The following is a 576,716-nucleotide window of genomic DNA, read 5'->3' as shown; positions in this document are numbered from 1 at the left end:
TGTTTTTCGTAGAGGTAGTCGAATAAAGTCAGGTCTGAAATGGTATTATGATAATCAAGAGATTGAGATTGTAAACCGATACACCTATCTTGGAGTTGAACTTGCATACAATTTATCATTCAATACTCACTTACAGACTAAACTTTTGTCTTCCAAGATGGCTATAAATTCTACATGGTCGAAATATTTAGCCCAACCTAGAATATCGAAAAGTAATAAATTGAAGATTTTCACAGCATGCTCTAGATCAATAATGTTTTATGCTTCACAAATATGGGGTTTCCAGAAATATGAATGTGTGGAGAAACTGCTAAGATTTTTCATTAAAAAAATGTTGTACCTTCCAAATAATACGCCAAACTATATCATACACTTAGAAACTGGTCTACCCACTTTATATATGTCTACGTTAAAGAATCATTTTTGTTATGTCAGCAGAGTTCTGCGTTTAGGATCACACAGATTGCCACGAGTACTTGCAGAAAAAGTTTTGGAGTTGAAAATATATTGGGCGAAAGAATGGTCAAATATATGCGAAAAGATACAATACTTTCCTCCCAATCATAACGTCCCCGTTTGTTATTATTGGAAGGAGATTATTGACAATTTGAGTACTCACGAACGTAATGATTTTTGTAGCAGTGCAAATAACTCGCAATTCCATGATCTTTATTCTTGCTTACAATACAGTCAAATCCCTTCTTGTACTGCAGATCTATCTGCATATGCAACAGGTTTGATTATAAAAGCTAGAGGTGGCCTGCTTGACTTGAATGCCAAACATTTCACTGGAAGAAATAACTCAAATGTATTTTGTTCAATTTGTAATTTAAACCAGCCCGAAGACACATTACATTTTATTGGAGCTTGCCCTATTTTAGCAGAATACAGAACAATATTTTTTGGCAAGCGTGTTCTTGAAGAGAGTGAAGTTATTCAGATACTAAATGGCACGAATTTTCTTTCACTGTACAAATATATTATTGCAAGTTGTAAATATAGAAAATTAATTCTAAATGAATACAATATCTAATCACATTTGAATTCTTTTTATTGTATAACTTAATATGAGAAAATGGCAAACAGCAAATCGCTAAGCCAAACATAGGTGTAGAATACGAATCATTTATATATAATTTATCGAGGAAGTAACATAAGCAATTTGTAAACTCATCTATTAATTAAATAAATAAAAATAAAAAATAACACCCATTACCGGGAAATCGGTCTATATGGCTACATCCGAACGGTACCATATACGGTGCGAATAACGAGAGCATTAACACAACTCATTGTTTTAAATATGAGTGAAATCGGGTAATACATGCACGTATAATGGACTTAAGACCCTAAAACGGCAGATCGGTCTATATGGCACATATATCTAAATTACATCTAACCAGGATCATATTTGGTAAAGACATCGAGGTGCTTAGTATAACACACCATATTAAATTTCAGGGAAATCTGATGATAACTGTGCAATTATGGGCTCCAGCACCTAAATAGGCAGATCGGTCTATATGGCAGCTATATCTAAATATAATCTGATCGGAAACATAAGTGACAATGACAACTAGGGTCTTAGTACAACGTTTAAATTTCAAATAAAAGCGGTTTCAACACCCTATAAAGGGAGATCGGTCTATATGACAGCTATATGTTAGCACTAGCTGGACAGGGCTTGCTCCGCTGCGCCTTCTCTCACTCTTTAATTTTATCTGAGCCCTGTACTGACACGGTCAGGTAAGTCCTGTTTGGAGTACTGGTACGGCCTAGCGACATGAAATCTAACTTTTCAGGCCCGAAGGACAACGAATGATAGATGGTTATAAAGAGCGAGCTGTGAGCATTCCAAAACTATGTGGCCTAATCTAGACTTAAAGAGATCTACCGCCTTGCTTTCATTGGCTAGAACAGACGTTTGAGTCATAGTGTCCGCCATGACAGGTAACTGTCTAATCGAATAACATGCTGACAGACTGAAGGTTGCCAGCAACAACTTTTGCAGAATCTGTGAAGACATCGAGGAAGAAGAGACCATAGATCACCTTCTGTGTGTGTCCCGCACGAGCAGTCAGAAGGAGGTCCACTTTAGGTTCCCATTTCTTTGAGAACTTTTCCGATTTAGCGGATCTGAACATTCGCAAGTTGTTGGATGGTTCAACGGTAGGAACTAGAAGGCATCCTTTTTCCTGTGGTATCACAATGGACGAAAACGTCTAAGTGAGTCTAATGCCAGACTGCCAATTAAACCTAACCTAACCTAATATTGTCATACACGATTGAATGAAGTTAACTGATAAAGACCATATTTAGCAAACCTGTTGAAGGTTGTAGGCGAAGTAGTTGTACAAAATTTCAGCCAAATCGAATAAGAATTGCGCCCTCTTTAGGCTCAAGAAGTACAATCGGGAGATCATTTTATATGGGAGCTATATCAGGTTATGGAGCGAATTGCACAATACTTGCCATGGTTTTTGAAAGTCAAAAACAAAGAATTTCATGCAAAACGTTAGCCTAATCGGATAATAATTGCGCTCTCTATAGGATCAAGAAGTCAAGATCCGAGATCGGTTTATATGACAGTTATATCAAGTTATGAACCATTCTTAGCAGTTATTAGAAGTCATCACAAAGAATGACGAAATTAGTATACCCCCATCTTACGGTACACTCATAGAAAGAAGTTTGCTGAAAACAGCAAACACTGCCTGCTGAATATTAGTAGTTAATTTTGCTGCCCTTGTAGCAGTATTTCTGCTGTTGCAGCAGTAGTACTGCAGTTTCAGAGCAGCAGGTTTATTACTGAAAAGTCTGTTGTTTGCCGAAAATTACTGCTCCTTAGTTATGAAGGGAATGCTTGAAGAAAAAATGAAACACATATGCAAATGGGTGCCTTAGTGGATGTTTATAATCACCACTGAATTTATATTTTCCATAACCTTTTTTCTTTAAATTTAGATACAAAATGACATGCAAGCCATGTACACATTAGTAGAGCAAAAGCAAAAATGAGAGCTAGCTCGGCCACATTTCGAATTGTATACCAATTGATGAATCAGGTAGCTTATTTACGGTAAAACTCCACAAATTCAAATCATCTCTTCCAACAAAATTTCTAAAAAATCCCTAAAGTAAACAAAACAATGAACAGGCAACCATAAAAAGTAGCATACATAAGTTTTTTCAGCAGTCTTGTGTATTCAAAACAACAGATTTTGTTAGTTGAAATAGCAGTAAGAAATGTTTGCTAATACAGTAGCGCTATGTTTGCTGAAACAGCAGTAATGTCCGCTTTCCCATTTTCAGCAGACAAAAACTGCTGTTTAAGCAAACATTTTTGCTGTTTTGAATAACAAATTTTGTTGAGTCCATAATTATTAGGATAAGTGTATTTATTGAGTATGTGCTATGCGAATGAGTGGCAGTGTATATTCTTGATTCTCGTAAAATTCTAAGACTTTAAACCGTGTATTTGGACGTCTGTGTGTCCATCAATTGTAATCACTCCACAACCTTTGAAGATTAATATGTGGCGCTAAAATTTGGCACAAATCCGGTTAAATTCTTTACCAACTAAACGCTGGTTAAGTCCTTATCAACTATAATCAGACCATATTTAGAAATATGTCCCATATAGACCGATCTACGGATTTGGGGCCTTGAGCCCGGCGTAGTTATCATCCGATTTTCCTAAAATTTCAAAAGGTGTTTTGGATGAATGGATAAATAAATCTATGAAGCAGCTATATCTTAATATTGTCCGATCGGACCCATATTCGGAATGAATATTAAAGGGCATAGTGGGTAATTAATCCAGATGTCAAGTGGTGGAAATCAACTCCCTCTTTAATCGTTTTGATAAATTAGATAAAAAGTACCGCATTTATGGGATTCAGACCCTAATTGGTAGATATCGCAGCTATAACTTAATAAATGGGACTGTCATGGAATTAACACCCATTACCGGGAAATCGGTCTATATGGCTACATCCGAACGGTACCATATACGGTGCGAATAACGAGAGCATTAACACAACTCATTGTTTTAAATATGAGTGAAATCGGGTAATACATGCACGTATAATGGACTTAAGACCCTAAAACGGCAGATCGGTCTATATGGCACATATATCTAAATTACATCTAACCAGGATCATATTTGGTAAAGACATCGAGGTGCTTAGTATAACACACCATATTAAATTTCAGGGAAATCTGATGATAACTGTGCAATTATGGGCTCCAGCACCTAAATAGGCAGATCGGTCTATATGGCAGCTATATCTAAATATAATCTGATCGGAAACATAAGTGACAATGACAACTAGGGTCTTAGTACAACGTTTAAATTTCAAATAAAAGCGGTTTCAACACCCTATAAAGGGAGATCGGTCTATATGACAGCTATATGTTAGCACTAGCTGGACAGGGCTTGCTCCGCTGCGCCTTCTCTCACTCTTTAATTTTATCTGAGCCCTGTACTGACACGGTCAGGTAAGTCCTGTTTGGAGTACTGGTACGGCCTAGCGACATGAAATCTAACTTTTCAGGCCCGAAGGACAACGAATGATAGATGGTTATAAAGAGCGAGCTGTGAGCATTCCAAAACTATGTGGCCTAATCTAGACTTAAAGAGATCTACCGCCTTGCTTTCATTGGCTAGAACAGACGTTTGAGTCATAGTGTCCGCCATGACAGGTAACTGTCTAATCGAATAACATGCTGACAGACTGAAGGTTGCCAGCAACAACTTTTGCAGAATCTGTGAAGACATCGAGGAAGAAGAGACCATAGATCACCTTCTGTGTGTGTCCCGCACTAGCAGTCAGAAGGAGGTCCACTTTAGGTTCCCATTTCTTTGAGAACTTTTCCGATTTAGCGGATCTGAACATTCGCAAGTTGTTGGATGGTTCAACGGTAGGAACTAGAAGGCATCCTTTTTCCTGTGGTATCACAATGGACGAAAACGTCTAAGTGAGTCTAATGCCAGACTGCCAATTAAACCTAACCTAACCTAATATTGTCATACACGATTGAATGAAGTTAACTGATAAAGACCATATTTAGCAAACCTGTTGAAGGTTGTAGGCGAAGTAGTTGTACAAAATTTCAGCCAAATCGAATAAGAATTGCGCCCTCTTTAGGCTCAAGAAGTACAATCGGGAGATCATTTTATATGGGAGCTATATCAGGTTATGGAGCGAATTGCACAATACTTGCCATGGTTTTTGAAAGTCAAAAACAAAGAATTTCATGCAAAACGTTAGCCAAATCGGATAATAATTGCGCTCTCTATAGGATCAAGAAGTCAAGATCCGAGATCGGTTTATATGACAGTTATATCAAGTTATGAACCATTCTTAGCAGTTATTAGAAGTCATCACAAAGAATGACGAAATTAGTATACCCCCATCTTACGGTACACTCATAGAAAGAAGTTTGCTGAAAACAGCAAACACTGCCTGCTGAATATTAGTAGTTAATTTTGCTGCCCTTGTAGCAGTATTTCTGCTGTTGCAGCAGTAGTACTGCAGTTTCAGAGCAGCAGGTTTATTACTGAAAAGTCTGTTGTTTGCCGAAAATTACTGCTCCTTAGTTATGAAGGGAATGCTTGAAGAAAAAATGAAACACATATGCAAATGGGTGCCTTAGTGGATGTTTATAATCACCACTGAATTTATATTTTCCATAACCTTTTTTCTTTAAATTTAGATACAAAATGACATGCAAGCCATGTACACATTAGTAGAGCAAAAGCAAAAATGAGAGCTAGCTCGGCCACATTTCGAATTGTATACCAATTGATGAATCAGGTAGCTTATTTACGGTAAAACTCCACAAATTCAAATCATCTCTTCCAACAAAATTTCTAAAAAATCCCTAAAGTAAACAAAACAATGAACAGGCAACCATAAAAAGTAGCATACATAAGTTTTTTCAGCAGTCTTGTGTATTCAAAACAACAGATTTTGTTAGTTGAAATAGCAGTAAGAAATGTTTGCTAATACAGTAGCGCTATGTTTGCTGAAACAGCAGTAATGTCCGCTTTCCCATTTTCAGCAGACAAAAACTGCTGTTTAAGCAAACATTTTTGCTGTTTTGAATAACAAATTTTGTTGAGTCCATAATTATTAGGATAAGTGTATTTATTGAGTATGTGCTATGCGAATGAGTGGCAGTGTATATTCTTGATTCTCGTAAAATTCTAAGACTTTAAACCGTGTATTTGGACGTCTGTGTGTCCATCAATTGTAATCACTCCACAACCTTTGAAGATTAATATGTGGCGCTAAAATTTGGCACAAATCCGGTTAAATTCTTTACCAACTAAACGCTGGTTAAGTCCTTATCAACTATAATCAGACCATATTTAGAAATATGTCCCATATAGACCGATCTACGGATTTGGGGCCTTGAGCCCGGCGTAGTTATCATCCGATTTTCCTAAAATTTCAAAAGGTGTTTTGGATGAATGGATAAATAAATCTATGAAGCAGCTATATCTTAATATTGTCCGATCGGACCCATATTCGGAATGAATATTAAAGGGCATAGTGGGTAATTAATCCAGATGTCAAGTGGTGGAAATCAACTCCCTCTTTAATCGTTTTGATAAATTAGATAAAAAGTACCGCATTTATGGGATTCAGACCCTAATTGGTAGATATCGCAGCTATAACTTAATAAATGGGACTGTCATGGAATTAACACCCATTACCGGGAAATCGGTCTATATGGCTACATCCGAACGGTACCATATACGGTGCGAATAACGAGAGCATTAACACAACTCATTGTTTTAAATATGAGTGAAATCGGGTAATACATGCACGTATAATGGACTTAAGACCCTAAAACGGCAGATCGGTCTATATGGCACATATATCTAAATTACATCTAACCAGGATCATATTTGGTAAAGACATCGAGGTGCTTAGTATAACACACCATATTAAATTTCAGGGAAATCTGATGATAACTGTGCAATTATGGGCTCCAGCTCCTAAATAGGCAGATCGGTCTATATGGCAGCTATATCTAAATATAATCTGATCGGAAACATAAGTGACAATGACAACTAGGGTCTTAGTACAACGTTTAAATTTCAAATAAAAGCGGTTTCAACACCCTATAAAGGGAGATCGGTCTATATGACAGCTATATGTTAGCACTAGCTGGACAGGGCTTGCTCCGCTGCGCCTTCTCTCACTCTTTAATTTTATCTGAGCCCTGTACTGACACGGTCAGGTAAGTCCTGTTTGGAGTACTGGTACGGCCTTTCAGATATTTCGCCCCAATGTGGATATCATATTGGTGCTCTACTCCCAAATACCTTTCATTTGAGCCTTATATTGTTATGGTCGGTAAATAAGTCTGATATGGGGGTATATTTGGGGTTGAGGTAGACCGCCATAAATCAGATTCTTTCTCTAGTCGCTATAACCTTTGATTTGAGCCCTATATTGTCATTATTGGTTTGTATTTTCATTTAGCGGGGTTTGGAGGTGGCGCGACCCCCTGAGTATCCCAACCTATATATTGATACCAAATTTCTGTTTTTGAGTTATTATAAACAACCTAAGTTTTTAATTGCCCCACCCATCACCGAGATCTGGAGTTTTTGATAATAAGGTAAGGTGGGAGTCCCCCCATTATAGTTTGGATGTTAGATCTACTTGATTCTCTTGGTTTTGGTGGTGGATTGGAGTAGCCAAACCCTTTGCCCCGAAGGTGGATATCAGATTCATACTCTACTTCCAAAAACCACATTTGAGCTACATATTGCCCCAGCCCCAATTGCCATTGGTTTAGGGGGAGTTTATGGGGTGAGACGACCCCCAAACACTTGGCCTAAAAATTGGATATCAAATTCGTTTTCTACTATTATTTATTGCCATAGTAGGCAAACATGCCCACTTTGAAGCAAGTTTAGGGGGCGAACCCTGAACCAATGTCAGCATCGTGCTAGAGCACGATTTTGTTTGGCCCTATAATGTCAATCATTTTGAATCATTTCTTTCCTACGGGCCTCGTTCAGATCCATACTAATTATATTTTTTGTTTTGGTTATCTACATTCTCTTTGAAGGAAGTTTTGGGGACGGGCCCTGAACCAATGTCACCATCGTGCTTGAGCACGATTTTGTTTGGCCCTATAATGTCAATCATTTTGAAGGTGGCTATCAAGATATTCAGTCCGACGGGCCTCGTTCAGATCCATACTAATTATATTTTTTGTTTTGGTTATCAACATTCAAAATCATATTTCAAAGCTACTACTTGGGATACCACATTTTTAAAGATCTGTAGGTCATCCTGTGTCTATCCCAATTTGAGGGTAAAAAGTGTACAAATACAAGTTGCACTCTGACACATCTTTTCATTTGAGTACAATATATTCTTGGTCATCCTACATGACAGTTTGGTGCGATTTTTATTGGGAGGAAAGGGTCGCTCCCCCGACGCTAAGACCCAAAAAACAATTTATTTCAATCACTATTGTCGCTATATACATGTCCTGCTGAATGACTGGGGAGCTGGACGTGACCCAGATTTTTGAATCCTTATATCAACATTAGATTCGAACTCTATTGATGTAGACCTTTCTTTTAATTCACATATTATCCCGCTAGAACTACACGCCCCAAACATGTATACCAGATTCGAAGTCAATTTCCATAGACCTATCATTCGATACCAATTTTTTTAAGGTTGGACATTCATGCCCGTTAAGGGGTTTTGGGGTTGAGGAGGCCCCGCAGACACCTTGGACCAAATTCTTATAACAGATGTGTACTCAACTTCCAAACACCTTTCATTTGATACCCATTTTTGGGGGGGGGGACGCCTCGGACACCAAGGAATATGTTTTTGTATAAGTTTTTATACCCTCCACCATAAGATGGGGGGTATACTAATTTCGTCATTCTGATTGTAACTACTCGAAATATTCGTCTTAGACCCCATAAAGTATATATATTCTTGATCGTCGTGAAATTTTATGTCGATCTAGCCATGTCCGTCCGTCTGTCCGTCCGTCCGTCTGTCTGTCGAAAGCACGATAACTTCCGAAGGAGTAAAGCTAGCCGCTTGAAATTTTGCACAAATACTTCTTATTAGTGTAGGTCGGTTGGTATTGTAAATGGTTCAAATCGGTCCATAACCTGATATAGCTGCCATATAAACCGATCTTGGGTCTTGACTTCTTGAGCCTCTAGAGTGCGCAATTCTTATCCGATTAGAATGAAATTTTGCACCACGTGTTTTGTTATGATATCCAACAACTGTTCCAAGTATAGTTCAAATCGGTCCATAACCTTATATATCTGTCATAGAAACCGATCTTGGGTCTTGACTTCTTGAGCCTCTAGAGGGCGCAATTCTTATCCAATTTGAAAGAATTTTGGCACGTAGTATTTTGTTATGATATCCAACAACTGTGCCAAATATGGTTCAAATCGGTTTATAACCTGATATAGCTGACATATAAACCGATCTGGGGTCTTGACTTCTTGAGCCTCTAGAGTGCGCAATTCTTATCCGATTGGAATGAAATTTGATATAGCTGCCATATAAACCGATCTTGGGTCTTGATTTCTTGAGCCTCTAGAGTGCGCAATTCTTATCCGATTGAGATGAAATTTTGCACTACGTGTTTTTTGTTATGATATCCAACAACTGTTCCAAGTATGGTTCAAATCGGTTCATAACCTGATATAGCTGCCATATAAACCGATCTTGGGTCTTGACTTCCTGAGCCTCTAGAGTGCGCAATTCTTATCCGATTAGAATGAAATTTTGCACCACGTGTTTTGTTATGATATCCAACAACTGTGCCAAGTATGGTACAAATCGGTTCATTACCTGATATAGCTGCCATATAAACCGATCTTGAGTCTTGAGCCTCTAGAGTGCGCAATTCTTATCCGATTGAGATGAAATTTTGCACGACGTGTTTTGTTATGATATCCAACAACTGTGCCAAGTATGGTTCAAATCGGTCCATAACCTTATATAGCTGCCACATAAACCGATCTTGGGTCTTGATTTCTTGAGCCTCTAGAGTGCGCAATTCTTATCCGATTGGAATGAAATTTTGCACAACGTGTTTCGTTATTATATCCAACAACTGTGCCAAGTATGGTTCAAATCGGTCCATAACCTGATATAGCTGCCATATAAACCGATCTGGGATCTTGACTTCTTGAGCCTCCAGAGGTCGCAATTATTATCCGATTTGCCTGAAATTTTGTACGACGGATTCTGTCATGACCATTAACATACGTGTTTATTATGGTCTGAATCGGTCAATAGCCCGATACAGCTTCCATATAAATCGATCTCTCTATTTTACTTCTTGAGCCCACAAAGAGCGCAATTCTTATTCGAATTGGCTGACATTTTACACAGGTCTCTAACATAAATATAATTTAATTGTGGTCCAAACCGGACCATATCTTAATATCGCTCTAATCGCAGAGCAAATCTTTTCTTATATCCTTTTTTTTGCCTAAGAAGAGATGCCGGGAAAAGAACTCGACAAATGCGATCCATGGTGGAGGGTATATAAGATTCGGCCCGGCCGAACTTAGCACGCTTTTACTTGTTTACTATACTTTTAAGTACTTTTCATTTGATATCCATATTGTCCCAATAGGTAAATATGTCCTGCAAGGGGGTTTTGTGGGATAGGGAAGCCCTTAAGGCACCAAGGAATAAATTTTTTCATTTGATATTCATATTATCCCAATTGGTAAATATGACCTGCGGGGGTTTGAGGCAAGAGAGAGGCCCCTCAGACACCAAGAAATACATTTTTATGTCAGACTTGTACTCTACTTTAAAATATCTTTCATTGTATACCCATGTTGACAAAAGCAGTGAAAGACTCCTATTGGGGTGATTTTTTATGGTGGGGGACCCCCCCAACTTTTTGGGCGAAATTTGTATACCAAGATCGTATATATATACTCTTAAACACTTTTCATTTGATACCCATATTCTCCCTATTGGTAAACATGTCCGTCTGGGTAGATTTTGGAATGGGGCATCCCCCCAGGTTATTTGACCCAAAAATTTTATACCAATTTCATGTTTTTGGGTTACCATTAGGTGGCATACAAAATTTCGCTTAAATCCGTGCACACATCTCCGAGATCTGGTGTTTTTGACAATTGGGGGAGGGTCCACCCCCTTTGGATATCAATAAATGTACCCTATTTTCACCGGGGGCCCAAACTCTACCCTCTGTGAAAACTTCATGAAAATCGGTTCAGCCGTTTTTGAGTCTATACGGAACAGACAAACAAACTAACAAACAAATAAACAAAGCGCAACAATATCATTTTTAATAATAGATGATCCTATTTTCCCATTTAAGAATTTAACCCATGAATAGAAAACAAGTAAGAGCGTGCTAAGTTCGGCCGGGCCGAATCTTATATACCCTCCACCATTGATCGCATTTGTCGAGTTCTATGCGCGGTATCTCTTTTTAGACAAACATAGAATATTGAATAAGAACTGTTATGCTATTGGAGCTATATCAAGTTATAGTCCGATTCACACCATAAATGAATGCTGAACATTGTAGAAGTCATTGTGTAGGGGGCTCAAGAAGCAAAATCGGGAGATAGGTTTATATGGGAGCTGTATCGAGCTATTGATCGATTCAGACTATATTAGACACGTATGTTGGAGGTCATACGAGAAGCCGTTGTAAAAAATTTCAGCCAAATCGGATGAGAATTGCGCCCTCTAGAGGTTCAAGAAGTCAAGATCCCAGATCGGTTTATATGGCAGCTACATCAAAACATGGACCGATTTGGCCCATTTACAATACCAACCGACCTACACTAATAAAAAGTATTTGTGCAAAATTTCAAGTGGCTAGCTTTACTCCTTCGAAAGTTAGCGTGCTTTCGACAGACAGACGGACGGACATGGCTAGATCGACCTAAAATGACATGACGATCAAGAATGTATATACTTTATGAGCTCTTAGACGCATATTTCGAGATGTTACAAACAGAATGACGAAATTAGTATACCCCCATCCTATGGTGGAGGAGGGTATAAAAATACAGGTCTGTGTCAAATTTCAGCGAATATATCATTTCAATAATGGCAGTAGCGTGATTAGTAGAATTTCACAGAATTTCGCTCAGGATTTGTTCTGAGCCTTTATCAGCTCGCCCTTATATTTTCTTATCTCAGCCTTTTAGACAATCAGAAATTCAGAAATTTCGTGCTGCTTACAAAATCCCTAATTGTTTCTATACCACGCCCCTTAGTCGGTTTATGTCTGGTATTGTATCCACACCTAAGTACCGGTGTTAGCGGCGAAAGCCGGGCAATGACAAAGGAAATACTCCAACATCTCAAAATCTTCTCTACATGCCCTACGTGCCCTACACGTATAAGTGCACTGATTTTGTATAAGTGATGTTTATGTCCTTCACTGTTTCCACTTCCTTTTCTGGTCTAAAAGGGATAGACGTGCAGAATTTCTCACGAAATTTATACCAATCCGCCTTTTTTCTGTTTAGCCGAGGGACAACTTCTGCAGTATTTTCTCCAAGGTCGAAACTTATATAACGATTATCAGAGAAGCTGTGGTCATTCAACATATATATACATATACATAATGAGACTGGCTGACTATTACTGAATCTTCAGTGCTTAGCGACGGAAAAAAAACATTTAGACTATTATTTGCAAAAATACACTTTTGCTAAATTCCATATCACATCCAAATTTATATATATAGATACACATGTTGAAATCACAATTCATGCAAGTCAAGCTCTTGCATTTTGGGCAAAAAAGTTGGATATCATCTCACGATAGCGCTCATCATTCACATTTACGTTACAATTCACATCATCTTTAAAGAAATACGGTCCAATGATGCATCCAGCCCATAAACCGCACCAAACTGTGACTGTTGCAATGCTTCTGGCGGATCTTCACTCCAAAATCGACAATTCTGCTTATTTACATACCCATTGAGCTAAAAATGAGATTCGTCGTCAAAAACCACGCAATGAACATTCCTAACAGAGCACGCATTTTAATAAAAAAAAATTCAATAATTTGTAATCGTTGTTCGTTTGTAATACGATTCATGATTAAATAGGCAAAACAAGAAGTAAAATAGAGAGATCGATTTATATGGGAGCTATATCAGGCTATAGACAGATTCATACCATAATAAACACGCATGTTGATGGTCATGCGAGGATCCGTCGTACAAAATTTCAGGCAAATCGGATAACAATTGCGCCCTCTAGAGGCTCAAGAAGTCAAGACCCAAGATCGGTTTATATGACAGCTATTTCAGATTATAGACCGATTTGAACCATACTTGGAACAGTTGGTGGATATCATAACAAAACGCGTCGTTGTTGGATATCATAACAAAATTACATTCCAATTGGATAAAAATTGCGCCCTCTAGAGGCTCACGAAGTGAAGACCAACGATCGGTTTATATGGCAGCTATGTCAAAACATGGACTGATATAGCCCATTTACAATACCAACCGACCTACACTAATAAGAAGTTTTTGTACAAAATTTCAAGCGGCAAGCTTTACTCCATCGAAAGTTAGCGTGCTTTCGACAGACAGACGGACGGGTGGACATGGCTAGATAGACATAAAATATCACGACGATCAAGAATATATATTATATGGGGTCTCAGACGAATATTTCGAGTAGTTACAAAGAGAATGACGAAATTAGTATACCCCCATCCTATATTGGATTTTATTTTTGTTGCGCGGGTGTAAATAAATCAATTACAAATTAGAAATAACCCTTTATTTTTTAACAAAAACTGCTTTGATCAGTAACACAAAGTAGATGTTCTAGATAAATAATCCTTTATAATGAAAGAGGCCAGAGATTAGAAAGTCCGCCTATGATGCTGGCGAGAACATCAGCAAACATTTTCAGCGGTGGTTATGCCCTCTTAATGTTGGCGACTTTTGTGACGCATAGCGGACTCGACTATAAAAAGAAGGTCCCTTATCATTGAGCTTAAACTTGAATCGCACAGCACTCATTGATATGTGAAAAGTTTACCCCTGTTCCTTAATGGAATGTTCATGGACAAATTTGCATTATAAAGACATATAAATCTCTACTATGCACCTTCGGAGAAGTCCATAAAATTGGTTTCGGATTTGGATATAGCGTCTATATAGAGATACTGCCCAATTTACTTGTACTATTAGTATTCTACAATAGATACAAGAAAATGAAAAAAAAACATCTCACTTTGCAAAACGATGCATGGGTCATTCAATCTGGATAAATTTGATTTGTAAACAGCCAGTTTTTCTATTTTTTTTTTTTTTTTTTAATTCGGAAAAGGGCTTCAATTTACATTTTCCCCTTTTAGGTTACAGCTTTAGATTTATAGAAGCACCCACAGACAGTGGAGATGGTGTGGTTTATCTAATCAACAAGTTTGTTATCTGCATAGCACACTTTGCTTATCAGCCACCACGAACCCTCCATGCAGTCTTTCATCCATGCCTCATTTTTTCGCTTTGCCACCCAGCAGATTTCAAGGAAAACCAAAAATATCAGTCAATAAAAAAGGCAACACTTGGAGTTACGCGAACATGAATGCAAACACAGGAACCCAACCCCGTAATGCGAGTGCGAAGTGGGAGTTTTTGTGTGCGGGCGGGCGTACTTTGTACTCAAATGGCGAATAATTTGGGGTTTCATGTTAGTGTTCATGTGTGCTTGAGTTGGGAAAATAATCACTTTCATTCGTTCATTGATGACTTTTAGACCATAAAACCCCAATTGAAGTGAACCAACAAACAATCAAACAAACACTCTCCTCTCCATACAACGCAGTGATTCATTCATTCATTCACCACACACTCAACACAGCGAGGTTGGAATGGTGGGGAGGAGGTACAAATGCAAGGATTCGGAATTCGTTTTAAGCCATTTTCAATTAAATATTTTCAATTGATCAAACGCAAATGTTTTAAATCGAAAGTTTATTTGCTTTTTGTGAAGTGGCTGCCCAGATAGGTGAAAAGGCAAACAGATAACTGCTTTGAGAACGTAAGCTTTCAACAAATTGAAGAAAAACAGATAATTGTGTGAACTTTTCGTAATGAAAGATCTTAGGGCAATTTAGTATTTCATGCCAGTCCAAACCTGTTGTCATTTACCCTTTATTGAATGTGTTCTTTCATTCGTCCGAGGTTCAAAATTATCCTAAGTGCCAAAAGGGATAAAAAAGACTGTATAGTTTTTATTGTATTTTTCGAATATTTGCAGGAAAGATACAAAAGGCAATCTTATTGCAAAAATTATAATCAAAAAATCCTATTTTATTCGTTGCAAAAAACCTTGGATTGTTAAACTTGTTTCGAAAAAGAAATAAATAAAAAAATACTAAGAAAAAAACGAATAGAGATATCTTAATGTCAGATACAAGTGTCTTTAAAAAAGCAACAATAAATTCTGAGCAAATTTTTTACAAAAATCTCCAAAATACCCATTTCAGGCGAAGATGATGATTATAACAACTCCACTACCATATCCATAGTAATATGCAAACAGGCGCCGGTCTGGATCATATTTGATTCAGGTCCCGAGAACTCTTATACAAGTTACAGTTTCAGCGAAGATCGGCCTTTATGACAGTTATATCTAAATATGGTCTGATCTGAAACATATTTGAGTCGGATGTCGGGATGCTTAAAACAACTCACTGTTTCTAATTTCATTGAAATCGGATAATAAATATGGGTCTATATAGCAGCTATATGTAAATATGGTCCGATATGGCCCATCAAGAACTTAACTTGCGTATAGAAGAACTACGAGTGCAAAATTTTAACTCAATATTTTAATTTTTAACCTCTACAGCGTGATTACAACTGACGGACATCATTAAATCGTCTTAGAATTTGATGACGATTCGAAATATATATACTTTGTAGAGTCGGAAATGGATGTTTCGATGTGTTGCAAGCGGAATGGCTAAATGAATGTGCCCTCTATGGTGGTGGGTATAAAAACATAAGCCTGAATAGGGGATCTGGGCTTTGCGATTTGAGAACTCGAGGGTTTTTTTTTTGCATATTTTGAAGTCCATGTGCGAAAAAATAGGGACAGCGGCTAGACAGACAAAAAAGGATTCTAAAGCGCGTAAGATTTTTTATAGTATATAGTAATTTTTTTATTGCATATACACTGCAAAAAAAATGGTCGCTACGAAAATGTTAAAAATGTTCTCATATTTCGCAAGAAAGCAATTTTACAATACTACAAAAATTCCAATTTTAGATTGTGCGAAATAAAAGGAACAGTAATTCAATCCGTAAAAAAAAATTAATATCATAAAAAGCTGAATTAAAAACAGTTATTTGTTTGTGGAAATGTTAAAACAAGAGTTTAGTTCCAACATTTATTATACATGTCTGGTATTGTGTCCTCACCTAAGCACCGCTGTCTTTTAGCCGCTAAAGATGGGCAATGACATATGACATGCTCCAACGTCTCATCATCTTCCCCACATGGCCTAACATGCAATCACTTGCCGCACCGATGTTGCATAAGTGAGCTCGTACTTCGTACACTGACCTCTTTCTTACTTCCTTTCAATAATAGCCTCGTCCTCTCACGATCCGGATCACTCCATGGGATTTTCGCCGTCCTACCGACTGTTTCGCTATTCCACAGTGTCCACGCCCTCACTGCGTAGAGCTGGCAAACTATCGACTATCGCAACATTCGATATTTTCGATAGTTTTAATAATAAACAAGTAAAAACATGCTAAGTTCGGCCGGGCCGAATCTTATATACCCTCCACCATGGATCGCATTTGTCGAGTTCTTTTCCGGGCATCTCTTCTTTGGGAAAAAAGGATATAAGAAAAGATTTCCTCTACTATAAGAGCGATATCAAGATATGCTCCGGTTTGGACCACAATTAAATTATATGTTGGAGGCCTGTGTAAAATGTCAGCCAATACGAATAAGAATTGTGCCCTTTGGGGGCTCAAGAAGTAAAATAGAGAGATCGATTTATATGGGAGCTGTATCGGGCTATAGACCGATTCAGACCATAATAAACACGTATGTTGATGGTTATGAGAGAATCCGTCGTACAAAATTTCAGGCAAATCGGATAATAATTACGATCTCTAGAGGCTCAAGAAGTCAAGACCCAAGATCGGTTTATATGGCAGCTATATCAAAACATGGACCGATATGGCCCATTTACAATACCAACCGACCTACACTAATAAGAAGTATTTGTGCAAAATTTCAAGCGGCTAGCTTTACTCCTTCGGAAGTTAGCGTGCTTTCGACAGACAGACGGATGGACGGACGGACGGACATGGCTAGATCGACATAAAATTTCACGACGATCAAGAATATATATACTTTATGGGGTCTCAGACGAATATTTCGAGTAGTTACAATCAGAATGACGAAATTAGTATACCCCCCATCTTATGGTGGAGGGTATAAAAATCAGAAGATCGATTTATATATAAGCAATATCAATGCACTGACCAAATATTGTAAAACCAAGGTTAATAAAGAAAGTTGGGAGTGAAATTATTGCACAAAATGTATATTAAAGAATACATTCAGTGTCGAATTGCTTATTATACCCACCACCGAAGGAGAGGGGTATATTCATTTTGTCATTCCGTTTGCAATACATCGAAATATTCATTTCCGACCCTATAAAGTATATACATTCTTGATCAGCGAAATCGCGCTACAGTCTTTAAAAATAAAGATATTGAACCGAAACTTTGCACATGTTCTTTTTTTGTCAATAAGCAGGTTAAGTTCGAAAATGGGCTATATCGGACTATATCTTGATATAGCCCCCATATCCGATTTTGCTGAAATTTAGGACAGAGAATTGTGTTAGGCGGTTCAGATTTGGATATAGCTGCCATATAGACGATCTCTCGATTTAAGGTCTTGCGGCCATAAAAGGTGCATTTATTGCCAGATAACTTAACTCACTGTCCCAAATTTCGCCGGCATCGGACAATAAATGCGCCTTTTATGGGCCCAAAACCTTAAATCGAGAGATCGGTCTATATGGCAGCTATATTCATAAGAAGAATGTCGAAGGGCCTAACACAACTTAATGACCCAAATTTCGGCGGCATCGGACTATAAATGAGTCTTTCATGAACCCAAAACCTTAAATCGAGAGATTGGTCTATATGACAGCTATATGCAAATCTTGATCGATCTAGGCTAAATTGCAGGAATTTTTTGAGCGGCTTAACTTAACTCACTGCCCCAAATTTCGGCGGCATCGGACAATAAATGCGCCTTTTATGGGCCCAAAACCTTAAATCGAGAGATCGGTCTATATGGCAGCAATATTCGAATCTGGACCGATGTGGGCCAAATTGCGTATGGACAAAAAACAAATCTGTGCAAAGTTTCAGCTCAATATCTTTATTTTAAAAGACTGTAGCGTTATTTTAAGAGACAGACGAACGGACATGGCTAGATCGTCTTAGATTTTTACGCTGATCAAAAATATATATACTTTATAGGATCGGAAATGGATATTTCGATGTGCTGTAAACGGAATGACAAAATGAATATACCCCCATCCTTCGGTGGTGGGTATAAAAGTTTCAGCGTTGATTATCCCCTTACTGATGCTGGCTATATTTGTAAGGTGTCCTGCCATGTCAAAACTTCTCTATCGAGTGGTGGAGCTATGCAGCACGCCGTTTGGCATAAAAAAGGTGGCCGCTTATCGTTAAAACTGTAATCGGGCAGTACTCATTGATATTAGAGAAGTATCCCCTGTTCCTGGAATGTTCATGCGAAATTTAGTATTAAGTAAAGATGTTCACACTCGACGTCCTCGCGCTAGCACCACACCATTTCTAATTAAGTTTCAATACCCTTGTCAGACATCGAAATCCTTTTGTTGAGGAAACGTAGTGCGTCTAGGTCTAGCCCAATCATATGCCATATGTAAAACTTTTTCGGCCCTTCTGCATAGCTCGTTCGGATCCCTACCCCTAAGAAATATTATACCATCGTCTGCTTAGCAGACGGGTTCAAATCCCTCCTCAATCAGCATCCATAATAGGTTATTTATAGGAATACAGCTAGGTGCTTGAGATTTTGCACAATTACTTCCTATTAGTTTAGGTCTGTTGGAATTGTAATTGGATCATATCGGTCTAGGGGGTTCTAGGGGGCACATTTAATATTCGATTTGACTGTTGAGCCTCTAGAGAGCGCAATTCTTATCCGATTTGGCTGAAATTTACCCCTAAGTGTTTTGTTTCACTTGCAATAACTATGTCGAGCATGGTCTAAATCGGTTCATATATAACTCAAATATAAACAGATCTCATGATTTCACTTCTTGAGCCTCAATAGCGGCTCCTTTGTTTGCCTATAAAGATACGCCAGGCAAAGAACAAATGCGATCAATGGGAAGGTTATATAAGATTCGCCTTTTTTTAATTATCAACGTTATCACGTGGATGCTAAATTTTCCAATCGTCGGACTAAAGTATTCTCTCTTCCTATCATGGCGTTCAAGCCCCCTAGAATGATATAAATGCCATATACGGGGCATCGTTTATATGTTCTCTGTAAGCGCTTATAAAAAACCGTGTTTGACCGTTACAACAAATCAAGACTAAAGTTCAGCAATATCGGTATTCTGATACCCTACACCGCAGGGGATATAAGGTGCCATGACAGTGGGCTCCAAACAAACACGCCCCAAATTTAAAAATGAAAATAGACTACAAATTTCGAATGCTTTTGCTTTATAAAACATCACCCCAAAACTAATGCACCCAAAAACAAATGCAATTAGTGCTGCAATATAAAATTGGGGTCAATTTTCGTTTTAGAATTTGGGTGTATTTGGGTCAAAATACAATTTCATCCCAAACATCGACCTGCAAAACGACCCCAAGGTTACATAATCACAGAAAATATTTTGTTGTTGTAGCAGTGTGTTGTACACTGATGCGGCAGCCCTTGCCGATGGAGAACTCCATCGGGTCTATCCGGTACGTACAACCGGCTACCATGGGATTGTTGTTGTTGTGTGCAGTGTACATTTGGGGTTTAAACGCAAAAATAATTTGGGGTATAATTTCATAGATGATTTTACGAAACTTGAAAGAGTAGTAGAATAGTAGGAAAAGGCAACTTACTTTTCAAAAGTACACATTATACTTAATCTATTTTTGAGACCGCATTGATGATACAAAGCACCGCAGCCAAAAATTGGGTTTGAGTGTGGCAGATAGAGCCGCAGGTAAACAATGTTTTCAATCTTTTTTTTTTTAATTTGGGGAAAACGCCGAAGATGAAAAATATTTTCATATATTTTATTAAGTTTCAAATTTTTTTCTTTCTTGTAGGTTAGGTTAGGTTTAAGTGGCAGTTTGCCATCAACTCACAAAGACGTTTCGCCCATTGTGATACCAAAGGAACCTTAGAAAGAAGATACCTCCTAGTTCCTACCAGATCACATTAGCAAGGCCAACAAGCTGATGTTCACATCCGCTATATCAGACAAGTTCCAAAGTAATGAGACCCTAAAGAGACTCTACTTCTAACTGCCAGCTTCTGCAGAAGTCCTTACTCGCAACCTGACAGACTTCAGCTATTTTCCGATCAAATAATGACCTGTCATGACGGACACAATGACTGTGACGTCTGTTGTAGCCAGCGACTGCTGAGCGGTAGAACTCTTCAAGAGGAATTGACATCCGGCTAATGTCTTTCCCGCTAGCATTGACGTTCAGAAATGTGAGAAAAATATCAAAAAACACTGGTCAAAAAAAACACAGTCTTCTGAATCTGGCTAAGTATTGAACAGCAGGAGGACTTTTGAAGCACAGTCCACCAGATCACGACACCATATAGCAGTATATACCCAGTGCATAACATGCGATTTAACATCCCAATTTTTGCCAATAGCTTTCTTGCAGGTGTATAAGGCAAGAGTTGTTTTTCTGCTCTTTCCAAAATGTTTGATTTAAACTTTAATTTCCTGTCCGGCAAAACTCCCAGAAAATGGAACATTCGCCCCTCACGATAAGACAGGTGCCGCTGTAGATACTTTTATCTCCTGCTGAAAAGGACTACTTCTGTCTTACACGGATTTAACTTTCGACCACTTTCGGTAGCCCACTTCCCTTTCGCATGTAGACCGTCCTAAAGTATATCTTTAAGAGTACTGGAAAACTTTCCCCTGGCCGCAATTATACGCGACCATTTTTTTTTTTTGTTTTCTTCCAGAGACAATAATATATTGTTAGTGGCTATATTCCACATAGAGGAGGCAGTACACCTCCTTGAGGTGTTCTTCTGCTGGCCCATCGTTTGCAGATTTACCGATCACAAGCCTACCCCAATGCATATTTTAGTTAGTAAGTTATTAATAAACTTTCCTAAGGTAATGTTGATGCCTAGAAACTCCAGCTCTCTCATGATTGACGTCGGTTTAGCATTATTGAAAACACGTTCAATGTTAAAAATTGCTACCATTGTATATTCCTTGATAGCGAAAGAACACTCTACGTAGGCGACTAAGTCGTGATGGTCGGTTTCAGTGGACTTGCGCTTACTACATGCATGTTGTTGCGAGACAGGCGATCTCCAGGGATCTTTGTCCTAAGATATGTTTCTATCAACTTCTCATGAGTCTTCCGCATGAAGAATGATGGTCCGGTTTGCCTGCATTTGGAGTAAAATTTACCTTTGTGTCCCTCCATCCCACAGGTATATATGACATGTTGAAGCAAACAGAGTATATCTCCCTAAGCCAAGGAGCCAGTCGGGCACAGCTTGCAATTCGACCGGTTATACATCATCAGGGCCTGACGGCTTAAAGAACCCCAAAACTGTTCATCAAAGGATAGGATCTTGCTTAGCCTAAAGGCCTCCGATGTATCCTCCACGAAGGTGCAGAATTCTCTCCAGGATTTGTTCTGGGCTTTTCTCAGCTCGGCCTTGTATGTTCTTAGCTCAGACTTAGGTTAGGTTTAAGTGGCAGTCTGCCATCAGACTCACTTAGACGTTTTCGTCCATTGTGATACCACAGGAACAGAAGAAGGAAGACGCCTTCTAGTTCATACCGTTGAACCATCCAGATCGCTTTAAAAAGCCCAGTAACTTGAGAATGTTCACATCCGCTAAAATCAGACAGGTTCTCAAAGAAATGAGAACCTAAAGTGGAACTCCTTCTAACTGCTAGTGCGGGGACCACACACAGAAGGTGCTCTATATTCTCTTCTTCCTGGATGTCCCTACAGCTTTTGCCAAAATCATTGCTGGCAACCTTCAGACTGTCAGCATGTTTTCCGATTAGACAGTGACCTGTCATGACGGACACAATGATTGAGACGTCTGTTCTAACCAATGACAGCAAAGCAGTAGACCTCTTCAAGTTTAGATGAGGCCACATAGTTTTGGAATGCTCACAGCCCCCTCTTTGTGACCATAGCTCAGATTTATAGACGTTCCAATCGTGTGGTGCTTGGCTTTAGGACATGCTGACACAAGCGATTCATTCAGGGCCTTCGTAATTCACTTGATCGTTATGTCTCTATTCTCCGCAGTTTCCACTTCCTTTTCTAGTCAAGAAGGCATAGACGTGCAGAATGTGTTCCGAAATTTTTCGCAATCCGCCTTTCTTCTGTTTAACCGAGGGACACTTCTGCCGTATTTTCCACACGGCTGAAACTAATTTAACGATGAAGCTGTGGTCATCCAACACTTCTCAGTCGCATTTACTTCCGCATATATCCTTCGATGTAAAGGTCCCATCTAGTATCTCCTGCCTGTTCCTGGTAATAAAAGTCGGTTTATTCCCTTTATTACAAATCGCCAGATTGCAACATATAATATATTCGATAAGCAACTTACACCTTTCGTTGATATCCGAACTTCTCATATCTAGTGATGTGCATTAGCATCACTTCTACAGTGAGCATCTTTTTTATGCAGAAACGGCTTTAACAAGCATGAAGGCGGCATCTCCAAATCGTGTGCCATATATAGGGAAGCCAGCCAATAATGAGACTTATTAATTTCAAGGCTGACTTGCTTGCTCATTGCTTATCTTCGGAAGAAGAAAAATATTTAGACTAGTGTTCACAATAATACAGGCTCTATGTCTCCCATTCACCGTACCCTTGAGTAATTTAAATCAAATTTCCACCACTATTTTGTTAGCCTCGACTTTTAATTCCGCCAGGTGTTCAAAATTCGTTCGATCCTGTCATGATGAGTTTTCTTGAGCATCCACGGCCAATTGAGAAAGCAGTGGAAACATTCTTCCTCAGGACACTGGACACTTGCGGTGTCGACGATTCCTCCTTAAATGTTGTTGTCGCAGATATTGCTGTCCGTGTAACATGATCTTCCAGGATGGATCAAAGCTAGAGGATAGAGTGGGTGTTTTAGACTGCCTGACCATAATACAGTCCTGCAGGCGGAGATCCGGGCGATCACGGAATGCGTGAAGTGGTGTGGTGCTAATGCGAGGACGTCGAGTGTGAACATCTTTACAGACAGTAAAATTGCCATAACGGCAATAACACCCAGGACGATAAGGTCACGAACAGTATTGCTGTATAAGAAGGAGATTAACGCCTTCTCTGAGGATGGGAAAATCCCCATCGTTTGGGTGCCGGAATGAAAGAGCAGACGATTTGGCGGTAAAGGTCAGAGGACTGCCGTCAATAAACTTGGGTAACCCGAAGCCTTTCGGGTCGACGCAGTCCGAGTTAAGGGAGTGGGCGACGAATGCATATGCAACATTGTGGAACAGCGAAACGGGCAATCTCTTTTCAACCTAACCTAACCCGCTGTCGTAGCATTTTTTGAGTTCCATCCTTCCCCGCTGGCGCACGCCTTGAACCAATTCCAACTGGATGACCCACCCACACAGGGTTTATCGGGTTCCGCCTCGACGCCTTCCCCTCCTGTCTCGATTGTGGCAGGGGGATTTTCCGTCTCCGGCAATCCACCAGACTTTAGAGATATGGTTGATAGTTCCTCAGACAAATGTTCAGCAGCAACTGCTGAGTCATCTCCTGGTTCACCAACCCCACCGCTTCTATACACCTTCAGTTTCAACTTGTGGAATCCGTAATTAGTACGAATACTGCATGTTTCGATCACCATCAGCCTCATCCAATCTACAAATCATCCAGTCAGTGTTTGAAAGATTGGGATTACAGATCCTTAGTCTCCCAAATATGGATTCAGAATCTGAGGGAATCCTTGGTATCCAAGCTTGAGTCATTTGTCAAGAAGTAATATCTTCCTCCTTGTTAAAATCCAGTACTGCGACTGGCCAGATCTCGCCAATCTCTTTTTGGCGCAACGATACATCTCAATTCAGCGTAAATCCCCGATAGCAATTAATTTATATTGGTCCCGATACCAGCCTGCATCGTCACAAACTGGAGGGGCCTAGGCAATTCCGCAAGGACATCGGAGCATACAGATGACAGCCCATTGACTATCCCACTCCAATTGTTCCTAGGTACGCAGCTCTGCTCTTCTCCCTTGTCGACAACTATCATCACCAAGTCCTTAGTGTCCCTAGTCCTTAGTGTCCCTAGTCCTTAGCGTCCCTAGTTGGACCCATATTGCTATTGTTCGCCATAATTATTTTGGGCTTGGAATGCCCTCCTGCAGCCTTTTGACTGCCTGCGGTGCCGTTTCCGAATTTAGACGTGGGGAAGCCACGCTCTACTGAACTGGCTTGCCCAAAGCAAGCTGAAAAACTACATATAATGGCAACTTTCGCTCTACTGAACTTTCGATATTTTCGATATTTCTAATAATAAATATTGATAGTATCGATACTATCATTAATTTCCCATCACCTATATTTCAAACGAAAATGAGAAGTAAAAATCAGAGAGCTCGATTTATATAAAAGCAATATCAATGCACAGACCGAATTAAACCAAATTTAATAAAGTTAGTTGGAAGTCATGAGTTTTGACTTTTACTTTATTAATGATCGCTTTTCAAATCAAATCACTTATTTCACAATGATCACAACAACAAAAAACACATAAAATTCAGAAAAACGCATGAAATCTAGTTTGAATTGATAGTACAGTCCATATAATTTAATGTTTGAAGATTATTTCATGCAAATGTTAACCGTGACTGCTCCTCAAATGGTGCGCTTAGTCCTATTTTGGCATTCTCTTTTCCAACATTTCGGCCGGTATCTCAAGAATATATGCTTCAATGATGTCTTCCAATGCGTCAATTAAAGTGGGCTTGTCTGTATAGACACAAGATATATTCATTTACCTGTAAAATCTGTCAAAATCAGTAATTAGTGCAACTCTGACTTTGAGTATGTTACTAGTTCGCGCCAATTTTTCGTTTTTCGGATATCATCTCACGATAGGGTTCACCATTCACAGTTATGTTACGATTCACATCATCTTTAAAGAAATACGGTCCAATGATGCCACCAGCCCATAAACCGCACCAAACTGTTACTTTTTCTGGATGGTAGCTCTTGCAATGCTTCTGGCTGATCTTCACTCCGAATTCGACAATTCTGCTTATTTACATACCCTTTGAGCCAAGAATGAGCTTCGTCTTAAAATGGAAGAAGCGAGCGATGAACTTTCTTAACAGAGCACCCAAAAGGTGATATTTACATAGTCTTAAATTTAAGAAAGGGTCAAATCTATTAATTAGAAGTAGCTATGTACATGTAGAAATAAATATTTGAGCACTATACACGCGTAAGGTAAGGTAAGGTACAGGTTTTACAAATAATTAAAGTAAAGGAGTATACAAATGTACAATACAAACATGCTAACCTGTACCACCGATCGGATGGTTAATTTTTGTAAAATTTTGCTAAAAATTGATCTTGGCCAATAGTATCGATAGAAAAATATCAATCGATATTCCGCTTTGCCAGCTCTACTGTGCTGCGAATCTCCGAGCAGAAAAAGATTTCAGACATCGCTCGGTTTTATTGAAAATATTTTTAATTTTTTTGGACGTGCAGCAAGCGAAAAATATTTTCAAAAATTGTTAAATTTTTTGAAAATGTTGAGGAGTGTGCTAGAAAGCGCCGCAGCCTAAACATATTTTCAAAAATCGCCCGTTTTTGAAAATATTTGTTATTTTCAAATAACGCGGGCTTTTTAAAAAAATTTTCTCTTTTTTAAATGTTGCAGAATTCGCCGCCGTGGATAAATATTTTCAAAACCGCGCAATTTTTTTAAAATATTTGTTTGCAAATGTTCTTGCTTATCTCAATTTCGGAAAATGTGCCCCAATTTATTGTTTTTGTTGTAAAATACATATGAATACACTGAAGCCCCAAAATAGTGAAAAAGGCCCTTAACCCTCTCATGCCCGAATTAACCGATTTCAACCATACTTAGCACAGTTGTTGGAAGTCATACCAAAATACCACATGCAAAATTTAAGCCAGATGGGATAAGAATTGCGCCCTCTAACAGGTGAAGAAATCAAGCCCCGAGGTCGGATTGTATGGCAGCTATATCAGGTTATAAACCGATATCAACCATACTTAACACAGTTGTTGGAAGTCATACCAAAATACCACATGAAAAATTTAAGCCACATCGGATAAGAATTGCGCCCTCTAACAGGTGAAGAAATCAAGACCCAAGATCGGATTATATGGCAGGTATATCTGGTTATAAACCGATTTCAACCATACTTAACACAGTTGTTGGAAGTCATACCAAAATACCACATGCAAAATTTAAGCCAAATCGGATGAGAGGCTCAAAAAGTCAAGACCAAAGATCGCTTTATATGGCAGCTATATCAAAACGTGGACCGACATAGCCCATTTACAATCCCAACCGACCTGCACTAATGAGAAGTATTTGTGCCAAATTTCAAGCGGCTAGCTTTACCTCTTCGAAAGTTAGCGTGCTTTCGACAGACAGGCGGACGGACAGACGGACGGACATGGCTAGATCAACATAAAATGTCATGACGATCAAGAATATATTTACTTTATAGGGACTTAGGCGCCTATTTCGAGGTGTTACAAACAGAATGACGAAAATAGTATACCCCCATTCTATGGTGGAGGGTAAGAGTACCAACTTACCTGCTGTAAGCTTAAAAAACACATGAGGCTATATTTTCGCCAAAGAACCAAAGAAAAATATGTAAAATAGCGGTACTTAGGCGCTCATAAACACAATGTTGCAATTACGCAACATCGGGCATGAGAGGGTTAAGTAAAATGAAAATAAACCCGAATAGTATTTACTCCCCAATTTAATTTGAAAAATTCGGATTTACCAATGGTTGCTTGAATAGACTTGAATAGAGTATAGGCCCTAAATAGACGAAAATAGGCCCTAAAAGTTTTTTTTTGTTTTCCGTTTTTTTTTTTCGTGGGGCCAAACTTCATAACGCCATTAATACGGGAGGTTATTTTAAAACCGAACTAAATCCAAAAACATTACATTTAGGAACAGGAGAAAAACTTTACACATATCAGTGAGTGCTGTCCGATTCAAGTTTTAAACACAATGATAAGGGACTTCCTGTTTGCCGTAAGACGACACCTCTTTGGGGAGTAGTTTTTGCATGGCGGAAGACCACCAGAGATGGTCCGTATGAATTGTTTTTCGACAGTCAAAAAGTTGTAAACGACGAAAACATCATTTATTTGTAAAAAATGTATAAAAAGTTGTTAATGTCATAAACCTCGTAAAAGCTCTGCTATTTGTTTATTAATGACATCACATCATTGCATAGTTTTAGATTGATAGATATTGTTATAGAGCCATTAAAAATATTTCAAATGTTATGATAAAAAATTTATCATAAAATTGCGGAGCAGGTTGACCATATTCACAAATGGTACCAGCAATAGTAAGAGGAAACAACAGCTGAAAATGTTTTTGATGTACTCGCCACGATTCAAACTAAGACTACCTCGGTTGTAGACGCACTTTCTAACCTATGCACCAAGGTGATGGCCACCTTCACACCATCACAAATTCACAAAAATTTGAATAAGTTGTAAGATTTGCATATTTTTTGTAACTCTGTCCAAAACTATTTTTGCTTTGCTAGGTTTACGGCGTTTTTGAAGTATGCATTATGCGTCGAAAATGTATGACATATACGCCGGAGTTTTCGAGAAGTTATCTATGAATACCACACAAATGTCGACAGCGTTTGTGAGGTGAAAAACCACCACTGGAATTTTTTTCTGATCTTATCGCCAGGATTCCAACCCAGACGATCAGCGTCCTAGACGGATAAGCTAACCTCCCTTGTTAATATTTACAATAACTTAAAATTAACTCTATGTTTGGGATTATGCAGGGGTAATTGTTGGTTGTGTTCGGTGCACGAAATCGACAACGAACGGCCGCAAAACTAACACCGTATGTTGCCTACATTTCCAAAAACATCACGATTGTTAACCCTTTTCCAAACACTTTTAATATTTTTGCCAGATATTGGAAAAAGCCTGGCTCTTCTAAGTTGATGAAGAGACCACAAGACTTTCAATGAGAAAAGGGGTTATGAAGTTGCAAATGTTGAAAATATTTCGCTTTCCTCAATTAGGATCCTTTCTAAATGTGTTTTGAGCCTCCGTTTATAATTACAATTCTAAAAGAAGATTTTATGGTCAATAATTAAGTTATATCATTATCCAATTGTATCCAGAAGATGTATACACATTGTGACCTTTTTGAAGTCGAATACAATAGGAGAATTCTTTTGCTGTGTAATTAAATTCTAGATAATGGCATGTTATGGACAAGGAGCACCAACAACAGTGATATCCATCCACCGACACAGACACCATCACGCACCAATGCCTCCCCCACAGGCAATAATGTGAGCACCAAAAGGAATTGTTTGCTTGGTTGTTTGTGTTCTGATGTAATAATAAAATCATACAAAAAGTGTCCTTCTGTTAAATAGAATCCATCCATTTTATGATGATGCATTATTCTTGAAAAATCAAAACACAAACAACCACAAACCACAAGGATAATATCGCAGAAACAAGGAGGAAACTTCAGAGTCCAGCAAATTAGTATATCCTGTATTCAACACATTATGGATTATAAGTTGTTTAATCCCATTCTGTGGTTGTGTTCTTTACATACACACACTCGTATGTATACATACAACATAAATACTTTTATATGACGTTATGTCGGTTTAAAAGATTATTCGGCAAACTCTCAATTAAAGGGAGGTTTTGTGTAAACTTCATGCCGTTGCTGGGACAAAACCCAGGAAAAAATCGAATCAAAGGCGCGTAAATTCAGTTAAACAGTTGTGCAAATACAGAATGAAAATAAATGAAACACATCTGCGCCCTTGTACATGGAGCCAACGGTTGGCCTACGCCAATGAGAATTGGCTGCTAATAATAGCTTTAGTACAATGGAATCAAATTGAATTTTTTCTAATCTTAAATTTAGACTTCTCTTATGCCCTCTTATTGTCATAATGCCAATACACCGCATTCGCATAGTCAATCCGCTGGATAAGAACAGGGGCGCACTTAAGGGTTTCAATTATTGTTATATTGAATATATTTTTGGACTTGCTCCGTCACGATTGTCTAAAAACGAAGGCGCAAGGTGGTGTCCCACAAAAATACCATACTACATACATACACTGGCGCAATTTGTGTGAAACTTCCAGTATATACGTATACGATGGCATTATACTTTATGCATGTTTTTTTTAGATCTGGTCAAGTTATTATATATCCTGAAAGCCTATATAAAAAAAGGTATAAAGTTGTGAACTTATTTCCAATTTTTGTCGCCGTTTTTTCGCCCACTGTGTGTCCTCGACAAATACAAATGAGCAAATATTGTGCTCTTGCACACACCATACAGAAATTGCAAATATTTCAAATAACCCAACCCAGGTATTTTAGATATACGAAGCCATTAAATCTTTGAAAAACATCGAAGCCTAAGCCCTTCTTCTGCAAAAGTCGTTACTGGCACCCTTCAGTCTGTCGGACATAATGACTGGGACGTCTGTTTAAGTGATCCTAATGACTAATATTACATGTCCCTAGAGGCATACCCACAGATTCCAGCCCCCCTGGAATGTATAAGGTACCTTCAATTTCAAGAAATGCTACCGTTGCATATTCCTTGACAGCGAGAGAACCCGATATGTAGCCGACTAGGTCGTGTAGGGTTGTTTCAGTGGACTTGCCCTTACTATATGTATGCTGTTGTCGGGACAGGTGATCTCCAGGGATCTTTGCCTTAATATATGTTTCTTTCAACCTCTCTATAGTTTTCAGCACAAAGGGTAACAGACTAGTAGGACGAAAATCTTTTGCCCTCGTGTGGTAAGGTTTTTGGTCCTTTTGGAATGAAAATGACCTTTGTGTCCCTCCATCCCAAAGGTATAAACGACAAGCCAAGGAGATAGTCTGTCGGACTCAGCTTGTAATTCAACCGGTGGTACATCATCATTGCCTGGCGACTTAAAGGAGCGAAACTTTTTATCGCCCGTAGGATTTTCGACTCAGACGCAAAAGTGTCGTGCTCTTGTGGCTTTCGCCCTGTTTGAGTATTTTTGGCAGTCCTTCCATAGACCAACCAACTCTGGGGTCCACTATGACCGTCGCTGTTTGCTCCTTGGCTTGGCTTAAAGAGTCATTCAGGGCGTTCGTGATCCGTTTGACCATTATGTCGATGTTTTCCGCAGAATCCCATGATCTTTTCCGCAGAATTAGCCAAGGGGCCACTTCTGCAGTAGTTTCTTCAAGGCTGAAGCTTATTTAACGAAGATCAGTGAAGCTGTGGTCATCCAACACTTCCCAGCCGCATATCCTTCCGCTTATATCTTCCGATACAAAGGTAACATCTAGTATCTTCTGCCTGTTTCACTAGCTGTCGAAGAACCTTTTGAGTTCCGTTTCCCCGCTGGCGCACACCTTGATCCCAATCCAACTGGATGACCCCCTCCAAAGACCTCGTCGAGTTATTAAGCTCCCAAATATTATTACCCACCTGCAGGGTTTCCGTTGAAATATTTTGCAAGGGGTCAAAAAGGATATTTATTTGAAAAAAGTCACAAAGTGCAATTTTTTCAAATTTTTTCTTCTATACCAAAGTTGTGGTCCACCGTAGCTCAGAGGATAGCATATCAGCCTTTGTCGCTGAACGACGGCGAGAACAGCGGTTGTTATCTCCTCCTAGTGCTGGCGACACTTGTGATTTATTCACTTCAGTTAATAATCCATGCAAACTTCTCTACTAAGTGGTGTAGATTTGCGACAAACCGTGTGGACTTGTCAATAAAAGGGAGGGATACGAGCATGTTAGTAGATTTGACGCTGAAACGTAAAAGACAACACTACGTCGCACAAGAAGTGTAAACTAAGAAGCCATAAAGAAAAATTAACAAATAAAAGCGTGCTAAGTTCGGCCTGGCCGAATCTTATATACCCTCCACCATTGATTGGATTTGTCGAGCTCTTGCCACGGTATCTCTTTTAGGCAAACAAAGGAAAAAAAGAAAGGAATTGCTATGTTATTGGAACAATATCAAGTAATGGTTCATTTCGGATAAATAATTAAACATAATTAAACTGAATATTGCAGACCATAGTAGAAGTCATTGTGTAAAATTTCAGCCAAATCTAATAAGAATTGTGCACTTTAGAGGCTGAAGAAGTAAAATAGGAAGATCGGATTATAGGGATCGGTATTAGGCTATAAACCGATTCATGCCATATTCGACTCGTATGTTAAAGGTCATGAGAGAAGCCGTTGTACAAAATTTCAGCCAAATCGTGTAATAATTGCGCCCTCTAGTGGCACAAGAAGTCAAGACCCAACATCGGTTTATATGGCAGCTATATCAGATTATGGACCGATTTGAACCATTCCCTATACAGTTGTTGAAAGTCATAAAGAAATACGTCACGCAATATTTCAGCCAAATCGGATAGGAATTGCTCCCTGTAGAGGCTCACGAAGTCAAGAGCCTAGATCGGTTTATATGGCAGCCTCATCAGGTTATGGACCGATTTGAACTATCGGATAATAATTGCATCCTCTAGTGGCTCAAGAAGTCAAGACTCCAGATCGGTTTATATGGCAGCTATATCAGGTTATGGATCGATTTGAACCATACTCAGCATAGTTGTTGGAAGTCATAATAAAACACCTCATGCAAAATTTCAGCCAAATCGGATAAGAATTGCGCCCTCTAGCGGCTCAAGAAGTCAAGATCCCAGATCAGTTTATATGGCAGCTATATCAAAACATGAACCGACATAGCCCATTTACAATCCCAACCGACCTTCACTAATAACAAATATTTGAGCAAAATTTCAAGCGGCTAGCTTAACTCCTTCGAATCTTAGCGTGCTTTCGACAGACAGACGGACGGACATGGCTAGATCGACATAAAATGTCATGACGATCAAGAATATATATACTTTATGGGGTCTCAAACGAATATTTCGAGTAGTTACAAACATAATGACGAAATTAGTGTACCCCTATTCTATGGTGGAGGGTATAAAAAGGGTCACCCATAGGATCAAGGTTCTGCCGCTATCTCGCGGCAGAATTAATAGTATGTATTATCATCAACGTGCCTAAGAAAGGCGACCTGACCGAAAGAATTAATTGGAGGGGCATTACCTTATTGAACTTGGTTAAAAAAGTAATAGCTCACATTGTGAAAAGTGAGCAAAAAACTTTTTTTCCCAAACTCAACTCACTTCACTAAACTCGTTATATGTGAGCTACAATGGGCCAAATTTTAGAAAATTTTTAGCAAAAATATGGGTTTCAGAGCAAATATACCACAAATTGCGGGTAAGTTTCTTAATGCCTTTTCCAGACATATTCCTTAAAATAACGTGAGGTCCAAAGCAATTTAAAAAGAGTTGCCATACAATAACAAGAGAACACGTGATCAGTTCGCATGGCCGAATTTTATATACTCCCCACCAAGGACGTAACCAGGTGAAATCGAAAATTGCCAAAATTCTTGGTAAAGATACTTCAATTGCTTTTTTTGAAAATTGTGGTAGCTATTGGGTGCACAACTGACACATCGGCGGTGACATTTGGTCATATAGTCAGAGTTGAATTTTACACTGTTTGCCAACACAGTGCAAATATCTTTTGGAAGTTGTATTAATGGCTCCGAACGGTATACAACGGCAACGGCTCTTGCTGCTGCTCTGTGTGCCTAGGTTCGCACTAAAGACGAACAGTCGTGTCTACCTTTGGCTTGGCGTAAGGTAGACGACTGAAACCAGACACAACAAATTTTCCCATTATGTTTTGGGGGAAAATTGGCTTGTCAAAATCAAACGAAAAAATTTCTCAAAATTCTTAGAAGTGAGATTTTTGAAATCCTCTTTAATGTCTTGTTGCATTTGATGGTTTCTATTAAAAAAAATAAGTATATGGCAATAATCCTACTTCTTTTGACAGCAGGTTCTACTTTATGCCAAAATCATTAAATCGAGCTTTCTTCGCTAAATGGTCATAAAATATTAAGAAAATGATTTGTTTTTTGTTGTTGTAGGGGCCTAGGAAAAAAAAGATTTTTTTTTTTTTTTAAATGTTAAAATTCGAAATATTTTAAAAAATTGCAACGTCAATATGAATTCTCAAAATTATTAAAATACTAGCATATGCCCGGTCGCTTCGCTATATTGCAATTTGAATAGCTTTAGCCTTATCCGTAAAGAAAGAAAATTTTAAAAGTTTTAGTGCCTAAATGTACAAATTAAAAAAAGTACCATTTTGAACGTTTTAGTACCTATATGTACAAATTTCAAAACAATCTTCTAGTCATTCGCTTCATACTGCCAAGTTGTACCTGTAACTCTAATGTCACAGATGTAGCTCAGGCTGTAATTGTTTTTTGTTGCAATTTGAATAGCTTTAGCCTTATCCGTAAAGAAAGAAAATTTTAAAAGTTTTAGTGCCTAAATTTACAAATTAAAAAAAGTACCATTTTGAACGTTTTAGTACCTATATGTACAAATTTCAAAACAATCTTCTAGTCATTCGCTTAATACTGCCAAGTTGTACCTGTAACTCTAATGTCACAGATGTAGCTCAGGCTGTAAATAAAGTACCGCTTTGTTCGTTTTAGTACCAAAATGAACGAATATAAAAAAAAAACTTATAGTGCATAGATGTAACCGTATTCCAAACTTCAAAGCTGTAACTCAATCCGTGAAGAAGGTGCCATATTGTACGATTTAGTACCAAAATGTGCGAATATCAACAAAATCTCCAGTCATCCGGTACATACTGCCAAGATGTGTCTGTATCCCAAAATTCAGATCTGTAGCTCAATCTATAAAGAAAGCACTAAATAGTACCAATTACAGCACTTTAGTACTTTTTATTACACTCCTTGTACCATTTCAACATTTCATATTTGCTTCAACTTATCGTATATTTTTCAAGACATCGATCATTTTTAGCAATTTTTTTTTTAATTTTACCCTTCTTCGTTCACTGTTTAAGTAAAGGGTGATTTTTTTGAGGTTAGGATTTTCATGCATTAGTATTTGACAGATCACGTGGGATTTCAGACATGGTGTCAAAGAGAAAGATGCTCAGTATGCTTTGACATTTCATCATGAATAGACTTACTAACGAGCAACGCTTGCAAATCATTGAATTTTATTACCAAAATCAGTGTTCGGTTCGAAATGTGTTCATTCACCGTAACGTTGCGTCCAACAGCATCTTTGAAAAAATACGGTCCAATGATTCCACCAGCGTACAAACCACACCAAATAGTGCATTTTTCGGGATGCATGGGCAGTTCTTGAACCGCTTCTGGTTGCTCTTCACTCCAAATGCGGCAATTTTGCTTATTTACGTAGCCATTCAACCAGAAATGAGCCTCATCGCTGAACAAAATTTGTCAAAATTTGAACACATTTCGAACCGAACACTGATTTTGGTAATAAAATTCAATGATTTGCAAGCGTTGCTCGTTAGTAAGTCTATTCATGATGAAATGTCAAAGCACACTGAGCATCTTTCTCTTTGACACCATGTCTGAAATCCCACGTGATCTGTCAAATACTAATGCATGAAAATCCTAACCTCAAAAAAATCACCCTTTAAATAAGCTACTTCGTACTAATTGGTACCTAAACGTACGAATATCACAAAACCCCGTCTTATCGCGCGCCTACCACCCAAGACCCACATTCGTGCCAAATTTTATGACTCTAGCTTTAGCCGTTTGGGTTGGGCGTTAATCAGTCAGTCAGCCAATCAGTCAATCATGCGTCTCTTTTATATATAGAGATAAAATTTCATCAAAATTTGACAACGGAATCAGCCGTAATGGATTACAATTTTGTCTTTAAAAATATTAATTAAAATTTGTCTATAGAAAAAATTGTAGGAAAATGTTGTTTGGGACAGATAAGCAAATAAAAAGACTTTAAAAATGTTTAAGCAAAATTAAAATCGAGGTTAGGTTGTCTTTAAAGTTAGTCCTTAAAAAAATCATTAATATGTAGTCTTTAAAAAAATTTAATAATTTTTTTTTTAAACAAATTTTGAAGAAATTTCTTCTTAAAAAATTATTTCGAGAGGGGTCCGGCCCGCGCTAAAGTTTTGCCATAAGAGAATATTACGCTAAAATTTTGTCTCCAAAAAAAATATTATTAACATTTTTAAATTTTTTTAGGAAAAGTGTCCTTTCATTACAATTTTGTGCTTAAAAAAATAATTTTAAGGCGGCTCTGGCCTCATCAAAATGCTTTATTGCACGATTTCCTTTTATAGGCAGAATCTAAAGAAAGATAGTGGGGAGTCATAAGAAAAAAATGCCCATGTTTTATAGTCGAATATCAATTATTTTCTGTAGATGTTCAAGATCTCAAATCGAGAGATCAGTTTAATGGGAGATATATTATTTTATATTGAGATCATACTTGACATAGACCTCGGAGGTCATATGGGAAGTCATCAGAAAATCAGTTTACATTTACAATCCCAGCCGACCACAGACGTAGCCATGGGGTGACTATAGAGCAAGTATATCCAATTTGCATCCCAATATCAATCTGGGATCGAGTTGCCATTTAGAATTTGGAATGTATTTGCATAATGCAATTTCAACCCGAACATCAAAATGCAAATATTATTTACCCCTCAAGTAAGTTGGAAAAGTTCAGATTTACATGAGGAAGATTTGTTGTTGTTTTCCACACACCTGTTTAGGGAATATTTACATTTTGGATTCAGGATCGACTTAAAACATCTTGGCGATCAGAAATATATAAGCTTGAGGTCTTGGGGAACTAAATCTTCTTTGAAACAAAACTAGGAGAGAAATAAACAAAAAAATAGAGAATTGACCACTTTTATCAATATTTCAGGGTTGCATTGTAATCAGAAGTTAGTTTGGTGGAGATTATACAAATAGAATGGCTACCCCACCTTCACACACATATGTATATATAAACAACGTAAAACGTGTTAAGTTTGGTCGGGCCGAATCTTATATACCATCCAGGACTTATAAGGTGAGATCACGCGAACAGCTGATTACAATTTTTTCATTTTCATTTTTATTTTGATTTTGTAATAAATGTCAAGTGTTGGTTAACACAGCTGTGATTTTCTTCCAAAATCTTAAAACAATATTTTATTTGATCCGATATTCCATACATAAGCAGATAGGCATATTGAACCATAATGACAATATGGGACTCAAATGAAAGGTATTCGGGAGTAGTTCACGAATATGGTCAGGAAGGAGGAATAGACTTTACAACTTTTTGATATTGGAAGGGGCGGACCCCCCCCCCCCGTTACCCCAAAAACACCAGCCAAAATCAAGGTTGACCGATCGGGACAATATGGTTATCAAATGAGTAGAATACGATTATTAAAAATTGGGTCCAAGCAACCCAGTGGCCACTCCAACCCTAAACAAACATATTGGACGTACATATCAATATGAGTAGAGTACGAATTTCATATTAAAAATTGTGTCCAAGTAACTGGGGGCCGCCCCAACTCCAAAACCCCCTAAAATAGGTTTATTGGACGATCATGACAATATGAGACTCAAAGGAAAAGTTCTCGGGAGTAGGTTGCGGATATTGAACAGGCTTCAAAGTTTGTTGATATCGGAAGGGGTAGACACCACCCACTCCACCCCGTTGCACCAAAAAAACACACCCAAAATCAAAAGTGGACCGATAATTACAATATGGGTATCAAGTGTACGGAATTGAAGAGTACAATGGTAATATGGTATTAAAAATTGGGTCCAAGTACCCAGGAAGTCGCCCTAACCCAAAAATTTGTAAAGCAAACTAAATTTAACGTCCATATCAACGTGGGGTTGAAATTGAAGGTACTCGGGAGTAGATTACGATACAGAAAAAGATTTGACCCATCATGATTATATGTGACTTGGTTTGTTTGTTTGTTTGTACCGTAGAATCAAAAACGATCCCTACCCCAAAAACGCCACTCAAAAGCAAAAGTGGACTCAGAGGCACAATATATGTGTCAAATAAAAGGTATTGGAGACTTGAAAACGAATATAGAATTAAATTTTGGGTCCAAGTACCCAGCCGGTATTAGGAGTAGTAGAAAGGTATTAGGGAGTAGATTACGAATATGACATTAAAATTTGCGTTCAAGTCTAGGTGACGCTTTTCCTCATAAAAAACATCGAATAGATTGATTGACTTGAGAGATTTGAGTCTAAACTTCTCCCCCAAAAATCACTTCTCATTACCCTAATTTTCAAAAATACAAGATCTCGAAGATTGGTTGTGATTCATTCGAAATTTGTTTGCACTTTCACAGTCACCAAAAACAAAACATGGTTTCTATTGTTGGGGTCGGGTGCCGAGGGGGCCGCCCAAAACCCTCCAAATGGATATATAGACCACTCGCGGCAATATAGAGCCATGTGTTTGGGGAGCTGCCCCACCCCAAAATACCTCCCTATTATATAAAAGCTATTAGGGGTAAAATTTGATTGATTTTCGGGAAATTGATATCCATTTTCGGGACAAAGACACCCCACCCTCAAACACAACTTATTACCGATCATGCCATTAAGGGGCTCATATGAAATGTTTTTGAAAGTAGAGCATCTTATATTTACTTTAATAGCCAAGTGACCACACCCGAACAACCCCCTTAACCGGAAATATTTGCCAATATGATTATATAGGACTCAAAAGAAAGGCATTTGGGAGAAGAGTAAAAATTTGCCCAGGAACCTAGCAGGGTAAACTTTTCACACATCAATGAGAGCCTTCCGATTTAAGTTTAAACTCATTTGGGACCTTCTTTTACAGGCGAGACCGAACGGCGTGCCGCAGTGCGACACCTCTTTGGGGAGAATTTTTTATATGACGATTCACGGCATGGTTCCTCGCAAATGTCGCCAGCATTAAGAAGGGATAACCACCGATCTAAATTGTGTCCGATGTTTTCGCCAGGATTCGAACACAGGCGTTCACCGTCATAGGCGGACATAGGTTACAGTGGCACGAATTCGATATTCACATTCAGAGCCAAGTGTCCTTAACTTAAAAAGATATTAGAGATTTGAATAAGGCGCAGTGGCGTGGGCCCGGTTTGGCTAGTAGAAGATAAAATTCCCCCACAAAAAAGTCTTTCGACAACCTCTTTAAATTTCTAGACTGTAATAGAAATATATCAATTACTGTTAGTCTATGTCGGTAGCTGAACATGAACCCGCCTCGCTGCTGTTTTTAAGGAGTGACAAAAAACAAACAAAAACCTCAAATTTGTCTTCCATGAGTTTTACATAGGTAGACCATATTGCTCCGAAATTGAGGGTGCGCCCTACACAGCGCTTTTTTTCGCAAAAGTATTATTATAACATTTGAATATTTTCAATATAGACAATTACATTTTTAATTGATCCAATTATAAAAAATAATTGGATATATCCGAAATTTTAATAATTTATTTAATTTCCGTTTTATTTATTTACCGTCGTTATTCATAAAGGATCTAGCCATGTCCGTCCATCAGTTTGTTCAAATCACTCTGTAGCTCTACGTTCAATGATGGCCTGTATGTTGATATAGTACCGTTTATACCCATATTTTTGCCCCAATTTCAATGAAAACCCGTGCCGAGTTTGGATAAAGCTATCTCCTGACTTAAATGTTTGGGCCCAGAAATGTGTTTTTACTACCAATTTGCGTCGTTACAGTGAGTTGTATGCGGCTGCCATATAGGCCTATTTTCAGACTGAACATTCAAAGACGCATTTCCTATAAAGAATTTACGAAATTTGCAAGAGATCCCTTAACACTCGTACCAGTTATAATCAATATCAGGACTTACGCCCTTTTTATCGAAATTTTAAACAATGAGACCCCTTTACAGTATTTGGTCTCTCTCATCATGGTTTTGTTCTGCACTCTTAACGAATACGCAGAAACGACAAGAAGTGAGTTAATTTTGAGTTATCCCCTGGGATTTTTTCAGTTATAAATTTGGTATTTATATGTTGGAAAAACCTACCAAAAATTGAGGTCAGTCAGCCTACCATCCTACCAAGAGAAAAAATCCTACAAATTTTGGTAGGAACCTACCAAAAACGGCAGCACTGGTCACAATCTTTGCTGTAACACCTATCCACGTAACAATTCACTCCGCGGATGCTGTAGTTCATCCCAGAATCCCAAACGTAATTTTTATGAACTCACTGAACTGCGTGAGTGTGAAAATAACAATTTAGATAAACATTTCGTCGCCATAGGTCGCGCCATACTTAACCCGGAGTGCGGTGTGCGTGGTCTATGGAACATTGAAATGTGTCTGTGGTTGTTTGGCTTGATGTTTGAGCGTGTGCTTCGGCAGCAAATGGTAACAAAAGGCAACAAGTATTTTATACAGCTTAACATAAAATTATTGACAGTGGTTTCTGTTAAAAATTGTGTGAAAGCAAAAAAAAAATTGAAGGCAGGAATAGAATCTCATATTTCTACATTTATGTATTTTTAGTAATTTCTACGATCAACGAAATTTGTTACTCAAGACAGCAAACATTTTTGCTAAAACAATAGTTTTTGTTTGCTGAAAATGGGAAATCAGACATAACTGCTGTTATTTTAGCAAACATTTCATACTGCTGTTTTAGCTAACAAAATCTGCTATTATATATGTATGTTTGCAATTTACGGTCGATCATGTGTTTTATTATTTTGGGCATTTTATACAAAGGGAGTTAAGGTGGCCATTACCTTAACAAATTATGTTGGAAGAGAAGATTTTAATTTGTGGAATATTACTGAACGGAAATTACCTGATCAACAGATCCTTGTACACATAGATATTGCAGCCATTTGCATTCATTCAATAGGTGGCGAAAAATCTCTCGTCAATTTTGTTGCTCTGCTAATGGCCACAGCATTTCAGCTCATTCTATTCATATCGATTACATTATAAAACCATATGTAATGTAAACCGCCTCTGAGACACACATCTCCATTTGCCTACTGGTCAATATCTCATTCAAGAAACTTTCTTAAACCTGCTTGTGACAACTTTTTTTCTTTGTCTATCTACCAATTGTTCTTATTACACATGGCTCAAGGAATGCTATAAAATTACCAGAGCGTCAAACCGTGTCTCCTGGAAGCTTTTCTGCGAACAGGTCGATAGCGTTAATGACCCATAAGCCTTACGACCTTTCTACTCAAAACTATGGAACGTATTCAAGACACCATGGTAAAGAGTAGGACACCCAGCGAACTGCTCAAACACAAACAGCATGTCTATGTCAAGGGAAGGTCGGTGGAGACTGCCCTGCACGAGGTTGTGCATAAAATAGAAGAATCCTTCGATGCCAAATCGTACACACTGGCGTTATGCATTTAACAATGTGCGGACCGACACATTGATTCAATCTTTAGACCAGAATCGGGTGGACCCGGTCCTTAGAGAATGGATAAACCATTAGGCTAAGGAACAGGTGGATAAATTGTATGTCCCATGACATAAATATAAGGGAGAAAGTGGCACAAGGCACGCCACAGGGGGCATTTTATCGCCAATCCTATGGATGACCACCATAAATGACCTATTACGGATGCTGACTGAGGAGGGATTTGAACCCGTCTGCTATGCAGATGATGTTGTAATATTTGTGAGGGGTAAGGATGCGAACTAGCTATGCAGAAATGCCGAAATGGTCTTGCAGATGGCACACGACTGGGCTTGACCTAGGGGTCTCAATGTTTACCCAGAGAAGACTAAAATTTGCCTGTTCGCGGGAAAGATGAAGGTGGGCCACCACATTTCCTCAATATAACGATGTCGATATCTGACAAAGTCAAATACTTAGGTGTGATTTTGGACAGGTAACTGAATTGGAAGTGTCACATTCGGGAGCGTACCGAGAGGGCTGACAGATGTTGGGCACTGTTTAGATGGGCCGTAGGCTCGAAATGTGGCCTGAATCCGAAGATAGTCCACTGGTTCTAAAGAAGCGTGATTAGACTAATACTTACTTACGCCTCAGTAGTTTGGTGGACTGCGATGGAGAAAAAGTGCAACTTAAGGATAATACAACAGGTTCAGAAAACATATTGTTTTAGCATAGGCGGAGCGACGAGGACCACGCCCACTAGGGCACTGGAGACTATTCTAGATATCCGATCCATAGACATACAGACTAAGTGTGAGGCAGCCACTGCGGCTATGAGAATTAAGGCGATGGGATAATGGATTGAGGATAGGACAGCTCATACCATAGCGGTATAATCGAGGCGACGATAGGAAACCTGGATGGAGGGGAAGATGTTTCCGATCGGATACTGGAGGCGCCACTTGATGTCAAGTGCGAGGCACTGCTGCCAGCGGCACAGTCTTGGATTAATGGAACCCTAGTATTGTCATCTGTATGATCATGTGACATGGAAGGATCCTAGAAGACAGATTGGGACTGGGTGTCTAAATTGAGCACCCAGGAACTGAGATTTGTTTAAGACTCTCTGATCATAATACGGTCCTGCAAGCGGAGATCCGGGCGATCACGGAATGCGTGAGGTGGTGTGGTGTTAACGCAAGGACGTCGTGTATGAACATCTTTATGGACAGTAAAATGGCCATAAGGGCAATGTAAGAAGGAGATTAATTCCTTTTCTGAGGATGGCACGATCCGCATCATTTGGGTGCCGGGCCATAGCAGTGTAACTGGGACCGAAGCCTTACGTTAACCAGAAGCCTTTCGGGTCGACGTAGTCCGAGTTAAGGTCGTGGGCGAAGAAACGGTCGGTAGGACGGCGAAAATCTTATGGAGAGAACTAGATCGTGAGAAGACGAGGCCATTACTGAAAGGAAGTAAGAAGGAGGTCAGTAAAACTTTCGGTATCATAACGGGAAACATAGGACTACGAGCTCACTTATGCAAAATCGGTGCTGCAAGGCAAATAGCAAACACTGTCTGCTGAATATTAGTTGTTAATTTTGCTGCTTTTATAGCAGTACTTCAGCTATTATAGCTGTACTTCTGCAATTTCAAAGCAGCAGGCTGACTGCTGAAAAGATTGTCGTTTGCTAAAAATTACTGCTGCTTAATTATGAAGAGGGTGTTAGAAGAAAAAATAAAATACATTTGTAAATGTGAGCCTCAGTGGACGTTTATAATCATCGCTGAATGTATAACTTCCATAATCTTTTTTGTTTAAATTTAGAAACAAAAAGTCATGCCAGTCATGAACACATTAGTAGAGCATTACCAAAAAATGCGAGCAAACTCAGCCACATTTGGAAAGGTATATCAATGGTTGGATCAGGTAACTTCTTTGCAGTAATATTCCCCAAATTAAAACTATATCTTCCAACACAATTTCTAAAAAAAAAAAATATAAAAATGCCCAAAGTAATGAAAACTAGTAACAAGCAAACATAAAGAATGGCATAAACATTTTATCAGCTGATTTTTTTACTTAACACAGCAGATTTTGTTAGCTGATTTAGCTGACCGAAATGTTTGCTAATGTCTGCTTTCCCATTTTCAGCAGTCAAAAACTGTTATTTTAGCAAACATTTTTGCTTTTTTGAATAACAATTTTGGTTGAGAGTGGCGTGTGAGGGCATGGGGGGAAGTTGGTGAGACGATGGAGCATTTCCAATATCATTGCCCGGCTTTCGTGGCTAGTATATATCAGCAATATCAGACATGAACCAACTTGGGGTCGTGGCATGGAAAGCAATTAAGGATTTTGTAAGTAGCACGGCATTCCTTACTTAGATTTTCTTTTTCGAGATTACTTTTCTTTAGTTTTTAGAGGGCACAACAAGTCGATTACTGGCTTAGATCCATAGTGGCATGGGGCGGATTAATATCTGCACACCCTTTTCACCTAACCTAACCTACATATTGTCACTTCATACTCTCCGTTTCTGCGAGGAAACCCATTTGTTTGGTCTTTCTGATATTTTACCTTTTAACACAACAACAAAAATCTATATGACGTGCTCGGTAAAGTAGAACAACAACAGTGCAATGGTATTTAAAACAGGAAAATGTCGCATAAGTGCTTCATACCTACTTGATGCTTATGACGCATGGTGCTGTATATTGTTTACAATAACGATGACCCTTTTTTACTACTACTGTAAAACGCATGTGCGCTGTCTGTGCTCAAAATTCTTTTGCAGCGTGTGTAATAAACAACGAAAGGTTATCCTTTTGTGTGCAGAGTGGGTGTGATCAACAACCCTTTTTCCTCATTTTCTTTCCAAAAATCATCTCTTTCATGTTATTTCTGCTAACAAAACCATCATAGACTAAGGAACAGTAATTTTTAGCAAACAACAGACTTTTCAGCTGTCAGCCAGTTGTTCTGAAATTGTAGAACTACTGCTGTAATAGCAGCAAAATTAACTACTAACAATCAGCAGACAGTGCTTGCTATTTCAGCAAACTTTTTTCTATACGAGTATACCATAGATATTTTCTATGATTTAAATGTGTGGTATTACGTTGTCTCAAGATATAGCAGCTTCCCACATAGCTGTCTTGATATGCAAAGACTTGGCGAAGTCATGCCTGTTCTCTGAAGTCAAACGTTCTCTGTTCTCTGAAACAACTAATGTACGGTATGATTTTGGACGGCATCGCTGCCTTGTGCCACTGTTCAAAAGTAATTCTTGTTCATATACCAATATAAAAACACTACATGTTCTCAAATACGGTAAGAATCAAATGCTGGTATTGCCAATACAGTTCGTGTATGTACGTTGCAAGTATTATATACTTATGTATGTATGCATGTATGTATATATTTTGTTCACTTTTGACATTTCTACTACGCACATTCGATTCTATACGATGGGGGTGGCGTTGTGTGCTGCCACACTGCTTGCAACACACCACCCATTGTCGTTTGTATGACGTCCAACTACGGCAGATGAGGAAACAAATGATGGTGGTTGAAGTGACACAAAAATCATATTAATATAAATTAACGATGTGGAAAATTTAGTTTAGTAGTGAATGTGTCAAAGCTCCAAGCATTCGCTCATCACACTCGGGCGAATGAGTGAGTCTAGGCGTCTGTCCATTTGTTTATTGGATTTAGACCATACCCTTCGTCGGCGTACACACATGACGTCTGAATGGTTGGAGGTAAATTTAGGTTCTGGACCGACCGCCAGGAGACACGTTCGCGCAGCATTATTCAAATGAAATACGCACAGCTTTAAATGAAAAATGATTTCGAGATCTAACACACTATCCGACTTCCCCCACCAGCCTGAGCATTGGTTCAAAATATTCTACTTTTGATTCCATGTGAGATGCGAAAATTGATTTGTTTTACCGGAGGATTTGTTCGCTTGTGATTAATTTAAATATCGTCATTTAGACCAAAATCAGTGTCACTTGGATACCAACACGCCGTAGAGTATTTAATTTTGATAAAAACTAAATAGATCCACAAGTACATACAAAATGTATAGTGGGGTAGGAAACAACAAAAAAGTGGAAATGAGTGTCTTTCTTGAAATATGAGGGATAACTTTGCCAAATTTTAAATGGGACAGAGCTTGTAAGTTATAACTTGTGAAAGCATTGGTGAATTTCTGTCTGATTGTTCAGTAACAATTTTAGCATTCAATGGCAAAGCGCAACAAGACAATGGTTTTCGATGAATGGCTTTAACCCCCCGACGGTTGAGTAATCCGTTGCCCTTATACGAAGTACAAGGTCCACAGGTCCTTGTATTTTTGGTATGGAATTTTATATGAAAACTCATTTTCTTTTGTTTTGATTTATTATTATTTACTAATTATATCTGTATAATGAATGATATAGAAAAACAATTTTTTTTTCATAAAATATTGGGTTGCCCAAAAAGTAATTGCGGATTTTTCATATAGTCGGCGTTGACAAATTTTTTCACAGTTTGTGACTCTGTAATTGCATTCTTTCTTCTGTCAGTTATCAGCTGCTACTTTTAGCTTGCTTTAGAAAAAAAGTGTAAAAAAGTATATTTGATTAAAGTTCATTCTAAGTTTTATTAAATATGCATTTACTTTCTTATAAAAAATCCGCAATTGCTTTTTGTAATAGTATTAATTTTTAATTAATTAATTAATTAATTAATTTTTTATGAGTTTTATTTTATTTATGTACCATTGAGTTATTATAATATACCATTGAGTTATCCGACACATTCGTTATTTTGTAATCGTTTTCCAAACGTATTACCGCTTCGTGGTTTATATAAATTTCAAACAATTTTATACGTTTTTAAATGCGTTTAGAATAAATCAGAATTCGTTAAATACAAAGAACAATTAGCACTTACGAGTAGCATTATGTCGCACCGAAACGACAAAACAACGTATTGAACTTTCAGGAAGTACTGAATTCAATAATTTGCCACAGGAAATGAAATCTTGTAACAGTCATTCCACTTGTAAGAAAGCATTATTTAGAATCCGTTATAAACCATTTTTTATGATAAATTGCGTCGGGTATATGGTGAATCACGTTCTACGCTAAATTAAAGTAGCATATTCTTTTGTATATATATTTATATATATATATATATATATATATATATTTTTTTTTTTCATTATGTCATCGTAGAAGTTAAACCAACTTGCCTCTTCAATGCCTACCAGCGCTGAGGTACTAACTTATTTCTAAAATTAATGTATACAATGAATTAATGAATATATTTATATTGGGTTGCCCAAAAAGTAATTGCGGATTTTTCATATAGTCGGCGTTGACAAATTTTTTCACAGCTTGTGACTCTGTAATTGCTTTCTTTCTTCAGTCCGCAATTACTTTTTGGGCAACCAAAAGAAGGCCGCTCCGCTGCGCCTTCTTTTACTTTATATGGAACAAAATTATCCTTTGAATATTTATTTTCGATAATTAAAGAGCTTTGAATGAAACATTATGGTATGAAAATGGTATATGTATATCGCTTGACTAACAGCATAACAATACCTGAATATCCTTTATTTGAATCCCATATGATCTTTATGGGTCTATGAATTTACGTTTGGTTGTTAAACAAACTACTTAAAAGACTTTATTTGAGCCCAATATTCTCATGGGGGTTCTGAGAGTGGGAAGGCTCCCAGAATAGTGGTTGGTGGGTTTAGGGGGTGGTGTGGACCCCCATGACCGTGATCCCGAAAGTGGGTATGAATTTCGTGCGCCACTCCGGGCAATACGTATGTCCGATTTAGGGGTGTTTTCGGTGGTCCCCCAAATACTTAGCATAGATAAAAATATCAGTTTCGTGCTCTACTCTCAAATACCATTTATTAAAACCCCAAATTGCCATTGGTTTAAGGGGAGTTTATGTGATGAGGCATCTACAAAACGCGTGCCCCAAAATTAGTTATTAAATTCGTTTTCTTATCTCAAATACCTTATGAGCCACATATTGCCATGGTCGGTAAATTTTTTCTCTTTGGGGGTTGTTTTGGGGAAGGGGCAGTGTCAAATACATGGTCCCACATTTGGTTATCAGATGGTCAGTAAATAATAGCTGTTTTGGGGAAGGGGTAGACCCCCAGAAAATTGGTCCCGAAAATGGGTATCAATTTCATTTTTTACTCCCCAATACCTTTCATTTAAGCCTCACAATGTCATGGTCGGTAAATATGTCTGAGTTAGAGGATTTTGGGGAATGGGGTGATTCCCCAAACACTTAGACCTGAAAATATGTCAACAAACCCCTTATTGGAGAAGTCAGCAAATATGTCCGGTTTGGGGTATGGGCCTTAAAAACTATCAATATCGAGCTCCACTCTCTTTAAGACCCAAATTGTCATGGTGAGCAGATACGTCGTATTTGGGGGTTGTTATGGGCGTGGGACGTCCCCCAGATAGTTGGTCAGATTCGTTGTCTACTCCAAAATACCTCTCATTTGAGCCCCATATTTCTATAGTCGGCATACATGTTGTTTTTGGGGGGAGTTGTGGGCGATGGAAAGGCCACTTAGTTACTTAGCCCTAAAAATATGCATCATATTCTAATCTAAAATATCTTTATTTGAGCCCCATATTGCAAATAGTCAGCAAATACGTCATATTTGGGTTGTGTTATGGATGTGAGGTGATCCCATAGACACTTTTCCCGAATATTGATATCAGATTCATGCTTTACTCCCAAAGACCTTTCATTTTAGCCCCATATTTCTATGGTCGTAAATTTGTTCCCTTTGGGGGGTGTTTTTGGGGAGTGGCGGCCCTCAAGCACTTGGACCCACATTTGGATTCTACTGACAAATACATGTCATTTGAGTCCCATAAGGCCATGGTCGGTAAATATGTCCGATTTAGGGGAGTCTGACAGATACGTCAGAGTCTGACACTTCGTCCGACAGATACGTTTTATTCTTAAATACCTTTCATTTGAGTCCCACATTGTGGTGATTGGTCTATATATATATTTGGTAGGTTTTGGGGGTGGGATGTCCCCCAGGTACCCCATCCAAAATTTGGATACCAAATTTTTTTTGTTTGGTTACTGTAAGTGTGCAAACAATATTTTACTTAAATCGCCCTACCCATCTCCGAGATCCGGCGTTTCTGAAAATTAGGGTAAAGGGAAGGATCCGCCCCCCTTCAGATATCAAAAAATGTAGTACTCTATTTTCACCGCGGGATCATTATGCACCATCTGTAAAAATTTCAAGAAAATAGGTTCAGCCGTTTTCGAGTCTATACGGAAAAGACAAACAATCAAACCAACAGTCAAACAAACTCAAATTGATTTTTATATATAAGAATATAAGATTTTCATTATATTATCGTAGTGCCGATGCTGAGGCACTAACTTAATTCTAAGATTAATGTATACAATGAATTAAAAAATGACTAATAAACTATTGTTATGTAGATTGCTCTTTGTCCGACATATTATCTGTACAAGTGCAGAATAAGTGTTGAATGCTCTGCACAAACTGGATTGTTACAGGAAAGGCAATAGACCCTTGTTTTTCGCTGCCGTCCGTACTCAAACGATATAGGCAATATGACGGTCTGTTCGTTCTAGACGCAAACGACGATGCAGCTCCTTCTGCCGGTCTTGATAATATCTAAAAGGAACAAAATTATGTGGTTATTTTGCTTTTGAACATTAGAATTGTTTTTTCTTATTTTAACATCAAATGCCTCCATTGCGTTCCGTATCCTTGGATATGGGGTTATGCGGTTCTTCAGCGCTCGTTCCTCTATGTTTGGTAGTGCCATTTGTTTTGTCAGCATTGGTAGGAATGCCCGTCGTCTGTCACTTTTTTTATTGGCCTCATTTCGTTGTATGAAATGCAGCAATGTCCACCACATTATAAAACATGGCCAATAGTCCATTGTATCAACGCCCGATTTGTTGGCATTGTAAACCAAAATAGCGAACGGCTTCTTATTTTCAGTTCGTATGTCCACAACGCAAGTATAATGTTGTGATGACAGAAAAATTACAGCTTTGTTCTCCTTGGGCACCCATGAACATAGTGCTGTATCGCCTTGGCTGAAGCCAAACAATGTGCTGTTGACGGGACTCGTATGATTTTTTTGGAATTCCCGAGGCACTTATGTCTCATTCGAACGCACTGTTCCAAAATATGCGGATTTCTTCCTGGTCAAAGTACGCGCCAAATCCAAAGTTGTGAAAAAAATTGTCTGCATAGATTGTGCGGCCTGTATTCAAATATCCCTCCGAAAGATAAAGTACAACATTCTGCCCTTGATTGACCTCTCGTGTCTGGTCAGGCAATTTTCCAAAGTAAATCATTCCTTTGACAGGATAAAATGGTTTTGAGTCGCACAACCACCATATCTTTATACCGTACTTGGCAGGCTTCGATGGATCATGCGGAGTGTAAGCTGCTGCCCAGTTAGACTGCAACATATGCCATATATCATCAATAGCCGCAGTTTTGATGTTGATTAGTCGCTGCTATCTGCAAATTGCATATTTTGCCCATGAACATTCCACTAAGGAACAGGGCAAACTTCTCACATATCAATGAGTGCAGTCCGATTCAAGTTTTAAGCTCAATGATAAGAGGCCTCCTTTTTACAGCCGAGTCCGAACGGCGTGCCGCAGTGCGACACCTCTTTCGAGAGAAGTTTTACATGGCATAGTACCTCACAAATGTTGCCAGCATTAGGAGGAGAAATTTGGGACAGTGAGTTGCGTTGGGCCCTTCGACATCCTTCGTCAATTTGGCCCAGTTCGGTCCAAATTTGGATATAGCTGCCATATAGACCGATCCTCCGATTTAGGGTCTTAGGCCCATAAAAGCCACATTTATTATTCGATTTTGCTGAAATTTGGGACAGTAAGTTACGTTGGGCCCTTCGACATCCTTCGTCAATTTGGCCTAGATCGGTCCAAATTTGGATATAGTTGCCATATAGACCAATCTCTTGATTTAAGGTTTTGGGCCCATAAAAAGCGCATTTATTGTCCGATGTCGGCGAAATTCGGGACAGTGAGTTGTGTAGGGCTCTTCGATGTTTTCAATTTGGCTCAGATTGACCAGATTTGGATATAGCTGTCATATAGACCGATCTCTCGGTTGAACAATGACTTGTACTTATAAGCATTTGGTCTAGATCGTTTGATATGTCTATATAGCTGCTATGGGGCATAAGGTATGCATTTTTCACTGGATTTTGACGAAAGGTTGTTCACATATATACCCGAGGTGGTGGGTATTCAAAGTTCGGCCCCGCCGAGCTTAACGCTTTTTTACTTGTTTTTAGAATGCCTTGAATTACAAAAAGAAGCTCAGTTTTTGTTTATTCTGCATTTAAATGTTGTAGTCATTTTATTTCATTAAACACTTTTTTTTTACCATTTTTATACCCTCCACCATAGGATGGGGGGTATACTAATTTCGTCATTCTGTTTGTAACACCTCGAAATATGCGTCTGAGACCCCATAAAGTATATATATTCCTGATCGTTATGTCATTTTAAGTCGATCTAGCCATGAATGTCCGTCTGTCCGTCCGTCCGTCCATCTGTCTGTCGAAAGCACGCTAACTTCCGAAGAAGTAAAGCTAGCCACTTGAAATTTTGCACAAATACTTTTTATTAGTGTAGGTCGGATGCTATTTTAAATGGGCCAAATCGGTCCATGTTTTGATATAGCTGCCATATAAGCCGATCTTGGGTCTTGACTTCTTGAGCCTCTAGATGGCGCAATTCTCGTCCGATTTATCTGAAATTTTGCACGTTTTGGTATCACTTCCAACAACTGTGCCATGTACGATTCAAGTCGGTTCATAATCTGGTATAGCTGTCATATAAACCGATTTTAGATCTTGCCTTCTTGAGCCAATAGAGCGCGCAATTCTCATCCGATTTGGCTGAAATTTTGCATGTTATGACTTTCAATAGCTGTGCGAAGTATGGCGTAAATCGATAAATAACCTGATATAGCAGCCATATAAACCGATCTGGGATCTTGACTTCTTGAGCCACTAGAGAGCGCAGTTCTCATCTGATTTGGCTGAAATTTTGTACAACGGCTTCTCTCATGATCTTCTTCTATGGTCTGAGTCTTCTAATATGGTCTGAGTCGATCAATAGCTTGATACAGCTCCCATATAAATCTATTTCCAGATTTTGCTTCTTGAGCCCCTAAAAGGCGCAATTCTTATCTGAATGAACTAAAATATTACACAACGACTTCTACAATGTTCAGCATTCATTTATGGTCCGAATTGGACTATAATTTGATATGGTTCCAATAGCATAACAGTTCTTATTCTATATTCTTTGTTTGCCTAAAAAGAGATACCGCACATAGAACTCGACAAATGCGATCCATGGTGGAGGGTATATAAGATTCGGCCCGGCCGAACTTAGCACGCTCTTACTTGTTCTTATTAGCGCTACATTCAGTTTTTGCCGCCAGTGGGATTTGAACATAGAATATCTCATTTGCTAATCAGATGTGCTACCACTCAGTCAACCACTTGTTTATAATGTGCGTGGCTAAATGTAAACAAAACAATTATCTAATTTGCTTCCGTCGACAGTCATTATAAAGGTTGATTTTTTACTATTATCTTTTTGGCAACACTGGTTTAAACAGCTCACGCACGTTTCGTGTTTTGTTTCACTGTCAAACATCTTCAGTGTGGTCCATCATGTAACCATGAATCGTATTACAAACGAACAACGCTTGCAAATTATTGATTTTTTTTTTTCAAAATGCTTGCTCTGTTAAGAAAGTTTTCGAAAGGACAAGAAAGGCAACTCTTGCCCCATACACCTTCAAGAGAGCCATTGGCAAAAGTTGGGGGTTTAGAACGCGTGTCATGCATTGGGTATATACTGCAGTTATCAGACCTATAATGCTATATGGCGTTGTGGTCTGGTAGACGGTGCTTCAAAAGTCCACCCACGGCTTAATACTCAACCGGATCCAAAGGATGGCTTGTTTGTTTGTGTGTTCCTTATAGACTCAGAAACGGCTGAACCGATTTTCTTGAAACTTTCACAGATGGTGCATAATAATCCCGTGGTTAAAATAGGGTACTACATTTTTTGATATCTGAAGGGGGGCGGACCCTCCCCCTTACCCTAATTTTCAGAAACGCCAGAGCTCGGAGATGGGTGGTGCGATTTAAGCGAAATTTTGTGTGCTCTCATATAGTACCCTAAAAATAAAAATTTGGTATCCAAATTTCGGATGGGGTACCTAGGGGAGCTGCCCCACCCTAAAACCTACCAAACATATATTTAGACCAATCACAACAATATGGGACTCACATGAAAGGTATTTAAGATAAGGAAACGTATCTGATATCCAATTGTCGGACCAAGTGCTAGGGGGACCATCCCAAGCCCCAAAACACCCCTAAATCGGACATATTTACCGACCATGGCAATATGGGACTCAAATGATAGGTAATTGTGAGTAGAATACGAATCTGATATCAAAATGTGGGACCACGTGTCTGGGGGTCCACCCCTTCCCCAAAACACCCCCCAAACTGAACTTATGTACTGATCGTGGGAATATGGGGCTTAAATAAAAGGTATTTGAATGTAGAATACGAATCTGATATCCAAATATGGGACCAAGAGTTTGGGTGGCCGCCTCTCACAAAAACCATCCCCCAAAGGTGACAAATTTATGACCATAGCAATATGGGGCTCAAATGAAACGTCTTTGGGAGTAAAGCACGAATTTGATATCAATATTCGGGAAAAGTCCCTATGGGGCCACGCCACCACCACAACACCACCCAAATAGGTATTTTCTGACTATTGCTATATGAGGCTCAAATAAGAGGGGTTTTAAAGTGGAACACGAATCCGATATATATTTTCAAGGCCAACTCACCGAGTGGCTGTCCATTCTCCAAAATACACCCCAAGCCGGTCATGTTTGCCGACTATGGAAATATGGGTCTCAAATTAAAAGTAGGAGTAGACCACGTATCTGATATCAACATTAGGGACCAACTGTCTAGGGGACGTCCCACCACCATAACATCCCCCAAATAGGACGTATTTGCTCAACAAGACAATTTGGGTCTTAAAGAGAGTGGAACTAAATATTCATAGTTTTTAGGGTCAATACCCCAAACCGTACATATTTGCTGTCTTTTGCAATAAGGAGTCTAAATGAGATTAAAACACGAATTTAATATCCAATTTTGAGGCCAATGGCAATATAGGGTTCAAATAAATGATAAATAGATATATGAGAATAGAGCACGTTGCTGATATATTTTCCGGGCTTAGTGTTTGGGGGAACACCCCACTCGCAAAACACCTCTAAATCGGGTATATTTACCGACCATGACAATGTCGAGCTTAACTGAAAGGAATTGGGGGGTACAGCAAGAATTGATACCCATTTTCGGGACCAATTTTCTGGGAGTCTACCCCTTTCCCAAAATACCCCACAAACAGCAATTTTTTAGTGACTATCGCAATATGGGGCTCAAATAAAGGTATTTGGGAGTAGAATAGGAATTTGATATCCAAATGTAGGACCATATATTGAGGGCATCACCCCTTTCCCAAAACACCCCCAAAGGGAAAAAATTTTTTGGCATTGCCAATATGTGGCTCAAATGAAAGGTATTTGAGATTAGAAAACGTATTTGATAACCTATTTTGAGGCCAAGTGTTTGGGGGACGCCTCATTCTATAAAATCTTCTTTATGGGGTTTAAATAAATGGTATTTGAGACAAGAGCACGATTCTGATATTCTTTCAGGACCAAGTATCTGGGGGTCCACCCCTTCCCCAAAACACCCTCCAAACTGAACTTATTTACTGATCGTGGGAATATGGGGCTTAAATAAAAAGTATTTGAATGTAGAATACGAATCTGATATCCAAATATGGGACCAAGTGTTTGGGGGGCCGCCTCTCACCAAAAACATGCCCCAAAGGGGGAAAATTTACGACCACAGCAATATGGGGCTTAAATGAAAGGTCTTTGGGAGTAAAGCACAAATTTGATATCAATATTCGGGAAAAGTGTCTATGGGGCTACGCCACCCCCACAACACCACCAAATAATAAGTATTTTCTGACTATTGCAATATGAAGCTCAAATAAGAGGGTTTTTAAAGTGGAACACGAATCCGATATATATTTTCAAGGCCAACTTACTGAGTGGCCGCCCATCCCCCAAAACACCCCCAAGCCGGTCATGTTTGCCGACTATGGAGAAATGGGGCTCAAAGTAAAGGTATGTGGGAGTAGGGCACGTATCTGATATCAACATTAGGGGCCAACTGTCTAGCGGACGTCCCACCACCATAACAACCCCCAAATAGGACGTATTTGCTCACCAAGACAATTTGGGTCTTACAGAGAGTGGAACTAAATATTCATAGTTTTTAGGGCCAATACCCCAAACCGGACATATTTGCTGACCTTGGCAATAAAGAGTTCAAATGAGATTAGAAAACGAATTTGATATCCAATTTTGAGGGCAATGGCAATATGGGGTTCAAATAAATGATATATAATTATATGAGAATAGAGCACGTTGCTGATATATTTTCCGGGCTTAGTGTTTGAGGGGCCACCCCAATTCCCGAAACAACCCTAAATCGGGCATATTTACCGACCATGACAATGTGGGGCTTAAATGAAAGGTATTGGGGGGTAGAGCAAGAATTGATACCCATTTGCGGGACCAATTTTCTGCGAGTCTACCCCTTTCCCAAAATACCCCGCAAACAGCAATTTTTTAGTGACCATCGCAATATGGGGCTCAAATAAAGTTATTTGGGAGTAGAATACGAATTTGATATCCAAATGTAGGACTATGTATTAAGGGGAATTACCCCTTTCCCAAAACATCCACAAAGGGAAAAAAACTTTCGACCATGGCAATATGTGGCTCAAACGAAAGGTATTTGAGATTAGAAAACGAATTTGATAAACTATTTTGGGGCCACGTGTTTTGGGGGACGCCTCATCTTGTAAACTCCTCTTAAGGCAATGGCAATATGGGGTTTATATGAATGGTATTTGAGAGAAGAGCACGATGCTGATATTTTCTCAGGGCCAAGTGTCTGGGGGACCACCTCTCCCCCGAAAACACCACTAAATCAGACATCATGAGAATATAGGGCTGAAATGAAGTATTTTAAGAATGGAGTACATCTTAAATCCAAACTAAATTCGTAGACCAATAAAGATCATGTGGGATTTAGATAAAGGCACTTATATTGTTAAACTGTTAGTCAAGTTTGCATGGTATTTCACTAAAAGACCTTTAATTGTCGAAAGTAAATATTCCAAGGAAACTTTTGTTCCATATAAAGTAAAACAAGGGGCAGCGGAGCGGGTCCGGGTCATCTAGTTTGTCATAAAAATTTGAACTATATATTTTCCCCAGTGTCATCGTCGGATGCAACAATGGTGAGACAGGGAGACGGTGGAGCATACCTGTTATGACTTCATCTGCCTTTCGACTCTCCGACACCGCCACCCACGTCGGAGCTGCAACGGCTGGCGAGGAAAGAAAAACAGACAGGAAACGAGGTACTGATAGGGTGCGATGCGAACTGTCACCACATTTCTGGAATAGTACCAACACTAATAAGCGCGGGGCTAAGTCCTGGCAGAGTTCTTGAATGCTAACAACCTAATAATACTTAATATTGGTTACACTTCTTCCTTTGTTAATAAGATTAGGGAGGAGGTATTAGATGTGACGATATGTTCGAAAAACCTAATCGATGAGGTTAAGGACTGGAGGGTCTCCATGGAACACTCTTTCTCTGACCATCGCTACATAAGGTTTAGATACGGGCAGCGCCGTATCCGATAAGCTTCCGTAATAAGTTGAAAACCAACTGGCCAAAATTCGGAAGGATGACAGAGCACGTCGTAAAAAAGCAGAAACATATTGGGCCAAAACGTACCTCCTGGAAGCTTTTCTGCGAACAAGTCGATAGCGTTAATGCCGCCTCCAAGATAAGAAAGTTTCTCTCAGTGACGGTAAGACATTTTGAGGCTTTTGATGAAAACCCATTTTCCACTGGATACATCGGACACCAGAATCTAGGAATAATGATGTTGATCGAAGGTTTATACTAACGGAACTAATGGTGAAGGAATCCTTGAGGAGCTTGAAATCATTTGAGTCGCCCGGACCTGATGGAATATTCCGGCGTTACTACAGAAAGAGGTAGACTATCTGGCTCCTCATCTGGTCAAAATTTCCACACCGTGCATAGGACTTTCATATACTCTGAAAGCCTGGCAGGACGCAAGGGTGGTGTTTATACCCAAGCCCGGCAAGGCAAGTTATACGACACCAAAGGCCTACAGACCCATAAGCCTTACGTCCTTTCTACTCAAAACCATGGAACGTATTGTGGACACCATCATAAAGAGCATGACATCCAGCGAACTGCTCCAATACAAACAGCATGCCTATAGAGACTGCTCTTCACGAGGTTGTGCATAAAATAAAGGAATCCTTCGATGCCAAAACGTACACCCTGGCGGCATGCACTGACATTGAGGTGGCTTTTAACAATGTGAGGACCGACACACTGATCTAATCCTTAGACCAGTACCGGGTGGACCCGGTGCTTAGAGACTGGATAAACCATATTCTAAGGAGCAGGTGGATAAATCGTGTGTCTCATGGCATAAATAAGGGAGAAAATGGCAAAAGGCACGCCACAGGGGGGCATTTTATCGCCACTCCTATGGATGACCACCATAAATGACCTATTACGGATGCTGACTGAAGAGACGATGTTATAATACTTCTAAGGGGTAAGAAACCGAACCAGCTATGCAGAAGAGCCGAAAGGGTCTTGCATATGGCATATAGCTGGGCTAGACCCGAAGGTCTTAATATTAACGCAGAGAAGACTGAAATATGCCTGTTCACGAGGAAGATGAAGGCGGGCCAATTTGACGCACCACGTTTCCTCAATAACACGATTTCGATATCTGACATAGTCAAATTCTTAGGGATGATCTTGGACAGGAAACTGAATTGGAAGTGTCACATTCAGGAGCGTACTGAAAAGGCTGTATCTAGACGGGCCGTAGGCTTGAAATGGGGCCTGAATCCGAGGAAAGTCTACTGGATCTACAGGAGCGTGATTAGACTAATACTTACTTACGCCTCAGTAGTTTAGTGGACTGCTATGGAGAAAAATTGCAACATAAGGACCATACAACAGGTTCAGAGATCATGTTGTCTTGGCATAGGCGGAGCGATGAGGACCACGCCCACTAGGGCACTGGAGACTATTGACATACAGATTAACCCATTGACATACAGATTAAGTGTGAGGCACCCACTACGGCTATGAGACTTAGTGCGATGGAAGAATGTATTGAGTATGAACATCTTTACGGACAGTAAAATTGCCATAACAACCAGGACGGTAAGGTCACGAACAGTCTTGCATTGCATAAGGGAGATTAACCCCTTCTCTGGGGATGGCAAAATCAGCATAGTTTGGGTGACGGGCCATAACGGAGTAAGGGTGAATGAAAGGGCAGATGATTTGATGGTGAAGGCCATAGGACTATCGTCAATAAACTTGGTCAACCCGAAGCCTTTTTGGTCGACGCAGTCCGAGTTAAGGGCGTGGGCTACGAATGCGCATGCAACATTGTGGAATAGCGAAACGGTCGGAAGGACGGCAAAAATCCTATGGGGGATGCAAATCGTGAGAAGACGAGGCTATTACTGATAGGAAGTAAGTGGGAGGTCAGTATAGCTGTTGGTATCATAACGGGACACATGGGACTACGAGCTAACTTGTGTAAAATCGATGCGGCAAGTGATAGCATGTGTAGGGCATGCGGGGAAGATGATGAGACGTTGGAGCATTTCCTTTGTCATTGCCCGGCTTTCGCGTCTAACAGATACCGGCACTTAGGTGGAGACACAATACCAGACATGAACCAACTTAGGGAAGTGGTATTGAAAGCAATTAAGGATTTTGTAAGTAGCACCGAATTCCTAACTTAGATTTTCCTTTTCGACGTTACTTTTTTTAGTATTTAGAGCGCACAACAAGCCGACTACTGGCTTAGGTATATTTCCATAATGTCATGGGGCAGATTAATATCTGCACCCTCTTTCATCCTAACCTATCATCTACGAAGCGGAATCTGTTTTGATAAAAAGATTAGAAGCCGATCTTAATCCGGGGGTTTGCAAATTCTGCTACCATATACTGTGGCAACAAAGGTGCATTGCTAGTAGCACTAAACAGTCGCTATTCGTCGAGAACGAAACATGTCGATATCAAAGCTAAATTTGGTCGGCAGAAAATTGACGATGCAGAAATTTGACTCGAATATCTTTGTACATTCGAGATGATTGCCAATGTTCTGACGACAGCAGTAACCCCAAATAAGATGAATTATTTTAGAGATTAGCTAGGAATATTCTAGATTAAACATTTATTCGACTTAAAATTGAAGTCGTTTTTTTTGTTACTTTACCTATTTGTGTTTATGTTCGAATTTAACTTTCAAGGAGTGTGGTGTTAGTTAAGGTTGCTACTATATTCGGTTTGCGCGGTGAAACTCCATTTAAAAAACTGAGCGGAAAATATTGATGAAAAGTGTTCATTTCGCCATAACTTGTTTTTCATCTAGGGGAAATTTACATTTCACGACGCCCAAAAAGAGCACCACCACTGTCGCTGCACATGAAGTCTTTTTCTTACGTAAAATAAACGCGATCGCCAAACTTCCGCTTGTAACTAAGTGTTTGCTAATGTTAGTGATGTTGCTCACATGTATTTACTCGGGGTGGAAAAATGTTATTTGTGGATGCATAAATGAACTATTTGTATAAAAATATAAATAAATTTACTTCTAAAATAAATAAAACAAGTAAAAGCGTGCTAAGTTCGGCCGGGCCGAATCTTATATACCCTCCACCATGGATCGCATTTGTCGAGTTCTTTTCCCGGCATCTCTTCTTAGGCAAAAAAAGGATATAAGAAAAGATTTGCTCTGCGATTAGAGCGATATTAAGATATGGTCCGGTTTGGACCACAATTAAATTATATTTATGTTAGAGACCTGTGTAAAATGTCAGCCAATTCGAATAACAATTGCGCTCTTTGTGGGCTCAAGAAGTAAAATAGAGAGATCGATTTATATGGAAGCTGTATCGGGCTATTGACCGATTCAGACCATAATAAACACGTATGTTAATGGTCATGACAGAATCCGTCGTACAAAATTTCAGGCAAATCGGATAATAATTGCGACCTATGGAGGCTCAAGAAGTCAAGATCCCAGATCGGTTTATATGGCAGCTATATCAGGTTATGGACCGATTTGAACCATACTTGGCACACTTGTTGGATATAATAACGAAACACGTCGTGCAAAATTTCGTTCCAATCTGATAAGAATAGCGCGCTCTAGAGGCTCAAAAAGTCAAGACCCCAGATCGGTTTATATGTCAGCTATATCAGGTTATAAACCGATTTGAACCATATTTGGCACAGTTGTTGGATATCATAACAAAATACTACGTGCCAAAATTCATTCAAATTGGATAAGAATTGCGCCCTCTAGAGGCTCAAGAAGTCAAGACCCAAGATCGGTTTCTATGACAGATATATAAGGTTATGGACCGATTTGAACCATACTTGGCACAGTTGTTGGATATAATAACGAAACACGTCGTGCAAAATTTTATTCCAATCTGATAAGAATTGCGCACTCTAGAGGCTCAAAAAGTCAAGACCCCAGATCGGTTTATATGTCAGCTATATCAGGTTATAAACCGATTTGAACCATATTTGGCACAGTTGTTGGATATCATAACAAAATACTACGTGCCAAAATTCATTCAAATTGGATAAGAATTGCGCCCTCTAGAGGCTCAAGAAGTCAAGACCCAAGATCGGTTTATATGGCAGCAATATCAGGTAATGAACCGATTTGTACCATACTTGGCACAGTTGTTGGATATCATAACAAAACACGTAGTGCAAAATTTCATTCTAATCGGATAAGAATTGCGCACTCTAGAGGCTCAAGAAATCAAGACCCAAGATCGGTTTATATGGCAGCTATATCAGGTTATGAACCGATTTGAACCATACTTGGCACAGTTGTTGGATATCATAAAAAAACACGTAGTGCAAAATTTTATTCCAATCTGATAAGAATTGCGCACTCTAGAGGCTCAAAAAGTCAAGACCCAAGATCGGTTTATATGGCAGCTATATCAAAACATGAACCGATATGGCCCATTTACAATACCAACCGACCTACACTAATAAGAAGTACTTGTGCAAAATTTCAAGCGGCTAGCTTTACTCCTTCGGAAGTTATCGTGCTTTCGACAGACAGACGGACGGACGGACAGACGGACGGACATGGCTAGATCGACATAAAATTTCACGACGATCAAGAATATATATACTTTATGGGATCTAAGACGAATATTTCGAGTAGTTACAATCAGAATGACGAAATTAGTATACCCCCCATCTTATGGTGGAGGGTATAAAAATAAATATTTCTTTCATAACAAGCTATTGCAAGAAATCTGTACGAAGTTATAACGATTGTGAAAGAAAGTCTTGTGCTTTTGGTCTTGCTATTAGAACAACATTATACAAGTGGAAGATGCTGGCAAAGGCTTTTGGAAAGTTGTGCTTATATAACTAATACCAACGAAAATACTACAAAATCTAATTATTTTTACAAATAATAGCTGAAGTTGTTTCTTTTTAAACAGTTTTATTTATTAATTTTGAAGGGGTGGGTTTTGGTTGAAATTGCAACAACGTATTTAAATATGAAATTTCAACGCCGGGATAGCTGATTTTTTGTCGTAAAAGTTAGTTCATACGGGAGAAACTGTTCCCCGCCTGAGACAGTTTTTTGGCGTTACTTAAGAGCCACTTCATAAAGTATCTTTGTAGTGACTCAAGGAAGGAATCACAAACGATCCTAATAAGAGTGCCGCAAATGAGACGCCAAGTATTGAAAAAAGACGATTCAAAAGATTTAATTTTTCTTCTCATGTTTTTATTATTATTGATTAGGAATATAAACAAAAATGTAAAAACATTAAAACTTAACTTAAAAATTTTTTTAGACTTTAGTTATGACAAGATTTATGTTCTTTTTTAGTTGAATCACATTCGGTGTTTATTATTTGATAAAAAAAATTTATTGATTTAAAAGAATGTTCTCCTCTTTCTATTACTTAAATTAATTATTAAAAACCTTTAACACTTATCACACCACAAATTTTTGAACCAATAACTTTGACAATTCTTTGGACAATGCCATGTGCGCTGCAAGCAAAACAAACGACCACATAAGAAAGAAAAAACCAGTAAGGAAAGGCAAATGTCGGGCGGTGCCGACTTTATAATATCCTACACGTACTCTATAAACACAAAAGGGGGGGGGCTACATCTAATTCTGAAACATTTTAGATGTATCCAGATAGATTATTAAATTCCTATATCAAATTTCGAGCAAAGAAAATATGTTAAAAATGTAATATAGCTAAAGGGTGATTTTTTTGAGGTTAGGATTTTCATGCATTAGTATTTGACAGATCACGTGGGATTTCAGACATGGTGTCAAAGAGAAAGATGCTCAGTATGCTTTGACATTTCATCATGAATAGACTTACTAACGAGCAACGCTTGCAAATCATTGAATTTTATTACCAAAATCAGTGTTCGGTTCGAAATGTGTTCATTCACCGTAACGTTGCGTCCAACAGCATCTTTGAAAAAATACGGTCCAATGATTCCACCAGCGTACAAACCACACCAAACAGTGCATTTTTCGGGATGCATGGGCAGTTCTTGAACGGCTTCTGGTTGCTCTTCACTCCAAATGCGGCAATTCTGCTTATTTACGTAGCCATTCAACCAGAAATGAGCCTCATCGCTGAACGGTGAATGAACACATTTCGAACCGAACACTGATTTTGGTAATAAAATTCAATGATTTGCAAGCGTTGCTCGTTAGTAAGTCTATTCATGATGAAATGTCAAAGCATACTGAGCATCTTTCTCTTTGACACCATGTCTGAAATCCCACGTGATCTGTCAAATACTAATGCATGAAAATCCTAACCTCAAAAAAATCACCCTTTATATCTAAATCTAACCCGATTTCGACAAAACTTTATGTATATTGTAGAATTCGTCGAGGAAACCGTTGTACAAAATTTTGTGAAAATTGGTCAATAAATGCGCAGTGGGCGGGCGATATATATATATATATATATATATATATATATATATATATATATATATATATATATATATATATATATATATATATATATATATATATATATATATATATATATATATATATATATATATATATATATATATATATATATATATATATATATATATATATATATATATCGAGAGTCATAAGAAAATCCTTTCTGTTGAATTTTGAGAGAATCGGGTAATAAATGACTATTTTATTGCATTATTACTGCAAATCGGACGAACATATATATGGAAGCTATATCCAAATCTGAACCGATTTTTTCCAATTTCAATAGGCTTCGTCTCTAGGCCGAAAAACATGCCCATCAAATTTGAAAACGATCGGATGAAAATTGCGACCTGTAGTTTGTACACAAATTAACATGGACAGACAGACAGACGGACAGACAGACGGACAGACAGACAGACGGACAGGCAGACGGACAGGCAGACGGACGGACAGACAGACAGACGGACATAGCTAAATCGAATCAGAAAGTGATTCTGAATCGTTCGGTATACTTATCAATGGGTCTATCTCTCTTCCTTTTGGGTGTAACAAACTAATTCACTGTACCACAGTAATGGTCTAGGGTATAAATATGTGAAAAACACTTGGAATTAAAAAAAAATTATCTCCTGAATGCCTATTGAGAAGATAAAATGCGATTGTTTGTGTATTTTGTTTTTGAAAAACACAAACAATAGTTTTTATACCCACCACCGAAGGATTGGGGTATATTCATTTTGTCATTCCGTTTGCAACACATCGAAATATCCATTTCCGACCCTATAAAGTATATATATTCTTGATCAGCGTAAAAATCTAAGACGATCTAGACATGTCCGTCCGTCTGTCTGTTGAAATCACGCGACAGTCTTTAAAAATAGAGATATTGAGCTGAAATTTTGCACAGACTCTTTTTTTGTGCATAAGCAGGTTAAGTTCGAAGATGGGCTATATTGGTACTATATCTTGATATAGCCCCCATATAGACCGATCCGCCGATTAAGGGTCTTAGACCCATAATAGCCACATTTATTGTCCGATTTTGCTGAAATTTGGGACAGTGAGTTGCGTTGGGCCCTTCAATATCCTCCGTCAATTTGGCCCAGATCGGTTGAAATTTGGATATAGCTGCCATATAGACCGATCCTCCGATTTAGGGTCTTGGGCCCATAAAAGCCACATTTATTATCCGATTTTGCTGAAATTTGGGACAGTGAGTTACGTTGGGCCCTTCGACATCCTCCGTCAATTTGGCCCTGATCGGTTCAGATTTGGATATAGCTGCCATATAGACCGATCTCTTGATTTATGGTTTTGGGCCCATAAAAAGCGCATTTATTGTCCGATGTCGCCGAAATTCGGGACAGTGAGCTGTGTTGGCTCCTCAATGTTTGTCTTCAATTTGGCTCAGATTGAACAGATTTGGATATAGCTGCCATATAGACCGATCTCTCGGTTGAACAATGACTTGTACTTATAAGCATTTGGTCTAAATCGTTTGATATGTCTATATAGCTGCTATGGGGCATAAGGTATGCATTTTTCACTGGATTTTGACGAAAGGTTGTTTACATATATACCCGAGGTGGTGGGTATCCAAAGTTCGGCCCGGCCGAACTTAACGCCTTTTTACTTGTTTTTTTTTATCAGATCAGACAACTGTAAGGCGTCACTACATGGCGATTCAAACCCATGGCAGCCGGTTGTACGTACCGGATTGACCCGATGAAGTCCTGCATCGTCAAGGGCTGCCGCCTCAGTGTACACCAAACTGGTACAACAACAACAACATGGCCATTGCCGATGAATGGCACTTCAAAATGTTGGCAGGGTGAGTATGGTCAACACACTCACATTTGTGTGTAGCATGTACGTAAGCAGCTGATAAATTGGTTGGTGCCACATTAACTTTTAAACATAAATGGCGACATTTTGGCCAAAGAAACCCAAAAAAATCAAATGTGGTAACCTTGTCAAACCACTGAAAGAACGACTTAAGACCGGTACTATATTCGGTTTTCGCGTTGAAACTCCATATAAAAAAAATTAACGGAAAATTTTGCCGAAATGTGTTCGTCTCGTCATAACTTGTTTTTTCATCTGGGGGAAAATTTTCATTTCGGGCCGTCCATTAAGAGCACAACCACAGTCGCTTTGCAACAAGTCATTTTCTTTCGCAAAATAAACGCGATCGTCAAACTTCTTATTGTGACTGGGTGTTTGTTAGTGTTAGTGATGTTGCTCACATGTATTTACTCTGGTTGAAAAAAAAAATAAATTGTTTGTGGATGCATAAATAAGAAAGAATTTTTTTAATATAAGTAAATATACTCGAAAGAAAGATAAATATTTCTTTCACAACATGCAACTCAATCAATATGTACGAAATAATAAGGTTTGTGAAAGAATGTGTTGTGCTTTTGGTCTTGCAATTACAACAACAATGTTTGGATAAAAGTGGGAGATGCTGACAGTGAAAATACTGCAAAATCTAATTATTTTTAAAAATAAATTCCGCATTTGTCTCTTTTTAAATTGTTTTGTGTTTCAATATATATTAATTACAAAGAATTTCAGTACGACCCATACACTCACATTTGTGTGTACACATGCTCGTAAGCCGCTGATAAATTGTTTGATGCCACATTTTGGCAAAAAAAAAACCCCAAAAAATCAACCTTGTCAAACCACCTAAAGAACGATTTTCGGAAAATTTTCCGTAAAAAAGAACGTAGTGTCAGCCTTTAGGGAAAATTTTCCAAAAAAAAAACGTAGTACCAGCCTTTAATTGTGAAATTCATTAACGTATGATTAACATGTAATGGCATTAACTAATCGATTAAGAGAAGAAACTACTTTATTTTCTATGTACAATTTTTTACAACCATGTCTTTCATTACGATGCTTTGTAACATATCGTCACTGTTTTTAATTCCAATAAACGAATTCAACTCAACAGTAATGACCCAATCCAACGGTTGAGTGACAAGTTATACATATCTATATTCTCCAACATTATCCAACAAAGATCACAATAATTTCAAAATTGATTTTCTATAAAAAGCAGTGGTGGGTATGTTGATCGCTATGTTTTCTTGAACTTTAGTTTGGTGTTACAGCCTATTGTAAGATTTGTTTTTTTTTACATTTTGGTTTCAACATCGTTTTTATTATATAGTTTATATAAAAAAGCCACAAAGAAGACAACTTATGTTGCCAACGAAGGAGAGTGTAAGAGTGTTCTTTGATTTGGATATATAGCAGTAGTCGGAAAGACAAACACAATACACTGTTGTTGTAGCCACACACACATAGGGGTGTGTGGAGTGTTGGGCAGCGATCTTCGTCGAGCTCCTACATGTGAGCAAGATTTGTTCCGGTCCATAGGATCGATCGTTGCGGGAACATGAAGGAAAGGTTGGTTATCAAAAGGTGCCAACAAATTCGCCTTGTCGAGCCGGTGCCACTGAGCTACTCCTCAATTGCAATAGCCCCGAAGAATTACGAAGTATTCCAGTACCCGCAATCTGTGGACGGGCCCACTAGCTCCCAGCTGAGCTTTTCCAGATAACGAGGAACACCACACAAATCAGAGCCCAACGATTCAATCTGTATGGTGCTCGTAGCCATCCCGGACCGGGCCGGACAACAATGTCATTGCTTCGTAACAACTGTTTGTATATGGTGGTCGTTTGTTTCGTTCGTTACCACAGATTTTATTTTGTAAAACTTGGCCTTTGGGTGGGGTATGTACACTTTCCTATCGGTGTGTGTGCCCCAATCATCTAATCACTTTCCATCGTTTTGTAGGGTCGAAAATATATATTATTATATATGCTGCAAACTGAATGAACAAATAAACAAATAAACAAATAAAATGAATATTATAAATATTTTAAGAAACAAAAATTTACTTGTACTTATTGGTCATGCTATGAATTTTGGTTTTGATTTCCTGCATTGTTACAACCAAGGCGTATTTATCAGGTGACCGCATCAACCCAGCTGAGAGAATTTGATATGTCAATTAATTTTTGAATTCGCCGTACAAAAATATAAACTTAAAAATAAATATTTTATAATTTGTGTTTGCTGCTGTTATGGTTTTAAAACATAGGGTATATAATAGCACGCATTTAACAACCTCGTTCACTATCATTTTCATTCCATTGTGTCGCCCCCGAAAGATTCAAAAAGCGCAGAGGAACACTGATAAAATTTACGTCAGTACAATGCCAGACATTGGAAAGAAGATTAGGAGACAACATGCATGACAAAACGGCCAGGCGTTCAAGGAGAAGTTCCCTCCAATATGCTTTTTAAAGCTATAATAGTCAAGATTGGCGAAAGGCCTATTGCACGAAAATAATTTAGACAAGAAAATAGGTGTTTGTGAAGCCATAATCCTGCACCTACTGTCGCAATTTCAGGCCAATCCCCTAACAGGTGCTTAACCCTCTATGACTCCTCCTCATCCACACAAATCAAGCTTAACTTCGCCAATGTGTCCAGCGCAAGGTCAAAGTCCTGACATTGCAAAGGCTTTTCAGGAACCTCAGTAGTGAGAGCGGCAGCTCCATCACATCCAGGAGAGGTCCCCTGAATATACGAAGTGACCTAGGATTGGTAAATAGTACCCATTTGATCTTTCGAGGGTTTACGTCTGAAGGGCCACACATCATGATAACAACGTCATCCTCGTAGCAAACAAACTTTAACCGTCCTTTTCAAATGCCTGAAAATTTCTCAGATATCCAAGAGCCAAAAAGGGGTAGCTCTTACCACAATCTTCCTATTTGAGCCAAACGTTAATTTCCCCGCCTTTCAACATCAGCATTCACTTGGTAGCTATCTACGGCTACAACAACCTAATAAAAACTAATTATACCTGCCATCTTGGTAGTTTTGTGGGAAATTTGTTTTTTCTAGAGAATTTTAAATTTACTCAAATCTCCTCAGATAAGAAGATTAGCTCACACCAAAAATGTATGGGAGATTTTCAAAATTTAGTCGCAACCTAGATTTGTTCCCAGTGTAAACAAGATATTGGATTTTTTGCAATGGAAAAGGAAAGCCAGAGTTTACAGCACACCAACCACTATCAACGTGCTTGTTTTTATCTTGTTTTTGTATAACAATTGATTTGGATACGCGAAAACTATCCTCTTTAGTTTTTTCGTAACATCAATTGCAAACAAAGTATTTTTTCGCTATTTATTTAAAAATGGCCCGAGTGTAAAATATTTTGAATATCTCGTACCTTCTCTTAAAATCAACAGTGCTTTAAAAAGTCCGTTACCATGTGCCTTTGAACGTTATCAACATGTTGGGATGCAATCAAAGCAGCTGTTTTTAGTTTTTGCTTTCATCCATTTGTTTTCGGTTCTCGACGAACACAACAGTCGAGCAAGAATACATCCACAGAAAAGTGATACTTATCGTCGTTGTTTAATTATTACAAAACAAAAGCTCACTGTTTCAAATAAACGACGAAGTAAAATGTTAATATCTCATAATAAAGTCTCACAAAAATTGTGCCAATGAATAAAATAATGGATTCGTCGAAAATTGTCGTGCCAGAGGTAGCAGACCAAGCAAATGACCGGAACTGGTTGGAAAAGGTAAATATACATACAATGAAATTACACCCATATCTCACTTAAGCATATAATAGGCGCCTAAAAGTATGCTTTAAAATGCGGATATCAATTTACGAACACAAAAGTTGAACGATATGCCTTAATTGTAGCACCATACAAAATATTGTCACACAGTGGTCCAATTGAAAACAAGGGGATATAGGATCTTTATGCAATGTTTACAGTATCTCGTTTTGTTCCTGTAGTTTTGGACAACGATTTTTATGAAATTTTTAATTTTGCAATTTCCATTTTTTAAACTGAAATTAAAATTTTATGATTAGTTATTGTTAAGTTTTATTTTCTATAGTAAATTCTGTTAACTTGTGGGTATTTTATAGTTTTTTTTTTAATTTTGATATGTTTTGCGCTAAATTATTCGGTCTTGAAATAAATTATACAATGGGAAATTGTCAGGATGCAAACCGTAAGGTTCTCTGTTTCTATCACAAATAGAAAAATAAAAACATTTTGTTTAAAGTTCAGCAAAAAATGTGTTTTGGCTTTGCAATAGAATTAGGCTGGTTCATCAGATCTCGATTTCGTTTGGTACCACACCAAACTCATCAGTAAAAATCTTGTCAAAAAGATATGTCTTCTAGTTTGAAACGATGCTTTTAAGAGTATTTTCCTTTTGTAGCACAGCAATATAATATTTCAACAAAATTTTGATTTTATTAATTTAGTGTTGTGATTATTTAGCACAATTTTGGCAGTTGCATCAATTCACAAACCCTGAATGGCACGTTTTTGTGGAAAACGAGTCATTTTTCTTTAATACTCTGTACAGCCAAAACGAGTTGTTTTCAGTGTATTGTAAAGGAAAAACATGTCGTTTGCTCAAATCAGCTTTGTTCTGTGCGCCTAATTAGACAGGTCAACTTAAACTCTCTATTTCAAATTTCAGAGAAGTCGTATTAAAAATGCACCTTTTAAAGGCTAAGTGTACGCAGATATGTTTATCAAAATCAGTGCATTTTTGGAACATTATTTCTCATTTTAGCGAACTTTTGTTGTTGTAGCAGTGTGTAGTACACTGAGGCGGCAGCCCTTGCCGATGAAAGAATTCATCAGGTCAATCCGGTACGTACAACCGGCTGCCATGGGAATGATTCTTGTTGTGGTTGTAGCAGTTTGTTACATCTACCCTATATCGGCGTATATGACAGCCATATCCAAATACGTTCTGATCTTGACCTCATCTGACAGGAATGGGTAGAGGAATGATCACTCACTGTGATCAAAACGGATAATAAATGGATCTTTTATGGCCTTAATACCCTATATCGGGAGATCGGGCGGTCGGTCTAAAGGGCAGATATATCCAAATATGGTGCGATTTTACCACACTCCCCAGGAAGAGGTCCAGCAAAACCCACTGTGCCAAATTTCATCGTAATCGGATGAAAAATTACCAATTTACTGCCTCAAGACTTTAAGTCTCTCTCTCGGTCTATATAGCGGCTGTATATAACTAAATTACGATTTTATGAGATCAGAAGGTCAGGTATACATACAAAAAATACGAAATCATAAAAAATTGTTTGGAAAAAATTTGTATACCCAAGATATCTGCAAAATTATAAATACCCAGCTTTAGGGTATAAATGGGTAAATACCCGGTAATTTACCCCATTTAAGGGGTTAATACCTATTGGATATTTACCCATCGTCCATCTCCAGGCAGGAATAACTGATTCGGTTTGATAGTTTGTGTACAAAAAACAGGTAGCAATTTTCTTCCGAACATGTTGTTGGAGGAGGAGTCAAGCTCCGGTAGGTGAGCAAGCTCGTTCCGGTCCAAAGGACCACGGTAACAGGGTGGCCATTGGCTATTTAAAGGCGCGTATAACTCGCCTTGTCATATCGAGCATCGTAGGCACGCAGTATTTGTGCAAGAGCCGGTGCCGCCCGGCGTCTCGCTGAGACTCTCCGCTTGATACCGCTGATTGTCCGCGACTGCCGTAGCAGCTACTCCGTATGGAGCATTCCACAATCCGCAACCTGTGGACGCGCCCGGTAGCTACAGCTAAGCTTCTCGTGACAGCAATGAACACCACACAAATCAGAACTCAAAGTTCCGGCCTCTGTGGTGCTCCCAACTAACCTGCGCCAGGTTCATCCGAACATCTTTAAATTGGCATCAGACATTAGGAAGAAATCGGTTAAGACTTAGATGTAGCTTCCATATACATTCCATTTAGACTGATAATGCAAAAATTGTTATAACAATTACTATATTTATTTTTTTACGATTTTTAAAAATTTGTAGCGAAGGATTCTCTTATGATTTACGACTTTCCAGGTGAACTTACTTCATTGAAATCGGCTCAGATTCAGATATACCTCGTATATATATATATATAAATATATATATATATATATATATATATATATATATATATATATATATATATATATATATATATATATATATATATATATATATATATATATATATATATATATATATATATATATATATATATATATATATATATATATTAGGTATAGCTGTTCGTCCGATTTTGAGTGCTCATTTTTTAACCAATTCTCTCGAAAGTTTGCTGGAAGGATTTTCTTATGACTCTCGATATTACTGGTGAATTTCATAGAAATCGGCCCAGATTTAGATATAGCTCTCATATATGTATATCGCCATATTTTCACCCCAAGAGCCACTGCAAGCGCATTGCTTTATCAATCTTGCCAAAATTTTGCACAACGCTTTCCTCGACGAGAGCTGTTTGCTCAAAATCGCCATAATGTTGTCATTTGTCAACCGTAGTTTTTACAGTTTGAACATGTTTGCTCGCCGAGGTCCATCAAAATTGGTTCAGAATTGGATATAGCTCCCACATTGTACTTATAGGGTAGGTGTAGGGTATTATACAGTCGGCTTGCCCTTCCTTACTGGTTTCGCCTTGCATTTGGAGTGCGTCTGCATGTTCTTTATGTTATTGTCATCTTGGATATGGCAACGGGTTAATGGCATGATGTTTGCTTCGTTTTCATTTTCTAAATATCCATTATTTTCTTTCCCGTGAAGGGAAAGGGGAGGGAAACCCTATATGCTCGTATATAGGGTTTCGTGAGTCTTCGCTTTAAATATGTGGTTTTTTATACCCTCCACCATAGGATGGGGGGAATACTAATTTCGTCATTCTGTTTGTAACTACTCGAAATATTTGTCTGAGACCCCATAAAGTATATATATTCTTGATCGTCGCGACATTTTATATCGATCGTCCGTCTGTCCGTCCGTCCGTCTGTCAGTCGAAAGCACGCTAACTTCCGAAGGAGTAAAGCTAGCCGCTTAAGCAAGTTTTTCCAATAAAGACCAATGAATGAAATTAAATATAGTAAATGCTATCGATATATTTAATATCCAACCAGCTGTCGACACAGCTGAAACAGTTGAGTAAAACAGATGAAACGAAACTGAAAATTAAACAAAAAAAGAGACAAAGAACTATGGAACTATAAGAGTGAAAGAGATAGAACTAGTATCGGTCGTTCCATTTAGGGAGTCGTTCATTGGTACTAGTTCGGTCCGGAAGAAGATTTTGCAGCTCGAACAATTTTTCAAAATGCCAACGTGACCAATTTTTGGGGCTTGCTAAGAGGCGCCCGTACCACCTAGGACCTTTACATTTTCCACGAAATCTCTATAACACATCAGCCTTAACCATTTCAAAGAGTTATCTTTATCCGTTCTCAAATGACATATTTTTTACTAGTCTTTTTTCGATTTTCTCCCACTGTGCGAGGTCGGAATCTGTCGACTGTAGTCTGCGTATTCTGATGCCTGCCCTGACTGAGTGGCTTATTAGGTTTAGAAGGTTGGATATCTTTACCGATGGGGAGTTAGTGCTGTCAATAAGTATTGACTTGCCAGATGTCCGCATATTCAGTGGTAGTCAGGCGGTTCTTAAGGCTGTTGTGGGTACGAGTATTGGATCAGAAACAATGCATCGTTGTCGGGACGATCTGGATCGACTGCACAGGCAGTCGGCCTCAAAGATGTGCCATGTAATGAGAGAGCTGTTTTGATTGAAATCTGTCTTTCTATCATCAAAGTGGTACAAGTGGGTGCATTCATGAAATGTTCCGAAATCATTGGCAAATGCAAATTTTGTCTATGAACATTCCAATAAGGAACAGTGGCAAACTTATCACATATCAATGAGTACTGTCCGATTCAAGTTTATGCTCATTGATAGGGGACCTCCTTTTTATAGGCGAGTCCGAACTACGTACCGCAGTGCGACTCCTCTTTGTAGAGAAGCTTTTACATGAGTGCTATACCAAATGATACAGTACCTCACAAATGTCGCCAGCATTGGGAGGGAATAACCACCGCTGAATTTTTTTTTTTTTTTTTGGCAACGCCCGTTAATCTACCTGGATCTGAGAAAGAAAGGCTATTTAGAAATCACAAGGGGCCACAATATGGCCCCGGATGATACATTGACGCCTTCGTCCGGTATCATTCACATCCAACCTTACCTAACCCAACATTAGAAGCAGTTATGAAGAAGTTATATTTGGATGTTTGAGATTTCTAGGGATTCAAGAGGCCAATTTTATTTGATTTGGTATGTGAGAAAATAGACATGAAATGATTTTGCCCATTTAAAATTTGAAATAGCTAACTTAAATTGTTTCCACAGAAGACTGGACAAATTAATACACCCTTATTCTATAGGCAGAGGGTGTTTATGATAGAAGTGTTTTATATGTCGTATAGTGGTACTAAACATTTTATTGTCTTGGTTGTATAATTTCACCTAATTTGTGTGAAGATTCAAACGAATCTATTATATTGTGTATTCAAAGTTCGGCTTGACTGATCTTTTTACTGGTTTTTTTTCGAATAATTGCATTACTGGGAAATATTGTAGTTCTGAGGCTGTCAATTACAAATTTTGGAGCATTTCTGCTTATTACTGATCTTGATAGACTCATGAGCGTAATACAATATGAACAAGTAAAAGCGTGCTAAGTTCGGCCGGGCCGAATCTTATATACCCTCCACCATGGATCGCATTTATCGAGTTCTTTTCCCGCCATCTCTTCTTAGGCAAAAAAGGATATAAGAAAAGATTTGCTCTGCTATTAGACCAATATCAAGATATGGTCCGGTTTGGACCACAATTAAATTATATTTATGTTAGAGACCTGTGTAAAATGTCAGCCAATTCGAATAAGAATTGCGCCCTTTGGGGGCTCAAGAAGTTAAATAGAGAGATCGATTTATATGGGAGCTGTATCGGGCTATAGACCGATTCAGACCATAATAAACACGTATGTTGATGGTGGATCTGACGTACAAAATTTCCGGCAAATCGGATAATAATTGCGACCTCTAGAGGCTCAAGAAGTGAAGATCCCAGATCGGTTTATATGGCAGCTATATCAGGTTATGAACCGATTTGAACCTTATTTGACACAGTTGTTGAAAGTAAGAATAAAATACGTCATGCAAAATTTCAGCCAAATCGGATAGGAATTGTGCACTCTAGAAGCTCAAGAAGTCAAGTCCCCAGATCGGTTTATATGGCAGCTATATCAGCTTATGTACCGATTCGAACCATACTTGGCACAGTTGTTGGATATCATAACAAAATACGTCGTGCAAAATTTCATTCCAATCGGATAAGAATTGCGCACTCTAGAGGCTCAAGAAGTGAAGACTCAAGATCGGTTTATATGGCAGCTATATCAAAACATGGACCGATATGGCCCATTTACAATACCAACCGACCTACTCTAATAAGAAGTGTTTGTGCAAAATTTCAAGCGGATAGCTTTACTCCTTCGGAAGTTAGCGTGCTTTCGACAGACAGACGGACGGACGGACAGACGGACGGACAGACGGACGGACGGACGGACGGACGGACAGACAGACAGACGGACGGACGGACGGACAGACGGACGGACGGACAGACAGACGGACGGACGGACAGACAGACGGACGGACGGACAGTGCCTTAGGTAACATCGTGTCATAATATTCATTTTACTGTCCCTTCAGTCCAACAATCAATGAAAGCTTCTGAGTCCGAGTTAATATCAGAGCTTAAAAGGAATGTTTTGTTAAAGCCTGCATATAATTATTGTGATGGCAGTAACAACTATGGCTTTAAAGCACAGATTTTGATTGTAAGGCTGATGAGGAAGATGATGGTAGATGCTGCTGCAACATCCTTGGAATAATTTTCAGCGTTTCTTCGTTGGGAAGCCATGTTCTGCTTCGTTACAAAAAATTAAGAAAACGCACATGCATACACACAAACTGTGTAGCATATTGTGCTGAACAGGATCAATAATATTTGCAAGCCTGCTAAGATGGTTCTTTGGAGCTCTGCTGCTAATGCCACCTTTAGACTTCATTCTATCTCTTGTCATGCTTCCCACTGCACCACTTAATATGAAGGTATACGACTTGCAAAATATAAGTGATTTTATTTTTCTTTAAAGCAAGCATCTCTGCCGAAGCCGTAGTTCCCTTCAAGGGAAAGAAGAACAAAATGCAAACGGCGCAAACAGCATGACATTGCGAGCAAAATTCTGCATGTGGCATCTACTTCGATAACTCTCATAAATCTATACTCACAAGAGTAATCTTGCAGTCTATTTGTGAACTTCAAAATCTTTATCAATATGTTCTTTATCTATGATGGTGGAAGTTTTCGATCGAATGCCTCGATCCAAGTTTGTTTTCGTATTGGCAAATAGTTCGATGCAGAATTGAATACGTTATCGAATGCCGTGATTAGGTCCCGGATTTGAATTATTTCCGACTTTTGCCTTTCCTTGCTTGTTTGAACATAAAGAAGACACATCAAATTATGGACCGTACACAAGTACATGCATGACTCCCATTATGTAAAATCTACATCAGGTTATAGAGCGATTTGGACCATACATAACAGGGATGTTGGAAGTCATAGCAAAACGAGTTTCAAATCCCCAAATCGGGTGGTAATTGCAGCCTCTAGAAGCTCAAGATCCGAGATCAATTTATATGGCAGCTTTATCAAAGCATGGACCGATAAAGGCCGTTTAAAATCTCAACCGACCTACACTAATGGGAAGTATTTGTGCAAAATTTCATGCGCCTAGTTTTGCTCCTGCGAAAAATTGCGTGCTTTCGACAGACAGACGGGCACACATGGCTAGGTTAGTTTAGGAATAAGTGCCAGTCTGCCATCAGACTCACTTAGATTTTTTCGTCCATTGTGATACCATAGGAACAGAAGAAGGAAGATGCCTTTTAGTTCCTATCGTTGAACCATCCAGATCGCTTTAAAAAATCCCAACAACTTGCGAATGTTCACATCCCCTAAATCAGACAATTTCTCAAAGAAATGAGAACCTAAATTGGAACTCCTTATGACTGCCTGTGCGGGATACACACTCAGAAGGTGTTCCATAGTCTCATCTTCTTCGATGTCCTCACAGCTTCTGCAAAAGTCGTTCCTGGCAACCTTCAGTCTGTCAGCATGTTTTCCGATTAAACAGTGATCTGTCACGACGGACACAATGACTGAGACAGCAAAGCGGTTTTTGTGTTCAGAAATACATTCTCCAGGGATTTAATGGCTGCCTGCCTGTCTGGGAAGATATTTATGCCAATTTCAAGGATCTCCGCTTAATACACACTGCAGTGGTCGGACAACCTTTTCGATATGACACCTTTTCGACAGTACACCCCAAAGCCCACCTGGTCGTCTGGTTTACTTACTTTACTTTAATTTGCTTTGACAGAATATTTCTTCCACTAGCCCAACGTAGAATAGCGTTCCAAGCGCCTCGATCTTCTGCGCTCATTCTAAACGCAAACTGGTCCTTAAATTTACGAAGAATTTCTCTCTAATACTCCAAGCACTTTTTGGGAGTGGAAACCATCCATTTCGTCCTATCTCCATTTACTGCTAGACCCATTTTCACTGACTCTCTTTCGATTCTTTCAAAGGCTGCAGTTACTACTTCCGGTGACTGGCCTATGATATCGATATCGTCGGCATAGGCGAATAGCATGTGCTCTCTTGTGATAAGTGTGCCATATCTATTCACTTCTGCATCTCGTATAATCTTCTCCAGCAGGATATTAAAGAGATCACACGATAGGCTGTCTCCTTGTGTGAAACCTCGTTTGGTATTAAATGGTTCGGAGAGATTCTTTCCTATTCTTACTGAGGAATCAGCAAGTGTCATTCTGCAGAGTCTTATTAATTTTGCAGGGATACCAAACTCAGACATGGCTTGAAATACCTGTGAAAGAGGTGGTAGGTGTTGATTTGTCCTTCTCTGGGCTTTTCCAGGATTTGGCGCAGTGTGAATATCTGGTCTAGGGTGGATTTACCTGGTCTAAAGCCGCATTGATAGGGCCCAATTATCTCATTGACTTTAGGTTTTAATCTTTCACACAGTACGCCCTAGAGTATCTTGTATGCGATGGGGAGGAGACTTATTCCTCTGTAGTTGACACATTCCGTCTTGTCTCCTTTCCTGTGTACGGGACATAGTATGCTGAGGTTCCAATCATCGGGTATGCGTTCTTCTAGCCAGATTGCGCAGATAAGCTGATGCATACGCCTTATCAGCGTGTCGCCTCCGGTCTTAAATAGTTCAGCGGGTAATCCGTCGGCTCCTGCAGCCTTGTTGTTCTTTAGTCGGGTTACTGCTACTTGGACCTCATTCTGACTAGGAGGTAAACATTCTATACCATCATCAGGGATTGGTTCTGCGGTATCCTCTTCGCTGCCAACATCGGACACTAGCAGTTGGGTAAAATATTCTTTCCATATCCTCAGCAAGTTGTCTGTGTCAGTTACCAGATTTCCTTCTTTGTCTCTGCAGGAGGATGTGCCTGCACCAAAGCCCTCGGTTTAGTGTTTAATTCTTTGAGAGAATTTCCGGACTTCACGCTGACTCCTGTACATCTCAATTCGCTCGCACTCACGTCTTTCCATTTCCTTTTTCTTTCTGCGGAATAGACGTTTCTCCTCTCTCCTTTTCTCCCGATACCTCTCCTTCATCTGGCGCGTTGCTACTGATTGCAGGGTTGCTCTATATGCCGCATTCTTGGCTTCAGTAGCATCTCGACACTCTTGGTCGTACCATGGGTTTTTTGGAGGAGGCTTCGTCTGGTTTGGAACCAGGAATATCGTACTTACAATCGGATCTGTCAGGAATAGTGGTACAGTACTTTTTATCAAAACGCGGCTTAGGTAGGATGTAATCCACTCTGCCTGGAACATCGGATATTGTATCAAGGATAACACAGCGTCGGTAGGCGTCACACAACCATAGAGAAAGTTCACTTAGCCTCACGGTAGTGGTCGCAGCATTTTGGGTAGCCACAATGTCCAGAGGCATAAGATGTAGCATTCGACTTAGAATTTCAATACTATCAAGAATATACTTTGTTGGATCTCAGATCAATATATCGAAGTGTTACAAACAGAATGACGAAATTAGTACACCCCCATCCAATGGTAGAGGGTATAAAAATAGAAAAATCAACATAGAACTTTTTTATCAGTGTGAAACTATGGAATTTTGTTCGGAAATTGGTCATATTGGGCTCAAGGTGATGCGACAGTTAGATATCGGAATGACTCACTTCTTTTGAAGACTTTTCTTAACACCAGTATTTAAAACAAATTGAGGCAATAGACAAGGTTGTAATGGGCAAAGTCTATGTCAATTTTAGGACGAATTAGTAATTAATTATAATTTTGATATTTCGAGGTGTAACAAACGGAACGACAAAGTAAGTATAACATCATCCTATGGTGGAGGGTATAAAAAAGACATATGACTCAAGCGGCAATACCTTTAGTAGAAAACTAAATAGAAACTTTAAGCGGCACCGACCAGTCTCAGCTCAAAAAATATTATTAATTATTTTTTTTTATTTGCAGAACTTTACTCCATCGCCAGCAAAGTGCTCCAGCCTTTTGGATTTAAATGATGATTGTCTACTCGAAGTTTTGCAATACATAACTGTACGGGATGCATTTACACTTCTGGAAACTTTTGCCAATCGACTGCACGACGTTGTACACAAACGCATTTCACAATTGAAAATTTTGACATTCGACCTAAGAAATGCTCCAGATTTTACAATAGAACAATTACAAATTATAGGCAAACATTTAAAAACCCTAAACATCTGTGTTGGTTACTCGCTTAGCTCGGATTTATGCATTTTCCGATATTTAAAGCCGCTTTGCTACTATGGGTCAATTGAGCAAATGACACTCAACTACGTCAACTTTAACGAAGCTTACCAGCAATGTATACTAAATTTGGCCGCAAATTTAAGATTTCTCGATTTAAGTTTTTGCCAATTGACAGATGAGTTGCTGGAACCAATATTGGAAAATTGTATGCTCTTGGAAAAACTTTCGATCATTGGAAATTACGAATGGCGTGGCAAATCATTGTTTTCCATTAAATCCCCTAAAATAGGGCAAATTACAATTGAATTAAACGATTTGTGTGAAGAGCAAGTGGAGACATTTGCAAGGCATATTGGAGAAAGCATCTGTCTTATTATTTTCAATAAAGGACGCAGTAACCACCATAAAGGTCACTTCAGATGAATTGAGGATATAACAGATTGTAAAAAACTTACACTTATTTAGAAGTCTTCCTCTCATTTGGACACCAAATCTTACAAATTTATAAAACTAAGGCATTTACATTTCTTTCGTTATTTTTCACTAAAGAAAGACGAGTTGGTTGCTTATAACCATTGTTAATATCAAAATTACCCTAATTTAAGTTGTATAGTAAGTTCTCAGTGTAATTGTTGTCAAGGCTAAGTAATGATGTGATCATTTTGAGGAAATTTTTGTAAATATCATGCAGTGTCCCTTAATTTGCCATGTTCTAAGGTAATATATTGGAGTTTGCAAGTTATATAAATAAATATTGTGAGTAATTGATAAAATTTACTTTTGCTTTTCACACCAAAAGGTAGATTAATTATTTTTTTGTGGCAGTGTCCATGAACACTTACATTGTATACAATATGCATACTTTCCACATCTACAAAATTTTAGAAAGTTATTGTACGTGGGTGCGTATGATCACTATTCGATATTTTGGCACATATGCCATACGCCACCTTGGCTCACTTCCAGACCAAAATGCTTGGCATTTTGTTCATATTAGCTATGTTCTAGAGAGCTGCAACGAGTATTATTGTGTAGGCTTGATCATCTGTTTGGAAAAACGAATAAAATCCATCATGTGCACATGTGAAACCAGTCTATTCAACTCGCTCAAAACGCAATGAAAATGTTGTGATTTAAAAACGAATCGATTGAAGCACTAGGTTTCAATCGGACAACCCACATGCTTGTTTTGGTTACAGGCCTGTGAATGATTCTGCTGAACGGGACGCTCATTTTTAAGGCTCGTGTTGGACACGATTTTTCTGTTTGTTGTATTTGATTTGATTTGTTCAAAGTGCAAATGAACAGGTCTGATTGGAATCAAGCTACATAAATTGCCCTTCACTTCAATAAATTAACATAGGTTTAGAAAACAAAAGACCTTTCATTTGGTTTTACGGCTTATTTCTAACATTGGAAAGGTTAGTTTCTTTATATTAACTAGTTTTTACCTTTTCTATATTGAGAACACCAAATTCAGCAATAATGCATATAAACTTCTTTAGAATGTTTACGCTGGTGGACGACTCGAAATCCATAGAATTCGTGCCTAACAGCAAATCAATTATCTTATGGCCTCTTTGATAATGGAATGTCACGCCAAAAAAATTTCGCTTAACATAATTGTCCGTCCACATGTCGATGGTGGCTGATGCACTACCTGGACCAACCTTTTGTGTTGGCCTACTTCTACCTTCTTCGACCTTTTGTGTTGGCCAGACGGTGTGTAATTTCAATTTTAAATATTTTCAGTCATTTCAAATAAAGAAAACAGAAAAACTAATAAGTATTTGTTGTTATTTTAAGTGCACGTGCACTGAATTGGATGAATGTGCGTACACCCAGAAAATAGATTTGTTGCCTCAACCGCAACCGCAACTTTGCTGTTGTGACAACCAACGTTGGTGTTGAGGTTATTGTCTAGTTTATGTTATGCTACCAAAAATAAAAACTGCTAAGCGTGCGTCGTTCGGATGCGCTTCGTTTATTCGTTCTTTTCTGCTTGCTGCTACTGTTGCTCTCCCTCGGGGTTTTCTTTCTCGACTCGCTTTAAAATTAATTCTATTGTATTTGTCGGTGGACAAGGGGAGATTTGAACTCATGATGTCATGTTTGGTAGCCTTTCACGCATCTTCTAGCCTACGGACATCATTTCTTTAGAGATGATTAGAGAGCGGATATATATGCACTTTTTGTTTATGGACCGATTTTGACCAAAACTTGAAATTAGGCGTTCTTTGGTGTAAGAAAACGAATTTTGACGTCATATCCGATAACTACAAAATAATATGCAAAATGGACGAGCCAAAATAGACACGTTTAGAACTGATTAAATGATTTAATGCTTTGGGTTCTTAGCACTAGTACTTTTGTGGGTATAAATGTTCCGTTCAAACCCATTTTCCTCTAATTGTATCCTAAGAAACTACTAGGTCCAAATTTGCACCCGCCTCCCGAATTAGGGTCTTAGGCCTATAAAAGCCATGAATATGGTTCAGATTGGTTTATATCTTAGTATAGCTCCTATATAGACCCATCTCTCGATTTATTGTCCTAGGCCTATAAAAGTCACATTTATTATCCGATTTGGCTGAACGATTTGGCACAACGAGTTGTGTTTAGATCCTTGATATCTGTGGCAAATATGGTTCAGATCGGTTTATATCTTAGTATAGCTCCCATATAGACTGATCCTTTTATTTAAGTTGATCAGATTTTTAAAAATTTGCATTCCGCATTTGCAATGTATTGGAGTTGGCCGGTCAGTGATAAAAAAAGCGCTAGTATGATCACGACCGCTCTGCGACACGCAGTGGAATAATATTCAGATCTGTCAGAATGCCGCTCTTCGAACTTCGACGGGCTGTCTCCTCGATTCTTACGTGGACCACCTCCATCAGGAGACGAAGATCCAACACGTCCGAAGTCATAATTACATACTGTCTAAGCAATACCTTCTGGGCTATTTGTAGTATATAACCGAAGGTCTGAATAAAGTTTGTGGTTCTAGAAGCTAGCGCATGTATATGGGACTGGCCTACTAGCCCGTCGGAGGGGTAGGTTCGATGCTTCTCTAGGCATTTGTTCGCCGCAATCAAATTATTTACTTTATACGTGCAAAAAAAAGAGAAAAACAAGTTATAGTCCGATTCGGACCATTAATAAATGCTGAACATTGTAAAAGTCATTGTGTAATATTTCAGTTGATTCGGATAAGAATTGCGCCTTGTAGGGGCTCAAGAGGCAAAATCGGGAGATCGGGTTTTTATGGGAGCTGTATCAAGCTATAAATCAATTCAGAAAGAAGCCGTTGTACAAAATTTCTTCCAAATCGGATGAAAATTGCGCGCTCTATTAGCTCAAGAAGTCAAGATCCCAGATCGATTTATATGACAGCAATATCAGATTAGGAACTGATTCGAATCATACTTAACACAGTTGTGGGAAGTGATACCAAAACACCTCGTGCAAAATTTCAGTCCAATTGGATAACAATTGCGCCTTCTAGAGGCTCAAGAAGTCAAGACCCAAGATCGGTTTATACGGCAGCTATATCAAAACATGGACCGATTTGGCCCATTTACATTCCCATCCGACCTACACTAATAAAAAGTATTTGTACACAATTTCAAGCGGCTAGCTCTACTCCTTGGAAAGTTAGCGTGCTTTCGACAGACAGACAGACGGATGGACAGGCTAGATCGACTTAAAATAACATGACGATCAAGAAAATATATACTTTATAGGGTCTCAGTCACATATTTCGAGGTGTTACAAACAGAATGACCAAATTAGTATAAAAATTAGGACATTTATTGATTTAAAAGGAAAAATTAGAATATATGCTTAAATGGCAGCTACATTTATCTTTGGTCTTTTTCGGGTTGATTTAAATACGTAAATGTAACTCGTTTACCTAATTCTAGTCAAACCGGATCAATATTAAGACCTCTGAGAGCTCCACAAATCAAATGGCAGTTTTGGGTCAGCATGAAATCGAAACAAAATTTAAACCTCTGCCAGCATCCCACTACCGTACATAATATTAAAATTCTTCTTAAAGTTGCTATTGATGAAAAGACAAGAAAATAAACAAGTAAAACGTATTTGGATAACCACCACCAAGGATATAATAATCATCCTATTTTATTATAACTCCTCTATATATCCGTAGTTATGTCTACACAGGGGCTGGTCTCATATTTTATTCAGGTCCCGAGAACTCATAGTTTCACAGTTTCATCTGGCAAGAAATCCGCTTTTTTTGGAATTAAGACCCAAAACTAGAAGATCGGTCTATATGACAGCCATATCAGTATAGTCTGCTCTGATTCATATTTGGGTCGGATATGGGAAGGCTTAAAACAACCCACTATTTAAAATTTCAACGAAATCGGGTAATAAATAAAGCTTTTATGGGCTTCAGACTCTTAATCGGCATATCGGTCTATGTGAAAGCTATTTCTAAATATCGTCCGATCTTAAAACCAGTCACTGATTCACATTTCATTGAAATCGTGTAATTGAGATTCCAATGCCGGATATTGTCCGGCTTTAGACCATTGGTTAATGTTTTCTATTAAAAGAATAGTACAGCAAAAAAACATTTAAAACGTCAGCAAAAAGTGTGTTGTTGCTAGAAGCATTTGACTGGTTTCCTTTATCGCGATTTCATTTTCAACCAAGAAAAATCATCAGAAGGAGATGTCAAATGGATCATGGTTGTAAAGCGCCATGACTCATTTGAGAAAAGAAATATGCGTATCTCGGAATAAGTACTACCTATTACGAAAAAATGTTGAAGCCCTTTAGGAGTAGGCTAGAATTGGACTCCAAAGACCCAACAGCTGCGATGGTGGCGTCAAACCGTAGCGTGTTGTCCTCCCCTCCTAGAGGTGTGGGTGCCTGTAGTCGAGAGTAATGCTTCAGGCGCACAACTAGTCATCAGATTAATTAATGAGGAAGAGACAAATAAACCAGAGGAATGTACAGTCCGTCCCCAGCCTTTAAGTAAAGGTGGTGTGGCCGACTCGCATTCAGACGGCGACGGTGTCAATGAAACAGTCATCGCAGCCGACGAGACAGTCACCGCATTTTTCAATATTGGAAAGACTAGGATAAGCAAAGAACCTAATACTAAAATATCAGGCAGTGCAATGTCGAGAGACCCAACACAGCCTAACAAACAGGGACCCGACGGCGGACCCATCAGCGACTTCAAGATTCGAAAGACTAGGATAAATAAAGATCCTAATATTAAAACATTGGGCGACAGGAATCTCTCTTATTAGCGACAGGAGTCTCAATGCAGCCTAACGAACCGTGAGCCGACGATGGTACCACCACCTACTCCCAAGATGTCCATTTACTTAAGATTTGGAAGACTGAGATGGGCAAAGTTCCAATACAGCCTAACGAGCAGGGACCCGACGATGCAACCATAACCGACTTTCTAAAGATTCGGAAGACTAATATAGGCTAATAACCTAATACGATGACATCAGGCAGTGCAATAACAGGAAAGTCATTACAGTCTAAAGAACAGGGAGCAGACGATGAGATCATCACCTACTCCGAAGATGCCCATTTACTGGAGGACCAATGATTGAGGTAATCCAGATAAACATCCACCGGAGCGAGACTGTTAAACACGTTCTGATGGAGCAAATCAGCAAGGGAAGAACCATATTGCCTTAGTTCAGGAGCCATGGACGACCCGGAACAGTTTCTAGGAGCTTCAAACCATTTAAGTCACCCGGACCTGATGGAATATTTCCTGCGTTACTACAGAAAAAGGCAGACTATCTGGCGCCTCATCTGGCCAAAATTTTCACAGCGTGCCTAGAACTTGCATAAACTCCGAAAGCCTGGCAGGAGGCAAGGGTGGTGTTTATACCCAAGCCCGGCAGGGTAAGTTATGCGACACCAAAGGCCAACAGACTCATAAGCTTTACGTCCCTTCCACTCAAAACCATGGAATGTATTGTGGACACCATGATAAAGAATAGAACATCCAGCGAACTGCTCAAATACAAACAAGATGCATATGTCAAGGGAAGGTCGCTGGATACTGCCCTGCACAAGGTTGTGCATAAAATAGAAGAATCCTTCTATGCCAAAACGTACAACCTGCCGGTATGCATTGACATCGAGGGGGCTTTTAACAATGTGCGGATCGATACACTGATTCAATCCGTAGAACAGTACCGGATGGACCCGGTCCTTAGAGACTGGATAAACTATATGCTAAGGAACAGGTGGATAAATTGTGTGTCCCATGGCATAAATATAAGGGAGAAAGTGGCACAAGGCACGCCACAGGGGGCATTTTATCGCCACTCCTATGGGTGACCACCATAAATGACCTATTACGGATGCTGAATGAGGAGGGATTTGAACCCGTCTGCTACGCAGACGATGTTATAATACTTTTAAGAGGTAAGGATCCGAACCAGCTATGCAGAAGGGCCGAAAGTGTCTTGAATATGGTATATGACAGAGGTCTCAATGTTAACCCAGAGAAGACTGAAATATGCCTGTTCACGAGGAAGACGAAGGTGGGCGGGCCAATTTGACGCACCACGTTTCCACAAGTTGGCCACAAGGTCAAATACTTAGGTGTGATATTGGACAGGAAACTCAATTAGAAGTGTCACATTCAGGAGCGTACTGAGAAGGCTCACAGATTGTGGGCACTATGTAGACGGGCCGAAGGCTCGAAATGGGGCTGAATCTGGGGATAGTACACGGGCTCTACAGGAACGTGATAAGACCAATACTTTCTTATGTCTCAGTAGTTTGGTGGACTGTTATGGAGAAAAGGTGCAACATAAGAACCATACAACTGTTTCAGATAACATGTTGTCTTGGCATAGGGGGAGCGATGAGGACCACGTCCACTAGGGCACTGGAGACTATTCTAGATATCCATACAGATTAAGTATGAAGCAGTCACTGCGGCTATGAGCCTTAAGGCGATGGGAGAATGGATTGAGGATGGGAGCAGCTCATACCATCGCGGTATAATCGAGCCGACGATAGGAAACCTGGAAGGAAGGGAAGAAGTTTCCATCGGCACAGTCCTGGATTGACGGAGCCCTAGTATTGCCATCTGAAAGATCTTGTTACACAGATGAATCAAAGCTAGACGACAGAGTGGGCCTGGGAGTCTTGAGAACCCAGGGACTGAGATCTGTTTTAGACTGCCTGACCATAATACGGTGGAGATACGGGCCATCACGGAATGCGTGAAGTGATGTGGTGCTAACGGGAGGACGCCGAGTGTGAACATCTTTACGGACAGTAAAATTGCCATAAGGGCAATAAGAACCAGGACGGTAAAGTCACGAACAGTCTTGCTATGTAAGAGGAGATTAATGCCTTCTCTGAGGATGGCAAAAATCCGCATTGTTTGGGTGCCGGGCCATAACGGAGTAAGGGGAAATGAAAGGGCAAAGGATTAGGCGGTGTAGGCTCCGAGTTAGGGGAGTGGGCGACGATTGTCCATGCAACCCTGTGGAACAGCGAAACGGTCGGTAAGACGGCGAAAATCCTATGGGGGGATCCAAGTCTTGAGAAGAAGAGGCTATTACTGAAAGAAAGTAAGGAGGTCAGTATAGCTATTGGTATCATAACGGGACACATAGGCTACGAACTCACTTATGCAAAATTGGTGCGGCAAGTGATAGCATGTGTAGGGCATGTGGGGAAGAAAATCAGACGTTGAAATCATTGCACGGCTTTCGCGTTTAACAGAGTCCTGCACTTAGGTGGGGACACAATACTAGACATGAATCAACTTATGGGCGTTACATGGAAAACAATCAGGGATTTTGTAAGTAGCACGAAATACCTAACTTAAATTTTCTTTTTCGAGGTTACTTTTTTGGTTTTAGAGCGCACAAGTTGATTACTGGCTTAGGTGTATATCCATAGTGACATGGGGCGGACTAACATCCGCACCCTCTTTTCAACCTAACCTAACCTACTGTTTTAACACAATAAATTGTTGTTTTATGTGAAAGAGGACTAAAACATATGTAGCTTACGTCGCCCTTAATACTTCATACTATTTTTTTCTAACTCATTGAAAATAGACGAATGTTGGTTTCTTACGATAGGTAAATCGATGCGGCATAAAACTCGTATATTTTTGGATCGTAATAAGGCGATTGCGGATGCGTGAATTAGGCCCCTGATTAAATGCCTGTAGTTTTTTCAATTGGTCACTGCCACCAGGCATTCATCGTTAACCTGAGTTTTTCCTCTATGAATATTTTCAGCTGTCGCCGATAAATTTGCGAACGAATGAAATAGGAACATGTCGGTAGAATTGACGGTGAAACGTAATAGACATCATTATCTCGTTACAAGGAACAAGAACTGCAAACAAAGGAGATTCAAGGCAACAATTAAAAAAGGGTCAAAAAGGGTATTGATTAAAACGGGCCTAAATTTCAAAAATGGTAAAAATTGCCCTTTTGGGGTCACAACGGTATCCGTAACATCCATCCGCAACCATCCGCGCTCGGTAGCACCCGGCTGAGCTTCTAAAGATAACAATGAACACCACAAAAATCAGAGCTAAGAGTTCCAGCCTGTGCTGAGCTCAAAGTTTTCAGGGTGTAATGTAAATGCAAATAAAAAAAAAGAAAATAATTCATATAATTTTATTGGAATGACAATTTCGCTTCGTTCGGCCCAAGATCACTTACACTTTGTAACCCCGTTCGTTTGCAATGCAAATGTAAATTTGCCCATGAACATTCCATTAAGGAACTGGGGCTTCTTACATATCAAAGAGTGCTGTCCGATTCAAGTTCAATCTCAATGATAAGATGCGACACCTCTTTGGGGAGAAGTTTTTACATGGCTGTCGTACCATTTTTTTAAATGGCATAGTTCCTCACAAATGTCTCAAGCATTAGGAGGGGATAACCACCGCTGACAATTGCTTTCTGATGTTCTCGCCAGGATTCGAACCCAGGCGTTTAGCTTCATAGGCGGACATGCTAACCTATGCACTACGATGGCCTTCATTCGTTCGCCAATTCATCGAAATGAAATGTTAATTGTCCTAGCCGCAATGTTAATTGTCCTAGCCGCAAAAAATGTAATGCTTCATTATTGAGTCGTCTTTAGTTTTATCGTAAAAACGATTGAATGCATAGTGTTAACATTTTAACGAGTCTGGCGGCTTTACATTTCATGGTTTTAAATAAATGAAATGAATTTAGTAGCACAAGTTAGAGTTCGTCTACGATAAAAGTAGAGATTTACAACATAACAGTATTCACTCTGTTAATTCTAGTAATATGATCCTTCAAGGATGCTGTCAAACGAACCTTATTTAATTCACAATTTTAATGATGATACCTTATGACCAAGGTATAAAGACCACCGTAGCGCAGAGGTTAGCATGTCCGCCTATGACGCTGAACTCCAGAGTTCGAATCCTGGCGAGACCATCAGAAAAAATGTTCAGCAGTGATTTTCTCCTCCTAATGCTGGCAACATTTGTGAGGTACTATGGCATGTAAAACTTCTCTCCAAAGAGGTGTCGCACTGCAGCACGCCGTTCGGACTCGGCTATAAAAAGGAGGTCCCTTTTCATTGAACTTAAAATTGAATAGGACTGCACTCATTGATATGTGAGAAGTTTGCCCCTGTTCCTTAGTGGAATGTTCATGGGCAAAATTAGCATTTTTTACCTTATGACCAACAAGAGGTATTTTTAAGTCGCTAGAAATTAACTACTGCGCATGTGTTTTTTTTATAAGTAAACCCTTTATTTAGTTAAAATAATTGGGAACATATTTATCGACGAAAAATGCGTTTTATAGACTAGGTAAAAGGGTTCAGTTACAAAATGGTGTCTATTTAACCGATGGCAATAATGAGGCTTATTCCGTTTAACTGACAAAATAAATTCGATGACCTGCGGAACCAGGTTCATGTCATAGGCGCCAAGTTATACGGATAAGCGAATGACATTTTAAACGTCGATCTAATATGCTCCTTACAAGAAATTGTAAATAAAATATTTATAAAAAAAAATTATGGAACATGAGACATGGGACATCATAAATAAAAACATACGATATTTTCTAAAACGACATACATATGATATTGACGGTCGAAGGCAAATTAAACAACAGCATGAGAAAAGTAAAAATCAATTTTAAGGAAAACCCAAAGAAATTAACACAACACATTGTTAGACTAAATTTTCTTCTTTGAGTAAAATTCTCGAATGAGTGTTCTTAAGTATTTGGCTTCGCGCTTACGCTCAGCCAGTTGCAATTTCAACTCCTCATGGCGTTTGTTTAACTCTTGCTCTTCGATGAGTATGTATTCCATTTCAAGCTTCTTCTTTTGACGATAGCGAGTGGCCGCATTCTTGTTCTGTTCCTTTTTGCGTATCTTACGATCTTCGACACCGCGACCATAGGGACGAGTCCGTTTCTTAGTTGGTACTGGCGACGATGAACCACTGCAAGATTCACTAGAACTTTCAGCATGATGATGAAGGGGCAAAGGTGAACAACTTCCTGAAGAGGGTTGCCATTCGTCATCTGTATAATCTGCCTGCGATGGGGGGCCGGAAATGGAGGATTGTGATTCGCCCTCTTCAAAAATTTTATCCGCAGCTGACTTCAAAATGTCGTTAATAATTTGGGTATGAAATGCAATGTCATCTTCTGACTTTTCTTCGTTGGTTGTACTATGTTGGTGATTGTTGTTGTTCCAATTATTGAAGCCGAAAGATGTCTGAACTTGGGAATTTGGAGATGCTGGCTCTGAGCTTTTAAAAAGTTGTTGCAAACCATTATTGACCTGAAAAACATTTGGAAAACTCTTATCAATCCTTGATGAAATCGCCTGTACAAAATATTTAAACTTACGCCTATTGCAGATGTTACTGTCTCCAATACCGGCGGTATCAGTGGTGATACTGTTGTCTGGGGCGGCGAACTTGGTGGAGTCAGCTGTGTTAGAACCGCTGAGGCATTATGATTTGCAAATCCAAAATGATTGATTTCTGGAAGAACTTTAACCGCTTGTGTTGGATTGACGATAGCGTTTTCGATGGAGCTATCTAATAATGAAGTTGGTGAATACAAGTTTTCTGCAAAATACAATAAGAAAAACTAAATATTAGACATTCGCAATTCTAAATTATTTTAAAAATCTAAGGGAACGTTATTTTATTGCCGAACTAGTAGCCTGTGGACGGGTCCGGTAGCTTCTCCCGACAACGATGATTTATATAATACAGATTTACCCAGTATGGTCAATAATACTGATACAGCTCCCACATAAACCGATATTCCGAGTATGCTTCTTGAGCCTCTGGAGGGCGCAATTCATATTCAAGCGTAAAAAAACAGTGCAAAAAACTTGACAAATGCGATCGATGGTGGAGGGTATACAAGATTCGACCCATCACGGTTTTACTTGTTTGGGGTAATTTGTTAACTCCAAAGAAAATAGAAATTTCAGAAAATCCCTCAAAAAACTGTGTTCTTGTCTAACGATGCTTAGGATAGAAACGAAAAAAAAAAATAGTGCAAAACCTGCCGTTTAAGAACGAGTATAGATAATCTTGGAAACTCTTTTCAATGGCTAGAGCTGAGGTATTCACGAGATCATGTGCAAAATTTCAATGCCAAGGCGGTAGTACGGGCGCATCTTGGCAGGCCCCTAAAGTTGGTCACCTCGGTATTTCGAAAATGGTTTTGGGATGCCAAATCTTTTGTTGTGTTTCATTTGTGTTTATAAATGTTATTTTATTAAAATCCTAAGCAATGTGCCATTCCAGAACGTTAAATCATTGATTAAATATGTTGCGTTCTTCTTCTTTTAGCTTTGTCATTCAAATTGAAGGATGAGACCATATGTTTCAATAAATGGCGATAGTTAGCGATGATTAGATTTGCGCATAGCTAAAGGGGATAGCATTTTTCTCCATAAAAACTAAGCGTGAAAATCCGCTTAGTGTGTAAATAAAACACCCCTTTTATTTCTAGTCCGATTTCAAAATTTTGCTGGATATTGTTCAATAATCTCTAAAACAAAAATTCCGCTTAAGGTGGATTCGGTGATATTCGAATTTTGGTCGAAACCGACTTCGAATTTATGCAGACATTTATGGCGCGATTTTCATTTTGATTCATGATTTGGATTGAAATTCGGATTCAAGATTTCTTATTATTTTTTGGATTTCATGCCACTGTGCGAATTTCTCCCACTCCTCAAGTGTCTTAGGGATAGCTCTAGAAGACTAATCGACCTCGTATGTGATGATGCCGGGTAGACTTTTGGAGACTTTACTGCATTCTGTATCCGGCAATCCTGTCATGCCATTAACTCATTATTGCAACAAAAAAAAACATGACAAACTTTTTTGACCGAGAATTTTGGCATGCAGTATCAAAAGCCAACATTTTGGCTTTCTACAACACAGAAAATTTTTTGTTATTTAAGTAAACAGCAATAGTTTTCTTCTGTTTTAATTTTGGAAATATGTGTCTGTATCTCCGCCAGTTGTGATCACGCCACACCCTTTAAAAATTGAGTATTGAGCTGAAATTTGGCACAAACGCATATTTCTTCCATATGCACATTAAATTTTTGCGCAGCTGTTAGTAAAAACAGCAAAACTGATTGCTATAATAACAAAAAAGTATGCTGAAAATGGGAATGCAGTAATTTCTCGCTAAAATAGCAAAGCAAACATTTTCTGCTCTTTTTATACCCACTAACAAAGGATGGGGGTATACCAAGTTCGTGATTGCGTTTGTAACACATCGAAATATTCGCCTACGATCCCTTAAAGTATATATATTCTTGGTGGCCATGACATTTAAAGTCGATCTAGTAGAAGAAGGAGTAGATCTAGCCGCTTGAAATTTTGCACGAATACTTTCTATTAGTGTAGGGTTGGTTGGGATTTTAAGTGCTAAGTATGACCTGAATCGGTCCATAACCTAATATAGCTCCCACATAAACCGATCTCCCGATTTTATTTCTTGAGCCCCTTTAGGGCACAATTTTTATCGGATTTGACTGAAATTTTGCATGATGACATCTGCTATGTCTGCAACATCCAAGCCAAGTGGTAAATAATCTGATATAACTCCAATAGCGTAGCAATTTTTTCGACTATCCGTTGTTTGTCTATAATTCGACCAGGCCGAACTTTACTTTTAATTGGTAAAATTATGATGGTATCCTAAAAAAGTAAAAAAAAAATAATATCTTGTAAATTACAACTAATCAGATCATTTCAAAACTGATTTTTTATAATCTTTACATTGATTTCAAATAACAGCAGGCAAAATATGAACTAAAATCATAACAGATACGCCACTTATGGGCTTAATACCCTATATCGGGAGATCGGTCTATATGGCAGCAATTCTATATATATTACGACTGGGATCACGTTTGTCAAGAATATCCAGGGGGTCAATACAACTCACTGTTCCAAAGTTCATTAAAATCGGGCTAAAACTGCGCCCGTTATGACCTAAAGACCCTAAATCGGCAGATTTATGTCAAGATCTTAATTTACGTATGGAAGAAATACACGTTTGTGTCAAATTTTAGCTCAATATCTCAATTTTTAAAAGCTGTAGCGTGTTTACAACTGAGGGACTCACAGGACCAATATTAATAGCGCTGTCCGATTCAAATTTCGGCTCAATGATAAGGGACCTAGTTGAGTTCGAACGGCGTGCCGCAGCGCGACACCTCTTTGGGAAATAGTTTTTACATGACATAGTACCTCAAAAATGCCACAACCATTCTGCGCCAGTGTGGACTTTTTTAATGTACAACTTTTATACTCTCCACCACTAGATGGGGTATACAATTTCGTCATTACTTTTGTAACACATCGAAATATTGATCTAAGGCTCTATTGATCTTATTAACCATTTTTTGATATAGCTGACACGTAAGCCAATCTTAGATATTCACTTCTTGAGCATCTAGACGGCGCAATTCTCATCTGATTTAGCTAAAATTTTGTACAACGACTTCTCCTATGACCTTCATTGACCTATGACCTCCAACAGATGTACCAAGAATGGCCTGATTCGGTCTATAACCGAAGTTGTAAAATTAGTAGTAAAAAATGAACAGATTTTCTACTTTTTATGAGAACAAATCATGCTGGAATATGTCCCAAAATCTTAAACATTATTTTTGATAGAAACTGGTTTTATAATTTTTTTTTTTGGGTTTTATTGTGTGCTTTGCGCTAAGCCATTTTCAGCCTAGCGAAAAAAAAAAAATTAAAATACAAATGAAACTTTTTATGACGATTCTAAATTCCAAAGAGTTTCCAATGAACCACGACGTTGGCATTATCGGTGTTATTGTGCAAAATCACACCCACCTGCATCAGCAAGATTCGAATTTCAACGTTGTTGTACATTTTCTTATTGTAGGGTATTAGAGCTCGCGTCTTGGACCTATCACAATTTCTGTGCCTTTGTATTGGTTTCAATAAATTAATCGACACATAACACAAAATCATATCAATAGTTGAACAACAACAAGTTGAACACACAAGTACATGGAAATACAATTACAGAAATACATATGTATATGCATTTGTATTTGTATATTAAAATGTATATTCCAATTCGATTAACTACAAATCCAGAACTCAGACTTGTGATCAAGTTTATAAACAAAATCGCTAAGTGCACATTGCGGGAAGGAGAGCCAGGCTGGGGTAGTCGATTAGAGAAGCCTTAAGAAATCGAGATCAAAAGGTTATCACTCGAATGCATTGGCCCAAATGCTATAGCAAAGTGCGTAATTCCACACACCAGCCTCGTTGACAAAGCGGAGCAGTCAATAAGTGATTCGATATAGAACGAACAACAGAAATGGCAGACTTTTGATTGCATTCAATAGAAAAAAAATCGAATTTATTATTGTAGTTAGACCGAGGTCAGTTAGAAAGAACTACAATGATGCGTATACTTCAAGCAATGCCATCATGGGAAGATAGTGTCGCTTCAACAAGGCACACAATGGCTGCGATTTCAGGTTTATAAAAAGTTAGATTAGCATGCCCGCCTATGACGCTGAACGAATGGGTTCGAATCCTGGCGAGAACATCAAAAATAATTTTCAGCGGTGGTTATTGTGAGGTATTTTGCGCTTTAAGGTGTTTTCCCTATAGAGGTGTCGTACTGCGGCACACCGTTCGGACTCGGCTATGAAAAGGAGGCCCCTTATTATTATTGAGCTTAAACTTGAAGGTCAGCACTCATTGATTTGTGAGAAGTTTGCGCTGACTTATGAAAACGTTTGGAGTGGTTCTAGAATCTACTATGCTATTTACGGACAATGTCAAGTGCCATACAATTCCTCAAAAGGCCCGCAAAATAGCGAAAACGTATAGATATATGGGTTGTGTACGTAAACTTTATTTTTCTAGCTATTTTCCTTTTCATAGATAAAAAGGCGCCAATGAGAATAATATCTGCAATTTAGTTAATACGTTTAACTAAATTGCTAGATGAATATATGATTCGGCAAAATAGAAAGAATCCTATTAAGAAATTTTACATCTGGTTACATTTTAGCTCGTTTTTTGTTGAACTGTATGTTTCATTGGGTGCATACTAAGCATTACCACGTGTTTTTTTTTTTTTGTTTCATTATCAAACAGGTTATACATTTGCGTTCGAGTCAACTTAGAGAACAAAAGTTTGTGTTTTTCATTGCGAGATAAAGAGAGGTATGTAATAATTTGAAAAAATATTTTTGTGACTTGTTTTTGCTGATTTTTTAAATGTTTTTTTGCTATACAATTCTTCGAATAGAAAGCATTAAACAATGGTCTAAAGTCGGACAATATCCTGCAATGGAATTTAAATAGGAAAAAATATGTTAAATAGGTAATACCAAAATTGCAAAAAAAAGAAAGTATGATTTCCATGAACTGGAATTTGCGGGATCCGAGATTATTCATTCTAGTTTATTTTTCATAAATTACTATTTTATGATGTGATTACTATGCGGTATGAATCATCTGCGCCCACCTGCAACTTTACGAGACATGGCTTTTTTTGGAAACAATGTCGGTCCTCAGACTAGAAGTTTATATAATACTAGCTGACCCGGGCCCGCTCCGCTGCGCCTTCTTTTACTTTATATGGAACAAAATTTTCCTTTGAATATTTATTTTTTACAATTAAAGAACTTTTAGTGAAATACCATGCTACGAAAAGAGTGTATAGCTTGACTAACAATTTAACAATATAAGTAAGTGCCTTTATCTGAATCCTATATTATCTTTATTGGTCCACGAATTTAAGTTTTGATGTAAGATGTACTCCATTCTTAAAAGACTTTATTTCTGCCCGATATTCTCATGATGTCTGCTTTAGGGGAGTTTTCGGAGTTGAGGTTGTCCCCCTCACACTTGGGCCTGAAAAAATATCAACATCGTGCTCTTCTCTCAAATACCATTTATTTAAGCTCCCCATTGTCAATGGTTTTAGAGGAGTTTACAGGATGAGGTGTCCCCCAAACACATGGCCCCAAAATTGGTTATCAAATTCGTTTTCTAATCTCAAATACCTTCATTTAAGCCACATATTGGCATGGTCGAAAATTTTTACCCTTTTGGGGAATACCAAATATCTTTATTTGAGCCCCATATTGCAATGGTCAGTCAAAAATTGCTGTTTGTGGGGTATTTTGGGAAAAGTGGTCTACCCCTTTTTCCAAAGAAAATTGGTCCCGAAAGTGGATATCAATTCTTGCTCTACCCACCAATACCTTTCATTTAAGCCCCATATTGTCATGGTCGGTCAATATGTCCGATTTAGGGGTGTTTTGGGGATTGGGGTGGTCCCCCAGACACTAAGCCCTAAAAATATATCAGCAACGTACTCTATTCTCATATATCTATATATCATTTATTTGAACCAAATATTGCCATTGGCCTCAAAATTGTGGCCTCAAATTCGTTTTCTAATCTCAAATATCATTCATTTAAACCTCTTATTGCAAAAGCCAGCAAATATGTCCGGTTTGGGGTATGGGACCTAAAAACTATGAAAATCGAGCTCCACTGTCTTGACTGTCCACAGTCCTATTTGGAGGTTGTTATGGTGGTGGGACGTCACCTAGACAGTTGGTCCCGAATGTTGATATCAAATTTATGGTCTACTCCCAAATAGCTTTCATTTGAGCCCCATTTTTTCATAGTCGGTAAACATGACCGTTTTGGGGGGTGTTTTGGTGACTTGGCCCTGAAAATATATATCAGATTCGTGTTCTACTCTAAAATACTTCTTATTACAGCCCCATATTGCAATGGACAGCAAATACATCCTATATAGGTGGTGTTATGGGGATGAGATGGCACCATACGCACTTTTTCCCGAATATTGATATCAGATTCGTGCTTTACTCCCAAAGACCTCTCATTTGAGCCTCATATTGCTATGGCCTCAAACTTGTTCTCTTTGGTGTTTTTTTTTTGGGGGGGGCGGCCTTCCATGCACTTGGTCCCACATGTGGATATCAGGTTCGTATTACACTTAAATATCGTTTATTGAAGTCTCATATTGTCATGATCACTTAATAAGTCCTGTTTGGGGGGTGTTTTGCGGAAGGGGTCCCTGGTCCCACATTTGGATACCAAATTCGTATTCTACTCGTAAATACCTCTCATTTGAGTCCCATGTTGCCAAGGTCGGTAAATATGTCCAATTTAAGGGTGTTTTGGGGCTTGGGTTGGTCCCCCAAACACTTAGTCCGACAATTGGATATCAGATACGTTTTCTACTCTTAGATACCTTTCATTCGAGTCCCATATTGTCATGATTGGTCTACATATATATTTGGTAGGTTTTGGGGGTGGGGCTGCCCCCTAGGTACCCCATCCGAAATTGGGATACCAAAGTTTTATTTTTAGGTTACTATATGAGAGCATACAAAATTTCGCTTAAATCGCATCACCCATTATCTAGATCTGGCGTTTCTGAAAATTAGGGTAAGGGGAAGAAGATGGTGCAAGCCAAGTTGAGAGATAGGTTTATATGGAGCTATCAGGCTATGTACCGATTGACGCCATACTTGGAACAGATCTTTAGCCTAATCGGATAAGAATTGCGCCCTCTAGGGACTCAATATATACAATAGAGAGATTGGTTTATATGAGAGCTATATTAGGTTATGAACCGATTGGCACAGTTGTTGCAACTTGTAGCAGAAGTCATTGTAAACAGTTATAGCCAAATCGGATTATAATTGCGCCCTTTAGGGGCTTAAGAAATCAAATCGAAGGATCGCTTTTTATGGAGGCTATATCCAAATCTGAACCAACGACCTTCATCAATAAGAAGTTTCTTTCCAAAGTGTCAAGTGGCTAGCTTTATTCGGCCGACCTCAATCGTGATTTCGGCATGCAGACGGAAGGACATGGCTTGATTGACATGAAATATCAAGACGATCGAGAATATATACACTTTATAGGGTCGCAGATCAATATTTCAAGATTACTAACTAGACTACTATACCCCCATCCTGCGGTAGTATGTATAAAAATAACATTTAAAATATGAAAAATTTTAAAACTTTCCAAAAAAAAAAAAAAACAAAAATACAAAAAAAAATAAAAATTTGTTTGTTTTGCTTGTTATAGTAGCCTAATCTATTCTCAACCAAAAAAAATTATGAGCAAACTCTAATAAAAATTACCCTAAGCGCCATAAGTTTTGAGCCGCTAAATCGACCTTTTCGCCCACAATGCAGCGGTCGTATTCTCTATAGACGCTGCTTGGTCTGCTCGCCCTTGTCTTCCGCCAGGGCAATATGGCTAGCATCTCATTTAACGGAGTAAAGCGGCTAACCACAAATCCACAGCCAAATTTATTCCTCGTTTCCTTTTTTTGTTTGCCTGTTGATCCTTTTTTTGTTTGCCTGTTTTGCTGGCGGCTGCATTGGAAGCACACAATAGGTAATACGTTGGCCGAAGCGATTGCTAAGAAATCAATCTTGGCGCCATCCTCTTTTAAACATTAACGAAGAAGAAGCTCACGTCACTTCGTTTGGTCATGTTATCATAGATTCTGTCATAGGCACCTAAGTAATCCTCCAGTGAAGGACATACCATTTAAAAGGAAGTAAGCAATCCGCCAGTAAAGGGCATACCATTTAAAAGGAAAACAATATCTATTTAATGCAAACATTGCATCCAATGTCTGGTAGATATTCTAGTAAAAATTTAAGTAACTGGAAATGGTTTTGCATCTTTATGCTTCAAAACTATATTTTTACTATAAATTGTGAATTTGGGTTCCATCTTTACCACACAAAAGCTTTTTAAGTATATTCTAAGAAAATATATGTAGTTGCATTTTTGGCCCACAGTGCGGTACCCACTACACAAGTAGACTTTATTCTTGCATCAAATAAAAACAAAATCAAATATAGACGTGTTTTACGAAAGACGTCATATCCTGTTAATTGAAATAAACACTTTAATTTAGAGCAAAAAAATGAGAACGCTCATCAATATTATTTTGCAATAAGGCGATATTTGTTCTGGTAAATATTAGATGCAATGAAAATTCGCAAACTTAAATTACTTTCACTTTCTTTTCCAATTTGCAGATTAACTACGTACGATAACAGAACATTACGCACTTTGAAAGTGTGCGTCAGTTTTTTTTTAACTTTTTAATAAAAAAAAATGTCAAGTAATTCGAAAGGTACATAAACTTCCTGTAGTTTTCATTTCCGATCTTGTTTTCTATATACAAATAAAATCTAACATTGCCAATCATTTTCTAGATTAGAAAGTTATTCTTGGTTAGCAGAGGATTTCCTCTGGGGAAACCATATTCAACATGACCTTACATGAAAAGAAACACACTTGTGCTTATTATGCAGCCAGATTGCTCAATTCACTTGCCGCCAGATTTCTAGTCCAAACAAATATAAAACCGGTTCGATTTACACTTGATTGTGTGCAGGAGGTATACAAGTGACGGAGGGGTGCAGTCTTAGTTTTAAATCACATTAAAAGTGAAATGAGAATTCTATAACCAAACAAACAGGCAGAGTAGGTCTAACATTCTGTAATTTACATACTTGATTTCGTAAATTTCCAGTTGAACATGACACCATTGTCAAGTGTAAACATACAAACAAGTAACATTAGGATGGACTGTAAAGACTATAGCCTAGTTGGTGAACTTCGCTTGATGTCTGTGGGTGCGTGTTCTAAACTCTCCTATGTATCACAAATCAAAGATTCAAATGTATTTTGAGATTAGTTGTCCCAACGCCGTACAATGGGATACAACCAAAAAAAAACCTAGTAAAGCTTTGGAAATCAGACCTCAATGAAGATTTGGCAGCCCGAACAATTTTTCGAAAGAGGTAACCAACTTAAGGGCCCTGGTAAGAGGCCCCCGGACCACCTAGGGCCTTGAAATTATGCACATGATCTCGATAACACATCAGCTCTAACCGCTTCAAAGAGTTTTCACTATCTATTCTCAAATGCCATATTTTTCTCGATTTTATTCCACTGTGCGCCATTCAGCCATGTTGACATAAACAAAATGATTTTGCTAAAGAAAATGCCAGCATTATCGATGCTTAATAACACAAAGTTAACAATCGAAGACAATGCAAAGGGTAATACCACATTTTGTGTAAAATTTCTGATTTGAATTACAAATTAATCAGTGGCTTTATGTATGATATAAATAAAACATTGCAAAGTAGTATATTGGGAAACCAATATTCTTATGTCTGCGCATAATAAGATATACTGTATTCTGACTATTCTAATTAATGGTTCTTCTGTTTCAGTAATAGTTCTGCTGTTATAGGGAAATCTTTGCCATTTTAGAATAGCAGGCTGAGGAGTTGAGATAAAGTCACAGAAAAACGAATTAAAAGTGAAAAACAAACAAAGCGTATGAATAAACAGATCTTATGCCCCTTAGTGTAAATAAGAGGAACTTCTTCTGGACAGACTGCATTCTATCAATATGACAATCATAACTTAAAGGCCACAAAACGGAACAATATTCCAAAATGGGGCGAACAAGAGAGGTATATAGCCCGTTCGTCAGGTATGGATCATCGAACTCTGTAGACCACCTTTTTATGAATCCGATTGCAGACATTGCCTTCCCAATACAAGAATCAATATGATCATAAAAATTCATCATAGTATCAAACAAAATCCATAAATTCTTAATAGATGACACGTTCTCAAGAACATAATCTCCTATTCGATACGAAGTTGGAAACGCATGCCTTATTGAATGTGACATACTCTTACTTGCTATTAAGGCATATACAATTAATAGCACACCAAACCATCAGTCTGTTAAAATCGTTCTGTATTTTAATGGAATCAGAAGGTGAACAAATATACGAAAAAAGTTTTATATCGTCTGCATACATCAAAATCTTTGAAGATCGAATAATAGATGAACGATCATTAAAATATAGATAGATAAGATGGTATCCACTTTAAGAGTCCCGGGGGACTCAAGCTTATGAAGTAAAATTCTATGATGCCTTGCTAAAATCAGTTTATATTACATCTGTTTGATTTCCACGTGATAATGATTCAGACATATAGATTAAAAACTCCAAAAGGTTTGTAGCCGTCGATTTATTCCTCAAAAATTCGTGTTGACTTTCTGAAATTATAGACCAAAATTTCTGGGCAAGCCTACGCGTAACCAGTTGTTCAAAAAACTTTAGAATTGCATTTAATTTAGCAATCCCTCTGTAATTCTCCAGGTCAAACCTACTGCCATTCTTATGAAGAGGGACTATGTAACCCTCCTTCCAAATTGATGGAAAACAATCACATGCAAGCGAACAATTAATTAGATCAGTCAGAGGCATTTACAATAATCTCGCACAATGCCTCAAAATAGCCGATGGCACGCCGTCGGGTCCACTTTGTGGACTTCAATCCTGCAAACACCTCACCATAAGTCAATTTTATATCAGAAATAAAATCACAAGACTAAATATCATAGAGGTAATCAGACATGTTAGAAGGGGATTTAAGGTAAGTCGACTGGATAAAAATCTGCAAATAGTTCTGAAAGAGTCCCATCATCAGAGGCCTGGATATCACGAAACCGCATATAATGAGGAAAGCCCGCAGTTCTTCTCTTCTGAGATCAGCATTCAATTTAAACCTATTGCAATGTAAATATTCAGCGTAACATTTGTTATTCATCTCGTTATATCGGTTTCGCATCTATATAGGCGCTTTTCTTATATCTCGTAAAAAGGCTATCATAGGGGTAATCCGACATGCTAGGAGGGAGTTCAACGTAAGTCGACTGGAAAAAAATCTGCAAATAGTTCTGAAAGAGTCCCATCATCACAGGCCTGGATATCACGAAACCGCATATAGTTAGGAAAGCCTACAGTCTTTCTCTTCTAGGATCAGCATTCAATTAAAACCTATTGTGAGCAATCCCATGGCAGCCGGTTGTACGTACCGGATTGACCCGATGAAGTCCTTCATTTGCAAGGGCTGCCGCCTCAGTGTACAATACACTGCTACAACAACAACAACAATCTATTGTGATGTAAATATTCAGCGTAACATAATTTTACATAATTTCTCCTTCGACTTCGAATTTCCCACAATCCGACCTCCGATTTTACTTCCTAAGCGTCTAGGGGGCGCAATTATTATATTATTTGACTGATAATGATTTCACCTACAACCTCCAACATCCATGCCAAGTATGGTCTGAATCGGAGTCTATTGCTCCTATATAAACAGATTATCCGACTTTACTTCTTAGGAAGCAATTCCTAACCAAATAATAAAAAAAATAACATGTTATAAAAAAAACATACATTAAGTTTGGCCGAACTTAGGATACCCACCACCCGCCACGGGATAGTTGTCGGTATCACACAGGCTAAAACATTGAGCTCCAAATTGTGTGGTCTTCAGAGGGAGGGCGGAACCGGCTCTTGCACAAATACTGATTGCCTATGATGCTCAATATGACTAGGCGAGTTATTGGCGCCTTTAAATAACCAATGGCCACCCTGTACACGCGGCGATCGGACCTTTGCACTGGGATCGCAACCTTCGCATGAAAATGTGGCTACAGCAACAACAACCGCCAAGGATATATTTATAATCAACATTTATTATAAACCTACTAATCTTTATTAATGTCCAAATACGAGCCGATTTGGATCATATTCGGTTCAGGTACCGAAAAGTTTATATGAGTCACAGTTTAAAAGTTAAAGGAAATCAGGTAATAAATGAGGATTTAATAGCTTAGGTTCCCAGATCTGTAGATCGGTCCATATGGCAGCTCTATCTTAACAAGATGCCAAACTTTTGCTCAAGATCTCAATCTGTGAAGGCTGTAGCGTGATTACAACAGACGGACAGACATCGTTAAATCATCTTAGAATATAACGACGATACAGAATATATGTATTTCGACTTGTTGCAAACGGAATTATTAAATCAATATACCTCATTTCCTATGATGGTAGGTATAAAACTCCATAAATATTGTGCTTGACCCTTTTTAGTTTCTGCCAAAGAACTTGACAAATGCCATCGAAGGCGGATGCTATACAAGATTCGACCATACCGCACTCAGCTCGATCTTACTTGTTTTGACTTTAAGACGGAACTTTTTAAAGTTGGTACAAATCTGTTCACTAAAATGTTTTCGATAACGATTTAACGAAAGTTATCTAATATAAATTTAGTAATAAATTCGCCAAAATTACAAGGTCGTAAACCAAAAAAATTTGCATTTTAAAGATTTTTATTTTGTCGGAGAGGAATGGATTTTGAGATTGGAAACCACTCCAGATTCAAAAAATTTCGCTCCCGCTTCGGCAAAAAATAGGCCTGCTCCGCTCTGAATCCCTGATCCTAAGTCGTCGTAGGTCCTTTGTACACCAAGGTGGCCCAATATTTAATTTTAAATGTTAATTGTATGATATTAAACTATTGAAGTTACTTTTTACTAAGGCCTGTAATAGATAATCTATATAATCTTTGTCCAACGTTTTATTTCAGAAGACATGACGGGTTTCTTTAACTACCAATTGTCTGGGGAAAAACTGACCTCGTACACTATTGTGAGCGAGCCAAATTAGCATTCTTCTTAGACATGCTCTCATACTTTATTTATGTTAATTGTATTCAAATCTGTCTTTTCAACGAGAATAGAATTGGTAGTATGCACAATGTGGTTTGCTGCTTTTCAACTTGTCTAAAATGCAATCTGAAAGTGCATTGTTGCTCTCCCTTTAATATGGTTCCCACATCTGTTACTAAATATCTAACTCGACATTCTACAGTGCCAAAGCATTGAGTTATACAAAATGCGGCTAGAAAAATAAATTAGTTTAATTTTTTTCATCTAAACCGTAAATTAGTTTTTCATTTGACTTGGTTAAAACTTCGGCTAGTAGGTAGTGTACTATACACCCAGCGACTTTTACTAGTAAAAACATCAGAAATGTGTGGTGTTTCAACAGAAATTCAGATAAAAATGAGAAAGGAGTATACCCTACACAATAGGATGGGGGTACACTAATTTCGTCATTCTGCAACTCTTCGAAATATTCGCCAAAGACCTCATTAAGTACATATATTCTTGATCGTCATGAGATTTTAAGTCGATCTAGACATGTCCGCCGGTCTGTCCGTCCATATGTCTGTCGAAAACCCGCTAACTTGAGAAGGAGTAAAACTAGTCGCTTAAAATTTCATAAATACTTTTTATTAATGTAGGTCGGTTGGTATTAGAAATGGGCCATATCGGTCCAGGTATTCATATAGCTGCCATTTAAACCGATCTCTGATCTTGACTTTTTGAGCCACTAGAGGGCACAATTCTTATCCGATTTGGCTGATATTTTCAATGAGGTGTTTTGCTATGATTTCCAATGTGCTCAGTATGATAGAAAGCGGTCCATAAGCTGATATATCTGTCATATCAACCAATCGGAGGTCTTGACTTCTTGAGCATCTAGAGGGCTCGATTCTTATCCGATTTGGCTGAAACTTTGCACGACGTGTTTCGTTACGACAACATCAACTGTGTTTAGTAATGTTCAAGTCGGTCCATGTTTTGATATAGCTGCCATATAAACCGATCTTGACTTCTTGAGCCACTAGAGAGCGCAATTCTTATCCGATTGGGCTGAAATTTTGCATGAAATGTTTTGTTGTGACTTCTGTGCCAAATATGGTTTCGGTCCATTACCTGATATAGCTGTCATAAAAACCGATCTTGGATCTTGACTTTTTGAGCCACTAGGGGGCGCAATTCCGATTTGGCTGAAATTTTGCATGACGTGTTTCGTAATGAGTTCCAACTACTGTGCTAAGTATAGTTTAAATCGGCCCAAAACCTGGTTTAGCTGCCATATAAACCGATCTGTGATCTTGACTTCTTGAGTCACTAGAGGACGCAATTCTTATCCGATGCGGCTGAAATTTTGCATGAAGTGTGCCGGCAATTGACCATGCCAAATATGGTTCAAATCGGTCCATAAAATGATATAGCTGCCATATAAACCGATCATTTTGTACCTGCCACCAGAGATTTTAATTTTGGGCGAGCTATTGGTGGCCAAATTATTGGAATAAATAAAACCGTTGCACATATGGGTGTTAAATATAAAAAATTTAATCATGGAAGTACAGAATATTATGAATTCTACACCCAGAAAGAAAAAATTTTTAATATTATCCCTCAGTACTGGAGACCTGCGCAGTGGACAAATGCATATACCAATATCCTCAAATTATTTGAAGAAACAGATCTTATAAGACCGATTCTTATTGGAGATCTTAACGCCAGGATAGGAGAGTTAACACAAGATGTAAATGAAATTTATGATCAATTATTTACGGCAGGAACTGAAATACGAAAATCGAACGACAAAAAGGTGGATAGAAAAGGCAAACAACTCGTCGAATTATGCACAAATAATAATTTATTAATTTTAAATGGGAGAACATGTGGCGATGAAGAAGGATCTCTTACTTTCATTAATTCTATTGGTAAATCTGTAAATGACATTTGTGCAGTGTCTCAAGAAATTCTAAGTCTTGTAAATGAGTTCATTGTAGAAGACAAAACATGGTCGGATCACTTGCCAATAAAACTAAACATCTCAATACAGACTTACAATAAAGTAAATAAAAATCTTAATTTATTACCAAAACTCTCATGGAAAAATAGCAACATAAACCGATATCATAAAAATCTTCAAACAAATTTGCATAAAGCTCTAAACGAAGATAATGAACCAACATTAGATGACCTTGGTAATGTTATAAAAGAGTCAGCCAAGATGAAGATGAGTAGAAATGTTGAGTTTACACCAAAACAACCGTGGTACAATTTGAAGTGTCATACAGCAAGAGAAAAAATGTTTAAATTGCTAAAAATGTTTAAAACAACAGACACTTCAGATGCAAAACTAAAATACTTAAACTCGCTAAAACAATATAAAGATAATTGCAGATCAAGTAAACAGAGTTATAATGAAAAACTGATGTACACTGTAAATAATGTAACGAATTCCAAGGAATGGTGGAAGGCAGTTAAAGAAATTAGAAATCATAAATTCCAAATAAGTAGCGTGTTATCAGCAGATAATTTCAAAATACACTTTGAAAATTTATTGAACCCATCACACAGTTCGTTAGAAATGAGTTATGCGCCCAACTGGAACACCGATGCTATACTAGATAGAGAAATAAGCATGGATGAGCTCAAATATGTTTTGAAAAACTTAAAGATGAACAAAGCTCCGGGAGAGGATCGTATCCCATATGAGCATATCGTATATGCCTCAGATGATTTCCATAAACAAATATTGAAAAGATATAACACAATCTTTGATACTGGAATAATTGATAATACTTTTATAAGAACGGTAATATTTCCAATTCACAAAAAAGGTGACTTGTACCAACCAACAAATTATCGAGGAATTGCGTTTATGAATTGTTTAGCGAAAATAATGATGGGTATTCTAAATGAACGACTTTGCAAGTGGGTGGAATACCACCAAATTTTAACAGAATACCAGGCTGGATTCAGAAAAGGCTACTCGACGGTAGATAACATATATAATCTGGCATCTATTGTAAGCCTAAAATTAAAAGAAAAGAAGAAGATATATGCATTTTTCGTAGATTTTAAGGCGGCATTTGATAATGTTTTCAGAAAGTCTCTACTATATAAACTTTCACAGATGGGCGTATCAAACAAATTTATAACATTAGTTCAAAGTATATACAACAACACACAATACGCAGTCTGGACGGGAGAAGAATTATCAGATTATTTTGAAACTAATTCAGGAGTTAAGCAGGGATGTCTACTATCACCGATACTTTTCTCACTGTACATTAATGATTTGCATGAATATCTTGAAGGAGGAATTTATATTCAACATCTAAACATAAGACTTCTGTTATACGCGGACGATATAGTAATACTTGCCGATGATATATCAACAATGCAGAGCATGATTTCCAAATTAGAAATGTACTGCAATACCTGGAACCTTAAAGTAAACATGGACAAATCAGAAATGTTGATATTTAGAAATGGAGGACGTCAGAGCCACAACGAAAAATGGACATACGGAGGGCAGCCGATAAAAGTAGTAAATGAGTATAAGTACTTAGGAGTAACATTTACGCCGAAACTAAAATTTACAAAACATATAGAAAAGCGAACAGATGAGTCAAAAACAGCTATAAATGCAACGTGGGATTGCTTACTTCGAAAGAGAGAAATAAAGATAGGAAAGAAGTGGGACGTATATCAAGCTGTCGTTCGATCAATTCAGACATATGCGGCTCAGGTATGGGGCTTTTCTCACTTTGAGGAAGTTGATAATTTGCAACGCTACTTTCTGAAGAAAATACTTAAAATACCAAATTTCACCCCGAATTACGCGTTGATGCTGGAGACATCTGTCGAAAATTGCCATTTATACACAATAAATCTTCATCTACATTACATTTACCAAATAATGTACAAGTACCATGAAAATCGATTGCCAAAAATACTAACAAAATTGCTGTTGCAGGAAGAAGTATTCTGGGTAACGGAGGTCAAAGCACTAGCGGAAAATTTGAACGTCCAATGGCCAAATACTTCCCAGGAACATGAATGGAAAATTTTTAATTCACATATTGTTTATAATAAAAAAATACAATTAATAAATGAAAATCTGAGGAAAAAATCACAAAGCATGTCAAGAATATATAAATTCTTAGATCACACTAGAGGAGAATTTTACTTTACTGATTCTTTTTCCAGCGAGGAAATATCTTGGATATTTAAGGCGCGATGCGGATTAGTCCATTTGAATGCAACGAATTTTTACGCGGAGAATGAAATGAAAAATTGTTCCCTTTGTAATCTGAATGAAGAGGAAACTATACGCCATTTCTTGGGAGTTTGTCCAGTTATGAGAGAGTTCAGAATACGAATCTTTCAAACACCAATATTAACTGAAGAAGATACAATAAACATTTTAAACGGCAGTAATGTAAACCACTGGAGAAAACTTGTCACATATTTAAAATCTGGTTCAAAGTACAGAGAATTCTTAATAAATGAATATAATTTTACGAGAACATGATATTAACTTCTATTTTACGACTGACGGTTTTTTCAAAACCATTGTCAAAGTAACTTGCTTGTTTCTTGTTTGCAAAATTAATTAATTTCAAATGAACTGTAAATATTTATATATATAAACCAAACATTATTAATTTTGTATGAAATTATGGATTAAAATGATAATTGCAAAATAAAGAAACGAATAATAATAAACCGATCTGGGATCTTGACTTCTTGAGCCTCTAGAGGGCGCAATTATTATCCGATTTGGCTGAAGCTCTCCCAAGAGCTTCAACATACGTGTCAAATGTGATCTGAATCGGTCTATAGCCTGATACAGCTCCCATATAAACCGATCTCCTTCTTTTATTTCTTGAGCCCTTACATTTTACACAATGACTTCTACAATAATCTCCAACATTGAATTCGAGTATAGTCCGATTAGGATTATAACTTGATATTACTCTAATAGCATAGCAATTATTTTCTATAACCCTTTGTTGGCCTAAAAAAGAAATACCAGGAAAAGAACTCGACAAATGCAATTCATGGTAGAGGGTTTATAAGATTTGGCCCATCCGAACTTAGCACGCTTTTACTTGTTTATTCTGCTGTACCCGCCTTTGCACAAATTAACGACTAAATTCTTATTTAATCTCTTAAGGATCAAATGTAACCCTTAAATTGCAAACAAACTTTATTGATACATATATATAACAAATTCTTCTATTAACGTTTACATTCATTCATACATTTTGAAAATCATCTTTATTGAATACAGTGTTTCGATATTTACAATTCATTTTATGGAATTCTATCACAATAGATATACAGCTATCTGAAAATCTGTTATTATTAATTTATAATATTTCGTTTATGTATATGTTTGAAATATAGAGTTTACAAATATGACTCTGATATCAGCAAACACCGTCAAACCTATTTCTCTAGGTGTAGTATTTAGTAATGCCGCCTAACACTCTAATGATAAATTGATCAGCAGACATTTTCAGACAGCTAACTTTTCAGCAGTCAGCCTGCTGTTCCGAAAATGCAAACATTTTGCCCTAACAGCAGAAAAACTGCTGTAAAAGCAACAAATTTAACAATTTGCAGTGGCCAAAGAGTTGCTATTATCATCAGGCTTTTTTCTCTATGAGTTCAGTAGGCTTAATTATTCCAAAACTTTAAGAGAAATAAATCAAGTTTTAACTATACCTCAATTAAGCTTATGGTTAGCTTGAACAATGTACTAATCAAACTAAAATCAATCAGTCAAGAAAAAAAAATCGTAGGATCTGTTTATATGGAAGCTACATATATCTAAATAAGAAGCTATATGCAATTTTCAACAATCTACATCAAGTTTTGAGTGCATGCTATCTTGATTTTGGTCTGTCAAATGTCAAGAGGATTAACATTCCTAGTCCGAGCTTCACCAAATTCGGAAAAGATGTACTACTTGATGTCTCAATACCACATCGGTTCCGATTTAGATATAGCTCGGTTCCGATTTAGATATAAATCGGTTCCGTTTTAGATATAGCTCTCATATATATTGTAAAATCAAGGTCAAGATCTTTATATTTGTTGATTTTATTTATTTATTCGATATTTCGCCTTTCCTTTGGTGAGCATTTTCAAGAAAATCTAACGTAAAAAATATATGTTAACAAACCACAAAAATCACATCTTTTAATGCTAACTTACAATAATTTGGCCGTTGTCTGTTTTGTCATTGGTTGTTCTGATTGGACTTTTTTCACTCGGTTTATTAGCGATCTGTTGTTTGCACATCCCTGTGTCTGCTTTGTAGTTCATGCGTCTGGTTGTTGTCGTGTTTATAACACGCAGTGTTTCTAGCGTCATTCTCTTAATATTGTTTCTTTCATTATACAATACTGAGAGTATTGTCTGGCTCATGTTTGTTGACAGCACAGTGTTCTGCAAGTGCTGTTTTTTGATGCGCGTATCGTATGGAATATATTATAAGTTATTGAATATATTATAAGTTGCAATCTGTCGATTTGTAATAAAAGGGGATAAATCCTGCCGGAACAGGCAGGAGGTACTAGATATTACCTTTGTATCGGAAGATATAAGTGGAAGAATATGCGACTGGGAAGTGTTATTTAGCTTTTCTGACCATCGTTATATTAGTTTTAGCCTCGGCGAAAATACAGAAGTAGTGGTCCCTCGGCTAAACAGAAAAAAGGCGGATTGTGATAAATTTCGGCACAAATTCTGCACCACTATTCCTTCTAGACAAGAAAAGGAAGTGGAAACTACGGAGGATATAGACATATTGGTCAAGCGGATCACGAAGGCCCTGAATGACTCGCTTGTGTCAGCATGCCCTAGTGCCAAACCAAGGGGTAAACAGCGACAGCCATGGTGGACCCCAGAGCTGGTTGGTCTAAGGAAGGACTGCAGAAAACTCTTCAACAGAGCAAAAGCCACAAGAGCACCACACCATTGGGCTAAGAAAATATAAGGTCGAGCTTAGAAAGACTCAGAACAAATCCTGGGTAGAATTCTGCAGCTCCGTGGAGGATACATCTGAGGCCTCTAGGCTAAGGAAGATTCTAGCCTTGAGGCCTATTACGGTATGGTATATTCAAAAGTCAGAGAATGTATGGACAATGTCTAGTGAGAAAACACTAGAACTACACGTTGATACACATTTCCCACGAAATTCTACAACGGACAACGTGGCGCCAGAAGAGGTTGTCAATGATATGCATTCGTCGGAGACTATTAGGAAAACTGTGTCTGAGCCGAAAATCCTTTGGGCGATAAGAAGTTTCGACTACTTTAAGTCGTCAGGGTGTGATGATGTATCACCGGTTGAATTACAAGCTGTGTGTTATAGACTGGTTCCCTGGCTTAGGAAGATATACTCTGCTTGTATCAGAATGTCATATATACCTGTGGGATGGAGGGACACAAAGGTCAAATTAATTCCGAAAGCAGGAAAACCCTACCACATGAAGACGAAAGATTTTCGTCCTATTAGTCTGTCATCCTTTATGCTGAAGACTCTTGAGAGGTTGATAGAAACATATCTTAGGGCAAAGATCACTAGGGATCGCCTGTCTCGGCAGCAGCATGCATATAGTAAAGCCACTGAAACGGCCCTTCACGACCCAGACGGCTACATATAGGGTTCTCTCGCTGTCAAGGAATATACAATGGTAGCTTTTCTTGACATTGAAGATGATTTCAATAATGTAAAACCGACGTCAATCATGAAGGAGTTGGAGTTTCTAGACATCAACTGTCCGTAAGAAAGTTTATCAATAACTTACTAAAAGATGCATTACGGCAGGTTGGGATCTGTGGATCTAAAAAGATTGGTCAGCAGAGGCACACCTCAAAAAGGTGTACTGTTTCCTCTACTTTGGTATATAGACAATAACAATATATTATTTATCTCTGGAAGAAAAAAGCGTAGAAGTGGTCACGTATGCTGATGACGTGGCAATTGCGGTTAGGGGCAAGTTTCCCAGCACTCTAAGAGATATACTTCAACAAGCTCCACGTGCAACAGCGAAGTAGGCTTCCGAAAATGGTCTGGGTATAAATCCGTGCAAGACAGAATTAGTTCTTTTCAGCAGGAGATACAAGTTGCCTACAGTGGAACCTGTCTCCTTGGGTGGAGAGAAAGTTACATTTCCAGAAAGTGCAAAATATCTGGGTGTTTTGCTGGACAGGAAATTGAACTTCAAATCCAACATTTTGGAAAGGGCAAGAAAGGCCACTCTTGCCCTATACACCTGCAAGAGAGCCAATGGAAAAAGTTGGGGGTTTAGACCGCGTGTCATGCATTGGGTATATACTGCAGTTGTCAGACCTATAAAGCTATATGGTGTTGTGGTCTGGTTGGCGGCGCTTCAAAAATCTACCTACTGCTCAATACTTAAACGGATCCAAAGGATGGCTTGTTTGTGCATCACAGCTGTACTGAAGACGACACCATCTGATGCACTGAATGCTACATCCTATGCCTCTGGACTTTGTGGCTACCCAAATTGCAGCGACCACTGCCGTGAGGTTAAGGGAGCTTTTTTATTGGTCATGTGGCGGCTACGGACACTGTGTTATCCTTGATATAATATTCGATGTTCCAGTCACCCTACCTGAGCCGCTATTTGATAAAAATTACTGTACCTCTATTCCTGATAGAACCGATTGGAACTACGATATCCCTTTTAATACATAGAATTCTATACGGATGACTCCACACTAAACGACCAGGTGGGCTTTGGGGTGTACTCTAAAGATCTAGAACTGGTCATATCGAAAAGGTTACCCGACCACTGCAGTGGGTATCAAGCAGAGATACTTGCAATTAAGGAAGTGGTGGAATGGCTAAGATATAATGTCATTACGACGATTGTCATAAATATCTTCTCAGACAGCCTGGCGGCCTTTAAATCCTTGGGATCGTATTTCTGAACACAATAACCGCCCTCGACTGTCTCTCATCGAGATGGCTGATCAGTTCAAAATTCACCTGTTCTAGGTACCGGGCCACAGAGGTATCTTAGGCCATTGTAAAAACTACCCTACACATTCCAGGGACACTGGAACCTGTGGGCATGCCTCTAGCGACATGTAAGCTAAGTTTTCAGGACCAGGCCCGAAGGACAACGAATGATAGATGGTCACACTCTTTGAGCATTCCAAAACTATGTGGGCTAATCTGAACTTGAAGAGGTCTACTGCTTTGCTGTCATTGGCTAGAACAGACGTCACTGTCATTGTGTCCGTCATGACTGGTGACTGTCTAATTGGAAAACATGCTGACAGACTGAAGGTTGCCAGTAACGACTTTTGCAGAAGCTGTAGGAACATCGAAGAAGAAGAGACTATAGAACACCTTCTGTTTGTGGGTCCCGCACTAGTAGTTAGAAGGAGTTCCACTTTAAGTTCTCATTTCTTCGAAAACTTGTCTGATTGAGCGGATGTGAACATTCGCAAGTTATTGGGCTTTTTGAAGCGATCTGGATGGTTCAACGGTAGGAAGTAGAAGGCATCTTCATTCTTCTGTTCCTGTGGTATCACAATGGACGAAAACGTCTAAGTGAGTCTGATGGCAGACTGCCACTTAAACCTAACCTATCGTATGGAATTTTGTCTATTTTGTCGTAAATCGAAATATCGAATACCAAATCGAAAATTTAAACAAATCAACTAAGCGTCATTGTTAGTGCCAAATACCCCACCATGCGATTGTCCACATGATTGACTTAGAGCAAAATTGACTTTCAATGTCATCAATGTGCCGAATTTCATTTTCAGTTCATAAATTCTATTCTTTTATAACCACAAAGAAAGTTACACGACAAACAATTTCTTATCTTATAACAGAGCTTAATTTATTTGCTACCTTAACAAATTTTGTTTGTCGGTTTAGCAGTGAATAAATGGACTACATATTTAGTATTTTTGTATTTGAAGCAGCAGATTTTGTTAAACTACAACGCTACACACGCTTTGTTAGTAAAACAGCAAAATGTTTGCTGTATCAGCAGAAAGTCTGCTGAAAATGAGAAATCAGTAATTTTTTCCTAAAACAGCAAACATTTTCTGCTGTTTTCGAAAAACAAAATGTTAAAGAAGTCGCAAATTTTATAAATATTTCAAAAGTTTTTATATTCCATTTCATATAAACTACAATTTCTTCCATTTTACTGCAATTTGCAAACAAAATAACTTCTTAAATCATATTAATGCTTTTAAGCTAATAATATACCCTTCAAATTGCCAATAATTCATACTCGTATTAGTATGTACACAAAAAAATATCATGAAAATTTTTTTAGAAAAAAATGTAATTACAAATAAAAACATTTTTAATTTTTTAATTTTTTTAATTTTTGCAATTTTCAATTAAAATTTATTCAATAATTTGGCAAATGAATCTGATTTTTTTTTTCAATAAAAGATGTTATTGAAAATTATATCTTTTTCAATTAAATATTTAATTGTTTCAATGTTTGTTTAATTGAATCAGTTTTTTTTTTTTTAAATCATAGATGCGTTTTCGTTATTAATACGATTCAAATACAACATACCAACGAACTAATATGGTTGAAAAGTCTTCTAACCCAAGACGAAACGCTATGAGACTAGCGGTTGGTGTGTGTTGCTATCTTTGGCTTTCCTTTTCCATTTGCATCTCCGATCTCGAAAGAGAAACAAACAAGAATTCCAAATATATTCATTGACCATGGTAACTATACATTATTTATCGTACTATCAATTCAGCACGGTAAATTCCGTTTTTTTTTTTAATCTAGTTACTCGAAATTTCGCCAAATACTTTCTATATACATGTATAAGATAAAACGCCTTTCGATTAGCTTATTGAATCTCTAGGTACAATTCTTATCTTATACTCAACGAAATTTGTTATTCAAAACAGCAAAAATGCTTGCTAAAACAGCTGGTTTTGTCTGCTGAAAATGGGCTGCTGTATTAGCAAACATTTCGGCCAGGTCAGCAAACAATATCTGCTGTTGCAAGTCCGAAAATCTGCTGAAAAAAATGTATGCTATGTTCGTCTGTTACTTGTTTTGATTACTTTAGGCATTTTTTTAGAAATTCTGTTGGGAGAGATAATTTTAATTTGTGGAACATTTTTGTAAAGAGGCTTCCTGATCCATCCATTGGTATACATTTAGAAATGTGGTTGAGCACGCTCGCATTTTTTGTTATTGCTCTACTAATGTGCACATAACTGGCATGGCCTTTTGTTTCTAAATTTAAAGAAAAAAGATTATGGAAAGTGTACATTCAGTGGTAATTACAAACATCCACTGAGACACACATTTACATTTGTATTTTATTTTTTCTTCTAACATCCCCTTCATATTTGAGCAGCAGTCATTTTCAGCAAACAATAGATTTTTCAGCAGCCAGCCTGCTGCTCTGAAATTGCCGAACTGCTGCTACAATAGCAGCAAAATTGACTATTAATATGCAGCAGACAGTGTTTACCATTTTCAGCAAACTTTTTTTCTATGAGTGTAACACAGCCGAAAATAACAAATTGTGTTTGTATGAAGATCGAGGCGCTATTCTACGATCGGATAGTGAAAGAAACGTTTTGTTATAGCCAATTAAAGTAAAAACAAACAAACAGTAAATGCTGACCAACAGACAACTGCCATACAAATTTTTTTCAGCAGACTTGTATATTCGAAACAGCAGATTTTGTTAGTTGAAATAGCAGTAAGAAATGTTTGCTAATACAGCAGTTCTATATTTGCTGAAACAGCAGTGATATCTGCTTTCCTGTTTACAGCTTTGGCAAAATGGCGTTACTGGCAACCTTCAGTCTGTTTTCCGATTAGACAGTGACCTGTTATGACTGAGACGTCTGTAAAAACATTGTATGAATCAATCAATATGTATTAAGGATAGTAAATGCTGACCAACAGACAACTGCCATACAAATTTATTTTCAGCAGACTTGTATATTCGAAACAGCAGATTTTGTTAGTTGAAATAGCAGTAAGAAATGTTTGCTAATACAGCAGTTCTATGTTTGCTGAAACAGCAGTGATATCTGCTTTCCTGTTTACAGCTTTGGCAAAATGGCGTTACGGGCAACTTTCAATCTGTTTTCCGATCAGACAGTGACCTGTTATGACTGAGACGTCTGTTACAGCCCCTATGAACCTATGAAGGTGGGATTTGGTATGAGTGTATAAGTGTACTTTATGTACCAAATTTTAGCCAAATCGAACAAAAATTCAGACGTTTATGGGCCCAGTCAATCAAATCACGGGATCGGTTTATATGGGGACTATAAAGCGGATTTATCAATTCATGGATCTATCTAGGTGGTATTCGATCGTTGAAGGGTATAAAATAACATACCAAATTTCAACTAAATTGAATAAAAACTTAGCCTTCTAAAGCAGTGATGGGCAACAACGCACAGTCGAACCACAATCGCATTAAATGCCATCTGGCATAGGAAAAACTAATAGAAGCACACGGATGTAAGCAGCTCGTGTACCCTCGTTCGGTCGACGCATTTATGTTATTTTTACCCTTGGTTGATTGTTCGGGCTTTATTGCCCCCCGAACAAACACAATTAACTATTTTCAACCGTGTTAGTGTGCCCAGCACTGTTCTAGAAACTGATAAAGGTAAGTCCTGTTTATGTGGGTGCTATATCCATATCTGAACTCATGTGTCCCTTTGCGATTCACTTTCCGTAGAAGGGAAGACAGAAGTCGAACAGGAAATCGGATAAACAATAGAACTGTGCCAAGTTTCAGTCTGATAGCATTATTTGTGAAAGCAGTAGTTTACTTGGAGCAAAAGACAAGCGCATGGATAAATGGATGTTACTCAAGTGCTTCGGATATTCAAAATCGATTGTCCAAAAGAAAGTATCTCGCATTTATGCTTCCGATTCGTACAATATTTATGTTGGCCCCAAAAGTCGAGATTTTCCCATATTTTTTGTCGGGATTATCCCGCCTTTCTCTGGCTATCCCGACCATCTAACAGGCCTAAATGCATGCCCTTTCTCGGCAAAATGCCCACCGTTTTTGTGATCTAACAAAATAATAAAGATAAGAAAATTCACAAGTACAAATATTACATAACTATACATAAGGGACGTGAAAAGGACACTCATCTCCAAAATGTATTTTGAACAAAATCGTAAGAAAACTTTCGAGTCCTCTTATAACCATTATTACTTCTTAAATTGAGGTCTAATGATAACTCTTCAATTTATTACACATATATTTGAATACAGTGACATATTTTTTTCAATGTAATGCACGTTTGGACTAAACTTGAATTCGAGGACCGTGGCATTAACCAAGGAATACTCTAGTATTGAACAACAGGAAAACATGGTCAAAGCCATGATGTTTTTTCCACTTTTTGCCAAAATTTAACTCACTTTCGAAATTGCACAACAAGTGAACGCGTGCTAAGTTCACCTGGGCCGAATCTTACACCAATGGAAGAAAGTCTGCTGATGACAGCAGATGCAGTAGTTCAAATGTCATAGCAAAATAGCATTTTAAAACCAGCAGGTTGCCTGCTAAAAAGTCTGTTATTTATGCGTAATCTTCTGCTTAATTTTTGTAGGTGTTGTTATGAGAAGAGTAAAATAAAATGAATTAAAATCAAATAAATAAAAATAAAACGAAATAAACACACAAAAAATAAAATGCTTTAAAGTAAAGTAAAAAACTATTGGGTTGCCCAAAAAGTAATTGCGGATTTTTTAAAAGAAAGTAAATGCATTTTTAATAAAACTTAGAATGAACTTTAATCAAATATACTTTTTTTACACTTTTTTTCTAAAGCACGCTAAAAGTAACAGCTGATAACTGACAGAAGAAAGAATGCAATTACAGAGTCAAAAGCTGTGAAAAAATTTGTCAACGCCGACTTTATGAAAAATCCGCAATTACTTTTTGGGCAACCCAATAAATGAAATAAAATGGAAGAGTAAAATAGTGTATGCGAAATTCCTTGCAAAAATTTACTAGCTCTCAAAGCAGTGCAATTATTTTGAATCGTATAAACATTTCTTTACCTTCAAGGCTAGAGTATTCAATATTTTAGCAGATTTTGTAGTAGAAACAGCAGATTTTGTTAGTTGAAATAGCAGACGGAAATGTTTACTTAAACAGCCAACCTTTATTTGCTCAAAAGGCAGTCATGCCTGCTTTCCCAAACTTTTTTGCTATTTTTAATAGCAAATTTCGTCGAGTGTATATACCCTCCACCATGGAACGCGTTTGGAAGTTCATAACAAGAAAATCCTACTGATTTTTTTATATTTGGATAAAAATTACTTTCTGTAGGTGATCAAGATCTCAAATCGAGAGGTCAGTTTATATGAGAGCTATATTCTGTTATGGACCAGTTGCTCAAGAAGTATAATCCGGATGACCAGTTGCTCAAGAAGTATAATCCGGATATCTGTTTATATAAGAGCTATATCCAAACATGGAACGATTTAGGACATTTGCAATACCCACCGACATGCGTCATTAAGAAGCATGTGTGCAAAATTTCGAGCAGCTGGCTTTTCTTGTTAGAAAGTAAGAATGCTCTCGGTAGATGGACAGTCATGGCTAGATCGACTTAAAATGCCCGGACGATCAAGAATATATATACTTAATGGGGTCTAAGACCAATAGGTTTTAAAAACGGAATGACATAGTATACCCCCATCTTATGTTGGAGCAAATTCCCATTGATATTATTTCCTTATAGCTATTGGGTTGCCCAAAAAGTAATTGCGGATTTTTTAAAAGAAAGTGCATGCATTTTTAATAAAACTTAGAATGAACTTTAATCAAATATACTTTTTTCCCCTTTTTTTAAAGCAAGCTAAAAGTAACAGCTGATAACTGACAGAAGATTACTGACAGAAGATTGCAATTACAGAGTCACAGGCTGTGAAAAAATTTGTCAACGCCGACTATATGAAAAATCCGCAATTACTTTTTGGGCAACCTAATATATAAAGATAAATTTTTCTGAAATTAAGTTCATTTTCAACTAGTTTATGAGAATATGAACAATTTTTCTTGGGAAACCATCATCAGTGAACTATGAAAATATATTTGCTTAGTATATGTGCAATGTAGCTGTGTAATGTTTCTGCTGAAATTCAAAAAGGGAACATACTAACCATAAACATAAGGTGGCATAAAAGTATTCATATTTGCAGCAGCGGCGTTCAATTGCGATGATTCCAAAGAAGAACAATTTAAATGAAAAACAAACGAACGAGCTAAAAATTTTACAACTTAAGACTACCTACAACTTAAAAACAAAGAAAAAAAATACGATTTCGCGAAATGTAAAACAAAACAAAATGAGAAAGTTTGCTACAGAGCACAACAAACAATAAGGTCAATAATTATTCAATCTGAATATTTACAAATGGGGTATATTTTTAACAAAGTCAATCGTATAACAACTTATATGGGTAAAACTAAAACAAATGATATATGACAAAAATAAAAATAACCACACACAATTGTGTTTAGACACAAATAAATCACAGAAATTTTATGTTGAATTTAGTTTTGTTAACCTTGAGTAAATTGCCAGAGTTAATTGTTATACAAGAATAACAAATTGCTGGGTGTTTTTTTTTTTTTTTTTAGGGGCCACAAGCGATTCGATTTGTTGTATTTTATGGAACAATAATAATAGTGTTCTTTTTTCGATTCTTTCCTTTTTGATTTGGTAGAGTAAAATAATAATAGTTTAAAACTAGAAGTTATTGTTTATATAGAAATGTTTAGATATGCAAAAAATGTCTTCAGAAAATGTTTTATTTAGACATTCGTGAGTGAGTAGTAGCAAGCAAAACTTCAACCCAAAGGTCTCGAGGGGAATATCGTTAAGCGATGGTGTTAAGTCGCGTTGCCCTTGCAAGAAAAAAGGTACCGTAACCGTGATCTATTCTTCTTATATTGTTGCTGCTAGAAAGTGGGTGTGACAGCGATTGGGCGAGCAATGCTTCTGTAGCTGCTACCGCTGCTGCAAACAGTTTAACGCCGCTTCACCAATTTCTGCGAGTTGAACACTATTTCGCGGTTCCAAGTGTAACGGTATCCACAGTGAGGTATCATGCTCACGGTGACTTTGTTGAGATTGAACACTTTGGCGGCGTTTGCGCCGTCGTCTTGGCTTTTATAGAACACAACAGGTGCGTGGTGCAAACGATGGTAATGCAACAGTTTGCGATAATATTCACCACCCGGCGGATGCTGCAACAAGTTACATTAAAAAGTGCAGGCGAGGCTTTCTAACGCATAAATTTTCGGCAAAAAGATAACCGGGTCCTCTGAACCACAGCATATATGAGAAACGTTCGATTTTGATATCACTTCAAATTTGCAGAAGGGCAAATCTTTCCGTTTTTTTTCTTTCTATTTCCAGTGGATTTTTGTCTTTTGTTATTGCAACGAACTGGTAGCACTGTGATGTGAATTCTTTTCGATATGCTATTTTGATTCCATTTGGAAAATTTAATAAATTTCAGCTATTCGGATGTTAAAGAACACAGGAGGCACTAATACATGCGGCCTGAAGACACGTGAAACAAAATGCAAGCCGAACACCGACGGAGGAGTTGGTTTTCCGTTTCAGCTTAGAGTGAAAATTGAGTGGTGGTGGAGCAAATAGTAATTTGCTGAATTCGACTTTGCGGATGTTTTTTCTTTCTTTGGCACAAAAGGCTAAGCGCGAATGGCAGCGCGGTGTTTTGCAGCAAAATTATAGCAAACAGCACGAACGAACGAAAGATTGAAACTGAGCTCGTGTAGGAATGCTGTCTTTGATTTTGAACGCAAAACAACAAAAAACGCCAATACATTGACGCGCGAGCACGACAACATTCTCTGGCCCAGCAGCAGCTACAGCAGTAACAGCAGCAACAAGCTCACACTCAGTTCAAATTGAAGTCTTGGTGATAAAATTTCCCTTTGCTTGATTTCTCACAAACCAACTAGCGAGGAGTAGACTGGTTGTCATATGTCCACAAGTATGCCTGTTATTAGTTCAACCAACGAAAACAGCAGCAGCAGCAGCAGCAGCAACATAACCACAGCTGACAACCATATACAACCATCTCGCTTCTGATCTTTTGGGTGACTTGATCACATCAACAAATCATGAGCGAGTGTTGGCTATTGCAAACATAACAACAAATAGTGGAATTCGCCCGACAAAAAAATGATAACAAAACTCTCCCACTAACTGCATTACGCTTGTACACTGAAAAAATGTTTGTCCTTATTTTAAACATTCGAGCCAAAAAGATTAGCAGATTTAATTTGAAGATGATCAATTTTCCAACTTTTTAAAGAAACATTTCCTCGGCGAAAAATATTTTCCTTCATAATTAGGATTTTTACTTTAAATGGTAGGTTAATAAATCCTTAAATTTGGGTCTCGCTATTTACGACATAAATCTAAAATGAAGGTCAAAATATCATTGAAAATTCAGAAATGGACATTGGCACAAGACAATCGTGAACCATAGTTAAAGACGAAAAATAGCCTTATAAATAGGAGCGTCTGTAAATGTTGCATTTTTTGATTTAGGATGCTAAGTTTTTATTTTTAAGCCTTAACTTTGAGTAAAATAAGAATCAATCAGCGGTCAAAATTTGAAACGGATGGTCATGTCCGTTAGTAAATATAAAATTAAATTTAAATATTCCATCTTTGTTTTAAAGTTTTGGTTCTTTGACTAGTTTTCATTGCAAAAATCCTACGAATAAGGAAAAATCTTAAATTTTGAACCAACTTTTTTTCAGTGTATCACATACATGCTATTATGAAACACCGCGCTACCGAATCTGGAATAGCTTCACGGTGTACAATAGTGAGTTTGACTCTTCATTAGGTTAGGTCAGGTAGAAAAGAGGGTGTGGATATCAATCCGCCCCAAGTTTTCCGATATCAGCAAACACTGATTTTACACCTGCTTACATTTGAAAGGAATACTTGATTTTATCAAAATGGAGAAAATTAGAAAAAATATTCGCTATATACCTTTCCAAATTTAAGATAGTATGTAATATACAAGTTTTTGAAGAATTTGTGGCATCTACATCCATCGTTTTACCATCGGTTTGTTTGCTGCTTTAGCAAAAAATTGCTGCTGTCCCATTTCTACTGACAAAATTTCTATGAGTGCACTATGGACATGCACCTTAGCCAGAAGTCTGCTTGTTGTGCGCTCGAAATACTAAAAAGTAACCTCGAAAAGGAAAATCTAAGCCAAGAATTCTGTGCTACTAACAAAATCCGTATTTTTTCCATAGCACGCCCCTAAGTCCATTCAAGTCTGGTATTGTGTCCCCACCTGTGTCGGTGTCTGTTAGCCGCGAAAGCCTGGCAATGACATAGCAAATGCTTTAACATCTCATAATGCCCTAAGCATGCTATCACTTGCCGCAACTATTTTGCATAAGTGGGCACGTTGTCCTATGTTTCCTGATACTGAAAGCTATACCTCCTTCTTACTTTCTTTCAGCCTTGCCTTCTCACAATCCGGATCTCCCCATAGGATTTTCGTCGTCCTACCGTTTCGCTGCTGCCCACACCCTTTGGGTTAACAAAGTTTATTGCGGCAGTCCTTTGGTCAAATCGTCTGCTCTTCATTCCCCCTTACTCCGCTATGGCCCGGCACACAGAGAATGCGTTAATCTTCTTCTCACATTCCAAGACTCGTGATCTTACCATCCCGGTTGTTACTACTCTTATGACCTGTTTACAGTCCGTAAAGATGTTCATACTTGACGTGCTCGCGTTAACACCACACCACTTCACGCGTTTTGTGATCGCCCGGATTTCCGCCTGCAGGACCGAAACAGCTCTCAGTCGCTCGATTGTCAATGTAGACTCCCAGGCTCACTCTGTTCTCTAGCTTTGATCCATCTGTGTAGCATGCACTTCCAAATGTCTATACCAGAGTTCCGACAATCCAAGCCGCTGGCAGCTGTGCCACGCACTTGACCACAAGTGTCGTCTCAACTTTTCCATTCCTTCCAGGGGTCCTATCGTCGCCTCGACTATACCGCGATGGTGTGACCTGCTCCTATCCTCTATCCATTCGCTCCGACTATGCCAAGACAACATGCTCTCTGTATCTGTTGTGTTATCCTTACGTTGCACTTTTTCTCCATTGCGGTCCAACACTGGACTATCCTTGAACTCAAACCCCATTTCTAGCCTACGGCCGGTCTACATAGTGCCCTACATCTGTGAGTCTTCTCGATATGTGACACTTCCTAAATGTGACACTTCAAATTCAGTACCGTCCAATATCACTCCTAAGTATTTAACCTTTTCAGATATCGTGTTTGTTCTATTGAAGAAATGTGGTGCGTGTTCGTCTTTTTCGTGAACAGGCAGATCTCAGCCTTCTCTGGGTTAACATTGAGTCTACTAGCTCAATCGTATGCCATCTACAATGCCCTTTCGGCCCTACTGCATGACTGATTCGGATCTTTATAACGTCGTTTGTTTAGCAGACGAGTTCAAATTCTTCCTCAGCATCTGTAATAAGTTATTTATGGTGGTAACTCATAGGAGTGGCGATTATATGAGATGTGCAGAATATATATGAAAATTAATTTTCCTTAAAGAAAAGCCATGAAAATGAGCAGTTCCTTTTCAATAAAAGACGAAGAAGCATAAACACAGAAAATTTTGTTATGGATAAAGCATTCGCTATGGATGTGAATGCGAAGCCGTAGGCGGGAGCAGGGCTGCCAGAATTATTTGGAAGAAAATCAGCACTTTTCAAAAAACAAATTGGCACGTTTTTAAGTAAATTTAAAAATCGGAACATTTGTTTTAACAATAAAACGCAGTTTTAATAAAGAAAATATGTAAAAAGGTCTTGAGTTTGGCTGAAGTTCGGTATGAACCATGACATAATTACCAGGTAGTGTACCGTAAACAGCTGAGTACAAATTTTTCTCGCGAAGTGCATTATCTGTCAATACAGCCCAATCTTCCAATATTTTTTTTGACGAAATCACATAAAAATGCCACATTTATGTGATCAAGCAGGAGATAGGTCTAAATGGTAGATAGATGTGGATTTGGTGTGGATTTCAGGGGTCCAATACCACTTTATATATATACAGTTTATGAAAACTAGAGCAAAAATGGGGGTCAAATGAACTTAAGAAGTATAAACGGTCGATTTCCAAGGCAGTTATGTCCAAATTACATCAGATTTCGAGTAACAGAGAAAAAGAAATTTCATGAGGAGTCCTGTATTTATGGCAAGAATATAAAAATCGTCCCTTATAACTCTCTGTACGCAATTTTATCTGAATCTGGTAAAAAATACGCCTTTTGTGAACAGCAGATGTTAAAACTGTAAATCAGTTGACATCAAGATATAGCCTATCTTCGAACTTAATCTGCCCAAAATAAAAATACCTCCAAAAATAACCTTTATTCACATTTTTAAAAAATGGGCATTTTTAGAGTAAGCATCAGAAAATTGGCACTTAAACTAAAAATCGGTGAAATGCCGAAAAATCGGCAAATCTGGCATCTCTGGGAGTATCACTATTTAGGGGAGGGTGTAAGATGCGTGGCGCTACTCGGCATGTTGGTCAGCCAATTTCAAAAGACTCGGCTTTGTGTGACATTTGGAATATTGTTGTTGTTTGTATGTATGTCAATTGGGAGCATATAACAAGACAAAAAAAAAACTTTAACTACAGGTGGTATGTAAAGGGTGATTTTTTTGAGGTTAGGATTTTCATGCATTAGTATTTGACAGATCACGTGGGATTTCAGACATGGTGTCAAAGAGAAAGATGCTCAGTATGCTTTGACATTTCATCATGAATAGACTTACTAACGAGCAACGCTTGCAAATCATTGAATTTTATTACCAAAATCAGTGTTCGGTTCGAAATGTGTTCATTCACCGTTCAGCGATGAGGCTCATTTCTGGTTGAATAGCTACGTAAATAAGCAAAATTGCCGCATTTGGAGTGAAGAGCAACCAGAAGCCGTTCAAGAACTGCCCATGCATCCCGAAAAATGCACTGTTTGGTGTGGTTTGTACGCTGGTGGAATCATTGGACCGTATTTTTTCAAAGATGCTGTTGGACGCAACGTTACGGTGAATGAACACATTTCGAACCGAACACTGATTTTGGTAATAAAATTCAATGATTTGCAAGCGTTGCTCGTTAGTAAGTCTATTCATGATGAAATGTCAAAGCATACTGAGCATCTTTCTCTTTGACACCATGTCTGAAATCCCACGTGATCTGTCAAATACTAATGCATGAAAATCCTAACCTCAAAAAAATCACCCTTTAGTAGTTGGATGAATGTCACTTATTGCATTTAAACATAGAAGTTATAATTAAAAAGATAGCCGGTTATGAATCATTCTGCTAAGTCAAAGTAACTTATTGTGTGGATATACTCTGCACTCAATGAACGAAATAGTTGGTGAACAGTTTAAAGAAATAGGGGAGACGATGCAGTATTTTGCAAAATGTGATGGGCTCATATCTTTATTATGTAAAAAAAAATAATAATTTATTTTTGTTTGAATGTCCATTTAGACGACGTAGTTCATTTTATTACAGTGAATAATGATTTTGTGATGAAGAAATGGGATATGTGATAAGTCGCCTTTCCATTAGCATACTCAAAAAGTACATGTCCGCTTTGGGGTTGTTAGAGACAAAACGACGAAAGGCGTGATCAAAGCAATATTGTGGCTCAAATGGAAGGTATAGCGAATGTGACATAGAAATATGGCGTCATGTGCCTGGGGGTCATCACAGCATCTAAAACCAACGATCATGACAAGGTAGCACTCAATTGCGAAGATTTTAGAAGTATGGTAGGTATCAACCAAACATTAAAATATGGATAATCTTTCAGGGAGCCTTAACCTCAAAAGGGCTTAACGAACAATTAAAATAGAATAGAGGCTTCAAGTTCAAGATATTTGAGGACAGTGTACGAATTTTATATCCAACTTTTTGACCAAGTATCTCAAGGGCCATCAATGTTGGTTTAAATAAAAGGTTTAAATAGAATACGAACTGACATTGGCCATATAAAGTCAAGTATCTGAGCATCAATCTCTCCTTAAGAACCTCCAGAAGAACCTATGAAGGCTTCAAAATATGTACGGTCTTATTCACAAAACTTAATGTAGGTTTATTTGACATATTACCTTTGTAGAAAATCTATTTTAAGACTTCATAAAGTTTTGCGAATAAGGCCGCAAGTTTTTAATCGAGAGAAATAAGTTTTCTGATATCAGCAAATACTCTTTGCTGATTTTATAATAACATTTTTTAACATTACAGGAAACAGTTTCATCTTTTTGAACTTCTAAACAATAGTTAACTCATTTCCTAGATATTTATGTACATTTGCGACCATTTTAGACGTACATTTTTGGTTTAAATCTTAAATATGATTTCACATCATATTTTGTTTAAGAAAATTTGATAAAATTATTTATTTATGACATTTAAAATATGAAAACACCAAAAACTGCCGTTTTTGCAAAAAAATATTGCTTTCTCATTTCCAGCAAACTATCTGTTGTTACTCAAAAATTTTGTTGATTTTACTAACAAATACACTAACACTAATCTTTGAAGCCAAGATTCAACCATGGACCCTAGAAGTTCATATTACAAATATAATACTTTCAATACTTTCATTTATGTATCAAATAATTAAAAAAAAATATTTTTTCAAGCTAAAAAAGCCTATAACATATATTTGATCCATTCAAAGTTTTTTCAGAAAAATAATAAGGAAATGTCATCGAGAAAACATGACAATTATGTCAAATTGAAAGTTTAGTTTATACACTAACGGTCTCACTCACTAAAGTTAATGTAGATTTGAAATAGGTTTATTTAACAGATTTCCTTTATAGAACTTTTAAATAAACCTATTTTAAGGCCGAATAAATTGTTGTGAATAAGGCCATAAGTACCTTATATAAATCAGTTTTCGTAATGCAACCAATAATGCTTTTTATCCAAATTGTTTTGCCAGAAAAGTCTAGACAAGTGGAAAATACTCACAAATATGTCCCTTAGTTTTTTTTTAGTTGCACCTATAGGATACTTCTCTATGAATCATTTACTTTAACAAATAAACTCTATCAACTAAATAACGGGCTATTGAAACTAAAAGTGAATGACCGAAAAAAGATACAGACGAGTTTCGTATAGTTTCAATTTAAGCATGGCCATTGACCTATGCAGGTTATTAAGTGTGAGAAATTTATTCAAAAGCTATAAATGTCAAATATTTTTATTCAAATTTGCCTATGACCACGTCACAAATACGAGTATACCCAAAAAATCTAGTTTTGATAGAGCCAAAAGGTGAAACTTTTTATTTTATGCAGCAAAAATAATTAATAAGAAGATTTTCTGTGGTTATTGTTTTTCATTCAGGAAATTTTATATCAATGACCACCAGTATCATGCAAAACTTAAAGTTTTATTCATTTTTATCTTCCCTTTGCTATTAGAAAGATATATGTGACCAAAATCAATCATTTTATGTATTTTTTCTAAATATAAGAAAAGTTTTTCCTACATCCACTAATGCTGGCCCTTAGCTATGTAAAACTTCTCGACGAAAATATGTTAGCGTTAACAATTACATGCTTTTTAATAAAAGAAATAATTTTGATTCTTGCAAGTTCATTAAGTAAACCCGCTTATACTGTGGTACACCCAGAAAAATAAGTTTGCTGATATCAGCAAACACTGTCTGTAGATTTTAAATTAAACTTGTTTAAACCGAAGGACATAGATATGATTCCAGTAGATATTTGGTATGCTCTTCTTTGAAATCATTAAAAAATTATTAAGTTTAAGACAAATTTATCAAATTGTATTCTGAAAGTCTTTTAAATAAAAAAATTTAAAATACAAGTTTATAAAATTGCTTTCGACATCTGAGAGCTAAAACTGACTTTTTGCCATCTGAAAACAACAAAAAATGTTAGTTGTTTTAACAAACATTTACTGCTGTCCCATTTTCAGCACACCTTTTGCTATTGCAGCAAACAATTTTTCTGTTTTTACCCATAAACATTCCACTAAGGAACAGGGGAAAACTTCTTACATATCAATGAGTGCAGTCCGATTCAATGACAAGTGGCCTCCTTTTTATAGCCGAGTCCGAGCGGCATGTCGCAGTGTGACGCCTCTTAGAAGAGAAGTTTTTACATGGCATAGTACCTCACAAATGTTGCCAGCATTTGGAGGAAAAAAAAACCGCCGATTTTTTTTTCATGGTCTCGCCAGTATGGCCTCTGAGTGTAAGCTTGTTTTCCTTGAACCAAGATAATTTTCTTACCCTTGATTATTATATCATGGTTAGGTTAAGCTCAAGCGGCAATATTATACGTTTTTGTCCATTGTGATACCACAGAAACCGGAGAAAGAACATGCCTTCTATTTCTTACCGTTGAACCATCCAGATCGCTTTAAAAAGCCCAACAACTTGCGATTGTTCACTAGCCAACCAGGCACGATACGCTGTGCCCTCTTACAATGCACAGAACAAAAATTATCCTACATTTGCATTCAAGTCATTAACAATACATTAATGTCTATGGAAGAAAAAGGTGTAAAGTGGTCGCGTATGCTGAAGATGTGGCAATAACGGTTAGGGGAAAGTTCCACAGAACTCTTAGAGATATACTTCAGGAAGCTCTACGTGCGACAGCGAAGTGGGGTACTGAAAGTGGTCTACGAGAAAATCCGTGCAGGAAAGAAGTACTTCTTCTCAGCAGGAGATACAAATTATCCATTTACTGAAAACGCAAAATATCTAAGTATTTCGCTGGACAGGAAATTGAACTTCAAACCCAACATTTTGCAAAGGGCAAAAAAGGCAACTCTTGCCCTACACCTGCTAGAGAGCCGTTAGCAAAAGTTTGGAGTTTAAACTGCCTGTCATGCTCAGGGTATATACTGCAGTTATCAGGCCTATAATGATATTTGGCATTGTGGTCTGGTGGACGGCGCTTCAAAAATCCAAATGATATCTTGGCATCACAGCTCCACTGAAAACAACATATCATATCGAGAAGGTTATCCGACCACTGCGATGTGTATCAAGCGGAGACCCAGGCAATTGAAGAAGTGGTGGAATGGCTAGGATATAGTGTTATAACGACGAGTGACATAAATATTTTCTCACACAGCAAGGCAGCCATTAAATAACTGGAGAACATATTTCTGAATTCAAGAACCCCCCTCGAATGTTGTATATTTCACAAACTTTTCCAACACAATTGAGCGTAAATTCGTAATAATTTGCTAAATAATTGTCTACTTACGAAGGAACACAAAGAGGAATTGATAAAAATGCTGCATTCGACATGCCAACTTGCATAATATGATATTAGGAAGACCAAGCAGATTGTATATCTTGTAAAATTCCTAAAACATTTGATTCACACAAATAACAGATGCTTTAGAAAAAACAAGTAAAAGCGTGCTAAGTTCGGCCGGGCCGAATCTTATATACCCTCCACCATGGATCGCATTTGTCGAGTTCTTTTCCCGGCATCTCTTCTTAGGCAAAAAATGATATAAGAAAAGAGTTACTCTGCTATTAAAACGATATCAAGATATGGTCCGGTTCGGACCACAATTAAATTATATGTTGGAGACCTGTGTAAAATGTCAGCCAATTCGTATAAGAATTGCGCCCATTGGGGCTCACGAAGTAAAATAGAGAGAACGATTTATATGGGATCTGTATCGGGCTATAGACCGAGTCAGACCATAATAAACACGTTTGTTGATGGTCATGAGAGGATCCGTCGTACAAAATTTCAGGCATATCGGATAATAATTGCGACCTCTCAAGCGGCAATATTATACGTTTTTGTCCATTGTGATACCACAGAAACCGGAGAAAGAACATGCCTTCTATTTCTTACCGTTGAACCATCCAGATCGCTTTAAAAAGCCCAACAACTTGCGATTGTTCACTAGCCAACCAGGCACGATACGCTGTGCCCTCTTACAATGCACAGAACAAAAATTATCCTACATTTGCATTCAAGTCATTAACAATACATTAATGTCTATGGAAGAAAAAGGTGTAAAGTGGTCGCGTATGCTGAAGATGTGGCAATAACGGTTAGGGGAAAGTTCCACAGAACTCTTAGAGATATACTTCAGGAAGCTCTACGTGCGACAGCGAAGTGGGGTACTGAAAGTGGTCTACGAGAAAATCCGTGCAGGAAAGAAGTACTTCTTCTCAGCAGGAGATACAAATTATCCATTTACTGAAAACGCAAAATATCTAAGTATTTCGCTGGACAGGAAATTGAACTTCAAACCCAACATTTTGCAAAGGGCAAAAAAGGCAACTCTTGCCCTACACCTGCTAGAGAGCCGTTAGCAAAAGTTTGGAGTTTAAACTGCCTGTCATGCTCAGGGTATATACTGCAGTTATCAGGCCTATAATGATATTTGGCATTGTGGTCTGGTGGACGGCGCTTCAAAAATCCAAATGATATCTTGGCATCACAGCTCCACTGAAAACAACATATCATATCGAGAAGGTTATCCGACCACTGCGATGTGTATCAAGCGGAGACCCAGGCAATTGAAGAAGTGGTGGAATGGCTAGGATATAGTGTTATAACGACGAGTGACATAAATATTTTCTCACACAGCAAGGCAGCCATTAAATAACTGGAGAACATATTTCTGAATTCAAGAACCCCCCTCGAATGTTGTATATTTCACAAACTTTTCCAACACAATTGAGCGTAAATTCGTAATAATTTGCTAAATAATTGTCTACTTACGAAGGAACACAAAGAGGAATTGATAAAAATGCTGCATTCGACATGCCAACTTGCATAATATGATATTAGGAAGACCAAGCAGATTGTATATCTTGTAAAATTCCTAAAACATTTGATTCACACAAATAACAGATGCTTTAGAAAAAACAAGTAAAAGCGTGCTAAGTTCGGCCGGGCCGAATCTTATATACCCTCCACCATGGATCGCATTTGTCGAGTTCTTTTCCCGGCATCTCTTCTTAGGCAAAAAATGATATAAGAAAAGAGTTACTCTGCTATTAAAACGATATCAAGATATGGTCCGGTTCGGACCACAATTAAATTATATGTTGGAGACCTGTGTAAAATGTCAGCCAATTCGTATAAGAATTGCGCCCATTGGGGCTCACGAAGTAAAATAGAGAGAACGATTTATATGGGATCTGTATCGGGCTATAGACCGAGTCAGACCATAATAAACACGTTTGTTGATGGTCATGAGAGGATCCGTCGTACAAAATTTCAGGCATATCGGATAATAATTGCGACCTCTAGGGGTCAAGAAGTCAAGATCCCAGATTGGTTTATATGGCAGCTATATCAGGTTATGAACCGATTTGACCCTTATTTGACACAGTTGTTGAAAGTAAAAATAAAATACGTCACGCAAAATTTCAGCCAAATCGGATAGGAATTGCGCCCTCTAGAAGCTCAAGAAGTCAAGACCCAAGATCGGTTTATATGGCAGCTATATCAGGTTATGAACCGATTTGAACCATACTTGGCACAGTTATTGGATATCATTACAAAACACGTCGTGCAAAAATTCATTCCAATCGGATAAGAATTGTGCCCTCTAGAGGCTCAAGAAGTCAAGACCCAAGATCGGTTTATATGGCAGCTATATCAGGTTATGGACCGATTTGAACTATATTTGGCACCGTTGTTGGATATCATAACAAAACACGTCGTGCAAAATTTCATTCCATTCGGATAAGAATTGCGCACTCTAGAGGCTCAAGAAGTCAAGACCCAAGATCGGTTTATATGGCAGCTATATCAGGTTATGGACCGATTTGAACCATACTTGGCACAGTTGTTGGATATCATAACAAAACACGTCGTGCAAAATTTCATTCTGGTCGGATAAGAATTGCGCCTTCTAGAGGCTCAAGAAGTCAAGACCCAAGATCGGTTTATATGGCAGCTATATCGAAACATGGACCGATATGGCCCATTTACAATACCAACCGACCTACACTAATAAGAAGTATTTGTGCAAAATTTTAAGCGGCTAGCTTTACTCCTTCGGAAGTTAGCGTGCTTTCGACAGACAGACGGACGGACGGACGGACGGACGGACGGACGGACAGACGGACGGACATGGCTAGATCGACATAAAATGTCGCGACGATCAAGAATATATATACTTTATGGGGTCTCAGACGAATATTTCGAGTAGTTACAAACAGAATGACGAAATTAGTATACCCCCCATCTTATGGTGGAGGGTATAAAAACAACAACAATTTGCTGTCTTCCTGCAGCTTCTTCTTCTTCTGGTGAAAATTAATTTTTCATTTTTATAGATTTTCTTTTCGGAAATTTATTTTTTTTTATTTATGGCAATTTCATTAAAATCCGTAATATGTACCACAAACTGGCCCTTATAAAACCCTTGGCCGTTTAATAATGTATATAAACATTGTTATATAATATGCATGGATCTTCGCATATTATTTTACTCTTTAATTTTATTTTATTTTGCTTTATCTTATTTTTTGTTTGTTTTGATAACCTCTTCCTAGATCATTGAACAGCAGCAAACAAAATTGCAAAAATTTTGTTATAACAGAAGAACAACTGTTGCACGCAAATAAATGAAACGTTTGGAGTATCTTGGGAAAGTACTATTTTTATAGTAACTGTGTAACATTTCCTTCCACGGTTGAACGTTTGTCGTGAGTTTGCCACCGTTTGATATAAAATGCACTTCGTTAATGGTAAAACCTTCAGCGACTTCGTCTGTGGTGAATAATGGCCCTTTTAAACGTGAATACAAAACTATTTTTTACGCCAAAAACGTTTCGCTTACATTAAAAGATTAATTGTTGCACGAAAAATTATTCATCTCTTATGTCTCTTCCATTTGACAAAGAGTGTGAGCGTGTGATCGTAGGAAGACGTACGCTCAAGATTTTTTCATTGGGTAACGATTATTCAGCCAGCAGTCAATGGGAAAATGCACATTAGACCGTCCCATGCTATAAAGGAAAAAAATTTGTTTGGAAATGGACAAATGCATATCCTCCTTTTTTTCTTTCCTTTTGATGCCAGTATGCAAAATACGAAATATTGTGGCGGTCAGTTAATGATAACACTTGATATTTTAGGTCCTAGCATGAAATTGGTTAACTAAGCACACATTTATGAAGAACTTATTATTAAAACACAAGCTTACCCTGCACCATACTGTGGCTGTTATAAAATTTATAATACGACCCAGAAATTTCTCCTGATTTGGCTTAACCATATCCCTTTGTCCGCATATCCTTGTTGTGCTGTTTGTCCGTCTATCGTTTTTTTTTTTTTGTAAACTAGATGGAGATCAGATTTGTTACCCAATCATCATGAAATGTTTCACATTTTATCCCAAACTTAGTATTCGTCACAAATTCTTGCATGAATTTATCATAAAAGATGTAATTTTATCGTAAACGAAGTCCCAACGAAAGAAGTTTTCTTGACGAACATTTTGTTTATGGCCAATGAATTTTTTTTTTTTGCATGTGTACTAGCAGCAGACAGCATGTAATGTTTGCTATTATCAGCTGACATTTCTCTTTTAGTGTGTTCATAAAACAATTTACAAATTGTAATGTATGCAAAATCAAACCTCAAATGAGACAGATCACTCAATTTAGAAATATGGCATACCAAATTGCAAACATATAACTTTCGAAAAAATTTCAAGATAAGACAAATAAATGAATCCACAACTAGTATAAGTGTTCTCTTCAACTACACACAAAGGCATCACAGATTATGGTTATGCTCGTTGAGTGTAACACATTAGCAAAAAATTATTCCAAGTTCTCAAACAATGACAGATAAATATAACTGCATCCCAAGAAGTCATCGACATTTGAATTGGCTTGCAGCAGCTTTTTATCGCTGCCCGGACGACCGGCAAAAATTCAGAAAAAATTAATAACTTTAAACGATTTCATCAAAAATCTTTAAAACAAAAACTGTTTCCAGCATCTCAATCATGTTTCAATGTAAAACAATCAGAACGACCCAAACTTATTCACACACACATATATATGCATTCGTATGTAAAAATACACAATTAAACTGGGGAAAAAGTTGAAAGTCTGGTTTGCCCGAACATTCAGTCTACCACAAGTACTCTTTTTCTCTGTCCGCCTGTTCAGATAACCTTATCATCGATTGAACAATTGCAAAACACACATACATATATATGTACATTCACTCAGGCTTTAAACACCTAGCAGCTGATTTGTAGGCACTTAATCGTTGAGGCCTTTTAAATATGTTAAAGAGTGAAAAATTATGTATATAACAATAAAGTTGTGTTTGTTTGCTTGTCTGTCTGTTAGTTTTTGTGTTCCGCATAGACGACTTAACCGATTTTATTGCAATTTTCACATATGGTGCCTTACCCTAATTTTCAAAAACGCCAGATCTCGGACATGTATGGGGTGATACAAGCGAAATTTAGTTTGCACTCTTACAGTAATTCAAAAACGAATATTCGGAATCTAATTTGTGGATGGGGTGCCGAGGGGCACCACCCCACCGAGGGAAACCACTCAAATGGAGATATAGGCCAATCGCTTCCCTAAGGGACTCAAAAGGAAGGTATTTGAGAGTAGAAAACGAATCTGATATCCGATTGTAGGGTTTTTGGGTGGTCACCCCAACCACAAAACACGTTCCATCCAAATCGGACATATTTACCGACCATGAAAATATGGAGCACGAATGAAAGCTTTTTGAGTTGAGTAGAGCACGAAATTGATACCCACTTTCGGGATCAGTCTCTGGGGGTCCACCCATCGTAAATTATCCCCCCTACAGGAGATGTTAACTTTAGAGCGCACAACAAGCCTATTACTTACTTAGGTGTATATCAATAGTGGCATTCGGCGTATTAATACCTGTACCCTGCTTTCAACCTAACCCAACCTACACCGAAATTCGGAATCAGTCGCCTCATCGTTTTCATCGAAAAATTATCTTCAGCAATGAGGCTCATATCTGGCTGAATGGCTTCGTCAATAAGCAAAATATACGTTAATGGTCAGACAGCAATTCACACGTACTCCATGAGTCATCATTGCATCCCAAAAAAATTCCGGTTTGGTGCGGTTAATGGGCCGTACTTCTTCCGTGATGATCAAGACCGGCACGTTACTGTGAATGGGAATCGCTACCGTTCAATGATAACACAATATTTTTGGTCCCAATTGGATGATATGGGCTTGGAGGACATGTTCTAACACGACGGCACCACAAGCCACACAGCAAATGTCACAATCAATTTATTGGAAACCAAGTTAGGAGAATGTGTTATCTCACGAAATGGTCCAGTCGATTGGTCGCCTTCGTCGTGATATTTGACGCCGTTAGACTATTTCCTGTGGAACTACGTCAAGTCTATGGTCTATGCCAACAAGCCAGCGACGATTGATGAACTTCGTACGAATATCGAACGCGAAGTTGCAACAGTATTGGCCGATTTATGCTTGAAACCCGTCAAAAATTGGGTTCAGCGTCTGAACCATGCAATAGAAATCGAGCTCCATAAATAATGGCATCGAACGTTTCACAGAAATAAAGAATTTTATTGATATCCACAACCGTTTTTGTTTTATTTAAAAAAATATCCAAATTCCCGCAAACGAGACATATCCTTCTTAATAAAGAAAATTATCATTGCCAAAATTGTGAATTTTTACATTTCAGTAGCACTAGGTGCGTAGAAGCGAGTAACACTGGGTTTTTGCAAATTCCAACAATAGAGCAGCAGAGGGGTCATATAAAATTGTAACTATCTGAGAAGTTTTCCACTGATCCTTAATGGAATGTTCATGGGCAATTTGCATTGCAACTAAATAAAACACGAAGCTTTTTGGCGCAAAGGTTCGTTCCCTGATCCAAATAACTTTGTCTGTTCAATGTATTGGCAGGGACTTATTTTTTATATCCGAGAACGACGATAAACTACGCCTCTTCTTACACTCAAAGAAATAAGATTGCTGATATCTGTAAACACAATCTGCTATGTTCAATTTAAAAATGTTTTACCTTTGAAGGGAACAGTTTCAAAATTTTGAAATTCTAGACGATCGGTGAAGCATTTCGTACATATTAATCTACATTAAATTAAATGTGATTGTAGAAAATAAATTAAATTTTTGAAAAATTGTTGAAATTGCATTTTGAAATTACATTAAAACTACATGACAAGAAGCAATATAAAATTTTTCAAAATATTTTCGAAATTTTTGGGCCACTTTCAACTTTCTACCATGTAAAATCAACACAAATTTGTCTGATGTTCTGGGTACGATTGAAACCCATCCAGCATAACGGGTAACTTATGCGAAATGGTCGCCGTATGTGGTTTAAGTACTATGTTGAATAAATGTCATTTGATAGATATACTTGTGTACCCGGGGTACTCAAAGAAATTCGTTGGTAAAAACAGCAAAAATGCTTGCTCAAATCACAGAAACAATGGTCAAATGGAGCTAAAGTAATTTTTTGCCAAAACAACAAATATTTTCTGATGATTTTAGGTACTAAAGGGTGATTTTTAAGAGCTATAGGAAAGTTAAAAAAAAACGTTCTCACGAATAAATGCTTCAATGTTGTCATACAATGCGTCAATTTAAACGAGCTTCTTGTCTGTATATAGCTTTAACAAAGCCTCACAAAAAATAGTCTAAAGGTGTTAAATCGCACGATCTAGCCAGCCCATAAACGGACAAAATAACTGGCAAAATCATAATTAGGCTTTTAAACTTTAAATTGAAAATTTACACCTAGGTTAACTGTTCTCTACTTCACACCCCTAACTGTTCTCTACTTTACACCCCTAAGTCGCTTCATGTCTGGTATTATTATGTTCCCACCAAGTGCCGTTGAACAGTGTTGCCAAATCGAAAAATCTTGGAAATAATTTTGGAACTTTCGAACGGATAGATATATGTACACGAAACTTTACATTGTCAATGTTTAGGTGTTTTCCAATAAGTATGCAAAATTTGGGGACCCTAGTGATCTCCTTTCTTTTTTTCAGTAATATCTTCATCTTCTCACGATCCGAAATCTCCCCATAGGATTTTCCCTTGCCCGATATGTCCCAGCACCCAAACAATGCGGGTCTTGCCATACTCAGGGAAGGCGTTAATCAACTTCTAACACTTCAAGTCTGTTCGAGACCTTAACATCCTGGTTGTTATTGCCCTGATGGCCAGTTTACTCTCCGTAAAGATATTCACACTCGACGTCCTCGCGTTATCAACACACCACCTAACACATTCCATGATCCCCCGGATTTCCGTGGGTTCTCAATTTATACCCTCAGAGGCTCAATCTGTCCTTTAGCTTTTATTAATCCGTTTATTGCTTTATCAGTATTCTTGTGAGCTTAACAAAGCTCTCGCTCACTACTGTTGACCTCATACCTAGATTCGGCTGTTTCATTGACACTTTTGATGTCTGAATCTGAATTGGAAACACGACCTTTACTTTAAGGCTGGGAACGATCTGCGCATCCTTCTGGGTTATCAGTCTCTTCCTCATTTGTTAGTCTGACGACTGATTGTGTGCTTGAAGTATTACTCTCGACTACAGGTGCCAAGGCACCCGCACTTGTAGGAGGGGCGGACAACATGCTACGCTCTGATGCCACCACCGTAGCTGTTGTTGGGTATTTGAAATCCATTCTGCGCCTTCTCCTTTGCTTTAGATTTCCCGTTCCACTGGAAACAGACGCAGATCACTAACTTCCTATTGGATAATCCAATCGTAGATTCCTTGAAAGCCTTTGAAAAATTTTACGTAATAGATGAAGATTTTTTCTTGAGGAGCGAAATGAAAAACAAGTCCGCTCCACTCAACGGCTGCTTAATGCCTAAAACAGTTATAGGGGGACTTCTTTTATAACAGCAAGGAGGAGAAGATGTAAGGCTTCAACCATGCAAATGGCAAGGTCTTTAAATATAAATAAATATTTAATGAGAATAACACATCTTATGAAGGAAACTGAAGGCCTTACGCAACGCCTGTTTACTTACCATTCACTAACGCTCCTGAGTACTAGAAGAAATATACAATTGAAAAACAAATACGAGTACACACAACCATCTGAGAGTTGTTATTAACAATTATCAATGTGTGCGATTTCCACTGCAATAATAAGTAGAGCAGCAGATGTTTTGTGTTTCAAATTCAGACAGAATATCTCTGAAATATTGAAATATGCAGTCCCGTGTTGACCAAACCCGAAATATTCAAACTGATTCGTCGTTTCCACAGATGATTATGCAGGTTCGTTGACCCACCCTACCGAATGTCCTTGATTAAGAAAACGAAATGTATTTTTGACTTTGGACAACAAATCCAAGTTGAAGAAACGCTATGTCAGACGATAAGTTTTACTTTTCGCATCATTGACGAAAAACAAAAGCCAAAAATTTTAGATAATTAAAATAAATAGCAGACAAGCTAGTCAGTCGTATTTGCCACCAAACAGCTACGTTCGTAGCGAGCAAAGTGTTTTTAAATAAAATCTAATAACAATCGAAATGTTTCGACCCACCACACCACCCAGAGATCACAAACAACTTATTGGTTGCCATACAAAAATTGAATGAATGCGATCTGAACTTCTTGTCTTTCGAATCTCCATATATAGTATATATGTCTGTGTGTTTGTACAATAGTATGCATGTTAGCTTGAATGTGTGTCCACCCATTTTAACTAGAGTTGTGCAGACAGTCTGTTATGAATTAAACGAACAAAGCAAAATAGTGAAAATAAATCGAATGTTTAAGTAAATCACGTTTTTTGAATTCTCTACAAACTCGTAACATACAAGTATTATTTTGTGCACTGAGAAAAATATTGTCCCGAGTTAAAAAAATTGATATGGTCAGATCCAAAAATGTCTGGTATAAGATAAAGATCTGCCATATCCAATTAATATAATTATATCTGATGCTATATATAACTATATCTGGTAGTAGATATGATTGGATATTGGACCACATAATAATAATATCTGCTATATATAATTTGTATCCAAAGATATATGCTATATATAACTATATCTGGCCTTGGATATAATTATATCTGGCCCTAGATATAATTATATCTTGGTCTATATAAATGTATATCTTTCGCTAAAAATAACAGAATTTTGTTCTTTCATTGTTTTAAAGTAGAAATGCTTAAATTTTATTTTAAATGATATAGCAAATAATATATTTATATTACATAAAATCGGATGGAATAGAGATACATATTTTCATGATGCTTTTTGTGTTTTGTAGAAGAAGTGATACCCAAAAAAGGTTCCTACGCATATGTGTAATAAAGTTTGATGTAATACTTGTTTTTTAACAGTGAATATAGCACTATTTGAAAATCGACCGTTTTTGGTATTTTGGCGGCCATGACTTCATTTATTTATGGCTACGATATAGCGAGACATACCTTAAATTATTGGAAAAATTTCAAGCTTTAATTCAAGATCAAAAAAATTTATTAAAAAAAATTGGCTATATTAATCTTAAGATAACGGGGTGGTTTGATATCAAATGTTTTATTTTGATTGGCATTTAAAACTTTCTTAATACTTCTGCTTTATGAAAACGGAAATAAATGATCATGCTTTGATGGCCAAAGTTTGCGAAAACTTGAAGGGAATGGGAGTATCTTTGTTGAAAAATGTAGCAAATTTTTGACAAAAAAAAATATTTTTCTTACTGAAAACTAAATATATATTGACATGATTCTTTTTTTATTCTGTGCAAACATATACTGGCACAATTTGTGTTAAGTATAAAGCTTAAATATTAAGGGAGTTATTAAAAAATTACTGAAAAAAAAGTCAAAATGTTGATATTTAAAATTTTATAATGCATATCTCATTCACGGTACACGATGGCATGGTACATTGTACAGCGGTCAAAAAAAGTATTCATCATTCAATGTTTTTTTTTTAATAAGTCTACAAAAGACAATTGGAATAAAAACATATTAAACTAATGATGCAGTAGTGCTTGTGTGATATATATGTACACAATTTCATTGTTTTTAAAGAAAAAAAATAGTATTTATTGGAACAAAAAGGGCCATTTTACAGCTGAACACAAAAAATTAAACAAAAAAAGTATTCATCATTGCAAAAAAACAAAAAAATAAATAACATAATTTAAAAAAATTAATACTTTGTTATTCGACCACCGCGTCTTATAACTTCTTTTAAACGGTTTGACATCGATTGGACTAATTTAGCGGTTATATTTTGGTCTATATTAGTCCATTCCTCCATTATCACCTGTTGCATTTGACTCTTGCTCGAAAAATTGCGCGTTCTCAATTTGCGTTCGAGATGTTCCCAAAGGTGTTCAATTGGGTTCAAGTCGGGACTTTGAGGAGGAGTTTTAATGACTTTGGGGCAGTTATACAGCATCCACATCTTGGTATTTAAAGCAGAATGTTTGGGGTCATTATCTTGATAATATTGAAAGTTATTACCAAGCCCAAGTTTTACAGCACTATCTTTTAAATTCCTCTTTAAAATGTCAATGTAATACTTATGATCCATTACTCCATTAATAATTTCAAGATTTCCCGCTCCTGAAGCCGCCATACACCCCCAAACCATTAAACCACCTCCACCATGTTTTACAGTAGCAACTGTGTTTCGTTCTTCAAGCTCTGTATTTGGTTTTCTGTACACTATGACCTTTCCATCGCACCCAAAAAGATTAAACTTGCTCTCGTCTGCAAAAATGACTGTTTTCCAAAATGATTCGGGCTGTTTTACATACATTTTTGCGAAGTTTAGCCTTTTCACTCGGTTTATTTTATTTATAAAGGGCTTCTTACGTGCAGTTCTTCCTCTGTAACTATGCCTTTTGAGTGTATTTCGAATTGTTTGTGTAGTAACTTCCTTCCCTAAATATTCCATAGTGTTTTTACGAAGAATGGTCGCATTTGTCTTCGGAGTTTTCTGAACTTGCCGCACTAGCCAACGCACATCTCCAACTGAAAGTGCTTTTGGTCGACCAGATCTTGGTTTATTGTCAACAGTTTTCGTTTCTGTCCACTTTCTGATGATGGATTGTATAGTAGATCGTGGTCTATTTAATATTTCACTGATAGTTTTTTGAGTTAAACCATTCCTGTGGTGTTTTATTATCAAAACTTTTACCTCATCAGAAACCTCGTTTTGCTTACGACCCATTTTGACAAAAACTATATTTTCAATGAAATTAAATATTTGCTGTCAAGGGCAAAGCCTCCTTTACTAAATAAAACAGAAAAGGGGGATTCCCAAATAATATTTGAATTTGACTTTGATGATAGCACATCAATGATGAATACTTTTTTTGTTCTGTTTTTGGTGTTATTATATAAAATTGCATTTTTTGCGCTTATTAAATTTATTTTTTGAATTTATTTTAAAACATATTACGAAAAATAAACTATTGCATAAAACTGCATTATTTGTTTACTTTAAATTTTCTTCAATTACCCAAAATAAGTGAATTTATTATCAATTTTGCTAATGATGAATACTTTTTTTGACCGCTGTATCTAATTGTATCAAATTAAAATTTTTGTAGTAAAGTTTCGTTATGGCGAGCCTACCGCCCACCATGGATGGTATGAAATATTTCTATCAGTTTCCATACTTTCCAAATCCGTTGTACCAGAGCTGCTATATAAATTTTTAGACTAATCATAAAAATGCAAGTTTTTATCATCAAAAATGGTTCTATTTTTTACAAAGTATAATACAGCATGATTTTGCATGCGCTCAAACCAATTGACGAAGCACTTTTCCACTCCGATTAAGACACCTCCACAACATTGTTTTTGAACGCTTCAACAGCATTTTCTGGCGACGAAAATCGTTGACAACGCATTTTTATCTTAATGTGCGGTAATAAAAAGAAGTCATTGGGTGCCAAGTCAGTCCTGTACAGCGCTGGTTTGAATGTTCTCTGGTACAACTGCCGTTTTTGGACAACTTTCACCGAATTCGACTTTGAGCGAGCGTACGGATTGAACTCATTATACCAATTTTTCACAATCTACCAATCTTCGGTGGTTGAAAGACTGGGATTACAACCCCTAAGTCTACCAGGTATCGATTCAGGATCTGACGGAGTCCTTGGTATCCAAGCATGCGCCATTGGTCGAGAAGAAATATCTTTCTTCTTGACTAAATCTAGTGCTGCACCTGGCCAAATCTCACCAATCTTTTTTAGCGCACAACGATACATTTCAATTGAGCGTTGATCCCCCAAGGAAATTAGTCTGCATCATCTGAAACCACATCGCCGCGAACCAGAGGAGACCCAGGAAATTCCGGAGTATACTGGTGATATCGGAGTATACTGGTGACAGTTCATTGACAATTCCACTCCAATTATTCCTAGGTATGCAGCCCTGTTATTCTCCCTTGCCGACAACTGTCATCAGCAAACTGTCCCTAGCGACATTTGCAAAGGTTCTTGAGTGACTTAAATTTTTCTTCCAAAAGTAATGACCTATTACGAGTTACAGGAAAATTCTTGCGGAGCGAAATAACAAAACGTCCGCTCCACTCAACGGTTCAAACAACAATCATCTTTTGGGGTAATAAACAAACAAATTAAGTTATAACTTAATTTTTAGGTGGCATACTATTTTAAGTTGTAAGTTAAGCTAAAGTTAAGGTTAAGCTATAACTTAATTTTTAAGTGGCATGCAAAAGTGTCTATTGAGTGCCAAATATTGGGTCTTATGTAGTTCTCTGGTGCATACCAGAAATATCTTCATGATTTTTTTTTTATTTTACATTCTCCCTCCGTATTGATCCCTACATGATTTATTCATTTATACGGTCATTCAACCGCCTCTTTGGTTATGTCACCATACAATTTAAGAGGGAATCACAACTGTCGTACTTATCCCTTATAGGCGCAGAGTTGGATTGTGACAAGTACGGCCTTACTCTTGGACACATCATGTGGTGCTGTCTATATCTGACACTTTTACTTGGCTCTGTAAATTTCAATATGTACTTACATATAAATTAAACACAAAAAGTTTTTTAATACGGAAACAAGTTGGCATTGGTATTTATTCAGTGTTTTTTTTTCTTTTCTTTATTTTATTTGCTCTCTAACTGACAAATGAAGATAACGAAAAGAATAAATACAAGACAGTATGGAAAATAAGCGCTGTTTTTTAATATGCTATTTTGTCAAACATTGCGTGGTTTCAAAAAATACTGCAAATATTTCTTGAAGTTTTGAGCGAATACATTTGGCTTTATAACAGACACAAAGTTTGGACCTAGTTGGGAGCATGGGCTGCAGGTAAAATTGTTAGAGCTTTCAAATCTATAACACAAATGTGCTTACGCACAAAAAAAATTACAACAAATCAAAGATTTTTCCTTGATTGAATAGTTTTGGCAAGGCGTATTTATAAGATGGCCGCATCGACGAATTGCTACAACAAAGCATCTTTTTTGGGAACTTGATGTGTCAAAATTTGTAAACAGGGTGAAGAAAATTCGATTCGCCATGGCATTTTAAAATATCGACAAATTTGCTTCGACCAATCAGAGCAAGAAGAAAGAAGTTTTTTCATTTTTGAGTGTTGAGCAAGAAAAAACATTTTTAATAATGTTCAAAAATCCCATTAGTTTCCATTAGAGGTTTTACCCACAAAACTACCAAGATTTCAGGTTTAAATAGTTTTCACTAGATTGTTGTAGCGGTAAAATAGCTACCATGTGAATGCCTTTATCCTTCCACTGTAGACCAGGGTAGTTTTGGATCAACCCTAATTAGGCTGCCATAGATTCCAACTTCATAGACAATGTCAAATGCATGACTCTGGCGGACATAAGGCTTCCTCCTGAATTGAGAGCATACGATGTTCATGGGCAGTATAATTAGCGTACCACTAGCAAAGGGCGCAATTAGGAATATTGTGACTAGAGTTCAATCACCATAGGTACGGGTTTTTATTTTAAAGTTTATATTTTTATAAGGCGAATTCAAAAATGAATTGACATATCAAGAGCCATCTGCTGTGCTGATGCGGCCACCTTATTGAATACGCCTTTGGATTTTGGTAAAGATTTCGAGCCAAAGGAAGTCGAACTTCAACATAACGATGTTTCCTTTTTTAAAATAATGCGATATATACTGTGTATTTGTTTGCATATTCTCAAAAATGGCTGAACCATTTTTTTTTTTTGTTTGTACTCTTATAGTCAGGATTCACTGAATAATGTTAAGCCAAGCGATCAGCCGATAATTTTTTATTTAATTTTTGGCCGCACTTGGCATTGAGGATGTCAACTTGTTCTCTTTGTTTACATTTCTCCTATTTGATGACATTTTCGATTGGCAGATTTGACATCCTTAATGATGTTCATGGGGCCACTTTATGTTTTTGTAAGTGTCCTTACCTTCTATTAGTGAATCCTGTCTTATAGTAAAGTCTAGTTTAAAATAAAAATTTGATATACAAATTTGGGCCCAAAAATCGAAACCGAAATAAAATGAAATATATTTTGGGAGTAGAACACGAATTTGGATATCCACATTCGGGGCCCAGCTTCTAAAACTATAAGACCTCACCAATGAGGAGGGCGTATCGGATAGGCTCTTGCCTCTACGATCTTTCTTTTTCTCATCTCTACTTTCATCAAGGGATTTACATAATTTTACTTACTCACTCGCCTATACTGTTTATGCTTTTACAATGACTCAAAACTACACAGAAAAAATATATATCTCTATTTGACTGATTACATATGGTATTAACTTATAAAAAAACTTTTCAAACAAAATTGTTAATTGCTTTTATAATTGTTGACATAAGATAGGTATTTATTACGATTCATTTTAAAAATGTAAATGATAAAAATTCCTTAATAGGTCGATCGATTTTTAATTGAAATTTCCTAATTGAACCTAGTTTTTATTTTTTTTCTGTGCATCTGCATGTGAACTCTCTTTTCACCTAACCTGAAATAGCTGAGTTACTACTTGGTACTAATCAATGATATGGATCTTTACTATTTTTTGACGTAGTTACTAGCGTTTTTATCTGTTAACATTATTTGCTTTGCCGTTCTGAGCTGCGCTCAATCGCAAAAACTATTCAAATTCCAACGAACAACTCACATACTTATTTTGGTTAGGAGCCTGTGAAGGATTCTGGTGAACGGGACGCTCAACTTTAAAGCTTGTGTATGATATGATTTTTCTGTTTGTTGTTTTTGATTTGATTTGTTGAAAGTGCAAATGAACAAGTCTGATTGGAATCAAGATACATAAACTGCCCTTCGCTTTAATAAATTAACACAGATTTAGAAAACAATAAAATCTTTAATTTCATTTGGTTTTATGGCTTATTTTAACATTAGAAATTTATTCATTAAAAATGCATATACGCTTTTTTAGAATGTTTACGCTGGTAGACCACTCGAAAATAATTGATTTCGTGCCTGAAACCAAATCAGTAATCTTGTGGACTTTTTGATAATTGTCCTGGACCGTCAGCTTTAATAATATCGGCCAAAATGCTCCACAAAAATTCCGACTTTTGTGGCAGCCGGACGGGGTGTAGTTTCCCATTTCAATATTTTCAGCCATACTTTCGGGATTTTCGTCCATTTCAAACAAAGAAAACAAAAAAGTGCACCTGCACCGAGTTGGATGAATGTGCGTAGAACAATCAGTTGTCCCGCACAAACTCGAATGGAAACAAAAAGTTCATTCAATTCAAGATAGCTTGTTTGATCATCCCTCGTTACTGAATGAAACGAGCGAGAACAAAATTCAAGTTTGATTACTAATGAAGTGATTCGAACTGAATGTTCGGTTCGAGCAAATACGAAAGCTATCACTCTCCGTTCATCCACCCAAACAAAAGCATCAACGTACGTCAAATCGCTGAACAAGTTTGCTTCGCAGCAGTTCTCTGATGACAATTGCTTTGTCAGTGTCAAATACAGTTGAACCTCGATTATCCGGTTTGCTCGGGACCAACCTAAGCACGGAAAATCGAAAACAGGGTTAATACCTACTTTTTCTAGGTATGTATTTTTAATGATATCTATCAATACCATACAGAGTTTCTATGATTTTATATAAAATGGTATATAGATAGCTTTTTGAAATACATACACATGGATTTATGTAATATTTTTGAGCATTATGTAATGTTGTTTGCTTTTCCGGCCTACTATTGCTTTTGGCCTACTATTGCTGGCCTACTATTGCTTTTGGAGAAATTTCAATAGAATACTGCATGTCTCCATTGCTCGAGCTAATCTGGGGTTTCTGCGTCCTGTCTTTAGACCTGTAAATCCACCATAGACCAGACAAATCAACACCTAGAAGAACAAATTAACACCTACCATCTTTTCGTTGGTCGTGGATCGATTTTGCCCATTTACGACCCACAGTAATAGGAAGTATCTGTGCATAATTTGGAACTCTATCGTGATTTCGGCAGACGTACAGTGGGTTAGAATCGAAAAAAACACTTATGAAAAATATACCATTTGAGAACGGATAGAGATAACTCTTTGATCATGTGCCAAACTTCATGGAGAAAGGTGGTCCGGGCGACTCTTAGCAGGCCCCCAAAGTTGGTCACCTCGCCATTTCGAAAAATTTTTTGGGCTGTCAAATCTTCATCTCCGGTCCGATCTTCAAAATTCTTTTTTGTTACTTAGTGCCTACCTAAATACCTACAAAAAAAATCCGTTTGGTGTTTAATATCTTTACAGATTTCGGAAATATTTGACTTTTAATTGTTATTTTTTTGAGAGTTTGGCCGAGGTTGGCTTCGTATTTTGCGATTGCGACGACATTTAAGATTCGATTGTCATTTTGATGCACGATTTGGGTTGCTGATAAAATTAAGAATGAAAAAAATTAACGAATAACTAAGAATTCCGGGATTTAAACTACTCTAGGTTAGGAGAAATGGGAGACACGGAGTCTTTGTGGTATCACAATGGACTAAAATTGTCTAAATGAATCTGCTAAGGACTGCCACTCCTACCTAACCTAACCAGCCTTGAAATAAATAAGTCGCATTACTGGCTGGCTTCTCTATATATTGCACACGATTCAGAGATGCCGCCTTCAAGCGCTAAGTTGCTGCTTGAAGCCGCTTTTGCAGGGAAAAAGAGCCTAATTGTAGGAGGTGATGCTTATGCACATCACCAGATATGGGGTAAATCCCATGGCAGCCGATTGTACGTGACCCGATGGATTCCTTCATCGGCAAGGGCCAGATATAGGGAAGTTCGGATATCAATGAAAGGGTGAGTTTCTTATCGAATATATTATAAATTCCACTCTGACCATTTGTAACGAAGGAAATAAAACGACCTTTGTTACCAGGAACAGGCAGGTGGTACTAGATGTTACCTTTGTAACGGAAGATATAAGCATATAAATATATATGACTGGGAAGTGTTGGATGACTACAGCTACTCTGATCATCGTTATATTAGCTTCAACCTTGGCGAAAATGCTGCAGAAGTGGTCCCTCGGCCAAACTGAAGGAAGGCGGATTGGGATAAATGGAAACTGCGGAGGACACAAACATAATGGTCAAGCGGATCATGAAGGCCCTGAATGACTCGCTTGTGGCAGCATTTCATAGTGCCAAGCCAAGGGGCAAACGACCGCCATAGTTGACCGTAGAACTGGTTGGTTGATCTATGGAAGGACTGCAGAGAACTCAACAGAAAAGAAAATACAAGGACGAGCAGGGAAAAGGTTCAGAACCAAACCTGGGTGGAAATCTGCACCTGCGTGGAGGATATATCTGAGATCAGAGAATGTATGGACAATTTCTAGTGAGGAAACACTAGAACTGGTCGTTGATACTGACTGGCCGGGAAACTCTCCAACGGACAACGGCGCGCCTGAAGATGTTGTCACTGGTATGGTACTGGCCTGGCACGGAATTGCTGTTAGCTCTACACAGGCTGAAGCATTGAGGTCCGATCTGTGTGGTGTTCATTGCTGTCACGAGAAGCTTAGCTGCGAACTACCAGGCTCGTCCACAGGTTCTCGATAGTAAAATGCTACATACGTAGTAGCTGCAACGGCAGTCGCGGACAATCAGCGGTATTGAGCGGAGAGTCTCAGTAAGAGGCCAGGCGGCACCGGGTTTGGCACATATACTGAGCAGGATTGCCAGTATTTTTCCGTCCCTTGACCCCAAATTTCGAATCCATTGTCCCCCAAAATCCTCAATTTCAAATGAATATCCCCAATAAAAATCCTTAAACAATTTGAATAGTTTTTATGAAAAAATGATAATTCATTTCTTGGATAAAAATAAATATTATTGACGGCAAAACAAATAAGGATGTATGTCACGTGAAGGCACGGATATAAAATTTTTGAAGTTTTAAAAAAATGTAGTACAACTTGCTGTAAATCGTACCAATTTATGTTTTCTAAATATTTATAAAAAATTACTACAAAAAATTGTAAAGGTAAAAACAAAATTTTGAACAGAAAATTTCTTCCCTAAAAATCCCAAATTTTTTCTCTAAATCCCCATCCCCATCAAAGTCCCCAAGTGAAAAATTCAGTCCCCATTTTCGAAAATAAATCCCCAATACTGGCAACACTGATACTGAGTACCAATGATGCTCGATATGGCAAGGCGAGTATTTGGCGCCTTTAAAGAAATTTTTAGAGTGTTCAAGACAGCGGACGTGCTTTTTGTGCTCCTTGTATTTAGATGCTTTCTATTGTAATGCGAATTGTTTGTATCACAAAATTAAGCACAGTTCAATGAACTTTTTGTTCATTAACCAGTGTAATCTAACGGGCGCCAAACAAATAAACATTATAAGCAACATAAAGAACTTAAGCAAAGCCGAACTTAACATAACCAAGCCAAACTAGTACACACACACATGCATACATATATAAAAAAAACATTCTCAAAGAGCAACGAAACAGAATAAGAAATATGTCCACCCAAACCAGGGATGATAAATGGGGTTGGTGAAATGGTATTAAATACAAGTTTAAAAGGAATATTTGGAACCCAAAGGTACCATGTTTAACTCTTTTCGGCCTTATGTCTGGTACTACGTTCTTTTTAACCGTTGAAAACCCTTGTTTTTCGCGATTACTTTTTTGAAACACTACACAAATAATAATGGTAAAATAACAAATTTATTAAAATTTTACTATTTGTAATGAGGGAATGTCTTACTGAATGAAATCAGCAAGTTTTTTTTTGTTATAAAATATACAATATTATCTAAAAAAGTAATCGGCGAGAAATATCGCGAAAAGCGAATATAGTACCTGCCTTTAACTTAAAAAAAATGGAGTTCAAAGACATAACAATGGGGAATGCATCATAAAGCATTGAGTACATGTCAGCCCACGCGTGTATAATGTGCGTGTATATTGGCCACGAAAACTGCTTTAAAAATACGGGGGGTACATGGGGCATGTCTATGAGTGCAATCTGATTAAAGTTCTTAGCTCATTGATACTTGTTGTAGCCAAGTATGAACTCAAACTATATCTTGATATAGCTCCCATACATACTGAACTACTCGACACGGGATAGCCGTAAGCTCCACACAGGCTGAGAATTTCAGGTCCGATCTGTGTGGTGCTCATAGCTGCCACGAGAAGCTTAGCTGGCAGCTACCGTACGGACAATCAATCATATCGAGCGAAGAGTCTCAGTGAGAGACCGCCCTTGCATAAAACTGAGTGCTTATGATGATCGATATGACAAGGCGAGTTATTAGCGCCCTTAATAACCAATGGCCACCATGTTCCCGCCGCGATCGTTCCTTTGGACCGGAACGAGCTTGCTCACCTGTAGGAGCTTGACAAGGATCGCCACATCCTTCAACCAACTGATCTCCTAATGTTACGTCGTGCTTTTAAATAAGGAGTAATGAGATGCATTAGCCCCTTCTATATCTTTTCCAAGCATAGTACCCATAGATCCATATTGCGTCGTAGCCTCCATATAGGCCGAACTCTAGATTTTACTTTTTGTGGACGTATCTTTTCTTTCAATTTCTATATAATAATAAGTAATATCAGAACCACCTGCGCATGTTCAAAGTCCATTTTACTTTTCGTTATAGCCGCCATATAGATTAATTTCCTAATTTCCTATTTTTTGTACTGACGAAAGTTCCGTTCATTCGATTTAGTATGACTCACAGACGTCCAAGGTGAATTAATAAAGGTGTCACGTAAGCAGCTGAAAACAGCCAGCCAATTTGACGGTATTAAGATGTCAGTTCTGTGTATACATTCGCAACAATCCCCCATTTTTTGTACGCTCTGTTTGTTTCTGTTCCTTTTTCTCTCATTAGCGCAAGTTTCTTTGGTTGTGTTGAGAACAATGTCATTTTTTAAATGACATCTTGATTGCACCATATCATTTGTGGTTGTTGTACAAATGAGACCACCTTTAATTGTTTCGCCATGACAGAGATCCAAACCAACCTTTAATTTGGAGTCAGTATAAGGTTCGCCGATAGTTCATAATCGTGGGTATACAAAAGTTTGTGATTGGCCAATGCTAGTTTTATATCTTTAATGATATTGATATCGAAAGAAACTTCACCGATGGTTATCCCCTCCTAAGGTATTTACCATAGGTAATCAGCTGTGCAAACTTATCTACTAAAGTGGTGTCGCTCTGCAGCAAGCCATTCGAACTCAACATTAAAACGGAGGTCCCTCTCGTTGAGCTAAAACTTGCATTGGATAGCGCTCATTGATATGAGATAAATATCCCCTCTGTTCCTTAATGAAATTTTCTTTTGCAATTTCAATCATAGAATTACAGTCTTTGCCAAAAACGGTACTTTCCTCTCTTGAGTTTTCGCATACATATAAAAAAAAGTACCAAATGACTCGCGGGGGTACCGTAGCACTTCGATATTTAAAAAGTATCAAATTTGTCATCCCTGATCCAAACAACAACAGAGGAATATCATAAGAATCTGCTGGCTGACATCATATGCGCAAACAATCTCTTATGGCCCTTTTAGACGGCACATCATGAGAAATTCTCACATATATTTAAAAGGTTGGAGGATGGTCAAAATGAAAATATGACTGTATGTGTGAAATACTCTTTTTAAGTATTTTTAATTGTCTCAATATGTAAAAAATTATTTTTTTGGACTGAATGATTGGTGTTTTGCAAAAATAGACATAAAATAAGAAAACTTAAATACTTTTTTACGCCTTCCAAACTTTAAATCGATAAAAATATTTGTTTCCAAATAAAAACAGAAAAACGATGCGTATACCCCAGCGCACGTTCGTTCGTTTCAGTCTAAACAACGAATGTCATCCGTGGCCTCATATTTCGCTGCAAGAAATCTGAAGATATCCGCCACCAAATCTTCAGCCACACTGTTCACTACAAATACGCGTGAGGTGAATACTGAGCTGACTGTGATGGTCGATGGAGAAATGATTCCGACCATCAAGTGTCCCAAAATACTTGGCGTCACATTTGACAGCTCCTTCACTTTCTCCCCACATGCCACTGCAATCTGCAATAAAGTCAAAAGTAGAAACAAGGTCCTCAAGTCACTCGCTGGCAGCACTTGGGGTGCAGACAAAGAAACCTTGTTGACCACGTACAAAGCAATTGGCCGGTCTGTGGTAAGTTATGCAGCGCCAGTGTGGTCACGTCAACTTTGTGACACGCAGTGGAATAATATTCAGATCTGTCAGAATGCCGCCCTCCGAACTGCGACGGGCTGTCTCCTCAGTTCTCATGTGGACCACCTCCATCAGGAGACAAAGATCCTACCAGTGCGAAGACATAACTACATGCTGTCTAAGCAATACCTTTTGGGCTGTTATCGCAGAAATCATCCAAATCATCATCTTGTGGATAGATACCCACCGCCCAGAAGCCTTAAGGAAGATCTACACGATCTAGAGCGTGAGGTCCAGCGCTACAAGAGAGAACCTCTAGATCAAGCAGCACATCAAGCGGGTCTGAACAACATTCATGCAGACACGGTAGCAGACGCGTTAATTGGCTACCGGGTGAATGTAGTCCTTGGAGAACGACCACCACCCATTGCACCCGAAGAAATCGACCTAACCCGGCAAACCAGAGTGGTTCTGGCTCAATTACGTTATGGCAGATGCAGCCGCCTCAATTCCCACAGAGCTAGGATTGATGCCGACGTGCAAGATGTATGTCCCGATTGTAACCAGGGACCGCACGATACACGTCACCTGTTTAACTGCCCGGCCAGACCCACTCGACTCAGACCCAGATCCCTGTGGGCGCACCCCATCCTAGTCGCGGAGTTCCTGGGTCTTGACACTCAACAGAATCAAGCAGACGAAAGATAGTACACAATAAACTGCTACAACAACAACAACAACTGAAACAAAGAGAATAAGAATACATGTGACTTGCCGTCAGCGCTACCGTAAGGGGCTGGACATTGCTGTTGTGGAAACAAAAATATTAAACAATCTAAACTCTCGAATACAACAACTAGAAAACACTATTGACGATCCCATGGCAGCCGGTTGTACGTACCGGATTGACCCGATGGAGTTCTTCATCGACAAGGGCTCCCGCTTCAGTGAACAGTGTAACACACTGCTACAACAACTATTGAGGACATCTGTGAGAATTTAAACAAACTCGAAGAAATCACTGTTAATGATATATACAGCCAAATTAAAAAAAATTGAGGAAAGTTTAGATGCGGAAAGCATTCAAACCGAAATTGAAAACTTAAAGATGCAAGTAAGAAAAGAACATAATGAGACAGCAAGTCTCATGTGACCTTAGAATTAAGGAATTCATTACGCTAACAGAGAGAGATTAGATGGAATGTTCTACAGCATTTGCAATGCGTTATGTTTATCAATTCCCCCTTATAAATCAATTTATCGTAAAAAACATGTAGGAGCCGGCCGGACGGTACTACACTTTTACAACTGTTGACGCCAAATATGAAGAACTCGTTTTTAAAATCGCTCTCTCAATACAGAACGAATTTGAAAACTAATTCGCTTCTACGGCTTATAGGGTTTTATTTCGATAGACCTATAAATTCAAACGAGAATCCGTCACGCACAATTTGAAGATCCTTAAAGCAGCTATTGGCATGCGATAACAAAACTTGCTGATATCTGCCTTTTCCCGACGAAGCATAATCTACGCCAAATCTGCACGTTATAATGAACTTGAACTAATGCTGGCAACATTTGTGAGGTATTTTGCCATGTAAAAACTTCTCCCCAATGAGGTGTCACTCTGCGGGACGCCGGAGGTCCCTTATGATTGAGTTTAAAATTGAATCGGACAGCACTAATTGATTTATGAGAAGTTTGCCCCAGTCCCTTAATGGAATGTTCATGGGCAAATTTGCATTGTCCAACTCAATCAATTTTTCTCTCGCCCGGCAATATCAATTAATTTTTCCGTACTATAATCTTAAAAACTAAATACCGTATTCTTAATAAATTCTTTCTCGCCCAAATCTTTATTTCTGTAAAACTGTATAAATTATCTTGCGTATGCATTTCCGAGACATGGTTCAGTACACCCATTATAGACAACATAATCAACACTTTTGATTACAATGTCGTAAGAAACGACATGCATAGCGTTGGCAGATGCGTTGCAATACATATTAAAAGAAAGTTTTCTTTCAAAATCTTAGATTGTTGAAACCCTAATTGACTGTATCTATGATTCGCTAATTACTGCCATGATGGACATAACTGTCAATTTTGTTGACACAATCATAGCCGGCGACCTAAACAGCAATTTACTGAACGATACCAGATTTATGGATAATTTTAAATCAATTGATCTTCACACCGTAAACACAAGTTCACCAACCCACTTTTCAAATTCTTCAAATAGTCTTCTGGACATTTTTTTTTTTTGTAGAAAGCCCTACCAAAGTTTTAGTCTATGATCAGCTAAGCGTACCATGGTTTTCCAGGCATGACTTAATCCTTATGACTTATGACTCCAATTCACCACCAGAGGATTTAAAACCAATTTTAATACGTTATCACACGAACTTTCTAACATTGACTGGAATGCAATATACGATTTTCAGTCAACAGATGATTAACTGAAACTTATCAACCAAAATCTAACACATTTGGTTACACTAAAAAATCAAGAATAAGAAAAAGTGATAAAAACACTGGTTTAAAGAAAATATAACTGAGATAATTAGGAAAAGAGATATGGTGTATAAACGTTGGAAAAGGTTCTAAACTCCACAACTCTATGATGATTCCGAGCAGTTACAATGGAAAATATGAAATAGGCGATGCAAATCCTGATGACTTAAATGAAACAATCCCATGGCAGCCGGTTGTACGTACCGGATTGACCCGATCGAATCCTTCATCGGCAAGGGCTGCCGCCTCGGTGTACAATATACTGCTACAACAACAACAACTTAAATGAAATGCTCGTATCTTCTAGATCTGAGAACTCTGCGACTAAGATGGAGTGCGTCTAGAGGGATCTGGGTCTAATTTAACAAGTGACGTGTGGTCCCTGTTCACAATCGGGACATACATCTTGCACGCCGGCATCAATCCTTGCTCTGTAGGAATTGAGGCGGCTTCAGCTGCCGGAACGTTATTGAGCCAGAACCACTCGGGTTTCCGGGGGAGGTCAATTTCTTCAGGTGCAACTGGAGGCGGTCGTTCTCCAAGGACTACATTCACCCGGTAGCTATTTACCGCATCTGCTACCGTGTCTGCATGAATGTTGTCTAGACCCGCCATTTTGCCGTACCTGTCAAAAGCGTATGAGCGTATTATACATAAACAAGTAGGCGAATAACTTCAGTGCTATGAATTGCTCACCGCACATCAATCTGGATTTCGTCCCAAGCACAGCTGTATTACGGCCATGGTAGCCGGCTGTGCGTACCGGATTGACCCGACGAAGTCCTTCATCTGCATGGACTGCCGCCTCAGTGTACAACACACTGCTACAACAATAACGGCCTTAGTCGATGTTGCTAAAAATATACGATTAATGACGGACTTGTCTCACTGGACCACTCAAAGGCTTTTGACTGCGTCAATCACGATACTCTATGCAGTAAACTGTCACCGCAGTGAGACTCATTTCAAACTACTTAAACTGTCGGATTCAATCCGTAGTAATAAAAAAAAAAGCTGGCGTACCACAAGGCTCAATTTTAGGGCCACTTTTATTCTTTTTATTTATTTTTTTTATTTATTTATTCATTCATTGCAATACTAAGCCAATTAGGCCAAAATACTTGTATTACAAACATAACTTATACCCCTAAGTAGCAATAAGCGTATAAAACTATTCTTAATCTATATCTTTTATCAGATTACAAATCGTATTCCTATGGGCTCCCCAGCCAAAAATTATTAGTAGAATACAAAAAATATACCAAAAAAGTCCTATATTGAAAGTTTTTGTATATTAACGAGTTGCCAAGCATTCATAAACATACAAAAAAACATATCTAAGCAGTAGTGATCCCAAGTTGAGAGGAAAAGAGTAACTCGTGTTACTGTGAATATTAAAACCCAAGTAGAACATCACATTTTATTGCACATATGAGTAACGAACTTTTATTCTCTATCACTTCCTCTATAAAACCCCAAAAGAAACACAAAATGATCTCTATTCTATCCGTTTTTATGTATCCGGCATTTTTTAAAAATTTAATTAAACATGAAAACAGACAGACTTTACCAAATCGGAGTCTATATATTCGAAATTCCATCTAGACTTCGCTAAATTCGGAGCGAATGTCTCTATTTTTTAAATGAACCCTTATATGGGTGCTACTATAAAATATAGTTCGATTGGTCCATGGCTTAATATATACTGTAACCATTCCGAGAAAATTTTGCTTGCTAAATTTTAGACAAATTGGTACAAAAACGTGGGTTTCAGAGCAAGAATAACGAAAATTATGGTTCCGTTTGTATGGGGCCAACACCTAAGGTGGGACCCATATGGACTCCATTCGCGTTTTATTAGCTTAAGATTTTTAATCTCGGGCATTAAATACCCCTTTTAGGAGCTGAAGATTTCGAATCTGTAGACCAGTCTTTACGGCTGCAATAGATGTAATGGTATAGTTCTATACAGCCCACTCTGGAACATAAGCGCTTAATGGATAAAAGACACATTTTTTATAAATATAAAACTATTAAGACTAATCTTACACTTATAAGGATGTAATCCCTAAAATTTTGCTTGGATATTGCAGGAATTTTTATTACCATCTTCTGATGGTAAAATCATGAAATTGATTCAACCATATAATGCTATTACCTAGTTTTAACTATTCTATTAACTATTCAATTAAAAAAAAATATGGCAACAAGAATATACTAAAGAGCGATGAATCGCAGCACTTGGGAAAAAAGTACCCAAATGCATCTCAGAAAAATAGGAAACAATTCAGCAAAGCAGCTTTCTTTTTGACTATTCGACTTCAAAATCGTTTATTCGATTTTTTATTTATTAAAAGTCGACTTCGACTTTTTTACACAAAAAGTCGACTAATCGATTAGTGGAAAGTCGACTTTGGGATCCCTACTACGCAGATGATGGGCAAATCTATTTAACTGTCCCAAATCGCATATATCTGAAGGTGTAATGAAGCTTAATGCGGATTTCCAAACAATTTACTCGTGGGCCTTAGCAAACCATCTTTTTATAAATCCCAAAAAATTTTATCTTTTACTTATAAATAACCGAACGAGTCTAATTACATGCGAACATTTCATAAAGATCCGAAATCAAAATATTTTACAAATTCCCAAGGCAAAAAACTTGGGTGTTATTTTTAATCAAACTCTAACATGGAGTGATCAAGTTGTTGCTGCCACTGGAAAAGTCTTTGGTATGCTGTGAACGTTATACCAGACACAACATTTTACACCTATTAACATTCGCACCCTCTTGGCCAAATCCTATCTTATACCGGTTCTAATCTATGGAAGCGAATTATTTGTGAACCGCGATTCAAGAAGCACTAGATAGACATAGACTATTGCATACAATTCGATCCTAAGATACGTTTATGGACTGAAAAGATTCGAGAGTTGTTCAGCTTTTCGGAAAAGCCTGCATGGAGTGGATATTGCAAATGTTCTGAATATTAAATTATTTGAATTATTAAATCTCTGGTACTTTTACACAAAATTATATATACCAAAAACACTAGCGTATTTGTATGAAAATATAGTACCAATGCGTCATAAATTGCTGGTATCGGAGCGGGAGTTTTTCTTCACTGTGATCCGTCTTTGGAACTCCCTCCCAATCAGCTATTCAACTTATTGGCAACGCAAAAAAAGTTCAATCAAAATACTTTCAAAGCCTGGCAAATTAATAAAGTTATTTGTTTTTGTTTTTCCTACTTTTCTTTTTGATTAATTATTGTTGATGAATGTAATTAAAACTAAATTCAATATTCCCTTATCTTAGAATAACAATTCTAAGATAAGGGACTGTAGTTATAAGATTTTAAATCTTGTTGTATTTGAAACCAAAGAAATAAATAAATAAGAAAATTGGCCATCATGCTCAGGCGGGGATCGCTCCTTTGGACCGGAATGAGCTTGCTCATCTGCAGGAGCTTGACGAGGATCGCCACCTACACATGAAAATGTGGCTACAACAACAACATGAAAAAGGAAACTTTGAAGTCTTCAAAATAGAATTAAATAAATGGAGAATTTCGTCCAAAGTTTACGGAAACAAAATTCTTAAATATATTATAGGGATACCATTAACACCAACCGACTTTGCCTTAATTTTTCATAAAGCCACTACGAGATCGTCAATATCAACACAGCTAAAGAAAAGCCTCTTCTTATTCAACGAGTGAGTGGATATCAGCACCTGAATCTCTGTCAGATTGAACGCTCGTAGCAAAAAAAAAATATTAATTGATTTAACATCACCATCATAATCCAGTCCGTTATCACTAAAGCAACACGAACCTTTGATAACACGACAAAAACTCCTAATAATCCAAATTGTTAAAACGTTTGCAATAATGATAACATATTTCCATACGTATAACGGATTTAGCCTTTCTTCTGTATTTACAAAAAAAAATCTCTGGAGCATTGTCCCGACGGAATGCCGTAAATGATAAAAGGGACTGAGCATCTAAAATCCTCCTGCATTTCATCCAATCGTCACCACATTTACAAATTCTTCGCCTAACAACGAGTATAGAGTACTAAAGAGCAAACCAATACGCGTACTTAAATGGTTGGCGTCAGAACTATAGAAAAAGGTACAGCTAACAAAGGTGAACAAGCATTATAAGAAACCGTCAATGTTCTCATAGTCACGAAACTCTATTAATTCCTCGCATGAAGTAAAATCAAAATCAAACGAGCAAAGAATCGGTACATAGTGAGAAACTGACACTGAAACTGATTAGGACGGAAAGTCACTGATCTATTACCAACCAACATAAAATCAATGAGGACGTCGTCCCACGAGCAACACTGTAGTAAATTGGCCTGGAATTGTGCACAATAGACAAATCTAGTACACAAAGATCACAATAAAGTAGATCTTAATACAAAAAAACTTAACAAGAATAATTTTGGAATAATTCAAAAGCAAGTTGTGGTACAATTCCTCAAAAGATGCAAGATCTCCAACTGGAGGAAAATAAACCTAGTATATCCATAACACAACTCATGGAAGTGAGATTCGCATTTACCCAAAGTAAAAGCTCGAAAAACAAACTTATGTTCGATCAAATTGGAAACGTAAGCTCCTACTCCACGCCAGCATATTCTCGAGATCATTTTTGTAAAATTTGTAGCCCGGAATATTAACCACAATTAGCGAATCACGATTACTCATTTCTGCCTAAAAGTATGCCATTTAGTTTAATTTTTCCACATAAGTAACATTTCATTAATACTACAATCCACGACAATACCGGCACGGGACAGCTGGGAGCACCACACAGGCTGGAACATTGAGGACCATCTATGTGAAGTTCATTGCTGCCACGAGAAGCTTAGCTGCGAGCTACCGAGCGCGTCCACAGGTTGCGGATGGTGGAATACTCCATACGGCGTAGCAGCAACGGCAGTCGCGGAGAGTCTCTGTGAGAGATCGGGTGGCACCGGCTCTTTCACAAATACTAAGTGCCTACGATGCTCGATATGACAAGTCGAGTCATTCCATTTATAGTATAATCCATTGATTGGCATACTTACGCACACTTGTACACACTATTTCCAAGCCTATGTGCTTATGTCCTTGTACAAAAACACAATAACGAGCAATAGTATGCGTTTATCTTCCCACCACTCCATTGGTCCATTAATACTGTAATCAGTATTTGCCAAAATCAATCGAAACATTCACTTACCATCTTTCAAATCATTGAACTCCATTATTAAATCTTCATCAGCCAATAAAGCTTCAACCAAATCAACATCATGATGTTTTAATTCAATATCTTCTTGAGAAATTATTATTATGTCTGCAAACAAAAAAAAAATAATTAACGCATTAGAATTTGTACATATCGATTCAACGCTTACCGTTTTCAAAATCATAGTTCGAAGAAAGCCAATTGTCGTTCAGATCTTCACATATAACCGGCAACATCTCGCTGTTTGTAGGCGAGATCGGTTCCAGTTTGCCGTCCCAGTAAAGATCCTGTGGCAATGCTATTGATTCCATGGTAGCAATTTTGTTGATGTCCGTCGATGGCATAGTCATTTAAATCAGATGGTGTTCCAGATGGTGACGATGATAATATAAAATGTGTATATAAGAGGTGTTGTCCTAATAACACGCTTTCCGAATTTGGGGAAGCCATGATGGCTCTAAAAAAAGAAAAAATATATTTATATATATATATATATATATATATATATATATATATATATATATATATATATATATATATATATATATATATATATATATATATATATATATATATATATATATATATATATATATATATATATATATATATATATATATATATATATATATATATATATATATATATATATATATATATATATATATATATATATATATATATATATATATATATATATATATATATATATATATATATAATTTGTTGTTTTCCGGGGAGAACGTTTTGTATGATGCTCATGAAACTATGAATTATGCGTTGTCATTGGCTTCTAGTTGGCAATATCTAATCGACTCTCGTTTCATCCTTTTAAGACAAGAGCCTTGACTTTTGGTACTGTTGGCATCAATTTCAATATGGCCTAAGAAGATGAGATGAAATGCTTGGGTGTTACTCTTGTCAGTTGTCTGAAATTCGATAGACATATTTCTGAAGTATCGTCCAAGATTTGCACTTCTCCACGCTGTCTGAACAAATTAGACTGTTTTCTTCCTGTCGCTATTAGAATTCAAGTCGGTCACACACTTTTAATGCCCCACATATTAAATTGCTTGGCGGTTTATACTGGCACTAATTTACGTCATTTAAAAACATTACGCCTTGTCTTTGATCGAATAGTACATTATATTATTATTATATTTTTGGACCTCAATTTAGTGAACATGTATCTAATTATTTTAGAGAATGTCTCCACTGTTCTTTTGAACATTTTTTAATTATAAAAGATTTATTGTCACTGCATCGTATAATTACAACCCAAGAACCTCGAGAAGTTGCTATATTCTTTAAGTATTCGCAATCTCCCCATAGTCTTACGATTATTTTTCCTAGAATAAAGTCTCTTCCCAGCCAGACTCACTCGTCTCAGACCCAGATCTCTCTGGACGCATCCCATCTTAGTGGCAGAGTTCCTGCTTCTTGACACTTAACAGAATCAAGCAGACGAAAGATAGAAGACAACAAATTGCTACAACAACAACAAAATAGCGCTTCTCTTGTGCCCATACCTTCAAACCAAATTGAGTTATGCCCATACTTACTTCTCATTTTTTGTATATTATTTTGTAAATTATTTTCAAATGAAGACACATGAGCCGATGAGCCTATATTCAATTCATCTCTTTGCATTGGTCTTTTTGGGTAAAGTGATAAAAGTCGATTTCAACCAGTCGCTTGGCCAGTGTCGAAGACAGTTGTATAGTTTACACATAATTTGTATGTTATTCTTATCTATAAGTTAAAGTATTTCGGCTGATATGACATCACGACCCACTGGTGGGACTAGCTTTTAAATAAATGTGTTTATCCCACTCAAGAGGAATTACCTCGAAAAATTGGCCAAGTAAGTGACAGGAGCGAACAATATTCACCATATAATTACAAATTATCATTATTATTATCGTGTCCACAGGTTGTTCCTAACCTGTGCTATGTATTGGGAGTAGTTTTATTTGCAGTCGCGGACAATCAGCATTACGAGTGGAAGGTCCGGGCGGCATCGGCTCTTGCTCAAATACTGAGTGCCTGTGATACTCGATATGGCAAGGCCAATTATTAGCGCCTTTAAATAACCAATGGCCATAACGTTCCCGCGGCAATTCCATGGCAGCCGGTTGTACGCACCGGATTGACCCGATGGAATCCTCATCGGCAAGGGCTGCCGCCTCAGTGTACGTGTTCGTCTTTTTTCGTCATGGGAGAGGCACATCCCGGAATGCCTTCTCCGTACGCTTCTGGTCCGTGCCGGGATTGAAAAGAACCCCGGACCCTGGTTCTGTTCGGTTTGCCAGAACCGCCTTCATTATCCGCCTTCTTGCTCTGGCCTGACCTCGCTACGGGAGTATAGTCATACTGGCTATGTCGCTAGGTGCTGTGCGAAAATAGCCACCAGTGGGTCACAAGCGTCGCCGTCGTCGCCTTCGGCGTCCTCGTCGTCGGACTATGTGACCCCCCCGACCTCTCCCGTACGGCAATTTATGCAACGACAGCACCCTAGCCCTACTATTGCCAGGCCAGTGTCGGGAAGTGAATCGTTCTTGCAGTTAAACTGCAACGGACTGCGTGGCAAGATTGATGAGATCGTAGATTTTATGAGTCGGAAGAGCATATCGGTCGCAGCGATCCAGGAGACAAAGCTGACTAACACCTGCAGCTTGCACAGTTGTCACGGTTACAATGTGCTACGTAAGGATCGCTCAAGGAATGGAGGTGGGGGATTGGCCTTCGTTATACCTATCTCGCCTGCGCTTGATGCTAGTGACCCATACATGGAATGTATGGGGGTAGCAGTCAGGTCTGGTACTGCCGAGATAGAGATATACAACGTGTATATACCGCCGGTTGGTAGCTGTGTCCCGATTAATGGTCAGGCTTACAACCCCGATATAAGTGGGTTGCTATCTGGCCATAGTCCTCTGGTTCTGGGGAATTTTAATGCACATCACACGTCATGGCATTCTCCCCTAGGTAACGACCAGCGTGGCATAGCTTTGGCAGAGCAGATAGATAGCTCCACGTTTTGCACGTTGAATGAGGATGCCCCCACTAGGATTACGAGGAGGTACAGGAACTCGCCAGACATTTCAATTGCATCCCCTGATCTCCTGAGTATCCTGGCAAGCCGTCATCTCTTTGGGGTCAGACCACCTCCCCATAATCCTCACCATCGACCGACCACCCGACTTGATAACCTCTGAGCGCCGGACGTTCATCAATTATAAGAAGGCCAATTGGACTGGCTTCAGAGAGTATACCAATCGCCGCTTCAATGAACTGCCACCCCCCTCTGATGTGCTTGTGGCCGAGAGGAAATTCCGAGACATCATTAACGCAGCAGCCGCTCGCTTAATACCTGCCGGTCGAATACCGCAAGTGCGACCCAATTTCCCGGCGCAAGCAGTGGTACTCGCAGACGAGCGTGATGGGATTCGTGCTATGGACCCCGCTAACCCCAGAATCAGCGAGCTGAATCTGGAAATAAACAGGGTAGTCAACGAACATAAGAGGAATTTGTGGCTGGAACTCTTGGAGCAATGTAACTTAGGCACCGGTGCAGGCAAACTGTGGGCCACTGTTAAGTCTCTCTCGAACCCCGGTAGACGGGACGACAGGACCTCAGTCACTTTTGGCGAGATAACCGTGACTGATCCGAAGAGATGCGCCAGGTTGTTCAACCGTCAATTTATTGTGCATCCCGAGAGAGACAGGGCAAGGAGGAGAGCCATTCGCCGTAATCGTGGTCTCCGAGCCGATGAACAGCCATCACAATTTACCGTGGGCGAAGTTACGAATTTCATCCGTGGCGCCAATCTTCCAAGGCGTTGGGCCCCGACGGAATCTCTACATTGATGCTGAAGAATCTGGATTCACCTGGAGTTGAGTACCTTACCACTGTCCTTAACCTGTCATTGAACACTCTTATAGTTCCCGATGTCTGGAAAATGGGCAGAGTGATCCCGCTACTGAAGCCTGGAAAAGACCCGAGTTTGGGGGAGTCGTACAGACCGATCTCCCTTCTCTCACGAGTGGCTAAGACGCTTGAGGCATTACTCCTCCCGAGCCTCGTAGGAGAATTTCCATTCGCCGAGCATCAACATGGATTTCGGAGGCTGCACAGCACAACAACAGCTTTGCATGCCATCACCACACACATTTGCCGTGGCTTCAATCAACCCAGGCCATGTGATAGGATGGTCCTCGTGGCACTGGACTTATCGAAGGCATTCGACACGGTCAGCCATGCCAAATTATTTGAGGACATCGCCAACACGTCCCTCCAGCCAGGCCTGAAACGTTGGGTCGCGAATTATCTGTGTGGCCGCCAGTCATTTGTGGAATTTAGGGATAAGAAGTCAAAACACCGTAGAGTGAAACAGGGAGTTCCCCAAGGTGGGGTGATATCTCCGGCTCTGTTTAACCTCTACCTATCCTCCATTCCACCTCCTCCAGACAGCATAGAGATCGTATCATATGCGGACGATTGTACGATCATGGCATCAGGCCCCCCACCCATTGATGACATCTGCGATAGGTTGAACGTCTACCTCAACGAGCTTGCCTCATATTTCGCTGCAAGAAATCTGAAGATATCCGCCACCAAATCTTCAGCCACACTGTTCACTACAAATACGCGTGAGGTGAATTCTGAGCTGACTGTGATGGTCGATGGAGAAATGATTCCGACCATCAAGTGTCCCAAAATACTTGGCGTCACATTTGACAGCTCCTACACTTTCTCCCCACATGCCACAGCAATCTGCAATAAAGTCAAAAGTAGAAACAAGGTCCTCAAGTCACTCGCTGGCAGCACTTGGGGTGCAGACAAAGAAACCTTGTTGACCACGTACAAAGCAATTGGCCGGTCTGTGGTAAGTTATGCAGCGCCAGTGTGGTCACGTCAACTTTGTGACACGCAGTGGAATAATATTCAGATCTGTCAGAATGCCGCCCTCCGAACTGCGACGGGCTGTCTCCTCAGTTCTCATGTGGACCACCTCCATCAGGTGGTTCTGTTATCGCAGAAATCATCCAAATCATCATCTTGTGGATAGATACCCACCGCCCAGAAGCCTTAAGGTAGATCTACACGATCTAGAGCGTGAGGTTCAGCGCTACAAGAGAGAACCTCTAGATCAAGCGGCATATCAAGCGGGTCTGAACAACATTCATGCAGACACGGTAGCAGACGCGTTAATTGGCTACCGGGTGAATGTAGTCCTTGGAGAACGACCGCCACCCATTGCACCTGAAGAAATCAACCTCCCCCGACAAACCAGAGTAGTTCTGGCTCAATTACGTTCCGGCAGATGCAGCCGCCTCAATTCCCATTGAGCTAGGATTGATGCCGACGTGCAAGATGTATGTGCCGATTGTAACCAGGGACCGCACGATACTCCTCACCGGTTTAACTGCCCGGCCAGACCCACTCGACTCAGACCCAGATCCACAGGGATCGCGAAGTTCCTGGGTCTTGACACTCAACAGAATAAAGCAGACGAAAGATAATACACAATAAACTGCTACAACAACAACAACGTTCCCGCGGCGATCGATGTGGAGTTATCCCAGCACGGGATAATTATGAGCACCACACAGGCTGGAACTTTAAGCTATTGCAGACAATTAGCGCTTTCGAGCGGAGTCTCTTTGAGAGGCCAGGCGGCACCTACTCTTGCATAAATACTGAGTGCCTATAATGCTCAATATGACAAGGCGAGTTATTTTGCGGCTTTAAATAACAAATAGCCATCATGTTCCCGCAACGATCAGTTCTTTGGACCGGAACGAGCTTACTTACCTATAGTAGCTAGACGGAAAAGAGACTAGGCAGAAAAAATAAAAAAAATCGGTTTCAATCACAAAACTAATTTATCCAATTATTTTTTTAATCGAAACTGCTTCAATCAAGAAATTGACAATACCAAACAAAGTTTATGAAAAAGGCGATTGAAAAAATTTTTAATTAAAAAAATTGCATATTCAATTAAAAAATTATTGCAAATTTTTGAAAACTCCAATTAATTTTTTAATTGAGCTATTTAAAAATATGATTGATATTTTCGAAGTTTCCACTTTATTGGTTTACTTTCAATTAAACTTTCAATAGAAGGAATTCGTGATATTTTTTTCTGTGTACATAAAATTATAAATATTGAGGTTTCCACTTGAGAAGTGCGTAAGTTGTCGTGTCACGTAAGTTGTCTGAATGAGTAAATGAAATCCTTTTCACGCCACTAATCACCATTTACGAGAAATCACGACTTATGAGACACTCACGACTCCGGAGAGAATCACGACAAACCGTTAAAATATTTCGAAAATAAAACATTTTTGCACGCGTCTCAAATTCGGTTTTTTAACGTACGAATTCAGGTACGCTTTCACTATTGGAAAGTATGGAAGAAGTAGAAACAATTTGTCTACACATGCATAAAAATGAAATGAGTAAATAAGTGGATGCGCAGGGACGGTTTGAGACGCTTAGAAAAAAATATTCGTTTCATGGAAACATATTTTCAAGCGTGAGTTGAGTGTCTCGTGACTTCTGAGTATCTTGGTGAGTCGTGATTCGTGTGTGAGTATCTCGTGAGAGGTGCGTGTTACATGAGTCGTAATTTTTCTCATGAGTCCTGATTTTCTCGTGTCGTGCGTTAGTTAAACCATCCCGTGAACGAGATTCGAACCTGAGTGAAAATTCACTCATGTGCACCTCCCTAGTTTCAATACCAACCAAGTTGGTACTTCAACCCAAAAGGTGTAAAAAAGCAATCAACGTTTAATCTACGTTGCAAATTGCTATGAAATGACACATTAATCTCGCCAGTTTCCAAAACCCAAAATGTAATTTTGATGCGGGGAACGGTTACTGCATAAACGTGACAAAGATTGACCATAACTGATACCACATTATAGTTTGTACGTCCATCCATGCGTGTTTTCAGTCTCAACTTTTGAAATGTATAAGCAAGTAATAAAATTATGCGGGAATAACAACAAAGAACCAGTTGGAATTGAGAGATAATGATAAGGGCCCTCGAACGTTGATAAGGCCGTTTGATATTGAACTTGAAAATAATATGCTAGGTATTTAACGAATGGCCTAAACGAATTCTTCACTGGGCCGATATGCAAATGTCGACTCGCTCCCACTCTGAACCTTTGGAACCATATGTAAGAAAAAAAATAAGCATGCCCATTAGCAAATTGATGACAAGACAAATATCGACCAATTGACAAGAAATGGTAATGAGTAGCGCGCCAAATAATAACTCCGCTTGTTCCAAAAAAAAAAAAAAAAACACATCAAAAAACTAGTAATCACATATGGGCGATAGACAAAACAAGTTGGCAGTTTGCACACATGAACACTCATTTAGCAAATTTGTTAGTTTGAAAAACACTGGATGGCATGTTGCGTCAGTCAGGTTGGTATGACACGAATTGCTCACAGCAGCGCGTTGCAAAACCCCGCTCTAATGACAAAAAGGGGCAAGTACAAAAACAAATAACCTGTAACAATTTTCTTGGAAATTCATTGTTATTACCAACAGCACGAATTTCACCATAATTTCTCCTCGCACCTTTCTCACAAACATACGAGATCAACAAAAAAATTCTCACACATACATAAGAGTTGGTCGGTTAGTGTATTTATCCATGCCTTTGCGAAATTCGTGGCTTTCAACGTAGACTCAATTGGAATTTACTTACGATGTTGTTGTAAACATTTTCACAATAAATTTAAACTTATATGGGCAACAATGCCTTTTTGCTCTGTTGTGCAAATCCGACTATATATCCATTTTTACCGAAATATAAATGCTAAAAAAACTCGATACAAATATTCACTCTTTTTACGTTTCATTGGGAAAATGGACTGAGAAAGAGGTATCGGTTAATTGCATTCTTCTGTAACAAAGTCGAAGTCGACTTACACAGATTAAAAAAGTCGATTTTGAAATCAAATAATCGACTTATTCTTTATAAGGAGTTTACATGGCACATCATGATTCGTGATTATTGTAATTGCATGGGTGAAAACCATTGTGCAATTTAGAGGTTTTTAATGTCAAAGTAGTTTAAGAAATAAACTCTGTTTTACAACTTCTTCAAATGTGTTCTATACTTGTGTTTTCATCCTTATAACACTGTTTTGTTGCTCATTTGTGAAATATTGGATCAAATAGAACATATTTTTAAGATTTTAGAAAAAAATCGCAGCTGTGTATCAAGCCTTTGACATTTAGATTTACTGGAAAATCGGAACAATAATAAAAAAAAATGTACTCAGCTGTTCGCATGACCTCACCTTATAAGTGCATCCTGGGTGAAACAAAGGTGTATGCGTCACATACATATATACATGACAATCAGTCGTTGCTCAAAATTCAACATCATTTTCATTTCTTCGATTACTTACATCAATCAATTACACTTTTAGCAGAAATCATGGCTGAATTATGTAAAGGTTGTCTCATTTGTACAACAACAAAGTTTGAAGCTCGTCTCACGCGAACAGCTGTTAGCAGCCGGTCAGCTTTGACGGTGTTAGGATGACAGATTTTTGTTTGCATTCTCTTTGTTATCTTCTTTCTCGCATATTCTCTGCTCATGTACACACACATATACACGCACGTTGTAACGATCCACCACGAAGGGCCCTACTTCCGCTGAGAATGGCTACCTTCTTGACGCCGGCCGTGCTCAGTCCTGGGGCGGTTCTTCCTCTTCTAGGCTCGGATGCGTTACCATAAAAGTAAAGATAAAAGGTAGCTCTTAGAGAAAAAGAGATAGAAGGGAATAAGATACGGAAATAGCAGATATACAGGAAATTTAGGACGATGATGATAAGAAATACAGCATGAGTTGTCAATCTGCCGCCTGGTGATCTCTACCCTCCCAACCAATACTAACGAACTCCATCGTTAGCCCATATATCCTCTACTTAACGCCCTTTACCTTTCATGAATAATCAAAAACAAAAGTTTAAAACATCTTAATTGTAAAGCTTCTGTCAACAAACTGACTCTTTTTATTATATTTTTCAAACAAACAACATTAAAGGAACAAGCTAGTCTACTTAGTTTCATCAAAAGTTTCTTATAAATACGAGTATAACAAGTTATCATATTACAGTTCGGCCAACCTGACAATATGATTGCCCACAATCATGATATAAAAATTGTGTATATTATATAAGTGTGCCAATAACATAAATCTATAACCTAGGTGTCAACCATTTCCGAAGTCGCTTTGCTTCAATTATACCCTTATATGGGATCTGTGTCAGTTGACAATTGTCAACATCTCTCACAACGTAGCGATCATTATCTAATACTTTTTCAATAATGTAGGGACCACGATATTTTTCACAAAATTTCTTATTCTTCCCAACTGTATTGTCAATATTCATAATAACAACATAATCACCCTCATCGTAACGTTTTGCCGGTTCATGATGTTTGGAAAAGTATAATTCGTTGTAGTTCTGAGATCGCTGTATAGAATTCAATGCCTTAACCCTCATATCCCTCAAATTTAGTTTCTCCTCATTACTCATTTTCTTATCTAGATATTCCGACAGCTTATCTACCACCACCCCTCGTTGATTCGTTCCAAAGAGTAACTTCGCTGGGGTTTCCTTTGTAGAACTGTGAACATGTTAATGGTGGTGTTTCAAGGTTGGGATTTATCTGACGATAAAACCCCGTTTGTGGTGCCATGAATTGCCTTGCCGGTATGCTGGCGTTTAGCGCGGCTAGGGCTCGCCGGATGGGGGTGGTTCTTGCAACCATGACATCTATCACACCATAAACCAAAAAAATCATACCGGTCTTTGCGTAAGAAAGAAAGAAAAAGGTAGGCCAAAATAAGTCCATGAAAAAAAAAGGAACAGGAGACAATGTCGAGAAAAAAACAAACACGTTCACTCACGAAATTAATGGACAAATAACCTACACTGCACCGGACGATACGTGGCTTGGCGGCTGGTATGCCAAGCACTTGGCCCTCCCACAGAAGCCACGATCGGGCTTCACCATGATACCTACACCATGCCCTAGGTATCCCAACATCGGTACCCCTACTTACCTCTTACATGCTCCCTACCACCTTCCTAAAATCGGCCTAAGCCAAACACATTTCTAATTCCGTATTCCAAACGTTATAAAACTGCCCTCTTTATTGTCACAAGTACAAAGAAATCTTAAATAGAATTCCAACAATGACATCCACCGTTCGCCTTCGATCCGATCATTTCTATCCGCTGAAGTAAGGTTCCCGGTTTGCTTCGGCCGGGCTGCCGCCGATGTCCGTCCGCGTATAAACGTCGGTAGTTGGTTCTGTCCGTCCGTGTTGTCTATATGAATATATTCCGCCTTTTCTGTTTTCTTTCAATCAATTCCTTTTTCTCCTTTTAGGTTTGACAAGCTGATATCCCCACCTAACGGGCAAAAGCTCCCTGATCAACGTATTGAGGACCTACCCGGATTAGAGCTCTGATCCTAGCGCCTACGGTTCCTCTAAAACGGAACTCACTAAATTTAAGTTGGGACAGATAACCCTTCTTGTCTCCCCCAGGTAAAAAAAGAAAATTAATATATATATATATATATCTAGATAGTATTGGGGCACAAATATATTTATATATGTAAGTATTTACTGTAAAAAAAAAAAAGGTCTGTCTTTATAGGTCGTCCGTTTTGGTCCGGAGTCCGGCATTTACCCTTGCAACCCGGGGAGGTTGCAAGCATCAGGAGCTCCCACGTTGATTGGAGTGGCGATGGTGACTGGGCGTGGCTGATGACCGACGATAGGTGTATTGTAATTATTCCTTATTTTGCTTATACTTCATATATTTTCCAGACTCTCTATTTAGGCTATAAATCCAATTCAGTTTGTAGGTTAAGCCTTTTTTTTATTTGTAGGTTAAGCTCTATTTAGTTTGTAAGTTAAACTCTATTTAGTTTGCAAGTTACACTCTGTTTAGTTGGTAAGTTTTAATCTCATATAGTTTTTAGGTTGTAACTTCCTGATGCACGTAGTTTTTAGGATTAATTCGCATGTAGTTTTTCAAGATTAATTGACACGTAGCTTTTAAGATTATTCGGCATGTAGATTTTAGCCTTGTGTTTTTCTTTCTTATTTGTAGTTGATTAATTAATTTAGGTTGTAGCCAAAAATGCAAATTTTCTTGAACACAAATTCACGGCAAATAAAAAACTCTTTCGCTACCACTGGTGTTTTATTTTCTCTTTTCCTTTTTTTTTGTTCATAGCGTTTATATTAAGGTAAAAGTGGTTCACACTGCTTTGTGGCACCGGGCATTTCACTTAACCGCAGACACTTGCAGAAAAAACTTTCTTCTCCAATCTCTCGCAGACAAACTCTTTCCTCTCCATCCAGCCAGCTCCAATATCCAGATCCAAAAGAAAGGGAAAAGCCCAGGAAATCGGCCATTTTCCCTAAATTTCCTAATATGGCTTTTTCCTTTCGCTTTTTCCCTTATTTTTGATATTTGGCCCCAAGCGACCTGACATATATCAATTCCAATCTGTGGCCAGCTGTTTCGGCCGCGTTGCCAACCAAATGAACATCATGATATTCACAATAGTGTCAATATGGGGACCTACTAACGCCCTGACATCGCGCACACAACAAACCCAACCATCCTGCCGATATCACTATCAAAGGATGGGAGGGAAAAAAGGTGCGATTTCTCGCAGTGTAGAAAGGTTAAAAATCCGGCTGTTTACGAATGGGCAACCCTAAAATGTGATCCGAACTGGCATCCCTATCGACTAATCGCTCAATTAGTGGAATCCGCCGTTCAATTGGTGGAATTAATCGTCGCCCTAGCTCAACTCTTTTAAGAACTTTTATTCAACACAACTCGATTCCCGGGCCGGCCTCTCACTGGAGAAGGTGTCTAGGACACGTCAACGTATACCACATTACAAGCCTTTACCTTAAATAGCTGATTTTCACAACTAAAATTTGCACTTCCATACGTGTGTCCATCCCTTTATTTTATATCGCAGCGTGTGAACCCCCTAATACGAAATGACATACGCGCTCGTCACTAGGGCCGGGCCTATGGATATCAACTCGTGATGAATGAAATGGATAGCTAAAGGCCAAAGAAGAAGAAATTACTTCATTTTGTCAATGGGACGACCGCAGCAGCACCAATGGAAACAAATGGTAAGTATTATTTGTGAAAAAAAATAAATGAAAATAAACCAGTGACCCTGCTAGGGCAAAATAAAACGTGTTCTAATAAAAAACAGGTGCGGGCGTGTTGGAAAAAAAAAAAAAATAAAAATAAAAAATATAAAATCTATGAATGAAACCGGCGAGTGTGTGTGTATGTGCGTGTGTGTGAATAAATAAAAGAAACTAAAAACCCATAAATACCTTAAAAAAAAAGATGGACAATTCAAAGAAAATGTTGGGGAAAGTTCACGGAATCTCAAAAAAAAACATACAACCCCAAATCAAAAAAACTTCAACCGAAATGTTTCAGAAAACTAATTTGCCCAACCCAACAAACCACCCATTAGCCACCAGTAGCTAAGGCCACTAAGCTATACGGGGTTAATTGTGAGGGCGAAAAATAATGCAAATTGCTAAAAAGGTGACAAATAAAATAAATTAACAAATAACTTAAGAGTGCAGTGCCGAGAAAAAACAGCGTGGGTTCCAGAAAAAAGTTGGCGTCAGTCCAATACACCCACAAGAGTTCATGCATAAAACCAACATGCCCCCACCAATACCGATGGCGCTAGTGCGTAAGTGTGTAATCGTGTAGTGCAATGGTGTCAAACGCAAGTGTGCGTAACCCACTCAAATAATGAATGGGGGGTGGGGGTACGCATAATAAACGCGCCAATTAGTTTAGTGGAGTGAAACAAAAGTAAAGTGCACGCCGAACAATAAGTGAAACGCCTGAATTAAAACACCAAGTGCAATAAAAATAATGTGATGAAGTGAAAAAGGAAGATGAAAAGAAAATAGACTTCGGACGGACAGAAAATTAATGACTAGAAAATTAATCGAACTTAGTGAGTGAAATACTTAAAATAAAAAAAATAAAAAAATTGGAGTGTGCAAAATAAAACAATTGGAAAATGAACTGTGTTAAAGCGAATAAAAAGAAAAACGAAGTAGGGGCCTGCTAGCTGTGAAACAAAAGACAAGGTTCGAACAAAATCCAAATTGGTTTGCGACTCTGTGAGTGCCGTAAAGAGTTCAATGAACTGAGAAGTGAAAGTGTAAGAGAAAGTTAGTGCGAAAAATCAAAAAGGATTTACAAAAAAAAAATAAAATGCCGAAATTATAAGTGATCGTGAATATGCGATAAAAATTATAAATTGGCCTTTAGGAAAATTTTGAAAAATAAAACAAAAAACATGAGATTGAAGCAGAAATGCAATGCCAGAATCTATGTTAAATAAAGCATTTAGTGCGAAATGGACAAACTAGAAAAAAAGCAAAAACTTTCAAAATTTTAAACATATAAAACCATATCAGGTGAATGGTACTAAATGATAATTCCTCTTTTTCCACTTGCAGGTCCCAAGGAATACATCACAGGGATATGGACTACTACATCATCGAGGACTAAGGACAAAACCGGAGAGGATAAGACAGGACAGGATGGAAAGGCCAGGTAAGTATACATGAACTACCATAACTGATCCGCACTTACACCCCTTTACGATTCCAAACAGGTCTTCGCCCCGGGACTAATAGGAACCCCACACACAAGGAACAACCGAGTACCAGAGGAAACAGGTAAGTCCGTTTCTCCTCTTCTATTCCTTCCCAAACGCCTGTCGGCAGATAGAAAACTGCCCCTAGAATCGGGTATAACAAAAAGCTCCTGACCCATTTCGCAAAAAAAAACAAAGAATCGGGGTTAGTTCTAGGTAAGGTCCAGGACTTGTGTGAGAATAAGACTGGAAGCACGTAGGCTGTAACGGACTCGGATTTGCTCTCAGAAAACTTAGAAATTGAGAACTTAAAAAAAAAGAAGTAAAATGAACAAGTAAAAGCGTGCTAAGTTCGGCCGGGCCGAATCTTATATACCCTCCACCATGGATCGCATTTGTCGAGTTGTTTTCCCGGCATCTCTTCTTAGGCAAAAAAGGATATAAGAAAAGAGTTGCTCTGCTATTAAAACGATATCAGGATATGGTCCGGTTCGGACCACAATTAAATTATATGTTGGAGACCTGTGTATTTCAGCCAATTCGTATAAGAATTGCGCCCATTGGGGCTCACGAAGTAAAATAGAGAGAACGGTTTATATGGGATCTGTATCGGGCTATAGACCGATTCAGACCATAATAAACACGTTTGTTGATGGTCATGAGAGGATCCGTCGTACAAAATTTCAAAAAATCAGGCATATCGGATAGGAATTGCGACCTCTCGGGGTCAAGAAGTCAAGATCCCAGATCGGTTTATATGGCAGCTATATCAGAACATGGACCGATATGGCCCATTTACAATACCAACCGACCTACACTAATAAGGGTCAAGGACCAAGGGCATGCGCCAAAGCGTACGTTTGCCTCTCTTGTGCCCACCCGGGTCAACTTCCTTGGCGGCCAACCCCTTCCCCAGACCGTTTACTTCCACCAAAAACATACGTGGTGCTCCTGACCACCAATCTGGAGATGTGCACCAGAGTCATCGTCACCGGTTACTGCGTTACCGGCTTATTCACCGCGGTGAATCTGCCCTGTGTCTTCCATCCACTGTGATTCCATCCGCTATAACCGTCCTCTGGCAGCTCATATTCCTCATTCGTCCTCCCCCCTTACTACGATGTGCATCCTAATGTCATAGTTTCGCTGGGGCACAGGGGGGTAGGCTCCGGAGGTCTATGACACGTCACAAGTTGGCCGCCCATTGACGTCCGCACACGTTGGAATCACAACCTGAGGGAGCTTCTGCGGTACTTTGGTCACGAAAACTCTGGCGTCCATCTCCAAGGTCCGGTGTAGAAGGTTCATCACTGACCTTTTGGTCGGCAAACAAAGTGGGGAAGCCGAAGTCGCCAACTGAGCCCGCTCGTGTGAAACACCGCGCTTTGCGCATGAGCCTAGGAAAATTAATTAGAAGAAATAAAAACAACAACTGAAAGAAAAAGCTAAAATAAGTGCTCAAACAAACCAAAAACTAAAACAAGTTCGCATAGTGAAGAAAAATCTGGCTCAAGCCAAAAAGAAAAGATATCGAAATTCGGATAGAATGGTTAAGACGCAAAAGAAGGAAAACAATGTAAAAAAAAATGTTGCCAAGAGTGCTACGCCACTCTGGCTTAGGGACACTATGCTATCCCATCTTAAAATAATAGTATACCCAAAAGAAAATTCTCTATAACGACCTAATATCTATCCTAGCCTATAAAAACACAAACCGCCTACCATTTAAGGCAATTCAAACGAATAATAGAATCAATAATAATAGTAATAATAAAACAACGAAATTCATATGCCTTTCAAAGCAAAAAAAAACAATTCAACTACCTAACCTAAAATCCAAAAGAAGAATGAACTTCATATACTTAACCCTAAAATCCAAAAAGAAATAGCAATTCATATACTTAAATCTAAAACTAACGCTAGCTAGAAACTACTCAGGGCCCAAATTACTGCCTCAAGTCTTTGGCGTGAAAGACGCCCAAAGATTTCCCTTGAAGATCTTCCACTTCGTACAAAGAATTCCCTACAGGCCGCACAATTCTACACTTGAAAAACTTTTTGTCCAGCTTCGCGTTGTAGTTGTTAGAGAAACTACTTTGCCGAAAACTACGGCGAAACACTTCTTGTCCGGGCAAGAATTTAACTTTTCGGCAGCGAAGATTATAGGATTTTTCTCCCCTAAGGTAAGCTTTGTGTAGGTTTCCCTGGATGAATTTCCGGGTATGATCCATTTTCTCCGAATTAGGTACGATGTTCGCGTCGGGGTCTTCCAATACTTGGAGCTTACGCGCGATTTTGTAAACACTTCCGTGGTTAATCATGTTGACCCCAAATAAGGCGTAGTACGGCGTCACATTGGTCGCGCTATGCACCGACGAGCGCAGTGAACATTCCACCTCCGAAAGGTGCTTATCCCATTCGCGGTGGTCTTCGCCAAGGTAAGCTCTTATCGCGGCAAGTACCGACTGGTTAACGCGCTCCGACGCGTTGGCCTGTGGCGAATGGGTAGCGGTCTTCATGTGTTGCACGCCAAAATTCTTAACCAAGTCCTGGAATTCCCTACTTACGAACTGTTTGCCATTGTCGGAGACAATGACTCCTGGAGTGCCAAACTTATGGAAAACTTCTGAAATCAAAAACTTTACCACATTTTTGGCACTCGCCTTAGCCATTGCCTTCAACAGCACGTACTTAGACAGATGGTCTAAAACAATAAATATGAAGGAATTCCCCGACTTGGAGCGCGGATAGGGGCCGAGGAAATCCACGTAGATGCGCTGGAATGGTCGTTCCACTTCGAATTCTTTGCCCATGGGTGGACGTAAAGTTGTGGTTGCCGGCTTCGTCTCCTTACAAACTCGGCATTGTTTCACAAAACTTCGCACCTGCACCGCCATGTTTGGCCAGTAAAAGTACTCTTTTACACGGTGCAAAGTTTTGTGAAATCCGCCATGAGCCGAGGTAGGTGGGCAATGAGCCCTTTCAATCACTTGTTCCGTCAGCTCGGCCGGCATCCACAACTTCCATGCGAAATCCTCACGCAAAGGGTCACCGTCGTAGTGTCGCGTCCTTTTGTAGGCGATACCGTCGACAACCCGCAAGTCGGGTAAACTTGCCGCGTTCTCTTCGATATTCCGGGTAAGATCTTGATAGGCGTCAGACTTAAAGGCTGGCGAGGAGAGATCCAACAACTGTCCTAAGTCCGTAGACAGTTCGTCCATATCGTACCTAGACAAGGTATCCGGAACAATGTTCTGGGTACCCTGCCTATGTTCGATATCGAACGTAAAGGACTGAAGATGGAGACTCCACCTCGCCAGTCTCCCGCTTAAATCCTTATGGGACATCAACCATTTGAGACTGCTATGATCAGTGATGATGGTGAAAGCCATTAATTCAATATAAGGCCTGAATTTCTTTATTGCCATAACCACAGCCAAGCACTCTCTCTCCGTCACTGAATAATTCCTTTGAGCGGATGTTAACTTCTGTGAAAAATATGCAATGGGATGCTCTCCGCCCTCGTCATCCTTCTGAAATAGGACTGCTCCTATTCCCAGGTCGGAGGCATCACATTGCACATAGAAATGTTTCTCAAAGTTCGGGTGAGAGAGTACTGGGCTGGTAATCAGAGCCTGTTTCAACTGATCAAAAGCAGCCTTCGCCTGGTCGGTAAACACAAAAGTCTTACCCTTTTTAAGAGTATCGAAGATCGGGGTAGCTACCGTTGCGTAGTCGGGAATAAACCGCCTATACCAGCCGGTGGCGCCCATAAAACTTCTTACTTGCTTCGCCGTCTTTGGATAGTCAAATCGCGCTATAGTTTCAACTTTCGCTGGATCCGCCTTGAGGGTACCTCCACCAACAATATAGCCCAAGTATCGGAGCTCTTTGAAGCAAAATTTTGATTTTGCCACATTTATTGTGAGCCCCGCATTGGCTAACAACTCGGCCACACGCTTCAGCAACTCCAGGTGAGTGTCAAAATCTGGTGAAACCACCAAGAGGTCATCCAAGTAAACAAAAACACGGTCTCTTAGTGCTGCGGGAATCACTTTGTCCATTAACCGGCATAACCTCTGGGCCGCATTACACAACCCAAAAGGCATGACGGTAAAATGGTAAAGAGGCCTCCCCGGCACCGTAAAGGCTGTTTTTTCCTTACTGGCCTCATCAAGGGGTATCTGCCAGAAAGCATCCTTAAGGTCGACACTGGATATATAAAAGGTGTCACCAAGCCGGCTGAGTAGACCTTCAATATGCGGAAGAGGATAGGCGTCCTTGACGGTGAGAGCATTTAGTTTACGAGCATCAATGCACAGTCTATTTTTCTCGCCCTTGCGGACTAGGGTCACTGGATGACTCCAGGGACTATCGCTCTGCTCAATCACACCCAAGGCTAACATCCTATCCAACTCCGCATACATTAATCTCTGCACAGCTGGTGACACTGGGTAGTGCTTACTTTTAACTGGAGTTGAATCACGTGTGTCGATTGTGTGTACCTCAGACTGTGTCCTACCCAAGCCTTTCTTAGAAAAGCAAGGGAATTTCTCAATCACTTCTTCCAAGCGTTTCCGCTGGAAGTAGGACAATACATGGACTTTTCTGTCATCATTGACCCAGCCGTCAGCGTCATCACAAAGGCTGACATTGTTGGTGGTCAAACTCTCAATTTGGGCAAAGAGCTGAAACTTGCGCATAAAATCTATGCCAAGAAAAAGCGACCTTCCCAAAGACGGCACCAAAAAGAAGGTTATTTCATGCGACATTTTATTAAAAGTAACCGTGGCCGTGACGCGACCTACTATTTTATGAGGGCTTTCATCCGCGGTATGTATATATGAGTGGAATGGATGTACCACTAGATTCGCACGGCCGACGAAGTCGACGCAACCTTTTCCCAAACAGGATACCGTGGCACCGCTGTCGAGCAGACCCTCTATTTCTTGACCATTAATAACTAACCGTGTATAAAAGCGAGTGTCGTCACCCTCGTAGAGCGATGCGGCCGCAATTTGTCGCCGTAGAGCTTTCCTCTTTTTGTAACGCTCGCGCGCTTTCTTTACCTTATTGGAGATCCCAAAAATCCTCGCCTTTGCCTCGTTATACTCTTGTACCCGGACATGTAAAGGCTTTAACTCTCTAAGCTTTGGGACAAGTGTAGAACTATGCTTATGCTGTTGGGAATTCCTAAGAAGGGTGATCTTTTCATCAGGGGACGGGACTGGAGTTAAACTGGCGTCGACCGCACCTCTCCAGTCTGAGGTGGGACCCTCTGTCGGTTTCCCTGACATTTCGGGCAGTTTCTGACGGTTACTCCATCATGACCACACCTGTAGCAAAAGAATTTTCTAGGCGCGGCACAATCCACCCAGCTATGACCTTCCAAACCACAATTCCAGCATTTCAGATTTGTTTTGCCTTGAATTGCATCCACTTCCATGGCCTCCGAAGGCAACTCTTCCTCCCAGGCTAATTCGTGAACGCGCTGCGGCCCTAGATTAGGGCGTTGATACTGTTGACGGTGGCTTGCAAGAAGATTTTCTGCCCTTTTGACTTCTCTGTAGAAGCTCCCCAAGTCGTCAACTCTCACTGAGAATATCATCTGTGCCAATGATGTTTTCAGGTTGCCCCTCATAATTTCCACCATCTCCGCCTCTCGATAGGGTTGCTTCTGCTGGTTTCGCAACTGAATCACCGCATTATAAAAATCTTCAAATGTTTCTTGGGGCTGCTGGCGACGATTGAGAATTTGTGTTTGAATCTGGAATTCGTTTTCAAACCGCTGGTATTGCGTCAGCAGAGCCCTCTCAATTTCTTCCCAAGATCGAAATTGGACAAACTTGCGGTGGTTCCAGTACCAGTCTAGCGCTGGTTTCTCCAAGAGCTGGTGAAACTTAGTTAGGAATTCGCCTTCCGGGCAATCATAATCTCTTTTAAGCTCTCCTACTCGAAAGATAAACTCCTGCACGTTCATGGTTTTGGAGGTGCCATCAAATTTTATACCCCACTTGGCCAAATTTAGCTTACTGGTCGACTCAGTGTGTGTGCTGCCTCCAGGCCTTCCAAAATGTGAAGAAGGACCTGGAAAATGCGCCGGTTGCAACGGCGGCTGCAAATATGGTGGTGGCTCACTTATGTTAGGCTGCTGTGGCCTCTCATTCAATGGCGTGTAAAAGTTTGGCTGGGTTGAACCCCAGGAATTTCGGTACACCGATGGCACGCTGAGACCGCCGGCCTCCGAAACTGGTGGTGCTGGCATAGATGAGTGTGGGACAGTGCTGGTGCTTGGTACAAAAGGCGGTGGTTGTGAGTATAAGGCCCCCGCCTGTTGATATGACGAGACTGGTGGAGCTACTGGCGCCTGCATATATGACAAACCCCTAGACGGATGCGTTTGCCCCAAAGACATATGCTGTCCCTGGCCTAGTAGTGGTCTTCCAGGCTGTCCTGTTGCCAGCTGAGCCATTGGTACATTGTTCGTAGGAACGGAATTACCCACTCCTAACGATCGTTTAGTAGCTTCAACAATGGTAGGTATCAAGCTGTTGATTCTTTCCGTCTGCTCCCTCTCGAACTCTATTCGGGCTAGACCAACGGCTGAAGAGATAATTTCGCGCATGCCAATACTCATAGTCGGGTTTGCTGGAGGCGCTGGGACGTTGAGACCAGTGAGTGGGCTAAAAGTTGGAGATGATACATGCCCTTGCGAGCTGAATGTGCTATTCAATAGCCGTGACAAATCGTCCATGCCCTGTGGTAGTGGTGGAGCGACGGATGAACGCGCAGATGCGATCGGCGCATTGCTGGCTGCCATTGTGGTTGTTGTTGTTGTGGTAGTGAAAGTCACAGCTGGTTGGGTTGTGCTCACCGGAACATTCTGAGAAGTTCTTGGCTGCATCCTGGAATGGCCAGAACCTTCCCTACTTGCTGAGCGAGTGTTAACCATTAGAGTAATTTATGACTGCAAATGCTGAATGTATAGCCAAAAGGAAAACCTTTTTGCGGGTAAGAAGCTAAAAGTTCGTAAAATAAAGAAAACTCCAAAAATAAAAAAATTAAGTGTCAAACTTTAAATGACAGAAACTAATAAGAAAAACAAAATTCTCTAAATAAAAAAACAGATTTGGTACCTCGAGATATGAGATAGATAATCTCCTGCTACTAAGGGAATAAATCTACCAAAGCAAAAACAGAAGGAAAAAAAAAGACTACAAATTCATGTAATGGATCGGTGGTAGGTAACAAACTATCAAAAAGGTAAGTACAGGTAAAATAATGTACGTATCGTATAGTGCCAGTGTATGCATGTTCTAATATAGGTATTTATTTTGATTCCAGGGTTTCGTGAGTGTAAACGCGAAAACAAAAAAAACGATGAAACATGGAAAGCTAGCTACGGTGGACAACACGTGGAAACATAAATCTTTGTCTGGCCTTACAGCCCATGGACTAAGCCACGAATGCGTACGAAGACGAAGAAGAACGTGTATCCCGTGATAAAAAAAGGTAAGTCCACAAACAGATAGGCTATAACTAACTTTAATAATATTGACTCTAAATATGGAAAGATGTAGGCCGAAGTAGACATTTTCCTCCAAGTCCAAAGGCCTTTGATGACACTAGGTATCGCTACCACTAGTCACCAAGACCACGGACACGGAGAAAGCTGTCACTTTAATGCACATCCTGTAATCTCCAAGTATCTATCGCCTCCTTTGATGAAGCTGCTCGTCCTCCAGAGTCTCTAAACTCGACCGGGCGGGACTTCACCAAATGAGACGTCTTCTACTTGGTGATTACATAATGTGTAGGACTGATAGAAATAAATGAATGGGCTATTGTGATGAAATTAGGGATAAACTAAATTAAAATCCAAAAAGCGATTAAAAGCTTACTTCCAAGAAGCTATCACGACTTCTGGATTAAAATAATCGCACCCCAAAGGAAATTCTGTTTAGAAAAGGACTGCTTAACTTGGGTCTTAAATGTAGCAAACGCGTTAGGGACTCTTAAATGACCTAAACGGGACTCATTTCTGACTGACAAGTAAACCAAGACATTCTCTACACAAAACAAAAGCTATTGACACTAAAAGGACTTATTTCGGGCCCCACGTTGGGCGCCATTTTGTTAATGGTGGTGTTTCAAGGTTGGGATTTATCTGACGATAAAACCCCGTTTGTGGTGCCATGAATTGCCTTGCCGGTATGCTGGCGTTTAGCGCGGCTAGGGCTCGCCGGATGGGGGTGGTTCTTGCAACCATGACATCTATCACACCATAAACCAAAAAAATCATACCGGTCTTTGCGTAAGAAAGAAAGAAAAAGGTAGGCCAAAATAAGTCCATGAAAAAAAAAGGAACAGGAGACAATGTCGAGAAAAAAACAAACACGTTCACTCACGAAATTAATGGACAAATAACCTACACTGCACCGGACGATACGTGGCTTGGCGGCTGGTATGCCAAGCACTTGGCCCTCCCACAGAAGCCACGATCGGGCTTCACCATGATACCTACACCATGCCCTAGGTATCCCAACATCGGTACCCCTACTTACCTCTTACATGCTCCCTACCACCTTCCTAAAATCGGCCTAAGCCAAACACATTTCTAATTCCGTATTCCAAACGTTATAAAACTGCCCTCTTTATTGTCACAAGTACAAAGAAATCTTAAATAGAATTCCAACAATGACATCCACCGTTCGCCTTCGATCCGATCATTTCTATCCGCTGAAGTAAGGTTCCCGGTTTGCTTCGGCCGGGCTGCCGCCGATGTCCGTCCGCGTATAAACGTCGGTAGTTGGTTCTGTCCGTCCGTGTTGTCTATATGAATATATTCCGCCTTTTCTGTTTTCTTTCAATCAATTCCTTTTTCTCCTTTTAGGTTTGACAAGCTGATATCCCCACCTAACGGGCAAAAGCTCCCTGATCAACGTATTGAGGACCTACCCGGATTAGAGCTCTGATCCTAGCGCCTACGGTTCCTCTAAAACGGAACTCACTAAATTTAAGTTGGGACAGATAACCCTTCTTGTCTCCCCCAGGTAAAAAAAGAAAATTAATATATATATATATATATCTAGATAGTATTGGGGCACAAATATATTTATATATGTAAGTATTTACTGTAAAAAAAAAAGGTCTGTCTTTATAGGTCGTCCGTTTTGGTCCGGAGTCCGGCATTTACCCTTGCAACCCGGGGAGGTTGCAAGCATCAGGAGCTCCCACGTTGATTGGAGTGGCGATGGTGACTGGGCGTGGCTGATGACCGACGATAGGTGTATTGTAATTATTCCTTATTTTGCTTATACTTCATATATTTTCCAGACTCTCTATTTAGGCTATAAATCCAATTCAGTTTGTAGGTTAAGCCTTTTTTTTATTTGTAGGTTAAGCTCTATTTAGTTTGTAAGTTAAACTCTATTTAGTTTGCAAGTTACACTCTGTTTAGTTGGTAAGTTTTAATCTCATATAGTTTTTAGGTTGTAACTTCCTGATGCACGTAGTTTTTAGGATTAATTCGCATGTAGTTTTTCAAGATTAATTGACACGTAGCTTTTAAGATTATTCGGCATGTAGATTTTAGCCTTGTGTTTTTCTTTCTTATTTGTAGTTGATTAATTAATTTAGGTTGTAGCCAAAAATGCAAATTTTCTTGAACACAAATTCACGGCAAATAAAAAACTCTTTCGCTACCACTGGTGTTTTATTTTCTCTTTTCCTTTTTTTTTGTTCATAGCGTTTATATTAAGGTAAAAGTGGTTCACACTGCTTTGTGGCACCGGGCATTTCACTTAACCGCAGACACTTGCAGAAAAAACTTTCTTCTCCAATCTCTCGCAGACAAACTCTTTCCTCTCCATCCAGCCAGCTCCAATATCCAGATCCAAAAGAAAGGGAAAAGCCCAGGAAATCGGCCATTTTCCCTAAATTTCCTAATATGGCTTTTTCCTTTCGCTTTTTCCCTTATTTTTGATATTTGGCCCCAAGCGACCTGACATATATCAATTCCAATCTGTGGCCAGCTGTTTCGGCCGCGTTGCCAACCAAATGAACATCATGATATTCACAATAGTGTCAATATGGGGACCTACTAACGCCCTGACATCGCGCACACAACAAACACAGTTATTGATAGCATATTCCACCTGGGACAATTTCAATGACCAATCGGAATGATCTATTGGGTCACTCAATTTGCTCAACATGGACTTAATAATACGATTTACACGCTCAACCTGCCCATTTGCTTGTGGAGAGGCAACCGCCACCTTAACATGATTAATATTATTTTTCAAAATGAATTCAGAAAATTCCAATGACGTAAAACATGATCCTCTGTCCGAGATTAGGCGTCTTGGTCTACTGTAATAACTAAAATACTTTTCGAGAGAACAACAAACCTCCTTAGTGCTCGTCGAATTTACAGGATAAAGTCGAACAAATTTTGTAAAAGAATCAACTACCACTAAAATGTGTTTTCTTTTCGATTTTAATGATGGAAGTGGTCCGAAGTGATCCACGTGTATCGTATCGAATGGCTCCGCCACCTTTGGAATGCAGTACATGTTCTGTTGGTTTATTCTAGCTGGAGCAGCATAAATGATACATTTTATACAATTCTTAATGAAGCTATCTATCTTATTGCGCATGTCTGGGAACCAAAAATTCTCTCGAATCTTATAATAACATTTATCTGTCCCCAGGTGTCCAAGCTTCTCATGTATCATTCTTATCACATTATCTTCCATTTCCTTTGGGACATATAAACAAACGGTTGCACCCACTTTCTTAAATAAGAGACCGTCTATTAGGTCAAAATCACATATCTCTTCCTTTTCCAAACGTTTACATAAGTCCTTAATAACAGGATCTCTAGCTTGGGTCAGTTGAATTTGGACATCGAGTTGATTCGAATCTACAGAGCAAATCATGTTACATCCCACATGAGGGGATATTTCCTTTTCTATACATCTGCTTAACATATCCACATGACCCATAGAAGAACCCTTCCTGTGTTTGATAGAATAGTCATAGTTCTCTAGTTCCAATGCCCAGCGGGATATCCGAGGATTAACTTGTCTCTTGTTCAAGGTCATTGTAAGTGAATTGCAATCTGTGACTATGGTAAAATGTAATCCTTCTAAATACACACGAAACCGGCGCAACGCGTAAATAATTGCGAGTGTTTCCAGTTCGAAGCTATGATATTTCGATTCTGCATTGGTTGTAGCCTTTGAAAAAAATGCTACGGGGTGGAACTTTTTATCATCCTGACGCTGCATCAATATTGCTCCGAATCCATGAGAACTTGCATCACAATGTAACTCCGTATCGCTTTTAGGGTTATAGATAGCTAATACTGGGGCCCGAAGTAAACGAGACTTTAATTCACTAAAGGCCTTTACACATTCTTCAGAGAAAACGAATTTTTTCTCTTTACGAAGCAAATCTAACAATGGCCTTGCAATATTTGAGAATGACGGAACGAATTTCCTAAAGTAGGAAAACAACCCAAGACAAGTTTGTAATTCCCTGTGATTCCTTGGCATTGGTATTTGTTTCACAGCTCGCAAGTGATTTTCTGTCGGCCGTATACCTTTTGGGCTGATTAAGTATCCTAAATACTCTAAACTCTGATAACCAAATTTACATTTAGTTAACTTGATACGTAATCCGTACTCAAAAGCACGTCCAAGTACAACCGCCAATGTCTGAACATGAGAATCGAAATCAGAGGATGCAATCAATATGTCATCCATATATATAACCACTCTATGGTCCTCTATTAAGTCGCGAAATATACCATTTATAAAGCGTTGAAAGTTTGCTGGAGCATTCTTTAAACCAAATGGCATCTTCAAATACTCGTACTGTCCAAATGGGGTTACAAATGGAGTGTATGGAATTGAATCATTATGCATTTCTATGTTGAAAAATCCATCCTTCAAATCCATGAGGCTAAACCATTTTTTGCCTGATATGCTCTCAATACAGTCCTCGATGAGGGGTAAAGGAAAGTTATCCCTAATAGTCTTTTTGTTTAACGCTCGATAATCGACACACATCCGCGTTTCCCCTGTCTTTTTCTTTACCAACACAATTGCTGACGTGTATGGAGAATTGCTGTAACGTATTATTTTCCTTTCTAACAAATCACTAACAATCTTCTGCGTTTCCTCACGATCACGAACCGACAATCTACGGGGAGAGCAGTGTATTGGAATATCATCAGATAATTTAATCTGCATCCTATAATCAGATGACTTTTTATCAATTCCCTTTGGAGTTATATAACGATTATGAATAAGATCTTCTAAAGTCTTCTTCTGGAATGAATTTAACAAAGGATTTAGATCAATATCGTCCGTACGTATCACTTGGGAATTCACAGGACTATCATAAGAATTGCTTATCGTAGATGGTGTAGACACCGAGGTTATATTATTATTGTCATTTATTTTTCTTGTGGATTCAAATACTTCTATATCATTCGTAGTTTCCTTGACTTGAAGTAATTTTACATTAAATGCATGCATAAAGTTCCGTCCAAGAATCATTGGAACATGAATGCTCTCGTTCGGAACAACAAGTAATTCTATTTGTTTAGACAATTTTTTAAATTTTATTAAACAAGAAATATTTCCATATATTTTCAAAGGGGAATTGCCAACTCCAACATACGAAGTTGGTATTAAATTCTTCGAACGTATCACACCAGTCGGTAATAAAGACATCTTAACCAAACTAATTGGGCTACCGGAATCGATCAAGCACGAAATATTCGCAGAATTAGTATATTTGGATCCACAAGAATATTTAAAGGCCACACTTACCATTTGTGTTGTGTCTACAATATCATTACTACAAAATATGGGAGCAGTAACATTCATCCTTTTAGGACAATCCTTGTAAAAATGTCCCATTTGGAAACAATGGAAACAAGATCCCGGTGGACGTCGAGGCTTATTGTTGGTTTTATCTTCCATTCCGTCTATTATAATGTCAACCAGTTCTTGCTCGTTGATTTCGCCTTCTGCTGCAATAGTTTGCATTGCTACTATATAGACAATACACGGCTCTGTTGGCTTCAACTTGCGCAAACGCAATTTTTGATAAACTTCTTCTTGCGTTACCGTTCTCTTGAAAATGTCTAAGAGCGATCTCTTCAACTCCTTATATTCTTTGTAATTTGAATTTTCCATGAACTCTCGCGCAGTTCCAACCAGCAAATATCTTAAGCACATATATTTTTCTTGGTCAGTCATATTTATAGTGTAGCTTTCAAAAGAGTTTATCCATTTTTCAATATTTCGTCCATCATTCCCAGAAAATTTCGGAACCATCATAGAGAGCTCGTCATAATTGATATTTGTAGAAACCTTTTTTCCACCGTTTTCTAAAGATTCAATTTGGTTTCGAAGAGCCAACATTTCTTGCTTCAATCTCAAAACTCTAATTTCACTCTCTAGTTCATCAGCTTCACGGGATAAAACGCTTGAACGAATGAAAGGGTCTGTTACCTGTGATGGAACAGAAGGTCTATAAAATTGTCCTCGAAGTAAGTTTGCAGGAACGGAAACTGAGGAATAATTGACGGAGGGTACGGAAGAAACAACACAAGAACATACGGAAGGAGGTACGGAAGTTTGTGTTTGCGGAAGAACATCACAGGACACGCCAATTGCTCTATTGTTAAAAGCGACACCCAATGTATTTGTATTCATTAAATCGGAAATAACTGATGAAGTCCGGGCGGCAGAAACAGAAGCAGCAGTCCCTGAAGTACCAGGAAATTGTCTTTGAACTGTATTTACAGGAACGGAAGCAGAAGAATTATAGACGGAAGGTACGGAAGAAATTACGGAAGGAGGCACTGAAGTCTATGTTTGCCGAAGATTTGCACAGGATACGCCAACTTCGCTGTTATTAAAAGCGACACTCAATGTATTTCTAGATATTAAATCGGTTGAAGTCCGTGCGGCAGAAAAACAAGCGGCAGTTCCAAGAACCAATTCAGTTTGATTTGTGGACTCACCATTACATTGAAATGACTGAAGCAAATTTTCAGGATCGGCAGTTGCGGAATTAATAACGGGAGTTTCATTCAAAGTATTGGATGACATTGTAGTGACAGTTACAGATGAATTCCCAGCAGAATCAGAAGAAACCACATTTCCAGAAGGCAATTCAGTCTGCTTTGATGGACCACCGTTAACTTGCAAAGAATCATATAATGTTCTCAATTGTGCAATTGACGCTGTTTCTGGAAATTCCACATTTGAAGCTTTCAAAGCTGAAAGAATTCTTTCTCGAGTAGGGCGTGAATCCATATTTAAAAAAAAAAATTTTTTTTTTTGAGTCTTCTTTTTTTTATTTATTTTTTTTTTTGGGAACCCCACACCTGAATTGTAAAGCTTCTGTCAACAAACTGACTCTTTTTATTATATTTTTCAAACAAACAACATTAAAGGAACAAGCTAGTCTACTTAGTTTCATCAAAAGTTTCTTATAAATACGAGTATAACAAGTTATCATATTACATAATATCTATTTATAAAGGTGAAAATAAATATCGCCAAGTTAAAAAGTTTAGTGAAAATTTCAATAAAAAGTTATTAATATTTTACAGTTTACGAATAAAAGTAAAAGAAATATATCTTGGACATATAGATAAAGAAAGACGAGGAAAATAAAATATGTAAATTTCACGATTAGTTAATTATAAAGAAAAACTATGAACAAAAGTATGTGTTGTAAATAGCAAATAAATACTTATAGATTTAACTCGTTTTGAAATACTCATATGTATGTTAACATAGTAGGCTTTGCCCATAGCATGCTTTGTTTATATTCATCATAGTAGCCTTTGCTTATAAGTAACATAGTAGCCTTTGCTTTTAAGTAAAGTAGAAGCCTTTGCTTTGATGTGTTTGTATTCTGTTGCGAGGAATATTTGAATTTTGTCTTCTCATTTTAGTCTTAATAAAACTTTCATTCTATTCACATTAAACATTTGTGCGTGCACATTATTTTGGAAGGCTATCAATTTCTCACAGGTTATGAGCCCAGAACGCATCAGCTGCGCGAATTAAAAAGATAAAAACTAAATAGTGTGCAAAAATGAGTTATACGAATGTGAAAATCGAGCCTCTTGGAAAAGACAATTTTGATACGTGGAAAATTCAGATTGAGGCATTGCTAATAAAGAATAATGCATGGAAATATGTGGATGGAAGTTTTCCGAAGCCAACGGAACCAGCAGACAAAGTAGCTGAATGGGTAGCTGAGGACAGCAAGGCAAAATCGGATTTGATTTTGTCAATAGCTCCAGCGGAATTGAAGCAGATCAAAAACTGCAAGACATCCAAAGATGTTTGGGATAAATTACATGGAATTTATCAATCAAAAGGTCCGGCTCGTAAGGCAATGTTGCTGAAATCTTTAATTTTGTTGAAAATGAAGAATGGAGAGGACGTCAGGGACCACATAAGAAAGTTTTTCGATATTGTGGACAAAATTAATGAAATGGAGCTGAATATTATCGACGACTTGCTGACAATTTTGCTTTTGTACAGCATACCGGATGAATATGAAACATTCAGGATAGCCATTGAGACTCAAAATAATCTGCCAGATCCAGAAACGTTAAAGGTAAAACTTCTGGAAGAATTCGAGGCCCGGAAAAGGAACGAAAACGAAGAGCAGACAGACGCAATGTTTGTGAAGAAACCGGCGAAGAATTTGAAGAAGAAAAATGAAAGTACAAGGCCAAAAGGTGAGACGTTTAAATTTTCCTGTTATTCGTGTGGAAAAGTTGGACACATGGCCAAAGATTGCAAGCGGAAGAATGGAAATAAGAATGCCAATGGAGAAGGTAAGAAACATGAATCATCCAACAGTGCTCAAGTGGCGATGCTTGCAAGGAGTGGGAGAACCCAATGGTGTTTGGATTCGGGCGCATCATCACATATGTGCTCTGACGAAGATAAATTTGCGAAAATTTATAAATCAACAAATAACACCGTACATCTAGCCAACAACGAGTCTACGAGAATTGAAGGAAGCGGCAATGTTATCATGAAGTCCAAAGGTGGTTGCACTGCAAGATTGGAAGAGACCTTGTATGTTCCTGATTTACGTTCGAATTTGTTGTCCGTGGCAAAAATGACGGACCATGGATTTGAAGTAAAGTTTTCGAAGAATGCAGCTGTGGTTATAGATCCAAAGACGAATGTGCATTACATGAAAGCGAAAAGGGACAAAAATTTATATTACGTCGAAGAATTATGCGAAGAAAATTGCCGTAGTGCTGAAGCAAATAATCTGTTGGAATGGCATGAACGTTTTGGTCACCTTAACGAAAATGACTTGAAGGAAATCATCAGAAAGGAAAAGGTAATTGGCATAAATTGTAATACTAATGTAAATTTGGGTATGTGCGATACATGTGTAAGGGGAAAGCAGACTCAAAGACCATTTCCCAGATCTGAGACAAAATCAACAGAACTGCTGGAGTTGATACATACCGACGTATGTGGCCCGATGAGGGTGAATTCGTTTGCAGGAAGCAGATATTTTTTGACTTTCATTGACGATAAATCAAAATGGTGCGAGATATATTTCCTGAAAAAGAAAAACGAGGTGGCAGAGAAATTCAAAGAATTTAAGAATTATGCTGAAAAAAGAACTGGACGTAAGATAAAAGCCATTCGATCTGACAACGGCACAGAATATACGAACAACAGTTTCCAGAATTACTTAAAGAATGAAGGTATTAAACATGAATTTACGGTAGAATACACCCCTCAGCAAAATGGAATCGCCGAACGGAAAAATCGAACGCTGGTGGAAATGGCCCGTTGTATGATGATACAATCCGGCCTAGCTCCAAGTTTCTGGGCAGAAGCTGTATCCACAGCAAATTACATTCGTAATAGATGTCCATCAAGAAGTTTAAATGGAGAAATACCATTCCAAATGTGGATTGGGCGTAAACCCGTGGTGAGTTATTTTCAAAAGTTTGGTACAACAGCATATATGCTTGAAAAGTCAAAACGCCATGGCAAATTTGAATCGAAATCAAATAAATGTATATTCATTGGATATTCTGCGAAATCGAAAGCTTATAGATTATGGGATCCAAAGACCCGTAAGATGGTGTGCTCTCGAGACGTAAGGTTTGCGAATGCGTATGGATCTGAAAATAACTACTCTGATTTCGTTGATATCGAATTACCACAACATGAAGCAGTCGAATTCCAGCCAACAGAAGTTCCAGAAAACATGGTGCCAACAGTAGAAGCAATTCAGAATGACATCATCAAAGTCCAAGATGAAACCAGTACGGAAGAAAATGTTGAACTAGAAAATTCTTCTAGTAACAATCAGGATTCACTGAATAAGGTTAAGCCAAGCGATCAGCCGATATACTTTTTTTTTAATATTTGGCAGTACTTGGCATTGAGGATGTCAACTTGTTCTCTTTTTACATTCATTCTTTGTTTACGTTTTCTCCTATATGATGACATTTTCAATCGTCAGATTTGACATCCTTAATGATGTTTATGGGGCCTATCCACTTTGTGTTTTTGCATGTGACCTAACCTTCTATTAGTGAATCCTGAGTAACAATGATGATAATGAAGAATTTCATACTCCACAAGCAATGAAAAGAGGTCCTGGAAGACCGAAGAAGCTGCTTACTGGGAAAAAGGGAAGGCCACGGAAAATTTACAACGATGTTTGTGAAACTGAACCGGAAGATGAAAATCAAGAAACAAATGTTGCAAATATGATGGACGACAGTGAACCAATTAACGCCGAAGAAGCATTGAGAGGTCCGGAAGCCACAAATTGGAAAAATGCCATGAAGTGTGAGTATCAAGCACTTCGAAAGAATAAAACTTGGACAGTGGTAGATCTCCCGAAAGGACAGAAAGTAGTCGATTGCAAATGGGTATTGAGAAAGAAGTACACGGCAGAAGGAAATGTTGAGCGCTATAAAGCTAGACTGGTAGCTAAAGGTTTTACTCAAATGCCAGGTGTGGATTTTAACGAAACATTCGCACCCGTTGCTAGAATTGGGTCCATCCGTTTAATAATGGCCTTAGCTGCAGAATTGAAGCTCGACATATACCAACTTGATTTTGTAACGGCGTATCTTAATGGTGAAATCGAAGAGACCATTTACATGAAGCTGCCAGAAGAACTCACATATATTCTGTGCGAGAAAGAAATGCACGAGTATAGAGGTGAAAAAGTGTGTTTGTTACGAAAAGCACTTTATGGTCTAAAGCAATCTGGCCGACAGTGGTACAAGAAACTGGATGAGAAACTTCGGAATCTGAACTTGAAACCATTGGACTGTGATCCGTGTGTCTATATATCAAAGCAAGGGGAAGACATCACTCTTGTAGCAATTTATGTAGACGACTTGATAATTGCAACCAATAGCGAAAGGAAATGGATTCATATGAAATCGGAATTAGCAAAATCTTTTGAAATGAAGGACTTGGGTAGACTGAACATGTGTTTGGGAATAGAATTTCGCCAAAATCCAGAAACCAAAGAAATAACAATGTCACAAAAGAAATTTGTTCAGACTGTGCTGAAAAGATTCAACATGATGAATTCCAACCCAGTTAGTACTCCTTTAAATAGTAGTTTAAAACTATCCAAAGACATGTGCCCTAAAACCGAAGAAGAGAAAGCTGAAGTGAAAAATTTGCCATACCAAAATCTAGTTGGATCACTAATGTATCTCGCAACGTCAACAAGACCGGATATTGCACATGCAGTAAGTGTTTTAAGTCAATACAACACGAATTATGGTAAACAGCATTGGATAGCTGCGAAACGGGTACTACGCTATTTAAAAGGAACTGAGAATTGCGGCTTAGTATTCAAGAAGACCGGGAAGCCACTAATAGGATTTGCCGATGCAGATTGGGGTTCAAATATTGATGACCGAAGATCATATACAGGTTATGCATTCAAGTTGGCAAATACAGCTATTTGTTGGGAATCCAGAAAGCAAAGAACTGTCGCAATGTCAAGTACTGAAGCCGAATACATGTCAATTGCGGATTCAACAAAAGAAGCAATTTATCTCCGCATGTTTCTGAAAGAAGTAATGGGTCAACAAGATACCATAACAATTCACAACGACAATCAAGGTGCAAGATTGTTGAGCAAAAATCCAATTTTTCACAACAGAACGAAACATATGGACGTTCGTCACCATTTCGTGAGAGAAAACGTCAAGGGAAAGATAATAAGAATTGAGTATCTCCCAACCACAGAGATGCCAGCAGATGTTTTAACGAAGAGTTTGTCTAAGTTAAATCACGATAAATGTATTAGAAATTTAGGTTTATTTAACATTAATAATTAAATCTATGTAGTATTTTTTGAGGGGAAGTGTTGTAAATAGCAAATAAATACTTATAGATTTAACTCGTTTTGAAATACTCATATGTATGTTAACATAGTAGGCTTTGCCCATAGCATGCTTTGTTTATATTCATCATAGTAGCCTTTGCTTATAAGTAACATAGTAGCCTTTGCTTTTAAGTAAAGTAGAAGCCTTTGCTTTGATGTGTTTGTATTCTGTTGCGAGGAATATTTGAATTTTGTCTTCTCATTTTAGTCTTAATAAAACTTTCATTCTATTCACATTAAACATTTGTGCGTGCACATTATTTTGGAAGGCTATCAATTTCTCACAGTATGTACGAAAATGATGTGTTGGTTTGGTTGAGCCAATGCAAAATGAAATATAATTCTTTTACTGTTGTTATTACTTGGACTTACCATTTATATCCAGCGCTGTCCACAGGCCTGCGACGACGGGATTGTCCCAAATACGATTTCTTAGTAATTGCTATTAAAGGTGATATTTCAGTTTTGCATAGCTCAAATGATGTAGATATGGGGAAAATTGTTGAGAGTGGATTTTTTTAAAATGATGACTATATTTAACTAAAGCTTAATTTAAGCCAGATTTACGGCAGCAAACAACGTCTCAATGGTTTTAAACGGGAACTTATACGATTTTTGTCCAAAATGTGTTTAGGTCATATTAGCGATAAACATCCATGATAGATTTTATGTCTTGGAACCCATCCAGATATATATAAGAACGAGATTCTGGCTAATATTTTTAATTAATTAAAGATGTGGTCCATAAATGTATAGTCTGGCGTGAAATTTAAGATTCCTTTTCGGCAATATATAAAAAGCAATAATCCCGGAGTAAAAACTCCGGGTAGCGGTTTTCGACCACTAAAATTGACCAAATCAATGGATTCCACAAAATTGAAACGGGTAAAGAAAATTAGCGAGAAAATAATTTATGAGGGATAGCGAAATTTTGGCCTTCTTTTGAATTTTATTATCTGGACAGCAAAATATGAATCGCTTTTTTAATAATTCAATCAAAACAGTCCGTTCAATATTCAAATTAATAAAAGAAAAATGTGCACAAAATTTCTCCGAAATAATTAAAACACAACTTAGATGTTCAAGTTTCAAAATGAGAATAAATATTTTCTAAACTGACAAGAAAATATTACAAACTTAATATTCCAAAAGGCTTCTATGTTTCTTCGCAGGATTCACTAATAGAAGGTTAGGTCACATGCAAAACACAAAGTGGATAGGCCCCATGAACATTATTAAGGATGTCAAATCTGACGATTGAAAATGTCATCATATAGGAGAAAACGTAAACAAAGAATGAATGTAAAAAGAGAACATCCTCAATGCCAAGTACTGCCAAATATTAAAAAAAAGTATATCGGCTGATCGCTTGGCTAAACCTTATTCAGTGAATCCTGGTTTCTTCGTAAATAAATGAGTCCAAAAGGCTTCTATGTTTCTTCAAGTACATTATTATTGGGGTAGTTAAAAATTCTTCACCATGTAAAAGTAGTTACAACGTACACAAATTTCTTTATGTGTGTTGGCAAAATGTCGATCTGCTCGATGGCAAGATTGCGGATTACACCTCATGATTTGTGGTTGTTGTACAAATGAGACCACCTTTAATTGTTTCGCCATGGGAAGGAATTGTCCCTCAAGCGTCTTGGCATGGTACAAGAACTTAGAAGGTTGGGTCATTTGCGCCACAACACCATTTTTCTGTGCAACCCTGGTGGATTGTTTACAACTCATAGCATTGCAAAGTAGCCGTTGAGTGGAGCGGACGTGTTTTTATTTCGCTCCTCAAAGAAAAATATCCGTATCTCGTCAGATTAATTAATGAAGAAGAGACGTATAAACCAGAGCGATGAACAGTTCGTCCCCAGCGTTTGAGTAAAGGTGGCGTTTCTGACTCGGATTCAGACAACGACAGTGTCAATGAAACAGTCTTCACAGCCGAATCGAGAGATGAAGACAGCGGGACAAGTAAGCGGCCCACTAGCAGACTGGGAAAGTGATCCGGGGCACGACGAAGGAGACAGGGGTGTATGTACCAGTAGCGCAATCGGGAAAAAGCATGATAATATTCATTTAAGGCAAGATAAATTTACCCAGGTAGTGTACAACAAACAGCTGAGTACAATTTTTTCTCGCGGAGTACATTGTTCGGTTGTGTGTGTGCTTCATAGAACCACAACACACACAAGCAAAGAAAAATAGCGCCAACTAGTAACATACTCAAAACCAGAGTTGCACTAATCACTGATTTTGACATCTAGTGCACTCCATTTTTTGTTGTTGGCCAACTACTCCTACCTGTTAAATTTGTCTTAATTTCCAGGAAGTGACAGTTGCCCAAAAACAAATTGAGTACACTATCTGTCAAAATCAGTGCTAAGCGCAAGTCTCATTTAGTGTATGTTACTAGTCCACACAATTTTTCGTTGTTTGTGTGTGTTGTTGTTCTTAACTATAATACACACACACACACAACCAAACTCGCTGGCATGGTACAGTTAAGAGGTAGAATAATTAGCATCAAAACAAGAATATACCCTCAACGAAACTACTTTGAGTGGCAAATCCCGTAAATTGAAATGTCAAAGTGGTTTTAGATATATACTATGTTTTACAACTTATCTTCTACAAATGTGTTTTACATTTGTATTTTCACCATTATAACACTGTTTTGTTGATTATGTGTGGAATATCGGATCAAATAGAATGTGCTTTCAAGATTTTAGAAAGATATTACAGCTGTGATATCAAGCCTTTAACATTTAGATTTACTGCAAAATCAAAACAAAAATAAAAAAAATTGTACTCAGCTCTTTGCATGACTTCATCTGATTAGTGCATCCCGACTCGTTGACAGATAGTGCACTTCGCGAGAAAATATTGTACTCAGCTCTTTACGGTACACTACCTGGTAATTATGTCACGGTTTATACTACGATAGACGTGATTTGAATTTGCCAACAGGGATGTTTTTGACAGCGTTTTTATTGTGATCTGCATTGTTATTGTTTTCAGCATATATTTTGTATTAAATTAAATTACAAAATGTTACTTACACTGCTCTTTAAATTTGGATTTAAAGGCTCGATCATTTGTTCTTCCTGTATAAAATCAACGGACGAGAACCTTAAATCCAGATTTAATAACGAGTCTAAACCTCGTTACACTGCTCTTTAAATCGGCTCAATTAATGGCTCAATCATCTGTTTTCCCTTTATAAAATTGGCTGACGAGGGCCTTAAATCCGGATTTAATGAGCAGTGTAAACGTGATTTTAATTTCAATAAGAAATTGTCAGATGTTGAGAAAAAGTACTGCCCAAAACTAACGATAATAACCGGTATTCAATACAAACGCAGTGTTGCATTTGAATTTCGAAGGAGATTTGTCCCAATCTCTTCGCAAATCTAGATTTACTCCAAGTGTAAACATAGTTTTACTGTCTGTGTTTCACTGCTAGCGAATCCGTCAGCTTGCCAAATAATGGCTGGTACTTTGTTCATTTTTCACCGTTGAAATCCCATATTGATCGTGATTACCTTTTTGAAGCACTACACAAATATCAATTATAAAATAATACCTTATTAAAATGTTATCTCAAGTAATAAGGGAATGTCCTACTGAATGCAAGATTCGCTGAATTAGTGAATCCTGTATTGAATAAAACCAGCAAGTTTTTTGCTTTAAAGTCTATTATCTATAAAAAGTAACCGCCGAAAATATCGCGAAAAGCGAAGACACTGACAGCCTTAAAACAGAACAAATATCTTTTAACGCTCTACGCTTCTTATTAGATTGTACATTATGACATTTAGTAACAGTGTGTATTGTGAATGAGTTTGACGTTCGATTTGTCAAGTGTCAACGAAAGAAATGGCAAAGAGATTGGAAAATCCAACTGTGATTTGTGTGGAATGATCAAATTATTTATTTTACTTTACGACATGTAAATATACGCGGCAAAATTAATTATTTGTGGATATGTTCGCTAAAATTCCTTGAATACGACATTCGAGTGTGTTTAAGAGTAAATGGTTGCCAAAGAAAACGGTCAAAGGCCAAGTGTCAAATGGAAGAGCACCATAAAGATTAAATATATATATATATATATATGTGTGCGTGTGTGTACGTATGTGTGCAAGAGCTGTTAACAAACAAAAAGAGAAATTTCAAACAAAATTTCAACATGCAACAAACAACAAAACAATTAAAATATATTTTACCAAACCAAAACAAATATACAAATTAACCATTTACGGTCTATTTTGTACCAATGCAAACGGGAGGATGAACCGATAGATTGGTACTCGCGTGTCACAACGTCAGACGTAGTTCCCTTACCACTATTCTTGGGTTACTTGGCTTGGCGATGCTTACAACTTGTTATCAATTATTTGTTTCAGATTTGCCTAGAGAGGTCGGAGGAAGGGAATCATAGGATGAAACAAAGGCACAGTACCGTCATTATAGATGGCGTACGAAAACAAATTGATTAAATTGCCAATTAAAACGATCAAATACAAAATAGTGAGCGTAAATAACCAGACAATGAGTACAAGAATAGGGCATAGACAAATGCAGCAAGCACAGGCAAAGGTGGGCAGGCTGGCAGACGAGCCCACTTTCTGTGTGTCAGAGAGCGCGAAAAAAACGATCAAAATACGTACTCACGCATATATACGCGCTACTTCTTGCCATGGACGGTTGTAGTTGTTGATGTTGATGTTTTGTTTTGTATTCCGTATTTGTTGGCACTGGTACATATGTCAATGCTCTTACTTTTTATACATCTTTCTGGCAAACTCGTCGTTTTACTTTACTTCTGACGCTTCGAAGCGTTTAAATGAGTGACTAAAAACAACAACCTTCGAGTCTAATGGACATACTTCTTTGCTGATGTATACATTCCTTTTACCCTATTTGTTTTGTATATTTCAAAACTCTGTGCTAGTCTTTAAAGATTCTTGAAGCTCTTGACCTGCTGAATTGGCCACAAGTTTTAGATAGTGATCAATTGCGTTCGCCAGTTTGTTGATAAGATAGCTGCCCAGCTATTTTACCTATTTTTGGCCAACAACTTCATTTAAATGCCATTTTCCTTTCAAAAATAATAAACTTATTGCTGTTGAAGCTATGTTCACTACACGCAAAGTGTTCGTGTTTATATTTGGAAAATGTCAAAATTTACCCTAACTTATCAACGACTTCAGCAGTAAATAATCAACAAAAACATTCCTAAATATAAATAAAACCGGATGTGTTGATGTTGGAGTTCTTGTTCCCATCTCTAGCCACGTTATGGACGACCTTCTAGTCGAACTAGAGATTTATAAGCGTTTCGATTTTCTGCGTTACATCCTAAATTCATTACACCTAGTTTCGAAGTTTCATTCTGCCATTGCATTTTTCATCGGAGTGTGGTTCTTAACCCATCTGTGTTTACCATCAGGTTCATATTTAAATGGGCAAGAAGGAACAATTTTTTGAGGATTTAAATATTTTATTGTAGTGTGCCATCACCAGTCTATGGCAATACAGAGTATGTTAATGTTGCCCATGTAGGACTACATCGGGTCAACCCGGTACGTACAACCGGCTGCCATGGGTTTGAAATACGTTAATGACATTTTCCAAGTTAAGCTTCTCGATCAGGAGCTGCAAGAATAATGGATATGTTTCCAGACATACCGATATAGCCGGCAATCCAAGCAATTTTCAATATACCTTTATTTTGCTACTAGCTTCGCTGCGCCTTCTTTTACTTTATATGGAACAAAATTATCCTTTGAATATTTATTGTCGGCAATTAAAGAGTTTTTAGTGAAATACAATGCTACGAAAATGGTACATATGTCACTTGACTAACAGCATAAGGCGTACGGAAGGAGTGGATGTCAAATTCGGTTTCTAAATACAAATACCTTTCATTTGAGACCCTAAATGCATAAGTCAGAAAAAATGTCGGGTCAAGCTCCTGTAGGTGAGCAAGCTCGTTCCGGTCCAAATGACCGATCGCCGCGGAACGGTTTGGCCATTGGTTAATTAAAGGCGCCAATAACTCGCCTTGTCATATCGAGCATCGTAGGCAATCAGTATTTGTGCAACAGCCGGTTCCATCCGGCCTCTCACTGAGACTCTCCACAAGATATCGCCAATTATCCACGACTGCAGTTACAGCTACTCCGGATGGAGCATTCCAGTATCCGCAACCTGTGGACGCGCCCTGTAGCTCGCAGCTAAACTTCTCGTGACAGCAATGAACACCGCACAGATCGGATGTCAATGTTCCAGGTTGTTGTGTTGTTGTAGCAGTGTGTTGTACACTGAGGCGGCAGCCCTTGCCGATGAAGGACTTCATCGGGTCAATCCGGTACGTACAACCGGCTGCCATGGGATTGTTCCAGCTTGTGTGGTGTTCACAGCTATCCCGTACCGGGATCATTATGCACCATCTGTGAAAATTTCAAAATTAAGCCATTTTTGAGTCTATACGGAATAGACAAACAAACAAACTCAAATTGATTTTTATAGAAAGACCAGCTGAGCCCGGCCCGCTCTTAAACCTCAATAAGTAAAAGTCCTGTTTAAGGGTGTGGTGGATTCCCAAAGACATGGTCACAAAGGTGGAAGTCAATTTCGTGCTCTACTTCCAAAGACCTTTCATTTAATGTTCATGTTGGCTTCTCCAAATTAGCGCCATTTACTGGCAGTTTTCAATTACATCAACTAAATCCATTTGAAGACAACCAGAAGATGGTGCTAACTTAAATGTTAGTGCTACTACTCGCTTGGAGTGGTTTAACGCCTACAACATTGAACATCATGTGGTATGACTATATGACTACCCATTAAATAGTCATAATTTAGTCTTTTTACATCAAATCAAATTGCCATATTAAACGATTTTCTGTGGTAATGAACCAATTTGGCAGTCTATATATTTGGTGCGTTAGCGATAGTTCCTACTATTAAACCGTGTAAAACTTTTAAACAAAAAAGGGTTGCCCAGCAGCACGACGTTTGGTCTTGTCTATCGATGAGCAATCTTAACGTTAAGTTTTCCAACTCCTCCTATCACGCTGAATTTAACCCCATATTGTCATGATTGGTGTATATAGCCGTTTGTTGGAGGGTGTCTATATGAGGGTTGTGCGTCAAAAACGGCTGAACCGATTTTGTTGAAATTTTCACAGATTGTGGGGAGTGGGCGGGAAGGAGCAATAGGCTATATAATTTCTTGATATCTCAAGGGGGGCGGGCCCTCCCCTTACCCCAAAAGTACCACCCAAAAATAAAAGTGGACCTATAGGGGCAATATGGGACTCAAGTGCAAGGTATTTGGGAGTAGAATACCAAAATTTGGGCCCAAGTACGTAGGGGGCTGCCCCGACCTCAAAACTGGACGATAATGACAATATGGGACTTGAATCAAAGGTATTCGGGTGTAGATTACGAATATGGTCAGGAAGAAGAAAATTGCTTTATAATTTGTTGATATTGGTGGCGGTGGCGGTGGCGGACCCTCCCACGTTGCCACAACTTAAAATCAAAAGTGGACCGATAGGGAAAATATGGGTATCAAATGAAAGGTATTGGAGATTAGAATACGATTATGGTATTCGAAATAGGGATCAAGTATCCAAGGGGACGCCCAACCCCAAAAACTCCCCCAAACAAACATATTGGACGTACATATCAATATGGGACTCAAATAAAAGGTATTCGGGAGTATAATAAGAATATGACATAATAAACGAGGTCCAAGTAATTGGGGGTCGCTCCACCCCCACATAGAAATATTACTCGATCAAATGAATGCTATTTGGAAGCCGACTATGAATATGATATTAAACTTTGTGTGATATTAAAACTGTGTGGTGGTGCTTTACCTCATAAAATCGCCTTCAAAAGGTTATTTGACCTACTTAAGCAATGGGGATTAAGTGATAGATATTTTTGAGTGGAGTGTGTCAATCAAATTTGCGTTTAAGTAGCAGATGGTGTGCGGCGCACAACCCTCCTATAGACACCCAACATCAAACGCCTGTACACACCAATTATGACAATATGGGGTTTAATTATATGTCTAAGGTTGTGGACTGCGAACCTGATATCTTTATTCTGCTCATATATCTAGCGAACCACCTCACTCCAAAACAGTTGATCAATCATAGTGACATAACAGGACACTGCTGCCATACCCCCAAAGTTATGACTTTCAGTGTGATAGGAGGTGTTGCAAACTTTAAGGTCAAGTTGGCCGCCATTTATAGCTCATCGAGGGGTCTTCTTCTCCTTGATAAATCCAAATGACGTGCTGCTGGGCAACACTTTTTTATTCAGAAGTTTTACATGGTTTAATTACTAAGAACTGTCGCCAACACACCAAGTATAGACCGGCAAATTAGTTCTTTACCACAGAATCGTTTAATACGGCAATTTGATTTGATTTAAAAAGAGACTATTTAATAGGTAGTCATATAGCCAGTTATAGACAACTACCACATGATGATCAATGTTATAGGCGCTAAGCCACTCCAAGCGAGTAGCACCATAGACAAAGGAAATCTATAGACTCATATCAATATATTCAAAAAAAGCTCTAACAGATGGGATAAATGTCGAATTCTCAGTCGTTTAAATGTGATTGCGCAAGGAGTTATTTTATTAACATTTTGAGTTTAAAGTCTAAAGTCGATTGTCGCACTTACATTTATATTAGTGCCATCTGTTGGCTGTTTTCAATTGGATCAACTGAATGAAAGCGCCAAAACGAATTAAGAGAGGGCAGAGTGGTCAAAATTTATCATACAGCATCCATCTGGTCCTACTGGTCCTTCGATCAAAGAAAAAAAAAGTAGAAAATTGATTGGGGTATTATTTTTTTACGTTCCCACCCTAAGACGGGCCTTTAAGTGCGAATCTTTGCCATATAAAAACCAAAAAATTGTGTAGAAATAAAAAAATTTGGAGAAAATGTGATTAATTGAAATGTTGTCAAAATTTTACAGTAAGAATAAGAAATATTTTTTTCGTGTGGTGTAAATGAAGGCGCAAGGTTTGGCTGTTATTGTTAAACATATCTAAAGAAACGTAACATATGTCTGAGAAATCAAAATCTAGAGGTTCGGGTTTTACCGTAGACAAGAGTCAGAAAAGCGCCAGCTAAGATTTTTTTCCTTCCATTTTATTTCATTTCTTCTGTAATATAAAAGCCAACAAGGCCAATAAATCTACACACTAAATTACCTGAGTAGAATTAAAGTTAGACCTAAATATCCATAAGTTTAAATAGAAGAAAGATATAAGAGCTTTAGCGGCTCCCCAGCCACACAAAATCAGTTACAGAAAATATTAAGAAAGGAATTGAGGTCCAGTTAGCAGTAACACATTTTAAAGCAAAGGAAAAGTTGATGAATACAAGTTACAAATCAGAAAAGAAATTTACATTATTAGTTTGCGAATGAATACCTAGTTCATAGGGTAGTCTTTTAACTAGAAACGATCTTGAAGAAAAGAGTTTACAATTAATTTTATCAGTATTTGAGGGTTTCGTAAGCTCTTAAAAACATTGAAAGTTTGATATAATAGTGTGGGAAAACGATTCTTAAAAATAGTATAAAAAGAAACCATAGAACAAAAACTTACAAAATGTTCCAAAGTGCATCCCAAAAACCGTTTAACACACCCAGATATGTATGTGTTCTCTACGTTGAACATGATAAACGAAACGGACAACACGTTTTAGCTTATGAACTCCAATAGTACCTGATACTATTTCTAGACAATATAAGACCTGGGACATTAAAACCGAGCTAGCAATTGTGCGTCTTACACGAAAAGGGAAATACATATTCGAAGAATAAATTAACGTCATCATTAATATGAAAACTCCGTGGGAATAAACTCCTAGGGAATAAATTTCTACATCGAATAAAATTCTCCTATTCTGATTGAATGGGGGAGGAAAAATATGGGAAAGGGAATTTCGAATTTTCGAAAACAGCTGTTTTGACCCAGTTTATTTTGACTAAATATTTGACAATTATTTTTTGGAAAAATGAACATAGAATAAAAAATGAGCAAAACAAATTTATAAAGGTTGCTAAAAAGTTTACAAAACATGTATAGTGTTGCATTTGTAATGTTTGTTTTAATTTTTGTCACAATATGTCTGTGTTGTGATAACAACTTTCCGTCTTCATACAACAATAAGATGCTTCGAGAGTGGTCTGGTGGACAGATAAATAGATTAATTATGTCGTGTTGTTGTTGTTGAAGCCATATTTTCATGTGGATGTGGCGATCCACGTCAAGCTCCTGTAGGTGGGCAAGCTCCTTCCGGTCCAAAGGACCGATCGACGCGGATACAGATTGGCTATTGGTTATTTAAGGGCAGTATTCGTGCAAGAGCCGGTGCCGCCCGACCTCTCACTGAGACTCTCCGCCCGATACCGATGATTGTTCACGACTGCCGTTGCAGCTACTCCGTATGGACCATTCCTCTATCCGCAACATGTGGACGCACCAGGTACCTCGCACCTAAGCTTCTCGCGAGAGCAATGAACACTACACAAATTGGAGCTCAAAGATCCGTCCTGTATGGTGCTCACAGCTATCCCTTGCCGGGAATTTGGCACACTTTCTGCATGTTCGCCTTTTCCCTTGCCAAAAGGAGTTAAGGTGGCTGAATCTACAGGATCATTCTTAGAATACTTTAGTGTGTAATATAGAGGTTTGCTTCTCCTTCGTCGTCATTATCTAAAATCCTACGCTTATGGAGCTAGAACTTGAAGATCTAATCGACATTTCAGGGCGGCGGCCGCTTTTCTTGGTGGATGGGACGGCTGCTGGACATAGTGCTGGTGAAAAGCGACTTATGGATTTATTCCTACTCCCCTTTTAGTATCCGACTCCTGACGGAGTGCCACTTAGCGACAACTCGTTATACATATGGGTCTAAGTATATTATTGTAGAATATGAACCACATATTCTGGAATGCTCGTATTTTGTCAATAAAACCGAAAACTTATGCAAATCTTCTATTGTGGGTACATAAACCGGGAGAACCTTCCAAAATGTCTACCTGATTTTAATGAAAAAGTGAAAAATAATTTCCGTACATTTTAAATTGTTCGAAAATGGTAAGAACTTGTACCATTTTTTTATAAAACAATTAAATTTACAATTATTTATCCTAGCTCCCTTTCATTTGTTTGGGGGAATTTTTTTCCAAGTTTTATTGTCTCATTCCCGCTTTTATTTCGATTCAGAATAGCTAATTTTTCCCTGGGAGATATTTCCCTTTTTCGAAGTTTGTTTAGAATAAGGGAAAAGAGAGGGAGTAGAGAACAAACACCCAGGAAATTGTTATTCAGAATAGGGGAAAAGGGAGTAGGGAATAAACTCCCAGGGCTGCATAATTGGTAGGTCATTAATATAAAGATAAAACAAAAGAGGTTCTAAAACGGATCCTTGCGGAACACCATAGTGCAGAGAAAGCCTGTCGGATTTTCGCAGAATAAATTCTGCGTAAAGAAAACAAAAAAAAAAGACTAATTCTTATGCAGAACCAAGTCCAAGCATTTATGTCGTTCAACTAGTTCAATGGCTACATTGTTGAAGGTCATCAAAAAAGCGATTTGTTGGATCAAACACTGTGGCGTTAGTCTTCGAAGGGTTAACAAAAATTTAATCATCAATGGACAAACCCAAAAGGTTCCTTAAGCAATCATTTATATTATTTTGAAGAAAATCTGTACTCTAACGGCTGCCAGTAAATAAAAGAAAACCGTCATCAGTTTATGTTGTTGTTGTTGTTGTAGCAGTGTGTTATACACTGAGGCGGCAGCCCTTGCCGATGAAGAACTCCATCGGGTCAATCCGGTACGTACAACCGGCTGCCTTGGGATTGCCATCAGTTTATGAGAGTATTTTGCAATTCCTCGAGTTGGTTGTAGTTGGTATAATAAAGCAAAAACAAAAAAGGACATAAAATGGATCCATGTGGAACACCAGAGTACAGAGAAAGTTTGACAGTTTCTTCTCCGCTAACAACAGTAAACTGAGATCTCTCATTTAAATAAGAAACAACCAGTTTGCAAGCCGTTTTAGAAAAACTGTATTCATTTTTAAGTTTATTAATCAATTTGCAATGGTTTGTTGAATTAAATGCAATGGAAAGATCTAGAGAAACCAAGGCATTTAACATATGTACATTATCCCGAAAGGAATCAGTGAGTTGGAGATACTATTTTGACCAGACCGAAAAGCATATTGGGAATGATAAATCCTATACATTGTGGCACCTAGCATCTGGCACTTTATGATGTGTTCTACTACTTTAGACAAGGCAAGACTGATGGAAATAGATCGAATATCATCAAAGAAGCCTATTATTTTGGACTTTGGAATAGGCGAACCAACGCATTTTTCCAATCCCAAGGAAAGTTTGACGTCGTCAAGATATGATTATCTATGTCTAAGATGAAACGGGTTATGTATGGATAGATAAGTTTAATAAAATGGATTGGTATCCCATCAACTCTAATATACCTAAATTTCACCCTGTTTAGAGCAGTTAACAAATCAGGTTCATCAAGAAAAGTAGTTAATTGAGTCATCAAAATTAAGGGATCCACCTTGAATTAGCATTTGAAACAAAGTGTGAATAGTCAATAAACATACCATATTCAGCACCTACCCTACACTTTAAAAAATTTCCATAATTTGGATGAATCTAAACCACATAAAATTGAATATAGTTTTTCTGACTTGTTACTAAGTTTGCAATATATACTCTAGTTTGCCTCTGAACAGTCCAATTGAAAAGCTGCAAATGATAAATCCCTTAAAGACCTTGCCAGCGAAATTCTATTCGAATCAATCCAACTGTCTTTAGGGCAATATAAACGCCTTCTAATAATAGCAACATAATCAAATAAAGAATTAAAAAGCGATGTTCTGAAAATCACGGTACTCCACATACTCAGGCACATCTCTTACTTGTTACGGAAAAACACTGAAGATAAAGGCATGACCTGACAAATATGGACACTGAGCCTGGCCCGCGTAAGTAACCAAAGAACTATGACTGACTAAGAAGAAGTCGAGCAACGATGTAGAGTGCGTTCTTACATCAAAATGTGTATGTATCGAATTATGTATTAAAGACATACTCATTCCATTACAAAGGGATCGCAATGGATTTGTCTTAGAACAGTCAAATAAAACCTGTAATAATAGTATTTGCATGCGATGAAAGTAATTGATAGTGGGGATCTTCCAAAGAGGAAATGTTCCCGTTGTGGAAGATAGACTATTCCAAAAAGTAGGTAGAAACCGTCCATCCTAATTTCAATGAATACAGATTCACAACCAGGCATTGAAGTCTTAAAAACAGATTTAAAGTGAAATTTCTTAGAAACGTAAACAGCAACGCCGCCGCCTCTACCAGGAGCCATACGATCGTTACGAAAAAGCTTATAATCCAACAATTTAACAGATTAACTGGAAATAGTATGGGAAAATCAGTTCTCGGACGGGGAAAAATATGGAACACGTCTACGAATCATCAATTATTAAATGATGTTCAAATATATCTTGTATGATTGTTACACCTAATCTAGTTTGGTGCCATACGAGAAGCTTTACTAATTCCATCCATTACGCGTGGACATAAGGCATTCTTTACCTTAGTTTTCACCAATCGGGGTTTATCGAGCTTATGACTATGAGACACTTATTAGTTGTTGTTGTTGTAGCAGTGTATTGTACACCGAGGCGGCAGCCCTCGCCGATGAAGGATTCCATCGGGTCAATCCGGTACGTACAACCGGCTGCCATGGGATTGACGCTTATTAGAAAGGCGAGATAATTTTAAAAAATTGCCAGCTTCCAGGCAAACTGGGCACAGATATCGCATGCGTACCTTCGAGGGAACGTCCTTTTCGTAGTGCTATTGTGTACCATATGCGTCCGTCTGGACAGCCCACAGATCATAGCTCGGTAATTGTTGTAGTTGTAACCACATTTTCATGTGGAGGTGGCGATCCTCGTCAAGCTCCTGTAGGTGAGCAAGCTCGTTCCGGTTTAAAGGACCGATCGCCGCGGGAACAGAATGACCATTGGTTATTTAAAGGCGCCAATAACCCGCCTTGTCATATCGAGCATCATAGACACTCAGTATTTGTGCAAGAGCCAGTGCCAACCGACCACTCACTGAGATTCTCCACTAGATACCGCTGATTGTCCGCGACTGCTGTTGCAGCTACTTCGTATGGAGCATTCCACTATCCGCAACCTGTGGACGCGCCCGGTAGCTCGCAGCTAAGCTTCTCGTAACAGCAAAGAAAACCGCACAGATCGGACCTCAAAGCTCCAGTTTGTATGGTGCACACAGCTATCCCATGCCGGGTCGGTAATCTAATATATAAAAATCAATTTGTGTTTGTTTGTAGGTTTGTTTGTTTGTATGTTTATGTGTTCCTAGACTAAGAAACGGCTGAACCGATTTTCTTGAAATTTTCACAGATGGTGCATAATGACCCCGTGGTGAAAATAGGGTACTACATTTTTTGATATGTGAAGGGGGGCGGACCCTCCCCCTTACCCTAATTTTCAGAAACGCCAGATCTCGGAGATGGGTGGTGCGATTAAAGCAAAATTTTGTGTGCTCTCATATAGTACCCCAAAAATAAAAATTTGGTATCCAAATTTGGAATGGGATACCTAGGGGGCTTCCCCACCCTAAAACCTACCAAACATATATTTAGATCAATCACGACAATATGGGACTCTAATGAAAGGTATTTAGGATAAGAAAACTTATCTGATATCCAATTGTCAGACCAAGTGCTAAGGAGACCACCCCAAGCCCCAAAACAACCCTAAATCGGACATATTTACCGACCATGGCAATATGGGACTCAAATGAAAGGTATTTGTGAGTAGAATATGAATCTGATATCAAAATGTGGGACTGCGTTTCTGGGGGCCACCCCTTCCCCAAAACAACCCCCAAACAGGACTTATTTACTGACCATGGGAATATGGGACTTAAATAAAAGGTATTTGAATGTAGAATACGAATCTGATATTTAAATATGGGACCAAGTTTTTGGCGGGCCGCCTTCTACTAAAAACATCCCCCAAAGGGGACAATTTACGACCATAGCAATATGGGGCTGAAATGAAAGGTCTTTGGGAGTAAAGCACGAATTTGATCAATATACGTCGATAAGTTTCTACGGGGCCACGTCACCCCCACAACACCACCCAAATAGTAAGCATTTTCTGACTATTGCAATATGAGGAGGGTTTTTAAAGTAGAACACGAATCCGACATATATTTTCAAGGCCAACTCACTGAGTGGCCGCCCATCCCCCAAAACAGCCCCCAAGCCGGTCATATTTGCCGACTATGGAAATATGGGGCTAAAATTAAAGGTATGTGGGAGTAGACCACATATCTGATATCAACATTAGGGGCCAACTGTCTAGCGGACGTTCCACCACCATAACAACTCCCAAATAGGACGTATTTGCTCACATAGACAATTTGGGTCTTAAAGAGAGTGGAACTAAATATTCATAGTTTTTAGGGCCAATACCCCAAACCGGACATATTTGCTAACTTTTGCAATAAGGAGTTTAAATGAGATTAGAAAATGAATTTGTTACCCAATTTTAAGGGCAATTACCCCATAAATGATATATAGATATATAGAGCACGTTGCTAACATATTTTCCGGGTTTAGTGTTTAAGGGACCACCCCAATCCCCAAAACAACCCTAAATCTGGGATATTTACCGACTATGTCAATGTGGAGCTTAAATGAATGGTATTGGGGGGTAGAGCAAGAGTTGATACCGATTTTCGGGACCAATTTTCTGGGGTCTACCCCTTTCCCAAAATTCGTATTTGATATCCTAATGTAGAACCATGTATTTAGGGCATTACCCCTTCCCCAAAGGGTTAACATTTTTCGACCATGCCAATATGTGGCTCAAATGAAAGGTATTTGAGATTGGAAAACGAATTTGATAACCAATTTTGGGGCCATGTGTTTGGGGGTCGCTTCATCCTGTAAACTCCTCTTAAGCCAATGGCAATATGGGGATTAAATAGATCGTATTTTAGAGAAGAGCAAGATGCTGATATTTTTTCAGGGCCAATTATCTGGGGGACCACCTCTCCCCCGAAAACACCACTAAATCAGACATCATGAGAATATCGGTCTGAAATGAAGTATTCTAAGAGTGGAGTACACCTTACATCCAAACTTAAATTCGTAGACCAATAAAGATCATATGGGATTCAGACAAAGGCACTTATATTGTTAAACTGTTAGTCAAGTTAGCATGGTATTTCACTAAAAGAAATTCAGTTGTCGAAAATAAATATCCCAAGGAAACTTTTGTTCCATATAAAGTAAGAGATGCGTAGCGGAGCGGGCCCGGGTCAGCTAGTTGTAATATATGTACGTAAATCATGATTTATTATATATTTACTTGTGGGTTCATGAAGTCGAATTCCGACATAGGTAAATATGAGAGCTATGTGTAAATTGTGGCAATTCTAGCTACCATCGTTTGGACGCCACCATGATTTTGATAGAGGAACGTACGTACAGGCTTTCATCGTTTCCAAAAAATGAAGAGAACTATTAAATGCCATTTGTTAAATCAGTGTTAAGAATGTAAAAAAAATGTCAGTAGGTACGACTTTTCGAGGAAATTTGCGCTTCTTTATGCATTGTATTTTGTACTGTAGATAGAAAACTAAATTTTGATGCATATATCGAATATGATTTCTTTCTTACCTCCCTCATAATTCAGCGATAACAATGTTTGCGTTTATTTTACTTCTCACATTTCCACACAAAAAATAGATGAAGAAGACGTGAAGAAGCCAAGTCATTCTGTAAAGGAACATTTTGCGCTGATAAAGACAAGTGGGAAATATGCAAAGAGAAAAAATAGTCAATTAATGAGGCACTTAAGAGCACATTGCAAGCAAACACAAAAGTAATGGAAACAAAAGAAAACTAAGACTTTTTTTACATTGCAAAGCAAAATATATAAGGCGCAAGAGAAAGGGAAAAGATCACAACAACGGAAAAGTGCGGGCAACAGGCAGATCGGTAATCGCTGCTCGACGGCAATTGTAGAAATAAAGAATCAAGTTAATGTTCACCAACAAAAGACGTTAACGCTCATTTGTGTTGAGGTGCTGATAGTGAAATGGGAATGAAGTTTCCATCGCAAATGTTAAGACATACACATTTCAATTCGAATCATAAACGGTTGGGTTCAACAAGAACAAAGTGCGATAGCGCTTATGCTAATAAAGATTTGTTTGTGAAAAGAAAACAGCCATCGCAGCAGTTGGAGTTAAAACAATCTAACATCGAAGGCGCATTGCCAAAAAGTTGCAGATGCAGTTGCATTTCTCACGGTCGCGTCGGGAACAGCGAAAATACAAACGTTGCCTTATCAACCCTGTATAATTACATAGTGAAAGCGATGTTTGGGATAACTTGTTGATGTCCATTAGTCTGTGCGAATTTTATTTTTCAAGTGTGCCGGGCATATTTATATTTGAAAACAGGCGGGCACCGAACTGCAGCAGTTTAGATCATCAGTTGAGATCCTTGTAGCTTCTGTTTTGAAATCAATGTTCATTGTCACAATATAATGATGTTAAACATGTCAAATAAGTTCAGCAATTACCAGCATATTGCTTCGAGTGTGGCAGCAGCATCTTCTTCCTCTTTAGCAATGGCGTCGTCGACGTTATCGCCACCAAATACAGTGCCGAATAATTTTTCCCAGGATTCCAACTCGTCGATTAATTCGAATAAAGCGGAGAGGGAATCTATTCATTCTGGCCAATTTATGGTGTCCACATTTGAAGCCGAAGAGGCACAAGACGATCTCGATGATAGCGAAATCAAAATGCTTGATCCAGAAGATCCCAGTCTATCGAAGGCAGACGAACCTAATACCTGCATGGATGTGCAGCTGTACGTTCCCCGAAAAGTAGCACAACAAAATAGGTATGGAAATGTAGAGTCTGCGGGTCTTGTGACGTCACATCTGGAAATTGAAACATCACTGACGAAGTTGTTCAAATGCATGAATTTAGCATACAGGTAAGATTTGCAATTTGTTCAAGTTTAAAAATACTTTTAAAACAAATCCACAATTCAACGCTTAATCAGCGTATTGTGTATACACAGAAGAAAATATCACGAATATTTTTTCGATTAAAAATTTAATTGAATATCAAAAAATGTATCACAAAAATTTAATTGAAAATAAAAATGTTTTCAATTAGAAAATTGTTTGAATCAATAATTTTTTAATTGAACCCGGATTTTTTTCAATTGCTATAGTGATTGATATTTAGGCAATTCTCAATGAAAAAATTAATCGATTCAATCACTTTTTAATTGAATCTAAATTTTTTGTATTAAAAAATTATTTGATTCAATCATTTATCAATTGATGATTCAATGTGATTAAAAATTTTATCTTTTTCAATTAAACAATAACGGCGCAGAACACTAGCTTTTTTTTCTTCTTGTCACTCGATCCGTTCACCAATTCATTGGAAACAGCTGTTTTTTTTTTTTTTAAATTGGCGAACGATTCGAGTGCCAAAAGTAGTGGTCTAGGCAGTAAGTTTTTTCAATCAAAACTTTTTTACCTGGTAGCATTGTCATGACTGTCCGTTTTTGATAAAGTCTAGCCGCTCCAAATTGCGATATATTTAATAAAACTCCCCCCTCCTGACTCAGTTTTTCGACTACCTATTAAAATTTCTAGATGCAATGCTTATCTTACTAATAAATAAAATATGCAAATTAAGGCCATAACGACTTCTAAAACATACTCTAGATAAATGTTTTCTGTTGTGTTTACTTCCCCAATGCATGTAAATCATAAGTTACTGCCTCGCTATTATTTCTTTTATGATTCGGGAAACAATATTTTCCATATTGATCATGGACCCAAACATAAACCTCATATTAGTGTTCCAGGAGATTTACATATGTGAACCATGTTGCATCGAAATCGAGCTTGTGCATTATACAGCGCGCTTTTCGCAAAAAAAAGAATATGTAACATATGCACGTTTTCAATATTTAAATTAAGTTTTTAATTGATCCAATTAAAAAATTATTGGATATTTCGAATTTTCCAATTATTTTTTTAATTGGATCTATTAAAAAATTAATTAAAAATTTCAATCATTATTTTAAATGGATGTGCAATTTTTTTAATTGAAAATTTTTTCAATTATCTTTCTCAAAAACTTTGTTTGATATTATCATTTTCGTAATTGAAGCAGTTTCAATTAAAAAATTAATTGGATCAATAAATTTCGTAATTGAAACCAATTTTAATTTTTTCGGTGTTCGCCTACTCAAAAATTTTCTAAATTTGCACAAATTGTTACTGGAAGTCGTTCGCGAACCTTATTTGCCAGCAGAAAAGATCGGGAAAGTTCGTGAGAGCTAGCAAAATTTTAAGAGCTTGCAGATTTCTATTGGAGGTTTTTCTTTCAATAGAAATTTGCAGCATCGAGCAGCTGTTTAATGAAAATCAGACGTGAAATTCAAAAAAATAGCCAACGGGAGTAATAGTTGTGCTTACTCTCCTGCAAATTTTTACTGGAAAAGTACGCGAGCAGACCTAATATGTACTGTAATATATACTTTTCTAACTTTTGCTATGTTTCGATTCAGATAAGATTGAGATACATACCACAAGATAACAACAACAATCTTCTTATTACTGTATGCTAGATTTTTCTGTGAGAAAAAAATAACGTAAATAAATGTGACAAGCGGTAATCGGCAAACAAATGTTTAAGTCGTCAAGCTTCTAAATGCGAGCAATCACATTCCGGTCCAAAAGACCGATCGCCGCGGGAACCGGGTGGCCATTTGTTATTTAAAGGCGCCAATAATTCGCCTTGTCATATCGATGCCGCCCGACATTCCGCCCGATACGCCTGATCGTCCGCGACTGCGGACATGATCGTTTAAATTTACCTTTTAATAAAAGCAAAAAGTTTTACTTGTTCGCAATAAAATCCTAAAATGTGTTAATTTTAGAGGTGTTCTCGTGTCACACTTGAGTGATTCGTGAACGAGATCCAAATCCAATCACGTCGGATTTGGATTTTGTAATTTGTAATTTATTTATTTACACCCGCACAACAAGAATATAAAATTCTTATAATTAAGGTGCAGGTAATGTCTCCAACAACTGTACATAGTAAACACTTAAAACTAAGAATCTATAGCTATACAATACATCACAGATTTTGAATGACTAACTTTCTAACGGAAAAAACTAACATTTGTGGCTTTGTAGATTTGAATTTAAAAGAAAAAAAAAATGATTTTATCAATTAAAGAGAAATTAATAGACTTAGTTTATCCGAAAAAATAGAAATTAAGGTAAGTATAAAAGAATAAAAATAAATATATTGGGTTGCCCAAAAAGTAATTGCGGATTTTCATATAGTCGGCGTTGACAAATTTTTTCACAGCTTGTGACTCTGTAATTGCATTCTTTCTTCTGTCAGTTGTCAGCTGTTACTTTTAGCTTGCTTTAGAAAAAAAGTGTAAAAAAAGTATATTTGATTAAAGTTCATTCTAAGTTTTATTAAAAATGCATTTACTTTCTTTTAAAAAATCCGCAATTACTTTTTGGGCAACCCAATATAAATGAGTCTTAACATTCATCAACTTAATGCAGTAAAATGTTTCCAAAGTCTGGTTTTAAATGTTGCCGAGTTACTGAGTAATTGCAGATCGTTAGGAGGTGAGTTCCAGAGACGTACAGCGAATATGAACATATGCCATTCAGAAACAAGCCTCCGATACATTTTGGGAATGATTTTTTTGCCTCTAATAGATCTGGCGAAATCAATAAATCCATACAGATATTGTGGTGCCTGCGTGTAGGTCAGTTTATGCAAGAAAGTAAGCGATCTCAGGTACAACAAGTATTCCGAGATGGAATTGCGCCGTCTCAAGCCAAATACATAACGAGTAACGCTATTAAGAAAGATGTTTAGCTTACGCGTACTTACCGAGTCGCAATTAGCAAACAACTCACAGCCGTAGAGAATGCCAGGAACAAGATAAATCTTTGCCAAGAGAGACCTGCAGCGGAGTAACCGTCTGAGTGGCCCAGAGAGCACGCAATTTTGAATATCCCTGACCAACGACAGAGTCGATATGATTACTCCAAGTCAGACTGCTGTTAATAACCACGCCCAAGTTCTTTGACTGAGGAACGATTTTTAATCTAGAGTCGTTAATGAATATACCGACATTACATGAAAAACGAGACAGCCTGTTTCTGATAACCACACACTTGGACTTACACAGGCCATTGGCTTTCGCCCACGTGCTGACTCTTGACAGATCATGATTAAGCAGACGTGTGTTTTCAGCAATCTCATCCCTCGGACTGCCGATATATATTTGCCGAGGTGCCGATACAGAAGACTTATAACTGACGGACTGAGTGCGGTGTGACAGGTAGGACAAAATAAGACGATGTAGACGGACGTAGATGAAAAATTGTAAAGATGTCTCATCTTATCACATAACAAGGAATGATCCACAGTGTCAAATGCCTTAGAATGGTCAAGAAGAACAAGGAAATTTATCTTGTCATTCTCCAAATTGCTGTGGTTAGGTCGAAACCGGAATGTCTCACTGTTTCACATATAACAAAGAGTTCTCGTTGACAAAAGACAAAAGGCATTTGCAAATACAACAATTTCTCAAAGACCTTTGACAAGTAACAAAGAATCGCAATTGGTCTATATTCTTTGGAATTTTTAGGCAGTGGGATGACTTTGGCATGTTTCCACGCTAATAAAAAGTAACTCGTGGTCAAAATTCTATTGAAAACATAGGTTACATGAGGAATAATAAGGGGGAGCAAGAGCCTTACAAATCTAGGATCAATGTCATCATATCCGACAGCGTTAGACTTTACAGTGGCGACGCACTCAAGGACATCGGTGGAACCAATACTGCTGAAGCCAAAACCAGAGTCGTCATCGAGAGAGGGGGAGATTATTGCAGCCATTGAAATTGGGATCAACGGGGATCTGTGGGACATTAACAAAGGCATCGTTAAGCCCATTGATGTCCAAGTTTGTTGAACATCTATTAGTATCTTTCCCAATTCTAACCCAGGGCCACCTGGGTTAGACTTTATACATAACTTAGTATTCAGGTAGTTTCTCACATACAGAGCCCCCACGATATACCAAGTTATTTACTGAAAAAATCGCCGGTAATAAATCAAAATTATTTAATTTTTTGTCATTTCTGTGTATTTGTTAAGACTGCAGAATAAAACCATATATGGCGAGGAAGCAAATACTGTTACAAGGGATCCCACTGCTTCAAACTTAAGGAAAAAGGGCGCAAAATCTGATATTGTTATGTGTTAAGGGATCTCTTCCAAATTTCGTAAATTCTAGGTAACAAATGCGGCTTTTATGAGTTCAATGCCTTCCATCGGAAAACTGGGCTATATGGCAGCTGCATACGAATACGGCCAGATCTGGCCCATACTTAGACGTTGAGGGGTCCATGCAATCACTGACATCGGTAAAATGGGAATCAGGGAAGAAATACGACTTTAATGAACTCATGATTTTTTTTCGGGATATCGGTATAATTGGTGCTATATAAAGATATAGGCCATCTTTGAACTTTAGGCTCTAAAGAGATTTCAAGAAACAGACGCACGGACATGTTAAGAACGCCTACGAATATAACAACGATTTAGTATGCATGCTTTCTAGGGTTGCAAATGTGTAAATTGATGCATTGCAAATGGAATCGCAAAATAGCCAAATCTTCGGTGGTGGATATAAAAACATATATGGCATTTTTTGTTGGAGAACTTTTGGTAGGTTTTGGTAGAATTTTTTTTAAATTTTGGTAAAGATAATACGAAATGGATGGCATCAACTCCCAAAACGCCTTGTACAACCGAACAAATAAAGAAAATGGAGAAATTTGAGATAGTCAGTTTGAAATAAAGCGAAGAATAATACTGTCAAACTGTTGCTACTTTGGATTGAGTAAGCAGTTTAGAAACAAGCCACCTCTCGACAGACGAGGATCACACTCTACAAGGCACTAATACTACCCGTGTTGTTATATAGTTTCGAGACATGGGTACTTGTGAAAGTAGATGAGATAGTGCTTGGAGTGTTTGAGAGAAAGATTCTTCGTAAAATATAATATGTGGACCAGGTTGCGTTAATGGAGAATATAGGTGTTGTATGAGCCACGAGCCGTATGAACTGTATGACATCGATAGCATAGTTACACGTATCAAAATACAACGGCTTGATTGTCAGAATGGATCAATAAGCTCCAGCAATGAAGTCTTTTGAAGAGAAACACGGTGGTAGACGCAAACCGGAAAGACCAAAAGCCCGATGAAAAAATCAAGTGGTGGGAGAAACCTCGAAACATGGTGTTTGAGATTTTAGAATGAGCGCAGAAGATCGAGGTACTTGAAACGCTAATCTAAGTTCGGCTAGTCGAACAAATGTTCTATCATAGCCAATAAAAGTAGAAAAAAATTTAAGAAAATATTAGTGTCAAAAATCCCTATAAATCCATAAAATACGTTACGCATATTTTCCCTACAATGTAATAAGGCAGTAAGTATGTGGTATACGGTGAAATAAATATAGGTTCACCCGAAGATATAAAGGAAAAAATAAAAATTCAGAAATTAAATACAAAGTTTTTAACAAAGTCTAACTCTTAAATTTTTAGGTTTTTTAATAAAAATAACTAAAATATTTAAAATTTATGGAAAATGGGTGCGCAATAAATATAGGTTCAGTTCGTTTTAGAGATTGGACTTGCAATTTTTATGAACATAGACATAAACGAACTCATTGTTTTTTATTTCTTGATGATCATTAGATGTGATAATTAGGAAAAATGTTAAATATTGCCAAATTGCTTTTCTTTGAAACGCCCAAAAGGGAAATAGCTCGTGGAAACCCTTCATTAGCGGAAGATAAAGGAAAGTATAGGTTTTTGAAGTTCAAAAGGCTCCCCAATCAGGCTATTATAAAGAAGATCCCTAAATACTTGTGACAATTTTTTAAATTTGGGCTTTAATTATTGGGTTGCCCAAAAAGTAATTGCGGATTTTTTAAAAGAAAGTAAATGCATTTTTAATAAAACTTAGAATGAACTTTAATCAAATATACTTTTTTACACTTTTTTCTAAAGCAATCTAAAAGTAACAGCTGATAACTGACAGAAGAAAGAATGCAATTACAGAGTCACAAGCTGTGAAAAAATTTGTCAACGCCGACTATATGAAAAATCCGCAATTACTTTTTGGGCAATATAATACAAGAAGGAGCCTTGGGTGGACCCCAAAACTTGCCCCAACAGCTTGCCGAGAAAATGTGTTTGTATCACAAATAAAAAACTGTGTACCCTTCCAGTCACTGCCAGACTCGATAAAAAAGTTTTAAAGGCTAAAAACCATATGGGCTTTGGAAAAAAATAGAAAAAGTTTTGTTTAGTAATGGAAAAAAAAACTTTCGATTCTGATGGGCCCCATGGTTTCTAGTATAACTGACGAAATATACGCAAATAAAAAACCAAAAAGAATGAGCCGAAATTTTGGAAGGGTACGTCATGATTTGGGGAGCTTTTTTTTCGATGGCAAGCTTCCCCTGGCTTGGATTACAACAAAAGTGATCTTTGGGAATTATGTAGAAACTGGTGAAACAATATGGGGCCCGAACATAATTTTTCAGCAAGATATTGCTACAATATATACTTCTCGTGCCCCAAAACCGAGACTTTCTTCCAAAAAGGTATAAATCCCATCGAACGAACAGTTTTTACCAATGGGAAGTAGTACGAATGTACTTCCGCACTAAAAGATGCGCTAAGAACCGCATAGGCCGAAATACCGAAAAACTTGGTTCACAAAATTGATTTTTTTAAGTAAAACTTATTAAGGTTAAGTTTATGTAAATAACTAACATGCTTATAATTACAAAATAATAGTTAAACAATTTTTTGCATTTTCGATGATTTTATTGTATTTTTGGGTGAATCTATGTTTATTTCCAATGCCTTGAAACTTGAAACTACCATTAATGTGTATGTCAATGGAAGTGCTCAATAAGGAATTGAGAATTTCTATTAGAATGTAGATAAATAAAATTAGAACTTAGATAAGAAGGGACTCCAAATTTAAGAACACGAAAGAAAAAAATCAAACATCTCATGTCCAGAAGTAGTACCAACATTAATAAGCGGGGCCAAGGCCAGGCAGAATTTTTGAATGCTAACGGCCTAATAACACTTAGTATTGGTAATCTTTGTTAATAGGATTAGGGAGGAGGTTTTAGATTTGACAATATGTTCGGAAAATCTGGTCACTGAGGTTCAGAATTGGAGGGTCTCTATGGAGCACTCCTTCTCAGATCATAGCTCAGCAGGTTATAGAATAGCGCGGCCAGTGCCGAATCCGATAAGCTTCCGGGATAAGTTGAAAACCAACTGGACGAACTGCTTAAGCACAAACAGCATGCCTATGTCAAGAGAAGTTGTGCTTAAAATAGGTGAATCCTTCGATGCCAAGATGTACACATTGTTCGTTTGCATTGACATCAAGGGGGCATTTAACAATGTGCGGGCCGACACATTGATCCTTAGATCAGCACCGGGTGGATCGGGTACATAGAGACTGGATTACCCATATGCTTAGGAACAGGTGGATAAATTGTGGGTCTCGTGACATAAATATAAGGGAAAAAGTAGCACAAGGCACGCCCCGGGGGGGCATTTTTTCGCCACTCCTTTGGCTGACCACCAAAAATAACCTATTATGGATGTTTACTGAGGAGGGATTTAACCACGTATGCTATGCAAACGATGTTATACTACTTCTTAGGGGTAAGGATCCGAACCAGCTACGCAGAAGGTCCGAAAACGTCCTGTATATGGCATAAGACTGGGATAGACCGAGGAGTTTCAATGTCAACTCAGAAAAGACTGAAATATGCCTGTTCAGGCATATTTCAGTTTCCGATCGGATAACTGAGACGACACTTGCGGTCGATTGCGAGGCACTGCTGACAGCGGCACAGGCTTGGACTGACGGAACCCTAGTATTGCCCTCTGGAAGATCATATTACATGAATGGATCAAAGCTAGGGGACAGAGTGGGCCTGGGGGTCTACATTGAGATCCCACGGACTGAGATCAGTTGTTGCGGATTAATAATCGCTCCCTCCTTTTAACCAAACCTAACCTATGTCCGTAAAAATTTTGTACTTTCAAAGAAGTCCCAAGAAATGCATATTCGAAACTGGCATAGTCATTTGCGCATTGTTTCGCTTAAACATATCTAAAAGATAAAGTTTTTTCGAACAAACGCTCGTATTGTGACTATTGAACTTTAACTGAGAATCAATATGAAAACCAAGGCATCTTTTAACGGTGGAAGGAGCCACTGGTTAATTTTGAACTACAATATTTTGACCATAATTATGATTCTGCTCGTCATAAATTTCTGCTATCCCCGGCGCACTTATAAACTTAAGGGGTTACTCCCTTTATAGATCTGAAGGAAAGTCGTGGAGGTGCAGTTGCAATATTTGCAACTCCAAAGGGTTTATTTATAGGCCCAACAAAAATGTTGATCTCGAACTTTTTCAGAATTTCCCAAATGTCACTATGGGGTACAATGAGGTCTTTAACTCAAATTAATTTGACAATCCCGTTTGGCTTATAACATGATATCATTGGGATTGTATACTGTCAATCAAACTAACTCCACTCATTTCATAACTATTACCAATACACTGTTAGATCTGTTTTTTGTAAACAATTTATTCAATATTCTACTTTATGACCAAATTTCAGCGTCATGTTTCTTCAAACATGACTTAATATTCCTTACGTACAAATTCCATTGACAACATATTAACCAGTCTTTTGCCGAGACTACAGGAGTTTGAACTACAAATTCAGTTAGATAAATTGGAATGATATATACAGCATAACACCAGCTGATCTAAAACTAAATTTTCTTGAAGAGAACATTCTTCATTTGTATGATTTCACAGTTTCGATCAAAAATAAAAATATTAATCCAACGTCTAAGCCCTTGTTTAACTCGACCATTAAAGGCTTCATTATGAACTTAGATGCCGCGTGGAAACGTTTTAAAACAACAGAACTGCATGATAAATTTCTTTCCTCCCGTAAGTTAGTGATTAGAGCCATTAACTCGGCAAAAATGGAGTACTATCTAAATCGCTTTAGTTCCGCAACAAACTCAAAAAGTACGCGGAGAACCATTAATGAAATTGGTTTTGGGAAAACAAAGGCTCCTCCCATCTTTCAAGGTGATGTGGATGAAATGAATAAAATGTTCATCAATGTCCCCTTTCTTCGGGTCGTCTTTTCGTTTTATAGTAGCCACGACGCTTAAGCCGACGGAAGACAGAGTAATGGACATTTTTAAAAACGTCACTGTAGATGAAGTTTACAGTGGTTCGCTACCGTCAAATCTAATGCAATCGGGTCATACAGACTTGACCCAAAGTTCATACGGATACTTCTTTCTAGTCTTCTGCCAATTTTTACACACCTTTTCAACATTATTCTCACAACAAGCACATATCCTATGCATTAGAAAAATGCAAAGATTATCCCAGTCTTGAAGTCAAATATGGAATACAGGCCCATAGCAATACTAAGCTATTTATCTAAAGTATTCGAAAAAATACTGCACAAGCAAATAACTGACCATATCCAGCTTAATTTTTTGATAATTGATACACAATCTGGTTTCCGGACCGACCATGGCTGTATCAGTGCATTAATAGAAATTTCAGAATCTATAAAATGTGCAGTCGATGATAATAAACTTTGCTTTCTTGTTCTCCTCGATCATTCTAAAGCATTTGACACAGTTAATCACCGCAACCTCTGTTTCAAACTAGGCCTTTAGCGTCGTAGGCGGACATGCTAACCTCTGCGCTAAAGTGGTATCCATGCTGATGATGTACGTCTACATAACCTGCTCTTTGAACGATATTGCACAGTGCATACGGAAATTAAATGATGACCATAAAAATTTTTTTAAGTGGGTCACAGCAAATTGTCTTTTATAGAATCCACATTCGTCCAAAAGCATTATTTGTCAAAAAAATAAAAAGATTTCTTTTCAATAGGTAGATATACTACTGGATCAACAAAAAATTGAAATTGTGTCCAAAAATGCAAATTTTGGAACAGGGGCAAACTTCTCACATATCAATGAGTGCAGTCCGATTCAAGTTTAAGCTAGATTATAAGGGGCCTGCCTTTTATAGTCGAGTCCGAACGGCGTGTCGCACTGTGTCCAGTGCCAGAAATTTTGCGGTAATTTTTAACCCAACTCTTAGCTGTGGAAGTTATATAAATGTTGTAGTAGGATAAACTTATGCTAAATTGCGTGCCCTGTGGCCAACCCACTCCACTTCAAATACGTGCTTTCTTAGCAAAAGCCTTCCTAGTACCTGGTTTAACCTACGGCTCCGAGCTCTTTGCAAATTGTGACTCATCGAGCAAACGCAACGCATTACACGCTATGTTCACGGTTTTCGCAAAACAGAACATGTGCCACCTTTTACTCGTTCTCTTTACTGTGTTGCTTCAATGGTCATAGTCAAACAAAACCCCATTTACCCCTTTAAAATACTAAAATTGACCACATCTAATAGAGTCAGAAAAATAGTAATACTAATACGTGGAAGCCTGGTATCTGAATGAAAAAATTTGTTTTGGTACCCTTCGCATGTGGAATTCTCTACCAAGTCAATTGCAATGCTTGCTGGCATTAACGCAAACTGGTCCATATATTTTACGAAGAATCTTTCTCTCAAATACTTCAAGCACTGCCTTATCTGCTTTCACAAGTACCAATGCCTCAGAGCCATATAACAACACGGGTAGTATCAGTGTCTTGTATAGTGTAATCTTAGTCTGTCGAGAGGAGGCCTTGCTTTTAACTGCTAACTAAATTCAAAGTAGCACCTGTTTGCCAGTTTTATTCTTCGCTTTATTTCAAAACTGATGTCGTTCGTTTCGTTTTTGGCGGTGTGTAGGTACATAAAGTTGCTGACAATTTCAAAGTTGTGGTTCCCAACTTTGTCAATTTTTCTTATCTGCTCGGTTGTACAAGTCGTTTTGGGAGTTGATACCACCGATTTTGTTTAATCTCCATTTACTGCCAGACCCATTTTTACTGATTCTCTTTAGCAGCCTTCAAAGCCTGCAGTTACTACTTCCGTTGACCGACCCATGATATCGATGTCGTCGGCATAGGCAAGTAGCATGTGTTGTCTTGTGAGTAGTGTGCCATATCTATTCACATCTGCATCTCGTATAGTCATGTCCAGCAGGATATTAAAGAGATCATACGATAAGCTGTCTCCATGTCTGAAACCTCGTTTGGTATTGAATGGTTCGGAACGATTCTTTCTTATTCATACAGAGGAACGTGTATCAGCAAGTGTCATTCGGCAGAGCCTTTTTCAATTTTTGCAGGAATACCAAACTCAGGCATGGCTTGAAATACCTTTAAACGTATAGGGCTATCGAAAGCGGTTTTGTAGTCGACAAAAAAAAGGGAGGATAGGTGTAGATTTGTCCTTCTCGGGTCTTTTCCAGGATTTGGCGCAATGTGAATATCTGGTCGATGGTGTATTTACCAGGTCTTAAGCCACATTGATAGGGCCCATTTTTTTCATTGACTTTAGGTTTTAATCGTTCGTTAATGTATGGCATAAATAAAACAGATCCGAAGACCGAGCCTTGGGGAACAGCATAAAAATGAAAAGAGCAAATAATTGGTTATGCAGTGGTAATCCATTTTCCATTTTTAACGTACGAATATGAATGCATATATTCGTACGTTGAAATACAGTATGATTTGAGACGCATGTAAAAAAGGTATTATTCGCTTCATGAAAATTTTTTTTATCCATGAGTCGTGATCTTCTCGTGAATACAGATTTTCTCGCGAGTCTTCATGTTTTCGTGAATCGTGATTTTTTCATAAGTCGTGATTTTTCCTGTGAGTGTCTCGCGAGTCGTGCGTGAGTAAGATTTTTGTCGCGTGAGCGTGCGTGATTGTGAGTCGACATAAAAGAGTGGTGAGTGAGCGTGCGTGTAAACATGTTTTTCTCTTGAGCGTGAGTCAAAAATTACTCAATTAAAACATGTAAGGAAAGGTAAAAGACGGAATGTGCCGACTAATACCCTACACCGAATCTATAATTGTAAATTGGGTGATTTTAGTTTATGGACAGTTATCTAACTCTAAACAAATTTTGATGGACTGAGGGAAAATCCTTGAAGTAACAAGTAAAATGTGCTAAGCCCCATTGATTCTGCCAAAAATTTCCACAAATGAATTCAGTTGAAGACATATGTGTATTTTACGTACCCAATTTCTGAAAATCAGGCTCAAATTGGTGTTTCTAAGACTAATCGGGTGATCGGTTTATATAGGAGCTACATCAGGTTATACAATAGAACGACCGTACTTGGCACTGTTATTGGAAGTCATAACAAAATACTCCGTGCAAAATTTTAGCCAAATCGGATAACAATTGACATTTGCAAATTGCAACCTTTTATCAATCACATACTGATGAGACATCGGATCACATACTGATGAGACATCGGACACATACTGATGAGACATCGGACATCGGAAATCTTGAGGTCTAGTTTTCCGTGGAACGCCGTATCCAAAACGAACGTTTACAGTTCGAGACAATAAGTGACTCAAATGAAAGGTATTTGAGAGTAAAAAAGAATATTGCATTCAGTTTTTGTACCATTAAGACTAAATGGATGTACCTGCTATATAGATCGATCTCGCGGTAAAAGATCTTGCGCCCATAGAAGGCACATTTATTAATCCAATTCGCTAACATTTTAAACACTACTCCCTTTAAGGTTTGGTTAGGTCTAATTGTCAGTCTGCCATCAGACTCACTTATACGTTTTATCATCTAGATCGCTTTAAAAAGTTCAACAACTTGCGAATGTTCCCATCCGCCAAATCAGACAAGTTCTCAAAGAAATGAAAACCTAAAGTTGAACTCCTTCTGTCTGCTTGTAAGGGACATACATTCATCGACGTTCTCGCAACTTCTGCAAAAGTTGTTACTTGCAACCTTTAATCTGTTTTCCGATAAGACAGTGACCTGTCATGCGACCGCAAAGCGGTAGACCTCATCAAGTCTCCATTAGGCCACACAATTTTGGAATGTTCACAAGCCCCCTTTGTGATCATCTATAATTCGTTGCCCTTCTGGACTGATATTAAAGACGTGTCGCTAGAGCATACCCACAGATTCCAGATTCCCTGGCATGTGTAGTGGAGTTCCAGTTTCTCGCAAGCTTGACTGTTCCACAATTCCCTGGAATATCTATGTGGTCAGTCATCTAAAACAGGTGAGTTTTGAACTTTTCAGCCATCTCGTTGAGAGATCTGAGAAGCTATTTATGCCAGTATTCGTTATGATAATACATCTAAGCCATTCCAGCACTTCTTTAATTGCAAGGATCTCCGCTTGATATACACTACAGTGGTCGGGTAACTTTTCCTATATGACCAGTTCAAGTTCTTCAGAGTACACTCCAAACCCCACCTGATCAACTAGTTTCAAACTATCAGTATAGAATTCTTTAGAACTTCTATTACCAGGGATATTGTAGTTCCAATCGGTCCTATCAGGAATAGTGGCACCTTACTTTTAATAAAAAAGCGTCTCAGGCAAAGTGTTATCAAAATTTTTTGGAACATTGGGCATTGTATCAAGGTCTATAGCATTGTATCAAGTGTCTATAGCTGCCGCATGACCAAAGAGAAAGCTCCTTACCCTCGCAGCAGTGGTTGCAGTATTTTGTCTGCCCACAATGTCCAAAGGCATTAAGTGCTGTCCATCAGATGGTGTCGTCCTCAGTGCGGATGTGATGCACAAACAAGCCATCCTTTGAATCCTGCTGAGTATTGAACAGTAGGTGGATTTTTAAAGCGCCGTCCACCAGACCACACAACCACCCGGCACGGAATAGATGTGTGCACCACATAGTCTGGAACATTGAGGTCCAATCTATGTGGCGTTCATTGCTGTCACGAGAAGCTTAGCTGCGAGCTACCGGGCGCGTCCACATGTTGCGGATACTGGAATGCTCCATACGGAGTAGTTACACCGGCAGTCAAGGACAATCAGCGGTATCGAGTGGAGAGTCTCAGTGAGAGGCCGGGCATCACCGGCTGCACAAATACTGAGTGCCTTTAATGCACCATATGACAAGGCGAATTATTGGCGCCTTTAAATAACCAATGGCCACAATATTCCCGCGACAAGCTTGCTCACCTACAAGAGCTTGGCGAGGATCGCCACCTCCACATTAAAATGTAGCTACAACAACAACAAAAACCATATAGCATTATAGGTTTGACAACTGCAGTATATACTCAATGCACGACTCGCGGCCCAAAGCCCCAACTTTTGCCAATGTCTCTCTTGCAGGCGTATAGGGCAAAAGTTACCTTTCTTGCCCTTTTCAAAATATGTGATTTGAAGTTAACTTTCCTGTCCAGCTGAACACCAAGGTATTTTTAGCTTTTGGTAAATGGAGCAATCTCTCTTCCCAATGAAAATAATTAATTCTCTCTTAGACGGATTTACGAAACAGATAGATCCAATTCTTACTTATTTGCTTGCAACTCATATTTTCATTAGCTGCCAGTTGCCGAATATATATATATTCTGTCTATGGTTTGCATCAGGGACGTAGTCAGGATTTTATTTTTGAGAGGGGCCACCCTAAATTTTTTTTAAATCGAAGAATTGACAAAATTTTTCTGTTAGTGTGAAATTGGCAAAGATACCTCAACTTTTTTTGAACATTGTGGTCGCTACATGGTGCAGGAACTGACCCATCGCCAGTGACATTTGGTCTTAAAGTCAGAGCTTAATTTTGTACTGCTTACCAATACACTATTTATTGGCAGATCCCAATCTTTCAAATCCTTCATAATATGGTTATTTTCGTCAACTAACAAATAATTTATGTCCTCAAAATTGATAATTTTCCAAAAGAAAATTATTTTCAAATATTCTCAAAAAGCTAATTCTCTAGGAAGTTTTTTCATTTAACTAGCCCAAGATGCCGACGAATTGATGTTGAATGTACTAGCGGCGGACGTAAATGCAATTAAACTTGCTCTCATAGAAAAAGTCTGCTTATTAAAAGGATTTAACAAATATCTTTCTTATTTTAACACATCTCCTTACTTGGGGAGTTTGGAATTTTTTGTTAACATGAAATTTTACTCTTCAAATTTTATTAAAGTTTTTCGTACACAATCAATGCTGCTTGCTTTTGACTGATAGATTTCGAACCTTAATCACTATGAGCTCCGTATCAATTGCCTTAAACACTGTGTTGTGAATTATGGAATTCCAAGATGGAAATGAAATGGTTTTATTTGAAATAATTATTTTTAAATGTATATTAATCACGTCGGGGTTTCAAAATTGTGTTTTCGAGTCTTTAAAATAGTTCACTTCATTGCTGATATTTTTTTCTACAGATAAAATTTCAATTAAAATAAAAAAAACTAGAATTTAGAAAAAATCATGTAGAATTATGTTCTACAGAAATTTTTGTTCAATGTGGCACACTTTTAATAGAAAAAGTTGGAAAAAATACCAAAAAGATTTTGGCTTAAGAAAATCTCCGATCATTGAGTTCGTCTCGAAAGAGAAACAAACAAGAATTGTGAAATTTAATTATCTTCCCCATAATAGGCAAAAAACTTGAAAATGAAAAAAAATGGGCAGAGCGCGGCCGGGATTTGGGCACACGGAACAACAGCGAGAGCCGCTGCCGTTAAGAGCGTGGTTAATGTGGTAATTGATCAATTTTTGCAATTAATATAATTCAAATACAACATCCCAACGCACGGCCCTCCATGCCATCACACCTAAAATGGTTGAAAAGTCTTCTAAACAAAGACGAAATGCGTTCCATAGTGGTTGGTGTGTGTTGCTATCTCTGGCTTTCCTTTTCCATTTGCAAAGAATATCTCCGATCGTTGAGCTCGTCTCGAAAGAGAAACAAACAAAAATTTAATGATCCTCACCTTAACAGGCCAAAAACTTGAAAACGGAAGGAAATTTTTATATTTAAATTGTCTAAAAAATTGTCAGTCGCTCTTTTAAGAAACAGTTTTGTCTTGAAGAACATTATTGAAATTTGTCTTTTGAAAACATTTTAAGAAAATTTTGCCGTTTGAAAAGATGTTATTAAAATTTATTAAAATCTTTCTTTAAGAAAGATTTATTTAGGGGAAGACCAGGCCCGAACAACATTTGTCATTGGGCAATATTTTATTAAAATTTTGTCTGTCGATAATATGTTTTCGAAATTTTGTTCAAAATTCAAAGTGCATTAAAATTTAGTCTTTAGAAAAAATTTCAATAATCTCTTTGAAGTGTTATCTTTACATAGAAAGAAATTTAGTTTTGTTATTGGAATTGTGTCCAGATTGAACCAATGTTTTTTATTATGTATAAACACTTTCTAGTCTTCAAGGGGTGCGCGTGGTTCAACTCATCGTGTGCAGTTGAATAAAGCATGCTCAGCGTCATCCAGGTGTTCTTCATCGTAGAGGCAAAAAGGAGTTCTGCACTCCCTTATTTTGTGCAAATATTACCTAAAACATCCGTATCCGCTCATGTCTCCTATATACAAATTTCTTGATATTTAGGATCAGTTTCACGGTCCATATCCCGTATGGTTCGTTCTCCCACCGTATCTGCTACTTTCTTGTAGTCTCTTCTCTTATTTCATTTCTGGTTCACTGTTGTTCACTCTGGCGTTGAAAAGTGCTGAGCGTTCCACGGCTTAGAGGTTTAGCGGTGCTATTCCTGCTATTATCTGCAAAATGCATTATGCAGCCACAAAAATTTTAATTGCAATTTTAGCTTTAAATAATAATTTCGAAGTAGCCCCAAAACTGGGCAACAGTTTGTCTTTAGAGAATTTTTCACTGAAATTTATTTAGAATAAAAAAATCTATAAAATTTAGTCTTAAGAAGACATTTTTTTTAATTTATCGTTAGAAAAAAAATGTAAAAAGTTTTGCCTTTAGAAAAAAGATTAATTAAAATTTAAATAAAAAAATTGTAATGAAATTTTGTCTTAAAAAAATAATTTTCTGAAGATTTGTCGTTAGAGAATGTAACGTTAATGTAAAAAAAGTCTTTAAAATTAGTTTAGAAAATATTTCATTAAAAGTTTGTTTTTAGTAAAAATTGTATTACAAATTTTTCCTTATTACTGCCTACCCTGGTCTTGAGCCCTCCACCCTGGCTACGTCCCTGGTTTGCATACATCCACTACTCTTAACGCTGCTATAGTTGGCATAGTGTTAACAAAAAGCTACTTTATTGCGAATTGGGTTTACTGCAACTCTAACTTTTACTATTCTTTTAGTAGATATTCTTATTTCTGCAAACATTCTTCGCCCCATGCCCAAAAGTGTCTCCACGGATATTTTTCGTCAATAATAAAAAAAAAATGTATATATATATATACATATACCTATATAAATCTATATCCAGTTTTATTGAAAAGTAGGACGATTCTCACCAATTGCTGTATATTTCAAAGTAATCACCGAAAAAATTGGAAATTATTGGCTCTTTAGCTCCTAAAACTTTAATTTACTAATGCACATATAAATATTATCTATGGAAATTTTAAACTTCCACAGAAATTTAGAATAACGATAATTTGGATGAAGTTGAAGCAGAGAATTCCTTAGGAAATGGAAAAGTGTTGAAGTTAGTTAACATTTTGTTCTTTGTTGTTCAATTGCTGATTTCATTTAGATCGAAAACAGCCAAATTTTTTTGCACATATAATTATTTGTCTGGGGTATATATCTAAGAGTGCTTGAAAACGTAATTGCAACGTCATCGGCATATGCGACCACTTTTACTCTTTTTTCTTCCAGAGACAATAATATATTGTTACTTACTATATGCATGTTTTTGCCGAGACAGACAATCTCCAAATTTGAATAACAAATTTGGTTGAGTTATTAAAAAATTTTGCCAAAAAAAGCAGATTTTGTCTTTCTTCTAACATCCCCTTCATAATTGAGCAGCAGTCATTTTAAGCAAACCAAAGTCTGAAAAGTCTGTTGTTTGCCCTGCTACTCTGAAATTGTAATACTGCTGCTGTAATAGCAGAACTACCGCTACAATAGCAGCAAAATTAACTACTAATATTTAGCAGACAGTGTTTGCTACCGCTACAATAGCAGCAAAATTAACTACTAATATTTAGCAGACAGTGTTTGCTATTTTCAGCAGACTTTTCTATGAGTGCAGCGATCTTAGCCCTAAGATATGTTTTTATCAACCTCTCTAGAGTTTTCAGCATAAAGGATGATAGACTAATGGGACGAAAATCTTTCGCCTTCGTGTGGTGAAATTTTCCTGCTTTTGGAATGGAATGGAATACAGTTGTGATCAATATAATAGGAGTGCCACCACCTCATATTTTTGAAAGTCAAATTTTGTAGTAGATATATCAACATCTAAATTAAGTGATATTCTAAATATATGTGTTGTAGGAAGGATATGTAAGAATTCAAATTAAAATAAAAGCCCTAACTAAATATTATATTTCTGATGCCATGAATAGTTTTCTCGTTTGATCGTTGAAACGTGTTCTTAAAAAAAGGAGTATGAATGATTTATTATAAAATTAAATAGAAGAAGGGAAGCTGAGAGCAGAAAAGTGGCAATAAAGCTGTTGCAATTGTTTTTAATAAATTTTAAACAATAATATCTGTAGAAGTGGGACATAAAACGCACTATTCCAAAGAAAGACGGGAATTGACCCAAAACTACGAAAATTAATTAATATATTATGAAAAAAATATATTGGCCAAAAAGTAATTGCGGATTTTTTAAAAGAAAGTAAATGCATTTTTAATAAAACTTGGAATGAACTTTAATCAAATATACTTTTTTTACACTTTTTTCTAATGCAAGCTAAAAGTAACAGCTGATAACTGACAGAAGAAAGAATGCAATTACAGAGTCACAAGCTGTGAAAAAATTTGTCAACGCTGACTATATGAAAAATCCGCAATTACTTTTTGGGGAACCCAATATATACAGAAATAGTAGGATGTTTTTTTTTATTGTTTGAAAATTACTTATTCGCAAACAGTGCAGGAATGGTACCATTACTGTCCAAGAAGTATGTAGTTGCACGCTCTAAGTTCGCTAAAGGACATATCGATTGGCCGATTGAAAAATTGAGGAACGTACAGAGCACCGACGAATGTCAAATTTTCTAGAAAAACATACCCCCGCCCGCCCAATACATAATATAAATCATAATTGAAATTATGATACACAGAACGGACTGTCAAATGCGGAAGGGCTATGGAACGCAGTGCGTAATGCCTGGCACAAAATGCGTTTAAGGCTATTACGGTATCACCTTGTAAAGATAGATGTGTCGAAGTCACAAAAAAGTAGGTTATTACTCTAGCCACAGAAATTATTTAAGTTCTTATTAATTAATTTTCATCTTTAGCGCGATTTGCTTTAAAAGTATTGTTTTAGTAGTGTAATACATGCGGTGGAAAACAACAGCTAGCGTGAAAGGTGTCAGATTCGTGTTAGTGTCAGTGTCGTGCTTACATCGTAGACACGTTTTCGCGGTATATTCGATATAATTACGACCTAATATGGCCGATGAGTTATTCTAACCAAATGACGAAGCGCGTCTTATAGTCGTTAGTGTGTGTTGTTATCTCTGGTTTCCCTTTTCCATTGCAAAAATCTCCGATCATTGAGCTCGTCTCGAAAAAGAAACAAACGAAAAATTGTGAATTTAAATGATCTTTGCTTTAACAGACAAAATAAATATTTTATTGTTGAATAATTTAGATAATTGATTATATTGATAATTGATAAGATTAATTATCTTATGTAAAAAGTTTTAGTAACAAAATGTATATTCATATGAATTAAATAAAACTAATTTATTTTCTTACATTTTTCGTAATTTTTTGAACATTTCTTTCTTTCTATTCAAAGAATAGGATAGGAAAGAACTTATAAAAGTTTAGCAAGAGTGTGGCAATTTCTGATACGCCATATATCTTCATCAACACTTTGGCAAATCGTTTAAGGAGCTCCACATACCCAACGACTATTGAGTATGGTGAGAACAAGCTCAATAAGTGTCCTAGCTTTCCCAAGCGTAGTAAGAGAGCAGAAAGACTTCATTCAAAGAAAGTAGTCTGCTGATATCAGCAAACACTGTCTCCTGATATTAAATTTTAAACTTTTGAATGAATTCATACAAAATTGTTGAACTTATAAACAAAAATTGAGGCGTTTTCTATGTACTAATAATATATGTACCAATTTCAGGCTTTTTTTTCTAGGAGCATAATATAATAGTAGTAGTTCTTTTGTCTGTTGTTACTTAAATTCTTTCAAAAATCTGCAAATTGTAGAAAATTGGACAAAAATTTTACGTTATCTTGTAAAATTGAAAGGTAACATATGTTTTTTTTTTTAATTTATGACATTTCTGAGCTTTTTTCAACTTTTTCCCATTTGAAAACAGCAGAAAATGTTTGCTGTTATAGCAAACAATTACTGCTGTCCCATTTTCAGCAAAATTTCTGCTGCTACAGCAAACATTTTTGCTGTTTTTACTAACAAATTTCTCTGAGTGTTATTTTCCACTATTCCGACACAAGCTAATCTTCAATGTTTAGAACAACAAAACATAAACATTGCCAAACTCGTTTTGTTGTACACTTGAATATTTGTCGAATGTCACTGCTGTCAATGCTTTTTGTGCGTAGGTCACATTGAACAACAGCACAATATAGTTTTCGAAGTGACATGCAATGGAAACGAAGCGAAACATGCAATAAAGTCTATGTAGGTACCACTCGCAGAATGCTTGCCGTTAGGCTGAGCGAACACGAAACCGAAATAAACAAGGGCATAGAAAGAATAGCTTGTAAAAGAGTGCGGACACGAAGCAGACCCACACAATGTTCAAATATTGGACAGAATAGAGAAAAAGAGAAACACATTAGAAAGCCTTCGCATTCAGCTGGCTATGGCAGAATATTTGTCCCATTAGCCGAATGTAGAATAACGTTCCAAGCGCCTCGATCTTTTGCGATCCTTCTTAAATCTATGACGAGGTGTCTCGCACCACTTGATCTTTCCATCGGGCTTTTGGTCGTTCTCATCCATTCTGAGAACATGACCTAGCCAACGCAACCGTTGTATTTTGATACGTTCAACTATGCTTTCTTGGTTTATACGACGTCGATATTCTCCATCAATGCAAACTGGTACCTATTTTTTACGAAGGATTTTTCTCTCAAACACTCCAAGTACTCCATAATCTGCATTCGCAAGTACCCATACTTTGGAGCCATACAACATTACGGGTAGTATCAGTGTGTGATTTTCGTCTGTCGAGAGGTGACTTGGTTCCTGAACCATTTGCTTAATCTAAAGTAGCGCCTGTCAATATTATCCTTCGTTATATTTCGGTTATGGCGGTGCCGAGCTAAATAGACTTGTTGACAATTTCAAAGATGTAGTTCCCAATTTTCTCCATTTTTATATGCTCCACCATAGAATAAGGAAATTCCGTCATTCCGTCTGTTTATGTCCGCTGACAATGGGAAAGCAGATATTGCTGCTGTTTCAGCAAACATACGGCCTGTTAGATGTTTCGATTACTTTAGGCATTTTTTTTTAGAAATTTTATTGGAAGAGATGATTTTGATATGTGGAATATTACTATTAAGAAGCTGCCTGATCCATCCATTGGTATACATTTCGAAATGTGGCTAAGCTAGCTCACATTTTTTGTTATTGCTCTACTAATGTGCACATGACTGGCATAGCCTTTGTATTTAAATTTAAAGAAAAAAGGTTATGGTAAGTATGGTGTTTTAAAACATCCACTGAGACACAGTGGATGCTATTCTGAAATCAAAGTACTGCTGAAAATCACTGCTGCTTAATTATGAAGTGTATGTTAGAAGAAAAAATAGAACACATATGTAAATGTGTGTCTGAGTGGATGTTTATAATCACCATTGAATGTATACTTTCCATAACCTTTTTTCTTTAAATTTAAATACAAAAGGCCATGCCAGTCATGTGCACATTAGTAGAGCAATAGCAAAAAATGTGAGCTAGCTCAGCCACAGTTAGTTTCTTTACAAAAATATTCCACAAAAATTAAAACCATCTCTTCTAACAAAATTTCTAAAAAAATGCCTAAAGTAATCAAAATAAGTATCAGGCAAACAAAAAAATAGCATAACGTTTTGTTTTTGCTCGCTGATTTAGGTGACCGAAAAGTTTGCTAATATAGCAGCCCTGTGTTTGCTGAAAAGGCAGTAATGTCTCATTTCCCATTTTCGCCAGACAAAAACTGCTGATTTAGCAAACATTTTTGCTGTTTTGAATAACAAATTTGCTTGAGTGTACTCATTCTAGCTACTTCCTCGGATTTGTTTCATTTGAAGCAAGTCATGAGTTTTGACATCTTGCAATGGTGTTTGACTTCTTTTTGTAATCACGTGATTGACATATAATTGAGGAGACAGGTATGCAATTTGCGCGTATATGTAGCAATCTTAACATCATTCCATAATTGTACGTGAAAGTCTATAGCTATTATGATGCGTTTACTAATCATGCCTTGACAGCATGATCTGACTTTTTGTTCCATTCCTATTCCCATTTTCTTCATGTTTTTGTTTATTGTCTTATTTATGACATTGTACTTGTGTTTCCATTGCATTTACCAAATTATATGTATTATTGTGAAATATCAGCAAATTTATCTATGTACGCCGCATGACTGGCAGACTGGTTACTTAACGCTCGAAAATATCGTCTTCCAACACATCGTCATTTTTACATAGTGCTTGAATTTTAATTTGATACGCAAAGCAGTCCCTTGAAATCTTAAATTATTAATGCTTTTATACGCGTGAAGTGTCATGGTAATCGGTAAAATAAATTATTATAGTTTAAAGTCTTAATCGACACCACGGCGATCTTTACAATTCTAGAGATAGGCCGAGCAATATTAACGAATTAGTAATTCTGGCAAAAGAAGCCATAAAAGCCTGGACACCAACAGGCTTTAAACATTTGTATAATAGATTAAGTTTCCATTAAACAGAGTAAATGATCCATGGCAATGAAAATTTAAATCAGAGTTGTCGTTGTTCGTTGTTCTAAAATCGCAGTGTATTAAATTTTTTGAAACTTCAAGTAACTATTAAAATTGCCCCAATGTTCAATTGTTTTCTTAATTTCACAACTTTTTCTTCCACGGCGCGACTTTTTTTAATTTGTTGAAAATTACAAAAAATTACACTTGAGAAGTGTATGTCAGCCGAAATGTGTCCAAATAAAATGTAGTTAAACGTTATAAGAGGATATAACTGTAATATTTCAGGATGATAATAGCGATTCCTGTTTTTAGCTTTGCAAATCTGCACGAGTAGTAGTTTGGATTTTTGGTCTTTTAGGTTATTTGTGTTAAATAAAATCTGCAACAATTACAATAGGAAGCCTCTTTATTACAATGTGGAACAATTTTAGGTTAATGACCCGACATGTCCATAATTATAAATTATAACTTAGCCAAGACACGAACCTGACATTTTAACAGAGCTATGGTAAGTGATTAACAGAGCATTGTTCACTAATTCTCTTTTATATTTTTAATAAAAAAAAAATAATGTTGCACATTTTATTGCTAAAAATGTTCTAAAATCACTATTTAAAGAATTTATCTACCACAAAATGCTTAATAATAACCGTACTTATTTTATTATCGATTTAAAACACAAACACAATCATGTGAAAATTCCACTCCGTGAAGGAAAATGTTTTCATAGATTTTTTAACTATTTTTTTATATGAGGTTTCACTGTGAGAACTGAACCTTTTTATAAAAAAATCAATTTGCCTTTGTTTGCTCCATATATGCTCAAAAACGGCTGAACCAAAAATAGGGTACACCGTTTTTCGACATCTGAAGGGGGCGGACCCTCCCCCTTACTGCAATTTTCAAATACGCCAGATTTCGGAAATGGACGTTGGGATACAAGCGAAATTTTATTTGTTTAGTAACCAAAACACAAAAATTGTGTATCCAAAATTGGGGTGGGTTACCAGGGAGACCCCCCATACTCAAAACCCGAAAACGAAATGTATGACTCAATCATGACAAAATGTGACTCAAATCAAAGGTATTTGAGAGTAGAAAACGCCCGACACCGAAAATCCACCCTAACCGAACAGATTTACCGACCATGGTAATAATATGAAAGATCTTTGGGAGTAGAGTACGAATCAGATATCAACTTTCAGAGTCAAGTGTTAAGTAGTCGCCCCACCCCCCTAAAACCCCCAGAAATATGACAAATTTGCCGACCTTGGCCATTCCACCACTTCATTAATTGCAAGGATCTCTGCTTGATACACATTGAAGTGGTCGGACGATATGACCAGTTTTAGATCTTTAGAGTACACCCCAAAGCCCACCTGGTCATTTAGTTTGGAACCATCCGTATAGAAGTCTATGTAGCTTCTGTTACCGGGGATATCGTAGTTCCAATAGGGTCTACCAGGAATAGTGGTACAGTAATTTTTATCAAAAAGCGGTTCAGGTAGCGTGTAATTCGCTCTGGCTGGAACATCGGATATTGTATTAAGGATATCACAGTGTCCGTAGACGCCACATGACCAATAAGAAAGCTCCCTTAACCTCACGGCAGTGGTCGCTGCAATTTGGGTAGCCACAATGTCCAGAGGCATAAGATGTAGCATTAAATTCAGTGCATCAGATGGTGTCGTCCTCAGTGCGGCTGTGATGCACAAAGAAGCCATCCTTTGGATCCGGTTAAGTATTGATCAGTAGATGGACTTTTGAAGCGCCGTCCATCAGACCCCAATACCATATAGCATAATAGGTCTGACAACTGCAGTATATACCCAATGCATGATACGCGGTCTAAATCCCCAACTTTTGCCAATGGCTCTCTTGCAGGTGTATAGGGCAAGAGTGGCATTTCTTGCCTTTCCAAAATATTGGACTTGAAGTTCAATTTCCTGTCCAGCAAAACACCCAGATATTTTGCACTTTCTGTAAATGGAACATTTTCTCAGGTTCTACTGTAAACTTGTATCCCCTGCTGAAAAGAACTACTTCTGTCTTGCACGGATTTATACCTAGATGTATGTCTCTTAGAGTGCTGGGAAACTTTCCCCTTTCCCGCAATTGTCACGTCATCAGCATTCGCGACACTTTTACGCCTTTTTCTTCCAGAGACAATAATATATTGTTAATGGCTATATTCGAAAGTAGAGGAGACAGTACACCTCCTTGAGGTGTTCTTCTGCTGATCCATCTTTTTAGATCCACATATCCCAAGCCTGCGTAATGCATCTTTTAGTAAGTAAGTTATTAATAAACTTTTTTACGGTAGACTTAATGACTAAAAACTCCAACTCCTTCGTGGTTGAAGTCGGTTTTACATTATTGAAAGTACCTTCAATGTCAAGAAATGCAACCATTGTATTAGGTTGCCCAAAAAGTAATTGCTGATTTTTCATATAGTCGGCGTTAAAAATTTTTTCACAGCTTGTGACTCTGTAATTGCATTCTTTCTTCTGTCAGTTATCAGCTGTTACTTTTAGCTTGCATTAGAAAAAAGTGTAAAAAAAGTATATTTGATTAAAGTTCATTCTAAGTGTTATTAAAAATGTATTTACTTTCTTTTAAAAAATCCGCAATTACTTTTTGGGCAACCCATTATATTCCTTGACAGCGAGAGAACCCTCTATGTAGACGACTAGGTCGTGAAGGGCTGTTTCAGTGGATTTGCCTTCACGATATGCATGCTGCTGCCGCGACAGATGATCTCAAGGGATCTTTGCCCTAAGATTTGTGTCTATCAACCTCTCAAGAGTCTTCAGCATAAAGGATGACAGACTAATAGGACGAAAATCTTTCGCCTTCGTGTGGTAAGGTTTTCCTGCTTTCGGAATGAAAATGACCATCGTTTCCCTCCATCCCACAGGTATATATGACATCTGATACAAGCAGAATATATCTCCCTAAGTCAGGGAACCAGTCTATCAGACACAGCTTCTAATTCAACCGGTGTTACATTATCAGGGCCTGACGACCTAAAGGAGTCGAAACTTCTTATCACCCAAAGGATTTTCGGCTCAGACACAATTTCCTTAACAGTCTCCGACGAATCAGTAACAACCTCTTCTTGCGCAACGTAATCCTTTGGAGAATTTCGCGGGAAATGTGTATCAACGAGTAGTTCTAGTGTTGCCTCACTAGATATTGTCCATACATTCTCTGACTTCTGAATATAACCCACCGTAATAGCTCTCGAGGACAGAATCTTCCTTAGTCTAGAGGCCTCAGATGTATCCTCCACGGAGCTGCAGAATTCTATCAGGTATTCGTTCTGAGCCTTTCTCAGCTCGGCCTTATATTTTCTTAGCTCAGCCTTATTAGCGTACCAATCATGTGGTGCCCTTGTGGCTTTTGCTCTGTTGAAGATATTTCTGCAGTCCTTCCTTAGACCAACCAGCTCTGGGATCCACCATGGCGGTCGCTGTTTGCTCCTTGGGTTGGCACTAGGACATGCTGACACAAGCGAGGTCATTCAGAACCTTCGTGATCCGCTTGACCACTATGTCTATATCCTCCGTAGTTTCCACCTCCTTTTCTGGTCTAAAAGGGATAATCGTGCAGAATTTGTGCCGAATCGCTACTTCAGTATTTTCTCCAAGGGTGAAATTAATATAACGATGATAGGAGAAGCTGTGGTCATCCAGTACTTTCCAGTTGCATATTCTTGCTCTTATATCTTCCGATACAACGGCAATATCTAGTATCTCCTGCCTGTTCCTGGTAATAAATGTCGGTTTATCCCCTTTATTACAAATCGCCAGATTGCAACTTATAATATATTCAATAAGCAGCTCACCACTTTCGTTGACATCCGAACATCTCCATATCTGGTGATGTGCGTTAGCTTAACTTCCTACAATGAGGCTTTTCTTCCCCATAGAAGCAGCTTCAACCAGCGACTTAAGGTTTGAATGCGTCATCTCCGAATCGTGTGTCATATATAGGGAATCCAGCCAGTAATGAAACTTGTTTATTTCAAGGCTGGTTACTACTAAATCTTCAGTGCTTAGCGACAGAAGAAGAAAAACATTTAGACTACTCTTTGCAAGAATACAGGCTCTGTGTCTCCCATTCCCCGTACCCTTGAGATGTTTAAATCCCGAAATTCTTAGTCCACGAACCATTCCTCTACACACCCATGGTTCCTGGATAAGAACCACGTCAAATCCCCCTGCCATCAAGAGGACTTTTAGTGCCGCGAAACGGCCTTACAATGATGGAGATTTATATGTAGAAATCGGGTCATAGTCAGGATTCAGAACTTCCACCATTGTTATGTTAGCCTCGTCTTCTAAATCCATCAGGAGTTCATCCTTACAAGTTATAACTTCACAAGATTCGTTACAACTTGTCAGGGGCAGGTGAGAAAGCTGTGGAACCACTCTTCCTGTGGACGATTTCTCCTTAGATGCTTCACTAAATGCTGCTGTCAAAGTATTTTCTGAGTTCCGTGCTTCGCCGCTGGCGCACACTTTGAGCCCAACACAACTTTGTGACCCACCCACACAAGGCTCGTCGGGTCCCGTTTCGATGTCATCCCCTCCTGTCTCGATTGTGGCAGGAGGATTTTCAGTCTCCTGCAATCCGCCAGACTTTAGCGATGTGATCGTTGTTCCTCAGGCAAGTGTTCAGCAACAACTGCTGAGTCTTCTCCTGATTTCCTGTTTAGTACGTATACTGCATGTCTCCGGTCATCAGCCCCATCCAATCTACCAACCTTCCAGTCGGTGGTTGAAAGATTGGTATTACATTCCCTTAGACTTTCAAGTATCGATTCAGGATCTGGGGGAATCGTTGGTATCCAAGCATGCGCCATTGGTCGAGAAGGAATATCTTCCTTCTTCACTAAATCTAGTGCTGTATCTGGCGAGATCTCACCAATTATTTTTAGCGCACAACGATACAATTGAGCGTTAATCGCCGAAGGCAATTATTCTGCATCGGACCCGGTACAAACTGGAGGAGACCCAGGAAATTCCGCAAGTACATCGGAGCATACTGATAACCGTCCATTGACTATTCCACTCCAATTATTCCTATGTATGCAGCCCTGTTCTTTCTTCTTCTTCTTTCTTGTCGACAACTGCCATCACCAAACAGTCCCTAGCGACAAAGGCAAAGGCTCTTGGACCCATCTTACTGTTGTTCGCTTGGCATGGGAGGTTTAGGCATGGGATGCCCTCCAGGTGACCACAATCTTTTGGCTGACTGCGGTGCTGTTTCCGAATCTAGATCGAGCCCAATTCAGGGAGTCTCTCTCTCCATTAGTGAGAGTCTTTGGATCATTCGCACCAAGCCTCTCAATAAACCTTAGAGCGATGCGTCTTCTATTATTCCAAGCTCTAAAGAGCGTGTTGGTTTCCGGGAAGGCCGATGGTCCAGGCAAATTATAGGCATGCAAAGGCCTTGTCCTTGAGACTCGAACCAGGTGTCTTCGTCAAAAGCCCCTGCTGACCATTCGTCTGTCGGTTAGTTGAGCCTGGAGCAGCCGCCAGCCGCCAGTCGAGGTTTCAGTAACAGACAACATGCTTCGGCAGCTGTTGGGTCTTTGGAGTACATTCTAAGCCTACCCCCGGGCTCTAGATCTGCCGCTCCACTGAAAACAGACGCAGATCATCCACCGCCTAATGATACCTCTATCGCAGCTATCATTGAGTGACTTAAATTTTTCTTCCAAAATTAATGACCTATTACGAGCTACAGGAAAATTCTTGCGGAGTGAAATAACAATACCACCGCTCCATTCAACGGTTCAAACAATTAAAAAAGGTGTGCCACAAAAAAAAAAGCAAGCGAAAAATAAAAAAAAAAATCCGACACAGAGTTCAGAAATCGTTCCAAATTCCATCAGAACTAATGAAACAAAAATTCTTAACGGTTCAAAATAATAAATATGTGCAAAAAGCAAGCATAAAAGGCAAAAAAATCTGTCACAGGGTTCACACACGGTTCAGAATTTCTACTGAACTGTAGGAAAAAAATGTAAAAAAACATACAACAGGACGTTCTGCCATTGTTCAAAATTCTTTCAGAACTGTGGGAACAAAAATTTCTACAGACAAACAGTCCAAAAAATCGTTCAGAAGCCTCTCCGATGTATCGGAGAAAAAAATTTAAAAAAGGACGATAAGACGATCCAATTTTGCTCCGACATCGGCCCGATGTTGTTACGATATGGCGGTAAAAATTTCAGATACCACTCGTTTTGAGTTACGGTGTCGGTAAGACATCGGATGATTCATCCAATTGTCGGGCCGAAATAGGAAAATTTTGTTAGCTGGGATACTATTAATCAAGGGACATATACAACCGTATATCACATTCACAGCTGGTATTCCACCAAAAAGTTTTAAATTTTCGACTATAAACATTCAAAGAAAATGTTGTTCCATATATTGTAAAAGAAAGCGCAGCGAAGCTTTTCCGGTTCAGCTAGTATATATAAAAAAAACAATTTAAATAAATAAATTTCTTGGAAACATTTTTTTTTTCTTGGAAACATTTTAATTCTAACAATACATACTACATGTTATATATTCATACTATATGTTATATATTCATAATTAAGTGTTAAAAAACTCATCAATTATATCATTTTACGAAATGATAATGAATATAAAGTAGAACGAGTTTTACCATAAACTTTGATAAGTGAGAAAAATATTTTGATTCATTTAAAACACACGCCGAAAACTAAAATAATAACATCCATTGCTGTTATTTCGGTGCAGCCGATGTTTTTTGCTGAGCCGCAATTTAAGCCGCATGAGTCGCCAAAATCGGCGGCGGCATTGCATATACCAAATCAAAGAGGAGATCAGTACCTTTAATTTGGGGTACACATATCCGAGAACTGTTTTTCGTAGAACTTTCAGATTACTATTTACAAACTGCGGGGCAGAACACTAAATCTAGCCTGAAAGCCATAAATGGTCTCCGTTCAAAAAAGTGTTTATATCAAATTAAAAGGGAGGGAGATCAATGCCTTTAATTTGGTGTATCGCACTTACCTTAGAACTGTTTTTCGTAGCATAAATGGTTCTTCGGTCAGGGGTATATAAAAAGGGCTCTAAAAAGTTTTATCTGGAAATTCAAACCCCTTTTGCTTTACTGACCTTGAAAATGCCTACCTACAGATTGGCTGGGAAAATAATTTTTTCTTATGTTGTTTTTAGGTTGAGTTTTTTTAATATAAAATATTTAAACTAGCCCTACTTTTTTGTCTTTTTAGTCAAAAATTGACCTCTCCAAAGTGGAATCATTTTAAAGGAGTGCGTTTACGCTGGAAGGATAAAATACGACTGAACAATGTCATCTGGAGGTGCTGGCACATGCAATGTAAGTAAACAATAATATGAATTTTTTTTACTATACTGTTCCTTGAATAGAAAGCACTAAACATTGGTCTAAAGCCGGACAATATCCTTCAATGGAATCTCAATAATAATATTAATAACGTATACTTAATGGAGTCTATCTTTACACTTGATCGTTTGCGAACAATCTGTTTCAACCCACATTAATATAGCTATGGTTGCTAATACACGTACGAATTGGTTTGAATTGGTAAATAACAACAACAAGCTAATAGACTTATCAACAGATTTTGCTTTTGTTCCGGCAACATATTTTAGTTTCCTCGGCAATTTTCAGTTGGTGCCCATTGAAATATTTGCAAAATCCCATTCTAAACAGAGTAACTAGCATATCTATTCTCATCTGTAATGAAAGAAAATGAGAAATATATATCTACGTATATGTGCGCTTTAGAGGAAAGAACGCAAAACGTCCCGTTATAAAGTCAAAACTTTACTCTACTCACTAGTATGTGGCGTACTTTTATCCATTCGGCAAATATTGTGGAAACTTTCTAATTTATTATGTTATTCTTTGAATAGAAGAATTGAATTCCTGCAAATATATCTATCAAGGAAACCAAATGAAAACGTCAGATCCTTCAATCATTTATTACTTTTTAATATTATATTAATTATGTGTTTCACTGTACAACAAAGGCTTGCACAAGACCATTCATTTATGCTTTCAATATACACCAACAATCATAGAGTGTTTCAAGAACTGAACTCTTCGTTTAAAAATACAACATTGTATGAGACAATTGAGAACTGAGTAAAAGAGATAACAAGACACCAGATTTCAGTGAGTGCACGTTGCAAAATGCCCCTTTTCGGGTATGTTTAGCCGAGAAATTAGAGAAACGACCGTGTTGATTGGTGTCTTGAACAGAACTGCTCTTTTTTCTTACAAAAACTATCTTAACACCTAATACATACTTAAACTTCTGTAAACTGTACAATCTTAAATATCTAAGGACAACAAATACAACACACATTGATCCTATTTCCATCCACAGGATATTTACATAGTGAACTAGCTACCTGCCTTAGTTGAAACACATGTACTCTTAATGATTAGAAAATCACTTACTGATAAACGATACACTTAATGATAAACAATACAAATGCTTACTTCTACATAAGTGTTCCAACATGTGCTCATTTTATGATCTAAGGTTTTATCATAGAAATTCCCTATCTCTGGGTATATATACTATGCACACATGTCTGTTATTTGTTGGCCTATCCTCAACCAAACATACTGAACTGTACATTCTCCCCGCCTTAAAAGATCCTAGTCTTTTTATGAGTATTATATCTATTGAACATTGAATTGTTACATACAGAAAAATTACTTATAATTACAGTCTAAGTTGAATAAAGTTGAGCAAAGTAATATATATCTGTACATTTATATAGCAATTATTTTGTTTTATCTTAAACGAGGTAGTACAATGGATGCTGGCAGGTATCTTGATGACATGTTGCATACCTTCTTCAAAATCCATATCACGGCAATAATGATGACAATGATGATAATGCATGTAGTAACGCTGAAGCCATAATGTGCCAGATGATGAATATTTAAATGCGTGGGCCAGCCAAGAATTGAAGTTGCCTTAGGGATGTCTGAGAGTTTATAAATTGCAATCTCGTTATCCAACTTCAAATGTGACAATGGAGGTAAAAATGACGTCAAATTGATGTTTGGAATCATAAAATCAGCATCGCTGCTGTACCTGTCGTACGCCCATAAAGTGGTCTCTTCAGTTTCGAGATGACAATTTGGCTGTAGTTTTATCAGCCCTTGACCTTCTATAATAACAGCATGCCTTTTGTTGTCGCAAACAGCTTCAGCTCCCATTTGTGTCGAAATCGAAAATATCCAAGTATTTGGAGCTTGAACTTGTTTCCAATAATTTGCCCAAGCCTTGATCTCAACCTTGCAACTAGTTGGTACTCGTCTAGTCTTCAGAAACAATTGCACCTCGCAACTTTGCGTATTTCGTGTGTTGTATAAGGGATGAGTTTGAGGACAGATCATCATATCCTCAGTCTTCTGACAATGTGCCCAGTTCTCTTCGCTGATGTAATAAAACATTGTTTTCCTCTCGTCAATTAACATATAACTGTTACTAGGTTGTATTCGTACAGATAAACCATCATGCATCTCCGGATATGCATGAATTGCATATGAAGTAAACAAATCAGCATTAATTAGCGGTAATCGTACGTTGAACAGAATAAACCCAATTGTTGTTCTTGTTGTAACATGTGCCAGTTTTGAAAGCTCCATTGGCCTCTCAGTAGGCAATCGCAACCTCTTGTTGACTGTGGACCTTATCCGCAGAATTTCGTCCTTCAATTTCTTAACAGAAATTAATTCATGCAGTAAGCTTCCTTTCGTGTTCGTCATCACAGTGATTAAATTCTTCTGAATTTCTCCAAACGCTTCTAATGTTGCTAATAGGCTTGTTGCTTTCCTCACAATAGCTTCTCGGTCGGCTAGATTATTCACCCGTGCATTCAAGGAATCGAAAGAGCCTTTGAACTTCTGGATGTTGTCGAATATTACCTCATTTTGCTTTTTAATGACTTCAGAGGTAATGTCTTGAATAGAAGTATAATTCCTCTCCAAACTCAATAGATACTCTTGATTTTCCGCAGCATTCCGTATCTTCTCAGAAAGAACTTCAGCGTGTTCTTCGTCCATCAATCCAAACAGTGAATGAAAAATACCTCCAACAAACGCAAGTGCCGCTCGTTTCGACCTTCTATCAGGCATTGATGACATTATAAGCTCGTTCCTATTTTGCACTTGATGATATGCTTCTTCCAGCTCGTTCCGCAGAAAGACTTGCTGCTTTTCCAACACCTTATCCACAAAAACTCCATAATCCGACATCGCATTATTTATAGTTGTCATTGAAGCTGCATATTTTGATATGTTGATATGCACCACAATATCCCACGATGATTTCGTTAGCCCCACTGTACTAACCTCTTCGAAGAATATGCTAGATTTCTCCGTGAATTTAATAATATCAATTTTAGCTCTAATTGGGCTTATTAGACACAATAAATTTATAATACAAACTATGAAATTCTTATTTTTTATCCTCTCTCTTCTTAAGGTCGGTGAGACCGAACCTTTTCGTTTGCATATAGTCGGCTTTTTGTTTTCATTGTAAGCTGCATTCAATATCGTAGCTTCATCTTCTCCGACTATTTCCTCATTGTTCTCAGTGGGAAAAGGACAAACATTTTGGATCGATCTTTTTGTTTCTCCCGTGCTGGTCCTTACGTCCACCATTCTACACAACCCATCCGAACCTATGATCGTTCGGATGACCCTGCCCCGCCTCCAGCTCAGAGGTGGCAGATTATCCTCTTTCAAAAGAACCAAAGTACCCGGTTGCATATTCGATTGAGGTTTATTCCACTTGTACCTCTTATTTAATTCGGACAGATATTCCATCGACCAACGTTCCCAAAACGCATTTGCATTTTCTTGTACTGCCCTCCAATGGTCTCGCAGCCCTTTATAGCATTTGTTCTCCGACGAATCAACTATTGTCGTAAAGGCCTCTCCTATTAGAAAATGCCCCGGAGTCAATACACTATTGTCATTTGGATCTTCAGACAATGGTGTTAACGGCCTGGAATTTAAAACGGCCTCAATTTGAGCGATTAATGTACATAACTCTTCGTATGTCATTATTCCCTCTACCGCCTTATGAAAATGCTTCTTCACTGATTTCACGCATGCCTCCCATAGTCCTCCAACATGCGGTGATCGTGCAGGAATATTAATCCACTCTATGTCCCGTTGCAGACAAAACTCATCAATCTTCTCCTTATGTTGTTTTTCTGCAAACAATTTGTAGATTTCGTGCAAACTGTTTGAGGCCCCTACAAAGTTAGTCCCATTATCACAATAAATCCTAGTTGGACATCCGCGCCTTGCTACAAACCTTTTTAATGCACCAATAAACGCCGCTGACGTCAAATCTGATGCCACTTCCAAATGCGCTGCTTTCGTGGCAAAACAGACAAAAACGCACACATACGATTTGTCTATTCTCTTTCCTCTAACTTTATGGTGTATTTCTATTGGACCAAGATAATCAATGCCCACATTCAAGAACGGGCGAGTTCTTATAACTCTGTCTCCTGGCAAATTCCCCATCATTTGATGAATTTTCCTTGGCTCTACCCTGAAGCATCTATAACACCTATTTACTATCTTTTTTGCCAATAATCTTCCACGAAGAGGCCAAAATTGCTGTCTTACTATTGCTAACAACCCTTGCGGACCGACATGCAAATGCTCCCTATGTAATTGTTCCACTATCATCTCTGTAACTTTGCATTTGTATGGCAACAACATAGGATGCTTTGCCTCATACAGCAATGCGCTATTTTCCAACCGGCCTCCTACTCTTAAAATTCCCGAACTGTCCAGTATAGGACATAATGTGCGAATATGAGATGCTTCATGTACCTTACCTTTTGCTAGCATCTTCTCCAATTCGGCCGAAAAATATTCCTGTTGAACATCCCGTATTATTAGCCTGAGTGCTTCCTTTCTGTAATGTACAATAGACTTATGACCATTTTTCTTCGCAATATTAACAAATTTCAAGACCATCGCCACTACGTTTTGCAGCACAGAAAACTTGTTTCTGTGATTAATGGTCTTCCACCAAACAATTCCTTCTTGAATAACGAGAATCTTCGCCGCTTTCTTAACATCAGGTACGTCCACAATCTGCTCAAACGTTGTCTCTTTCTCAACCAATTCCTTCAAAAAAACCGGACCTTCAAACCATAGTTCATTTTCCACGATCTGACGTCCCAACAGCCCTCGAGATAACAAGTCCGCAGGATTTTCTTGAGACTTTACATGCCTCCATTGTGACAATTCTGTCATAGACTGTATAAAAGACACCCTATTTGATACAAATATTTGCAATACTGCCGGATCCAATCTTAGCCAGTTCAAAACAATTGTCGAATCTGTGTAATAATAAACATCAGCAGATCCCACCATTACCTTTAAACTTTCCAGCACCGCCTTCATGAGCTCAACTAATAACACACCAGCACACAATTCCAAACGTGGCAGTGTTATCACCTTTATTGGTGCTACCCTTGACTTCGATGTCGCCAACTTACTACTTACATTGCCCTCGCTATCAATAGTTCGGACGTAGATAGCTGCACCATACGCTTTCATTGACGCATCGCTAAACCCGCATAGTTGAATTTTCATTGGTTTCACACAACATACATGCCTCGGCACCCTTACTTCATTAAGACATATCAAATTCTCCTTTATCCTTACCCATCTTGCACATACATCGTTATCAATCACATCATCCCAATCGACTTTCAATTTCCACAAATCCTGCAGCAGTATTTTTGTCAACACCACAACAGGACCAATCAGCCCCAATGGATCAAACAATCTTGAAATTTCACCCAAAATCGTCCTTTTCGTTACAGTTGTCATTTCTTCACGGTGATAGTTGAAGCTAAATACATCTCTTGATGGGCTCCAACTTATACCTAAAGCCTTTACACAATTAACCAGGCCCGATTCAAGTTTAAATGTTTTTTCCACATCCTTTTCATCGACACTTTCCAATATTAGCTCGTGATTTGCGCACCACTTCCTCAAAGGCATTCCATACCGTTGTAAAATGAGTGCAATGTTGTCTCGAAATGCCTTAACAGACTCAAGACAGTCTCCTCCTGTCATCAAGTCGTCTACATAAAAATCACATCCAATTGCTTCAGACTCCATCGGATATTCATCCTTATTCCACTTGGCAATTGTCTCCAAACATTTTACTGCCAAATATGGAGCTGCCGCAGTGCCATACGTAACCGTCTTGAGGACATATGTTCCAATAGGCTCGTTATCGTTCCAACGCCAAAATATCCGCTGAAACTTTGTATCACAGCCTTCTACCCAAATCTGTCGATACATTTTCTCAATATCAGCAGAGAACACATACCTATGCCTCCTAAATCTGAGCAAAATATTAAATAAATTCTCCTGCACCTTCGGACCTGTGTATAATACGTCATTCAGCGACACATTTGAAGTGGTTTTGCACGACGCATCAAATACCACTCTCAACTTTGTAGTCGAACTTTCCGGGCGTAATACACAATGATGTGGCAAATAATATCCATCCTCCAATCTGGGCACCTCTGTCAACTTTTTCATATGTCCCATGTCTAGATATGTCCGAAGAAACTCGTGGTACTGCGCTTTCAACGATTCTTGTTTCTCAAGCTTTCTCTCGAGAGCAAAAAATCGTCGCCTTGCAATTCCCGCCGAGCTTCCTAATTCACTACATCCCTTTTTCAATGGCAACTTCACTTGAAATTTTCCATCCGCTGCCAATTTAACGCTGTTGTCAAAAATTTCCTCACACTCCTTCTCGTCCACTGTTAACCTCCTCATTTGTGGAACCTCTTCTATCTCCCAAAACCTCCTCAGCACTTCATCACCTTTGTGAATCGTTGCCACAATTTTAGGGCTTGAATCTGAATGGTCCATTATTGCAGGGCCACTTACTACCCATCCTAACAAAGTTTCCTGCACTCTTATCCCACGCTTTTCACTGCGCAATTGACCACTTGCCAAAACATCAAAAAATATTTCCGCCCCTACTAACATATCAACACCCCTTGGAACATTATACTGGGGATCTGCCAGTAACACTTTCTGCGAAAATCTCTCCGTCCTAACCCTCGACTCCGGAACATTTGATAAAATATTCTTTATTACTAACGCATCCACACTAGCGCTATAATCTGACGTTCGCGATCGAAGATTGACTCCTACCTTTTCATCAATCACGGATTTATGACTCGCCAACCCTTCTATTTCCTTTCTGGTGCTTTCACCAGATAACTTCAATTTGTTTCTAAATTCTTTGGTCATAAGACACACTTGTGACCCACTATCCAGCAGGATACGACAGTCTATCCACTGTCCATCTCCATTCTTCACCTGAACAACCGCCGTGGCCAATAATACACATGTATCATCTTTAACAATCTTGTCACTTACCACTGCGCTTTTCTGTCCAGTCTTCGCCCTATGAAGAAGTGAATGATGCTCACCGTTGCAACTTTTGCAATTGAACTTGGTGGTACATAACCTTTTGGTATGACCACTGCCCAAACATCTGGAACAAGCACCACTATCCATTACCCTGTCCCATCTCTCCTTGATTTCAAGGTTCCTAAATCTCGAGCATCTGTAGAGTGGATGCCACGTCAGACAACCAAGAACACATTTGTGTCCTTTAGTCGTCTGCTCCTTAGCATTCGGTATCTCTTCCCCTTGGAAATCACCCTTCCTCTGGGCACCATCCGATACCTTTATTCCCGAAGGATTTACCAACCCTTCTTCATTCCTTTGAATGAATTGTTGGCTTGCCTCCAAGGAATACTGCATCTGATTCAAAAATTCCATGAGACTATCCACTTTTGGAATCTCACGGGATTTTCCTAAGTGCTGCTCAAACTGGATCCTCAAATTCTCATCCAGTTTTCTCTGCAACACATAACACAAGAAAGCTTGATACATCTCTTGTGCATCAAGCTTTAGTGCGTTTAAACCCTGTAAACTTTCGTTTACAACCTCTACAAATCTCCTCACACTTTGTGAGTTAAAAAATACGCCAGGAGCATCCAATATGGACTTAAAATAGAGTGATGTCGTCGCTCTATTATTTGAGTAGTGTTCACTCAACAAATTCCATGCCGTCTCAAAATTCTCATCCCTAACCGGCAATTTCGCAATTTTCCGCGCCGCTTCTCCCTTTATCTTCGACTTCAATACACACATCTTCTGTGTATTGGAGATCGGTTGCTCCATCACCAATTGTTCGAACAACTCCCTAAACGTCTCCCACTCTACAAACTTTCCGGTAAATACAGGAATTTCTATAGAGGGCAACGTAAATGGAAGAGTTGTAGCCTTATTCTCTATTCCAGGAATGTCCGAGTAGGAATCCCTCAAGCCATAGAAAACTTCCGTCAAGTCATCGTCCGGAAACTCTTCCATGTATTGCAAAAATACAGTCTCAGCTAGCCTGTACTTCTCCTTCACCACATCAGCAGAAACCCTTTTACTTTTCAACCCCTCAATCTTGGCCTCTAGCTCGTCCAAGACATATTGGAATTTCCGAATAAGACCAGTGCTCTTCCTTACATCAGCAGGCCGTCCTAGTCGCATTTGGCTGATATGCCCAAATATATCATCCCGCCTTTCCTGGGTCTGTCTAGCACCCACGCCAAATGTGGGCAAGGAGAACGCTCCAGCACCATCTGAGTCTTTCCTGGGTTCCATCATTCGAGTTTGCTCAGATGTGGGACTCAGGGACGCATCTTCTCCAACTTCCACCCCCTTCTGGCCCTTAGAATTGGATGGTCTACCGTCTCCTACCGCTTTCGGAGCGTTTGTCGCAAGCCTATTATCGATTCCCATGCCATCTCTGACCTGATAATATAAAACCTCAAATTTCTTCATCGAATCCCGCACTCCGTCTACGAAATTTCCTGTGAAGTATGCGTCATTTTGCATCGTATGCGACGGCGGCCTGATTTCGTCATCAGTGTTCTCAAACTCTTCGACTAACTGTTTGAAACACGCCCACATCGCCACCAACTCCGATTCTCTTATGCTTGCACCCGCCTGACTCAATTTCGTGTACAAGCCAGCAATATTTTGCCCTACAACACCCTGTCGCTCTATTCTGGCGCTAACACTCATCTTATGTTTTCTTCTTTTTCTTTAGTACAAAATAAATAAAATGAAATCAAACCTTAGAATGAACTTACCGCTTTCTTAGTTTGAATTGAATTTAGGTTGTTATTATTTTTAATTTTGCACGACGCGGATTGAATTATTTTTTGTTTTGTGTTTTAATATGTAATTTATAATAAAATATATATGTGTATATATATTTTTTTTTTTTTTTTGAATATTTCTCTTTGAAATATTTTTTTATTATTATCACTCTTGCTTTTTTTTTTCACTAAGCACCAACACAAAAAAAATTTTCACGCTCCAAAACAAAACACTAAGATTTTTTTTTTTTTTTTTTTTTAAGAATTTTTCATTTAAAAGCACTTTCTTTTTTTTCCGCGCGTTCGTAAAACTTGGGGTCACCAAATGTTTAGCCGAGAAATTAGAGAAACGACCGTGTTGATTGGTGTCTTGAACAGAACTGCTCTTTTTTCTTACAAAAACTATCTTAACACCTAATACATACTTAAACTTCTGTAAACTGTACAATCTTAAATATCTAAGGACAACAAATACAACACACATTGATCCTATTTCCATCCACAGGATATTTACATAGTGAACTAGCTACCTGCCTTAGTTGAAACACATGTACTCTTAATGATTAGAAAATCACTTACTGATAAACGATACACTTAATGATAAACAATACAAATGCTTACTTCTACATAAGTGTTCCAACATGTGCTCATTTTATGATCTAAGGTTTTATCATAGAAATTCCCTATCTCTGGGTATATATACTATGCACACATGTCTGTTATTTGTTGGCCTATCCTCAACCAAACATACTGAACTGTACAGGGTACATTTTGCTTCAGATTGAGTATTAATTTTCTTGTCGTTTACTTTCGTAGTACGAAATTCGTACGAAGGCATCGTGCTTGATTTGGCAAAAGCATGGGTAAATCAACATATGCCTAGTTTTTTTTAGGAAAAAAAAAACAGTTTGCAAATGATTTGTATGATCAGTTCATCTATTGAAAATAACAGCGAGTAATTTCTCACATCTCAATGTAGCGGCGATGAATTCGAGATAAAAATACTCCCAAGCACTGAATGGTGGTTGTTTTTCAAAACTATCTACTCCCAAGCACTGAATGCTGGTTGTTTTTCAAAATTGTCTATTCAACAGCAACTTGTTCGTTTTACTCTATCTTCAGTCTCTCGTTCAATGTTCACGAGTTCAGCAAAAACAGTCACCAATGAATGGTTTTGTGCAGGCCCTTGCTGTAAAACAACGAAGGGGGTCGAAGAGGAGCGGTCTCCATATTTTAGAATATATCATAGATAGGTGCAACAATTTTTGGGAATTTTTGCTTCTACCCATCCTTATAGTAGGCCAAAAAATACTAATAAAATAATAAAAGTAGGGATGAAGTACCTGCGGGGAACCCTCCCCACTAAAAACCCCCAGGGGGTACTTATATTGTTAGTCTACATTCCCATTTCCGCGGGTTTTGATGTAGTGTACTTGACGCCAAATTTAAATATATGATTTATATTATTGGTTTACAAAATAAAATTCGCACACCATGACCCTGAAATTGTTTTACAATTTTGTTTTATTATACTATTTCTTCCTATTTTCAGTTATACTCAAGAGAAAGACGCCAGTATGCCAGTTCGCCTCACCCTTAGATGTTGACATTCATAGTAACCCTCAAGTAAGTACAACAATATATACGGGCTTGATAAAGGCTCTATCACACCACATGTTCTTGTGTATGTCAAAATTGCCAATTTACATACGATTCGTCATTTTTGCTATCACACTAGTGTGTTTTTTTTTGTATGACATATCCTAAAAAATGTGACCAAAAGCTGATTTTTGTGGCTACAAATTGTTAAAGTTGTGAAAACAATTAAGATTTCTTTATATTTTTGTCAGCAGCAATGGAACACCGCTCTAATCTAATTAACAAATATATTTGTTTAAAATACAGTTGAAACTCGATTATCCGGGCCTCTATTAACCGGTTACCCCTGTTAACCGGCATGCTGTGCATTTGGTTTTGCAACGTTCTCGCAATACAGGAAAAATTATAATTGAGTAAAGATCACAGTAAATACACATCTCCGTTGGTTTGTTATCAGAAAAATATGATGTAGGCAAACAAACTTTACGGGATTTTTACAAAAGGAGAAAAAAATTTTCAAGTATGCCTCTAGAAATTCTACAAAACATTTTCTTTGATGCAAAGTGCTTTTGCGCCTAGATATATGTAATCAGCGATATTTGAGAAAGTTATAGTAACATTTCTTCCACATATTTAATTCAGCCTATTGTTCAATGAAGAATTCGAAACTTCAACCACCGTAAATGAATCATCCAAAAACTCTTGCTTTCAGACAGCAGACATGATTTCGTCAAATCTTTGAATTTAAGACAGCTGCTATATCTTGGGACAATGTAACACCACATGTTTAGCATAATGTTTGGAACAATTTGCTGTCCCACGATAATGAAAAGGGAAATTATGCTGTTGTTATACAATCAAACATTTCAATAACGCCTGGATGTTCAATGGTGATGTCACATCCTGCGCTATTGTATCTGATGGCATAATATATATGGCTAACCAAAGCAAAGAATACGAGACTAATGGAGACTCCGAAGAATCAGACGAAGAAAACTAAAAAATAACAGAAATCCCCATTTGCTTAAGCAGTAAAATCATATAGTGTTTTATTTGAATGTCTTAAAAACAATAGTAGTCCATAAATTTCAAAATATGTAAACTAGTAAAACAAAAAAAAAAAAACAATAGAGAATACACGCTCAAAAACAATAACATTGCATAAATATTTTAAATATGTATGTTTATATATTTAAAGAATGGTACTACCAGAAATCAGTAGAAACACATAAATAATGATATTTAAGAAAAAGCCTCTATTAACCGTGTTTTCGATTTTCATTGCTCAGCTCGGTCCCGAGCGAATCGGATAATCGAGGTTCAACTGTATATGTATAGTTAGTGTTTTGCCACTGGTGTTCCGTTATGATTTCCAACGTCCATTTAGACAATGATCCGAATTTGTTTACAAATAAACCGAGCATGTTCAAGGCGCAATTTTTATCCAAATAATAAAAAAATGCATGTGCACTTCTGCTATGGCCTCTAAACATTTATGGTTATAAAAAAATCGTCAAAAAACTTGACAATTGCATGAAATAACCTTCAAACATTAAAAATTTCATGAATTTTTCTGAACTTTATGTTTGTTTTTTTTTTAACTTTCCTAAAGCTCTTAAAAAATCACCCTTTATAAGATCGGTGCAAACTTAAGGCGCTTTTGCTTGTTTATTCTCTTGAAGTCAAATGTTCATTTGATATTTATTTTAGAGAATTTTTATAAAAGAATAAAAAATAAATCAGCTCGATTATTTGAAAAAATGTTTTTGTATAATGGTATAAACGCCGAAGCGTCATAAAAATCCGCTACATTACAGTTATTTTAAAGTGTTGCGTTTTGGTGATTTCATGTTTCTACCATTGCACAGTTCAACAATAAATAAGTGGGGAATGTTAATCTGTTTTAACAATTAGACGGATGAGCCACCCTGATCGGTGATAAAATTGCGATATTTATAGCCTGTCAGTGCATTTAACAGCTCAAAAAAATGAGAAACTAAAATGCCTGGTTATGTTCTCGTAAACATACCATAAATGTATCGTAAATGTAAATAAGCAATTATGCTTATTATAAAACGTAGCATTTGACATTACAAATATGCAAAGCATAAAATTATCAATATTACATATATTATGAACAATAAAGAAGGGGGACTGACGCCGGAAAACTTTAATGGGGCTCAACATGCATACCTCAAGGCCAAGTTGGAGAAGTACGCGATGACACTCGCGTATTGAGAGAGGATATTGAGGGAGCATTTTACAACGGAGAGATAGGGTCGATAGTCAGCACTTTAGACCGCCGTGGGTCAAACCGGACTTCAGAGATAGTGTCGTCAGAAAGCCGATGACAAGAGAAGCGTCTGAGGGAGGGTTTTTCTCGCCTATTCTCTGGAACCCAGTGATAAACCAAATTTTATTGGATCTCATGAGAGATCGGCGGACTACGTCGTTCTACTGCATATGTGGAGGACGTCGTATTGCGAAGCAAATTTCTGTCGACTATCAGCGAGATTATGGAAAAGTCATAGGAAGACTGTTGAGATGGGCCAAGAGTATTGAGTTGAGGATGACCCCAGGAAATACATAGTTGGCCTTCTTCACTCCGAGATTGAATTATCGGATTTTAGACTCCAGTCTTTGGACGGGATCATCCTGCAATTATCGAAGAACGCGAAATATCTGGGCCTAGTAATCTATTCGAAAATGTCTTGAAAAAGAAACACCTCGGTCTTCAGAGATGGCTCCAATATGGAACACTAAATATCAAATATACGTTTTCCCGGGATTTAATGCCTGTCTGGCTGTCGAGTCACTCACTTTAACATCTGTTTTTCATTTATGAAATCAGCTGATTTTGACAAAAAGCCGAACGAAAATCGTTCACTTTCAGTGATACAAAATTAGTGAACCAGAGCCATTCCAGTACATCTTTAAGGATGCAAGGATGTCCGCTTGATACACTCTGCAGTTTTTGTGTAACCTTCTCGATATGAGTAATAGTTCTTCAGGAAACACTCCAAAGCCCTCCTGGTGGACTATTTTGGAACCATCCATATAGAAGTCTATACTTGTATAACATCTATTACCAGGGAAACGTGGAGTACGACGATGTGGGCTTGCATATACAACAACAAACCTTATGCAGTCTCCCCAAATGTTTCACAAATGTTTTCAAAGTTATTACTGACAGCTTTCTTCGGAGTTATGAGCACTAGTGTTTTCTCATTTAAATTATTTCTCATTTAAATTAACGTTGATGATTGACAGGGTAATTTGTCGAAGGATACCACTGAGAAAGGAATAAAATCCCAGAAACTGCGGTCCAGTTAACCTTTCGGTGAATTTATTAATAAATAAAATCACCCACGGTTGTCAACTGATAGATAAGTTAGACAACCAATGGTTTGGTAGCTCCCACTGTGGTAAATGCCACCCCAAAAATAACTGGCCTTGTATGCATAGACTACAAAAAGAACTATGAGAAAAAACAGATCAATAAAAGACGGAGAACAAAGAAGAACTTTACATTAAGGAACTGGGGCAAACTTCTCACAAATCAATGAGTGCTGTCCGATTCAATTTTAAGCTCAATGATAGGGGACCTCCTTTTTATAGCCGAGGAGAAGTTTTTACATGGCAAAGTACCTCACAAATGTTGCCAGCATTAGGCTAACCTCTGCGCAACGGTGGCCTCCGCGACAAAGCGACTCCGGTAATGGGTAATCCACATTTCCTGGAACATCGCCGCCACATGACCAAAGAGAAGGTGCTGTGCGCTGTTCGCACAGCACAGCTGAACAGCAGTGGGTCACAAGCGTTGTCGTCGTCGGACTATGTGACCCTAGGACCACTCCCGTGCGGCAATATACGTAACAGCAGCATCCCAGCCCTAATATTGCCAGACCAGTGCCAGGAAGAGTATCTTTTTTGCAATTAAATTGCAATGGTCTGAGAGGCAAGATCGATGAGATTATGGATTTCGAGTCGGAAGAACATATTGGTCGCAGCGATGCAGGAAACAAAGCTGACCAACACCTGCAGCTTGCACAGTTGTCACGGATACAATGTGCTACGTAAGGATCGCTCAAGGAATGGAGGGGATTGGCTTTCGTGATACACCATTCCGTGCAATATAGACCCATCTTGCCTGCGACTGGCGCTAGTGACACCTACATGGAGGGCATGGGGATAGCAAACAGGTCCGGTACTGCCGAGATAGAGCTATACAACGTGTACATACCGCCTGTTGGTAGCTGTGTCCCAATTAATGGCCAAGCTTACAACCCCGACATAAGTGGGTCACTATCTGGCCATAATCGTCTGGTTATAGGGGACTTTAATACGCATCACATGTCATGGCATTATCCCCTAGATAGCGACCAGCGTGGCATGGCTTGGGCAGAGCAGTTTAAAGGCTCCACGTTTTGCACGGTGAATGAAGATGCCCCCACTAGGATTACGAGCAGGTGCAGCAGCTCGCCAGACATTTTCATTGCATCCCCTGATCTCCTGAGTGACGTATCCTGCCAAGCCGTCATCTGTTTTGTATCAGACCGCCTGCCCATAACTCTTATCATCGACTGACCACCCGATTTCATAATCTTTGAGCGCCGGACATTCATCAATCAGAAGAAGGCTGATTGGGCTGGTTTCAGAGAGTACACCAATCGCCGCTTCAGTGAACTGACGCACTCGTATAGTTCCCGATGTCTGGAAAATGGGCAGAGTAATCCCGCTACTGAAGTCTGGAAAGAACCCGAGTTTGGGGGAGTCGTACAGACCGATCTCCCTTCTCTCACCAGTAGCAAAGACGCTTGTGGCATTACTCCTTCCGAGCCTCGTAGGTGAATTTCCATTCGCCGGGTATCATCATGGACTTCGCAGACTGCATAGCACAACAACTGCAATGCGTGCCATCATCACACACATTTGCCGTGGCTTTAATAAGCACAGGCCATGTGATAAGACGGTCCTCGTGGCACTGGACATTCATGGGGATTTTCAGTCCCCTGCTATCCGCCAGACTTTAGGGATATAGTCGATAGTTCCTCAGACATGTGTTCAGCCACAACTGCTGAGTTTTCTCCCGATTCCCCATTCCCACTACTTCAATAGACATTCAGTCTCAAACTAGTTGGGGTCAGCCGGAGTTTAGTACGAATACTGCATGTTTCCTGTCGCCATCAGTCTCATCCAATCTTCCAGACGGTAATTGAAAGTTTAGTAACACAGTCCCTTAGTTTCCCAAGGATGTATTCAAGATCTGAGGGAATCCTTGGTATCCAAGCGTGTGCCATTGGTCGAGAAGGAATATTTTTCTACCTATCCAAATACAGTGCTGCGCCTCGCCAATTTTTCTATGGGGGTAACTATATATAATTTAAGCGTTGATTGGAATAACTTTAATAATTTCTTATTTTTTTTATCATATATTGCACTTTTTGAAGTTGTTATATCAATACCATTTTAATTCTTATACACTTGGTTTTCTTTAACAGAGCGTCGTCCTTGAGGGCAAGTATTGGAAACGTCAACTGGCAGTTATTAAAGCTGAATACAGGAAATGGCGAAGAAATTTCAAATCAAAGGCCACTGGATGTTTAATGTATGACATCGTAAGTATTTCCCACTTGATTTTTACCAATTCTTCGAAAAGGGTTGGGTTACGAATAGACACAATCGTACAGATATTGAAGTTGCAAACTGACCAGGTATGAGTGTGGAATGTCTGAAGTCTTAACATAGGTTTTAGCTGCCTTTCTCCAGTTGTTTTGTAGTGCTTTCCATTTCTTTGAACTGCACCAGGACAACCATGTACGTGAATACGGTGGTGAAAAGCTGAAATATGGCATACAAAAGCCACAAGCATGTTAATAAATTTTTGTTTGGTGTATGTGCTTGATTCACTACTACCTTGAACAATGTGCTCTTATCCAGCGAAAAGAAACCATAAGCTGTCAGAATTGGCTTTTGACGAAGATTTTTTAGTAGAAATTTGTCAATCTGGAAATGTTATAAAATAGAAAATTTAACTCTTTAGTTACTGCTCGTTGTATTTGAGGATGTCATATGTTACACGAATGAATAAGATGAATGAATAAGGTGATTGTATCGTGTATTGTAGTCTTATGAAATAAGTTAAAAATTTAAAAAAAAAAAAAAACACTTACAACTTTCTTAATACTGCCACAGTTTGCAAAAGATTTTGTTAAAATATGTGTCGTTTTATTAACCTGAAAACAATAAACCACAATAAAATCTTTGAAGAGATTTCCTGAAAGCCCATCAAATTAATTCGCAAAGTTTAAATAATACCTAACAGTTTTGAGATTCTTATACTTGAAGGTTAGCTTTTACTGGAGACTGCTGTAGCACATTGGTTAGCACGTGCGCTTATTACGCTGAATGCCTAGTTCTCGAGAACACCCAAAACACTTCTAGGATGTGATTACCCCATCACCAATGCTGGCTATATTTGCGATTTAAAGACTTGTTAAAGCGGGCGGATTTTAACTCGTCTTATGCAACTTTGGAAATATGTCTAAGCCAGTCATCGGATTGCTGTGCGCTCTAAATCATGAAAAGTAAATTTATGCAAGGCATTCCTTTATCTTATTTTTAGCTATGTCCTAAGTGGGTTCCACAATCCACCCCCTTACTTGGACTACCTTGAAAGGCTTCACATTCACCAAGTTTATTTATATAAGTCCTCTGGATCTGCAGTTAAGACGACTACATTTTCATTCACCATTACTAACGCTATGCGCTGACACCAAATTGATGCGGATTTTGGCATACTCAGAGAAGGCGAGAACTCCAAGAAAGTGCGTGACTTCATCATCTCGGTTGTTTCTTCCCTATTGGACTAATTACTGTCCATCAAAACGTTCGTCATCGATGTTCTTGCATTGACACTGCACCATCCCAAGTTATTGGTGCCTTCTGTAAGATTTTTTAAAATATTACGATAATGTCATGTTCAGAGAAGGCGTCTATTACTATCGCATTAAAACCGTAACACCTGACGAATTACTGCTATGGTCAGCAAGAGGAAACAGAATTCGACCTCTGGGTTCTCAATACACGTGTAGCATGAACTGTTAGATTTCCGTTAATATAGGAATGTGACGCCAGAAAAAGTATTTCGCACTCGATCTCAACTTTTGTCAACTCGCCTTTTCATATCGAATATCGCAGGCAGTTAGTATTAAAGCTAGAGTCCGTTCCGACCGGCCTCTCACTGTGAATCTCCACTTGATACCGCTGCATGTCCTCGACTGCCGTTGCAAATCACACAAATTTGCAACGGCAGTCGAGGTGCCGGCAGTCAGCCTGACAAGGGCTCAAAATTGTGCCCTTGTCAGGCTGAATCAATAAATTAGTTTTCATTGCCTCGCCTAGCCAAGACAACACGTTCTCTTAACATCATTATCACGGAAGTTTGCAATTACAAATCGTAATATATTCGTGCGATACATAGATTTTTTCTTTGGCTTTCGTGCGATTTTCATTTTATTTACATTACATTTCGTTACTTAAACAGCTGGAGCAGAATGAGTCACATAGTTTTGCTTAATTGCATACGCCATACGTATATTTGTGTTAATTAATTATATCCTACACCACCACTGTGGTACAGAGTATTATAGATTTGTGCATTTGTTTCCAACGCTAAGAAGGAGAAGAGCTAGACCCATCGACAAGTATACGGATCGACTTAGAATCACTTCCTGATTCGATTTAGCTATGTCCGTCTGTCTATGTATTTTTGTAATCCAGGTACAGGTCGCATTTGTTGTCCGATTTTCACAACATTTTGCATAAGTCCAAGGACGAACGCTATTGATTTTGAAAAAAATCGGTCCACATTTAGATATAGCTCCCAAATATATCTTTCATCCGATGTGCCCTTTTAAAGCTGTAGAAGCCACAATTTTAGTCCGATCCTTACAAAATTTGGCACAAAGTGTTTTGTTTCCCAATATGTGTGCAAAATTTCATCAGAATCAGATCAGATTTAAATATAGCTCCCATATATGTCTTTCATCCGATATGGTCTTTAAAGGCTGTAGAAGCCACAATTTTTGTCCGATCTTTACTAAATTTGGCACGAAGTGTTTTTTTTGACGTCCCAATATGTTTGCAAAATTTCATCAGAATCTGATCAGATTTATATATAGCTCCCATATATATCTTTCATCCGATATGGTGTTTTAAGGCTGTAGAAGGCACAATTTTGGTCCGATCCCTACAAAATTTGTCACAAAGTGTTTTTTGACGTCCCAATATGTGTGCAAAATTTCATTGAAATAGGCCCAGATTTAGATATAGCTCCCAAATATATCTTTCATCCGATAGGCGCTTTTAAAGCTGTAGGAGGCACAATTTTGTTCCGATCTTTACCAAATTTAGCATGAAATGTTTTGTGTGACGTTTTAATACGTGTGCAAAATTTCATCTAAATGGATTCAGATTTAGATACAGCTCCCATATATTGGGTTGCCCAAAAAGTAATTGCGGATTTTTTAAAAGAAAGTAAAAGCATTTTTAATAAAACTTAGAATGATCTTTAATCAAATATACTTTTTTTACACTTCTTTTCTAAAGCAAGCTAAAAGTAACAGCTGATAACTGAAAGAAGAAAGAATGCAATTACAGAGTCACAAGCTGTGAAAAATTTGTCAACGCCGACTATATGAAAAATCCGCAATTACGTTTTGGGCAACCCAATATATCTTTTATCCGATATGCCCTTTTAAAGCTGTAGTAGCTACAATTTTGGTCCGATCTCTACAAAATGAGATTCGTGAGATGTTTTAATTGACATCCCAACACGTGTGCAAAATTTCATCAAAATCGAATCAGATTTGGATAAAACTCCCATATATATCTTTTATGCGTTTCGACTTTTAAGGCTGTAGAAGCCACGATTTCGATATTTCAATAGGTATGCAAATTTAAAGTCTGACTAGATTTGGATATAAGTGCTGTATACTCTTTTTTATCTGTTTTAGAAGAAACTTTTAAAATTAAAAATTATTATACTACATTATCTTTTTATTTCGTGCACACGCTATCATTGTAAGATGTGATTAATTTCACAGATATACAGCAATGCATTATTGTATGTAACAATTTTAAAAAATTTTCCAAATTATAATGAAATCAGTGCATTGATTCTCAATTCGCAGAGGCAAGTCTGACCGATTTGAAACCGGAAAATTTTACGATTTTCCAAAGTCGGAGCAACTCTACCATTGATTTTATGAATCTTTAAATCGATGGTTAGGACCCGAAAACGGGTCTACACTTTTTAATTCCGAATCTGAGTGAGTAAACAAATTGAAAATTGGCGATGAGCTGAAATTTGAACGCAGAGTACAATAATACTCACACAACTACATCCAGCAACTTACAGATATGGTCACAAAAAGCGTTCGGGAGATTAGAAGCCTATTTTGTCGAAATGGTTCCTAATTGAATCAAAAAATAGAAAATAATTGCCATATACATTTCTTAAATTTTTGTCTGGTTTGGCGGAAATTCGGTACGTATCTTTAATATTCACGCTTAGATAGATCCATTTATAGAAAAAAGCTATGGTGGTGAATTACCATGATTTGGGCCGCGATTTTACTTGTTTCGCATTCACTCATATAGGATTATGCTCATAGAATTTGGTCTATTTTAGGAAAATTAGGTTATTATGTGGTTGTGAATAGGAAAAAACAAATTTTAAAGGAGCTGTTGGCAGCCCAATTGCGTGAATTGGGAATTAAATTTCCCGAAACTGCGACGGTATCCCAGTTGAAGGATATTTTAAGAATCGTGGTTGGAGCAAATAAACACCGTCCCAAGCAGAGCAAACACAAGCTGAGCAAGCGCAAACACACAAACAGAGCAATTCGAATCGCAAGCAGAAAAAACTACTGAGCCCTTTATAACACCGCATGACGATATCGAGCGTATCGAGAGGCAGTTGCAGGCCAAGTTAAGGGTGCTGAAATTGCAACAGGTCATATCCGAAATAGAGAAGAAAAAGGAGCGCCAGCAAAAAGCCACGACAAGTTTAGTAGATGTAGGGTAGGGGGTGCACTGCCCAAGTTTAACGGTGACGATGATTTGCGATGAACGTTGCGATATGCGAAAGAGATTTCGATGAAATAACAAATGTGATCGGCTACGGAGGAGTTTGTGTTTGCACGGCGAATGATGGCTGGAAGTGCGAACTTGTCTGCTAACAATTGACCGCATCTTCAAGAATTGCTGTGCGCGGAATTTGGTAAAACGTCAGTACAATAGACAAATTTAAAAGATTGGAAAACAGAGTATGGGACAATATAATCGAAAATCTGCATAGATATACACTGATCATGCGACAAGTTGCTCAATATGCTCTAATAAATTAACCCCAACTTGTTGAATATATTATCGAGTGGTTGCAAGATAAGACTTCAGGTTTCAGTATTTTAATGTGCAGCTGAATTTATTTTTGGAAAGCAGAAAACAACGAGCCGTGTCCGGTGCTTGAACTGTTCGGAGTTCGGACACTACGCAACAAGCTGTACAAAGGAGAGAAAACCAAAGATGGGCCACATCAAGGCGTACTGTCCATTGAGAGCTGCGGCGGCGGTTTCTGGTCACGAATTGAATTTTAACATTTAGATAAGAGTAGCTTTCGGTACTTCGTTATCAAAGTCTAATTTTCGGTATATTCCCTCTTAACATGACACTGGTAGCCCTTTTAGCTTCATAAAAATAATGCTGAAAGAAAGAGGTGTTTGAAATTACATGTAATAGCTGACAGTGCCCCCCCTGCGACCTGGAGCTGGGCAGTGATTTTATGGATTTATTTTCTAAAAGTTTGTGTGGATCCCAGTAAATTGAATGGAAGTACCGGTGACAATTGTTTTGAGTTTTCTTTATGTGCGGACTCTTAAAGTGAATTGGATTTAGAGCCACCTGAAATAAACATCCAAGGAGATAACTTTTTATGATTCTTATTCGGGAGCTGAGGGGGATGTAGGTGAAGAGGGTGATGTGTGATGCATTTCAGACAATTTGGATTATTGACATCCGAGGTGAGGAACCAGATAAAAGATGTGATTAAGGAGAAATATTTTCAAGAGTTTTGCGTGGACCTGAAAACTTCCAACTTTAGGACGTCCATATTGGTGAATTCGGGGGAAACGATATTTTGTTCGCCACGCCAGTTGTCTTTTGGGGAGAAACAGGAGGTTGGTAAGATCATTGCAGAGTTGTTGGAAAAGGGGTTTATCTGACACACAATTCCCCTTATGCGTCCCCCGTCGTCTTGACAAAGAAGATAAGTTGCGAGACGAGGATTTGCGTTGATTATAGGTCATTGAACAAGATAGTAGCAGGGAACAATTGTCCATTTCCGCTGATAGAAGTTTGCTTAGATTTATGGACCTCACGATTATGGACCCCAAGTCGGGATTTTATCAGGTTAAATATGACCAGTTCTTTAGAGTACGCCCCAAAGCCCATCTTGTCGTTTAGTTTGGAACCATCCGTATAGAAGTCTAAGTAACTTCTGTTACCAGGAATATCGTATTTCCATTTGGTTTTATCAGGAATAGTGGTAGAGTACATTTTATCAAAAAGCGGCTCAGGAAGTAAATTACATATCTCCCCTTCATTATTATGTTTGTTTGGGTACATTTTGAGTAGAATCCATGGTGGTGTATTTCCAAGATTCGGTCTGGCCGAACTTAGCACGCTTTTATTTGTTTTATTAAATATTGTATCCGTTACAATTAAAAAACTAAAATTTAGCTTTGGCCCCTGACGCCTATCTACGCTTATGCCTGTAGAACATTTAGTGTTGAGAAAGTATGGACCAACTACCATCAACGGTGGTGGGTTTAGAAATTTAACTTTTTCATTGCGTAAATGAAATGATTTAAATACTCCAAAGAAAATTTTTCATGACATAAATTAACGTCTTCATTATATCAATGAAAGCATGCCATTGGAATAATGAACATATTTCATTAATTTCACATAAATAAAACTCAATGAAACTTTGTTCATTTGTGGAATGAAGCCCTACGTTGGCTCGAAATTCATGACAAATTTCATTGATAAAACGTAAGATTTCATTTCTGTCACGAAGCTTTCTTTCAGTGTACCTTTGGAAAGTTTGACATTTTCAAGCATAATCGTACTCAGAACGTTTTCATATGTGTTATTGACAGTGACTTAAAAAAATTAATGTGACAAAAAATTTATTTAAATCGTAAACATTTTGGTGCGACCATTTTTCACAACATTCGACGCGGAATATGACGAGAAGAGTGCATTGATAAACTTAAAGCTTTGTATGGCAGTGAAGCACCATTGTATTGGGTGATTTTTTTGAGGTTAGGATTTTCATGCATTAGTATTTGACAGATCACGTGGGATTTCAGACATGGTGTCAAAGAGAAAGATGCTCAGTATGCTTTGACATTTCATCATGAATAGACTTACTAACGAGCAACGCTTGCAAATCATTGAATTTTATTACCAAAATCAGTGTTCGGTTCGAAATGTGTTCAAATTGTGACAAATTTTGTTCAGCGATGAGGCTCATTTCTGGTTGAATGGCTACGTAAATAAGCAAAATTGCCGCATTTGGAGTGAAGAGCAACCAGAAGCCGTTCAAGAACTGCCCATGCATCCCGAAAAATGCACTGTTTGGTGTGGTTTGTACGCTGGTGGAATCATTGGACCGTATTTTTTCAAAGATGCTGTTGGACGCAACGTTACGGTGAATGAACACATTTCGAACCGAACACTGATTTTGGTAATAAAATTCAATGATTTGCAAGCGTTGCTCGTTAGTAAGTCTATTCATGATGAAATGTCAAAGCATACTGAGCATCTTTCTCTTTGACACCATGTCTGAAATCCCACGTGATCTGTCAAATACTAATGCATGAAAATCCTAACCTCAAAAAAATCACTCTTTATAACACTGTGAAAACTTGGTTTAACGAATTCAGTCGAGGCCGACACTTGCTTAACGTTGATTTCCGTGCAGGTCGTCTAAAAACGGTCGTTGTACCAGAGAACATTGATGTCGTGCGTGATCTTATAAAGCAAGATCGCCATGCGACATACCTTGAGATAGAGGCATCTTTGGGCATTTCTTCCACCAGCATAAATTCGCTATTGCATGAACACCTTGCCGTATAAAAGGTTTGTTCTCGTTGGAACCCACACAATTTGGCAATCGCTCAATTAAAAGCTAATTCATGTTCAAGTTTTTTGCCTGTTAGGGCGAAGATTATTAAATTTTACGATTGTTTGTTTGTTTCTCTTTCGAGACGAGCTCAATGATCGTTTAGTGTGTTGAAATGTTGAGAAATGTTGTTGAAATACGATAGCGGTGCTTTAAAGTATGTTTATAAGATCGTCACATGTGGCGAATCGTGGATCTGTGCGTATGAGCCCGAAACAAAATATCTATCCACTGTGTGGAACTTTGCAGTGGAGCCAAATCCAACGAAAGCTGTTCATGGAAGAAGCACTTCGAAACAAATGGTCGCCTGTTTCATCGGCATAACTGGTCCGCTTGAGCAACGGAGGACAGTCAATTCTGAGTGGTACATGAGCTCTACAATTTGAAATACATATTAGAGAAGACAAATCATTGTTCACCATGACAATACGAGCTCTTAAACCAGCGCCTTATTGACCGGCCAAAACGTGGAATTTATGGTTCATCCGCCATACAGCCCGGACTTGGCGCCCTATGACTTCCTTCTATACCCGCACATTAAGATAAATATGCGTGGTTATTGATTTTCGACGCCAAAAATGGTGTTGAAGCATTCAATAAACATCTTTTGAAGGTGCTTCAATCAGAAAGTGCTTCAACGATGTTTTGAAGGTGCCTTAATCGGAGGTAAAGAAAAAGCTTCGAAAATTGGTTTGAGCGCATGCAAAAGGATATAAATCATGCTGGAGGATACTTTGAAAAACAATAAAACCATTTTTGATGATGAAAATTTGCATTTTTATGATTAGGCCAGAAATTTATATAGCAGCCCTCGTAGATGACATATTCATTCCGAAGATGCGAGTGCATTCTGTCCATATATACATTATTTCAAACTATTAAATATATTAATATTTTATGCCCCTATATTTCCATTTTATGATCTGGCTATTATAGAAGCTTTATAGTATGGATATGAAGGGCTTTAAAAAACCTCAGCGAATAAAACAGCTCAAACATCCAAACTTCGGCAAATAGGTGAAAAATATGCCATGTATAGATCGAAAGGTTTAACGCGTATGCGACTTTGCTTGCACTCATCTTTTTGGATTCTCAAATCCAACGTTTATGAGCTTAAGACCTTAAATCGGAAGATGGGTGTGTATGACAGCTATATTCAAATATCATCCAAATTAGGCACGGGTATCTAGTTATTGTATATAACCACTAGTCGCAAATTTCGACAAAATCCTATACTAATACTTGTTTTCTAGGCTCTTGACGGCATATTGAGAGATTTTTCAACTTCTTAAAGTCAATGAAATCGTTTACTATCTATTAACATACATACGGAGGAGGACAAGGGAGTTGCTGGCGTTTGATAAGAAGCCGATGAGTACTTTGACAGGGGTCATAACCGGACACTGTGCCATGGGCCGCATTTTTTAGATCTTTTGTATTCATATTCCATTCTGCACTCGGAGCATTTAGATCCAGATACAGTTTGCTTGTTATTGTTCGTTTTCGAATACGATGTCCTAATTCATTCCACAAATGCTCAATCGGATAAATATCCGGTGACTGTGGTGAATAATGTAGTTGAATTGGAACATTATATTGGAGCTATTCTCTTACCATACCAGCCGTATGTTTAAGATCATTGTCTTCTTAAAAATACCACCCAGAATGTAGAAAAAAATTTTCGGTCGTTTCTTTAAGATTATTATACAAAAGTGTTTGATAAATAAACCGATTCATATTCGGGTCGATAAACACCATATTTCCAACCCTAGCCGCAGATATTCAACCCAACGTCACGACATTGGCTCCACTATGCTTCACTGCGTGGAGCAAAGGTTTTGCAACAAGCCTTCATTGGGTTTTTTTCATATTTTTTGTTTGCGATCAGATTTGGCTAAATTATATCTTCTTTCATCGATAAATGCAAAATGGAACCAAAAAATGTCGTTCTGTCAAAGTTTTTTCTGGCGAAATCTATGCGTTTTGTTGTTTTTACTTCACTAATGTAAATTTTTTTGGCACACGACTCCGAAATCCGGTACTTCTAAGAATATTGGGCACCGTTTACGGATGATTTGAAGCAACAGCATTTCCTTCAAAGCCTTCTGTATTTCCACGGCCGTGGCATGAGATTTTATTTAAATTCTTCGACTATACTGCACTCTACTCGAGGAATAGCTTTAATTGGACGAGCACTTGTGGGCTTATTTTGCAATGTTAAAGTTTGGTTGTGGTTTGTTTTAATTCTTTTGATTGTTGCCTTTGATCGACCAATCAATTCTCCAATTTTTCGAAGAGATTTCCCATCTTCGAGATACCTAATGATGAGCTGACGCATTTCCAAGCATATTTCTTTTCTTTTTCATTTATGTTTATTATTTAAGTCACTTTTTGGTTCAAACCAAGTAAGTAAGGGCAAAAAACGGGCGGTGCCGACTGTATAATACCCTACACCTACCCTATAAGTACAATGTGGAAGCTATATCCAATTCTGAACCAATTTTGATGGACCTCGGCGAGCAAATATGTTTAAACTGTAATAACTACGGTAGACAAATGACAACATTATTGCAACTTACCCAAAATCTGACGAACATATATATGGGACCTATATCTAATTCTGGACCTATTTCGAGAAAACTTTTCAGGTAATGTGGTAGTCGTCGAGGAAAGCGTTGTGCAAATTTTTGGCAAGATTGGTCAAACAATGCGCTTGCAGTGGCTCTTGGGGTGAAACCTATATACATATATGACAGCTATATCTAAATCTGGGCCCATTTCTATGAAATGCACCAGTAATATCGAGAGTCATAAGAACATCCTTCAAGCAAAATTTCGAGAGAATCGGTTAAAAAACGAACATTTTCTTGCAATATTTCTCAAAATCGGACGAATATATATATGGGAGCTATACCAAAATCTGAACCGATTTCAGCAAACTTCCCAGATCCTGTGGTAGTCGTCGAGGAAAGCGTTTTGCAAAATGTTTTGGCAAAATGGGTCAATAAATGCGCTTGCTGTGACTTTAGGAGTGAAAATCGGGCGATATGTACATATATATGAGAGCTATATCTAAATCTGAACCGATATACATGAAAACCACCAGTAATGTCGAGAGTCATTAGAAAATCATTCCTGCCAAATTTCGAGAGAATCGGGTAACAAATGACAATTTTATTGCACGATTACTGCAAATCGGACGAACATATATAGGGGAGCTATATCCAAATCTGAACCGATTTCAATAGGCTTCGTCTCCAGGCCGAAAAACACGCCCATTCCAAATTTGAAGACGATTGGATAAAAATTGCGATCTGTAGTTTGTACACAAATTTACATGGACAGACGGACAGACAGACGGACAAAGCTAAATCGAATCAGAAAGTGGTTCTGAGTCGATCAGTATACTTATCAATGGGTCTATCTCTCTTAATTTTGGGTGTTACAAACTAATTCACTAAGTTATAATCCCACTGTACCACAGTAGTGGTGTAGGGTATAAAAAGTCACTAAGTATAAAATAACTGTAAACTAAAGACGCCAAAAATATTTTCCAAGGCTGTTCTAACTTACAGTTACTCATTGGGGATGTTCAAAATTAAAGTACGCAGACCTTTCTGTGTCTTAAACTATGAGTTATGTTATTTGTTCTGATAAAAGTAGTTTAATTTAATTTTTATTAGTTGTTTTTTTTTTTTTAAATTGGTTTCAAGTTTTTTGATAAAATTATTAACCTAGTTATGTTTCAACATTTGCCGTAACAGCCACAGGGGGTATGTAAACTTTTCTGTATAACTGTATGTATGTAATCCAAACAGGTTCATACATATATGGTTATAGCTCCTGCATAAACTGACTCTCGAATTGACTACTTGAGCTTCCTGGGATTTTAATTTCTAATCTGAAGTGTTCGTACATGAAGTGTGCAAATATAGCTCACATGTAGCCTGAACTAACTTAAGTTAATTTTTCAAAGAATTTTTAAGATTCTGCTCGAATTAAATACTCCTATAATCCCTGGAAGTTTTCTTTCTTGGCATTGATCCACCTACCTCTATATCAATGTTATTGGCCCAAAAGACATTCACGTAGATTATCAACGGTGGTAAGGAGTACAAAGTGATGGGGACCACTGCAACGAGTATGGTAGTTATGTCCTCTTGCAGGAGATTCAAGGAAACAGTTGTGAGAAATAAAAATGCCGAGATTGAACTCAGTATAAAGGGGGATTGTATTAACATAATCCCTCCATAGGTCAGGCTGATATGCGACCGACAAATGGCCAATAAATCATTGCGCTCGGTAAGTATTACTATAATTTCCTCCAAGGATTGTTTCGATTCCAAGGCCACCATTAACTTTAGGTTATAGTATGCCAGCAGCTTGCGTAAGGTGTGTACCAGGCACGTCAGACACGATATGTAAATGGAGGAGTAAATGAAATTTATGCCTAGCAGAAAAACGTTGCAGACATACGTACTCCATGATCGGGCAAGATTGTAAGCGCTCGATATGGCGATATTCACTATAAAAATGGCAATCAGCACTGAATTCACAATACATTGGAAAAAAATGATTTTTTCGGCAGAGCCAGTCTCACGACTAGAGAAACTCCTTTTATACAAAACAATGATTTTCTCTAATATCTGGATATTTTCAGTGCGAAATATGTAGAACATGGCACTCATGCCCAGTTGAATAACTCCACACTCCAATAGCTGTAACACCATCAACATGTTACTCGTTTTGTCGGTATAAAAGTCCAAATAATCACTAAAAGCGCTGATGCCGACAAGTATTATCAAGGCTTCGACAAGTGTCAGCATGAAAATAGTTACACGTAGCATATAAATCTGATATTGCTTGGCCACTAAAAGCTTTTGGTTCGTTTTGCAGTACGCGACAGGCATAATGCCTAGAAAACGCACAACCTTTAAGAGAACGTATAAACTATCCGACAACGATGCCATTGCGAACAATTGTGTAGGAAAATTGGATGCAATGGGGAATACTTGCCCAATGCAAGCAGGTCAAACAAAAGTTGGTTTGATGGACATTTAATTAATTATCGCCGTATGGTATTATTTGTCTTGAGATTTTATCGTGATTGGGAAAAGGTTGGGGTATCTATAGTCTACTAATTGCTGGCATTTAAGTCTATTTCATATCATTCTTTACATCCAGTACACATTCTTCTATGTTAGGCGTGGAGTGCGCGTAAATGAGATCCTAACATTGGGCTCAGGTGACAAAAATGTTATTCACGCACACTCTTGTACGACATGTTCATGCCAACTGAAGCTCACGATACGCAATACGAACGACTTACCATTGAAACTTCATGTTTTCAGAATCAAAAAACCCAATATTGTGTTAATTTAATTAAAATTATTTACAACAATTCTCAGCTTTTTAGGATGGGGGTACGACATAGACCTGGACGCAGAAAAGCTTCCAGGAGGCACGTTTTGCCGCTGTGGTAATCTTTTTGTATTCGTTGAGCCGTGTGTAATACACATCCCAATATACTTGTGCTTTTTTACGACGTGCTCTGTTATAAAGTCTGCGGACCTCCTTCCCAATGTTGCGAATCTACCTGGTCATCAAGGAGTTTTCTTGGGCTGATTCCCTTTCTCGAATAGGACAACTATTTTCGAAAGACTGCAGTCGTAATCCTGTTAACATTATCGTCATGTCATCTATGCTTGGACAATCTAAATTATCTTGCCCAAGTCTTCTTCTGTGCAGCCTTCCGAATTTTGTCAAGTTGGTTTTCAACTCATTCCGGAAGCTTATTGGTTTCGGCGCTGGCCGTGCTACTCTAAACCTAATGTAGCGATGGTCTGAGAAAGAGTGTTCCATGGAGACCCTCCAATGCGAACATATTGTCATATCTAAAACCTCCTCCCTTATCCTATTACAAATGTAGCGGTGTTGACAATATTAAGTGTTAAAAGGTCGTTAGTATTCAAGAATTCTGCCAGGGCTTGGCCCCGTTTATTAGTGTTGGTATTACCCCTACGAAATGTGGTGAGAGTTCGCATCACATCCTTTTTGTACCTCATTTCCTGTCTGTTTTGTTTTCCTCACCAATCGTTGCAGCTCCATCCATGGACGTCGAAGAGTCGTAAGGCAGATAAAGTGATACCAGGTATGCCCACCATCTTCCTGTCTCATCACTGTTGCGACGTTGACAACTCTGGGAAAAATAAGTAATTTGAATTTTTATGACTCGCTCCGGTGGAGGTTTATCTGGATGACCTCAATGGGCCCGTAGTACGCCATGCAGCCTTAGCCAAATTTATCACGGAGACTTGATCAATGCCCATCACAAAGGAAAGTTCCTTCCTCCTTCTCCTCCCTGTGGAAAACCTCCCATTTCTCCATGAGTCAACTTTGTGAGCTATGGGATGTCCATCTTTCTCACAAGGTAGAGCTTTGCGCCCCAGGGAGTGTGGATACTTGCAACGAGCTTTTAGACAGTATCAATACATTCCGCTAACGCAATGCGCAGCGTAAAGACGTCCCCTCTATACTCGCAGCTTATAATTCGTATGGGTGAAGCCCGAGTTCAACATGTGTTCGATAACCCGTTCGTTTACCAAATGCCCCACCAGGGACCGACGATTTGGTGGAATCCTACCGGCTTGGTCTTCCCAAAGTACTTGAAAGCGGGTAGCTCTTTTTCTTCTTCAGCGTCTTCTGATTCTCTTTACAGCTTCCGTGAAAGTGCCTGGAATGTCAGTTCTATCGCTTACAGAATCCTTTTGTTGGTCTGACGACTGGTTGTGCGCTTGAAGCATATCTCTTGGGCACAGGTGCCAAGACACCCACACCTATAGGAGGGGAGGGCAACATGCTACGGTCTGATGCCACCACCGCAGCTGTTGGGTCTTTAGAGTCCATGTTGAGCCTACTCCTGAAAGGTTTTAAAATTTTTCGTAATAGGTACCTAGTCTGAGATATGGATTTTTTTCATCGAGGAGCGAAATGAAAGCACTTCCGTTCCACTCAACGGTTACTTAATAAATTAAAAACAAGTTGTCTACTTTAGTAGAACGACACATCGTCTTATTTAGGGGATGATAAACGCATTTTGCAAAGATAGTTTTAAATGTTTCACTTACCATTTTATCCATACCATCATTACTCCGACAAGATTTGGCTAAAAATTTTGCCGTGTTTCTGGCCTGAAAGAAAAAAATTGTTTTGTATATCAAAAAAATTTATGTAAAATATATCTTTATATTTTATTAACTTTTTAAACTTGTGCCAATAGAAAAATTATTATAGTTCTTTTTCAAAAGTAAATATTAACTTCTGAAAATTAAATTTCTAATTCAAAGTTTTGTGACCATACCGACGTCTCACAGTGCACCAAACGGCAAAAAAATTGGAAATAAGTTTACAACTTTTTATCTGCTGATCTAAGCTGTAAGAAATCGTGTAGACATTTGTAGAAGAGGGCATAGGCTTTCAGAAAAATCGTCTATATCTTTAATATAGGATGAGCATCAGAAAATTTAAGCAATTTTGGGAGGTGTTCGACCATGTAAATCTTCTTTACAAAGCGTTGTCACTAAAAAATACTCGATTATGGAAAGGAGCTCCCTTATCATTGAGCTAAAACTTGAATCGGACGGCACTCATTAAGAGCAGACTTCCCATTGTTCCTGAATGGAAAGTTCGTAGTCAAATTTGCATTTTCAAGTCTTTTTTACCGATTTTAACCATTTGATTAGATTAAATTGTCATTCGAGGTAAAAATCGTTGACAGTAGAGTACTTATCTTAAACTAACATTAGGGATCAAGTCTTTGGATTAGCGCCCACACCCGTTAACAGGACACGTATGTAGACCAATCACGACTCAAATAAAAAGTCTTTCACAGTACATTGATTACAAACTTGATATAAATATATATATGGACGACTGGAACTACTCGTATATCGTATATGATACTCTACTCCCAATCAAGTCTATGGGAGTAGAGTACGAGCCTGGTATCCAAAAAGGATTAGTGTTTTGGAGCCACATATCCCAAATTTAAAAAAAAAAAATGGTGTTCAATCATTCAAATACCATGTTTTGAAGGTGTCTGAATCGAAGTGGAAAAAGTGCTTCAACAACTGGTGTGAGGCCATGCAAAAGTGTATACATTATGCTGCAGGATATTTTGAAAATCAATAAAATCATTGTTCATGATACAAATTTGGATTTTCATGATTTGGCCAGAAATTTATATAGCATTTATATATATTTCAAATGTAACCAAAACTATTTTTATATCCTACACCACTACTGTGGTACAAGGTATTATAACTTAGTGAATTTGTTTGTAACACCCAGAAGGAAAAGAGAAAGTATACTGATCGACTTAGAATCATTTCCTGATTTGATTTAGCTATATCCGTCTGTCTGTCCGCCCGTCCGTCTGTCTGTCTGTCCGCCCGTTCGTCTGTCTGTCTGCCCGTCCGTCTGTTAACTTGTGTAAAAAGTACAGCTCGAAATTTTCATCCGATCGTCTTCAAATTTAGCACGGTCATTTTTTTTGGCCTAGCCCTATTGAAATTGGGAAAAATCGGTTCAATCGGTAGCTGTGGTATAGACCGATCTCCCGATTAAGGGTCTGAAGCTCATAAAAGCCGCATTTATTATCCGATTCCTCTGAATTTTGGAACATTGAATTGTATAAAGCTTCGTGACATCCGGACCGAATATGGTCCAGATCAGACTATATTTGGATATAGTTGCCATATAGACCGATCTCACAATATATGATCTTACGTCCATAATAGGCTCATTTGTTATCCGAATTTGCTGAAATTTAGAACAAAGATTTGTGTTAGGGTCTTCAACACACTTTCTAAATATGGTCCAGATCGGACTTTTTTTATATAGCTGCCGTATAGACCGATTAAAAGTAAAAAGAATGGGTTCAAATTTCACTTAATACCCGATATCAACGAAATTTGAAACTGTGATTTGTTTTTGAAAACTCTAAACCCTTGTCCGATATAGTCTAAATCGGAACGTAATATTAGACAAATGCAAATTTTGTGCATAAACATTTGTGTTGTTTACTAAGGAACTGGGACAAACTTCTCACATATCAATGAGTGCGATTTAAGTTTAAGCTTAATGATAAGGGGCGTCCTTTTTATAGCCGAGTCCGAACGGCGTGCCGCAGTGCGACACCTATTTGGAGAGAAGTTTTGCATGGCATAGTACCCCACAAATGTTGCCAGCATTAGGAGGGAAAACCACCGCTGAAAATTTTTTCTGATGGTCTCGCCAGGATTCGAAGCCAGGCGTTCAGCGTCATAGGCGGACATGCTAACCTCTGCGCTACGGTGGCCTAATACGATACAAATGAATAAATGTACAAAGATTTCTCGAACAAAATTCTTACGTTATAAATATTGCCTTTTCTTTATCGAATTTAAGCCTGGCCGATCTAAACGTGTTTTTACTGACTTGTAATCGGAGATTTGGAGCGAACTGAAGTGACCGAAACTGGGATGCTCCGCTCCCTTCGTCCCAAATATATCAAATCCGTAATATTCTCCCAAAGTCGTTTTATTTAAACCCTATATTTTCCAATCGACTCACAATTCCGTCTTGGAGAGTTACTTTGGGTATCCCCGAATTTGGTTATGACCTTCGTACTTTAATTTAAAATTTTTGTTTGCGTCCCATATTGTCCCGGATGACCAATATGGGTTTATTGACGACCACTTTACTTCCAAAGACTTTAAATTTGAGTCCAAAATTGTCCCAGTAGGCAAATATTTTCCATTGGAGGCTTGCTCGATGTAGGGGGCGCCCCTCAGATACTTAACCCTGCTTTTAAACAACCGATTCGTACTCTACCTTCAAATAAATATAAAATGTTTCATTATGATAACTTACATACCTTTTGCAATTATTGCTTAATTTGTGGAGGCCACCGTAGTGCAGAGGTTACCATTTCCGCCTATGACGCTGAACGCCTGGGTTCGAATCCTGGCGAGGCCATCAAAATAAATTTTCAGCGGTGGTTTTCCCCTGCTAATGCTAGCAACATTTGTGAGGTACTATGCCATGTAAAATTTCTCTCCAAAGAGGTGTCGCACTGCGGCACGCCGTTCGGACTCGGCTATAAAAAGGAGGCCCCTTATCATTGAGTTTAAACTTGAATCGGACTGCACTCATTGATATGTGAGAAGTTTGCCCTTGTTCCTCATGGGCAAAATTTACATTTTCATTGCATTGCATTGCTTAATTTGTTTGAGGTACTTGTGTCTGGCGAAAATAATGTAAGCGCCATTCGCTGTCACAGAATTTATCTACCAATATTAAAATGTCACTTACATTAAAATTGTTTTTGTTGTGATATCATAACGGTTTGGTTTTTAGACACAAAATTTAGCTGAAGGTGGAAACAGTCGTCAGTTATCGATTCCTATTAAAAATGGAAACCCCAAAATTTGGCACTTACATCTGTTTGGCGGTAAGGGGACGATATACTAGTTCATTTACCTTCTTTTCGATGTTAGAGAATGATTTTACAATAATTAATCAACGTAACGCTAAGGAACCGGAGTGTTTAGCCATAGTTGGTTTGTTTTATTTATCAATCATGTTTTGTATTTAACGTTGATCAACACTAACACTCATCCCAAGAAATCAAATATCAAAAAAACATAAAAATAAGTAATTTTTTTTTTTTAAAAAAATTTAATTTTTTATGCTTTTTTGATATTTGATTTCTTCGGATGAGTGCTAGTGTTGATCAACGTTAAATACAAAACATGTAGCGGGAAGAGCATTTTATTTGTCCATAAGCTAGTTAAATAAAAAAAAAGAAACCAACTATGGCTAAACAAAGAATAAATATGTTGTGTTCTTCCTAGTTTACTGCCTGTTCCATTAAGTGTATTACACAAATGAGTGACTCAACTCACTCAAACATCTGTTTTTCCTTTATGAAATCAGTTGATTGTGACAAAAAAGCGAACGGTCGTCGCTCATTTTCAGTCACAAATAGTTAGTGAAAAAGGCATTGTTAGTATTGTTCCGACAATAGCGATAATAGCCGGGGATAAGACAAGCCGCTTAGTAACAATTTGTCTCCATACAGTATAAGCGAGAAAACCCGCTTTATGGGTAAATAAAACCAAACTAATAATTATTTGGAAAAAATTGTAATTACCAGTTCTTCGACATTACGAGTCATAAGCGCAGTTAACATCACCAAGCGTGGCACATTTCAATAAAGCCTCACCACAAAATTAACGACATAACCCGTTGTACTATCGAATTATTGTTTCAGCGTCACTCATATGAGAGAAATTGGTCCCGATGACGCTGAGAAGATAATGAAGTAGGCCAAATCGATCGCTTATCTTGTGCTGGCACAAAGTTTTTATAGTGCGGTTAATATTGTGAAAATTCGAAGCCTATAACTAGGCTTTAGCCACAAAAAAAAAATTACCACGCAATAGCCGAAAGCAAAATTTATGTTTATATATATTCATCCTGGTTCAGTAACCAGTAGATTAACATGGAGACACATACAATTTGGATAAAAGTCATTTACGCCACGGAGCGTATCTTGAAATAATGGGTCCCGCGTAATTGTTCCTCCTTCTTGTACAGATGGTCATTGCAGTGACAGCTAACCAAACCCAGTGCGTTTAGGGTTCATAAGCAAGGTTTTAACTCCAAATTTCTCAGAAGTCTCCGCATAACTAACGACATTCAAATAAACGAACACAAAATTTTCCAATTGGTGTTTATTACGTGCACAAATAAAAATAATTTTGAAAAACAACAACTTTGCTCGAAAAAACAACTACGAAAGTTGTTAATTTTCCTGCAACAATTTATTTTGATTTCAACGATCCAAAGTACAAATTTGTTGTTGAAAGGCACTCTTTGCAAGCCAACATATACAACAATATATCCATAAGCAAGGCAAAAAAAACCTTCTAACCTTCCTCTGTCACTCTCTACTATAACCTTTAAAAAGAAATTTTGGTATTGAACTCATGTTTGGCAATCTTGCACGCATCCCTTGCCTATCGACATCATCTTCTTTATGAGGAAATAAAACATTAAGTACTGCTGCGCAGTAATAAGTGTCTCAATTAATTAAATTAAAAAAAAGTAAAAATCACTCTTAACAATTTTTTTCTTAAAACTAAATTTATATTTTTTTTTTGCGAAATTTTCTAAAATAAGTTAAATGAAAAAAATTTAAATTTTTTTTTGACCGACCGGGGGACTCGAATTTGGTTTTGCAAGTCATGAATGACATGGGAGTTTTGTGCTCTACATTTTAGTACGCCCATTTTTACAACTACCTCAACTAAAGAATTTGTTGAAAGTCAATTTCCTGAATTTCATTCGTGCTAGGCTGTCAAAGATGATATTATCATATATTTTGAACCGAATAAGGTGATTGAATTATTTAAACCGCATATGATAGATAAGTATTCAGCCCATGAAATAAATGCGTTAAAGGCTCAGCGCAGCGCATATAAAAAATAAATAAAATTGTGCTTGTTTATTTGTTTGTACGTATGTTCCGTATAGACTTAACAACTTTCCGTATATTGTGTAGAGTGGACCCGTGGTGAAAAATAGGGTACACCATTTTCGATATTTAAATGAGGACGACCCTCTCCCTTATCATAAATTTCAAAAATGCCAGATCTCGGAGGTAGTTTGTGCGATCAATGCGGTAGTTTGTGCTATTAACTTAAAACAATTTTTTTCAATTTTCCCGTCCCGGGAATTCCAGTATTTCCCGCTGATTATACGATCCTGCAATCCCGACCCATATCGCGGGAAAATTTGCCCTTGTAAATTCAAATGATATAAACTATTATTAACGATAAACAAAAATTTTGTCAACATATTATGGGGCTATGTTTACCTCTAGAACTACCTGAGCTGTATTTAGTGGACGGGGTGAGTGGTCGAAATCATAAGGTAACATTATATACCACATTGTAACCAAGTCTAATAAAAATGGAAGCCTTTTGGGGCAGAAGGAGTCAATAAGGTTAACGGTATATATGGGGGCTATGGCTAGTACAGGACTTATCCGGACATTATCCAGTGTTGCTTTAGGAGATGTACTTTGTGTACTTAGCATATTAAAATTTAGCCAATCGGATAACAACTATGGCTTTTAGGTCTCAGAAGGTAAAATCTTATTGTAGGCATATTTGCACTTCTGATCAACTTATATAAATAAGAGAGAAGTGTCCCGGTAGCTGAGTTGATAGCGAGCTCGGATCAACAATGCGGGTCGTATTCCGACCAGAACCTTTGGTTTTTCATGTCACAAAAGCAAAAAATTGATAAAGTGAGTCGATTTAAGACTACCACTATAACTTAACTTGTCCTATCCCTACATCAATAAATAGTAACTGTGCGAAATTTCAAGCAGATACTTTTATTTGTTCGAACTCTTCGTGATTTGAACGGACGGATGAACAAGTCAACTTGAGCAAGTGCAGGGTGTAATAAAAGGAATGATGAGATTACTATACCTAATACGAGTACAAAGGTGGTAGGTTTAGGAAATGTCGTCAGAACTATGCCATATACGCAAGTTTCAGTTTACAAATTGTTGTTTTTATCGACATCACGCATTTTACTTTAGCAATTTTGGATCGATTGAAGCCTCTCTTATTAAATTAAAATTTGATTACAACGTGAATATGATAAGCTCTGCAAACATAGGGTATAATGATCATTTGTAAGGTGTAAGGTATTTGTAGGTATAATGATCATCTGTAAAAAGACCAGGAAAAGAAAATCCCTAGGTTCAAATCAAAGGTATTTGGGAGTGGAATATAAAAAAATCACCATTACGAACATGTTAACTGGTAATGACAATAAGGAAATCAAATTAAAGCTATTTGGAAGAAAAAAATCTCAAAAGTACTTGTTGTAACAGTAAAATAATAATTGTAAAATATGTACTATAATTCAATGGGCAAAAATTATAAAAGGATAAATATATATATTAACAGTGCACTTTGTGATTTTGTTAGTTTGGCACTGGGTGGAACCTTTTGGAGCTTTTCGTGACCTAAAAAGCCCCAAATTTAGTGCGAAAAGCAATACATTCGCATCTCTGGTCAAAAATTTTTATATTATTTGTTTGAGTAGTACAGTATATAACGGGTATAAGCACATCGTGTATAAGAAAAAAATGTTTTTAAACTCCATATCTTCTCTTAGATCCCTCATTGCAAAATGAATTGATATAAGAAACAACTCTTATAAGAAACAAACGTATACAAGAAATAATTTTAAAGCACAGAAGCTGAACACTCCACGCCGAAAATTTTTCTATAAGAACATTTTAACTATGAGTAATCGGTATGACTGCATCTGGACATATGGTTTGACACGACTCTATAGTAAACAAAAAACACATATGCAGACTAAGTTGTCATGAGCAGTGATGGAACTTTCACACATTACTTCGAATCCCGTAGGATTATGTAATGTACGTAGAAATATGAACACTACTCAAATAAGAGAAAAATTCTAGAAACTAGTTCCTTATATGCAATAATTCTATAAAAATAATTTTGTAAACGGTTGGAATTTTTTGACTTTCTTAGATCCATTGTCTACTGCATTTTATGTGTTTTAAGACCATAGAAACTGGTGGAACAAATTTTCATTACAGATGCGAGAGAAAAACTTTGTAATTACCTGTTCTTCGACGTTACATGTCAACAGGGCAACGAAAATCGTCATCCATGGCACATTCCAGTAGAGCGTTACCAAAAAATTTACTACATAAGCCGTTGAATTATCGATTTTCTGTTTCAGCGTCACGGATATTAGATAAAATGGTCCCGATGATGCTGAGAAAACAATAAATGCCACAACGAGGACTATCAGTAGGCCAAATCGATCGCTTATCTTTTGCTGGCACAGGTCGAGCAAGTTTTTACGTTGCGCCAGCAGCCAGCCCAAATGACGGCTGTTCTGTATTGACTGAGCTTCAGTCAGTAATTTATAAATTTCGCTATTCAAATGGTGCAAGCAGCAGTTAAGAATTTTTGTCATAGCCACAAAAAGAATCACCACTATGCCACACGTGATGAAAACCACATCGTACATTACCTGATAGCAGGTCCATGCACCCAACTTCAGTTGCGTATACTCAAAGGCCTTGTAGTTATTCCACACTGCTGTTATGCTCAAAAAGCTATATAAAAAAAAACAGTGCCTTAGATTCCATCCATGGCAGCGTGACACAGAGAAATTTCTCTGATGCTTCATAATCGTTGCCAGCAGCTGCATATAGAACAATTGCCACAGAAAAAAGTGCAAATAAATAATTGATACCACGCAGCAGCCAAAAACAAAGTTTATATTCATATAAATGTGGCCAGTTCTGTTGTACGCCTTTATGTCGAATTCGTCCCGGTATAGTAACCAATAGATAAACATGGATACACAAAGGATTTGGATAAAAGCTACTATTGCTACCGAGCGTATTTTGTGATACTGGGTTCTTGAAAATTGTTTCTTTCCATTGTGGTTGTCATTGTACTGGCAACTAATCAAGCCCAATGCGTTTAGTGTCCATATGAAAGGTTTCAGCTCCAAGTCTCCCAGTAGTCTTCGCATAACTAACGACACTCCAATAAACGTACACGAAATTTCCTGAGTCATTTATGACGAAAATAAGTTTGAAAAATCATGACGAAACTAAGTAATTATATTAGCTGATGCGATCGGTTCTATCCAAATAAATTAATTAAGAAAGATTCTATTTTCGATTAGCGATTGCCGCCTATGGTGTATAACACAAAACAAATCCAGTACTTTAGTTAGAATTAGGGATTGCATTGCTTGAATATATGCGTGATTTAGAAATCTTATTCAATGAGGTTCTTTTTCGAGACGAGCCAATGAGATTATCCAAAATTTCTATGCAATGGAAATCGAAAACAAGAGGATACCACAAATTCAATAATGGTATAACGCGTTTTGTTTCTTTTTCTCTGAGCTCCTTCGTCAGTGTTTTTTTTTTACTAATATCAAGGCTGGCTACTTCTACCCAGCGTTACCGATGTGACACTTAAGTATCAAATTTAACACTTTTTTCGACGATGTCACTTTTTTTATTGCGCCACTAAATAGGCACCACTTTTTTACGCGCCTGTGCCACTTTTCAAAAATAATTCTTTTATTGCGCGTTTTCACTTAAATAACCATGATTTGTATATATGTTCAAATCTTGGCGTAAGCATCTGATATACAATATTTTCCAGAAATATACTCCAATATACTCTCCTCACCATTGGTGTCACCAACTCTTCATTATGAAGTTTTCTACGCAGAGCCGACGCTCAGCAGCACGCAGCACAGTGGGAAAATTGACGTCAAAAGTGTCGTTTAAATTCACGGCCAGGCCGATCTCAATGAAATTCGGCACATCTGACTTATAGGTGTAGAAAAAGAAAAAATATTTTAAGTTTGAAGCAAATCGGTTTAGATTCATATATACATATGCATGTATATCTTATATATACATAGTTTACACTATTCATTGACATTACAGTAGCTCTTTGATATATGTATGGATTTTCTTAAAATTCAGCACAGGATGGAAGGAAGATGAAATGAAAATTTTTGATGGTTATCCAAAAAATCTGTTCAAATTTGGATCTATATCCGATATATATATATATATATATATATATGTATATATATACAGGGTGGCTGATGAATATTGCTACAATGATGAATATTGCTACATTTTTTTTTCGGTGTATGGAATACATTTTTCTTTTATTCATGTTAAATTAAATTATTAAATTAATTATTAAATTATTATTAATTAAATTAATTAATTAATTAATTAAATTAATTATTAAATTATTATTATTAAATAGAAAAAAAGTTATTACATTTTTTTTTGGTAGCGGCTTTCATCAGCCACCAGGTTTTAAGATATTTCAATGCTATTACAACAAGAAATTGGGACGAAGTTTATTGTCGATGTTGGATAATATATATAGTAAATTTCAAGAAAATCGGTTTAGATTTGTATACAATTCCGATATATATAGTTTTTGGGATATATCTTCAATGGGATACAACATCAATGTTAACCAACCGATTTGGCTACTGAAAACGTTGTCGACGCGTATGAGAAAATATGTGGGGAGTTTTAAAAAATCGCTTCAAATTTGGATATTGGTCAGATATATATTTTTTAAAGGTTTTCCTTGTAAATTATATTATCCCACAATCAACAATCGATTGGGCCGAAATATACCACAAATATTGGTTAATGTTAATTTTCAAGGAAATCGAATCAGCTTTAGATATAATGCTAATATGTATACATGCCAAACTATTTGGCAGAAACTAAACAACGACTCTATGTCCTTACATATGGCGTCGCACTACAATACATAAATTTTATGGATGTCGTCAGTATGTAAATTTGATTGTTTTATTGATTTCATATAGATTGGAGTTTACTTGACCTACTTTAGAGACTCGACAACAAAAAAGATTTTGAAAAAAATGTCAATCAAAATGTCTAGGATTTTATAGGGAAGTGCGTTTAAAGATATCGCCGTTTAGGGATTTATATATATATCAACAAAAATTAAGAAAATAGGTCTGCATAAACTTCAGATCGCTTATTCAAGTTTTAATAATCTTTTTTGAAATATGTGCAATGAATACAATCGAATTATAAAAAAAACTTCAAAAATTCAAATGGGGCAGAATTTTTTTGGACGTACATATAGTCGATGATCTCCTGAATTAGAAACACTGGGATTCAAAGCTTAATTCGCTTTAAAAGTCAACTATATCTTCATGTTTTTTTAACATGAAAATTTGAAGTCGTCAGAAACTTATTATTTTACGATATGTAAAACTAGGATTTCCACTAAAGTAAAATTTGGAAAATTGGTCCAACGCCTAAAACAGGTAGATTAAAAGTTTCAAAGTTAAACGACTTATAATTTTTCCGAAAAAAATTATACAAAATTATGTATGTTAGAAAAACCAAAAAAGTGCATATTCATGAACTTACTACAACTTTGTTATATGTTCTTATAACTTTAGAGAATTGTATACCCTTTCCAATGGTGTATTATATATTGTTCTATTTAGCTTGAAATTTCAATTTTGAAATAAACGAAACTTTTGAGGTAAACTCACAGTTCAGCTCAGACTCAGTTTTAAATACACTGAAAAATAGTCAGTTATAAATACACTGAAAAAATTTTAAGATTTTTTCTTTTCCCTAGTATTTTAGCAATGAAAACGAGTCAAACAACCAAAACTTTAGAGTAAATATGTTATCTTTAAATGTAATCCTCTACTTTGGAATATAGCCATTAACAATATATTATTGTCTCTGAAAGAAAAATGCGTAAAAGTGGTCGCTCTACGTGTAACAGCAAAGTGGGCTACCGAAAGTGGTTTGGGTATAAATCCGTGGAAGACAGGAGTAGTTCTTTTCAGCAGGGGATACAAGTTGCTTACAGTGAAACCCGTCTCCTTGGGTGGAGAGAATGTTCCATTTACAGAAAGCGCAAAATATCTGGGTGTTTTGCTGGACAGGAAATTGAACTTCAAATCCAATGGAAAGGGCAAGAAAGGCCAGTCTTGCCTTATACATCTGCAAGAGAGCCATTGGCAAAAGTTGGGGATTTAGACCGCGTGTTATGCATTGGGTATATACTACAGTTGTCAGACCTATTCTGCTATATGATGTTGTGGTCTGGTGGACGGCGCTTCAAAATTTCACCTACTGCTCAATACTTAACCGGATCCAAAGGCTAGCTTGTTTGTGCATCACAGCCGCACTGAAGACGACACCATATGATGCCCTGAATTTAATGCTACATCTTATGCCTCTGGACATTGTGGCTAGACAAATTGCCGCGCCTACTGCCGTGAGGTTAAGGGAGCTTTCTCATTGGTCATGTGACGGCTACGAACACTGTGGTATCCTTGATACAATATCTGATGTTCCATGCAGTGTGGATTATACCCTACCTGAGCCGCTTTTTGATAAAAAGTACTGTATCACTTATCCTAATAGAACCGATTGGAATTACGATATCCCTGGTAACAGAAGTTACAAAGACTTCTATACGGATGGTTCCAAACTAAACGACCAGGTGGGCTTTGGGGTGTACTTTGAAGATCTAGAACTGGTCATATTGTGTATCAATCAGAGATCCTTGCAATTAAGGAAGTGATGGAATGGCTAAGATTAATATCATAAAGACGATTAACATAAATATTTCTGCACACAAAAAACGCTCTCGACTGTCGCGGATCTCTCAAAGAGATGGCTTACCAGTTAAAAATTCACCTTTTCTGGGTGCCGGGCCTCATCTAGCCTTGAAGAAGTCTACCGCTTTGCTGTCATTGGCTAGAACAGACGTCTCAGTCATTGTGTTTGTCATGACAGGTCACTGTCTAATCGGAAAACATGCTAACACACTGAAGGTTGCCACCAACAACTTTTGCAGAAGCTGTGAGGACATCGAAGAAGAAGAGGCTATAGTACACCTTCTGTGTGTGTGTCCCGCACTAGCAGTTAGAAGAAGTTCCAGTTTAGGTTTAGAACGTGTCTGACTTAGCGGATGTGAACATTCGCCAGTTATTGGGCTTTTTAAAGCGATCTGGATGGTTTAACGGTAGGAACTAAAAGGCATCTTCCTTCTTCTGTTCCTGTGATATCACAATGAACGAAAACGTCTAAGTGAGTCTGATGGCAGATTGTCACTTAAACCTAACCTAACGGACATGACCATCTGTCTCAATTTTTAATCGCTACTTAATTCTTATTGTACTTCATAGATGACTGTAAAAAAATTGCCCATGAGGATTCCATTAAGGAACAGGAGCAAACATCTCACATATCAATGAGTGCTGTCCGATTCAAATTTTAAGATCAATGATAAGGGACCTCCATTTTATAGCCGAGTCCGAACGGCGTGCCGCAGTGCGACACCTCTTTGTGCAGAAGTTTTTACATGCCTGCCATACCAAATGGTACAGTACCTCCCAAATGTCGCATTTGGAGGGGTAACCACCGCTGAAATTTTCATGATGTTTCCGCCAGGATTCGAACTCAGGCGTTCAGCGTCATACCGCCTATGACGCTAACCTCTGCGCTACGGTGGCCTCCATAGATGACTGTACATTTATTAGTTTTTGAAAAAAATTTTTTTTTAAACTTGACGTAACATTAAAAGACTCTCTTATTTGTAAGGCTATTTGCGTCTTTAGCTACGGTTCACTGTTGCCTTATCCCAAGGTCAATTCCCTAACTTTTAACGATATTTTGACCTTCATTTTAGATTTTTGTCTTTAAGACGATTTGAAATAAAAAATCCTATATACAAAGGAAAATATTTTTCACCAAAGGGAATGTCACCTTAAAATGTTGGAATATTGATCATATTTAAACAGGAATTCGGAGCGAAGCGGAGCAGGCTTATTCTTGCCGGAGCGGGAGCGAAATTTTTTTGAACCCAGAGCGTTTTCCATTCTCAAAATCCCCTACGCTCCTACCGAATAAAAATTTTGTAAATATATTTTTTTTTGGTTTACGAACTTATTAATTTGGCGCATTAAAACAAAAATTTTAAATTTTTAAATCAACACGTGTTAACTTTAGAATTGACATTCGTTAGTTCGTAAAGCAACAAACTCCACCGATTTTTATACCCACTACATAGGATAGAAAGTATACCCATTTGGTCATTCCGTCCGCAGCACATCCATATGTCCGTTTTCGACTCTATATATTCTGTATCATAGTAAAATTCTACGACCATTTAACGGTGTGCGTCTATCTGTCCGTCTATCTGTCTATCCCTGAAATTTGATATCGCGAGTTGTACTAAGGCCTCCGATATCCGAACCGAAAATAGTTTACATGGGACCATAAATGGATATAGCTGCCATACAGACCGATCTACCGATTTTTCATCTGGAACGAGTATATTCCAGATCCTACCAAATTTAGATATAGCTGATATATAGACCGATCTGCCGTTTAAGGGTTTTAAACCTATAAATAAACTACATTTCGCCGAAATTTAGAACAGAGAGTTGGATTAGATTTCTCGTTGTCAGTATCGAATTTGGTCCAGATCGGACCATATTTTGGTATAAATTTGGAACATGGAGTTGCCTAGGCCACCCAAAATCTGACCCGCGTATGGTCCACATCACACCATATATAGCTGCCCTATGGACCGATCTAGCCAGATTTCCTAAAGTTTTAAACTAAGGCTTCTTGCCACCGAATGTGATCCAAATCGGTCCATACTTGGACATTAATATAGATATAGTACGTTTTTAATAAAATAGGATAGTAAATATATCCATGGTAGTGGAATGCTTTTTTATTTGTTTTTTTTTCGAAAATTTGGTAAACAATTGATTCCGGTATATGTTTAAGTAAGTAAAATCCGATGATCCGTTTATTTGGGAGCAATAGAGACGAATTCAGAGGATGCTTGGCATGGATGTTGGAGGTTATACGAGAAATCATTATCCAAATTATGCTAAAACGGATAAGAATTGTGCCCCCTGGAAGCTCAAGAAGTACAATCGGGAGATAGGTTTTATGGGAGCTATATACGGTTATGAAACGATTAGAACTATGCTTTGCAGAATGTTGGAGGTCATAGAAGAAACTGGATCGCAAAATTGCAGCCAAATCGAATGAGAATTACGCCTCTTTAGAGGCTTAAGAAATCAATTCAGAAGATCGGTTTATATGGGGGCTTTATAAGGATATAGTCCGATATAGAAGGCGAACAAGAATACATATATTCGGAGTTGAATATTGCTTGATATTGTAAGCGTAATGACAAATTTAATTCATAAGTTGCGGTGTGTATAAGAGTCCAGGTCTTTTTGTTTTTAATTTAAACTATTTATTGATATTTCGTACATGTGTGTGTAAAATTGTGTTTTGTTTCTCATTTGTATATATCATATCTTGAAAAGGCATTCCTTTGAAATATTGATACATAAATTAAATCAAACAAGTAAAAGCGTTTTAGCTTGGCCGTGCCGAATCTGGATCGCATTTGTCAAGTTCTGTGCACGGTGTCTCTTTTCAGAAGTATAATTGGGAGATTGGTTTATATGACAGCAATCAAAACATGGACCGAAATGGCCCATTTATAATCCCAACTGACCTAAACTAATAAGACAATCGACCTACACTAACGGACGGACGATCATGGCTAAATCGACTCAGAATATCAAGATAATCGAGAATATATACTTTATGGCGTCTCAGAAAGACTCCAAGCTTGAATTGAAAAACAGCAAAATTAAAAAATTAATGAGTCAAAATTTCAGCGAATTTTTTCTTAAAAAAATTTTTAATCGAATTATTGTTTTTAGAGAAAATGTTATTGATGTGTTGTCTTGAAAGAACCTTTCAATATTTTTTTCACAAAAATATCATTGAAATAAAAAAAAGTTTTATAAAAATTTTGTTTTTAGAAAGATTTTATTAAAATTTTCTTTTTATGAAAAAAATTTTATTAGAATTTTGTCTTAAGAAAAAATTAATTAAATTTTATCTTTAAAACATGTCATTAAAATTTTGTCTTTAGAAAAAAAGTTCACCGAAATTTTGTCTTTAGAAAAAATTTTATAGAAATTTTACCTTTAGAAAAATATCAATAATTTTTTTTTAAGAAAAATAGCAATAAAATTTTCTCCTAAACAATTTTTTTTTTAAATATTCCCTTAGAACATTTTTTTATTAAAAAAATGTCTTTCAAAAAGATTTCATTGAAAAATTCTGCACAAAAAATTGCCTTGAAATTTTGTTTTTGAAAATTTGTATTAAAATTTTGTCTCTATGTAGAATTTCGACCAAAATTCGTACATATTTTAGACCGGTTGATAAATGCTCTTGCAAAGACTCTGGAAGTGAAAATCGGGCGAAACATTTACATGGGAGCTGTATCTAAATCTAACCCGTCTTCTATGAAATAGCAGTAAAAATGCAAATTTTGCCCATGAACATTCCATTAAGGAACAGGGGCAAACTTCTCACATATCAATGAGTGCAGTCCGATTCAAGTTTAAGCTCAATGATAAGGGGCCTCCTTTTTATAGCCGAGTCTGAACGGCGTGCCGCAGTGCGACACCTCTTTGGAGAGAAGTTTTACATGGCATAGTACCTCACAAATGTTGCCAGCATTAGGAGGGAAAAACCACCGCTGAATTTTTTTCTGATGGTCTCGCCAGGATTCGAACCCAGGCGTTCAGCGTCATAGGCGGACATGCTAAACTCTGCGCTACGGTGGCCTCCTATGAAATAGCAGTATTAGTCCAAATCGGACAAACATATATACATATATATATGGGAAATATACCCATATGTGAACCTATTTCTTCCAATTTCAAAACAAAGAAACGGACGGATGGACAGACAGACATAACTAAATCGAATTCTTGCTCAAGTTAGGAAAGAGGACCCTAATGATATTTGCATTGGCGAAAAGTGGACGAATGAAACTAGTTAAAACAAGTAAAAGCGTGCTAAGTTCGGCCGGGCCGAATCTTATATACCCTCCACCATGGATCGCATTTGTCGAGTTGTTTTCCCGGCATCTCTTCTTAGGCTAAAAAGGATATAAGAAAAGAGTTGCTCTGCTATTAAAACGATATCAAGATATTGTCCGGTTCGGACCACAATTAAATTATATGTTGGAGACCTGTGTAAAATGTCAGCCAATTCGAATAAGAATTGCGCCCTTTGTGGGCTCAAGAAGTAAAATAGAGAGATCGATTTATATGGGAGCTGTATCGGCCTATAGACCCATTCAGACCATAATAAACACGTATGTTAATGGTCATGAGAGAATCCGTCGTACAAAATTTCAGGCAAATCGGATAATAATTGCGACCTCTAGAGGCTCAAGAAGTCAAGATCCCAGATCGGTCTATATGGCAGCTATATCAGGTTATGAACCGACTTGTACTTTTTTTACATAGTTGTTGAAAGTAACAATAAAAAACGTCTTGCGAAATTTCAGCCAAATCGGATAGGAATTGCGCCCTCTAGAAGCTCAAGAAGTCAAGTCCCCAGATCTGTTTATATGACAGCTATATCAGGTTATGGACTGATTTCAACCATATTTGGCACAGTTGTTGGATATCATAACAAAATACTACGTGCCAAAATTTATTCAAATCGGATAAGAATTGCGCCCTCTAGAGGCTCAAGAAGTCAAGACCCAAGATCGGTTTATATGACAGCTATATAAGGTTATGGACCGATTTGAACCATACTTGGTACAGTTGTTGGATATCATAACAAAACACGTCGTGCATAATTTCATTTCAATCGGATAAGAATTGCGCACTCTAGAGGCTCAAGAAGTCAAGACCCCAGATCGGTTTATATGGCAGCTATATCAGGTTATGGACCTATTTGAACCATACTTGGCACAGTTATTGGATATCATAACGAAACACGTCGTGCAAAATTTCATTCCAATCGGATAAGAATTGCGCCTTCTAGAGGCTCAAGAAGTCAAGACCCCAGATCGGTTTATATGGCAGCTATATCAGGTTATGGACCGATGTGAACCATACTTGGCACAGTTGTTGGATATCGTAACGAAACACGTCGTGCAAAATTTCATTCCAATCGGATAAGAATTGCGCACTCTAGAGGCTCAAGAAGTCAAGACCCAAGATCGGTTTATATGGCAGCTATATCAAAACATGGACCGATATGGCCCATTTACAATACCAACTGACCTACACTAACAAGAAGTATTTATGCAAAATTTCAAGCGGCTAGCTTTACTCCTTCGGAAGTTAGCGTGCTTTCGACAGACAGACGGACGGACATGGCTAGATCGACATAAAATTTCACGACGATCAAGAATATATATACTTTATGGGGTCTCAGACGAATATTTCGAGTAGTTACAATCAGAATGACGAAATTAGTATACCCCCCGTCTTATGGTGGAGGGTATAAAAATATTTTCCGCCATATAAGATCTTGTCGGAAATCGACAATTTTTTTATATAATCAAACAAAAAATGTTCTGAAAAACCTTAGGAGTAAAATTTCTGGTAACCGTTTTTATTGCTGCATTTGATGGTTTATATATTAATAAACAATAAATTAATGGCGATAAGTCTACTACTTCTGGCAGCAGGTGCGGTTTTATATCAAAGTTATTAATGTCCACTTTTCTTCGCTAAATGTTCATAAAATATTAAGAAATTTATTTCTTTTTATTATAAAAACAAAGTGGATTAGGAAATAAATAGTTTTTTTTTTAATTTTTTTAAAAATTCTTAAAGATCTCTTCGCTTTCTTTTTTCGGTCTTAAAATCTTATTGAGATTCCATTGTAGGATATTGTCCGGCTTTAGACCATTGTTTAATGCTTTCTATTCAAAGAATAGTATAGCAAAAAAAATTTAAATGTCAGCAAAAGTATGTTGTTGCTAGAAGCATTTGACTGGTAATCTGAAATCGCGATTTCAATTTTGACCAAGAAATATCATCAGCGGGCGATGTCAAATGGATTATGGTGCTTAAAAACCATCCCAACTAGAGTAGATTGTAAAGCACACATCTGAATTTGAACAGGGCTCTTTAAGACGACTTGATTCACAAGCGCAATAGAAAACAAATCAAATCTTACTTACCTTATTCGATTCAAACCTATCCAACGATGCCAATAGCAACAAACACAAACATTTTTGCAAAAGAAAGCGCAAACAGACAAACCAAACGAAAGACACGTCGCATGTAGTGTAGGTCGCTGTCTATACACACAACAGCACTGGCAGCATCAACCGCGATCGCTGTGCGAAGAAAAAAAGGTTTTGCAAAAGATGTTTGTCTTTGTTGCTATTGGCAATCTTCCCGGAGCCGGAGTCGATTCAAAATTATTCGTCTCCGCAGCCCTGATTCTTATCCACCTATTGGGATCATTAGTAGGATCGAATGAGATTTTGCACAAATAATTCCATTTAATGTATCTTTAGATGACTTATAACGTCCACTGGTAAGAACACCAAAAAAATTTCAGTGGGCGTTATCCTCTCACTAATGCCAGCGACATTTGCCATGTTAAATTTCGCAACAAAGACCCCATTGAAGTTGATTCGGATAGTGCTCATTGATAATTGATCATTTTGCTCTCGGCTTCTTGTTGGAATGTTCGTGAGCAAATAAGCAATTTACATTCATGCTGTGTATGATCGAAAAGAACCCATTTAGTATTTTGGCTTTTGTCAAGCAGTCAACCACAAAGCTTTTTTGCAGCACGTCATCGAACTTAAGGGATTCAAAGGGATTAAAAAATGTATGCTCCTTTTTCAACGAATGCCACTTTTTGGACCCCTTTTTGAAGTTTTCCAAGTGTAACGCTAATTCTACTGCGCATATGCTGTCTCTTTCGTTATGACTGTGAGATACGAATAAATATTTTAAGAATTGTACAAGATGATCAGACTGATTGGTCTTCTTTTCTAGTAACCCCCACGGTTTTGGATCAACTGCTGTTTTTTACCTGCGGTATGATGATTACTTTTTGCAATTTGTCCATTAAATAAAAATAGTTGCTAATCTTGATAAAAACGGTGCCAAAAGAAAGACAACCTTTGTTGATGTATTTTAGAAACTTTTTCAACACAATTGAGCGTAATTTCGTAATAATTTGCAAATTAATTTTTTATTTACAAAAGGCCGATTACTTTTCTTTTAGATAATAATAGTTTTTAAAGCAAATCAACTTGCTGATTTCATTCAGTAGGACATTCCCTCAATATTTGTGGCAAAGTTTTATTAAAATTGTTATTTTATCATTGTTATTTTCGTAATGCTTCAAAAAAGTAATCGCGAAAAAATGGGGTTTCGACGGTGAAAAACGAACATAGTACCAGCCAAGAGAAACAAAAAGAGGAATTGGTTTAAGTGCTACATTCCCCATGCCAACATGCATGAAATTCAACTGTGCCACTTTTACGATATTAGGAAGACCATGCAGACCATACATCTAGGTCGTATACGGTCTTGGGATAGGAATAAAAGATGCTCTAATCGGCAAGTATGTCACGTATTTACTATACTTTTGTACCCTTATGTTTCACATCTAGAGCTCTAATCGAAAAATTACATATTCGCTTCCAACATGAGTTTTTCACATTCAATGAATCAGGTGATGTGTGCAACTTGTTGAGATACTTATGCCCATATTAGCAAAATTTAATGTAGCGCTAAAGTGGGCTTATTTGAGAGATTTTCTTTATTGAACTGTCAAATAAACTGTTTTGTGAATACCGGTGAAATTTTTAAAGATCATAAGAATGACACATGTTGTGTGATAGTAACTTTTGTAACATTTTATACTATTTTTAACTATTCATACGAAAATGTGCTCAATATAGGTAAAAATATGTCTCAAATATCAGAATATTTTTAGCTTAGTACTGGCGAAGATAGTGCGAACACACTCCACAGAAGTGGTACTGAGTTCAATGAGCAAAATAGCTGCGTAATGTCGCTGCTGTGTGATGTTCGGTTCGGTAGTTGTGTGTCGTTGGCATATTTCACAATAAATTAAGAGACAATTTTCGTGCGAGTGAACTTAGTAGTAGGCTTTGCAGCAAACATTTTTGCTGAATAATATTTTACTAACACCTTCTCTGGGGGTAGACATGAATAAAATTGTCCTGTATGAATCCTATTGTGCGCTTGCTTCTTCTCTAATTTCCACAACGAATTCCAATAATAGCATATTTCCTTGGTACTTTCCATGTGTAGATCGATATAATATTCGTCAATCAGGTGAATAAGATCTTATTTCATAATCAATTATCCGCTTCAATGTTTTTGAAACATGATTTATTATTTATGATTTACGATCAAAATGTGGAACAAGAGGCAGAATACATTCAATATCGCGATTATAAAAATATTGAATACGCACTACTGGAGCAGACACTTGTTAATATTAACTGGGAGAATGTCTATTACCTACATGATGTCAATGACCAGGTGACGTTTCTACGAACCAATATAAACACTATACTTGGAACATGTGTACCATTGAGACGTAAACTTATTAAGCACGATGAAAAGCCTTGGTTTAATGATCGTATAAAGCGATTGATTTCTATAAGAGATAGTAATTATAAAAGATGGAAAAGATTTAAAACTTCAGAGCTTTATACCCAATATAAGTTGTCGTCCAGGAAGAGGCTAATCAAGTTAGAATCGCCAAGTCCAATATTTACAGACGAAAATTTGAAAACGCCGTAAGTAGCAAAAGTAAATATTAGGTTGCCTAAAAAGTAATTGCGGATTTTTCATATAGTCGGCGTTGACAAATTTTTTCACAGCTTGTGACTCTGCAATGCAATTGCTTCCTTCTGTCAGTTATCAGCTGTTACTTTTAGCTTGCTTTAGAAAAAAAGTGTAAAAAAAGTATATTTGATTAAAGTTCATTCTAAGTTTTGTTAAAAATGCATTTACTTTCTTTTAAAAAATCCGCAATTATTTTTTGGGCAACCCAATAGAAAGAAATTCGACGTATTGGCATTGGGCAAAAACAGAATAAAATCATTTCTGATGATGGTGATGTAGATAGTTTAAATTCTAAATTCGTTGGGGAGAATTCAAACGTCTGAATCGAAAATATTTATTTAAATACTGTCATGTGCCAATTAAAAATACATTTACATGTCGTACAGCAACCAAGGATGAAGTTCTCTCGACTGTATGAAAACACACTCTAACGCAATAGGCATGGACGAAATAGAACCGCGGCTGGTCAGACTGTTGATGCCAGCAATTTTGTCTTATCTAACTTATATCTACAATACAGTCCTCACAAAGTCTATATCCTGATTGTTGGATAATGTGATTATTAATAATGATTTTAGGCCGAGAGCAATTTTATCTTTCTTGTCGAAAATCTTAGAGACGCTGATATACAATCAAATCAACGAATTCATACACAGAAACGACTATTTATTTCAAAGGCAATCTGGATACAGGAAAAACAGAAGTTGAATTTCGGCTTTAATAGATGGAATCATTACTGGTATTACTTGACCATAGCAAGGTTTTTGATACTGTGGATCATTCGATTTTATTAACGAAATTAGAAATTTTTTTCCACTTCTTTACTAAGACTTATGAAATCATATTTAAATGGACGGTCGCAATGTGTTCTGTTGTGTAAGAAACTATCCAAAGCGCTGCCAACTAGTAGAGGAGTTTCTTAAGGTTCAATACTGGGACCTTTGTTGTTTTGTTTGTACATCAACGATTTTGTACTCTCAAAATCCCCTCCGCTCCTACCGAATAAAAATTTTGTAAATATATTTTTTTTTGGTTTACGAACTTATTAATTTGGCGCATTAAAACAAAAATTTTAAATTTTTAAATCAACACGTGTTAACTTTAGAATTGACATTCGTTAGTTCGTAAAGCAACAAACTCCACCGATTTTTATACCCACTACATAGGATAGAAAGTATACCCATTTGGTCATTCCGTCCGCAGCACATCCATATGTCCGTTTTCGACTCTATATATTCTGTATCATAGTAAAATTCTACGACCATTTAACGGTGTGCGTCTATCTGTCCGTCTATCTGTCTATCCCTGAAATTTGATATCGCGAGTTGTACTAAGGCCTCCGATATCCGAACCGAAAATAGTTTACATGGGACCATAAATGGATATAGCTGCCATACAGACCGATCTACCGATTTTTCATCTGGAACGAGTATATTCCAGATCCTACCAAATTTAGATATAGCTGATATATAGACCGATCTGCCGTTTAAGGGTTTTAAACCTATAAATAAACTACATTTCGCCGAAATTTAGAACAGAGAGTTGGATTAGATTTCTCGTTGTCAGTATCGAATTTGGTCCAGATCGGACCATATTTTGGTATAAATTTGGAACATGGAGTTGCCTAGGCCACCCAAAATCTGACCCGCGTATGGTCCACATCACACCATATATAGCTGCCCTATGGACCGATCTAGCCAGATTTCCTAAAGTTTTAAACTAAGGCTTCTTGCCACCGAATGTGATCCAAATCGGTCCATACTTGGACATTAATATAGATATAGTACGTTTTTAATAAAATAGGATAGTAAATATATCCATGGTAGTGGAATGCTTTTTTATTTGTTTTTTTTTTCGAAAATTTGGTAAACAATTGATTCCGGTATATGTTTAAGTAAGTAAAATCCGATGATCCGTTTATTTGGGAGCAATAGAGACGAATTCAGACGATGCTTGGCATGGATGTTGGAGGTTATACGAGAAATCATTATCCAAATTATGCTAAAACGGATAAGAATTGTGCCCCCTGGAAGCTCAAGAAGTACAATCGGGAGATAGGTTTTATGGGAGCTATATACGGTTATGAAACGATTAGAACTATGCTTTGCAGAATGTTGGAGGTCATAGAAGAAACTGGATCGCAAAATTGCAGCCAAATCGAATGAGAATTACGCCTCTTTAGAGGCTTAAGAAATCAATTCAGAAGATCGGTTTATATGGGGGCTTTATAAGGATATAGTCCGATATAGAAGGCGAACAAGAATACATATATTCGGAGTTGAATATTGCTTGATATTGTAAGCGTAATGACAAATTTAATTCATAAGTTGCGGTGTGTATAAGAGTCCAGGTCTTTTTGTTTTTAATTTAAACTATTTATTGATATTTCGTACATGTGTGTGTAAAATTGTGTTTTGTTTCTCATTTGTATATATCATATCTTGAAAAGGCATTCCTTTGAAATATTGATACATAAATTAAATCAAACAAGTAAAAGCGTTTTAGCTTGGCCGTGCCGAATCTGGATCGCATTTGTCAAGTTCTGTGCACGGTGTCTCTTTTCAGAAGTATAATTGGGAGATTGGTTTATATGACAGCAATCAAAACATGGACCGAAATGGCCCATTTATAATCCCAACTGACCTAAACTAATAAGACAATCGACCTACACTAACGGACGGACGATCATGGCTAAATCGACTCAGAATATCAAGATAATCGAGAATATATACTTTATGGCGTCTCAGAAAGACTCCAAGCTTGAATTGAAAAACAGCAAAATTAAAAAATTAATGAGTCAAAATTTCAGCGAATTTTTTCCTAAAAAAATTTTTAATCGAATTATTGTTTTTAGAGAAAATGTTATTGATGTGTTGTCTTGAAAGAACCTTTCAATATTTTTTTCACAAAAATATCATTGAAATAAAAAAAAGTTTTATAAAAATTTTGTCTTTAGAAAGATTTTATTAAAATTTTCTTTTTATGAAAAAAATTTTATTAGAATTTTGTCTTAAGAAAAAATTAATTAAATTTTATCTTTAAAACATGTCATTAAAATTTTGTCTTTAGAAAAAAAGTTCACCGAAATTTTGTCTTTAGAAAAAATTTTATAGAAATTTTACCTTTAGAAAAATATCAATAATTTTTTTTTAAGAAAAATAGCAATAAAATTTTCTCCTAAACAATTTTTTTTTAAAATATTCCCTTAGAACATTTTTTTATTAAAAAAATGTCTTTCAAAAAGATTTCATTGAAAAATTCTGCACAAAAAATTGCCTTGAAATTTTGTTTTTGAAAATTTGTATTAAAATTTTGTCTCTATGTAGAATTTCGACCAAAATTCGTACATATTTTAGACCGGTTGATAAATGCTCTTGCAAAGACTCTGGAAGTGAAAATCGGGCGAAACATTTACATGGGAGCTGTATCTAAATCTAACCCGTCTTCTATGAAATAGCAGTAAAAATGCAAATTTTGCCCATGAACATTCCATTAAGGAACAGGGGCAAACTTCTCACATATCAATGAGTGCAGTCCGATTCAAGTTTAAGCTCAATGATAAGGGGCCTCCTTTTTATAGCCGAGTCTGAACGGCGTGCCGCAGTGCGACACCTCTTTGGAGAGAAGTTTTACATGGCATAGTACCTCACAAATGTTGCCAGCATTAGGAGGGAAAAACCACTGCTGAATTTTTTTCTGATGGTCTCGCCAGGATTCGAACCCAGGCGTTCAGCGTCATAGGCGGACATGCTAAACTCTGCGCTACGGTGGCCTCCTATGAAATAGCAGTATTAGTCCAAATCGGACAAACATATATACATATATATATGGGAAATATACCCATATGTGAACCTATTTCTTCCAATTTCAAAACAAAGAAACGGACGGATGGACAGACAGACATAACTAAATCGAATTCTTGCTCAAGTTAGGAAAGAGGACCCTAATGATATTTGCATTGGCGAAAAGTGGACGAATGAAACTAGTTAAAACAAGTAAAAGCGTGCTAAGTTCGGCCGGGCCGAATCTTATATACCCTCCACCATGGATCGCATTTGTCGAGTTGTTTTCCCGGCATCTCTTCTTAGGCTAAAAAGGATATAAGAAAAGAGTTGCTCTGCTATTAAAACGATATCAAGATATTGTCCGGTTCGGACCACAATTAAATTATATGTTGGAGACCTGTGTAAAATGTCAGCCAATTCGAATAAGAATTGCGCCCTTTGTGGGCTCAAGAAGTAAAATAGAGAGATCGATTTATATGGGAGCTGTATCGGCCTATAGACCCATTCAGACCATAATAAACACGTATGTTAATGGTCATGAGAGAATCCGTCGTACAAAATTTCAGGCAAATCGGATAATAATTGCGACCTCTAGAGGCTCAAGAAGTCAAGATCCCAGATCGGTCTATATGGCAGCTATATCAGGTTATGAACCGACTTGTACTTTTTTTACATAGTTGTTGAAAGTAACAATAAAAAACGTCTTGCGAAATTTCAGCCAAATCGGATAGGAATTGCGCCCTCTAGAAGCTCAAGAAGTCAAGTCCCCAGATCTGTTTATATGACAGCTATATCAGGTTATGGACTGATTTCAACCATATTTGGCACAGTTGTTGGATATCATAACAAAATACTACGTGCCAAAATTTATTCAAATCGGATAAGAATTGCGCCCTCTAGAGGCTCAAGAAGTCAAGACCCAAGATCGGTTTATATGACAGCTATATAAGGTTATGGACCGATTTGAACCATACTTGGTACAGTTGTTGGATATCATAACAAAACACGTCGTGCATAATTTCATTTCAATCGGATAAGAATTGCGCACTCTAGAGGCTCAAGAAGTCAAGACCCCAGATCGGTTTATATGGCAGCTATATCAGGTTATGGACCTATTTGAACCATACTTGGCACAGTTATTGGATATCATAACGAAACACGTCGTGCAAAATTTCATTCCAATCGGATAAGAATTGCGCCTTCTAGAGGCTCAAGAAGTCAAGACCCCAGATCGGTTTATATGGCAGCTATATCAGGTTATGGACCGATGTGAACCATACTTGGCACAGTTGTTGGATATCGTAACGAAACACGTCGTGCAAAATTTCATTCCAATCGGATAAGAATTGCGCACTCTAGAGGCTCAAGAAGTCAAGACCCAAGATCGGTTTATATGGCAGCTATATCAAAACATGGACCGATATGGCCCATTTACAATACCAACTGACCTACACTAACAAGAAGTATTTATGCAAAATTTCAAGCGGCTAGCTTTACTCCTTCGGAAGTTAGCGTGCTTTCGACAGACAGACGGACGGACATGGCTAGATCGACATAAAATTTCACGACGATCAAGAATATATATACTTTATGGGGTCTCAGACGAATATTTCGAGTAGTTACAATCAGAATGACGAAATTAGTATACCCCCCGTCTTATGGTGGAGGGTATAAAAATATTTTCCGCCATATAAGATCTTGTCGGAAATCGACAATTTTTTTATATAATCAAACAAAAAATGTTCTGGAAAACCTTAGGAGTAAAATTTCTGGTAACCGTTTTTATTGCTGCATTTGATGGTTTATATATTAATAAACAATAAATTAATGGCGATAAGTCTACTACTTCTGGCAGCAGGTGCGGTTTTATATCAAAGTTATTAATGTCCACTTTTCTTCGCTAAATGTTCATAAAATATTAAGAAATTTATTTCTTTTTATTATAAAAACAAAGTGGATTAGGAAATAAATAGTTTTTTTTTAATTTTTTTAAAAATTCTTAAAGATCTCTTCGCTTTCTTTTTTCGGTCTTAAAATCTTATTGAGATTCCATTGTAGGATATTGTCCGGCTTTAGACCATTGTTTAATGCTTTCTATTCAAAGAATAGTATAGCAAAAAAAATTTAAATGTCAGCAAAAGTATGTTGTTGCTAGAAGCATTTGACTGGTAATCTGAAATCGCGATTTCAATTTTGACCAAGAAATATCATCAGCGGGCGATGTCAAATGGATTATGGTGCTTAAAAACCATCCCAACTAGAGTAGATTGTAAAGCACACATCTGAATTTGAACAGGGCTCTTTAAGACGACTTGATTCACAAGCGCAATAGAAAACAAATCAAATCTTACTTACCTTATTCGATTCAAACCTATCCAACGATGCCAATAGCAACAAACACAAACATTTTTGCAAAAGAAAGCGCAAACAGACAAACCAAACGAAAGACACGTCGCATGTAGTGTAGGTCGCTGTCTATACACACAACAGCACTGGCAGCATCAACCGCGATCGCTGTGCGAAGAAAAAAAGGTTTTGCAAAAGATGTTTGTCTTTGTTGCTATTGGCAATCTTCCCGGAGCCGGAGTCGATTCAAAATTATTCGTCTCCGCAGCCCTGATTCTTATCCACCTATTGGGATCATTAGTAGGATCGAATGAGATTTTGCACAAATAATTCCATTTAATGTATCTTTAGATGACTTATAACGTCCACTGGTAAGAACACCAAAAAAATTTCAGTGGGCGTTATCCTCTCACTAATGCCAGCGACATTTGCCATGTTAAATTTCGCAACAAAGACCCCATTGAAGTTGATTCGGATAGTGCTCATTGATAATTGATCATTTTGCTCTCGGCTTCTTGTTGGAATGTTCGTGAGCAAATAAGCAATTTACATTCATGCTGTGTATGATCGAAAAGAACCCATTTAGTATTTTGGCTTTTGTCAAGCAGTCAACCACAAAGCTTTTTTGCAGCACGTCATCGAACTTAAGGGATTCAAAGGGATTAAAAAATGTATGCTCCTTTTTCAACGAATGCCACTTTTTGGACCCCTTTTTGAAGTTTTCCAAGTGTAACGCTAATTCTACTGCGCATATGCTGTCTCTTTCGTTATGACTGTGAGATACGAATAAATATTTTAAGAATTGTACAAGATGATCAGACTGATTGGTCTTCTTTTCTAGTAACCCCCACGGTTTTGGATCAACTGCTGTTTTTTACCTGCGGTATGATGATTACTTTTTGCAATTTGTCCATTAAATAAAAATAGTTGCTAATCTTGATAAAAACGGTGCCAAAAGAAAGACAACCTTTGTTGATGTATTTTAGAAACTTTTTCAACACAATTGAGCGTAATTTCGTAATAATTTGCAAATTAATTTTTTATTTACAAAAGGCCGATTACTTTTCTTTTAGATAATAATAGTTTTTAAAGCAAATCAACTTGCTGATTTCATTCAGTAGGACATTCCCTCAATATTTGTGGCAAAGTTTTATTAAAATTGTTATTTTATCATTGTTATTTTCGTAATGCTTCAAAAAAGTAATCGCGAAAAATGGGGTTTCGACGGTGAAAAACGAACATAGTACCAGCCAAGAGAAACAAAAAGAGGAATTGGTTTAAGTGCTACATTCCCCATGCCAACATGCATGAAATTCAACTGTGCCACTTTTACGATATTAGGAAGACCATGCAGACCATACATCTAGGTCGTATACGGTCTTGGGATAGGAATAAAAGATGCTCTAATCGGCAAGTATGTCACGTATTTACTATACTTTTGTACCCTTATGTTTCACATCTAGAGCTCTAATCGAAAAATTACATATTCGCTTCCAACATGAGTTTTTCACATTCAATGAATCAGGTGATGTGTGCAACTTGTTGAGATACTTATGCCCATATTAGCAAAATTTAATGTAGCGCTAAAGTGGGCTTATTTGAGAGATTTTCTTTATTGAACTGTCAAATAAACTGTTTTGTGAATACCGGTGAAATTTTTAAAGATCATAAGAATGACACATGTTGTGTGATAGTAACTTTTGTAACATTTTATACTATTTTTAACTATTCATACGAAAATGTGCTCAATATAGGTAAAAATATGTCTCAAATATCAGAATATTTTTAGCTTAGTACTGGCGAAGATAGTGCGAACACACTCCACAGAAGTGGTACTGAGTTCAATGAGCAAAATAGCTGCGTAATGTCGCTGCTGTGTGATGTTCGGTTCGGTAGTTGTGTGTCGTTGGCATATTTCACAATAAATTAAGAGACAATTTTCGTGCGAGTGAACTTAGTAGTAGGCTTTGCAGCAAACATTTTTGCTGAATAATATTTTACTAACACCTTCTCTGGGGGTAGACATGAATAAAATTGTCCTGTATGAATCCTATTGTGCGCTTGCTTCTTCTCTAATTTCCACAACGAATTCCAATAATAGCATATTTCCTTGGTACTTTCCATGTGTAGATCGATATAATATTCGTCAATCAGGTGAATAAGATCTTATTTCATAATCAATTATCCGCTTCAATGTTTTTGAAACATGATTTATTATTTATGATTTACGATCAAAATGTGGAACAAGAGGCAGAATACATTCAATATCGCGATTATAAAAATATTGAATACGCACTACTGGAGCAGACACTTGTTAATATTAACTGGGAGAATGTCTATTACCTACATGATGTCAATGACCAGGTGACGTTTCTACGAACCAATATAAACACTATACTTGGAACATGTGTACCATTGAGACGTAAACTTATTAAGCACGATGAAAAGCCTTGGTTTAATGATCGTATAAAGCGATTGATTTCTATAAGAGATAGTAATTATAAAAGATGGAAAAGATTTAAAACTTCAGAGCTTTATACCCAATATAAGTTGTCGTCCAGGAAGAGGCTAATCAAGTTAGAATCGCCAAGTCCAATATTTACAGACGAAAATTTGAAAACGCCGTAAGTAGCAAAAGTAAATATTAGGTTGCCTAAAAAGTAATTGCGGATTTTTCATATAGTCGGCGTTGACAAATTTTTTCACAGCTTGTGACTCTGCAATGCAATTGCTTCCTTCTGTCAGTTATCAGCTGTTACTTTTAGCTTGCTTTAGAAAAAAAGTGTAAAAAAAGTATATTTGATTAAAGTTCATTCTAAGTTTTGTTAAAAATGCATTTACTTTCTTTTAAAAAATCCGCAATTATTTTTTGGGCAACCCAATAGAAAGAAATTCGACGTATTGGCATTGGGCAAAAACAGAATAAAATCATTTCTGATGATGGTGATGTAGATAGTTTAAATTCTAAATTCGTTGGGGAGAATTCAAACGTCTGAATCGAAAATATTTATTTAAATACTGTCATGTGCCAATTAAAAATACATTTACATGTCGTACAGCAACCAAGGATGAAGTTCTCTCGACTGTATGAAAACACACTCTAACGCAATAGGCATGGACGAAATAGAACCGCGGCTGGTCAGACTGTTGATGCCAGCAATTTTGTCTTATCTAACTTATATCTACAATACAGTCCTCACAAAGTCTATATCCTGATTGTTGGATAATGTGATTATTAATAATGATTTTAGGCCGAGAGCAATTTTATCTTTCTTGTCGAAAATCTTAGAGACGCTGATATACAATCAAATCAACGAATTCATACACAGAAACGACTATTTATTTCAAAGGCAATCTGGATACAGGAAAAACAGAAGTTGAATTTCGGCTTTAATAGATGGAATCATTACTGGTATTACTTGACCATAGCAAGGTTTTTGATACTGTGGATCATTCGATTTTATTAACGAAATTAGAAATTTTTTTCCACTTCTTTACTAAGACTTATGAAATCATATTTAAATGGACGGTCGCAATGTGTTCTGTTGTGTAAGAAACTATCCAAAGCGCTGCCAACTAGTAGAGGAGTTTCTTAAGGTTCAATACTGGGACCTTTGTTGTTTTGTTTGTACATCAACGATTTTGTACTCTTCAGATGTACGCAGATGATGTTCAATTATATCTGGGCTCTAGGCCCGCTTATATTCAACAATGCATCTACAACATAAATAGAGATTAAGATAATATGAGTAATTGGGCTGAGATAACAGACCGCAAGTAAACCCATCAAAATCTAAATGTATGGATATCAGCAAGAGAAAATTTAATGGGGAGTCTATGAACTGAAAATTAATAACTCAGCTATTGAGTCCGTGGGACACGCAAGGAATCTAGGAATACTTTCAGCCAAAATTTATCTTGGTCACAACATATTATAGCTGCTGCCGGCCAAGTTGACGGCATGATAAGAAATCTGTGGGTTGTTAAAGAATCTACGCCGTTTCACATTCGCATGTTACTAGCTAAAATTTACCTAATCCCAACACTTCTTTATGGCTCAGAAATTTTCCACAGCTTTGACTACGTAAATCAAAAGAGAGTTGCATTTAATAACATAGCAAGGTACATATTTGACAAAAAACCGCACAGATAGAATATCAGCTTTTTCTTACGAAATATTCAATATGGATTTCAACAATTTCTTGAACAACAAGAGTCTTATTTTTCTACACAAAATAATTAGTACAAAGGAACCAGAATATTTATACCAAAGAATACAATTTGCACAATTAAATCGTGGAAAAAAGATAATACAACAAAGGTTTAAGAGTTCCGCATCCGAAAAACAGTTTTTCATACCAGCGGTGCGTCTTTGGAATACCATACCTCCACATATGCATATAACATTTCTTTTTTAAAAAAGAGTTAAAACGCTATTTTTACTTGGAACAATTGTTTATTTGTCTTTGTCAATGAAATTTAAATATTTATATATAAAAATTAAATTAATAATATTAGCATTAAATTAAATCATAATGTTTTTTACCAATCTCAAAATACTGCATTAAGAACCTGTGGCAATAGTATATATAATAATTAAATTTCTGATTGTGGTAGGATATCATGGAATTTGCTTTATCATGAAAGGCGTCTATCATAAAAGACTGGATAGGGGATGATATTTTCAAATTCATTTCCTTGGTGGAAACACAAGATTGACTGTGAAATGCTGGATGTGAAGGATACCACACATGACGCACCCATTCTCGAAACCATGGCATTTTTTATCTCTTCTTTGTACATTGGACGCTGCTCCACAGCATAAAATAAACAATGCTTCTTCCTCCCACATATGGAGGTTTCCTTAACATTTTCGAGTGGACTATTCATTGGGAAATTTAGTAGTAGTAGTAAACTTGTGTCTTCCGACATTTTGTTAAAACAAATTTAGGTTTCTTGACAGTTCGATCAAACTGTTTCTTGTTCCAAATGTGATCCATCGTCAAACTTGTTTTTCCATTTATTTATTTTATTTGTGTTTGAACAAACGAAATGTGTCAAATAGATAGACATGTAATGTGAACACAAAATCCACCCTGTGTGGACTTGACAATTTTTTAGACAAATATAATAAAAAAAATTGAGTCAAATATTTGCCTTATGCGACTATAGCTAAAGTACTTTGGTGGCAATATGCGGCTCAAATGAGAGGTATTTGGATGTTCAGAACGAATTTGATATATATTTTCAGGGAAATGTGTCGGGTCGGGCCGTCCCAAAAAAACCCCCCAAACTGTGCATACTTACCAACCATTACAATATACAGCTCAAGTAAAAAGTATTTGGGAGTAGAACACGAAATTGGTACTCACTTTCGGGACAAAGTCTCTAAGGGGTCCACCCCACCCAAAACAACTCCAAACAGGGTTTATTAACCGACCCTGGTAATATGGGGTTCATATAAAAGGTATTTGAGGGTAGAGTACAAAACTTATATTTACTTTAAGGGCTAAATGTCTGGCCAACCCACCAACCCAACCCAAACTAGACAAATTTACCGGACTTGGCAATATAGGCCTCAAAAGAAAGGTATTTAGGAGTAGACCACGTTCGGGTCGAAATGTCCACACCCCAAAACTTCCCCAAAACATGACTTATTTACCGACCATAGCAATATAGGACTCAAATAAAAAGTATAAAAGAGTACGCATCGAATCGGAGCTATCATGTGTTCCAGCCGGGGATCCGGAGCGGGTACCTTTTTTCTCTTCGTCCAAAAATTTTCCGCTCCTCCAATTTTTTGTCTTTCCCTCCCCTCCCGTTCTTTACATTTGAGTTGACTATTTATTTTTCAATTTTCTTCTTATACACACCGAGCCTTATGAGGTGATAAAGTATTTTCGTCACCACGACTATGTGTATTCTTGAGAACATCTTTCAGCATTTTTGTAAAGTACAGTCTCAATCGGTCCATAACTGTTTATAGCTGCCATGTAAATCGATCTCCCGATTGTACTTCTTGAGCCCCTAGAGGGCGCAATCTTGTCCGATTTGAGTCAAATTTTGCATATATTCTCTAGAGGGCGCAATTATTATTTGTTTTGACTGAAATTTTGCATAATGATTTCTCCTATAACCTTCAACATTTATGCTAAGCAGGGTCTGAATCCATCTTATTTCTTAAGCATATACCAGAAGCAATGCTTAACCAAATTTACAAAAAACAAGTAAAAATGCATTAAGTTCGGCCGTGCCGAACTTGGTATACCCACAACTATAGATATATTTATTATCCTCTTTTGTTATAAACCTACTATATCTATATTAGTGTCCAAGTATGGACCGATTTGGATCACTCATAGAAAAAAGTTTGCTGAAAATAGCAATTTCAGAGCAACAGGCTTACTGCTGAAAAGTCTGTTGTTTGCTGGAGATGACTGCTGCGTAATTATGAAGGATGTTAATTATGTGAATGTATATTTCCATAATCTTTTTTCTTCAAATTTAGATGCATAAAGCCATTCGAGTCATGTACACATCAGCAACATTTCGAAATGTATACCAATGGATGGATCAGGTAGATTCTTTACAGTAATATACTACAAATTAAAATCATCTCTTCCAACAAAATTTCTAAATAAATGCCTAAAGTATCAAAAGAAGTAACATGCAAATATAAAAAATAGCATAACAAAATTTTTTCAGCAGATTTTTGTACTTGAAACCACAGGTTTTGTTTGCTAATTTAGCTGACTGAAATGTTTGCTAGCACAGCAGACCTACGATTGCTGAAGCTGCAGTAATGTCTGCTTTCTCATTTTCACCAGATAAAAACTGCTGTTTAAGCAAACATTTTTGCTGTTTTATATAAGTCACAGTTTAAAACTTCAGGGAAATCTGGTTATAAATGAGGATTTAATGGATTAAGATCGCTGATCTACAGATATGGCTGCTTCATCCATATATGGTCTGATATGGACCATATGCGGTCCGGATATCGGATGGCCTAGTACAACTGCATGTTCCAAATTTATATCAAAATATGGTCCGATCTATACTAAGTTTGGTTCGGTTTTCGGATTTTTTCAAAATCGAAAAAATTGCCAAAATTCTTCTAACATAGTTAATTGATAAAGATACCTCAAATTGAAAATGGTGGTCACTACTGAGGCTAGGAACTGACCCATCGGCGGTGACATTTTTTCATATTCTTAATGACATCGCCCAGGATAACGGGCGATGTCATTGTCGATGTGGTCTTCAAAGCATTCCTTACTACACATTGGTTTGAAAGTTCTCGTAAGGCACAAAGATCTGTATCTGAGATAACTGAGTTAAAGTTCTATTCAGAAAATGTTCTATAGGCCTAAAATCATAATTATACACAACAGTCGTGATTGCATATAAATTGTATTAAAGACAAATTAGCAGTCAATAGGTTTGATATGTGAAATCGGGAAATTGGTCTATATGGCTGAATTAAAACATATATATCTCGGCACGTGATAGCTGTGAGCACCACGTGCCGACCTGTCCCGAGAAGCTTAGCTTAGAGCTACCGGGCGCGTCCACAGGTTGAGGATATGGGAATGCTCCATAGGGAGCAGCACCAATCAACACTATCGAGCGGAGAGTCTCAGTGAGAGGCCGGGCGGCATCGGCTTTCGCACAAATACTGAGTGCCTAGGATGCTCGATATGTCAAGGCGGGTTATTCGCGCCTTTAAATAACCGATGGCCGGAATGAGCTTGCTCACCTACAGGAGCTTGGCGAGGATCGCTATCTTCGCATGAAAATGTTTCTACAACAACAACAAAATATATACCTATATTATCCATAACATTTATCTGACCAACTTGTAGTTCTTAAAAATAATGGAAACAGTTTACAATATGATAAAACTAACATGAATTTCTTTTTGTATGTACTTACCTCTCCTGTCACGTTATTATAGAGCAGTCCTATGATCAATATTGTGCACATTGGGAGCATCCAAAGCAAAATTTCCAAATCCAAAAGACGACTTGTACCTGAATTTGATATAGCAAGTATGAACATGTCCCAAATCGTTTCCATAACGGCCAATGTCGTACAGACCAATATCGAAATGCCATAGACGCTATTCACATCTTCACATGTTATGTAGGAAATTTTGTCATACAAATGCATCAACTGTTGGAGATGTTCACAATGCCAATGACTTAATGCAGTATCAATTCTGTTTACCAGAAGCTGTTCACACGAAACAGAGATCCACTTTAAGATATTAGAAATAGTGATTACCAAAGCTGTATAGATGTATAAAATCACGGTGGTCATTACGCAACAATGGCCGGTCAAAGTGAAATATAGCAACAATTCTCCATTGCTGATGGCGTCACCAACCTGATAGAACGTGCCCACTAAGTGCAGAAAGTACATGAATAGCACTGTAATTAGTAACCCTAGGCGGGTTTTTGTGTACATGTGAAATGTTTGCGGTTGCCCACTTAAATATTCCAATTTCCATTTTCGACATAATTCCAATATCCTTAAATGGCTATGCTGGTTTGATATGAACCATAATCTCAGAAAGATTTGGGAAGCAAAGGAAGCCTGAAGAGTGATGTAGGAGTAATAATTCGATGTATCATTGTAGAATCCGAACAAGTTGGAGGGATTGTTGAGACCCAGCCATACTAACGTGCCCAACAGTATGAGTTGCAAACTGGCATGGTACAAATAAAACAGGCCATCGTTTTTGATGTAGACACACTTGGTGCTTTCTTCCACGGAAACTGCCATTAGGCCAGAATACTTAAGTATTTTTAAAAATATTTCCATTTCGTCCGCCATACCGTCCAGTTTATGGCTTAAGCTAAAGCTGCCTTCTACTGCCCAAAATCAAGAATAATCGTAATGTGTATACGTTTTGCCGCCCGACTCCAAAGCTGGCACTTGTGTTCATTATTTATATGCCAGACATAAGGAAAACAACAATATAAGTGGTTATTAATTATTAACTGTAAGGTGTAAACATCATTTGAATTTCGTCGTTGATCTTATCAATAGTTTTACGTGGGTAATTGGGACAATGCCCTGCAAAGAACATATACAATGCACTCGCGAAAATATGAATATCCAGGGACGTAGCCTTCGGGCCCGAGCCCCCCTCCCCAATTAATTTTGTCTCAGGAAAAAAATTTAGTTTAATATATTCAAAAAAAAAAAATTCTGTAACATTTTTTAAAATGACAAAATTTCATATTTATTGTATTCTACAAAGACAACATTTTTCTGAGGCTAGGGCTGCCTTAAAATTATTTTTCTTAAAGACAAAATTGTAGTGAAATTCTAAGCAAAATCAAAATTTTAATGATTTTTTTTAAACACGAAATTTCAGCGAAACTTTCTCCAATGATTAAACTTCAGCAAGGGCGGGGGATCCGGCCCGAGAACTCGGAATTATTTTTTAAAAACAAAATTTCTTAGAAGTTTTTCAAAAGACTACATTTTAATTAATTTTTTCTAAAGATAAAATTTTTACAAAAAAAAAAAAAAAAAAATTCAATAAAATTTTTTCTAAAGACGACTTAACTTCGAGATTATTTCTTAAGGCTAAAATTTTAAAAATAATTTTAAAGACAAAATTTTTACCCATTACGTCTGACCCTAGATTTCGCTGTCCGATTTTGATGAAATTTAATATTTTCATAATTTAGAGAATTTGTATTGACGTACCAATTTTTTTTTCAAATATTTTAAATGTTAACATTGAAAAAATATTTCCAAAACCCCTTCAACAAAAATAAAAAACATTTTCTTAATATCTTATCCAGAAATCTTACTCCTAGGAATTTTTTGCTGACTTTCGACAAGGCAATTTGATGAGGAGCTCAAGGTGATTAAGGGGCGAAAATTCAAGTAGAAATTTGTTAGTTCTGTTGGCTTTGACCGTAGATTTGAGCACAATGAACTAGTATTTAAAACATTTTAAAATTCACTCATGTGTTATGTACGAAAATCTTTAATAAATGAGAAGATCCAGATTGAAAATCAGTTGAAAAATAAACTAAAACCAACGCGAAAACGTTGAAAATGTGTCAGCCGTCTGTGCGAGGTAAAGTTTAACAGATCACACATAAGGCTCAGATTTCTATGAAACTTTTGCTCTATTAATGTGCTTGAAACTAGATATAACGTACGAAATACAATGCCATATTTATGAACACTACGCAGTACCTAGCGTGGTTGCAGTAGGTCCTAAAAGCATGAAGTTCTGAAACTATACTATCATGTGTAGTACGAAAGAAGTGTAATTTGCAACAGAAGTTTAATTTGCAACAAAAATAAACGCATTGGGAAAAAGTACAGTTAATAAGCAGGGTTGTAGAGCTTGGTTAATGTGGTAATTGTATCCTATATTAATACGATTCAAATACAGCATGCCAACGCACGGCCCTTGAAGCCATCACACCTAATATGGTTGAAAAGTCTTCTAACCAAAGACGAAACGCGTCCCATAGTAGTTGGTGTGTGTTGCTATCTTTGGCTTTCCTTTTCCATTTGCATCTCCGATCATTGAGCTCGTCTCGAAAGAGAAACAAACAGAAATTCTAAAATGTAATGATATTTACCCTAACAGGCAAAAACTTGGAAAATAATAAGTTGGGATTCTCCAAAAAACGGAATTCGAAAAAGAAAGTTCCTCTTATTCATAAATCCGATTCGTTCATTATTTATGTTGGCTCCAAAAGTTGGGATTTTCCCATATATTTTCGAATAGTCGGGATAGCAGAAAGTCGGGATAATCTCGGCCATCTGGCAATCCTAAGTTCCAGTCGATCCTTGGCTGAAAGTTTTTCACCCATTTTTTCACCTTGATCGGGCTCTTCTCTTGGCACTTTGCCATAAGCGTACCTAGACGTTTTCCCTGGGTGAGGGCTACAACCCAACAAAAAAAAAATTGGTTGGGTTGTAGCCCAACCAAAATTGTAAAAAATGATATTCACTCTAACTGGCAAAAACTTGAAAATTAGAAACATTGGACAGAGCCTGGGATACTGGAATCTGTTGGTATGCCTCTAGCGACATGTAAGCTAAGTTTTCAGGACCAGGCCCGAAGTGCAGCGATTGATAGATGGTCACAATGTGGGGGTTGTGAACATTCCAAAATGATATGGCAAAATCTAGATTTGAAGAGATCTTCCTATCGCTTTGCTGTCACTAGCAAGAACAGACGTCTCAGTCATTGTGTGCGTCATGACATGTCACTGCCTGAGCTGTGATGACGTTGAGGAAGAAGTTCTTTGAGAACTTATCTGATTTAGCGGATGTGAACATTTTGCAAGTTGTTGAGCTTATTAAAGCGATCTGGATGGTTCAACGGTAAGAAGTAGAATGCATTTTTCTTCTCCTGTTCCTGAGGTATCACAATGGACGATCTAAGAGAGTCGAGTCGAGAGTGCCGATTTAGGGTCTTAAGTTCATAAAAGTAGCAGTTTTTGTTCGATTTCGTCTAAATTTGAGACCTTTGGTTCTCGGACCATATTTACTTATAGTTGCCATATAGACGCGAAAACGTTGAAAATGTTGCAGCCGTCTGTGCGAGGTAAAGTTTAACAGATCACACATAAGGCTCAGATTTCTATGAAACTTTTGCTCTATTAATGTGCTTGAAACTAGATATAACGTACGAAATACAATGCCATATTTATGAACACTACGCAGTACCTAGCGTGGTTGCAGTAGGTCCTAAAAGCATGAAGTTCTGAAACTATACTATCATGTGTAGTACGAAAGAAGTGTAATTTGCAACAGAAGTTTAATTTGCAACAAAAATAAACGCATTGGGAAAAAGTACAGTTAATAAGCAGGGTTGTAGAGCTTGGTTAATGTGGTAATTGTATCCTATATTAATACGATTCAAATACAGCATGCCAACGCACGGCCCTTGAAGCCATCACACCTAATATGGTTGAAAAGTCTTCTAACCAAAGACGAAACGCGTCCCATAGTAGTTGGTGTGTGTTGCTATCTTTGGCTTTCCTTTTCCATTTGCATCTCCGATCATTGAGCTCGTCTCGAAAGAGAAACAAACAGAAATTCTAAAATTTAATGATATTTACCCTAACAGGCAAAAACTTGGAAAATAATAAGTTGGGATTCTCCAAAAAACGGAATTCGAAAAAGAAAGTTCCTCTTATTCATAAATCCGATTCGTTCATTATTTATGTTGGCTCCAAAAGTTGGGATTTTCCCATATATTTTCGAATAGTCGGGATAGCAGAAAGTCGGGATAATCTCGGCCATCTGGCAATCCTAAGTTCCAGTCGATCCTTGGCTGAAAGTTTTTCACCCATTTTTTCACCTTGATCGGGCTCTTCTCTTGGCACTTTGCCATAAGCGTACCTAGACGTTTTCCCTGGGTGAGGGCTACAACCCAACCAAAAAAAAATTGGTTGGGTTGTAGCCCAACCAAAATTGTAAAAAATGATATTCACTCTAACTGGCAAAAACTTGAAAATTAGAAACATTGGACAGAGCCTGGGATACTGGAATCTGTTGGTATGCCTCTAGCGACATGTAAGCTAAGTTTTCAGGACCAGGCCCGAAGTGCAGCGATTGATAGATGGTCACAATGTGGGGGTTGTGAACATTCCAAAATGATATGGCAAAATCTAGATTTGAAGAGATCTTCCTATCGCTTTGCTGTCACTAGCAAGAACAGACGTCTCAGTCATTGTGTGCGTCATGACATGTCACTGCCTGAGCTGTGATGACGTTGAGGAAGAAGTTCTTTGAGAACTTATCTGATTTAGCGGATGTGAACATTTTGCAAGTTGTTGAGCTTATTAAAGCGATCTGGATGGTTCAACGGTAAGAAGTAGAATGCATTTTTCTTCTCCTGTTCCTGAGGTATCACAATGGACGATCTAAGAGAGTCGAGTCGAGAGTGCCGATTTAGGGTCTTAAGTTCATAAAAGTAGCAGTTTTTGTTCGATTTCGTCTAAATTTGAGACCTTTGGTTCTCGGACCATATTTACTTATAGTTGCCATATAGACCGAAAAGGCGATTTAGAGTCTTAAGCCCATAACAGGCGCATTAATAACCTGATTTTGCTGTAATTTTGAAGAGTGAGTTGGATTGGGCCACCCGATATCCGAACCTAGTATGGTCCACATCAGATCACACTTGTATGTCATGTAGACCGACCCGCCTATTTAGGGTCTTAAGCCCATAACAAACGCATTTATTACTCGATTTGGCTGAAATTTGAAGCAGTGTGTTATACTGGATCCTCCGATATTAGACTGGAGGCTGTAGTCAACTATATCGGATGTATATAGTATAATATGGTCTATATCGGACCATGTCTACATATTGCAATTTAGCCCTATCTGGCGATTAAGGGTCTTAAGCCTATAAAAGGTACATTTATTACCCGATTTCACTGAAATTTGGAACAGTGAGTTTTATTAGTCCTGTCGATCTTCGGCCTGAATGTGGTCTATATCGCACCATATTTACATGTATCTGCCATATAGACCGATCTGCCGATTTATGGCTTGAAGCCCATAAAAGCCGCATTCATAACTCAATTTTGCTGAAATTTGGAACAGTGAGTTTAGGCCCCATGCTATCCGATCCTATCATCGATCGAACCATATTTGGATATATCTACCATATAGACCGATCTGTCAATTTTGGGTCTTAAGCAGAGGGGTTAGGTTAGGTTAAAGTGGCAGTCTGCCATCAGTTTCAGAGGTTTTCGTTCATTATGGCACCAAAGAAACAGGAGAAGGAAGATGCCTTGGGTAATTTTTTAAGTGCTATAGGAAAGTTATTCAAAAAAAAAAAAAAAAACATAAAATTCATAAAAATGCATAAAATTTTTATTTGAATCGATAGTACGGTCCATATAATTTAATGTTTAAAGATTATTTCATGCAAATTTTTACCGTGACTTTGCCTCAAATGGTACATCCGCTTAGTCCAATTTTGGTATTTCACGAATAAATTTTGGTAGCTCACGAATAAATGTTTCAATGTTGTCTTCCGATGCATCAATTGAAGCGGGCTTCTCTGTATAGACATGAGCTTTAACATAGTCCCACAATAAATAGTCTAAAGGCGTTAAATCGTGGCACCGTCTTGTTGAAACCACATGTCATGCAAGTCAAGTTCTTGCATTTTGGGCAAACAAAATTGAAATCATGTGCGGTAGCGCACATTTACATTTTACGTTAAGCATCATTCGCATCATCATTGAAGAAGTACGGTTTCTGGATGCATTGGTAGCTCTTGCAATGCTTCAGTTTCTTAACGTACCCATTTAGCCAAAAATGAGCTTCGTCGCTGAACACAACTTTTCGATTCTTGCAGACATCGTTTTCAATGTCTTCCAAACTTATTTGGAGGTCTTGGCATTTTTAAGATATTTCATCTGCGAAGCGTTAAGACTCAATGTTATAGAGACCAAAGCCTTTTCATCTTCCGTTTCTCATTCCAACTTTTTTAGCTGCTCCCCAGCTTACATTCTTTGCATATTGGTCGCTAACACATTTCCAGTGATCACTGTGAATCAACACACTTTTAATGTCGACACTCCAAGTCATCCAACGAACTATTTTTCCTGCCTCTTCTTATTAAAGATTTCTCCTTTCTCTTAAACAGAACGAGACCCATAATCTGATGGAAATATATCAATAGTGCAATTCCAAGTTGTCCAAAAAAGTGTTATGGGGAAAGTCCAGTATTTGCGATTTTAGAAAAACAAAAAATAGAGTGTTTTCGATATTGTTAATCATGTTGTCGATATTAACTACGTTCAATTTTCCCAATTACCCAATTTATTTAAAAATTTAACTTTAAGCAATAATGGGTTATCACCGTAGTGCAGAGGTTAGCATGCCTGCCTATGACGCTGAACGCCTGGGTTCGAATCCTGGCGAAATCCTGGATAGACTTTTGGCCCTGTTCCTTAGTGGAATGATCTTGGGCAAAATTTGGAATTTGCAAGCAAAATCAAAAACACTTTTCTTAATTTCTAATTTTATTTGCCCGTTAGGGTGATGATCATTTTTCTAATGATGCGTTAATTTCTCTTTCAAGATGAGCTTAATTATCAAAAATTGAATACAACGGAAAAATTAAAGCCACTGAAAATACTACAATATTGATAACGCCAGACGGGGCTTAAATTTCTAAACTCTTAGTTTGAGGCTTACTATACGGGTTTGAAACCAATGAAATGGGAAAATAACGTGATTTTGATTCTGGAAAGAACCCTCACAGAATGAATGCTATTGGATTTACCGAATGTGAAGGTTGACTAATGCAGCATTTCATCATGCATTGATTTGTACAATAAAATTGCAATCAAAAAACAATAACCGCAATCAAATATGTCCTTCTTCCTTCTTAGAAACATAGGAAGTCACTCAGAAATTTTTTGGAGCATGATCTCTCTCTAATATAGAAAAAATCGTTTGCATACATTCAGATATCATACATTCAGATATCAATTCAACACATTGGGAGATACATGATATACATCATATTATTGAGATGTTATATCTATTATTGAATTCAAATCATATGATTCTAATAACTTTTCTAAAGAACTTCTATAAAACTTGCAGCACCACTAAATTGCTTTAATTTTTGTATACCCACCACCGAATATTCTATAAGCAATTTCGTTTTTAGCACATCGAAATATTCATTTCCAGCCATTAAAAATTGAGATATTGAGCTGAAATTTGCCACAAATTCATATTTTTTTCCAAAAGCAGGTCGTCAACACTTGTTGAATTTAGTCCCGATCGAACCATATTTGGATGTAGTGGCCGAATACTTCGATCTCCCAATTTGGGTCTTGAGCCCATAAAAGGCGCCCGATTTCTATGAAATACATAGATATATGGCACATACGGCGAAATCTAAATTCTTGGGTCCATAACAGGCGTATTCATTACGCCATTTCGACGCAATTTGGATCAATGAGTTTTATTAGATCAGATCGAAAACCGTCCCTAATATGATCCATATTAGACCATATTAAGATATTGCTGCCATATAGACCGGTCTACCGATTAAGGGTTCTTCGCCCATTAACGGCTTACTTGTTACTCGATTTCGATTTTGTTCCACGTAATAAAAAAATCCAAACATGGTAAAAAACTTGGATTTGTAAACAAAACAGTAATTATCTATTTTCGGGAAATTGATTATATAGCGTTTATTTCTGGGTGGAAGAACTACAAGGTTTAAGGGAACATTCTTTAGATATGCATGAACATGGTAAATTAAGCCAACTTTTTTTAACTAACCAATTTAAATAAATGTTTTAAATCGGTTGAAAGTACCATGCAATATGTAATTTGTGGTCCAGCTCGGCCATGTCCTAAAAAAGCAAAATTAAAAAAAAAAAACAGTAAACATTTCAGGGAAAATTTTCTTAGAGAAATTTTCTACGGAATATTGTTTTTAAAGAAAATGTTATTGATTTGTTGTCTTTAAAGAAACTTCCAATGTTTTTCACAAAATTTTCATTTAAATTTAAAAAATAAAACAAGTAAAATCGTGCTAAATTCGGCCGGGCCGAATCTAACAAGTCCTCCCCATGGATCGCATTTTCTTTGTCAGTTTCTTTGTCAGTTTCTTTGTCCGGCATCCTTTTATATGCAAACAGAGAATGATAAGAATTGCGTCCTATATAAGCTCAAGAAGTAAAAACAGCAGATGGGTGTATATGGGAGTTATATCAGGTTATGACCCGATTTGGACCAAAATTACTCATACAAAATTGTAGCCAAATCGGAAAAGCATTGCGCCGTCTAGAGGCTCAGATCGGTTTGTATGGCGCTATACCAGGTTATGAACCGATCTGTACCATACTTAGCACAGTTGTTGAAAGTCATAACAAAACACCTCGTACAAAATATTAGCCAAATCGGATAAGAATGCGCCATCTAGAGGCTCAAGATGCCTTAATCTCAGGTCGGTGTATGTGGCAGCTATATATCAGGCTATGAAAAAATGTTGACCATACTTAGCACAATTGTTGGAATACCCACCACAATAACACCCCGGTAGCCGAGTTGGTAGCGTTCTCGGCTTGCCAGTGCGGGGGTTCAGTTCCCACCAGAGACCATGGTCTGAAGCTATTGTGGTATCACAATAGTCTAAAACTTTCTAGGTTAGGTTGAAAAAGAGCTTGCGGATATTAATCCGCCCCATGCCATTATGGACATAAACCTAAGCCAGTAATCGGCTTGTTTTGCGCTCTAAAAACTAAAAAGTTACCTCGAAAAAGAAAATTTGAAGTTAGGAATTCCGTGCTACTTACAAAATCCTTAATTGTTTAACATATCACTCCCCTAAGTTGGTTCATGTCTGGAATTGTGTCCCTATCTAAGTATCGGTGTCTTTTAGCCACGAAAGCCGAGCAATGACATATGGGCTTAAGTCCCTGGATCATATTCGGATTTGATATCGGGAGCTCTAGTACAATTCACTGAAATCGGGAAATCGGATAATAAATGCGCCTTTTACGATCTCATCTTTATCCAAATATGATCCGATTTGGCCCGTTCAAGAACTTAGGTTAGGTTGGCAAGAGGTGGCGGATATTAATCCGCCCCATGTTCGGCACAGATCGGTATTTTTTAATACGCAGGTTAAGTTCTTGAACAACTTAGGGGTTTGATATGTTAAAAACTGAGATACATATTCTGATTTTACAATAAAATAAATCATTCTTTCTTGTTAATTTAACTTTATACAACTTCAATAAATTGCTCAGAATCTGGTGTACTTCAATATCAATTGCGAATGTGTCATCTCTAGTCTATGCAATTTGCTAATACTTTTCTCGTCCTCAGAAAAGTGAATTAGATTTCTTAGAATGGAGTCCTCTAAATGACAAAAGTTTGATGCTGTCAGATGACTGGACTAGTGATACATTATTTTCTGCAATAAATGGCCCCTTTCCATTTCCGGACTCGAGAGAAATAGGTATTTGAATGAAAAATAAAATGACATGGTTAAGCTAAAATGTTTATTTTATAGCTCGCGGTGCTGGCATAGCCGACTTTATTCAGCCCAGCTTGGGACCATTACAGCCGAATTTAGATGACATTGATTTAACCTTTGTGGGCAAGTTACATGTTTTCGAACAGAGCTACATTTCATGATAACATTAAGTCATTTCTGTTTCTTATTAGAATTATTGCAAAACTCTCGATTGCCACCTGTGCCTGAGGAAAACTCCGATGAACTTATTAAAAATGTTGACTATGGATTTTCATCGCTTATGGGCAAGTACTTTAATTACCAATTTTTATTATTTTAAAACAATGTGATTTCGTTTTATGGAATTATATTTTTTTCAGGATCTGAACAAATGGACTCTAGTAATATGATGGACATATCCGCCAGCAATGTGGTTGGTTCTATGCCAAACGTTAGTGAAGATGCCAACATGATGGAATTGAATACTCCAATGAATGCCCTTCATTATAGTGATCTCGAACAGCAGTTTGTAGCACGAGGAAGCAATAACAGCGTCCAATTACTCCCTGTAGCCAACAATCGCAGCAATCCGACAAATCTTCAGGAAATAGAAGGTGGCGATGCTATTATGGGCAATACCAACACGAACACCAACAATTTAATGTTGGCTCAGGTTAACCGTTCGCCCGAACAGCGACAACAGCAAATTGAACCATACGATAATACAGGAACTGGTACTGGGAGATTAGGAAATGCAATGGGAATAATAGACAACACAAGTACGATCTCAAGTAGTGGCAACGTAATGGGACGCCCTAATAACAGTGGCAGTGAGTTTCCAGTTAAGAAGGGACGAATAGCGAAAAGTTCTCAGCGGCCTTTTAGGTAAGTATCGTGCACATGAATAGTCTTTGAAGACTTGTTGGTTAATCATAAAATCTTGAAAGTAGCATCAATGTTATTCAGGCCAAATTTTGTTAACATCGAACCAAAAATATGCTTTTGGCAGAGGAAATAACGATATGACCAACTTTGAACACCTTAGCTATAACTATAACACATATTCTTATTCTCTTGGCTTCAGTCTTCGTTGAGATGGCAACGAATGAACACACGCATGGGTGTACGCATCATTTTTCTGTTTCCAATCTAAAAACAATGTTTTCTTCTGAATCAACGCTACAGGGGAAAGAAAAAGTTATTTAATTTTCTTAATTTTATGTTTACTATTAGACCGGTATTCATAAAACTTAATATAGATTTGCAATAGGTTGATTTGACAGATTTTCTTTATAGAACTGTCAAATAAACCTATTTTAAGGCTTCTTTAGGTTGAAATGGGGGACCTAAGCCTGTAATCGACTTGTTGTGCGCTCTAAATACTAAAAAAGTAACATCGAAAAAGAAAATCTTAGTTAGGAATTCATACAAAAACCTTAATTGTTTTCCATACCACTGGTTTATGTCTGGTATTGTGTCCCTACCTAAGTACCTGTGTCCGCGAAAGCCTAGCAAGGACATAGGAAATGCTCCAACGTTCGATCCTCAGAGAAGGCGTTAATCACCTCTTACGCTGCAAGACTGTTCGTGACTTTACCGTCCTGGCTGTTATTGCCCTTATAGGCAGTTTACTGTCCGTTAAGATGATCTCACTCGACGTTCTCGCGTAAGGACCACACCACCTCACGCATTTCGTGATCGCCCGGATCTCTGCCTGCAGGACAGTATTATGGTCAGTCAGTCTAAAACAGATCTCAGTTCCTGGGTTCTCAATTTAGACCCCCAGGCCCAAACTGTTCTCCAGCTTTGATCTATCCGTGAAAAATTATCTTCCAGATGACACTACTGGGGTTCCGTCAATCGAAGACTGTGCCGCTGGCAGCAGTGCCTATCACTCGATCAATCCCATGGCAGCCGGTTGTACGTACCGGATTGACCCGATGGAATCTTCATCGGCAAGGGCTGCCGCCTCAGTGTACGTGTTCGTCTTTTTTCGTCATGGGAGAGGCACATCCCGGAGTGCCTTCTCCGTATGCTTTTGGTCCGTGCCGGGATTGAAAAGAACCCCGGACCCTGGTTCTGTTCCGTTTGCCAGAACCGCCTTCATCATCGGTCAGTGTCGGTGAGGTGTAACAGGTGCTTGGAGTGGGTACATTTCCGTTCTTGCTCTGGCCTAACTTCGCTACGGGAGTATAGTCATACTGGCTATGTCGCTAGGTGCTGTGCGAACTCAGCCAGCAGTGGGTCACAAGCGTCGCCGTCGTCGCCTTCGGCGTCCTCGTCGTCGGACTATGTGACCCCCCCGACCTCTCCCGTACGGCAATTTATGCAAAGACAGCACCCTAGCCCTACTATTGCCAGGCCAGTGTCGGGAAATGTATCGTTCCTGCAGTTAAACTGCAATGGACTGCGAGGCAAGATTGATGAGATTGTGGATTTTATGAGTCGGAAGAGCATATCGGTCGCAGCGATCCAGGAGACAAAGCTGACTAACACCTGCAGCTTGCACAGTTGTCACGGCTACAATGTGCTACGTAAGGATCGCTCAAGGAATGGAGGTGGGGGATTGGCCTTCGTTATACACCATTCCGTGCAGTATAGACCTATCTCGCCTGCGCTTGACGCTAGTGACCCATACATGGAATGTATGGGGGTAGCAGTCAAGTCTGGTACTGCCGAGATAGAGATATACAACGTGTATATACCGCCGGTTGGCAGCTGTGTCCCGATTAATGGCCAGGCCTACAGCCCCGACATAAGTGGGTTGCTATCTGGCCATAGTCGTCTGGTTCTGGGGGATTTCAATGCACATCACTCGTCATGGCATTCTCCCCTAGGCAACGACCAGCGTGGCATAGCTTTGGCAGAGCAGATAGATAGCTCCACGTTTTGCACGGTGAATGAGGATGCCCCCACTAGGATTACGAGGAGGTGCAGCAGCTCGCCAGACATCTCAATCGCATCCCCTGATCTCCTGAGTGACGTATCCTGGCAAGCCGTCATCTCTTTGGGGTCAGACCACCTCCCCATAATCCTCACCATCGACCGACCACCCGACTTCATAACCTCTGAGCGCCGAACGTTCATCAACTATAAGAAGGCCAATTGGACTGGCTTCAGAGAGTATACCAATCGCCGCTTCAATGAACTGCCACCCCCCTCTGATGTGCTTGTGGCCGAGAGGAAATTCCGAGACATCATCAACGCAGCAGCCGCTCGCTTTATTCCAGCCGGTCGAATACCGCAAGTGCGACCCAATTTCCCGGCGCAAGCAGTGGTACTCGCAGACGAGCGTGATGGGATTCGTGCTATGGACCCCGCTAACCCCAGAATCAGCGAGCTGAATCTGGAAATAAACAGGGTAGTCAACGAACATAAGCGGAATTTGTGGCTGGAACACTTGGAGCAATGTAACTTAGGCACCGGTGCAGGCAAATTGTGGGCCACTGTTAAGTCTCTCTCGAACCCCGGTAGACGGGACGACAGGACCTCAGTCACTTTTGGCGAGTTAACCGTGACTGATCCGAAGAGATGCGCCAGGTTGTTCAACCGTCAATTTATCGTGCATCCCGAGAGAGACAGGGCAAGGAGAAGAGCCATTCGCCGTATTCGTGGTCTCCGAGCCGATGAACAGCCATCACAATTTACCGTGGGCGAAGTTACGAATGTCATCAGTGGCGCCAAATCTTCCAAGGCGTTGGGCCCCGACGGAATCTCTACATTGATGCTGAAGAATCTGGATTTACCTGGAGTTGAGTACCTTACCACTGTCCTTAACCTGTCATTGAACACTCTTATAGTTCCCGATGTCTGGAAAATGGGCAGAGTGATCCCGCTACTGAAGCCTGGTAAAGACCCGAGTTTGGGGGAGTCGTACAGACCGATCTCCCTTCTCTCACCGGTGGCTAAGACGCTTGAGGCATTACTCCTCCCGAGCCTCGTAGGAGAATTTCCATTCGCCGAGCATCAACACGGATTTCGGAGACTGCACAGCACAACAACAGCTTTGCATGCCATCACCACACACATTTGCCGTGGCTTCAATCAACCCAGGCCATGTGATAGGACGGTCCTCGTGGCATTGGACCTATCGAAGGCATTCGACACGGTCAGCCATGCCAAATTATTTGAGGACATCGCCAACACGTCCCTCCAGCCAGGCCTTAAACGTTGGGTCGCGAATTATCTGTGTGGCCGCCAGTCATTTGTGGAATTTAGGGATAAGAAGTCAAAACACCGTAGAGTGAAACAGGGAGTTCCCCAAGGCGGGGTGATATCTCCGGCTCTGTTTAACCTCTACCTTTCCTCCATTCCACCTCCTCCAGACGGCATAGAGATCGTATCATATGCGGACGACTGTACGATCTTGGCATCAGGCCCCCCACCCATTGATGACATCTGCGATAGGTTGAACGTCTACCTCAACGAGCTTGCCTCATATTTCGCTGCAAGAAATCTGAAGATATCCGCCACCAAATCTTCAGCCACACTGTTCACTACAAATACGCGTGAGGTGAATTCTGAGCTGACTGTGATGGTCGATGGAGAATTGATTCCGACCATCAAGTGTCCCAAAATACTTGGCGTCACATTTGACAGCTCCTACACTTTCTCCCCACATGCCACAGCAATCTGCAATAAAGTCAAAAGTAGAAACAAGGTCCTCAAGTCACTCGCTGGCAGCACTTGGGGTGCAGACAAAGAAACCTTGTTGACCACGTACAAAGCAATTGGCCGGTCTGTGGTAAGTTATGCAGCGCCAGTGTGGTCACGTCAGCTTTGTGACACGCAGTGGAATAATATTCAGATCTGTCAGAATGCCGCCCTCCGAACTGCGACGGGCTGCCTCCTTAGTTCTCATGTGGACCACCTCCACCAGGAGACAAAGATCCTACCAGTGCGAAGACATAACTACATGCTGTCTAAGCAATACCTTTTGGGCTGTTATCGCAGAAATCATCCAAATCATCATCTTGTGGATAGATACCCACCGCCCAGAAGCCTTAAGGTAGATCTACATGATCTAGAGCGTGAGGTCCAGCGCTACAAGAGAGAACCTCTAGATCAAGCGGCATATCAAGCGGGTCTGAACAACATTCATGCAGACACGGTAGCAGACGCGTTAACTGGCTACCGGGTGAATGTAGTCCTTGGAGTACGACCGCCACCCATTGCACCCGAAGAAATCGACCTCCCCCGGCAAACCAGAGTGATTCTGGCTCAATTACGTTCCGGCAGATGCAGCCGCCTCAATTCCCACAGAGCTAGGATTGATGCCGACGTGCAAGATGTATGTCCCGACTGTAACCAGGGACCGCACGATACACGTCACCTGTTTAACTGCCCGGCCAGACCCACTCGACTCAGACCCAGATCCCTGTGGACGCACCCCATCTTAGTCGCGGAGTTCCTGGGTCTTGACACTCAACAGAATCAAGCAGACGAAAGATAGTACACAATAAACTGCTACAACAACAACAACAACAACTCGACCTCAAGAGTCGTTTAAGGTATTCGATCGGAAACCTCTTCCATTCCTTTCAGGCTTTCTATCGCTACACAGTGGACCATTTTAATTTTTTTCGTGGCAAAAATCATATCTTTTGAACCAATTAATTAATAAAAACGGCATATTAAAGAAAACTGGCTATGAAGTGAATGTTTGAGATGGGTGCTACGCCTTGTAGGTGCTTAGTTATAACTCATCAAAGTTAGAATTTGTGGAAAAATGGTAAATAGGTGGATTATAACAAATATTTTTATATATTTTATATATTTTTTTTTCTTTTTAAAACTTCAATATTGTAAAATTATTAACTGAAAAATGCTGCCAAAATGTTGTATAGGTCCTCATTTTGCCTTTTGTAATGCTTTAAATGTATTCTATAATCTATATATCTTATAGAATTTGTTAAGAGACTCCTGTGCTTTCCACTTGGCAACGACGGATAGTCAATTACATCTTTGCCATGTGCCAATATTTTATAGACTGTTGGGACCATTTGCTTCTGTGGATACCTTTCCGCTAAAAGTATTGCAGTTTTTGATGCATACTCTCCATATTTTGTAGAATTGATGCTTTCCTTGCAGTTTAAGACATTTAAAATAGTTCCTAATGTTTTTACGATTCGATTGTCAATTCCAGTGATTCTGGTTACTGCCTCATCATTTTCAAAAAATTTCCTAGAAGTGTTTCCATCGTTTGAGTTTCCTTATCCCTACTTGGGATAGTCTACTTTTAGTCCAAGTTGTTTAAAAAAATGCTGTATTTGCTTCTTTCTGATATTATCATTATCATTAGTTGACGTATTTTCATCGAAGTTTTCTTCCTTTTGTGGTAGGGTATACGCCAATTTTTGCAAGAACTCCATACACCATATCCTCGCATGACATACCATATTTGTAGTTCTCCTTGTTTGTAGAATAGTTCAAATTACCGATGTTTTTCTGACACTTTTTACAAATTAGACATTACAATGTTGAGGTTGTTCCTGTTACTTCGTTTACGACATTTCCGTCAACCATGCTCAGATAGAACTTGTAGCTGCATTCAATATATTTCCCTTCTCCAATGTTCAACAATGTGGTCTTAATCTTGCTTATTTGTTGTTCAATATCCTTCACCGTTGCACTTAAGTTTTCCAGATTCCTTTGCAAATTGAAATATTATTGGTCGGCAATAATGCACTGATGAAGGACGTGGATTTTTCCACTGAAGGGAAACGTAGATACTAGCCGCAAAGGAACAACAGTTGCCATAAACACATTTGCGTCCGATGTTGTTTTATCGGAAGATCCACCGGAATGATCCATAGCAACCCCATTTACTGATCAATGTACATTTTTGGGAAGAGTCGCCACATCATTTTCAGGAAGACTCTCCAGCATCCATTGTGAAATCTGTCCATAAGATCCTGCAGGCTGGTTTTCGCAGAGTCTTCCATAAATTCCGTATGCAGTGGTCATGAATCCAATTTGGCTTGCGTAATATGCCTATAAGTAGGTAAAATGTCAACGCCGGGCTGGATTAACACGACGTTGTAAAATTTGTTTTTGGAAAGTTCTAGGTCCATAAACAAGGCCAATGCTTCTTCCAAACTATACTTTTTAATGGGTGTGTTTGAAGGTGTTAGAATACTTTCTCGAATCCTTTTAAAAACGATTTGGGATTGCCTCAGCAACAGATTTTGTAATTGCCCCATTTGTCTCCAGTTTCTTGTGTACGCTGAACTATCCTCCAACTCGTTTTTGATCTTCCTTTTGCTTTTCCGGTTGACGTAGTGGGTATCTCTTCCACCAAAGTAGCCAAGATGATGTCCTCCTTAAGCCAGTCCTGATAGGTTGCGTTGAAACTTTCACTGTTTCGATTAGATTAATCCATTTTATTTTAATTTTTATATAGTTCAGACAATGTTTTGTTTTTACTTTCGTGTCTGTCAATATTTTTGTGTATGCTATCGATTTCTTTTAATGCAGCTTCGGCAAACATTTTTTGCGTGGTTGACTTTCTAAACAGATCAAATAATTTTGAATTCTTTAACTCCGTGTTTTCAGTTCTTGTAGCGCCAACTATCACTCATAAACTAATCCATGGATTATGTTTACTTGCCACTATACAGTATTCAGTAATAAGTACCTTTTTGTATTGGTCTGTAAATGACGTACTTTTTGACAAATGCGTACCTTATAACTTATTAGGTAGCTTTTTGTCGATCTTTAGTCTGTAGGAGGATATTGGGATCAAATATCAGCATAGGTTTACAGGTAATTTACAGATTTACCGTAACTGAGGTATACCTACTGAGTCACTTTAGCAAACTTTTTGAATTATGTTAAGGGACATTCGTATTTTGAAAATATGGCGAGGGTTATTTTTTATTTTCCATCAAAGTTGAAAAATAGCGAAGAGGCGTTCACTTGACTGAGTGTTCACTCTACCCCGACTAGAAACTAAAGGAACTTTTAAAGCGTTTAAATAATAAAATTCAGTGCAAAATATAGTTATATATGACGCGAAATATAATTATATCTGACGCCATAGCTTTTTGGATATAATTATATGTAGCAGATATAATTATATCTATTGCAAGATTGTATTACATGTAGTTCCATATACAATTGTATGACAGATTAAATTTGATTTAATTTGATCCAATTTTATCTGCTAATAGATATACTAAGATCTGACCATATCAACTCTTTTTATTCGAATTATTATAAAATGTTGTATACGATATGGTTTATATTCCATTTCCATGAAAAACAGAAGAAAATTGTTCCAAGAACTTTACGAATGCGATTCATGGTGGAGGGTATTCAACAATCGGTCCGGCATTTGTGGCTACGTTGCAATATCGTAATAGGACACAACATTTAAACAAACGGTAGAATCAGTAGCAATTTATGGAATTTAATTAAAAACGAAATTCTCAAATTTTTTATTAGGTAGAAACTGGGCCATATATTTTATATCCCCGAGTAGAAAAAAGTTGATATGGTCAGATCCAATTATATTTGGCATCAGATATAATTGGATCCGAAAAATTTGTGTGCATAATTGATATAATTAGATATAATTAGATACCATTTTGATATAATTAGATACCATTGTATCTCGAATTTGTCCGAGATATAAATTGATCCAATTATCTTAAATTAAACGAAAAATTGCGTTGTTTTTTTACATTTAAATGTAGTTGTTTTTTGTTAAACTCTTATTTTCCACTGCTTTTTTAATATTAATGCTAACTTTTTTTTTGCCGCGAGTGGGGTTTGAACATGGGTCCTCTCGTTTGCTAAGCCAACCACTTGCTTATGATGTGCGTGACTCAAGGTAAACAAATACAATTGGTCCATTGTTATAACAAACATCATCGTCGATACTCCTTATTTTTTTTTTTTTGCCTACTTTTGGAATTTGAGTTTACTCTTACTCTTTGGGTTGCACTCACACCCAACATATCGTTCACATGTAGAGTATTGAGCCCATAAATGGGGCGTTTTTTTAATCCAATTTCAATGAAATTAAGAACAATGAGTTTTGGTAGACCCCTACATATTTTTGATAAATGTGGTCTAGGTCGGACCATATTCAAATATAGATGCCATATAGATCGATCTCCCGAAATTGAGTATTGAGCCCATAAAAGGAGCATTTTTCTTCCGATTTCGATGAAATTTGAAACTCTGAATTTTTGTAGACCTCCAGGTCGGACCATATTTGGATAGTGCTGCCATATAGCTTTATTTCAATTCGGTATGGGTAAATTCCTTTTGGGTAGTGCCCATCGCAACACGAAAAAGTTGATTTGCAGAAAACGCATTTTAAGATTTAATTTCAAAAAAAATTTATACAAATGAATTTAACCTTAACTCGAAAAATATTTTTTTTTTATTATGTCAAACCAAAGAAATTTTTAATAAGTTTATAAAAACAGATGTTATTTCCCCTTCATTGCATTAAAAAAAGTTTATTTCTCTAGGCACAGAAAAAATTTAAGTTTTTATTCATTAATTTTCAACTTTTGGGCTATTTGCTTTAAACCTATGGAGTTATGTATCAAATCTCCTTTTTTTAACAGCATTTTTTTGGGAAAAAATTTTTTAATGAAATATTTCAAGATATTGTAGCTTTAATTAAATAATTTATTGTTATAAAATTTCGAGAATTGATTTGAACATTATTGTATGTGTATACGTCAAGCGCTGGGGTCCTTTATGGGCAATATCTGCTTTTGATTTTGATTCTTATAATGATCTTTAAGCAATTTGAATTTGAATTTAGCAGGGTCCGTTTTGAAAATAAAACTCCCATATATCACATATTACCAATTGTTAACGCAATCAATCACATATTGATAAAATTTAAAAATTAAAAAAATATCTCACGTTTTGAGAATGGGAAATTTTGTTAGCAAAATGCAGAACACTTTCGTTTTTCTAATGTAAATATATTATTTGTTCTATAATTTAACATAAAATGTACTTCTACTTTAAAATACTGAATGAAACAAAATTGAGCTTTTTGTAGCGCAAGATATACATATATATAGCATATCTCTTTGGATGTAATTGTATATAGGATCATATATAATTATATATGATTGGATATGGCAGATCCATTTGCATCTAATTAGATCCAACTATATCTTATTCGAGATATATTTGGATCTGACCATATCAATTTTTTTTACTCCGGTCGTTCTATAATCGGAATTTTACTAATTTTGCATGTCGAATCTATTAATGTCAAACTTATTTGTACACTTTGGTATCATGGAAATGTACAAAAGCAACATTTTTTTAACGTTCTTACTTTTTCAGACGGGAACCACACAACTATGACAAAGCGCAACCAACTTTGCATCAGACTAGCATCTATCAGCAAATGTTAGCTGAACATCACAAAATGCTGTCTACTAATATACAACTTCAAACTTCTGTCTACCAACAACCAAATCAACAGCAGCAGCAGCAACAACATCATCAAAGTTCAAGCAATACTTATGCGCAGTCGCCTCAACAATACCCTACGAATTTATTAAACACTTCCACGAATTTTGGAACGTCTTCAGAAGGTATCAATAGTGGTGGTATGGTAATTAGTGGTTCCGACAACTCCAGCTCGTCTAGTAGTAGGGGAGCATACGGTATAATTAATACACCAGGTGGGCAAATGAATGCTGATTGTCAATCGGGTAATAACTTATTGCACAGCATAAAAATCGAAGTACCTTCCTCGGAAGTACGCAGCATATATAATGTAGCGCAGACTTCGGACGGTTTCGTTAATAGCAATCAGTACAAGCCCTACACGGGTAACTTTAAGAAATCATCATCCACTGGTTCATATATAAATGTACGAAGTACCGGGCCTAATGGCAATCAACTCTTTATACAGCAACAACAAGAACGCAATGCTTCCGGGAATGAAACGGCCGGAACCATACACGCACATTCACTACCACCTACTTTGGGTCTACATTTGCCAGCAATTACGAATGTAATTCGGACACAGCCACAGACACAACCACAGCAAAGATCTGCTCAATTGTCGCCTTCTGACATGCAAAAGCAGCAATCTGGTCAACGCATTCTACCTCCACAGCTCAATATTAGCAAACAGAATCAACAGGCCTCAGCACAAGGCAGTCTTCAAAATATTTTATCCTCACAACAGCACCAACAGCAGCAACAACTGCAGATAACACAGTCTATATTGACCAACAATGCAGTACCCAAAGAAATTTATCGTTCAAATAGTTTGCCGTTGAATGTTTCTCTGCAGAAGTTGGACCCCCGCTTAAACCAACAAGAAGGCAACTTTGCCATGCCCAAGAGTCACATTTCCAAGGCGAATAAAACTCGCAATAGAAGTAATTCGATTCACCAACATATGATGCAGTCCTCGGCATCCACATCTACAACATCGAATGCAATGGTTGTCGGTAATAGCGGTTTATGTGGTGTTACAGCCAATAGTGGCTATCTAAACCTCAATTTCAATGCTCAATTACAAAGCGCCACCAGTGATCCTATGCTAAATAGTACCTTAGCGCAGCTTTTGACGACAAGTAAGTATATGCTCAATGCTATGTTTAAGCGTATTAATTCTTAGCCAAGCTCCAATTGCCTTGATGCTTTTAAGATCACGCAAAACCCGAAAAAGTAACACTTAGTGCCTAGTGCATTTTTAGATAGTTGTTGTTACTTTTTGCCAGTTTGATTTTTTTAGAAATCACAATTTAACTGTCAAAATTATATAAATTTTCCCACAGACATTCCATTAAAGAACAGGAAATACTTCTCTCATATCAATGAGTGCTGTCCGACTAAGTTTAAGCTCTGTAATCAGGAATCAATTTTTTGCGGAGTCGGAATGACATGCTTCTTAACGACACCTCTTCGTATCGATTTTTTATAGTTATTATAGACTGTGGTTATATATTATCCTATAGACTTTGAAAAGTCTGTAAAAGGTGATTTTTTTAGCTATTATCGTTTTGGCAACACTGGTTTAAACAGCTTACGCACGTGTCGTGTATTTAGTTTCAGGGTCAGTCGACTTTTTGTGTAAAAATGTCGAAAAGTCAAAGTTGACTTTCAATGATTAAAAAGTCGAATAATCGATTTTGAAGTCGAATGGTCGAAAAAAACTGTACAGAGATACAACTTTGGCTTTGCTATTTTTGTTGCTAGTTGATAGGTAAGAATTGTTTCCAATTCAAATGGAAGATCGGTTTATATGGCAGCTATATCAGATTATGAACCGATTTAGATCATACTTAACACTGTTGTTGGAAGTTATATCAAAAGACCTCATGCTTGGATTGGGATGGATTTAAACCTTACTTAACACAGTTGTTGGATGTCATTCCAGAACGATATGTGCAAAATTTCAGCTAAATCGGATGAGAATTGCGCCCTCTATAAGCTATAGAAGTCAAGACCCAAGATCGGTTTATAAGAAGAAGTATTTGTGCAAAATTTCAAACGCCTAGATTTACTCCTTCGAAAGTTAGCGTGCTTTCGACAGACAGACGGTTGGACGGACAGGCGGAACGACATGGCTAGTTCGACTTAGAATGTCATGACGATCAAGAATATATTGGGTTGCCCAAAAAGTAATTGCGGATTATTCATATAGTCGGCGTTGACAAATTTTTTCACAGCTTGTGACACTGTAATTGCATTCTTTCTTCTGTCAGTTATCAGCTGTTACTTTTAGCTTGCTTTAGAAAAAAGTGTAAAAAAAGTATATTTGATTAAAGTTCATTCTAAGTTTTATTAAAAATGCATTTACTTTCTTTTAAAAAATCCGCAATTACTTTTTGGGCAACCCAATATATACTTTATGGGGTCTTAGACGAATATTTTGAGGTATTAGAAACGGAATGATTAAATTAGTATACCCTCATCCTATGGTGGAGGTTATAGAAATTAGCTGTATTGGTTTTGAGATAGCGGGGTGGTTTGATATACAAATTCGCCAATTTTAAAAACCTTTATTAATACCTTTATTAATACTCTTAATAAAAATGCAGGAAATGATTTTATCTTGATGACAAAAGTTTACGAAAACTTGTAGGAAATAGAAGTATCTTACTCAGGAAATTTTAGAAATTTATAATGCCAAATTTTTTCAAAGTTGGCTTTTTGATAAAGCCGAAAAGTCGAATTTTGCAAAAAAAAAATTGACTTTTTCTATTTTGATAAAATCGAAAAGTCGACTTTTCCTCCCAACTTAGGACCCCTATGAATCGTCGTACAAACCAACAACGCTTGCAAATTATTGAATTTTAATTTTAAAATGCGTGCTCTGCTAAGAAAGTTCTCCACGCGCTTCTTCCATTTTAAGACGAAACTGATTTTTGGCTCAATGGGTACCTAAATAAGCAGAATTGCTGATTTTGGAGTGAAGATCACCCAGAAGCATTGCAAGAGCTACCAATGCTTCCAGAAAAAGTCACACTTTGATGCGGTTTATGGGCTGATGAGAGATGATGCGAATCGTGACATAACTGTGAATGGTGAGCGCTACCGTGTGATGATATCCAACTTTTTTTTGCCTAAAAGCTTGACTTGCATGACATGTGGCTTAAACAAGACGGCGCCACATGCCATACAGCACGCGTCACAATGGACTTATTGAGAGGCGAGTTTGGTAAACATTTTATTTCACGTTCGGGACCAGTCAATTGGCCGCCTAGATCGTACGATTTAGCGCCTTTAGACTATTTTTTGTGAGGCTATGTTAAAGGTCATGTCAATGCAGAGAAGCACGCTTCAATTGACGCATTGGAAGACAAAAGTGAACCAATTATTCGTTAGATACCAGCCGAAATGTTGGAAAGAGTATGCCAAAATTGGACTAAGCGGAAGGACCAATTGAGGCGCTGTCACGGTAAACATTTACATGAAATAATCTTCGAACATTAAATTATATGGACCTTACTACCGATTCAAATAAAGATTTCATGCATTTTTCTGAATTTTATGTGTTTGTTTTTTGAAAAACTTTCCTATAGCTCGTAAAAAATTGCCCTTTATATACACAGTTCAAGAAAATGTATCTATTTTTATGTATATTTAGGTTAGGTTGAAATGAGGGTGCCGATATTAGTCCGCCCCATGCCACTATGGACTTACACCTACCTAAGCCAGTCATCGGCTTGTGGTGCGCTCTAAAAACTAAATAGTAACCTCGAAAAAGAAAATTTTAAATTAGGAATTCCGTGCTACTTACAAAATCCTCCACCTAAGTGCCGGTATCTGTTAGACGTGAAAGCCGGGGAATGACATAGGAAATGTTCCAACATCTTATCATCTCACATGCCCTGCACATGCTATCATTTGCCGTACCGATTTTGCATTAGTGAGCTCTTAGTCCAATCTCTCCCTTTATGATACCAAAAGCTATACTGAACTTCTTCTTGCTTCCTTTCAGTAATAGCTTCGTCTTCTCACGATCTGGATTTTCGCCGTCCTACCAACTGTTTCGCTGTTCCACAGGGTTACATGCGCATTCGTCGCCCACGCCCTTAACTTGGACTTCGTCGACCCGAAAGGCTTCGGGTTAACCAAGTTTATTGACGGCAGTCCTCCGGCCTTTACTGTCAATTCGTCTGCCCTTTCATTCACCCTTACTCCGTTATGGCCCGGCACCCAATCTCTTCTTGCACTGCATGACTGTTCGTTCGTGACCTTATCGTCTTGGTTGTTATTGCCCCTATGGTCATTTTACTGTCCGTAAAGATGTTCATTCTCGACGCCCTTGTGTTTGCTCCAGACCACCTCACGGATTCCGTGGTCGCCCGCGTCTTTGGATTATGGTCAGGCAGTCTAAAACAGATCTCAGTCCCTGTGTTCTCAATGTAGACCCCAGGCCCACTCTGTCTCCAGCTTTGATCCATCCGTGTAACATGATCTTCCAGATGGCAATTTATTTACATTTACTATAGTTACATTTATTTTAATATATTTAAGCAGCAACAATTGTGTTAAAAGTAATTCGATGTCCATAAATTATGTTGTTTAAAGTGACGTTTCTGACGGCGAAGTACTTATTTGCGATAAGTTAAATTTAAGCATACTCGTAATGTTGTTTTCTGAAAAGTTGTTCGGTTCAATTTCTTTAGTGTTCTTTGGGATATACATACCACGTTCCTTGTTAACCAAAGGCGAAATCATAAGCACAGGTAGATGAAGAAGTGAAAACCGGAATAGTTTTCGGGAAGAATGCATTTCTGTCAAATTCCTTCCAAAGTGAACAACAGAGCTTCCAAAGTGAACCAATAATTCGTCATATTCATTATTGGCACTACGCTTAAAGGTAATATAATTACAACAGAGCTGGATTAGTGACAGTCATTATTTTATATCCTGCCTGGGAATAGTTGGACTTTAAGTTCCACGATAACGCATTAAAGTGTGGGAACTGCCAGGCATATGACAATCTTGCCAAATTGTTACCTCCATGTCAATAAATCCGCAGCATCCAGCCCGACCAATTAAGGGTGTTTCGGTTTCTACTGCCGATCTAATTCATGTGTTTAAAATAGATACTCTCCTCATTGGTGTATATATTAGAGATATACGCATGAGTGATATTTCATTCACGTTCACGAGAAAAAAATGTTACTCACGCACAACTTTTTTCGATTTGTTCAAAATCGAAAATTGTCAAAATTTTTCTATTACTGTGAAATTGGTAAATATAACTAAAAATTTTTTTATAAATTGTGGTCGCTACTAGGTGCAGGAACTGGCCCGTCGCCAGTGACATTTAGTAAAGTCAGAGCTGAATTTTGTACTGCTTGCCAACACATCATTCATAGGCCGATCCTAATATTGCAAAGCTTTCCAAATTCGGTTGTGTTTGCGAATATCTTAGTTTAATAATGTTAGTTTTGGCGAATCGGCTTCAGTATTTTGAAGAAATTTTTACAATACATCTACGTTATGCTTAAATGATGATTAAAATCGATCAAAAATCTGTTTTTGATGGAAAAGATGTACGTCTTCATAGGCCCTAAAATTTTCCTAATTTATTGGAGATAAAATAAGAAAAGTTCGTAGAACTAGAAATCAGAAATATGCGATTTCCAAATAATTGGAGATGTAAATTTTTTTCTTTGCCCAAATTTGTTTGTATTTGTACTCGGATAATGCAATAAATAAATAATTGATGTCAAATAACCTTACGACAACCGTAAGTGTAATATAAAACTGACTCTCAAAGATAAAAGTCATGGTAAAAATATTATTGTAGAAGAAAATCAATAATTCAAAAAATATTTTACAAGTATTTCATTATGTCCAACACTACGGTCAAAACCTACAGAACTAATAAATTTCTACTAAAGTGTGCTATTTTACGAGCTACAGGAAAGTTTTTCAAAAAAAAAAACACATAAAATTCAGAAAACTTCATAATATCCATCAGTTTAGTCCAATTTAGACATACTCTTACCAACATTTCTGCCGGTATCTCACGAATAAATGCTTCAATGTTATCTTCCAATGCGTCAATTGAAGCGGCCTTGTCTGTTTAGACATGAGCTTTAACATAGTCCCATAAAAAATAATTTAAATGCGTTAAATTGCCGGATCTAGGCGGCCAGTTGACCGGTCCCGTACGTTAAATAAAATGTTCACCTAACTCGCCTCTAAATAAGTCCATTGTTACGCTTGCTGTGGGACATGTGGCACCGTCTTGTTGAAATCACATGTCATCTTGCATTTTGGGCAAAAAACAGTTGGATATCATCTCACGGTAGCGCTCACCATTCACAGTTACGTTACGTTTCTCATCTTTTTTGAAGAAGTACGGTCCATAAACCGGACCAAACTGTGACTCTTTCTGGATGCAATGGTAGCTCTTGCAATGCTTCTGGCTGATCTTCACTTTCAAAATCGAAAATTCTGCTAATTTACGTACTCATTGAACCAGAAATAAGCTTCGTCGCTGAACACTGGCAGTCGCGCGATAAACTTTCTTAACAGAGCACACATTTTGATGATAAAATTTAATAGTTTGCAAGCGTTGTTCGTTTGTAAGACATAAAAGAAAAAGACGACAAAAAAATTATTTTTTGTTGTAAATACATTGTGGTTCTGGAAATATAAAGAATATTTTTTAAAAAATTTTTACGAATTTTTTTTTAAAAAGTTTTAAATTTTTTTTTATATTGTTGTTAAAAAAATTTTAAAAATTACTACTTCAATATAAGTGCTCTAAATTATGAATATTTGAAATTTCACCCAAATTGGGCAGGGGAATCGAGAGTCAAGCGTTAAGCGGTTAAAATATTGTCTTTAAAAATATTTATTGAAAATTGTATATGACAAAAATTTTTTGGAAAATGTTTTTGATTGAAATCATGTTGTCGAAATTGTTCGAAATCTTTCTTATAGAAAAATTATTTCGAGGAAGCCGGGCCGGAGCAACATTTTGCCTTCAGACAACATCTCTTTCAAATTTTAATTTTACATAGAAAAAAATTTCATTTTGTATTTTATTTTAAAATTTTTGATTTTGTTTTTCTTTCTATTTGGGACATAAAGGAATAATAAAATAACTTTGAAATTGTTTAAGTAAAATGTAGTGTCGCAAAAAGCATTGAGCTGGCACAAAAAATGTTATTGAATTTTTGGCTTTATTAAATAATTTCGAGGTAGCCTGGGCAAAAGTTTGTCTTCAGAAAGTTTTTCACTGGAATTAAGCCTTTAGAAAAAAAAAAAAAACATTAAAATGTAGTCTTTAAAAAAATTTGTATTAACATTTTGTGTTTGGGAAAAATTGTTATGAAATTTTGTTTTGAAAAAAATAAATTTGAGGGACTGAAGAGAATGTTATGCTGAATAATTAAACTTTGGTCTTTAGGAAAAATTGTGATGAAGTTTTGTCTATTAATATTATGCCGCAAAGTCCATTGAAAACGTTTCATTAAAATTAAAAAAAAAAAAATTATAAAAATGTTGTACTTAAGAAAAATAATTTTAAGGCGGCCCAGGTCTCATTAAAATTTTGTCTCTCTAGAATATTAAAAATATGCAAAATTTGTCATTCTCAAAATTTTACTAAAATTTTGTGTTTAGAATTAATATATTTTTTTCCATAGACAAAATCATTTTGAGCGTGGGGGCTCTAGCTTCTGGTACATATCAACATATATTGTATTAAAATGCTTAAACCTAAGGCGGCTGTAGAGCCATTAACACCATAATAAAGAATGCATAAACCGGCAATACCAAAGACAATTGTGAATCCCATCGCATATAGAGGGGTTACTTTACCAGTTGCTATAACACGACTTTTAGTCCAGGACATTTGGGAATCAAAGGGAACTTCATGAAATTGATTGATAAAATTTGCTGAGGCAGATACAAGACCTGTACCAACTGCACACAAAAAACTATGCTGCATTAAAAGGTGCTGGCTCTTCTGCATAACCCGCCATGGATGTTATAGCAACAACTGTTGTTAATCTAAACTTAGAAGGATTTTTGTATTGGACAAGGAGCTGACATTTTTCTACACAAGGGCTTGGCTCCCATACTTTATTTTCTTCGTTATGGGTACATCGAATTCAGTGCTCTTGTTTTTTAACTACTCTGTGCCGCTGCAAAATTACGCACATATGACGAGTTAAAATTACCATGGAAGAAAATTGTATACGATGGCCTTATTTTAAATAACTTAAACTTATTTGCGAGTTATACCTAAAAAACATTTATACTGATTCTGCATATTCTTGGTGTGTGTTGTGTTGGCGTGGTTTGCCGTGTTTTATTTACCAGTCTAGCGGATTTGCTATCTTATGGATAAATAAAATGGTCTTCCCGCTAAAAGCTTAATACTTTAACGTTGGCAGCACTGAAACCACATCTGGAATAATTAAATATCAACAAAACAAACAAAATAAGTAATTTTAATTTGAAATAAATGTTTCTCGGGATTCATTAATTTGATTTTATTAAAATCCTAGGCAATTTTGCCACTTCCGAATGATTAATCAGTGAATAAATATGTTGCGTTCTTCCTCATTTAGTTTTGTCTTTCAAATTGAATGATAGCACCACATGTTTTAATAAACGACGATAAGATTAGCCGCTTAGCTAAGCTGGGATAGCATTTTTCTCAATAGAAACTAAGCGAGAAAATCCGCTTAATGGGTAAATAAAACACCGCTGTTATATACCTAATAAATGTCGTAAGCATTAATGACGGTTTAACCACCGCTGATTTTTTTTATGTTAGTGCCGAGATGTGTCTTATGTGTCTGTTTGTAAAATTTTCCAAGAATCTAAATTAATGCTTTTTTACTCTTTTTCCACAAATTTTTACTCCTTTTTCGCTTTTTACAATTTTTGTTACGCTTTTATTGGAAAATTGTTGGCATCACTGATTGCAGCTGAAAAAAAGTTTGCCGCGAAAAAAAACGTTGCCACATGAACTAAATGCTGTTCGTCATACACTAAGTGTGTTCGTATGCTTAAAAATATGTGCAAACTTGCGGAAGTGTGGGAGAGAAATTTGCAGCATCGAACAACTGCTTTATGAAAACCAGCTGTTAAGTTCAAATTAAATGCAAAAGAAAGTAAAGTCTGTTCTTCCTCTCCTTCAAATGTTTACTGGAAAGTACATGAAACCCTTTCCAAATGATTGAATCGCTAAAAGCGAATTATAGCATTGACATCTCTATATTGAAAAGAGACGCGTGCTTGATTGTCAGACGTCTTAAGCTAGAAACATGAAATTTTGCATGAATGTTGGTCTAAAGTCGTAGGCGCGAGATATTGCAGGATTTGGGGATATTTATACGTTTAGGAACTAAAAAGTACCAAAATGTACGAAATGGTGAATTGTGATTTCGGGTTCAAATTAAGGAAATTGAAAGAAAATTAAAGAAATAGTACGTTGGTACCGCAATTGGTTCTATTTGGTACGTTCTTTGCTAATTGAGCTAGATCTATAAATTTTGGAAATATAGTTTAAAAGGTACTAAATAGGTGAACTTTGCATAAAACAAACGGTTTGAGGTAGAACTTCGAAATTCTGTTTAAAAATTGTTGTTGCGAAATAAATGGGATAAATAGAGAAAATATGAAAAATATTACATGAGGAAAATCAGGGATTTGAAGTTATCATCCATTTTCGAGAAACTTAAATTCATCTGAATTTCGTCTATTCATTGCAATTTCTTTTAACATTTAAAAAAAAGATTGAACTCTATTGTTTTGTATCTCATTTAGATTCCCGCATGTCGACATTAGGAAAGCAACAGAGTGTTTCCACAAGTGCCATTTCAACAATACAGAGCAATGCAACACAGCCATCGTTACAGATGCAGGTAACACAACAAACGAATGTACAAAACAAAGTTAGTGCCAGGGCAGGACCAGCCCAACAACAACAACATGCTTCTCCTCCCTCACCTACGTTAGCAGCTAATAGTCCCTCGTCAGTAATGCAGCATCAGTCCCAGCAGCAGCAGCACATGCACCCGCATCAGGCTGTGCATAAATCGCCAAAGAAATCCACTTCACTACCAACGCCGATAGCTGCATCGATGCTATCCAGTCCACCTACGAGCAAAGTAAATTTTTAATAAAAATAAAATGAAAACTCATCACCAGACATAACGTTTTTCTTTATCTTGGTAGGTGCTAAGTTTTCCCTTGACGGCCAATTCGCAAAATACTTGTTCAACAAATTTAAGTTTGTCTCCAGAATCATTTCATGATCAGGATTCTCCTTTGTCTCCAACACATAGTTTGAAATATCCACGCGATAGCCAACGACGAGCCGGTCATATACATGCCGAACAGAAACGACGGTACAACATAAAAAATGGATTTGACCAGTTGCACGATTTAATACCCCAACTTCAACAGAATAATGCTAAGGTACTTAGAGCTTTCGGCTTGTAGACTAATAATGTTTTACCGTTTCTGTACACCATTTTACTTCACAGTTAAGTAAGGCAGCAATGCTTCAAAAGGGAGCTGAACATATCAAACATTTGCGCAACGAACGCAACGTTTTGAAGGAGCGTATGGATGCATTGCGTATGGAACGAGATGCTTTGAACAATTCCTTGACGTGAGTTTTCCAAATCATTGAAATGTTCTAAACATATTTAATTTCTACATCATATTGATTTCTCTCTTTAGTCACCTTCATTCGATTTTACCGGCTAATGGTGCACCAGTTACTAGACAGGGTACAGAACACGTCAGACAATTGTATGAACAGTATGTGCGCACTCGAACACAGGATAATTGGAAGTTTTGGATTGTAAGTAAATTGGTTTCTACAATATATTAGGGATTGAGCATAAAATTACCTCTGTCAAAACAAAACATGTTCCTTAATTCAAAATTAAGGGACTGACTTGAACTTTTGCAAATTAAGAAGCCTACCGAAGCTTTACTTCCAATTCTGATGTCATGATTTTTACATTGGGATATGATAAACATAATAATTATTGGTAGACATTTGTAAAATATAGAAATAACTTTTTCAGTTGTCTTATAAAAAATGCTTCGTTGAGGATTGTTTTATAAATTGGTCTTACGCGTACCCTACTCTAATAAGTTATTAGCTACCATGGATTTAGTTAATTAAATGAAATTTACTATGGAGAATACCATGGCTGATCACATCGCGAATATGAAAATTCTCCTTGAGAAGCTGGAAGAAATTGGCGAGTGATTTTCCAAACGATGGGTAGTTGACGGTACACGCTGTTAAAAAAAAATTGCTGAAGGAATACTACCGTCAAGCGAACCAAATTCCGTATTGAAAACATTCAAGTCAAGCAGGATAATTGTAATGAAAAGTGGTGTCACTTCTTTATACCCTTCACCATAAGATGGGGGATATACTGATTTCGTCATTCTGTTTGTAACTACTCGAAATATTCGTCTGAGACCCCATAAAGTATATATATTCTTGATCGTCGCGACATTTTATGTCGATCTAGCCATGTCCGTCCGTCTGTCCGTCCGTCCGTCTGTCTGTCGAAAGCACGTTAACTTCCGAAGGAGTAAAGCTGGCCGCTTGAAATTTTGCAAAAATACTTCTTATTAGTGTAGGTCGGTTGATATTGTAAATGGGCCATATCGGTCCATGTTTTGATATAGCTGCCATATAAACCGATCTTGGGTCTTGACTTCTTGAGCCTCTAGAGTGCGCAATTCTTATCCGATTGGAATGAAATTTTGCACGACGTGTTTTATTATGATATCCAACAACTGTGCCAAGTATGGTTCGAATCGGTTTGTAACCTGATATAGCTGCCATATAAACCGATCTTGGGTCTTGACTTCTTGAGCCTCTAGAGTGCGCAATTCTTATCCGATTGGAATGAAATTTTGCACGACGTGTTTTATCATGATACCCAACAACTGTGCCACGTATGGTTCAAATCGGTCCATAACCTGATATAGCTGCCATATAAACCGATCTTGGGTCTTGACTTCTTGAGCCTCTAGAGGGCGCAATTCTCATCCGATTGGAATGGAATTTTGCACGACGTGTTTTATCATGATACCCAACAACTGTGCCAAGTATGGTTCAAATCGGTTCATAACCGGATATAGCTGTCATATAAACAGATCTGGGGATTTGACTTCTTGAGCTTCTAGAGGGCACAATTCCTATCCGATTTGGCTGAAATTTTGGATGACGTATTTTATTCTTACTTTCAACAACTGTGTCAAATCACGTTTAAATCGGTCCATAACCTGATACAGCTGCCATATAAACCGATCTGGGATCTTGACTTCTTGATCCCTAGAGGTCGCAATTATTATCCGATATGCCTGAAATTTTGTACGACGGATCCTCTCATGACCATCAACAAACGTGTTTATTATGGTCTGAATCGGTCTATTGCCCGATACAGCTCCCATATAAATCGTTCTCTCTATTTTACTTCTTGAGCCCACAATGGCCGCAATTCTTATTCGAACTGGCTGAAATTTTACACAGGTCTCCAACATATAATTTAATTGTGGTCCGAACCGGACCATATCTTGATATCGCTCTAATAACAGAGCAAATCTTTTCTTATATCCTTTTTTGCCTAAGAAGAGATGCCGGGAAAAGAACTCGACAAATGCGATCCATGGTGGAGGGTATATAAGATTCGGCCCGGCCGAACTTAGCACGCTTTTACTTGTTATATATTATACTAGCTACTAGCTGAACCGTTCCGCTCCGCTGCGCCTTCTTTTACAATATATGGAACAAATGTATCCTTTTAATATTTCTTTTCGATGATTAAAGAGCTTTTACTGAAATACCATGCTGCGAATGTGGTATATGTATGTCACTTGACTTAGAGTATAACAACATAATTGCCTTTATGTGAATCCAATATGATCTTTATTGGTCTATAAATTTGGTTAAGGGTCATTTAAGTTTGGATATTAGATGTTCTCCATTCCTAAAGGACTTTATTTCATTTGAACCCCATATTGCCATGGTCGGTAAATATGTATGTCCGATTTAGGTCTGTTTTCAGCATCGTACTCTACTCTCAAATACCATTTATTTAAACCCCATATTGCCATTGGTTTAAGGGGTATTCATGGGCCCATGAGGCGTCCCCCAGACACTTGGCCTTAAAATTGGATATCAAATTAGAAAACAATCTCCAATACCTTTCATTTGAGTCACATACTGCCATGGTCGGTAAACTTGAACTCTTTGGGGGTGTCCACATTTGGATATCATATTCGTATTGTACAGAAACTTGGTCCCGAATGTGCGTATCAATTTCATATTCTACTCCTCAATGCCTTTCATTTTAGTCCCATATTGCCATGGTCCGTAAATATGTACAATTTAGGGGTGTTTTGGGGAGTGGGGTGGTCCCCGAAACACTTAGCTCTGAAAAATGTCAGCATCGTGCGCTATTTAAGAGGAGTTTATGGGATGAGGTGCCCCCAAACACTTAGGCCACAAATACCTTTCATTTGAGCCCCTTATTCCAATAGTCAGCAAATACGTCCTATTTGGAAGCTGTATGGGGGTGAGGAGGCCCTATAGACACTTTTTCCCGTTCATATCAGATTCATGCTCTACTCCCAAAAACCTTTCATTTGAGCACCATATTGCTATGGTCGGTAAATTTGTCCTCTTTGGGGGTTATTTTGGTTGAGGAGCGCCCCCCAAATACTTGGTCTCGAGTTTGGATATCAGATTCGTTTCCTACTCTTACATACTTTTTATTTCGATAAATATTTCCGATTTAGGGGTGTTTTGTGGCTAGGGTAATCTCCCAAATGTTTGGTCCTAAAGTTGGATATCAGATAGTCTTCTTCTCTTAAATACCTTTCATTTGAATCCCATATTGTCGTGATTGGTCTATATATATGGAGGGTTTTGGGGTAGGTCGGTGCCCCTAGCAAGTCGGTGCACCCCACCCGAAATTTGGATTCCAAATTTTGGTTTCAGATTACTTAAGGGTGATTTTTAAGAGATATACGAACGTTTTTCAAAAAAAAAAAAACACAAAATTTAGAAAATTTCATGAAATCATAATTTGAATTGATAGTTCGTACGGTCCATATAATTTAATGTTTGAAGATCATTTCATGTAAATGTTGACCGTTACAGCGCCTCAAATGGTCCATCCGCTTAGTCCAATTTTGGCATACTCTTTGCAACATTTCGGCCGGTATCTCACGAATAAATGCTTCAATATTGCCTTCCAATACGTCATTGAAGCAGGCTTGTCTGTATAGACATGAGCTTTAACATAGCCCCACATTAAATAGTCTAAAGGCGTTAAATCGCACAATCTGGGCGGCCAATTGACCGGCCCCGGATGTAAAATAAAATGTTCACCGAACTCGCCTCTCAATAAGTCCATTGCTACGCGTGCTGTGTGGCATGTGGCACCGTCTTGTTGAATCCACATGTCATGAACGTCAAGCTTTTGCATTTTGGGCAAAAAAAAAACTTGGATATCATCTCACGGTAGCGCTCACCATTAACAGTAACGTTACGATTCGCATCATCTCTGAAAAATCACGGTCCAATGATTCCAACAGCTCGTAAATCCCAACAAACTGTGGCTTTTTCTGGATGCATTAGTAGCTCTTTTAATGCTTCTGGCTGATCTTCACTCCAAAATCGACAATTATGCTTATTTACGTATCCATTGAGCCAAAAATAAGAAAAAAATTAGCGCGAACTTTCTTAACAGACCACGCATTTTGATACTAAAATTCAAGAATTTACAAGTTTCGTTCGTTTGTAAGACGATTCATGGAAAAATTATAGACCAACCTGAAGATATTTGACCGTGGTACAAAACACGAAACGTTCATGAGCTGTTTTAACCAGTTTTGCCAAAAAAATAATATCTAAAAAATCACCCTTTATAAGAGTGCGTTTCTGAAAATGATGGCAAAGGGAACTCTATATTCACCATGATATCAATATGCGTTATCTGTGAAAATTTCAAGAAAATCGGTTCCGGCATTTTTGAGTCTATACGAAACAGACAAACAAACACAAATTGATTTTTATATATAAGAAAAAGATGTTAGCAGAAGACTGGAGGATTTTTTCACGTTCGACAGCAGTGATTGTGAATTTGTTTCAGTTGCCAATGGGACTGATGTAGCGACTATTCGTAAAGGATTATCTAAATTGGTTATGTATAATTTGGAAGATGTCAAGTCAGAAGTAATCATGGAGGATGTTTTGTACATACTGTCATTTGACGGCAATTTAATATCTGTCTCAAGAATTACAAAAAAATGGTTTTAAAGTACTCTAAAAAAAAAATGACCCAGTGGTTGAGTTAAAATAAACTACTTTCGAATACAGTTTAACTTCATATAGCGCTAAATTTTATTCGTTTTTAGTTTATGCATAAATTTACACCAAATAAACTTCGTTATGGTTCATCGTTAACTAAATGGAGCTAAATTATTCTTTATTCAGTGCATATGATGAACAATCGTGAAAGATATTTCGAACTGAACTCAACTCTATTGCTGGAATAAAATGTTTGAAATTTTTACTGTGTGTTAATACATCTGTAAAAATTTTTGCAAAATCTCTGCTTCTTTTTCGTTCAGTTTTAACTAATCCGCATGAAATAATTCTTTTAATTGTGGATGTTCTATTTATTCTAATATTAATCCTTTGTTTATTTGTTTCCATCCGACATATATATCCTTTGTTTTATTTTAAGCACTATATTTTCCCAGAAGTTCCGTTTCGCCATATCCACAATATTTTATAGTCTGTTGAAAATGAAATTAAAGTTTACAGTATAGAATCATAGTTTTATGTTCAATCAAATAGCTGCAATAAAAGGTGTACGTCCGTCTGTAATTTGTAGTATAAATCAAAGTTAAATAAAGACCAGAATAATTTTTATTTTTTTTTCTAATTTCTAAGCTTAAAAAAATGTCAGGCCATGTCACGCTATATGTTTGGGTTATTCTGAGCAGTGGCGATGATAACTAATTTCCACTATACCATTGCAGTATATTAAATTTCTTCCTGTAGTTGTGTTTTGAGACGAGAAAGAACAGGTAAAAGCGTGCTAAGTTCGGCCAGGCCGAATTTTATATACCTCCTCCTCCACCATAAATGGCATTTGTCGAGTTCTTTTCCCATATCTCATTTTAGGCAAACAAAAGATAAAAGAAAAGAATTGATTTTATATTGGAGCTATATCAAGTTATGGTCCGATTCGGACCATAATTGAATTGAATGCTGGAGACCAAAGTAGTAGTAGAAGTCATTGTGTAAAATTTTAGCCAATTCGAGTAAGAATTGCGCTCTTTAGGGGCTCAAGAAGTAAAATAGAGAGATCGGTTTATATAGGAGCTGTATCAGGCTATAGATCGATTCGGACCATATTTGACACATATGTTGAAGATCATGGGAGAAGCCGTTGTACATTGGATAATAATTATGCCCTCTGGAGGCTCAAGAAATCAAGATCCCAGATCAGTTTAAATGGCAGCTATATCAGGTTATTGATCGATTTGAACCATATTTGACACAGTTGTTAGAAGTCATAACAAAACACCTCATGCTTAATTTCAGCCAAATCGGATAAGAATTGCGCGCTCTATTGGCTCAAGAAGTCAATATTCAAGAACGGTTTATATGGCAGTTATATCAGGTTATGAACCGATTTAACGCATACTTAACACAATTGTTGGAAGTCATAACAAAACACGTCGTGCAAAATTTCAGCCAAAAAAGGATAGGAATTGCGCCCTCTAGACGCTCAAGAAGTCAAAACCCCAGATTGGTTTATATGACACCTATATCAATTTATGAACCTATTTCAACCATAATCAGCACATTTGTTGGAAGTCATAATAAAGCACCTCATGCAAAATTTCAGCCAAATCGGACAAGACTTGGCTCTAGTGGCTCAAGAAGTCAAGGTCCAAGATCGGTTTATATGACAGCTATATCAAAACATGAACCGATATAGTCCATTTACAATCCCTACCGACCTACACTAATAAGAAGTATTTGTGCAAAATTTCAAGCGGCTAGCTTTACTCCTTCGACATTTAGACAGACAGGCGGACGTACGGACATGGCTAGATCGACTCAAAATATAATGACGATCAAGAATATATATACTTTATGGGTCTTAGACGAATATTTCGAGGAGTTACAAACAGAATGACGAAATTAGTATATATGGTGGAGGGTATAAAAACATTATTTGAATAGACAGAAGAGATGGATATCGTAACTCGCCAAATTTACATTTTTCATTTTTGTTCTTGTTACCGTGCACGAATTTTTTTTGGCGAATGCATACATCAGAATGGTTTGCATGGTTTCAGCTTTTACATGTGTGTGTGCTGATTCCTTTTTGTCGGTGGCACATGCATCTGCATTGATCTGAATGGTTTATGACGTTGCGCATGACGCTCAACTGCCTATTGCCTTATTTTTATTTATTATGAACACAGGCGGTTTCCAGTAACATTCTACAGTAAACATGTAGATATTCTACGTTTTTAATCGATTAATGATTGCACGACTGACAAACAAGGTGTTTAACCATCTCTGTTACAAAATCTGTCAACCTAAGTTTATTTTTAATAAAATTTTAAGTTACAAATTGTATTTCAATAGGTCTGTTCGCGTAATTTTTCAGTAAAAATTTGCAAGAGAGCAAGAGCCATTTTAATCTTTTTAAAAAAATTGCAAGCAAAAATACGCGAACGACTTCCAGTTAAAATTTGCAGAATAGCTGATTTTTGTTTTGGTTGGTTTTTTATTTGCTTGCTTAGGAAAACAATTGTTTTAAAATTTAAAATTCCGGCGAGGTAAGGTATTTTCCTTAGATAAACGTCAATTTATTGACCCGAGAGTGACAAGGCTAGAAGGGCAGCCATTCGTCGTATCCGTGATCTTCGTGCTGCTAGAGAGCCATCACAATTTACCGTTCACAATGCTACAAATGTCATTCGTGGCGCCAAGTCGCTGCCCAGATAGAATCTCTACACTGATGATGAAGAATCTGGATCTACCTGGAGTCGAGTACCTTACAACTGTCCTCAGCCTGTCTGAACACTATTATAGTAGCCCATGTTTGGAAGATGGGCGGTGTGATCCCGCTACTGAAAGCTGAAAAGGACACAAGCAAATCGAGTCGTACAGACCGATCTCCCTTCTCTCATAAGTAGCCAAGACGCATGAAAGACTAACCCTGCCGATTCTCCCGTTGGACAATTTCCATTCGCCGAGCATGAATTTCTAAGGCTGCATAGGACTACAACTGCTTTACATGCCATCACTTTACACAAAAGTAGAAACAGCGTTCTCAAGTCCTTTGTCAGCAGCTTGGTGTGTTGACAAAGAAACATTGGACTAACCACGTACAAAGAAATTATCCGGTCTGGGTAATTACAGATGAATAAAACTTACTAAAAATTCGGAATTTTTCCTTGTTTTAATCAAAATTTATTTAAATTAGATGAAAATTAACTAACTTATTTGGAATAAGCATTTTACATTATTTTATGCGCACCATTTTTCTAAGTGTAGAATTTCAAAATAGGCAGTGTAAAATTAAAACTGCAAATGGTAAAGCAATTGGTTTCCCAGATGTACGTAATGTATTGTTTTTGTCTCAGACAAAAGACTAACCAAGCAATGTTAGCCAAATGTAGTTCTCACAACTATTGGGTTGCCCAAAAAGTAATTGCGGATTTTTTAAAAGAAAGTAAATGCATTTTTAATAAAACTTAGAATGAACTTTAATCAAATATACTTTTTTACACTTTTTTTCTAAAGCAAGCTAAAAGTAACAGCTTATAACTGACAGAAGAAAGAATGCAATTACAGAGTCACAAGCTGTGAAAAAATTTGTCAATGCCGACTATATGAAAAATCCGCAATTACTTTTTGGGCAACCCAATATGTACATTTTCGGCATAAAGTTTTCGGGCGCAGAAACGTCAATGTCGTGAAAGGCGCAGAAACATCAATGCGATGAGTGATTTTAAAATGGTTGGTTGTGGTATAAAACAAATGTGGTATAAAACAAAAAATATTCAGAAACATAATCCAACGCAGTTTTGGATTTAATTCAGTCGGATGTTTGCGGGCCAATGCAAATTAAAACACTTTCATTGAAGATTTTAGTCTATATACAAAAATTTATCTTTAAATAACAAAGCTTAGGTTTAGAAGATTCAAAAATATATGGAAATGGCGAATAATAAGTTTGGCAAATACCTTTATATCCTCAAATCAGATAGTGGAGGGGAGCATATGTCGAAACATGCCCAAAGTTATATGGATTCAAAAGTTATCTTTAATCTGTGTGGTGTTCATTGATATCACGCGAAGTTTAGCTGTAAGCTACCGGGCGTATCCACGGGTTGCGTATAGTGGAATGCTCCATTCGGAGTAGCTGCAATTGCAGCCGCGAACAATCAGCGGTATCGAGCGGAGAGTCTCAGTGACAGCCCGGGATGCACCGATTCTTGCACAAATACTGAGTGCCTATGATGCTTGATATGACATGGCGAGTTATTGGCGCCTTTCAATAATGACCACCCTGTTCCTGCGGCGATCGATCCTTTGGACCGAAACGAGCTGGTTCACCACCTCCACATATAGACATATGGCTACGACGTTATAATAGCGTTGCAGATAAAATTGTTTTTGTTGGTTTTGCTGACGCCGGGCCGAGGCTAATTTCGACCGCAAATCTAATTCTGGATTTATTTTCAAAAATAACGGTGGTACAATAAATTGGTCATGTAGAAAGCAAACTTGTGTATTCCTCTCCTTAACTTAAGCAGAGTTCGTATCTCCATCGGAAGTATGCAAAGAGACAATTTGGCTACGAGCCCTTTTAAGCGATGTGATGCTAAAACAAGGTCAACCGACAAAATTTTTTGTGGATAATCAAAGTGTTTTGCGTACAATAAAAGATGAGAAACTAAGCAATAGGACTAAGCACACCGATACCAAAATTTGTTTTATCAAAGACTACCCGAGTAAAAAAAAGTTGATATCGTCAGATCCAATTATATCTAATCTTATATATAAAAATCAATTGTTTGTTTGTATGTTTGTGTGTTCCTTATAGACTCAGAAACGACTGAACCGATTTTCTTGAAATTTTCACAGATGGTGCATAATGATCCCGTGGTTAAAATAGGGTACTATTGGGTTGCCCAAAAAGTAATTGCGGATTTTTCTTATAGTCGGCGTTGACAAATTTTTTCACAGCTTGTGACTCTGTAATTGCATTCTTTCTTCTGTCAGTTATCAGCTGTTACTTTTAGCTTGCTTTAGAAAAAAAGTGTAAAAAAAGTATATTTGATTAAAGTTCATTCTAAGTTTTTTTAAAAATGCATTTACTTTCTTTTAAAAAATCCGCAATTACTTTTTGGCCAACCCAATATATTTTCAAGGCCAACTCACTGAGTGGCCGCCCATCCCCCGGTCACTTTTGCCGACTATGGAAATATGGGGCTCAAATTAAAGGTGTTTGGGAGTTGACCACGTATCTGATATCAACATTAGGGACCAACTGTCTAGGGGACGCCCCACCACTATAACAACCCCCAAATAGGACATATTGGCTCACCAAAACAATTTGGGTCGTAAAGAGAGTGGAACTAAATATTTATAGTTTATAGGGCCAATATCCCAAACCGGACATATTTGCTGACTTTTCAATAAGGAGTTTAAATGAGATTTGAAAACGAATTTGATATCCAATTTTGAGGACAATGGCAATATGGGGTTCAAATAAATGATATATAGATATATGAGAATTGAGCACGTTGCTGATATATTTTCCGGGCTTAGTGTTTGGGTGACCACCCTAATCCCTAAAACACCCCTAAATAGGCCGTATATACCGACCATGTCAATGTGGAGGTTAAATGAAAGGTATTGGGGGGTAGAGAAAGAATTGATACCCACTTTCGGGACCAATTTTCTGGGGGTCAACCCCTTTCCCGAAATACCCCACAAGCAGCAAGTTTTAGCAAGTTTATGTGGTATTTAAGATTAGAAAACGAATTTGATAAAGTACTTTGGGCCATTTGTTTGGGGGATGCCTCATCGTGTAAACTCCCCTAAACCAATAGCAATATGTGGTTTAAATAAATGGTTTTTGAAAGAAGAGCACGATGCTGATATTTTTCAAGGCCAAGTGCCTGGGGGACTACCTCACCCTCGAAAACACCCCTAAATCAGATATCATAAGAGTAGCGGGCTGAAATAAAGTATTTTAATAATGGAGTACACCTTACATCCAAACTAAAATTCGTAGACCAATAAAGATCATATGGGATTCGGACAAAGGCACTTATATTGTTAAACAATTAGTCAAGCGATACTATATTCGTAGCATGGTATTTCACTAAAAGCTCTTTAATTGTCGAAAATAAATATTCCAAGAAAACTTTTGTTCCATATAAAGTAAAAGAAGGCGCAGCGGAGCGGGCCCGGGTCAGCTAGTTATATATAAAAGATATAATTATATATGGTCCGATATCCAATTATATATATAAATTTGAATTTGTGTTTGTTTGTATGTTTGTGGGTTTGTAAATTTGTTTGTTCCGTATAGACTCAAAAACAGCTGAACCGATTTGTTTCAAATTTTCACGAATTGTGGGGAGTGACCCGAAAAGAGCAAAAGGATATATAATTTATTGATATTGGTGGGGGGCGGACCCTCCACCTTATCCTAGAAGTACGACTCCAAAATAAAATTGAACCGATCGGGACAATATGGGATTCAAATGAAAGGTATTCAAAAGTAGACTTCGACTTTCATATTAAAAATTGGATCCAAGTAACTGGGGGCCGCCCCGACCCCAAAACCCCCTAAAATAGGTTTATTGGACGATAATGACAATTTGGAAAATGGTTAGGAAGGTGGAAAAGGCTTTTTAGTTTGTTGATATTGGAAGGGGACGGACCCTCCCCCGTTACCCCAAAATCACTACCTAAAATCAAAAGTAGACCGATAGGGGCTATAAGGGTATCAAATAAAAGGTATTGGGGAGTAGAATACGAATATGGTATTAAATCTTGGGAAGAAGTATGCGAGGGGTCGTCCAACCGCAAAAACTTCCCCAAACAAACATTTTGGACGTAAATATCGATATGGGACTCAAATAAAAGGTATTCGGGACTAGACTACGAATATGATATAAAAAAGAGGTCAAAGTAATTGGGGGTCGCCCCACCCTCTAATGGGAATATAATTCGATCCTAGCTGGATGAGCTTCAAATTAAAGGCATTTGGTAGCAGATTACGAATATGACTTCAAACTTTGTGTCCAAGAATCTAGGTGGTGCTTTACCTCCCCATTAAAACAATCAAGTGATATTTATTTTGAAGTGGAGTGCGTCATTCAAATTTGTGCTCAAGTGGCAGATGGACTGAGGCGCCCCTCACCAAACGGCGCTATACACCAATTATGACAATGTGGGATTGAATTCAATGTATAAGGTTGTGGACTGCGAATATGATATTATTCTTCTCATATATCTAGTGGACCACCTCACCTCAAAGCAGTTGATCAATAATAATGACCTAATAGGACACTGCCGCCGTACCCCCAAAGTTATGACGTTCAGTGTGATAGGAGCAGTTGCAAACCTTGAGTCAAGGTGGTCGCCATTTTTAGTTCATCTACAAGGAGCCTTCTTTTCCTAGACAAGTCCAAACAACGTGCTGCTGGGCGACACTTTCATGTTGAAAAGTTTTACATGGTTAAATTACTAAGACTTGTCGCCATCGCACCTAATATAAAGACCGGCAAATTAGTTCTTTACCACTGAGAATCATTTAATATGGCAATTTGATTTCAACAGGTAGCCATATATATGGCAGGTAGCCAAGCAAGTAGCAGCACTGACAAAGGAAATCTATAGACTCATAACGTATGTTCAAAAAAGCTCTAACAGATGGGAGAAATGTACAATTCTCAGTCGTTTATATGTGATTGCGCAAGCATCCGGGCGACATGGAACGGAGAGCTTTTAAGTTATTAAAGTCTAAACCTTTCCCTTATCGATGGCAGCACTAGCATTTAAATAAGCGCCATCTGTTTGCAAATGGATCAACTGAATGGCGACGCCACCACGAACAGAGAGAGGGCAGAGTGGTAAAAATTGATTATGCAACATTTATCTTTGTTATGGCAACCTATCGGTCCTTAAAATAAAGAAATTAAAATATAGGAATTTCCTTGCGGTTGTTTGCTGTATTATTTTTTTGAATTTCCCACCCTAAGATGGGCCTTAACAATATGTGTTTCAGGTAGTTTAAGTGGCTATATTTGCTATAGATAAAAATTTATTTAGTAGAGTGCGAATATCCAAGTTTAGGTTTAACTGTTAGAGGGGAAGGCTCAACGAACGTACATAGAATCAGAGCTCTTGAATAGTAGGTTACGTTACTGAGGTGAGATTATTCTACGTCTTGAAAGCGAAAGCTCAGTGGAGCGGGTTTGATTGAAAATTTAACTCAAAAATAAGAAGCCTTCTTTTTATAGTCGAGTCCAAGTGGCGTGCCGATAAGCACACATTTTTTTCGTTTTGTCACTCGATTTGTTCGCCAAGTCATTGAAAACAGAAATTTTCTCTTTATAAAATTAGCTGTTTTCATTTACTTGGCGAACGAATCGAGTGACAACAAGTAAAAGCGGGAAAAGTTCGGCAAAGCCGAATCTTACATACCCTCTACCATGGATGGATTTCATTTGTCATTTTTTTCCCCGATATCTCATTACTAGCAAACAAAGGATAATATATAAAAATTGCAAAGCTATTGGAGCTAGTTCAGGTTATGCTTGGTTTGGCTGTTAAAGACTATAGTAGATGTCGTTGCGACAAATGTCAGCAAAAATTGGATAAGAATTGAGCCCTATAATGGCTTTAGAATTAAAATCGGGAGATCGGTTCATATGGGAGCTATATCAGGTTATGGACCCAATCAGACCATATTTGGCACATATGTGGAAGATCATAGGAGAAGTCGTTTAAATAATGTTTAGCCAAATCGCATAAGAATTGCGCCCCCTAAAGGCTCAGAGAGTCAAATTATGAGATCGGTTTATAAGGGAGCAACATCAAGTTTTAAACCGGTTTGAACCATACTTAGCACAAATGTTGAAAGTCATAACAAAATATCTTATTAAAAATTTCTGCCAAATCGGATAAAAATTGCGCCCTGTAGTGGCTCATGAAGTCAAGATCCAAAATCGGCTAATATGGCAGGTATATCAAAACATGGACCAATATGATCCATTCAAAATCCCAACTGACCTACACTAATAGGAAGCATTTGTGCAAAATTACATGCGCCTAGCTTTATCCCTTCGAAAGGTAGCGTGCTTCCGACAGATGGACGGACCGAGATGGCTAAATCGACTAAGAATGTCAAGACGATCAAATATATACATATATACTTTGTTGGGTCTCTGATGAATATTTCGATGGTTAACAAACGGAATGACGAAATTAAATTATAAGGGATGGTTTAAAAAGAAAAAACAAATTTAGTGGTCTAGGCCGTAAGGTTTTGTGCTGAAGTCTTAAATGGATAATGATTATTGCCGCAACTATTATTGAAGGAATATCCAGTGCAGAACATTTTTTCTGATATTTTTGGCATGGGTAAGCCGAAGATGGTTACAGGAGAGTGTGCTCAAAGTTGATCATATGCTTTTCACTACTGTTTTGACAAGTTGTCTGTCCTTCAAATAAATAAAATAAAGGAACTAACCTTTGACTGTTTTCGGTACTATTTGTTTAACCCTCCTACCCTGGGACAAGCTTCCCCAACAGTCTAAAAGTTCTATAAAAACATGGCTTCAAAATATATACGTAACTTAGTGAGTGCAAAGAAGAGTAATTGAAAAGAAAGTTATAATTCATATGATGTAAAAGGAAGCGCTGTGAAGCGGGCCGGGCGCAGCTATAATTATATATAATTGGATATGGCCATTTGGATCTAATTAAATCCAACTATATCGTATCCAAGATATATTTGGAACTGACCATATCAACTTTTTTTACTCAGGTATGTAAAGAAAAATCAAATCGTTTGTATGTATCGTCCAACAGAAACAATGATCAAACTAATTAAATTCCGAGAGCAGGCTGGAGTCCTAATTGAGGAAGGGTGTTAGATTTAAATTTATACTTAACACAATTTTTATTTTGTATCAATTTTTTATACACTCCACCATAGGATGGGGGAATATTATTTTCGTCATTCTGTTTGTAACACCTCGAAATATGCGTCTGAGACCCCATAATGTATATATATTCTTGATCGTCATGTCATTTTAGGTCTGTGGAAAGCACGCTAACTTTCGAAGGAGTAAAGCTAGCCGCTTGAAATTTTGCACAAATACTTTTTATTAGTGTAGGTCGGTTGGGATTGTAAACGGGCCATATCGGTCCATGTTTTGATATAGCTGCCATATAAACCGATCTTGGGTCTTGACTTCTTGAGCCTCTAGAGGGCGCAATTCTCATCCGATTTGGCAGAAATTTTGTACAACGGCTTCTCTTATGACCTTCAACATGAGTGTTCAATACAGAAATAACTTTTTCAGTCGTCTTATAATTAAAGCTTCGTTGAATATTGTTTTGTAAATGGCTCTAACGCTTACTCTAATTGTAATTGCACATATAACTTTTTTCTTCAGCCTTTTCAATTAAATTTTTTTTTTAAATACAAAACAAAATATAATAAACTTTGTTAAAATCACGACATTCATTGCAAGATGGGAAGTAAAAGTTTTGGTGAGAGGTGGCGTCAGTTTCCAAACACAAAAAGTTCAAAGTTTACAGCAAATTAATATGAAAAAAATTTATTAATTTTTAGCTTGGCCTTATATTGGAACCGCTGCTGTCATCTTATACAACTACTGTCTCCAGTGCTAGCCTAGATGAATTAAGGCGCACAGCCTTTTTGTGGGTGGACCAACACTGTTCTCTCATTGATCTGAGGCCAGGTAGGTACTGAGCAGCCGTGTTCATAAAAGGTTATGAAGGCTTTATAAACCACTAATTGCCAATTCGACCAGAAACCGTAGCCTTCTTAAACCATTTTGGGTACTTTAAAACTTCACTGGTAACTTTTCGTGAACACGGCAGAAAGTGTATCAAATGACTTTTATACTTATTTTTAAATTCTTTTTTTAATACTCGCACAGCTGTCTCGAACAAATTGAAATATCTTTCGATGAAGACAGACATACTATCAGATCCGCCATCAACACTTCGGGAAGAAGTTGCTAAAGCTGTGAACAATACAGGTGGACAACATCCGAATTTACATGGATCATAGGAGTAAACTGTGAAACGATATACATATGTGCATGCTCTCGTGCCTGTACATATGTGTAGGTGTAAAAAATAATATTTTTAGAAGTTTTGTAAGCTTGCTTCATTTTATTTCTTTACTTGTTCGTCTTTTTCTCTTTTGTAGAAAATACATAGTAGCTAATTTAAAAGTGATATATTCTGATGATTTTTAAAAAGATGTAAATGTTATTCTTTTAGGCCGTAATCACTAAGATAGTCCTTCGACTTACATGCCCAAATTGGCAGAATGCTCTTTGAAGGTAGTGCAGATTTATAATGCCTCTCTCCTTTCTTACGCCAATCCGAGCGTTACTCGTTGTATCTCAAAGCCGAACTGCCTCATTTGGCAACCGACAGGTCGAGTGCGGTGCACCCGCTGATAATCATACTATATTTGTTGTATCCTACGTGGCTAGAATTTAAGCTGTTTATTAAATTTATCAATGTCGTCGCAAAAATTACCAAATTCTGTACCATACCAAATAGTTTTGACCATATTTGTAGTGATACAGCCAAATGTTAATAAAGACACGCAAGGCAATATCCAGTAGTTAAGTTGGGCAATTTTAGACTTTTTCAATCCGAACATGTAGCGCAACATAACGCGCGGATTCAGTTTCGGTGATTTTTTTGAGGTTAGGATTTTCATGCATTAGTATTTGACAGATCACGTGGGATTTCAGACATGGTGTCAAAGAGAAAGATGCTCAGTATGCTTTGACATTTCATCATGAATAGACTTACTAACGAGCAACGCTTGCAAATCATTGAATTTTATTACCAAAATCAGTGTTCGGTTCGAAATGTGTTCATTCACCGTAACGTTGCGTCCAACAGCATCTTTGAAAAAATACGGTCCAATGATTCCACCAGCGTACAAACCACACCAAACAGTGCATTTTTCGGGATGCATGGGCAGTTCTTGAACGGCTTCTGGTTGCTCTTCACTCCAAATGCGGCAATTTTGCTTATTTACGTAGCCATTCAACCAGAAATGAGCCTCATCGCTGAACAAAATTTGTCGATAAAAAAGCGGATTTTCTGCCAACTTTTCTAGGGCCCATTCACTGAAAATGATTTGCAAGCGTTGCTCGTTAGTAAGTCTATTCATGATGAAATGTCAAAGCATACTGAGCATCTTTCTCTTTGACACCATGTCTGAAATCCCACGTGATCTGTCAAATACTAATGCATGAAAATCCTAACCTCAAAAAATCAAGTTTTTTAGTATGCAGTGCAAATCATGTGTTTTCGGCTTTTAAGGCATGGTGTTGACAACTACCCAGCACTGGTTCTTATTATACATATATAATTAAAATAAAACTCAATTTACGTAGGTAAAGTTAATGGTAGAACACAACAGATGCTTCATTTTTGTTATTGTGTTAGTAACGCTATCTTCTTCCTATACCTTGCCGGTTTGGGAAGAACAACAGTGTAGGTTCATCATGTTCATATTTAAAGTTGTAAAGTGGAGATGCGCAAATTGTTTTCAACATATATCTACAATAGAATCGCGATAATCCTTACCCCGCTTGTTGTTAATGTAGCCACATTTTCACGTTGAGGTGGCGATCCTCGTCAAACTCCAGTAGGTGAAAAGTAGGTCCAAAGGACCGATTGGCGCAGGAACAGGGAGGCCATTGGTTATTAAAGGGCGCCAATAACTCGTCTTGTCATATTGAGCATCGTAGGCACTGTGCAAGAACCGATGTCGCCCGGCCTCTCACTGAGACTCTCCGCTCGATACCGCTGATTGTCCGTACCCCGCTAATACAAAATAAGTAAAATCGTGCGACGGACCGAATCTTGGGAACCCGGGAACAAAAATCAGGTAACATTTAAAATTATAAACCTATTTAGATCACCATTGTTGTTGTAACGAAACATAACGTGCATAAGAAGTCAAATCGGGGGATCGGTTTATATGACGGTTATAGTCCGATTCGAGCATACTTGGCACGGTTGTTGGAAGTCACACCAAAACATTCCGTGCAAATTTCAAACAATTCGGATAGAAATTGCGGCTTCCAGCGGCTTAAGAAGTCAAAGCATGAGAGCGGTTTATATGGATTCTATATCTAAATCTCAACTTGTACGGCCCATTTGCAATCCCCAACGGCCTCATCTATCTGTGCAAAATTTCATGTGGCTATCTTTACGCGTTCGACCGCTATCGTTGTTGTAGCAGCTTGTTGTATTCTATCCTTCGTCAGCTTGATTCTGTTGAGTGTCAAGATCCAGGAACTCTACGACTAAGATGGGGTGCGTCCACAGGGATTTGGGTCTGAGTCGAGTGGGTCTGGCTGGGTAGTTAAACAGGTGATCGTGTGGTCCCTTGTTAAAATCGGGACATGCATCTTGCACGTCGGCATCAATCCTTGCTCTGTAGGAATTGAGGCGGCTGCCAGCAAGTGACTAGTGGACCTTGTTTCTACTTTTGACTTTATCGCAAATTGCTGTGGCATGTGTGGAGAATGTGTAAGTGCTAGTGCTATCAAATGTAACGTCAAGTATTTTGGGTCACTTGATAATCGGAATCATTTCTCCATCGATCGTCACAGTCAGCTCGGAATTCACCTCACGCGTATTTGTAGTGAACAATGTGGCTGAAGATTTGGTGGCAGATATCTTCAGATTTCTTGCAGCGAAATATGAGGCTAGTTCGTTGAGGTAGACGTTCAACCTATCGCAGATGTCAACAATGGGTGACATCTCTTACAATCGTCCGCATATGATACGATCTCTATGCCGTCTGGAGGAGGTGGAATGGAGGTTAAACAGTGCCGGAGGTATCACCCCGCTTTGGGGAAATCCCTGTTTCGCTCTACGATGCTTCGACATCTTATCCCTAAATTCCACAAATGACTGGCGACCACACAGGTAATTCGCGACCCATCGTTTCAGGCCAGGCTGGAGGGACGTGTTGACGATGTCCTCAAATAGGTTGGCATGGCTGACCGTGTCGAATGCCTTCGATAGGTCCAGTGCCACGAGGACCGTCCTATCACATGGCCTGTGCTAATTGTGCTATGCACAACAACTGCACAACGAAATCCATGTTGATGCTCGTCGAATGGAAATTCTCCTACGAGGCTCGGGAGGAGTAATGCCTCAAGCGTCTTTGCTAGTGGTGAGAGAAAGGAGATCGGTGTGTACGACTCCCCCAGACTCGGGTCCTTTCCAGGCTTCAATAGCGGAATCACTCTGTCCATTTTCCATACATCGGGAATTATAAGAGTGTTCAAAGACAGGTTGAGCATAGTAGTAAGGTACTTAACTCCAGGTAAATCCAGATTCTTCAGCATCAGTTATTGGTATTCACATTCGTAACTTTACCCACGGTAAATTGTGATGGCTATCCATCGGCTCGGAGACCACGGATACGGCGAATGGCTCTCCTCCTTGACCTGTCACTCTCGGGATGCACAATAAATTGACGGTTAAAAAACCTGGCGCATTTCTTCGGAACAGTCACGGTTACGTCACTAAAAATGACTGAGTGGGGTTCGCCACAATTCCCCCCTATGTTCGTTGACCACCTTGTTTATTTCCAGATTCATCTCGCTGATTCTGGGGTTAGTGTGGTCCGTACTACAAATCCCATCACGCTCGTCTGCGAGACCACTGCCTGCGCCCGCAAATTGGGCCGCACTTGAGGTATTTGACCGGCTGGTATAAAGCGAGCGGCAGCTGCGTTATTGATGTCTCGGAGTTTCCTCTCGGCAACTAGCACATCCGATAGGTGTTCTCTCTGAAGCCAGCCCAATCAGCCTTCTTCTGATTGATGAACGTCCGGCGTTCAGAGGTTATGAAGTTGGACGATGATAAGAATTATGGGGAGGTGGTCTGAACCCAAAAAAATGACAGCTTGCCAGGATACGTCACTCAGGAGATGAAGGGATGCAATGGAAATAAATGTCTGGCGAGCTGCTACACCTCCTCGTAATCCTCATTCACCGTGCAAAACGTGGAGCCTTCAATCTGCTCTTCCAATGCTATGCCACGTTGGTCGTTACCTAGGGAAGAATGCCATGAAATGTGATGCGCACTAAAGTCCTCTAGAACCAGACGATTATGGCCAGATAGTAACCCACTTATGTCGGGGTTGTAAGTTTGCCCATTAATTGGGACACAGCTACCAACCGGCGGTATTTACACGTTGTAAAGCTCTATCTCGACATTACCGGACCTGACTGCTATCCCCATGCACTCCATATAGAGGCTAGCGCCAGACGCAGGCGAGATGGGTCTATATCGCACGGAACGATGTATTACGAAGGCCAATCCCCCCTCCATTCCTTGAGCGATCCTTACGTCGCATATTGTGACCTTACGTCGCACATCGTGACAACCGTGCAAGCTTTGTCTCCTTGATCGCTGCGACCAAAATGTTCTTCCGTCTCATAAAATCCACAATCTCGTCGGTCTTGCCACGGAGACCTTCGCAATTCAGCTGCAACAATGATACACTTCCCGGCACTGGCCTGGCAATATCGCTATCGTGATTTCCACAGACAGAAGGACACGGCTAGATCGCCTTAGAATGTCAAAACACTCAAGAATATACATACTTTATGGGGTCGCGGATCAATATTTCGAGATGTTACAAACGGAATGATTAGATTAGTATAACCCCCATCCTATGGTAGAGGAAATAAAAATTAATAAATATAAAGCTCGTAGGAATATTTTGGTCCCTTTAAAATGGCGATAATTTTATAAACGTGGCAAATTTTGTTGTCTTGATAAATTGTCTTGTCATGTGTGCGTTTCCATAATGGACTTATGTAGGCGTCCCCTTTTTCATAGATTACAACACAATTTTCAAAACCAATCAAATGCTCATGTATTATTTTGTTGTTGCGGCCACATGTTGTTGTTGTTGTAGCAGTGTGTTATACACAGAGGCGGTAGCCCTAGTCGATGGAGAACTCCATCGGGCCAATCCGCTACGTACAACCGGCTCCCATGGGATTTCCATGTGGTGATAGCGATTTTCTTCAAGCTCCTATAGGTGAGCAAGCCCGTTCCGGTCCATGGGACCGACTGCCGCGGGGACATGATGGCAATTGGTTATTTATAGGAGCCAATAACTTGCCTTTTTAATTTAGGGGTATAGATCATTCCACTAAATGAATCCTGTGGACGCTACCGGTCTCTCAGCTGAGCTTCCCAAGATAATGATGAACAGTACAAAGGTCGGAGCTTAAAGTGCCAACCTCCACATGCAAATGTGACTACAACAACAACAATCTGTTTTATTTTGTTTGGCAACAAACGCGCATTATATGTTCTTCATTTTAAAAAATTCCATTACTGCGATGCGATATTCGTCCATAAACATTCGACCGAGTCGAATCTGGATGTCATCATCTGAGCGCCAGCTTTACTAAGGCTATAACAGCTTGGTTTTCTCCGTTTTTGTCTTATTCTTTGGATCCCCTTTTCCATTTTCTTTTGCTCTAGTTACCCGCACCGTACCGTGGGGAGGATGTTAGTCGCTTGTTATTCAACCAAACCAAATGTTATTGGTGTTCTATATTCAGGATTAAAAGCTAGACATTCACCGTCGAAAATTGAAAAATTGCAAATGCTAATTAGCCCATAAAGATTCCATCAAAGAACAGGGACAAAATTTCTCACATATCTATGAGTGCTGTTCGATTCAAGTTTAAACTCAATGATAAGGGATCTCCTTTTGATGTCTTTTTTGTCCGAACGCCGTTCCGCAGTGCTACACCGCATAAATACACCATAATAAATACTATGAACCTATGAAATCTTTATTTTTGAGGGACATTTAAAGTATTAAGTGTTGAAGGATGAGCAATTTTAAGGATATTAAACAATACTAGCCAAGCTGTTGAAATAGAACAAACATTGTCATTTTGGAAGACCATAAAATGCCATCCTTCAAGAAGCACTTTCAATTTTTTGCTAGGCAATCATTTACGAAAGTTCCTACCAACGTATAAGAACAAGTCTAGATAAACCGCTTTCAATCTATGCCCCCTCCAATATCTAGAAATGGGCGTAATGTAGTCTTTGAGGATTGTAAGTGGGTCGTATTATTTTATATTTTTACTTCACAATAAAAAGCTGTTAGAACTCAACTTTATTACTTTAGTTTATAAACAATCATTTTTAATAATTGTTCTTTGAACTCATAATTTTCCAATTTGTATAAAATATTGTATAAATCGTTGAAGATCGTCTTCTAAATATTGCTTAATAGAAGTACTCTAATATATTTTGAACCATCATGGATTTCAATAAGCTTTCGTGTTATAGCTATATTTATATTTTTCAGTTGTTTATTGCCTTTTTCTTTAAATTCCCCGATGTCGACATATTTGAACAAATTATCATTGATTGCAATCCGTATACTCCTAATGTTTGTTCTGCCAACTTTACTTTCAAGTTTGAGAAATAATTGCGCTAGTTCAATTTTCCCATGAGCAATAAAATCTTTCGACTTTATTTTAAATATTTTCCTTTTTCCATGGTGTAAAACTAAATGTAAAGAATTTTCTAATGTTTTAATAGGCGTATTTATGGTTAATTTTAGGCATGGTAATTTTTGCTTTAAGGCTTCTTTGTCTTTAATAATGTTCGTTCGAGAGTTAGTTTGAGAATGAGTATGTTTGGATTTTGATCTTGTTACCATCTGCATGATAGCAAAGTTTCCTTTCCTAAGCTGCTTGATTTGCCCAAAATCAATGCGAGATAAGGCGTCTGCACCACACCTATATTTTCCTTTAATGTATTAAATTTTGAAATTAAATTCTTCCGAAACTAGCCTCATTCTAGTTAACTTTGAAGAAGGGTTCTTCATGTAAGTGGTTTATGATCACTTTTTATTAAAAAAATTTTGGAGATATAAAAGAATTTTTTAAATATTGAAATGCTTTTCACATTCGGGTGTCAATTTGAACAGGAACTTTTTTCTTGTTAATTTTGTTATGTGTTTTTCATGATTTGAGAAATTTGGTACGAATCTTCTATAATAGTTTACAAATGCTATGAACCGCTTGCATTTATCGTCATTTGTTGGTTTTGGGTATGACAAGATCTTGGCGTATTTAGATTCATCTGGAAGAATACCTTGGTCTGTGCATTTATGTCCAAGGAAGGTGACTTGTGAATCGAAGAATTTACGCTTTCCCGGATGCAACTTAATATTTGTTTTCCTGCAGATTTCAAAAAACCGATTTTAAATTTGCTAACATGTGTATCTCGGAGCACTTAATGACTATGAGGTAAGTTTTTGCCGGTCCTAGTCCAGAAAATGCAATATTCATCATCCTTGGAAAGGAATTTGGAGCTATTTTTAATCCAAAAGGTAATATTTGAATCTAAAGAATCCTTGTTCGGCTCAGAATGATGTAATGTTTCTTGAATTTCCTCAAGCTCTATTTGATGAAAACCTGAAATCAAATCCAAACACGAAAAACACGTTGCACGAACTAACTGGTTAAGGACATCGTCAATTCTAGGCAACAGTGACTTGTCTGATGCTAATTTTTTTATTGACTTTTCTATAGTCAATAACGTGTCTCCATTTTTTCTCAGATGAATTTGGTAAGGATTTCTTCGGGACCAAAAGTATAAGGCTATTATATTCTGAGACTTTGTTATCATCTCTAAGAAGTTTTTCTATTTGTCTGTTTATTTCAGCTTAATGAGTATGAGGAGTCCTATAGTTTATTTATGTAAACCGGAGTATTTTCGTCTAAGTGCAATTTTTGTTTATAAAAACTGTTGTTTGTACATGCATCACTTTCTAAAGCTAATATATCCGTGTAGTTTGAATCGAGTTGAACTAGTTTCTCTCTTTGGGCAATTGTTTGCTAATTTATTCAAAATTATGGTTTGTCGAACTTGATTGTTATTTTGCTTCATTTTAATCCAAAAAAAGGTTGTTATCCGATGTATTAACAATTCGAACGTATGGGTTTTTAGTATTAATGATTGTATTTACTATCAAAACACCATTTTCAAATTCCTGATTAGGTATTAAGAGGTCATTTTCCGTACCTTTTATGTAAATTTTTATAAAGACTTCCGCTCTTGCCGGGAGCGAGAGCATTTTTCCCTGGTATTAATCTAATATTTCGATTTCTAGTTTAATATTTAAACATTTTGCCCCAATACTTGTAATACAACTTGGACCAGAATGTTGGTAGTCTAATACACAATTATAATTTTTTTATGAAATCATAGCCTATTATGATATTACAAGGTAGTGGGTAAGATTCAACTACTATGTGGAATTTATGATATGTTATTGAATTATGTATGTATATACTTGCTTGTGTGACACCGAGTGTTTCTATTGTACCACTGCTTATACCCTTTAGGTTGAATATTTGGTCTGTGTTTATCGAAGGATTGTTTATATGATTTGTTTTGAAGAGACCTATATCTGATCCTGTGTCTAAGAGAAATGTAGATATGGACTTACTTAAGGAAGATTTTATTCTAATGTAATTGTTTAAGTAGAGGTTTACATTTAAAATTCTGTGTTCATTTAATTGGATACATTCCCCAGTTGGGCGGACTGGGGAACATTCCCGTTTTCCGACGCTTCTGCATACCTAACGTTTCCATTATTATGGCTGCGTCCTCTATAATTAGTGTTATGTCCATAATTTCTATTTCTTTTATAATTCTTTATGTTATCAGAGTGTTTTCGTTTCGAAGAGTTTCTTTGTTCACGATATGATCTGTTTCCACGACACCTATAACTTACGCTGAAATTTCTAAATTTGTTGATGTAATTTACTTGCAAACTTCCTGAACTTTCCGAACTTATCTCAAGAAATTTAGTAATAGCGTCTCCTACTGTTGGAAACTGGCCTGCCCTCATTGGCAATTTTACCTCTTCAGATCTTGCATTTGTTTTTATTGCTTCACTGCATGTTGAGTGGAGTAGCTTTTTGCTGGTGCAGGCATCAAATCGTCTGTCATAAATGCTTGCTCTAATTACAATGATAAAGTTAAATTTTTTTTTGGCAAAATCGCTGTCGCCTCTGCTTTGTTGCTGTACGGAATGAAGTCTGGCTGAAATATTCTGTGGAGATTCGTATTTCACATTTTGAAGTAATTTACTTATTATTGCTCGAATAGTATTCTCGTTAGTTATCAACGTGCTTGCTGAGTTAGTTAATTTAATTTTTATATATGAAATTGCTATGTTTTCATGGGTTTCTTTTATGGTATCCAATAAATCAATAGCTGTTATGAATTAATTTAGATTTTCAATCAAATTCTGGAAGCAATTTACTTGCTAAGTTGATGAACTCAACAGGTGACATATTGTTGCATATTATTATTTTGTCGGGTTCTTCGAATGGGTTTGGTATTTCAAATAACTTTGGTTGTTGAACTGACTTTGGTCGCGTAACTGTGTCAGAGCTTTCGCTATAACTTATGAATGAATAGTTAGGTCAAGTAATTGTGCTATACTTGTTGTGACACTTTTAATTTATCAAAAAGTGTTTTCAATCTATTTTTAATAGATGTAAAGTAATTTTCGAATTCTATCCTATGGTTTGGGCTAAGTAATGGCTAAATTGTTCTACCTAAATTGACAATTGTATTGTGCTGACTTGCCAGAATACTAAGATGTTTTATTCGAGTACTTTTGGATCGTATAGGTATTTAGGTATTCTATTTAAACATTTGTACGATTTATCAAAAGTGATCTTGATTGCATTAAATTTTATTAAATTAAATTTTATATATTATAAATAATGGATCATATGTATTTAGGAAATTGCAACATTGCCAAATGTACATGTTTTATTAAAAAGTTTTTATTTTCGCTCTTTTTTTATAAAAAAATAAAAACAACTTTTTCTCATAAGCTGGCTATACGTAATTTTTTCTTGTTCATACATAGATTGACTTTTTTCGTCATTTGTGTTATTTTTCTTACTATGGTTTCGAATATGAATACTTATATAATAATAATATAGTTTATCTTGCATGATGATGTTTTTTGTTGTCCCTTACAAATCGTAATTGTTTTCCATATAGTTTAGATTCTGACGTTGTATCCTTCGTTTCACAAAGTTTTTTAGGGGCCGAATATATTTCCATCATTAGCACAAATGCTCCAATTTCCCCAAGAAATTGTTTTTTTTTGTTTTGATTGTCACTTTTCTCTTGATACTTAATTGGATTGTCTGTATTTTTTTTCACAACTTCTGTGTTTTTCTGTTGCACTTCCTTTCCCATTTTATAGCCAGATATTGCTATGCAACCCATAGTATTGATTGTAAATTTCTAAATAGTTTAATTGAGGTTGAGGTGTTTTTATGGATATTTCTATAATTTTCCTTTATTGTATATAATTTTCCTGTCTTTATTGAATTTGAATTATTATATTTAGCTATTGGCTACAACAGTAAAAATTATCAGTAAGCGAATTAAAAGGGAAAATAAAGTATCCTATTACCTGTATTCATAGGGTCGTTGATCGACCTTATTGGAATGTAATTGGAATATAGGTGTCTCATATCGACACCACATGGAATGCCGCACGCTTCGCAACGTTCGTTTACTTATGATTAATAAGTAAATAACTTACGCTAGCGCAATGACCATTATCCATAACACGGAATATCAAATAGATTTAACTTTACGGAAAAAAGCCGCTTGGAAGTACATATATGATTGAGCCTATACCAAGTGAATCAAATAACGAATAGGAGAAAATGACGAAAATGCTAGAATATTATTCGGATTATCTGTAGAGGACAACCCGCTTTTGCTCTACAGAAAGGCTGCTACTGCGAGGGAATCAGGGAATATTTTAAAATCGCGTTATGGGAAGGATACTCTTGGCAGTAGCGTGAGAATTATGAGGAAATTTGTAGTATGATATTCTGCCATCTTCTTTTTGATGCACTAATCACAGCATTAGAGACCCGAAAACAGGGAAAATTGACTGTCAATGTGGTAGAAAACGGTTTGCTTAAGGAATACCAACGCCAAGTAAATGATACAATTCCGAACTCACATTTAAAAACGTCAAAGTTTTTTCAAAATAAGCAAGATGAAAGCAGTCGAAAACGTTGTCCTTCTTGCAAGTTTAAGTCAACTATCTAAAGAAAAATTACTGGAAATTAAAGATGAGTTTAGATTAGTCAAATTTTGGCCCAACGTGTTTTATCATTTTTGCCCAAAATATGTCATATTCGAACATTCTTGATTTTGTATTCACATTAGACACATTTATTTGGCCAATTTTGCATGTCCGAAACAAATCAAACAGCGATAACTTTACTTTTACTTTAATTGGCTATGACAGAATATTTGTTCCACTAGCCGAACGTAGAATAGCGTTCCAAACGTCTCGATCTTCTGTGCTCATTCTAAAATATCTGACACCAAGTTTCGAGTTGTCGCCCACAACTTAATCTTTGCATCGGGCTTTTGGTCCTCCCAGTTTGCTGAAGCTTCTTCATCCATTCTGGCCTAGTCAACGCAGCCGTTGTATTTTGATGCGTGTAACTATGCTATCGTCGTTATAAAGCTCAAACAACTCGTTGTTTATACGTCGCCTACATTCTCCATTTTTGCGAACTTGTCCTCATATTTTACGAAGAATCTTTCTTTCAAATACTCCAAGCACTGCCTCATCTGCTCTCACAAGTACCCATGCTTCAGAACCATATCAGTGTCTTGTATAGCGTAATCTTCGTCTGTCGAGAGGTGACCTTGTTTCTAAACTGTATTATTCTTCGCTTAATCTCAAAACTGGTGTCATTCGTTTCGGTTACGGCGGTGCCGAGGCAGATGAAGTTACTGACTGTCTCAAAGTTGTGGTTCCCAACTTTTTCCATTTTCTTTATCTGCTCGGTTGTGCAAGGCTTTTTGGGAGTTGAAACCATCCATTTCGTCTTATATCCATTTACTGCCAGACCCATTTTCACTGACTCTCTTTCGATTCTTTCAAAGACTGCAGTTATTACTTCCGGTGACCGAACAATGATATCGATGTCGTCGGCATAGGCGAGTAGCATATGTTCTCTTATGATTAGTGTGCCATATCTATTCACATCTGCATCTCGTATAATCTTCTCCAACAGGATATTAAAGCGATCACACGATAGGCTGTCTCCTTGTCTGAAACCTCGTTTGGTATTAAATGGTTCGGAGAGATTCTTTCCTATTCTTACTGAGGAACGCGTGTCAGAAAGTGTCATCCTGCAGATTCTTATTAATTTTGCAAGGATACCAAACTTGAAATACCTTTGAACGTAAAGGAGTATCGAAGGCGGCTTTGTAGTCAACAAAGCGATTGTAGGTGTTGATTTGTCCTTCTCGGGTCTTTTCCAGGATTTGGCGCAGTGTGAATATCTGGTCCAGGGTGGATTTACTAGGTCTAAAGCCGCATTGATAGCGCCCAATTATCTCATTGACTTTAGGTTTTAATCTTTCACACAGTACGCTCGAGAATATCTTGTATGCGATGGGGAGGAGACTTATTCCTCTGTAATTGGCTCATTCCGTCTTGTCTCCTTTCTTGTGTACGGGACATAGTATGCTTAGGTTTCAATCATCGGGTATGCGTTCTTCTGGCCAGATTGCGCAGATAAGCTGATGCATACGCCTTATCAGCGTGTAGCCTCCGGTCTTAGAGAGTTCAGCGAGTAACCCGTCGGCTCCTGCTGCCTTGTTGTTCTTTATTCGGGTCACTGCTACTTGGACCTCATTCTGACTAGGAGGTAAACATTCTATACCATCATCAGAGTTTGGTTCTGCGGTATCCTCTGCGCCGCCAACGTCGGACCCTAGCAGTTGGGTAAAATGGTCTTTCCATATCCTCAGCATGTTATCTGTGTCAGTAACTAGATTTCCTTCTTTGTCTCTGCAGAAGAATGTGCCTGCACCAAAGCCATCGGTTTGATGTTTAATTCTTTGGTAGAATTTCCAGACTTCATTCTGACTCCTGTACATCTCAATTCGCTCACACTCACGTCTTTCCATTTCCTTTTTCTTTCTGCGGAATAGACGTTTCTCCTCTTTCCTTTTCTCTCGATACCTCTCCTTCATCAAGCGCGTTGCTACTGATTGCAGGATTGCTCGTACTTTCCTCGCCATGTTCAAACGGGTGCGAACCTTTGCTGCACCAAGGTAATGATGCGAATTTATATTCGCTCCACGGATCAATCGTACATCTAACACATTGGATGAATGCCTTCCATCTATCACAACGTGATCAATTTGGTTCCTCGTGTTTTGATCGGGTGACAGCCATGTGGCTTTGTGAATATTTTTATGTTGAAATCTAGTGCTACTAACTTCCATGTTTTTTGCCGCGGCGAAATCAAACAGCCTCAGCTATAACCAATAGATCGAAAAGGCTTTTTATTTGTCCAACATTCGATTGCATATAAAATTTGTGTTTCCTTGCTTGATCTTTCAAAAAAAATCCAAACATCAAACACGGAAACACGAATTTTACATACAATCGAATTTAGGGCAAATAAAAATCATTTTTTCAATCTAATGGTTAAAGCTATTTGATTTGCTTTTGAACAATCAAAATGTGTTAAATAAGTGTTTCTAATGTGAATATAGAACCAAGAATTTGCGAACTTGACATAATTTGGGCAAAAATGATAAAAGAAGAAGGACAGAAACAACAATGAAACCAAAGAGCATGCAAACAGAGTTGAAATTGAAAAACATTCTATATTTTCAACTGCACAAACCACGTCTTCAAACATAAGGATGGATCATAGATTCAGGGGCCATCTGTCACATTAGCACAAGACGTAATGATTTGATCAAATTTGACAATACCAGCCGTGGAACAGTTTCGATAGCAAATTATCAAACTATTACATCTAAGGAAGCTAATTCAAATGATGAAAAGATAAAAGTGACGGTGGAAGATGTTTTCTACACACCATCGTTTCATGGAAATTTGATTTCAGTCTTAAAAGTACTGAAGAAAAGTTGTAAAATTGATATTTAAGACACAGTGTGCAGGATACGAACTAACATAGGCGAAGAAATTGAGACGTAAGTAACGGATTGGTTGTACTTAGGCAACAACCAAATCCCCAAGCGATGGTTTTTAAATGCAATTCTCAAACCTGTCAACATTATTGGCATACAATTTTCGGACATCGGGATGTTGATGCATTCAAGACGATGCAGAAAAATAAAACAAATAGTGAGTTTAAAATTGTTGATTGCGGAACGAGACAAGCTTGCGATGTGTGCGTTAGTTGCAAAAAGACAAGAACTCCATTTCACAAATCCTCTGATTCAAAATCAGACGTAGTAAGGGATTTTGTGCACTCAGATGGTTGCGGTCCGATGCAAACGGAAACTCCTGGACGAAAGAAATATTTTCTTACATATATCGATGACTACAGCCATTATACCAATTTGTATTTGCTCGATAATAAGGCTTAAGTGTACGAGAAGATAAAAGCTTATATGGAAATGTTCAAAAAAAAGTTCGGTAAATATCCTTATGTACTTTTATCTCATAATGGAGGTGAATACACAGCGAAACGTGTTTTAAACTATCTTAAAAGTATAGGAATCCAATTTCATTACACAGTTCTTATTCACCTCAAAAAACAGAGTAGCGGAAAGGAAAAACCGGAGCTTAACTGATATGGCGAGATGTCTATTGGCAGAATCAGGATTACCAAATATGTTTTGAATTGAAGCTGTCATGACTGTCAATTATGTATAAAATCGTTTGGTAAGCAAAACCATCAGTTCTACACCATTATAGTTGTGATAAAAGAAAAGGCCAAACAAAGATCATCTACGTATTTTCGGGTCTAATGCATATGTTTCGTCACCATATGTTAAAAGGCGAAAGCTGTATACAAGCTCAGATATTAACATGATGAACCCTTGAAAGGTTACAGACTGGCAGATCTCAGAACAAAGAAAATTGCAATAAGCAGGGACATCAAGCTTTTTGACACCGCTATAAATAACCAAAATGGGGAATAGAAGAATAACCAAAAAAAAAAAAACAAAAGGTTTTTATTGAATGTGAATTCAAACCAAACGTGGCAAATTCTATGAATCATTCTTTTGATGAACAATCTTGTGATGATTCATTTTGCAGTATAGATCAAGAAAGTACTGATGATTTAGAGGTCAAATCTCATGAAGCCGAGAACGTCAAAGCTATTTCGTCCATTGGTACAAAGAGATAATAGTCTGAATGATATATCTAATTTTCGCACAGATTCTGGAGTTCTTATATCAAATAGGTCCACAAAGGAAAGAACTCTGCTTTCCTCAGTGGTGAACTTGAAGAGGAAATCTATATGAAATGAATGGTTTCAGAAAAAGGATGATACATTTGTTTGCAAGCTACGGAAAAGTTTGTACGGTTTAAAACAGTCAGCAAATGTATGGAACCGGACTCTATATATCATCCTAGTTGAAGAAGTTTTTCTACAAAGCAAGGCGGATCAATGTTTATATATAAAGCACATCAACAAAGAAGGTCATGTGTACATCTTAGTTTACATTGATGATCTTATGCATATTGTGTAGTAGAAGTAGAATGTTTGCTGAAATTAAATTTCGACATCATCAATCTTGGAAAAGTTTGTCACTACATTGGTTTAGAGGTCATAAAAGACAAAGAATTCAATTATTGCATTGGGTGGAAAAGATTTATTTAAAATTTACTTACAAATGGAATGCAGGATTGCAATATTCAAAGTACCCACTTGACCCTGCTTACGGCAAGGCGGAATCTAAACTTTTGTCAGAAAATTCAAGATTAGAAGTCTGAATCCTGTGTCGCCCAACAAACGCCGATTGGACCGAACTCAAAAGAGTTTTTAATTATTAAAGAGCACCGCACACCATCTACTTGGACACATGGGCTATGCTGGGGGGAATTGGGCGGGAAACACAATTGACTAAAAATTCAATTTTGGATTCATCTTTCAAATCGTGGAGGTTCAGTTAACTGGTCCTGCAAGAAGCCGGCATGTGTATATCTCTCTTCAACAGAAACAGAGTTCATAGCTTTATCAGATGCATTGTGGTTACGAGAATTATTAAATGTTGAAGCTAAGTAAACAAACCATCATCTACGAAGATATCCCAACCTTTTTACGGATGATAAAGAATGAGAAACTTGGCAATAGAACAAAGCACATCGACACTTAAATCTATTGTGTTAAAGATCATATAAAATCAAATTATATTAAATGTATATACTGCCCCACAAAGGACATGTTAGAAATCTGGCATACAAATTGAATTCAACTTTACTACCCCACCCAAAATGATGTCTAGAAAGATCAATTAGGAGGATTATATATATAACCCGAATTCACTAAAATTGATACGTAAAATACGTTTATGCCCTGTTATTGGTACCACAAATCGGGTCGCCCATGAAAACCGGCGATTTGAAGACGACTCGTTTTTCCTTTATAATTTAAAAGGGCAAAACGACTCGTTTGCCACAAACACACCACTAGTGTGAACTGTTGAAACGACATAGCAAAACAAGTATATGTAGGTAGACACAGCATAAATAATCTCCAAAGCAGAGAACTGCATAAGACTCAATATTTGGCACTCAATATAAACTTATGAAAAACACTCATTAGACACTTATGTTTGTTTCGCATGTCACCACAAAAATTAGTTACATATAAACTAAAAATGAAGTTATAGCTTAATTTTTAGGTGGCATGCTTTTTTAAGTTGTAACTTTAGTTTGCCTCCGTTCCTTAGCGGAATATTCATTGGCAATATTTGCAATTCGCAACTTTCAAATTAAGTTATGGCTTCATTTTTAAGTGGCATGCGAAACAAAACATAAGTGTCTAATGCGAATTTTTCATAAGTGTCTATTGGGTCTTTTGCAGTGCTCTGCTCCAATTTCGAGTGCAAAATTGAAAACGTTTTTTACGACCCAAATAGACCAAAACATTATCTAACTAACAATTAAAATAGCTCCGTGAATCCTATAAAAGGCTATTTTAATTATTAATCATTTTCAAACAGTATGGGAAAGCGTCACGTATCGAATGGATGTACTACCGCACTCGTAGGCTGTCGTATCGAAATTTTTCAAATAGTTATTTGGAAACAAACATGAATGTGTAAAAAGCATGCCTAGATTCCTTTTGTTGTGCTTGTCATCCTCTGATTCTGAAGAGATAAATGTTATCCAATGTCATTGCCGATTAATGCGTACATAAATAATCTAAATAAACTAATTTATATTGTTAATAACAAATGCGTGTTATTTAGATTTACCGGGTAGCTGACAGGAAGTGCTTTCAGTTCAGACGACCACTTTTTTTCGTCTGAAAATATTTTTTATTGATTCACAGTACAAAAATGTGTGGAAATCTTATATATAAAATTAAATTTGTGTTTGTTTGTTTGTTCCGTATAGACTCAAAAACGGCTGAACCGATTACTCAAAAAAATTTTACAGATTGTGTACGTTGGTCTGGAAGGAAACATAGGCTATATAATTTTTTGATATTGGGAAGGGGGCGGACCCTCCCCCTTATCCCAAAAGTACTACCCAAAAATAAAAGTGGACCGATCGTGACAATATGGATTTCAAATGAAAGGTATTGGAGAGTAGTATACAAGAATGGTATTAAAATTTGAGTCTAAGTACCCATCGGGCCGCCCCAACCCCAAAACTGCCCCAAACAGACATATTGGACGTTCATTTCAAATGAAAGGTATTCGGGAGTAGATTTCGAATCTGGCGTACAAAACCAGATCGAAGTATAGGGGGTCATGCCACCTCTCAAATACGCCATAAGACCCATTATGACTATATGATACTAGTCTGAACCGATTTTCTTAAAATTTTCATAGATTGTGTACGCTTATCTGGAAGGAAACATAGGCTATATAATTTTTAAATAGTGGGTGGAGGCGGACCCTCCCCCTATACCCAAAAACGCCACCCATATCCGAAAGTGGTCCAATGGGCACAATAAGGGTATCAAACGAAAGGTATTGTAGACCTGAAAACAAATATGGTATTAATATTTGGGTTCTCTAAGCACATATATTCGAAGTTCATGTCAATATGGGACGCAAATTAAAAGTATTAGGCAGTAGATTACAAATATGGCATAAAACATTAGGTCCAAGTTATGGGAGGTCGCCCACCCCCAAATACCCCTAAATGGGCATATTAGCCTATCATGATTATATGGGACTCAAATGAAAGGTATTAGAGAGTAGATTATGAATATGACATTAATTTGCGTTCAAGTCTAGGTGGCTATTATGACAATATGGGACTTAAATGAAAGGTATTTGAGAGTAGAAAACGAATTTGATATCCAATTTTGTTTTGGGTTACGCTTAAAGCACCCCCTGAACTGAATTTCATTTCCGTTGGGAATAAGGAACCAATTTGATATCCATATTTGATTCGAAATGTCTGAGGTGCCATCCCTCCTCTAATAAGAACATTACCCTTAGGACCATTACCACCAGGAACCGAGAAGGGGCAAATTCTCACACATCAGTGAGTGCTTTCCGATTTTCTATAGCCGAGCCCGAACGGCGTCCCGCAGTGCGACACCTCTTTGGGGAAAAATTTTTTAAACCACCATGCATGGCATTGTACCTCGCAAATGTCGCCAACATTAAGAGGGGATAAACACCGCTTTGTCCTATGTTCTCGCCAGGATTCAAACGCGTTCAGCGTCATAGGCTACAATGACACGAATTCTATATCCGCATTCAGGGCGAAGTGTCCCAACCCTTAAAAGATATTAAAGAGTTAATGAAGGAGCAGCAGAGCGGGCCCGGTTCGGCCAGTAAAATTGCAAATTTTGACCATGAAGATTCCACTAAGAAACAGGGGCAAACTTCTCACATATCAATGAGTGCAGTCCGATTCAAGTTTAAGCTCAATGATAAGGGGCCTCCTTTGTATAGCCGAGTCCGAACGGCATGCCGCAGTGCAACATCTTTTTGGAAAGAAGTTTTACATGGTATAGTACCTCACAAATGTTGCCAGCATTAGGAGGGGAACCTACCGCTAAAATTTTTTTCTGATGGTCTCGCCAGGATTCGAACCCAGGCGTTTAGCGTCATAGGCGGACATGCCCGATAACGCTCTCGTTAACGAATGCCCTAATCTCAAATGCCGATAGTGCTTATTCGTTAACGAATGCGGTAATGCCAAAAACAAAAATTTTTTTTACTCGTTCACGTATGCGGCAATTCGACCCCTGCCTATTCGGGTACAGTGTTGCCACTCAAGAATATCATTGCTTACCAAAGTAAAAAAAACTGTCCAAGACCGATGAAAATCTCTCAAATATTATACCATCCAATATTTCGGTATTTGTTTTTATACCCACCAGCAAAGGGCTGACAATGCTTTTAATTCCATTTGAAAGACATCGAATAATACATTTCAATCAGTATAGACACTGAATCGTCGTTATAACCTTTGACGATAGCCCTGTACGTCCGCCTGTTTGTTGAAATCACCCTACAGCCTACAACAATATTAGCCATAGTTCAAAGTTGGTCTATATCTTTATATAGCTCCCTTATATGCTTATAACCCGATAGTAATTCTTGGGTTCACAAAGACGCCTTTTTTGGCCCGATTTCGATGAACATCTGTGCCGAGTTGGAATAAAGCGATCTTTCAATTTAAATTTTTGAGCCCATAAATGCGCCGTAAAGCGAGTTGCATTGAACCCCCCAGCATCCGAGTATGGACCAGATCTGATCATATTTGTATGGTAGATGTCCGATCTTCCGATTGAAGGCATTGAACGCACAACGTCCCCTCGACGTCCATGCCGAGTATGGTTCAAATTGAAAATTTCTGAATTTTGCTTCCTTTATCGTATATTTTATCCGCTTTAGCTGTACTCAGATTTTTATAAAATCCCCAGCATCCGTGAGAATATTGTCTAGATCGGATCAAATTTTTTTTTCTTTTATGTAGCTGTATACAGGGGTCCCACCCCACATTTTTCCAAAATCGAAAATTGCAAAAATTTTTTCTGTTACCGTAAAATTGGTAAAGGTACCTCAATTTTTTTTTTTTTTTGAAAATTGTCATCGCTAATGTGTGCAGGAACTGGCCCATCGGCAGGGACATGTGATTAAGGTCAGAGCTGAATTTTGTACGGCTTGCCAACACACTATTTTCAGGCCGATACTAATCTTTCAAAGCCTTCAAAATGTGCTTGCATTTGCGAATATCTTAGTTATATAGTGATAGTTTTGACGAGCCAGCTTCAGTATTTTGATGAAATTTTTTCTGTTGCGCTCATTTTAATTTCAACTAGTTTTTTGATTTCAACAGATTATTGTTTGTGTCGGTCAATTGGTTTTAAATGTCATTTATTTCCATAAAATTTTAGATGAACAAATTACAAAATTAAGGAACAATAAATGTTAAATACAATATTTCAAAAATATAAATTTTGACAAATTTTTACGACGAGCCATCAACGTTCTGTTCAAATGATGCCGCTTATTTCTTCTCCCATGGCGAAACAATTAAAGGTGATCTCATTTGTTTAACAATCTCAAATCATATATTGCAATTCGCCATCTCGTCATCAAGATGTAATTTCAAAATTGGTATTGTTCTCAACACAACCAAAGAAACTTGCTCTCGTGAACGTGCAAAGACATTGGGTAGTTTACTGCGAATGTAAAAACAGAACTGACACTTTAATACCGCCAAACTGGCCGGCTGTTTTCAGCTGTTCGCGTGAGACCACCTTCCAGCAAAATTGGTATTGTTCTCAACACAACCAAAGATACTTGCTCTCGTGAACGTGCAAAGACATTGGGTAGTTTACTGCGAATGTAAAAACAGAACTGACACTTTAATACCGCCAAACTGGCCGGCTGTTTTCAGCTGTTCGCGTGAGACCACCTTCCAGCTTGTTCTCCTCCGAACTTTATGAAAATTGATCGAAAATCCGATTTTGAAGGAAAAGATGTTCGGCAAAATTTGCATCCAACTACTGCCGTATATGGGTATAATTTGCATCATATCTTTATAAGTCCTAAAGTTTTCCTAATTTATTGGAGGTAAAATAAAAAAGGTGGTAGAACTAGCAGGTGTAAAATTGTTTCTTTCTTTGCCAACTAATTTTTACTCTGTAGATGAAATAAATAAATAATTGATGTCAATTATGCGACAACCGTAAGTGAAATATATAAACGTCTACCAACTAATATTATTTTAATTCATTTCCGTACTTAAGGTGGGTATTATGTTCCTTTCATCGTAAAAAGATTTTTTTTTTGAAGAAAATCAATAATTCAAAATATAAATTTCAAAATTTTTTCAAAAATATTTCACTGTGTCCAACTACGGTCAATGCCTACAGAACTAATTAATTTCAACTGGAATCAATACTGCTTGCTGTTGATTGACAGATTTCGATCCTAACTCACTATAAGCTCCGTATCAATTGCCTTAAATGCTGCATTGTGAAATTTCAAGGAAAAAAAGAAATGGTTTCATTTAAAATAATAATTTTAAAATGTAAATCTGGGTGACTCGGTCTTTAGAAAAAAATGTTATTAACCCATTACGAAAGTGTAGAAAAATACCCAAGAATTGAACTGTCTTAGAATAATTCCAGCTCGAGCTAGGATAGAGGTATCCTAATGAAATTGGTACTGGCGTAAATTGGAGATCGAAACTAGTAAAAAAAAAACATTTATCCCGTGTTATAAGGTCATGTTTTGGGGGGAAATTGGCTTGTCGAAGTTCGGCAATTTTTTACATTCAAATATATCAAAAAAAATTTCTCAAAATTCTAAGGAGTAAGATTACTGGAATCCATTTAGTGTCTTGTTGCTGTTGATGGTTTCTATATATAAGAAATAAGTTTATGGTGATAAGTCAGCAGGTGCTATTTTATCTCAATGTTATTAAATTCACCTTTCTTCGCTGAATGGTTCGAAAATATTAAAAGCACTGTGGCTTAGGAAAAAAAATAGATTTTTTAATTTTTCAAAAATGTTTACAAATTATTTTTTAAAATTTTCTTTTAAAAAATTAAAAAAAAAATAACTACGTCAATATAAAAGCTCTAAATTACGAATATATGAAATTTCATCCAATTTGGAGAAAGGATTCGAGGGTCAAGCGTAATGGGTTAAAATTTTGTCTTTAAAAATATTTATTGAAAATTTTCTATAGGAAAATGTTTTTGTTTGGAAAGATGTTATTGAAATTTATCAAAATCTTTCTTTTAGAAAAAATAATTTCTAGCATGCCCGGGCGTGAGCAGCATTTTGCCTTAAGACATATTTCATTGAAATTTTGGGTCCGAGAACCTCCCCCGTCCCCCTGGCTACGTCCCTGACTGTATATAGAATAATCTCACGAACTAACTTATTGAGTTGATTAAAGGCTAATAATGTTTAGATTTAGATTTTAATTGAAACTTCAAGATCGAAGTCACTCTTAACGAATACATAGACACAACAGGAAATGAAACAATTTCAAGTAATACTTGGTGATTTTTTCAGTAATTATCTTGGCATTTATATGATGGGGAAAAACTATCAAAATTAAGGTCAGCACACCAACCAACCAAGGTAGGAACCTACTAAAAATGACAACACTGTTCGGGTAAAGTGAGTTTTAGTTTGTTGTCACTTCTAATATCTATTGCAGTTTTGGTACCATTATCAATAGATATGCCAATGGAGAAAGTGAAAAGTAGTGGCTTCAAGAGAAAAAAAATACAGCCGGAAAAAAGATGTTCACTTAAAATGGAAGCAAAACCTTAATTTATTTTTTCTGTCGGCCAACACGCAGGGAATGTCCCCTATGAATGCAGTGAATTGCGCTGACGGGAGGAAATTAGGAATTGGAGGGGGAATAGGATGTAGTGCTTATTGACATTTGTCTTAAATCTTTGGATGTCAAAGTGGGTGGGAAAAGCATTAGCCGGAAGTCGATTCCTCATACGAACGGTTCGGGCGAAATAAGAATTCTCTCTATAATGTATTGTGCGTTCCGCTGGCCAATCAATTACAAACGTTACAGTTCCTGGAATATCTAGTGACCTCGACATACATCCTTACATCAGGAATAAGAAGACGAATATCAGACAAACACACACGATGAAAGTACCGATAGAACAGCGACAAACAACCCACATTGCGACGATGATGAAGGGAGGCAATAGAGTTGGATACTCCACTGTCACCAATCAACGCAATCGCTCTCCTTTGTACACGGTTCAGTAGCTCCAGGGATGGTTTCGAAGCTCCAGCCAATACATGTGAGTTGTACTCCATTTTCGGTCTTATGAAAGTGGTGTAGATGTTAAAAAGATCAGACGGAGTGAAGTAATTCTTACACCGTTTAAGGCCTAAACGCTTGAATGCTTCTTTCGACACTTCGAATACATGTTTAGCCCAACGGACATCACTTTGTATTTTCATGCCCAGAACATCAAGAGCTTCTGATTGCTCAACATCTACACCATTGATAGACAAAGATGATCGTAATGGTTCAGCGAATCGTTTGTGTGACAACAAGCAGCACTGAGTCTTCCGTGCATTAAAATCTACTCGATTCATTCGACCCCACTCAGAAACGGACAGCAAGTCCTGGCAGAGTGTATCGTCCCGCATAACCCGCCTCTTGTCCTCAATCTCTCGAAGCCGAGTCTTCGAATGAGTACGAATGACAGAGATTACTGTCATCCGCAAATGAGTAAATCGGATTCGATGTTTGACCCAACAGATCGTTGATGAAAATAAAAAAAGGAGAAGGAGAAAGAACAGAGCCCTGTGGTAAAACTCATTGGATGAGAACCCATCTATAACGACTCGAATAGTGCGATCTCTGAAAAACTCGAAATAAATCGACCGAAGCCATTACCGACACCAAATGCGACAAGCTTTGATAGTAGTGCACCGTGCCAGACCCTATCAAATGCCTTGGAGATATCCAGAGCCACAACTTTACTCTCACCAAACTGGTGGATTGAGCGACTCCAACGTTCCGACAGAAGTGCCATGAGGATGACCGTAGAGCGATTTCTGCGGAACCCAGACTGTTGGACCATGCTCTCCATGAGCATTTGGCCGATAATTCGCAGGGTTGTTTGCCTCACCTTTCTTGAGTATTGGCTGAACGTTCACAGCTTACCAACGCGCCGGGAAGACTCCCGCACGGTAGGCAAGGTTGAAAAGGTTGCATAATGGACGAGCGAGCGTTGAAAAACACACAAACACAAGTGTTGATATTCAATCCGGGCCCGGGGATTTATTTACGTGTAAATTCTCAAGAACCCTTTTAACTCCACGAGTTCGAAAAAATAATTGGGGCATGACGCCAGATACATTTTCGATTGAGGGGAGTGGTTGATCGCTATCCGGCAGGGAAGAGTTCCCTGCAAATATATCAGCCAACAGGTTAGCCTTATCAACTGGGTCAGTGAACGTTTGATCATCTTTAACAAGAGTTGGAATAGATGAAAAACTACCCTTTACTCTTTTTACGAACGACCAAAAGCTCTTACTTCCTCGTGTAGAAGCAAGAACCTTAGTACGCAGACGCTGTTCGTAAAGAAATTTTTCGCGCCTAAGCACATTGGCACACGAATATCTTGCCTGTTTGCGCAGCAGTTCAATTCCTGAATGCCACCTCTTTCGATCTGACAGCATCTCTGCATGTCTGGTTAAACCAACTTTTGTCGTCTGATTTAGCCGTTATAGTCTTAACTGGAATAAATGTTCTCATTCCATTTAAAATTATCTTTTCAATCATTTCAGCAGTAGCATTTATATCGTCATCTAGAAAACATAGTTTCCAATTAAAATGCTGAAAGAATCCCTTGAGCTCAGCACAACGTGATTTTTCGTATAAAATATTGACCGCTTCGAGACTGGGGAAGAAGCAGTACGAAGAGCACAATACGAAAGATGCTGAAACAATGCAGTGATTGGAGTTACCAAGAGGTGCAAGAGTATTAACTTCATACTTTCCGGGGTGTGAAGATAGAAAAAGTCAAGAGCATTATTTTGGTCCCCTTGGACATATGCGATATATGTCGGTTCGTTCACTAGTTACGCCAAACCATTGTGCACAGCAAAAAGCTCAATGTATTGGCCCTCAGGAGTCGTATGACTCTTATGGGAAAGCCAAGACGATTTGTGGAAATTGACAGCGATTTCACTGCCCGCAAAATCCCCCAAAATATTTGTAATGGAATCAGAAAGGGCGTCAAAGCCGTTCATGGAAGCCTCCCTTTCTGAGTTTGGACTTCTATATAAAAATCCGAAGTGCAGTATATGTGATCCAATCCCGAATTTAACCCAAAGGGAGTTAAATTCAGGGTACCGTATGTGCAGGTGTTGTCGTTTTTGGAACACTACATCATTACGTACATACACCACGAGGCCTCTGTGCAAAATAAAAAGAGACAGAGTGTGGTACCCAGGGATGTGAAAATCCTGAGGATCTGAATCCTCACGCACCTGGGTCTCACAAAGAGCTAGAATATTAGGAAATTATTCAAAGTTTATTGTTGTTTCGTTCTTTAAAAAAATAAACACATCCCTTTCTTCTTCTTTGAAGCCCATTCAATGTAATTGCTTCAAATCGAATCATCTGCAATTCATAACAACTGTCTTTCTCCTGTAATAAGGAACTACCGATATTCTACTGCACTTTATATTTGCCAATTTTATCGTTTTTTTTCGAATGATCTTCCTGAACCTAATCTTGAGTTTGATTTCTAAACATGTAGCGTGATAAGCAATATGGATCTAATTTCTGTATTCGGCTTTTGTTTCATTTTGTTGTTTTGTAGGGCTGCTACCATATATCAAATGAAATAACTATAAAAACAGAACAGCTTACCAGTCCTTAAGTGTTATTCTAAGTACCTATTGTAAATATGTATAATCGTTTTGTAAAAATCGTTTATTTTTGTATTAAAAAACTAATGGGAGATGCAAAGAGTAAACCCTTAACAGTTATGTGCCTAATTCTAGCATTAATGTTACTAAAAATAAGTTCTAAAATCAATAAAACATTGTTTTCACTCCGCACGGTAGTGTAGAGTTTCAATGCAAAATAAAACAAGTGTTTGGTTCAATTTATTGTGTATTTTTAATGACAATCTCTTTCGTTTATTTATCATCTTGAAAAAATATAAAGCTAAATTTAGTTTATGACGTGTCTTGCTAATTGGTAAAAAAACATCATATTCGTTTTTTAATATCTATATATTAAGGCAGAATTACATTAAAGCATTTTGTTTTTTCTTTTTCAATTTTCCACAACCATTACATAAACAATAAAGTATTTGTAATAATAAACAAATAATTGCGTTTGCTTCAAACGTAGTGGACCTTTCTGGTAACAATAAAAATTTTCAGTACGTACGTACAACACACAAACATATCAGCCCAATTCTGAAATAAACTCCCAGGGAAAAATTTCTCTCTCGAATAAAATCCTCTTATTCTGATTGAATGGGGAGAGGAAAAATATGGGAGAGGGAATTTTGGATATTCGAAAACAGCTGTTTTGCCTCAGCAGTCTTCTTTTGGCTAAACTTTTCACTATTATGGTAGAATGGTAGAAAGAACAAAACGAATTTATAAAGGTTGCTAAAAAAAGTTTACAAAACGTGTATAGTGTTGCTTATGTAATGTTTATTTTCAATAGTACACAATTATGGCCTACAGCTTGCCACCATATTTCTCTGTTGTGATAGCAACTTTCCGTCTTCATCCATCAATTAGATGCCTCCAGAGTGGTCTGGTGGACAGATAAATAGATTAATTGTGTCGTGTTGTTGTTTAAGCCACATTTTCATGTAGATGTGGTGATCCTCGCCAAGCTCCTGCAGGTGAGCAAGCTGCATGATACGCCGCTTTATCTAAAATCCTATTTTTATGGAGCCAGAACTTGAAGATCTAATCGACATTTCAGGGCGGCGGCCGCTTTTTTTGGTGGTTGGGACGGCTGCTAAAAAGCAACTTATGGATTTATTCCTTCTCCTGTGGAGGAAAATGTGGCGCCAGGTATTTTTGAAAAATTGCCCACGAATATTCCATTAAGGAATAGACAGAAGACTTCTTGCATATCATTGAGTGCCGCCCGATTCTACTTTAAGCTTAATGATAAAGTATCCGACTCCGAACGGAGTACCACTTAGCGACAACTCTTTATACATATGGGTCTAAGAACATTAAAATATGAACCACATATTTTGAAGCCTGTGTGTATTCATATACCAATTCTAGAATGTCCGTATTTTGTCAATAAAACCGAAAAACTAATGCAAATCTTCTATGGTGGGTACATGACTTATTTGAACCGGGAGAACCTAACAAAATTTCTACTTGATTTTGATGAAAAAGTGAAAAATAATTTCCGTACATTTTAAATTGTTCGTAAATAGTAAGAACTGGTACCATTTTTTTATAAAACAGTTAAATTCATAATGTTTATCCTAGCTCCCTTTCATTTGTTTGGGGGAATTTTTCCCAAGCTTTATTGTCTCAATCTTCCTATTATTTCGATTCAGAATAGCTACTTTTTTCCCTGGGAGAAATTTCCCTTTTTCGAAGTTTGTTTAGAATAAGGGAAAAGGGATTAGGAAACAAACTCCCAGTAAATGTTGCAAAAGGCAAAAGGGAGTAGGGAATAAACTCCTAGGGAATTGTTATTCAGAATAGGGCTGATGTTATTTTAATAGCTAAGAGCTACACTGTCTTTCCATCTATCTGTAGACATCGGCAAGTCTAATTTTATCCAACAAGGCTAAAATTCCAAACGACATCAGTAGGGTTGTTCACATTAAATTCGTCGTGATAGGTCCTTACTGTATTCACATTTTTCGATTTGACTACACACTGCAATGGGCATAAAAATAAATATGCAATTAACCCTTTCACTAACGTTGTCCTCTACAGAGGACATGAGTCCACTGTTCATTAATCACATTGTTGGTAATGCAGATCTGTGCCATCCCTGATCTGCTGTTTTTCAGACATTTTTTTTCCAAATTTGCACAAATTGTTACGGGAAGTCGTTCGCGTACTTTATTTGACAGCAGAAGAGAGCGGGAAACTTCGTAAGAGCGAGCAAAATTTTGAGAATTTTGTAATTGAGAGCTTGCATATTTCTGCTGGAGGGATTCGTCCCAGCAGAAATTTGCAGCGTCGAATAGCTGTTTTATAAGAAATAGCTGTTCAATTCAAATAAATAGCCAAAGAGAGTAAAAGTTGTGCTTACTCTCCTGAAATGTATACTGGAAAGTACGCGAACAGACCTAATGACGGTAATGTTTTGACCAACAGCTGCTGGTTGCTTAAATCTCTTCACAAGTTTAACATAATCAACCAAGAAGATCTGGATAATTGGCGAGCGAAAAAGGGAGATAAAAAATAATCCGATCCATCATAATCGCGTCATTGTTTGAAGTGATGACAACTTTTAAATGTTTTAATATATCAACTATTCATGGTCATCTTTATGTTCAATTTTATTAACTAGTTTATATGTTGGTTAGTAAGTTTCTATCGTCCAAGATGTAAGAAGTCCAGGAAAATGTAAGCTCTAAAATATGTCTTTCCACCTGCAGGCTAAGTTCATTAACGAGCAAAATCGGTCTATATGCCGATTTAGGGTTTTGAGCCCATAAATTATCCGATTAAAATTTCAAACTGTCAGTTCTTTGAAGCCCTTCAATAGCTTTGCTGAATATGGTTGCGATCGGACCATATTTAGGTATAGCTGTCATATAGACCGATATCCCGGTATAGGGTCTTAAGGTCTTAACAGGCCCATTTATACCCTGATTTCGGTGAAATTCCAAACAGTGGGTTGCATTAGGACTCTCGTAATCCGAAAGACTCTCAATATTCGAACCGGATATGGTCTGTGCGTCTATATTTAGATATATCTGCCATATAGGCCGATCTTCGGATTTAGGATCTTAAGTCCATAACAGGTGCATTTATAACACTATTTCCCTGAAATTAAGAACTATGAGTTACACTAGAACTCTCAATATCCGAACCGGATAAGGTTTATATGCGTCTATATTTAGATATAGTTGCCATATAGACCGATCTTCCGACTTAGGGTCTTAAGTCCATAAAAAGTGCATTTAATAACCAATTTTCCCGAAATTTGGAACAGTGTGTTCTATGAGACACCTTGATTTCATGCTGAATATGGTCTCGATCGGACTATACTCAGATAAAGCTGCTGTATAGACGATTTCGCTGAAATTTGAAGCTGTGAGTTGTACTGAGCTGCATTTGTGAATATCATAACGTGATCAAACTGCTCCGGAAGGCAGGGCGCTGATTAAAAACTTTTTTTTATGAAATTTAAAATTTTGAAAAATTTATAAAGGCACTATAGGAACAACAACAAATCTAACACAATGATATGTTGTCGAAACTAAACATGGTTTAGAGATTTATGACGTTTACTAATTTGTATACGTTTTATACAAGTATATGACGTTTTCGACGTTTACAATTTTTTGGCAGTCGAAAATCTAAAAAAACGACATACAGACCATCTCTGGCAGCTTGAACCCATTTATAATTACCTGAATGCGCATTTATTAACCAAATTCGCTGAAATTTGAAACTGGGAAGTATATAAGGTTTATGGCATCTAAACCAAATATGGCTCAAATTGGCCCATATTTGAATATAACTATTGATATGGTATTGGAGTTATCATAAAATATGATAATAAATTTATCCATGGCGGTGGGTATTCAAAGTTCATCACGGCCGAACTAAATACGTGTCTGCTTGTTTTATATTAGTCTATTGACGGCACTCTTCTTAAAGTACAATACGCGTTTAATTTTGTGTGACACTGTCGGCTGCAAATCACATTTTCGTTATTTCTTTCCGAGTTGGTAGCGTGCTTGGATTACCAGTGCAGGGGTCATGGGTTCGATTCCCGCCAGAAGCCTTGGTCTGTCGCTACTGTGGTATCACAATGGGCTTAAAAAATTTTCTAAGGTAGTCTGTAAAGGACAGCCACTCTTACCTAACTTAATCGTGGTGATGTATTGCTAATATATGATTGGCGATTTATTTCTGAAAAGAAGAAGAAATGTAGAGATCAAGCTTAAGCTGAGTGTAACATATTCCTAAATTGTGATGTATTCTGTAGTGGACATCATTACCTAACGGTTGTAAAATCACTGATAGTTCTCAATTAGTTTATTATACCGTTATAAACCGATTTAAGCCAAACTTGGCATGTAATTTGTTTTCTCTGCAAGAATATAACATCCAAACGTTATACGTCGTAGCCCAAAACCCATCCGGGTGGAATCCTAATTTTCTTAAAATTATTCTGTGCCATTCAAAGAAATAGAATTGTAATGATAAAAAATAAACATAACTTGGATAACGACCCACAAAGTAATAAATCCAATGGTATATACAACTAGTTTGTACTTGTGGAATAAAGAATGTGCTTCCATATGGCAAAGCAAGTGCCTTTGCCCAACTCATGCAGAAACTGTCTTAGTGAAGAGGTTGGTTGTCTTGGCCCAATTTGTCTTCTTAAAAAACCTAGTGGAGGGGAAAGTGGTTGGAGGTGATGTTGTATATTGTTGTCTTCTTCAATTTTTCTTTCCACATGTATGGAATTTAAGGATATATGTTGCAGATTGCTTCAAATTATAAGTTGACCCACTCGGGTGGGTTTTGGACCACGACGTACATAAAAATCTATGGACCTGCGTAGGTTATTTAATAATTCATTCATTGGCAATTTTTCGTTGGATTGGCTCCATCGACTACCAAGCCAACTAACATATCCCGGTACGGGATGACTATGACCACCACACGGGTTGGAATTCTGAGCTCCGATTTGTGTGGTGTTCATCGCCATTACGAGAAGATCAGCTGGGAGCTACCGATCGTAGAATGCTCCGCATACGGAGTAGTCTCAGCGAGAGACTCTCCCGTAAATACTGAGAGCCTATGATACTCGACATGACAAGGCGAGTTATTGACGCCTTTACACAACACAAACTTCCCACGGCGAATGTCCTATGGATTGAAACGAGCTTGCGAGTTTGACGAGGATCGCTTCTCCACATACAAATGTGGCTAAAACAACAACAAGTACAACTAACATATATGAGGGTTGCCTTTTATATTTCGGGTTTAGAGAACACAACAACAAATATTAATCATCGAAAATCGCTTTATTTTACCCATTTTAAGTATTACCCATTAAGATCTATACACTTTTGCGTGCATTTGAACCAATTTGCGAAGCACTGATTGAGGTATCTTCAAAACATGCACTCTGAACGCGTCAAGCGCTTCTTCAGGTGTCGAAAAAAGTTGACCTTCCATTTTATTTTTTACGTACGGGAATAAAAAGAAGTCATTTGGTGCCAAGTCAGGACTATACGGCGGATGACTCATCACATCGATGTTTTGAGTGCTCTAAAATGCAGTTGTTTCGTATTTTGTGAGCATTTCTTTCGACCAATCGCCTTTTTTTGAGCGATTGACAAAATGTGTGGAATCCAACGCGAACAAATTTTTTGACGGTCAAATGTTCATGCAATATTGAATGTATGCTGGTCCCACTAATGCCTAAGGTTGTCTTAATCTCACGATGACGATCAGTCACATGACGATCAGTTGGCGCACAGCATCAGTGGTTTTTAGAACAACAACTGATTTCGGACGACCTTCACGAAATTCGTCTTGAAGTGAACTACGACTTCGGTTGAATTCACCATACCATCGATAAACAATGGTCCTTGATGGAGCTTCATCGCCAAAAATTAAATTAAGTTAATCGATGCACTGTTGTTATTAATCCACGTCGAAAAATTGAATCTCACGAAAATGTTCAAGATTTAATTCCATTTTTTGGGCGAGATGAATCTTTTAAGTTACAGCAAACAACACAACAGTTCTGAGTACGTATAACCTCAAAAATGTTAAGCTTTACGATAGAGCTGTCAGTTGGCAGATTGCAACACAAGGGCCTCTCGAACTAGTATCACCTTCCTTTGACTTTCTTGGTTTCACTTTCCTTTTCAATGACATGAAATAAAGTGCGATTATCACGCGAAAAAGTGTTGTTTTAAATGTTAAAAATATTGTAGTAAGGAAAGGCATAAGTCGGGCGTTGCCAACTTTATAATACCCTACACCTACCTATAGGTACAAAGTGGGAGCTATATCTAATTCTAAACCAATTTTGATGGAACTCGGCGAATGTTTTCAGATGGGTTATTAAACAATCCGCATAAAATTTCGAGCAAATATGTTCAAACTGCAATCAATACGGTTGACAAATGACAATATTATTGCAAACTAGCCAAAATCTGACGACCATGTATGTGGGAGATAAATCCAAATCTAAATCGATTTTGACCAAACTTCTTAGATATTGTGGCAGGCATCGAGGAAAGAGTTTTGCACAATTTTGGCAATATTGGTCAATAAATGCGCTGGCAGCGACCCCAGAAGTAAAAATCGAGCGAACTACATCTATGGCAGCTATATGTAAATCTGGGCCGATTTCTATGAAATTCACCAGTAATATTAAAAGTCATTAGAAAATCCTTTCTGTCAAATTTTGAGATAATCGGTTAATAAATGAGCACTTAATTGCAATATTTCTCAAATTCGGACGAACATATATATAGGAGCTATATCTAAATCTGAATTGATTTAGAAAAAACTTTATAGATATTATGGAATACAGCAAAGCGTTGTACCATATTTTAGGTCAATAAATGCACTTGCAGTGACTCTAGGGGTGAAATCGTGCGATATATATATATACATATGAGGGCTAAATCTGAAACGATTTCTATAAAATTCACCAGTAATGTCGAAAATCATAAGATAATCCTTCCTGCCAAATTTCGAGAGAATCGGTTAAGAAATTACCATTTTATTGCAATATACCTCAAAACCGGACGATTATATGTATGGGAGCTATATCTAATTCTGAACTGATTTTTTCCAATAGGCTTCGTCTCTAGGCCGAAAAATATGCCTGTACCGAATTTGAAGACAATTGGATGAAAACTGCGATCTGTAGTTTGTACACAAATTAACATGGACAGACGGACGGACAAAGAGACAGACATAGCTAAATCGAAACAGAAGGTGATTTTGAGTCGATCGGTATACCTATCAATGGGTCTATCTCTCTTCCTGTTGGGTGTTACAAACAAATCCACTAAATTATAATACCCTGTACCACAGTAGTGGTGTAGGGTATAAAGATACCAAGAACCGTACCGATAACAATTTCGCCAATAAAATAATTGGTGTAATAAAACTATTTTAAATGTTCTATGGTTTTTAAATGTAAGCCATCCATTATCAAATAAGCGCCATAAAACTAAATCGATTTCGTTTGAAACACCCTGAAGTACTGGCGTAAGACACTATAAAGTATATATCCTTGATTGCCATGAAATTTTAAGTCGATCTAGGTATGTCTGTCTGTCATTCATATAAACGAATCAACCCACTCAAGCCCTTACATGGCGCGGTTCTAATCCAATTTGGCCGATCTTCCGATTTGAATTTCCTATATTTCACCGAGAGTTTTGTGATACAGAAGCCAGATAAAACCAAAAACATAAGAGCGAAACTGCAGCAGAGGAAGAAAGACTAACTTCCTAGAAATTCGTATTCGGATGCGTGTAACCACAACTAAACGGTTCAAAACCGTAAAAGGTTACAAGATTAGAGTTCGATTCGAGTTGGTTCAGTCTGAAGGAGTTGATATTAGCAGCCAAACAATACGAATATGGCTTTTGACGGCAGTTCTAAAAGCTGTTATTATGCACTTGAAACATCTGCAATGGGCTTAACTTAAGTTACATTTCCAGATAAGTCTTAAATAAATATCTTGAGTTCAGATGGGTATGTCCGGCGTGAGGTTGGAAAAAATATAAAACTAAAACAAATGCTTTCGATGGATGGTCGGGTACGGGATCCACGTTTCGTATGGGAATGATTTCGTAAGGGAACAAATTAAACGCTGAAATGTACAAATAAAGTTTTTGATTATTATTTCATACCATTCATTGAGAAGCATCTTTCGTATACAGGTAATATATATTGTAGTTTTTTTTTTAATTTAATTAATTTTTATATAATATAGAAACTTAGGAAAAAACATAATATGTTGTAAAAATTTGATTCAAATGAAAATAAAATATGATGTACAATGACATAAACATTGAAACTATTCACCAGTTATTGGATTTTATTTATCGACAATATCAATAAATCGATGTGATTTGTTATGATCAGCTCATTTATTTACTAAACTTACTGTATTGGTTATGAGCGAACATTTATTCCACAAGCCGATCGCCAAATAAAAATTCTTTCCTAATTTGTATTCCCATCGAAGTTTTGGTCTTTCCCTTCTGCGTTTACTTCAGTGACTTCTTTGCTGGGCTTTTTCATTCATTTGGACAAAAGACCTAGCCAACGTATTTTGAAACATTTGACTATTCCAATAAGTATAGTACAACGTTATTATACAGTTTGTGTTTCATTCCAAGCCGATTGCTCCATACATTTTACTTAAACAGTTCAAGTACTTCTTCATCTTCGATCTTTCCTATTTCTGAAGTTGTAGACCGATCCATAACGATGTCGATTATAGAGGCATTGCTTTTATGGACTGGCTAGCAAAAATATTGATGAGATCTCTAAACGAGCGAATGTCGTATTACATAAACTATCACAAAACCCTCACAGAATACCAGGCAGGATTCAGAAAGGGATATTCTATAGTAGACAATATCTACAATTTGGCTTGAATTGTCAGTCTACAACAAAAACTGCACAAAAAGACTTATGTCTTCTTTGTAGGTTTTAAAGCTGCCTTCGACAACATATGCAGAAAATCTCCAATCTCTAAATTGCGCCAGATTAGTGTATCATACAAGTTCGTAAAATTAAAAGAAAATCTGTACAATACTAGACAATATGCCATTTGGACTGGTGAAGAAATATCTAATTACTTTGAATCCAACTCTGGCTTAAGAGAGGCATGCTTTCCGCAGTATGTCAACAATTTACATGATTATTTAGAAGGCATGCATGTTTCTAATCATGCAAGCCAATATTAAAAACTTGAACGCTACAGCGATATGTGGAATTTAACAGTAGGTCAGGTTTGGTTGAAAACAGGGTGCAGATATTAATCCCCCCTTGCTACTATAGACATACACCTAAGCCAGTAATCGGCTTGTTGTGCGCTTTTAAAACTAAAAAGATATCTCGAGCGTGGCATGGAAAACAATTAAGAATTTTGTAAGTAGCACGGAATTCTTAACACCGATTTTCTTTTTCCAGTTTACATATTTATTTAGTATTTAGAGCGCACAACATGCCGATTAATGGATAGGTGTATGTCCATAGTGGCAAGGGTGGGATTAATATCCGCATCCTCTATTCAACCTAACCTAACCTCGAAAAAGAAAACTTTAAGTTAGGAATTTCGTGTTGCTTATAAAATCCTTAATTGTTTTAAATACTTCTCCCCTATGTTGGTTCATGTCTGGTAGGCATCTAAGTGCCGGTGTCTGTTAGCCGCGAAATCCGGGCAATGACATAGGATATGCTCCAAATGTCCCAACCTCTTCCCCACATGACCTACATATGCTATCACTTAACGGTAAATGAACAAGGGATCTATAAAGGAAACCCGATAAAAATCACTAATGAGAACGACTATTTTGGTGTTACTCTTACTTCTAAAATGAAATTTAGTAAACATGTGAAGAAAAGTAAAAGACAATCAAAAACTGCAATTAACGCCAATTGGGCTAACTTGGTTGGAAATAAGGAAATCAACTTGAAATGGAAAGTATACCAAACAGGATGCCATGCAAAACAATAATATGCAGCTCAGGTATGGGGCTTCTGCCATTTCGAGGAAGTGGACATTTTGGGGCAAAATTTTTGGAAGAAGGTTCTAACCCTGCCAAGTTTTACACCAAAATATGCGCTTATGTTGGAAACCGATATTGAAAATATTCATTTATATACTCTGGGACTCCACTTGGAATATATACGTCTTATTTCAAAATGAAGAACAGCGTCTTCCAAAAATGTTGACTATGATAATGCTCCAGGAAAATGTATTCTGGATTAGAGATTTGAAAGCATTGGCCCAAAATGTAAGAGTGAATTGGCCTAATACAACATATATCAACGAATTGGAGTCTTTTAGTTTGAACTTTAAATGAGGTATAAAGTTGGACATTTTTCAGAGCAATTTAAGACAAAAATCAGAAAGTTTTTTCAGGGTGAACAAATATTTAGATTATGCAAGAGCAAAATATGATTTTACGGCTTCTTTTAAGTCGAAGTAAATTAGCTGGATATTCAAGGCTCAATGTGATTTAAAAAACCCGAACTCTGCAAAATTAAACGTAGAATAAATAGGAAAAAGGTGTACTCTAAATAACCTGAATGAGGAGAAAACACTATTCCATTTTTGGGGTGCTGTCGGGCGTTACGAGAATTCAGGGTCCAACACTTTCATGACGCCAGTTTTCTTATAAATGAAAATAACTAAATGTATCTTATGAGCTTAAAAACCCAAATTATGGCGGACGGTTGGCATAACCAATGTCATTATACATGTATGCCAATGTTATTATACATAAGTATATTGCATTGTTGTTATACAGTTTGTGGTCCATTCGAAGCCGATCGTTCCATAAATTTTACGACAAATCTTTTACTCAAACACTTCAAGTACTTCTTCATCTTCGATCTTTCCAAAGACTGCAGTTGCAGACAGATCCATAATATCGATGTCGTCGGCATAGACTATTAATAACTCATGCGTATTCACACTTGCATCTCCTACATTTTTCTACAGCAGGATATTAAAGAGATCACACACCAGCTTGTCTCCCTGTTTAAGACCTAGTTTGATTCGGATGGATTCTTCTCTATTCTAACTGAGGAATGTCTTCAGTTAGCGTCATTTTGCAAACTCAAACTCAAATGCAGAAGTGTCCTTTATTCTCTCTTTGCTCTTTTTCAGCAATAAACTATGTTTTCAAAGTTGGTAAACTTCAACTGATCGGATTTCTTTGCCGGCTACGTCGGATGCTTATATGAGGATATTGGCCGATACAGACCTTATTCGAAGGAATTGTGTCTATCCATAGGCAAGGCTTATACATATGTTCCAAGATTTAGCAGGATTAGTATAAGATGCGAACAAGACTATAGTTTAATATGGGTGTATGTATGAAAGATTTTTTTTATGTTATTGCATTCAGGTCCACTATCGCCATATTTTTTTTATCCTTATTCAATATATGTAGGTACAACTAAATAGTTTCGATTACATATTTAGATGCATTAATGTTGTCAATTTTGTAACAATCGTATATAAGGCCTTGTTTGGCTTTGTTATTGAATCAATAAATTGAAAATGGTAAAGTCTGCTTAGTTTTAATAGTAAACAAAATAGAATTTGAAATAGACATCGAAAAAATGTTGTTAGTGCGGATTTTGTCAAAGTAGAAAATTCGTAAAAAAGGGCGAGTGGATGAAAATTATTGTGTAATGCTTTAAATTTCTTTGTTTTCAATGATCGTATCCTGATTCAAAATGTTTTGTTTCTTCTCCAGTGTATGCTTAGCAAAAATTGTAAAATTTCGTTAGTAGTTGTTTTCGTCTTTTTGTTTTTGTACATTCAGCAAGATAAATTAGTTAAGATTCATTGGGTTTCATAAAGTTATAATTAGTTGTTGTTGTTATTGTTGTAAGAATAAACGCCTTAGACTCGGTAGATGAATACATGCCGTTCGTTACATTATCATTGGTCCTGTGGATGGTCAAAAAAATAGCTATGTAACTTTTTTGGCCCATTTGAGGTCATCATCGCGAGGCTTCAGACCAGTCACAAATTCTATAAGGCACTCTAGTGTCGACCAAAACCTGTAAAGTAAACAAAGGAACAATTAAGTAATATCGAAACCAGTTATATGCGTAAAATGTACGTAATTACTCTTCGCCAACTATAGGCGAATATTCGATTAATGATTGGTTGTAATCAATATTTCCTATTGCAGATAAGTCCAATGAATGAAAGCACTATTTTCATTTCGCAAAATTTGATATGTGAGAAGTTTGCCCACTAAGGAACAGTCCTTAGTGGGCAAAATTTGCATTTTAAGTATTTTTCATAAAATTTTTACTTTTTGAACTATTGACTTTTTTCCAAGAAAATCTTTTTAAAATGAAAAGATTTTGCAAATAATGATTTTCTGGAGTAATATGAACGAAAAGCTGTAATGAAATTTGACAAATGAAATTCCATATTTAGGTTGAAAAGAGGGTGCAGATATTAAACCGCCTCATGCCTCTTTGGACATACACCTAAGCCAGTAATCGCTCTAAAAAGTATAAAGTAAGAGGTTGTTGGCGTACGAGGCGATGGCTGGTCGCGGTGCGTTGGTGGGTGTAGGTGCGCGTCCGACTATTTCATTGTCGGCGCCTGTTGCCCTCGCTGTCAACACAAGCACTGGCACGTTTGTTGTCCCCGCTGCCCCCGTCGCTGTCACTGCCGCCCCGTCTGTGCCGGTTGCGAACCTGGTGGAGACGTGGTCAGTGGTGGTGAAGGGCAAGGGGAAGGCGGTGACAACTTCCGCGGAGGTTGTTAGGAAGGTGGTGGAGGAGGTGCGCCCCACACTTGGTGTGAGGGTTCACTGGGTCCGACCGACTCGAGGTGGCGGGGCAGTTATCCGCACACCCTCGATGCCTTAGAGGGACCGAATTACGATGAACGGGAAGTTCGCGGAGGTGCGCGAGAAGCTGAGCCCGTAGGTTGTTGTCAGGGGAGTGCATGCTGCCGTAACTCCTGACGAGTTCATGGTAGAATTGTACTCCCTCAACTGGAAGGAGACGATGAGTGAGGAAGTTTTTCGTCGGTCGGTGCGTTTGGCTTCCGCGCCTTGGAAGCCTGAGGGTGGCGCTGTCAACGTCACCCTGGAGTGCACTCCGCGGCTGGCGGATAAGTGGTTCCGCTTCACCGCCCGGATGCAGCATGCGGTCTTCGCATGCCATCGGTGCATGGGTTTCGACCATAGGGTACGGGACTGCCGCGTGCAGGGTGATGTCGCAGTTGTGGATTGGCCGGACAAGTGTTTTCGGCCAGTCCGAACCCCGTTTATTGTAGGAATTGTGCTTTCAAGGGGTTGCCGGCGGATAACATATTGCTTGGCGCGCCTCCGCTTGATTTACTCGTGAGTTACATGGCCGTTCTGTATAGTGTGAAAAAGGGAATTCCATTAGTGCGTGAGGATTGGCTCACCTCTTCTGAGCTTGCAGATGGGGATGTTAGGTGGCTCAAGGCACTCCTTTTGGACCGTCTTGATGATAGGTGGAAAGCTACACATGATGATGTCCGCGGCCTGTCCGATATATGCTTTATGGAGGGCTACAACGAAGGTACTTCTCCGTACTAGTTCGGCTTTCGGGAGGAAAAGAGCTCTGTGGATGCCTGGATCCATGTGCAGAATTGTGTGAGAGAATCGAGCGCCAAATATGTCCTTGGCATAATTATCGATTTCAAAGGCGCGTTTGAATGCCTTTCATGGCATAGTGTACTCACGAGATTAAGCGAAATAGGTTGTTGGGAACTTTGTCTCTGGCGTAGTGACTTCTGTGATAGAAGCATATTCAGCGTGGCTGTCCTCAGGGGTCCATCTGTGCTCCATATATGTGGAACCTCATGGATCCCCTGCTGGTTGCGGTTGACCTGCTCATCCTGATTGAAGGAGATTCCAGACTTGCTCTGAAAACTCGCGGTGAGCTTGCCATGGGCCTTGTGCGCGATTGGAGCGATCGTGTTGGTGTTGACGTAGCGTGGGACAAAACCGTGGCAATATTGCTCAAGGGCATCTTGTCGCGGAATCGTCCTCCCACGATTCGATCTAGTGGAGCTAGCATCAGGAATGTAGCGCTCGTAAAATATCTAGGAGTGACGGTTTTGGAGAGAATGGGTTTCCTGGTCCATTTGGATCGGGTGAAGGAAAAGATGACTGGAGTAGCCGGAATGGTTAAGCGTGTTCTGAGAAGTGATTGGGGCGTCGCGCTGTTCGGTCCATATATGGTAGTTTATTTGTTGCTTGCGCAACTTATGGAGCGTCTGCATGGCACGGAATTGCAGCGACAGTCTTAGGACGAAAGAAGATCCTTTCTTGTCAGAGGGTGGCAATGCTGGCTTGCTTGCCTGTGTGTAGGACTGTTTCGACAGATGCCCTAGAGGTATTGCTTGGCGCGCCCCCGTTTGATTTACTCGTGAGTTACATGGCCGTTCTGGATAGTGTGAAAAAGGGAATTCCATTAGTGCGTGAGGATTGGCTCACTGCTTCTGAGCTTGAAGATGGGGATGTTAGGCGGCCCAAGGCACTCCTTTTGTAGCTCCTTGATGATAGGTGGAAAACTAGATGGACGAACTGCGACAATGGTCCGGTGACTTACGAATTTTTTTCGTGATGCGACGTTCGTACGACATGGTTACTTTAATGCATTTTTGCATCAGAGGAACTTGTCCGCGAGACTGTGGGAGACCTGAGGACTGTAGGCATGTACTGACGGAATGCCCGTACTTTGCAGATATTAGAGCTTTAGGCGCGATGGGGATTAGCGAAGCGGTTTGGGATTTCAGTAGGGCCCTTGAAGACGAGACGACTGTGGCGAGGTTGGCCACCTTTTCCCGGGAAGTATTTCTCTGGAGACGGACAAGACTTAGTAGAGGCATGTATAGACGCTAGTTATCCATAACGAGGTGTTGCTGTGCTGGCGCGACCGAGTGATTTGGTGCTGCGCATGGCATGGCCTGGCACCTGCCTTGCCCATTTTGATGCTGCGGCGTTTGCCCATCGTGGGTTCCCGTAGCTTTTGTGGTTGTGTTCGGTCATCCGTGAGGGTGGCCGTGTTGATTGTGAGTTCCATGTTAAAGCAGATATGTGTGGCGTAGCCCGTGACGGCTGCCGTGTCCTGTTTGTGTTTTTGTGTATCGCCCTGATGTATGTTGTTTTGGTGCATACTTTTGTATGCTGGCTTAAGTCGATTCCTTTCTTCCAGGCGACCAGTCCGGAACTGTTAGGGGTTTAACTGATAGTAGTTTTTTAAGGCTACGAAGTCTGACTGGAGACTTTAATCTGGTACCACGGATGTCAGGAGCCCCTGAAACTTCGGTTCTAGCAAGTTTCTGGGGCTCCTGACATCCGTGAACCCTGTCGGTCAATAGCAAGCAGCTCTGTTGCTCTTAAAAAATTATTAGTTCTGTAGGTTTTGACCGTAGAATTGGGCACAGCGAAATATTTTTCAAAAAAATTTCAAAATTTCCTTTTTGAATTTTTCATTTTCTTTCAAAAAAATCTTTTTTTTTTCTATTGAAGAAATTATTTTACGATAAACTTTATTGAAATTTGACGAGTCAAATTCCATCTTTACAAAAAATTCCAGGGTCCCTTAGTAGGAATGTGTTGAAATAGGAAACATTTTTGTTAAATCCTATTAGTCAGTAGACATTTTTCTATGAGAGTAAGTTTTGTATAGCACTAACGTTTGCCGTTATGAAATTTAACATCAATTAACGCGCATCTTGGGCTAGTTGAAGGAAGAAGCTTACATATAATTTGCTTTTTGAGAATATTTGAAAATAACATAAATTATTTATTAGTTGGCGAAAACAAATCAAAAATATAACAATAACGTAGAAATCTTTTCGCATTAATGATTTTTAGTTCTAGCACACATTTCTCATTTTATGTCAAAAAAAAAACGAAAACTATAGAACTTATAAAGACATGACATAAATTATAATCGTATACGGCAATAGTTGGATGGAATTTTAACCTGATATCTTTTCCATCAAAAACTGACTTTCGATCAATATTAATAATGTTCGAAGGAGAGTTATGTGACATCATTGAAGCAGAATGTCTTATAAATTGGTTAAAAATTAAATTTTTAGAAATATTTAACAATTATAGCTGCTTGATGTTTTCAATTTTTTTTTTAAATTTTATGGAAATAAAAGTCATTTAAACCCAATTGAGCGAAACAACAATGACCTGTTGAAATCATAAAAATAGCTTGAGATCAAATAGAAATGAGTACAAAAGAAAACATTTCATCCAAATACTGAAGCTGATTCGCCGAAACTATCACTATAAAACTAAGATATTCGCAAAGACTAGCACATTTTGGACGATCTGAAAGATTAGGGTCGCCCTATAAATAGTGTGTTGGCAAATAGTACAAAACTTAGCTTTGACTTAATGGCCAAAAGTCAACGCCGATGGATCAGTTCCTGCAACCAGTAGGGACCACAATTTTCAATAAAAATTTGAGGTATCTTTACCAATTTCACAGTAACAGAAAAATGTTGGCAATGTTTCGATTTTGAAAAAAAGAGAAGTAGGCCCCCTTCCAAAATAAAATCCTGGATACGCCCCTGATAGCTCCTATATCCTATTATCCGACGTTTTCTATTATACGAAGTTCGGATAATTGAAATACGTTTCAATTGACCGAAGCTTGTGGAATTAAAAATGTTTTCCATTAGCAGAACTTCAGTAAGTTAAAGGATTTGTAATTAAAAGATCGGTGAAGCTAGTTAAAAACTAGGGCAATTAATTAAATCGCAACCTTAACTAAACGCAAAATTTTAGCATTAATGTTGTTAATTATGCGGAGTTTTGATATCTTTGAATTGCGTTTTTTGGCTTAAAATTGCATTTCAATTATGCGATTTTTCAATTGGACGGGTTTTCAATTAAGCGAAGTAAAATGTGTTATAAAGTCCTTGAAATCAATTATTTCATGTGATTTTTTTCAATTAACCGATTTTTTGAAATAAAATCATGTTCAATTAAGCGGATTCGACTGCATTCAAACTCAAGAAGTCAAGACCCAAGATCGGTTTATATGGCAGCTATATCAAAATATGGACCGATATGGCCCATTTACAATACCAACCGATCTACACTAATAAGAAGTATTTGTGCAAAATTTCAAGCAGCTAGCTTTACTCCTTCGGAAGTTAGAGTGCTTTCGACACACAGACGGACGGACATGGCTAGATCGATATAAAATGTCGCGACGATCAAGAATATATATACTTTATGGGGTCTCAGACGAATATTTCGAGTAGTTACAAACAGAATGACGAAATTAGTATACCCCCAATCCTATGGTGGAGGGTACAAAAATCAATTTGTGTTTGTAGGTTTGTTTGTGTGTTCCTTATAGACTCAGAAACGGCTGAACCGATTTTCTTGAAATTTTCACAGATGGTGCATAATGACCCCGTGGTGAAAATAGGATACAAAATTTTTAGATATCTGAAGGGGGGGGGGGGGGGGGCCCTCCCCCTTAACCTATAATTTTCAGAAACGCCAGATCTCGGAGATGGGTGGTGCGATTTATGCGAAGTGTGTGCTCTCATATAGTACCCTAATAATAAAAATTTGGTATCCAAATTTCGGATGGGGTACCTAGAGGGGCTGCCCCACCCTAAAACCTACCAAACATATTTTTAGACCAATCACGACAATATGGGACTCAAATGAAAGGTATTTAGGATAAGAAAACGTATCTGAAATCCAATTGTCGGACCAAGTGTTAGGGGGACCACCCCAACCCCCAAAACACCCCTAAATCGGATATATTTACCGACCATGGTAATATGGGACTCAAATGAAAGGTATTGCGAGTAGAATATGAATCTGATAACCTAATGTGGGACCAAGTTTCTGGGGGTCCACCCCTTTCCTAAAACACCCCCCAAACAGGACTTATTTACTGACCATGGGAATATGGGGCTTGTATAAAAAGTATTTGAATGTAGAATACGAATCTGATATCCAAATATGGAACCAAGTGTTTGGGGGGCCGTCTCTCACCAAAAACATCCACCAAAGGGGACAAATTTACTATCATAGCTCAAATGAAAGGTCTTTGGGAGTACAGCACGAATTTGATCAATATTCGTCGATAAGTGTCTACGGGGCCACGTCACCCCCACAACACCACCCAAATAGTAAGTATTTTCTGACTATTGCAATATGTGGCTCTATTAAGAGAGGTTTTTAAGTGGAACACGAATCTGATAAATATTTTCAAGGCCAACTCACTGAGTGGCCGCCCATCCCCCAAAACACCCCTCAAGCCGGTCATGTTTGCCGACAATGGAAATATGGGGCTCAAATTAAAGGTATGTGGGAGAAGACCACGTATCTGATATCAACATTAGGGGCCAACTGTCTAGCGGACGTCCCACCACCATAACAACCCCCAAATAGGACGTATTTGCTCACCAAGACAATTTGGGTCTTAAAGAGAGTGGAACGAAATATTCATAGTTTTTAGGGCCATTACCCCAAACCGGACATATTAGCTGACTTTTGTAATAAGGAGTTTGAATGAGATTAGAAAACTAATTTGATATCCAATTTTTAGGGCAATGGCAATATGGGGTTCAAATAAATGATATATAGATATATAAGAATAGAGCACAACACACACAGCAATTTTTTAGTGACCATCGCAATATGAGGCGCAATTAAAAGCATTTGGGAGTAGAACACTAATTTGATATCCAAATGTAGGACCATGTATTTAGGGCATCACCCCTTTCCCAAAACATGCCCAAAGGAAAAAAATTTTCGACCATGCCAATATGTGGCTCAAATGAAAGGTATTTGAGATTAGAAAACGAATTTAATAACCTATTTTGGGGCCATGTGTTTCGGGAATGCCTCATCCTGTAAACTCCTCTTAAGCCAATGGCTATATGGGGTTTAAATAAATGGTATTTGAGAGAAGAGCACGATGCTGATATTTTTTCAGGGCCAAGTATCTGGGGGACCACCTCTCCCCCGAAAACACCACTAAATCAGACATCATGAGAATTTCGGCCTGAAATGAAGTATTTTAAGAATGGAGTACACCTTACATCCAAACTTAAATTCGTAGGCCAATAAAGATCATGTGGAATTCAGATAATGGCACTTATATTGTTAAACTGTTAGTCGTGTTAGCATGGTATTTAACTATAAGATCTTTAATTGTCGAAAATAAATATTCCGAGGAAACTTTTGTTCCATATAAAGTAAAAGAAGGCGCAGCGAAGCGGGCCCGGGTCAGCTCGTCTCTAATAAAGATCCTAATGCTGAGACATCAGGCAACGCAGTGACAAAGATCTCAATGCCGCCTAACGCTCAGGAGCCAATGATGAGACCATAACCTACTCCCAAGAAGCCCATTTACTTAAGATTTTAAAGATTAGTATAGGCAAAGATCGTAATATTGGAACATCAAGCAGTGCAGGGACGACAGACTCAATACAGTCTAACGAAAAGGGACCCGATGATGGAAGCATTACCGACTTTCTCAAGATTTGGAAGACTAGGATAGGCAAAGATCCTAATATTAAAACATCAAGCAGCTCAGTGGCGGGAAACTTAATGCAGCCTAAAGAACAGGGAGCAGACGATGAGACCATAACTCACTCCCAACAAACCCATCTAATGGAGGACCAGTGATTAAGGTCATCCAGATAAACCTCCACCTGATCGAGACAACTACTCACGCTCTGATGGAGAACATCAGCAAGGGCAAGATTTAAATTGCCTTAATTCAGGAGCCACGGACTACCCGGAACAAAGTTTCTGGACTGAACCATATCAACTACCAATTATTCTATGCTAACACTGGAACTCGGCCGAGGACCTGCGTTATTCATAAAAATTTAAATTATATAGTTTCCCCAGATTGTCAACGTCGGATGCAAAAGTGAAGAGACAGGAAGACGGTGGAGCATATCACTCTACCTGCCTTTCGATTCTCTGACTCCGCCACCCACAAAGGAGCTGCAACGATTGGTGAGGAAAGCAAAACAGACAGGAAATGAGGTATTAATAGGGTGCGATGCGAACTTTTACCACATTTCGTGAGGTAGTAGCAACAATAATAAGCGGGGTCAAGAATTGGTTGAATTCTTGAATACTAACGACTTTATAACACTTAATATTGGTAACACCGCTACCTTTGATAATAGGATTAGGGGGAGGTTTTAGATTTGGCGATATGTTCGAAAAATCTGGTCGATGAGGTTCAGGATTGGATTTATGTTCATGGAGCACTCCTTCTCTGACCATCGCTACATTAGGTTTAGAACAGCAAGGCCAACGTCGAATACGATAAGCTTCCGGAATAAGTTGAAAACCAACTGGCCAAATTCGGAAGACCACGCAGAGAAGACTTGGTCAAGATAATATTGGGATTACGACTGCAAAAGTGGGGTCTTTCGAAATTAGTTGTCCTCTTCGAGAAAGGAAATCAGCCCAAGAAAAACTATGGATGACCGGGGAGATTCGTAATATTGTGAAAGAGGTCCGCAGACTTTACAACAGAGCCCGTTGTAAAAATGTGGAAGTTTATTGGGATGTGTACTACACACTGATGAGGGAATACAATAAAATAACCAGAGCGGCAAAACGTGAATCCTGGCAGTTTTTCTGCAAACAGGTCGGTAGCGTTAATGACGCCGCCAAGATGAAAAAGTTTCTCTCAAAAACCCATGTCCAAACTGAAACTTCAGTAGACGACATGGGAGTGTGAGAGGAGACAACGGAGGACATGTTGAGGCTTTCGATGAAAAAACATTTTCCACAAGACACGACGGGACTCACGGATACACTGGAATCTTGGAACATGAGATTAGAAATCAAAAAATATTAAAAAATTAGAGTTGTGTGTGTTGTCACCGGTTGCATGAATGTCGGAAACAAAACACGTTTTTTCTACAATTTTTGATTTCTAGCCCACATAACTTTTGACTGAAGTATCGGAAGTATCGGATTGAGATTCCATTGCAGGATATTGTCCGGTTTTAGACCATTGCTTAATGCTTTCTTTTCAATGAAAAGTATAGCAAAAAACATTTAAAAGTCAGCAAAGGATTTAAAAACGTGGAGGAATTTTTCACATGAGGTTAGTAATTTGTAAAAAAAAAATATTGAGAGAACGTTACACCTTTTATACATGTGTTATAGATACAAATTTGGAAAGGTATTTCAGGGAACCAGTGGAATAAAAAAGGTACGCGGAAAAATTCCGAATTATATATTTGGGGTAAAACCCTAAAAATAATTAATTATTTTATTTTAAATAACGTGTAAATTTGAGGAGCTTTAAAATCGGAAATCGGAAATTTTAGATTCTGAAGCGAATAAAGAATGTTTTTGTATAGGATATTTATTCTGCCGAAACTATTATACTCTTGCGAGATTTTTTACGGTTGTGATGTAACTCATAGGAATAAATTTCAAGTAGCCTTTAACGATGTCGTTAGATACAATTTTGGTTTGCGTAGAAGAGACCGGGTATCTGATCTGGCCAGACAAGTATATGGTGTCTCATTTAACTCGTTCCTTAAGATACGCTCGTTGCAAATGGTCCACAAGATTATTTATACCAATGAACCGTCATATCTGGCTTCTGTATTGCGTTTTGTCAACACCACAAGAGCTAAACAAGCAATACAAATATGTCATCAATATCGTATATCTGAACAACAGCTCTTTGTTAATGCTATACTTCTCTGGAATAATCTTCGCAATCGTATTCAAATTATAAGAAATGAACGACAGTTCAAATCTTCGATTTACGATCATTTTTATTAATTTTTTAATATTTTTTTATAACTTTTTATTTAGATATTTTATCAGAAACTTTAATTAAATTGTTAAATTTTCTCTTAAGTTTCTTTTTTGTTTTTTTATTTTTTAACATTTTTTCTTGTTTATATATTGTATCAGTAACTTTGCTTAAATTGTTAAATATTTTTTACCAAATATTGTTCTCTTTAAATGAAAACCTATTTTTGATGGGTTTTACAAGCTCTACCTTTAAAAAAGAAAAAAGAATCAAGCCGATCGGCTCACAACTGACTGTTTGGCAAGCAATTCAAAATTTGACATTCTTGAGGTGACCAACTTTCAAGCCTCATGGATCAGCCTTTGGTTCCCAAATAATGCATACTTATTGTAAAACGCATCGTTTGGGTGCCAGGCCATAAAGAAGTAGGGGGGAATGAGAGGGCAGATGATTTGGCGGTTAAGGTAAGAGGACTGCCGTCAATACACTTGGTTACCCCGAAGCCTTTCGGGTCGACGCAGTTAGGGGCGTGGGCGACGAATGCGCATGCGACACTGTGGAACCGCGAAACGGTCGGTAGGACGGCGAAAATCCTATGGGGCGGATCCAGATCGTGAGAAGACGAGGCTATTACTGAAAGGAAGTAAGAAGGAGGTTAGTATAGCTAATGGTATCATGGCGGGAAACATAGGACTACGAGCTCACTTATGTAAAATCGGTGCGGCAAGCGATAGCATGTGTAGGGCATGAGGGGAAGACGATGAGACGTTGGAGCATTTCCTTTGTCATTCCCCGGCTTTCGCGTCCAGAATTATTTTCAAGATTTTTCGATTTGGCAACACTGTGCTGCGTTTATTTCCAGTGGAGCGGCAGATCTACAATTGACTCCCGATGACTGGTCAGACCTATAATGCCTATGCCTATAATTTACCCAGGCCATCGGCCTTCTTCGGCAAATCAATACGCTCTTGTAAAGGTTGGAATAATAAGAGACTTGGTGCGAATGATCCCAAACTTACCGATAAAGAGAGATAATCACTTAATTGGGCTTGGAGATTTACTGAAAGGCTACTCCAACGGCTACACGTCTACAAAAAGCTGCGGTCACCTGGAGGGCATCCCATGCCCAAGAGAACTAGTAATATGGATCTAAGACCCTTTGCTAATGTCGCTAGGGACAGTTTGGTGATGGCAGTTGTCGACAAGGTTATAGAACTGGGCTGCATATTTAGAAACAATTAGAGTGGGATAGTCAATGGATTGATATCTGTATACTCCAATGACCTTGCGGAAATGCTTGGGCTTTCTCCAGTCTGTGTCGATGCAGGCTGGTATCGGGGCCGATACAAACTGATTGCTTTCGGGGATCAACGCTCATTTGGGATATATTGCTCCGTCCTAAAGAAGATTGGCGAGATCTGGCCGACGTGGCGCTGGATTTAGTCAAGAAGGAAGATATTCCTTTTCGACCAATGGCACACGCTTGGATACCAAGGATTCCCTCAGATCCTGAATCCATACTTGGGAGACTAAAGGACTGTAATACCAATATTTCAACCACCGACTGGAAGATTGGTAGATTGGATAAGGCTGATGGTGACCGGAGACATGCAGTATTCGTACTAAACACCGGCTGTCTCGCAAATCTCAACAAGTCTGAAGAAGTTGTATCCTACGGAAGCGGTGGGGTTGGGGAATCAGAAGATTGTTGCTAAACACTTGCAGGAGACTGGAAATCCCCCCGCCACAATCGAGACAGGAAGGGAAGACGTCGAGAGGGGCCCGACAAGCCCTGTGTGGGTGGGTCGTCCAGTTGGATTGGGCTCAATGTATGCGCCAACGAGGAAGTACGGAACTCAAAAGGAACTTGGTGAAGGATCTATGGAGGATTCGTCCACACTGCATGTGTCCAGGGTCCTGTGGAAAAGAAACTATACTGCTAACGAATCTTGTGATGATGAACTCTTGGCGGAATCAGAAGACGAGGATAATGCAAGAGTGGTGGAAGTTTTGAATGCTGACTATGCTCCGGTTTCTGCAGATAAATTTCTACCATTGTAGGTCCGCTACGGCATCACTAAAGGTCATTCTGATGGCAGTAGTATTTAACGTGGTTCTTATCCAGGAACCATGGGTATGTTCAGGAATCGTTCGTGGATGGGAGACACAGAGCTTGTATTCTTGCAAAGAGAAGCCTAAATGTTGTTCTTCTTCCGTCGCTAAATAGAAGCCAGCCTAATAAGTCTCATTACCGGCTGAATTTCCTCTATATGGCACACGATTCAGATATGCCCCCTTCGAGCCTTAAGTTGCTGGTGCCGCTTCTGCAGGGAAAAATAGCCTCATTGTAGGAAATGATGCTAATGTACATCACCAAATATGGGAAATTTCGGATATCATCGAAAGGGATGAGCTGCTTATCGAACATATTGTTAGTTGCAATCTGGCGGTTTGTAATGAAGGGAATAAACCGACCTTTATTACCGGGAACAGGTAGGAGGTACTAGATATTGCCCTTGTATCGGACGATATGCGACTGGGAAGTGTTGGATGACCACAACTTCAACTAGTCAATGGATTGATATCTGTATACTCCAATGACCTTGCGGAAATGCTTGGGCTTTCTCCAGTCTGTGTCGATGCAGGCTGGTATCGGGGCCGATACAAACTGATTGCTTTCGGGGATCAACGCTCATTTGGGATATATTGCTCCGTCCTAAAGAAGATTGGCGAGATCTGGCCGACGTGGCGCTGGATTTAGTCAAGAAGGAAGATATTCCTTTTCGACCAATGGCACACGCTTGGATACCAAGGATTCCCTCAGATCCTGAATCCATACTTGGGAGACTAAAGGACTGTAATACCAATATTTCAACCACCGACTGGAAGATTGGTAGATTGGATAAGGCTGATGGTGACCGGAGACATGCAGTATTCGTACTAAACACCGGCTGTCTCGCAAATCTCAACAAGTCTGAAGAAGTTGTATCCTACGGAAGCGGTGGGGTTGGGGAATCAGAAGATTGTTGCTAAACACTTGCAGGAGACTGGAAATCCCCCCGCCACAATCGAGACAGGAAGGGAAGACGTCGAGAGGGGCCCGACAAGCCCTGTGTGGGTGGGTCGTCCAGTTGGATTGGGCTCAATGTATGCGCCAACGAGGAAGTACGGAACTCAAAAGGAACTTGGTGAAGGATCTATGGAGGATTCGTCCACACTGCATGTGTCCAGGGTCCTGTGGAAAAGAAACTATACTGCTAACGAATCTTGTGATGATGAACTCTTGGCGGAATCAGAAGACGAGGATAATGCAAGAGTGGTGGAAGTTTTGAATGCTGACTATGCTCCGGTTTCTGCAGATAAATTTCTACCATTGTAGGTCCGCTACGGCATCACTAAAGGTCATTCTGATGGCAGTAGTATTTAACGTGGTTCTTATCCAGGAACCATGGGTATGTTCAGGAATCGTTCGTGGATGGGAGACACAGAGCTTGTATTCTTGCAAAGAGAAGCCTAAATGTTGTTCTTCTTCCGTCGCTAAATAGAAGCCAGCCTAATAAGTCTCATTACCGGCTGAATTTCCTCTATATGGCACACGATTCAGATATGCCCCCTTCGAGCCTTAAGTTGCTGGTGCCGCTTCTGCAGGGAAAAATAGCCTCATTGTAGGAAATGATGCTAATGTACATCACCAAATATGGGAAATTTCGGATATCATCGAAAGGGATGAGCTGCTTATCGAACATATTGTTAGTTGCAATCTGGCGGTTTGTAATGAAGGGAATAAACCGACCTTTATTACCGGGAACAGGTAGGAGGTACTAGATATTGCCCTTGTATCGGAAGATATGCGACTGGGAAGTGTTGGATGACCACAACTTCTCTGATCATCGTTCAAGGCTTTAGCCTTGCGAAAATACTGCAAAAGTGGTGCCTCAGCTAAAAAAAAGAAAGGCGGATTGGGATACATTTCGGTACACATTCTGCACGACTATCCCTTCTAGTTAAAAAGAAGTGCAAACTGTGGAGGATATAGTGGTCAAGCGGATCACGGCGGCCCTGAATGGCTCGTTTGTGTCAACATGTCCTAGTGCCAAGCCAAGGGGCAAACAGCGACCACCATGGTAGACCCCAGAACTGGTTGGTCTGAGGAAAAGCTACAGAAAGCTCTTCAACAGGGCGACAGCCACAAGGGCACCACACGATTGGGACGTCTATAAGGCAGAACTTAGAAAATACAAGGGCGAGCTGAGAAAGGCTTAGAACAAATCCTGGGTGGAATCTTGTAGTTCGTTGGAGGATACATCTGAAGCCTCTACACTCAACGAAATTTGTCATTCAAAACAGCAAAAATGTATGCTAAAATGACGGTTTTTGTTTGCTGAAAAAGGGAAAACAGAAATTACAGTTGTTTCAGCAAACATAGTGCTGTTGATTTAGCAAACATTTCGTACTGCAATTTCAGCAAACAATATCTGCTGTTTTAAACACAAAAATCTACTAAAATATTGAAAAATTTTTGAAAAACAATTTGGTGAAATGAAACGAATGTTTGCCTTTATTTTTTTTTGGCATTATTTATGTTTCTATTTCATGGCCGGTCATGTGTTTTGGTTATTTTTGACATTTTTTTTTCAGTTGGTGTCCAACTAATGACCATGAGAAATTATATTGGAAGGGAAGACTCGAAAATTTGCCAAAATTCTTCTGTTACTGTAAAATTGAATTAGGTACCTCAAAATTTTTTTTTGAAAATAGTGGACGCCTCGGGGTGCAGGAATTGGCCTATCGGCGGTGACATTTGGTTAAAGTCAGAGCTTAATTTTGTACTGCTTGCCAAAACACTATTTATAGGTCGATCCTTATCTTTCAAAGCCTTCAAAATGTGGTTGTCTTTGCGAATATCTTAGTTTTATAGTGATAGTTTTGGAGAATCAGCTTCAGTATTTTGATAAAAAAATTTCCTTTGCTTTCATTTTAATTTGATCTCAAACTAGTTTTATTGTTTGTGTCGATCAATTGATTTTAAACGAATTTTATTTCCATAACAAATTAAAAAATTAAGCAACTATAAATCTTAAATATTTAAAAACAAGTAAAAAGGCGTTAAGTTCGGCCGGGCCGAACTTTGGATACCCACCACCTCGGGTATATATGTAAAACACCTTTCGTCAAAGTCCCGTGAAAAATGCATACCTTATGCCCCATAGCAGCTATATCGAAATATGTTCCGATTTGGACCAAATACTTATAAGTACAAGTCATTTTTCAATTGCGTATAACAAAATATTGGTCTTTTAAATAGATATATCTAAAATTAAACCGATTTGAACCATGTACTAAACGGATGTCGAAATGCTTAGCATAAGTCACTGTGTAAAATTTAAGTGAAATCGGATTATAAATGCGACTTTATGGGACCAAGACTATAAATCTGGATATCGGTCTATATGGTAGATCTGGACGGATCTAGATCAAATTTAAAAAGGATATCGAAGGGCCTAACACAACTCACCGTCCCAAATTTCGGCGTCATCGGACAATAAACGCGCCTTTTATGACCCCAAAACCTTAGATCGAGAGATCGGGCTATATGGCACCTACATCCAAATCTGAACCGATCTGTGCCATATTGCAGAAGTATGTCGAGGGGCTTAATTTAACCCACTGTCCGCAATTTCGGCCACATTGGACAATAAATGCGCCTTTTATGGGCCCAAAACCTTTAATCGAGAGATCGGTCTATATGGCAGATATACCTAAATCTGGACCGATCTGAGCCAAATTGACAAGGGATATCGAAGGGCCTAACTCTACTCACTGTCCCAAATTTCAACAAAATCGGGTAATAAATGTGGCTTTTATGGGCCTAAAACCCTAAATCAGGGGATCGGTCTATATCCAAATCTGGACTGATCTGGGCCAAATTGACGAAGGATGTCGAAGGGCTTATCACAACTCACTGTCCCAAATTTCAGCAAAATATAATAATAAATGTGGCTTTTATGAGCCTAGGACCATAAATCGTAGGATCGGTCTATATGGCAGCTTTATCGAAATCTGAACCGATCTAGGCCAAATTGACGAAGGATGTCGAGGGGCCTAACATAACTCACTGTCCCAAATTTCAGCAAAATCGGATAATAAATGTGGCTTTTATGGGCCTAAGACCCTAAATCGGAGGATAGGTCTATATGGGGGCTATATCAAGATATAGTCCGATATAGCCCAAAACCTTTAATCAAGAGATCGGTCTATATGGCAGCTATATCCAAATCTGGACCGATCTGGGCCAAATTGACGAAGGATGTCGAGGGGCCTAACACAACTCACTGTCCCAAATTTCAGCAAAATCGGATAATAAATGTGGCTTTTATGGGCCCAAGACCCTAAATCGGAGGATCGGTCTATATGGCAGCTATATCGAAATCTGAACCGATCTAGGCCAAATTGACAAAGGATGTCGAGGGTCCTAACATAACTAATTGTCCCAAATTTCAGCAAAATCGGATAATAAATGTGGCTTTTATGGGCCTAAGACCCTAAATCGGCGGATCGGTCTTTATGGGGGCTATATCAAGATATAGTCCGATATAGCCCATCTTCGAACTTAACCTGCTTATGGACAAAAAAAGAATATGTATATTTGAAGACTGTAGCGTGATTTCAACAGACAGACGAACAGACGGACGGACATGTCTAGATCGTCTTAGATTTTTACGCTGATCAAGAATATATATACTTTATAGGGTCGGAAATGGATATTTCGATGTGTTGCAAACGGAATGACAAAATGAATATACACCCATCCTTCGGTGGTGGGTATAAAAAATTAAATTTTTATTAATTTTTACGACGAGCCATCTAAATGGTGATTTTTTTGAGGTTAGGATTTTCATGCATTAGTATTTGACAGATCACGTGGGATTTCAGACATGGTGTCAAAGAGAAAGATGCTCAGTATGCTTTGACATTTCATCATGAATAGACTTACTAACGAGCAACGCTTGCAAATCATTGAATTTTATTACCAAAATCAGTGTTCGGTTCGAAATGTGTTCATTCACCGTAACGTTGCGTCCAACAGCATCTTTGAAAAAATACGGTCCAATGATTCCACCAGCGTACAAACCACACCAAACAGTGCATTTTTCGGGATGCATGGGCAGTTCTTGAACGGCTTCTGGTTGCTCTTCACTCCAAATGCGGCAATTTTGCTTATTTACGTAGCCATTCAACCAGAAATGAGCCTCATCGCTGAACAAAATTTGTCAAAATTTGAACACATTTCGAACCGAACACTGATTTTGGTAATAAAATTCAATGATTTGCAAGCGTTGCTCGTTAGTAAGTCTATTCATGATGAAATGTCAAAGCATACTGAGCATCTTTCTCTTTGACACCATGTCTGAAATCCCACGTGATCTGTCAAATACTAATGCATGAAAATCCTAACCTCAAAAAAATCACCCTTTACGTTCTGCTTAAATGATGCAGCTAATTTTTACTCCGAACTTAATTAAATCGACCGAAAATCCTTTTTGATGGGAAAGATGTCCGGTGAAAATTGCTTCCAACTATTGCCGTATATGGCTTTAATTTGCACCATGTCTTCATAACGAGTCTATTCAACTCGCTCAAAACGCAACGAAAATGTGATCCAAAAACGAATTAATTGAAGCACTAGATTCTAATCTAACAACTCACATGCCAATGAATGATTTTGCTGAACGGAACGTTCAATTTTAAGGCTGGTGTTTGATATGATTTTTCTGTTTGTTGAATTTGAATTGATTTGTTCAAAGTGCAAATAAACAAGTCTGATCGGAATCAAGCTACATAAATTGCCCTTCGCTTCAATAAATAAACACAGGTTTAGAAAACAAAAACCTTTAATTTCATTTGGTTTTATGGCTTAATTCTAAAATTAAAAATTTAATTTCATTAAATTAACTAAAAATATAACAATTTCACTTTTTCGATATTTGGGACACCGAATTCATAAACTATGCTCCGGTTTCTGCAGATAAATTTCTACCATTGTAGGTCCGCTACGGCATCACTAAAGGTCATTCTGATGGCAGTAGTATTTAACGTGGTTCTTATCCAGGAACCATGGGTATGTTCAGGAATGGTTCGTGGATGGGAGGCACAGAGCTTGTATTCTTGCAAAGAGAAGCCTAAATGTTGTTCTTCTTCCGTCGCTAAATAGAAGCCAGCTTTGAAATTAATAAGTCTCATTACCGGCTGAATTTCCTCTATATGGCACACGATTCAGATATGCCCCCTTCGAGCCTTAAGTTGCTGGTGCCGCTTCTGCAGGGAAAAATAGCCTCATTGTAGGAAATGATGCTAATGTACATCACCAAATATGGGAAATTTCGGATATCATTGAAAGGGATGAGCTGCTTATCGAACATATTGTTAGTTGCAATCTGGCGGTTTGTAATGAAGGGAATAAACCGACCTTTATTACCGGGAACAGGTAGGAGGTACTAGATATTGTCCTTGTATCGGAAGATATGCGACTGGGAAGTGTTGGATGACCACAACTTCTCTGATCATCGTTCAAGGCTTTAGCCTTGCGAAAATACTGCAAAAGTGGTGCCTCAGCTAAAAAAAAGAAAGGCGGATTGGGATACATTTCGGTACACATTCTGCACGACTATCCCTTCTAGATAAAAAAAGGAAGTGCAAACTGTGGAGGATATAGTGGTCAAGCGGATCACGGCGGCCCTGAATGGCTCGTTTGTGTCAACATGTCCTAGTGCCAAGCCAAGGGGCAAACAGCGACCACCATGGTAGACCCCAGAACTGGTTGGTCTGAGGAAAAGCTACAGAAAGCTCTTCAACAGGGCGACAGCCACAAGGGCACCACACGATTGGGACGTCTATAAGGCAGAACTTAGAAAATACAAGGGCGAGCTGAGAAAGGCTTAGAACAAATCCTGGGTGGAATCTTGTAGTTCGTTGGAGGATACATCTGAAGCCTCTACACTCAACGAAATTTGTCATTCAAAACAGCAAAAATGTATGCTAAAATGACGGTTTTTGTTTGCTGAAAAAGGGAAAACAGAAATTACAGTTGTTTCAGCAAACATAGTGCTGTTGATTTAGCAAACATTTCGTACTGCAATTTCAGCAAACAATATCTGCTGTTTTAAACACAAAAATCTACTAAAATATTGAAAAATTTTTGAAAAACAATTTGGTGAAATGAAACGAATGTTTGCCTTTATTTTTTTTTGGCATTATTTATGTTTCTATTTCATGGCCGGTCATGTGTTTTGGTTATTTTTGACATTTTTTTTTCAGTTGGTGTCCAACTAATGACCATGAGAAATTATATTGGAAGGGAAGACTCGAAAATTTGCCAAAATTCTTCTGTTACTGTAAAATTGAATTAGGTACCTCAAAATTTTTTTTTGAAAATAGTGGACGCCTCGGGGTGCAGGAATTGGCCTATCGGCGGTGACATTTGGTTAAAGTCAGAGCTTAATTTTGTACTGCTTGCCAAAACACTATTTATAGGTCGATCCTTATCTTTCAAAGCCTTCAAAATGTGGTTGTCTTTACGAATATCTTAGTTTTATAGTGATAGTTTTGGAGAATCAACTTCAGTATTTTGATAAAAAAATTTCCTTTGCTTTCATTTTAATTTGATCTCAAACTAGTTTTATTGTTTGTGTCGATCAATTGATTTTAAATGAATTTTATTTCCATAACAAATTGAAAAATTAAGCAACTATAAATCTTAAATATTTAAAAACAAGTAAAAAGGCGTTAAGTTCGGCCGGGCCGAACTTTGGATACCCACCACCTCGGGTATATATGTAAAACACCTTTCGTCAAAGTCCCGTGAAAAATGCATACCTTATGCCCCATAGCAGCTATATCGAAATACATATGTTCCGATTTGGACCAAATACTTATAAGTACAAGTCATTTTTCAATTGCGTATAACAAAATATTGGTCTTTTAAATAGATATATCTAAAATTAAACCGATTTGAACCATGTACTAAACGGATGTCGAAATGCTTAGCATAAGTCACTGTGTAAAATTTAAGTGAAATCGGATTATAAATGCGACTTTATGGGACCAAGACTATAAATCTGGATATCGGTCTATATGGTAGATCTGGACGGATCTAGATCAAATTTAAAAAGGATATCGAAGGGCCTAACACAACTCACCGTCCCAAATTTCGGCGTCATCGGACAATAAACGCGCCTTTTATGACCCCAAAACCTTAGATCGAGAGATCGGGCTATATGGCACCTACATCCAAATCTGAACCGATCTGTGCCATATTGCAGAAGTATGTCGAGGGGCTTAATTTAACCCACTGTCCGCAATTTCGGCCACATTGGACAATAAATGCGCTTTTTATGGGCCCAAAACCTTTAATCGAGAGATCGGTCTATATGGCAGATATACCCAAATCTGGACCGATCTGAGCCAAATTGACAAGGGATATCGAAGGGCCTAACTCTACTCACTGTCCCAAATTTCAACAAAATCGGGTAATAAATGTGGCTTTTATGGGCCTAAAACCCTAAATCAGGGGATCGGTCTATATGGCAGCTATATCCAAATCTGGACTGATCTGGGCCAAATTGACGAAGGATATCGAAGGGCTTATCACAACTCACTGTCCCAAATTTCAGCAAAATATAATAATAAATGTGGCTTTTATGGGCCTAGGACCATAAATCGTAGGATCGGTCTATATGGCAGCTATATCGAAATCTGAACCGATCTAGGCCAAATTGACGAAGGATGTCGAGGGGTCTAACATAACTCACTGTCCCAAATTTCAGCAAAATCGGATAATAAATGTGGCTTTTATGGGCCTAAGACCCTAAATCGGAGGATAGGTCTATATGGGGGCTATATCAAGATATAGTCCGATATAGCCCAAAACCTTTAATCAAGAGATCGGTCTATATGGCAGCTATATCCAAATCTGGACCGATCTGGGCCAAATTGACGAAGGATGTCGAGGGGCCTAACACAACTCACTGTCCCAAATTTCAGCAAAATCGGATAATAAATGTGGCTTTTATGGGCCCAAGACCCTAAATCGGAGGATCGGTCTATATGGCAGCTATATCGAAATCTGAACCGATCTAGGCCAAATTGACGAAGGATGTCGAGGGTCCTAACATAACTAACTGTCCCAAATTTCAGCAAAATCGGATAATAAATGTGGCTTTTATGGGCCTAAGACCCTAAATCGGCGGATCGGTCTTTATGGGGGCTATATCAAGATATAGTCCGATATAGCCCATCTTCGAACTTAACCTGCTTATGGACAAAAAAAGAATATGTATATTTGAAGACTGTAGCGTGATTTCAACAGACAGACGAACAGACGGACGGACATGTCTAGATCGTCTTAGATTTTTACGCTGATCAAGAATATATATACTTTATAGGGTCGGAAATGGATATTTCGATGTGTTGCAAACGGAATGACAAAATAAATATACACCCATCCTTCGGTGGTGGGTATAAAAAATTAAATTTTTATTAATTTTTACGACGAGCCATCTACGTTCTGCTTAAATGATGCAGCTAATTTTTACTCCGAACTTAATTAAATCGACCGAAAATCCTTTTTTGATGGGAAAGATGTCCGGTGAAAATTGCTTCCAACTATTGCCGTATATGGCTTTAATTTGCACCATGTCTTCATAACGAGTCTATTCAACTCGCTCAAAACGCAACGAAAATGTGATCCAAAAACGAATTAATTGAAGCACTAGATTCTAATCTAACAACTCACATGCCAATGAATGATTTTGCTGAACGGAGCGTTCAATTTTAAGGCTGGTGTTTGATATGATTTTTCTGTTTGTTGAATTTGATTTGATTTGTTCAAAGTGCAAATAAACAAGTCTGATCGGAATCAAGCTACATAAATTGCCCTTCGCTTCAATAAATAAACACAGGTTTAGAAAACAAAAACCTTTAATTTCATTTGGTTTTATGGCTTAATTCTAAAATTAAAAATTTAATTTCATTAAATTAACTAAAAATATAACAATTTCACTTTTTCGATATTTGGGACACCGAATTCATAAAAAATGCACATAGGCTTTTTTAGAATGTTTACGCTGGTGAACCACTCGAAATCCATTTATTTCATGCCTAACACCAAATTAATTACCCTATGGTCTTTTTGATAATAGAATGCCACTTCTAAAAAAATTTCGCTTCATATAATTGTCCGTCCACATGTCGATAGTGGCTGATGTACTACCTGGACCGTCAGATTTAATCATGTCGGCCACTTTCAACATTTTCAGCCATTTCAATCAAAGAAAACAGAAAAAATAACAAGTGCTTTTTGTTATTTTAAGCTAAGAGCGTAAGAAAGAAGAAGAGAGGGTTTCTGCTTTGTCTTCCCCATACCGTAAATTAACTCGCCTTAAAGACACAACATTTTTCATGTATTCCAATTGGATTTACATTGAGGGTTGCAACATTTTCGGGGTATTCTGTTTTGACTCGACCATTCGTTCGAACATTTTTTCGTATTTTGTTTTGTTTCTTTGCAACCGCAAGTTGAAATAAAGGAAAAACGAAATATCGTAAGCAATTCAAACATGTTGTGTCTTTAAACTTTGTCACTCGTCATCCCGAATAGGGCTCTAATGCCAGCTGTTCTTCTTTCTTACGCTCTTTGATTTTAAGTGCACGTGCAATCAATTGTCCCGAACAAACTCTAATGTAAACAAAAATTTCGTTCAAGTTCATTAAATTCAAGAAAGCTTGTTTGATCATCCCTCGTTACCGTATGAAACGAGCGAGTACGAACATTCATGTTTCATTACTAATGAAGTGATTCGAACTGAATGTTCGGTTCGAGCAAATACGAGAGCACTCACTCTCGATTCATCCAACCAAACAAAAGCATCAACATAAATCGATTCGCTGAACAAGTGTGCTTGAAAATTTTGCTACCCGTTGCAGTTCTCTGCTTTACAAGTCTTAAAGTTTTCCTAATTTTGTGGAGATAAAACAAGAAAAGGTGGTAGAATTAGAAATCAGAACTAGGAAGAGATTTCTACGTTATTGCAATTGTAAACTTTTTGCTTTCTTTGCTCAGTCATTTTTCACGGTAGATGAAATGAATAAACAATTGATCTCAAATGAACTGGCGACAACCGTAAGTGTAAAATACAAAAGTCTGCCTACTTATATTATTTTAACAAATTTCCTTACTTAATGTGGATATTAAGATCTTTTTATTGCATTCTTCTTGTAGTAAAACGATTTTTTTTTTTGAGAAAAATCAATAACTCGAAAAATAAAATTTAAAATTTTTTAAAAGGAATATTTCACTTTGTCCAACACTACGGCCAAAGCCTACAGAACTAATAAATTTCTATTAGAATCAACACTGCTTGCTATTGACTGATAGGTTTCGATCCTAACTTACTATGAACTCCGTATTAATTGCCATAAATACTGTATTATGAAATATGAAATTCCAAGGAAAAAAACGAAATTGTTTCATTACAAATAATTATTTTAAAGTGTAAATTAATCTGGGTGATTCCGTCTTTAAAGAAAATGTCATTAACCCATAAATACGAATGGGTAGAAAAATACCCAAGAATGGAGCTGTCTTAGAAAAATTCCAGCTCGAGCTAGGAAAGAGGTATCCTAATGAAATTTGGATTGGCGTAAGTGGATAACAACAACTAGTTTAAAACAATTTTTCCCGTGATATAAGGTCATGTTTTGGGGGAAATTGGCTTGTCGAAAGTCGGAATTTTTTTTACATCCAAAAATATGGAATAAAAATTTTTCTCAAAATTCTTAGAAGTGTGACTTCTGGAATCTATTGTTTTGGAATATATTCCATTTGATAGTTACTATATTAAAAACAAATTATATGTGGTGATAAGCCAACAGGTGCTATTTTATGTCAATGGAATTAAATCCACCATTCGCTAAATGGTTATTAAATATTGAAAAATGATATTTGTTTTTGTTGTAAATACATTGTGGGAGGAAATAAAAAGAAGAGGAAACAAAACGAATTTTTTTTTTATTTTTTTCGAAAATATTTTTATTTTGTTCGACCTTTTAAGCTGAATCAAGCTCGACTTCACAAAATTTAAATAACTTTTTGTTTAAAAAATTGTTGTTAAAAAATTTAAAAAAATTAAAAAATTAACTACTTCGATACATTATGAATATATGAAATTTCATCCAAATTGGACAAGGGAATCGAGGGTCAAGCGTAATGGGTTAAAATGTCGTCTTTAAAAATATTTACTGAAAATTGTCTGTAGACAAATTTTTAGGAAAGTGTTTTTGTTTAAATAGATGTTATTGAAATTTATCGAAATCTTTCTTTAAAAACAAAATAATTTCGAGGATACACGGGCATGTCCAATCTTTTGACTTAATACAATATTTCATAAAAATTTTGCGTTTAGAAAAAAATATACTTCAAGTTTTATCTTTACATAGAAAAAAAATTAATTTTGAATTTTTTTCTGTGATTTTTCATTTGGGACATAAAATCATAATAAAAAAACTTTAAAAATGTTTAAGTAGTGTCGTAAATTGCATTGATCGGGCACAACAATTTTTTAATGAAATCTTGGCTTTATACAATAATTTCGAGGTAGCCTGGGCAAAAGTTTGTCTTTAGGAAATTTTTCATTGAAATAGAGTTTTGTGAAAAAAAATTATTAAAATTTGGTTTTTAGAAAAGTTTTAATTGAAATTTTGTCTTTAGGAAAAATTGTAATGAAATTTTCTCTTTAAAAAAATAATTTCAAGGGGGATCCGGCTCGGGCTGAAGATAATGTTGCGCTGAATTATTAAAATGTTATCTTTAGGAAAAATTGTGATGAAGTTATGTCCTTAAAATATTACGCAGAAATTTTGTCATTAAAAAAAGATTCGTTAAAATTTGCTTAGAAAAAATTCATTAAAATATTGTACTTAAGACAAATACTTTTAAAGTGGTGCCGGTCTGATCAAAATGTTGCTTTTTTCTATGAGTGTAGGCTAAAGAAGATCGCACCCTCGGGACCTACTACGGTGGGGAATATTCAGAAGTCAGAGAATGTATGGACAATGTCTAGTGAGGGAACACCAGAGCTACTCGTTGATACGCATTACCCAGGATATTCTCCAACGGGCAACGTGGCGCCAGAAGAGGTTGTCACTGGTGTGCATTCGTCGGAGGTTATTAGGGAAATTGTGTCAAAGCCTAAAATCCTTTGGGCGATAAGAAGGTTCGACTACTTTAAGTCACCAGGCCCTGATGATGTTGAATTACAAGCTGTGTCCGATAGACTTGCTCTTTGGCTTGAGGAGAAATGCTTTGCTTGTATCAGCACGTCGTATATACCTATGGGATGGAGGAACACAAAGATCATTTTCATTCCTCACGAAGGCGAAAGATTTTCGTCCTGTTAGTCTGTCATCGTTTATGCGGAAGACTTTAGAGAGGTTGCATATCTAAGGGCAAAGATTCCTAGAGATCGCCTGTAAAGGCAAATTCACTGAAACAGCGCTTCACTAGATCGTGATGGCTGGTTTGTGCATCACAGCCACACTGAGGATAACACCATCTGATGCACTGAATTTAATGCTACACCTCATGCCTCTGGACATTATGGCTAAATAAATTGCTGCAACCACTGCTGTGAGGAATAGGGAGCTTTTCCTTTGGGTCGATTATATTGGGTTGCCCAAAAAGTAATTGCGTATTTTTTAAAAGAAAGTAAATGCATTTTTAATAAATCTTAGAATGAACTTTAATCAAATATACTTTTTTTACACTTTTTTTCTAAAGCAAGCTAAAAGTAACAGCTGATAACTTACAGAAGAAAGAATGCAATTACAGAGTCACAAGCTGTGAAAAAATTTGGCAACGCCGACTATATGAAAAATCCGCAATTACTTTTTGGGCAACCCAATACATTGCCTGAGCCGCTTTTTGATAAAAAGTATTGTACCACTATTTCTGATAGTTAGAAAAGTTACATAGACTTCGATAGTTGTAAACTAGATGACCGAATGGGCTTTGGGGTATACTCTGATGAATTTTGACTGGTCATATCGAGAAGCGGAGATCAGTGCAATTAAAGAAGTAGTGGAATGGCTAAGATATTATGTCATAACGACGACTGGCATAAATATCTTGGTTGTGCGCATTTCAATATGATGTGACCTAATCTAGACTTGAAGAGGTCTACCGCTTTGCTGTCGCTGGCTAGAGCAGACGTTCCAGTCATTGGGTCCGTCATGACAGGTCACTGTCTGATCGGAAAACATGCTGACACACTGAAGGTTGTCCGTAACGTCTTTAGCCGAAGCTGTGAGGACGTCGAGGAAGAAGAGACTATAGAACACCTGCTGTGTGTGTGTTTCGCTCTGGCAGTCAGAAAAAGTTCAATTTTAGGTTCTCAATTCTTTAATAACTTGTCTGATTTAGCGGATGTGTTAGTCATTGCTAATGGGGTTCGATTTTATAGAATACTAGCTGAACCGGGCCCGCTCCGCTGCGCCTTCTTTTACTTTATATGGAACAAAATTATCCTTCGAATATTTATTTTCGACAATTTACAATAAGAGCTTTTAGTAAAATATCATGCTACGAAAATAGTAAATGCATATCGCTTGACTAACAGTATAACCATATAAGTGCCTGGGGAAGGGCGGTGCTCCAAAAACATGATCTCACATTGTCCCAATTACCTTTATCTGAGTCCCATATTGCGATGACCAGTAAATAATTCTTGTTTGTGGGGTACCTCGGGAAAGGGGAAAAATTGGTCCCGAAAGAGGGTATCAATTTCGTGCTCTATTTCCAAATACCTTTCATTTGAGCCCCACGTCGACATGGTCGGTAAATATGCCCGATTTAAGAGTGTTTTTGAGAGAGTGGGGTTGTCCCCCAAACATTTAGCCCTGAAAATATATCAGCATCTGTATTCTCATATATCGATACATCATTTATTTGAACACCGTATTGCCATTGGCCTCGAAATTGGATATCAAATTCGTTTTCTTATCTCAAATACCTTTCATTTAAACCCCTTATTGCAAAAGTCAGCAAATATGTCCGGGGGGGAATGGACCCTTAAAGCTATCAGTATCGAGCTCTACTGTCTTGAAGGCCCAAATTGTCTTGGCGAGCTAATACGTCCTACTTTTTTATGGTGTTGGGACGTCCTCTAGACAGTTGGTCCCGAAAGTTGATATCAGATTCGTAGTCTACTCCCGAATATTTTTCATTTAAGCACCATATTTCCATAGTCGGCAAACATGACCGGTTTAGGGGTGGCCACTCAGTGATTTGGCCTTGAAAATATACATCAGATTTGCGTCCTACTCTAAAATACCTCTTATTTGAGCCCCATATTGCAATGGTCAGCAAATACTTACTATTTGGGTAGTGTTATGGGGGTGGGGTGGCTTTTTCCCGAATATTGATATCAGATTCGTGCTCAAATCCCAAAGACTTTTCATTTGAGCCCCATATTGATATGGTCGTAAATTTGTGCTCTTTGGGACATATTTTTAAGGATTGGCGGCCCCCTAAACACTTAAACACTCCCACATTTGGATATCAGATTCGTATTGTACACTCAAATAGCTTTTATTTAAGCCCCATATTGCCATGGTCAGTAAAAAAGTCCTGTTTGGGGGTGTTTTGGGGAAGGGGTGGACCCCCAGAAACTTGGTCTCACATTTGGATATCAGATTCGCATTCTACTCGCAAATACCTGTCATTTGATTTCCATATTGTCGTGATTGGTCTATATATATATTTGGTAGGATTGGGGGTGGTACCCTTGGTACCCTATCTGAAATTTGGATACCAAACTTTTGTTTTTAGGTTAGTATAAAAGTGCACTCAAAATTTCGCTTAAATCGCACCACCCATCTTCGAGATCTGGCGTTTCTGAAAATAGGGTAAGGGAGAGTGGTGACACGCTTTGAGCTCCAATCTATGTGGTTTTCTTCGTTATTTTGAGAAGCTCAGCTGCGAGCTACCGACAAGTCCACAGGTTGCGGATAGTATAATGCCCCATACGGAGTACCTGCAATTGCAGTCGCGGACAATCAGCGTTATCGAGTGGAGAGTATTAGTGAGAGGTCGTGTGGCACAGCCTCTGGCATTAATACTGACTGCCTATGCTCGATATAGCAAGGCGAGTTATTGACGCCGTGAATAATTAAATAACCAGGACGTTCCCGCGGCAATGGATCCGGAACGAGTTTGGCCATCTATAAGAGCTTAACGAGGATCGCACATCTACATTCGAATATGTGGCTACTACAAAAACATCTTATCATTTGTCCAATAAACATGATTTATGAATTTCCCAAGATAAGGCAGAGGTTAATGTTTCACTGTGAAAATCAATATCTTTACAATATTATTTTTTGAATAACGAATTTTAAAAACAAAAACATGATGCTTTAATTCGGTGGACATTCCCTCACTATTTGTTATGATATTTTATTCAATTATTATGACATTAGTATTTTTTATTAATTTTAGTGTTTAAAACAAGGAATCGTAACCTATTTTTATTTTCACTATGAAACACGGACATAGTGTCGGTCTATAAAGGGAAGATTTTTCTAGAACATCATATCAATTTTACTTACCTCAATTTTTCTAACGGCCAATTTAACCAGCCGGTCGTTATACAAAAATATGTCTCATGAGGTGCTACGTGATGTATGCGATGGTGCTTGCGAGGCAGTACGATATGGTAATTCTGCATAAATAGCACCCATTTCGGCAGACCCCAATATGTGTGAGACCATTTGTGTATCTGGGGAAATGCCATAACAATATTTAATCACAATTGCTAACTCACACTAAGATCTCAACTCACCTGATTGGTCATGGCAACGAAAATTGAACATAAAAATAAATAGGAGATCCAGCCGAAATCCTGTTGAATGTCCGTATGGGATTTGGTGTTGAAACAGTACGCCAAGAATCCCAAGATCGGAATGCTAACCATGAAGTTATCGCCGTTTGTCTCAATGAAGTCATGTCGTGTTATCGACGTTGGATCCAAGTGGTGCTCTCGAAATGGACGTAGGAAGTTCTGAACAAATTGAAAAATGTTATGATGTTATACAAATTTGTCAAAAGGGGATTGTTTTTTGAATACCTTTCCTATAATGGGCAATTCCACCGAACCCCATGTATCGGCGGCCCAATGCACAAGACCAGATCCGAAATCTGCCGTTATTATTCCGCAAATAGCCGATATACATGTAACAATTATGCGGTCGAAATGAAAATGTTTCAGTATTAAAACGAAGTCGATTATCATCAAAGCAATGCAGGTGTAAACACAAATAAATTCCTGAGCACGTTTTCCTGAAATACAAAAGACCCCAATGCAATAATGATTTATTAGAGAATAATGTTTGAGACGAATAACAAAGGAACAACATTTTATAGGGCGTTTTTATCAACAAAAATATTATGTTTTGGAAAGAAGTTTATGTACGTGGTAAAGGGGTCCAAATGCAAAATAGTCTAAAGTAGTCCACACATTTTGATCTAATGGTCTAGAGAATACAAAATGTATACAAAAGGATATAGGACAAACTGAAGATTTGGTTAAAAGAAATTTAAAAATGTCGAAGTTTCCTATTGAAGAAAACTTGCTTTTGGCGAGTGGTATTGAGGCAACTTTATCCTGAAAATATTTATTGTCGGAGATTAGTTAATTGACCTTTATTTGAAAATTAACGATATTGTACAGGGTGTGCCAGAGAAACTTACTTATTTGAAACAAGCCGGTTACTGGATTAGGTGTATGTCCATAGTGGCATGGGGCGGATTAATAGCTGCACCCTCTTTTCAACCTAACCTACTTATTTGAAAGGTCAATAACAACGAAAGTACTTCAATTTTTGTTTTAATTCTTTTTTCATTTGAGAATTCATTGTACGAATTTTTTTGCATGCCGTCTTGAAAATGCCATCGGGTAAATGGTGACCCCATTGCGCATTCACAGATTAAGTCCTTGCAGCATATCAATCAGTACGTTGGCAACGGCGTCGCGAATGTTGTTCTTGAGTTGCTTATTGAAGTGAAAGTGAGCTTCTTCACTGGAAAAAAACCTTCTTCAGGCAAGTTGTCAATCAGCATTTCACATGCATTTTGACGTGCAAAAAAATCGCGTTCAGTTAATTTTTGAACAACAACCAATTTATGGGGATGAAATTTAAGGTATTGATGGAGAATTCGTTGAACAGTGTTGTCAGAAATTGCCAAAGCTGCTGTGTGTTTGAGAGCCGAACGTTGGGGAGAACGCACAACTGTCTGCCTCACTTTTCGATATTTTCCGGAGTTTTGATGGTCCGTTGAAGTCCATTTACGGTTTTAACGACACTTCCACACTCCCGAAATGAGTTAACCTAAGACAGAGTGGAGTTACGACCAGAAAAGAGTCTGTGAGGATGAATTTCAAACCGAGCGCGTAAGGCACGTTGCGTAGCAACAAGTGAAAAGAAAAGGCTCTCAACGGCTCAGGCCCGCTGCTCCCTAGACCAGAGCATTATGGCAGTTGGCTAGAGAGAGAAACAAACCTCGGGACTTCCCTCTTGAACCCCTCCCCGCCCAACTCACCGATCGGGAGTTTAAAAATCATTTTAACTTGAACGTAACAGTGTTTGCTGGCAAATTAAGCACTAGGTAAGGTTATGTTTAAGTGGCAGTCTGCCATCAGACTCACTTCGACGTTTTCGTCCATTGCTATACCACAGGAACAGAAGAAGGAAGATGCCTTCTAGTTCCTACCGTTGAACCATCCAGATCGCTTTAACAAGCCCAACAACTTGCGAATGTTTATATCCGCTAAATCAGACGGGTGGAACTCCTTCTGAATGCTAGTGCGGGACACACACACAGAAAGTGTTCTATAGTCACTTCTTCTTCGATATACTCACAACTTCTGCAAAAGTCGATGTTGGCAACCTTCAATCTGTCAGCATGTTTTCCGATTGAACAGTGACCTGTCATGACGGACACAATGACTGAGACTGAAAGCGGTAGACCTCTTCAAATCTAGACTAGGCCACATAGTTTTGGAATGCTCACAGCCCCCTCTTTGTGACCATCTATCATTCGTTTTCCTTTGGGTCTGGTCCTGAAAACTTCGCTTACATGTCGCTAGAGGCATACCCACAGGTTCCAGCAATCTAGACTAGGCCACATAGTTTTGGAATGCTCACAGCCCCCTCTTTGTGACCATCTATCATTCGTTTTCCTTCGGGTCTGGTCCTGAAAACTTCGCTTACATGTCGCTAGAGGCATACCCACAGGTTTCAGTTTCCCTGAAATTTGTAAGCTAGTTCCTAGACTCGCAAGCTCGTCCGCTTTACAATTCTCTGTGGACCGGCACTCAAAACAAGTAAATTTTGAACTGTTCAGCCATCTCGTTGTGAGATTTGCGAGAGTTGAGGGCAGTTATTGTGTTCAGAAATACGTTCTCCAGGGATTTAATGGCTGTCTGAGAAGATATTTATGCCAATCGTCGTAATGCCATTATATCTTAGCTATTCCACCGCTTCTTTAATTGCAAGGATATCTGCTTGATACACATTGCAGTGGTCGGGTAACCTCTTCGATATGACCAGTTCTAGATCCTTAGAGTACACTCCAAAGCCTATCTGGTCGTCTAGTTTGGAACCATCCGTATAGAAGTCTATTTAACTTCTGTTACCAGGGATATTGTAGTTCCAATCGGTTCTATCAGGAATAGTGGTACAGTAATTTTTATCAAAAAGCGGCTCAGGTAGTGTGTCATTCACACTGCCTGGAAGATCGGATATTGTATCAAGGATAACACAGCGGCCACATGACCAATGAGAAAACTCCCTTAACCTCACGGCAGTAGTCGCTGCAATTTGTCTAGCCACAATATCCAGAGGCATTCGAGGTAACATTAAATTCAATGCATCAGATGGTGTCGTCCTCAGTGCGGCTGTGATGCACAAACACGCCATCCTTTGGATCCGGTTAAGTATTGAACAGTAGGTGGACTTTGAAGCGCCGTCCACCAGACCACAACATCATATAGCATTGCAGGTCTGACAACTGCAGTATATACCCATTGCATGACACCACGTCTAAGTCTCCAACTTTTACCAAAAGCTCTATTTCAGGTGTATAGGGAAAGAGTTGCCCTTCTTGCCCTTTCCAAAATGTTGGATTTAAAGTTTAATTTCCTGTCCAGCAAAACACCCAGATATTTCGAGCCTTCTTTAAATGGAACATTCCACATTGGGTGGAGACACCCAAGGAGACAGGTGCCACTGTAGTAACATGTATCTTCTTGAAGAGAACGACTTCGGTCTTACATGGATTTACACCTAGACCACTTTCGGTACCCTACTTCCCTGTTGCAAGTAGAGCTTTCTGAGGTATCTCACAGAGAGTGCTGGGATACTTTCCCCTAACCGCAATTACAACGTCATTAGCATACGCGACCACTTTTACGCCTTTTTCTTCCAGAGGCAATGATGTATTGTAAATGGCTATATTCCAAAGTAAAGGAGACAGTACACCTCCTTGAGGTGTTCCTCTGCTAACCCATCATTTGAGATCCACAGATCACAAGCCTGCCCTAATGCATTTTTTAGTAAGTAAGTTATTAATAAACTTTCTTACGGTAGAATTGATGCTAAGAAACTCCAACTCCTTCATTATTGACGTCGGTTTTACATTATTGAAAGCACCTTCAATGTCAAGAAATGCTACCATTGTATATAGCCGACTAGGTCGTGAAGGGCTGTTTCAGTGGATTTGCCTTTACTATGCATGCTGATGCCGCGACAGGTGATCTTCAGGGCTTTTTTCCCTAAGAATTTTTTCTATCAACCTCTCAAGAGTCTTCAGCATAGAGGATGACATACTAATTGGACGAAAATCGTTCGTATTCGTGTTGTAAGATTGCTAATATAAGCAGAGTAAATCTCCCTGAGGCAAGAAACCAGTCTTTCAGAAACAGTTTGAAATTCAACCGGTGATACATCATCAGGGCCTGGTGACTTAAAGGAGTCGAAGCTTCATATCGCCCAAAGGATTTTAGGCTTAAACACAATTTCCCCTTATAATCTCCGACGAATGCACACCAATGACAACCTCTTCTGGTGCCACGTTGCCCGTTTAAGAATATCGCGGGAATATCTCACTATTCATTGTCCATACATTCTCTGACTTCTGAAAATACCCCACCGTAATAGGTCTCGAGGACAGAATCTTCCTTGGCCTAGAGACCTCAGATGTATCCACCACTCCTCCACGGAGCTAAATAATTCCAGCCAGAATTTGTTCTGAGCCTTTCTCAGTTCGCCCTTATAGATATCCCAATCGTGTGGTGCTCTTGTAGCTTTCGCTCTCTTGAAGAGTTTTCTGCAGTCCATCCTTAGACTTTCAGGGCTTTCGTGATCCATGTGACCCATATGTTTATATCTTTCGCAGTTTCCACTTCCTTTTTTCTAGTCTAGAAGGGATAGACGTTCAGAATTTGTGTCGAAATTTATCCCAATTCGCCTTACTTTTGTTTTGTCGAGGCTGCACTTCTGCCGTATTTTCTACAAGGATGAAACTAATATAACGATGATCAGCTGTGGTTATCCAACACATCCCAGTGGTATATTTTTGCGCTTATATCTTCCGATACAAAGGTAGATATTACCTCCTACCTGTTCAGGGTAGTAAAGGTCGGTTTATCCGCTCTATTACAAATCGCCAGATTTCAACTTATAATACTGGGTTGCCCAAAAAGTAATTGCGGATATTTTAAAAGAAAGTAAATGAATTTTTAATAAAACTTAAAATGAACTTTAATCAAATATACTTCTTTTACACTTTTTTTCTAAAGCAAGCTAAAAGCAACAGCTGATAACTGACCGAAGAAAGAATGCAATTACAGAGTCACAAGCTGTGAAAAAATTTGTCAACGCCGACTATATGACACATATATATATATATATATATATATATATATATGAGGATACAAACAGAGATTTGTGATTAGGATCCAGATCGAACATTTTTTATACAGCTGCCGAATGAATGGGGCCAAACTGTACTTAATACCCGATATCAACGAAATTTTGGAACTGTGAGTTGGTTTTGGCACCTCAAAACTCTTACCCGATACAGTCTAGATCGGAACGTAATATGATACAGATTTATAAAGATTTTTCAAATAAAATTCTTGCGTTATAAATATTGCTTTTTTATCGAATCTAGGCCTGGCCGATCTTAACGTGTTTTAACTTACTTATAACGGAGATTTGGAGTAGACTGAAATTGACGAAACTTGGCCACTCTGGTCCCAAATATATCAAATCCGTAATATTCTCCCAAAGTCGTTTAATTTAAATCCTATATTTTCCTATCGACCCATAATTCCGTTTGGGGAGTTTCTTTCGGTATCCCCAAATTTGGATATGACCCTCGTACTTTACCAAACGCCTTTTATTTGCGTTCGATATTGTCCCGTATGACCAATATGGGTTTATTGGTAAGCACTGTACTTCCAAAGACTTTAAATTGTCCCGGTCGGCCAATATTGCCCTTTGGCGGTTTTCTTGAGGGTGGGGCACTCCTCTGATACTTAGCCCTGCTTTTAGACAACCGATTCGTACTCTATCTCTAAATATAAAACGTTTCATTATGATAACTTGCAATTATTGCTTAATTTGTGGAGGCCACCGTAGCGCAGAGGTTAGCATTTCCGCCTATGACGCTGAACGCCTGGGTTCGAATTCTGGTGAGACCATCAGAAAAAATTGTCAGCGGTGGTTTTCCCCTCCTAATGCTGCCAACATTTGTGAGTTACTATGCCATGTAAAACTTCTCTCCTAAGAGGTGTCGCACTGGGGCATGCCGTTCGGACTCGGCTATAAAAAGGAGGCCCCTTACCATTGAGCTTTAACTGAACCATTTTATACCCACCACCGTAGGGGGTGTATTCATTTAGTTATTTCGTTCAATCAATTTCCGATCCTACAAAGTATATATATTTCGGATCGTCGTAAAATTCTAAGACGATGTAATGATGTCTGTTGTAATCACTCTGCAGGCTTCAAAAATTGAGATATTGAGCTAAAATTTGGCACATTTTGAACGGGCCAATCGGACCCTATTTGGATATAGCTGCTATATAGACCGATCTCCCGATAAAAGGTCTTAAGCCCATAAAAACATTATTTTATATCCAATTTCACTGAAATTTTAAACAGTGACTAGTTTTAGGCCACCCGCCTTCCGACCCAAATATGGTAAAAATAGGACTGTATTTAGATATAGTTGTAATATAGACCGATATGACGGTTAAGAGTCTGAAGCTCATAAAAACTTTATTTATTACTCGATTTTGTTGAAATTTGAAATACAAAATTCAACAGTGACTTTTATTTATAAGACCACTCGATAGCCGTGCCGAATTCGGGTGCATAAGTTATCTTATTTTCACCGGATTGTGACGAATGGGGTTTGCATATATACCCGAGGTGGTGGGTATCCAAAGATCGGCCCGGCCGAACTTAATACCTTTTTACTTGTTTATTTATCTCTTACATTAGCACTAGAATATACTGCGTCCGTTTACTTAAGCTGACAAAAACGAAATAAAGTTTGCCAGGGCTGATCGGAATAAAAAATAAAGCTTTTATGGGCTTCACACCCTTTATCTGGATATCGTTCTGTATAGCAGCTATATCTAAATATAGTCCGATTTAAACCATATTTGGAATGGATGTCGGAAGACCTAAAGCTACCCACTGTTTCAAATTTCAGCGAAATCGGATAAAAAATAAAGCCTTTATGGGCTTTAGACCTTTTTTCGGTAGATCGGTCTATATGGCAGCTAAATCTTAATATATTCCGTTCTGAACCATATTTGGGTCCTATGTTGGCAGGCCTAAAACTACTCACTGTTTCAAATTTCAGCGAAATCGGTAAAGAAATAAAGCTATTATGGGCATTAGACCCATTATCGGTAGATCGGTCTATATAGCAGCTATATCTAAATATAGTCCGATTCAAACCATATTTGGGACGGATGTCGGGAGACCTAAAGCTACCCACTGTTTAAAATTTCAGCGAAATCGGTTAAAAAATAAAGCTTTTATGGGCATTAGACCCATTATCGGCAGATCGGTCTATATAGCAGCTATATCTTAATATGGTCCGATTTGGCCCGTTCAAGAACTTAACCAGCGTACATCAAAAAGACGTATCTGTGCCAAATTTCAGCTCAATACCTCAATTTTTGAAGGATATAGAGTGATTACAACAGACGGACAGATACACGGACATCGTTAAATCGTCTAAGAATTCTACGACGATCCGAAATATATACTTTGTATGGTCGGAAATTGATATTTCGATGTGTTTCAAACGGAATGACTAAATGAATGTACCCCCTATCTTACGGTGGTGGGTATAAAAAATCAGAGATCGTTAGATTAAACAACCTATTAAACGGCGATTTAAAGATGCACTTAATTTATTAGTGCATAATGTCTGTTTTATCGGACGTATTTTTTTATTCTGCTATGTGTTCATTTGCACGAATATTTTGGAAAACTATATAGAGAATCAGTAAAAACATATCGCAATTTACAGGTATTCTATAAATATTATCAAGTTTCATATTCAAGGTTCTTGTTTACTAAGAAAATTAAAAAAAAAGCTATATCAAGTTATGAACTTATTTGACACAGTAGTTGGAAGTAAGAATAAAATACGTCATGCAAAATTTCAGCAATATCGGATAGGAATTGCGCCCTCTAGAAGCTTAAGAAGTCAAGACTCAAGATCGGTTTATATGACAGCTATATCAGGTTATGAACCGATTTGAACCATACTTGGCACAGTTGTTGGATATCATAACAAAACACGTCGTGCAAAATTTCATTCCAATCGGATAAGAATTGCGCACTCCAGAGGCTCAAGAAGTCCACTCCAGAGGCTCAAGAAGTCCACTCCAGAGGCTCAGAAGTCAAGACCCAAGATCGGTTTCTATGGCAGCTATATCAGGTTATGAACCGATTTGAAACATACTTGGCACAATTATTGGATATCATAACAAAATACTTCGTGCAAAAATTTATTCAAATTGGATAAGAATTGCGCCCTCTAGAGGCTCAAGAAGTCAAGACCCACGATCGGTTTATATGACAGCTATATCAGGTTATGGTCCGATTTGGACCATACTTGGCACAGTTGTTGGATATCATAACTAAACACGTCGTGCAAAATTTCATCCCAATCGGATAAGAATTGCGCACCTAGAAGCTGAAGATCTCAAGACCCAAGATCGGTTTATATGGCAGCTATATCAGGTTATGAACCGATTTGAACCATACTTTGCACAATTGTTGGATATTATAACAAAATACTCCGTGCAAAAATGCATTTAAATCGGATAAGAATTGCGCCCTCTAGTGGCTCAAGAAGTCAAGACCCAAGATTGGTTTATATGGCAGCTATATCAAAACATGGACCGATATGGCCCATTTACAATACCAACTGACCTACACTAATAAGAAGTATTTGTGCAAAATTTCAAGCGGCTAGCTTTACTCCTTCGGAAGTTAGCGTGCTTTCGACAGATAGACGGACAGACGGACATGGCTAGATCGACATATAATTTCGCGACGATCAAAAATATATATACTTTATGGGGTCTCAGACGAATATTTCGAGTAGTTACAAACAGAATGACGAAATTAGTATAAACCCCATCCTATGGTGGAGGGTATAATAAATGGCGCGTTAAAGGGACTCATATTTTTATACCCTCCACCATAGGATGGGGGTATACTAATTTCGTCATTCTGTTTGTAACTCCTCGAAATATTCGTCTAAGACCCCATAAAGTGTATATATTCTTGATCGTCATGACATTTTAAGCCGATCTAGCCATGTCCGTCCGTCCGTCTGTCGAAAGCACGCTAACTTTCGAAGGAGTAAAGCTAACCGCTTGAAATTTTGCACAAATACTTCTTATTAGTGTAGGTCGGTTGGGATTGTAAATGGGCCATATCGGTCCATATTTTGATAAAGCTGACATATAAACCGATCTTGGATCTTGAATTCTTGAGCCACTAGAAGGCGCAATTCTTATTCGATTTGGCTTAAATTTTGCATGACGAGTTTTGTTACGACTTCCAACAACTTTTTTAAGAATAGTTCAAATAGTTCAATAGAATAGTTATTATCCGATTTGGCTGAAATTTTGTACAACGGCTTCTCCCATGACCTTTAACATACGTGTTTACGAACCGGTTTAAAGCCTAATACAACTCCCCTATAAACCAATCTCCCTATTTTACTTCTTCAGCCCCTAAGGGGCGTAATTCTTACTAGATTTGGCTGAAATTTTACACAATGACTTCTGCTATGGTCTCCAAAATTCAGTTCATTTATGGTGCGAAATGAACCAAAACTTGATATTGTTACAATACCATAGCAAATGTTTTCTCGACAAATGTGATTCATTGTGGAGGGTATATAAGATTCGGACCGGCCGAACTTAGCACGCTTTTATTTGTTATTTTTACTACTGGTGGAAACAATCCTAACAATATTCAGGTGCAAATTATAGTTAAACTGAAGCAGATTGACCTATATTAGACGCACTCTCCTTAATTCGCACTATATAAAGGACGCCATCGAAAAAAAAATTTCCTCTTTTAATAATAATTTTTTGTTAATCGCTTATTGGTCGCCATTTAATAAAAGAAAAAAACAAAAAACGTTACCAATATTCTTTGATCGAGGAAAAAAATCTTTAATTCTTAGTAATCTCTTTTGTGTTCGAAGCATTCCAAATGGTCTGAATTTATTTGAGTATGTAGAAGCAGCTTTTATATAAATCACATTGAAGATAATTATATTTTTGATATTATACGTAATGCACTTTAATTTTATTTGAACTTAGATTTTTGCTTGAGTGTAACCAATTTCTCTTTAACGTTAAATATTAAAACACTCTTTTGAGTTTTGATTTATACCATTGATATTTTTACCATTTGTAACATTAACTTATACCATTGATTTATATACCATGGATTTATTCTCTCATTTGCAATTTTACACTCGAATCATTATCACTCACCTAATAGCATTTGTCTCTTTCTTTATTATACGTTTTGTCATATGATCTATAGTGAGTACTCTCACTCTCGTTTGTATAACATGTTTTCTTTTGTTTTGAGTGTATAACAGATTAAGTTTGTCAAACACTTGTAGGCTTAGTCTTAAACTTTGTTAAAAATAAAAAGTCTTCTTCTAATAGCATTCAACGAGGACAGTTGTCTCATTATTTAAAGCGGAAGAAACTCATAGGAGGACAAGTTAGGACTTTTAAGTCTGACTTGGCCCGTAAAATAAATATAAAATTAAACTGAACATTATCCAGCTAGGACGTTTCGTCTGGTTAGGATTTGTTCATAAAATTCATAATTTAATGAAATATAAAACCGCTAGGGTTGGACCCTTAATCTTGCCCTCAAAACTGCTAGGGTTGGACCCTTCATCCTGCCCTTAATATATCCTAGGGTTGGACCCTTCATCCATTCCCTACAATTGGCGCCCAACAAAAACTTAAATTTCCTGAAAATTAATAAGATTTTTACTATTTCTGTGGTTTCAACGTGGTGCTGACGTCATCAAACATTTGTCCGACCATACTGCTCTGATTATTCTTGGAGTATTGTTGTTGTTGTCCAGCATTGGTTTGGTTTCAGTGCATTATTGCGTTCTTGCTGATACTCAATTGCATTAGTCGTCAAATCCCACCAGTGTTGTTGTTGCAAATCATCACCACGATCATCATTTCTGTTGCTTCTGTAGTTGTTGTTGCATATCTTCAGCATAACCATTATTTCATTTGCTTCTGTTGTTATTGCAATTCATCATCTCAGTCATCGGTTGGACCATTCGTTGTTGTCGTTGCAAAGAAGGCTTGCGTTGTTGCTTTGAATTTGAGTGATATTCCATATAAAGAGAGGTGATATTGCTATAGGCAGCGAGGTTGAAGAAGATTCTCTTAAACAGGGTTCCCCTATTTTGAAAATATATTTTACCCTATATGGCTGTAAGGCGAAGCCCACGTTCAACGTCATCTTTAACTGATACCCTAAACAGTGGATTAGCAATGGAGTTGGACCGCACTCAGAATGTTGCCAAGGCAAATTCAAATACTAGTTCTAGTACAAGTGCAAGTACAAGCGCTAGTACAAAAGGTTCTTCTGGAACCACAAGCGAGGCTTCACGAAATATGGTCTTAAGCGATGCCCAATTCAGAACACTCATAAGTGGTTTAAGCGTCAGACAAGAAGTCAAATCGACATTTAGTAACTGCACAGCTCGTTTTCATGGCAACCGAAATTCGACAAACGTAGAAGATTTTTTAGCTACAATTTTAGTCTATAAAGAAGCCGAAAATATTTCAGACTTTCTGGCACTCACTAGTCTTCCCCTATTATTAGAAGGCTACGCTTCCAGTTGGTGGCAAGGAGTCAAGGATGAAGCGAAGACATTCAATGATGCTGTAGATCTTTTACGAGGAGCCTTTGCACCTCCAAAACCAGATTGGCGAATATTCAGTGAGATTGCGCAAGAAAAACAAAAGTTGTTTGAGACTACAGACAGTTTCATTTGTAGAAAGCGACGACTTTTCGCACAACTATCAGAAAAACTTTCAGAAAATACTATGCTTAACATGATATTTAGCCAGCTTAGTTTGAAAATCCGAGAAAGAATTCAAAGAGAAAGCGTAACATCTTTTCATGATCTCCTATGTAAGGCAAGGGAAATTGAAATGCTTGTTGCTGAGAATAGGCAAGATAAGGTGGAAGAAAAGTCAAAGCCAGCCGAAAATCAGGGAAAATCTGTCCTAAGATGCACTTTCTGCAGAAAACGAAACCATTTGGCAGAAAATTGTTTCAAGAAAATTGAAGCAGAAAAGCACAAAAATGCTAAGGAAAGGCCAGAAACAAATTTGAACTGTTACGGATGTGGAGCAGCAGGATACTACCGCTCAAATTGCCCATTCTGTAATAAAACAAATTCGAATACTGATCCAAGAGATGGTCACCTTGATTTTAATTCCATGCATTCTACAGTAGTGGGACGTAACGTCCCAGTGGTGGACATAAATGTAAATGGTTTACAGGGGGAGGCATATTTTGACACCGCAGCTCGAACTAGCGTTGCTGGTTACCATCTTTATCAAAAGCTAATTCAAAAAGAGGTACCATTCCAAAAAGTATGCGCTGAGATTATACTGGCAGATGGTATTGCTAGAAATGAGACCGTATACTCTACAGTAGTGGATATTATAATTGGAAAACGCTTTAAGAAAATACGTTTCATTTGTTTGCCCAAGGCTATAGGAAACAGAACCCTACTAGGAATAGATTTCCTTGAAGAAAATAATATTGTTCTGGACCTAGCCCAACGTATATGGCATTTTAAAGATGATCCGTCAACAAATTTTAGCTTCAAACTTCATCAACCTGGTATACTAAATAGTATTTCTTCGATTAAAAAGGTGAATGAGACACCAGACGATGTAAAAGACTTTTTGTCCTGGTTCGAGAATGGCAATAATGATTACTCGCCAAAAAGTATAAACAAAATCTTTAAAGACTCAGTTTCAGAAAATACCGAAATCCAATCTGTTTCAAGTCTTTTTCCACCTCCAAAGAAAGTAAAATACGATGAGTATTGCGATGAAATATTCACACCAATTGAATTAAATTCAATTGATATAAAGCTCCGTCGAAGTGAAGGTCCACATTTGACCGAAAAAGAAAGAAAATCACTTGAAGAATTACTGGTAGCTGAAAAGGAAATATTTGAGGACATTGATATGCCAGCACCTCATGTAGAACACTATATAAAAACAGGATCACATGAACCCATAGCTAACGCCCCATACAGGATTTCGCCAAAAATGAAAACTGTTTTAAAAGCTGAGCTAGATAAAATGTTGGAAAAAGGCATCATACAAGAAGAAGAATCTCCATGGGCATTCCCAGTTGTTCTGATTCCTAAAAAAGATGGTTCAATTAGACTATGCGTTGACTATCGTCGCCTAAATGCGATAACTACTGCAGATACATATCCTTTACCAAGGATCGATGATCTTTTACACTCAGCGAAAACCACGCCATTCATGTCGACCTTAGACTTGCGTTCCGGTTACTGGCAGATAAAAGTTGCGGAAAAGGATAGAAAGAAGACTGCCTTCACAACACCGTTTGGTATATATGTGTTTAATAGAATGCCTTTTGGCTTAAAAAATGCCCCAGCTACGTTCCAACGTCTTATTGATAAGTTTCGCAATGGCCTACCGAATATATTAATCCTGGCGTATTTGGATGACATCATTATTTGTTCAAAAGATTTGGGTTCACATATATCCGATTTAAAACAAATATTTGAACGACTTAAAATGTTCGGATTTCATCTCAACCGAGAAAAATGTTTCTTTTGCAAGCCAGTCATCAAATACCTTGGGCATATTCTTACTACCAAAGGACTCAAACCCGATCCAGAAAAGACAAAAGCTATAATGGAAAGGCCTAAACCAAGAAATCCAAAAGAAGTTTTGTCATTTTTACAAACGTGCTCATGGTACAGGCGTTTCATTCCTTCTTTTGCCAACGTTTCTAAACCTTTATCAGATTTAATCAAGAAAAACGCTATTTGGCGATGGTCAGAAAGAGAGCAGTCAGCTTTTGATACCATGAAAAACCTTCTGTCCTCTCCACCGATTTTAAAACAAGTTGACGAAAATTTGCCATTCATATTGAAAACTGATGTAAGCAACTATGCTTTGGGGGCTGTTTTAGTCCAGGGGGAGAAGGAGGAAGAACATATAATCGAATATGCGAGTCGATTATTATTGGTAGCCGAGAAAAACTACTCTACGACAGAAAGAGAAGCCTTGGCGGTAGTATGGGCAGTTCAAAAATTTAGGGGTTATATCGAAGGTTCTGAAGTTTTGGTGCTCACTGATCATCAGCCCTTAAAATGGCTATTTAGCCTAAAAAGCCCAACAGGTCGTCTAGCAAGATGGGCTCTACAACTCCAGACATTTAACATTCGATTTGAATATACCCCTGGTCGCCAAAATATTGTGGCAGACACCCTTTCAAGACCACCTTGCTTGCTGGAGAGCCACAATGAGCTAAAGTGCGAATGTATGGCCATTGAAATCGATTTTCCACACAAAGGAGCTGAAGACTTCAGAGAGGCACAAATAAAAGACCCAGCATTGAAAGCCATAATTGATTCATTCGAAAATGATGACGAAAATGTGTCTAAATACACAGGCAGAGGTTATATCATGTTAGATGGTGTTCTATATAGATTTTGCTCTGAGGAAGAATCAGAAAATGGACAATTGGTAGTTCCTGAGTCAATGCGTAGCATGATTCTTTATAACTTTCATGACGTCTCTACCGCTGGTCACTATGGAATCGATAGAACAATCAGTCGAATATCGCCACATTATTATTGGCCAGGTATGAGAAAACAGATCACAAACTATGTCAGATGCTGCATTGAGTGTCAACGCTATAAGCCCTCAAACTTAAAACCTGCTGGTCTTCTGAAAACTGTTAGCAGCAATCAGAGATTCGAAATAATAGCAATTGATTTGTTTGGACCACTGCCACGCACCCCACAAGGCCACCAGTGGATATTGATTGTAGAGGATTTATGTAGCCGTTGGACTGAGTTATTTCCTTTAAAAACTGCTTCAGCTGAGAACTGTGCATTAATTTTATTAAACGAAGTCTTTTTGCGATATGGAATTCCAAGAAGAGTCCATTCAGATAATGGCACACAATTTATTTCGAGCGTAATGCAAAAACTCACTTACTGCTTAGGCATTGTGCAGTCATTTACACCGGTGTATCATCCGGAAGCCAACCCGGTGGAACGAAAGAACCGTGACTTAAAAGTGCAGCTGTCAATCTACGTTGGTCAAGATCATACCACCTGGGATGTTAATTTGCCATCCATAAGATTTGCCATGAATACTGCGAAATGTGCATCCACTGGATATACTGCCGCATATTTGACATTTGGGCGTGAATTGAGGACACCGATGCAAGTTCAAACAGATCTAAAAGCTATAGTAAAAGCAGAAAATTTCGTACCTCAAATAACACCTCACCTTCTTCGACTTGCTGATAGCCTTTCCCTTGCAATGGAGTGCCAAGAAAAGATGCAAGACAGAAACAAACTATATGCAGATTTGAAACGCAGACCGCAGCAAAACTTTGAAATTGGTGACAGAGTGCTTATTTCAACGCACATTCTTAGTAAGAAAGATAATAATCTCACTTCAAAACTGGTACCTCGGCGTGATGGACCATATATAATATTGAACAAAAAGGGAACCTCGTGTTACACTGTAGCTTCAATGGATCAACCCAGTGTTCCAATAGCAACTTATCACTCATCAGACCTAACCTTATATGAAGGAAATACTGATAAACCTCTTTATAAACTCAAACGTAGAGGTCGGCCTAGGAAAGCCTCTTCAACAGACAACACAGAGCAATTTGAAAATGCAACTGCGACGAACAAGAATGCAACTACTACAAAGCCGATACTCAAGCCTAAAAACGTTACACCCAATGACACAACACACATAATGCAACAACCCATCGAAAATATACCACCTTCAACAAATGCCACAGAAGGTAATACTACAATGAACAGAAGGTCCTACCGCAACCGACGACAGCCACACAGATACGGGAATGTCCTGCCACATCATCGGGACGATTTCTGAGGCAGAGGGGGAGCATGTAGAAGCAGCTTTTATATAAATCACATTGAAGATAATTATATTTTTGATATTATACGTAATGCACTTTAATTTTATTTGAACTTAGATTTTTGCTTGAGTGTAACCAATTTCTCTTTAACGTTAAATATTAAAACACTCTTTTGAGTTTTGATTTATACCATTGATATTTTTACCATTTGTAACATTAACTTATACCATTGATTTATATACCATGGATTTATTCTCTCATTTGCAATTTTACACTCGAATCATTATCACTCACCTAATAGCATTTGTCTCTTTCTTTATTATACGTTTTGTCATATGATCTATAGTGAGTACTCTCACTCTCGTTTGTATAACATGTTTTCTTTTGTTTTGAGTGTATAACAGATTAAGTTTGTCAAACACTTGTAGGCTTAGTCTTAAACTTTGTTAAAAATAAAAAGTCTTCTTCTAATAGCATTCAACGAGGACAGTTGTCTCATTATTTAAAGCGGAAGAAACTCATAGGAGGACAAGTTAGGACTTTTAAGTCTGACTTGGCCCGTAAAATAAATATAAAATTAAACTGAACATTATCCAGCTAGGACGTTTCGTCTGGTTAGGATTTGTTCATAAAATTCATAATTTAATGAAATATAAAACCGCTAGGGTTGGACCCTTAATCTTGCCCTCAAAACTGCTAGGGTTGGACCCTTCATCCTGCCCTTAATATATCCTAGGGTTGGACCCTTCATCCATTCCCTACAAGTATTACTTAAAACAGTGGAGGCCACCATAGCGCAGAGGGTAGATGACGCTGAACGCCTGAGTTTGAATACCAGCGAGAACATCCGAATAAATTTTCAGCGGTTGTTACCCTCTCCTAATGCTGGCGACATTCGATAGGCACTGTACCATTTGGTATGGCAGCTATGTAAAAACTTCACCACAAAGAGATGTAGCACTGCGGACTCGGCTAAAAAAGGAGGTTACTTATCCTTGAGCTTAAACTTAAATCGATATATGAGAAGTTTGCCCTTGTTCCTTAATGGAATGTTCATGGGCATAATTGCATTGCATAAAACGAGATCATTTATCTTGACGAGGCTTTAGATCTTGATTTTAAACGAAATCACCACATAAATATATCTAATTCCATTATGGTGGGCGTATAAATAAAACCCTCGAAATAGGTATGCAAATCTTACCTGGACTGTATAGCTGGGCCAACTCTTGAGCTCCTTTGTGTTGAGGTCCCCATCTTGGTGCTGTTTTTTCTGTGAATGTTTGTTCCAATGCCGAATTGCCATTCGGATCATCCTCATGCATTGAGTTTTCTAATATTTCCTGATCACTTTTCAAAGACATCTGCAAAGAAGAATAGAATTGATTTTATCAAAACGAGAGCTTCTTACCGATTTTTACCATTTTGCACAAGGTGTTGCCCTTAACATTCGATGTAAGCTGTAAACTGCAATGACAGTTGATTTCAAGTAATACTATATGGATATGGATTTATTTGAAATTCAAGTATAAGGACAGAATGAGAAATTTAAGTCAATATCGCACCTGTTGTAGCCAAACTGGGACCAAAACATGTGCTATGCTTTTTTCACTTAAAATGGAAGGTGACAGACAGTTTTCATATGCATGTACGTATGTCTTCGCAGCACTTATACATATGTCTTAACAGCGCACACTATTAGCTTCTATTCAACAAATATTGAACAATATAGGATATCAGTGCCAGAGACGTAGTCAGTATTTTATTTTGTGGGGGGGGAGGTCTAATTGTAGACCGATCCTAGTCTTTCAAATCCTTCAAAATGTGCTTGTCCTTGCGAATATCTTAGTTTTACAGTGATAGTTTCGGCTAAACAGCTTATTTGACAGTTCTATAAGGGAAATCTGTCAAATAAACTTACTTTACAACTGCATTAAGTTTTGTGAATATGGGTATTTTGATAAAAACCCGAAATACAAAGAGACCCCTACGTTATTGCTTTTGTGAACCTTTTTCTATCTTTGTTCAGTTTTTATTTTCGTCAACTAACAAATAATTTATGGCCTCCTCAAAAATGATCATTTTCAAAAACGAAATTTATTTTCAAATATTCTCAAAAGGCAAATTCTCTAGAAAGCTTTTCCAATCAGCTAGGCCAAGATGCCCACTAATTGATGTTAAATGTGCTAGCGGCAAACTTATAAAGCTTGTTCTCATAGAAAAAATTCTGCGCACTAATAGGATTTAACAAAAATCTTTCCTATTTTGACACATTTCCTTACTTTGGGTGTTTTTTCTGTAAACATGGAATTCGACCCATAATCACCATGAGCTCCGTATCAACTGTCTTAAATATTATGGCTGTGTTTTAGTTTATATAGTGTATATAGTGCAGTCCAATTAAATTTGTATGAAAATGACATCTATCTAGAACTTCGTTATCCTGCATAGATATCATTTACATACAAATTTCATTGCACTGCACTAAAAGTATGTAAATAAAACACAGCTTATATTTTGAGTTAGTAGAATTTCAAGAAAAAAAAAACGGAAAAGTTCCATTTAAAATAATTATTTTAGAATGTAAATTAATTAGGGTGATAATTTCGGTGTTCTGAAAATGTGTTTCCGAGTTTTTGGCGCGAGATTCGGTCTTGAAAATTTCATTAAAACGTTTTCTTCAAAAATAAATGTTGTCTTTTCAATGATGTTATTGAAATTTTTCCTCTAGAAAAAACTCATTTCGAGAGGGCCTAAGGCTGAGCAATATTTTATCTTTAGGCGATATTTAATTGAAATTCTGCCTTTAGAAAACCTTTAGTGGCATGTTAAAAAAAATTAATTTTGTCTACCGAAAATTTCATTAAAATTTACGGCATTATTCACAAAACTAAATGAAGCCTATTCTATTTAGAATAGAAAAGCAAAATAAAAGCTTTAACAAAGAATGGGCAAAACATAGTGTCGCAAAATGAATTGAGCGGATATAAAAAATTTTACTGAAATTTTGGCTTTACAAAATAATTTTTAGGTAGGCCCAAAACTGGGCAAAAGTTTATCTTCAGAGAAATTTTCACTGAAATTTAGTCTATAGAAAAAATTTCTTAAAAAAATAAGCCTTTAGAAGAAATTTTATTAAAATGTTATATTTAAAATATTCATTAAAATATTGTCTATTTAGTCTTTAGAAAAATTTTAATCGACGGAAATTTTGCCGACAAAGACAAAAATAGAAAACGTTTCATTAAAATGTTGTGCTTAAGAAAAATAATGTTGAGGCGGCCCTAGTCTGAGCTAAATTTTGTCTTAAGAGAATATTAAAAATATGAAAATTTGTGTTGAACAAATAATTTTGGGGTGGCTCGGGCCCGATAGCCGCCCCCTGCCTACGTCCCTGGTCAGTGCCATAGCCTTACAACAAAAAACTTACAAGGCTAATGAATTGAAGTATAGAAAGTTTGCTAGTATTTAGGTACAACTGTGTTCTATTCCCATATTTAAAAATTCTCTGCTTAATACATTTAACGAATAGAATATTTCTTTTCACAAGAATATATGAGTGAGGGGTTTTAAATTGATTGTATAAAACAATTAGGTGAAAGGGAATAACTCGTAAAAACCAGTTTGCATTGCTCTTTAAATCCGGATTTAATGGCTCTATCATCTGTTTTCCCTTTATAAAATCAGCTGACGAGAGCCTTAAATCCGGATTTAATGAGCAGTGTAAACGGGTTTAAAGCCACAAGTGTTGTGTTTAAAGATGGTGCGTCTAATAAGATCATGATATCCACTTAATTAAAAATTTCCCTATAAAACAAATTAAACCATAATAGAAAGGACAAGTTTACCCCTCAATAATCTCGTCATTCCATTTCTGATACCTTAGAAATCCCATCTGCGAATCCATAAAGTACATGGAAGCTGACACTCGTTACCAAGTTCGTACTGGTATATTTGTCAACCAACACAGCTAGATCACTTTTTTTTATTAACAGTTGATGATATTGTTTACAAGCCACCGAAAGCATTTGCTTCTGAATTTATAAAAAAAGAAAGCAATAGTGTGATTGCGTTATATTTGGCTGAAAAATCACAACCTGCTAAATCATATGGCTAAAGATCTGCAAATTTCCCGTGAAAGAAAAAGCTTTACAAGTTCCAAAAGGCTCTCCCGATCAAAGCAACAAAAGTTGAACTGAAAGGCACAAATGAGTTGTTGCGCTTGCACGAATGTGGTTAATTTCCGAACATCGTGTTCTCTGACGAGAAAAATTTCCTAATTGAGCAATTCGTAAACTGCCAAAATGATGTATCTATTTAACCGAAAGCACGTGAGTCCGCAAACGGTCACCCGAATTAATTTTCCATATCAAGCGATGATTAGGGCAGCTGTGCCTGACGTCAAAGTAAAGGCGACTTATTACGGTGAAAACATTTTGGAAGTTGCTTTTGAACCGTGGGCAAGTAAATATTTCGGTCGAAGACGTATAAACCATCAATGGGCTAAAAAAATCATGTTCCGTGCTTCATTTTATCCACAGTGATTGTCCAATTCGCTAGATGCCAATCCGATGGACTTTTATATTTGGGTCATTTTAGAGAGCAAGGTAAAGTGGTGAAAATATGCCAGTATGGATGCGCTAAAGAAAGCCATTGTGCGAGTAGAAGAATGTGCCAAAATATCACATTGGTGCAGCTTGCAACTCGTTTTTTGACTGACTCAGAGCAATAGTCAGGACAAAAAGTGGCCATGTCGAGCAAAATTGACTGGATTCCGATTTTGGTAAATAAAATGAAAATATTTTCACAAAATAAATATGGTCGTTTGAATTGATAACACTTCGTGTCAGCTACTCTGTATAGACATTAATAATCGTTTGGAGTGACACTCCAAGTCGATCAAGAGATTTTCATCGGGAATCCGACAACCCCAACTCAACGACATTGTTAATAAAGAATGCATGTTACGTTAAGCAGCTAAAACCTAGTACTCTTCATTCGCACGAAAATTGTCTATTGGACGATATAACACAAACAAGGAGCATACAATGACACACAACAAAAGCAACTCCATTGAAGCAGAGTTGTTTGCGACCCATGTCGTGAGCATTTAATTGCATTTGCAATTAATTGAAGCGAAATTTAAAGTGACGCAGCGACATGCCGCATGTATTTTGCTCATAGATCTATTCATTATCACTTCTACGAAATGTGTTCGTAAGAACAAAGCTAGACGATTAAAATTTTGTACAAATACTTCCTATTAGTGTAATTCGGTTTAATTTTATTATTTCTTGGAGGAGGAACCCCCCACATTTTTTCAAAATCGAAAATTGCCAAATTTTTTCTGTTACAATATGAGTATCAAATGAAAGGTATTTAAAAGTAGAATACAAATCTGAAATAAAAGTTTATTTTTGGTGTCTGAGGCGCACACCCCTCCCCACCCCCAAAATCCACATATTTACCGATTGGGACAATACGGGTATCAAATGAAAGGTATATATGAGTAGAGGACGTACATGTCATAAAAATGGTACCCTAACTTTCGGGGGTACCCAACCCCCAAAAACATCACACAACAGGACACTTTTACCGTTTTGGAAATATGGGTATCAAATAAAAGGGTATTTAAAAGTAGAGTACAAATCTGACGTAAAAATGTATTCCTTGAGGTCTGAGGGGCTTCCCCACCCCCCAAAACACCCCAGCAGGACATCATCCCAACCGATTGGGACAATATGGATATCGAATAGAAGGTATTTAAAAGTATAGTAAAAAGCTAATATAAAAGTGTATTCCTTGGTTTTTGAAGCGCTCCCACCCCCCGAAAACCCTTAAACAGGGCATATTGACCGTTTGGGACAATATAAGTATCAAATGAAAGATGTTCAGTGTACTTCTGTTATGCTTCTGAGCGTACTTCAGGTATCTGCGGAGCCTCTCTAACCTAACCACTAAATAGGACGTGTTGTTATAATTTTTGTATTGTATTGTATTTGTATTTATTTTTAATGTGATATGGGAATTTAAGGAAAGTTTTATGACATTAGAATTCGAATCTTATGTTGATATAAGGATTCACGTATTTAGGTTATATTCTGCCGTTCAGCCTCGTCTTTTCTCGTCTCGTCTTTTGGGCCTTAGCGTCTGGGGGACCGACGGTCTGCTCCCAATAAAAACAGCACCGACTATATAATACCCTACACCACCGTGTCTGCGTACTACTTTTAGTGCATGGAATCTATGTTAAAATATAGTCAGATTTTATTTTTGAGTACCTATTGACATATTGAATAGATCCTTGTAAGATATTCTTACGATAGGACCTAAATTGTGGCTACTAGAGCGTTAAAGGCAATATCCTATGATATATATATATATATATATATATATATATATATATATATATATGGGAGTTACATATATCTAAATCTGGACGGACTATGATAAAATTTAGCACACGAACTAAAACCTCAAATCGAACAACTCACACTAAATTTTATAAATATCATACCAAATTGTAACTTCTATAGTCTTAAAAGGCCACATCGGATGAAAGATATATATGGGAGATATATCTAAATTGGAACCGATTTTTAGGAAATTTCGCACACATATTAGAACGTCAAATAAAACATTTCATAAAAAATTTTGTAAAAATCGGACTAAAATTGTGGCTTCTACAGCCTTAGTAGGCCATATCGGATGAAATATATATGTGGGAGCTATATCGAAATCTGGTCCGATTTTTTCCAAATCAAACACAGAAATGCCCAAAGTTATAATACCCTGTACCACAGTGATGTAGGGAAAAATAATAAATGAAGGCCGATCGGGATAGAATAGAACTGCAATAAAAGGTCTTTGGTAGGAGAGTACACTTTTTAACCTCAAATTGGCATAGGCAGGCGACCCTACGGATCTTTAAAAATGTGGTATCCAAAATGGTAGCTTTAAAATATGATTTTGAATGTTGATAAACATTACAAAAAAAATTAATTAGGGTGGATCTGAACGAGACCCCTGAATATCTTGATCGCCACCTTCGATATGCTTGACATTATGGGACTCAAACAAAATCTAATATTATTTCAGGGTTCGTCCCCTAAACTCCCCTCAAACCGGCAATGTTTGCCTACTATGGTCATATTGGTGGATTATGGCAAATAGGGGCTCAAATCTGATATCTGTTTTATGGCCAAGTGTTTCAGGGACGACTCATCTCCTTAACCACCCTGAACAACACATATATACCGACTATACAAATATGTAGCTCACATGTGGTTTTTTGAAGTAGAGTGTGATTCTGGTATCAAGAAGGCGCCACGGAGCGGGCCCTGTCCAGCTTTGGAGATAAAATAAAAAAGGTGGTAGAACTAAAAATCAGAAAACGAAGAGATTTTTACGTTATTGCAGTAGTAAACTTTTTTTTTCTTTGCCCACTAATTGATGTGAAATGACTTAGCGGCAAACGTAAGTGCGATAAAAACTTGCTCTTATAAATAAAAGTCTGCTGACTAACATTATTTTAACAGATTTCCTCATTTAAGGTGGGCATTAGGTTTGTGTTTCACAGTGAAAATAAACATGTTTTACGAATACTTTTTGTAGATAATAGATTTTGAAGCAAGAAGACCTTCTGATTTCTTTCATTAGGGCATTTCCATTATTTATGATAAAATTTTAATAACAGTGCTATGTTATCAGTGATATTTTGGTAGTTTTTCAAAAAAGTTATCGTGAAAAACATGTGTATTACGCCGTGAAACACGAACTTAATACCTACCTTTTTGTAAACATGCAATTTGACTCGTCGAATTTCATTAAAGATTTTCGTACATAACACATAAGGAAATCATAATTCGTTATTTCATTTAAAGACATTTTTAAATATTTTTTTCTGCAGATGAAATTTCAATTAAAATAATAAAACGAGAATCAACAGAAAATTCATACAGAATTATGTCTTAGAAAAATGGTTGCTGAATGTATGTCTTTCGGAACAATTTTTATAAAAAAAAAATATTTGTCAAGAAAAATAATATTATAACTTTTCGTTAAAAACAATCACAAAAAATTATATTGCGATTGCGGTTTATAAAAAAAAATTTGCATTAACCTATTAACGACAACAAATAAAAACAAAAATTGTAGCTCGGTTATGAAAGAGGTATCGTAATGAAATTCGGATTAGCGTAAAGTGGACGACTTAAACCAGTTACAACAATTTTTCGTGTCAAGTTTTGAAGGAAAATTGGCTTGTCGAAAGTCGGCAATTTTTTATTTCCCAAAACTAAACGAAAAAATTTCTCAAAATTCTTGGAATTGAGATTTCTGGAATCCGTTTTAATGTCTTGCTGGTTTTTATATTAAAAAAAATTATTTAAGAAAATGTTTTTTTTTTTATTGTACTGGCAGAGGAAATAAAAACATTTTTTTTAAATTTTTAAATTGAAAATATATATAAATTATCTAAATCTTATATATAAAAATCAATTTGTGTTTGTTTGTATAGACTCTAAAACGACTAAACCAATTTTCTTTAAATTTTCACATATGGTGCATAATGATCCCGTGGTGAAAATAGGGTACTACATTTTTTGATATCTGAAGGGGGCGGACCCTCCCCCTTATCCTTATTTTCAGAAACGCCATATCTCGGTAATGGGTGATGCGATTTAAGCGAAATTTTAGTAACCTAAAAATAACAAGTAAGAGCGTGCTAAGTTCGGTCGGGCCATGGATCGCATTTGTCGAGTTTTATGCGCGGTATCTCTTTTAGGCAAACAAAGAATATTGAATAAGAATTGTCATGCTATTGGAGCTATATCAAGTTATGGTCCGATTCGGACCAGAAATTAATGCTGAACATTGAAGAAGTCATTGCGTGATACTTCAGTTCATTCGGATAAGAATTGCCCCTTGTAGGGCAATGCTCAAGAAGCAAAATCGGGAGATCGATTTATGTGGGAACTGTATCAAACCATATTAAACACGTATGTTGAAGGTAATGAGAGAAGCCATTGTACAAAATTTCTGCCTGAGAATTGCGCCCTCTAGAGGCTCAAGAAGTCAAGATCCCAGATCGGTTTATATGGCAGCTATATCATATTATGTACCGATTTGCGCCATACTTAGCACAGTTATTGGAAGTCATACAAAAACAAAATACCTCGTGCAAAATTTCAGCCAAATCGGATGACAATTGCGCCCTCTATTGACTCAATAAGTCAAGATCCAAGATCAGTTTATATGACAGCTATACCAGATTATGGACCGATTTGAATCATACCTAACATAGGTGTTGGAAGTGATACCAAAACACCACGTGCAAAATTTCATTTCAAATCGGGCGAGATTTGAGCCCTCTAGAGGCTCAAGAAGTCAAGACCCAAGATCGGTTTATATGGCAGCTATATTAAAAAAAATTAACCGATTTGAACCATACTTCGCACAGTTGTTGGAAGTGATACCAAAATTTCAGTCAAATCGAGAATTACGGCCTCTAGAGGCCCAAAAAGTCAAGACCCAAGATCGGTTTATATGGCAGCTATATCAAAACATGGACCAATTTGGCCCATTTACAATTCCAACTGACCTACACTAATAAAAAGTATTTGTGCAAAATTTCAAGCGGTTAGCTTTACTTCTTCGAAAGTTAGCGTGCTTTCGACAGGCAGACGGACGGACATGGCTAGATCGGCTTAAAATGGCATGACGATCAGGAATATATATATGTTATGGGGTCTCAGACGCATGTTTCTAAGTGTTTCAAACAGAATGACGATATTAGTATTAGTAAAGCACGAATCTGATATTAATATTCGGGAAAAAGTGTGTATGGGGCTACCCACCCCCATAACACCACCCATAAAGGACGTATTTGCTGACCATTCCAATATGGGGCTGTAAAAAGAAGTATTTTAGAGTAGAACACGATATATATTTTCAGGGCTAAGTCACCAAAACATCCCCCAAAACGATCATGTTTGCCGACTATGCAAAAATGGGACTCAAACGAAAGGTATTTGGGAGTAGACCATGAATTTGATATCAACATTCGGGACCTACTGTCTAGGTGACGTCCTACCACCATAAGGACCCCCAAATAGGACAGTGAACAGTCAAGACAGTGGAGCTCGATATTCATAGTTTTTAGGGCCCTACCCCAAACCGGACATATTTGCTGGCTTTTGCAATAAGAGGTTTAAATTAATGATATTTGAGATTAGAAAACGAATTTGAGGCCACAATTTTGAGGCCAATGGCAATATGGGGTTCAAATAAATGATATATAGATATATGAGAATAGAGCACTTTGCTGATATATTTTCCGGGCTTAGTGTTTGGGGGACCACTCCACTCCCCAAAGCACCCCTAAATCGGTCATATTTACCGACCATGACAATGTGGGGCTTAAATGAAAGGTATTGGTGGGTAGAGCAAGAATTGATACCCACGTTCGGGACCAATTTTCTTTGGGAAAAGGGGTAGACAACTTTTCCCAAAATACCCGACAAATAGCAATTTTTTACTGACCTTTGCAATATGGGGCTCAAATAAAGGTATTTGATATTCCCCAAAACACCCCCCAAGGGGTAAACATTTTTCAACCATGCCTATATGTGGCTTAAATGAAAGGTATTTGAGATTAGAAAGCGAATTTGATAACCAATTTTTGGGCCATGTGTTTGGGGGACGCCTCATCCTGTAAACTCTTCTTAAACAAATGACAATGACAATATGGGGTTTAAATAAATGGTATTTGAGAGAAGAGCACGATGCTGATATTTTTTCAGGGCCAAGTATCTGGGGGACCACCTCAACCCCGAAAACACCCCTAAATCAGACATCATGAGAGTATCGGGCAGAAATAAAGTCTATTGAGAATGGAGTACACCTTACATCCAAACTTAAATTCGTAGACCAATAAAGTTCATATAAAATTCAGATAAAGGCACTTATATTGTAAAACTGTTAGTATAGTATAGTATAGTATAGCATAGTATATACTATTTTCGTAGCATGGTATAACACTGAAAGCTCTTTAATTGTGGAAAATAAATATTCAAAGGAAAATTTTGTTCCATATAAAGTAAAAGAAGGCGCAGCGGAGCGGGCCCGGGTCAGCTAGTTATAAATATATAAAATTTCATCAAAATCTGAATAACGGAAATGAGGGTTAGGCGTAATGGGTTAGAATTTTGTGTATAAAAATATTTATTGAAATTTTTCTATAGTAAAATTTTAGGAGGATGTAGTTTGGGACAGGTAAGCATAATAAAAAGAATTAAAAAAATTTTTGTGCAAAATGTAGTGTCGCAAATTTTGGCTTTTCAGGTTGTCTTTAGGAAGATTTTCGCTGAAATTTAAGCCTTAAAAAATTCATTAAAACTTAGTCTTAAGAAAATTTTTTGAAATTTATTTTATAAAAATGTCTTTAGAAAATGATATCTTCAAAAAAAGATATAAAATTTTTTTTCTTTAAATTGCGAGTGGGGTCCGACCCTTTCAAGGTTTTGTCATTAGAGAATGTTATATGTGTTATAATTGACTGTGCGGGTATTCTAGGTATTATGTAAAATAAGGAACAGTAAAATTGTTTACAAATTAGTTTCAAGAGCATTAATCTATTTATGTAGTTGGAAGTGAAGATACTATTAATACTTTAAGTAGGAGTTTGTGACGAAGCACAATTAAAAGGAAAACATTAGATCATATAAGTTAACAAGCATGAAAAATTGGGGTTACATTATATCTGTCCAAGTGTGCTGGTATGATAATTTTTTTCCTCTGGTGGACTGAGCGAATTGTAAGTAATCAAACAGGTACATCGGCTGTATAATATATATGAGTTTGTGAAAAAATGTTAGAACTTTGATTTTGAAAAAGATTATCAAAAGTAACTCCGTATAGTTTTTTTGAATACTGGGATGTGTTTTCTTCACGTCGCAGGCGGTAAATGTATCTGAGGATGGCATTGTAAGCCACATTAATTCGATGATGACTTTTTTTGTCGCAAGATGCAAATATTTCGCATCCATACAGTATTTGCGGAACTAGGCATGTTTTGCTGGAGGCCACCGTAGCGCAGAGGTTAGCATGTTCGCCTATGACGCTGAATGCGAGGGTTCGAATCCTGGCGAGACTAACCGAAAAAATTTTCAACGGTGGTTTTCCCCTCCTAATGCTGGCAACATTTGTGAGGTACTATGCCATGTAAAACTTCTGTCCAATGAGGTGTCGCATTACGGTACGCCGTTCGGACTCGGCTATAAAAAGGAGGACCCTTATCATTGAGCTTAAAACTTGAATCGCACTGCACTCATTGATATGTGAGAAGTTTGCTTCTGTTCTTTGGTGGAACGTTCATGGGCAAGATTTGCAAAATTTGCAGGTATGTTTTGCTAATAGTAGAGGTGTAAAAGATTGGCTTCCATGGTGTATTCTGAGTATTCCAAACATTTTCCCAGTAGCGATTTTATGTGGTCGTGCCATGTAAGGCAGTCATTGAAAATTACTTCAAGATTTTTTAAATCTTTGACAACAGTGATTATTCGGTTATTCAATACAATGCCATGATCAATTAGGGACTGGTCGAGTTTTGATTTGCTTATTATAAGACATTTAGTCTTGGAAGGGTTTAGGATTAAACCATTGTTGTTCGCCCAAACATGAACATTAAGCAAGTCCTTGTTCAGCAAGGCAATTCTAGATTGTATATCAGACTAGCTGACCCGGGCCCCCTCCGCTGCGTTTTCTTTTACTTTATATGGAACATAAGTTTCCTTGGAATATGCATTTTCGACAATTAAAGAGCTTTTAGTGAAATACCATGCTAAGAAAACAGTATATCGCTTAACTAACAGTTTAACAATTTAAGTGCCTTTATCTGAATCCCAGATGATCTTTATGGGTCTACGAATTTAAGTGTGTACTCCGTTCTTAAAATACTTTATTTCATCCCGATAGTCTCATGGTTTAGGGGTGTTTTCAGGGACGAGGTGGTCCCCCAGACACTAGGCACTGAAAAAATATCAGCATCGTGCCCTCAAAATTGGATATCAAATTCGTTTTCTAATCTCATTTAAACTGTATTGCAAAAGTCAGAAAATATGTCCGGGGTATTGGCCCTAATAACTATAAATATTAAATTCCACTCTCTTTAAGACCCAAATTGTCTTGGTGAGCAAATACGTCCTATTTGGGTGTTGTTATGGTGGTGGGGCGCCCCGTAGACAGTTGGTCCCTAATGTTCATATCAGATACGCGGTCTACTCCCAAATACCTTTAATTTGAGCCCCATATTTCCATAGTCCGCAAACATGACCGACTTGGGGGATGGGCGGCCATTCAGTGAGTTGGCCTCGAAAATATATTGGGTTGCCCAAAAAGTAATTGCGGATTTTTCATATAGTCGGCGTTGACAAATTTTTTCACAGCTTGTGACTCTGTAATTGCATTCTTTCTTCTGTCAGTTATCAACTGTTACCAATATATCGGATTCGAGTTCTACTCTGAAAACCCTCTTATTTGAGCCTTATATTGCAATAATCAGCAATTACTTCCAATTTGGGGCCATAGACACTTTCCCGAATATTGATATCAGATTCGTGCTTTACTCCCAAAGACCATTCATTTGAGCCCCTTATGGCTATGGTCGTACATTTGTTCCCCTTTGGGGGATGCATTTGGGGAAAGGCGACCCCCTAAACACTTGGTCCCATATTTGGATATCAGATATATACCTTTTATTTAAGCCCCATATTGCCATGGTCAATAAATAAGTCCTGTTCCGGAGGTGTTTGAGGGAAGGGGTGGACCCCCAAAAACGTGGTCCCACATTTGGATATTAGATTCGTATTCTACTCGTAAATACTTTTCATTTGAGTCCCATATTGCCATGGTCGGTAAATATGTCAGGTTTAGGGGTGTTTTGGAGGTTGGGGTGGTCCGTTTTCTTATCTTAAATACCTATCATTTGAGTCCCATATTGTCGTGATTGGCCTAAATATATGTTTAATAGGTTTTAGGGTGGGGCGGCCCCCCTAGGTACTCCATCCGAAATGTGGATACCAAATTTTTATTTTTAGGGTACTATATGAGCGCACACAATTTCGGTTAAATCGCACCACCCATCTTTGAAATCTGGTGTTTCTGAAAATTTGGGTAAGTGGGAGGGTCCGCCCCCCCTTCAGACATCAAAAAATTTAGTACTCTATTTTCATCACGGGATCATTATGCGCCATCTGTGAGAAAATCGGTTCTGCCGTTTTTGAGTCTATAAGGAACACACAAACAAACAAACACAAATTGATTTTTATATATAAGAAGATTTGGGGCTACTTAAGTATACCTGAACGTCATCAGCATAAACATGGAAATTAGAGTGTGTTATATGATTCTGGAGATCCTGTATTTACATAGAGAAAAATAGGGGTCCAAGAATCGAGCTTTGAGGAATAAAGATTAGGTTCTGAGATTCATGTATGAATGGATCAGTCGAACAGAAGTCTCAGAAAAGTGAAACAGTGTCCTCAGTTTTGAACAGAGTATAGAATGATTTACCCCATGAAAGGCCTTCGAGTGATCCAACAACAAGAAATGCAATGGCTCCGGAGTCGAGGTGTTTTTTTTTCTTCTTAAGTCTACAGATGCCAATATCCTTACAGACTAATATAAATATACATATATACAAACAATATTTATATTTAACTAGGATTTAAGTATAGCATAATTTTTATACCCTCCACCATAGGATGGGGGTATACTAATTTCATGATTCTGTAACTCCTCGAAATATTTGTCTAAGACCCCATAAGGTATATATATAAGTATATATATTCTTGATCGTCATGACATTTTAAGTCGAACTAGCCATGTCCGTCCGTCTGTCTGTCTGTCGAAAGCACGCTAACTTTCGAAGGAGTAAAGCTAGCCGCTTGAAATTTTGCACAAATACTTCTTATTAGTGTAGGTCGGTTGGGATTGTAAATGGGCTATATCGGTCCAAGCTGCCATACAATCCGATCTGGGATCTGGGAACTTCTTGAGCCGCTAGAGGCCACAATTCTTATCCGATTTGGCTGAAATGCATGAGGTGTTTTATTATGACTTCCAACAACTATGCTGAGTATGGTTCAAATTGGTCCAAAACCTGATATAGCTGTCATATAAACCCATCTGAGGTTTTGACTTCTTGAGCGTCTAGAGAGAGCAAATTTCTATCAGATTTGGCTGAAAATTTGCATGACGTGTTTTGTTAGGACTTTCAACAACCGTTCAAATCGGTTCATAACCTGATATAGCTGCCAAAAAACCGATCTGGGGTCTTTACTTCTTGAGCCACTAGAGGACGAAATTATAATCCGATTTGACTGAAATTTTGCATGAGGAGTTTTGTTATGACTTCCAACAACTGTATTAAGAATGGTTCAAATCGGTCCAGAACCTGATACAGCTTCCATATAAACCGATATGGGATCTTGACTTCTTGAGCCTCCAAAGGGCGCAAGTACAATATTATCTGGTTTGGCTGAAATTTTGTACAACGGCTTCTCATGACCTCTAACATACGTGTCGAATATGGCATGAATCGGTTTATAGCCTAATACAGATCCCCTATAAACCGATCTCCCTAATTTACTTCTTCAGCCCCTAAAGTGCGCAATTCTTACTAGATTTGGCTAAAATTTTACACAATGACTTCTAATATGGTTTCCAATATTCAGTTCAATTATAGTGCGAAAGGAACCATAACTTGTTTCTTTTTAATGAGTATCTATCCTCAGTAAAATCAAAAAGATGATAATATTTATTAAAATCTAAATTATTCCTGATATTCCATTAGTGCTGTGATACAGCTGTGGTTAACTCTAAATCCCGACTGACGGTCAAACAATAAGTGTTGGTCATGAATATGATAGGTTATCTGCTTGTGGATAATTTTCTCAAACACTTTATATAAGAAAGGTAGTATCGCTATTGGCCTATATTCTTTATTAGGTTTCACAACAGGAATAATCTTAGCGTGTTTCCATATATTAAGGAATGTGCTTGTTGTTGTTATTGTATTGAAGATGTATGTAACATGTGGAAGAATGAATGGTAGGAGAAGTTTAAAGAATTTTGGATGCAACATGTCAGTTCTCATAGCATTGGATTTGACGGCAAGGCAGGAGGATAGGACTTCCGATGCTGAAACAGTTAAATTCGAACATGTTGGTAGGCTCAACGTATGTGATACGGCTGGTTGGTTGTGTTAAACGTGCGGCAGAGAAATTAGATAAGCTTGATGGAGTCAAATTGAGTTCCACAAATTGTTGATTCAGTGCGTCAACATCAATTTCAGTATCGAGTGTTTGATTTCCCTATACCGATTTCCCGAATAATTTGCCATTTCTTTTGTGAATAAGCTGCCGAGCTAAATCTGTTTTCGTAGAAAATAGATTTGCTCGTTGAATTCGTTTCCCCACATGTATATTCCTCTTGGAACGAAGATATCTTGTAACGTTTCCAGCTCGCATACAGTCTGTCTCTGTTTTCAATAAGTTTTTTTATGTGAACAAATTCGGTCTGGTGGACTGTATTGAAGGTTGGAATTAATCCTAGGATGGTGTAGTTAGGCCCTCTGAAAGACGAATTGTTGGTGAATTTTAGGCACAGAATATGACCGCAAATTCCTCGTTGCCGTTTTGGAAAGAAATAGAAACATACACAATTGGAATAAATTTGCAGAAATAGCAAATATACTTTTATTTGGATTTTATGTTTTCTTACCAATAAATAACAAAACTGCTTTGGTGGACGGATTTATAGAGCTTAGTCTAAACGAACAGAGTTAGTTCATCGAAGGTTGGGATAACAAGAAGAAGTTAATTGCGCATCCAATCTTATTTTAAGCCTTGGATATGCTTGTTTCGGAAAAGATTCTTGACATTTCAAGAATTGCAGCTAACTTCTATTTTATAGATAAACGGGTCAAAATGTTGATAACACCATTTCACATGCAGATGGCGTTAACATTCTGACATAAACATTTCCGGCCCACTTTGCAAGGATTGCAAAATTTTTTTTTTTAAGGAATTCATTTTAAAGTTAATCTAAGAAATTCATATGTAGTACAATTCTTATTCTATTTAATTCAAATTATAAAATATGTGATACGTTTGCATACAATTAGTTCCAAATTGTAGTGATAAAGTCTTAAGATTCTAAAAAATCGAGAAACTATCTTATTTCGGTTTGGAGCAAGATTGTGTAAATTGGCTTTGCCGATTTCGTAACAGAAAGACAAAAATTATGATGCATCAGAGGTATTGCACGACCCAGATAAAACCCACCCGAAGATAGTGTTCATTGCTACTGGTAAGCCATCATGGCTTGGAATCAATCCAGGTAAAACAATTTTTGAATATAAATCTGCCCCAAAGACAATAGCCACTGAGCTAGGCTTAAAAAAATTTGGGTCTGCCAATACAATGTTATTCAGCCTAGTCCTAATCGCAGAATTCACTTCTCTGGCTGGGATCTTCAAAGACATCCGATTGTTGACTTCCATGGTTGCCTCAATAGTAACGTAAGGAGATTTTCGAGATCGAATAACAACCGAACAGATAGTGTCATTTCCAAATTTTATAGTGGGTAGTTTCAATTCCTCTACCAATGACATAGAAATTTTGCTTACGGAGCTACAGGTGTCCAGTACAGCTCTTACGTGGGTCTGGTTTGCTTCGGCTTGAACAGTAACCACAGTCGTTGGGAAAAGTGCAACCCCATTTGGTGTCGTTATTGAAGTTATGGAAACTGACTTTGGAATGACTGACTTGCTGGTATCATTTTTCTTATTAGCAGATCTTCCTTTAATCTTACTGGCTTTCGGAGATCTTTGCTCACCGTTTATATGAAGTAATGTATGATGATTACTTCCGCAGGTTTTGCAGCCCTTTTTGGTAAAACAAGAGCCTGCAGAATGCTTATGGGCCAAACAATTGGGACAGTAACCGTGAAGTAAAACCAAACGCATTCGCCCATCAACCGGTTTACTTAAAAAATTGCGACAGTCTCGAAGAGCATGCTTTCCTTTACATACGCGACATAAAAAATTATTATCAATTATTCGATCTTTTGTGGGTTCTGTTAATCTTTTTTTCGTAGACGGCATTCTGAAATATGAATACATGATGTGATACGCGAAAGGTCATGAATGTAAAATATAGGGTAATTAAGGAAGTAGAACAAGTTTTACCAAAGGCCGCGTAATAGTACCCCTTTGAGTGATAACATCTGCCACCCGGACTAAACCATCTTTGCCTTTGTAAATCTTTGAGACTCGTCCTAATCTCCATTCGGTAGGAGCCAGAGCTTCGTCCCTAATAACAACCAGAGCACCTACGTCAATATTCTTTTGGGGGTTTTGCCATTTTTGTCTTTTGTGGAGCTCTTTTAAGTACTCATGTTTCCAACGAGTGCTGAATTGCTGGGAAATTGCCTTTACTCGACGCCAACGGTTTAAAATGGATAAGTTGGTTTCGGATTCAGAGTTTTCAGCAATGGATAGGATTGGTCCTCCAACTAAAAAATGACCAGGAGTGAGAGCCAATAGGTCATTCGGATCTTCAGACATTGGCGAAATGGGTCTTGAATTCAAACAAGCCTCTATTCTGGATAAAATAGTGGAAAACTCCTCGTAAGTATATTTGTGACTTCCAGCCATTTTTCGGAAATGGGCTTTGAAGCTCTTAACTCCCGCTTCCCATAATCCACCCATATGTGGGGATCCGGGAGGAATAAAATGCCAAACGATTTCCTGGTGAGCAAATTGGTATAATATAGACCTTCGGGACTCTTGCAGAAAATTCCTCGCTAACTCTCTAGAGGCACCAATAAATGTTTTGCCGTTGTCAGAGTATAGTGATCGTGGACAACCTCGACGAGATACGAATCTATGGAAACTTGCCAAAAAGGCAGGGGTGGACAGAGTGCTCGTGGCTTCTAAATGAATAGCTCGTGTGGAGAAGCACACGAACACACAAACATAACCTTTTGTTATTATGCAGGATCTGCAAGTATAAGTCTTAATATCAAACGGTCCCGCGAAATCGAGGCCCGTATAAGTGAATGGACGTGAAAAGGTTGTCCTTTCAGGAGGAAGTGCGGCCATTAACTGCTCCTGCAATTTTTGTTTGGAAATCGCGCAAATCTTGCACTGATGAATTACTGTCTTAATGAGGTTCTTTGCTCTAGGAACCCAAAAACAAAGCCTTAGCGTACGAAGCATTAAACTATTCGGCCCGTGTAAAGTAATGGTATGAATAAACTTCAGTAATAACCGAGAGAATGTGCAACTATATGGGAGGATGATAGGATATCTTTCGTTATAAGAAAGACTCCCCGAATTTGAAAGACGACCACAAACTCTTAAAACGCCATTTGTGTCCAAAAATGGATTGAGGTTGGATAAAGAACTGGACGTTTTAATGACTTCCTTTCTTGATAAGCATCTGTATTCCTCCGGATATACCAGCTTTTGAGAAAGCAAAATAAGTTTGTTTTGTGTAAGTTTAACCTCACGAGAATCTAAAGCCAGCTGTTCGGATTGAAAGGTTGTCTGTCTCCTGGTACGGCATACAAAACGAAATACATAAGTAAATACTCTCAAAGCTCGATGAAATGAAGAAAATCTCGCTAATAAGTCATCGTAGTTTTGAAAATAAGAAAAGTTACATGCGACAGCCTTTGCCTCCAGCATGTCTTCGTCTATGGAAAAAGTAGACTCAAGAGGCCACAGACTAGCCGAGGTCACTAACCATGGAGGCCCAAACCACCATAAATCTGAGGGAATTAGATCCAAAGGGATTGAACCGCGGGAGGCGATATCCGCTGGGTTTTGTCCGGATTCAACATGAGACCAATACTCTACACTTACAAGCTCAGAAATTTTCGAAACTCGGTTGGCAATAAAAGTCTTCCAATGAAATGCCGGCTTCTTGAGCCAGGCAAGGACTATCATCGAATCAGTCCAGCAGAAGACTTTAAAGTCTTGAATTGGAATATGACCTGCAAGTGAAGAAATTGTCTCAGCGAGTAGAACGGCCCCACAAAGCTCCAATCTAGGAATCGACAATGTCTTGAGAGGAGATACACGAGATTTTGCCGTCAGAAGATGTGTCGTTACCACACCGGATGGTGATTCAACACGAATGTAAACCACAGCGGCATACGCTTTCTCGGAAGCGTCGGAAAACCCATGAATTTGGACATCAAACTCCGGAGAATAGTCTATCCAACGTGGAATCACAATCTGCTCTATACTTGGATAATTATTGGAAAAGTCCTGCCATTTCGCGAGAAGTGAAGGGGACAACTTATCGTCCCAGTCAATTCCTGAAACCCAAATGTCCCGCATTAGTAACTTGGCCAAAACAATAAAAGGACACAACCACCCCGCAGGGTCGAAAAGCTTCGATATTTCCGAAAGGACCTGCCGTTTAGTGGGATGGGAAGGAATACTCAATCTCTCAACGGAAAAATAAAAAGAATCGGACTTGGCATTCCAGCGCACTCCCAAAGTCTTCGCAGTGCTTCTATCCTCGAGTTGAAGAAAGTCTCCGTTCAAAAGATGCTCCTTCGGAATGTTTCGTAGGAAGGTAGCGGAATTCGAAGTCCATTTTCTTAGGGAGAATTTTGCGGATTCAAGTGCCCCTATCAGTTGACGTTGAGCCTCCATAGCCTCCTCAATATCGTGAGCGCCAGCCAAAACGTCATCGACATACATGCATGTCCTCAAAATGTGGCTGGCTATAGGATAGATCTCACCCACATCTTCAGCCAATTGCAGGAGCGTGCGTATCGCAAGATATGGAGCACAATTGACCCCAAACGTGACTGTCTTCAATTCGTATTCTCTAATGGCATTCAAGGGCGAGTCACGAAAGACAATCCTATGAAAGCGTGTGTGTTCATTATCCACCAGAATTTGGCGGTACATCTTTTCGATGTCACAGTTAAAAACATAGCGGAAGAAACGCCACTGTAGGAGTAACAGGGTCAAATCGAGCTGCAAGGATGGCCCACTGAGCAAAACGTCATTCAAGCTTCGTCCATTGCTAGTCGGGCTTGAAGCGTTAAACACTACTCGGATCTTCGTAGACGAACTCTCTGGACGAAACACCGCGTGGTGAGGAAGGTAATAACCTAATTCCGGATCCTGGCATACCTCCCTCATATGTCCCAGCTCAAGATACTCATTAACAACAGCGTCATACTGAGCCTTAACATCGGGCGTTCCAAGAAGACGCTTCTCACTCCGAAGAAACTGGGCTACCGCCAACTTTCGGGAGTGTCCCAAGCCAAGGGAGTGGGGGAACCCCTCTCTGAATGGAAGAGATACAATATAACGTCCGGAGGAGTCCCTTCTAGTCGTATTCTTGTAATTCTCTTCGCATATGAAATCGTCTGGACTCATCTCTCTATGTCTGGGAAGGTCTTCCACCTCCCAAAACCTAGATATCTGCCTATCCAAGGAAGCCCCATTGAAAAAGGAGACACGGGCGTTAAAGGAGCTAATCGGAGACAACTTGACCGGGCCAGTCAAAATCCATCCGAACACCGTCTCCTGAGCTATAAGTGAATCGCATACGTTACGCCGAACTCCACCCAGCATGATAAACGGAATCAAGTCAGCACCCAGTAACATATCTATATGTGAGGTCTTGTAAAACTCCGGGTCAGCAAGTCGCAAATCGGGAAGTGATGAAAATATTCCCCGTTCAACACCAAAAGTGGGCAAAGCCGATGTGAGATGTGGAATAACTATGGCCGTTGCCTCAATGACTACCTCGGCATCAAATCGAGATCCGATGGTCAACGAACACATTCTTTTGGATTGAGCCGAAGTAGTCCCATTCAAACCAAATATCTTGGTGGAAGCGAATTTAGAGGGTAACCGTAATTGATTAAAAAGTTTCTCAGAGATGAAGGATGCCTCGGAACCCGAATCTATCAAGGCCCGTGCAGGGAAAATCTCGTCATTATAGACAATATTAACTACCACCGTTCCCAAGAGAACCATGTTAATGCGAGTCGCGGCACAAGACTGAACCTGCAATGTATTGTCCCCCACGGTGGGATCCTCGGCTGGAGGGGCATTTTGGACCGGCTCAGGCACATCTCTATGAAGAAGAGTGTTGTGTCTTCTCTGACACTCACCACAGTTATAAGCACTCTTGCAATCCCTAACCCCATGAGCCTTCGAGAAGCAATTTAAGCACAATTTGTACTTTTTTATACACGACAATCGATCAGAATAATTCATAGAAATAAAGCGTGGACACAATCGAATAGTGTGACGTTCATCTGGGCAAAGCTTGCAAACTGGAGGAGCCAAACTATTCTGATATGAGCCCACACGTTTCGGAATGTTACTCTTGGCCTGATTCTTGGGCTTATCATTCGAACTAGCGGACGGTAATGACCTATTAAAATCGGATACTGTCTCTAAAGTCTGAAAGCGGCTGGTCAAAAATGAATCAAGTTCATTCCAAGAGGGGATCTCCCTCTTATCCTGCAACGAATGTTCCCACAGTGACAGTGTAGTCTCTGAGAGTCTCGTGCTGCAATGATACACAAATACAGGATCCCAACTTGAAATATCAACGTCATACAGCCTCAATGCAGATATAACCCCATTAATGGCGCTTCGAAGTCTCTTAATAGAATCACTGGATTCGACAGAAGCGTTTTCAAGACTAAAGAGAATCCTTAGCTGGGTATTTATAAGCAGCCTCTTATTCTCAAATCTTGCTCGTAAAGCCCCCCATGCGACATCAAACCCCTCATTCGTAAGTGGAGCCTTTCGAACAATTTCCAGTGCTTCACCGCGAGTCTTATTATTAAGGTGAAACAACTTCTCCACGGAAGACAATCGTGCATTCCGAACATAAAGAGCGGTGAATAAATCACGAAATGACGGCCAACTGGAATAATCACCGGAGAATGCCTCAATGTCGCAAGGGGGTAAATGAACGTTAGAATGGAGACCTATGTCGGAATTCTGCACCACTGGAGCGGAAGATGCTGTCGAAATTGCCCTCTTGAGCTCAATCTGCTCGCAGATCCTAGAAATACTGGAAACATATGTCTGGTATGCAGTCTGGTATCGAGCTTTCAACGTCTCAATATCAACCTTTGCATTTTCGTCAGATCTTGAGACCTCGCTCATACTGGACTCATAAACTGGCCTAACACGTAGCCATAGATTTCTTAACTCCTCTTTGTGTACCTCCAAAGAGTGAACTGTTGAAGAGGATAGGGTCTCGCCACAAATATCTGCATTGAACTCTATCAACGCATCAGAAATCAAAATAAAATTGGAAAGGGAAGTCATTGTAGGAAGAGAGTAGTCTCGAAAATAAAGTATCAATCAAATTAAATAATGAAGCCAGTCGGAGAACCAATAACACAATCTGATCGTCGATCGTAGAAACCAGAGATACGTAAAAGGCGAGAGGAATTCAAGCAGAAATTAATATCAATATATGTATGTATATATTTACTTATATATTTACTTCATTTGTCTCTTTTCTCCTTAAAATTAAAATTGGAAAAATATCAATTATATAGCAGTGTAAACGAAAACTTTATAAACTTAATGAAAACATCAGTTATAAATATGCCATGTAAAATATATACAAATGTATCCCATGGATGCAACGTAAATAAATCTAATCCACAGATTGTATCTTCTCGAATGCAGATGACCAGGCGGATTAATAGCAAAAAAAAAAAAAAAAAAATGGTACTGCTGTGAGCTGAAGAGAGGTTGAAACAAGTGGAATCGGAACTAAAACCATTAATAGCAAGTAAATTCCCCGCAGTCCAAAAATGTTAAACTCTCAACTATTCTCAAGAAGAATGTAACAGACTGGAAAATGTAATGCTTGTTATAAAATAAGTGGAAATATAAAATGCGCTCTCATTGGTAGGAGCAGAACTGAAGAGAGTGAACGAAAACTGGAACATAATCTTAAGGCGCAATGAATAACATAACTCTCAGCGAAATACAAAGAGAGAGTACGAAAAAAAAATAGAAACAAAATTGCCTTAAGGCGAAGAGCATTAAGAATATCACTCTCAACAGGGCGAAATATCAAAGAGAGCACCCAACAAAAAACTTGAAATGACAATAGGGCAAAATTCAGAAATGGCGAGGGGGAAAGATATAATTTGTAAAGCACGTTGCTTTTATGTGTAGCATGCGTTCATGTGTAACTAAGCAAAAGAATAGGCGGTGACAGAAGCACAGCCAAAAAAAGTAATGCTTTGCCTATGAGTGTCAAAGAAGGCTAACTCGCAGAATAGAAATTATTTTAGAGGGTATACACTTGTTGTTACCAGTAGAATTTCTGAAACAGTAAATCAATGGCGAATGAAAACACTTGTCCGTCTGCGTTAAAATTCACAGCAAAGATACTTTATCTTCGATTAATATAAGATTTCAAATAAAAAAAATAATGAAAATTCGCACTGAAAATATTCTCGTCTGAGTTTTATGATGAAACCAGTTCATACACTTTATTAGTGTTTACAAGCACTTTATCTCAATACGAATTTAAAATGCATGCATATCATTTAAAAAAATATCACTTTTCATCGTATTGTATCAAATTTGGAACTGAAGAACAACATACCTGATAACAATCACTAAAAATTATGGCGTGGCTCCTCTTGTAGTCTTCTCTATAATCCCACTAGTGACATCATTGATCCTTCTTACTGCACATGCACTATACAATAAAACTTCAGGCACCAGCCTTCACGGTCATATTTCTTCCTCATAAAAAAATTGATTTAACGTACAGTTAGAAATAACACTTCAACAATTCTGCGCCTTGTGCCAAAATTTGATCACTTGAACATGCGAAAAGCAAATGATTGTAGAAAAGAAATGAAATTCTTCTCTAGCATAAATTTCACATGTACGCTTTAACTTGCAGTTTCGCGATTGGAGTGGGAGTCAATGGGAATGAAACGCAATGGAAATATTCTTGTACCTAAGCATAAGATGATGACGGAGATTCCTGCGACAAATAGTCTTATGTTGTTTCCCAACGGACACAGTTCGGAATGACGGTAGAAATATTGACGGGCTATGCTCTGGTTATTCACTCATATTAGTTGTTGTTTTCCACGTACGATCTGATGGCAATGAATCCATAACCTTAAATCGGTTTCTGTGTCTAACTTATAGCGAATGCACGCTAATTAACAACTTGTTCTATTTCATAATTTTACTGCCTAACATTTGGAACTTTACAAAAACTTGTATGCAAACGTACCTGCAGCTTTGAAGTGGTGGCATTGGAATCACGGTCTTCAATATTAATCGCTTTCGGGGATTGCCTTATCCGGTTCGAAGGACCATGAACAAATTCGGTCTGGTGGACTGTATTGAAGGTTGGAATTAATCCTAGGATGGTGTAGTTAGGCCCTCTGAAAGACGAATTGTTGGTGAATTTTAGGCACAGAATATGACCGCAAATTCCTCGTTGCCGTTTTGGAAAGAAATAGAAACATACACAATTGGAATAAATTTGCAGAAATAGCAAATATACTTTTATTTGGATTTTATGTTTTCTTACCAATAAATAACAAAACTGCTTTGGTGGACGGATTTATAGAGCTTAGTCTAAACGAACAGAGTTAGTTCATCGAAGGTTGGGATAACAAGAAGAAGTTAATTGCGCATCCAATCTTATTTTAAGCCTTGGATATGCTTGTTTCGGAAAAGATTCTTGACATTTCAAGAATTGCAGCTAACTTCTATTTTATAGATAAACGGGTCAAAATGTTGATAACACCATTTCACATGCAGATGGCGTTAACATTCTGACATAAACAATGTTATCGCTGAACCATGGTTGCCTCCTCTTGGTGCTAAATTCACGTAGTTGAACATGTGTATCAAAAAGTAAGGTATGTTGTTTTGTAAAAAAGCGAGCTGGTCGTCTCCACATGTTTTGTAATATATCTCGTTCCAGTCCATATTCGAGATATCCAATTCTTACTGAGGTATATTAATATGTTTGAAGTCATAATATTTCTCGGTAGATACCTCCATACGCATCTCAAATTCATAAATCAAGAAAATTAGATCATGTTTTAAAAAACATGGAACCGACAATTAGTCGTACAGCAATACTTTATCAGCCTCATCGACGATGAATAGGTCTAATAAAGTATTGCAGGTGTTGGTATAATGCGTTGGTATACTCGAATTTACCCCAGATATGCCGACGGAATGTAGCGATGATTCAAAACTATTTGGCTTAAGTAAGTTACAGTTTAAATCTCCAGCAATTTTGATACCAGAATACGATACATTAAAATCCCCAAGTAGCGCTATTAATTCATTATACTCGACGTATTGATTGGGCCTGTATATACATGCCAAATATAGTTTATTGCCATTCGGAGTAACTTCAGTCAAAATGTGCTCAATGCGATCTTCTCTGCATAATTGACTTAAAATTTTGCAAGAAATGTTATTTCTAACGTAGATGGTTACAACACCACCGTGAGTAGCTCTTTGAGCATTAAAATGACAAGTGCGTAGCCCAAATTTTTGATTGCTTTTTAAATTATTTTTGGAACCATTAATATACGTTTCATCTGATACAGGCATCAAGAGATAAAGGACATGCAATGCTATAATATGTTTGTTTTGACTTAGTTTGATGAGAAAAGGAATTGGTTGATGCAAAAAATGATCAGTAACTGTAACGATAATGTTCACGAAACATAAATTGAATGGATTTACAATGTAAAGCAGGTTGAGCAGATATAATATATACGAGTTAAATATTTTCAGTATTATCACATGGGCGAAAGTCATCAACTCGCATGGGATCATCAATCTGCGTAACTTTAATGAGGACCAGACCACGCATTGAGAATATGGCATTCTGAGCTTTTTTGCGACTTGCAGAATTCGGAGCTTTTTTGCGGCTTGCAGAATTTTGTAATTGTAGCCAGTAAGATTCTTGTATAGATGTATATTGGATTGTTGGAATCAAACCCAATATGCGTCAAGAGGAGTTTGCCCTTATTACGTTTCCTAAAGCCAGCATAGCATTTTTGGAAATAGTTTTTGTCGTATGCTGATGTTAATTTAGCAATAATAAAATCGGATGTAGTGTTATTATTACGCAAGCGAAATATGGAGGTGTGTTTATTTCCATAACGTTACAAATAGCCTGAAAACATTCATTCCTCTATGACACTAATAGTTTTGTCTATCTCAACAAATTTCTGGTTCACTTTAGTTAAGAGCTTGTTTTCTATTTCGGAAAGTCGTAGGTTAAAAACACAAATTTTGTCTTTAGAAAAATTTCATTAAAATGTGGTTAAAAAAATTTCATTAAAATTAAGTTTTTACTAAGAATTTCATTACAATTTTGTTCTTAAGAAAAATAATTTTAAGGCGACCCCGGCCTCTACAAAATGTTATATTTGTAGAATATTATAATTGTGAAATTTTGTCATTTTAAAAAAATGCTACTGAAATGTTTTGTTTAGAATAAATTTAATTCAAATTATTTCTTTTGACTTAATTATTTGGAGGTGGGGGGCGGCCGAGCATCCCTGCCTGCCATATAAACCGTTCTCGGATCTTGACTTTTGGGCTAGTAGAGGAATCAATCCTTATCCATTTTGGCTGAAATTTTGGATGAGGTATTTTACTTTGACTTCCAATAACTGTGCCAAAAATGGACTAAATTGGTTCATAACCTGATAAAGATGCCACATAAACTGAATTCGGATCTTGAGCCTCTGGAGGGCACAATTCTTATACGATTTGGTTGAAAAATTTTCATAAGGTATTTTGTTTTGATGGTCTAAACCATTTCATTATCTCATATAGCCACCAGATAAACTGATCTCGGATCTTGACTTCTTGAGTCTCTACTGGGAGCAATTCAGTTTTGCATGAGGTCATTCGCTTATATAAACCGGCAAAGATGGTTTTTCTTTGCCTGTTAACAGGCATGTTGCGCTTTTGGTTTTGGTTTTACCTCTATTATCTGTGCTTCAGAAATGCTTCTTTTTTAACCGTGTTTACCTTTCTGATGTAAAATTCCGGGATTCCCCTTTTTACGTTTAGCTATGGGTGGTTTGAGAAAAAGCCAGAAGAAAGACAACATTTACGAAATATTGGCTTCCATAAGGAGTGCAAAGTGCATTTGCTTCTAGACAATCCGAAGCTTCAAACACCGCAAATTAATCATCCAAAATCTTTTGACTTCAGACAGCAGACATGATTTCACAAAATCTTTGGATATCAAGAGAGCTTTGTGGACAGCTGCTTAATTTTGGTACAATATAACACCACACGTTCAACTAAATGTTAAAGAATAGGCGAATTATGCTGCTGTTGTTCAATTAATGACCTCTCCAAGTAGATGGAGGGCGATGATGATGTCACATCTTGTGCTGTTGTGTCTGATGCCATGATGTATACAGCCAACCATAGCGAAGAATACGAGATTGATGGGCAGAGATGGTCCGTAAGACGATTTTTTAGGTTTCCGACTGTCAAAAAGTTGTAAAAGTCGAAAACGTCGTATACTTGTATAAAACGTAGAAAAAGTCGCAAACGTCATAAACCTTAATAACTCAGTGTAAAAGTTTGATTTTTAACAAATTTTATTGTCACTTATTTGTTGTATATAGAAGAGTTTATATGTAAAAAAAATTTCGCAATAAAAGAAATATTAAGTTTTTTTTTAATTTTTGCATTTACATTTTTCACACAATAAATTGGAAATATACGCAAATTTCAAGTCAATTTATAAAGTAACGTTTAAGGATTTTTTTGTGAAGCAAAAAATCAATAAATTATTAGTTTTCATCAATTATATTTAGAAATTGCAATTATTTTGTATCCTTTTGCAAAATTATTTGCTTCTCCCGTTTTAATTTGCTTTTTGAAAGCTGTTGTAAACGACATATGTTAAAAATGCATGACATCTGAGGAAGTGTCAAGTGAAATGGTACATGGAGTGTTAATTATGTTATTCAATAACAATACTTAAAAATAACATTACTTATTCAATAAAATACTTAACACGCCATCTTCCATTTCACTTGACATTACCTCACATTAGCATACTTAACACGCCATCTACCATTTCACTTGACACTACCTCAGATGTCATTCATTTTATAACAATATTGGTAAAAATCGTGTAAACCTACGGTAGCTTTTTCTAATTCTGAACCGATTTTTTCCAATTTCAATATTGTTCGTCTCCAGGAGGAAAAAATTACTTATGCCAAAATTTTTAGTTAATCAGATCAAAAATTCGACATATTTTCGTTCGAATTTTTTTTTTCTGTCAGAAACCTAGTTTTTTGGCTAGGTTTACGACGTTTTCGACGTATGTAATATACGTCGGAAATGTATGTCATATACGTCACTGTTTCTGACAGGCCATCTCTGTTGATGGGGATTCCGAAGAATAACACGAAGCAAACTCAAAAGACCCAGGAATCCCCAATCAGCTCAAGCAATAAAAGCATAGGTCATTTTTTGGAATATTAAGAAAACAATAGTAGTCCAAAAATTTCAGAGACAGATGTAATGCATGTACATAACATTGAAACTATCAAAAAAACAAAGAAAACTCGAGTAAAAACAAATAACATTGCAAAAGTACTTTGAATAATTATGTATATGTATTTTAAAAACTATATACCAATTTATAGAAATTCCGCATGGTATAAAGAGAAATCGAGCGAGCCGGATAATCGATGTCCAACTGTAGGTTTATAACCTGATATAGCTTCCATGTAAACTGATGTAAACCGATTTGACTTCTTGAGCCTCTGGGGGGCGCAATTATTTGGCTGAAATTTTAAATGTAGTATTTTTTATAACTTCTTACAGTCATGACAAGTATGGTCCGTTTGTATCTGTAGATGTATCATCTATGACGCTGAACGCCTGGGTTCGAATTTTGGCGAGAACATCAGAAAAAAATTTCAGCGGTTGTTTCCCCCTTGCTAATGCTGGCGACATTTGGGAGGTACTTTGTCAAATAAAAACTTCTCCTAAATAACACGTCGCTCAGATTCGGCTATGAAAAGGAAGCCCTTTATCATTGAGCTTAAAACATGAATCGGACAGCACTCATTGATATACCAGAAGTTTACCCCTGTTCCTTAATGGAATGTTAATGGGCAAATTTGACTTTGAAATGCTGGCGACATTTGTGAGGTACTACATTGAAAAAAGGGTATCCTAATATGTAGAAAAAAATTTACCCAAATATTGTTCAAATATTTTATTACGCTTTGTGAAGATTTTCTCTTCTGCTATGAAAATTTGCTAAATTAGGGGAACATATTTTGTTATCAAAGGAATTCCAGTTAGTTCATATACTTAAAGTACTTATAATCAGTTTAAAAAATTTAACTCAATTTCAAAAATACTCGCCGAAGCAAAATTACATCTTAAATTGTAATCTGTTACATACCAAAAAATATTTTGTATGAAAAACAATTTTTCCAAATTTTGCCCATGAACATTCCACTAAGGAACTGGGGCAAACTTCTCACATATCAATGAGTGAAGTACGATTCAAGTTTTAAGCTCAATGATAAGGGGCCTCCTTTTTATAGCCAAGTTCGAACGGCGTGTCGAAGTGCGACACCTCTTTGGAGAGAAGTTTTACATGGCATAGTGCCTCACAAATGTTGCCAGCATTAGGAGGGGAAAACCACCGCTGAGAATTTTTTGGATGGTCTCGCCAGGATTCGAACCCAGGCATTCAGCGTCATAGGCGGACATGCAAACTTTTACTGAAGCTTAATACCATTTAGTTTCATGACATGTCAGTATGAAGTCCATCACTTTGTAAGAACATGATCCTGAAAATATGTAAATTTACTTTTATGACATTTTTATCAACATCTTGTAGAAGATATACTCCTTTACAAAACAATCAACATGATTTTTCAATTTTCATCACCAAAACTAACTCTAGCTATTTTTGAAAATTCTTGCACACAGCAAAAGCAAAAATATTTTATTTGTGTATAGTCAAATGTTTATGATTAAATTCATACTTTTTATAAATTGTGGCAAAGGGTGATCACAATAATTCTAACCTAATATTTTTTTACAGGATTTTAGCAAAGTATATGACAATTTCTTATCAAAAATTGCTTGATAAATTTGTGTATTTCTTTGTATGTATATGTGTGGAAATATTTTGTCTGGCATTGTATGTGTTGGTATATTTCGGCAGCGGACGCTGTTCGTGGTTGTTCCTTAAAATTAAAATTCGGGCAAATGTGTGTCCTGGTATGAGAATGAGTATGAGCGCTTGCTGTGTCCACACAATCATCGTACCGGAAAGGATAGGATTTTTTTGTGTGTTTTTGTTGTTGTGCGTATATCGTGGCGTGTCGATCAATGTCTGTTTGTCTCGTTACTTGGCAGACAGTTTGATTTCTATTTGAAGGAATGAGGCTCGGAAGAGATCAAAATGTGACTAGATGTTATATGAACACAAAAAATAAACCAATAAATGGCCCTTTTGTGAAAAGTGTGACTTTCTCATCAATTAAAAATGTAAAAAGAAAATGAATAAACTGTTGTAGCAGTCTTCTTTGGTGAATAATTCGAAAAAATGTAATTATTTATTAACAAATACCATTTAATTTTACACAAATTTATACATTGGACTGGAGCGTAAGTATATTTTTCATAATGCTTTTTATCAAAAACATCCATATTTTTTCAAGATTCCTCGTGCACACCGTATGCAACTAAGAGTAGGAAGTGTAATTTCAGGTAAAACCTATTTAAATTATAAATATTTTTTTTTTGTTTTATACTAATACAAAAACTTTTACTTTTATACAAGTTATTTTGTTTGTTTTCATTTTAGATATTTAACTTGATAAATAACTTGGAGGCTACCGTAGCGCAGAGGTTAGCATGTCCGCCTATGACGCTGAAAGCCTGGGTTCGTATCCTGGCGAGACTATCAGAAAAAAAATTTTCAGCGGTGGTTTTCCCCTCCTAATGCTGGCAACATGTAAAACTTCGCTCCAAAGAGGTGTCGCACTGCGGCACGCCGTTCGGACTCGGCTATAAAAAGGAGGCCCCTTATCATTGAGCCTAAAACTTGAATCGGAATGCACTCATTGATATGTGAGAAGTTTGGCCCTGTGGAATGTTCATGGGCAATTTTGCATTTGCCTTTGTCTAATCTGGACATAATTCTATTAACAAAATGAAATTTTTTGTATGTAAAGATAAAATTTGAAGGAGATTTTTTAAAGACAACACTTTCCCGAAATTATTTTTTCTTTAAGAAAGATTTCAATAACATCTTTTCAAATGACATTTTCCTAAATTTCTTCCTAAAGACAAATTTCAACAAATAATTTTTAGATAACATTTTAATTAAATTTTCTTTAAAGATCGAATTGAAATGTAAATTTTTCAAAAATAATTATATTGTTTTAAACAATATAATACTGAAATGTTCTTTAAGCTAAAATGTTCATGTAATTTTTCAATAAAAATTGTTCCGAAAGACAAATATATAACAAATATTTCTCAAAAACTCAATTCTATACGATTTTTGTTTAAGTCTTTTATTATTAATTCAATTGAAATTTTATTTGTAGAAAAATGATTTTGAAAAAGTTGTCTTTAAAAAAAGTATTTTGCTTGTATAAATGGATGCCACCATAACGGAAATGTTAGCATGTCCGCCTTTGACGCCGAACGCCTGGGTTTAATTTTCAGTCATTCCCTTAGTAATGCTGGATCCATTTGAGAGGTATCGTGCCATGCTTAAACTTCTGTACCGTATTGTGTCACTATGCGGCACGCCGTTCGAACTCGGCATAAAAAGGAGTCCCCTGATCATTGAGCTTAAACTTTAATTGGACTGCACTCATTGATATGAAAGAAGTATACCCTGTTCCTTAATGGATTGTTAATGGGAAGTTTGGTGTTTAGTTAGTAATTATAAATTAGTTGAATAACATCAGCAATGAAGTGAAAATTTAAAGGACTTGAAGAAGAATATTTCGATGCCAAGACGTACGCATTGGTGGTATGCATTGACATCGAGGGAATTTCAACAATGGGCGTTCGAGTGTGAGGCACTGCTGCCAGCGGCACAGTCTTGGATTGACTGAGCCCTAGAGTTGCCATCTGGAAGATCATGTTACACGGATGGATCAAAACTAGAGGACAGAGTGGGGCTGAGGGTCTACATTGAGAACCAATGGACGGTCCTACAGGCGGAGATCCGGGCGATCATGGAATGCGAGAGGTGGTGTGGTGCTAACGCGAGGACGTCGAGTGTGAACACCTTTACGGACAGTAAAATTGTCATAAGGGCTATAACAACCAGGACGGTAAGATCACGAACAGTCTTACAGTGTTTGAAAGAAAATAAACGCCTTCTCTGAGGATGGCGAAATCGTTTGATTGCCGGGCCATAAAAGAGTAAGAGGGAATAAAGGGCTGACGATTTGGCGGAGAAGTCCAGAGGACTGCCGTCAATAAAATTGGTAAACCCGAAGCATTTCGGGTCGACGCAGTCCGAGTTAAGACGTGGGCGACGAATGCGCATGCAACCCTGTAGAAAAACGAAACGGTGGGTAGGACGACGAAATTTTTGTTTTGGCATTGCCGCATTCGTTAATGAATAAGCACTTTCGACATTCGAGATTCAGCTGTTCGAAATCCACCCGTCAGCTCTGGAGCAATCGTATAGAATTGTTACTTGATATATATAGTTCAAATAAAAGTAAAAGTGCACGTTTTTGAACGTAATTGGAATATGAAATAAGTAAATACATGCTTTTTCGTATGTAAAAATAATTTATGCAAAATAAATGGGCTACAAAAGGTTTAAATGACTTAACTAAAGGCCATCCGAATTTTGCAAAAAAAAACATTGTAGCCAAGGGAAGGCAACATCTAAAGAACAAATGATGCCAAATCTTGGAGAAATGTAAGAAACGGCCAATCGCATCTTTGGTGGTACCATAGTGGACATGAGCCTTTTGAAGTTTAGCTGAATTCAAGTCATATCCATCAAAGTAATTTATTGTCGTTAAAACATGTTGGCCGCTGTTTTGGAGCCGTGGGCAAGCATATATTTTGGTCGCAGACCATGGACGTACCAACAAGATTCAGCACCGTCACAACAAGACTCGGCACCATCACAACAAGACTCGGCGCCGTGCTTTAGCACGTGTAAACCATTTGGTCCACAAAGTGGCTGTCCAATAAGCCACATGCCAATCCGACAGACTTTTTTATTTAGGCCACTTTTGAGAGCAAGGTACGGGCTACAAAATATGCCCGTTTGAATGCGCTGAAGAAATAAATTGTACGGGAATATGCCAAAATACCGACAGATTACATTCGTGCAGCTTGCCATTCTTTCTTTAACGACTCAGAACAAATGATAATGGAAAATGTGGTCATATCGTGCAAAAGTGAATGGATTCAAAGTTATTTCCACATATTTTCGTATTTTGAATCAATAAAAAATATTTTCGCACCAAAATGTGATCGTTTGTCAGCTACCCGGTAAATCTAAATAACATGCATTTGTTATTAATAGTATACAAGTTTTGTTTAGATTATTTATTCGGCAGTGACATTGGCTTACTTTTATCTATCATTTTTCTGTGAATATGCACAAGGTTATTGTCCTCTTCAGAATCAGAGGACGAAAAGCTCAACAAAAGCAATGTAAGCATGCTTTTTTTTATTTATAAACTAGCTGACCCGGGCACGCTACGCTGCGCCTTCATTTACTTTATATGGGACAAAAGTCTCATTGGAATGTTTTTTTCGACAATTAAAGATCTTTTACTGAAATACCATGCTAATTTGACTAACAGTTTAACAATATAAGTGCCTTTATCTGAATCCCACATAATCTTTATTGGTCTACGAATTTAAGTTTGGATGTAAGGTGTACTCCATATACTTCATTTCAGCCCGATATTCTCATGATGTCTGATTTAGTGGTGTTTTCGGGGGTGAGGTGGTCTCCCAGATACTTGGCCCTGAAAAAGTAGGTAGCTAAATATGCCCGATTTAGGGGTGTTTTGGGGATTGGGGTGGTCCCCCCAAACACTAAGCCCGAAAAATATATCAGCAACGTGCTCTATTCTCATATATCTATATATCATTTATTTGAACCCATATTGCCATTGTCCTCAAAATTAGATATCAAATTCGTTTTCTAATCTCATTGAAACTCCTTATTGCAAAAGTCAGCAAATATGTCGGTTTTGGGGGTATTGGCCCTAAAAACTATGAATATTTAGTTCCACTCTCTTTAAGACCCAAATTGTCTTGGTGAGCAAATACGTCCTATTTGGGGGTTGTTATGGTGTTGGGACGTCCGCTAGACAGTTGCCATCTAATGTTGATATCAGATCAGAAAATACTTACTATTTGGGTGGTGTTGTGGGGGTGGCGTGGCCCCATAGACACTTTTCCCGAATATTAATATCAAATTCGTGCTTTACTCCCAAAGACCTTTCATTTGAGCCCCATATTGCTATGGTCGTAAATTTGTCCCCTTTGGGGGATGTTTTTGGGGAGTAGCGGCCCCCCAAACACTTGGTCCCATATTTGGATTTCATATTCTTATTCTGCATTCAAATACATTTTATTTAAGCCCCATATTCCCATGGTCAGTAAATAAGTCCAGTTTGGGGGGTGTTTTGGGGAAGGGGTGGATCCCCCGAAACGTGGTCTCACATTTGGATATCAGATTCGTATTCTACTTACAAATACCTTTCATTTGAGTCCCATATTGCCATGGTCGGTAAATATGACCGATTTAGGGGTGTTTTGGGGCTTGTGGTGGTCCCCCTAGCTCTTGGTCCGACAATTGGATATCAGTTACGTTTTCTCATCCTAAATACCTTTCATTTGAGTCCCATATTGTCGTGATTGGTCAAAATATATGTTTGGTAGGTTTTAGAGTGGGGCAGCCCCTCTAGGTACCCCATCCGAAATTGGGATACCACATTTTTATTTTTAGGGTACTATATGAGAGCACACAAAATTTCGCCTAAATCGCACCACCCTTCTCCGAGATCTGGCGTTTCTGAAAATTAGGGTAAGGGGGAGGGTCCGCCCCCCTTTCAGATATCAAAAAATGTAGTACTCTATTTTCACCACGGGGTCATTATGCACCATCTGTGAAAATTTCAAGAAAATCGGTTCAGCCGTTTCTGAGTCTATAAGGAACACACAAACATACAAACAAACAGAAATTGAAATTGTAAGGACTCAAGAAGTCAAATCGGCAGATCGGTTTATATGGGAGCTATATCAGGTTACAGACCGATTCGGACCGTACTTGACACAGTTGTTGGAAGTCATCGCAGTACACGACATGTTCAATTTCAGCCAAATTGGACAAAAATTTGTTACTTGTAAGGGCTCAAGAAGTGAAATCGGGAGATTGAATTATATGGGAGATATATCAGGTTATAGACCGATTTGGACCGTACTTGGCACAGTCGTTGAATGTCATAACAGAACACTACATGCAAAATTTCAATCGAACAAAAATTGCAGCTTCCAGTAGCTCAAGAAGTCAAATCGAGAGATCGGTTTATATGGGAGCTATATGTAAATCTGAACCGATATCGCCCATTTGCAGTCCCCAACGACCGATATCAATTTTAAATATTTGTGCAAAATTTCAAGCAGCTAGCTTAACGCGTTTGTCTATCCTCTATCGCGATTTCAACAGACGGACGGACGAACATGGCTAGATCGATTCAGAACGTCGAGACGATCCAGAATATATAAACTGTATGGGGTCGCAGATCAATATTTCGAGTTGTTACAAACGGTATGACTAGGTTAGTATACCCCCATCCTATGGTGGTGGATATAAAAACAAATCAACAAATACAAAGATGATACGTGGCGTACGAAGATGATGGCTTGAAAATGCGCAACAACAACAAACTTTCTAAAGTCTTTCAGCAAACAGAGGTACTGTATGAAAAAGAAAATGTGTTCAAAATTATAACTGAAAGCTTTCTTCGAAGTTATGAGCAATAGTGTTTTCTCATTTAGACTATTTATTGTCTAAGCTCATAACATAGATAATTGACTGGGTAATTCGTCGAAGAATACCACTGATGAAGCGATGGAATCCCAGAAACTGCAGTCCGGTTAACCTTTCGAGCAACATTTTGAAAACATTTTTCGCCAAGTGGCGATTTTATTAATGAATAAAATCACCCACGGTTGTCAACTAATAAATAAGTTGGACAACCATTGATTTGGTTTGGTTGAACAATCATTGATTTGGCCAACAAAATAATTCGTTTCACTTCTTTTCTGCATAGCGTTGGATTTTGTTTACGAATAAAGTACATCTTTTTTGCGATAAATCCTTGCAAGAATTTGTGACAAATATAGTTTTCTTTTACACTGGCAATACCTTTCATTCTTGATATATAAAATGTTATTTGGGATTTTAACTAGTTTTACTTTACTTATACATTAGTTTAACGTCATGCTTATGTATATGTACATTCTTTTTAATTTTAAAATAGGTTGTGCATATTTAAAAGGAAGCCAAGTTCAATTTAACGTTGTAACATAATTCTAATTCAAATGTTTACCAAAAAGTAGATGTAAGTTGGTAATTCAAACTCTTCCAGAGTATATTTTAATTTATTTCGATGTTATGATACACAATTATATTAAAAACCCTCCCTATTGCTCTAATAATTTTTGTTATTGGACATACATACCTATGGCGAAACTTTAAAAATTGTCATTGTTAGAGTTTATCATCCGCCCATCACTGGCCTCTACATTTATATACTAACCCTCTCCCTCTCTCTATAGTTGGAGAGGCACAAGAGAATAATTGTTGGTCAGGTAAACGAATAATCGTTTGTGGTTATCGAAACACGTTTGCCATTAACGAGTTTTTGGTTTTACAACAAAAGAAAGATACTTTTACCGTAGGCGAAGTTGCTAAAGGGTTTACAATTAACAAAGTTTGTTGCATTCAATAATGCTACGTTTATGGCTCCCGTTTAATATGTTGAGGAGAAACGTTAAATGGTTACAATAAAATAAAACCTTTGTAATAAGAGTATTTTGTTTCTCGTAAAAATGCCCGAAACTTATTTTTTTTTTGCGTGTAGTTATTTCAAATCATTACAATATCTCTATTTTTAAAAACCGTAGCGTGATAATAACAGACAGACGAATGGACATAGCTAGATCGTGTTTCGATATGTTACAAAGGGAATGGCAAATTGGATGTCCCCCCGTCCATCGGAAATGGATGTAAAAAACGTCGGTGAACCTTTTTTTTCAATATTTTCAGTGGATGGTTTTTCTTTAACACTAACTGATGCTCTTTTCACGTGTCAAAAAAAATATAAAACAGATATGTACACTAATACAAAAAAGGCTGACGATAATAGCAAACACTGTCTGCTGATTGCTAGTACTTAATTTTGCTGCTATTACAATAGTTATGCTTTTATAGCAAAATGTTTGTAATTTTATAACAGCAAGCTAACTGCTGAAAAGTCTGTTGTTTGCTTAAAATGGATGCTGTTCAATTTATGATAAGGTTATTAGGAGCAAAGAACGCAACATAAAATAAAATGAAAGAGAAGATTTTAATTTGTGGGAAGAAAATGAAAAGAACTTGTCTAATCACAGTCGGAAAACCAAACACTACCGGCCGTAAACGTGGTCTTCGAAACAAAACAATTTTGGAGTGAAGATGAAGAGAGCCGATTTTGGAGTGAAGATCAGCCAGAAGTATTGCAAGAGATACCAATGCATCCAGAAAAAGTCAGTTTGGTGCGGTTTATGGGCTGGTGGCATCATTGGGCCGTACATTTTCAAAGATAATGCGAATCGTAGCGTAAGATTGTATCCAACTTTTTTCCCAAAATGCAAGAGCTTGACTTCCATGACATGTGTTTCCAACAAGACGGCCTCACATGACACACAGCACGCCTCACATGACACACAGCACGCCTAACAATGGACTTTTTGAAAGGCGAGTTTGGTGAACATTTTTTTCACGTTCAGGACCGGTCAATTGGCCTCCAACGTTGTGCGATTTAACGCCTTTAGACTATTTTTTGTTGGGCTATGTTAAAGCTCATGTCTTAACAGACAAGCCCGCTTCAATTGACGCATTGGATGATAACATTGAAGCATTTATTCTTGAGATACCGACCGAAATGTTGGAAAGAGTATGCCAAAATTGGACTAAGCGGGTGGACCATTTGAGGCGCAGTCATGGTCAACATTTACACGAAATAATCTTCAAACATTATATTATAGAACCATACTATCGATTCAAATAAGGATTTCATGCATTTTTCTAAATATAGTGAGTTTTTTCTTTGAAAAACTTTCCCTATAGCTCTTAAAAAATCAACCTTTACAAAAGCGATGTAATGCAGCTACTGTTGTTGCTGTTGAAACAACATTGCATGTAGAGGAAGCAATCTTTTCAAAGCTCGTTCCGATCCATAGGACCGATCGCTGCAAGAGCCCGATGGCCATTGGTTATTTAAAGGCGGCAAAAACTCTTTGTCAAAGCGAGCATCATAGGCACTCACAATTTGGGCGGTGCAGCCCAGCCTCTCACTGACACTGCAATTACAGTTACTCCGTATGGAGAGTTACACTATCCTTTTCGTCATAACGATGAACACCAGACAGAATATTACATACATTCACACATAGGTAGTTCCAAATAAGAATAGCTTTTTCTTAAAATATGTGATATAAGTACCACAAAGTGAACTAAAAAGCCGGTAGTCACGATAGTCATGTGGCCGAGCAATAAAATTGACGAGAGAGTTTAGTCACCATGGGAAATGTATGTGTACATAAATCTGTTGTTTAGGTAATTTCTTTCCAGTAATATTCCACAAATTAAAACCTTCTCTTCCAACATAATTTCTCATGGTCATGGACTCCATTTGAAGAAAAAAATGCCTAAAGTAATGAAACCCTAAGTAACCCTTTCGGGTCGACGCAGTCCGTGGGCGGCGAACGCCCACGGATGACCCGGATCGTGAGAGGACGAGGCTATTACTGAAAGGAAGTAAGAAGGAGGTCAATATAGTGGGGACACAATACCAGACATGAACCAACTTAGGGTAGTGGTATGAAAAACAACTAAAGATTTTGTAAGTAGCACGGAATTTCTAATTTAAAAATTTTCTTTTTCGTTGTAACTTTTTAGTTTTTAGAGCGCACAACAAGCCGATTACTGCCTTAGGTGTATGTCCATAGTGGAATGAGACGGATTAATATCCGCACCCTAACCAAATGAAACCCCATGACAGGCAGCGATAGGCAAACGTAAATGAATACCAAATATTTTTGTATGTTCAAATGCCCTATGATTGCTAAGACAGCAGTCATATCTGCTTTTCCATTAGCAGCAGACAAAAACTATGGTCTTAGCAAACATTTTTGCTTTTTTGAATAACAAATTTCGTTCAGTGTACAGTAATTTAATGCTACTATTATGTTCAAAGTACAACAAAAAGCAATTAGACCTAGTGAAATATGGAGACTGTTATGAATTGATACAAAAACAAGTAAAAGCGTGCTAAGTTCGGCCGGGCCGAATCTTATATACCCTCCACCATGGTTCGCATTTGTCGAGTTCTTTTCCCGGTATCTCTTCTTAGGCAAAAAAGGATATAAGAAAAGATTTGCTCTGCTATTAGACCGATATCAAGATATGGTCCGGTGTAAAATGTCAGCCAATTCGAATAAGAATTGCCTCCTTTGGGGGCCCAAGAAGTAAAATAGAGAGATCGATTTATATGGAAGCTGTATGGGGCTATAGACCGATTCAGACCATAATAAACACGTATATTGATGGTCATGAGAGAATCCGTCGTACAAAATTTCAGGCAAATCGGAAATAATTGCGACCTCTAGAGGCTCAAGAAGTCAAAATCCCAGATCGGTTTACATGGCTACTATATCAGGTTATGAACCGATTTGAACCTTATTTGACACAGTTGTTGAAAGTAAGAATAATATACGCCATGCAAAATTTCAGCCAAGTCGGATAAGAAGAAGAAATCGGATCAAGAAGCTCAAGAAGTCAAGTCCCCAGATCTGTTTATATGATAGCTATATCAGATTATTAACCGATTTAGACCATACTTGGCACAATTGTTGTATATCATAACAAAACACGTCGTGCCAAATTTTATTCTAATCGGATAAGAATTGCGCACTCTAGAGGCTCAAGAAATCAAGACCCAAGATCGGTTTATATGGCAGCTATATCAGGTTATGGACCGATTTGAACCAAACTTGGCACAGTTATTGGATATCATAACAAAACACGTCGTGCAAAATTTCATTCTAATCGGATAAGAATTGCGAAATCTAGAGGCTCAAGAAGTCAAAATCCCAGATCGGTTTATATGGCAACTATATCAGGTTATGAACCGATTTGAACCTTATTTGACACAGTTGTTGAAAGTAAGAATAAAATACGCCATGCAAAATTTCAGCCAAATCGGATAAGAATTGCGCCCTCTAGAAGCTCAAGAAGTCAAGTCCCCAGATCTGTTTATATGATAACTATATCAGGTTATTAACCGATTTGGACCATACTTGGCACAATTGTTGTATATCATAACAAAACACGTCGTGCCAAATTTTATTCAAATCGGATAAGAATTGTTCCCTCTAGAGGCTCAAGAAGTTAAGACCCAAGATCGGTTTATATGGCAGCTATATCAGGTTATGGACCGATTTGAACCAAACTTGGCACAGTTATTGGATATCATAACAAAACACGTCGTGCAAAATTTCTTTCTAATCGGATGAGAATTGCGCACTCTAGAGGCTCAAGAAGTCAAGACCCAAGATCGGTTTATATGGCAGCTATATCAGGTTATAAACGGATTTGAACCAAACTTGGCACAGTTATTGGATATCATAACAAAACACGTCGTGCAAAATTTCATTCCAATCGGATAAGAATTGCGCACTCTAGAGGCTCAAGAAGTCAAGACCCAAGATCGGTTTATATGGCAGCTATATCAGGTTATTGACCGATTTGAACCAAACTTGGCACAGTTATTGGATATCATAACAAAACACGTCGTGCAAAATTTCATTCTAATCGGATAAGAATTGCGAAATCTAGAGGCTCAAGAAGTCAAGTCCCCAGATCTGTTTATATGATAACTTTATAAGGTTATTAACCGATTTGGACCATACTTGGCACAATTGTTGTATATCATAACAAAACACGTCGTGCCAAATTTTATTCCAATCGGATAAGAATTGCGCACTCTAGAGGCTCAAGAAGTCAAGACCCAAGATCGGTTTATATGGCAGCTATATCAGGTTATGGACCGATTTGAACCAAACTTGGCACAGTTATTGGACATCATCGGTTTATATGGCAGCTATATCAAAACATGGACCGATATGGCCCATATGGCCCGACCTACACTTATAAGAAGTATTTGTGCAAAATTTCAAGCGGCTAGCTTTACTCCTTCAGAAGTTAGCGTGCTTGCGACACACAGACGGACGAACATGGCTAGATCGACATAAAATGTCGCGACGATCAAGAATATATACTTTATGGGGTCTCAGGCGAATATTTCGAGTAGTTACAAACAGAATGACGAAATTGTATACCTCCCATCCTATGGTGGAGGGTATAAAAACTTCCTGTAAATAGGTTTAAACAAAGATATTTGTGTTAAAGTTTTTCTTGGTTATCCATGTGAAGTAACTTCACTTTCAATATGCGATTTTTGGGGCAGTTTTGGTCCTCAATGTTTGCACCAATGTTGAACCATGATAAATAAAAAGACAACGAGGTGTTGACAACGTCATCCTACTGCGCCATTCGGGCGTGTTATTTATTCAAAACCATTTAAATTGTAATTTACAATAAGGTCCGCTACTATTAGTAAGTTCGTGAACTACATTTGCTGGTTGGTGGATGGAGTTTAACATTTTCTACTTGCCTGCAAGACACATAAGTGGGTATGCCGAGTGTAAAACGTCACAATGACACGCATACAAGTAATCATTTGTATTCTTTTGAACACAAATGAAGAAACGCATTAACGCACACTCATGTGTAGACCGACCGCATCGGCCGTAATAGTTATATTTAATTTGACTTGTTCTCATTTCCCACAGGTACGTCTAGTATACCCACCACCACATTCGGGACGAAGAATTAAAAATTTATCATAGTTCTGAAATATGCTAAAGCTCCATTTACTTGTATGAAATTCTTAGCAATCATAAATATCATCGCTTCACACTGAAGTTAATTTTAAACCAAAGTAAAAACCCGTTATGTATACCTTATACACCAACACCACCTATACTGAAATTTATTAAATCGCAGTATAAAGGTTATTTCGAAAGAAGTATTTCGAAAGAAGTATTTAGAATGTCATTAATTCATTATCTACGAACTACTGTCCTGTTCCTGATGGTGTTCCTTTCATCATTCCATAGGAGTGTGCTAGTTTGTTGTGCACACCTCTCACCCTCTTGTTTAACCTGTCACTTAGGACTGGATGATTTCCAGACATATGGAAGGAAAACTACATTATTCTTCCTCACAAAAAGGGTAGTAGATCGGATATAAAGAATTATAGGGGTATTGCTAAGTTGAGTGTAATGCCCCAAACTATTTGAATTATTGATTACAGAACGGCTTGCGCCCACTCTGGGAAATAATCAACTTGTTGGTCTTGTATTTAAGTAATTTTCCAATAGCCTACAAACTGTTGTTATTTACACTGGTTTCAGTAAAGCATTTGATACGATGAATCACGGTCTTCTCTAATATAAGCTTGACGCGCTGGAATTTCTTCCAACGTTGATACGCTGGTTTAACTTTTATTTATGAAGCAGAACGCAGAAAGTTTCATCTAACAAAATTCGGTAACATCTGGTGTCCCCCAGGGCAATAATTCATTGACCAGTGGTTATCTTAGCATTATAGGTGTAGTTGAGACATGGCTGAAGCCTTATATACCTACTAAGACTATTAGCATTTTTGGAGCTGATCGGAGTGGAATGCGCGGCGGGGGTGTCGGTATGTTTGTTTCTAAATATCTTAATGCTAAAGTTCTCTTGTCATGTTCTTAGCCTAGGCATTGTGAGGCCTTGTTTTTAACAATCAATTCTGGAATGGATGAATTAATTGTGGGAACCGTATATTTGCCGCATGGGGATTTAGATGCTTTAGAAAATGTGATTTTTGATATCGTTGCTACTAATACTCTAATGTAATCATTTTAGGAGACTTTAACTGTGATATTTTAAATTTTAGTATGTCTTAAATTATCATTAACTCGCTCGCTCGCACTACGACTTACTTCGAAACTCTCTATCTCTTTTTGACTACACTCTTGTTAGCTGCACCGACTCCTTGATTCAGAGTAGCCTGTTCAACTTTCCTGCACTTAATTCTAAACATGCATTCATGCTTTTGCAATATCGGCTGCCAACCAGCAGAAATACTTTTTTCAAATCTTTTCGTGATTATGGCTCTGTCAATATAGATAGTTTGGTAAACGATATATTGCTTACTGACTTTTCGTCAATTTACTGTACTAATGATACGAAAATGAAAATAATTAGAGATGGCAAACGAGAATGGTGCAATTATAATGATGTGCGGCTAGATATCCTTAACAGAGATTTGGCATATCGTGCTTCAATTGAAGAATCCTCTGCCAGTAATGATTTGCGGTACAAGAGATACAAGGCTATGGCTTGTAGTACTATAAGAAGGGTTAAACGGCGTTCGCTTTTATGCTGGTTCCACAGATTCGAGAGAATTGTGGTCCAAAATACGCTTTGCCGGCAGTCTTGATTCGGTTATATGCGATAGCAACTGTGATATAGATCCCAGTTTGTTGAACCATTTTTTTACTTCTTCTACTTCTAACTACGTACCTGATTTTAGCCAAATAAATAGTACTTACTCTGATAGCCGTAACAGAACCCTTAATTTTAGAAATATATATCCGGACAAATTACAATGTGCATTATTTAGAATTAAGGCGAATGCTTTGGGAACCGATGTTATACCTATTCGATTTATTAAGTTAATCTTACCTTATATTCAGCAGCATATACTAAATTTTTTAATACTATTCTGATGGCGAATGTCTTTCCTTTCCCTACGGAAAAAAGACATTACCGGTCAAAGTAGTTTTGATTATCATCCAATCTCCTTTCTTACAGCATTATTGAAGGCATTTGAAATAATAATAAGGGATAATAGGGGACCCTTGTCAATCGGTTTTAGAAAACACCACAATACCACATCTCTAATGGTCAAACTTACTGATGAGATCAGACGTGCTGTTGATAAAGGCAATCCCTGTATTCTTGCCTCAGCAAAGCTTTCGATTTAGTTGACCATGACATTCTTTTTTTAAAACTCTTTAACAATTTCAATTTGTCACATACCTCTTGTAGACTTCTTATGTAATTTTTGTCAAATCGCACGCAGTATGTAGTCTGCAATGATCGTGTTTCTAATGTTAATATTTATATCTATTATTACTTACTTATTTCTACTGGTGTATCCCAAGGCTCAGCTTTGTTAATGCCGTTCGTTCTTGTGTACAACATGTAGACCTAGCAATATATGCCGAAGATTTCCAGTTGTTAAGTACAACTGACTCTGGTACGTTAGAAACCTTGATGAAGATATTGGACGAGTTTGTCAATGGGCACGGTTGAATAACTTAACTATTAACATTGGTAAAACAAAATATTGTAGCTCACGTTAAATAATCTCCTCAAAATATTATTGTTCTCTCAAGTTTATGGTCGTCGTTGTAGACGAGACTACGAATACTTTGCGGAACAATTACTTGGATGTTCTTTTGAGCACTTTCTGAATACTAGATGCCTCTGCTTTTTCTTCAATACCCTTAAGTACCGTGAACCCAGTTACCTTCTTCCTTACTTTCAATTCTTGCATTCGACCCGGAGTTCTCAAATTCGTATTGAAAGTTTCAATCATGTTGTATTTGAAAGATCATTTGTAATACGCTTGTCAAGGCTATGGAATACTCTTCCAACTAGACTTTAAAACATCTCAGTATGTCAACAAACATTAAAGTCGAAGCTAATCCAACATTTCTTATGGGCAACTCAATTGAATTCGTTTTCATCACTGATGATATCTCACATTTGCTGCTTTTTGTCTTCGTTTAAAATCCCCCAAATTGTTGGAAATAATGCCCAAATAAAAAATGAAATAAAACCAAATGTTTTGGGTGTTATTTCATTGTGAAATAATCCCCAAACAAAAAATGTATGAAATATTACCCAAAACAAGTAAAAAGGCGTTGGATACCCACCACTTCGGGTACATATATAAACCACCTTGCGTCAGAATCCGATGAAAAATGCATAATTTATGCCCCATAGCAGATCTATGGAAATATGGTCCGATTTGGACAAAATTCGACATGGATATTGAGTGGTCTAATAAGTACAAGTCATTGTTCAATTTTGCAGAACAAAATATTGGTCCTTTTGGTGGCCATATCCAAATAAAGACCGATCTGAACCATATACGACACGGATGTCGAAAAGCCTAACATAAGTCACTGTGTCAAGTTTGAACGAAATCGGATTATAAATGTGCCTTTTATGGGACCAAGATTTGAAATCGAGGGATCGGTCTATATAGCAGCTATACCCAAATCTGAAACGATCTGGGTCAAATTGAAGATGGATGTTAAGTGGCCTAACGCAACTCACTGTCCCAAATTTCAGCACAATCGGATAATGAATTTGGCTTTTATGGGCCTAAGACCCCAAATCGGCGGATCGGTCTATATGGTGGCTATATCAATAAAGACTGTAGCGTGATTTCAACAGACAGACAGACGGACATGGCTAGATCATCTTAGATTTTTACGCTGATCAAGAATATATATACATTATGGGGTCGGAAACGGATATTTCGATGTGATGCAAACGGAAACGGACAAAATGAATATAACCCAACCTTCAGTGGTGGGTATAAAAATATGGAAGGACTCGCAATATATCATGAACTGCCTGACAAAACGGGCAATGAATTTTTTCTGCATGGTGAGCCTGCAACTTAAGTGGTGGCCGGTCAGATCGCTTAAATAACTGAAAACAGTTTAACTCAGTGATCGTCGCTTTTAGTTAATGCAACGTCATCAGTCGCTCCTGCTTGTGGTTATAAGCAGTTGCTTAAACTCGTATATGGATATGGGAAGCATTTAATTATTAAAATTATAAAAACTATAAGCAAAAAATAATTTTTGTTCAATTTAAAATCGCGCTCGCGATTCTTTTGTTAGCTGTTTGGTCCCATTATTATAGACACCACATTGAGAGAATTGGATTCGTTCTGTTACAGTTCTTAATTTTTGTGCTTAGAGGTCTCGGGTAGAGTAGTGATACGTTGTATGTTAGGCACAGTTTTTACGGTAAAGCTTTAAATGAAGAAATCGATTTAAAGAAAGAATTATGTTTCGATGTCCCCACACGTCGCACTAGATATCATGTACCATTAAAAATAAATTTTTGTAAACATTATTATGAACTAGTAAAGAAACCGATTTGCAACATTGGGAAAGAGGTCTGCAGACTTTCTAACACAGCACGTCGTAGAAAAGCGGAAGTATAGTGGGATGTGTATTATACACGGCTCAAGGAATACAATAAGATTACCAGAGCAGCAAAACGTGCCTCCTGGAAGCTATTCTGCGACCAGATCGATAACGTAAATGGCGCCGCCAAGATGAAAAATTTCTCTGAAAAACCCATGTCCAAACTGAAACGTTAGTAGACGACATGGGAGTGAGAGGAAAAACAACGGAGGACATGTTAAGTCTTTTGATGAAAACCCATTTCCACATGATAGGGCCGAAAGGGTCTTGCAAATGACATATGAATGGGCTAGACCCAGGGGTCTCAATGTTTACCCAGAGAAGACTTGAATATGCCTGTTTACGAGGAAGACGAAGGTGGGCCAATTTAACGCACCGCGTTTCCTCAATAAGACGATTTCTATACCTGACAAGGTCAAATACTTAGGTGTGATCTTGGACAGGAAACTGAATTGGAAGTGTCACATTCAGGAGCGTACTGAGACGACTCATATATGTTGGGCACTATATAGGCGAGACGTAGGCTCGAAATGGGGCCTGAATTCGAGGATAAAACTAGTTCTACAGAAGCGTGATTTGACTAATCAGTAGTTTGGTGGACTGCTAAGGAGAAAAAATGCAACATAAGGACCATACAACAGGTTCAGAGAACATGTTGTCTTGGCATAGACGGAGCGACGGATCGTGAGAGGACGAGGTTATTACTGAACGGAAGTAAGAAGGAGGTGTATTGCTTTTGGTGTCATAACGGGACACATACGACTACGAACTCACTTATGCAAAATCGGTGCGGCAAGTGATAGCATGTGAAGGGCATGCGGGGAAGATGATGAGACGTTGGGGCGTTTCCCATGTTATTCGCCGGCTTTCACGGCTAACAGACACCGGTACTTAGATGGGGACACGATACTTGACATGAACCAACATAGAGAAGTAGTATGAAAAGCAACTAAGGACACGGAATTCCTAACTTAAAATTTTCTTTTTTTTCTTTGTATTAAAAGCGCGAAACAAGACGATTACTGGCTTAGGTGTATGTCCATTGTGGCATGGGACGCATTAATATCTGCATCCTCTTTTCAACCTAACCTAACCTAAAGGAACCGTTGAGCCGAACGAACGAGTTTCATTTCGCACGGCAAAGAAAAATATCTTTATCTCGGAATAGGTACTATCTATTACGCAAAAATTATAAAGCCTTTTAACAGCTGCGGTGGTAGCATCGGACCATAGCATGTTGTCCGCCCGTCCTATGGGTGTGGGTGCTTTGGCACCTGTAGTCGAGGGTAATGCTTAAAGCGCTAAACCAGTCGTCAGACTAACAAATGAGGAAGATAATGATAAAGCAGAGAGATGCTCAGTTCGTTTCCAGACTTTAAGTAAAGGTGGTGTTTCCGACTCGGATTCAGACAGCGACAGTGTCAATGAAACTGTCATCGCAGCCGAATGGAGAACTGAGGGCAACGGAATGACGGCAGAAGTGAGCGATGGCTTTGCTAAGATCACAAGCAGACCGAGAAAGCGATCCGGGGCACGACAAATGAGACAGAGGAGTATGTACCGGCAGCATAATTTAGCGAAAGTGCAGAATGCTGAAAGGGATAGAACGGACATTCCAAGCACCTCTACGGACCCTGGAATTAGAATCAGATCTCCCGAAGAGCATAACACTGCTAAAATACTGAAGAAGAAAAAAAGCTCCCCTCTTTCAAGTACTCTGGGAAAACCAAGCCAGCCATCGCGCAATGAAGACTCCAGATAGTGTCCTGTGGAGGTAGACAAAGTTGGAACAGCAACGAAGGAAGCACGCATGGCCCCTGAGTCTTCATGGAGGACTGTGACTTCCAAAAGGAGGCCACAGCCATCACAGAAGGGAAAGATGGTCGCTGAGAATGGTAAGGAGCCGCCCTCTTACGACTGAGTGGCAAGGAAGCACAATAGAGATTAGCTAACTCATGCAGTCATCAACGTCGGCAGTACATCCGGTAGGATTCCACCAGATCATTGGTCTCATATGGAGGAGCTGGTTAACGAGCGGATTTCCGAAAATGTGTGGAACTCTGAAGAGGTTCCACCCATACAAATGATGAGCTGCGAGGTTACACCTTTACGCTGCGCTTTGCGTCAGCAAAATGGATTGAGACCGTCAAGAAGCTCCTCGGAAGTATGCCCCAGTTCACAAAGGCAACGGTCTTCATCAAGGGATGGGGCTGCAAATTCGCGACAGAACGCATGTTGGGTTTCTTTCGCAATCAAAACCAAAACCTTTTGTTGGGCATTAATCAAGTCTCCGTGACAAGTTGGCTACTAAAGGCATGGCGTACTACGGGGCCATGGCGTACTACGGGGTCAATGGTGTCTTTTTCAAGATTGGGAAGACTGGGATAAGAAAAGATCCTAATATTGAGACATCAGTCCGTGCAATGGCAGGTGACTCAATACCTCCTGACGATCAGGGAGCCAACGGCGAGACCATCAACAACTCTCTCAATACTGGGATAAAAAAGATCCTAATATTAAAACATCCGGCAGTGCAGGCACGGGAAACTCAATGCAGTTCAACAAACAGGGACCTTACTGACTTTATAAAGATTCGAAAGACCAGGTTAGTCAAAGAACCTAATACTGTAACATCAGGCCGTGCAGTGACAGGTAAGTCAATGCAGACTAAAGAACAGGGAGCAGACGATGAAACCATAAAACACTCTAAGAAGCCCATTTAATGGAGAACCAATGATTGAGGTCATCCAAATAAACTTCCACCGGAGCGAGAATGTTACTCACGCTCTGATGGAGAAAATCAGCAAGTGCAAGATTTATATTGCCTTAATTCAAGAGCCACGGACGATACGGAACAAAGTTTATGGACTGAACCATATCAACTTCCAATTATTTTATGCTAACACTGGTTCTCGGCTGAGAACCTGCGTTATTTGACATAAAAATTTAAACGATATATTTCCCACAGAGTTATCAATGTCGGATGCACCAGTGTGGAGATTGGGAGACGATGAAGCAAACCTGGCATTACTTAGCTGCCTTTCGACACCGCCACCCACTTCGGAGCTGCAAGATTTGGCGAGGTACTAATAGGATGTGATGCGGACCAATACTAGTAAGCGGGTCAAGCCCTGGCAGAGTTCGTGAACTACATTAGGTTTAGAATAGCACGGCCAACGCCGAGTCCGATAAGCTTCCGAAATAAGTTGAAAACCAACTGGACAACCTTCGGAAGGCTACTCTTGGAAGCTTTTCTGCGACCAGGTCGATAGCGTTAATGAGGCCGCCAAGATGAAAAAGTTTCTCTCTAAAACCTATGTCCAAACTGAAACGTAAGGTTAAGTTCTGGAACGAGCAAAATCGGATCATATTAAGATATAGGTTTAGGGTCTTGAGCCTATAAAATCCGCATTTATTACCTGTTGTACTGAGGCCTCCGATATTCGAACGAAAATGGCCCACATAGGGCCATAATTAGATAAAGCTGTCATATTACCCGTTTGTTTGAAATTTAAAACAGTGAAATCCTGTCGACATTCGCGTGGACCATATTTAGATATATCTGTCTTATAGATCGATCTGCCGAATTAGGATTTTAGCCCAACTTCGCTGAAATTTGAAACAGTTAGTTGCACAAGTCCTCCCATTATCCGAACTGAACATAGTCCAGATCGGACAGCCCTATTTTCTTATTTCGCTTAAATTTAGAGCAGTGAGTTTCCGTTGCGTTAATTTCTCTTTCGAGATTAGTTTTATGATCGAAAATTTTATACAATGAAAAAATGAAAGCCGCAGGAGATATTCCACACCAACCATGATTTTATGCGTTTCAACCCCTCGATAAGGAGGGGGGACACCATCAGAAGTCTTTAGGTGTGAGGGCTTCAAAGATCGAAGAAATTGCAAAAGAACCTCTATGAAATGCACACAACTAACTAACCAATCTTGACACTTTGTCCTACTGACTGTGTCACTTTTCCAAAAGTATGTATGTCTGTTTTTATTTCAGCATGGATTTCTTGTCCCATACCTGCAATTTTTTTCCAGGGTCTACACATGATTTTGTGCATCGCTTTGGAAGTTGTGTTGATGGCTCAAAACTTTGAGACGACGGCAACCGACCATTTCTGTCCGATTTTTCGTTTTGCAAACCAAATTTGGTCCAGATCGGACTAAACTCTGATATAAATTTGGAACATGGAGTTACACTAGGCCACCCAATATCCGGACCGCGTATATCAGGCCATATTTGGATATAAAAGCTGCCATATGGACCGATCTACAGATCTGGGATCTTAAGCCATAAAGTTGTATTATTATTGAGGGAATATTCCGTGTATATGATTTTATTCTCACCAGCGAAGGGTGGAGGATAATGAAAATATTGAGCTGAAACTTTTTTTCCATAGGCAGAATCGATCGATGATGGGATATATCGGACTATATCCTAATATAGCCCCCATAAAGACCGATCTCCCGATTTGTTGTATTAGACCCCTCGCTATTCTTGCTGAGTAGATCCTAAAGGGATCCATATTTGGATATTGCTCTCATAAATATCAATTTTCCGATTTAAAGTCTTCGGCCCTTAAAGATGCATTTATTATCACATTTCATATAAATTTTACAGAGTGAGCTATGTTAATCCCTTCAAAGTCTGTACCAAGTATGATTTAGATCGGACCATTTTTGGATCTAGCCCCCATATAGACCGATCTCCCGATTGAAGGTCTTCAACCCAAAAATACGTATTTATATTCCGATTGTTCGTTCTTAAATGAAATTTTTTGAGGGCAAACCATTCATAAATTTTGGAAATTTGGTGTTTAAAAAAAATCCTTGGAGGAACTGGAAAGTGGTACCGCTATGTGGGGGCTATATCAAAACATGGACCAATTTTGATAATTTTTACTTTTTACATTGCTCACTCTCGTTTACTGAAAAACGATCAAAGCTTAAAAAATGGGTGAAATCGGACGGTACCGCTTAATGTGGGCTATGTTAAAACATGGACATGGATGGATTGATAATTTTTCGTTTGTATATTTTTGGTCTCTGAAAAGTCAAAATGCCAAATTACAGCAAAATTTTTTGAAAAATACCGTTAAACCCTTCAAAATAGGTGGAATCGAGGAAGATGTCAAGTGTAAACATCTTTACTGCCATCAGGGCTTTAACAACCAGGACGGTAAAATACTTGGTAAAACAACAGTTTTGTGAGAGAGCTCCCATGACTGCTATTTCAGCCAACAAAGGGCTGATATTTTAGCAAACATTTCGTCTGCTATTTCAAGTAACAAAATCTAGTGTTGCAACTACAAAATCTGCACGATTTTTGCTGAAAAGGAAACACGTATTTTTGCTGAAAAGGAAAAAAAAATGTTCCGAAGATAGCAAATAATTTGCACTGAATTTCGAATATAGTATTTTACTCTCCCATTCTATGTTATTAGTGTTTTTGTTTTATTTTATGTTCTTTGATTATTTGTGTTTTATTTCATTTCATTTTAATTTATATTATTTTATTTCATGGTATTTTATATTGTTTTATATTACTTCACTTTGTTTATTTTAAGTTATTCTATTTTATTTTACTTTCCCCCTAACAACCGCTTCATAAATACAGCAGCAGACTTTCTCAACAAACAACAAATTTTTATAGCAGTCAACCTGCTGGTCAGAAATTGCAAACATTTTGAAATGACAGCAGAACTACTGCTGTAATAGCAGCAAAATTAAATACTATTATTAGCGCACTTTTTTCTATGAGTGTGTGTATTTTCTGAAAGTTGCCACTTTTTCTGCAACATTTGTAAGGTACTATGCCATGAAAAAAATTCCCCCCAAAGAAGTGTAGGACGTCGGTTAGCCGTTCGGCCTCGGCTATAAAAAGGCCCCTTATCATTGACCTTAGTCTTGAATCAATGAGCATTCAATGATATGCGAGAAGTTTGCCCCTGTCCCTTTATATTCATGAGCAAATTTGCATTTCCAATTTTTTTCTTAAGACAACATTTTAACTAAAATATCAACTTTAAAGTCACAAAACTTTTCTTTGAAGAAATCTTATATATAAAAATCAGTTTGTGTTTGTATGTTTGTGTGTTCCTTATATACTCAGAAACGGCTGAACCGATTTTCTTGAAATTTTTACAGATGGTGCATAATGATCCCGTGGCGAAAATAGTGTACTACTTTTTTTGATATCTGAAGGGAGGACGGACCCTCCCCCTTACCCTAATTTTCGGAAACGCCAGATCTCGGAGATGGGTGGTGCGATTTAAGCGAAATTTTGTGTGCTCTCATATAGTACCCTAAAAATAAAAATCACGACAATATGGGACTCAATGAAAGGTATTTAAGATTAGAAAACGTATCTGATATCCAATTGTCGGACCAAGTGTTAGGGAGATCACCCCCCCCCCCCCCCCCCCCCCCCAAATCGGACATATTTACCGACCATGGCAATATGGGACTCAAATGAGTTCCATGGCACAGGTATTTGCGAATAGAATACGAATCTAATATCCAAATGTGGGACCACGTTTCTGGGGGTCCACCCCTTCCCCAAAACAGGACTTATTTACTGACCATGGGAATATGGGGCTTAAAAAAAATATATTTGAATGTCTAATTCGAATCTGATGTCCAAATATGGGATCAAGTGTTTGTGGGGACGCCTCTTCCCAAAAACGTCATCCAAAGGGGACAAATTTACGACGATAGCAATATGGGGCTCAAATGAAAGGTCTTTGGGAGTAAAGCACTAATCTGATATCAATGTTTGGGAAAAGTGTCTATCGGGCCACCCCACCCCCACAACACCACCCAAATAGGAAGTATTTACTGACTATTGCAATATGAGGCTCAAATAAGAGGGTTTTTAGAGTAGAACACGAATCCGACATATATTTTTAAGGCCAACACACTGAGTGGCCGCCCATCCCCCAAAACACCCCCAAGCCGGTCATGTTTGCCGACTATGAGGCTCAAATTAAAGGTATTTGGGAGTAGAGCACATATCTGATACCAACATTAGGGACCAACTGTCTAGGGGACGTCCCACCATCTCAACAACCCCCAAATAGGACGTATTTGCTCACCAAGACAATTTGGGTCTTAAAGAAAGTGGAACTAAATATTTATAGTTTTTAGGGCCAATACCCCAAACCGGACATATTTGCTGACTTTTGCAATAAGGAGTTTAAATGAGATTAGAAAACGAATTTGATATCCAATTTTGGGGCCAATGCCAATATGGGGTTCAAATAAATGATAAATAGATATATGAGAATAGAGCACGTTGCTGATATATTTTCCGGGCTTAGTGTTCCGGGCTCTCCAAAACACCCCTAAACCGCGCATATTTACCGACCATGTCAATTACGGATCTTAAATGAAAGGTATTGGGCGGTAGAGCAAGATTTGATACCCACTTTCGGGACAAATTTTCTGGAGATAGAATACGAATTTGATATCCAAATGTAGGACCATGTATCTAGGGCATCACCCCATCCCCAAAACGCCCCCCAAAGGGTAAAAATTTTTCGACCATGCCAATATGTGGCTCAAATGAAAGGCATTTGAGTTTTGATAACCTATTTTTGGCCATGTGTTTGGGGGACGCCTCATCGTGTAAACTCCCCTACACCAATGGCAATATGGGGTTTAAATAAATGGTATTTGAGAGAAGAGCACGATGCTGATTTTTTTCAGGGCCAAGTGTCTCACCTACGAAAACACCCCTAAATATCGGACTGAAATAATATATTTTAAGAATGGAGTACACCTTACATCCAAACTTAAATTTGTAGACCAATAAAGATCATATGGAATTCAGATAAAGGCACTTATATTGTTAAATTGTTAGTCAAGCGATATACTATTTTCGAAGCATTGTATTTCACTAAAATCTCTTTAATTGTCAACAATAAATATTCCAAGGAAACTGTTGTTCCATATAAAATAAAACAAGGCGCAGCGGAGCGGGCCCGGGTCAGCTAGTTTTAAATAAAATGTCAGCCAAATTGTATTACATTTTGCCTATAGGAGAATTTTATTGCGAAACTGTCGTAAAAAAATTCCTTTAGATAAAAATGTTCGAAAAATGTGTCTTCGTGGAAAATATAATAAATACAATATTTAGTAAATTGTATTGAAACTTTGTGTTTAAAGAAATTTTCGTAAATTTTCGGTTGATCAAGAAAATGTTGTTGAAATTTGGACCTTCCAAATGTCGTACTGTTCAGATCAAAAGTTGTGGTCTTATTTCCACTTTTTTGTGGACTAATAATAAGGTTTCTACTAAATAGTTGATTATAATCTAGCCTAACCTGCAACATGAAAGATATCAAAATCATTTCATTGAGGAAACGTGGATACGTGCGTCAAATTGGCCCACCGTCTTCTTCGTGAACAGACATATACAAGTCTTCTCTTTGTTAACAATGAGACCTCTGGGTCTAGCCCAGTCATATGTCATATGCAACACCCTTTCAGCCCTTCTGGGCAATAAAAAAATTCAATAAAATGCCCCCCTGTGCCGTGCCTTGTGCCAATTTCTAAGGATTCGATCAATGTGTCGGTCCGCACATTGTTAAACGACAGCTCTACGTCAATACATACCGCCAGTGTGTTCGTCTTGGCATCGAAGGATTCTTTTATTTTATGCACAACCTCGTGCAGGGCACCCTTTACTGTCCTTCTCTTGCCATAGACATTCTGTTTGTATTTGAGCACTTCGCTGGATGTCCTACTCTATATCCTAGTGTCCACAATACGTTCCAAGGTTTTGAGTAGAAATGACGTAAGGCTAATAGGTCTGTAGGCCTTTGGTGTCGCATAACTTGCCTTGCCGAGCTTTGGTATAAATACCACTACCTGCCAGGCTTTCGGTTGGTTTTCAACTTATTCCGTAAGCTTATCGGATTCGGCGCTGGTCTTGCGATTCTAAACCTAATGTAGCGATGGTCAGAGAAGGAACGCTCTATGGAAACCCTCCAATCCTAAACCTCATCGATTATATTTTCCGAACATATCGTCACAATTGAAACCTCCTCCCTAATCCTACTAACAAAGTTAGCGGTGTTACCAATATTAAGCGTTATTAGGCCGTTAGTATTCAAGAACTCTGCCAAGGCTTGACCCCGCTAGTACCAATTAGTATTGGTACTAGCCGACGAAATGTGGTGAGAGTTCACTTCGCACCCTACTAGTACCTCATTTCCTGTCTGTTGTGCTTTCCTCACCAGCAGTTGCTGCTCCGACGTGGGTGGCGGTTTCGGAGAGTCGAAAGGCAGATAAAGTGAAGCCAGGTATGCTCCACCGTCTCCTGTGTCATCACTGTTGAATCCGACGGTGAAAATATATAATTTAAATTTGTATAACCAAAAAGCTCTTGGGAGTAGGTAATGGTTCCATCGTCGGCTCCCTGTTCGATAGACTGTGTTGGGTCTCTCGCCCCTGCACTGCCTGTTGTTTTAGTATTAGGATCTTTTGTTATCGTAGTCTTCCCAATATTGAGAGGTAATTGTCTCGTCGTCAGCGCCCTGTTTGTTGGCCACAGCACGGCCTGATGTCTCAATATGAGGATTTCTGCCTATCTTAGTCTTTCCAATTTTGAAAAAGACAGCCTTGCTCCCGTAGTGCGCTATGCCTTTAGTCTTAGCTAAACTTGTTCTTCTCCTAAATATATGTATATATGTCATATACCCAGAAAATTATTGGAGATTCTGACTTTTTAATGTACATCGATGAGAATAATCAAAAAACTAAAATAAGCTGTGGAGAGATTATTAAATTAATCCACTTTCTAAATTCATCACATTTCTTTTTGTAAACTAACACTCAAATTGAAAACTTTTAAAAAGAAACGAACAGATATAGAGGACAAATAACAGCTGTTTCCATTGAATTGGCAAACGAATCCGTTTTTGGACTTTCTTCCCGAATGCATGTATCATAAAGTTACTGTCTCACTACTCTTTCTTTTGAAATTCGGAAACAATATTTTCCTTTTTCATATTCGGAAAAACCCCCGGAAGTGTTTTGCTACTTAAGAGTGGTCATGGACCCAAACATAATTCTCAAATTCGTGTTCCAATAGTTGTACATATGTGAAACATGTTTCATCGAAATCGAGTCCTATACAGCGCTTTTTTGGCAAAAAAATTTAATAAAAAAATTGAATATTTTCAATTAAATTTAAATTAATCCAAATAAAAAATTAATTGTATATTTCAAAAATTTCAATCATTTTGTATTTGCATCAACTAAAAAATTAATTGGGAATTTCAAAACATTTCAATAATTTTTTTTGATTGAATATGCAATGTTTTTAATTGAATTTTTTTAAGCACCCTTTTCAAAAACTTCACTTTCGTGAATGAAGCAGTTTTAATCAAAAAATGAATTGGATCAATTAATTTCGTAATTGAAACCGATTTTTTTCTATGTAGAAAAAAATTCCTTAAAATTTACTCTGATTCGGCCCTGGCTGAAGTTTTTTCGCTAGAGAATGTTACGCTGAAATTTTGTCTTTAGAAAAAAATTTCATTCAAATTTTGTTTTTAGTAAGAATTCCATTAGAATTTTTCAAATTTGCCCATGAACATTCTATTAAGGGACAGGGATAAACTTTCCACATACTAATGAGAGCTGTCCGATTCAAGTTTAAGTTCAACGATAAAGGGCCTCTTTTTTAGAGCCGAATCCGAACGGCGTGCCGCAATACAACACCTCTTTGGAGAGAAGTTTTTACATGGCATAGTGCCTCACAAATGTGGCCAACATTACGAGGGGATAACCGCCGCTGAAAATTTTTTCTGATGTTCTCGCCAGGACTCGAACCCGGGCGTTCAGAGTAGAAGGACATGCTAACCTCTGCGCTACAGTGTTCTCCATTGCTTTATGTGTTCCAGCCACATATTCCACTTATGTTCGTTGACTACCATTTGTTTTCAAGATTCCTCTCGCCGATTCTGGGGTGAACGAATCCCATCACGCTCATCTGCGAGTACCACTGCCTGCGCCGGAAAAGGAAATTGGGGCGCACTTGGGGTATTCGACCGGCTGGTATAAAGCACGCGGCTGCTGCGTTAACGGTGTCTCGGAATTTCCTCTCGGAAACTATAACGTTTAAGAGGTGTCAGCCCACTGAAGACGACCCAGTTGGTTATGTAAGGTTAGTCGGGTTGTCGGTCGATGGTGAGTATTATGGGGAAGTGGTCTGATCCTAAAGAAATACGCCACTCATGGGATCAGGGGATACAATGGAAATGACTAGCAAGCTTCTGTACCTCATAGCAATCCATGTGGGGGTATTCTCATTCACTGTCAATCTGCGCTGCCAAAGTTATACGCCATTGGTGGTTACCTACGCGAGATTGCCACGAAACGTGATACGCATTAAAGTCTCCTAGATCCAGGCGATTATGTCCAGACAGTAGGCCACTAATGTCGGGACTGTTAACTCGGCCATTAACTGGGACACAACAACAAACCGACGCACGTGGAACGGGGAGAAAAATAATGTAAGTCTGCCATTTTTAAACGGACAAAAATATTTTCACGAAATTTTATACAGTTATAACTGAGGTGTTAACCAGTTGTTGTGTACATTTCAGATTTCTAAGGACCGGGGTTCCGTTGGTGGGCATTGAAAGTTGGTCACCTTGGCTGCCAAAAACGCATTTTTGGTCCGATTTTCAAGTGGTCAAAAAACCCCACAAAACACATGATTTTGTGCGAGATATCTTTCATAGTGCCAAAGAAATTCAAATAACAAAATTTTTATACACCCCACCATAGGATGGAGGTATTCGTCATTTCGTTTGTAACACCTCGAAATATTCGTCTATGACCCCATAAAGTATATATATTCTTGATCGTCTTGACGTCCTAAGCGGATTAAGCCATGTCCGTCCATCAGACTGTCTGTCGAAAGCACGCTAACTTTCGAAGGAGTAAAGCTAGATGCCTGAAATTTTCCACAAATACTTCTTACCAATCGGCCAATCGGTACATGTTTTTGTATAGCAGCCATATAAACCGATCTGAGATCTTGACTTCTTGAGCCTCTAGAGAGCGCAATTCTTATCCGATATTCAGTGCGACCATACTCCTGTATAGATGTAAGGCCAGAGCAAGATTGGAGATACATCCACTCCATGCTCCTCACCGACACCGACCGAAGATGGCGGCGTTTCTGACAAAACGAAGAGAACCAGGGTCCAAGGTTCTCTTCAATCCCGGCACGGACCAGAAGCGGCAGCCCTTTCCGGTGAAGGACTCCATCGGGTCAATCCGAAACATACAACTGGATGACATGAGATTTCCAAAGGGATTGACCTAGTATATTGTTTTATTCATTACTAGCTGGCCTGATGTGCCACATCACACCCTAAATTGGCTATTTACAATTAAATGGTTCTTTAAATGTAATGAAGCTGGTGCCCAGAGCCATGGGTCTTTCTCGGATCTACTTTACTTTATTTGTGTATCGTATGTGTTGTTCAAAGACGTACTATATTATTATTATATATATACAACAATTTTAAAGTCCACCAAGAACACTGTGTACTGGATCAACGTTATTCTAAATTTGGAAGTATGATTCGTACTCTACAATCAAAGACCCTTACGTTGATTTCTACTACAGAAATAATTATATACTTATACTGAACAAAATTTTGCAAATGTCGCCACAATTCTCTCAAAGTGTGGCACTTTTCACATTTTCAAACAAACATGTTTATATGCAAAAAAAAAAAACAACTTCTAATTGAATATTTTTTAAAATTTCAATGCTGTTTGTTTCCGTCGGAAATGCATATCCCAGATTCCAGTACTCAGGTAAGAAATGCGGTTTTTATGGTCTTAACACCTTAAATAGACAGATCGCTCAATACGGCAGCTATATGTAAATATAGCCCGATATGAATCATATTTATTTCGGATATTGTGGGCACTACAATCAACCTGTTGAAAATAAAGCGAAATCGGACAACAATGCGCCTGTTATAGGCTTACGATCCAAAATCGGCCTATATGGTAACCATATCCAAGTATGTATATGACTTATGACTTAAATCAGTCTATATGGGAACTATTGGGTTGCCCAAAAAGTAATTGCGGATTTTTTAAAAGAAAGTAAATGCATTTTTAATAAAACTTAGAATGAACTTTAATCAAATATACTTTTTTACACATTTCTTCTAAAGCAAGCTAAAAGTAACAGCTGATAACTGACAGAAGAAAGAATGCAATTACAGAGCCACAAGCTGTGAAAAATTTTGTCAACGCCGACTATATGAAAAATCCACAATTACTTTTTGGGCAACCCAATATATCCAAATATGGTCCGATTTCCCACCATATATACTTTGGTAGACCAAGGCCCCCAATATCGCTGTGTCAAATTTCAGCAAAATTTGACAATAATGTGGCTTTTGTGGAGTTAAGAACATAACTCGGCCGCTATATTCAAATATAGTTCAATATAGCTCATTCAAGAACTTAACCTGTGTATAAAACAAACAGGGTTTTTACAGAAAACAAAAGAATTGGCCCACCTCTTAAAATAAACAAAAATACCGCACTGAGTGACTGCACTAATTTCCACTTCAATCTTTAAATGCGGCCAAATTTGTTCTTAGCAGTTGTCAACTTCATAAAATAAACCCAACCGTTACAACAATAAATAGAAAATACAAAGTCTTAAGAAGAAGCATATGCAATTGGCTGATCTCCGTGTGTAATAAACCAGCACATCACCCGCTAATACAGCACTCTCCCCATTTCAACAGTGATCTCTACCTTTCAGCCTTCCTACCTTTATCTCTCATGCTCTCATAGGTTAGGTTAGATTGAAAAGAGGGCGAGGAGAGTGCTTCTTAAAAAATGTTTAATTGTTATCCATAACATGCCTTACGTTGATTCATGTCTGGTATTGTATCTCCACCTAAGTGCCGGTGGACCGCGAGAGCCGGGCAATGCATAGGAAATTCTCCAACTACTCATCATCTTCCCCACATGCCCTACACATGATATCACACCGATTATGCACAGGTGAGCTTGTAGTCCTGTTATGATACCGAAAGCTTTACTGATCTCCTTTTTACTTACTTTCACTAATAGCCTCGTCTTCTCACAATCCGAATCTACCCATAGGATTTTCGTCATCCTGCCGACCGTTTCGTTGTTCCACAGCGTTCGTAGATTACACCACCTCACGCATTCCGTGATCGCCCGGATCTCTAACCGTATTATGGTCAAGCAATCTAAAACATATATCAGTCCCTGGGTTTTCAATGTAGACCCCTAGCCCCACTCTGTCCTCTAGCTTTGATTCATCTATGTAACAAGATCTTCCCGATAGCAATACTAGAGTTCCGTCAATCCAAGACTGTGCCGCTGACAGTAGTGCCTCGCACTAGACCTCAAGTGTCGTCTCCGGTATCCGATGGGAAACCTCTTCCATTCCTTGCAGGTTTCCTATCGTCGGCTCGATTATACCGCGATGGTATGCCCTGCTCCTATCCTCTATCTCTTCTCCCATCGCCTTAAGTCATATTCTTTGAACCTGTTGTATTATTCTTACATTGCACTTTTTCTCCATCGAAGTCCACCAAACTGCTGAGGCGTAACTAAGTATTGGTCTAATCACGCTCCTGTAGAGCCAATAGACTATCTTCGAATTCAGGCCCCATTTCGAGCCTACGGCCCGTCTACATAGTATCCAACATCCTGTCCAAGATCACTTCTTAGTATGTTTTCATGTTATGCCACTCTTTTTGTGGGGCGTCCACAGTAGTAATGATTTCTATTAGTATACTCAGGGTCTCAGACATCTCACGGTTTTCTCTTGTATTTTTTATTGTGGCTCTCATGGAGGAAAGCATTGTACAAAATTTTGGGAAGATTGGTCAAAAAATGCGCTTGCAGCGGCTTTAGGAATGAAAATCTGGCGATATATATCTTTGAGAGTTATATTCTATGAAATTAACCAGTAATGTCGAGAGTCAAGAAAAAATCCTTCCTGCCAAATTTCGATAGAATCGGTTTACAAATGACCACATTATTACAATATTATTCCAAATCGGACAAACATATATATGGGAGCTATATCCTAATCGGAACCGATTTTTTCCAATTTGCAGACAGACAGACTGACTGACATAGCTAAATCGAATCAGAAAGTGATTATGAATCGATCGTTATACCTTTCAATGGGTCCATCTCTCTTCCTTTTGGGTGTTACGAACAAGTGTACCACCCTGTGGTGCAGGGTATAATTATTATAAAATGTTGCATGAAAAGGGAAATGGTATATACAGCAACATATAGAAAACCTAAAAATACGAGTACAAAAGTCGATCTTTTGGTATAGTACAGCTAGTAATACTGAGTGGATCGATAAACCTATCCATGGGTTTATACCTTTTCCTGTGTCATATTGGTATAGTGTTTGGTGTTTCCGAATAAACTCAAAAAGGCTGGTTGATACTTTCCAATACCCCTCCCGTGCCTGAGAAGGCCAAAATAAATAGCTTGAAATTCACTATACGCCTGTGCGTTTCAAGCTATTTATTTTGGCTGTGGACTGTTATGAGTTCAGCAATTCCTTCACAGCTACAAAATTGTTTTTACATAGTACTAGTTTATTACTCACAAGCAAAATATAAATGTACCAGTATTCAAACTGAAATGTTTAATTATTGAAAAAATTACTATTTCCGAACTCTTTATTTCACAACACATTCAGTTCCGCATGTCTCCCACCCCCACGCTCTTTATCGCTCAGCTATTTTGAAGAAGACAAATTCAACATGAAACATTGCAATTATAAATTAAAATAGAACTTTTGCCTTTTTTCGCAGCAGAGAGTTGTACCAAGGAACTTCTGCTCACAAAGTAGCCGCTTTACCCATTCATCCATGTTACTATTGTTTGAATCTGACACTATTTTCCCCTTTCAATCGGATATTGTCTGGCAGCAGACCATAGGGTTCTCTGTTTCTATGAATGAACGGAACGACACTCCACAAACAGTTCAGGCTGCAATATGTTTTGAAAACTTTATCTTATGGCAATCGATGATTGTTGGGCAAGTGTGTTTTATTGTGATAGTTGAATGTCTTCAAATGAAAACATTCCATTTCCTGCGCTGCAAAAGGAAAATACTCCTAAGAGCATAGCTTCAGCCTAAAATACATGCTTTTTCGACAGATCCTACCGATGAGTTTTTTGTAGTGCCAAACGAAATCTCGATCTAGTAAACCAGTCAAGTACTGCAACACACTTCTTCCGTCCTACATTAAAAATATATATTTTTTTGTTTTTCTTTTTGCAATAGACACAGAGACGGTCTTACGGTCTGCAGCCGGACAATATCCGAATTTTATGAAAAAGAAAAACACTTTCTAACTTCTTTTCATCAATGTTATGTTCTATTTATAGACACAGGCATTTATTCACAAAACTTAATGAAGCCTTAAAATGAGTATATTTGACCGATCTATAAAGGAAATGTGTCAAATAAACCTATTTTAAATCTACATTAAGTTTTGTGAATAAGACCGACAATGTCTCACCATTGACATTGAGTTTATTAAATGGTTCTTAATATCTAGCGTGTATATGTGAACTCAAGAAATGGAAATGGAAGTTAACATTGTAGTTAAATTGAACTAATAATACAAATTTCTTTAAGAAGTTCATTCAGTAATAAATTTCAGAAGAGGTACTTCAACAATAACGTGAATTTAATCCATGTTCAGTAAAGTTCTCGCTAATTTCAAAACAAATCGTTTAAAGAGCTTTCCGATTTAGTACGGAGGCTACCGTAGCGTAGAGGTTACATTTCGAAAACACCAGAATAAATTTTCCGCGGTGGTTGCCTTTCGAAATATGGTATAACAGCCATGTAAAAACTTCTCGCCAAAGAGGTGTCGTACTGTGGCGCGCCATTCGGGCTCGGCTATAAAGAGGAGGTCCCTTATCATTGAGCTTAAACTTGAATCGGACAGCACTAATTGACATGTGAGAAGTTTGCCCCTGTTCTGTAATGAAATGTTCATGGGCAAATTTGCAATCCAACCGAGCTGTATGCTAAATTATCCATACTCATAAGTGGTTAGTTTTATTTGTACAAAGTAAATTTTCTTACTTTTTAATAATTTATAACGAATCGTGAGTAAATATCATAAACTAACTTGTATCATGTAATTAACTCATAGTTACGAGTGCATATTGCTGATTATTCAAAAATGTTGTTAATTTCATGATAGAGTTGGCCTGTTGTCAGAAACCACTCTTCAGGCTCACTTTCAAGTTAAACCAAAAGACAAAGAGTCAAATCAGGAAGTCATTTTCAATATGAATTTCAAAACGCAACTTAACATACAACTGATTAATCTTTTGTGAGCCCAACAACGGCATGCTTGGTAGTGGCCTAACACAACATATATGAGTATTGTATTCTCCTAATTTATATATGTGAATTTTTAAGAGTGCTACCTGGACAATGCATTTACATTGACAGAAACCCCCTAATGTATAAATTGTTAAATTCTTTACAGCTGTTGGTAGAGCCATTAAACGTTCCACAGAATTAACTTTGGCATTAATTTGTAACAAAAATGTTGCAAATGAATGCTTATATAATACCAAATAGTTTCACTTCACTTCTAGCCCCACAATTGGAATCGACATGACATGTTGATTGGTTTGGTATAAGAGCCAATTTTTCACTTGAAAATTTCTTACAACCTGAGCTTAATGAAAATGGAAAAAATGTTGTATGTTTGGATGCCCAAAGTTTACGCAAACTTGAAAGAAATAGGTGCAAACTTTTTGTAAAATTTTGAAAGTTTTTGAGAAAATATTTTTATTTTTTTAATTTTGAAAACGCTGCTATTTTTAAAATGTTTCAGATATTGACATGATTATTTTTGATTTTGTGCTTCAGGCTTATAGCATTTCAAGATGTTAAATTGACGTAACTGGGTGACATTTGGAGTAAACGTTTTTTTTTTTTGGTTCGGGCGAAAAATTAATTTTCTCGGTAGTGCATGGTTTGGTCGACTGACCAATCAATTACAAACGGGTGTGAGTTCCTGGCAAGTCTTGTATTCCTGGTGAACATCCTAACGTCAGTGATAAGAAGACGAATATCCCTGGAAAACACGCCATGAAAATAACAATAAAGCAAAACAACGCCACATTCCGACGATGTTCAAGAGAAGCAATAGAGTTGGATACCCTACTGTCCCCAAGCAACACCATCGCTCTCCGTTGAACCCGGTCAAGTAGCTCCAAGGATGATTTTGGATCTCCTGCCCATATATAAGAGTTATATTACATCCTAGGCCTGATGTAGGTAGTATAGACATTCAGAAGATCAGAAGAGGTGACATATTTCTTGCATCACTTTAGAAAGCCCAAACACTTAAATGCTTTTTTCGACACTTCGAATACGTGTTTTGACCAACGGACATCGCATTGTATCTTCATGCCCAGAACATCAAGAGCATCTGACGGCTCAATATCTATACCGTCGATAGATATCGACGATTGTTGAGGATCAGTGAATCGCTTGTGAAACAAGAAACATCACTGCGTCTTCTGTGCGTTAAAGTCTACTCTGTTCATTCTACGCCACTCGGAAATGGCCAACAAATCCTGGGAGAGCGTCTCGTCCATAATGCGCCAGCTGTCCACGTCCACAATTTCTTGAGGACTTGGCCTATGATCGAATGAATATGAATGACACAGACAACTGTAATCGGCGAATGCGTTGACTGGATTCGAGGTCTGACCCAATAGATCGTCAATGAAAATAAGAAAAAGGGAAGGGGAAAGGACAGAGCCTTGTAGAACACCTGCGTTCAATGTATACTCATCGAATGAGAACCCATCTACAACAACTCGTATAGTGCGATCTCTGAGAAAGCTCGATATAAATCGAACGAAACTATTACCGACTCCAAAAGCGACAAGCTTTGATAAAAGTGCATTGTGCCAGACCTTCTCAAATGCTTTGGAGATATCCAGTGCCACAACCTTACTCTCACCAAACTGGTGGATAGAGCGACTCCATCGTTCCGACAAAAATGCCATTAGGTCTCCCGCAGAACGATTTCTGCGGAACCCATACTGTCTGTCGCTAAGAAGGCCATTAGACTCTAAGGATCTGACAAGATGATGGTTAACCATACTCTCCATAACCTTGGAGAGCGCGGAGCATATCGCAATTGGCCGATAATTCGCAAGGTTTTTCGCCTTACCTTTTTAGAGGATGGGCTAAACGTTCGCAACCTTCCAACGCGCCGAGAAAACTCCCGCACGGTAAGCAAGGTTGAAAAGGTTGCGTAGTGGACGAGCAAGCGTCGAAGAACACTTACAAAGGACCAGTGTAGATATGCCGTCCGGACCCGGAGATTTATAAACGTCGAGATTCACAAGGACCGTTTTAACTCCACGTGTTCGAAAGAATATCTAAGCCATTTAACTAGGTACACTATCAAGTTGATTGCTAAACGGCAAGGAAGAATTTCCCGCAAACATTTCAGCCAGTAGATTATCCTTATCAATTGGGTCAGTGAATACCTGATCATCCTTAACAGGAGTTGGGATTGCCGAGGGTTGCCCTTTACTTTCCTCTCGGAGAATAATAACGAAGACGCTGTCCGCTTCATGGCACACGAAGTTCTTGCCTGTTTGCGCAGCATTTCGGTATTGGCATTTTTGTTCAAAAGCCAAGTTCTAAATCCATGCATCTCTGCATGTCCGGTTAAACCAAATTGTATTCTTTGATTTAACCGATAAATTCTTAGTCGGCGTCAACGATCTCATTCCTATTAATATTACTTGCTGCACCATTTCGGCAGCAGCATTTACGTCACCGTTTAGAAAACAAAGTTTCCAATTTAAATGTTGGAAAAATTCGTTTAGCTCAGTCCAACGTGCTCTTACATACAGGGTGGCTGATGAATATTGCTACAATGATGAATATTGCTACATTTTTTTTTCGGTGTATGGAATACATTTTTCTTTTATTCATGTTAAATTAAATTATTAAATTAATTATTAAATTATTATTAATTAAATTAATTAATTAATTAATTAAATTAATTATTAAATTATTATTATTAAATAGAAAAAAAGTTATTACATTTTTTTTTGGTAGCGGCTTTCATCAGCCACCCTGTATACAAAAATTGCACGCTTCAGGGCTGGGAAAGAGGCGGCGCGAAGAGCAGAATACGAAAAGGACGCTGAAATGGTGCAGTGATCGGAATTACCAAGAGGTGCAAGGGCATTAACTTCATACTTCTCAGGGTGCGAAGTTAAGAATAGGTCAAGAGTGTTATGTTGGCGCCCTTCGACCCATGAAATGTGTGTCGGTTCATTTGCTAGTTGCATCAGTCCATTCTGCGCGGCGAATAGCTCGGCGTATTGACCCTCCGGAGTCGTGTGTCCCGAAAGGGAAAGCCAAGATGAGTTGTGCACATTGAAATCGGCAGCAACAACGATTTCACTGTTCGAAAATTCCTTTAGGAGTAATTGAGTCCGAAAGGGAGTCAAATCCGCTTAAGGAAACCTCCCTTTCCGAGTTTGGACTTCTGTATATAAATCCGAAGTAATGTACGTGTATTCCAATCCTTAATTTAACCCAAATGGAATTAAATTCCGGATCTTGTGAGCCCAAGTGTTGCTGCCTATGGAATGCTATATCATCAAGGAACACTATATCCCTTAAGAAGTCAAACCCGGAGATTGGTTTTGTGTTGGGGTCTCAGATTAATATTCTGAGGTGTTACAAACGGAATGAATATATGAGCATACCTCTATCCTATGGTGGTGGATAACAAAAGGATAACAATGATGTTATAACACTAACACCCCATGTAAAGTAAAACATAAATTCGTGGGCCTGTTTCTTGAATGCATTGTTGATTAATAGGTCGACATTCATAAATAATAACAACCGAGTAGTGTTTGACGTCACATTTTCCTAAAATTACCCCAATAAATTATGGGGTATATCATAGCAAATTAACACTCATACACTGACCGTTGTGCATATACTCAGCAGCGGAATTGAAAAGGCCTTTGAACATAAGACTCATTCATTCCATCTTGGAAATAATCGACAGTAGACATGTTGAAAAAGTAACAAATTCTGTCCACATCAAAGAGCTCACTATTGTGCCAAGCTCGAATTTTATCTGGCCGCAACTAGGTATTGTAGAATTTATTCCCATCCGTAAAACGTTGATAATCCGGCTATTTTGCAATGTTTGTTACAGTGGTACCGATTTGTTGATTCCGTTTGTTTTTCCTAGAAATGGTCGGTTTTGTTCTAGGTTTGACTTTCCCTTATTTCTTAAAGGCGATTTGTTAATAACGCAAGCAAACTATGCTTACGTGATATTAGCAAAGTCCCAAAATTGATTTATTGTTGTGGATTAATGACGCTTCATTATTTGATTATAACAAGTGGTTTCAATGGGCAAAAGGGAAAGTGATGTTGATTTGTTTTATCTGAGTACGTTGATTGAAGGGTGATTAAGTTGAAATGCATGGTTTTAATGTGCCAATCCAATTGGTTGGATGCATATGGTTGGGGGGGTGATGTAGTAGTTGATTGGGTAAAAGTGTATGTATTGGGTATAATTGGAATTGGGTTGTGATTCTGCGGGTTCTATTGAAGGGGGGGGGGGGGGGGGGGGGGAATATATGGTGAGTTGCGAGTGGGATATCTAAATGATGTTCTAGCGGAATATTAAGGGAGCGGTGCACAACGTTTGGGTTGAGCTAGAGATCAATTGACCGACAATTAGTTACCCCATTGTGGCAATTGAAATGATGAACAGTTTCGTGGACTTCCTGAATAATCCTGGCGTAGAATTTATTTAGCAAGTGGCTGAAACCTGACCGAAGCTAAACAAGGTGAACACCGTTATACCTACAAATAGCCTTATCCTGGGTTACCTCCGCAGTGTGTTGCCCTTTCATCGCCATCGTTAGTGTCATCGTTCACCCGTCTACTAATTGCCGATAGTAAATGACAATCTAATGACAGTGACAAAATAGGCAGAACATGTCGCATTTATTTTTATTAAATTTTATTTATTATAGCAAATCAACGTTCTAGCATTAAAAAATTCATGAGTAAATTCACAATTATGAACTCTGAGACAAGTAAAATGTTTTAAAGTATGTTTACATGGCTCACTAAAACGTGTTCTATGTAGAGCTGACAAAGTATCCATGGCACTATCGATATTTAATTGTTTGACTAAATATTGATTGATACTATCGGAAAAGTTAAATTTTTTGCAAAATTAAACTAAAATAAGCTATGCAACACTAAATCTATCCTTTAAGATGCATTGATTTCTCTCATGGGAGGCCACCGTAGCGCAGAGGTTAGCATGTCCGCGTATGACGCTGAACGCCTAAGTTCGAATCCTGGCGAGACCATAAAAAAATTTTTTCAGCGGTGGTTTTCCCCCTCCTAATGCTGGCAACATTTGCGAGCTACTATGCCATGTAAAAACTTCTCTCCAAAGAGGTGCCGCACTGCGGCACGCCGTACGGACTGGGACTATAAAAAGGAGGTCCCTTATCATTGAGGTTAAAATTGAATCGGACAACACTCTTTGATATGTGAGATGTTTGCCCCTGTTCCTTAGTGGAATGTTCATGGGCAAAATTAGCATCTTTGATTTATCTCATGACTACCAACTGGCGTTATTAATCTTGGTTTTATTTGGTCTGTGCATTGATATTGCTTCTATATAAATCGATATCCTGATTCTTAGTTCTTGTTTTCGTTTAAAATATAGGAGATGGGAAAATAACGATAGTATCGATACAATCGATATTTACCATTAAAACTATCGAAAATATCGAATGTTGCGATTATCGATAGTTTGCCAGCTCTAGTTCTAGTTGCTTGTTGAAGCCGCTTCTGCAGCGAAAAAGAGCCTCGATGTAGGCAATGATGCTAATGTGCATCACCAAATATGGGGTGCAGACAAAGAAACCTTGTTGACTACGTACAAAGCAATTGGCCGGTCTGTGGTAAGTTATGCAGCGCCAGTGTGGTCACGTCAGCTTTGTGACACGCAGTGGAATAATATTCAGATCTGTCAGAATGCCGCCCTCCGAACTGCGACGGGCTGTCTCCTTAGTTCTCATGTGGACCACCTCCATCAGGAGACAAAGATCCTACCAGTGCGAAGACATAACTACATGCTGTCTAAGCAATACCTTTTGAGCTGTTATCGCAGAAATCATCCAAATCATCATCTTGTGGATAGATACCCACCTCCCAGAAGCCTTAAGGTAGATCTACATGATCTAGAGCGTGAGGTCCAGCGCTACAAGAGAGAACCTCTAGATCAAGCGGCATATCAAGCGGGTCTGAACAACATTCATGCAGACACGGTAGCAGACGCGTTAACTGGGTACCGGGTGAATGTAGTCCTTGGAGAACGACCGCCACCCATTGCACCCGAAGAAATCGACCTCCCCCGGCAAACCAGAGTGGTTCTGGCTCAATTACGTTCCGGCAGATGCAGCCGCCTCAATTCCCACAGAGCTAGGATTAATGCCGACGTGCAAGATGTATGTCCCGATTGTAACCAGGGACCGCACGATACACGTCACCTGTTTAACTGCCCGGCCAGACCCACTCGACTCAGACCCAGATCCCTGTGGACGCACCCCATCTTAGTCGCGGAGTTCCTGGGTCTTGACACTCAACAGAATCAAGCAGACGAAAGATAGTACACAATAAACTGCTACAACAACAACCAAATATGGGGAATTTCGGATATCAACGAAAGGGGTGAGAATGTATGGACAATGTCAAGTGAGGAACTACTCGTTGATACATATTTCCCGAGAAACTCTCCAATGGACAACGTGGCGCCAGAAGAGGTTGTCAGTGGTACGCATTCGTCAGTGGTAATTGGTGAAATTGTGTCTGAGTCGAAAATCCTTTGAGTGATAAAAAACCACCTGGGGGACGGTGGTTTAAAAAATTCACCATCTGTTCGATACTCAGTCGGATCCAAAGAATAGCTTGTTTGTGCATCGCAGCCGCACTTAGGACGACACCATATGATGTACTGAATTTAATGTTACATTAAATGCCTCCGGATATCGTGGCTAGACAAATTGCTGCGACCACTACTGTGAGATTAAGGGAGCTTTCCCTTTGGCAATGCGGTGCTTACGGACACTGTATTATCTTCGATACAATGCCCGATATCCCAGGCAGTGAGGATTACACCCTACCTGGGCCGAATTTTGATACAAAAAAGAAATAAATATTGTACCACTATTCCTGATAGATCCCTTTAGAACTATTAATGCAAATTAAGAAGTGGTGGAATGGCTAAGATGTAATGAAACAACGATTGGCATAAATATCCTCTCAGACAGCCAGGTAGCCATTAAATACCTGTAGAATACATTTCTGAATTCAAAAACAACCCTGGCTGAACAGTTCAAAATTCACCTGTTCTAGGTGCCGGCCAATCTGTGGGTATGCCTATAGCGACATATAAGCTAAATTTTCAGGACCAGGCTCGAAGGTCAACGAATGATGGATGGTCACAAAGAGGGGGCTGTTTCTTTGAGAGTTTGTCTGATTAAGCGGATATGAACATTCGCAAGTTGTTAAGCTTTTTAAAGCAATCTGGATGATTCTACGGTAGGAACTAGTTAGTAGTAGTAATACTTCTTTATTGAGAAAATTTTTTGTTTTCATTCATTATACAATTTATACAAAGATTCAAAAAAATCAATTTTAGAAGTAGTTGGAATTTGCGATAATGTAATAATTACGTCTATCGCGTTATATATAAGACAAATTTAAGTTAATCGAATTCATTCATTAAAAAGTTTCTATATTTATAAGTGGTTTCCATATAGTTTGCCAACCTATCCCAGTCTTCTTCTTCTTCGCCATCAAGTACTCTAATCACCTCTTCCTCATTTAATATTGGTCTTTGAAATGATAACATTCTGAATTCTTGAAGTACAGGACATTTTCCCAGAAAGTGTTGTATTGTTTCGATCTCACGCAAATTGCATAGTTTACACTCTCTACTCGATGTATCGGAATCAAATTTATTATACCCCAAAGGAATCATTCCACTGCGTGTTTTGAATATCCATACGATCTTATTGTAAGAATTTTTATCGTTCAGGTAAAGCTGAGCTCGGTTTGGATTCAAATATTTATAAATTCGCAGACTCTGACAGTTCTGTTGTCTCCATAGTCTCTCCTCATGTAGTCGCATTTTTATGCTGCTGAGTAAATTTTTGCAAAATGCCCTCCAGTTAGCTAAACATGAAGTGGATTGGTCCCATTGTATGTTAAAGTTTTGCGACAGGGTAGCTATTTCTTTTGCCCAAAATGTATTTTTCTCCAATATAATATTAGATAATTGTTTCGGGAGCCTGCATGGTTCATGGTGATACAGTGTTTTCTCTATATACTTCAAATGTAATCCCAGAGTATAAATCTGGGTATCTTCTACATCTGTTTCCAGCATCAACACGTAGTTTGGAGTAAAACTTGGTACTCTCAAAATCCGTTTCAAAAGATATCTCTGCAGTGTATTAACTTCTTCAAAATAAGAGTATCCCCAAACTTGAGCAGCATACGTTTGAATGGATCTGCAAACAGCTAAAAATACCTTCCATTTGTTATTCATATTTATATCATTTCTTTCCATAAATTGTTTCCATATAGAATTTATTGCGTTTTTTGCTTCATTATTTCTGTTTTGCACATGTTTATGAAATTTCATTTTGGGTGTAAATACTACTCCTAAATATTTAAATTCGTTGCAGATTTTTATCTCCCTGCCTTTGTATGTCCATTTCTCGTACTTGCTTAGCTTTCCTCCATTTCTGAAAACCATTATTTCCGATTTGCTTATATTCACTTCTAAGCTCCATCTTTTGCAGTATAATTCTAATTTATCTATCATATTCTGTAGGATTTTAATATCATCAGCTAGCAGCACAATATCATCTGCATATAGAAGTAATCTTATATTGATAGATTCCACACATAATCCGCCTTCAATATAATCATGCAAATCATTTATGTAGAGTGTGAATAATAATGGTGATAAAAGGCAACCCTGTTTAACACCCTTCGTTGTTTCAAAATATTCGGATATTTCTTTTCCGTTCCACACAGCTGATTGGGTATTGTTGTACATTTGTTCTACCAATCTAACGAATTTATATGATATACCCATTTGAAAAAGCTTATAAATAAGGGCTTGTCTCGATATATTATCAAATGCTGCCTTGAAATCTACAAAGAAAGCATATACTTTTTTCTTTTCGCTCAATTTTAGGTTAACGATAGATGCTAGATTGTATATATTATCGGTTGTTGCATAATTTTTGCGGAAACCAGATTGAAATTCGGTTAGGATTTTGTTCTGTTCAACCCAGTTGTATAGCTTTTCGTTCATTAATCCCATAAAAATCTTAGCTGCACAGTTCATGAACGAAATGCCTCTATAATTTGATGCTTCATTCAGATCTCCTTTTTTGTGTATTGGGAAAATAATGGTCTTCGAAAATATAGGATCGATTTTTCCATTCGTATACAATCTATTGTATGTATTTAGAAGCAGGTTATGAAATTGATCAGTGGCATTCATGAAGAATTCATAAGGGATTCTATCTTCCCCTGGAGCTTTATTAGTTTTTACACTTGCCAAAATTTTCTTCAGTTCGATCATAGTAAACGGTCCATCTAAATCAGAATCTTCTTTATAAAAAGGGGCATAATAGATAAGGGTGATTTCTTCAGAGTTATTTAATAAACCTTCGTAATAGGATCTAAATACTTCGGGGGTTATGTTAGAGGATACAAGATTGTGTTGGTTGCGCATTTCTCTAGCCGTTTTCCACCATTCCTTGGAGTTCCTTATACAATTGAGGTTATTAGCCATGTTGTTGTAGTACACCTCTTTACTGCTATTACATATGGCTCTATAATGCTTCTGAGCTGATATATACCGGCGTTTGTCTTCTAAAATACCCGTTTTTCTGTAGATTTTCAGCAGCTTGAAGGTATTAATTCTTGCTAAATTGCAATTATTATTATGCCATTTATGCTTTGAATTAAAAGATGGTTTACGGCTGTTTTGTTTTGGATAAGATTCCTTAATAATTTCACAGATTTCGTTAAGGCTGATTTCATTTATAGCTGCGATTTTGTTAAGATTTGCGCTCATCATTTGTTGATAATTACTCTTATATTTATCCTTCCATATTAACTTTGGTAGGAGCGCCATCTTTTCTTCTATTCTGTTGTCAGTTCCAACATTAATTTGCAACAGTATGGGAAAATGATCCGACCATATCTTATCTTCAACTTTAAATTCATAGGTATATCGTAGTAGTTCCTTAGACACAGCACATATATCATTAACTGAATCTCCAACTGTTGTAACATATGTTAAATTCCCTTCCTCATCACCTTTTGTTATGCCATTTAAAATATACAAGTTGTAGTCGTCACAAAGTTGTAGAAATTGGGTCCCCTTTTGATTGACGGTTTTATCTTTTGATTTTCTTAAATCGTATCCGGAGAAAAAGCTTTCTCTGTATATTTCACCCATGTGTTGACTAATTTCCCCAATTCTAACATTAAAATCTCCGATTAAAATAGGATTTTGCATTTCTTCCTCTTGAAAATATTGTTTTAGATTTCGTAAATCATTATCCCAAGTGGCAGGTCTTAAATATTGCGGTATTATAGAGCATGTATATTCTTTGGTGCGCAGTTTTATAAATAATTTTTTGTTCGAATCGATTATTTCCGGTTTAACGCCTATTTCAGGCAACTGTTTGCTTACTCCAATCAATTTCCCACCAATAGCTCTACCGAATCTATGAATGCGTACTGCCGGCTCAAAAAAAAGATCAAATCCGCTAAAGTATGGTATTGCTCTCTTCTCCTTATCAGATTCTAAATGTGTTTCTATTAATATTATTATTTGAAATTGTTTAACATATTGAAAGAAGGCTGGGAACAGATATTTGTTTTCAAGACCATTTATATTGTAGGATAAAATGGAGAGGTTATGTGGCTTCGGTTCATTGATGGCATTTATTGGTTTTTTGGGTAGAGTTCTTCAAAAAATTGATCATAATTCAAGCAGATGTTCTTTTTAACATCCCCATATAGCTTTTCAAATTCTTGCTCACCATCATCATTACCAGAGACAAGTTTATTTTTAGAATTCCATTTAAACCATTGATCTTTTATTTTCATTTTATCTTCTCTTACAACAATTTTATGCTGCTTACTGAGAGATAAGATTTTTTTCTTTAAAATGAGGAAGATTCTTTTATGTAATTGCTTTGTTGGAATCATATCTCGTTCAATAGTTATATTTGACCCCGCCAGTTTTTTGGTATTTCGGAATACTTCCTGTATTGCTTGTTCGTTTTCAAGCTCAATTATTATTGCCATTTTCCCATTGCGATCAAACACCTTATTTACATATTTAATAGTGGTTGATATATTTAACTTGTCTCTGAATAGATTTTTCGCCTCTTCCATCGGGTTCTTGGAGCTTGTTATTCCTTTAATAAATAGTTTATTAGGCTTTATTTGGTTCTGCAGCCAATTAATATCTTTTTTAAATTGATTATTTTCTTGCTGCACTTTATTTAATTCATCTTTTAGTTCTTGATTTTCCCTTTTCAACGCACTTACATCAGCACCGATACCAACTATTTCGACTTTTAAATCTTCAATGTCCGATTTTTTTTTGTAGGAACTAGTTCCTTTGTACCACAATGGACGAAAACATCTAAGTGAGTCTGATGGTAGACTTCCACTTAAACTTAACCTAACCTTATGCCCGTACACAGAGAAAATAGAAATGACCAAATTAATTAATCCAATTAATTTTTTATTGGAACTGCTTTAATCTCGAAAATGATACAATTAATCACTGTTTTTAAAAACTAGCTGGAAAATTTTTAATATAAATAAATTGCATATTCAATTAAAAAACAAGTAAAAGCGTGCTAAGTTCGACAGGGCCGAATCTTATATACCCTCCACCATGGGTCGCATTTGTCGAGTATTTTAAAGAAAAGATTTGCTCTGTTATTAGAGCGATATTAAGATAGGGTCCGGTTTGAACCACAATTAAATTATATGTTGGAGACCTGTGTAAAATGTCAGCCAATTCGAATAAGAATTGCGCCCTTTGGGGGCTCAAGAAGTAAAATAGGGAGATCGACTAATATGGGAGCTGTATCGGGCTATAGACCGATTCAGACCATAATAAGCACGTATGTTGATGGTCAAGAAAGGATCCGTCATACAAAATTTCAGGCAAATCGGATAATAATTAAGACCTCTAGAGGCTCAAGAAGTCAAGATCCCAGATCGGTTTATATAGCAGCTATATCAGGTTATGAACCGATTAAAACCTTTTTTGACACAGTTGTTGAAAGTAAAAATAAAATACGTCATCCAAAATTTAAGCCAAATCGGATAGGAATAGCGCCCTCTAGAAGCTCAAGAAGTCAAGTCCCCAGATCTGTTTATATGACAGCTATATCAGGTTATGAACTGATTTGAACCATATATTGGCACAGTTGTTGGACATCATAACAAAATACTTCGTGCAAAAATTAATTCAAATCGGATAAGAATTGCGACCTCTAGAGACTCAAGAAGTCAAGACCCAAGATCGGTTTATATGACAGCTATATCAGGTTATGAGCCGATTTGAACTATACTTGACACACTTGTTGGACTTCATAACAAAACACGTCGTGCGAAATTTCATTCCAATCGGATGAGAATTGCGACCTCTAGAGGCTCAAGAAGTCAAAACCCAAGATTGGTTTATATGGCAGCTATATCAGGTTACGGACCGATTTGAACCATACTTGGCACAGTTATTAGATATCATCACAAAACACATCGTGCAAAATTTTATTCCAATCGGATAAGAGGTTCAAGAAGTCAAGACCCAAGATCGGTTTATATGGCAGCTATATCAAAACATCGACCGATATAGCCCATTTACAATACCAACCGACCTACACTAATAAGAAGTATTTGTGCAAAATTTAAAGCGGCTAGCTTTACTCCTTCGGAAGTAAGCGTGCTTTCGACAGACAGACGGACGGACAGACAAGGCTAGATCGACATAAAATGTCGCGACGATCAAGAATATATATACTTTATGGGGTCTCAGACGAATATTTCGAGTAGTTACAAACTACTCCTATGATGGAGGATATAATAAATCATTCTTTATTTATAACAACTGTCTATGTCTATAATGACATGGGGCGGATTAATATCTGCACCCTCATTTCAACCTAACCTAACCTAACAACTGACTTAAAACTCATCAATCAATATTAGTGTTATTTACATTTAAATAGTGGGATAATTATGAGTAAATAATTCATTATATATTATAATAATTCATAAATTCCACTCTAAAGAACATAGACTCGAAGACTTATGCACAAGGAAGCCAGACGAGACGATTTTTTGCCCAAAAATTTTGCATTTAGATGCTTGACAACTTTCGCTTTGAATCCCTTTATAAGTTGACGATTTTTTGGGATCTATTTGTATTCAAAATGACCTCAAATTAGAGAGGGCTTTGGTTGACTTTGTACGACATATTTCAATTGAGGTAGTCTGAAATTGAGAAATATCTGATGAAATACGGAAAAAAGGTTGATGATAAGGTGTGGTTCACATTCAACATCGGCCATTAAAACTTAACCTACCTTTATATAAAGATGAGTATTCTGTTCAGTTTTTCGAGCGGAATGCGTTCAAACTCCATAGAAAAAACAAACATTTTAGTTTGTTCCAATGGTTCGTATTTCTTTCTTTATTTGAGAAAAAATATATAAAATAAAGAAAACAATAGGTGCAAATAAAAGAACGTGTTTTGGTATGGAAACAAAAACATTTGATTGCTGTCAAATTTCGCTTGCGAAACAGTTACAAATTCCAGCGGCTATTCCGAAAGCAGAATAGAATAAAGCATTTAAATCTTATTAGCCCTCCAATCATATTAAAGTCTGAATTCCATATTTGTATACCCTACACCATAGGATAGGGGTATACTAATTTCGTCATTCTGTTTGTAACTCCTCGAAATATTCGTCTCAGACCCCATAAAGTATATATATTCTTGTTCGTCATGACATTTTATGTCAATCCAGCCATGTCCGTCCGTCCGACCGTCTGTCTGTCGAAAGCACGAATGAGTAAAGCTAGCCGCTTGAAATTTTGCACAAGTAGGTGTAGATCGGTTGGGATTGTAAATGGGCCATATCGGTCCATGTTTTGATATAGCTGCCACATAAACCGATCTTGGGTCTTGACTTCTTTAGCTTCTAGAGGGCGCAATTTTTGTCTGATTTGGCTGAAATTTTGCTGACGTGTTTCGTTGACTTTCAACAACTGCTCCAAGTATGGTTTAAATCGGTCCATAACCTGATATAGTTGCCATATAAACCGATCTTGACTCTTGACTTCTTGAGCCACTAGAGGCCGCAATTCTTATCCGATTTGACTTTAATGTTGCACGTGGTGTTTTGGTGTCACTTCCAACAATTGTGCAACTACGCTAGAGGGCGCAATTCTCCTCCGATTTGGCTGAAATTATGCATTAGATGTTTTTGTTATGACTTCCAACAACTGTGCTTAGTATGGCGCAAATCTGTACATAACCTCAATAGCTGCCACATAAACCGATCTGGGATCTTGACTTCTTGAGCCTCTAGAGGGCGCAATTCTCATCCGATTTGGCAGAAATTTTGTACAACGGCTCCTCCCTTGACTTTCAATATACGTGACCAATATTGTCTGAATCGATCTATAGCTGGATACACTCCCATATAAACCGATCTACCGATTTTGCTTCTTTAGCCCCTACAAGGCGCAGTTCTTATCCGAATGAACTGAAATATTACACTATGACTTCTGCAATGTTCAGCATTCAATTAATTTATGGTCCGAATCGGACTATGACTTGATATAGCTCCAATAGCATAACAGTTCTTATTCATTATTCTTTGTTTGCCTAAAAAGAGATGCCGCGCAAAGAACTCGACAAATGCTTTCCATTGTGGAGGGTGCATAAGATTCGGCCCGACCGAACTTAGCACCCCCTTGCTTGTTTCATGTCATATCGATACAAGTAAAAATGTGCTACAAAGCCAGTAGCCACCATAGATGGCATTAGCAGAGCAATAAAATCGTCGAAAGAGTTTTCGTCGCCTTTCGAAATGAATATTAACGTCCGCAATGTCTATGTATGTGTACAAGGATCTGTTTATCAAGGAATTTCATTTCAGAAATGTTCCACAAATTAAAATCTTCTTTCCAACATAATTTCTAATGGTCGATGGCTCGACAAACTTTGCAAAAAGCCCAAAGTTATCAAGACACATGACAGGCCGCAAAAGGCAAACATAAATAATAGCATTAGATAAAAAGCATTTTTTTTTTTTCATTTCAGCAGACATTTTTTTCAATATTTTTCAAAATTTTAGCAAATTTTTGTATTTAAAACAGCAGGTTTTGTTAGCTGAAATATCAGTAGGAAAGTGTGCTAAGACAGAAGCACTATGTTTGCTGAAACAGCAGTAAAGTCTGCTTTCCATTTTTCAGCAACCAAAAACTGTTGTTTCAGCAAACATTTTGCTGTTTAGAATATCAAATTTCGTTGAGTGTACTGATTGGGACATTAGGGGAAGAAGAATACAAAAATTTGGCCCGTATCGAACGGTTGTCACTCGTTTTTTTGGATGTGGGCTACCCGTGGGCAGCTGTCAAATCTGATGAAGATGAGTGCAGTAGGGAGTCTTGTTTTGGTCGTTAACGGAGAAACATCTCAACCGAACTCTGGCATACTATTTTTATTTTTTTCTTTATTATAAACACACAGTACAATAATTTGAATTAATAAAGAATTAATAAACATTTTGAATTTAAGCCTTTATCCCACTCGCCCAACCTTTGAAAATTTTCAGAAGTTGGATCGAAACGAAATATCGTTTACATTAATTGTGTGTTTGTGACGTTGATACACTTAAAAGTGTGTATGTGTGAACGAGTCTTGAAGTACGTTAGGTTATTGTGAAATTCATATGTGTATCGTATGGAGCAGTGGACAAGGAAGAACGTCGAAGAAACGGTGTGAAACAGTCGGGTAATAAGGTAGAGCTTATAAAACGTTTAAGATACGCAGAACCTTAAATCGATATGTCTCAAAGCAGCGGATTAGAGCGACCGAAAGAATTCCAACACAACGGCGAGGTGTCAATGACAACGGAGAGTGAGTTGAATGCCATCTGGAAGATCATGTTATACGGATGGATCTTAGCTAGAGACAGAGTGGAACTGGAGGTCTATATTGAGAACCCAAGGACTAAGATCTGTGAACATAATACGGTCCTACAGGCGGAGATGCGGGCGATCACGGAATGCATGAGGGGGTGTGGTGCTAACGCGAGGGCGTCGAGTGTGAACATCTTTACGGACAGTAAAATGGCCATTGGGGAAATAACAACCAGTACGGTGAGGTCACGAATAGTCTTGCAGTGTAAGAAGATTATCGCTTTCTCTGAGGATGACACAATCCGCATCGTTTGGGTGCCGGGCAATAACGGAGTAAGGGGGAATGAAAGGGCAGACGATTTGGCGGTGAAGGCCCGAGGACTGCCGTCAATAAACTTAGTTAACCCGAAGCGTTTCGGGTCGAGGCAGTCCGAGTTAAGAGCGTGGTAATCCGAGTTAGAGGCGTGGAACAGCGAAACAGTTTTTTGATATCATAACGGGGGCACAGGGCTACGAACTCACTTATGCAAAATCGTTGCGGCAAGTGATAGCGTGTGTAGGGCATGCGGAGAAGATGATGAGACGTTGGAGCATTTCCTATATCATATTCCGGCTTTTGCGGCTAAAACACACCGGTGCTTAGCTGGAGACGCGATAACAGACATGAACCAACTTAGGGGAGTGGAAAGGCCCCTCTTGCCCTATACACCTGCAAGAGAGCCATTGGTAAAAGTTGGGGATTTAGACCGCGTATTATGCATTGGGTATATAGAAGTCTATGTAACTTTTGATACCAGGGATATCGTAGTTTCAATCGGTTCTATCAGGAATAGTGATACAGTACTTTTGATCAAAAAGCGGCTTAAGTACGGTGAAATCCACACCGCCTGGAACATCGAAAATTGTATCAAGAATAACACAGTGTCCGTAGCCGCCACATGACCAAAGAGACAGCTACCTTAGCCTCACGGCAGTGGTCGCCGCAATCTGTCCAGCCACAATGTCTAGAGGCATTAGATGTAGCATTAAATTCAGTCAATCAGATGGTGTCATCCTCAGTGCGGCTGTGATGCACAAACAAGCCATCCTTTAGATGCGGATGAGTATTGAACAGCAGGTGGACTTTTGAAGCGCCGTCCACCAGACAATAACACCATATAGCATTATAGGACTGTCAACTGCAGTATATACCCAATGCATGACACGCGGTCTACACCCCCCAACTTTTGCCAACGTCTCTCTTGCAGGTGTATAGGGCAGGAGTTGCCTTTCTTGCTCTTTCAAAAATGTTGGATTTGAATTTCAAATTCCTGTCCAGGTATTTTGCGCTTTCTGTAAATAGAACATTCTCTCCTCCCATAGAGACAGTTTTCACTGTAGGCAACTTGTATCTCCTGCTGAAAATATCTACTTCTGCCTTACACGGATTAACACCTAGACCACTTTCGATAGCCCATTTCGCTGTTGCACGTAGATGCCAATGGTAGAGATTTATCTGCAAAAACCGGACCATAGTCAGGTTTCAGAACTTCAGAGGATTTTCAGTCTCTTGCAATCGGCCAAACCTAGACGATGTGGTCGATAGTTTCTCAGGCTAGTATTCAGCAACAACTGCAGAGTAGTCTCCTGATTCCCCAAACCCACTGCTTCTATAGTCCTTTAGTTTAAACTTTTTGAATCCGTAGGATAAAACATCTCAGACTTGTTGAGGTCTGCGGGACACCCGGAGTTTAGTACGAATACTGCAAGTCTCCGGTCACCATCAGCCTCATACAATCTACCAATTTGGAGTCCATTCTAAGCCTACTCCCGTGCTCTAGATCTGCCGCTCCACTGGAAACAGTAGATCTGAATCATCAACCGCCTAATGGATACCACTATCGTAGCTATCTTTGAATGACTCTTTTTCACAAATCGTACCAAAAACTGCTAAATAGTACGAACTAGTTTATTTGCTTTTACAGTAAACGGAGACGGGTAAAATTAAATAATTTTGTAAACATGATCATAGTCTTGACAAATATACGATAAGTTGTACCAAATAGAATTCGTACCAGGAGTGGAAGAAATCGTACACAAGTGCTGTAATTGGTACTATTTGGTACTTTCTTTTCGGACTAAAATAGAAGAATCCTTCGATGCCAAAACGTACACATCGGCGTTATGTAATGAAATCGAGGGGTCTTTTAACAATGTGCGGACCGACACATTGATCCAATCCTTAGGGATATGACTGGGCTAGACCCAGAGGTCTCAATGTTAACCCAGAGAAGACTGAAATATGCCTGTTCACGAGGAAGACGAAGGTGGACCAATTTAACGCACCAGGTTTCCTCAATAAGACTATTTCGATATCTGACAAGGTCAAATATTGTACTTAGGTGTGATCTTGGACAGGAAACTGAATTGGAAGTGTCATATTCAGGAGCGTACTAAGATGGCTCACGGGCCTGAATTCGAGAATAGTCCACTGGCTCTACAGGAGCGTGATTAGACCAATACTTACTTACGCCTCAGTAGTTTGCTTGACTGCTATGGAGAAAAAGTGCTACACAAGGACCATACAACAGGTTCAGAGAACATGTTGTCTTGGCATAGGCGGAGCGATGAGGACCCCGCCCACTAGGGCACTGGAGACTATTCTAGATATCCGACCCATTGACATACAGATTAGTGTGAGGCAGCCACTGCGGCTATGAGACTTAAGGTGATGGGAGAATGGATTGAGGATGGGAGCAGGTCATACCATCGCGGTATAATCGAAGCGACGATAGGAAACCTGGAAGAAAGGGATCAGGTTTCCGATCGGATACCTGAGATGAACCTTGAAGTCGAGTGAGAGGCACTGCTGCCATCGGCACAGTCTTGGATTGACGTATTGTATTGCCATCTGGAAGATCATGTTACACGGATGGATCAAAGCTAGAGGACAGAGTGGGCCTGGGGGTTTACATTGAGAACCCAGGGACTGAGATCTGTTTTAGACTGCCTGACCATAATACGGTCCTGCAGGCGGAAGGAGATTGATGCCTTCTCTGAGGATGGCAAAATTCGCATCGTTTGGGTGCCGGGCCATAACGGAGTAAGGGTAAATAAAAGGGCAGACGATTTGGCGGTGAAGGCCAGAGGGCTGCAACCAACAAACTTGGTTAATCCGAAGCGTTTCGGGACGACGCAGTCCGAGTTAAAGGAGTGGGCGATAAATGCGCATGCAACATTGTGGAACAGCGAAACGGTCGGTGAGACGGCAAAAATCCTATGAGGGGATCCAGATTGTGAGTAGACGAGGCTATTACTGAAAGGAACAAAGAAGGAGGTCAGTATATCTATTGGTATCATAACGGGATACATAGGACTACGAGCTCACTTATGTAAAATCGGTGCGGCAAGTGATAGCATGTGTAGGGCATGCGGGGAAGATGATGAGACGTTGGATCATTTCCTTTGTCATTGCCCGGTTTTCGCGTCTAACAGATACCGGCAATTAGGTAGAGACACAATACCAGACGTGAACCAACTTAGGGGAATTGTATTGAAAACAATTAAGGATTTGGTAAGTAGCACGGAATTCCTAACTTAAAATTTTCTTTTAAGAGGTTACTTTATAATTTTTAGAGCGCACAACAAGCCGATTACTGGCTTAGGTGTATGTCCATAGTGGCATGGGGCGGATTAATATCTGCACCCTCTTTTCAACCTAACCTAACCTAACATCTTAGCAGTATATATCGGGTAACTAGAAAATGTTTGTTTTAAATTTGTACATTTAGGTATTAAAACGTACAAAATGGTACTTTCTTTACAAGCTGAGCTACAGCTCTGAAATTTGGGATACAGGTACACCTTGGCAATATATACCGGGCGACTAAAAGTTTTTTTTGGATATCCAAACATTTTGGTACTAAACCATACAAAGATTGAACTCCAGTTCTGATATTTTGGATTTATTGTTATATAATACATCCGACTTAAGTAGGTTCTCAATAAATAAACTAGGTAACAAAATAAAAAGTGGAACAAAACAGTATTTAAAAAAAGTGTTAAAAACAGCCGCATGTAATTGTGAATTTAACAAAAGCACAAATACATTTATAATTTTAAAGCAAAATTTAAAGAAATAAAATATCAGTTAACTATGGCAAAAAATGTAAATGTAATCGTGTTGCTGATGCATTGAATATCGTGAGGTAGATTATTCCAAAGACTTATGTTGCTAATATAAAATTGTCGTTCAGACATTAGACTCCGTCTTCTATAAGGTATTAACTTAATTCCTCTATCAGATTGGGAAAATCTCAGTCTCTCAAACAAATATCTGGGTTTATTTTCCACAATAACTTTATGTAAAAATATAATGATCTGGTATTTAGAAAATTGTTTAAACTAAGTCCAAATAGAGAATCTACATATTGCGAAACAAGCTGACTCCTTTTTAAACCATACACATAACAGACAATGCTGTTAAAAGCTACATTCAATTTGCGGAGGCTTGAAGAATCACAATTCGAAAAAAGTTCACAACCATATATCAAACCTTGAACTAGGAAAGTTTTCGCCAGAAGAATTCGGATATTTATGGGTGTGATCCATAAAGCACGATGCTTTGCATAAGTCTGCCCGGCTGCAATGTTAGCATGATCGGACCAGCTCAAAGAACTGTTAAAAACGACGCCTAAATTCTTCGCACTAGATACAATATCAATTACCTGACCATTAACGTAAATATCCGGTTGTCGCATGTTGAAATTCTTGTTTTTGTGAACAACCAAACATTTGGACTTACTTGGATTTAACAACAAACCATTTGCAGTCGCCCAGTCATAAACGCGATGTAGGTCCGCGTTAAGTTTACTTATACAATCGTCTGCATTGTCCACAAAGCCGCTTTGAAAAATCTGCACGTCATCAGCATACATCATAATCTGACCGTGTGCTAGTTAACGAAGCAAGTCGTTCGCATATAATGAAAAAAGAAGTGGACCTTCAATCGAGCCTTGGGGAAACCCCTTAGGTTCGAACAAGGGGTTAGATAATATTTTTCTGCGCATACAGACTGCCGTCTATCGCTCAGATTCGACATAATCAGACTCGTTGCCGTTAATGTGAAGTTAAAAAAATTCCGTAGTTTCATGCACAAATTCAAGTGTCGAAAGCTTTGGAGTATGTCATTTCTGATCGATTCAGCTACTTCAACCAATGCAACTATGATGAGAACGGAAGCCGGACTGTCTTTATGACAACAGAAAGTCTTGATGAAGATATACCGGCATTTGTCCATGAAGGATTTTCTCGAAAACATTAGAGAGGTAGCATAGAATTGATATCGGCCGATAATCAACGTTGGATAATGTTTGCATGCTTCCAAATAATAGGATACACACTGGAGCACAAAATTGTATTAAACAAATACGTAAAATGCGGTAGGAGATATGGAAGTAACATTCGTACAAATCTCGGATCAACTCCGTCCAAACCAATTGCATTTGACTTAACACGAATAAAACTCTCATAAACTTCCTCACGGCTAACACATCTAAACTCAAAAGGACTGCGGGCATCAAAAAACGGAAGCCAGCCCATCATCATCACTGTAAAATTGCGTGTCCGTTTTTATCGGGTATGCTTATGAAGGTCCTGTTGAGTTCATCTAGATCCCCATGGTATCGAGTGTTTGACTTGGGTTTACCCACTCCAATGTCATGTATCACCTTCCACTTGCTCTTCGAGCACACTACGCAATCAAAACTTGAAGAATAATACTCCATTTAAGCCGCATTAATAAAACTGTTAATTTTCCTCCTGGCTTCGCGGAATTGTTCTTTCAGCTCTGGAGACTTGAAACGCTTCCATCTACTGTCAGCCAAGTCCCTATCCCCGAAAAGCGTCTTCATTCTTGAATTGAACCATGGCTTTGTTTTGGCCGTAACTCTTTTAATCCTTATTGGAACCAAAGAGCGTAAGATAATACAAGAGAGGGTTTCTGCTTTGTCTTCCCCGTACCGTAAAATAACTCGCGTTAAAGACACAACATTTTTATTGTATTCCAATTGGATTCACAATGAGGGCTTATTCTGTTTTGATTCGAGCATTCGTTTGAGCATTTTTTCGTATTTTGCTTTGTTTCTTTGCAACCGAAAGTTGCAATAAAGGAAAAACGAAATATCGTAAGCAATTCAAATATGTTGTGTCTTTAAATTTTGTCACTCGTCATCACGTATTGCCCTCTAACGCCAGCTCTAATCTTTCTTACGCTCTTTGATTGGAACTGTTGCATTATAGAGACGTAAAATGTTATCCACCATGAAAGCCGTCTGCCGATCGACAGTTAAACGTGTAAATATGTCATCCCAGTTGACCTGGTATATTTTGGTACATTTTGGTATTAAAACGTATAAAATGCTATTTTTTTTACAGACTAAACTACAACTCTGAAATTTGGGATACCTGAACATCTTGACAGTATGTACCGGCCGACTAAATATACATACATACATTTTTGTTAATTAATTGTACAAAATAGCACTTTCTTTTCAGACTGAGCTACAGTTCTGAAATTTGGGACACAGGTAAATCTTGGCAGTATGTACAAGATATACCTGAAGAACACTAGAACTAGAACGGACTACTAGAACATTTTTTGATATTCGTTAATTTTGGTACTACACCGTACAAAATGGTACTTTCTTTACAGACTGGCGTACATGGCGAAACAGTTACACCTTGACAGTATATATCGGCCGACTAGAGTTTTTTTCGTATATTCGTATATTTAGGCACCAAAACCTTCAAAATGTTAGTTTTACGGAGTAGGCAAAAGCTCTTAAAATTGCGATACACTCTTTGATGTTGGGTGTACCACCGGTGGCAGCGAAGCGGCCGGGCATATGCTAGTATTTAATAAAGGGCAGTACAGGAGGAATTGAATAATCCCACGACAGTTGGAACAGCATGCGATTGTCCTGTTAGGACATCGCAACTGAATACCAAACTCACAAACTATAGAAACTGTCGTTAATTTCCGATCACCTATATTTCAAACGAAAATGAGAAGTAAAAATCAGGAGATCGATTTATATAGAAGCAATATTAATGAACAAATCAAAACCAAGGTTAATAAAATCAGTTGGAAGACATAAGAGAAATCACTGTACAAATGTTAGTCTAATCGGATGAAAATTGCGCCCTCTATAGGCGCAATGTATCTTAAAGGATACATTCAGTGTCGGATTGCTTATTTTAATTTAGTTTTGTAAAAAAATTACCTTTTGCGATAGTATCCAAAAATATCAATCGATATTCAGTAAAAAACTAAATATCGATATTGCCATTGATATTTTGAAAAACTCGCACAAATTGAACATCACTATGGACCATAACATAGTACCATAAATACCGCAAAAATCTGTAATGGGTTTTTAACAGATATTTGCAGTACTATAAAAATCCTTAATTACAAAACAAGGATAAAGGTGTTATGATGCCTTCACCCATTTTCTCAAATATTCGTTCGACGTTTTTTTCTTTTTTCCAATATTTTCAAAATTAACACTGTCGTCTGATGCATTGCCGGTATGACGTTTTGTTGTCATGGCATGGGGTTGTTTCGGCATTGCTGCATATGACAAAGGGTTGTCGCGCAGCCCTCATGGCATCATGTTGGGTCGACGATCGCATATCGTAACATTGCATTAATGACAGATGGCATTAATAGAGAAAAAAAATAATTTAATGTAAATAGGTAAAAAGTATAACATGCCTAATAAGCCAATAAGCCACACAGCCAAATATACTATTGCTTTTTTCAATAAATAATTTAAATTTTTATACCAGCGGCAACATTTATTTATCCCAAAATGAAGTGGGAAAAATAAAATAAAAATTGACCTATTACAAATACAAATTTTGCCAATGAACATTTCACTAAGGAACAGAGAAAAACTTGACCTATTACGTCTATTATTATTGTGCTGCAACTCTAGAAGAACTTATTTTAGTTTTAATCGCGGAAGTAAGTGGACGTAACGCTTTCCATTGCACTATTCAAAATATTTTCTTCTTTTTTTTATCCAAGAATAGAATTAGAAGAAATTGGATATAATGACTTTCACTATTGCTCAATTGATTGATATTTTTTTTTTTAAGCATTTGCAACAATTTTATTTCTGACCATCAAGTGTCTCAAAATACTTGGCGTCACATTTGACAGCTCTTACACATTCTCCCCACATGTCACAGCAATTTGCGATAAAATCAAAAGTAGAAACAAGGTCAAGTCACTTGCTGCCAGCTCTTGGGGTGTAGACAAAGAAACCTTGTTGACCACGTACAAAGCAACTGGCCGGTTTGTGGTAAGTTATGCAGCGCCAGTGTGGTCTCGTCAACTTTGTGACACGCAGTGGAATAATATTCTGATCTGTCAGAATGCCGCCCTCCGAACTGCGACGGGCTGTCTCCTCAGTTCCCATGTGGATCACCTCCATCAGGAGACAAAGATCTTACCAGTGCGAAGACATAACTACATGCTATCTAAGCAATACCTTTTGGGCTGATATCGCAGAGACCATCCAAATCATCATCTTGTGGATAGATATCCACCGCCCAAAAGCCTTAAGGTAGATCTACATGATCTAGAGCGTGAGGTGCAGCGCTACAAGAGAGAACCTCTAGATCAAGCGGCATATCAAGCAGGTCTAAACAACATTCATGCAGACACGGTAGCAGATGCGGTAATTGGCTACCGGGTGAATGTAGTCCTTGGAGAACGACCGCCTCCCATTGCACCTGAAGAAATTGAGCTCCCCCGGCAAACCAGAGTAGTTCTGGCTCAATTACGTTCGGGCAGATGCAGTCGCCTCAACTTCTACAGAGCAAGGATTGATGCCGATATGCAAGATGTATGTCCCGATTGTAACCAGGGACCACACGATACATGTCACCTGTTTAACTGCCCCGCCAGACCCACTCGACTCAGACCCAGATCCCTGTGGACGGACCCCATCTTAGTCGCAGAGTTCCTGGGTCTTGACACTCAACAGAATGAAGCAGACTAAAGATAGAACACAATAAAATGCTACAACAACAACCTCCAATGTACCTGATAAGTATGTTTCGATTCGGTAAAAACCTAATATAGATTCCATATAAATCGACCTCCCGATTTTGTTTCTTGACCCTTTATTAGTCTAAATTCTACTATGGTCTCCAGCATCCAAACCATGTATGGCCCGATTCGGTTTATAACCTGATAAAGCTCCAATATCGTAGCAATTTTTATCCATTATCTTTTGTCTGCTTAAAAAGAGATACCGTACCCAGAACTTGACAAATGCGATCCATGGCGGAGGATATATTAGATTTGGCCTGGCCGAATATAGCACCCTTTCACTTGTTTTATTTAATTTTTTTATCGACATTTCAATGGAATGCATTTTCAAGATGTGATATATTCAAATGAGAAACAAAACACGATTTTCATATACGAAATATCGATAACTCGTTTAAATCATTTGAATAAGCAGTGAGGAAAGGCAAACGTCCGGCGGAGTCGACCATATAATAACCTACACCTACCCTACAATTATAAATTCGGGCAATAGATATGTGCATATGAGAACTATATCTAAATTTGAACAGACTTTTTTCGAACAAATCGTTTGAAATTTTTTGTTACTACTGCCACATAAGTGCAAATCCGGCGATAATCCAAAATCCGGCTATATCCAAACTGAACCGATATTGATGAAATCTTGCAGATATGTTAAGATCAGTTAGAAAACTAACCGTGCCAAACTTTGTGCAGATCGGTAGCAATTTAAAGTTACTATGATCATTTAGGTGCAAATCGGGCGTTACGTATATATATATGAGCTATATCCAAAGCTTAACCGATTTGATTAAATCTTGCCCATGGGTTAGGATCAGTAACAAAACATTCCTTGAAAAATTTTGTGCACATCGATTGAAAATTGTAAGTACTACAGCCATTAAAGTACAAATCGGCATCTATATGGGGACTATATCTTAATCTGAACCGGTTTTGACGAAATCTTGCAAATATATTAAGATCAGTAACAAAACAATCCATGCCAAATTTTGTGCAGATCGGTAAAAAATTGTAGTTTCTACAGCCATTAAAGTGCAAATCGGGCGAAACATATGAATGGGAGCTATATCCAAATCTGAACCGATTTTGATGAAATCTTGCATATAGGCTAAGATCAGTAACAAAACATTCCGTGCCAAATTTTGTGCAGATCAGTTGAAAATTGTAGTTACTACAGCCATTAAAGTGCAAATCTGGCGATACACAGATGGGATCTCTATCTAAATCTGAACACATTTTTCCCAAATTATTATAATAGCGTTCGTTCTTGAGCAAAAAATGTGACATGTGCTAAATTTCGTGACAATTGGTCAACAAATACGACCTGTACCTTGATTACAAAAATGCATGGACTCACAGACGGTTAAATGGCTTAATCGAATCAGAAAGTGATTTTGAGTCGATCGGTATACTTATCAACGGGTCTAGCTCTTCTCCTTGTTTGAGTTGCAAACAAATGCACAAACTTATAATATACTGTACTAGAGTGGTGGTGTAGGGTAGAAAAAACAAACCTACAGCTTGGATTTAAGAACTGCTAACTTGAATACAAGTGTCTAGCATAAAAATAACAATAATTTATTATACCCAACACATCGAAATATTAATTTCTGACCTTACAAAGCATATATATTTTGGATCGTCGTAAAATTCTGAAACGATGTCCGTGTGTCTGTCCGTCCATCTGTTGTAATCACTCTAGAGTCTTCAAAAATTGAGATACAGGTCTGAAATTTGGCACAGGTAAGTCTTTTTTGTGCATGCTGTTTATGTTCTTGAACAGGCCAAATCGGACTATATTTGGATATAGCTGATATATAGACCGATTTTCCGATAAAGGGTCTAATGCCCATAAAGCTTTTTTTCTTCCGATTTGCTGAAATTTGAAACAGTGAGTTATTTTTACCCTCCTGGCATCCGACCTAAATATAGTTCAGATCGGACTACATTTAGATGTAGCTGCCATATAGACCGATCTGCCGATAAAGGGTCTGAAGCCCATAAAAGCTTTATTTTTTAACCAATTTCGCTGAAATTTGAAACAGTGAGTTTTTCTGAGTCTCACGATATCCGACCTTAATATGGTTCAGATCGGTTTATAATTGGATATATCTGCCAAAAAGATCAATATTTTGTTCTACAAAATTCAATAGTGACATATATATTAAACCACTCAATGTCCTTGCCGAATTTGGGTGCTTAAGTTATCCAATTCTCACCGGATTGTGACGTGAAATGGGGTTTACATATATACCCGAGGTGGTGGGTATCCTTTTTACTTGTTTTTTATTCCAAAATGTTTTAGAATTTATTTTGCTTTTTTTTTGTTGAAACATTTTTTACTACTTTGTCCGGCGGCGCAGCCTTGCTATTAACTGTTTTTTTATGAAAATGGTGTAAATAGTAACTATCTTTAACCATATTATAGCGAAGACGACTAGTTGATGATTTTTTTTTTTTCACCATGTGGCGGTACCCATTCACTATATTATAGAATGAGACAGGCAGACACTGCACCAAGTATTCCACAGTGGTTTCGTAGCAGTTTTAGTTTTAAAGAATATTTAACTGTTGTGGAATTCAAGGCTTAATTGGCATTGTTCCAATATAGTGAGTATTTGCTTAAATGTTTAGATGATAAATGTTAGCATATAATTCCACTTCCGGCCAGCAGTAAATAAACCAGTTTGGGCGATGCCTTATACTTCAACTTCAGCTATGACGAAGCAATACTCCTGAAGACTAGTTGCTCTATCCAACAGTAGTTGACGTCTTAGCCATCACAGAGCATTGTCAATAGAATATAGTCGGAAAACTAAATGAAATTGAATCAAAACTGAGTATGGCCACCTTTGTGTATGACTTAAAGTAACTGCATTTTGGTCACAGGATTATTTTCGTCATCGTTGCCACTAATTTCTATCTGGGCAATGTACAAAGGGTTATGCGGTGTCGACATTTGTATAAGCTTTGATTTGTGACAGTTGGAATGGTGTAGTGTTCATAAGTGAGTGTCGATGTGTATGTGTATATACACACATACATACATTCATAAGAAGGGTGAATGGTTGGGTGACTGACTTAGCTGTCTTTTTCGTTTTTAGGGAGGGGGGGATTAATCTAATAGCAAAACTGAGCGAATGTGATTGAGGTTGTATTTACTTCAATTTGGAGAGCGTGTATGCTGGTGTGTAGAAATATTTTCATTTTGGTTTCCTTTTTGCCTCACCGCCGCCCCCTCACTCCACAAAATTTCGGCTAAATAGAGATATTTGGAAATAATTTAAGGCCTCTCCATTGAATGGCACTGTGATTTTCGTGTAAAGTCACAACGTATAATTCACAACGCCAGCAAACGCAATGCCAGCAGATAAATTGGAAAATGAAAATTGACGGTGTTATTAACACAAATGCCATTAGCAAACAAAACCTTATGATTTTACTTTAATGGCTAAGGACCGTAGGGTTGGGGGGAAGTGATTGCTTCACTACTTACCGATTAAAAATATTAAGCACTATGTGGCCCTTTATTTGAAGGGACATTTTTTCACTCACCTCCGTTGTGAAAGACTCTGGCGACGACGGTTTGTCGCTGGCTCGGGTGCTTGACAAGAGCTCCTTCCAACTTCTTTTCTGCGTTTTGTTATATTTTTTTTTTCTTTAGGGGCTCAACAACCCAATGAGTAAGCCACGGAACTCACGCACACCAACAATTACAACGACAACAACTTTGCCAAAAGGCCAAACAAACGACTGACTACCGACTCGACCCGACCCGACTACTGGCCAATCAACAACCACGCGTCTTTATTTAAATTCATGCGACACAAAATGGACAATTAAAAAAATGAAAATTGTATTCAAATGACGTCCTGGAGGGGGAGGTACTTGCTTGATGCACTAAACCCGAACTCACTCCACTCCAATACGGTGCCTCATACTATCGATTAGCATGCCATTGTGGCGGATCCTTTAATTTTTAATAACTCTACCGTGTGCGGCCTAAAGTCGTTACAGCCAAACACTTTCGGAGGGCTGTCCAAAACTAATGCCAAGCACGGAAGACGATGTTCACACTGACTCAAACACCACTAGCCGCTCCAGTTAACTGTGGGTTCTCTAGGAGGGTATCCGTTTCTTTAGGGTAGAACTGTCACGAATACGGACAACACGTGATCCCTTGAAAGTTTCACCGACAATGTGTCCTTTCACAATGGCTCCAAAAATACTACTACTACTAAAACTACCAATTTCATTTGCTGCTAGCTACCGACTGACTGGAGGTTGATTCCACATGCGGCAACGAGTATAAATTAGTACAACGTTTTGTCCAATCACAGTATTTACCAAAGCTTTCCCATTCCTATTTGACTTTTCCCAAACACAACGATGGTTATCCCATAAATCCGTGTGGAGTGACTGCTATAGGTTCAGTGAGCAAAAAGCTTTCCACATTTGTGCTACTGTTTGCAAAGTTCTCAAAAGCTCTCTGAACTGTTACTGTTTCCGTGTATTTAAAAGCAGTAGCGGATGGTTACCACGGCAACCACAGTGGTTGTCATGCAAAATGAAGTGCATTTGCGATGCTGGCACCAGCGTAGCCGTAGTGCGAATAAAGGGATAGTTTGATCCTTTTTTTCGAGGGATTTCCCCCTTGTGACAACCCCTTTGACTCTTTTTAATAATCGAAATTTAGTACAGATTACTTCGAAATCAATCGGAACATTTCTGAAAATGTTATTCAAAATCGGTTCAGGGGCCGAATTGCCGGATACGTGTTCGAGTGGGCTTTCGTATCGAATGAAATTTCATCTCGTATTTAATGGTTGTTATATCACTTGTATATAAATTTGTATGTCTAAGTTTTTATAAATAATGCTCGATTCAAACATTTACGTTCCTAATTTTCAAATATTCTAGTTCAACATTATTCACAACAGAGAGACTTCGAACGATTTTACTCGTTACCGTGTGCGGTATTCGGCCCCATCGCCGACATAGCCAGGATTTCTTTTTTTCAAAATCGAAAAATTCTCAAAATCTTCCTGCAACTATGAAATGGATAAATTTTTTTTAAATCTTGGTCGCTATTGCGCCCGTTGACAGACCCATCGGCGGTGACATTTGGTCATAAAGTGTGAACTTAACTTTGTATTGCTTGCCAAACATTATTTAGAGGTCGATTTGCAAATTGCAAATTTTGCCCATGATGCGGGGGTATTAAATAATTTTGTTAAAAATTTCGGCCAATTCGCTTTAGTATTGAAATGACGATTTTGTTAACCCTAGGATGGACGAACATTTTCTTCTACGTCGTTAAGAGGACGTGGTCTGGCCAGACCACAACTTTAAACGAGCTATATTTAATTGTGGTTCAAAAAATGTTTAAATATTAACTCAATTTTCAATTTCAATTGTTTAAAACGAAAATTGAGGTTTTGCTAGTCCTAGTCGAAATTATGGAAATATAGTTAAGAAAACAACAAAAGTCTGCTTATAGACCGATTTGGAAAATATTTATCAAGGATGTTGGAAATCATAACAATACACTCCGTGCAAAATTTCACCTAAATCGGGTAACAATTGCGGCTTCCAGGAACTTAAAATACCAAATCGGAAGATCAGTTTATATGGGAGCTGTATCAGGAGCGTTCAGTAGCTATAACCGCACTTGGCACGGTTATAAGAAGTCCTTAGAGAACATTCTGTGCCAAATTTCAGCCAAATCGGACAACAACGGCGGCTTCTAGAAGATCAAGAAGTCAAATCGGGAGACCGGTTTGTATGGGGTTATATCCAAATCTTAAACGTTTGGGCCCAAATCTGAGCCGATAAGGCCATCCACAACAACCTACATCAAGAAGTTCCTGTGCAAAAGCGGATATCTTTATTCGTTCCACCGCTTTTGTGATTTCCACCATCCTATGGTGGTGGGTATAAGCACACAAATAAATAGAAATAAAATATTTACTTCAACGCGAGGACATCGTGTGTGAACATCTTTATAGTCAGTAAAATGGCCATAAGGCAATAACAAACAGATTAACGCCTTCCCTGAGGATGGCACAATCCGCATCGTTTGGGTGCCGGGCCATAACGGAGTAAGGGGGAATGAAAAATCAGACGATTTGGCAGTGAAGGCCAGATGACTGCCGTCGATAAACTTGGTTAAGGGTTAGTATTCTATTCTGCTTTCGAAATAGCCGCTGAAATTTGTAATTGTTTTGCAAGCGAAATTTGACAGCAATCAAATGTTTTTGTTTCCATATTAAAACACGTTTCTTTATCTGCACTTATTTTTTTTTTCTATTTTATATATTTTTTCTCAAATAAATAAAGAAATACGAACCGTTGAAAGCAATAAAACAAACTAAAATGATGCCGGCAATAGTTTCAAGTGTTGCCACTATAATAGATTTTTTCCATTTTACTCACTATAAACAGTTTCGCCGGCGTTTTTTTTTATATGGAGTTTGACAGCACTCCACTCGAAAAACTGAACAGAATACTCAGCTTTATCCGGGCGTGGCCGACAAACGCATGTAACATTGTGAAACAGTCGATAGGACGGCGAAAATGCTATGGGATGATCCGAGGACGAGGCTATTGCTGAAAGGAAGTTAGAAGGAGGTCAAGTTATAGCATGTGTAGAGCAAGTAGCGAAGATGATGATACGTTGGAGCATTTCCTATGTCATTGCCCGCCGTTCGCGGCTAAAAAAAGACACCGGTACTTAGGTAGGGACACGATATCAGACATAAACCAACTTGGGGGAGTGGTATGGAAAACATCAAAAGTGGCATGCGCCGGATTAATATCTGCACCCTCTTCTCCACCCAACCAACCAAACCAACTTCAACGAACAAAACTTCTTTGCTGGAGCTTCTTCATCCATTCTGACAACATGACCTAGTATCTGTTAGACGTCTCATCATCTTCCCCGCATGCCCTACCGATTTTACATGAGCAAGCTCGTTGTCCTATGTGTCCCGTTATGATACTGAGAGCTATACTGACCTCCTTCTACTTCTTCTCAGTAATAGCCTCGTCTTCTCACGATCTGGGTCTCCCCAAGACTGTTCGTGATCTTATCGTCCTGGTTGTTAATGCTTTTATGTCCTGTTTACTGTACGTAAAGATGTTCACACTCGACGTCCTCGCGTTAACACCACACCACCTCATGCATTCCGTGATCGCCCGGATCTCCACCTGCAGGACAGTATTGTGGTCAGGCAGTCTAAAACAAATCTCAGTTCCTGGGTTCTCAATGTAGACCCCCAGGCCCACTCTGTTCTCTAGCTTTGATTTATCCGTGTAACATAATATTCCAGTTGTCAATACTATGGTTCCGTCAATCCAAGACTGTGCCGCTGGCAGCTCAGATACCGATAGGAAAAGTCTTTCTTAGTAAATTTTAAATTCCATGAATTCGTTATTTAATAGCATAAACGGTTACTTAATAGCCTAAACAATATATGTATTGTCTTCTCTTTCACACACATGTAATCCGAACACCAATGAATGCAAAAACTAAATTTTGTGCATCCAGGAGGTAATTCAAGAAAACATGTGGTTGAAGGAAATAAATTTGGCCGAGAAAATATCTAAAGAATGGGAAAAGTGATTTGTAATAATTTGTATAAAAAATATAAATTTATAGTGTGCATTTGAGGAGTGTAAAACAGAAATATCCGCGATGTGATCATATTTATAAATGAAAGAATTGGATACATTCGAAACGAACCCAAAAAAGAAGAACATTATGGAAATAAAATGTGGTATTTATTTATGCATATTCATGTGTGTAATATACATTTTGCGTGGGAATATTTAATTATCCATATGTAAAATATTGACAACTACTACCTAGCAGCACCCAATCATGTGGGTCAATACTTCGGACACAAAATATGCTAAATGCTGAGGTTGGTACTTTGTAGAGACAATTGCCTCCATTTGCTGATATTTCAACTTTGGTCGAACCCACACAGAGAAAATATAGACCTAAATTTGACTGATTAAGAATGGTATTGACTTGTAAAAAACTTTTCCAAAAAGGTCTTAATTGCTTTAATTATTTTTGACATTGAAATTCGATTTATTTTGTATTATGACAAAAAGATTGACAAGGAAGACATACGTTGAACATATTTGTAATTGTACAATTAAATTGTTATTTAATAATATAAATTGTGATTATCTGTTTCTGCGTTCTGCTGTGCTCTCTTTCACACGTTTGTAATGCGAAGAAGTGCGAATGAGCCAAATATATGTTTAGTTTCTATCGCGTGGCTAGACAAAAATACCAAGAAAAATAGACAGTGTGGTTTTTATTTATCTCTCAATAAAATCAAGTAATTTATGAAATAATAATTGTTACGTAAAAATAATTCAATTTAAAAAGTGTTATGCTGAAATAGTGTAAGGCAAAAAAAAATAAAAATGTGAACATATGAAATAACTACATTTCAAACGAAACAAATTTGAGGACATGGAGAAAGGTAGACGCGGTATTTATAAATATTATTTTAATATGTTATTATCCCTATAGAGACTATATTGACTTGGAAAACGACGCACAGTGGGCCAAACGCCAAAAATAAATGGAAATAAATCTACAACTGTGTTCTAGACATTTGTAGAAGAGGACATAAGTTTTCAGAAAATCACTGCCGTGGGTCCATATCTTTATTGCACGGTGAGATACAGGGTGTCAAAGTTGAGCACTTTTATCTTCTCCAATCTTCTGGGGGCCATAACTTTTGATCTACTGACTCGATTTGCATGATTCAGTACTCTAAAGAAAGAACTTGACTCGATCTTAAAAAAAAATACCATCGTGTACTGTAAACGAGTTATAAATTGTTTAATTTTAAAATATCAAAATTTTTGACTTGGTTTTTTTCAGTGTTTTTTTTTTTAATAACTCCGCCAATCTTTAAGCTTTAAACATACTTCCGTTAGGAGAACTTACAAAATTATTATTTATTGTAATCGTCTGATCCGATACTATGCAGCATTAGAACTAAATGGCTACCTAAAATATGTGAATATATATGAATAAGGACGATCCCGATGCCATTCTAATTAAAAAGCTTTTAAATTTTGATACTTCTGATTATTTTGTAGAGAATAATATAAAATAATACAAAACTTAAATACTTTTTTATTTTGGAAGTAACTAATTTACACGCCGATGCGAAGTGTTTTCGCTATAAAACACAATTTGTACTCCAATTTTCTTAAACTTTTGTAGAAGACCCTTTTCTGGTCTAACACATTTATATTGCAAACAATGGGGAAATCGATCAATGTTTTAGTGTATGCCCCATATAAGGTTCCATTTTACATACAGAGATTTTTACATTGAGTTTAATGAATTCTAGATGAAATTATGGGTAGATAATTCATCGAGTTGAGTAACGTTTTATACATAGTTGGAAAGGTATGCAAATTTCCTTTAAACTAAGGCGGTCGGTTTTCATTGCTAATGATGACGACAACAAAAATATTTGGAATATTCGGCTTTTTTGAAAAATGAACTTAAATGTTGCCGGTTACATAAAATCAGACAGGAAAGAGATACTTTCATTATTCTTTCTGTGTTTTGTAGTAGAAGTGATACAGAAATAAAGTTTCTCACACACATGTGCAATAAAATGTGACAAAGTACTTGTTTGTTAACAGTAAATATAGCACTTCTTGAAAATTGACTTTTTTTAGTATTTTGGCTGCCTCATTTATGGCTAGGATGTGGCGGGACATACCTTAAAATGTTGGAAACAATTCAAGCTTAAAAACTTTAAAAAATACAAGTTGAACTTTTTTTTGCCAGTGTGAAACTTTTGAAATTTAATAAAATATTTGGCCATATTGGTCTTAAAATAACGGGGTGGTTTGATATCGAAATGACTCAAATTAGCACTTAAAATTTTTCTTAACACCTCCACTTTTGTGAGAATGGAAAGAAATGATAATGCTTTCATGGCCAAAATGTGCGAAAACTTGAAGGAAATGGGAGTATCTTTTTTGATAAATTTTGCAAATTTTTGACAAAAAAATATTTTTCATATATAAAACTATGCCATTTTTAACCCGCTTAAGTCATTGACATGATTCCTTTCTTATTTTGTGCATACATATACTGGCACAAATTTTGTGAAATTTTAAGTTTATAGCTTAAAGATTAACGGAGTTAAAACAACACTGAAAAAATCCAAGTCAAAATTTTGATATTTTAAAATTAAACAACTCATAACTCGTTAACGGTACACGATGGCATGGTTAGATCTCATAAAATTCTTTCTCTGGAGTAATCATGCAAATCGATTCAATAGATCAAAAGTTATAGCCCCCAGGAGGTTGGAGAAGTCAAAGGTGGTCAACTTCGACACCTTTATGTCATCCTGTATTGAAGGTATAGACCAACAGCAGCGCTTTAATGAAAGCTTATGTCCCTATCCACAAATGTCTAGAACATTTTGCAACGCTAAGATCAACAGATAAAAAGTTGTAGACTTATTTGCAATTTTTTTTTTCCATTTGCCCCACTGTGCGACACTGACGACTGAAGATATCAAATGAAGTATTCTTTCATGTGGATCTAGATTTCGCGGTATTGTAAGCAAAATTCTAAGATCGGTATTTATTACGATTCACTTTAATATGTATATAAATTATTTTGTTCATTATACTTTTTACAGGCGGTATCCACGACAATGAAGAGAGGCTCATAAAGGAAAGGCAATTTTCTTCCTTCTTTTCGAAAATATAAATTAAATAATAAATATTCTTAAGCAATTCATTGCATGTTTTTCCGCAATTTTATCCAATAAAATAATAAGTTTTTTTTTAATGCAAAAAACATCAATTATTTCCCTTTAATATTTTTTTTATACCCTCCACCATAGAATGGGGGTATACTATTATAATTTCGTCATTCTGTTTGTAACACCTCGAAATATGCGTCTAAGACCCCATAAAGTATATATATATATTCTTGATCGTCGTGTCATTTTAAGTCGAACTAGCAATGTCCATCCGTCTGTCTGTCCATCCGTCTAGTGTAGGTCGGATGGGATTGTAAATGGGTCAAATCGGTCAATGTTTTGATATAGCTGCCATACAAACCGATCTTGGGTCGTGACTTCATGAGCCTATAGAGGGCGCAATTATTGTCCGATTTTACTGAAATTTTGCACATGGTGTTTTGGTGTCACTTCCAACAACTCTGCTACGTATGGCGTAAATCGGTACATAACTTGATATAGCTGCCATATAAACCGATCCGGAATCTTGACATCTAGCTGTAATTTTGCACGTGGTGTTTAGGTATCACTTCCAACAACTGTGCAAAGTATGATTCTAATCGGTTCATAATCTGGTATAGCTGTTATATAAAACAATCTTGGATCTTGACTTCTTGAGCCGCTATTCTCATCCGGCTGAAATTTTGCATGAGGTGTTTTGTTATGACTTTCAATAACCGTGCTAAGTGTGGCGCAAATCGGTACATAACCTGATATAGCTGCCATATAAACCGATCTGGAATCTTGACTTCTTGGGCCTCTGAAATTGACTGAAATTTTACATGTGGTGTTTTGATATCACTTTCAACAATTCTGCCAAGTATGGTTCAAATCGGTTCATAACCTGATATAGGTGCCACATAAACCGATATGGGATCTTGACTTTTTGAGCCGCTAGAGAGAGCAATTGTAATCCGATTTGGCTGAAATTTTGTACAACGGCTTCTCCCATGGCCTTCAACATACGTGTACAATATGGTCTGAATCGATCTATAGCTTGATACAGCTCCCATATAAACCAATCGGACTATAACTTGTTCTGCCTAAGAAGAGATGCCGGGAAAAGAACTCTACAAATGCGATCCATGGTGGAGGGTATATAAGATTCGGCCCGGCCAAACTTAGCACATTTTTACTTTTTTTTTTAATTTTATTAATTTTATTTCTATTACAACTGAGTATAAAGCTCACCCAGTAATTGTACAATATTTGTATGATCTGCTTAGTACTAATACTTATCATTAGTAAGCACAATAGTTGAGAAGTAATCCGACAATTACACTCTAATTTTTATGATTTGCTTAAAATTAGTGGACCAAATCTAACGGAACAGCCCTTTGCAGCCTTCTTGTGGTGGTATAGTTGTTGTTAATATCTGTCAGATCCGAGTTTTAATGAGTATTTAATTTATCTGCATGCTTTTGGGCATTGAGGGATATTTCTTCGACAATGGTTTTGACTTTGAGATCTTTATGAAGATCACTATTTCTTATGTTCCATGGTGCATTATCTATGGTGCGAAGTATTTGGTTCTGAGTTTTCTGAATTCGGTCAATTTCGTCTCTAGCTGCACAGCCCCAAAGTTATATGCCATATTTTTATTTCCTTATTTTTCTTCTTCACAAGTTCTTTCCATTTGATTTTGGTATCGAGCGTCATAACAAGGTACTTTGCCGTATTTGCAAATGGCACAATTCTGCTATTTATGTATAAAGGGGCATGAGTCGTGTTTCTGTTCGTAAAAAGTATATGAATTAATTTATGTTCATATAATTTCATGCGCCATCTGTTAAACCAAGTTATTACAGCTGATAACACTATTTGTAGCTTGTTGGTTGCGTCTGCTTCAGTTTTAGCAGTTGTAAGAATAGCGGTGTCATCTGCAAACGTAGCTATTTTAGCAGGAAACGGATTAGAGATGTCTCTAATATATATAGTAGATACTACACCGAACCTAGGACACTTCCTTGTGGAATTCCGGCTTCTATTGGTTTTAAATTGGAATAGTCATTTTCTAATTTGACCCTAAAATATCTATTGTCAAGATATGACTCAAGTATTTCGTAATATTCTCTAGGGATTGCCAAACGTTATCAAACGCTTGACCTACGTCAAGAAAACAGCAGAACAAACGTCTTTGTTTTCTATAACTCTTTCTGCTACGTTTATGATTCGGTGGACTTGTTGGACGGTAGTGTGCTGGTTTCTAAATCCTAATTGGAGACTTGGTATCAGCTGTCTTCTTTTTATTGTAGGTTGCAACCTTTGCAGCAAGACTTTTTCAAATATTTTTGATAGAATTGGAAGGATTGATATTGGTCTATACGATGTTATTTCATGTTGTGGTTTACCTGGTTTGGGAATTATTATTATTTCAACGACTTTTATTCTAGAGGAACATGTCGTAATCGAAAACAAGCATTAATAATATACAACAATTTTCATAAGGTTTTCGTATATGACGGCAAAAATGCTATTTGATAGAAGGGACAACTTTCAAATAAATTGTTTTATTTAGCTAATGACTACTTTAATTGGATTTTTGAACTTATCACAAATCTAAATTACAATTGATTTGATTAAGAAATTTGTATATTCAATTAAAAATTTTACTGAAGTCGGTCCTATAAACAAATTTTTATTAATAATAAACGATTTTGCACTTTCAAAAACACGTTTAACTGACATTATCAAAATAAAAATTTAATGTTTTTCCGATAAAAAAAAATAAATAATTAAATGTATGTATTTAAATATTGTCTTTATGTATTTAAATATTGTCTTTATGTAGTGGAGCGGATGTGTTTTTATTTCGCTCCTCAAAAAATTAAAAATCCGTATCTCGGAATAGGTACTATCTACTACGAAAAATTCTAAAGTCTTTTTTGGAGTAGACTAGAAATGGACTCCAAAAACCCAACAGCTGCGGTGGTGGTGTCACCGTAGCATGTTGTTCTCCCCTCCTATGGGTGTGGGTGCTTTGGCACCTGTAATCAAGAACAATGCTTCAAGCGCACAACTAGTCGTCAGACTAATTAATGAGGAAGAGACGGATGAACCAGAGGGATGCACAGTTCGTCCACAGCCTTTAAGTAAAGGTGGTATTTCCGACTCGGATGCAGACAGCGACGGTGTCAATGAAACTGTCATCGCAGCCGAATCGAGAGAAGAGGGCAACGGAATGACGGCTGAAGTTAGCGATGGCTTTGCTAAGCTCACAAGCAGACCGAAAAAGCGATCTGGGGCACGACGAATTAGACAGAGGAATATGTACCGGCAGCGTAATCGAGCGAAAGTGCAGGATGCTGCAAGGAATAGAACTGACATTACAATAAGATTACCAGAGCTGCAAAACGTGCCTCCTAGAAGCTTTTCTTCGAACAGGTCGATAGCGTTAATGGCGCCGCAAAGATAAAAATGTTTTCTCAAAAACCCATGTGCAAACGTAAGTTTTAGTGGACGACATGGGAGTGAGAGCAAAGACAACGGAGGACATGTTGAGGCTTTCGATGAAACCTCATTTCCACAGGATATGACGGGACTCACGGATTCGCCGGAATCTTGGAATAATGAAATTTATGGTGAAAGAATCGTTGAGTAGCTTCAAACCATTAAAGTCATTCATAAAGTCAGCAGACTATATGGCGCCCCATCTGGCCAATATTTTCACAGCGTGCCTGGACTTGCATATACTCCGAAATTCTGGCAGGCAAGGGTGGTATTTTTATCCAAGCCCGGCAAGGCAAGTTATGCGACACCAAAGGCCTACAGACCTATAACCCTTCGTCCTTTCTTCTCAAAACCATGGAATGTATTGTGGACACCATGATAAAGGGTAGCACATCCAGCGAACTGCTCAAATACAAACAGCATGCCTATGTCAAAGGAAGGTCGGTGGAGACTGACTGCGCTGCACGAGGTTGTGCATAAAATAGAAGAATATTTTGATGCCAAAACGTACACATCGGCGGTATGCATTGACATCGAAGAGGCTTATAACAATGTGCGGACCGACACACTGTTCCAATCCTTAAACCCGGTTCTTAGAGATTGGACAAACCATATGCTTAGGAACATGTGGATAGATTGTGTGTCCCATGGCATAAATAAAAGGGAGAAAGTGGCACAAGGCACGACAAAAGCGGAAATTTTATCGCAATTCCTATGGGTGACCACCATAAATGACTGAGGAGGGATTTGAACCCGTTTGCTACTCAGACGATATTATAATACATCTAAGGGGTAAGATCCGAACCAGCTATGTAGAAGGGCCGAAAGTGCCTTGCATATGGCATATGACTGGGCTAGACCCAGAGGTCTCAATGTTAATGTTGAAAAGACTGAAATATGCCTGTTCACGAGGAAGACGAAGGTGGGCCAATTTGATGCACCACGTTTCCTCAACGGAACGATTACGATATCTGACAAGGTCAAATGCTTAGGTGTGGTCTTGGTCGGGAAACTGAATTGGAAGTGTCACATTCAGGAATGTATTGAGAAGGCTCACAGATGTTGGGCACTATGTAGACGGGCTCTACAGGAGCGTGATTAAACCAATACTTACGCCTTAGTAGTTTGGTGGACTGCTATGGAGAAAAAGTGCAACATAGAGATCATACCACAGTTTCAGGGAACATGTTGTCTTGGCATATGCGGAGCGATGAGGACCACGCCCACTACAGCAATGAAGACTATTCTAGATATCCGACCCATTGACATACAGATTAAGTGCGAGGCAGCCACTGCGGCTATAAGACTTAAGGAGATGGGAGAATGGATTGAGGATGGGAGCAGCTCATACCATCGCGGTATAATCGAGGCGACGATTCCTGGAAGGAATGAACGAGGTTTCTGATCGTATTCCTTAGATGAACCTTGAGGTCGAGTGCGAGGCATTACTGCCATCGCACAGTCTTGGATTGACGGAATCCAAGTATTGCCATCTGGAAGTTCTTGTTACACGGGTGGATCAAAGCTGTGGGTCTATGGGGGACTGAGATCTGTTTTAGACTTCCTGACCGTGCTGTTATATGGTTCTGAAGCATGGGTACTTGTGAAAGCAGATGAGGCAGTGCTTGGAGTATTTAAAGAAAGATTCTTCGTAAAATATATGAACCAGTTTGGGATAATGTAGAATATAGGCGACGTATGAACCATGAGCATCAAAATACAACGGCTGCGTTGGCTAGGTCATGTTGTCAGAATGGATAAAGAAGCTCTAGCAAAGAAGTCTTTTGAAGGCAAACACGCTGGTACACGCAAACCCGGAATACCAAAAGCCCGATGGAAAGATCAAGTGGTGGGAGACACCTTGAAACTTGGTGTCAGAGATTTTAGAATGAGCGCAGAAGATCGAGGCGCTTGGAACGCTATTCTACGTTCGGCTAGTGGAACAAATATTCTGTCATAGCCAATTAAAGTAAAGTAAGACCATAATACAGTCCTGCAGGCGGAGATCCGGGCGATCACGGAATGCGTGAAGTGGTGTGGTGCTAATGCGAGGACGTCGAGTGTGAACATCTTTACCGACAGTAAAATGGCCATAAGGGCAATAACAACCAGTACGGTGAGGTCATGAACAGTCTTGCAGTGTAAGAAGAATATTAAAGCCTTCTCTGAGAATGGCAAAATCCGCACCGTTTGGTTGCCGGGTCATAACCGAGTAAGGGGAAATGAAAGGGCAGACGATTTGGCGGTGAAGGCCAGAGGACTGCCGTCAATAAACTTGGTTAACACGAAGCCTTTTGGGTCGAGGCAGTCAGAGTTAAGAGCGTGCGCATGCAACCCTGTGGAACAGGAATGTGGAATCCAGTTCGTGAGAAGACGGAATCCAGTTCGTGAGAAGACGAGGCTATTACTCAAAGTTTTTTTTGGTATCATAACGGGACACACAGGACTACGAGCTCACTTATGTAAAATCGGTGCAGCAAGTGATAGCATGTGGGGAAGATGATGAGACGTTGGAGCATTTCCATTGTCATAGCCCGGCTTTCGCGTCTAACAAGATACCGGAACTTAGGTGGGGACACAATACCACATATGAACCAACTTAGGAGCGTGCCATGGAAAACAATTAAGGATTTTGTAATTAGCGCAGAATTCCTAACATAGATTTTCTTTTCGAGGTAACTTTTTAGTTTTTAGAGCGCACAACAAGCCGATTGCTGGCTTAGGTGTATCTGCACCCTCTTTTCAAGCTAACCTGACCTAACCATAAAAACTTTAAACTAATTAATATTACAAGCGGAGAAGGTCTTAATGGTACAACTATATGGATTTCATTGGTTCACAAAATCTGTAAGTTTTTATATTTTTGTGTGGGCCTTATGTAGATGAAAAATTCCAAGTCAACTTTTTCAATCGTGATTTAATTTTTTACTGCTGTCAATGAGGCTTCAAACCAAAGTCATTAAAAGGTCAAAATGCACAGGTAGATGGAATATTAGTAAAAGAATTGGACTGTATATCGTTCACTTGCGTATTCACTTTACATCCCATCGAATTTTCATGGCCATTACCATCTCTGTAAAGGGCATAAAGAAGAAATTTTTAAATTGACAAAAATTCGTAAGAAATATCAGCCTTAGAATTTCGTATATACAATAATATCTCAAAGTATTGATCCACTTGATGGGGTGTATTTAGGGAGTTGTATTTATGTTAGTCAATATAAAGATGCTTAATTTATACATGAATAATTAAATATTCCAATACAATAGGACTCTATTAATGTAAATAAATACATACTTATTTAATTTCCCCCACGGTCTCCATTGTCAGGTGAGTTTCGCATGTATATTTCGTCCATTTATACATTCTCCATTTCACATTCTCGATTTCTCTGTGCTTTCTTCTAGCGACATGTACGCTAAGTTTTCAGGACCAGGCCCGATGGACAACGAATGATAGATGGTCACAGTCCAAAACTACGTGGCCTTATCTAGACTTGAAGAGGTCTATCGCTAGAACAGACGTCTCAGTCATTGTGCCCATCATGACAGGTCACTGTGTGATCGGGAAACATGCTGACAGACTAAAGGTTGCCAGTAACGACTTTTGCAGAAGCTGTGAGGACATCGAAGAAGAAGAGACTGTAGAACACATTCTGTGTGTGTGTGCCGCACTGGCAGTCAGAAGGAGTTACACTTTAGGCTCTCATTCCTTTGAGAACCTGTCTGATTTAATGGAAGTGAACGTTCGCAAGTTGTTGGGTTTTTTAAAGCGATCTGGATGGTTCAACGGTAGTAACTAGAAGGCATCTACCTTTCTTCTGTTCCTGGGGTATCACAATGGTCGAACACGTCTAATTGGGTCTGATGGCTGATTGCCACTTAAACCTTACCTAATTAACCTAATCTTCTTCCAGTTCACACTATAAATTTATTTTACTTAAAAATTATTGAGTTCCTTCAGGATGTTTTTTTTTTTTTTGCCAAATTTATTTTCATCTAATAGTTGTCTTCTCTTGAATTACATCAGGAATGCACAACATGAAAATATTATTGTGTGGAAGAGAAGCAAGAAAGTTATTTGACCCATTTGCACTTCCATTCGCATTACATGTGTGCGAAAGAGTACACAATACCATCTTGCTTTTGTTGAAACAGATACATACCGTTTATGCTAATAAATAACAGTTTTAATTCGTGCAATTAAAATTTTGTTAAACATTTGTCTTTTAACTAATGTAAAATAGAATTTCAATGTAAAAAATAATGAAAGTAATTAATTACTTTTTAAAATGCTATTATTAGTCAAAACCGTGCATGATTGGTAATGCAATGCATTTCATTTTGTATTCGCAATTAAGAAAATTAAGTAAAAAATGGTTTATTTTTTGGGATAATATCAATTATTTACTTTAATAAGGCCAGTTAAAGGTGTTTTTGAAAGAGCAAAAATCCAATAAATTGGTTTAATGAGTTGAAACCCTTTTTAATTGAAATATTCAGCTTGTCATAAATGCAAATTCCAAAATCGTAATAATACAATTTCTTTTATAGGACCGATTTCAGCAAAATTTTTAATTGAATAAAGAAATTTCTTTATACAACATCCTAATGACAAACCTAAGAGTAATAAAAAAATACACTTATAGCTGAAAGCCTAGCGTTGTTTGTTATAAAAATCTCACCTACTTTAATACATTTTCCAACTTAGGAAATTTTGGATATTTTTTGTCAAAATTTTGGGAATTTGTCTTGTCTTTTAATGAAATCTTTATTTGCAATATTGTTTTATAATTTTTGTTTTTTTCTCTTTCGAGACGAGCTGGATGATCGGAGATGCAAATGGAAAAGGAAAGCCAAAGATAGCAACACACACCAACCACTATGGGACGCGTTTCGTCTTTGGTTAGAAGACTCTTCAACCATATTAGGTGTGATGGCTTCAAGGGCCGTGCGTTGGTATGTTGTATTTGAATCGTATTAATAGCGAAAACGCATCTATGGTACAATTACCACATTACCCAAGCTCGACAGCCCTGCTCATTAGCTGTACTTTTTGAAAAGAGAATGCGGATATTAATCCGCCCAAGCCACTATAAACTTACACATAAGCCCGTAATCGACTTGTTGTGCGCTCTTAATACTAAACAAATAATCTTGAAAACGAAAACCTAAGTTAGGAATTCCGTGCTACTTACAAAATCCTTCATTGTATTCCATGTCACGCCCTTAAGTTGGTTCATGTCTGGTATTGTGTGGTATTTGTTGGACGCGAAAGCCGGCCAATGACATAGAAAATGCTCCAACGTCTCATCATCTTCCTCGCATGCCCTACACATGATAGCTCTTGCCGCACCGATTTTACATAAGTAAGCTCGTAGTCCTATGTATCCCTTTATGATGCCGAAAGCTATATTGATCTCCTTCTTACTTCCTTTCAATAATTTGGATCGCCGTCCTACCGACTGTTTCGCTGTTCCACAGGGTTACATGGGCATTCGTCTCCACGCCCTTAACTCGGGCTGCCGAAACGGCAGTTCTCTGGCCTTCACTGCCAAATCGTCTACTTTCTCATTCCCAGTTACTGCGCTATGGCCCGGCACTCAAACGATGAGGATCGTGCCTTCCTCAGAGAAGGCGTTAATCTCCTTCTTACATTCCAAGACTTCTTACATTCCTGCTTGTTATTGCCCTTATGGCCTGTTTATTGCCCGTGTAGATGTTCATGCTCGACGTCTATGCGTTAACACCACATCACCTCACGCATTCCGTGGGTCTCTCAGGTAGTCTAAAACAGATCTCAGTCCTTGGGTTCTCAATGTAGACCCCCCGGCTCATTCTGTCCTCTAGATTTGCTCTATCCATGTAACATGATCTTCCATGGCAATACTAGGATTCCGTCAATCCAAGGATGCCGCTGGCAGCAGTGCCTCGCACTCAACTTCAAGGTTCATCTTAGGTGTCCGATCGGAAAACTCGCCCATTTCTTCCAGGTTTCCTATCGTCGCCTCGATTATGCCGCGATGGTATGACCTGCTCCTATCCTCAATCCATTCTCCCATCGCCTTAAGTTTCATAGCCACAGTGGCTGCCTCGCACTTAATCTGTATGTCTATGAGTCAGATATCTAGAATAGTCTCCCGTTTCCTAGTGAGCGTCGTTCTCATCGCTTATCCTATCCCAAGACAACATGTTCTTTGCACATTTTCTCCATCGCAGTCCATCAAACTACTGAGGCGTAAGTAAGTTTTGCCAGTGGACTATACTCGGATTTAGACCCATGTCGAGCCTACGGCTCGTCTACATAGTGCCCAACATCTGTGAGCCTTCTCGGTACGCCCCTAAATGTGACATTTCCAATTCAGTTTCCAGTCCAAGATAACACCTAAGTATTTGACCTTGCCAGATATCAAAATTGTTCTACTGAGAAAACGTGGTGCGTCAAATTGGCCCACCTTTGCATTCCTAGTGAAGAGTCAGATTTCAGTTTTCTCTGGGTTAACATTGACACCCCTGGGTTTAGCCCAGTCGTGTGTCATCTGCAAGACTATTTCGGCCCTTCTGCATAGCTGGTTCGGATCCTTATCCCTAAGAAGTATTATAACATCATCCAAATCCCTCCTCATCCAGCATCCATAATAGGTCATTTATGGTCACCCATAGGAGTGGTGATAAAAATCCCTTATATTTATGTCATGGGACACATAATTTATCCACCTGTTCCTAAGCATATGGTCCAGTCTCCAAAGGCCGGGTCCACCTGGTACTGGTCTAAGGATTGGATCAGTGGGTTGGTCCGCACATTGTTAAAAGCCTCCTCGATGTCAATGCATACCGCTGATGTGTACGTCTTGGCATCGAAGGATTCTTCTATTTTATGCACAACCTCGTGCTGCATGTCCTTCTCTTTATCATGGTGTCCACAATACGTTCCATGATTTTGAGTAGAAAGGACGTAAGGCTTATTGGTCTGTAAGGCTTTGGTGTCGCATAACTTGCCTTGCCGGGCTTGAGTATAAACACCACTCTTGCCTCCTGCCACGCTTTCGAGGTATATGCAAGTCCTAGTCACGCTGTGAAAATGTTGGCCAGATGAGGCGCCTCTTACCTCATCTGTACCTCAATATGCAAATATTCCATCAGTTCCGGGTGACTTTAATAATTTGAAGCTCCTCAAGGATTCTTTCACCATAAATTCCATTTTTATAAACCTTCGATCAACATCATTATTCAAAGATTCCGGTGTCTCCGTGATTCCCTTCGTATCCTGTGGAAAGTGGGTTTTCATCAAATCCTCAACATGCCCTCCGTTGTCTTTGCTCTCACTCCCAGCTCGTCTGCTAACTATTCAGTTTGAGAGAAACTTTTTTATCTTGGCGGAGTCATTAACGCTATTTACCTGTTTACAGAAAAGCTTCCAGGAGCCTGTTTTGCTGCACTGTTAATTTTATTCTATTCCTTGAGAGTGTGTAATACACATCCCAATATATTTTCGGGTTTTTACGACGTGCTCTGTTAAAAAGTCTGCGGACCTCGTTCCCAATATTGCGAATCTGTGTGAATTACTTTAAATAAAATCGAAAATTTTATATTTGTAAAATTTTAAGTTTTTGTTGCATATGTGCAGGGTTAAAGCTTACAGAACTAATTTCCTACAAGAACCAAAACTGCTTACACACCGCAAATGTCCAGTGTCCTGTGGAAGAGTGGTTCCACTGCTTTCTCACCTGCCCCTGGATGCGTAATGAATCTCATCATGCCAAGATCTAACAAATCTTGTGAGGATGAACTCCTGGTGGAATCAGAAGACGAGGCTAAGACAACGGCGGTGGAAGTTCTGAATCCTGATTATGGTCCGGTTTCTACAGATAAATCTCCACCATTGTAAAGCGCCTTTGGCGGCACTAAACGTCTTCCTGATGGCTGGGGGAGTTGACGTGGTTTTTATCCAGGAACCATGGATGTGTGGAGGAATGGTTCGTGGACTAATAATTCCGGAATTTAAACTACTCAAGTGTACGGGGAATAGGATACACAGAGCCTGTATTCTTGCAAAGAGTAGTCTAAATGTTTTTCTTTTTCCTCGCTTAGCACTTAAGATTTAGTAGTAGCCAGTCAGTCTTATTACTGGCTGGCTTCCCTATATATGGCACACGATTCACAGATGCCGCCTTCGAGCCATAAGTTGCTTATTGAAGCCGCTTCTGTGGGGAAAAAGAGCCTCATTGTAAGAAGTGATGCTTATGCACATCACCAGATATGGGAAAATTCGGATGATATATCGAATCTTTCATAAGTTGCAGTCTGACGATTTGTAATAATTAAAAAAGTATAGACCGACCTTTGTTACCGGGAACAGGCAGGAAGTACAAGATATTACCTTTGTACCGGAAGATATAAACGCAAGAATATGTGACTGAGAAGTGTTGGATGACCACAGCTTCTCGGATCAACGTTATATTAGTTTCAGCCTTGGAGAAAATACTGCAGAAGTGGTCCCTCGGCTTAACAGAAGAAAGTCGGATTGGGATAAATTTCGGCACAAATTCTGCACGTCTATTCCTTCTAGACCAGAAAAGGAAGTGAAGGAATCACTTGTATCAGCATGTCCTAGTGCCAAGCCAAGGGGCAAACCGCGACCGCCATTGTGGACTCCAGAGCTGGTTGGTTTAAGGAAGGACTGCAAAAAACTCTTTAACAGAGCGAAAACCACAAGAGCACCACACGATTGGGACATCTATTGGCTGAGCTAAGAAAATATAAGGGCGAGCTTAGAAAGGCTCAGAACAAATCCTGGGTGGAATTCTGCAGCTCCATGGAGGATAAATCTGAGGCCTCTAGGCCAAGGAAGATTCTGTCCTCGAGACCTATTGCGGTGGGGTATATCCAGAAGTCAGAGAATGTATGGACAATGTCTAGTGAGGAAACACTAGATCTACTCGTTGATACACTTTTCGCGGGAAATTCTCCAATGGACAACTTGGCGCCAGAAGAGGTTGTCGCAGATATGCTATGTGTATGATATTTGTCTGAGCCGAAAATCCTTTGGGCGATAAGAAGTTTCGACTACCTCAAGTCGCCAGGTCCTGATGATGTATCACCGGTTGAATTACAAGCTTTGTCTGATGGACTGGTTCTCTGGCATAGGGAGATATACTCTGCTTGTATCAGAATGTCATATATACCTGTGGGATGGAGGGACACGAAGATCATTTTCATTCCGAAAGCAGGAAAACCCTACCACTTGAAGGCGAAAGATTTTTGTCCTATTAGTCTGTCATCCTTTATGCTGAAGACTCCTGAGAGGTTGACAGAAACTTATCCTAGGGCAAAGATCCCTAGAGATTGTCTGTCGCGGCAGCAGCGTGCATATAGTAAAAGCAAATCCACTGAAAAAGCTCTTCACGAACTAGTCGGCTACATAGAGGGTTCCCTCGCTGTCAAGGAATATACAATGGTAGCATTTCTTGACATTGAAGGTGTTTTCAATAATGTGAAACCAACGTCAATCACGAAGGAGTTGCAGTTTCTAGGCATCAAATCTACCGTAAGAAAGTTTATTAATAACTTACTTAAAGATGCATTCCGGCAGGCTGGCGATCAAATAATGGGTAAGCAGAGGAACACCTCAAGGAGCTGTACTGTCTGCTCTACATTGGAATGTAGCCATTAATAATATATTATTTTCTATGGAAGAAAAAGGCGTAAAAGTGGTCGCGTATGCTGATGACGTGGCAATTGCAGTTGGAGGAAAGTTTCCCAGCACTCTAAGAGATATACTTCAGGAAGCTCTACTTGCAACATCAACGTAGGCTACTGAAAGTGGTCTAGGTGTAAATCCGTGCAAGACAGAAGTAGTTCTTTTCAGCAGGAGAAACTTGTTTCCTACAGTGGAACCTGTCTTCTTGGGAAGAGAGAATGTTCAATTTACAGAAAGCGCAAAATACCTGGGTGATGCATTAGACAGTAAAGTGAACTACAAATCCAACATTTTGGAAAGGGCAAGAAAGGCAACTCTTGCTCTATACACCTGCAAGAGATCCATTAGCAAAAATATGGTATTTAGACAGTGTGTCATGCATTGTCAGACCTATAATGGTATATGGTGTTGTGGTCTGGTGGACGGCGCTTCAAAAGTCCACCTACTATTCCTAGAAATAAGTTTGGCTTTGCTAATGTTGCTACTAGGTAAGAACTGTTTCGAATTTTACGATTCATTGTTTTTTGGTACACTCTTGTTGCCATAAATAACTCACGCCAAAGTTTGTGCATATCCACAGCAAATTTTGGGATTACGTCATAGTAATTGTAATATTCATCTTAAGAGTTTTATGTTTATGGAAGCTAAATTTTGACAAAAATGTATTTTTTATCCAGTATGTTCGAGGATAGGCTGTAAATCTCCTAAAAGGCGTATTTAATGTCCGATTTTGCTTAAGTTTGGAAAAATTTTTTTATAATATACTAGGCGTCTCCGATGGAGTGACCAAGTGACCTTTTGATACCCTACACCATATTGGATATGCAAGCTAAGTCGTCGAATTTAAAATTTGCTTAAATTTGATATGTAGATTTTCAATCGAAATCCGTACATATTGTACAAATTTTTGAAAAGATCAATTGATACATGCTATCAAAGGCCTTTAAAGTGAAAATCGGAAAACGCATATATATGGGAGGTATATCTAAAACTGAAACCTTCGTGCAAATTTTGTGAAGATTGGTTTACAAAAGATGATGTAATTGCAATTGTTGTCCACATCGGTCGAAAATATATACATATGAAGGCTTTATCTAAATCTAAACCGATTTCTATTAAATTCAATGGAAACACCGGAAGTCATAAGGTATCCCGTTGTGCCAATTTTCGTGTGAATCGGTAAACAAATGACGAAATTATTGTAATACTAGTCCAAATCGGACGAACATATATATGGGAGCTATATCTTAATCGGAACCGATTTCTATGAAATGAAACCAATAATATCAAGACTTATAAGAGAAACCCTCGTGTAAAATTTCGTGAGAATGGGTTTACAAATGACGATATAATTGCAAATCGGACGAACATATATGTGGGAGCTATATCCAAATCTCAACCGATTTTTTCCCATTTCAATAGGCTTCGTCCCTAGGCCGAAGAAAATGCTTGTGCCAAATTTGAAGACGATCGGATGAAAATTGCAACCTGTACTTTGTACACAAATTACCATTGACAGGCGGCATCGAATAAAAAATACAGAAAACCAGTAGGGAAGGGCAAAAGTCGGGCGGTGCCAACTGTTTAATACCCTACACCTACCATATAAGTAGAATGTGGGAGCTATATCCTATTCTGAACCAATGTTGATGGACTTCGGCGGATGTTTTCGGATGGGTTATTAAGCAATCCTTATCAAATTTTGAGCAAGAATGTTCAAACTGTAATAGCTACGGTTCACAAATAACAACATTATATATATATATATATATATATATATATATATATATATATATATATATATATATATATATATATATATATATATATATATATATATATATATATATATATACATATATATATGTATACATATACCACAGAAGTGGTGTAGGGTATAAATAGTTTTTAAAATATTCTTTATGACTAAAATGATTGTCATTTACCATTAAAAAATATTTGTGATTAAAAATGCAAAATTTTTTTTCGTTTAAGTCGATACTTCTACCAATTTTTTCTTAAGTACGGGCACTATCGCACTTATTGATGGACACCCTCTCGTTAAAAGCTAATTTCTGCCGTAATCTGTAATTTCAGCTCAATTATTCTTTTTCACAAGGACAGCCGAGGATACTGTTGATGTTTATTGGCCATTTTTTTAATAGAGAGTTTTACATATTTGCCCCACAGAATGTCAAAAATTTAAACAAAAGAAAAAAAACAATTAGTTGAGATAACTACAACATAATTTAGAACTTTCCTGAAATGGATATTTATCTGCTGCTTTGGTTGCTCGTGGTTTTAATTATATCAACCAGAGTTAAGATTTTCCACATACATGGAATGTCTGAAATTGAAACCATAAAATAACAACTTATTGAAGTAACTATAAAATAATAAAACTTATTTAAATAGAATTTACCTTAAATGACGATTTCAGCTTTTAATTGTATTGGTTGCATCAGAAATGAAAAGTATATTTATGATATTTTTGTTAGTAAAATAATTAAAATCCCTTCTGAATTATTCACCTCGAGAAATCAAAGCAGACTGCTACAACAAATTATTTTTTCATCTAGCCACATTTTTTCCGTTGCTTTCTAACGAGCCGTATTCTATCAAGTATACGTATAGGAAACTGCCAAATAACAAAACAAACGGCCGGTGATCGACATGCCACAATACACACACGCGTGTCCATCAAAACATTTTCTATCGTGCGAGTCACTAAATCTGCGCTCAAGGAAGTTGAAAACAATCTCAGGCGATATCATTTTTTACTCTAATTAGTGTCTCGGTACGGGAGAAAACGTGCCACTTGGCGATATATACCCATGAGTGACTAAATAGGGACTAAAAAAGTGTAAAATTCGATTATCAACGTCATTTATAAAAATAAATTTTTATTTGCCAAATGTTTTTTTTTACCTTTTAGAGTGAGGCTAATTTTTATTTTTATTTCTCTTTCTAATTTATTTCTTTTCCAAATAAAGATTAATAATCGAAGATTTTATTTGCAATGATTTTCCCTGACTGGGATTTGAACAGCCAACCTTACGATTGTGAGGCGTATGCTATCCCTCTGTGCTACCGGCCTTTCTTCATTACAGAAGGCTAAGTTAACATACATTCTCTTGTTTGGGGTTTTTTGAGTTAGCGTCCAAAACAACAACAAAAAATCTATTTTTAAATTTGTTGCAAAACAGTTGATTATGAGAAACTAATTAGCGAAACATGAATGATAGAATTCGGACAGTAATGTATTTTGTTGTTGTAAATCTTGAGATCTCTACAAACTATCATACAAAAGGACCTAAAAAGTGACTATTCTGGGAGGGAGTGAGAAAGTCACTTCCAAATGTTTGGAGGGAACAAAAACGTACAAAAAAATCTACACTTTTCTGGCAGACACACACTCATATACTTATACAATGACAGACAAGATCAGAGATGGTCCGTAAGACGATTTTTTAGGTTTCCGACTGTCAAAAAGTTGTAAAAGTCGAAAACGTCGTATACTTGTATAAAACGTAGAAAAAGTCGCAAACGTCATAAACCTTAATAACTCAGTGTAAAAGTTTGATTTTTAACAAATATTTTTGTCACTTATTTGTTGTATATAGAAGAGTTTATACATATGTAAAAAAATTTCGCAACAAAAGAAATATTAAGTTTTTTTTTAATTTTTGCATTTACATTTTTCACACAATAAATTGGAAATATACGCAAATTTCAAGTCAATTTATAAAGTAACGTTTAAGGATTTTTTGTGAAGCAAAAAATCAATAAATTATTAGTTTTCATCAATTATATTTAGAAATTGCAATTATTTTGTATCCTTTTGCAAAATTATTTGCTTCTCCCGATTTAATTTGCTTTTTGAAAGCTGTTGTAAACGACATATGTTAAAAATGCATGACATCTGAGGAAGTGTCAAGTGAAATGGTACATGGAGTGTTAATTATGTTATTCAAAAACAATACTTAAAAATAACATTACTTATTCAATAAAATACTTAACACGCCATCTTCCATTTCACTTGACATTACCTCACATTAGCATACTTAACACGCCATCTACCATTTCACTTGACACTACCTCAGATGTCATTCATTTTATAACAATATTGGTAAAAATCGTGTAAACCTACGGTAGCTTTTTCTAATTCTGAACCGATTTTTTCCAATTTCAATATTGTTCGTCTCCAGGAGGAAAAAATTACTTATGCCAAAATTTTTAGTTAATCAGATCAAAAATTCGACATATTTTCGTTCGAATTTTTTTTTCTGTCAGAAACCTAGTTTTTTGGCTAGGTTTACGACGTTTTCGACGTATGTAATATACGTCGGAAATGTATGTCATATACGTCACTGTTTCTGACAGGCCATCTCTGGACAAGATGCTATTGAAAATGTCTTAAAAGACCATTTTCATATTCCAAGGATCATATTTCATTCGCCAGTAATTAACAAATTGAATATTAAACTTGCCTTTACAACGTGGTGGTCGTCATACCGACATGTGCTCAAAATATATGGAAATAAGCTTCAGCAATAATTTGCTACAAAATTTTTTCCCTTTCCAAATTTTTTTCGTATATCACATACTAAAATTAGGGATGTCATTTTCTCTTCCGCGAGTATTTCTGAACTAAAATTTAAGTTTTTTAAACTGGTTATAAAGAAATTGTTTAGGAAATTTCCTTACCCACTTTAAGTATATGAACTTATTGCAATTTCTTTGAAAATAGGATGTGTTCCCATAGTTTAGCAAAATATCATAAAAGAAGAGAACATTTTCGTAAAGCATAACACAATTCTTACATCAATTTTAGGTAAATTTGTTACTACATAATATGATACCCTTTTTTCATTGTAGTTAAAGACTCAAAATAGCCTTACAAATAGGAATGATTTTAAATGTTTGGATTTGTTATACCCACCACCAAAGGATGGGGGTATATTCATTTTGCCATTCCGTTTGCAACACATCGAGATATTCATTTCCGACCTTATATTCTGGATCGTCGTAAAAATTGAATTTGGTCAAAATCCGACCATGTTTCGATATAGCTGTTATGGGGGCATAAATAATGCACTTTTCTCCGGCTTATGACGAAAGGTGTTTACATATATATCCGAGGTGGTGGTATCCAAAGTTCGGCCCGGCCGAACTTAACGCCTTTTTACTTGTTAATTGTTAAGATGTTAAGTTGTGAGGTAAAAAAAAAATCAAACACCGATCGAAAGTTGAATCGAATGGTTGTGTTCGTTAGTAAATAGGAAATTAAATTTAAACTTAGCATCTTTTTTTGAAGCTTTTGTTCTTTGGCTCGTTTTCATAGCTAAAATCCTGTAATGTTGAATTTTCGGCTATATTTTTTCTGTGTGCCTTAATACGGAATACCAATAAAAAACGAATATGAGAAAACAAGAAAAAAAGTTAGTGATCAACAATTAGTGTGTTCAGGTTGGGTTTTAAAATCGGGGTTACGGATTACTTATAATTTTTATACCCACCATCGAAAGATGGGGTATATTCATTTTGTCATTCCGTTTGCAACACATCGGAATATCAATTTCCGACTGTATAAGTATATATATTCTTGATCGTCGTAAAAATCTAAGACGATCTAGCAATATCCGTCCGGCTGTCCGCCTGTCTGTTGAAATCACGCTACAGTCTTTAAAAATAGTGATATTGAGCTGAAACTTTGCACAGATTCTTTTTTGTGCACAAGCAGGTTAGAAGATGGGCTATATCGGACTATATTTTGATATAGCCCCATATAGACCGATCAGCCGATTTAGGTTCTGAGGCCCATAAAAGCCACATTTATTATCCGATTTTGCTGCAAATTGGGACAGTGAGTTGTGCTAAGCCAGTCCTTCTTCAATTTGGTCCCGATCGGTCTAGATTTGGATATAGCTGCCATATAAACAGATCTCTCAATATAAGATTTTGGGCCCATAAAAGGCGTATTTATTGTCCGATTTTGCAAAAATTTGGGAAAGTGAGTTGTGTTAGGCCCCTCGACGTCTTTCTGCAATTTGGCTCAGATCGATCTATTGGTTGCCCAAAAAGTAATTGCGGATTTTTTAAAAGAAAGTAAATGCATTTTTAATAAAACTTAGAATGAACTTTAATCAAATATACTTTTATTACACTTTTTTTCTAAAGCAAGCTAAAAGTAACAGCTGATAACTGATAGAAGAAAGAATGCAATTACAGAGTCACAAGCTGTGAAAAAATTTGTCAACGCCGACTATATGAAAAATCTGCAATTACTTTTTGGGCAACCCAATAGATTTGGATATAGCCGCCATATATACCGATTTAAGGTTTTGGGCCTATAAAAAGCGCATTTATTGTCCGATGTCACCGAAATTTGGCACAGTGTGTTGTGTTAGGCCCTTACACATCCGTCTTCAATTTGGTCCAGATCGGTTCATGTTTGGATATAGCTGCCGTATAGACCGATCTCTTGGGCCCATAAAAAGCGCATTTATAAACCGATTTCGGTTAAATTTGACACAGTGTCTTATGTAAGGCTAGTCGACATCCGTGTCGTATATGGTTCATATCGGACTTTATTTGGATATAGCTACCGAAAAGACCAATATTTTGTTCTACAAAATTGTACAATAACTTGTACTTAATGTCCGTGCCGAATTTGGTCAAAATCGGACCATGTTTCGATATAGTTGCTATGGGGACATGAGTTATGCATTTTTCGGATTTCGGATTATGACGAAAGGTGGTTTATATATACCCGCATTTTTACTTGTTTTTTTTCAATAATTCATTTTATTGCTAACATAATTCGTTTCTAAGATACTCTATTATTAATCATTTTTGACAACGATATTTATTAAAAATTTAAATATTCATGACTTACAAACAATTTTTTTTCTAAATTTTAAACTCAATTTTCTCTAGAAATACAATTACAATGGAATTACTCTATCAAAACTCAAATTAATGGTAGCTGATGGCCATTGTGCCAATGCGTTTCTTTACATTATTCTTATATTTACTATAAATTTAATAAACGAGAAAATTTCGCTGAAATTTTGTTTTTAAACAAAATTTCAATAAAATCTCGTATTGAGAAAAAATTGCATAGATATTTTGTCTAAAAAATTTGTTTTTGAAATTTTCAATTTAGAATAGTTTTATTGAAATTTTGTTTTCATATGAAGTTTATTGAAATTTTTGTCTGTAAATAAAAACTTGTTGAAAATTCGACTCAATTTTTTTATTGTGGTAAACTTTTGCCTTTAAAAATAATTATTTAAAATGTAGTTTTTAGAGAATACGGGATGACTATGAGCACCACACAGGCTGGAACTTTGAGCTCCGACTTGTGTAGTGCCCATCGTTATCACGGGAAGCTTAGCTGAAAGCTACCGGGCGCGTCCACAGGTTGCGGATGGTGGAAAGCTCCGTTTTTATGCGGAGTAGCTGCAAATGCGGCCGCGGGCAGTCAGCGATTTTCGAGAGAAGAGTCTCAGTGAGGAGTCAGGTGGCACTGGCTCTTAACTAAATACTGAGTGCCAATGATACTCGAGATGACAAGGCGAGTTATTGGCGCCTTCAAATAACCAATGGCCAACATCAGCGTCTGTTCCCAGGTTAGAGGCGGCTGGCGACGAGCGTCGGATCTTGGAGCAAGCGGCTCGCCACAACGAGGAATACATGCAACCCCACAAACCCATGCGGTTGGAGCGCTGGGCCAGTAACCCGCCCCCGGAAAACATAGAACTACTATGAAAAACAAAAGAATAGTAAAAACGGACCCCCCCAACGTTGACGACCCACGCAAACGAAAAAAGGACCATGATTTGCGGATCTGCACCTGGAATGTCCGCACTCTTTATAGAGAAGGTGCAGTATACGCGCTGGCGGATGTATTAGAGAAGTACAAGGCAGATATAACCGCCTTACAGGAAGTGCGATGGACTGGGAATGGCGTCACTACAACACCAAACGGTGACGAACTATACTATAGCTGCCATAACACGAGGCATGAATTTGGCTGCGGATTTGTGGTTAGTCGGAGACTGAAACACCTAGCCTCCAGCTTTACTCCGGTGGATAAGAGGCTACCCATAATCCGCATAAAAGCCAAATTCTTCAACATCAGTCTTATTTGTGCCCATGCCCCGACGGAAAACAAAGACGAGCAGACCAAGGATATTTTCTACGAGCGCCTAGAGAGAGAATATGACCGCTGCCCCGCCCATGATATTTAAATCGTTCTGGGAGATTTTAATGCGAAAATAGGGAAGGAAGAAGGTTTTGACAGCCCGAACAAAATTTTGTAGGGCCGAGGTGAACAACTTTAAAGGCCCTTAATGGGCCCCTGGGACTTCTAGGGTCCTGAAATTTTGCATATAAACCCTGTAAACCAGCCTTAACCATGTTAAATTTCATGAAGATATCTCTATCCGTTCCAAAATGGCAGACTTATTTCCGCTTTTTTTTGCCATCCCACCGCCAAGGGATGACCTGCTCCTGTCCTCTATCCATTCTCCCATAGCCTTAAGTCTCATAGCAGTAATAGCTGGCTCATACTTAATCTGTATATCAATGGGTCGGATATCTAGAATAGTCTTCAGTGCCCTAGTGGTTGTAGTCCTCATCGTCCTCATCTGAGCCTGTTGTATTATGCTAACGTTGCACTTTTTCTCCATCGCAGTCCACCCAATTACTGAAGCGTAACTACCCAGTGGGAAAAGGTAATCAATGGTATATGAGAAGGTAATCGATAGTCTCTACAACTTAATGATTTCAGAAAACGTAATTCTTAACACGGAAAATGTCCTAGGAAAAGAAAAAAAATCTTTTTATATGCTCCAAGGAAGCATTATATAATGCGTTTTGTAGAATAGTTGGTTAAATACTTTGTATTTGGAATGAATTTTATAACTAATATATTTTAATACATTATTATTATACCCTCTACCATAGGATGGGAGTATACTAATTTCGTCATTCTGTTTGTAACACCTCGAAATATGCGTCTGAGACCCCATAAAGTATATATATTCTTGATCGTCATTTTATTTTAAGTCGATTTAGCCATGTTCGTCCGTCTGTCTGTTGAAAGCACGCTAACTTTCGAAGGAGTAAAGCTAGGCGCTTGAAATTTTACACAAATACTTTGTATTAGTGTAGGTCGATTGGAATTGTAAATAGACCAAATCGGTCCATGTTTTGATATAGCTACCATACAAACGATCTTGGGTCTTGACTTCATGAGCCTCTAGAGGGCGCGATAATCGTCCGATTTGACTGAAATTTTGCACGTTATGTCACTTCCAACAACTGTGCAAAGTATGATTCTAATCGGTTCATAATCTGGTATAGCTGTCATATAAAACAATCTTGGATCTTGACTTCTTGACTACGTATGGCGTAAATCGGTACATAACCTGATATAGCTGCCATATAAACCGATCTGGAATCTTGACATCTTCAGCTATCCGATTTGGCTGTAATTTCGCACGTGGTGTTTAGGTATAATTTCCAACAACTGTGCAAAGTATGATTCTTATCGGTTCATAATCTGGTATAGCTGCCATATAAAACAATCTTGGATCTTGACTTCTTGAGCCGCTAGGTGGCGCAATTCTTATCCGCCTGAAATTTTGCATGAGGTGTTTTGTTATGACTTTCAATAACTGTGCCAAGTGTTGCGCAAATCGGTACATAACCTGATATAGCTGCCATATAAACCGATCTGGGACAACGGAGGATATATTGAGGCTTTTGATGAAAACCCATTTTTAACAGGATACGACGGAACTCACAGAGACATCGGAATCTTGGAATAATGATGTTGATCGAAGATTTATAATTACGTAATTTATGGCAAAGGAATTATTGAGGAGCTTCAAACCATTTAATTTACCCGGACCTGATTGAACGCTTCCGTCGTTACTACAGAAAGAGGCAGACTATCTGGCGCCCAACCTGGCCAATATTTTCACAGGATGCCTGGGACTTGCATATACTCCGAAATCCTGGCAGGAGGCAAGGGCGGTTTTTGCTCCCAAGCCCAATACAAGTTTTGCGACACCAAAGGCCTACAGGCCTATAAGCCCGGCAAAGCAAGTTATGCGACACCAAAGGCCTACGTGCCTAAAAGCCTTACATTTACATCCTTTCTACTCAAAACCATGGAACGTTTCTGGACACCATGATAAAGAGTAGGACATCCAGCGAACTGCTCAAATGCCAACAGAATGCCTATGACAAGGGAAGGTCGGTGGAGACTGCCCTGCACGAGGTTGTACATAAAATAGAAGAATCCTTCGTTGCCAAGACGTACACATCAGCGGTATGCATTGACATCGAGGAGGCTTTTAACAATGTGCGGACCAACACAATGATCCAATCCTTAGACCAGTACCAGGTGGACCCGGTCCTTGGAGACTAGATAAGTCATATGCTAAGGAACCGGTGGATAAATTGCTGGCCCCATGACATAAATATAAGGGAGAAATTGGCACAAGGCACCCCACAGGTGACATTTTTTTGCCACTCCTTTGAGTGACCACCACAAATAACCTATTACTGATGCTGGCTGAAGAGGGACTTGAACCCGTCTGCTATGCAGACGATGTTATTATACTTCTAAGGGGTAAGGATCCGAACCAGCTACGCAGAAGGGCCGGAAGAGTCTTGCGTATGGCATATGACTGGGCTAGACCCGGAGGCCGGTTCACGAGGAAGACGAAGGTGGGCCAATTTAACCCACCACGTTTCCTCAATAAGACGATTTCGATATCTGACAAGGTGTCACATTCACATTAGACCAATACTAACTAATGGACTGCTATGGACCATACAACAGGTTCAGAGAACATGTTGTCTTGGCATAGGGATTTAAAGTAAAATTGAAAAGTCAACTATTTGTCTTTTTCTGATAATCAAAAAGTCGACTTTTTTATAGAAAAAGACTTTTTTCATTATTAAAATTCGATGTCTGACGTATAAACTCGATTATAGCAATGGATTCGTTGGCATATCCGTTTTTCCTTGGCATATCCACATGATTTTTATAGCCACTACCATAGGATGGTAGTGGCGACATTTGTGTGCTACTTTGCCATGTAAAACTTCTCCCCAAAGAGATGTCGCTCGGACTCGGCTATAAAAAGGAGGTCCATTATCAACGAGCTTAAAATTGAATCGGACAGCAGTTTGCCCCAGTTCCTTAATGGAATGTTAATGAACAAATTTGCATTACCATAAAATGGGGTATACTCATCTAGTTATTTCTTTTGTAACACATCGAAATATTCGTCTAAGACCCCACATAAAGTATATATTCTTGATCGTACTTGGCACAGTTATTAGAAGTAATAACAGAACACTATGAGCAAAATTTCAGCCAAATCGGATGAAAATTGAGGCATCTAGGGGCTCAAGAAGTCAAAACGGGAGATCGGTTTATACGGGAGCTATACCAGGTTTTTGACCGATTTAGGCCGTACTTGTCACAGCTGTTGAAAATCATAACTGAATACTATGTGCAAAATTGCAGCCAAATCGGATAAAAATTGGCTGAAAGAGGCTCAAGTAGTCAAATCGGGAGATCGGTTTATATGGAAGCTATATCCAATTCTGCGGCCTACATATATATTAAGTATCTGTGCAAAATTTCAAGCAGCTACCTTTACGCGTTCGACCGCTATTGTGATTTCGACAGACGGACGGACGGACATAGCTAGGTCGACTCAGAAGACGATCAAGAATATATATACTTTATGGGGTTCTAGATCAATATTTCGAGGTGATACAAACGGAATGACTAGATTAGTATACCCCCATCCCATGGTGATAGGTATTAAAATAGTCGAAGCAGTCGACGGCAAAAATCGAATTTTAATTAAATCCATTTCGACTTTTCTCCGGCTTTTTGGCTTTTTTCGACTTTTTTTTGACTTCAAAATCGATTATTCGACTATTTTAATCAGTAAAAGTCGACTTCGAGTTTTAGACTTTTTGCACAAAAATTCGATTAAACGAGTTGTCGAAAGTCGACTTTCAGATCTCTACCTTGCACTGGAGGAGGAGGACCACGCCCACTAAAACTATTCTAGATTTCCGACCTATTGATATACAGATTATTTATGAGTCAGCCACTGCGACTATGAGACTTAAGGCGATGGGAGAAGGATTGAGGATGGGAGCAGCTCATACTATTGCGGTATAATCGAGCCGACGATAGGAAACCTGGAAGGAAGGGAAGAAGTTTCCGATAGGATACCTGAGATGAACCTTGAGGTCGAGTGCGAGGCATTGCAGCCAGCGGCACACTCTTGCATTGACGGTACCCTAGTATTGCCATCTGGAAGTTCATGTTACACAAGGGATCAAAGCTAGGGGACAGGGTGGGCTTGTGACGACGACGGTTTAAACGCATGTCACAATTACCAGGTAGTGTACCGTAAACAGCTGAAAAAAAATTCTTTCGCGAAGTGCACTCTCAACGAGTTTTGGTTGTGTATGTGTATTATAGTGAAGAACAATAATACAATAGCAAACAACAAAAATGGCGAGAAGTAGTAGCATACACAAGATCAGAGTTGCACTAATCACTGATTTTGACAGATAGTGCACTCAATATTTTGTTGTTGGGCAATTGCCACTACCTGTAAATGAATATATCTTGTTTAAGGGATGGTATTCTATGCTGCTTTCGGAATAGCCGCTGAAAATTGTAATTGTTCCACGAGCAAAACTTGACAGCAATCAAATGTTTTTATTTCCATACCAAAACACTTTTTTATCTGCACTTTTTGTTTTCTCCATTTTATATATTTATTTTCAAATAAATTATGCGTGTAATAGTTTCAAGTGTTGCCATTATAATAGTTGTTTGCCATTTTCCTCACTATAAACATAGTTCTACTTTTCCGCCTATTTTCAGCCAACGTTCCGCCGACGTTTTTTTAAATGACAGCATTCCGCTTGAAAGCTGAACAGAATACTCAGCTTAAACGTATCAAAATAAAACGGTTGCATTGGCTAGGTCATATTGTCATAATGAATGTAGAAGCTCCAGCAAAGAAGTTTTTTGAAGACGATCACGGTGATACACGCAAACCAGCACGACCAAAAGCCCGATGGAAAGATCAAGTAGTAAAAGACATCTCGAAACTTGGTGTCATAGTTTTTAGAAGAAGCGAAAAAGATCCAGGCGCTTTGAAAGCTATTCTAAGTTCGGCTAATGGGACAAATTTTCTGTATTGCCAATTAAAGTAAACTAAAGTATATTAGTTCCATATATATATTTGAAAAATATTAAAACCCACATATATCACACTTTGCCAAATTACGTATGGGTGAATCCGTCACTTAACATTCCTACGCATTTTCGAATAAATTTACATTAATTGCTTGATAACACGGGAAAGATTTGTAACGTAAATTCAAACGCATATTTCAAAATTTGTTCATCTGGTGTATTTTAAAAAATTTATCTCAATGTTGTGTGACGCAAGCTACAAAAAATGGAAGTACGTTTTGAGGTCAAACTGTTGCGAATAAAACCCCAAATATGTTAATAAATTAAATGAAGATGAATATGCGACAATTCTGAATTTCCATTTTTCGCAGCCAAAACCTTTTGTATTTTCTTACGTAGACCCGAGAATTCTACGTGATGTACGCTACGTGTTGAACGCAAAATTTTTTCCACTAGCACATAAATTAAAAGATTTTGTTTTTACCTAACGATATAATGTATATAGTTTATTGACATAATTTAAGAGAGATTGCATGCTCTTTGGTCAATTTATGAATCATTATTCCATTACAAATAAAATTTAAAATTTTTGATAGTAGATTATCTAAAAAGTTAAATCGAAAATTGACTCGTTACTATGGACGTATTACTACAGTTACTATGGACATATCTCAGCCGTATTAAGTATGCGTTTTGGAAGAGGTATTGTCATTAGCACAACAACAAAAATCTTCCCCCAACGAAACAACTTTCAGTGGCAAATGCCGTAAAATGAAATGTCAAAGTGGATTTTGAAATAAACTTTGTTTTAGAATTTATCTTCTACAAATGTGTTTTATATTTGTATTTTCATCATTATAACAGTGTTTTGTAGCTTATGTGTGGAATATAAGACCAAATAGAAGATCTTTTTAAGGTTTTAGAAAAATATCACAGCTGTGATATCGAGCATTCGACATTTACATTTACTGCAAAATCAAAACAAAAATAAAAAATTGTACTCAGCTGTTCGCATGACCTCACCTTATTAGAGCATCCTGGGCATCAACGTGATTTGCCTTGCTAAAACTTCTCTACCAAGTGATGTCGCTATACATGCGGTCTCCGTTCGGACTCGGCATAAAAAAGGAGGCCTTAATCATTGAGCCAAAACTTTTATCGGACTGCACTCATTGATATGAACATTCCTTAATGGAATGTTAATGGGAAATTTAGTAGTAGTAGTAGTCGTATTAGGTACGGTTACTCGAAGGCGTAAATGTACTTACGTAAATGTACTAAGGGCTCCACAAATCAAATTGCAGTTTTGGGTTAAGATAGGTATTAAGTTCGTTCACTGTGGAAAGTTTTCACATAACATTGCAGAGTATTCTGTTCAACTTTCGGGATAGTTGGAAAAAACTTTTACAAAATATCATCATTATTTTAAAAATGATTATATTAAATTTTTTGTACTAATACAATCTTACCTTCATATTACAATAGAATTAATTAAGTCCTGCTTCTAAGCCATTAGCGTAAGAAAGGCTTTTATTTATTTCACATGTTTTTAGCTCATACGTTTTTTATATGGAGTTTGACAGATTTCCGCAACAAAAGTGGAACAGAATACCAACCCTTATTGTAGAAATCCTCAAAAAAGAATTTTTGGCAAAAAAAAAGACATTTTAGCAACCCTCCCATCATATGTTTCAAAGAGGATTGAAATAACAGAGCCATTTTTATGCTCGGTAATTATTTTATTTTTCCTTAAAGCAAGCTGCGCTCCGGAAAAATTAAAAAAATCAAATTTACAGCAAAAATAAAAGAAAGAAAGAAGCACATATAGGAACGACTGCCGAAACGTGCATTACGCCATTGTTTCCTTCACGGGAAAGGAAATAATGCATATTTATACGATGCAAACGAAGCAAACTGCATGCCATTGAGAGCAGTATTCTGCATGCGGCAAGTTCTTATATAGTTCTCATGTATCTATATTCACTAGCTTCACCAACCATTCTATGTGCCAAATTATTTAATAATTTATCTATGATGTTTTACCACCAGCATTAGGTCTGTTCGCGTACTTTGCAGGAGAGTAAGAACAGCTTGAATTCTCGTTTGCTACCTAATTGAATAAAACAGCTGGTTTTCAAAAAACATATCTTCGATGCTGCAAATTGCTGCTGGGAAAAACTTCCAGCAAAAATTTGCAATCTCTAAATTACCTAACTTCTAGAATTTTGCTTACTCTCACACACCCTCCCGCTCTCTTCTGCCGGCAAATAAAGTACTTCCAGTAAAAATTCGTGCAAATTTTTTAGATTCCAAACGCGCGTTCTGCGCTCGATTTGAATTTCCCCCTCACATACTCGTCACTGGTCGTAATTCGATTCTGTCGTGGGTTAACTCATTTTGGGAGAGTGGAAGTGTCGCTATATCCAGAAATGGACTTCAATAGACCATCAGCACTCCGGGAAATATCGAAAGAGTGAGGCAGTCAGGTGGGAATTTTTGAAGCCAATATTCGACGGGTTCTCCATCAAGACCTTAATTTTCGACTTTATCTTGTTTATATTCTTTCAAATAAGTAAGTTTCTCTGGCGCACCTTGTATTAACATCGGTTTTAAAATTGCTGTTGTTGAAAAAAATTAAACAAAAAACCAATTTTAAAGTTTTGGAATTAAATTTTTGGTGACAGGTCAAACCGTGACGCACACTGCAAAAAATAATTTGCTACAACTTTTTTCAGTATTGTAAAATTTATATATTTTCTTTACTTGCAAGAGCACCAGTAGCTTCACAATTTCGCTTCTCAAAAATTACAAAACTTTATTTGTGTTCCGCATTGCGTAACACTTCTTGCAGCAACAGAAGATGGACGACAACTCAACCCACTCATTTCGTTTAAGTCTTTTACAAGAGCAATTTTAATATTCTAGTAGTTAAATGTCCAGCAATGATTTTTGTTCAATACTACGAAACATTGCAACACATAACCAAACATATTAATATAGCAGTTACTTTTAAAAACTGACAAAAAAAAAATAAAAATATAATCGTTCACATAAAAACATTAGGCAAACAAATAAAATAGCTTTAAGGCTTAAAAGTTGTAAACTGGTTTCCTTTTTTAGAAACATACATTTTAGACATGCCAACACAGGTCCATGCGTTGTAGCCTGCGTTACTTTTTTAATTTTTGAGCGCAAAAAAATATGTTTTACTAATCATATTATTCGACATTAAGCTACGGGTGCTCTTTCAATTGTGAGTTTTTTATTTTCCGTAAAACGACGAGAAAAAATTTGGCGCCGAAACCCGGGAGGAGTTGAATTTCTCCAACAAAAAAAAAAGAAGAGTAATTGCAAAAATGTGTTGCGCATGCTAACACTACGATTGCTCTCCACTGACGATTACCCAATTGTGTCAGGCAATCAACTATAAGTAAAGACTTCGACCACTGTTATCGCCGATTACAACTGAAATTCACCACAAAATGAATTGGTTATGACATATGTCAATTCAGTTGACATATGAGAACATAATTCAAGAGAACCAAAATAAACAAAGTAAAACAAAGAAATTGAGAGGGTGTTTAATTGAAATAAATAAAATCATTGCTTTGCAAAGGAATAAGCTTATGAATTGTGTTTATATCTCTGGACATTAAATACTGAATATGGCACCACAAGATGAGGCAAATGAGGATAAACCCAAAGCGGACGAAAACACACAGAAAAAAATGGAGATGTTAAAGAACAGCATGTCAAGAATTCAAAAGGTGGTCACAAAAAAGGATACGTCTATGGCCGCAGCAGAGTTAAATTGCAGATTGGTTATGTTTATAGATTACTTTAAAAAGATCAACACCGTGCAGGACGAGATCGACCAATTGAGTGCTGGAGATGAGGAATCAGCAAATGAGAATGTCGATTACAGTAAGCTATCTAATTGGAGGGAATGCTCGTCCATTCTGACTTGACGTTGCGAAAACCTGGAGGCTCGAAGGTTAAAATTAAAACAAGAGGACAACAAGCCGACAAATAGTCAAAAACCAAAAAGTGGAAAACGTTATTATCCAGCAGTTGCCAAACGTCATGTGCCCATTGTGATGGCAGTGGCCACTGTCTGGCATAATGCTATCAGTTTAAGAAACTGACCATTTAAAAACGTAGCAATGTGGTAAAGAACGCAAATTTCAAATGTTTAAAGAAAGGTCATTCATTTCGGGATTGCACTGCTGCTAGCTCCGGAAAATGCCTGATATCATACTCGCTAAGGCTGTTGTGATGGTTAGAGATAATTTTGGTAAATATCATCGAGCTCGAGTCGTTTTAGATGCTGGATCGCAGGTGAACTTAATGTGCGAAAATCTTGCTTAGAAACTGTTGTTAAAAAATAAAAGCTGCAATTAAGAAGCCAGTTTAGCAGAAGAGTTGTCAACGTGTTTCAAAAAGGAGACTTTGACCACTTATGTGTTGCCAAAAATAAAGAGTAATAAACCATCTAAATTTTATGATATGTCTTCTTAGAAGATATCAAAATATATTTACTTAGCCTATCCGGTGCTTAATAAACCTTCAAAAGTCGATCTGCTGATCGGCGCAGAAATATTCATCGATTTACTGTGCGTAGGTAGAATTCAACTGGGCGATGATCTACCCAAATTGCATAAAACGCTACTAAGATGGATTGTAGATGGTAAAAGCAAAGGAATAACTTCTCGTTCGCCGAAAATGTAATGTGTCACTAAATAACGAACAGCTCGACATCGATTTCTTAAATTCTTTGGTTGAGAAATTTTGGCAAACGGAGCAAATTCCAAATAAATCTTTCTTTTTGACGGATGAAGAGTTAAAATGCGAACAAATTTTCAAAGAAAATTTAAGAAGAGATTTCGATGGTCGATTTATGACAAAAATACCGTTAAAATAATTTGTACATGGGTTGCGTCATCCAACATTACTGCCAAGAGACGTTTTGCAGCCCTAGAACGCAAATTACAAAATGATACTGAAACTAGGAGAGCTTTTAATCAGTTTATGGAGGAGTACTTGTTATTGGGACACATTTCTGCAGTGAAAGAGAGCGACAGAGAAAAAATAAAATATTACGCTTTCCACCAAATTGTATTGCATCCGGAATCTACTAGCACCAAATTTCGCGTTGTGTTTGATTTTAGCTGTAAAACTGACAGTGGATTCTCGTTGAACGACGTCATGATGAAAGGCACTCGTGTGCAAGGCGATTTATTATCGATACTACTTCGTTTTAGGTGTTATAAGTATGTTCTCACCGCTGATGTGACAAAAAAGTATCGGCAAGCGTGGGTAACTAAGGAAGATGCAAACTATCAAGCAATACGGTGGAGAGCTACACCATATGAAAAAAATACAGATCTATAAGCTGCGAACAATTACACATTCAATGATTTTGTGCCTGCTGGAGATAATGAAAAAACAATACATTTGAATGACGAGGAGATAATAAAAACACTTGGCATCGTATGGGTGCCCATCAACGACGATTTTTGTTATGTATGGCCAAAATTAGATACATCTAGAGCATTAACAAAGCTTATTGTGCTGGCAGAATTTTCGTCACTTTTTGACCCCCTTGGCCTCATAAATCCAGTTATTGTAAAAAGCAAAATAAAATTGTCCGGACAGAAATGCATGGGTTCTCAGATGCCTATAACAGGCTTTTGGTTGCTGCATATACCTGAGAACAATCGCTGAAGATGATGAGATAAGTGTTCATTTGTGGACGGCCAAATCCACAGTGGCACCCCTTAAGACAAAATCGCTGCCAAGGCTGGAGCTTCTTGGAGCTGAACTTTTAACGAAATTGGTGATAAAATCAACAGCCAACATCCAAGTCACCATTGATGCGACCTACTTATGAACAGATTCTGAAATATTATTGGACTGGTTGAACGAACTATTAGAGTACGCTTACAAAGGAATATTTAGAAGACTATCTTCAACGATTTATTAATAGAGAATGAAAAAATATTTTATACAAATTGACAAATTATGAATTCAAAGAATTCAAAATTGTTGTCTGTTGCTGGTTGTCAAGCTTTTTCGTAGCTTGCAAACAAATGTTTCACCATTTTTCTCAAATCCTGGCGGTTGCTTCATATAGATTTCCTCTTCAATTTCACCATTGAGGAAAGCAGATTTCACATCCATATGAACTGCTGTCATTTTCTTAACACCAGCAACAGACAACAAAGTACGCAAAGTAGACTGTCTAACCACGGGTGCGAAAACTTCGTCGTAGTCTTGTCCGAACTTTTGACTAAACCCACGTGCAACTAACCTTGCTTTATAACGCTGAACTATGCCGTTTGCGTCGCGCTTTAGTTTGAATGTCCATTTACAGCCTATAACATTCTTGTTGTTAGGTTTCGGAACAATCTCCCATGTATGATTGTCTTTCAGAGACGACATTTCGTCGGTCATTGCTTCCATCCATTTGTCGCGCTGCTTCGAATTTACTGCATCCGTGTATGTTTTTGGTTCAACAATGTCAGAAACCGCAGAACTCATTAGTGTTAACTTTTCTGGAGGCTTGCCCTTTGTCGACCTATTTGATATACGAACTCCAGAATCTGTGCGAATATTAGATATATCGTTCTGACTAATATCTTTTTGTACCAATTCTTTTGACGAAATAACTTCTTCATTAGCATTCTCGGCTTCATGAGCATTAATCTCTAAGTCATCAATATTTTCTTGATCTATACTGCAAAATGAATCACCATCACAAGATTGTTCTTCGAAAGAACGATTTATAAAATTTGACATGGTTGGTTTGAATTCACCTTCAACAAAAACCTCTTCCTTTTGGTTATTCTGGAATTGCACATTTTGGTTATTTATAGCGGTGTCAATAAACTTTACATCTCTGCTTATAGTAATTTTCTTTGTTCTGAGATCTGCGAGTCTATATCCCTTCGAGTGTTCATCATAACCCATAAATGTTACTATCTGAGCTTTTGTATCCAGCTTTCGCCTTTTAACATCTGGTGACAAAACATATGCCTTTGACCCGAAAATACGAAGATGATTTATGTTTGGCTTTTTGTTTTCCCACAACTCAAATGGTGTAGAACTGATGGTTTTGCTTACCAAACGATTTTGTAAATAATTGGCAGTCATGACAGCTTCACCCCAATACATATTTGGTAATCCTGATTCTGCCAATAGACATCTCGCCATCTCAGCTAAGCTTCGGTTTTTCCTCTCCGCTACTCCATTTTGTTGAGGTGAGTAGGGAACTGTGTACTGACATTGAACTCCTATACTTTCAAGATAGTTTTGAACACGTTTCGCTGTGTACTCCCCTCCATTATCAGATCTAAGTACATTAGGATATTTACCGAACTTGTTTTTGACCATTTCCATATAAGCTTTTATCTTCTCGAACACTTCAGCCTTATTATTGAGCAAATACAACTTGGTATGACGGCTGTAGTCATCGATAAATGTAAGAAAATACTTCTTTCTTCCAGGAGTTTCCGTTTGCATGGGACCGCAAACATCTGAGTGCACTAAATCCATTACTGCTTCAGATTTTGAATCAGATGATTTGCTAAATGGAGCTCTTGTCATTTTGCAGCTTACGCACACATCACAAGCTTGTCTCACTCCACAATCAACAATTTTAAACTCACTAGCTGTTTTATTTTTCTGCATCGTCTTGACTGCATCAACATCCCGGTGTCCGAAAATTTTATGCCAATAATGTTGACAGGTTTGAGAATTGCATTTAACAACCATCGCTTGATGATTCGGTTGTTGCCTAAGTAGAACCAATCCGTTACTTATATCTCCTACCCCAATTTCTTCACCGATGTTAGTTCGTATCTTGCACTCTGCGTCTTGAAAATCAATTTTATAACCTTTCTTCAGTACTTTTGAGACTGAAATCAAATTTCCATGAAACGATGGTATATACAAAACGTCTTCCACCGTCACTTTTGTCTTTTCACCATTTGAATTATACATTACCAGTTGACAGCTTCCTTTACCACTTGATGTAACAGTTTGACCATTTGCTACCGAAACTGTTTCACGGCTTGTATTATCAAATTTGATAAAATCATTACGTCTTGTACTAATGTGACAGGTTGCCCCTGAATCAATTATCCATCCTGATGTTTGAAAACGTGGTGCTGTTGAGAAAATATGATGTCTTTCAATTTCAACACTGTTTGCATGCTGCTTGGTTTCATTGTTGTTTCTGTCCTTCTTTAGCTTCCAGCAATTTTTCTTTAGATGACCCTTTAACTTGCAGTAATGGCAACGTTTTCCAATGTTATCATCTTGCTTATTTTGAAAAATCTTTGAAGTTTTTAAAACTGTGTTCGGAATTGCATCCTTTGCTTGGCGTTGATATTCCTCAAGCAAACTGTTTTCTACCACATTTACAGTCAATTCTTCCAGTTTTCGTGCCTCTAATGCTGTGACTAATGTATCAAAAGAAGATGGTAGACTACTGAGCAACATCGCAACGACCCAACGTTCCGAGAATGTTTCTCCAATTGCTTCTAGTTTCTCGAATAAAATTTTCATTTCAGATATATGGTCAGCCATGGTATTCTCCATATTGAATTTCATACTACAAATTTTCCTCATAATTCTTACGCTACTGCCAAGATTGTCCTTCTCATGATGCGATTTTAAAATATTCCATGATTCCTTCGCCGTAGTAGCCTTTCTGATGAGCAAAAGTTGGTTGTCCTCCACAGATAATCCGATTAATATTCTGGCATTTTCGTCATTTTTCTCCCATTCATTATTTGCTACCTCTGGAACAGATTCGATAATACATTTCCAAACGCCTTCTCTCCGTAAAATTAACTCCATCTTAAATTTCCAAAGATGGTAATTATCAGCGTTGAGCTTCGTGAACGACGTCTTAACTAAATCCATAATGGCCCATAACCTATTAGAGTACGCTTACAAAGGAATATTTAGAAGACTATCTTCAACGATTTATTAATAGAGAATGAAAAAATATTTTATACAAATTGACAAATTATGAATTCAAAGAACAATTGTTAAAAATTATCGTTTATAAACTAAAGTAGTAAAGTTGATTTCTAACACGAACATCCTTCACACTGGAATGTATTCGTTGTCAATAGGGCCTCCTTCATTCAAGAGGAGACAAAAGGCTGCGTATGGTGTCATGTACCCTCTAAAGCAAATCCTTCGGATATAATTTCAAGAGGTGCATATGTTGAGGAATTAACTAACTCTTTTTGTTTTACAGGACCACTATTTCTGAAGAAATAGGAGTGGCCTCCAAATAAGATTAGAAAACGTAACCCCATAATCGACAATGAGGAAGCCAAAATTCTCCACTTTTTGTAGAGAAGACCAATGATGACTTACCCAAACATAGTACTTCACCACCTACTGGCGAAAAACCTGATTTTTTAGTTTGGATGGAGAGTCACAGCGATTTTGAGAAGTTGCAGAGAACTGTTGTTCAAACTCTTAGTATGCGGCGACAAACAAAAACGTCTTGCGAATAGCGAGAAATTGTGTTGATTCATATTTGCTATTGTCTACAACAATTTTATTTTCGAGATGAATTGCTTTTAAAAGACAAAGGTTTGCCCACAACAAGCATATGTAGAAGCTTAAGCCTCTTTGTGGAAGAAACACATGGTGTCCCTCATTGTGTTGGCTCAATCCAATTTACGGTATGACGAGAAGCATCAAATTTTGCTACCAAAAAAGTCGGAGACTGTACGAGCACTAGTTCGCTTTGTTCACCGGAAAAAGCTACATGCAGGTACACAACCATTAATGGTTATCCTCATTTTGGATTGTCCATGCAAGAGAACTTGTGCGTTTGGTTACTGGGAGTTGTGGACAATGTTTCCGATGTCGACCAAAACTGAATCAGAAAATCATGGGAGATTTACCAGCCCCAAGAATATCAGTAGTAATGTGACCCTGTTACAACAACATGCAAGCGGTTCATATGGAGGTTGTTTCAGATTTGACGACAAAGGCATTTCTGGCTCCATTAAAACGATTTGTGGCACGCCGTGGTCTCTGTATGTGTGTGTACACCAAGAGAAAAGAAATGAGAAAACAATTTTTTGATCAACAAGTTCAAGACAAAAATCTCAAAATACTCTACCGCCAATAATACCGAATTTCACCATATTCCACCAAGATCAGCGCACTTCGGCGGGCTATGGAAGGCGACCGTAAAGTCGGCCTAATATCATTTGTCGAGAATTTTGGGCAACGCTTTTTTAACTTTTGAAGAACTCTCAATGGTGGTTGCTGCAGTAGAGCCGATGTTAAATTCAAGTCCGCTGACAGTTGCTTCAATCGATCCCAATAACGCCTGCACATTTTTTGATAGGTGGCCCGCTCGTTGGAGAGATGTTCCACCGAATATCTGCAGAAACAGCAACAGAAAGTTAAATGGACCAAAACTAAAAACAACTTAATGGACGGAGATATGGTCTTGGTGGCTTAAGACAACTTGCCTCATAAAAGAGGCTTATGGGAAAAGATTTTAATTATTATTAAGGATGCCAAAGGGGCTGGCCGAGTAGCGGACATACAAACTAACAACTAAGAGCGTGCTATGTTCGGCAGGGCCGAATCTTATATACCCTCCACCATGGATCGCATCTGTCGAGTTCTTTGCGCAGTATCTCTTTTTAGGCAAACAAAGAATAATGAATATGGACGCAGGAGGAGGAGGGGCTATATCAAGTTATGGCCCGATACGGGGCTCAAGAAGCAAAATCGGATTTGGTTTATATGGGAGCTGTGTCAAGCTATAGATCGATTCAGACCATATTGCACACCTATGTTGATGGCCATAGGAGAAGCCGTTGTACAAAATCTGTGCCAAATCGGATGAGAATTAGGCTCTCAAAAGGCTCAAGAATTCAAGATCCAAGATCGGTTTATATGGCAGCTATATCAGGGTATGAACCGATTTGAACCATACTTGGCACAGTTGTTGGATATCATAACAAAACGCGTCGTGCAAGCAGCTTTTTCGTAGCTTGCAAACAAATGTTTCACCATTTTTCTCAAATCCTGGCGGTTGCTTCATATAGATTTCCTCTTCAATTTCACCATTGAGGAAAGCAGATTTCACATCCATATGAACTGCTGTCATTTTCTTAACACCAGCAACAGACAACAAAGTACGCAAAGTAGACTGTCTAACCACGGGTGCGAAAACTTCGTCGTAGTCTTGTCCGAACTTTTGACTAAACCCACGTGCAACTAACCTTGCTTTATAACGCTGAACTATGCCGTTTGCGTCGCGCTTTAGTTTGAATGTCCATTTACAGCCTATAACATTCTTGTTGTTAGGTTTCGGAACAATCTCCCATGTATGATTGTCTTTCAGAGACGACATTTCGTCGGTCATTGCTTCCATCCATTTGTCGCGCTGCTTCGAATTTACTGCATCCGTGTATGTTTTTGGTTCAACAATGTCAGAAACCGCAGAACTCATTAGTGTTAACTTTTCTGGAGGCTTGCCCTTTGTCGACCTATTTGATATACGAACTCCAGAATCTGTGCGAATATTAGATATATCGTTCTGACTAATATCTTTTTGTACCAATTCTTTTGACGAAATAACTTCTTCATTAGCATTCTCGGCTTCATGAGCATTAATCTCTAAGTCATCAATATTTTCTTGATCTATACTGCAAAATGAATCACCATCACAAGATTGTTCTTCGAAAGAACGATTTATAAAATTTGACATGGTTGGTTTGAATTCACCTTCAACAAAAACCTCTTCCTTTTGGTTATTCTGGAATTGCACATTTTGGTTATTTATAGCGGTGTCAATAAACTTTACATCTCTGCTTATAGTAATTTTCTTTGTTCTGAGATCTGCGAGTCTATATCCCTTCGAGTGTTCATCATAACCCATAAATGTTACTATCTGAGCTTTTGTATCCAGCTTTCGCCTTTTAACATCTGGTGACAAAACATATGCCTTTGACCCGAAAATACGAAGATGATTTATGTTTGGCTTTTTGTTTTCCCACAACTCAAATGGTGTAGAACTGATGGTTTTGCTTACCAAACGATTTTGTAAATAATTGGCAGTCATGACAGCTTCACCCCAATACATATTTGGTAATCCTGATTCTGCCAATAGACATCTCGCCATCTCAGCTAAGCTTCGGTTTTTCCTCTCCGCTACTCCATTTTGTTGAGGTGAGTAGGGAACTGTGTACTGACATTGAACTCCTATACTTTCAAGATAGTTTTGAACACGTTTCGCTGTGTACTCCCCTCCATTATCAGATCTAAGTACATTAGGATATTTACCGAACTTGTTTTTGACCATTTCCATATAAGCTTTTATCTTCTCGAACACTTCAGCCTTATTATTGAGCAAATACAACTTGGTATGACGGCTGTAGTCATCGATAAATGTAAGAAAATACTTCTTTCTTCCAGGAGTTTCCGTTTGCATGGGACCGCAAACATCTGAGTGCACTAAATCCATTACTGCTTCAGATTTTGAATCAGATGATTTGCTAAATGGAGCTCTTGTCATTTTGCAGCTTACGCACACATCACAAGCTTGTCTCACTCCACAATCAACAATTTTAAACTCACTAGCTGTTTTATTTTTCTGCATCGTCTTGACTGCATCAACATCCCGGTGTCCGAAAATTTTATGCCAATAATGTTGACAGGTTTGAGAATTGCATTTAACAACCATCGCTTGATGATTCGGTTGTTGCCTAAGTAGAACCAATCCGTTACTTATATCTCCTACCCCAATTTCTTCACCGATGTTAGTTCGTATCTTGCACTCTGCGTCTTGAAAATCAATTTTATAACCTTTCTTCAGTACTTTTGAGACTGAAATCAAATTTCCATGAAACGATGGTATATACAAAACGTCTTCCACCGTCACTTTTGTCTTTTCACCATTTGAATTATACATTACCAGTTGACAGCTTCCTTTACCACTTGATGTAACAGTTTGACCATTTGCTACCGAAACTGTTTCACGGCTTGTATTATCAAATTTGATAAAATCATTACGTCTTGTACTAATGTGACAGGTTGCCCCTGAATCAATTATCCATCCTGATGTTTGAAAACGTGGTGCTGTTGAGAAAATATGATGTCTTTCAATTTCAACACTGTTTGCATGCTGCTTGGTTTCATTGTTGTTTCTGTCCTTCTTTAGCTTCCAGCAATTTTTCTTTAGATGACCCTTTAACTTGCAGTAATGGCAACGTTTTCCAATGTTATCATCTTGCTTATTTTGAAAAATCTTTGAAGTTTTTAAAACTGTGTTCGGAATTGCATCCTTTGCTTGGCGTTGATATTCCTCAAGCAAACTGTTTTCTACCACATTTACAGTCAATTCTTCCAGTTTTCGTGCCTCTAATGCTGTGACTAATGTATCAAAAGAAGATGGTAGACTACTGAGCAACATCGCAACGACCCAACGTTCCGAGAATGTTTCTCCAATTGCTTCTAGTTTCTCGAATAAAATTTTCATTTCAGATATATGGTCAGCCATGGTATTCT

The 576,716-nt window shown here is 37.9% G+C and overlaps 7 protein-coding genes, 3 long non-coding RNA genes and 1 pseudogene across 17 annotated transcripts; 4 read left to right on the top strand and 7 right to left on the bottom strand.

Moving 5' to 3' along the window:
- Positions 1-67,718: 67,718 nt before the first annotated feature.
- LOC106091380 (uncharacterized) lies at positions 67,719-78,954 on the top strand. The gene is made up of 2 exons (XM_013257882.2): positions 67,719-67,963; positions 77,917-78,954. The coding sequence occupies exons 1-2, from the start codon at positions 67,883-67,885 to the stop codon at positions 78,598-78,600; spliced, it is 765 nt and encodes a 254-aa protein (XP_013113336.2). The 5' UTR covers positions 67,719-67,882; the 3' UTR covers positions 78,601-78,954.
- Positions 78,955-87,941: 8,987 nt separating this feature from the next.
- LOC106095171 (cyclic AMP-dependent transcription factor ATF-4) lies at positions 87,942-165,880 on the bottom strand. Of its 2 annotated transcripts, XM_059364626.1 has the most exons (5): positions 165,703-165,880; positions 158,141-158,428; positions 157,966-158,079; positions 89,082-89,305; positions 87,942-89,013 (listed from the first exon to the last, which is right to left on the bottom strand). In XM_059364626.1, the coding sequence occupies exons 2-5, from the start codon at positions 158,319-158,321 to the stop codon at positions 88,399-88,401; spliced, it is 1,134 nt and encodes a 377-aa protein (XP_059220609.1). In that variant the 5' UTR covers positions 158,322-158,428; positions 165,703-165,880; the 3' UTR covers positions 87,942-88,398. The 2 variants fall into 2 exon arrangements, with proteins under 2 accessions (XP_059220609.1, XP_059220610.1); XM_059364627.1 differs by lacking the exon at positions 157,966-158,079.
- A 2,423-nt stretch (positions 165,881-168,303) lies between these two features.
- On the top strand, positions 168,304-169,579 carry LOC131995709 (uncharacterized). The gene is made up of 2 exons (XR_009397564.1): positions 168,304-168,570; positions 168,683-169,579. It is a non-coding gene; the product is annotated as an uncharacterized LOC131995709 (long non-coding RNA).
- A 10,911-nt stretch (positions 169,580-180,490) lies between these two features.
- Positions 180,491-181,764, top strand: LOC106089910 (uncharacterized). Its single transcript, XR_001221720.2, has 2 exons — positions 180,491-180,757; positions 180,868-181,764. It is a non-coding gene; the product is annotated as an uncharacterized LOC106089910 (long non-coding RNA).
- A 13,244-nt stretch (positions 181,765-195,008) lies between these two features.
- LOC106083289 (protein WBSCR14 homolog) lies at positions 195,009-353,637 on the top strand. 6 transcript variants are annotated; one of them, XR_009397631.1, is made up of 17 exons: positions 195,009-195,281; positions 208,050-209,312; positions 239,833-239,939; positions 250,389-250,462; positions 255,937-256,053; positions 316,076-316,208; positions 316,263-316,349; positions 316,418-316,510; positions 316,586-317,090; positions 326,529-327,778; positions 336,462-336,805; positions 336,873-337,115; positions 337,184-337,311; positions 337,383-337,506; positions 352,601-352,730; positions 352,932-353,153; positions 353,281-353,637. XR_009397631.1 is itself a non-coding variant. In XM_059364902.1 (16 exons), exons 2-16 carry the CDS (start codon positions 208,855-208,857, stop codon positions 353,063-353,065), a joined length of 3,927 nt encoding a protein of 1,308 aa, XP_059220885.1. In that variant the 5' UTR covers positions 195,009-195,102; positions 208,050-208,854; the 3' UTR covers positions 353,066-353,235. The 6 variants fall into 6 exon arrangements, 5 of the variants coding, with proteins under 5 accessions (XP_059220885.1, XP_059220884.1, XP_059220883.1 ...); XM_059364902.1 differs by lacking the exon at positions 353,281-353,637 and having other exon boundaries at positions 195,009-195,102; positions 352,932-353,235; XM_059364901.1 differs by lacking the exon at positions 353,281-353,637 and having other exon boundaries at positions 195,009-195,183; positions 352,932-353,235.
- LOC131995801 (uncharacterized) lies at positions 240,960-249,267 on the bottom strand. Its single transcript, XM_059364903.1, has 2 exons — positions 249,251-249,267; positions 240,960-244,194 (listed from the first exon to the last, which is right to left on the bottom strand). The coding sequence occupies exon 2, from the start codon at positions 244,149-244,151 to the stop codon at positions 241,392-241,394; it is 2,760 nt and encodes a 919-aa protein (XP_059220886.1). The 5' UTR covers positions 244,152-244,194; positions 249,251-249,267; the 3' UTR covers positions 240,960-241,391.
- On the bottom strand, positions 255,958-274,963 carry LOC106083290 (gustatory and pheromone receptor 39a). The gene is made up of 4 exons (XM_013246223.2): positions 274,882-274,963; positions 270,815-270,877; positions 256,352-256,441; positions 255,958-256,276 (listed from the first exon to the last, which is right to left on the bottom strand). The coding sequence occupies exons 1-4, from the start codon at positions 274,918-274,920 to the stop codon at positions 256,187-256,189; spliced, it is 282 nt and encodes a 93-aa protein (XP_013101677.1). The 5' UTR covers positions 274,921-274,963; the 3' UTR covers positions 255,958-256,186.
- Positions 331,239-334,846, bottom strand: LOC131995715 (protoheme IX farnesyltransferase, mitochondrial-like; annotated as a pseudogene).
- A 19,807-nt stretch (positions 353,638-373,444) lies between the features above and the next one.
- Positions 373,445-374,588, bottom strand: LOC131995802 (uncharacterized). Its single transcript, XR_009397632.1, has 2 exons — positions 374,335-374,588; positions 373,445-374,232 (listed from the first exon to the last, which is right to left on the bottom strand). It is a non-coding gene; the product is annotated as an uncharacterized LOC131995802 (long non-coding RNA).
- A 4,731-nt stretch (positions 374,589-379,319) lies between these two features.
- Positions 379,320-530,087, bottom strand: LOC106083295 (plasmanylethanolamine desaturase 1). Of its 2 annotated transcripts, XM_059364904.1 has the most exons (7): positions 529,494-530,087; positions 437,088-437,133; positions 436,871-437,030; positions 419,997-420,208; positions 419,712-419,930; positions 419,479-419,648; positions 379,320-391,080 (listed from the first exon to the last, which is right to left on the bottom strand). In XM_059364904.1, exons 2-7 carry the CDS (start codon positions 437,088-437,090, stop codon positions 390,990-390,992), a joined length of 855 nt encoding a protein of 284 aa, XP_059220887.1. In that variant the 5' UTR covers positions 437,091-437,133; positions 529,494-530,087; the 3' UTR covers positions 379,320-390,989. The 2 variants fall into 2 exon arrangements, with proteins under 2 accessions (XP_059220887.1, XP_013101683.1); XM_013246229.2 differs by lacking the exon at positions 437,088-437,133.
- On the bottom strand, positions 453,893-459,055 carry LOC131996098 (uncharacterized). Its single transcript, XM_059365547.1, has 2 exons — positions 455,770-459,055; positions 453,893-454,242 (listed from the first exon to the last, which is right to left on the bottom strand). Exons 1-2 carry the CDS (start codon positions 459,053-459,055, stop codon positions 453,893-453,895), a joined length of 3,636 nt encoding a protein of 1,211 aa, XP_059221530.1.
- Positions 530,088-576,716: the final 46,629 nt, after the last annotated feature.

The sequence above is a fragment of the Stomoxys calcitrans genome, chromosome 3 (genome assembly GCF_963082655.1).
Source record: "Stomoxys calcitrans chromosome 3, idStoCalc2.1, whole genome shotgun sequence".
NCBI lineage: Eukaryota > Metazoa > Arthropoda > Insecta > Diptera > Muscidae > Stomoxys > Stomoxys calcitrans.
The sequence above is the reverse complement of the archived record's forward strand: the minus strand, read 5'-3'. Positions and strand labels throughout refer to the sequence as shown.

Excerpts from the sequence above, each read along its gene's own strand:
- LOC131995801 (XM_059364903.1), bottom strand. The coding sequence starts at position 244,151 with ATGATGGGGAATTTGCCAGGAGACAGAGTTATAAGAACTCGCCCGTTC.
- LOC106083295 (XM_059364904.1), bottom strand. Across the intron at positions 419,931-419,996 it reads AATTGCCCATTATAGGAAAG|AACTTCCTACGTCCATTTCG; the intron begins GTATTCAAAAAA and ends CAATTTGTTCAG. Across the intron at positions 391,081-419,478 it reads TGGCCGTTAGAAAAATTGAG|GTTTTGGTCGACACTAGAGT; the intron begins GTAAGTAAAATT and ends TTTACTTTACAG.
- LOC131996098 (XM_059365547.1), bottom strand. The coding sequence starts at position 459,055 with ATGACTTCCCTTTCCAATTTTATTTTGATTTCTGATGCGTTGATAGAG. Across the intron at positions 454,243-455,769 it reads GATTCCTAGATTGGAGCTTT|TTGGAGGACCAATCCTATCC; the intron begins GTGGGGCCGTTC and ends GTCATTTTTTAG.
- LOC106083289 (XM_059364902.1), top strand. The coding sequence starts at position 208,855 with ATGATGTTAAACATGTCAAATAAGTTCAGCAATTACCAGCATATTGCT. Across the intron at positions 316,350-316,417 it reads CATTGATTTAACCTTTGTGG|AATTATTGCAAAACTCTCGA; the intron begins GCAAGTTACATG and ends GTTTCTTATTAG. Across the intron at positions 337,116-337,183 it reads TTCAACAGAATAATGCTAAG|TTAAGTAAGGCAGCAATGCT; the intron begins GTACTTAGAGCT and ends TTTACTTCACAG.
- LOC106095171 (XM_059364626.1), bottom strand. The coding sequence starts at position 158,321 with ATGACTATGCCATCGACGGACATCAACAAAATTGCTACCATGGAATCA. Across the intron at positions 158,080-158,140 it reads GAACTATGATTTTGAAAACG|ACATAATAATAATTTCTCAA; the intron begins GTAAGCGTTGAA and ends TTTTGTTTGCAG. Across the intron at positions 89,014-89,081 it reads CAGTAACATCTGCAATAGGC|GTCAATAATGGTTTGCAACA; the intron begins GTAAGTTTAAAT and ends AATGTTTTTCAG.
- LOC106091380 (XM_013257882.2), top strand. The coding sequence starts at position 67,883 with ATGAATAAAATAATGGATTCGTCGAAAATTGTCGTGCCAGAGGTAGCA. Across the intron at positions 67,964-77,916 it reads ACCGGAACTGGTTGGAAAAG|AACTTTACTCCATCGCCAGC; the intron begins GTAAATATACAT and ends TTTTATTTGCAG.
- LOC106083290 (XM_013246223.2), bottom strand. The coding sequence starts at position 274,920 with ATGTTAACTGCGCTTATGACTCGTAATGTCGAAGAACTG. Across the intron at positions 256,442-270,814 it reads ATGATGGTATGGATAAAATG|ATTGACAAATTTCTACTAAA; the intron begins GTAAGTGAAACA and ends TAACATTTCCAG. Across the intron at positions 256,277-256,351 it reads ATAAGAGCACATTGTTCAAG|CTTTTCACCACCGTATTCAC; the intron begins GTAGTAGTGAAT and ends GCCATATTTCAG.